The sequence below is a fragment of the Ursus americanus genome, chromosome 10 (assembly GCF_024610735.1).
Source record: "Ursus americanus isolate L20-20 chromosome 10, mUrsAme1.1.p, whole genome shotgun sequence".
Classification (NCBI taxonomy): Eukaryota; Metazoa; Chordata; class Mammalia; order Carnivora; family Ursidae; genus Ursus; species Ursus americanus.
Genome location: NC_142136.1, coordinates 63,668,716 through 64,103,648, shown reverse-complemented (window position 1 = coordinate 64,103,648; position 434,933 = coordinate 63,668,716). Strand labels below are relative to the sequence as shown.

At 40.6% G+C, this 434,933-nt stretch overlaps 2 protein-coding genes across 4 annotated transcripts; both read right to left on the bottom strand.

Moving 5' to 3' along the window:
* Positions 1 to 457: 457 nt before the first annotated feature.
* DCLK1 (doublecortin like kinase 1) lies at positions 458 to 334,608 on the bottom strand. Of its 3 annotated transcripts, none has more exons than XM_045796961.2 (17): positions 334,347 to 334,608; positions 329,296 to 329,690; positions 313,583 to 313,929; positions 160,756 to 160,855; positions 95,381 to 95,497; positions 80,225 to 80,319; positions 65,360 to 65,447; positions 62,351 to 62,459; positions 55,788 to 55,845; positions 55,185 to 55,304; positions 51,048 to 51,194; positions 39,809 to 39,942; positions 37,999 to 38,076; positions 37,529 to 37,625; positions 35,641 to 35,721; positions 24,784 to 24,897; positions 458 to 6,163 (listed from the first exon to the last, which is right to left on the bottom strand). In XM_045796961.2, exons 2-17 carry the CDS (start codon positions 329,669 to 329,671, stop codon positions 5,999 to 6,001), a joined length of 2,226 nt encoding a protein of 741 aa, XP_045652917.1. In that variant the 5' UTR covers positions 329,672 to 329,690; positions 334,347 to 334,608; the 3' UTR covers positions 458 to 5,998. The 3 variants fall into 3 exon arrangements, with proteins under 3 accessions (XP_045652917.1, XP_045652919.1, XP_045652922.1); XM_045796963.2 differs by having other exon boundaries at positions 65,363 to 65,447; XM_045796966.2 differs by lacking the exons at positions 458 to 6,163; positions 24,784 to 24,897; positions 35,641 to 35,721; ... (6 more) ...; positions 62,351 to 62,459; positions 65,360 to 65,447 and adding an exon at positions 71,609 to 76,541 and having other exon boundaries at positions 334,347 to 334,602.
* A 47,532-nt stretch (positions 334,609 to 382,140) lies between these two features.
* SOHLH2 (spermatogenesis and oogenesis specific basic helix-loop-helix 2) lies at positions 382,141 to 429,615 on the bottom strand. Its single transcript, XM_087864915.1, has 11 exons — positions 429,244 to 429,615; positions 420,413 to 420,627; positions 412,119 to 412,180; positions 411,934 to 412,038; positions 410,308 to 410,407; positions 408,531 to 408,641; positions 390,460 to 390,607; positions 390,227 to 390,318; positions 389,206 to 389,327; positions 384,304 to 384,560; positions 382,141 to 382,881 (listed from the first exon to the last, which is right to left on the bottom strand). Exons 1-11 carry the CDS (start codon positions 429,613 to 429,615, stop codon positions 382,861 to 382,863), a joined length of 1,605 nt encoding a protein of 534 aa, XP_087721041.1. The 3' UTR covers positions 382,141 to 382,860.
* Positions 429,616 to 434,933: the final 5,318 nt, after the last annotated feature.

Genomic DNA, 434,933 nt, shown 5'->3' with positions numbered 1-434,933 from the left:
TCAATATTGCACATGGAATGCCTAATGGGGAGTTGCTATCAAAATGGCAGCTAATTACAGGTTAGTGGATAAAACAACACTCTTCTCTGGAGAGCTCGTGCACATAGGTTGAAGGATAAAAGAGGGCTGACTGGTATTTGATTTCTTTGTGTTTATCCAAGTCACTGGCCCAGGCAGGAAGGTAATATATGAAAAGGGACATTTTTGAAATAGTTGTTTTTGAATTATGCCCATGAAATATACACTCTGCTGTGGGGGACATGTGGGAAAGCTACACTCTGACCGCATGACTAATTTTTAAAGCCTTGCATAGAGAGAATTCCCCCCAAGAACACAGCTGGGTTATTCCTTCGTGGACTGAATGTGTCAATTATGAATTGAACTAAAATGAAATTTTATTCCGTTGCGGCAAAGGGAACCGAGAAGTGGACGCTGCAGCTAGGGTATTACATAGTAGTTCATACACCAAGTACTATTATTTTATTAACTTTAAGAACATGTTTTACATAAAAACAGGCAACATGAAAAAAGCTCAGTTGATAAATAAACATAATATATCACAGATGATTCATTCCACATTAACCTACATTTATTAGCTTAAACTGAGAGATTAGGGGAAGAATTGGATCTCATTCCAGCTTTAATCGTGGATACAAATCATTTGAAAGTTATTTCATTAAGATTCTGAAAATCAAAGATTAACCTATGCCATCTGATCCATGCAGCCATTGACAAATTCAGTATTTTCAAAGGAAACATTGAATTTTTTTTTCTTGCACCAAATTGAAACCTTTCAGAAACTTGTTTAAACACATCAAGTACCTAGCCCACCTTTTTAGTATGCATGAGCAAAATACTATTTAATTTCACACTCAACTAATCCTTCAATAATTTTCTTTCAGCCAGAATGAAAAAGGCTATTATTAATTTCCTAATAAAATTAAAAAAAAATAGTTATCGAGGATATGACTCTAACCTTGGACCAGTTTCAATTTCTTTTTATTTTTTCTGAGCATACATTGAAGATTAATGTCAATGGCAAGTGAGAAATTGTCCCTAGAGAACTATTCAAGGTCTTTTTCTTACCACATTCGATTGGACTGGAATGAATTGACATTATAGCATCTTTATCATCACTTTTAAAATCCTACTTTCTCTTAATACCGACAGTGAAGGCTTTTAGAACTATTATTTACTTTAAATTAATAAAGTATATCACAGACAAAAATATACAATTTTACATTAAAGCAACATTAAGGGTCTCATTTCAGTTGACCAAAAAAGAGTGTTGAGGAAATTTACAAGTATGGTTTAATTATAGAGATCGCTCTTCCTTTAGGGAAAAAGAATCAAACTAGGTTTCTCACTTGTCTCCAAGGGCAAGATACTGCAAACCTCATCATCAAAACACCTGCCAGTTAGAAGCTCGATCACTGAAAAATGATCACGGCAGCTTGGGTGTTGAAACCCATCAGCAACAACAAAACCCAAGGGGGAAAAACCCCACCCTAACCAGAAGCATTCTAAGCCTCCACATTGAACTTCCTGTTTCCCACCAGTTTACGACCCTTAATGTTACTGGATGGATGGTTGCATATTCGAGATGATTAAAAAATAAAAGACTGGCTTAAAAGCACCCCCTCCTCAAGTATGTAATTACATACAAATTAAAGATTCCTTCTGACAGTCCTAGGAACCCCATTTGTTACTGTTTTATGAATAAGCACCATTGAGCCAATTTTAAAGCACATTTGCAGCAATCAAATGTTTAGCGTCTTCAAGTTTTGTTGATTTATTTGCCTTTAAACATAAAAAAAGTGTAAAGTGTGTTAATTTATGCTCTTATCACATCTGAATCGACAAAATGTTAGTTTTGGAAGTGCTTTTAATCACTATTTTTCCCAACAGACAAGAATGGCTTCCTGAAATCTGATGATTAAATAAAGAAATCCGCATCTCCGAAAGAAACGTTTATCTGACCCTCTATCACTACATGCAAAGTAAGGGTCGGTCTGAGAGGATTTTTCCCCAACTCCTAGTGGAAATGGCAGACAACACGCAGGAAAGGCTAACCTTTGAACTGACCAACTTCAAGTTTCTTAAAGATCTTTGGACAAAAATAAAATAAAATAAAAATCATGTAGCAGTTTTAAAAATTAACGATTTACACATTATAGAAAAGATACGTTATCTACAGTATATGCCAGGTGACTCAGTCATGTTTTTTCAAACCCACATCTGAACGGATCATTACACTGTAACTACCACCTTGGGTCTTGGTGCTTTCCACAGTTGCGCAATTACAGTGAAGAAGGGGACATACCAAACTTGTTGTGGCTGCCGCCCTTTTCTTGGGAGAATTGGGCAGAAAAGGAAGTGAACCTTCACCCTCTTTGGTACAGGCCCTATATAGCGAACTTCAGCCCGGGGCACCTTTTTATGGTCAAATTAAAAACCTTTGAAAACAGAAGTTTATCATAGAAATGCTGACAGGTCCTAACCCTGAGAAGGGCTAGCAGGCAACGCAATAACATCAGGGAAGCTGTCCCTCAAGCACGATCACGCTTCAGAGCGAGGTACAGGGTTGTCTAATGGGCGCCGTCGGCCAGCAAACAACTGTGATTTAATGTGCGCGAGCCTTGGTCATACGGTAGCTCGTGACCCTCTAAGCTAAACCAATTTTTCTTTTCTTTTCTTTCCTTTTTTTTTTCCAACTGAAATATGCCTCAAAGGGTAAAGGATTGCAATTTTAGCCTTCATTCATGGATATATTGCTTTCTTTCAACAATATCTGACGGGCCTGTTAACCGCCACCCATGGGGGTGCTGAGCATTGCAGGAAGGGCTCACTGAATACAAAACACCAAGTGTTTTCAGCAGTTTATTTGTATTTTGTTTTCTCTGCTTATTTTAGTGTGCACCACGTGTAAGTTAGATGAGGGCTACGGTAAAAACATTTTCAATGACTGAAATCTTACTCTTCCTTCTAATGATGTGGAGCAAATCACATATTCGTTGATTATGACGAAGAAAATGATTTCTGCTACAATGTCGAGAAAAAAATGTGTTCATCAATAGGAACAGTTCTCATCCACAGAGATGATTTCCACGATGCAAGTCATGAAGGAGTTCTCCTTTAGTCTACTACCCAGCTGAAAGGATGAATCTAAAAATTCCCTTGAAAATACCATCTGGTTGGTCATGTATCGACAAAGGAAAGACGGTCCCCATCACCAGGCCACCACCGTAAGAGCTATATTAAATACTTAGAAAAAAAAAATATGGAAACACTGTGGCAATGATGAAAGCGATAATTACAGAGGTACACTGCCATCATGGTACATATTTATTCTATGATAAAGTGAAATAAAAAATAAGATCAATTTGGTTATAGAAATTCCTTAAAGAACACCACCACTTAATAATTTCAAACTTGAACTATCCCAAGAATGCTGTGAAAAAAATTAGAAAGCACTGGCTAAAAGCAAAGCCGTCTGGATACACCAATGTAATCAGCATGCCTTGTGCTTGTCTGTTAACCCTCGGAGTACATCTCTGACATTCAGAATCTCGATAGCTTAATGCTGAAGATTGCATTCCATCTGATTACTCAATATTTCTACTTGACAGGTCACATTCCATTGTTTATTCGGCATAGATCACTCAAATTCTACAGCGATGTGCTGGGATCCCGATGCTAAATGGGCCCTGCATTCCTCCAAGCTGCTGGGAAACACTCCCCAGCTTTACGGGTCCACGGCCCCCCTAGACTAGGATGGAAAAAGGCCTGAGCCATGCACTGGAAGTTCTGTACATAGATGCTGTGGCAATGTATGTAATGCCCACAGGAAAGACAGTAATTCGGAGAAAGAAACGAAAGTGACAGTCTACTGCAGGTAGGTCTCTGCCCATAGGATTCTTCCTATTCACCCACTGAAAGTTGAGGCCAAGCTATAAAGCTACTCCTTAGTCGTAGAACAGTGCTTTGCTTTATTGTTCTAGAGAAAGCAGTAATTTCTGACCGGTTCAAGGTATTTTACTAATATGGAATCTACCTACACACCAACACCCTTCCTGGTGTTCCGCCCTCCCCCTCCCCCCAAAAAACCCAACTGATTTGTGCTACTTTGTGATGTGTGCTATCATTTCAGAACTCTCTAAAAGCGGGGGAAACTCTCAATAAATGATGTACTGCGTACACGTCAGGACAACGCAGACCAAAGAGAGAAACCAAAAGGCAGAAGAGCAAAAAAACTAGGGAAACTATTGCAAAAGCCACGAGATGTTGGGATTTTTAAAATGTGTATTAATATAGACCATAGTTTATGAGTTGAAGAGTGAGAAGCAGAGACTGAAGACCAACATGTTTTCGAAAATAAAGAACTGACTATACAAATTTCAAGACTTTCAGGTACTGAAGTATATTCAAAACAGAGACAGTAAGTGCTGTTCAGCCATCCTGTTGCAAATTTCACAAGACATCACTCACTGGTTGTCTCCTGGGTCAGAGAGCTGAGCAAACCTTAGCAGGACATTTGAGTGGGACCCCTGCCTCCAAGATGCCATGGCCAGCCTCTTCTCTAAGCACTGCAGTGACACACTGGAGGCCACAGACCCCCGTTCTGAAATGGGACACATTCCATAAGAAATCCACTGGGGATACAGGGCAAGGCAGAAAGGTTTGGAAACAGGAATGGAAACACAGGTCTCAGACAGGACTTGGCCCAAAGGGAGAAAAACAACATGTTTCTCTGGACAGCTAAAGACAGTGGGAATGGATGTTTTATTCTCAGGGGTATCTTCTAGGTCTTCCATCCTGTTCCTCCTGGGAGACTGTACATAGGTAACCTAAAGGTGCACATGGAATTCTCTTACCAATCGTTTATTTTCTTAAAACCCATTTTTAGAACATTCTGGAGTGTGCCTTCCCTTGTGCTTTCTCCTCGGCCACCTTGCAAAGCACTTGCCTCTAGTCCCCTGTGCCCCAGCACTCCTCTGTATGGATTGCATACTCTATGTGGATTTCACGCTGAAGCCTGCAGTGCTCGAAAAGCAGGTGAGAAAAAGAACAGGATCTTGTTTCCTCTTTCTGTTGGAAATCCCAGCCCTAGAGAGCACCTGGCAATTTATTGCTCTTTTCTACCAGTTGTTTTGTTTTGTTTCCTATAGATGACTCATACTGAGCAGGCAGGCCCTCACTCACCACGCCCACGGCAAGGGATGGTGACTTCTGAGGGTCTGCGCTGGCACAAGCAGCAGCTGACGTAGAAGCAGCATTTCTGGGGCGTCGTCAGCCCATCTTCTCGTGGAGGCGATGTGGGGGAGGGGGCGCGCCAGCTCTGTCCTGGGTCAGGCTGTTTGCCACAGACCCAATCGCCTCCACTCGGGATGCAGGACTCATGGCAGCTGACAGTCACACCTCTAGTGAAAAAAGTCCCTTTCAAAATGGGATTGTGAAGAAGAAAGAGAGGTCTTATGTCTACGTTATAAGCCTGCTATTTTCTAAACCCACCAAAAAATGACAAACAAGATAGCGTTCTAGATGTCCTTCTTGTCTGGACATCGCAGCATCTAATAACATCCCTTGGTCTGCAGCAAAATCAAGAAACATGTGTGTATACATCCAAAGGCCTGAGAAATTCCCCAGGGGTTCTCCATAAACTCCCATGCACTCAGAGGGTTAACGCGCTATATTACAATACTGCAGATCCTAGTTTGACTGATGAACACATTCATTGCTTCTATGTTTAAAAAAGTTGCAAATTAGCCTTAACCCTTTGAGGACCCTATTAGCAGCAAGTTGCCATCTTCGCAAACAACATGTGGTCATCGCATTCGGCAAAGAGAAATCGCTACAAGGATACCAGAAAACACACTTTCTGTTCTGCCATTCAAGCATTGAGTGCTAGATAGATCAGATGAAACTGTTTTACAGAAATTTGGAAAAAAATCTCAGAGTCTCAAAGGGTTAAGCTAGGACTTCGAGTAAAAGGGTCTTATTAAAAGGGCGAGTTTGGGGAGCGAACAGTCTCGGATGAGCTTGGGGAGTAGTCTTCCGATTCCGAGTTGAGTTCAGGTGGAGCTGGCTGGGCCTTGTACCGGCTCCTCACATCCTGGTTGCGTCTTCGTCGGAAAACCTGCCTCTCCTTATCAAGAGCGGTGGTCTAGCAGGGGCATAAAATGAGAAAGAGGACAATTAGGCTGAAGGAAATGGCGAAAGAAACACTTTCGGGAACTTTCTGAGGTCCGAAAAATATGCTGGCCAACTTAACTGTCCATAATGGCTCGCTCGTGTGGACAACAGTCACCACCGTCGGGGAGTTCCCTGCTCCCTCCCAACGCGGCTCTTAAGAGCACCTGGTCGGGACATCAGGAGGCACAGGCAGGATGGATGATGTGGTGGGTGCGACCTCTCCCCAGCCCTCCCCAGCCTTCCCCAAGCTCCACATCTATTCCCCTTGCTTGCTCCCGGGCGAGCTAGAGAGCCCCTGGTAAATGGGAGCCCCAGGCCCGTGTGTCTGACACGTGAGGACGCCAGGCGTGCCTCATTCATCAACATTCAGCTCCAGGCGGCTGTATATTAAAGATGAAAGGCGATGACGTTGTCAGACATGGAAACAGAGCCGCAAGCTCCTCCCGTTATTTTAGCACCTCCTCATTCGAAATTATCTTATTATCTGTTGATGAGGGAGTGTGGCTGAATCTCTGGGAAGGACTGGTTTAACTTGAATGAAACCAGTGCCCTGAAACTGAAAACTGCTTTGACTGCAATTAAACCAAATGGAAACCCTCCCCTGGATTTCACTTTACAAAGTTCATTTGCATGGTAGTATGTGGTAATTTATGAAACAGAGATTCCATTTTGTAGGTATTCCAACTCCGGGTCTCTCTGCCTCATTCTCCTGATGAAACCTCAGATGATCTCCAGGGTGTGCTACCCAGCCGAGGTTCTGGAAGCTATTATGACATCAGAATTGGGAACGGCATGACTTCATTACAGATTTAATGGGTGTGGGGAGGAACGGGGTCATTACAGAGAAACCTTACACAGAGAGAAGAGTAGGTACAAAGCCTGAAGAAAAATATAGAACACATATAAAAGTTGAAGGCGTCCTTGTTTGAAAGTCTCTCTTTAAAAGGATGTAGCCTGGAGGTTATTCTGCTTTTAAGAGATTACTTTTCCTCTGTAGGGATATATACCGCCATTTTTCCTCTTGAAAATTTACTGTTAGCTTCTTCAAAGAACAGAGATAAATTTATAGCCAGCCTGGTACCGAGAACAAAGTGAAAACTAAGCCCCTCATACAATTGCCAGCAGCAATTGTATTGAGTGCCAGCATTAGAGCAATCTCAGATCTAAAAGAGGGCAATCAAAGTTCCAAAATGAAGTAATAAAGAGAAAGAGAGTGCCAGTGTGTAGGACCAGTACGGTAAATGGCTTTGTTAGGCTGAACTGCTCTGCTTTAAAAACCATCCACAGACTGGGGAACTGTGTTACAAATCAATGAGGAAGATAAACTTTAATAATTCGCTTCTCGTTTCACTAGATTGTTAATACAATGATTCAATAACTGGTTCGTTGAAATGTCTACCTTCGATGATTCTACTCGCAGAATTTTTTAAGGACGCACACACACATACATATATAGTTCTTGGTCGTCTACCCTCTGATTTTATGATATTTTCAGCATCATAAACCCAAATTCCTAACTTTATTTAAAACATTGTAAAGTTACGATACATGGTATTTTGCTTTCAAAGCAAACTGAAAATGTTCTGTTTGTATAGAGTTGAATGTTTGTAAAAAAACAGACGTCTATTTAGTCTGACTTACATAAAAACCATTCTGTAGTTAATCCGAGAGTAATATAAACTCTCCTCTTGGTCATAAAAAATATTTCTATTTCTACCTTCTTGAGAAAGAAAATGTCATTGGCATCGGACTAAATACTGAGTGGTGGACCGAGGCTTTCTGGTGGGGGGAAGAAAAGCACACCCAGAGTGTAGTCAGGAATTGTGACTCTGCTCTGTCCAAAGCTGGCTGTGGGAACTATTTACTCAGTTCTCAGTTAAATAAGGAACAGGAATCATCCCCTTCTGCTGTCCTAGAGTTGCTGCAGGTAAAAATGGATGTGCAAATGCTTTTTAAATGGCTGAGAGGCTCAGAAATGGAAGGTGTTTGTGGTTGGTTGGTTGGTTGTTTTTCCTTCCCAACTGGATGTAAGAGCCGGTTTTAAAGTTAAGTAACTGCAGGTCAGAGGAAAACATGCAAAACAAAGCTCACATCAGAACTTAGAGCACCCTCCCTCCCTCCTTCCTCTCGTTGGCACCTTTCCCTATTTACTGTGTCTCCCCATCATCTACTCAATTACTGCAAGTCATGCTCTTGGCTGCAGCCACTGAAATGGGCCACTTCTCCCTAAATGCTGCAAACACTTTGTGCAGGGGCTGGTGGCACTCAATGCTGAGCCCACGCTTGGATGGTTCCAGTCCCCTGAGTTTCACTTTCATTTCTCCAGGTCCTTGTAAGGGCGGCCACATTCTCTCCCTTACTCGTCCTTCTGCCCGGACAACACTTGCCCCGACCCCTATGACCGGTCAGTTCTCACCACTCCTGCCACGTTCTCTAGTTAGCAGCTTTCTAAATGTTCGCCGCCTCAGTGGGTGAACCCTGGTGCTCCAGGGCTCCGTTGCTCTCAGTCGTGCCACTAACCAGTAACTTCAGAGCACTTGGTTTGGGAAATGGATCATGTCATGATCACATGTCATGGAATAAGGGTGTGAAGGTTGTTTCTGTTGGATTTAGAGACTCTTAGAATTGTAAGAGAATTTATAAAGCATTCTTTGTCCAATGCTCTGCCTTTACAAGCAGGGAAACTAAGGCCCAGGCACGTGGAGAGCCTTGCCTGAATCGCATTGCTAACCAGGAAGAGAACTCAGTTCTCCACCTGCAGAAGGCCTGAGAAATTTTTTTTCCCATTTACTCTGAAGTCTACTGAAACAGAATAAAATGGAGCCAGCCTATGCCAATAGCTCTCCCCTTTGCTGCAGTCCAGAGCGAGCTGGGGAGAAGACACTGACCACGGGCAGCGTCAAATGCCCAAAGAGCAGGGCTTTCTCGTGCCGATGGCCTGAGAACCCCTCTCTTTCAGGGACAGCAAGCCAGGGTCCACTGCATGTACAACCCATTCTGGGTCTGTTAACTCCAAGGGAGGCCTAAGTCTGATGACAGGCAGTTTCCTAACCACCTATGTCCCCCTAATATTCGCAAAAGCTACACAACTAATGATTGGGGCTCCCAACCAACTTTCTCTCAAAGACACTCCAGAGGGGGTCCCTGTCTATAGGACTCTCTTCCCTGGGTTCCTGCTCACTCTGCTTCAGCTCCATGACTGTGGCTCATTTTAAGAATGTCCTCCTTCTCTGTGTTCCATGAAACCGAGTATTGCTATCCCTGTGCACCCTGCCTATACCACAATGGCCCCTAATTCACTGTCTTCTCTGCCACATGGTAGACTCTTGGGAGGGCAAGATCAAGTCTTGGGCATCCCCTCTGTGTTCTCCATAGTTCACAGCACACAATGGATACTCTGCAAACACTGCAGCTTTTGAAATATGGGCAAGTACCGCAGAGGTCACATTACTTCCCTCCTGAGCACCCGCCCCCCCAGTCCATCCTGCACACAGCTGACAGGTCAATTATCCCCAGGTCCAATTTATTTACAATTCCTCATAAAGCCCAACTCCTTGTCCTAACATTCACAACGTGCCTACAGGAAAAACTTCCAGTGTCTCGTTCCTGTAATTATTCAACATGACCTGCAGACTTATTCTCCATTGGCAGACACTTGATTTTCTCAGACAGCATCCATTTACCCTGCTTACAGTTCACCACACCTCAGTTTCCCTTTGGACATGCCCCGTTCCTGTATTGTGTGGTTCCAGTGAAGTTGACCGTATGCTCATCTTTGAGAGAGGGGCAAGGATGGGATGGGCTTGTGACCCAGGAGCAGCGTGAGTGTACTGCGTTCCCCAATACCCGCGACTGGTTCGGGATGGGCATCCAACCCAGTTAATAGGACACAAGGAGATTTTCACTGGGCCTTCGCTTTTATAATGAATCCCCATTTTGGAAGGATGGCAGGCTTGGAGTTGCTTCCCACGTCCTGATACCATGGAAAGCTCCAGACTAAAGCCAACATAGGGAGGCAGAGTGGAGAGATGGAAAGAAACCAGGCCCTGACTGAGTGCTGAATCCATCCATCCATGAAGCCAGACTCAACCTTGGAACCTTCCAGATAACATGAAATAATAAATTTCCTTTTTGCCTTAGCCAGTGTGGTTTGTGTGTCTGTCGCCTACAATCAAAAAAGTCCTAACTGATGTGTCTCTGAGTACACTTCAATCCCTCTCACCCTACATCTTGGTTCAAGGTGCTCACCTATCTGAAATTACTTCTCCTCCTTCCCGTCCACTCAAATTTATCCATGTTCCAAGATTTGATCAAATTCAATTCCTGCATCACACTTTCTCTTTCTAAATTCCTTAGGCAAGTATTGTCTTGACCAAACTTTTGGCACTTTTTGCACATTTGCCTCCTATTTAACTTTCTGTGCATATGTCCTGAATACCATGCAAGCTCCTTGATGGTAGAATCTGAAACTTCTTTGCATTTTCCAGAATGCCTAGCAGACTGTGGCACACATATTAGAGACATATTAAATATTTCTTAATTAATACAGGATCAAACTATTTCAGATGTACTTTCTCAATAACAACAACAAAAAAACCCCAGAAACCAAAGCAACTGTATAATACAAAAAAAAGTAAGAACTTAAAGGTATCACAAGTCAATATTTAAGGATATGAAGTATGTGACCAAATGGTTACATCACATAAAGTTAATATTCTCTTATACTCATCTATTTATCTATTCAACAACCATTTATTGTGAAATTCTCAGCACACTAAGCACTGTCATATGCATTATTTTTAGAACTTTAACTGTGGTTATAAAATGAACTTGCCTCTAAAGTGTATGTACAGTTCCAATTTTACACTTGAATTCTGTAGTCCCCATTTGTCGTTCAGGACAGATGAATTCAGCAAGGAAATAGAACAATGCGCTAGTCCATAATTTTAAAAAGGTATTGCTATAAAAAATACATATAATCCAACTGAAAATTCATCCCCCCTCTCAAAAAAAGCATTCCAGCATCATTTTTCCTCTGAAGTGCTGTATTACAAATGTAAATTCGGGGCCCTTTCAACCATTTCTGAAAGTCTGCTTTCCTCTTTATCAATTACCAAAATTCCCAGTATCGAGAAAATAGGGTCTTTTCTTCCTACTGCCTATCTCTTAAGGGAAGGTTGTCCTCAGGTAGGGCCGCCATGTTCCATGAAAACTGAAGACTTCCTAACAGATTAATTATTCTATTAGTTATTTTGCTCACGGTCTGTAGGTTTGTTAGAACCAACATGAATGGACTTGCAATCGAATTCCCAAGTGTTTCCTCAGTAAGTTATCACTTCGTTAAGAACTCGCAAGAGAATCTGGAGTCTGCATTAGCACATTTTGGTGCTAATGACCACAGGTTAGCGGTGAGCGAGCAATCTCTTGAGATTCTGGAGTTGACCAGTAGTAACCAAATATGAAGCTCTAATCTAGTTACTTAAAATAAGTACCCAACAATGACGGTTATCCTCTGTACTGAGTTACAGCTAAATAATATGGGGGATCCTGGTAAACGGGACCAATAGTTGACCAAATGAAATGATAAGGAGAAACTGATATAAACCTGTCCTACGCAGAAGAAACTGTATATCCCTACCTCAGACTGTAAGCCCTTGGTTCTCACAGGGTCCTTAGGAGCTGCGAGCTCAAGTGTGAAAACCGAGGAAGGGTAAAATAGCGCCAGTTACTCCGGCAACTCAGGTGGCTGCACGCGCTGCAGCTGGAAATCTTAGAGAAATTAACCTCCGCCAGGTTTTGGTGCCTGCCGTGATTGCAGGCACGCACGAATGGAAGACACCCCCTCGCCCAACACGGAGGAAATACATTCCAACAATACAGACATCTAATGAATTCGGTCAGTGGCCTCTTGTATGACAATGAAACAATACTGTCCTCCACAGAGCACTCAGATATTTTAAATCTTTATCTCTGACTTTACGTTTGGAAATCAGCATAACTATGGAGGACATATCCATCTAGCATATCTATGCAATGTTGAAGGGAAAACAGAGCATGCGGGAGGAAAGTCAGGAAGGAATCAAGAGTATGAACTAGAACATTAGCTTTGTTTCTGCCAGTCGGCCTCACCCACATGTCTGCGATGTTTGTCTTGCTCTGGCTTAATCCCCTTGGAAGCAGCAGTAGGGTAAGTCAGGAGAACTAGCTTTTTGTCCTAGCTTGGCTGCTTATGTGTCCTCGGACATGTTTCTTAAGCACATTGAGCCCCAGTTCCCTGGTCCACAGACAGAAGGGGAGGTACAGTGCCTGAGCCCTAGGGAAACCTTCACCCACGAAACACTATGAATATGCTTAATATCACCATCAATCTACACTAATGGGTTATGTTTTTCTCTTAGCAAACAATAGGCCTTGCAGTCTACGGATCAAAAATAATCCTGTTCTGCAATATACGTGCAGGGCTTGCAAGAGATGCTCCTCATTTAAGTTGTGAGGCAACGTTTCCTGTCCTGGCAGTAATTATTGCATTTACGTAACTGCATTTTTCAGAGGCGAACGTTGACTGCTTTTCCGTTTTTGCTTTTCTAAATTTATTGCTAGCCATCACAAGTAGTCTTCATTTCATTAATAAAAGAACATTATTGTGCATTTTGCCTTTTAGCCCATCCATTATTCATACCACCAAGGAGACTGAACCGAGGATGCAGCTGTTGGGGCATTAATCTCGGGAACCCTTTCCCTTGCGCGCCCTCACTCTGTAGGGACTGAGTTACGATTTGCTTGCCACTCTCGAAATGTTTTGCCTGCTAGTAAAATTAAACTGGCAAATTGATTGAGATATCCACCCTCCTCATTTTATTTGGCTTACTGTCATGCCTGCTACGATGCTGTTTTGTTTCGCTTTAATATCCTTTTGGGGTCGTGCCAGGAACTGCGCCGTATCTGGGTGTATGACATGGTATTTCCCTGAAGTGAAGACTGTTAAAATGGCAAAAGGATGTCTTGTGGAATGAAACCTAGTAGACTTCGAAGCTACTTTCTAGGTGTGACTCTCTTAAATGTTATTCCTTACTTCCCAGGGCAGAACTGGCCCCAGGCTTCTCCACCATCTTCTTAAACACAGGCTCCTCTGCTGCTCTGTTCTTAATGGAATCCCAAATTGTCCCTGCTCTCTACAATGGGTTTCTGATGGCCTTCCACCAGAGGGGTAAAATTATAGCCACTTGCTGAGCTCAGGCTTCTAGAGGAAAAAATTCATGTGCTTCCTCTGCCCTACAGACCCTGATTTTCTCATAATAGAAGCTAAACTGAGCCGCCATCTTGGTTTTCCTTCAACATCCTAGTAAACTAAAGGACAAGAACAGCCATAAATAATCTGATGAAAATCTGTGAAAATTCAGAATTTACTAAGCAGGTAAGTTATGGGCAATTCCTTTTTTACAAAAACAACTTTTTAGCTTTACTGAAAGACTTATCTCAGGTTGCTGTAAATTGAATGCTATCCTAGAACACCTTACATGTAATTTGATCGTCCAAACTTTAATTTACTCCAAATCCTTCAAAACCACGTTTATCCTCAAAATTAAGATTCCTCTATATTAATGGTCCTCTGATTACACAGTTCAATCATTTATTCATTAATTTAACAAAATTTATTGAGGGCCTCTTATGTGCCAGGCATTCCAGTAAATGGTAGAGATATAGAGTTTAACAAGCCCACCAGATGGTACCTTTTAATTTAGAAACATTTTCCCCCTAGAATAGGAATCGAAAAACTTCTTCTGGGAAGGTCAAGTAGTTAATATTTTAGCCTTTGCAGACCGTACAATTCTTTGACCCAACTACTCAACTCTGTCACTGTCTGGCAAAAACAGCCATAAGCAATTTATTTTATTTTATTTTTTTTAAAGATTTTATTTATTTATGTGACAGAGAGACAGCCAGCGAGAGAGGGAACACAGCAGGGGAGTGGGAGAGGAAGAAGCAGGCTCCCAGTGGAGGAGCCCGATGTGAGACTCGATCCCGGAACACCGGGATCACGCCCTGAGCCGTAGGCAGACGCTTTAACGACTGCGCTACCCAGGCGCCCCAGCCATAAGCAATTTATAAATGAATGAGTGCAGCTGCGTCCCAATAAAGCTTTCTTCACAAAAATAGGCAGTGGGCTAGACTTGGCCCATTGACTGTAGTTTGCCAATCTCTGCCCTATAGGATAACATTTAAAACTTACACTCCACTAGGATTTTTGGCACTAGACTACCTTAAGTGAAGTTTCTTGCCACAAATACTCATGAATCCTATAAGTTACTTAGCAGTTCCTCCCAATCAGAGCATCAGAAAAGTTCATGTTCAACTTTAATCACAAATGCTTTGACCTGCAGCAAGATCCGCCTTCTCAGGAAAATCTGTCTGCTATGCTATTCCACTGTTTTCTCGTGGAAGTGAGGGAGACCCTGTGAGGGAAGCCATCTTTTCTGAGCTCCTCCTTTGGGCTGGGGCCTGTGAAGGCACTTTGGCACAGGCAGCTCATTTACTCCTCACCACAGATTTGGGAAGTTGGTAATACTCTTCTTATGTGTATAGATGGGGAAATGGAGAATCAGAGAGAAGCAGCATGTAACTTGCCTAAGGTCACACGGCGGGAAGTACCACCGGCTGGATCCCCAACCTGGGCTTTCCGACAGCAAAGTTACCAACTCTCCACACGCTTGCTGCCAATCCTGAGCCAAAGTCATTTCATCTCACTTTTCAAGACTTTTTGGTTTCTAAAAGAGTCATGTGGCTGACATGGATTCGAGAATCGTCTGACTTCAGCAGATTGACATTTGCACTCTTTCTGAATAGAATAAGAGTGTGTCGATACTTAAGTTCTTCATGACTATCCTTTCCTATGTGCTCACACCTAATAAAATCTATGGCATATCAGCGACCATCACTGGGGAACGTTTAGAGTCAAAGTATGGCAGGAATAAATATGTAGACAAGTGTAGATTTTTTTTTTAATTCAAAAAGAGGGAAAGAGATCCCTAAGCAAGGTCGAAAATAAATAGGATACCACCAAATTTTTGATCAATACCGAATCACTGAGGATGTCAGGAGTAGTATAAAATCTCACTTCAGTTTACAGGCAATCAGTAAGTCTCGGAATGCCATGGCCACTTCTCATTTCAATAACAAGAACATTCTATTTCTAAAAGACAGAGAGATACGCTTGGCATCCTCTCTTAAGGGGCCTCTGAAAAGAAAAAGAAAATCTCCAACAGTGAGCAACCTGTTTGACTTGGGGAAATAACACAGACATCTCGCTCTTTCCGTGCTTCTCTCTGTACCATTCGTGGAACTACAGTGCAAGGCATTGCCCATCTTTTGAGCCTCTTGGCTTCTCTTTTTCACCTCAAGGCTGCAAACCCAAACCACCTACTTGCCTGATCCTTTTGTCCGTAATCACAGTTTGGGTGGGTTTTCGAAGTTTAAATCTCTGTCTTCTCTAAGCGTTAAACTGTCTCTTACAGAGGGAGTCTCGGGGCTGGCGTGGATGGAGTGGTTAATCCCTTGCTGGGACAGAGGCATCTGCTCATCCTTCTGGCAGTGCTCTGACACTCATCGGGGAGCGCCTTCTCAACGGCAGAGCAAGGCCAAGGCGACGTGCAGTGAAACAACCCGCCACGCCTGCAACTTGCTATGGGCGCTTGGCTGCCGCCTGAGCCTGGCCTAGGAGCCCTCCTGACACCGCGCTGGGGTTCCTCCCTGGCTTTCGTGGGAACTCTTCTTTCAACCCCGCACCAAGCAAGATGCATTTAACTGACCCCATTCCTTTTAACAGGCGAGCATGACAGCATTTAATAGCCTTGCAAAGACGGCACGCGGCTGCTACCGCTCTGCCTCATTACTCACTGTTTCAGGACGGTGCTTGAATCCAATATGCACATTTTAGTCACGTCATGCCTGGGAACTCAACCACCCTTTTGTCCTAGCTCACCTCTGCCTTTTATCTGATTTAGCATTTGTAGCTTCTGCCTTGTTTTGATATTTGTTTTATTTAGTTGGGTTACCCCGTTCTGGCCGTTGCAGAACACGCAGGATTCTTCTCCGTGTGCTGCTGGCCATAGCACCTGCCGCAGTGACAGCTTCACTTGAGAGAGGCAAAGAATATGTGTGACCACATCCCCTTTGGATCAGGACACATCTTCAGGACGGTGGGGGGCGGGTGCGGGAAATGTAATGAGATGTAAATGTTTTCCAGCGGCTTGCAGTAAGGCCATGGAGGAGCGGAATGGCCTGGGCAGCTCATTCCTGGGGGGGGGGGGTATCCCCTCTGGACTCAAGGTGACAGGAGCAAGATCTCCGGGAAAAATGGGCCAAGCAGGGTGCTGCTCCCTGGACTACAGCTTGGAAGCAGCTCTCTGTGAAAAGGCAAGAGAACGAAGGAGAAAGGAGAAAATGGACCCCCACCATTTCTCCAGCATCACCAAAAAAGCCTATCAAGAGGGACATGACAATTCTGGGCACCCCGAAGAGATGCTTTTTTCCAGCCTATGCCCTGATGCGAGCTGCTTTACAAAAGGCAACCCGACTCCCAAGTGTTCTGCTCAGAGGAGTGAAAACACCCATGAGCACTTGTAAACACAACAATTGGGAGCGGGGATGTTTGCCTGTAATGATTGTTTATGTTGGAAGTTGGCTGCCACCGCAGTTAGACAAATGCTCCCACTTCCGTGGAGATAAAAGGCAAGCATTTGCAATCAGTGAGGAGAGTGTGTTCGTTCTGAGGCTAAATGGCATTATAAAACTTCCTAATTAAGCATATATGCCGATGAGTTTTTAGCATCATTTCTCCAATTTAACTTTACATACTGGGTGTGCTGTTTACTACAGCATTAACTATAAACATTGTTGTTACTGCCCCCAGCTGGAAAACAGAGCAGTTTATGTGTGGAAGAAAAAAGAGATTATCTCCCATCTGCTCCTGCCCATTATTCAGGGATGTGTCATTTTGTCTGCTGATGGGAACCATCACTAGGATTTTAGTCAAATGGCCTTTTTATACTTGGCTACATTTATTAATTATTGTGTTTACTTGGCATTTTGCTCCCACCCTTACTCCCACAAATTTAGCAACATAATTTTCTAGAGTTTTCTTTTTGAAGTCAGATGAATTTGGATGTGCCATTTTTGTTAAACATGCACAACTGTAATTAGACATATTTGATTTCCTATTTTTCATTGTAGATCAGCTTTACTCATATGTATTTGGCTACTCTGCCTGAGGTTAGGAGGCATACAATTTAAAAAAAAAAAGGGTAGAGCATGGTGTGATTCGATTTATATAAAGTACAAAACCAGGCAAAGCTAATTAATGTGGAGAGAGTCCCGGTCAGTGTTTACCCTTGGGGCTATGTGAGCCTCCTGGAAGGCCCCTGAGGTGTGTGTGTGTGTGGGGGGGGATCTCTGGAGGGGCTAGAAATGTTCTCCGCCAGATCTGGGTCCTGCTTACAGGGGCGTGTTCCATTTGTGAGAATTCACTGAGACGTGCATTCGTGATATCTGCACCCTTCTGAATGCAGATTATCTTTCAGTAAAAAGTAAAAGACGGATGGACCATTTTCTACATTAAAACGTCAAAAAGAAGAGTCTGCATAAAGGTAAATCATGATTAACCCCCCAAAAAAGGTTAAAAATAAAACAAAGTTCTTGCTATACCTATCGAGTTATTTTCCTGAAGTAAATAAAAAGGTTGTGTTGCAACTCCTGCATGCCCATCGGTCTGGAAGATACAAACAGGCTTCTGCGTAAAACTGATGGTAAAACATTTCTTTTAAGTTTAGGTGTTTTCTTGCTTTAAACACACTTGGAAATTATCATGATTTTAGTATATTGGATAGTTTGTCAAAGTGTGCCTGTGACTGCTTCCTTACCTCCTTTATTTTGAGTGTAGAAATAAAAATTAGGATTAATTATTTGGGGGTTAAAATTATATATTATATATACATATGTGTGTGTGTATACACACACACACACACACACGTATAAACACACATATACATTTCTCTTTGTGTAAAATGTAGTAGTCTAATCCATGAGAAAACATCAGGTGGCCAGTACATTACTGCAGATAGGTTCCATCATTTGGGGGAAACAAATACAAAACCATTGGAATTTTCCTTAGCAAACACAAAGATGTGGAGCTTTACCAGGAGATCATTTCAGAAACATTAAGATGGAGGAGAGAAGTTCCCTGGGACTCCTCAATGTAAATTTTTCAAATCAGCAAAACCCATCCTGCCTGTGGATAACTTAAAGAGACACAAACAATGCCCCTTGAAGGAAATGCCAGGGCAGTTGACTAGAATAGAAAATGATTGGATGGAATTCTTAACCCAGTTAAAAAAAAAAAAATCGATACCTCCCATACACAGTCCCTTTTGCTTCTGCAGATAAGCCAGCTAAGTAGTCTGACAGTTACCAAATATTGAAAAATAAATTCATGCAATAGCTAGTACATAAAGGGATTTCCAGGGGGAGAGAGGTAACAATAAAACGAAAACAAAACGAAACAAAAAGGTGGAGAGTTCGAAAACACAAGCTTACCAACACACACAATGCATTCTATAGCTCATTGTACTTCGAGGAGCTTCTACTGCTAACGTGTAAATGCATTGTTTCATCCATCTAGTAAGGTCAAGGTTGGGCTTGATGACTTTAAAATGACAGTATATACTTCTATAGAACGTACACTAAGGCACTATTGTTCTTCCATTTGTTACAGGACAGAAGAGCACCAGAAATCATTGTTTTAATTAGCAGCATCAGGAAAAGGCTTTGGCATTAAGGCTAAATATACTGTCCTTTTAACTGTAAGGAAAATTGATACTGAGCATGTGCAATGGAAAGAAAGCTGGCAAATGTCAGTGTGAATAATGGGTGAAAAAAAGGAATGAGGGGGTGTGGCATCTCAATCAAGATTAAAATGAAACTGATAAAGCAGCATATGGACTGGATAACAAATCAAAAGCATGTTTATCCACTGAAGGAACTGGTTAATGGAGACTGCCAGCACGTTGCCATGGAAACACTGACTGTTGAGCTGCACCATCTCATACCTTATCCAATACATTCCTGGTTGTTGGTAGTAGTCCAAAGACCCTGATCTCTTGATGGTAAACCCGTGGTCCAGCTGAGCAGAGAGAAATGGGGGCAACTCAGTGGATCGACATTGTGCTAGAGAGTTACGACTCCAGACCAAGCTGTTCTTCATTGGCTACATACTGAGAGATAGTCACGATGCCTCTTCTGCAGGGTGACTAGCTAAGATCCTAAATCTGCACATTGAAAATAAAAAGGCAAGAAAAGACACTAATCCCTCATGAATATCTCGGAGGCCAATTTGTTAGACTAGATCTAATTTGTCAGACAAGGTTTTGAATGCACATTTAATAACGTCCTCTCAATTTCAAAAGATATAAACACCTCTTCATATGCCATAGAACGGAAAATGCGTTACAATTAAATAAAGCGCTGAAATCCGTTTTAGCCACCTAAGAGAAAGCAGATTGGACTCCCTCCTCCCCATCTTACCCCATCAGGCTTAAATTTGAGGGCTTCATACATATGAAATAAAAGATGAAAAGAGCCCTCACAAGTCACAGCAGTTTGGATTTCTTTCTTTAAGAGTTAATCTTCAAAAGCAGAGCTACTCTTAAAGGTGAATCTTAATTACATTTCTGAACTAAAAAGATATAATATAAAACAGTCAGTAAGTTTTCTCTCTGAAAATATAGAAAAGAAAAGGAAAAAGACTTTTCACTGTATATTAAAAATGCATATGTACAGTTAAGTGCTTACGGTTAACAAAAGGGTATAATAAATAGAAGACAGGGTAAGTCCTCAAAGTTGTTCATCCTGGAATAAGACATCAGCCTTTGGCTACCTCGGAAGGAAAGATTCAGTCCCCAAATTGGAAAACAGTTATCATGCTGTATGCCCACTCCCCCATTCCGCCCATGAGAGGAGGCAACCTGCACGCTTTTCTTTAGAGAGACGCTCATGAGTGCTTTCAAGTGTGGTACCGGTGCCCTGCTGACAGTTTCTACTTCGGAATTCACAAAGGCATTGCAAAAACATGCTGGGGCACCAGGCATTCAAACTAAAAACTGCTTGGAGGGTTTGGGGTTCTGATTATAAACTAGGCTATCCCAGTGTTCACAGAACAGCAATGTGAGATTTTAATCCTAAAAAAAAAAAAATTGCATTTCGTTTTATTTAGAAAAAAAAAGAAATCCAAGTCCCCTTGCGGTTAGGGAGTCATGAAGTCCCACGCTTCTGTTTCAGTTCACGGACTTGGCTACTTAGTAACTAGTCCTCTGTTGCCATCTACAGGCCAAGTGTCCCATAACAGGACACACGGGAATGCGCCAGGGCCACGGGCTCTCCGTGTACAACTCAGCTTCCCAGCATCACAATTATTTGCACACTGATTAGTATGGATTTGTTCAATTAGATGGAAATGCTCCATTTGCATGAGCAAAATGCAAAAGAAGAACTTTAAAGCATTAGGAAAATTATCGGTTAAAATAATAAACAGAATTAAATGAGGAAAAATAAATTGGAACTGACATCTTAGTCATCGGTTCTTCATCAAGCTGAGCAAATCTAATAATGCCTCCTCCCTCCCTCAGCTCCCAAGAAGTCCACCGTTAAAATGTCATCTCTAATTCCATTTCATGTCTATAAATTGCATTTTAATAACCTTTTGTTTCCCTTTCTCCGTTCTGTTTTGTGTTGGGGGGGGGGCGCGCGCGTGTGTGTTTTAATTCCCAACTACTGGGAAAGGTAGTAAAGGGACAAAGGAGTCTTTCTGGGAGGCAGAGTGTTGCAGTTATGAGGACGGCAATGGGTTTCCATAATCACGTTGCCTGACCTCAATGTCAGAACAGCCTTTCTCCTTTTAGAAGGGCCGGAGGATCCCGGCGAGCCTCCAGCTGGTAATTACTCTCCTGGCCAACTTGAGGACCTCTTGCAACCTTACTATAAAGTTATCATTTGTCCTTTCTTTGGTCTTAATGATGGAGGGGGTGGAAAGCAGAGAAGAAAAAAATGACAACAGGAACAAAAAACACTGAGGTTCGGAACCATGAGCGCTTGCTAAACTACGCTCATGTCATAAATTACATCTGTGACTAGATCCTGTTTGGTATGACAGCATGCTCGCTCTTTTCCCTTTGTCACTCTAGGAAAGAAAAAGTGCCCCGATTCCTTTATAAGCATTGCTGACCTCCAGTGAGGAGTTAGATTTCTAACTAAGGAAGGAGAAGTGCCAGTTAAAGACTAATGATTTAATTGTTGATTTCCTGAAAATACAAGCTGATGGACACAACATTCTAAATAGAATTTTTCATTTTAAAGGGTGTATATAATTTCCAAACGATCAGTTCCGTAGAGGCAGGTTAAAGTAAAATACATTATTTTATAGCCTCTGGGGAGAGCATACATGCCCGTGGGGAAAAAATTGTGTCTGAATGAAATTTATGCTGCAATCAGTTTTTTTCCTATATCTATCAATAAGAGCCATTACAAAATTATATTAATTATAGGAATTTTTCATGTAGGTGAATTAATAATTTTATTGCATTATTAAATTGCCAAATGGTGATGACAGAGAGCACCATTTATGAAAGATATTCCTCCTACCTACCGCTTATATTCTGCCTCACAGCAGAATATCATTCTTTTGCAGATAAACCTTAGTTTGAATTGGAATACAGTTGACTCTTGAACAATGAGAGGGTTAGGGATGCCGACCCCCAGCACAGTCGGAAATCCATGTATGAATTTTGGCTCCCCCCAAACTTAACTACTATGCCTACTGCTAACCAGAGGAAGCCTACTGATAACATAAACAGTCGATTAACACATGTTTTGGGTATGTATTACATACTGTATAAATAAAGTAAGCTGGAGAAAAGAACATGTCATTAATAAATCATAAGAGAAAATACACTTACAGTCCTGCATTTATTTATTTTAAAAAATCCATGTCTACGTGGACCTGTGCAGTTCAAACCCGTGTTGTTCAAGGGTCAACTGTATTATTTAATGCCAGGGCTCCTTTCTCTTGTGATGGTCCCCTGAGACTTAGTCTTTGCCCTATAAGAATGGGAAAACTGCTGTGGAGTATAAATTGACTTATCCAATGCTATTCTGAAAGTTAATCACGAAGGCAGCCAAACTGGCCAACTTCTGATCCCCACCCCTCCCTGCCGCTGGTGACCTCTCCCAGGTTCTAATGGAGGGTGTGGACATCTATGAGAGAAAAGCATTCTGGAGAGGGCGCATGGCAGGCCAGATTCTCCCGAAACGACCCCTGAAATGTACAGTTGTGCTCTCTTTCATGCTTGAAATACTAGCGATTCTAATTAACATGTGAATCGGGCTTTAGAGTGGACAAGGCACTTTTCCAGATATTTCTCCAAATAGTTAATTATTTTGAGTCTGAGTTAAGTTGATAATGTTTTTTACATTTGTAGTGAATAAAGAAGCTTCAATAAGCACACAACTAAGGCGTAACTCGGCCCTACACCGTCCATTTTACAATTTAGGAGTATATTGCTAGTTTGTACAGTTTCCATGGAAACATGTTAGTGATGAACCGAGAAACTGATATGGAATGGCGTTCAAAATGGTCCAATCATGATCGTTAAGGGGAACAAAATCCGTAGACCTTGATCTTCAAATACTAGTTGGAGTTTTTTTGACACCTACTTAGATAAAGTTTTAATAAACTCAGATGGATTCGGTTTCAGAACTTATCCCGGTTTGATTCAAGCAGGATTTCTCCTCAAATCTGTGTTGTCTATCCATTGGAAAATTGCCCTGAAGTTCCTGTCCTTAGTCATTATAAGACTTCCAGAATACTGTGAACAAACCATTATTGAGCAACCAAGGCAAACTTAACTGAAGACTAATTAAAATAAAAGACCAAGAAAAACGAAAACAAAAACAAAATGACGAAGGTGGAAAAGCCCCCTTTCTAACAGCTGTGAAGCCCTCAGCGGGAGCAGGAAAGCAGTCCTTTTCATGGACAAGCGTGCTGGCAGTCCATTCCAAAAGAAAACTGTGGAATCGAACGTTTTGGAATAGACTTGTATCTTGAATGAATGATGAAAACAGAGTATAGAAGGTCTGGTTTAGTTGAGAATCGCCATGAGATTGTTACTTCCCCCAATTACTGACTGAACATTAGCTGATAACAAAGAACACTGACATCTAACAGACATGAAGGACGATGTACTTCTACACTGACTTTTCTTAGAACAAACTAGAGAGGGGGCAAGAAGAACCACCTGCAATTGTAAACCCTCGGCAGCACTGAGGAGCATCCAAAAGAGTCTGCGTTCGACTTAACGCCGTGAGTGGGCTCATGAGCCAGTTACTCACTCGGAACTCACTGTGGAAGGGGTTCAATCCAAAAACATGGAATGCAAACAGTACAAGAAAGTGTATGCATACATTTGTGCCACCTGCAAATTCTGGAAGCTCCTATCAAATACTTAGTAACCCAGATCTGGGATGGATCGTATCGAATATGTCACTTATTTATCTTTAGTTTATCGGGAGCTCTAGTACAACGGAAAAAGAAAAAGAGAAAGGGAATACAGCACCCGAAGAAGTGGTAAAACATTCAGCATTGCTCAGGAGCATAAGGTACTGTTTCGTAGCGAATACGCTTTTTAAAAATTCGACACTGCAGTGTCTGAGTTCTTTGTTGAGAAAAGGAAAACAGCTCCAGTGATTTCATATGGAATATGCTGTTAAAATTTACATACTCTGAAAAAAAAGGAAATTATTAAAAACTCAAGTAATCTGGGACTTGAATATGTTTACTCTAGAATATGACACCAGGAAGTATGAGGTTTCGTTATTTCTCTGCCCAATTTAATCTTTGCCTAGAGCTGCTATCAAATTGCATATAGTATATGTCTGCATGTATAGAACAGGAAAAAAAAATTCTTTGTGCAGCCACATCAATAAAATGGTAAATGGTAAAAGACTTTCAACTTTAGAAACAGAAATTTCTAAGGAGCAAGACACCATTATTTCTTCGGGTGTTCAGAGCAGCTCAGTTTTACTGCGCAAGCCTTCTAAGCCTTCTGCTATGTCTTGGCTTTCATTTGGGGCTCGTACAAAGATCTATGGTGTTCCGCTCCCTCTCTGCCGTGTTGTCTCTCTCAGCTTCCCTCTCCCTCCAGGTTCTGGCAAAAGGACACTAGGAACTCTTTTTCTCAGAGCCCCAAAGTTTGCATTGGCACAGAGTCCACTGTGGGGGAGGTTTTCTGCTTTAAAAAAATAAATCATGAAATTAATATACACAGCAAGACACCCTGGAGGTGTTGGATAATGATGTGACTCCTAGGGAAATGTTCAGCAAAAACACATCATATATATAAGCCCCCAACCTCCCCCAGTGCATTAAATGGTCGAGCTGTCTAAAGAAATGACCCATTCTGCTGTCTCTGGGTGGAATCTCCTGAGTAATGCCTGTCTCCTAGGTGGATTGCTTTTAAAAAGTTATAGGTGGATATTTCAGATGCTTACTGCTATGACAGAAACTCCAGCTGCTGTGCTGTTCGGCTTGGGGCCTGTGTTGAAATGCTTCTTTATCTTTCCAGCTACTGACAGCTGATGTTCATTTTCTGGGAGGCCGTCATCCTGGGGAAAAAAAAAAGAAAGAAAGAAAGAAATGAAAAAAGGAGAAAAAGAAAACAAAAATGAGATAAACGGAAAATGTGGCCACGATCTTCCAGTAACAAGCGGGGATCTTAGAATTCCTAAGATTTCGGAAATCAAGTAACCCATGTCTTTTCAGTACACGTCGTTGTTGGAAATAGGGCCCTGAAGTCTCGTTCATTTCTACATCTGCTCCGAAATTAATTTGCTGCGTCATCTGACCCCCAGAGTTCTGTCCCTAAATGAAAAGTTGTTATTTCTGTTTTTGGTTTCTAATAAAATTGATTTCAGCCAGGGCTCTAAGGACATACGCCAAAGGGCAAGCTAAATCTGAAAAACCAAAAAAAAAAAAAAAAAATCAATGTAAACATCTTCTTTTTTCCCCTGAATCAAGAGTTTTATCCTCTTAGCCCATCATTCAGACCTCAACACGAGGAAACTGACAGTCCTGGGCTCGTGCGAGGGCCCGTAAATAAACTCAGGCCGGTTCCACAGCTCCTCAATCGACCATTCTATAAACCCAGACAACCTTCCAAGCAAAAAGTTCTTCCTTAAGTTTTCAATCCTCCTTGCTGCCTTCAAATCATCTGTTATTTTGACGTACTTTGCATTGAGGCTCATTTTAATGAAGGCTTCTGCTCTCCACTGGAGCTGTCTATGATGGAAGCTAGACAGATTGCTCCCCTTTGCTAAATACTGTTAGGATAACAATAACCAGAGCCGCAAGTATGTGCCACCGCTTACTAGCTCATGTCGAAAAGGCTGCCCAATCCTTGAAGACAGAGACTGTGTTCTGCTCATTACAGAGCCCTCGGGTCTCAGCATAGTGCTTTGGCACTATGCTAGATGTTTAAGACATATTTGTGGAATAAATGAATGAAGGGATAATAAAGTGTTTGTTACTATCTGTTAAAACCAAAATTCCTGGCAAGACTTCAATGCCATTCATCATTTTCCTGCTCTCTTTCTTTTCCATCATGTTGCATGTTATTTCTTGGCTCCACCCAGGAAAATAAATGGCTGCTTCCCTAGCATAACATGCTCGCGCTTCCAAGTAACCTAGTCTTCCCTTCTCTCAGGATTTGGCTATTCATGCATTCAGCCACTATGAAGGGCGTGTCTACAGGGGACCAGGCACTGCAGTTAGTTGTGGGGAAAGATGGTGAGCAAAAAGAGGCGTGGGCTTTGCTCTAATGGACCCTGTGGCCTCTCTTTTCCTTCAAAACATGGGCCCAAATCACCTGTTCCAAAACATTTTTCTACGAAGCATAATTCATTAAAATGATTCTTCTGTAAACTTCTAATGTTTTTTCATTATGTATATTTGTACTCTTTACACTCTTTTTGGTGTTTGGTGATTTCATATATATATATAACTTATATATGCAAAAGTATATAGAGAGTTCAGGGTTTTATATATATATATATATAATATATATATATATATATACACACATATATATATGATATATCATCAATTCTGAACTCTTGCCTTTTTGTATCACATCTCCCACATTTTCTGTGATCTTTAATATGAGCCCTTAGTTCACCACCCTGCTTGCAGTGGATACTCAATTTGTGTTACTCTTGGACTGATTTATTAATGGCTAGAAGAAGGAGCCATTATTATGCTTATTAAGTCACATCTGAAATCAAATCTGGAGGAAGGATGCTTTCCAGTGATTGCAGAGTGAATTCAAAAATTTTTAAAAAATCCGTATCATGAAAAGAGTCAGAAATAAAGTGAAGGTCAATGAGGGTAACAGTGGGATAATACTTGGGAGGGAACAGAAACAGGGACATACGAAGTACTTACCCTGTCCCAGGCTATGACAGGGAAGGCAGGGGGTGGGAGAAAAATGGTCTCTGCCCACCAGAACCTTGCGGGCTAATTGAGAGACAAAGTACGCACACATAATGTCAAATAATAAAGCAGATCGACAAGATACGAAAGAGCTGTCATATGGCAAGGAGCCTCATGGCTTAGCAAGAAACACGGAAGGAGTTCAGAGGAGAGAGGACGTATTTTCAGTTGTGAATGGAGAGAACTTCACGAGGAATATGGGATCCAGCCTGGTCCTCAATGAGGAGGAGCAACTGACCCTTAGTGACGAGAGAACCGATGTTTTGGTGTACAGATGGGAGTAGGTGGGAAACCTCAAGGCCTGTTTGCCCAAGAATGAGTTAACCAGTTTATCTCTAGTTAAGAGTATGTGGGAGGATAATGATGGAGAAAGCTGAAAAAAAAAAAAACAAAAAAACGAACAGGAAAAGACTGGCCTCAAAGAACTACCAGAAAGATCCAGAGATAGAAGCCTTAGTCTCCATTATGAATAAAAACAATGCTTTTTATTAAGAGCGGTGTACGGGTCGGGAGTGTGGAGGACTAACTGCTGTTCACTCACAAAGAATTAGAATTATGCAATCTAGAGCTTTAAACACAAGAGTGAAATGCTTTTTTAATGGTGGATGAAACAGCAAGCCTCTGGAATTTGGGGAGTATTTAAACATTTGACAAGGGATGAAATGATGTGCCTTTCCTGACAGTCTTCCAAGTATTAGTGTCATGTATCTGGCATAGTTTGGGGCTCTGCCTGAGGAAAAGGGGGCAGCCTGATACAGGGGTTCCCCGTTGGGCCTCACCCCCAAGATTATACTTGTATGTGGAATCATCTCTTAATAGAGTTCCAGGCTGGCTCAGGCAAAGTGATTTGTATGAGTTTTAGATTATCAACAAATGTGAAGAACATAATTGGAAAGTGAGTTGAAGGAAGGTTTTTCTCTTTAGGACAACACCACTTTGAGCATGTTTGCTGTCTAAGGATCGGAAGCTTCCGGAAAGGAAGAGATGGAAGACACGAGACAGGGTCTAATCAGAGTGAGGGGCAGAGATGCAAGGGAAAGGAAGCTGTTTGCCCTGGGGAGGTGCAGGTTTACCTGAGGCATGATGAAGTAAGGAGAGAAAGGGTGAGGCCCGAGTTTGAAGGTGGAGGGGAGCAAAGATAAAAGAGAAAGGCAGGGAGAGGAAGGTGACACAGATGTAAACTGCTATGTGGCCCTGGGCAAGTGATTTACACAGACCACATACGAGCCCCTTAATCTCAGATTATCCTCTATGATGATATGCATTATTAGGACCATTCCAAAGATAAGCAGACTGAGGCTCAGCAAGGTTAAGTAATTTGCTCAAGGTCACACAGCTAGAAAGCAGTTGAGTCAGGACTGAACCAGGTCTGAAAGTATTCTTTCTTTCCGTAACACCACATTGCATCAATCCAGAGCATTCATTAGCATGGCATTGGTTACAAAGGGGCTCCCTAAAAGTTAAATGGTAGGATTTGAGGAGTCCTCTCTCCCATGATGAAAGTAGCACGATGGTAAGGAGAAAGAAGGATTAAATGAGAGACTGGAAAAAACAGAGACAATCCGGACAGGCCTCAGTGGAGCCTGGGAAGCATTTGCATGGAGGGCAGTAAAAGGGATGCTGAGCACGTCAGGGGGCCCAGTGGAAGGCAGTTGACTTTTACGTCAAGGAGAGACTGGATGGCCACTAATCTGGGATGCGGCAATGGGACCTGCTCCCGCCCGGCTCTCAAATCCTCTGTGGAACCAGCAGCAGCAGAAGGCCTGGCTGACACAGGATGATATGAAGTTGCACTGGGTCACAGCGTGGTCCTGGGATCCACACAGACTGTTTGAACAGGCTCGGTGCAAACAGAGAGAGAACAAATAAGATTCCATAGGAGCAGCCCCTTCCTGACTTACTGAGGGCGATTCATTCCGGGCTGCACCACCATCTCCTCACTTCCCCACCAGGGGCGCCATCTTAGCCAGAACTGTCCTTTACCTGGCTTTTCTTCCCCCTGCCAGTTCCTGAGCTAAGAGTTCGCTTTCTCACCACCCTCAGAATGGACTTTGTTATTATTTCCCAGCTCTGTCCTGGTTCTGATCTCCTGTCAAGACTCTTAGCAACTCTTTTAGATGTTGGGTCCTGAGGGTTCAGACCTCCAGCTTTAAATTCTAGTGAAGGTTTCGGCTTCCCTTGGGTTATTAGTTCATGTTGAAGCACTGAAAGTCCTGCAACAACCCTCACAAGTTGTCAGAGATGCTTCTGACTTCATAAATCTTAAAACGTTTCAGGGTTTTGTTTTGTTTTGTTTTTCCCCCAATGAAATAAGGTATCTCAGAGAAGGTAGACAGGGTGTGCGTGCCCGCACACGCATGCGCACACACAGGCGCACCTCACGGCATCTAGAAGTCTGCGGAGTTTCTGTATCAGTTTGGAAGGCTTTGAGCATAATTGGATTAAAAGACATAAACAACTGGTTTTGCAGGGATCTAATCTGTACCTGAGGCATACAGATTGATGATGGAGATTTAGCTAACTTACTGTCTTGCATCAATAAAATAAATAGGGCCGTTAAAAACATACATTTTTACATATACATCTTTATCACCATTATTCTGAATAGATTGTGTGCCAAAAATGTGCTACGAATTTTCTAAACGTGACAAACCTGGCAGTACGTTACAAATAGTTACAGTATTATTACCATACGCTCTGGTATGTAGTTTCTGGGAGTAGTTTCTGAAGTTTGACACGGGCTGGTTGTGGTTTGAGGTTAGTGGTTTTTGATTTAGAAATTCCCATCCACCACTTGGCAGAGCATTGCAACTGACAAGAACAAAATTAGTTTGCAAAATGGAAAATGAACTCTCACAGCTGTCTGAAGGAGACCTAGCCTCCTGGTCTCCATTTCTCCAGCGGATGTTGGGGAGCAGCTGTGGGGAGGAGGTGTGGGGGCCTGGATGTGAAGTCACTCCATGGAGTGAATTCCCCTCTTTCCTCAGGGAAACCGTTCCGGGGGTCATGCTTGAGAAAACCCTCCTCCCTCATGGATTTTTGTTTTCGAGTCATGGGTCTGATCTGCAGTCAATTCGTTACCAGACTCTATTATTAATAATATCTGTGAATTTATGAGAAGTACAGCAGTCTTGAGAAGTTTACTACCAGAATATCCTGATTTCATTTTACATAATCTCTCAAGGACATTAGAATACTCTTCAATAGCAGCTCCATTTCGCATCGCAGGGTTTGGCCTCTTGACTCTTGCTAACTGTCTCCAGCTGTTTGGCGCCCAGGACCTTTGACTCTGTTCAGCTTGGGCCGCTGAATCCTCCGTGTCTACACCTCACACTGCATCGGGGGAGCAAATGTGAAGTAAATTAAGATCTAGCTCGGAGAAGGGAGAGGGTAAGATGCCCAAATGGAAAGTGGAATTCCATGTCATCGTTTCTAATTTATGAATAGCAATAGGTGGTTTTATTTATTATTACAGTATCAGTGGGGGTTCTCTTAATGTCTAACAAATTCTGCCAGCACAAGATGAATGCATATACATTTTTGTGTGGGGAGAGCTGCTTTTAGTTAGCGCGGGATACCTCGGTAGATTATTCCGGCTCTTATTTTTTTATTTTTTTCTTCTTCCTCTCTTTATTCTTTCCAAATATCTTGGCTTAGTAATATTTTATTTATTTATTTATTTATTTATTTATTTATTTATTTATTTATTTATTTATACTATCTTTTTAAAAAGAGTTGATAGGTGAGATAAATGAAGTAAAATAAAATTTTAAGGCCAGGGAGGTGATAGGAAGTCTTGAATTGGCTAAATACCTACACTTGACTTATTTAAACCCATTCTTTCCACCAGGACAGAGGTTCTCAAACTTGGTTTCACAGTATAATCCCCTGGGAGCTCTTAAAATTCCTGATGCTGGCCCAGATGCCAGCGCAGACCAATTCATTCAGAATCTCTAGAGGCAAAATCCAGGCATCAGACCTGGTGCTAGAAACTCCACTAAGCTTTATGCTAGATACTTCTCTGAGGCTTGGTTTCCTGATCAGTAAAATCAGGAAAATAATTGGAGGTAAAACATAAACTCATAGAACTGTAGCATTGAGATGGACCTTTACCCTAGTATCGGGAGAATAACATGGGATAAAGTAGGTCAACACTTTGAAAATAAAAATGCAATAATAGTAAGACATCTGGAATATTACAATGGTGATAATTTAATCCTATTTACAAATAAGAATTTGGGGGGGGACATGTCAGTTACGTTTATGAACTTATCACTAACCTACCTTTTCTATCAATTAAGTGTCCTTTTGGGGAAAGTGACCCAACCTTCTCCCCAGTCCCTGGAATAATCAAGATGCATTAATGCCTATTTCAGTCTCCTCATGCCTAAATCCTGTAGTTCTCCACCAGATAAGCACTAAGGTAGATAAACTTCAGCCAGGACAATCCCTGTCGGTACTCTGTAGTCACAGTAAAGGGAACAGCTGTGATATTACAGAAGAAAACGGAGCGGATAATGCACACATTATCTATGTGGAGCTGGGGGTACACCAATGGAATTTGGAGGGGGGAGGACGAGAAGGTTCTCCTTAATCAAATTTCTCATACACCAACATCCATCACAATTTACATTCCCCAAATATGTATCAAGTATCTACACAGTACTAGTGTTTAAAGACTGTCCTCTCAGACCCTTCAAATACATATTCCTTTCTCCATCCTCATAACAACTCAAGGGGCTGATTCTATTATCTTCAGCTCACAGACACAAGAAGAGGTTCAAAGAAGTGAAATGACTGTCCCAAGGTTACAACAGGAGGGTGAGCTGGTGCTCCTTCCGGAAGCTCACATTCCTCTCCTAGACACCTGGCTGCACATCGATGTTGCCTTTGCCCATCGGGTTTGCTAGAATAATCCACCAAGAGGCCTCGCTCATGATTCTTTCGATAACAGAGCAGAGGCCCAGAACGCCAAGGAGCACAGTGGGATTCCCACCTGGAGTGAATGAAAAAATAAGCCTAGATTAAGGTTAAAACAAGTGACTTTGGCTGACTAGATTTTCCGATTCTATTGCTCTACGCTCTGTTTCATAAGAGACTGCCTTTTCAATTCCAAGGGCACCAAGTGAAAAGGTCACTGTATAAGCAACAGAGAAAATTAGGACAAATGAGAGTACAGGAAATGCTTTCTGACGACTTCCTCAGGGCTCAGATAATTATTATTACCTCTTTCCCCCTGAGGTAGAGTTTTCTGCCGTGATCAGATATAATTTGATCACCAAATGCAAAATGTCTTGTTAAATGGACTTCCGTTTAAATGTCTAATTTATTTTTTTTTGATTTCTTGGTTGTTCATTTGTTGCACTTGGAGATCTCGACAAACACTAAATGCTGGTTGTGAAAGCTTATATATGGTTTTTCATTTACGTTTTTGGGACAAAAATCCCTTTTCTGATTTAGTTACTACATAAATACAATTTCAAAAGTTAAGCAATCATTTCATACATTTCGGGGTTTTTTAGGTTTTTTTTTTTTTTAAGTTTCTGCTAACATCAATATTTTTTTCCCTCAGAATCTAAGGTCTGTTAGAAGGATAGAAAGGGTACTTTTTAAAATCTCCTAGTTAATTCCTTAGATGTTATCCTTGCTTTTAGGAAATCTCAGAGGGAAAACTAGAATGACAGCAGAAGTCCACGTTTTAGAGGGAGTGGGGGAGCCTAATTATCAGCAAAGTGGGACCATGTGTAAAAATGTGTACAAAGCAGGTTGAGGAAGCAGAAGGTTACCACTGAGACATGTCCATGCTGCTTTAGGAAAAGGAGCAACCTCGTTTTTCAAAGGTAACAGCCAAAAGTCTTCCTAACTTTGTTTCTTTATCCCATGGAGTTGGGATCTATATGGATATAGGGTCATTTGGTTTGGAATCAGGGTAAGGCTGTTTCCAATTGCATTCTAGCCCCCTCGAATACATAGACAAATTTGCTCACATCCACAAAGTTACCTTACAGCAAATATGCGTATCCGGGCGAGCCGCCCCTGCGGGCGTCCCCTTCCCAGCCTCCTCCAGGCTGCAGCTCCGGCTCCTCCTTCTAGGACATCCTTTACAGCACCGCTCTACCCACCCAGAGGCTGCCTGGCGCCGCCGCCCCCCTCCCCGGGTCTATGACTGTCTGGTTGTATCAGAACTTCCAGAGGGCGGGCCTGGCAGGCAGCGGCCCTCAGAGGAAAATGTATTTAAAAACCTAAAATGGCTATTTGCAGCCTATGAAATCTCTTTCCTCTATGGCTCTTTGTGAGCCTTCAAAGGCCACATTTCAAATTCTGATTTTCTGGCTTATTCTACGTGGTCATAGTCCCACTGTTTCTAGTGCTATCATGCAATTTGACAATTTGTTGATCATGGGCTTCTAATTAGCACGTAGATCAATCAGAACCAATGGCTGCCACCAAGAAAGGTTGCAGCTGGCCCGTGCCTCTCCCCCCTGAACAGCTAAGGGAAAGGTGCCATGACCTAGATAAGTTCCTTCGAAGTTGTTGCTAACTTGTATGAACAATCATTATAATGATATGATGTGCACATGCATTCTTTTGCGACAGTCACGGTGCTGTCACGCATAACAAAGGATGGGTAGATAGACTGTGGTGCATAGGACTTTCAAGCAAATGGGCTTGGAGTGAGGAGACCTGGCTGCAAATTCTGGCTCAGTCATAAACTTTGCTACTGCAGGCAAGTCACTTACCATAGCCTGTCTCCTCATCTGTAAAATGGGTACAAGAATACCCACTTTGCCTATCTCACTGGTTTATTATTAGGCTTACCCAAGATGCTTCCTAACTTTTCCCACTTCATAGGAAAGGAGAACTTTTGTTTAGCACCCTGGGGTAAAAGCAAAGGTTTTGAGGCTGGAGGTGATTACGTCTGGACTCTAGCTGCCCTGCCTGACTATGCCAAGGGCTGAGATGATTGATATCTTTATACACTTGTACACCAATTGGGAAGCTCTGCTCTATGAAAATACTTAAAACAAACCTTAGCCGTATATCTATACACACATTCACCATTCATAAATATTCTCCTGTTTTACATCTCTACACATAAAGTGCTAGAATAGAGCTACCCTACGACCCAGCAATCGCACTACTGGGTATTTACCCCATAGATAGAAATGTAGTGATCCGAAGGGGCACCTGCACCCCAATATTTATAACAGCAATGTCCACAATAGCCAAACTATGGAAAGAGCCCAGATGTCCATCGACAGATGAGTGGATAAAGAAGATGTGGTATATATACACAATGGAATATTACTCAGCCAAAAACGAAATCTTGCCATTTGCAACGATGTAGATGAAACTAGAGGGTATTATGCTGAGAGAAATAAGTCAATCAGAGAAAGACAACTATCACAGGATCTCACTGATACGTGGAATTTGAGAAACAAGGCAGAGGATCAAAGCGGAAGAGAGGAAAAAATAAAACAAGATGAAATCAGAGTGGGAGACAATCCATAAGAGACTCTTAATCTCAGGAAACAAAACTGAGGGTTGCGGGAGGGGAGGGGGGTGGAGGGATGGGGTGGCTGGGTGATGGACATCGGGGAGGGTATGTGTTGTGGTGAGCGCTGGGTGTTGTGTAAGACTGATGAATCAAAGACCTGTATCCCTGAAACAAATAATACATGATATGTTAATAATAATTTAAAAAAAAGAAAAAAAACCCAAAAATAAAATAAAGTGGTAGAACTCAGCCTATGGCCATCACGTAGCAGAGCATGAACCAGACCCCAAGCTCTTGTCCCCTCGGATGTAGTCTGTCTCAACACTGTGCTTTCAATCATACCTTACCCTTATAATTAGTGATTTGGGGGGAAAAATACTTGACTCATCGCTATGGTGGTAATTTAGAGAAGTGGGACATTTTGTTGCCTTCAACTCACAGCCAGACCACTCGAAGCAGTAGAAAGGTTGGCAAAACTTCTATCAATGCGCTAACCATGTTATTCTTGTTCTGTTTGTGCTCATGTCCATCTCTACATGCAAATGTCTGTCTTCTACTCTGGAGGGAAGAACATTAAACCAAGGTACAGAGCTTCTATGTGTCCATGAGGGTTATGGTAGTATCTAGATTATACAGTGGTTGGGAAGAACAGGATCGGTTCATGTATATGTGAGGTGCTTAAAAGAGTCCTGGGCGGACTTTGTAAGTGAAGCACTCCATGCATATTTATTACATAAGATTCAAAACAAACCTTGTCAATCCGTTGTAGAGAGATATAGGGACAAACTATAACAACTGTGCTCTGGAGAATTCTTTCATAAAGATGTATCATTAGACTCTAGTACTCAAATAGCAGCAGCAGCATCTGGGAGCTTTTAGAAATTCAGAGCCTCACATCTACGACATTAGAATCTGCATTTTAACAAGATCCCCAGGTGACTTGTGAGCGCATTCAAGATTGAGAAGTGCTGCAACTTCAAGGCTTATGTGGAGACCCTTGGGTCAATTGTATTTTTGGTGGGAATCATGCAAAAGCAGGACTGACTCAGAAAATCGGCTCTTATTGATGTATTCAGAATGTAGGTTGGGGCGGGGGCTGGCGACCACGTGCGTGCACCTCCCCAGTCAGAAGGCAGCCCCATGTGAATCGAATGAAAGGCTCTGTGCAAGGGAGCATGAGAGCACACGTCAGCACGGATGCATCAGAGGAGCAAGTCTGAGATCCCGTCACTGTTCCGGCATGTTTGCGGGGGAGGGACAAATCCGAACACGACACTTTACAAAGGAGGCGATATCATTAGGAAATCTGCAGTTTTAGAAAGAACGTTCGGAGTACGTGTAGGGAAAGGAGAAAGTCACTTACCTTCACCCAGGGGTGCTCCAGGACCTGCACAGCTGAAAATCGCTGATCAACATCGACCAACAGCATCATGGTGATGAGCTCCTGCGGAAGGGAACGTTTGAGTCCATTTGTCTCATTTTTATGGCAAAACTCTGAGCATTTTCATATGCGGAAGTTCTCTTTTAGTTTGGAAAAGCTCTAAATTTTAAATGTATCAACTCAACTTATGCAGAGCCATCTAACACCTTTAGAAGTTAAAGGTGAATACCTAGAATTACAAATATATGGCTTATGGTTGAGAGAAAAAAAATGAAATGAAGATTAGAATACATTTCATTAAAGAGCATTTAGTAGAGAAGAAATAAATTATACAAGTTAAAGAATTAATATTCCTTTGTCTAGAATTTCGCGCTTTAATGGCAGATTTCTAAGTTAGTTTAATATAGAAATCTGTTAACATCGCTTCAAAAATTTCCACATCAATCAATACCAATAAAATGGAACTATTAAGAGGCAAATGATTTAATGGTTCTGAAATTAATGAGTCTTCCTCATGAGTTCAAAATGATCTGGGCCAGGAAAGCACAACTTGGGTTTTAATGATGAGTCTGTCACACATTTTGTCCACTCGGATTAGAAGTTCCCATGTAACAAAATGGTTAGATATGTGTTATCCCATTCCTTACATTCATGGGGTCTGAGGGCCGTTCTGTGATGGGGATGATTTATTTCCACTGATGTAGAGATTCTACCTTAAAGTTCTCATTATGTTCTTTTCCTGCTTCAGGCTCCTTTGTGCAAGAAGGCCTTCATTCACTTTCCAACATGGGCCAGGACTTATTAAAGCAACTATTTGGTGTGACGCCCTTTGCCAGGTGGCATGGGGGTGCGGGAGAAGGTCCTATCTGTCAATGACTTTGAGCTCTCTTGTTATGAGTGACAGCACTGAGAGGTAGATAGGGTCCTGAAGAGAATTGCTCATAGGCAAAAATACCTCTACCCCCACAGAAAAATTCAGGTTTTAAATTGAAATCGTACTCAGGACACAGAAAAAGGAAAGGCATATACACTGAATAATCAAAAGTCAATTATTTCTCAACATCAGTTTTTCACAAATTTAAGTCAATGCTTGGAGACATAAGTTTAAGGAATCAGTTAAAAAGTTTTCTTTTTTATCTCAAGTTCTACCAGTGTCTCCATGTAACATTTTTATAGTTTTCTTGGAGGTTGATCTTATTCATTCATTTTAATACATGTTAAGCTCTAGTTATATACTGGTCACTACATAGGCACTGATGATACAGCAATAAACAAAATACACAAAAATCCTTGTCTTGATGAAATTTGTGTTCTAGTGGGGGAAAATTAGAAAACAAATGACATAAGTAAGATATATCCACCTATCTAGAAAGGTAGACAGACAGAGAAAGGTAGTTAGACGGTATACCAGAAGGACATGTGGGTGTAAGTGCTACAGAGAAAAATAAAGCAGATGAGGAAGATAAGGTGAGCTAGGTAGATTAAAGCTGCAATTGAAAACAGGGTGTCCTGGGAAAGCTTCCCTGAGAGGATGAAAGTGAGTCGAGACCCAAAAGAGGTAAAGTCATAAGCTATGCTGAAATCTAAGGTGGCCTAGTGTGGGTCTGGTGTAGAAGAGGCTATAGCAATGTAACTGGAGTGACAACAGGGAGCGATGAAGCCAGGGAAACAGAGACACTTGATAAGTTGGGATGGCTACAAACAGTTGACTTGACGACCATGAACTCTTGGAAAACCTGTAATTATAACCACAATGGACAGAAATTGTATTTACAACATCATTAGGTCTCTTTGCACAAAATGAGTCAAAATCAATAATTGCATTAAGACACACAGACTCTCAGGAAAAGGAAAGGCACTGGAAACCCACCTTTGCAGAATCAGAAACGTTATCCCAGTATGGAGAGGGGAAGTCCACTTGCCCCATCAAAATCTGATCGAAAAGCACTTCCTGGTCATCACCGCTTCTGTTTAGATGAACCACAACAAGGAAAAAACACAGCACTAAAATGGCAACCTGGGATATGTCTCTTCACTTTTATGCATTTGAGCCCTTCCTTTCCCCATACGTGTTTAAAATGTGGGTTTTTAAGCCATTTAAAATGTCAGTATGGAACTGTTTTGGACAATTAGGAAAGAACGAGTCTTTAAATTATATGAGGAAGATTTATGAAAGGCATGTAAATGAGTATGTACAACACAGGAAAAATAACAGGCACTGAAAGTGAAGTTCTTATGTTCCTTTCCTGCTTCGGGCTCCTTGTGCAAGAAGGCAGAATGGATAACTCGGAGAACACAGAAATGCTTTGTCGGAGCTGAATAAAAGATGGCCGCCCTTACCCGCGGAAGGGAGGGAAGCCGCACAGCAGGATGTACGTGATTACACCAGCCGCCCAGATGTCCACCTTGAGGCCATATCTGCAAAAGTAAGCGACATTAGAGTTAGCAAAAGTCAGGCCAGGACAAATGACGGGCCATTGGCAAAATAGAGGACTCTACTATTCTAAACCAAAAACCAAACTAAACAAAATTAAAAAACCCAACAACAAACACTAAACTAAAACCCCCCAGCCAAACGGAATTCAAGGAAAAGATAATAAAAGAGAGAGAGAGAGAAAGACATATGAATAAAAATCGAAGTAAAACATGCCTAGGATCATATCCAAGTATCAGTAAGTGAGAGGTTTCATCAAAAAGGTTTATTGTAGTCATATCAATTTTAAGATAGGGATGGACCCTTGAAACTATCTAAGTCCCCCATATTAGAAAAAATAATTACATATAGGACATTTTCCAATTTGTAAAGCGCTGACCTACGTTATCTTATGCTGTTTTTCCAAACACTCTACATTACACAGGATATTATTGCCTGTTTTATAGAGGAGAAAACCGAGGATCAGAGGGGTAAATAGTTTTGCTCAAGATCACACAGTCAGTGGCAGCACAGCTGGGTTCCAACCAGGGTCTCCAGGAGCCCAACTCAATCCTCTTTCTCCTCCCCGGGCCCCTCCCTCCTGGCAGGCTGTCAGAGTACTCACGGTAGAAAACTAGAAACCGTAGCTATACCTGAGGCAGCATGCTCTGAGGGAAGTCAGGCAAGGTCACAGATGTGGGCTCCCAGCTCACTCAAATTTGGTGAATAAAAAAGGCTTCATTACCCCACATCCCACCTTAGGGATTTCCCGATTGGCATTCCCTTCTCATCTATTCTGTTCCTCTGCCTTTTTGGTCAATGGTCAAGCAGTAAAACTATCTCTGACGGCTCACAGGGGAGGATACAACTTAGACCCTTAGGTGTGGGTGGGTACCCCTCATTGAGGGGGAAAAGTAGGGCCGTCTCCCCTTGCTGCACCACCCTTCCCCAATCCTTTTGTATGAGGCTAGTGCTTCAGAACTTCGCCTATGATCCCGGTAAGATTCACACAGCCCTGAGTTCAAATGCTGACTCAACCACCATCTAGTCATGAGCTTCCATGATACCCAACCATCGCAGTGAGATCATTCATGTGCAAAATGGGATTCACACCATCTACTGGAGGAGTTAAGAACAAAATAAAGGAGCTTAAGGCCTGGCAGAGAGTAGGTCCTTAGTAAATGTTAGGCCACCCACCTTCTCCCCCCATTCTAGAGATTTTCGTTCATCTGATACTGCTGCACACAGAAACCAGAAAATTCCCAGTGGCTCTCTGATGCCTAAGGGTGTTTGTGCTGCACAGATAATCAATGGACCGCCAAGAGAGCCCAAATGAGACTGGGACGGGAGAATAAGGACAGCTGAGAGAAATAACCACAGGAGACTGTAATCATGGCACACAGCAGCGTCTGTTTCTTTTATCCAAAAGCGAGTTAATTACCATCGCTATATGTTTCTCTGTTAGTCCGAACATTTTTTACTCTGGGGTTAATAGCTGCTGTTCTACCTTTAACAAAGGCCACATGGAAGCCTTGAACAAGATTGCCGTAATTGGCAACTTGATTGGGGAAACAGAGAAAATGGCTCTCACTTTAAAGTTAAAAAAAAAAAAAAAGAGTTGAAAGAAATCTGATCGCTAAATCTGTCTGGATGGGACAGAGCTGTTTTCTCCTTTTCTTGAAGCAGACTAGCTCTTTGGCAATCACAACACTCCAATAAACCACGGGAAGCATTTACCCGGTTTCCGCGATGATTTCCGGAGCCACGTATGTTGGGGTGCCACAGACTGTGTACAGGGGGCCGTCTACAATGGTGGCCAGCCCAAAGTCACCCAGCTTCAGCGATTTGCTGCCATCTTGGTGTTCGTACACCTAAAGTAAAAGAAAAGAGTGAAATCACCTTACAACCAAAAGCTCGAAAGCTCTTTCTTGAAGGAACGAGGGGCACTGCCGTTTAAATTTAAGGCATTTATCATAAAGGGAAAAAACAGGCAATTATGCGACGATATACACACAAGAATATCTTTTTTTAAATTACTGCAGAATTGGAAACAGGGTGAACAGCCAGCATACGGAAATTCAATAATGAATGACAGAATGTTGATACAGTGGGATGCTACATGACCATTAACGTGGTGATGTGGGTTTCTGGCTATTGAAATAAATTATTTGGGAGAAGTAAGGACAGATTTCAGACTGGTTTGCATAAACTGAAAAAAATACGTGCAAAGAACAATGTCTGAAAGAACACAGTGTTAGTATGTCTGTCTCCGGGTGGTAGGATTATGGGAGATTTTCTTTTTCTTTGCTTATCTGTATTTAATGTTTTCTACAATTAAAACTGATTTGTGTAATATAATGAAATAGAGAAAGTCTCTAGTGCAGTACCTCCAATTTATGAAAATAATTACCTCTCTGTGAATATGTAAGAAGCTTTAAAAATACAGTTCTTTAGTAATTGAAAAAAAAATCTACACATATATTACAATAGTTTATTTTCAGTGGCCCACATTTCCAACAAAATCTATTTACATTTTTTTTATTAATAATTGAAAGGGATATTAACATTTCATTTCACCTGTGGCAATTTGGAAAGATTTATCAGGTGCAGAGTCAGCATTCCGTCCAGGTTTCCTTATTAAGGCAGTAAAAGTCTCTAGTCTTTCACCCAACAAATCAAGAAAAGGATGCATGTGACCATAGGCAAGTATTTATACCGCTTTAATTCCAGCCCATGATCAAACCGAACGGGTCTGCTCTTAGGAGTATCCCGAACAACTTCTACTGTTTCAAAGGAAAGATCAAAGGGCATTCAGCATTCTAATTCAGGGCCCTCCGTTGGAATCAATAAGATAAAGAAAACCACAGTAAAAAGCTAGTATTCCCAGCAAAGGCGGGAGATGCCTTGAGGAAATGGTGAAGTTTTCCATGCACATCAGAATAATGCCCCCAGCACGTTGAAGCCCGCGTGGTCTGTTGCGGCCCTGTGATCGTCTGTAGTTGAGACAGCAGTCTGAACCTCTTGCCCAGCAAGACACATCTCCACACATCAGGAGCGCCACTACCGCCCACACACCACGTCTCCCTTTCTTTGGAGAAGGCAGATTAACTTCTCATTTCCCCGTAGCCTAAAGTGCAGATGTTGGACCAGCTAAGCGGCAGCACCAGCATCGGTCGTTGGGACCTGTTTTGGCAGAGCCGGGGAGTCCGATCTCCCCTTCTGGAGAGACTGTGTCTTTTCTGGGCAGAAAATATTCGTTTACATTTTCTCCACACTCAGAACATGGAGTCTTCCCCTTAAGGGCTTGACCACCATCTAGTTTGGGTCCTTGGGCAGGTGCCCAGAGGCTTGCGGGGTCACCTGGACGTAGGCTGTCAGGGCAAAGACCGCGGTGTGTCCCTCGTAGATGTGGCTTTGCCCGGTTGTCATCGAGGATGGACACTGACCTCCCTCCTTTAACAAAGCAGCTCTCCAGCCCATCAGCAGGAGCAAGTTTGAGTTGGGGACTCTGAGGCATTAGAGCTGCGAAACACAGTGTCATCCCAGCCTACACGTTCTCGGGCAAAAGAAATCCATACTCTTAGCACCTCAGCCATTCCGGTCATTCAAGTGACAAGCAAATGTTTTTCATGAACAGAAAGCTGAGATGGAAACATCTAGAAGGTCATCTAGTTTACTACCCAGAGCAGAATTGTTTACTTCCTTAATTCCATTTTGTTAGCAAGAACCTTCCTAAAATGCAAAATAATCTCTGGCTTCGATGTTCTGTTAGGTCCATACATCCAGCGAGCGTGTTTTGGGAGGCTGCGCACATGTCAAATTACACAACTCCATTTACGCAGGAATTTTACGATTCTCCTCTAAACATACTGTCTGTAATCACCTAACTTGATTCAAAAGTTGGGCGAAAGGAGATGTTGGCAGATCCAGTCCTAGGTCACATTTTGGTTCTGAATATGACCACGTACTTCTCCTTCATGTAGCAAAGGTTTTCTTTTTGAGCGTCTAGATTTAAATAGGAATCCCACCTCACATACAGCCATATGCCAGTTATATTTAATATACTGAACCATAAAGTTCAAAGTTTCAACTCCGAAGAGGAAAAAACACCAAAAAAAATCTTACCTAAAACAAAGAAAATTAAGATTCCATAAAAGTAATCGTTCTTTTAAATAAACCAACAGCATTTAAATAAAACACACAGAATCCATCATTTTCATGTTCTTTTTATCTCTGTCACTTCCACAATGTCCCCTTCCTCTGCTTTGAAAAAGCCTATAGAATTTTCATGAACATAAAGACGTTAACGTGACGCTTATGACAGACAATAAGAACGAGAGACAAAGGCCTAATCCATGTAATTGAAAACATTTCTAGACACAACTACATTAGCAATGCTTCGGCAAAATGTTTTTGCAGGTGAATAAATGTCCAGGCCTCTCGTTTGGAATTCTGTTTAACTTACTTACTGTCAGGCAGGGCAGGAAACAAGGTTGCTTTGGGTTTTTCTCTGTCAACACTTTGGGAGAAGAATACAGAAGAATATATTCCAGCGTTTCCTCTCCTCCAATGGGAGAGCACCTTTCCTAGGCTGTATAATGAGCCCACCTCACAACTGGGGTTCCCCATTAGCACTTGCTGCAACCCGAGCTGGGCTCACCCTTATCTCTTACCAAGCCACTTACAGAGGGGCCCGAGTGAGGCCATTTAAAAATGTAATGAAAACTCTGTTAAAATCACAGATTGCTAAATACATCTGTTTCAGACACACACGCGTGCGTGCGCGCATACACACACACACTCACACACTCACAAAACCAACTCCCCAAAGTATATTCCCAAATGGCAGCTATAAATGTACTTTGAACTAAGTTTTTAATTAAAAGTTAGGAGTTGGAAAAGCCTCTAACAAATTCACATTTCCAATGTGGAGTCCTTGGCTTATACCGCTCCCTGAATCGATTCTGACTTTGTTGCTCTGCATGTCTCCTGGTCCTGACCATCTTCCAGGAGGGACGTTAACAGGCTGCAAGCACAGGCCTGGGCAGCCCGATCCAGCAAGTGGGGTTCTGGTGTAAAAAAAAAAGAACTTTTTGCTGTAACTGTATTTTAAAGCCTCCATAAAACATGACCCACAAGTGAGGCGGGAGTACATTGACTGTCAATCAATGAGTATTCACAACATGAGATATGATTTAATGTTCATCCCAAGCCCTTTAAATACTATAGATGTTCCCCCACATTTTAAACACTGAGGGGCTATTAAAGAGACGGGGATTAGTGCAAATTACCAGTATGTAGTGCTTTCACTGTTTTAACTAAGCAATAAAACGGTGTAATTGTACAACACTAATTGAATGCAGCTACACATAATTGTGGGCTGCCATATGTATCCTATTATCATAAAGACTGTCAGTATTTTGTAAGCTACTCTTGTGCTCATTGCAGATGGCTACAGTCAGAGAAGTTGTTCTCTAGGGTTTATTATATGGCTATAAAGACATCCCATGATTTGACAGACTAAATGTGTTAAATGGCAACAATTATGAAAAAGGTTCCAATTAAAAGCTGAAGGCATGTCCCACCAAGAATAGATACAGGGAAAGGTCAGGTATTAGGTTTTTGGCACACTGGCATTTTACACAGGGTTGTTCCTTTTTTGAAGGAGAGTTTTCTTTTTGTTTCTTTTTCATTTATTTGGGGTTTGCAGTAGCTGGGACTTGCTGAACAGTAGATGTTTGGGCATAGGCCTGATTTCCTTTGGATTAGAAACTGAGACCATTTGGAAAAGTTATTTGAAAAAATAAAAGATTTAATATATAGTCATAAAATGCAGCTGGCGACCATAAAATAATATGAAAATTCACAGATAACCTGAGCCCAGGCAAGTGGTTTCTGAGATTCCCATAATAGAGAACTAAAAGCTGACTAACATAGCAGATGTGTTGGAACAAACATAATTCTCAATGTTGCTGTGAATTCAAGGATAACCCTGTTGAAATGCTGGCTAATGAATCATTAATAGCCACGGAAATATTTTCCACAGAGGAGCTCAATAGGTACTAAAAAATAATTTCACCAAATAGAACTGAACAAAAGTGGCATGAAATTGACAAAGCCATGAAAAAAAGTCGATTTACTTTTTCACAACTACGGTATCCCTTAAAAAAAGACACTGGTTTTCCTCTGGCCAGGGAATATGGCCTTTACAGTCCCTTCTAAGGAAAATGAATTAAATCTAAATCTTTAATCTTGAAGAAGTGAAGTAAAACAACATTAATGCAGGAAATTATTTCACAAAATGTACTTTAGGGTCCACAGGCTTTAAAATTAAACCTCCCAGGAAAAAAAAAATTCTTAAAAAAACCAAACCCACTTTATACCTATGTGTAAAATCTTTGTGAAATCAAACATTAAATGAAATAAGAAGAGTCAACATTGTGTAGAAGTCAGAAGAGAGGTAACAATATCAGAAGCAGAAATAAAATAGCTTTCAGAGTATTACTCTAAAGATATCTGGGAAGATGGAGGATGAGTGGGGACGCCAGGAAACCCAATTCTCATCCTCACTTTAAAATAGTCATGAAACTATCTGAAAGTTCGCGCAGCTGCCGTGAGACCCAGGCAACAGGCACATTCTGGATTCTGGGAGCCATTGCACATACTAGCCATTTGCGAAGACTGTGGGAACTCAGTGTCATTGCCATTTTTAAAACTCGTGTTACATTTTTGTCACACAAGTAATACCCAACATGTCATTGTAGGAAAATTAGAAAAGACAGATAATTATGGAGGGAAAGGAATTAAGCTCACCCGTGATCTTGACACCTAGAAATAACCATCGTTAACATTTTGGGTTATGAACTTCCAGCCCTTTCTTTACCTCTCTCTCCTGCTTTTCTTTTTCCACTGGACAATATACCCTGAGTGAATAAGCTTGTATCTCCATCACGATTTTCAGTGGCTACTGGATTTTCCATTGTATGGATGCACCATAATAATAACCCCAACAACAACTACCGCTATTTACCGAGCTATTTACCTGACGGGATACGTCAGGCATCGTGTTGAGGAGTTCACACTCGTAATCCTATTGGATCTTCACAACAACATAGTAAGTCACCTTACTGTATTGTGCAGATGAGAAAATCGAGTCTCAGAGATGTTGCCCTGTTGTCCAACATTGCACAGCTAGTAAGTGGTAGAGACAGAACTTAACGCTTAAGTACGTCCAAGTCCAAGATTTTAACCACGATGTCCTCCTCCCCGCTCATCATGCCATTATTTAACTAATTAGTGCCCTGGCATAAGTAGTTTTATATTTTTTCATACTAAAAAACACTGAGATGAACATCCTTCTATATGTATACAGCTCTGATTTTTTTCTCTTTAGGTTACATTTCCAGAAGTAGAATTATTTGGTCATAGGATACTCCTACTATTGAAGGTTTCAGTTCTTTATTACCAAAGTACCTCTCAGAAACCTTCTATGAACTCACTCTTACACCAAGACATAGGAGATGACTGGTAGTCTAATAACTTTTCCAAGACTATATGCTATTATTTATCAATCTTTGTTAGTCCAATAAGACCATGTGGACCATGTCATTTTAAATGAGATGAGTGATATTATTTCAGTCCTTAATGACAGAAGGGATGAGTAGCCCAGCAGACAGAGCCAGGCCAACCGAGGTAACACACTACACTTTCCTGTCTTCTCCCATGTGCAATCACAGGTCCTCGGAAGAGGGCCCTCGGCAAAGGTGCTGGTAAAGTAACTGGTATATTATTGTACTAAATAATGTTTTGGGAAAATGTTGTTTTTCTTCTATTTTTCCCTTAACTTTTATCCAAATTTGGAAAGCAGAGGTTTTTTTCCCTAAACACCTATAGAAAATGATCATTCAGTTTCTGCTTGGACATTTTCAATAACCATAAGCTATGTGTAATAAAGGCCATTTAACTTGCAAACAGGTGCAACTGTTAAAAAGTTTTTTCTTATATCACTTCGAATCTCGCACCTGGGAATGTCTGCTCTTTAGTTTGAGTTCAATACAGCACAGAAAAGGCTTCCCATCTTCCATCTGGCAGTGTTTCATATATTTGACCAGGGCCACCATGCTCCACTTTCTCCTTCTGCAGGCTAAACTCCAGGCCCCTGACGTGACGTGCTCACATTCCTCACCATAGGGGTAACTGGCATGAGCAAGGCAGGGAACCCTCTTGATGGCAGCACTCTTTCAGTGAAAGGAATCGAGGGGCACTTTTTAGTAGCTATATCCCACCGAGGCTCACACTGAACTTATGGCCAACTAATACCCTTTGACACGGTCTGGCCAACTTTCCCATTACTGCTTTTTTGCAAAGATCATTAAAACGACGACACCAAAACCACTTAGTCCGTTCGGATTTATGTTTCTCTCTTGTCAAATTTCCTCTTACTGATGTTGGACCGTCACAGAGCCAAAGGCACTTTTGGATCTCAGTCTGTCACTTGCTATAATACATCTTCATTTCACATCACTAATAAGGCTGATTAGGGCAGGGCTAGGGACAGAGTCCTGAGAGGCCCCTGGCTCCCCTCTTCGGGGATCAACACTCGGCTGGCTCAAGATCCTACGACAGTGGACTGACCACAGATCTACTCAACTGTGCTTTTGCTATGGCTTCTAGATGCAGTCTCTCTGTGGCACTTGCTTGTGTACCACTGCAGTTAGCTATCTTCCCACAAAATGGGCTTATTTGGAGATTAAGGGTCATGGGATTAAGGCCGGAGGAAATCTGCCATCTCGTGGGCTTGGGGCTGGCTTGAACTGGAAACCAAGAGGAGCTGGAGCACATCATCACTAGGTCACACATGGTCATCACGTGGAGAGAACACGATGCCTTACTGCTATGTATAACCCGTTTAGTGACAATGACAGTCACGTCCTAGGCGTGCCACTTTGATGGGCAGCCAGGAGCAGGAACAAACACCTGAAAGAAAGTTTAGAAAGTTTCTAAAAGAAAATTTCTGACTAAGACAGGCAGATTCTCTGAGAAACTGCTTTCTTCCAGAGAGTATCGGGGAGTTTAGAAGGAAAAAGTTTTTTGAGCATAAACTTTTATATTTCAAGAAAATCACTGTTTATTTCTGGGATCTAATAAAAACTAGTGATGCAAGTTATAGCTTTGCCAGTAAATAATTTTCCTAAGGAGGTGGCATCTGCATATACATTTTAAAAGACCCTTCCCGTTCCTTAGAAAAGAAACTCGGGCTGCTACAGAGAGGTTTTCCTGCCAAGGGTGCAAGCTTGCCATCTAGTGGTGACTCCTGCAAACTGAAGGCGGTTGATCCCAGTAGGACGGTTTTCGTGGTTTTGTTCTTTAAAAAGCAAAAAGTCTGTTTTAGCTATACACTATCATCACACACACACACACACACACACACACACACACACACACACACACTGGTCCTGTGCATAACGTACAGCTGGGGAAACACTGCACTTCCCCCACTCAGTGGCATTTAGACTGAGGCCCATGTGAGCCCACAGTGTAATGAATGAGCTGAAGGATGGCTTGGACCTGTCATGCTGGGTCTGTCCTCTAGTCTGTGAAGAAGTGTCACTCATTCACTCACTCTTTCATCTCATCCACCCTCTCATCCCACTGGTCACTCATCCTTATTATCATTAAGCTCCAGGCCTGACGGAGCAAAAAGAACCATGTAAAGATCATTGGCCTGATTAACTTGTGACAACAAAAACAAAAGAAAACAAACAAGACAAAAACTTAGAAATGATACAATAATAAAATTATAGGGGGAATTTGTATTGGGTCAATTCCCAGTTTTCACCCCAAATGTGGCTGGAAACATCACTGTAAATCAAATCATGTTTTCTCATTAAGAGACCTTGACCTGACAAATACCTAGACTTAAATAGATCAATATAGATCCTTGAGGCCAAGCTACAACATTTTTGTATAGTTCTATAAGAATAAAAAATAAACAATAAAAAATTCTGGAAGTTCTATATATGATCCCATATAAAATGAAATCTATAGCTGAATTAGACACTTAAAAATTATACTTTGCTAGTTATAACATTCAACATTTAACTGACAAAAATCTTGTTAGCAACCCAACAATTTAGGCTTTTTCATGGTCCCTTAATAAAACAGTAATGCAAAGTGTGTAGTGAGGCCTTTTTACTTATTTGGTAAGTTTATTTATTTGGTAGTAAGAAAATGGACTGGAAATCTTTACATGAAATTTATCATAGCATTTTTCAAAAACAGTCTCCAGCTCTACATTTTGTGAGGAGATGGCAAATCCATGCACGGCTCAATGGTAAAAATTTAAAAGCAATGTCAAAAAAGATGCAAGATGATTTTTACAATATATAATTTGTTGTGAAACAGTTTTATTTTTAGGAATAATTTAATTTTTATTACAAATAAAAGGGGAATAAAAAGGAAGGAAGCTAGTAGTTCCATGTTATCTCTTTATCTTCATAAAATCCCCATAAAGGAGGCTCAAAGGAGTTAAGAAACTTGTTCAAGGTCGTAAGAGCAGCCACTGGAAGAGTGAAGCACTTGGTATTGAACTTTGGTCCATCTGACTATAAATCCTTGGGATGTGAATGTGCTTCCCATGACGATTCTCTCTTATTTCCACATAAAGGTCAATAGAATGTGAAATTAACAGAAGTCTCAAGTTCAATTAGTGATGTGGTCCTAATTCTAGTCTACTTCTATTCTTCTACCTATTTTATACTATAATAGATTTATCCCTGTAAAGTTCACCAACCCTTATTACTTCCCAAGAGTAAGAAATTACTATACTGGAGAAGCAGAATTACTTCAGTTCATATATATATTTTAAACCTATTACAAATGACTTCAATAGTGTATGTGTATTTCAGATTCTCACATTAGAAGAGAAAGGAAAAAAAGAGTGAACCTTTTTCTTCTTGGGTAATTTGAAAAGTAAAATATGGTAGAACGAGCACAGTATTTTCAAAGTGTCCCACAATTTGTAATTTTAGAAAAAGTACCCTGCTAAGTAATCACGTATGGCATTTACAGAAATAGATAACGCTCTGGTGAGAAGCCAGTGGACGATGTCACGCAAAACCAAACTGCCAAGGTTGCGGGGGAGGGGGGGACGAAACTTTAATTTTCAATCACTGAATTTCGGGGTTTAGGGAAGTTTTGAAACAAAGGCCAATTGTGAGTCTGCTCCCACGAGACGCTCCTACATAATTCAGGACACAGGAATAATGAATGCAGACAAGAGAAAATTGCTTCAGGTTACGGCGGCAACTATGCAGAAGAGAATGTTCGGGCTACTGCGGAGATGTGGAATTTGAGGGGCAATTAAGTCAGAGCTCCATCGCTTGACCTCAGCTGCCTCCATTAGCCAGTAGCTGCAAGTTTACGAACATAATTACAGTGAACTAACAGCTTGCGTATTTATTTCTTGAATGCTGCCTATTTTTCCTACTTGAATGTCAACTCCATGAAGGCATCTGTCTCTCTCTGTTCCCTGGCACAACCTGGCACAGAGCCAGCACATAATAAATCCCCCTGATGCACAGCTTCGTGTTGTCTAGTGCTTAAAATCTTGGGCTCCGGAGGACAGAGCGAGGTTGAGATCTTAGCTCTTCCACATGTGGGTTATAATGGCTTTGCGCAGGTCTTTGAACTTCGAGGCGCTCAGTTTCCTTACCTGTGAAATGGGACAGTCATAGATCCTACCCCCCATGGCGGCTGTGAGGATCACATGAGATCAGGAGCGTAAAGCGCAGGGCAAGCGCGTGGGTGGGTCGCCATCTTAGACCTCATCAGCCCTTACTGTGCCCTAGGAGTTGGGCTGCTCAGCAGCTTCTAGACTTGGATGTTCAAATGGGTCATGTGGGGGAGCTTGTTTCAAGGAAGATCTGTACCCTGTCACCCGTCACCAGATTCTAATTTGCTAGGACTGCAGGGAGGCTCAGAAATTTGCATTTTTAACAGGCATCTGGGAGTAGTTCAGATGTAGGGAGTCTGTGGACCACCCTTGGAGAAACACTGCTTTTGAAAGAAAATCCTCAATTCCCGGATTTCTGAAGAGATGGACAAACTAACAGTAATATATAATGCATGACTCTCGGGCCTGGGTAATGAAAGTAAAAGAAGAACTAGTGTCTTGGGGGGGGGGGTGTGTGGAGAAAATGAATAGATTTCATTAAAATGCCAGCCTGGATAGCCAGCAAAATTTATGTTACTCCCATATTCACCAGTGACAGCTCCTCATGCCCAGTCTCTGTCTCCTCAGTTCTTTCCAATACTGCCCCCTTCACAACTGGACTAAGAAAGGAGCCTCGTTTGTTTGCGTAAAGAACCCTCAGTGTTTCCCCCAGAGACACGGAGTTCATGAAAAGCAAAACAAATAGTCATAAAGGGGGACAGGGATGTCTCTGATTTTTAAAATCAGTCTTTATTATAATTATTTTTATGCTGAAGGGCTGGTGTCTTTAAAACTCATGCCTTATTGTCTTAGCTTTTAGATCATATTACTGAAAAGTAAATTTGGGAGACTAAGGGCTTCCTTTTACTCCCCCCCCCCACCGAAGTAAAAACTTTTAACATCTAAGTGCTGTAGATAAATAAACATACATGTAAATACTCCTCATGACTATTTTGGTCTAGCCCAAGGTGTTAACCGCAGCCCTAGATTTCCCAAGCTCTAGTCCCCCAACCCTGTCTCAGGTTTTTCTTTGCTAATAATTAGTCAAGTACTCCTAATGGCACATTAACCCTTATCCATACGCTTCAAAGGTTCGTTTCCAGCTAGTTACTCAAGTCCAGCTGGAAACTAGCCTTTAAAGCATATTTCTTATCAAAAAAAAGAAAGAAAAGATAATAGGAAGGAAAAAAAAGAAAAGAAACATCGATAATTCACTCATGAGGGCTCGGAACTCAAGACGCCTGCAGTTCGCGCTGCTCTTACCAGGAGGTTCTCCGGCTTGATGTCCCGGTGGACGATGTTCAGGCTGTGCAGGTATTTGATGGCGCTGGCCAGGTTGTACAACATCCCACTGGCGTCTCGCTCCGTGTATTTGTTGGTTGAAGTAATGGCATCGAAGAGGTCTCCTCCCTGAGAAGACAACGGCAGGTGGAGCAGCAATTAGCGCATGGTCCAATGCGGCTGCCTGGAGAGGCGACTGACACACGCTCAAGGGGACGCAGAAGCACGCAGGATCTCCGGGCTCTTAGGGCTTCCCTGCCATTTCCCTCCTCCCAAAGGCCCAGAGACTTCATCTGGTGACTTGGCTCCCCTCTGTGAAAGCCAGGGGCATTTCCTCCATGGCTCCAAGGAGTGGGGTGGGGATTCCCTGCCACCGGACAGGCAGTCATCTGCACCGCCCCAGCCAGGGAGCAGAGGCAGAGCCAGGTCTCCAGGGCAGAGGTCTGGTGACCTCCGGGTGCCCTGGTGGCATGTGTGACATGCCTCATACCAACGGCCAGCAGAAGTTCAAAGTCATAACCCCAAACCTCCCAAAAGGAGGAACAGGTAATCCTGCAGACCACACCCTTAACAAAATTTGCGGCTGCCTTATGAAGTGTCCCCCCCTCCCCCCGCAACACACACACACTCAGTTCCCTTCATTCTCTAGATTGCGCTCTCTCGGAGTGGGTGTAGCGTTTTCTTTTTCAATAATGTGCTTCTTTGTAAGGAGCAGAGAAAAGGACCAGAAACTGTCATTCCAAAGATGAGAGAGAAAAGAGAGGAGGAGGGAGGAGGGTGGAGAAATTTCAAAGAAAGTTTTCTAGGACCATTATTCATCTGAACTTTTGTTTCCCTTGTTCCTTGCTAACTTATTGTTATTTGGAGAAACAGAACGATTTTAGGCTCCAATTTTAGTTCTCTTTGTTGGAAGCCCTTTCAGAAACTTGGGTCTGATTTACTCACAACGTTTGCATCATTCTTGCACACAAAGCACCAAATAGCTGAGCATGGGAGCCAACTGTGTTCGTCTGTTGCCTAACGTGGTGAGGGATTTCATTTTTGTTTCTTAAATAGCAGAAGCAAAATATAGGCCTCGGGGGCTGACGGTTTTCGAATCTCACTAGCTGGCCTGTCCTCCGTTGCCCTGCACCACCTCCGCTCGGGAGGCTCCTCCCGCGGCCCGTTCAGCCTCGGCAGTTCCCAGCCTAAACCCCTACGTGAGCGTCAAAACGAACACTCTCGCAGCGTTCCGTGTCTCTCCGAGGCAGGGCTGCCGGAGGCGGGTTTACAGGTGGTTTTCGAGCCTCTCCAGGAGGCAGCATTTGCACTGTGGTCCACAAGAACTGCACGCCGCTGCAGTGGGACGGGGGTGCGGCTGTGGATGGTGACCCCGCGATGACGTCACAGTTGTCCTAGCTGTCTCGGTAGGCTCCAGACACCCCGTGACCTCGCGCCTTCTGCAGCCCCAACACGCAGTGAGCCAGTCCTACCCGGGAGGCGTGCCCCCCGCACAGCCCGTGGGCTCCCTCTGCTGGGTAGAAGGTTCTGTGGCGCTCTCCGCGGGCGCTTCTCACGGGGCCGCACAGCCTACACTGCTTCCCGCCTCTCGACTCACAGCATCCAGCGAACGGACCCTTACCTTTCCGTGTGGGATGGTGGCCTTTTCCTTCTCCCTCAAGAAGTGGGCGTTCCTTTCCCATGGCTCCTCACGTCCGGTGCCCCCCTTCATTCCAACCTGTCTCACTGCACCCCTGCCACTAGCTAGACCCGTGAGTCACCTTTATGCTCCAGGAAGGAGATTCTTCCCCCACCACGAAAACACGCCCAAATCACCCTGCGTTCCAAACCTGTCCTCCTGAGGGCCCCTTCCTGGAAGGTCCCTTCGAGTGCCTTTGTCTTTCTAGCTCCTGCTATCAGTCAGGGTCTGGTCACAGGGCCGCCTCCTCCACGAGGCCTGCGTTCCTCTGAACACATATGCAGAGTGTATGTGCACACATCTGCAGGCAGAAGTCTACAGGCCTGTTCCTACTAATGATGGCATTTCACTCATGATTACTGTTACTTCACTGCTTTCCAGAATACAGGCCTTGTTTATCCCACAGCTGCAGGCGCTCACTGGCACACCGTCGGACTCCTGAGAAGCGTGGCCCTCGCTACATTTCTCAGGGGGAAATGTTATGGGAGCCTTTCAAGTCAAGCCTGGGGTTGGCCTTCACTTCTTGGGATGCCTCCAGACCTGGCCTCACAGCAGCTCTGGGGCAGCCTAAATTGAAGGGTATGATCTGGTAGTACAATGAAGGAGTCCCGGTGCTGGACCTGCACACGCTTTCTGGTCTTGTTAGGCTCTCTTGGTCACCCAGAGGGAATTTGCAAAAGGCTGCTGAGTGAAGCGAGGACCTCCCAGTGGTAACTTAGCTATTGTCACCTAAGCACATGAGTGACAGACTAGGCTTTCCCACCACAATGTGTTCCGAATTCTAAGCCTTTGCCTCTTTCATTTCCCAGCTTTAAATTTAAGTTAGTCTTAACTCTTCAAAAATCAGCCAATAAAAGGGGGCTAATCAATTTTTAACAGCACACAGAAGGGCAACAGGAATGGTTTGAATTTGTTGCTCTCAAAATTAAAGTCATTGTAAAAATATTATCGTGGGTGCTAGAGAAAGTATATTTTACAATATTGGTAATTACCAAACTTTATTTGGCCACAGAGCACCCATATGAAAATCTTCCGAATAACTGAAATCAACCTTTCTTTGTCGAAATAACAGTTTTCTATTTTTATTGCCCTCGGCCTCAAACGTGACAATACCCTTGTGTCCTACACACAAACAAGTCCCACCCCTCCGAAAGAAAAAAATCCTAACACGAACTAGGACAAAGTAGGCTTCATCTGTAAATATAAATAACCACTACAAAAAAAAAAAAGCCCACAGATCTACAGTCAAGCAACTCTGAATAATAAAAGCTTAAAGGACCTTCGAATGAACATTTTTCTATATAGTAACAGATTAGTTTATTACATGCTGTCTTTGTCTTAAATCTTTACAGAAGGAAATGCCACATTCCACAGTGCTGATTCCTGCCACCAGCTGGGGCGTGTGATTCCAAACATGGTTCCCGGAGCCCCAGGCTCTCACTGCCGGGCGCACACAGTTGATGCCGAGGGTGGTGTGACTAATTTACGACACTTTACAACTAAAGTAGAAATTAGTTACACCTTCAGTTAGACTAACATAATGGAAAAAAGGCTTAAGAGAAAATAGCACTGCATGAATCCTAAGGATTAAATTTGTAAAAACTTTTAGTTCCTGAAAATTTTAAATATGGCAGTAGAGGGAACAGGCAAGTCACCCTTCCCTTAGATTCAACCATTTATCAGCATATGGCCGTGTCTATATTCTATGCTCTAATAAAATACAGATGTAATTTTATGTGACAGGATGAGGTTGTGACGTCTACTGAAAGGCAGCAGAATATTTTCTAGTGCTATTTTCCTATTACATCTGTGACTAAAAGTTTAAAGCTTTTTTTTTTTTTTGATAAGAGTGGTTGATACCTTTGGATGTAGTTCACGAAAAAGTGCACAGTTTCTATAGCAATGATAACAACGATGATCGTATTGGTACCTAATACTTCTGTGTATTAGAAAGAAAGCACCTTAGTGGGGGCCCCTGGGTGGCTCAGTCAGTTAAGCGTCTGACTCTTGATTTTGGCTCGGATCATGATCTCGGGGCCATGAGATCGAGCCCCACATTGGGCACCGTGCTCAGCAGGGAATCTGCTTCTCTTCCTCTCCCTTTCTCTCTGCCCCTCCCCTCTCCTTAAAAAAAAAAAGTACACAGTGGGAGTCATCCCTCTTATCTTCACAGTAACCCTCCTGGTAGGTACTATTATTCTTCTCATTTTACATTTGAGGAAACCGAGGTACAGAGAGGTACACCCAGGATCAGAAAGCTACATAGATCAAGGCTGGGACTTGATTTACTGCAGTATAATTCTAGTGTTAATACTCTTAACCGTTACGCGACTACACAGAAATGACAGACTAAAATTGTGGAAGGAAATGAAGGAGGCAGCTCTATCAGATAGGAACGTGTGATGCCTTATGTGGGTTTATTCTTTTTCCAAGATACACACCTTCACTAATTCCATGACAAGATACAGTTCCGTTGGCACATCCATCTCTTCGATCAGAAGAACAATATTGGGATGCTTCACTCTTCTTAAAATAGACACCTCGTTCTGGATCATATGCTCCTGTTCAAGGGAAAAGTCGCCTTTGTTAATATGCACATCAAAACATACGAGATGCTAACGCCAATGAGTGAAAGGATACTGAGGATCAAAGGAGAGACTGTTTTGGTAAAATATAATGAGTATATCTTAGATTCTGATACTCAGATAGCCTAGAACTGCCAAAAGATGTTGAAGGTCCTCAGCTGATGCTTGCAACCTATCAGGATAACTATAGTCGCAGATAGAAGGATGGAATGAGAATTAGATCACAAAAGTAAATGAAAGTAAACAGCAAACAATGATAAGGAACAGAAATAACACACAATCATTCCAATTAACTTTTCTTCCAAGAACATTTATGAAGTTATATTCCAATAAATATATAACATTCTATTCCACCAAAATGCAACTCCGGGGGTGAACTTATGTTTATTTGGGAACTGACCTATGTGTTTCCCCACCCCCACAACACTGTATTTTCATAACAATAAGCCTTATACATACTTTGCCTCGACATTTGCTTTTCTTGATAATTTTCAGAGCGTACTCCCTAGCGGTTGACCTGCAAAGAGAAAGTTATTTGTAAAAAATAAACTTAATTTCAAATCTGTTGAGTCATTTTGTTAAGGATTAATTTCTTACCCCCTAGACCTTGTATCAAACTGGTGTAAATATTTTGTAAAAGACTTTTTCCTTTCTTCAAAGAAATATGTAGACTTTAAGGGGCTGACCAAGTGTAAAGACAATAACTATGCTAGCATAGAAACCTCTTGAGCTGTTTTTTTTTTAAAGATTTTCTTTATTTATTTGTGAAAGAGAGAGGGTGCACAAGCAGGGGGAGCGGCAGAGAGAGAAGCAGACTCCCCGCTGAGCAAGGAGCCTGATAGGGACTCAATCCCAGGACCCTGGGATCATGACCTGAGCCAAAGGCAGACGCGGAACCGCCTGAGCCACCCAGGTGTCCCATCCTGAGCTGTTTAATGTTACCATACTTGTAATAAAGCCACCACTACTGGGGCGCCTCGGTGGCTCAGCCCATTAAGCGTTCTAACTCTAAAAAAAAAAAAGAAATAAAGAAATAAAGAAAAGCATTCTGATTCTTGATTTTGGCTCAGGTCATGATCTCAGGGTCCTGGGATGGAACCTCATGTCAGGCTCCGCTCAGTGGGGAGTCTGCTTCGGGATTCTCTCTCTCCTTCTCCCTCTGCCCCTCCCCACCGCACGCTCTCTCTCTCTCAAATAAATCAATCTTTAAAAAAAACTCCAAAAAACAGGACTCTTGAGTTCTTGAGCACTGCTTCATACATGGCCCAGCCAACATTGCCCTTCCTCTGTGACGGGTGTGGGAGGGAGGATTTAGTCATACAGCTACCTTTAAATAGCTTCCTAACTTGTGTTAACATTTCTAAGATACTGTAGTGCCAAAAAGGACAGCTCGATTGTGGAAGGATGAATACTTAATAATCATAAGAAACCCGCTATTTTACAAGCATCTCCATTTCATTTCCAGTAGGAAACCAAAACAGCTTAGCTTTTTAGCCATCGATAAAAATCAACTTTAGGGATATGAATGAATACAGTGGGAGTGGGGTTAAGAACAAAAGTTTAAAACAGTGTTTTAAAATCTTCAGTATGGAGAATCAAAGGGGGGATTTCCTAGCTATGTGTTTAGAGCAAGAGTGATTTGCCCATAAATTAAGAGGCCAGATATTAGCAGTGTGTCTCAAAGGCATTTTAAACACCCTTCACGTCATTTGCTAAAACTGCTTCTCCCGCTAGACTTCCAGGCCCCTGCGTGGCTAAATGGGAGAGTGAAGTTAGGCACATGCAAGGGGATTCCTCCCAACATAGAAGGACCACAGGGTCCCTTTAAGTAGTGTCTTCTTAAGAGGCTTCTAAAGAGTTTGTTTGAAAATTTGAAAACCCTTAATCGAGAGGAAAACTAAACACTGAAGAATTTCTGGATTCTGCTTTTCACGAATCACTAAAAAACTAAAATAAAACAAATTTGAGATTCCAATCTGTAACCCCTTTCCTATCTGGTTTAAAACGTTTCATGTGATGACAGAGAAAACTTGGCTATTGGACTGAGTGCTGTGACAAAAGTTAGTGATCCCAGGAGGGCCCAAGGAGCTGGCATAGAGGTGACACTCCAATCTGTGTCTCCACAAAGGGGACGGATGATGGGACAGTGTTGGTGAGAAGAGAGGAGATTTCTTCGTTTTGTCATTCTCCATGTTGCCATTTGATCCTCTTGTTTCCCTGGAATAAGTAACATTGTGGGGCTCAAAGCAAAGGGCTGGTGTGGGATCGTGAAGACGGAGTCCCCCCGAGACCCAGAGGGGCAAGGAGCAGACTCCAAGGAGCAAGTGGGTGTGTTGGCTGCCAGGACCCCAGGCAAACTAGGTTGTGTCCTGAGCCTCTGGCTGAAGGGAAAATTCGAGCAAGCCTGGCTGCAGTGGCCTCAGGGCTTACTAGGAAAAGGGACTTTATGGGTTCTATACCCAGAACCTTACATAATAGGACTCAACACTCAGATTGACCCGTGTTTTATCTCAGACAGTGAGCCTTGTAGAGGACCACCAAAATTAATGCTGCAAGTTTTCTTTCTTGATTCCTTGAGGGCAGAACTATAAAGGCATAATATAATCCTTAATTACTGGAAGTATATGTTTATAGGAACGCGGCTGAGTCTGGAAAATAAGCCTGAGAACAGGTGTTAGTACTACATGTACACCATAAGAGTAAGAATTGAACTTCTTGCTTTAAGTTGGTAAGTGGAAACACTTGGCAAGAAATAAAACCTTAAGCAAAACATTTGCCTTCCTGCATACCTTAATTCCGAGGATCGCTGTGCCCATGTAATTATTCAGCGAGAGGTTACGAGCTTGGCTCTTTGGTGGCTACAGAGGTGAGTAAAAGCCGGGCATTTTAGACACAGGTAAGCAAAACCTGGTCCTTGTCCCCATGGAGTCTACTGCTTGTTGTGGTGAGAACACTTAATACAGGGATTGATGGTGAAACTATAGGCCATTTGCTTGTTTGTTCCTGAAATGACATTCTTGACCTTGCACAGAATCTCGGAGCCTTGAATGCCTGGCAAAGGCAGCAGCAGCAGGACAAATTTTGTTTGCTTTTTTCCCTCCTATATGGGAATTCAATTTGTAAGGTCCCCTTCCTATTAAGGTTGACCCAAGGTTAGAGGCTGAACTATTAAGAAAGAAATTCCCAAATCTTACAAATTTGAACTAAATCCAATTTATAATGTTTGTGCTAAAAAAAAAAAAAAAAAGCAATGGTTTGGAGAAAGCTGTCTTGTTTAAACTTAGGGATTCTCAGCCCAGGGCCAACCTGCTCCCCACTCTCCTTCCTCTCCCTGGGATGGGGGCAGCAGAACACATCCATTGGGACGCTCTGGACTAACGTGCTTTTTGTTGATGCTGTTATGGGGGGTTTGCTAGGTTTTCAAGGTACTAAAAAAATCTATGTGGAAAAGGAAAAACAGCTTCCCAGGCATTGCCATTGGAGCATTTGATGAATTTCACGGCAATCCTTCCACACTGGGTTAGGTTCTCACGCAGAGGGACTCGTCCCTCTCTGTAGCCCGGGATGAGTCCAGGGTAGGCCTGAACTCGCAGGGGCTCCAAGCACTTGGCTGAGCTGTGGAGGTGCCGGAGGACCCCCTGGGCCCCAACAAAGGAGGGTTAGTAAACACCACCCTTTGTTTGCTACGTAATAATAATACAGCCCATTCCAGCCTCCTCCTAAGCGGGTAATTGTGCAGAGCAGAGAACTGAGGCATCCCAGACTGTCTCCTCAGACATCTCTGGAATAGAGTTTGATTTTGAATTTGAGCACAAGCCGGGTGCCAGGGCATCCTCAGGAAGACAAGGAGGACGAGCCCTGCCAGCCAGTGGAGAAACAGCTCAGCTTTACCCTGACTCATCCTCCAAACAGCACATCGGAAGGAAATGCCTTCAAACTACAGGTACAAGGTTCTGGAGGTTCTTGAAAACTCTGAAGGCTTTCTAGGTAGATGCAACCCGGGTTTGTGGCCCTGAAGTCTCAGCCCGTTCGGATGTTCGGATGGGTTTGAGCCCATCTACACTCACTGCTCAAGCCAGCGGTTTCCTTGAGCAGTTCCTCGGGTTTATAGGGGAGGGAGGGAGAGAGGGAATCAGGAGCAGCTAGAATTTTAATACAGTTCTGCTGCATGCATTGCTAAAAAATGCAGTGCTGAAAAACTGTGCAGGTGGAGAGGAGGGCCAAGAGCCAGAGGAGACACTGTCACTGCTCCCGAGGGCGCCGCTGGTACCCTTGGCTTGTATGCTAATTAGTCCCTAAAAGCCAGGAAAGCAAAGAAGAAAGGCGCCTCACTGCGAACCCTCTACTCATGCTCTGACCCTTCGCTAGTGCTCTTCAGCCCTCTGAGTTTTCTTTGGGGCTCCAAGTAGTCTATAGAACAGCTTCGGAATAGAACAAGTCTCAGTTCACCCTCTTCCTTTACATGTCCAAGGGGCTCCTGAGGCCGCCGGAGAAATTGCTACTGGGGAACAGGCAGAAATCGAAATGGGCCCAGCGGCCATTACCAAAGAATATGCTAGGACGGGACCATGGAAGGAAAGGCCTACACAACCCTATTATTGCGTCCATTGTAGTAGGAAGACCTTCCCTGGGACGGCATCTTCTTAAGAGAGGAGGGACAGTCTTGCTCTTGTTAAGACATATGCATCCTTCGAAATATGGCACAATGTACCCGCAAGCAGTGTGTGCCATTCACGGCATGCTTAGCTCGCTTTTATTTTCTTGGACCTCTGGAAAATATTAAAAGAATGTTTCGTGATGCCTCCAGGGAGCGAGGACACATGCCATATGTCCTCATTCAGCAGGAGCGGAATACTAAAACTTTGTGGAGCGATCTGGTGTGTAGACTCGCAAAGTTCACACTGATGAAACCCAACATGGGAACTCATGCAAAATGAACACAGTCCAAACTGGAAAGAAAGACATGAATTCTGGATGGAGACATGAGACATTTTCATTGTGGGAAGAAGACCAGTGACTGTTGGACCTACGCCGCCCTCGTGATCCCTGTGCTAGCGAGGAGAAACAGCACGTGGCGGCCACGCCAGACTCCACAGTGACGCACACTGCAGATCGCCAGATACCCCACGTAGGAAGGGCATGGTGATCTGCTAAAAATGGGATTTTCTGCTACCGCGGAAAAAAAACTTAAGAAGAGTTGAATTTACTATCAGTAAAAGTCTAAATGAAATATAAAATTATATAAACACATACACACACATTTCCATCCATTGCCTTAAGAGTGGCTTTCCTGATTTAATTTCTGTCTTTTTTTTTTTTGTACAGGGACAGATGCGGTGTATGTGTGTGTGTGTGTGTGTGTGTGTGTGTGTGTGTGACTTTAGATCAACTAAGTTACATTCTCCTGAGAGGCTCTTTGTTGGAGGCAACAGAATGGTCAGAAGTGTGAGTTTCGGACCCAGGCCTTCCTAAGTACCAGCTGGGTCACCCTGGGCATCTAACTTCTTAAGGTGATCTTTGTCTGCTATAAATGGAGATGATATTGATATTATGGGCTCATTATGACAATTACGTGAACTATCCTAAGGGCCTCGTATATAGTTGATGCTCAATAAACAGCGGCTATTCCTGTTTGGGGAGGTGTGAGGCCTAGGAAAGCAAAGGAGAACTTTCTGCATTTGGCAATGAGGCCACAAATGGTCAAACTCTGGTGGCAGTGGGGTGACTGAGGGACAGAGAGGAGAAAGGGTGGCCTCACGGTAACTCCTAAGGGGTTTTTCACACTACTGTTGCCATGCCCGTCGCTCACAAAGACTGGCTGTTGTGGTGGCTTGCTGGCACTGGTGGGACTATCCTGGCCCAGCTACAATGCTGCAGGGAGCAGAGTTTGAGATTTACCGCCCGAGGGTATCTTCACGAAGGCTCTGAGACCTCAGTCAAGGAGGCATCTTCCTAAGAGTGGCAAAGGGGGCAGGGGAGCAAATCAGTGGACACCGGCCAAACTCAGGACCCTGGTGATGCCCGAGGCCCTGTCGGCTTCCAGCTCTAACGTGGCATAAATCTGTGCTTCCAAATCAAAGCTCTTGGAGAAGAACAAGTTCTGGATCTTGTGAGGCTAAAGCTTCTAGTCTGAGGCGTCCTCTCTGAGTGGTAGAGCAGAGCAAAGGAACATGATTCCCACACAGTGCCGACTGGGAGGCGCCCAGCCTCCCCGGGGGGCAGAGAAAAGTGGCAGGGGAGCCAGCAGTGAAATCTTCCTCGAGGAACGAAGTGGGTTCCCCCTGACTTTTCAACGCTCTGCTCACCAGCTCTGAGCAGGAGCTGCTGGCCGACCAGGTCCCTGTCGAGCAAGAAGCTGCTCCAGAGAGCACTGGGCTGAGGGTTTGAGGCCACCTTAATCTGGGCTGTGACTTTATTAGTTGTCACTTCATCTAGTAGCCACCGGCCACTGTCCTTGATTAGGTATCAAGATCCCAGGGATAAACCTTTTGCTCCAAGCCTCTTGGCTTGGGCCCCCAAGAGTACCAAGCTCATTCATTTTAAAACATTTTAATGTATTAAACACCATTTTTGTTGGAATCAGTACCTACTCATTTTAAACTTTTCAAGGTTATTATATTTAATTTGAGGATAGTTGGTACGTTAGAATACACTGCATACAAGAATGTTCTGACCTCTACAAAATGTCTCAGAAGAGCGTCGAAAAAAAACCGTTCAATATGGTTTTTTTTAACACAATAAAAGGGCTCACCTGAAAGATCTGGCAAAGTTTTGCTGAGTACATTAAAAAGGAAAAATCAAAGTCCCTAATTTATAGATTGTCTCAGGAATCACTACATTTTTCAAATCTGTTGTTAGACGGGCTTTTCCTTCTTTAAAAAATTTTTTTTTTCTTTTTACATCTGGAGTGGAGACATTAACCTATTCCATATGTGCCACAGACGGCAAATAAAGACACGATCTTGGAAAACATAATGCCAAATGTTTCCTTTAAAGTGCGATGCAAATGATATCCTTCTCACCTTTCTACACATTCCTTGACAACAGCAAAATTTCCATCCCCTATTGTCCTTCCGACTTTATATCGTTCTGTTATTGTGGCTGGGATCTGGAAGCCTTCCTCCGACACTTCTGAAAGAATCATTAGTACATTTTTATTGGTAGACAAGGGAACGCAGATGTGGCACCAGAGAGACATTTAGGAGGATCATCTAATAGAAGGGAACTGATTCAGAATCGATATGGCACTTTCCGTACAGTGAGGCAAGCCCTCCCCTCCCCCCGCTGACACTGTATACACTCAACAGTTTTTACCAAGACGAATGATAAACTGAAAGGAAACGTAAGACGTATGGGGTCCACTTCCACCGATGGGAGGGCCACCGACACTTTCTGTGGCCGTGGGGACTCCAGGGAGGAAGTTTCACTCTTCGTGTTTCATGCCAATTTGATCCATAGTGTTTACGGAATACCCACTGTCTATAGACAAATGACATTCCTACGTATGGCTCAGGAGCAACAATGGAGCTTATAGGGGACTCTGGGCTGCTTGACATTGTACAAGCATGAAGCATGCCTGCTGTTTGGACATTTAGCTTTACTGCATCCTGAAATGGAGATCTCCGTAAAATTCCCTACGAACTAAGCCCTGATGCCCCCCCCCCCCCCCGTATCAATGAGCAGATTTTAGACAAATGTTCTCACCAGCAACCTGCATAACAGATGTCGAGTTAAAATTGCAATATTTATTATGTCTGTGAACAGAACAGTTTTGTAGTTTCAATTATGTTAGTGCCACTAACACAACACATTTTCCCCCTTAAAATGCATTTTGAAATATTTTACAAATGCCTAATAATGCTTTAAATATCTAAGGCCATAAAACTAAATAAGCCACACTTAGGTCACATAAATATACTGGATAACCTTTAACATCTTTGGGGTGTAAAAAGCCTTTTATAGCTGGGCTCTAAAATTTACATGCTTTAAAGTTATAAATCCTCACTCTGCCTCAGGCAACCTGAATACAAAATGTGATGGAAACCTAGTGTGCTTTCTAAATGTGCTCCCATTCTGACCTTTAATCATAAACTGAGACTAAACATTTCTTCTCAAAATAAAATTAAAACCTTAGGTGGTGCCTAGGCTTTCTTGGTGATTTCTGTGTTCTCCATTAGCCTGCAACGCTGGGGAACGACAAATGGAAATTCACAATTATCACACATCTGCTTTAGGACCCTTATGCTGTGATCATGCTTAAGCCGCACCACTCTGGAGTCTAGGGTGGACGGAATTTCTGGAAAGGGTTGTACAAGCGCAGGACATTTGCTGCTGCTACTTTTACCCTTGGCATCTGTGTGGCCTCTTTACCTCCTTATAGGTGACATTTTAGTCTTAACCCACTAGAAGCTATCACAGTGGTCTCCAGAATAAAGGGAGAGCTTCAGCCAATTAACACGCCCTCCCTAATCCCCACCATCTCACACCCGAAGAAGCCAATAATTTCGCCTCCGTTTGAAAGTCTTAGCTGGGGGATTTTTGTCTACTCCATGGGAATTAGAGGAGATCGTTGGAGAAGTTTCAAATCTACTGCAAAGCACCCGAATTTATAAAACATCTCTCAGATGACACAGTCTTAAGGCTCTTTACTACACGGATAATAAAAATAACCACGCTTGGCTGTCAGAAGCAAGGCTGACTCCAGAAGGGAAATGGAAGGAGGCACTTCATCCTTCCTTCCGCTGGGAGCATCACTGAGGCACTCATCTGGAGCACACGCTTGGGATTTTTTTGTTTTGTATTTTTTCCTATTGATAAAATGTATCCTTTAGGCTTTTGGCTAAGAAGGCTGTGCCGAAGTCTTAGCCAAGGACCATTTCGTTTCATTACGTAAATACAACACAGCAGAACAAAAGAGACTTCTAGATGGCTGAATTTCATACTTCTGGAAATACAAAAAAAAAAAAAAATCTGATACTGCACGGTAGTCAGGAAATAATTCATGTGCAAATCACTTATGTCACTTGACATAATAAAAGGTACTTTTTTGGAAAATTAAATCCTATCACTTCAAACAAATAAAGGATGCTGATTCTGTAACAGTGGCTTGACCATATCAGTCTTATACTTTTCTAAATACTTTCTCATAATTGATTTGAGCCTGAAAATGACCCCCAGGGAGGAAACAGGCAAATATTACAATCTTATACAATTTTATAGAAGAGGAACTAAGAATTAGAGAGCTGAAGAGGCTTATCCAAAACAGACCAGTGAGGGGTGCCTGGTGGCTCAGTCGGTTAAGTATCCAACTCTTGATTTCAGCTCAGGTCATGATCTCAGGGTCCCGAGGTCGAACCCTGTGTCAGGCTCCATACTGGGGGTAGAACCTGCTTAAGATTCCCTCCCCCTTCTCCCCCTCAACACCACCCTCCCCCTCAAAAAAAATTTTGAAAAAAAAAAAACCAATATAAAACCAAAAACAAAACAATCCAGTGAGTAAGTGAAAAAGTCAATTCCAGAATCCAGGTCGTTTGACCACCTCACAGAGAAATTCTAAAATGAACTAGTTTAAGATACAAAGAATATTTTTGCAATTGCCATCAAGCAATTCTTTTCGTAAAGCTGTATTTTCATATAGTGAGTTCACTTTCGTGAACGTACCTCTGTAGGGCTGTTAACAGTCAGTCAAGAGAGTAAGTTATCTTTAATGTACTGAAAATGAACAGAATTTGGAAAAAACAAAGGCAGCGATTACTTCCTTTTGTTTTCAAAGTAGGCAATAGCTGGCCTTCTTAGCCTCCTGATGCCCTCCAAGGATGTGACATATCTCCACATGAGGCTAATTCCCTCTTCCTGTTCCTGTAGAGTAGATATGATCCCCGGGGGAAACCATATGCAATCTTATTCCTACGAGCTGCTTTAGGTTTCTATGTCATAATGCTTGAGAAGTTACAGTTTCCTGAAGTAAATTTAGCCAAACCATCCCCTGTCCCCTGGAAGCCTTCTCCTCAGACACCACGTCCCAAGCTCACCACCTTCTCCAGGTCCATCGTTCTCATCCATTGAGCTGCAGACTTTGGTGGATGCGAGGGAAGTAGAGGAGCCTCCGTGCTGGGAGCTCTGGAAGGGAACAGAAACAGGGAATAAAGCCCTCGGTGAGAGCGCCCGTCTGCAGGGGCTATGCCCAGCCCAGAATCTTGGGGGGTAACTGCACCCATCACCAGGGAGGGTTTGGTCTTAACCCTCCAAAGAGGAGGTTCTTAGTCTATTCAATTAGATTCCCTCTCTTTCCCGCCCTATTAACCAATACTAGATGGTTTAGCTGTCAGGGTAGTCATTCTAAATTTGGATGTTCCACGACTGTTTAGTCCTTCTTCTCAAAATCAGCATCCCTTAGCTCACTGTTTAGGTTTGTCAGATGTTAAGCACCTCACCTCACTTTTCCACAGTCTATCTGCAAACAGGCCTCAAATATGGTGCCACTCTGATCTCATCCCAAATTTTTTCTATTCTTACCACGGGAAAAAAAAAATTCTGTTCAGTTTGTTTTATGGACTATCCTAAAAGAAAAACATTAAGGCTTACCACATTCTTGGAGAAGGGTTAAAGAGTGGGTTAATTCCACTTGAGCTCAAGACATAAGCACTAAGCAGGTTACCAATATGTTAAATATTACAAAATAAGTCTGAGGCAAGGACAGGAATTAAAGCCTAAGCCCTTGTATTTTTGGTGTGTTTTGACCCAAGACCAATGAGAGCAGACAGGATAAGGACTAGATGACAAAGTCCAGAGGATGAAACAATACCAAATATTTAGTACTGTGATTAGCTATGGGGCAGTACTTTAACAATGAACCTTTCCATCTCTGCTTCTATTCCTTGAGAACACAATTTGCATATTTCAATGCTATTTCTAAACAGTGAACACAGCTTGTCCTAAAAGATCTTCCTTCTGTTTCCCTGGGTTTATCCACTTGGTTGGCCTGATGGGAGCAGGAGGCGGTGAGGGGGCAGCATTGGCTCATGGTGCTGGCTGTCTGTGGAGCAGAGAGAAGGGAAAGAGCATCTGTAGTTGAATTAATAATGAAGAGGTGGCGAGAAGCAAAGTTGACCTAGTTTTCCTCTGCTTACCTGTTTCCCTTCAACCTCCTCCCCATTCCATCCAGCCTTAACTGTACACAACGTAGGAAGAGAAAGTTTTGTATAATTTCTTTACTCCCAACAGTCTCTTGCACAGAAAAAAGCAAATATTTTTAGTTTTCACCAAAAAGATGAATATCATTCGGAAAATGTTACTTAAATCATTGCAGGGCCATTTGAATCCACTGCCTGTCTTCCTGGGTGTGGCTAAGATACGCATGTTGGATGAGTTCATCTAAGCTGACTGTGACATTGGGGTGAAAGTTAAATTCACAGCAGGGACGCATCTGCTTCCTTACAGGACATCCTACGAGTTTTGTGGTTACTCTAGTCTACCCCTGAATGCCACCCAGTTTGTGTGCTGTGTCCTTTATTTTCCCATATCGTAAGAATCCGCCACCAATCAGTCTGGTGACTTGAGTGGTTTTTTTTCATCCTTTCTCACCCTGCCTCCCTTTGTGATGAGCACCATGCATTTACCCTCTCTCAGGCTAGAAAGAGGGATTCTGATTGTGACCTTGAGACAGTTTCTCTTGGAGTGACACTGACTATGTGGTCATAACCAACTCTGTCGAAGGTACTGTAAATGTAGGAGCTTCTAAGTCATGCTCTGCTGACTTTTATGAATGTCTGTTTGTGAAAACCTTGTGTTTGTAATATTGGAACACAAGGCTTAGACAAGGCAGATTGATGATGTCGATGTCTGGAGAAAATAAACATTAACATTACCACATTTGAGGGAAAGGTGTGTGTTTTCCAGAAAGTGAGATCTTTCATCCCCTGTGTGATTGCTTTTGCTGTAGACATAATATTGTTCCAAGCAGAAAAGCAGTAAGTAAATGTCTAAAATGTAGACCTTCTCTTCTTCTGGGCTTTCTGATCCTTGAATTTCTTCCAGCAGCATCACAAGTGGTGTTTAATAATGTAGACACATTGTGGTTTGGGGTGGCAGGTGCTGTCTTGTCATATGGTGTTTTAAATTTTAGAATACAGAGACACCCTCTTTCATCAAGCACTTGAATTGATAGACTAGTCGCGTGTTTCCTAGCAAAGATGTCCACAGTAATGTACTCAATTCCAAAAGCTTGTTCTTTTAGTAAGAACATCAGATACTCAGACTAGAACTCTGACCCAAAGTATATGAAAACATCTTTTAAATTCTAATATTCAATCAACTTACTGGATATTATTCACTAAAGTGCCTTATCAACTAACAAATTGCATTTTCAACAATTTCAACAATTGCCGCCAAGCGTCTGGTGCCCTGAATGCTTGCCACAATACCAGCTGTGTTTTGTCTGCCTTATGGACAAAAACCCCTCAAGGTTTTTAGACTCTGGTTTAAAAAAAAAAAAAAGTAGAATTAACACAAGTTTGCTCATGGTTAGAATTGCTTATTTTCAACTTTAGGTTTGAAAATGTACCCCCAACTAATTTCAAATATCATGCGGACAGTTACAGACCATTTTAAGAGAAACAATTATTTCCTTACAAATAGAGAACACAGAGTGGGAAGTTGTCATTTTGTTTATTATGCTCAGATAGAGTAAAACAAATGTATTAGATTCCTAATGGTGTTATCTCTTCTTTTTCCCAAAGAGGTAAGAGAGTTTACATTATACACTTTCCCAAGACAATGATTATTCATGGATTCAAAGATTTCAGGGATTAGAGTAGACTTTAAATATTACCTTTCCACCTTACTTCCATCCGGAGGCCAAATTCCCACTACAGAAATCTCAGCCATTTAGTCAAATGGCCTCTGTCCGACCACCTCCACTACTGGACACATCATTTCCTGAGGCGGCCCCTTAATTGTTCATATGAGATAAAGAAAGTTTTTCCTTATGTTGAAATGATGTCCTACATTCTCCACGTATTGGTCTTAGTCTCACCTCTGGAGCTACCCAGTTCTCGTCTAATCCATTTTTCGTATGACAGTGCTGCAGGAATTTGAAATAGCTACTGGACTGCTTCAGTATCTTCTCTTTTTCAATTTGGACATTCCCAGTTGTTTTTTTTTTTTTATTGTTCATCATATAATAGGGCTCCATGACCCTTTCACCATCCCGTGGATACACTTCAGTTCTCAATATCTCTTGTAATGCTAGGGCTCAAAAGAAATGTAATATCGTAGGTGTACCCTGACCGGCATGGAGCAGAGCTTCTCCTTTGTGAATGTAATACTAATGCACTTTAAGATCACATGGGCCTAGTGACAGACAGTACCGTAACTTTGGAGCCTAACACTGAGCTCATTGTTATGTCAGGTCTCCCTAGTTTGTATTTGGGAGTTTGGTGTTTTGGATCAAGTCTAAGACTTCCTATTTATTCATGTTAAATGTCATATTTATTACATTGATATCCTTGCAGACTGTTATTTTTTTCAATTCTGATTTTGTCATCTAACATTTTGTCCTCTCTCCCCGTTGAGGTGATCCAGTAATCAACATGGCTCTTTGTGTATGCTAGTTACTAATCCTAACTATACTCATTTAGATAGTGCTGGAACACTCTGATTACTGTCCATAAGTCTGATTGAAGTACTTGGAAAACAGTAAAGGGAAAATGTGTAAATTCTTGCTCTTTAAAAATTAACCCAAAGAAATTAATCAGCCTTTATTTATGACCAACAGAAGCTGCACAGCCCGCTTGTATTTTTTGCATGCTTACAAGTGAAATCGGTTTGCTTATTTGGTTTTTCTGAACAGATAAACCATTTTATAATATACACAATGATAAGATTTTGTGTTTGCTTCAGTTTGCTAATTCTAAGGCATCTGGGTGTGTATAGTACAGAACATATAGTTATTTTAGAATTTAATGCAACTAGTTGCTCTAAGAGACATTGTGACATTTGAAATGTTATCACCTCTAAGCAGATTTAATGGGAACCAGGTGGGCAGGTTGCTGGCACCTGGATGCTTTTATGACACACCTTCATAAAAGTACTGCCCTAAGTAAGAACACATCCTAAGTGTAGCTATTTAGCTTGGGATCATATAACAGATGGAGAACGTACCACACTTTTTGAAGTAAGTGAGAAAGCTGACATAACAGCTCTAACCACATTTTACCAAGATGTATCTGGTGACTATGTAGTTAAAAACAGTTCATTTTAAATATAATGGTACTAGTTACCCCTGCCATTTGTATTAACGGTGTCACTCAACTGAGGACTACACTGACCCAAGTTTTCAAAAACATCCAATTAACCCAACTGATATACTCGAGGTAGACAAATCTCACCAGATAACTTCAGCTGTGACTAGGTAATCATATCGCTCCCACTTCACATTCTGCCCTGGCACACAATTATCACTTTGCTAATAGAGATTTGAAAAATTGTAAAAAAAAAAAAAAAGAACTTAAAAATCAAGTGGATCAACTGCAGAAAGGAAACACAACCAGTAAATATTTAACAGACTCAAACTACTGTCTCGGTGATCTTGACTTGAGGTCTACAGAATCTCTAAAGATGACCTCCTTAAATAAAAAAAATTAAATCATACTCTTGGTGCTGAAAGCTTGAAACCTGAGGATTCTGTGTGTGTAAAAAAACCCCAAAACCACACATTCATTTGCTTTCCAAGTGTGTATAGAACAATCATAAGCTGGTGACATCAATCTGTAAGAACTAATAAGGTTCTATTATGTGAAATCAAGCGAAGGGAATTCCTTTTTCCAAATTCTTCTGTCTGCATTCTTCATAGCACGTTCAGCCCAAATAGACTTTATGGTACAGGTAGTCATGTGCATAACAAGAATCAATATCGAAAAATGAACATTTGTCATAAAGATTTGGTCAAAGTTTTTAAAGGATCGGAGAACAGTTATTCATGAAATTGGTTTACTCAGAGGAGGGAAAAATGACAATGGGAATACTGGCATTAAATCGATGTTAGTGAAGCCACCCACTGGAGCCAAGATTTCAAAAATTAATGTATTTAGTTACAACTTTGTTTTGTCAGGCAGCCCTCTTGCGTCTTGAATCCAGTCTCTATACTCACTTAGGCCAAGATCTATAAATTCAAAATCTGAACCATTTGTCCTGAAAAGACTGTTGTGTCGGGCGGAGAGGGGGGCGGATAGGGACACAATGTCTCCTCTTAGGAGTTACTCTTTATGAAATCATAGTTTGGAAGGGGACCAGAAAGTCATCTAGTTTATCACCTCTTGACAAAATAATTTCCTCTATGATTTACTCCTCCAATGAGACTCCTAGTTTGTGATGAAGGGAACTCACGACTCTTCCAGGCACCTGCTATACTTTATTTTTAAACTCTATTAAGAAAGCATAAACACAATTTGGAATTTTAAAAATTTGTTAACATTCCTTCCGATTATACCATTATTGCTTTGGGCACTGGTTACATTTAGGCTATCATGGAAATAATAAAGAGAACCAACTAAAGTAAACTGTAATTTTAAGGTTAAAATGAACCTACCAAAAATGTTAGGTTTGAAACTAGAATTTTGGACTTCTATAATAATTTTAATATGAACCATTTTTCTAACAAAGCCAGGAGAATTTTCTATATTCCCTTAAGCCACATTATGAATGAAATAAAGTATGGAGTTTTGTTCTAGATTGAAGTTGGGTAATTAAATATTTTATTATCATCACTATTTATTTTATTATATATTTATTTTATATATTTATTTAGTGGTTTTAAAATAACTTGTATACACACCCATGTATATGTATCTACATGATCATTCCCTCTACCTTACAATTAGATGACCTTAAGAAACATACCTTCAACCCCAGGAGACAGTTAGTATGTCTAAAAAATGCATGTCGATTTTTTTTTTCAATCAGTTGACCATTTGTCTGACAAATTCACCCTTAAGACAACCCTGAGAGGAAAAGCGTATTAATGATTTTAATATAAGCAGCTGAAACAGAATTCTTCATCAGATAGTCTTATTTTGTTGTATTGCCAGTATTTTATACTTTAGATGGCATGGGATGGCATTCGGCAGTATCTCAAGCATCAATTCGCTGACGCGGATTACATCACAAGCAGGTCATAACCCTCGTTACAAAAGCAACCGGAAGTAACCGTTAGCCCTCACAGTCATTTCAGTGTCCATGTCTACTTAGAAGTTTTCTGAAAGAAACTCACTGAACAACATAGGTGGTTTTTCCTGTTTATTACATAGTTATTCTAAGGTGGTAAGTGTCACAAAGTTAACTTTGAGGGAAATAACATGGTCCAGTGGGAAATACAAGCTATAACATTTTACAATGAAACCACAACACAAAGTGATGGAACTTTCAAAACTGGGTAGTTCACTGAAACATCTCATCATTTAGCTCTATAAAACTCTGCGGATGGCCTCAGTCGATGGATTTTTAAAATATAGTGTTGTTTAAAACATTTTAACACCAAACGCTCTTTTTAAGGGAATACATCCAAGCAACTCAAACTGTATGCAGAAAGCATGTCGACCTCTTTGTAAAAATTTCATCCAAATTTACAACATCCATAGTGTATTTGGAAGGAAAAAGTCCTTAAAACAAATAACTCAATTCCTTGCTTGTTGATGAATAGAAACGAAAAAATACACATCGCAAGAAAATTAACTTTCATAGGTCTTTGCCTGTGACCTTTCAGATGCCTACTCTCCTGGCTTCAAAACTTTTTTGTGGCCATATATAATACAAACAGCCATGTATTACATGCACCATGTATACTATCTTGGAATTTACCCATCATCCTTACTAAAATGAACCACATTTTAAAGACACTATATATCATGCACTCTTGAAAATTACAGCTAGGGCCTCAGATTTCCTATCTTTTCCACATGCGTTACAGGCACAAAATTACAAATATTTTTCAGCTGACAGTATAACAAACTGCATCAGGTGATTGGTATATTGAATTCAATATATCTCTAATTTTTACACTACACTCTTGTGGGGATATCGCAAACAAATACAGTTCTCACTCACATGCACAATTAAAGATGCTAGCAAGGCTAATGCAAATATGTATAAATGGGCAAATGTATGCATATAAATTCATTCAACTAACATTTTCAAGTGTGTATATATTTATGTAGATATATACACACATATAGCAAGTATAGGAAGGTTACTACTGAAAATATGTCAACAGTTAGAATAGTGTTTTGAAAGAACATACACAATTGCCTTACAGGTTATCTGGCCTTGTGACCAACTTACTTCAAATCAAACACAGTTTAGATTCTTTTATATTTATGTTTCAGTACAACACTCAACTACTCACAACCCTATAAATCGATATTTCATTTTTTAGTGAATATTGATTGACAATCGATATATGTCACCAATACATACATGTGAGAGAAAACATCAGTGATAGGATTCACCCATTTTGATACCTGAAGGTCAAGACATAATCATATAAACATCAATGTGTGCTTATATTTAATAATTAACACAATATTGGATTTGTTTGAATTTCACATTTTTTGTGTATCTGGATTCCAATTTTTTTGTTTGTTAAATCAGTACGTCTGTTTGGAGCCATTTTGCCTTTACTAGTTTAGCATACTGCTTTTGAACTTAAAAACACCCCAACTAATACATCACATTTAACAATTTATGACGTGAAGGTTTTACATACAATTCCACAAGAGCCAGTAACTCATAAGGCTGTGTCACAAACACCATATTTTACTGTTTACGGTCTATGAACATACACAAATACTTAACGTAAGCACACCCATATACACACTGAGCCCTGAAAATTTACATAGACATCCACACGCCTGTATAGATATATGGCCACATATGAAAAATTGAGCAGTCCAATAGCTCAAATATATGGGATTATTTTTCAAGAATATCTTTCTCTATTTTCATTAAGTAATAAGCTTCCAGGCTTCATTGTTTTTAAATGGGGAACGATAAAACAAAAACAAAAAGCGAGCCCAATCATGTATAGATTTGCAGTGGGTACAACGAAATAGCCCTGTTGGATAACATAGGGAACACGTATCATACATAAATGTTTTTAGAAAGTAATACTTGATTTTTTAATATTTAGATGAGCCAATATAAGAACACAGGGATGTGTACAGATGGGTGGACCTGAAATGTCTTAAAAGCTTCTGATGGTGTAGAACCATTGTGGATTTCCCCCCCGACTTGACTGATCAAGCAAGACAAAGAAGAATAAAGCACGAGGCTTTCGGAACCAGTCCTCTGAGTGCACACCGAGCTTCACACTTGATACGTCATTGGTTTGCATTTCTAAAATGCTGAAAGCAGGGAAATACTTATCCTATCTTTGTCTATGATGTCTAAGAAAAAAAAAAGTGAGTGCAAATGAAGAAGTATCAAACTTTTAACTAGAGCACAATGTCTTCATAGCACATTTAAGGTTTACTGTAAGGACAAAAATGCATGGTTTTTGCTGGACCTCTCTCCTGCTCTGTAGAACAATTTTAAAGTTTAGGGCCCAATTTTTTAAAAAGAATTCTGTACGTAACTAAATCTTAAGTGCCTATAAATCATCAATTTGATTCCACCAATGAACTGAAAACGTCTGGTTTGTTGCTAAGAGGTTTTTTTCTTTTCTTTTTTAATTTCTGTTTTAGTATAATGGAATTACACTCTGTATAGAAAGAGATCTCAAAGTCTATAAATGGTGTGTTGTTTCAATCTCCGAGGGACTTCAGTTTCAAAAAGTAAATGATATATATTGCCTCTGAACAGTCCTTTAATAAAAGTCATATGTTCAAAAGATTAAATGCTGTGCAACAGCATTTCCTTTGGAACTGCCTGAATGGAAAGCTGGCCATGATACCTATCGGCAATTAGTACAAGCACAGTTTCTTGTCGCTTGTACTAGCCATGGGCTTCGTATCAAAGCCATGGGCTTCGTATCAGTTGGCAGTACCTGCCACTTCTCTAGAACAAATAGCATTTATTGGACCTTTCTAAGCGGTACTTGTCCCTAAGATTGACAGTGCAGGGAAGTGAACATTTTTGGAATTTATTTTTGTTCTGAACCATCTGACCCCACCAGATTTCAGTTCACTGTTCCACTGCTTTCTTTGCATTTTTGACAGTTCAGTCAAATACATACTAATCTTTTATGGACTCAACTGTATTAAGTAATGCATTTTACGAAGACATAACTAGAACAGACACCAGCATAGGCAACTGCACAGATGTTTACTGTTTCGGCTAAAACAAAGCAGTCTTTTGATCTCAGCAGGAGTCTCTGTTCGTGTCTATTGGAAACAGTTTTTAAACCTGAAGTCTGGAACAGGTATTATTATGAACTGTTCTTTCAAGATGGAATGATTCAGTTTGCGGTTCGAATAACCTGCCAGAGAAATGTCTTTTTCTCCAACAGACAGGATAATGAGGCACTAATTATTATAAGGCTAAGTTTTCAGATGCTGTTAGATTGCCTGGACTCTTTTCTTTCTTTCTTTCTTTCTTTTTTTTTTTTTTTTCTTCTTTTGGTTGAAATGTTTTATTCACTTGGAAAGTGAGATGGTAACATATGTAACAATAAACCAGATGGTAAAATTTGATAGTTGAGCAATTTATCAAGGAGATAAATTGATACCATTTAAAACAGTATATGACAACTGAATTTCTCTCCATCTTGAATCAAACATTTTGTTTTTAAATTGTTTTCAAGTAAAATTTGAAAAAAAAAAACTCAAGGAAAGGCCTCCAAATGGCATCATACATTTTTAATTTATCACCTACTGAGATATGTCAAGCCTGTGGAATATCAAAACCATGCTTCACAAGTCTTAAATTGTTAGTGTTTGAACTAGTAAAACTAAATGACCACTAGGGTATGGCTTACATACAATAGACCATACACATTAAATTAATTTTTAACATTCAGATTTTAAAATAATTATTTTATGTTTAAGCAAAGCTGACTATGATTTTTAAAACAGAGGACGAGAAGAGCAGAATTAGTAGGTTAATGTTAAACAGTGGATTATAATCATAGACTTACTTGGTTTAACACAAAAGGAGTTTTGCATACGAAAATTTCTAAAACATCAGGACTTCTCTGAATGGAGATTTGGATATTGAGGGCCTGATTTACATAGCACCATTTAAGAGACTTTTGCTTTTAAATGGATTCTTCTTAGAAGAAATCCAGACACAATTTTTTTAGGTCTGTGTGTTTAAAAAAAAAAAAGTTTTCTAGTTTCAGCCTTTTCACATTTGAAAAATCACATATATGGTTGTAGGGAGGAGTTATGTAATTTATAGCAATACCACTGAACAAGTTCTTCATGTTGGTATGTCGTTTAAGCTATATTTATGCTGCTTCCAATGAAAAGGTAAGTTTAAGAAAATTTACTTGATGAAAAAAACAAGTTTCTAACGCCTAATGTTAGAGTCTTCATGAGATGTGTCCTTGACATGAGTGTTTTCCCTCAGATATATTAACCCACGAAATGGTAAGTAGCTTTGTCTACTATCCAGGAAGAAAAAAAAAATCGACTTGAGTATTTTTATTATTTTGCAATAGAAGTATCTTTAAAAAAATCAACAATCCAAATTTTCAAAAGAATATAACTTTAAGAAAAAAAAATGTCTGCTGGTGCCATTATAATTCACTTGACCAAAAGTATAGGAAAATTGTATCTATATGTCTACTTATGATTGAATGGAAACCCCATCTGCAGAAATTATGACCCTATATTGCTATATCATTAGGTTGTTCTTATACTCAAGGAAATTCATTTAAAGCCAGGCCTTGCAAAAAAAAAGACAAAAAAACAAAACAAAAAAACCAAAACCCAGAAATCGAGTTCCCCCAATCAAATCAATGTAGGAAATATACATATAAAAAAAAAACCTTCAAGGATTAACATCATGAATATAAAATGCCTGTATATTTACTTTTACATGGTCTGAGTTCATAATTTCAAGGTATGCAAAACTCTTTTGTGTATTTTGCTGTTAGACTTTTCTTAGGAAATGCGAAACACCTTCACCCAATCACAAACCATATACATTGCTCCATTGTCTGTTTTACACTGAGTCTCCTACTGAATCCAAATCATCCGAAGAGAGGGGGCGATACAGGTCCTGTAAGATGAAGGGCGGTATAGATTTGTTTACTTGGCTTTCTTGGGTGCCCTGTGGCTCTCTCAGGAGTGGAGCAAAAATGCATAAGCATCCCCGGTTTCAAAGGTCATCAGACCTTTTAGAGTCTCCAAATTTGGAGGAAAGGTAATAACTGAGAAACCATTTAAGCCGACATAAATGGTGCTTATTTTGCCTTATTGGCTTGAATTGCCTCGGAGCTATTGCCTTCTGTGTCCTGTGGGTCTTATAACCCCTGAGGGCTGTCCATGCCAACTCCACTACTAGGTGTCAAGGCAATTCTTCCTTGAACATCTCCTTCCCATTGTGGGGGGAAGAGGAATGTGCTTACCTCACAAAATAATTTGTCAGGAACCCCAGAGGGCATTCAGCAAATTCTGGTCACAGAGCAGTAACCCAAGCATTGCGTTTGCATATCGCATTCACCCGATAAAAACTGTCTTTTTAAAATTTTATATTTGGAAGACAGAAAAAATGCAAGCTTCACCTCCCCTTCCCTTCCCAATGTTCTTCCGGTTCTCCAAGCCCTCACCAATCACCTCCCTTTTCCCTCCCTCCACCCCCCTTCTGCTAGGAGATCTCTCAGTTGGTAGCCAGGCAACCAGCTCAGATCTGCAGACGGTCTAGGATCCTGGCTTCTTTTCTATTTTGTACCACCCACTCCTCACATCATCTGACTGATCAGATAATCTACACAAGTCAGCCATGTGGGAGTATAATGGGGAGCTTCATTCAACCTACACACCACAACACGTTTCCTCCTGATGGACTAAGAAATAAGACCCAAAAAAGTTCATGGATGGAAAAGATCCTCTAAGATCTGCTTCTGTGACCAGTTAAATGCTTCTAGACAGCAATTTAAATAATAGTGTTTTGGAAAAATAGGGAGGTTGTTTGGTACATTGCCACCAATGCTTTTATGAAGAAAAATATCTGGTCTGCAGACTCTTATTGTATATGACTATTCTAAAATACCAAAAGCTGTAACATAAAAATATGATTTTAAAGGAAGGAAAAAAGCTGATTAAATCATCATAATTAACATAAATAAAAATATAGATTTTTCTTAATTGTGAAGAAAGTGGTGAAATGTCTTGCTATTCCTTTACAAATTAAAAAAAATATGTTCTCATTTTAAAAAAAAGAGGTAGGCAGTGTAAATGTGTGTGTGTGTGTGTGTGTGTGTGTGTTGGGGGGCACAGCCAACTCATTTTCCTGGCTATGTTGCTAGGCAACACAGAAGGAAAAATAGAACTAGCTACTGTTTTCCAATTTGCAATAAAAAGAGTTAATTTATTCTTTGAAGTCTCTTCTTTTAGCACTTGCCATCTTTCACTTATTTCAGTATTTCCTGCATAGGAGTATAGCCAACCATTTGAGAAGAACATTAACCAAATTTGAAACAGGATCAGTTTTTAGGGATATTCTAGGCCCATCTTAACCGGGAGGGGCTATTTGATGCAGTTGCCTCCACACCAAGATGAAAGCTTCTCTCGCTAAAGCAGCTGGGACTGTCTCTGCGCACTGACATGGTACATGGACAGAGGATGTTCATTTACGGGCTAAATTTAAAAGCCTGGAAACTGAACCATCTCTGAATTATCCAGGGCTCTGCTCACAACATGTGCTTAATAAATGTTTTCAGATGACGATAAACCCTTTGTCTCCCTGAAACAAATGCGATTATTTTCCCCTCTCAAGTAGATGCTTGCATTGGTAGTTTAAATGACACGGTGAAGAATCTACAAGAGAACCACCCCTGATAATCATTCCCCAAGTGCTGGCAATGGTAACTATAGAAGCCATTGGCCACACAGCTGCTAGTCACTGGATAGACACTTTCTGCCTCATTTGGACAAAATCATAGTGACGCCAAGAGTACAGAGGGCAGAAGAAGCAAACTCGAGCCTCCTTCTGCCAACCCAGGGACAGTTGGGCCAAGCACTTTATATCCCCACAACAGAGGTCTCGCCAATAAGCAAGCAGGGAGGGAAGCTCAGACCTATGGCAAGGACTCTCAGTCACCATGATTTAGTCTCAGCAACCGAGCATGAGCTTAATCCTGATTCTGAGTTTAATTTGCGCAAAGGATGGAGAGGGATTACTACGCCAGGTATACTAAAGCATATACTTCAAAAGAGAGAATATTCTCAGGAAGAGCACTATCTGTGCTACATATGGCTGACCCTATAGAAGGGGGCCTTGCTGGGTAACGTTTCCTAGAAAAGAATCACCCCCCTCCCCCTTCCTCTGCTCAAGGATAGACACTTAGGGGACTCCATGAATTCGGCAATTCTTTTAGTAGTTCACTAAGGATTCTTGTACTTCAAAACGCCAAATTAGACTGTGGCCAACAAGAAACCCACACTGAAAACACTCAGATGGAATGGAATTATTGGGTTTTCTATCTGGAAAGAGCCTCTTTCCCGCTTTGTTTTTCCAACTGAGACGCAGAGAGGAAAACAGACTTATCGAAGATAACACAGCCATTTAGTGGAGGAGCCGGTGCCCAGGCTCAGGCCTCACCAAATTGTCTGAACACTCTACACCCGATGCCAGGAGGCTCCGTGGAGAAAGACCACACACCCCGACACTTGGGGGGCCAGGCGCCGAAGGGACCCGGGCCCCCGCTTTTAGATGGCAGCATGTGGATACAACCTCGCAGGGGGTTCGAAGAGAAGAGCTTTCAACTTGGATGCAGTTTAAAGTTCGGGCACTTAGAAGTTTCATTTTAAAGCACATAATAAAAGAAACCAAACAAAGAATCCAGTCTCTGAGTTCAGAAGCCTCCAAGGAGCCCTTTCTTATTAAAATGTTCGGTGAGCACCATCATAAAACCTCCCAAGAGCACATATTCCTCTCCACCTCGCTTGTGAAATCAGGACAGTAAAAGGCCCTCCCTTCCCTCCTCTGCGCCTTTCTCTCCTCCCCTTCCCGTCCCTTTTATTCCTGCTGTGGTGTTACTGGAAAAGACAGACGGTACAGGTTGCGAGGGGATAAGAACAGTAGTTCTTCCCCACCCCTGAGCAAGGAGAAACTAACACTCTTTCCAGTAACTTTTTGACTTGGGTCTCCAAGCTCAGTCAACTTCTCTAGTATTACACAAAAAGCTAAAAAAAAAAAAAAAAAAGTGCAAGTAATGATGAAAGAGAAGGCATTCAATGTAGGTTTCATTCACAAAAACACATGTCATCTGTACCCATTCTCTGTGCCAAGGACACTAAGCCGCTCCAGACCACCATTCTGTGCCAGAAAGCAATTCCCCACCATAGCCTCTGAAATGGCACTGTGTGTACCTTTCCTTCCTAAGGAAGGCTGATGGGCAGTGATGAGGTCTAATGAAACTCCTCACAACTAGGGAAGCTTACAAACCAGTGTCAATAAAGTCTTTTTGCCCCTTCAGGACAAAAAGAGGTGGGGTATTTAAAAGTCAGGCTGCAACTTTGATTCTTCTCAGAGTTAAGCTTCAGACGCATTGAGAGAAAACAAAAGCCCTGACTTCTAGCTAAGGGAAGCCACAGTCACAGTAAGTGGCCTGCCATGTCGCTGCCTGCCCTCACCTGGTTGTTACTTAGAGACAGGCAGTGCTCCTGGGAGCTGCACCTGTGTCATTCTGCACGGAAGCTCAGGCAGGTCTGAAACAAGGAGATCACTTAGTGCCTTACCCTCTGCTTCCGCAGGCTTCCCGGGCTGGTGGGTGATGGGCTTGGCGACTTGCCCGAGCGTGGAGTAGACAGCTGACTACCAGGGGTTCCATTAACTAGAAGCAACGAATCACAGAGAGAAAAAAACGGCTTGTTAAAAATTTTTCATGACAAATTGTCTTTTCCAAGAAACAAGCAATTATAGAGGGACATTTGCTAAAATTCCAGACACCTTTCTCTCTGTCGTCCTGAAAAACAGCTTCCGGGAATAATCTTCAGAAATTCACGGTTTTGCTAGTCTTATGCTAAATATGGCATCAGGCTACATTAAAATGCTTAAAAATGTACTTTGGACAACTTTCCTGATGAATTTATTAACAGTGCCTTGAACTGTGCCAATAGATTTTAGCCATGTGGTTAAGGTCCTGAGACATTTTCAATGGGATTCGTCCTTAATTCTGGAGTTTAGCTTCCCAGCACCACCCAGTAAGAGTAAATATTAGCACAGCTCACAAGTGATATTCCCAGTGCCTTGTTAGAAAAGACCCCTATCTTTTTACAGTTAAGAACTCACTTCTAGAAGCTCCTGTATCCACTTGTGCCCTAATATCCCTCCGGTCTAACTCTGAAGGACCTGCTTGCAACAGGACAAACTCATTGGCACAGACACCCAGAAACTCCTTACGGTCTGTCTTCCTTGCTACTGAAAATAAAAGCTGCTTTCTGATAGGTTTAAATCACTAGAATTCTCCCGGACTCTCAAGAGTTTTATACAACATTATCACTAAATGCAATCAACTCCACGGAACTCAAGTAAGCAATTTTTTTCTCTGAGTCGCATCACCTCTAGGAACTGATAACACACTCTGGAGACATGACTTTATAAAGATATAGAAAGGCTGCCACTCTATCACCCATAAACAGGACAACGTTTTCACATGTTTTATATCCACAGTCAGAGAAGGAGAATTAGCCACGAGATACACACACATTCTTGAGGGCGCACGAGAAACATTTTCCATGAAGGAGAGAGCAATAATGCATTGAACTTACCTTCTATGAGTTCTAACATGGACACAGTCTTAGTGTTTAACCTGGCAAGAGCAAGAGGCGGTATCCCTTCTCAGCACTGAGCCGAGCCCGGTGGAACTGGGAAACAGTTGGATTAGTTAGGGATGGCTAAGGCTGCTCCCAGAGCAGGCGGAATGAGATGCAGGATTCATCAGCAGATGCTTTCTCTGCGTAAGGCTGACGTCTTCCAAGCAGCAGTGGGAGGTGCGGGTTCTGTCTTAGGCTACATCAAAGGTGTCAATTAAGCCTCATGCCAAAGCAGAACCACGGCAGCCCCCACCCCCGACACCTCTAACTCCCGGAAGCCGAGTCCTCTCGTACTTTGCTCTGAATCATAATGAAGTGCCTGGGGGGCAAGAGGCCCAATGACTCATCCAAAAATCAAAATGACAATAACTTCTAAAACCTGGTGACTACCTGGGTAATAAGTACACCCTCACAAAATTCAGTGCCTTGGTACAATGTTTATTGGGTTTTCACAAACACGGTTGGCACAAAAACTTAGTGCCCAAGGGAGTGGGAAGCTCCTTGTTTTGTCATCTTCTTTAAAGACCTTGCAAAAATGTCACATAACCCATGCTGCTCTAATGGGTCGTTTTGCCTTTGAAATGTATTTAGCGGCGCCTTTGAAACAACAACAAACTACAATGGGGGCAGCAGGTTAAAGTAGGAAGCACCGAGAGGGCTTTAATTTGCTTGCATTCTGCAGTCCTTTCTTTGTGGAAAGAAAACGCTGCTCAGGCCTCTTCATACTGGACTTCCAGCCTTTGGCCTCTGTGGGGGCCGGGCTTGGACACAGGCAAGAACTGAGAACTGGGGGCAGAGGCAGAAGCTAGAACTAACCAGACGAGATCCCTCCGAGTTGACAAAGACAGGTTTTATGAAAGTCACATTTTCTTTGTCCACTTCCCCACTTTACATCTCTACATCACACCTAGGGGTTCCCAGACCGGGGGGGGGGGCGGGGGAAGAGCAAATAGGGAAGCAGGCAGAGTATTAACATTTTTTACTTTTGATTCACTAATTTTATAAAGCTTATGGAAAAGGAAGAAAAAGAGAGAGTGGACTCCAGGATGACAGCCTTAGCCTTTTTCAAAAGCAAAACAAAAGTGCAATATGTTTGCATTTGGTAAGTACCCATTCTGTGTGCATCTCAGTTTATCAAAGACTTCTTTTCTATGCATCAGTTAATGCACTTAATTTAGCCTTTTACACGTGTACTTATAAGCATATATGTATACAGTAGCTCATTTAACACAATAACTATGAGGCGGGCAGTGTTCTTTTACAGAAGAGGAAACTGAGGCATAAAATGATAAGCAAGGTGACCAGCAAACACGGGGACAGAGCCCCAAACCTAACCAAGCAACCCAGAATCTGCACTCTTCACCACTACATCCCCAAGGCGCCAGCCTGCTAGTCTGCAGGAAATCAAATAACTAAGCTAGTAATCACAATGAAGTATTTTGAGGAGGGAGGTTTCAAGTGTTGCCTCTGAAATCCTAACAGACTATGGGGTCAAAGTCACCCTACACCATACAGAGAGGGTAAGGAAACCCCACGGAAGTATTAGTAGGATTTTGCAGGTGAAAGAGGGCAAGGCACAACGAAGGAAAAGTGTTCCAAGGCCAGGGGACCACCTGTTTTGTGGCTGGGCCTGGGGTTGGGAGAAGTGTGGTGCATTGAAAAGACCTGAAGAAGCTGGCCTAGCAGGTAAATGGAGCTGGAGGGAAAGAACCTAAAACTGAAGGTGGAGGAGTTGGTAGGGGTCCCATAATGCAGGGCTTTAAAATTCCTATTAAAGTGTTTGATTTTTATCCAAAGGGCAATGACACGCTCTTGAATGATTTTAAGCAAGAGCTAGGCGATCAGGCTTGTATTTTTAAAAGCTCTCAAGAGCTCTTGCTTGTCAAGAATGGATTAGGGGAGAATGATAATGGGCTCGGGGATAGCCCAAGGAGAATGTCTAGGCAGGAGGGAGTATGGCACATTTAAGTGTCCTGTGGTCAGAGGGATGGTGTGGCTGGGTAGAGGGTGGTGCCGTTGGGGTAGACGTAAATGGAAACATTCAGGAGAGATTTTAGGGTTTAAAACTATAGGACGTAGTACCCGGCTGGTTGAAGAGGATTGAGGCAAGGAGGGAGGGAGTAAGTTTGGAAGGACACAGAGAATTTGGACATGTCAGACTAAAACAACTTAGGGATGCCTGGGTGGCTCAGTTGGTTTAGTGTCTGCCTTCAGCTCAAGTCATGATGCCAGGGTCCTGGGATCGAGTCCCGCATGGGTCTCCCTGCTCTGCAGGGAGCCTGCTTCTCCCTCTGCCTGCTGCTCCCCCTGCTTGTGCTCTTTCTCTCTCTCTCTCTCTCTCTCTCTGACAAATAAATAAATAAAATCTTAAAAAAAAAAAAAAAGAGTGAAGCAACGTATGTGACACCAATTGTGCAGTGTAGGTTGGTATAACCTTTCCTGCTTTCGATGAAGTCATTTGCCCAAAGATGAACAGCTGGAAAGATCTCATGTATGTCTTCTCAAAAAACTGCACACTTTCCCCATGAGTGGACTGTCCTGACACGTCAGGACATGTCTAGAACTTTTGTCCCCCCATCTTCAGGGCTAAGGACCTCTGGGCTTCCCTCTCTATCACTGGGGCGCCTCTTTCATGTAAAACCCCTGGACTCAGGGCTTCTCTTCTGTTGCCGTCTCTCCAGAGAGACGGAGCTCAAGTGCCAAACAAGCCATTTACCATCAAACAGTTTTGGAACACAACGTGCTTCAAAGTTGGGAACGGCTTGTATTCTTAGGGTCAGAGTTTCTATTCAGACTCTTGCTCTTGGCCACCTAAAAAAGCATTAGCAACTCTTAAAACATTGACATCCAGACAATACCGCACACCTTATTGTTGACTCACTGCTGGAATACATAATTTTCTTTCATAAGGCTGACACATGTATTGAGTGCAGTTGTTTTTTATCCTGTACAACCCGAAGTCTCTGAATGCCAGTAGAGACGGCTTTGTCACCTATTTAGTAGAACTTGTTAAAATACAAGTAACAAATGGCATTACTTTGCAGAATAAAGTATTCCTCTACTAAAGCATTCTGTATTTCTGGGGAGGGGGGATGTTCAACTCAGTATGGTTGTTTTTAAGTGGACAAGCAGGTCTAACAATTCCTTATTTCCATCTGGACGTCACTACATCTGCCTGACTGAAGTACTCATCAGATCCACTGCCTTGTAACGTTAGGGTTCCCTTTATTCAGATCTATCTGGGTTCGTTTTCCTTCATTCCTGCATCCCTTGCTCTTCTTGTTACCTCTGAATGAGAAGTGCTACTCTAGAGGCTGGATTATTCAGAGACCCCATGATTATCAGTCACGTCACTGGCCACCAAAGAGCTGTGCGCGAAGTCCGTGGAGCTGACTTTCCCCAAGCCCATCAGGGACACAACAGCATGAACTGGTCACGGGATGTTCCTCCTCAGGATCCAGCCTCACCTTTCCCTTTATCATTTCAGAGAGATGACCCCCCTCTATTTTACTCACTGAAGCCGTAATCCAGGGCTCTGGAATCAATCAGTCAGCACACAGTGCACACACCACACTTACTACGTGTCTGTCTCTGTTTATTGGCCCCTTTCTATTGGCCCCAAAACTTATAATTGAATATGAAAGTTACTAAAAAAACCCTCTAGAATTCGGAATATTTTACTAATTCATTGCTCCTTTTAAATGACTAGACACACGTGTGTATTAATTTAGTGAACTTAAAGGGTTTCTTCTCTTTACAGTTTCGTTCCTAAAAGTCTCAGACCACATGTGGAAGCTAAATGTTTAAATGTCTCAAACTGGTCCTGAAATCAGACCCATCTCCAAGCAAGATTATCTAACCACAAGGTAACTTTTTAGACATGAACATCCACCTTGTCCTTTCCCTAGCTCCCTTCTGCACACAGGTGGCTGGTGTATTTATGCTGCTGCATTGCAGCCTACGCGGTCCGGCTGTGGATTTAGGGGGCAGTGATTCAGGCGTGTTGTTGAGGAGATCTGACTGCTCGCCTTAGACATTCACTCATTCCCTGATCATGGAGGAGGCCATAGATACTCTAAACTTTCTTTTCCTAGCCTTGGTCCATTGTGGGCCACATTATTGCGAAGAAGAAGGAGAAAAAGAAACAAAAAGCAGATGGAGTCAAAGGAGGCCAAGAGAAAACAGAAAACTATCTAATGGGCTGGGGGGTCAGGGGACTTGAGGAAAGATGCTTTTTCCTAATTCTATCTTCATAGATGCTCAACTCATAGTGAGGTGGATCTCTGAATTTCTCTGTTTATCTATATTTCCTTTTTTTTTTTTTAGATTTATTTATTTTTTTGTGGGAGAAGGGCAGAGGGAGAGGGAGAGGGAGAGAGAGTCTCTTTTTATTTTTTTAAAAGATTTTATTTATTTTTTTTGATAGAGGGAGGCAGCGAGAGAGGGAACACAAGCAAGGGGAGTGTGAGAGGGAGAAGCAGGCTTCCCACCGAGCAGGGAGCCCGATGAAGGGCTCGATCCCAGAACGCTGGGATCATGACAAGAGCCAAAGGTAGACACTTAATGGCTGAGCCACCCAGGCGTCCCAGGGAGAGAGAGTCTTAGCAGAACTCGATCTCAGGACTCAAGATCACAACCTGAGCTGAAACCAAGAGTCCCTCACTTAACTGACTGCACCACCCAAGTGCCCCTACATTTCCTTCTTAAACTGACACAATGGGTCCAATTCAAATGGACGGTCTACTGAGAATAATGGGAACTGGGGAGTCCACAGAAACTGTGGGGATACAAGAAGTGACTTGGCTCCATGAATTAATTCTTTAAATAAATATTAACAAAAAGACCCTTGAATACCAGGAAACCTAGGCAACCTGAACAGATCCTAGTATTTCTCAATTCACTCATCTAGTCAATTTACCTAGTGCTTACTTTAAACTTGGAAACACTAAAGAGTATAGAATGTGTAAAGAACTCCTGTTCTCAGAAACCTTACAACCTAGGAAGGTGATATGATATGTCACCTAGAGACCAGGAGCCAAATCAATTGTCATAGGATTGTAGGGGAGAGAAGACACTAAACAGTGAGGTGATCAGGGGACGTTTCACAGAGGTCATCTGGGCCAACTGGGTATGTGCGTTTTTGACAGCTGAAGGGGCAGAAGAAGGCTCCTTGGACTCCGAAAGGTGCCAAGTGGACAAGCCCAAGGGGTATCTGGAAGCAATTTAAATTAGTTCACAGGATAAAGCGTAAGTCCAGAGGGAAAGTGGGAGATGCAGCTGGAAAGGAAGACTGTGGCCAAATCAAGATAGTTCTTCCTATGAGAATAAGGAGTTTGGACTTTTTTGGACAGACAAGAAGTCATGGCCACAAGTCTGACATCAGTATGCAGAGCAGATGTAAGGGGTAGAGGACAAAAGCAGGGATGAGGCCACCTAGCAAGCAGTTTCTGTAGCCTGTGAGAAATTGGAGCCCTAGAACAGCACTGCAAAGGGGGAGCCAGGAAGACTAGTGACAAGTGAATATAGAAGAGGAGGGGGGAAAAGGAGTCAAAGATGATTTCAGGGGAAAAGGGGGAACAATTTAATTCAACAATAAAATAGGGTCACCGGGAGACCTTTGATTTAAAATTATGAAAATGTGGGGCATCTGGATGGCTCAGTAGGTTGAGCATCTGGGTTGTGATTTTGGCTCAGGTCATGATCTCAGGGTCATGGAACGGAGCCCTGTGGCGGGCTTTGCGCTCAGTGGGGAGTCTGCTTCTGTCTCTCTTTCTCTCTCTCTCTGCCCCTCTCCCCGCTCACGTGCTCTCTCTCTAAAATAAATAAATGAATCTTTTAAAATTATGAAAATTATGTGTCAGCTGGGATCCCAGAACAGGCTGTGGTTATTTTGATGGAACTGGGTGTGTAAGGGCACCTTAGATCAGGGTGGGTGAGTGTCCCGGGACCAAAGAGCTCTCAGCTCCTCTGGTCCCCATGCAGATGCCTTGCCCCGCACCCTACTGGGTATTGCAGGACGGCCAGCCCTTACAGCTGAGCCCGGGAGTCAGCCTCGGTGCAGTTCTACCAGTGGTGTCCTCGCTGCCAAGTCCTATGACCTCCTCACTGTTCTCATGCTACTAGACTTCACATCAGACATTTCTGGCCTCTCCCTTCATCTCGAAACTTTCTGCCCTGTGACTTCTTCACTGCTCTGTCAAGCTTCTCCTGCCTCTTCTGATGTGCTCTTCTAACCACAGTCACCATGCTTCCGTGCCCACCCTTACTCTACACACCTTTCATTGGGGCGGAGGGAGAGGCATCCTGCATTTCTAGTATTTAAATCACTGCTATATGCCAGGATCTCCCCAATACCTATCATTGGTTCAAATCTGACTTAAACACAGTTCCTTATTCCTAACTGCCTACTGATGTTCCCAAAGCAACTCACACTCCACACGTCTGAAATGTACTCACCTACCACTCCTCCTCCATGCTCAAAGCTGCTCCTCATCTCTGATTCCTCTCTCCTTTTCTGGCCTCATATCCTTTAAATTCCCGGTTCATTTCCTTTTCAAAGTCTACCCCATCCCCAACATTGCTGTTTAAATTCTACCCTGACAATTTCTTTCCAGGATGACTGCAGGGGCCTCATGGAGCCTTCCATGGCCCTTGGCCCCCTGTGTAGCCACCCTCTCTACCACTGCACTATTGTTTCTAAAATTCAAATAAAAATCAAATCATGGTCTTACCTTAAATTCTCATTCATCCCCTAATACCTACAACAAAAACACGCCTTCATGAGCCCGTGCAATGACCACAACCAGCGTGGATACCACCATCTTCTCCAACCTCTTCCTCCAACCTATCATGTGTTTTTATTGGACAAACAACAGTTCCTTAAATATGCCCATGTACTTTCATGCTTTTGCGCCTTACCTCACATTGCTTCTTCAAGTGCCGATACCATGCTGGCAGGATCCTTCAACTTGTTAAGTCCTTGTCTCTTGGAAGTTTTTCCTGACCCCATGAATGAGATCTAACCCTTTCCTCCTCTGGGCTGTCATGGCACTTTCTACACTATTACAGTATGTGATATATATATATATATATATATATATATATATATATATATATATATATATATGCTTATCTCCCAACTTGAAGACAAGAACTGTGGTTTAATCATCTTTGTGTCCTTGGGACCTAATACATGCCTGGAACACAGTGGATGTTCAGGAAATATGCATTTAATTAATACGGGGGCATTTCCAGTGAGGAGTTCATAAAGGCAGCTGATGTAGGGTGCTGCCTGCCCCCTACAGAGAGTGGGTCAAGATAATGGTTCAAAGCTTTGAAAAGTATCTTTGGAGACACTCGCCTACTGAGGGTGAGCGCTAACAGGAATTGATAAGTGCAGGGAAAGAGAAATGGGAGGAGGACTGAGTGTTATATGCAGGAGAAAATTCTAAAAACACAAGAGATGAAGCATGAACCCCCTTGATCTCCTTGGTGCATTTTGTTTTCAAGATTTCCCTCGGAACCCAAAAGCAGCAAAGATCCTCCATAGAATATATAAGGCTGAAATCTACATTATAGGAAAAGACTGAGCTAAAAAAAATAATAGCTAGCAATCTGCCTTTGAAGGTGTTTGATATAAATCAAAAAAAGTTGACATATTGGACTAAAAAGCTGATTAAAATTCTCTTTGCTTCCCCAACTTTGATTCCTGTCTTATCTGCATATGTTGCATAAAATATTTTTATATAACTGTAAAAAAGGAAAATTTGAATAGCATAAATAAGAAAACTGCAGGATTTCCAGAGTCACATACAAATGTGAAGTCTGGGGAAGACAGAATGGTGCTTCAGTCATGGTAGAAGGTCATTAACTAAGTCACCCAGCTTTTCCCTACGTCAAATGCTTACCCTTGCATCTCCAGCACCCAGCAATGCTGGTCAATGGTGCAATCTCAATGCATATTGGATGAATGAATGGCTGTTGCCAGGAGGGTTCCTACCTTAGACTATAAACTTGTAAAGGGCAAGAAAGTCCATCAGCTCGTGCTTGAGTTGATGGCACCCACTGGGGCTCCATTATGTTTGCCATTGGCTGCTACAGAGAGAGTTTAATTAGGTGCTATTTTACGATAAAAAGTTGACCATCTGTTTAAATGGGAATAAAAACTCTAAAGCAAACAAAAAACGCCAAAGTTCTTCTAAGTGTTCCATGAAGAGGTCAAAATTTTGAAATATGTAAGTTCTAAGGAGGACTGCAGTCATGAAAATTTAAGGTAGGTAAATGTGGTTTTCTTACACTTTGAATATTAAGAAAACAATATAAAGCAAAACTAAACATTATCCATTTTTACTGAAATTAAATTAGAACATAGTATACTTTTATTTTGGAGATATTTTGTTATAACTTCCTTGTGCAGATAAAGGAATTTGTTTAAAAGAATTTCACTTTCAAATTACACATTTTATGGGACGTCTGTGTTCCAAAGATAAACACACATGAATAAAGATTCAACCCATATTAAACACTCTTTATGATACTCTTATATATTCTTGTTTCTTTAAGAAGCAACTAAAACCCACTTTTCCCATTTTTAGTGATAACCACATTCAAAGTCTCGGCGCGCAATTGTCTGGTGGCTCATTATTCTTCGTGTGTGTTATTAAGACTCCTGGTTTCTCTATTTTTTCTAGTTCCAGTTACCTTTTCGGATTCACTCTGCTAAGGAGATTAACAATAATTCAACAGATATGTGAATTATGTTATCTACCAATTATTTACGGGGCTTGACCTGTGTGCTTCTTGAGAATAGAGTCTGTTTCTTTCATCTCCGCATTATTAGTGCCTAGCAAATGCCTGCCACCTAGCAGACCTGCACTTGGTATTTCTGAATGTGCAAATGAACACCTTACATTAATAAATCACCGCTAGCTTCTTTCAGTTCCAAGAAGAAGAATGAGTAAGGGACAAAGAGAAGATTTATAGAGGATTCTCATTTCTGTTCTACCACTGACTTACAAAGGAAAGTTTCTACCACTGACTATACATCATGAAGTGGGAGTGAATCATTTCACTTCCTGGAATGCTGGTCCTGGGACGAATACTTAGGCTTCTATTGCAAAGTGTTATGTTGTTGTAAATTGCAATGTTAAACTAGGTACTGCATTAGTGATTTCCTGGAGATGAAATCTCTCATAAACAGAGGTGAAGAAACAGATATCGAGGATGGGCCAGCCTGCCTTGTCTAGAGCACTGGCAGCCCCAAGTGCCAGCCCTGAGCTGCCACGATTAACTCTGTCACTCTGGGCCAAGCAGTTCCCCCAGCCCTCACTGCTTCCTCATGTCTAAAAACAAGCTATATTACTATATAACGAATAATACTATCATGTCTTGATTGTAGTTGGAAGATGGTTAGGAGATAAAAAAGATCAGAGACAGAAAAATCCTATGTAAACTCTGACGTCATTTAAATATAAGTTAACAGTATTATCATGAACAGCAGCATGGCATGAAAACTGAGCAAATCTTAACTTTATACTGTGCTCTAATCTCTGTATAACATAAGAAGATGAATACTGGAAGTGGAAATCATTTCAAACTTTGAGTTGATACTTTAGGGGGAGAAACAAAGATTCTTTAAGGTTAGAAAGTCAGGCTCATGATGGTAATTGGGGTTGGGGCAACGTCAGTGCTTAAGAGTTTTGAAAGTAAAATTATTCGCATTCTATCTAGTCTTTATGATTTCTGAAAAACAGTGAACAGGCCATTTTAAGAAAATGGTGATGCAATTAACGTAGAGATAATTCAGTGCTCTTTTCCACTGGGTTTAAGAACCATACTTGAGTGGAGCCGGCAGTCTTAAGCTAGCACAGTGGAGAGGACTGAGGCAGGCACTTCCCTGACACCTAGCAGCTGTGTTTGCCCCAGAAAAGAAATGGAAATACCACTGGACTTCCTAAACTCTAGGCCCAGGGAAAGAGAGTGGTCTTGGGAACATTGACATAATCCACAAATTTGTGACTGGGTACTGCTGCTCTGTAAACCCTCTCTAAATTAGAATCATCCAGAGGAAGGTGATAAGATGTGGTAGCAAGTCGGAATCAAGGGACGGTCATTGCATATAACACTATAAGCTGTTATACAACCAAGAAATGGTTGCATGGCGTACTTTCTTGATCAAAATGCAAAATGTTATATGCATAAAGGTCTCATGTTAAACAAAATGCGATCTGTGCCACTTAATTAATTTTGACCTAGAAGTTAAAAATACCTTGAGTGAAGTTTAATTTTAGAATGGATTCGGATTCCACTCTCTTAATGGAAACAATACTACCCGGCATGGCACACGTATCATGAATTCCAAGTTGGTGCTGGTCAGATCAATCAGATTTTAACTAGAGTTGAAAGGGCTCAGGGAAACAAAAGAGAAATGCTTGTTCGAAAAAATCTATTGATTTCGACGTTAATGCATTCTACCCACTTTAAACTTCTAAAAAGAATAGTTAAAATGTTGGCAGTGATGACTATAAATACATTCATTACATTTGCCTGTCTGCTTTTTAGAGTTTCTGAAACTACTTTTGGTAAATGATACATTCATCTATATTTATAAGATTATAATTAGATATATTAGATATATTGTATTTATAAGGTTTATATAATCTTCGAGATGCTGAGTAGTGATTATGCTGCCAGTTAATTCTAAAGTGAAATAATTTCCTGTATTCATAATTATCTTTTTAAAATTAGATTCATGATTCTTTTTTGTAAACTCAAATTTTAGATTCGTTTTTGGAGTAAAACAGGTTTCTCACTATTTGCAAGGTTATTTCTGAGTAGCAAAAATTCTCTCTCCATGTTTTTCTCTTGTATTCCCTCATTCCACTTCAGCTGCTACAATCAGACAGAGAGCGTGAGGACGCTTATTTCGCATCTGTAGTAGAAAACGTAGCATCAGACTGTAACCACTCCAGATCTCATGATTCCGTTCTGCGACACGTGCACAATAATCTGACTTACCCCCCTTCCTTGACTTATGAGGACAAAAGAAAAAAAGAAAAAAATATTTCTGCCCAAACCTAGGAGCACTTCACTGTCTGCCTACAGGTCTTAAAAATAAAACCTGTTAAATGAATACACAAACAAAGAAAAAGCAGAGCTAGGCCCATAAATACAGAGAACAGACTGATGGTTGTTAGAGGGAGGGAGTTGGGGGATGGGTAATATGGGTGAAGGGGAGTGGGAGATACGGGCTTCCGGTTATGGAAGGAATAAGTCACGGGGATAAAAGGCACAGCATAGGGAATCTAGTCAATGGCATTATACCAGCTTGTCTGGTGACAGATGGGAGCTACACTTGTGGTGAGCACAGCAGAATGCACAGACTTGTCAAATCACTACGCCTTACACCTGAGACGGATGCAACACTGTGTGTCGACTCGACTTCGATTAAAAAAATAAAACTAAATCAACATTTTAAAAACTGTTAAAAACAATAACAACAAAAAGTCAACAGCTATAGCGCTTAAATAACGCATATTGACTCTGTTGAAATAGCTATACTGAAAAAGACATAAGACTTCGGCTAATCACCCATTATTAGATGTTTCCCCCACTACACCAGGTATATGCTAAGAAAGAAGAGACAAAAGATTAAAAATTTGTCAGGTCAGACTCATTTTGGATTGTGGACTAATTTTGCTTTTTAACATTGTTGTTTTTAATAGTATTGCTAATGTTTCAGGTAATGTGGGGCTTCTTTCTCTTTTATAACTTTCCATGATTATACTAAATAGCCACGATTTTACAGGGAACAGGCAGGGTAGGCCCATGACCTCTTTCTTCCTTACTGCTCCATGGGAGTTCATTCGATAGCCCAGGTTTGCTCGGAGAAAATGAGCAATGTTCTTTGATCCAGACTGAACATGCTCCAAAAAGCTCAGTTTTAAGCTGTTAGCTGGTTAATGAACAAGCTTCATCAACAAGGTTCATTTGGGGACCTCTACCAATGCGGTCTATGTGTGGGTGGTATCTCTCTTGAAGGGACTTCCCTCATATCTGTATCCAGGGAAGGGATAGTCTTCAGACAGAAATTCTCCCTGAAGGTTAGTCATTATAACCTGGGTGTACACGTCATGGTGTCTAGAGCTTAGGTTGCAAGGGTTAAGGATGGACATTGACACTCGGAAGCAAGCAGAGGCGTAAAAGGAAGTCATCTGTCATGCCATGTATTCCACCGGATTATGCGGTCAAATGACTCCCTGTGTTTATTTCCCTTTTGTTATCTGTAATTCATTAGTTCTCAAACTTGGGTGAGCGTCGGAATCACCTGGAGGGCTTGTGGAAACCCAGACTGCCGGGACCTCGTTCCAGGGTTTCTGATTCAGTGGGTCTGCAGAGGGGCTTGTCGAGACTGCATTTCTAACACGTGCTCAGGTGATGGTGATACTGCGGGTCCAGGGAACCCCATTTGGGGAACCACTTCCTTAACTCACTGCTTCTCATCATATGGTGCAAAGACCATCTGATTAAAATCACCTAGAATACTTGGTAAAACATAGGTTTATGGCCTTAGTCAGAATCTGAGGGGTGGGGGTGGCAGTCAGAATGACAAACTTTATCGAATTCCCAAGTGACATTCATGCACTCTAAACTTTGAGTCTCAATACCTTACCCGTTAGCAAAGTCTCATTTCAGGGTTCCATCCAATCTGGGGGCGTTGTGTCATTAAGGAAGGAGTTCTCAGCCCACCCTTAAATTAGGAGGAGCAAGCAAGCTGCATCTCAAGTGCCAACCATGATCTGAGACTCATTTCCTGACTGGTTATGATGTAGGGCGTGCTGTGAGAAGAGGGTAGGGGCCGCCCATGATGGCCACCCTTAGGGGGAGTGTCAAAGGAGCAGATCTTTGGAGACCTGTCTAGGGAACAGCTACAATCAGTAAAAGCCCAGGGAGAAGGTAACTCAGAGAACCGAGCAGAGCTGGGCACTCCAGCTATCCAGCTTCCTGAGAGCTCCTTTTTCCAAGACTCACTTAGAGGTTATGGCTTTATTTTTTATTAGGAAAAACAGATCATAGCACCTCTATTTTTAAGAATGGAGGTTATAACTTACACTGTAGTTTAACACCTGGTGAGGGATGCCAGAAGCAGGCCTTGGAGCCCCAGCTTAGAGATCTTTGCACGTGCCTCTGGGCCCACACTGGAGAAAACAGGAAGGCCTCCGTGTAGGCCTCAAAGGTCTTTGTCTCTATTTGTAAGAGCTTCTCTGTCTTCATGAAATTAGGGACGATCACCTTGATGTATATATCATTTAATAATTCCCATTTAATAGGGAATGTTGTTATATATATCATTTAATAATTCCCATTTAAATATTTATAATATTTAATTTAATAAACAATTCCATTCAATAGTGAAATAGATCTTACTCCTGAAATCAAAAAGAAAAAACCAAACCAAACCAAACACACACCTTCTAACTGACGCATGTCATTTTTAAGACCAAAGAAGGAAGACGCAGGGCTGAGATGGTCATCTTGTGAGTACACGTCCTGTTCTAGCACCAGCACTAGAGCCCCTGAGAGGCAGGACACAGACCCAGAGTCACTGCAGCTTTCCCTGCCCCGGGCTCTCACTCCCACTGCTTTTAGCTCCAGAGCCACGCTGGGGTCCAAAGAAAAACGGGTGTTATGCGGGGAAGTTCAGCAAAGACAAATTGGAAACTCCTCGTAAGCCGGTCCCAAGCAGAATAAACGCTTCAAGAGAGACCTCTGGAGTTAGGGACTCTTAGTCTGAAAAATGGATTTTTGTAGTAGAAATGAAGCAAGTCGGTGGTGTACTTCTATTTGCGGGCAAGTCTGGGTGTCCTGAGTCTTTGCTAAGTAAGTTTTCCCAAGCTCGGTGCTTTTTCTTAAAGCTAACATGCTAGACTCTGGCAAATCTGTTCCACCACTCCAACTTGTTCTAAAATTGCAAACCGGAATCTACTCTATCTTAAAAACCTCACGCTCTGGGCTTCACACACCCTCGGCTCATCACGCGTCAGAAACAAGACAGTTCCTTCATCTCCGTTGATGCTTTACCTGAGCTGGTCGAGGCAGGGGATTTGCTGCGCCTGGAAGGTCCTGGGCTCTTGGTGGTGCTCCTGCGGGATGAGGAAGCTATTTTGGTGTAAGAAGTGGACTTCACCACTCGACATTCTGGGGGAAAGAACAACAACAACACGTCATTGTAGGACCGCGGCACAAACCATTCAAAATGCACAGTAGAACTGGAGACAGTCATGTATGGCCCCCCTCAGTCATATCTACTTCCCGCCAGCCCAGTGTTTATCTAGAACAAAAGAACCAAGAGAACAATGAGAAAAGGGCACAGTGGGCGTCTTAGACGTCGAGGTAAATAATACTCTAAGCCTCCTAGTTTACCTTGTTTACAATAATATTTTGGAGATATTGGGGGTAATAGCTTGGTAAAAGGGTGCTTTTGTTGGTTTCTCTCTACCCACCTCTTGTGTTATTTGTGTATATGTGTTTCTTTCAGGATAGATTTATTTTCCTGAAGAAAATGTTAGACAGAAGGTCAATCTCATAAACCAAGATATGTAGAGATGGAGGATTCCACCCAGCATTCCACCCAATTTACTGCTCTTGGGAATCCTTGAAGTGGTAGCAATGGTTTTTTACCATATGGGAGAAATGACAGTATTCACTCAAAAGAGGCAAACTCGGCGAAGAGATGACCTCACCCTGCTACAAGGACATTGTGTGAGTGTGCGCCATCACACAACCATGTTTATAGGATGGTTCTTGGCCTGAGAATGTAAAACAACTTCACTTTTATTAGATTTAAATCCTTGGTGTTCGTGTTCATGAAATTTAACACTAAACATCTTAAATTGCAAAGAGTTTTGTATTTCCTTCTAAGTGAGCTGCATTGACCAATTATGATGTTGTATAAATCTATCCATCATGTTCTGAAGAAACCACTTTTAATAATTAAAAAAAATATTTGTATGCTTGTAATGATAACCAATGTTAACCATGGGTAGAAAAGTATAGAGAATATTAAAAAAAAAAACCACCTATCAAGTGATACTTTTTTTGGGGAGGGTGGTACACAAACTAGAATTTTCTAGAACTTTTTTCTTCTCATTTCCTATTTAAACAACTTTGGGACTATTCTGTATAGGTCGATCTGCTACCAGCTCTTTTCACACCCTGATATATTGGGAGCATTTTCACCCTATCTTTAATGGAACATTTTACTACATGGATGTACCATAATTCGCTTAACCAAATTCCTACTGTTGGATATTTAACTTGTGTTCAACATTTCACTATCATAAATAATTACACAAAAAACACCCTTTTAAATGACTGTGATTATTTCTTTAGGTTAGAGTTAGCCCCTGGCACTTGAAATTTAGTTTCTAGTTACTGGAAACCAGGGGGCACATTTTGGATGCTTAAAAAATTCTGCTGAGGGAAGTGGGATGGTGAGTCTAAAGAGAAGCACTTTTGAAAAGCTTTTGACCAACTGCCCTCCAGACAAGCCGACTCAAACTGTACTCTTGTCAGAGTATGAGAGTAGTCATTAGCCTAACCCCTCACCGAGGTTAAGTTCTATCTTCTCAAAAATCTTTAATCTTGGACTTCGTTGCCTTAATTCTGAATTGGTTTGATTACCAATGAAGTTGTATATTTTCCCCATATACTTGTTAGCCATTTGTATTCTTTTGCTATTATTTGCTCATGTCTTTTGGCCATTTGCAATTGGGATGTTCTTTTTTCTTATTGGTTTGTAAGAATGCACTCTGTATTAATGTTCTTTCACTTTGTCTATCACGTTATAAATATTTATCTGTGTAAGTAGTTGTTGAAGTATGTTAGCTTTAAATGTGGTATTCTTTTTGAGTATAGTAGTTTAAAATTGAAGTCTAATTGATCAGCTTTCCCCTTATGCATTTTTAATCATTTTATATGTCAATAACAAAGAAATCATAATTCCAGATCTAATGTTGATGCTTGACTTTGAAATTTTCTTCCCTACTCATGCAATTTCTAATTTTCTAAGCTCAAAACGTTTTTTTTCCTTTATATATTCTGAATGGCTTTATGCAAACATCTTTTTCTCTTTTTCCCAATCCAACAAAGTAGTTCATATTGTTTAGCAAGGAAGGAATGTAAGTATATAAAATATAAATTCTGCAAGCCTACAAATAAGAGATAATGGAAAGCCTCTCCTGGAGAGCCTTATGCATTGAACTGTGGGGGGGGGGCAAAAAGAAGGATTTCAGTTAGAAAAAGAAGAGGAAAGAAATTCTACCTTGAGGTATTAGTAGTTGTGGTCTCATAGTCAAAAGCAGAGAGAAAATGATTCAGGGCATTACTGAGCGTGCTCAGGCTTCCCTGATAGTTACTTGGGCCACTGTTGGCTGCTCTAGCCTGGCCAGATGGTCCTGAAATATTCTATTTCTTAAAAAAAAAGGAGAGAAAAAGAGAGAGAGGGAGAGAGAGAAATCTATCCATATGGATATATCAACAAAAATTAAAAGACAGAAGTAAGCAAGACATATAACAGAATAACATCGAAGATATGACCAGAGCCGCAAAAACTGTTCTCATAGGGTGACAATGTTCACAGGTGTGTCTACAGAGGTTCTAATTCACAAAACAGATCTTTGTAACATGTCAAGAGGACATCCAATTAGCTCAAGGCTCCGTCCACACAACTGACACTGAACGCTGGAGCTTGTCCTAGCCTTGGATACCAGCCTGGCCTTTTGGAAATCTATTAGCAACCAAATGGGGTGGCTGCGATGTCGCTGGTCTGTGGGCGTGCTTCAGGTGTCCACCGTGTGCCAAGTGCTGGGCACAGCAGGCATGATAAAGAACACCCAAAGTATGGGACTCGAAACACTTGCCACCTGGTAGTGCAGTACGGAGTCTTTCAGCCAGCAGTCATTTTGAACAAAATCATCTTTGAAACTGAGGGTTCTCTTTTGCTAATTTTTATTTCATGGAACTGGTGCTTGAAAAACATTGGTTTGGGAAACCAACTGTTTCAAGTAATAATACATTGCTCATTTGAACTCAAAATCAGGACCACAATGAGGGCAGGGTGACCAGGACTTTCTGTCCCAGGTCATGAATGTTTAGAGGTCACTACATTTAAAATAATAATTCAAAGAGCACTGTATCTAGTGAGCAACAATGAAAAGTTAAAATAGAAAGCTACCAGATGGTGCACATTGGTAATAACACCCATCTGTGAGCCGCAACATGAATTAAAAAGTTGATTTCAGGGTTTGTCGCACGCTGTTTGCTCCAGGTGCCAGAATTGCTAGTTATGGCTCCAACTACCAACCAGGCTCGGGATCGGCATAATGGAACCAATCTTACCACACTCCGTTGACATTTTCCAGCTACCACAAAGAAACTAGGCATTTTAGTTAGGCAGCTCAGCCTTCACAGAGCCAACGTAGGCGTTTTGTTTGATTTTCGAAGCATTGAAAAGAGCTCGTGGGCTCATGCCATGCTTCAGAGCTTAACTAAGTTCAAGAGAAGCAAGAGCTCACCATATTATTAATCTATCAAAAGAAGTCATTTATTAGTCTGCCCCCCCCCCCCCACCTCCTACTCCATTTGGTACTAACTAGTCCTGGCTTTGGAAAAAGCATGTAAAGTTCCTCCGTAAATATTGGACCAAATTGCTACTGATCCTGTTACCACTTGTTTGAACTCTTAACTATTCACTGACCTCATCCAACTTCTCATTTTACAGAGGAGGGAACTGGGTCTCAGGGAGGCTAAACGGCTTGTATCCGAACCCTAGTCTCAGACTGGGAGCGTCCTCACGACCCCAGGATCTGACGTTGCCTCTTCTGCAAGCTCTTTCACTGTGAATAAAGGCTGACAAATTTCTATCAGTGCCCATGGTTGGGGCAGACAGCCGAGTGATGGTGGATAGCGGGAAGCTTGGCAAACAACCAGTTCCCATTTCAATTAAAAATTGAAGATATTGAAGCTACAACTCTATCAAGATGCCCATTGCATCAGAAAACAAAACAAAACAGGGAACTCTCTTTCGGAAGTGGAGTTATAGTGAAGTAGTAGGTTGGGGGGGGGTCGTGGAGTCTGAAAGATAATTACAGATATTACAAATCTCGTACCTCTTGCCTTCAGAATAAGAGTGAAGCTTCATGAGTCATATAAGGAATTAGAATAATTCTGGAAGGCTAGGGTGGAATGTAACAGAAAACAGAAACAAAACAATGACAGCAACTGCTTTTTTTCCTAGGGTCAAAATAAAACCAATTGAAGAAAATTGCAGCTCCAAGCCATAAATTAGAAAAAAAAAAAATACAAAAGACTCCAACCATCTTTCCCATTAAAGTTTAGATTTTAAGTATTTTAATTAGTTTAAATGGAAATGGTGTTTTGTAATGGAGAAAAATGCAGTGAAGAAGGACAAAGGCTTCATTACTTTAGAAAGAATGCCAAAATCTTTGTCAGCTTAAAACCACAACTTAGAAACATCATGAATAACATGATCTAAATGGCCAGTAAAACAGAAACCCTTATTTGTTCTCACAAAAGACATTTTCATAGCCTCTGGCAAGGAAGAAAACAGCACCCTCCATTTTCCCTCTCTTGTGGGGTCATTTGTTTTGGGGAGTAATCACTTCATTCTGATATTTTTGGCACCCTTGTATTATGAGGGATGCATTTCCTTTGGCAGTGGAGATAATGGGCAGCACAGATACTCCTTAAGAAAGACCATATTGGGGACGCCTGGGTGGCACAGTTGGTTAAGCGTCAGACTCTTGGTTTTAGCTCAGGTCGTGATCTCAGGGTCATGAGGTCCAGCCCTGCGTCGGGCTCCGTGCTCAGCAAGGAGTCTGCTTGAGATTCTCTCTCCCTCTCCCTCTGCCCCTCATGCTTGCTCGGGCTCTTTCTCTAAAATAAATAAATAAATCCTAAAAAAAAAAAAACAAAGAAAAGACGATATTGAAGGACTGTAGGTAAGCCACTTGAAGGAAACTTCGGGATAGGAATTTCTCTTGCTATTAAAGGTTGAAGCCTAGAAAATCAGATCAAACATATTAAATAGGTCTCTGGTGGCTGAACTTGTCACAGCAAGCCAGCCAGATTGAGTTAAATGCCTGCTTTGGAAAGTCCCTATAGTCACAGTTCTGTGAGAGGGAAAAGTATCATGCTCCATATGGTCTATACTAGTGTTTGCCTTACAGATGTCCTCAAGATTCAGTAAGATAGAAGTTAAAACATTTCCCACCTTCACCCTGGACCCCAATTTAAGAAACGAGCCTCCTGGAAGGGACAGATTTAGAAAGACAAGCCAGATGCAGATGTATAGGGAAGAGACCAGAAAAGGAATAAATCTTTGGCCATATTCCCAGTGGCATGAGAACCACCACTTATGCAGATTCTCCCCCCACTCGGAAACAGTTGGTAGGTAGGCTGTAGTGTTGTGGAAAGTGCTAAAGAAGAGAAATGGTGACAGAATGCCACCACAGGCACCAACACCTCACCTGAGCTCGCATAGCAAGGACATTTGTGCGTTCAAAGGGGCTCACTTGTGCCTTCTGGAGAATCTTGAAGAGCAGAGGGGAAGCTCCCATGTGTCTAGACAGCCTTAGTGACATGCTGCATGCCGGCTAGGGAATATTCTTTAAACAAGGTGTGTTTTTACTCTTCTACTCTCTTGTCAAAACCAGCCAGAATAAAAGCCTTGTCAGGCAGAGGCCTCTCAACTGATATGTGCTCTAAATTCAGCTGTTCAGAACTGTTAAGGAGTTGGGCAAGTTCATCTGGAAGAATCCATCATGAGCAGTAGACACTTTGTGCTCTCCTCCCCATCCTGATTACAAAGACAAGCTTCCTCTCAACTTGGCAAAGGCACAAAGCCTCCAAATGGAATAACATCCCTCTCTTTGGTTATATGCAAAAGACAGTCAGGAAGCACATTCAGTTCTAGAGACTTTTTATAAAAATGGCACAAGCTCAATGACCGAGAGAGAACTTGGGATTCTGTCTCTAACTCTCCAACAAGTTGCTCTTACATGTTCACAGGCTTGGAGATGGAAGGAGCCCTCTGAGAATCCCAAGGTTATCAGTGGTTACCAAATCAACTCTCTCCTCAACTCATGAATATCCTCTCCTAGCTCTCGAAGTGGTTGTCCAGCTCTCTCTGGAGCACCTCTGGTGCCTGGGGGATTCACCATGTCTGTCTCATGGTTTTGAAGCCTTCATCATCCTGCTCGTCAGCACAGGTGAACTGAACAGCGCATTCCTGGTTATCTCCAACAACGAAGGTTTACTTCTGTAGAAACAGGATTTTTGCACTTCACGGCAGCTTTATGGGACATCCAGATGCAGGCTCCTTGCAGGAAGGGTCAGTCTGCCTCTCCCCAGCAAGGACAGGAGCCCATTCTCTCATTTCTGTGCCACCTGGATTCTGAGTCAATCCTGACACTACAGTGAAATTCCCATCCCTACTGGCTGTGGGGTTTGGAACCAGTGTTACTTCCCTCAGCTCCATATGCAGCATGTCTGGAATAAAAGCAGTCAAGATTGAAACACTCTAAAACATAGTTTTTAAAAAACAAAGTATGTAGCAGACTGAGCTGAAAGCGAAGGCATTGGTTGGAGTCGCTTAGCTGGAGAGTAAAGTCCCAGAAATTGAGATTTTTAAAGTACCTTCTAAAAATACTGCGACGCGTGTCTAAACCCAGCACCTAGACGAGCCCAGCACAACTTTTCAGAACACCCAACTAAGCTCTCCAGATGGCGCACACGTGTTCCCACAGCCGGGACGCTTGCTGTGAGACTGACACAAACCAGCCCTGGAAGCACTTGCTGGCTGAGGCTCCTTTACGTAACCCCTGCAGAAGGCTTGATGGTGCTGGGATCTTCTGCACGAACAACCCAAGGGCCAGCACTCAGAATGACTCTCTCCTCCAAATACTTTCCTTCTTCCTAATAGTCAAATAAGAGTGAACTCTCCCTACATAACAACCAAGAGTTATATGGGGGCCCTGGATGGGGGGGCAGTTCTAGGAGATTCGTCTGGTTACCCAGGTTCCTGCTATCTCATTTCTGTCACCCATGAGTGTTCTCATCCACATGGTCCCATCCAGCTTGTCGTGCAGTCTCTGAGGTTTGGCCCTGGGAAAAAGGAGAAAAAGAGGGAGACCCCCAGACGCTAGGCAAGAAAAGCTGCTCTGCGTCTTGTTCCACCAAGTCTTCATTTCCAGAAAGTGATTTTGTTCTTTCCTTTGTCTCTCATGCCAACTGTACTGCTTAGTGCTCCGTGTCTCTACATACTAGATGCCCCTAGCACCTCTTTATAGTTGTGATGACTGAAGATGTCTCCACGCATTGCCAAATGTCCCCTGGGGTCATCCTGTGCCTGGTTGAGAACCATTCCTGGGTCTCTTCATTAGACCATGTTTCCCATAGTCTTCCATCAATTCTTAAATTCTTCCTTGAGGGTGTTAATGAAGCCATCTCTAACCACTGGCCTGGGTCCCTGAAACAATGCATACTGCACGTTCTTTCTATAGCTCTGGCCAACACAAATGGATAGTTTCAGGCTTCTACGCATCCACTATGGTGTAGCTGATACAACTGAAGGTCTTCCAACTGTCCGCTAAATTTGGATCGGCATCCATTGCTTTACCCATTTCTGAGAACATGGAGACATGGGGCTTTGAAACCTGGGGGTTTCTTATGTGACAGTTTGGCTAACGGAGGAGGTCACAGGGGCACGGGGTTGAGAAAAAAGCCCCCAGTCTGTGTTGTACAAATCCCAGTGTTGGAGAAGGGCCAGGAACATTGCCAATAATCAGCTGCTCTCCAAGTCATCATTTCCCTTCCAGGGACCACTTACACTTGCAATGAGACTTTTAGAACCCATCCCCAAGGAATGCTACCCGAGCCATTTTAGTTGAGTGCAACAGATATCTATTGTTACCGACTGAGACTGGGAAGGTGCAGCCCTATTCATTAAGCCAGGCAGAAATACCTCAAAACGACACAATCACATACCCTTTTGCTGATATGACGTCAGGATCTTGTCTTTCTGGAAGTCTAAAATATAAGTGTAGTTGGTAAGCTTCCTTTCCCCGTAAAAGCCCGACCTCATTGGCATGAAAACTTGTCCCTGAGGGCAGCCTTTTTTTTTTTTTCTGTGACAGTCCTCAGCTGTTTGCCCAAGATCTGCTGCCTCTTCATTAGCCCATGCACCCTGACCGACAATCTTCACCTTTTTAAAAGTAGAGCAGTTACCAAAATTGAGACATGCCCCTTGGCTGGCTTACAGCGTCTCATCAGAAACCCATGGGCCTTTGGTGGGAGGTTTGAACAAATCACAGATGCGGAGGGCCTTTCTCCCAATGTATTCCTGTTGATAGGTGCATCCACGTCGTCCCGCTCAAGAGGGAGGCCTTCTCAGTCTTCGCTGATGTCTGACAGCACTGAGTGACCGAGTATACAAGTGGACAGTGGCTGGACTACAGTACAACAGCACTCTGACCCACTACTGGCAGCACGCTGCCCAGGAAGACAAAGCCTTCTCAATGCTAACCAGCCAGGAAGCCAGCCTGCTGTAAGTCAGACCAGCCACAAGCCGGGTTGCGTTACCTCATAACGACCCAGGAAGCTAACCAGTAACTCCTACAACAGTCGGCCCCAAATGGCCAAGACTTGATTAATACCTGACAGCTTCCCCTAATTTTTGTCCCTGTTTCCAACTTAGAACCGAGAAAGCTAATATGCACCGTAGCCAATCACATAGCGAGCCCACCCACAGCTTCCCCACACCAACAGGCAGCCCACACCTGAAGCCTTCCCTCTTCGCCATTTATAAAGCTCTCCCACTCCTCTGCCTGCTTTCTGTCCCTACCAAAATGCAAGTGATGGCAGCTGACTCCTTTGCTCTAGCAAACTCGCAATAAATAGCCCTGGCAGGATTTTGTTTGGTTGGTCTTTGTTTCTACAACACGCACGGTGTTCCCTCCTAGCATAAGATGAAGGAGCTGGCTTGAGTCAAGCAGCACGTTGTATGAAACGGGCTTACCTTCATCCATTAGAGTCATGAGAACCTCCACAAGGGAAAAAGGCTGACTGAAGAAACAGCAGATGAACGAGCAGCACAGTCTCACACTCCGGGCCTACACTGATGGGGTGGGTTCCCATGCGTGACAGTGCACATCATCTGAATTTCTATTTCTATTTCTCTTTTTTGCGAAGTGCGTGTGTTAATTTCCGAGGGCGGCTGTAACAAATTACCGCAAACGTGGTGCCTTCAAGTGACTGAAATTTATTCACCCGTGGTGTTAGAGACCAGAAGACCAAAATCAAGGTGTTGCAGGGCCGCCGTCCCTCCGAAGGCTCCAGGTAAGAATTCATTTCTTGCCTCGTTCAGTTTCTGGTGGCTCCAAGCATTCCTTGACTCATGGCCTATCGCTGACATCTCGGCTTCCAACTTCACACGAGCATCTGCTCTGCGTGCCTGTTTTACCCCCTTTTGCCTGGCTCATGTGAGGACATTCGTGTTAGGGCCCACCTGAATAATCCAAAGTAATCTCCTCATCTCCAGATCCTTAACCTAATTATATCGGCAGAGACACTTTTTCCAAATAAGGTAACATTTCCGAGCTGAAATCTTTGGGTGGCCATTATTCAATCTGCTATATCACATGTGACACAACTTTAGGACAAGCCTTTCTTGAGAAGTTTTGTCAGGAAATCTGTTGTTATTCCCCTGCCAAAAACCTTTCCATGACTCCTTGTTGCTTTTTGAGAACATCCTTACATATTCTGTAAGACTCCTGTCTACCTCAGCCTGTCTCTTCTTTCCTTTGGACACATTATTTCAGTTTCTTACATGCCCTAAATATCCTCCTCCCTCTGGGCATTAAAACCTTAATTTCCCTGCACAAGAATCAAGTTGCCCCTCCTACCACCTCACCTGGCTAACCTCTGCTCATACTTCCTGCTCAGTTTAAATTCATTCATTTTGAAAATATTCACCAAGTCTCTGCTGTTTAGGTGCCAGGATACAGTAGTCAGCCGGGAGGCAGAGCACCCACCCTCAAAATTTATCCTCTAGTAGAGGAAATGGACCTTAAAAAACAAAAACAAGAAGTGCTTGTTTTATAAACACTTTGCCAAGAATTGAAAGGATGATGTGATAGTGAATGACTGAGTGAGTGCTTTCTCTCTATTGGAGGTCAGAGAAGGTGTCTGGGAATAGAGGACATTGAAGGTGAGTTCTGAACACAAGACAGAGACAGCCACATGTAGATTAGAGGAAAGAAAGGGAGGCAGGGGACAGATCGAGTCAGGATTGGGAAGACCAAGGGAAAGGTTTGGATTGTACATTATGCAAGATGGGGAGCTATAGAAGGGTTTTAGGCTAAGGCACTAATCTATGAGTCTGACAGGTCACCCTGGCTGCTGTGTGGAGGAAGGGTTTCAGAGGGGCTAATCTAGGTGAGAAAGGATGGTGGCCCAGGAACCATGGTGGAGGTAATGGAAATGGGCAGAAGAGAAGAACTTGGGGTATGATGTGAAGATCGAGTCCACAAAACTCAAGGATGGACCAGATGGCGTGTGGGTGGACAAGATAAACTCAGCCTACACCATCTTTGGCGGGTGTACTGCTGAGTCCTACTGGGGGGTCTGCACGTGCAGTGGCATCGTGTGTCAAAGGGCAGCAGTGAGTGAGAGCTTACCAAGGCCTATGGTCTTCAGCAGGATAAAGGACAGATTTTCCAGCTCTTTACAAATCCTTGTCCTTCCCTTGACCTACTCAATTGGAATCACTGGAAGCAAGACCCGGGGCATTAAAAAAATCCCCTGAGATCCCCATGGTGTGGGTCCATAGACCAGAAAGCTTTTGCTATTCTCTGGTATACAGATAAGAAAATTACCGAAGGAAATCCAGAGGCTCAGAGTTTGAAGTAATTGTGCAATGTGGCATTTGGAAAGAAGGATTAAACTAACAGAATGAGATGAATTAGCAAGACAAATCAGTCTTGAAAAAGCAACAAATATCTGTCTCACTTTAGATTTGGTCCCAACTCAAATGTTCAAAAACAATAAACTATCATCCTGAGACCTAGCTGAAAGCAGACTTTGGAAGGAGAATAAGAGTTCATATTTATTAGCAACCCATGACCAGCTGTTTTTCATTAGTTACAAAACAGAAAGGATCTGAAAGATAGATAAGAAATAAGAAACAGATAAATTACTCAAGAACTGAATACTAGAAAATGGGTATGAACTCCTCCTAGAGAAAAGGAAATAAAAGAAGCAAAAAAAAAAAAAAAGAGCATAGAAGTATCAACTGAAATTACATTTGATAGCTCTCTCCTTGGGTAAGGCTCTTTCATGCCAGACTTTATCTCAGCCATGCAAAAACAAGGATAAATGTACATCTTTGGTCCAGTGGTCTAGCACACATCCGAGTGGTTCAAGGTCAGGAGGTCTGGAAGGGGGCTCACTGGAAAAGGTGAAGGTGTGGAGCTGGTGGGCAACACAAAGTAATGACAGTTGAGAAAGACAGGTGCGTCATTCACAAAGGATAAGGTGTTATTCTGAACTGTCCTGTGCCCCCTTAATGAGATTAGGACTAGTACAGTTTGGATGACAATGGGGTCTACTCTTCTCTCATTAAAACAAAGTCACTGGCTCTTTGCTGTCCAATAGTGTGGGCCATTTTGTTTAGGAAAGTTCTCTTGTACTGTGTGCTGATGTGGTCCATGTACCAGCGGCCTCAGCATCACCTGCGAGCTTGCAGAAGCTTAAGCTCTACCCCAGACCTACTGAATCAGAATATGCATTTTACTAATGTTCCCGGTGATTCGTATTCCCGTTAAAGCTAAAACTGTGGCGGAGCCCCCTTGAATCGGTGACTCTGATCTGAGGGAGCACGTGAAAAATGATGGGTTCCTGGGCCCAGGTCCCCAGAGATTCCAATCCCATAGGCCAGGCCTCTGGATCTTGAGCAAGCACCTTAGCTGATTGTGATTCTAACACGCAAGGCATAATTTAAGAAACAGGATCATAGATGGTAATACATGGGAGTTAGTAGCTCTAAAAATGATGAAATAAGAGACATACCCCGACACCTTACTGAGAGAGCAATATTGAATGGTAGTGTTTCTTGACTTCCCTAATGATAACAATCACTTGAGGGTTATTGGTAAACATTCAACTTCCCAAATCCCTTCCCCAGATGTTTTGAAGCAATGGCTCTGGAAAGTTGTATTTTTAATAGGTATCCTGGATGGTTTTTTATAACTAGAGAGGCTTAGAATTGCTTTACTAGAAGGCACACAGCTCAAGAAAAATATGTATGGTACAGATAAGAAGGGCACTGTGCAAGGTGGGCCTGTGCTATCCAGCTTATTACCTGGTCATTTAAAGCAGAAGGACCAAGTTCTTGGTGGGGGGAGGGGCTTACATACAAAGGAAGTTTCCAGAAAGTCACCTCCCTTCATCTAGATGTTCTGTGAAGTGGACATCCAGCCTGATTGGGAACAGAGATTGTCCACCAGAAGGGGGTACCTGCATTTGAAGAGAAATCATCGGAGCCTCATCCTGAGAAAGGACATCCAAACCTGGTTTCACATGGAGTGAATGAGATTTGGGAGTCATTGTTTTTGTGTCTGGTGATAAAGACAAGACTCGAGAAGGTAATTCTCCAATCAAAATCATCTTTGAGCCTGCACTGTCATCTCAAGGAGGAAAAAATAAAAATTCAATAGGGAAGCCAAGGGGAAGAAAAACCCCTGACTGTAGGACTAGGGATAAATATTCCAACCCTGGTGTAGAAGAAAATAATCAGACTGTCACGACAAATGACAAGCTGAACTTACACGGTTATAAAGGGACCGAAAGAGCTATTCTGGTACTCAGGATGAGTGATGCAAATCTACTTCTGAGCAAAGTCTCACCGGGATAGAATTTAATTTAGAGGTTTTGCCTTCAAGGAATAGGGACAATCACAGGGGTTGATAAAGCTCAGCTACTTCAGGGAAGAAACAGGTAACACAAATGTGTACATTGGTCAGAGCACAAAAAATCAGGAATTGAATTAGGCATACCCTACCTAAACCCTTCAAATTCATTTTTTCATATGTAATTCTGCTACTGGTTTGTGACTCCATAATCAAAATTAAAATAATCAGAGCCTTAGAATGCAAAAGTAATCATAAAGTAATGATTGTGTAGTCTGAAGAAATACAACTTTGCAAACATTTTGTGATAGTTTTTCCATCATAAACAATTATTACGGAGATAGCATAAAGGTGTTCTGTACCTAAAATAATACACCACCTAAAGAAGGGAATTAAAATGGTAGCAGAAGTTCCCTAGACAGGGACACCTGGGTGGTTCAGTCAGTTAAGCGTCTGCCTTTGGCTCAGGTCATGATCTCAGGGTTCTGGGGTGGAGCCTGCTGCCGGCCTCCCCCTGACTGCCTGCTTGTGTTCTCTCTCCCGTCTGAAATAAATAAAAAATATAAAAAAAAATAAATAAAAGAAGTTCCCTAGACATATTATCTAAAGGCTGAATAGGTTCTTAGGAAAGCTTTCATTTCCTTCCAAGGAAATACATAAAAGTATGGCAGCCAATTATGTTTTTCTGCAACGGTTTAACTATTGTTCTAACTATGAGAAGGTTCTAGAATCAGTGACTCTTTGGCGTATTACGGAAGTGCCTATCCTGAAGAAAAAAAGATCTTAGTAAGAGTCCCACATTGGTACCACACAAGCGGTACTTCTTTTCTAAAAGTCTCTGAGGAGTGCCACCAGGGAGAGCCACTGGAAAAATTAAATTAAGTGCTGCATATAAATTAGTTTTCTGTGAATCAGTTACGCCTATGGGTTTCTAGGATACTCTTTGAAGATAGCGGCATGAAGAACCCAGGGAACAGGGATGAAATAAATTCTTTCCTTTTTAAAATAACTCAGTACATGAACCAGACAACACCCACGTTAGGAGCACTTTTCTAGTCTTAGTTTTCCTATTTCTCTGCTCCAGGGAAAACAGCAAGTCAGTTTATTTCTTTTAAAGATTACATAGGATAAAAAAAATCTTGAAAACCCAAAGACAAAGTTTCACAGGTTTAATATAAGTCAGAGATAAATTTCCAGGTACTGTGCTTCCTAGGATCAATAATAAATTCTAAACTTCTCCCCCACCCCCACCCTTCAGCCCTACTACCATCTATGCTGAGAAAGCAACTGTGTTTTCAGCTGGGGGGCGACTCCCTGAACATTACCTTGCAATACAATTGAAAGAAGAAATGTTTCTGAATTGCTTCTACCTTTGACAGAGTGAGAGTTCGCTTCGGTAGATAAATCCTGCTATTCTACAGTAGGCAATCTCTTCGGTGACACACTTGTCACACACAACTAATGATGTGACACGTTAAAGTCTTGGGGGAAAATCACAGATTGTCCAAGGGCTGTTCGAATGGACAAGGCAGGGAAGTGAACCCCTGAAAATGGCTGAACCAATGTGAAATGGGCATTCCTGGTGAATTCCCAAGCTATTGCCAGACCTGCACTTCTAGCAGCTCGAACGGGTCTTTGAATGTTGGATGTAACAGTTAAAGGAGTGTGCAAGCAGACAAGATATTTGCCATCATTGTTGTGACTGTTATGCTGATCGCTGGCATTTTGGCTGCATGATATGGGCTGCTCACAGATCACAAAGGATGCTATGTGTAGGGAAGAATAAGAAAATGGGAATTTGGGGAGAGTGGCCATTAATATCATCTTTAAAACAAAATTCCCGGTTTTTTATTCTGTGAAAACCTGAGGAAGACCATTATCTAGGAACTGACCTCACGAGCATAATTTAATCACTTACGTCTTACAGCTAGGTTTTTGGTTAAAGACAGGGTTATATCAGATACAAACAGAAACCTCTGCGGGGAAGCATGCCCGTGCATATCTAGGGCATGTAAAGTTATGAATGACAAAGGTTTCCTGGACCAGACAAACTTCTAACCAATGTCTTCTTTCCAGATTCTTCCACAGTCATGCAACGTGAGAGGGACATTTTAAGGGTGAGTTAATTCTTACGGCTAATTCTCCATCTCCTACTCTGAAAACTTAAAATTTCCTTTCCTCACTTTTGCCAAAAAGTGTAATATTTATTATCTTGTTTCTCGTGTTTCCTTGTTACTTGACTTTCTTTTTAATAAGAAGTATCCTCCCCATCAGCGGCCTAATAAAATCCTTGGTTGTATAGTTTATTTTTAAATACTCTGTTCATGAGCCATTTATCTATTTTCCCTTCTATTCCAAATGACAGACATTAAATTACATCTCTGGGTAGATGTGATTAATCTTCTGTTTCAAAGTGAAGAAAAGAAGAAAAAGGTTAGGAACATTTAAAGCCTCTTTTCTTTTTTTATTAGGAGAAAGCAGACTATGGGTTGAAAATTTGATTTATTTCCCTTAAACCTATTTGAAGATCACCTTTAAAACAAAGGGTCAAATGTGGCTTGAAATGAATTCCCTGTGCAGTACTTATGTAAGTCCCTGGGTTATAGTATTTCAAGGCTAATAAATATTGTACTCATAGGAAGACAGCCATCTGATAGGACGGTATGTAGGATTTTGTAGGGATTGTGGTCTTTCAGTGGAAAGGGTCTGGTTGGAAGGGAGATAATACTGTTGACTTGCAGAGAAGCTGTCTGAAATCAGATGATAGTCTATTTGCTCTTGGCCCTCAGCCATCAAACAAATGAGTCATTACTGCAATGTTATCTCTGGTAGAGTAATTCACTGAATGACTTCAGTAGATAACTTCTTTTTGTGGCTAGACTTATCATCTTTAAATATTTACCCAATAAATGGAAATGTTGAGCTAAGGTAAACTTGTATTTTTATGGTAAATTTGGCCCTTTATTTCCAAAACAAAGAAAATGTGTCAAGCCATATTTAAAGACAATCAATTTCACGTAGAGAGGATTTTTTTTTTCCCTTCTGAAAATACTAGCTGAAATGTATTTCAATAATTGCTAAAAACCTGTTCTCTTTAGAAAACAGAAAAGTCATCTCGTTCTCCTCAGTCTTCCTGGCACATCACATACCCGATAAAAATTAAAGAGACCTAAACATCATTTAGGCTAACAGCGACGATACCAAACATGATGGTCTCTTAGCAACCACACGATTCTACGTGAGGTCTACTGGGCCCTACTCAGGGAGGAAAGCATGTTCATACATGCCAAATATAAACAGTTAATGTGTAATTTTCCTCTTGTTCTTAGAAAATAATCTATCAAAATGTTTTAAATGGATTTATTGTTTTTAGAGAGATGATATATACCCATTATAAAAATCCAAACCACAAAAAAGTTAAAAGAAAGCAATAAATCTTCTCAAATTAGGAGTTAGGAGCTAAGGCATGCTGGGCCACACTAGAATTTTCCATGTCCTTCCTTGGCAACCACTTTTTAAAGTAGACTTGTTCTTCTTTCTTTGTTTGGATACGGCTGAAGATTTATTGATCTTTTTCATTTTTCTTTTAATTATTTAAATTACTTTTTGTTAATTTTGTTAGGAATATAGTAAGACATCTTGTGATTCTGGTTCATTTCGTCATCTTCTCCCCACTTCCCCAAAGATTTGGTGATACATGTTACTTTTTTAAGAAGGAATTTGGCTTTTGATTCTCAGAGTCATTGTTCAATCCTCATCTGTAACATTTTTATTTTTACAAACCTCTTCCCACCTTGATTACTGTTTTCTCCCAAATCTTTTTCTTTCTACTTATGAAGGGAAATTAAGAGAAAATGCACAAACAGGCTATCACAGCCATACAATTAATAAGGACACATTTATTTAAAATGTACTATAAAATAGTATTTCATGACATAGAATGTTTATAAGTGAAAAACGTGGATTATAAAACAAGAGTATAGTGTGCATGTGTATGCAAATAAATGTTTCAAAAGGATATTTCTGAACAGGTTTTAACAGTGTTTTTCCCCCCTAGGTCAAAGGATTACACTTTTTAAAAAAATATTTTTCTGATTTTCAATTTTCTGTAATATATGAGCATTGATTTTTAAATGTAAAAATGCTCTTAAATCTTACAAAAGTTAGATTTCTTAGAATGAATCCAAATGGTAAAAAGGCATAAAGTAAAAATGTCTCTCCCCCACTTCCCCTCTTAGTTCATTACCCAGAAGGTAATCACTGATAATTTCTTGGGAGTCTGTCATAAAATGTCAGTGCATATAAAAGCATGCACAAAGATCCATATGTGAACATATAAATTTATATGTGTTCTTTGTATTCAAATGGAATAGAATATATAATATTGGTATTTTGATTTTTTCCCCCACCTAACAATACATATTGAGCAACTTTACATATTGGCCCATTTAGGGTGACTTAATTTTTATTAGTGACAATGTAGTATTACATTAAATGGATGTATCTTCATTTATTTAGCCAGACCTCTGTTAATAGCTCTTGCTTTTTTCTCTAGATTTTTGTGGTTATAGACAAACTACAATAACTTTATACATAAACTTCTGTACGCAAAATTTCTAGAGACATAGTTGCTGGATCAATGATCAAAGACAGATGTGCCTTTAAAATTTTTTATAAATTTGGGGCGCCTGGGTTGTTCAGTTATTAAGTGTCTGCCCTCGGCTCAGGTCATGATTCCAGGGTCCGGGGATAGAGCCCCACATGGGGAATCCCTGCTCAGCGGGGAGCCTGCTTCTCCTTCTCCAACTCCCCTCGGCTTGTGTTCCCTCTCTCGCTGTCTCTTTCTCTCTCAGATAAATAAATAAAATCTTTAAAAAAAAATTAGTGCTTGGCACTATCCACATTCTCATCAACTTTGTATGAGAATGTATTTCTTCTTGCTTTCACAACACATTTTGCTACTACTTCTTGAATTGAAATTTTTTTCCCGTATATTTAGTCACTTGGACTTTCTCTTGTATGAACTGACTGTTCATATCCATCCATTTTTCTTTTTTTCTTTTTTTTTTTAAGATTTTATTTATCCATTTGAGAGAGAGAGACAGTGCAAGCAAGCAGGCAGAGGGGCAGAAGGAAGAGAAGGAGGAGAAGAAGTCTCCCCGCTGAGCAGGGAGCCTGCCGTGGGGCTTGACCCCAGGACCCTGAGATCATGACCTGAGCCGAAGGCAGACGCTTAACCAACTGAGCCATCCAGGCGCCCCTCCATCCATTTTTTTTTTTTTTTAAAGATTTTATTTATTTATTTGACAGAGAGACAGCCAGCGAGAGAGGGAACACGGCAGGGGAGTGGGAGAGGAAGAAGCAGACTTCCAGCGGAGGAGCCTGATGTGGGGCTCGATCCCGGAATGCCGGGATCACGCCCTGAGCCGAAGGCAGATGCTTAACGACTGCGCTACCCAGGCGCCCCATCCCTCCATCCATTTTTCTATTTGTCCTTTTCTTTAGTGATTGGCACATACTCTTTGTGTTACAAAATGTAGTCCCTTCTGAGACACATGTTTTACACACAGTATTTTTTGTCTCCTAACTTAAAATTTGTATAATGTTTTGCAATACAGAATTTTTTTAAAGATTTTATTTATTTGAGAGAGAGAGAGAAAACACACGAGATGGGGGAGGGCCAGGGGAAGGGCAGGGGAAGCGATAGCAGGGATTGGAGAGGGAGAGGGAAGGAGTCTCAAGCAGACTCCACACTGAGCGTGGAGCCGACACAGGGTTCGAACCCACAACCCTGAGATCATGACCTGAGCTGAAACCAAGAGTCAGACGCTCAACTGACTAAGCCATCCAGGTGCCCCTGCCATAGAGAATTAATTGTTTTGCATTCTGATTGGCCAAACGGGTATTCTACAGGTTTTGGGAATTAATTATTATAAGAAACGTATTCAATATGATATTTAAACAAAAGTTCACAAAGTGTTTCCAAAGAATATTCTCATTAGATGGGTGATACAATAGGTTCTGCAAATGACCAATAGTGACCCAGGTAGATTACACAGTTCTGTCTCAAGGAAACAGTATAAAATGTTGACTTTTACAAAAAATTTTAAAAAATCATAAAAATCTTTACAAAAAAACTCAACTGGATTATCTACATAATTTTCAAGTTACCATTTCTTGCTTTATCCCCAATTATAACAGTATTTTGTAAGACAAAATGACTATGTTATAAACCCAGGTTTATAAATATAGGCTTTTTCTCCTTCCATTTGAATAAAAATGAACTGAGGGACTGCTAATGGGTATGGGGTTTATTTCTGGGGTGATGAAAATCTTCTAAACTTGATCATGGTGATGGTTGCACAATGCTATGAATATACTAAAAACCAGTGAATTGAACACTTTAAGTAGGTGAGTTGTACGGTGTGTGAATTGTATCTCAATAAAGCTGCTCTAAAGAAATAAATTGTGGTGCGTTTTGAGTACAGCTGTGTGCCTAATAAATCACTGTCGTTTGTCACCACACTGCCCATAGCACCTTCTGGACCCACTAGGAAACAGCCTCGTTAGAAAGCAGCCTTTCAGGGGGCTCGGCTTTGGAGACTCCCGTCTCTCTTCGTCTATCTTCATCTACCCTGTTTCCCTTTTCAGTTTCTCTTGATTGCGGTAAGGGGCAAGGCAGATGGAGGGGACTTTCTAACCTTCTCTTCCATGTTTTTGTTATTCTTCTGATTCCTGGGATTTTACCATTTTACCTCAATGTAGACGCTCTATGACCCTACAGTGTCGGTTTTAACAGAAGGTGAACAGCCTTGGAGGATTCAAGGACTCTTATCTTGGTTAGTACCAGCTGGGACACATCAGAAGGGACTTTTATGTTCTAATGTGCCCTCATCTTACTGAAGGGAGTGTGACATAACACGTTACACAATCACTATTTCGTGGGGAATCTCACCTCTCATTTTAAATACCTGCACTGATTATTCAGTGGTAGACTTTTTTGCTTTTTATATATTTTTCATTAGGATCTTTCATTAAAATGCAATACAAAGAATAAAACTATAGGCATTATTACATTATTTCCAACAGCTTTCGATGACTCTTACCCTAATCATTATATTCTTAACCCCCAGAGTATGAGTCAAAATCAAGGTAAATTGCCTCTCTTTCTTTGCACAAATCTGAAGTGAGTCAGCGATGAGCAAAAATTTCTAAAACTAATTTAATTCAGTGGACTCATCCTTAATATACATAATTGGGCAACACTGTCAAGTTTTTGGGTCCCATTTACTAATATATTTGTGAGGCCTTATACTTAGGAAAATGTTAGCCAGATGTCTGTTAGTATCCAATGGAAAGTGATCCAACAATACTATTTTTATCAAGTATTCTGGAAGATCCCACAGAGTCCAGGATACAGTTTGTGGCCTCAAGGGACTCATTGTCCATGGAGAGCTTCAGTCTACCCTTACCACGTAAAGGTGCTTTCCTATGAGAAAGGGACAGTCAACTATCTCACTAACATGGGCAGCTTCCGCCTTGACCACCTCTCATTTCCCTGTTCCACACATGTGACACTGTCCAGTAGCCCTTCCTGCTAAACATTTCAGGATCTTTATCTGTTTGTTTGGAGATTTAGGCATAAGGTGAGTAGCCATGAAGGATTCAAGGACATTTTTCTTGGCTGGAAAGGTAAATGGGAAGCCCCTGATACCTCAGAGGGAGACAGGCATAATTGAAACATGCTAAAACATGGTGGTGCCTGGACTCGGCTATGTGTATAACAACACACAAGCCCACATGGATTCCTTTTCAGCAGTATAAACGTGAAACTTTGCTTTCGGATGTAAAGTTGTGCCTGAACACAAAGGAGAAGGTCAACGGTATTTGTTTAATAGACACTCAATGAATAAATGAGACTCAAAGCAAGGACATCTTCCTAGTTCCTCTCAAGGGGTCCAAACTACCAGGGGGCCACAGAAACTCCAGCAGATGAAGGGATGAGAGGTGAGGGGGGAAGGCAGCTCTTCCAGAAAGATATGAAATCGTCTCGCTGTTCATTCACAACCACCAATCCAAACTTATTAATTCATCCACTTGGTAAACATTTCTCAAGTGACAGACATGGTAGATATTTAAAAAAGAATAAAATTCTGTTTCTATCCTTAAAGAAGGGTGTATCCATTATAAACTTTGACAATGTCATTAATAGTTTCCATTCACTGAGCGCTTCCTATGTGCCAGGCACGACGCTAGTTCCTTTACATACGTGATTTCATTCGACACTATGATGTAGTGTTGAATTAAGTATGACTTGGTTATATAGAGATGGAATTAAGGCTTTGCCTGGCAAAGGACCTGGGGCCTCACGGCCACACACATCTGAGCCAGCACTTGAACTTGGTGCACTCTGATGGGAGAGCCCCAGAGTGTCCTGCACTGGAAAGGGCTCTCCTACCAGAGAGGGGAGGGGCTCCTCCAGCCTGGGAGCAAGGAGAGAAGAGAGCTAGTGTGCACAGAGCACTGCCTCTGCCGGGCATTCTGATCTCTGAGCTGGGCCTAGAAGTAGAAGGAAGCTCTTCCTCAAGATAAAGAGGAAGCAGCACAAGGAAAGGGACAGAGGCACCAAAATGCACAGGAAAGTGGTGGAAAGTTCAAAGTGGCTGCACTGGAGAGTGCTCAGGGGTCCTGCTGCTGCATTCTAACTTTGTGATTCTTCCTGGACCCTAAGCTTGCCACTGACAACGGGCACTCAAGAGGAACACAGAGGACAAGGGAGACAAGATGGCCAAGAGCTCAGATTTCAGCAATGCTTCATCTCCAAACTCTATTAAACAAATGACCTTCATTTTCAAATATTTAGATGCTGCAAGGATGATTAACAGGAAGAGAAGCTCCAAACTGGAGCATGACTAAAAAGGCAGTCATGCGCAGGTATTCCTGAATGCGTATTTTTCTTACGGGAAAGAAAATGACTTCAGATGAAAATTCTTTGGGAGGAATTTTGAATATGTTTTTGATCATTCAGAATTAGCTTTCATATACGTTTATAAATATAACAATAGAAGAAATTATGGCTAGATGTTTCATGGTTTGTGGAGACAGATTTAGTTTTAGATCGGCCCCCCCCTTAAGTTATCACATGGACGTATTTTTCTAAGCTGTATCTATTTTAAAGTACAGCAGGTCCTCTATATAATCAAGGTACACACTACTCTTATTCCCATTTCCTTTGGGTAGGCTTTCCTCTTTAAGTGATATCAGAGATGGTTAGTCACGTCTTCACATTTATAGCATGTGGTTTGCTATTTCTATGAATTATTTTATGTCAAGATTTTAGAGAGAAACATAAGAAATCATCTGTTTTATGAGAAAAGTAACTATTTTACAGTGGTCTTTATCACTTGATATCCATATAATACACCAAAAAAATCAGGGATTGCCGACATTGCATACACTTGAAAATAAACCCACTTTTAGCATAATATATATATACTTTTAGTGGAAGTAAAAGAGATCAATCTTACTGAAAAAAAAATGGACTATTATATCTGTTACTACCAACACACATTTTAAAAAAATTCTAGGGGCATCTGGGTGGCTCAGTCAGTTAAGCATCTGCCTGTGGCTCAGGTCATGACTCCGGGGTCCTGGGAAGGAACCCCATGTTGGGCTTCCTGTTCAGCGGGGGAGTCTACTTCTCCCTCTTCCTCTGCCCCTCCCCCCCCCGCTTGTGCTCTCTCTCTCACTCTCAAATGAATAAATAAAAACTCTTTTAAAAAAATTCTACAAATACCACGAAAACACTTAATTCCAAAGCACTACCAAGATTATAGATTACTGTCAGTGGCTGCTTGACCTTCTCATGAATTTTTTTTCCTAGTTCACAAAAACCTAAAGCTCTCTTAACAAAAGTGCTCTTTTTCTCCTCCATAACTTAATTAACCACACACATTCCATTACTTCCAAACATTCTTAGAAGAATACAGCTACAGTATACTACTCTGACATCATCATTCAGAAACACTTCAGAGATGAGATGTTAAACATATATATTCCCCCGAGGGAAAGAAATACTTTAAATATCTGCTTTGAAACAGGGTAGAAAATTGATGAAATCTTCTTCTAGAATACACGGGTCTCTGAGAGACTTTGGTTAAACTGTATGTGGCAATAATAAAGAAAAGTAAAAGTAAGTGAAATTTTAATATGCTATTAGAACTTAAAAAAACAAATGAAGATGATCTATTTTCTTTGAAAGCATATAGAAAACAGGGGCACCTGGATGGCTCAGTCGGTTAAGTGTCCAACTCTTGATTTTGGCTGAGGTCATGATCTGAGAGTCATGAGGTGGAGACCCGCATCTGGCTCTGAGCTCAGTGGGGACTCTGTTTGAATTACTCTTCCTCTCCCTCTCCCCACCCCCACAACTCACATGCTCTCTCAATAAATAAATCTTAAAAAAGAAAAGAAAAGTATACAGAAAACAGCAAAATTCTTCTTATCAAGGAATGTAGTCAAACTCCACAGAGAAATTTTCTTCTATCTCTTATGAGTTTGACACCAGCATGCCGAGATAAAAAGGGTATGGTACTTAACTTAGGTGAACTTTTCAACTAGAAGGAAAGACAAATGCACACACAGATCATTTCCACATGAGGAGGTAAGAGTCAAGGACAAAAGACAGAGGTGTGTCTAGGAGCTCAGATGCTCGGAAGAGGGGCACAGTCCCTCTGGGTGTGGGTTGAAGGCTCAGAGAAGAAGTCCAGCTTGAGGTCAAATGTGAAGAATCTGTAGAGATAAACTAGGTGAAGCGAGGATAATGTATTCCTGGCTGTAGAACACAAAGTCAAGGGCAGGGAGGTTTAAGGCCGCACAGAGTGAAGAACTAAAGCCATTCGTTACTGAGCCTTTCAGTAGAACAGTGGAATGAAGGAAGAGGGATGTGGAGAGGCAGGTAGAGGCCAGATGATGTAGGTTTCTGGGACCACTTACGGGAACACAGACTTTATCCTTAGAGGATGGGAAAAGAGTAGTAAGGAGGGTCCCTGATCTATTAAAGTACTGCCTTTTGAAGAATGAGAGTGACTTGATCAGGTTTGCAGTTTAGAGAGAACATCAGAGGCAATGTGAAGGAAAGTTGTGAAAAGTGCAAGGCTGGAAAGCAAGGAAACCAGCCAAGGTTCTGGCCCCAATGCCATGAGAAATGAGGACTGCCTTGACTCAGCCTTTGTAGAGGAATGGAGGGAGGGACCAAGTGTGAGTAAAACTAGCTGGACTGGATAGTAGGCGAGAAAAAGTCCATATGACTTTTCAGGAGCTCAGTGAATCCCAAAGGGATGAATGAACTGGTGTGTACGATGAATACTTTGACAATACTGCTGGGACTATGGCACGCAGAGTCACAAGAATGCACATTCTAGGAGAACTTTTTTTTTTTCTATCAAAAGCTATTAAACCATAGGGGGAAAATGAGAAATAAACACATTTTAAAGTACTTTTATAATTAGTCAGTCGGGGATTTAATTGGTGGAGGACTAAGTCTTCCCCTCCCATGTAAGTGAAACAAAACTGAGAACAACAATGAACTTGATTCAGAAAACACTACAAAAAACATACACATCTGATAAAGGAGCATATAATTGATAAAACTGTATTTGACATGTAAGTACTTAGACGACTGGGTTAGTATATCTTAAACATTTTAATTTTTCTTAATTTTTGTTTATAATAATTACATTTCATTCAGAATTAAGAGACCATCTCCATGAGCAACAGGTGAGATAATTTTTTTAAAGATTATTTATTTATTTATTTGGGGGGGGGAGGGAGCTGAGGGAGGGGCACAGGAAGAGGGAGAGAGAATGCAAAAGCAGACTTCCCACTGAGTGTGGATGGAGCCCAACAGGGACACAGGGCTGATCCCAGGACTCTGAGATCATGACCTGAGGTGAAACCAAAGGTCGGCTACTCAACCGACTGAGCTGCCCCAAGATTATTAATATTGTAGAGGTCTTCAAATATATATGAAAACATTAAATGTCCTGGATCTAACATATATGATCCAAATAGCACAAGGCACCAAAGTGAGGCAGATATGCCTGGTTAGGTTAACCCTGTTTATTTAATTTGGTTTTCTTTGATTCCCTTCCATTATTGCTTCCAAAGATTACCTTTGAACTCACACTTAAAGTCTGGGGAAGCCTAAATAAGTTACAATTATAGGTACAAGATTATTTCCTGGAACTGCAAAATGCTTATAAATGTCTTATCCTAGGAAACTAGGCCACAATGGACAGTCTCTTCAATTGTCAGCTAAATCGTGGTCCCTGCCTAGTTTTCCAGGAAAAGCTTTGCAAAAGAAATGAAACATATTTCTCATTACCCCAAGTCCTTGAGAAGATATTTAATTAAGTCTTGCACGTGTAAATAGAAAGGTCTGAAAAACTTGTTCTTACGAATGAGTGAGAGGACACAGTAGCAGTAAATATTTCCTATACTACCAAAATTTTGTTTGTGAATAATGAGAATCAAAATTGGCTGTAGTTTCACCATTTTAGCGTATTTGCAACAGCAGTGAAGAAAATAATTTAACATAGTCTGGTTGGTTTAAAAGGAATTGTGAAGTACAATTTTAAAACTTCCTGTCCAGGTGAGAGAGGAAGACTGAAGGGATCCTACGAGGGACTGTTCTTCCTGCTGCCTCTATTCTTGCTAGGACCTGCACCTCCGCCTTCCCCATGTCTTATGGTACAGACAATGAATGTCCTCCTTGGAAAAGGCAAGGAGTTAATGATTCTTGGGAGTCTTCCAGCACAAAGATAACATATAAGAGTAACTGGGTGGGGTCGTCATATATATTTTCCAGACCAATGACTCACCAAGACCCCCGGATCCAGGGCATAAGTGACTTAGGGAGGACACCAGGGCATTCATCTTTGTTCTAACCAGTTCCCGGATGCCTGAGAGGACACATACACCAGAACACCATTCTCAGTAAAAACCCTAGACCCCAAGCAAAAACAAGACTGCATCTCCTTTCCTTTTCTGAGTCTTCCAGACACCCTGTACCTGCACCTCTCTCTCTCTATTCAATAAACTCTGCTCTCACTTCCTCTCAGCTCACATTTGATTTCCATCCTGTGCAAAGCCAAGAACCCTCCTGGCTGGTCCTGTGGGACTCCCTCTGGATCCCTGGACCCAGCCTACATTACAAACATGAATAGATAAAATAAGCACAAGACAGTTCTTGGTTGGCACGTATGACCAATGCTGCTATTTTGTTTGTGTGCCACAGTCTGGTTACAGCTTTGAGTTTTTGTGCTTTTACAACATGATGTTTTACTTCCTTAAGTTATAGGCAGAAAATGATGCCCTGCTTCTGGGGAGACACACGTAAGCAATCACTGGCCCCGAGGTCTACCTCAGGTTCTAGTTCATGCCCTTTTTCCTCTCTCTTTTATGCCTTCTTTTTTCTTAAACAAAAATGATGAATTCATCCATATTATCAGAAATTATGATTAACAGAGAAGTGATTAGTGTTATCTCCCAAACATTTCCTTATTCCTAACATTCCCAAGCCCCAGGATAATAATACAAGAGAGGAGCAGCTTGAACATGCTAGTCTTCCATGTAAGTATGTCTGAGTGAGAAAAAGAAGTGTGTGTGTGTGTGTGTGTGTGTGTGTGTGTAAGTGAAAGGAGACAATTAAAGTGCACAGAAAGTATACACAGTTCCACAGTTTCATATGAGGGAGAATGTCAACACTGACATTGATTACAGACACTGGAGACATAACTAAGCAAGCGGGGGGGGGGGAACTTACAAAAATGTAGTTTGGCCATGTGGAAGGAATACTAATTACAGTAATTTCTCTGAACTGCTTACCACATGCCTAATTGCCAGGCAACACTGTGATGAATATGTAAATCATTAACTATATGTCGGCTTAACTTGTGCACATTTTAACTACAACACTGAACTCTGCTAATGTATAGTCAGTCTTCATAATTTAGCACCCCTCTAGTATGCTCATTGGCCCATAACTTAAAATCTTGGAAGCTTATAAGAAATGACAAGGTGAGGAAGGAATCAAATGAATATTTTAAGTAATAATTTTAGAAAAATGGCATCTATAAATAAGGACAAGAAGGAGGTTATTGGTAAAAGATATGCTGGCTGTTTTATATCACAGGTTGTTTATATATGAAATAAACCTTACATGTATTGAGAGGGGAAAAATGGACACACTGGAGTACATATCTAGTAAGTTTTGTAATCCAATTCCTAAAGAACATTTAAGAGTTTTTTTAAAAATATAAATGAAGAAACCATCAAAAATACCCTCACCTCTCTCTAAAACCATACCTATTCTATAATAAATAGTACTAAATAAATTGACTAAATATCTTTTTTCTTCATGAATTAGAATACGACATTGTGGAAAAACATATCACAAAGATTGGAAGAAGAAATCACCAAATACCAGCAATGGAAAAATCTAGGTAACTTGAGTAATACAATATATGGCTAAAGAAATGTGGATGCAGGGAAAGTAAAAGTTGATTCCTTTAGCTTTAAGAAATTTTAGATTCAACTAAATAAACATTTTATAGAAATTATTCACCAAGTTTTCAGTATGAGCACCACATAGGCTGACCCTAATTTATAATACAGTTTGTCAATCTTGACACAGTGGGTAGTTTGGGCCAAATAATTCTTTATTGTGGGGGCTGCCCTGCGTATTGTAGGACGGTTAGCGGCATCCCTACCCTCTACCAGCAAATGCCAGGAGCATTCCCTCCCACCTCTAGTAATGACAAGCAAAAATGTCTCCATATATTGCCCAATGTCCCCTAGGAGACAAAACTGTTCCTTGTTGAAAGCTACTGCTTTACAGAATGTGGGAAGATGTACACAAATAAAAAATTCTGTTAATGTAGTCATAATTTAAATACACTAGTTGAATTCACTATTTTAGACAAGAATAGGGAACTTTTTCTTTGATGAAAATTATCAAGCCACAGGAAAAAATTAAACTCAGCAAAAGGAAAAACTCAACAAAGTGTGTTTTTTTGTGTTTTTTTGTGTGTGTTTTTTTTTTAGGGTAGGTGTTGAGAGAGTGAGAAAGAAACCAGAAGTTAGGAAATGTTCTCTCTTGCTTGTAAAATTAAGAACAGAGGACATAAAATTAATTCAGTAAACATAGCAGATTATAAAAATACACTCGAGTTCCATATTATACTTTAAATAGGCAGATGAAAACTGAAAGATAAAACAGAGAAGACATAAGTAGGAGAAGACAGAATAGATAAGATGGCGGAGGTGGGGTGGCGGTGGAGGTGGAAATGGGGCAGAACTTTAGAAGAGAGACCGGTGGATTGGTAGTTAAAAGTGGAGCTTCTCTTGGCCCCCCACGCTACTTTCTCTCAGCCTTCTCCTTTTAGACCCTGAGCCCAGCCCCTCAACCCAGGCTGCCAACATCCTTCTCCTCAGACTCCACCAGCTGCTCACTGTGTCCATGAAGGAGGATGTGTGGATAAGAGACGAGAAAACAAGGGAGAATCACTGCCAGGAAAGAAACAATGACTGTTACAGAAGGCTTGGGAATTGGGGGGTGGCATGATCAATGCCTCGCTTTATCATACAGAACACTTTTTTTTTTTTTTTTTGAGGAAGTATTTGTGTGGAGAGTAGTGAGGAAGCTAACTGTTCAATAGAAAGGTAATGAGAGCCTAAGTTAGGGCGCTGGCAGAAGACATTGAACACAACAGAACCATTGACATTTCGTATAATACTCTGGAGGGTAATAGCTGTTATTTGTTCCTTATAACAATCAACAACAAATTTAGATTTTCTTTATGCACAGGAAATGTTTAATAAATCTAGTTCAGATGAATTCAATTCATTTGAAGTTAATCTATGATCTCTATTTAACATAAGGAAACTAAATGACTTGTCCATGATCACATGGTTGGTAAGTGTTGCCGCCCAGGTCTCCTTAATTCCAAAATCCAGGGCTTTATTCGCTACATTAGTTGCAACAAACTTGTGGTGTATCTGCTGATCTATTTCTTTACCACCGCAAACAAACTGATTTTCTACCAAAAGCTTGGATATGGCCTCTGAATCCTTTTGAACAATATGGCTCCAGAGAGCTTCCCTGAACCAACTTCTCTATATCCTGCAGTTCACCAGGCTACCTGTCCAACAGGAAGGAGAGACGATACAGTAGAGAAGCTTTGTTGGCAAGACCATTATCACCTGATAGCTATGGGGATCGACTCAAAAGCCAAAAAAGGATGCACCTCAGGAATGACTAAAGTGTTAAACCTGGTGACAAAGGGGACCATGGCACTATTACGAGAAGTAATGGAGCGGGTGTCTGTAATATCACATGTGATTTTGATGTATCCAATCCATAATAAGGGAAAAACTGTCAATCACACCAAAGGAGTCTGTGGGGAAGGAGAAAAAGGCAGGACCTCTGAGTGATCTCAGCTCCACGAACAATGGAAATTGTGGATCCCAAAGGGATATGTCCAAAAGATACTGGCCGAACAATTTTTAGGAGAGACGAAATAAGGACTATCCAAAGTCTTGATTTTTTTAAAAAGATCTATTTATTTATTTGAGAGAGAGAGAGGGAGGGTGCACATGAGGGGGGTGGGAGGGAGAGGGGGAAGGGGCAGTGGGAGAAGCAGAGAAAACCTCCAGCAGACTCCCCACTGAGCACAGAGCTGGAGACAGGGTGATCCCACAACCCTGAGATCATGACCTGAATCAAAATCAAGAGCTGGTCGCCCAACCAAATGAGCCACCCAGGCACCCCTCTGAAGTCTTGATTTTGAAAACACTGCTGTGAATCATTTTGTAAGGTGAGAAAATTCTCTTACATTTTAAATAATCATGAAATAATAAAAATTTGAATCCCTCTGTACCACATTCCATTTAAATGGGAGGAGGGGGGCAGTGAAAAGAAAATTTCTCTTTGGCACCTTATAATTCTCAATGAGAATTATAAACAATTCCTGTAAGACTCTGCAAACTAAATTAAGTATTAAACCTTAAATGCTTAATCACAAGATGTTTTTATGTGAAGTAAGTTTTGATGAGTTGCTTCTATCAGTCGTCCTTCAGCATAAGATTAAAAATGCAAGGCCTTCTACCAGCCCCATGATGTTACTTAACTTCATTATGTCACACACACTTGGCAAATTAAAGAGAATGCCATGGAAAATGTCTGGTTATAACTCAGAGGCAGGAATACTGCTTATGGAAACCTCAATACAACTTGTTGAAAAATTTTCTAACTTTAAAACAAATGTGTTTTCTATTATTTAGCATTTAATATGTTTCATCTTGGTCTTTTTTTTTTTTTCTTTATCTTTAGCTTGTTTATTCCCATTTCATTGCCATCCACTTTATGAATGCTTTGGTCAAGTTACAAAATCAAGTTATAATGATCCTATGTGGCACCATATGGCTAATGCCAGACAAAGAGCTTTTAATATTTTCTAAGAAACAAGATATTGTAGTTAGTGCCATCAGAGCTACTTTCAATCTAAAAAATGTTGAAGGCTATACTCACACACAAATGTTTTAGAATGGAGACTGTCTACCCCCTCCAAAACCCAAGATTTGATACAAGACCTAAGAAAATACCAACGATTCAAATATGGTCTTGGAACCAACTACTAAACCACAGACAATATAATTTCCATACAAAAGCATAAAATCACTAGTGATCCATTTGCCAAAAATAAAAACAACAAAACTCTCCTCCAGTTTATTGTTGAGCCTACCAATATCAATTCTTCTCTGTACTTTCATGAATTATACATATATAAAGAATATTTTGATCTGAAGAATTTTGCATATGGTTCGTTTCATTTCCAGTGAAGCAAAGATCAAACAGGGTCTTATATATTTACTGTTAGATATAAATCCAAGAAAGACTTCTCTTTTACATATATTTTTGAAAAGCTTAAAGCTGTGTGTCTACGTGCTGAGGGTACAAATAACATCACAGAGCTACGGATATTCTAAAACAAATACTATGGAAATAGCATTTCAAGCAGCTCAAAGCATCATGTGACATTTCCAGGAGTGAGGAAATGTCAGTAAGTAGGATTTCTAGTAGGGAACTCTTCTAAAGGGCCTGTTCAACAGGCGTCTCTATTGAACATTGCACTTGGGGGCTGCTCTAATAGGAGGGGGATGGGGAAGTGGCGGGATACTGGCTGGTGCGGGCTATGGTTTCAGCCTCTCTTCCACATTTACCTCCTTCCCTTCTGCATTTCAGAAAGAAAGGCTGGACCAAGAAGGACAGACACTTGGAGAGCCAGGAAGGCTGATCTGGGTTAGCAGGAACTGTGAAGACCCAGCTGACTTGGGGGATGCTGCATTTGTGACTTTCCAGATTGATCTGGACACCTCTGCTCAGGCGCTGACAGCCTCCACAGGACAGCAAGCCAGCCAATGCCCTCAGCAAAACTGCAAGCAGGCAAAGTTTGGTTTTTTGCCCTCTTCTTCTTTCTGAAATCTAATCATCTTTCCTAAAGTCCCTCACTCCCATCTCTGTAAGGCATTCTGTCATTTCCCTCACAGCACGAGTTACAATCTGAAATTCTCTTGTTCACTTAATTTGTTTCCTTTTCCAACAGATTGTAAATTCTGTGAGAGGCAGGAACCTCGTATGCGTTGTTCACCTCACACCTCTGGCACCTAGACGAATGCCTGGCACAGAGCAGCGTAGAGGTTGCTAAAAGATAAATGAGCCCCTTGCTTACTCCCCGCCTCGTCCTGGTCTGGTTGGGGAACTCACAGGTACAATGACTTCATGCTGCCCTTAGGCTAGTCAAAGTCTCCCCATCAGTCCTGGCCTCCAAGCCAGCCTCGGGTGGACAGACACTGCGCTTGCCGCATCAGTATCTGTGTTGTTTGGGCAGGATCAAGCTCCAGAGGCGGGCTTGATTAGCCAAAGCCAATCGCTGTTTTCTCCCTGCACGCTGTGGAGGTAGACATGTAAGATAATTTAGTGCGATCAGAGCGAAGCTCAGGGATTATGTTCAATAGCTGGGGAAAGAAGCTTCCCTCCTTCCCCTTCCTCCACAGGAGCTGGGAACATACAAGAGCCCTGGAAGCTCTTGGTGGCCATCTTACTCCCATGAGGTCAAAGATGGCACACACAGGACAACAAAGTCAAGAGCTCTTCAAAGAAATGAAGCCACAATGCTGAGACTTCATTAACCTCTGGCTCAAATCCACCCTGAGGGCCACTTCTGGATTTTCCATTTTGGTGAGCTCATTCATTCTCTTGCTTCTACACCTGTCAATGGTGAGATTACCTAGCTGATTCCTATATCCCAGTCAGAAGTCCCATTTCCCATTACAAATTCCAGCAAGGTATCATTCGACTAACTGAATAAAGCACAATGTAAATGAGGTTTAACTCTCCCAGGGACTACTTTTACCTAAAAATCGAAACAAATATACACAAATGTGTTTCACTGTTCTTCTCTTCTTTAACCACCATCATTGCTAGTTTCCAGGACCACTCCACTCACCCCAATGAGCTAATGGTCCAGAGAGGAGAACAGAATCAGCATTGCAACCACACAGCATGAATTCCTGTCTTCACCTTTGTAAGTGGATTCATGAAAGACAAAGTCCCTGGAGTAAAATTAGGAAGTAGATGTTTTCTAATTTTCACTTTATTAGTGGGTCAAATAACCCACTTTTAAAAAATCAAGGAATAACACAATTACAGCAAAGTCTTGCTCCATTTGTTGAATAAATATAAAAAATTGAATGCAAGTGATACATAAGAAATATATTTAAAGTGTTAAGAGATTTCTGAGGACAGAATGATTACTTCTGACCTGAAGGTTTGGAAAGACTTCACAGATGCTGCATTTGTGCTAAATTTTGAAGGACAGAAAAGAGCCACAGGCAGAATTGAAGGAAAATAATGAAACCCTGAATTATACCTGGCAAACTGAGGTGGCCCTGTTGGAGACAAACACAGAACATGCGCTAGTTGGGTAGAGGAAACTATTGAGAAAGTCTAGAAATGTGGGTTGAGAGCAGAATGTGCAGGACTCCGAAGTCCTGTCTCAATTCAGTCATCCCTGGGAACTCATTGGAGGTTTTTTTTAGCAAGACGGTGACATAACCCGGTCTGGGTTGTAGGATAAGTTGATTGGGCAGTGGCCTGAAGAATGATCAAAGGGAGAAGTCACAGAAGCCTCAACTAGGGTGCACGGGGTGTTTTTGTGGACACCAAAGACTTCTGCCCCACACCCTGCCCCCTGCCCCTAGCAGGCTACAGCTCGGAGGAAACCAAGACCCAGGCTCAGGGTAGGTCAAACAGCCTTTTGTGAACTAGCACGAAACCTTTATCATCACCTTTGATGTTGTTTCTACAGAAAAACAAATTTTTAAAAATTTTTAAAAGAATAGCCAAAAACAAAATTTTAGAGATTACCTGTTTACAGGTAGGAGTTACTGGATTTAATGATTAATATTATTATTTAAGTTATCTTTTGTTTAAAAATAACATTTCTGGGGCACCTGGGTGGCACAGTGGTTAAGCATCTGCCTTCGGCTCAGGGCGTGATCCCGGCGTTGTGGGATCGAGCCCCACATCAGGCTCTTCCGCTATGAGCCTGCTTCCTCCTCTTCCACTCCCCCTGCTTGTGTTCCCTCTCTCGCTGGCTGTCTCTATCTCTGTCAAATAAATAAATAAAATCTTAAAAAAAAAAAAAAAAAGAATGTTGCCTTCTTTTAAAAAAAAATAAATAAAAATAACATTTCTAAGAAATGTTAAACATTAGATTTTTTCCTCTACATTCTAGGGCTGCTTTGAGATTGTAGTCTAGACATATTCACACCCTTAAAAATGAGCTTTTGAGCTTAGAATCTTAAAATAGAACTGTGCTGACATTCTAATACAACTCAAGAAGGAATAATGGTTAGCATAAGCTTTGTTTCTCTTTTCCTGATGAGGTTTGAGTTAGTAGGAGATGGATAATACAGAACAGATAAATTATGGAAGGAAATAAAATGTGTTATAGGTATTAGTATAAAAGATCTAAGACACTTTGAATAAGGCATAGAAATTAGGAAATCTCAGCCAATACTATCTATCATTTCTCAGAAGAAGATAAGAAATTTCTTATCCAAACAGGACAGGCCATTTTATTATTCAAATCAGGCAGGAGAAAATGTTGGGTGAAGGACAAAGAAAATGAACATGGATTATGCTAATTCTAAACTAGGTTAGACAATAGGCTTCTCAATTTGCCTATTGCCACAATTTCTTGTGGTCCTATAATTTGTGGGGGCATGATGTAAGTAATCAACTCCTATTGTTGAGTTAGCAAAGAAAGGGCCTTTTTTTCCTTACAATTGTGTGCTGAGAGATACTTAGACGCACAGAACAAGGAACCCTAAAGCTTCTGCAGTAAAAAATACATGATCTCTTCAAAGTACTAGGAAAAAAAAACCTGTTTACAGAAGTTTGCATATATAACTCAGCAAGCAGAGACCGGGGCTCCTGAGTTGTCATGAGCACTCTTAATACAAATGTTCTATTGTGTCAGGACTAGACAGCACATTTTCAATATCATACAGTAGCGTCTATTTTATGCTGCAGGAAAGGAAAAGAGGTCAAGGGATGGACAACATGGCTGCCGGCGTCTCCTGGGTCTGACCGTGTGTAACTAGCTGTCTTGCCAAGACTGGCCCCGTGGAGGGGGGCTGGATCATTTACTCATGAATGTCAGTGCTCCTAGTTGAACACCTACAACTTCTTGTTAAAAAGAAAACCATAGGCTCAAAATGGTGTCAATTAGCCCAAGTCACCAAACCGGGGCTTCATACCTAACCTAATAGCACTTCCAACCTCCCCCCCAGAAATGTTGTCTTAACTGTCAGTCAGGAATTTTCTGATTAGCTTTAGTGTGGTAATCCGACAGACAGACCCTCACCGGGCCCCAAAAGAAGGGGAGGTAATCTGCAGGATAAGACCCTCTGCTCTTCCTCCTGAGGAAAAGTGACCTGGCCTGAAACAATCCTTTCTTTTCTTTTACTAATAACTCCTTGCCCACTCTCGTTCCCATAAAAACTTTCCATTTTGTATAATGCCTCAGAGCTCCCCTCTCCTTGCTAGATGGGATGATGCCCGATTTGTGAACTGATTAATAATCAGAACTTCAAGTTTACTCCGTTGCATTTTTTTTAATACTCTATACTTCATCTCTCTCCAAAGAGGGGTTCGAAATGAATATTTGCACATGTAACTGAAGACGCAGTATCTGTGGAAGCCACACCCCTCCCCCACCCTCCCCGCAGGTTAAAAGCATGAGCCCTGGAGCCAGGCAGGCCTGCTGGGAATCCTGGCTCTCCGCTGTGTGACCTCAAGCAACTTACCAGGCCTCTCTAAGATTTCCTCATCTGCAACGCCGGAAAATACCAACATGTAGCATTTGGGGTGGGTTTTATGAGCTCATGTGTATAATGAAATGCCTGGCACACTATAAACCTTCAATTAACTCCAGCTATTAATTGTTATTTTTATTTTTTTTCCCTACAAAGGGAAAGGATGCCAAAGGCTTTATAGAAAGGCATCTGGCAGGGATTTTAAAATCCAGGGTGAGGAAGGAGCAGAGTAGTGACAGATTCAGAGGGCAAGGCGGCATTTTGGGTGAAGCCAGTCTGCTCCCTAACTTCAAGGAAGGGTGAAATGACATTCATAAACCACCCCAGACTTCATTACTCCTTAAAAGAAAACAAAATCTCCTCCGGGAATGAGGCTTAGCCACTCCCTCCAGAAACAAGCTTGCACCTACAGCTCCACAAGGAGAAGATTCCAGCCACCAGCGCCTTCCTCCCTGGGCTCCCACTGCTGCCCTGTCCCACCTGTCATTTTGCTTCCTCTACCTCGGTAAAAACACCCTCACCCATAGGCTTCTCCATTGTCTTCTCTGGATGCTGTTTTCAGAGTTCACAGCAGAGCTACTGACCCCAGTGCATGGTCCCAGCTCCTCTCACAGAGTTTGGTTTACTATGATGACAAAACTGGACAGGTGGTCTGCAACTTCCTTACCTGTGTGTAACCTACAAATGACATTCTATAGAAACCAGCAGTAATAAACTGAAAGGCACTAATAGCACAAGAGTGATAAAATCACTCTGCAGAGGTTGAGACATTGTTACATCTCTGAAAATCAATCTGCGATCTGCTCTTTACAGATGAATAAAAGAGCACAGAAGACAAAAGAATTTGGTAAAAACAAAGGTATCACTCAGTCTGAGTATACACAATGTTTTTACCCAGTCAGTAGTCAGATGAAAAGGAACTACTGATTTTGTGTCTAATAGAAATGGCAGAGTAGCCTCAAACCAATCTGAATATTTCTTTCCTTTTTTCCCTTCCATACTGGAAATAGGAAAGGTTGATAACCCTTTCCTTAAAACAGACCATTTCTTGAAGGACCTAATCCAGTTCCAATCCCTGAGATCGCTCTTGGACAGATCTGCAGAGAAAACTAGCACGGTGGGGGCCTTCTGGGGGGGCCACTGTGGCAGTATCCTCCTGGCACAGAAGGTGCAGTGAAGGCCCTAATGTGGCAATAAGCTGACCTCTGACCTCTAGGGAATAGGCCACAGATTGCTGATGGGGGCCCGGTGGGGGTAGGGGAGGTGGTGAAAAGAAGTGTATAGGTCACACAAAAACGCTATCTCTGTCCTTTGTGCTATTAATCCCTTTTTTTTTTTAGAAATTAACAAAAGACACTGATTCATAATCTGCCAATAGGATGGAAGCACTGATGAAATTTTTCACATTTAACTTTTTGAAAAACCACCAGTGCTTTCAAATTTTAGAACACAGATCTACGGAGACTGCTAGGTTTTGTCGGCAGTGGCTCCCTTTCCTGAGATAAACTCCTGTATGGAAGAGAAAGGAAAGAGGCTCCACGCAATGGTCCCACCTCTCCAGGCCCTCAGGAGACCCCCACGGCAGATCTGCTCTTTGAGAGAAGACGGTGGGTATCTATGAGGTTCCCCGAGGGCCCAAGCATCAGACACGGGAGTATCAGACACGTGGGGTCACATCCTGCTCGTAGACTCTAGAATGGCCCTGCTGTTGCGGTATTTGTGCCGGAAGGAGGGGGCTGCGGGGTGGTCTCTGGGACTGGTTCCTCTGCCACACAGAAAATTAATTTCTCCATTTCAGCTGCCCTGTGTGTTCTGAAGTAGAGCTGCTACCGGGATACAGATCGGATCTGAGCGGTTTCTTGCATCGACGTTAGCCAGACAGGAAACGTCTTAGGGCCACACAGATCAACCATCTCAGAGTTCAGACCACCTTCACTAACGAGGGGGTCCAGTGACCTGACAGGGTAAACCAGTGTCTAGGCCCTGGAGAGGGCTGACAGTTTTATTGTCAGGAGAGCAGGATGGTATGACAGTCCCCTCACAGCCATGGCATCTTCGGACAGACCCCTCGCCTTGCCAACCACGCTCCCACGTGAGCAAAGGAGGATCGTGGTTCCTGCCTCCAGGTGGCTGTGGGAATGCAATGAAATACATTTCTCTCGGTGTCTGTCCCACAGTGAAACCTACTCCGTATGGACCCTTATTTCCTGAAGCCTCCTGGGTGTCTTGGCATCCTCGTCACAGTCCTCAGCGTGGATAGAGCTGGGCAGCAGGGGTTTCTCAGGAAATGCTGGGCTGACTGTGCTGAGCTGGGAAGGTGTGTGACTTATACCAGGAAGTGCTCGGGACCGCGCAGGGAGATGTCAAAATGTCCTGACCACGGCCTTTACTAACGTCTGCCTAAAAGGCCTGGTGTTACGTCAGACTCAGCTGAAAAATATAACCCAAGTGGATCCCTAAAACATCCTCAAAGCAAGGTCTCCAGATATTTTCCCAGATACTTAGAGGGAAAAAAAAGAGAAGACTTTATATTCTTTCACCAAGGCCCTTGTAAAAAGTATTGTCCTTATACAGTATTCATATGTTAAATTATTTCCCCTTGGGGCACCTGGGTGGCTCAGTCAGTGAAGCATCTGCCTTAGGCTCAGGTCCTGATTTCAGGGTCCTGGGATTGAGCCCCCCACCCCCAGCTCAGCAGGGAGTCTGCTTCTCTCCCCACCCCCATGCTCTTTCTCTCTCTCTCTCAAACAAATAAATTCTTTAAAAAAATTATTTCCCCTTCACATCACATCTGAATAAATACTCTTCGGATATCATGTCCAACCATGAATGCTCTAACACCTTATCACCTGGCGCTGCCATTAACACCTTCGTTTCATAAGAATTTTAAAATATTTTTTCATTTTTTTTCTTTTTCTTCCTAACCATCTTCTCAAAAAATTATTTTTAAGGGAGATACAGAGAAAAAGTTTATATGCATATCCCCTTGGCTATCATAGTTCTAATTTGCCCACTCAATCACTTTTTTTTTTCTTATCTTAAAACTCTGGCAGCCCAGACTCTTCTCACAATGTGAAGCAAAAACAAGATAAATATAATTCTTGTTATAAATTGTTGCTAAGTGGTTTTACCCAGCAAAAACTGATACTGGGTGTGTGAGAATTTCAGAAACGTTGAAAAGTTAAATCTCATGTTTCTAGGAAAAAAAGGTTCCAGAAATATGGCACGATAGAAGAATCTGTTGGGTAGAAATCTGTAGCTTAGAACAACACTTGTGATTGGCAGGTGACCAGTGCATTCAGCGGATCATGGCACTGACCAGAGAAAGGAATTGATTTTCCTTTGATTCTAGCCTGGATTATTTTTATTCCAAGTTATGGTAATGTCAATTTAGAAAAGAGGAAGGGATTTTTACGGAAGAAAAAGATACAGTAGCAAAATGATTGTTAATGAAAATATTAACCTACTATTTTCTGAGGATGCCAAATTCAGAGTTGATTATGAATTATCTCATAAACAAACAACAAAAAAGACCACAGGAATTCTTTGAGGGCAAGGACCATATTTTTTTGTTGTTGCTGTTTTTTTTTGTTGTTGTTGTTTTTTTTAGAGAGAGAGAGAGAGAGAGAGCCAGCAGAGGGGTGGGGAGGGGCAGAGGGAGAGGGATAGAGAATCCTTAAGCAGGCTCCAGGCTCAGTGCAGAGCCCAAAGCAGAACTTGGATCTCAGGATGACTTGAGCCAAAATCAAGAGTCAGACGCTTAGCCGACTGAGCCACCTAGGCACCCCTAATAGCTTATTCATTATTATATCCCCAGCATCCAGGTTAGTCCCTGGAAAATAGCAACATCTCATAATTTAATCAAATATAAATAGGAAAGCGATTCCTTGAAAGGCGAAGATAATTGGAGAGAGCCAGTGATTTTAGGAATTGTGTTATAAGGCACTAAGTAGCAAATAAATACTGAAAAGAAACATTTATGGTTGCATTATGCTCTGCAATCTCTACTAATTGCACCCAAAATTTCCCATAATGAATCTAAATGTTCTATTCACCGAATGAGAAAACATAATAATAAGTTAAGCCTAAGTATAATAGTATCATATTAAGAATTTAAAGCAATTAATTCTTTAATCCCTAGAACATATCACAACTTTGCAGACTGAAGAAAAGGAAAGATCTTTTTCTTTTTTCTTTTTTTAAAGTCACAGAAATGCAATATTTCTAGGTCAACAATAAAAACTACGCTGAAGGAAATAAGAAGTGTTTTAAACAAAAAAGCAAGCAGATTGAGGGAATTTGATTTTAAGGATGAGAGTCAGGGGGTTATGGGTCAGTGCACTCCTTACTCAAATCTAAATTTCCAGCTCTGGGGGATGAGGTGCCTATAGGGGCTTTGGGTCCCAGTTGGTAAGTCAACTGACCACCTCAGGGAAGGCTACATCAAGCTTCCAGAACACCAAGAAGCAAAACCCTGAGAATCCCAAAGGCAAAAGGAAAAACAAAACATAAAGAACACACACCATAAATAACTTTTGCATTTGAAATCCAGCATCACTAAATCCAGGTACTCAGCTACCCAGAGCGGGACACGCAGTAGATATGAAGAGTGGATTATACCACTTGGAACTTCCAGAAACTACTGGTTCCTCCAGGCAGCTTCTTCCCTGCTCAAGCTCTTCCCTGCCTCCCACTGGCTAAGCTCATCTCCCCATCCCTGAGTCTTGGGAGTCCTTCCCTCTCTAAGGTGCCCAGCTTGCCTAAATTTAGCAAGGGGCATAGAGTAGATGCTCAATAAATTTTAGCTTCGTCATCAATCCCACCCTTCTCCTTTTTCCTTTTATCTCTTTCACCTCTTCTTCAGTTATGCTTTCCTCCTTCTCTCCCTCGACAACTCTCTAGTTGTCTTTCCTTAATAGGCCAAAGTCTAAAACTAAAACCAAATTTTGTGTGTGTATGAATGATGGTGCCTATCCATTCATCCCTACTTTTAGAAAAGTGATCATTGGATTGCCTATAACTAAAACAGCTACTCTGCATATTGAGGCAGGGTTTTTGTTTGGTTTTCTTTGTTGTGGTTGTGGCCCTCAGATCACCTGCTCACGTTTCCTGTGGTCAGTGGTGCTTCACAGGGGTCACACCCAGTGGCCCTCATGCGAAAGCTTCCCAACAATCCTCACCTGCCTTTAAAACAGAACACCAGTGGGAATTCAAGAGGTAGAGGGCAAACCTGCCAGGAGGAGGAAAGGCAAAAGAGCAAGGAAGCCAAGCCTGGTGTGATGGTTTTCTCATTGTGTTTCAAATTAAGCACACACTGAAAACAACAAGAAAATGAAAGCTTATAACCTGGAGACTTAATTTGAATCCCAACTGCATGACCCTCCACCCATATGTTTCGAGTACCATGGCAACGTGGCATTTTTAAAGTAATTAGTTATCCTGAGAATATTTTCAGCAGAGATTAGCATAGCATTTCCTAGGGGGAGTCGCCAGTTGAGAGGTGTTCTCTGGATGGCTGGAGACTGCCCAACTGGCCTGACATACATTTCAGAATTTGAGGAGATTTCCAGAGGGTGAGGTAGTGTAGCCAGCTCATGGCCTGCCAGCTCACGCTCCTTAAAGCCAGACAGCCGAGAAAACAAACAGAGACCATGTCCAAATCCTGCCATGGATCTTTATTCTCTTCTCCAAACATTCTTACAGTCGAATGCTATGCTTATTCTTAACAGGCATACTAAAATGCAATAATTTCAAGTGACTAGCAAAAAGAACGAATCCATTCTACATCCTCATAGAACTCATATATGACATTTTAATTTTTCCTTCTAAAAATGCATTGAATAGATTTGTAATAAGTAGACTCTTTCCTCCAAATCAAGAAAATTTGCTCTATAAATTGCATCAAGGTTTATAATTAAAGGAGCATTTCATTGTTCTAGGTGGCGGCTGTAAGAGTTAATCCCTGGCAGACACATGGTCTATGAGATTCTACAGATTTCCACCTGAAATGCAGAAGAGTGAGGAAGTATATGGGGCAGATTCATCAAGCTCATGTGACAGAAGAGAGCATTCTTGTTGTTGTTTTTTGTTTAAATTTTATTTATTTATTTGAGAGAGAGAGAAAGAGGAAGAGGAGAAGGAGGAGGAGGAGGAGGAGCAGAGGGAGAGGGAGAAGCAGACTCCATGCTGAGCACAGAGCCCAACATGGGGCTCAATCCCATGACCTGAGAACACGACCTGAACCAAAATCAAGAGTTGAACAGTTAAGCGACTGAGCCACCCAGACGCCCTCAGAAGAGGGCATCCTAACATTAAATTGACAGATGAAACATGAAAAGTTAATTGACTTCCACTGTTGTATTTATACTCACTTGCAGTGGTGACTTCCCATAGACTGGACTCTTGCCGTACTTCAGGCAGAGTGGGATCATAAGACTAGCCTCAAATTTTATTTCTTTTGTTTTTGTTTTTTAGAGAGACAGATAGAGAGAGAGAGAGTGGGAGGGAGCAGTGGGGATGGGCAAAGGGAGGAGAGAGAGAATCTTAAGCAGGCTCCAAGCCCAGCACGGAGCCTGACATGGGGCTGGATCCCATGACCCTGAAATCATGACCTGAGCTGAAATCAAGAGCTGGACGCTTAACAGGTGCCCCAAGCCTCAATTTTAAAGGGCTTGGATTCCAACTCTATCACTTACTATCTGTGTTCCATCATTCGATTGGTTCAACAAACACTTGTTGGGCAACGACTGTGTGCGAGGCACGGGAAATTAGAGGAGTGAATGAAATAGGTAGCAACTTTGAGCAAATTGCCTCGCCTTTCTGTGTCTATTATTGGCTGGGCAAAACGGGTTGACTAATGGCTGACCTTACCTACTTCGCAGGTAGTTGTAAGACTCAAATACATAAATTCATGAAAGCATTCTGAAAATGGTAAAGGTTGATGCCATGCAAGTTCTCCTCTTTAATTAGTTACCTTATAATTTGTCAAAAGAGCCAAAAAGAAAATTTTTCTCCCAAGAGTTTCAAAAACAAGTAAATAACTTCTGTTGCTGATTTAAGTTTTAAAAAAATGCCTTATTTTCACATTTAGAGCTAGTGGATTCACATTTAGAGCTTTGGGAATAATAAATATCCCTTCCTTCCATTCAGGAAGGCTTCTCTAGGCTTGTAGCATCTTAGACAGTGCCTGGGACCAGTTCTCTAGCTCCCTCAACAAGCCAAACAACTGAAATTCTAATTTCAAACTTTTTTTTTTTAAGCAAGGGAGCCTTTCTTCAAATCCTGCTTTGATCCCCAATGTTAAGACAGATGCTGGGGGGGGGGGGCTGCTGTAGCTGCAGGGGAGGGCTCCTCTTCACTGCAGGCTCTGGGCTCTTCCTGGAACCCTAGGGATCGATCCCAGAATCAGTTTCAAAATCACTCTCCAACCCTAGCACGCACCCAGACTCCTCTCTTTTTCCTCTTCTTCCAGAAGACACTATAGTGTAGTAGTTAAGAGAGGTGGCTCTTGAGTTAGGCAGCCTAGTTTTGCATCTTGGTCCCACCAATGAATAGTTTACCTTCTCTAACCTTGCACTCCTCCTCTGTAAAATGGGGGTGATGATAGTACCACTCTCATAGGGTGGCTCATCCATGTGCAATGCTCAGCACAGAGCCTGGCAGATAAAATGAACTCATTAATCACTAGCAATTGTTTTCCCCTTCAAACCTACCCATATGGCAGAGCCAGATTAATTTTTATAAATTACTGCATTCCATGTGTCATCTCCGTTTCAAACTTCGTAATGTTTTCTCTGCTATTATACACGGAATAAATGATTAACCCCTTATCCTTGTATGTCTGTGTCCATGTGTATAGCTATATATCAGTCTGTATCTATAACTATGTCCACATCTATATGTCTATCGACGCTCTCTTCCCTCATCTTTCACTCTGCAGACCTGCCTTCATATGTCCATGCCCTTTCTTATTTGGAGCATAACTATGCATAGAGCACTGTGAAAGGAGCTGGGCATGAGGTATATTACAACATCTGATTTGGATTTCCTAAGTAAATAACAAAGACAGAATACATAAAAGGAGAAAAATCGCAGGAATGTTGGGTAGAGTGTTCCAAAATGAAAGGAAGAACTAAAGCTTAAAGTAAATAGGCTGGGAGAGCTGGAAGGAGTATTCCTGAGGAGACTGAATTAGGAATTGGAAGGAATATGAGCAACGTCCAGGATACTGCATGGGATACACCACAGCCTGGCCCCAAACTCATTTCCTGCCACTTTTTCTCTTCCTCCCTCCATTCCAGCCATTCTGGATTTCTTTCCATTCCTCAATTCTGGTATTGAAACATGCTTTCTCTCCTGCTGAAAGCATTCAGTGTTACTCCCCACCCCCAGCCCCCCAGCACCATACCACACCCACACACTCACTGACTCATCCCCCTTGGTGGCCCGGCTGACACCTACTTCAGGTTTCAGCTTACCTTCCACATCCTCAGAGAAGCCTTTCCTAAACCCAGACCTTAGCTCCACACTGCATGGTCTCACAGCCCTTGTATTTCCTTTCTCAGAGTACACACTGTTTCTACAGTTATTTATTTAAGGTCTGTCCCTCACACTAGACTTGAAGTTCCCTCAGGCAAAGACCAGGTCTGTTTTATGTAATATGGTAGCAGCACCTAGAACAGTGCCTGGCTCAAATGAGTGCTCAACGGATACTTGGTGAATGACTGAAGAGAGGAATAAAGATCACTTAAGTGGCTCCTGCAGTGACTCAGAGAATGAAAGAAGAATTTAAAGACATTTGAGAAGATACAGGGCAGGGGCTGGTGACTGTGGGAAGGAGCTGATGAAGCAGAGGGAAGGCCACATGACAGGGCAGGGATAAAGTTGCCACTTCTAGAACTGGGAGAAAATGGTATTCATGACAGCACCAGATTTCTGGACTAGAAGCTGATTTTTGGAATTGAATATGTTGGGTCGGAGGTAGAAATGAATAGAGGAATATTGCGTCCAACACCCTGACTGTTTCATATGACCTCATTAATGAAGATGAATCCACCCACCAACAAAATTTATCAAGGCTAGAAACCCTGCTCTGCCCTGAAACACACAGCTGGAGGTTTTGTTTGTTTGTTTCTTCCAGTCATGAGCTGAGCTGAATCAAGCCTCACGTTCCAACTCTGTTTCTCTTAAGATCCGTATGAAAAAAGTGTCTGAAGAAAGGAGTCATATTTTCAAAAGTAAGTACTATGTACTGTAATTTCACAGCCTTGCACACATAAACGTTTCTTGGGGTGATGGCAGCGTGTTTTCGTATCTTCTGCCTGTCATCTTCCCCGCCCGTATCACACACAATCTCCTGGGGGAGAGGGACCATGTCCTCCAGCCCCTCTGCACAGCACCACACTCAGAGTTGAACATATAGCAGATTATCAATAAATACTCATCAGTTGGCTGTTAGACACAGAACAGAGCACTGACCCGAAGTCAGAACTGGGTTCCGAATCTATTTCTTCAGCTCTCCAATGTAACTAAAACCCTCCGTCTCTACTCGAGGAAATGTGAGGACCGTGGGAAATAACACACATAAAAGCACTTCCCCAGTTCTAAAGAACATAAAACTGCATGCCTTCCATTGTTACTAATACAGAATGGAACTTAAACACTGGAAGAGAATGGAAGGAGATGGAAGGAAATTGACACTCGTGAGGCATTGATCCAGGTCAAGGACTATGCCAAATGCCTGGTGTGTGTTACCTTTTTTAATCCTCATAAAAATCCTATGAAGAAACGGGGTCTGAGCTGTTAGATACCTTCCCCATGTCACACAGCCTCAAGAGGCCCGCCCAAGTGACCTCAAAGCCCATGGTCATCCTTGGGCACCTCATGGCTTGTCTCAGCGCACCAGCTGCTTCAGACCTGACGAAGCGGCTGCCTCGTGGACCGACACACAGGAGTGGAGCTCCAACACCAGTTTTCAGAAATGGAAAGCCCGGTCATCTCCCCTTTGTTCCTGAAAATGACGGGGGCTTCTACAAGGGCTCCTCAAAGGAGTGGAGTAATTGCTATGAATCGGGGACTTAAGAGAAGTGAATAGGCTGATGGGCTGGTAAATTAACCCGTGAAAGTCTGGAAAAGACTGCAGGAAGGGAAGGCAGCTTAGAAGATCTCCCGAAGCTCTGCACTAAGATCAAAAAGAAATGTGAACAGGTGAGGACAGCCAGGAAGGACCTTAGACAACGGGTCAAGGGAAGTCACTGCGTGAAGTCACACTCTATTCTGGTTCAGAAAAGAAGCCAGACTCCTAACCCAGCTCCAGAGCCGAGTCCAAGACGCCCCCAGCCTGACTACTTCATGACCTTTCCCCTGAGCTGTTTAAAGGGCATGTGAGTCACCAGGAAGACAGCCAGGACCTGGTGGGCTGTCCTGGGCCTGAGAAACATTATGGAGGAGGAGACAATCGATTCTGTGGGTGTCGGGACGCTTACGAGAGAGCAGTGGGGGGCAGAGAGGCTAGAAGACAAATGATAAAGCTGGTGGCACTACACATAAAGGACAAGGGCTGGCTCAGCCCCTGATTCACCGGTGAGTCATCGTCTGCGAGCAGGAAGCACAGCCTTGGATTGTGTTCTGGAAAAGGACAGTGAGGTATATTTCAGGTCTCTGTGTTCTCTTCGATCATCAGAAGCAAAAAGAACAATAATTTAACAGAAGCTACACTTTTATATTAATTAAAAGGCACACAATCAATGTCTTGGCCAATTTTTAAATCCCTGAGAGCTAGAAGTGATCCCAGTAAGAGATGGTGTCAAGGCAAAGACAATGTGTTATGGGGTGGGGGCAGGCAGATCTGGGTTCATATTCCAGTCCTGCCATGTACTAACTGTGTTCTTGGGGAGGTTTTGTTTCTCCGACCCTCAAATTCCTCATTGCTATTCTTCTTGAGAAAACCAGAGATACCATAGATAGATGACCACATACTGCCTAGCCCAAACTCAGTCAGTAAAGGGCAACAGCTACGTCATTACTAGCAATGGGGGTAAGAACGGTGTTCCAATGCTACATATTTCTATATGTGGCAATTGCTGAATTACAAGGGCATCGATGTGGTAGACAGAAGTCTCCTATACCTATCCCAGAAGGGTGCCAGTTCTGTGAAGAACGCCCTCGAAAGGCAGAAGAGACCCCCAGGGGTCTACCAATCCTTCATGTTCCTAAAGGTTTGTTTGTCTAGGGTTCAACTCCTTGTAGATTAAGTAGCCAAGTGGTTACAGCTGGAGTGTTCTATCAGCCTACGCTCTGTCTACTGTGTTTGCTATTATAGTGGTCTGCTAAGAAGCAGAACTCTAGAGGCACCAAATGCAAGTTTACATAGCATTAATACTAATAAACATGTATTGAGTGCTCCTTTGACTTGGCACTCTTCTTTATATGGTCTATTTATTTAAGTCTCACAAAAAGCCTATTAGGTACAGACTACTGTTGGCCGTAACTTACAGAGGGGGAAACCAATGCACAGAGCTGTTGAGCTAGTACTGGTTGGAGCTGGGATTGAAACCAGTTAATCCAGAGCCCATGCACTTACCACTGTGCTTATCTACCACTAGCCTCTGACCTGGGGGGAAGCTTGTAGTATGAAGATACACACTCAAGTTTTTCTGTTTGTAAACTGACACTAGGGTTTTGCATCCATCCAATCCTAGTGGTAGTCAGGTAATGCTGATGTTAGAACATCACTTGAGCTGGTCCTGGGTTCAGTCCCTTTGAAGTCAAGTAGATTCAAGTAGGGAGACCTCCCCCACAGCCAACCCTGGTAGTCATCCTAGCAGTCATGCCAGTGCGTGGGCCACCTGCCACAGATAGTGAACAGATCACCACCCCATGGCCATCACTTCCGGAAAATTGATTCCCAAATCTCACCTCCTGGCTCCTTCAAGAAGCTGTATCACTTTAGTTTACAGAGGCATCACCAGGTGGCCAGGACACGGGAGCCCTTGTGTGGGGAGTGTCCACAGAGAAAAGGGCAGATACTGCCCCAGGGATGCTTATTCATCAGGATAGCACAGCCTCACTTGCATGTTACTTGGTCCAACACATTTCTCTTTATAATTACCACTAAGTCAAAAAAAGAGAAATGTTGATGGGATGGTCTTAGAAAATACTTAAAAATTAATATACTTGAAACATCAATTTCCTTCTCTTTTAAAGTAATTTCCTATTTCCCTTCGTCCTATCTTGTAGTTACCCTCAACCAGTAAGTACCCGCTTACTGAGCACCCATTTGTCTGTCCAGCAATTTACTCTTAGGACAGTGGGTGCCTGGGCTGTGTTACTGTTCGTGGGCTTGTAAGTAGACCAACAAGGGTGCAAACAATTACAATCCACTTTGAAGCATCAAGTGCCATAGTAACACAAGAGACAGCCATGAGTGCCATGTTGAGGTTGGGAAGGTTCCAGGAGATTCTTCAGAGGTGGTCACACTGCCCTGGCTCTTAAAGGATGACCAAGAATTCACCAGGTAGTGTGGGAGGGGGGAGCCAAGTGAACAGCAGGAACAAGCATACAGCGGCCACATGCAGAACAAGTGTCTGGTATGTCTGAGAAGTTGGGTGTAGAGGGGAGACTGGGGAAAGGGAGGTGAGGCACAAAGATAATAGTGTTGGGAACTGGGGAGCTAAAAGAGAGTATCAAATACTAGCCCCCTGGGGTACCTGATTGGCTCAGAAGAGCATGCGACTCTTAATCTCGGGGTTGTGAGTTCGAGTCCCACGTTGGGGAACTAAAAACAAACAAACAAATAAACAAACACAAAAACCAAAAAAACTTAAAAAAAATACTAGCCCCTCGCCTTCAAGTATATCACAATAAATTCAGGGCATCTTGACACGAGCACTCGTAAGACAATAAGAGAAAAAGAAAAAGCAGAACAAATGTAGATGTTAGACCAGCCCCTGTTCTAACAAAAGGAGAGAACAACGTGGGCCAGGACGGTGCAAGAGGGGTCATAAGGAGGTGGGTATTGCAGCCGTGTCGGGAATTACAGGCCCACACCCAGGCCCTGCACTCCACTTCAGCGTCACGAGTTGGCTGCCTCTGACTCCCGTCCCTTCCCAAGTATACCTCCCTATCCTTCCAACGTGTCCGGGGCTTTTCCCTTCAAAGCCCTTGGAGTCTGCCACTGCTCCTTCTAGTGCAGCGCTTCTGTGTTTATATGGACAAGCTGTAGAGTCTGATTAAAGTCTAGAGTTTCTGATGTGATGTAGAAGCAAAACCAGTTTTCTTTTTGTTTAAGGAGTGGCTGTCCCAGAGTAGCCAGCAGGTCACTACAAAAACTTTCCATCAGGAAAACACCACCTAGGTCAAGAGTTCTTGACCTGGATCCACAGATAAGTTTGGGGGATACATAACTTCTTGAAATGGAAGGTTTACAGGTGTGAATTGTGCGTGCGTGTGTGTATACCCGACATGAGATGTTTATTTTTCTAGGTTCGGGTCCATACCCCTCATTAAGTTCTCATGAAGGAGCATATTCCCCAGAAGACTAAACATCAACGATTTTATTGATCATGGGTTCAGCGAACTACAGCCTGCAAGCCCAATCCAGCCCACAGTCTATTCTTCTAAAATTTTCTTAGAATACAGCCACACTCACGTGTTTACGTGGCTGTTTTCAAACCACAACAGTAGAGCCTAATAGCTGCAACAAAAAACATATGGTTTGTTAAGCCTCAAATATTTATGGTATGGCTTTTTACAGACAAAGATGCCGCCCCCCAATTTAGACAATATTTTTTAGAACCATCCACTACAATCGAGTGGTTGCTTGCTAATAATCCACCATCAAAAACTAAAAATGAGCAAAGAATTTTAGAATCAAAGTTTCCCTTGCCCTAATTGGCAACCTTATAGATTCGTTAATGTGCTAGAGGCTGGCCCTCCTTCCGTCCTTCTTGGAAGTCTGCTAGACAGAGGAGGGGCTAGGATTCTTTCAAAGTGTCCCTGCCACAGGCACCGTGGGCCCAGGTTCCTTTGCAAACTGCTAGAGAAGAGACAGTAAAGCAAGAGAATTCACATCACTCTAAATAATTCAAACAGAGTCCTGCTGCTGGCTTTCAAACCAAAGATGAGAAATTATATAATTAGCTGCAGCAGATTTAAAAGACTATATAAAATATGCTAATGCTCTCACCATGTTAAGGCAGAGCTGCAGAAATGATGCCATCTATTAACTAGGCTATAGGATCCGTCCAAAGAAACAGAAACATCCTAAGGGTATTGTAGAAATCATGATATCTCTCGGTTTGATAGAATACTTTTCCTGGGCTGCAAAATAGCCTAAGAAAAAGTTTAACTCCATTTTAAAATGTATTTTAAGTTGCACGTAGCCACGTTCAATGCATTTTTTGATTAAAATTATGTTAATTTTTTATCATTAAGTCAAAAATAATGTTTTGTGTGTTTTTGGCTGTTGATGTTGTTTGGATAGCTGTCATCACTCTGTTATAGTTGCTGGCAGATCAGTTTACGTGCATGGGCTTTAACTGTGTGTGGAGAACAAAGCAAGCAGATACCACAGCCAATGTGACTATACGTGACCCTCAAGCTACGCAGCCCTATTCTGTGCTAGTGTCTTCCACGCCGGAAACCTAAAGAATGGTATGCTTGACCTAAACTTGCAGGTTCTTTATGTAGCTCGGTATCGGGAGCTAGGAGAGAGAGCTGTACAATGTAACAGTCTCTTAGCCAGAAGGGAAGGACTGTTTGCAAATCTAATCTTGATGTCAGGGAACCTCAAGAGTCCTATTCTATTCAAAAGTGCATCACCGCATGCTTAAAGTCTGAGCCTTCCTCTTTGGGTTGCTACACAGACCTCATACATTTTCTAATCCGATTTTATTAAGTGCTGCTGCCACCTGTGGAGGGCCTCTGTCCGTGAGTTAGTTGCTGGGGGGGAAATTTTTTATCGTAAATCGGCATCTCCCATATTCACTAACATAGTGTTCAGATAAATATTTTTAAATAGTTCAAATAAAGATCTAAAATCTGTTTCACTTTAACCAAGAGAAGAGGGTTTCTAAGCACCCAAATAATAATGATAATGCCACATCGTAATATTTGCCCATTACGTTACAGCTCTGCAATGAGATTTTCACCCACATCATCTCATTAAATCCTCGTGGCAACTCGTTCTGACTGTACTACTTTTGTCTCCATGTTTCCAGTGGAGGCTGACTCCGAGAGGGAGGTACTCTGTTCAGGATCACCCAGGTGATAAGGGCAGGACCCTCCTTCTCCAAGACTGGTGCTCTTTTGAAGATGTATTTTAGGTCGAGGTCGATGCACTGACGGACTAACTGAAGCAAGCCCACAAACGGAACAAACCCGAGACTGGACTTCAGCAACCTGGCTCCGAGCCTCGCTGAGCTCGAACACTGGCAAGCTGGTGGACTCAGGCCAGTCAACTTAATTCCCCTCCACTTCCTTACATAGGAAATGGAAGAACTGAACAACTCCCCCCCCCCCCCGCCCCGAAGGTTCCTTCAACTCTAACCATGAGGAATTTTACTGAGCAAAAGTGACCCAGTTTCCAAATGATCTGTCTGAAGGGAATGTACAGAGCGTGAAATACAAAGCACACTCAACAAGAAGATGGAAAGGATTTTTGCATTATGCACATCTTTAGATGATTCATGGCACAGGTCCCTCTCAATTAGCACGTTTCACCAAGAGCAGACTGTCCACACAGTTATTAAAACATTTCTACGACTCTTATACAGAAATCAACCTTGGAGATGGAAGTGTCCCAGGAGAGGAGTCAGTCTGCCCTTCTGGGCTGAGAGCTAGTCATTTTGCCTGTCTCTGTTTGCAAAGATCCAAAGTCTTTGATAAGTTCATTGTTTTTGTTACTCTCTGCTTGTTTTCTCCTCATTATAAGTGGTTGGTATGGTTATCATTACATAATTAGCATGGATGTTTTCTGAGATCTTGACTCCGTGTTGTATAAGGAAATGTGTCTGGGATTGAGTCCTGAGTCAGGATCCCTGCTCAGTGGGGAATCTGCTTCTCCCTCTCCCTCTGCCCCTCCTACCGTGTATGCACTCTCAAATAAATAAATAAAATCTTTAAAAAAAAAATTTAAAAAAACGTGTCTGGTTTTTCCTGGGTTCCTGGGTTCCTGGGAGGGAGCTTCTAAACCCTTGGAATTTCCCAAGTGATAGGAATGTCCATATCATTCATGGCAGGTCCCTCAAAGCACATCTAAGTTTAAGCTAATGAAGATGACCCAAGATGGGGGTCATACCAAATGGTCATACCAAACTAACCATGTGATGGGGGGTGGGGTGCGCTTTGAGCCATGGCATAGCCACATGACCTCCTCCCAGTGGGAGAGCTGCAGACTGAGTTCAGTCATGTGGCCAGTGAGTCAATCAACCAGGCTTATGGTAATGAATCCCCCGTAAAGCCTGTACAAACTCAGTGGAGCTTCCTGGTTGGTGAACACATCAGTGTGCCAGGGGGGTGACGCGTCCTGATTCCTCAGGGAGAGAGCATGGAAGCTCTCCCTCTGGGACCCTTCCAGATCTCGCCCTGTGTGTCTCTTCATTTGGCTGGTCCTTGTTACATCCTTCATAATGAAGCTATAATCACAACTACAGCATAGCGCTTTCCTGAGATCTGTGAGTTGCTCTACCACACTAATAAACCTGAGCGGACTGCGGGGGCCGCTGAATTTCTAGCCAGTTGGTCAGAAGTGTGGGTGGCCTGGGGAGCCCCGAACTGGCAGGTAGCATCTGAAATTAGGATGGTCTTGCTGGGGACCATGCCCTTCACCTGTGAAGTCTGTGCTAACTCTGGCTCGTAAGTGTCAGAATCCCAGTGCAGTCCTACAGACCGCCTGCAACCATAGAGCTCTAGCCAGCTGTACATCGGGCACATGCCCATTCAGGCTCCTTGCACTGTTAACCTTAGCCTGCAACACTCTTCCTCTGGGATCTTCATGGATGCTTCCATCACCTCCTCCAAGCCTTTGCTCAAATGCCGCCTTCTAACTGAAGTCTTCTCCAACTACGTTACTTACAAGTCCACCCCACCCCCACCCTCCCACATCCCACCCCCCTACTCCCCTTCTTCCCTACTTCATTCTCCTTCCTCCCACTTAGCTTCTGACACACTATGTAATTTGCTTATGATTTTGCTTATTAAATATCTTCCCCTCCTAATAAGCTCCACGTGGGCAAGAATTTTCGTCTCTTTAGTTCACTGTTAAATGCCTCATGCTCAGAACAGTGCCTGGCACATGGTAGGTATTCACCAAATATTAGCCAAATTGGGTGGAATCTATACCTATATGCACACGTGTGTGCACACACACACACACACACACACACCTACTATAAGTGATACGGTAAATTGAATTCATGTTAATTTTCGATTAACTCTGCTACTTAGTATATGAAGCTACCCTGATTTTCATATTTAGAAAACCCACTGCAATTGGGAAGATTTTTTATCTCACTTAAGGAAGAAGAAGGTATTCAATTTTCCATAGGTTTTAACAACTAATCATAGTGCAAACTCATCTTCTGACTTCTAATGGTATTCTTAGAGTAATTCTGTTGAAAGGCTATCAAGTATGAAATGAACACAGAAAAAGGGCTTAAGATACAAGTTACCTAAACCGACACAAAGGTTGAGAGGCAAGCCTGTAAAAGAAGAAATTTTGTGTTCTCCAGAGCTAATCGACTCAAAGGCTTTATAACCTCAGTTCTCAACAGTTGGGCAAGGAGCTCTGTGGTCATATCAGTGAGATGTCCCAGCTGCCATATCGGTGGGACGCCCCACAAGTGAGCAAAACGCACTCACGGAATCCGTTGGCCCTCGTGTATCTTAAGAGCCAAACTAAACGGCGAGCTTGAATTTGTCTTTGATTAGAGCGATGCCAGTTTTCACCCTGACCTCCTGACAATGGTTCGCCTTTACTTGCCCCTCTCCCCTGAGCTTACAGGTGTGGTATCTTTCAATTCCACGGCTGGCACTTCTGGACAAGGCTGCTGCTTTTCTTTGGCTTTGTTCTGATTATTTGATTAAGATTCATATGAATTTAGACAAATCCTTACTCAGATCGGTTTTAGGTCTCCAAGAAAAGTTGGACTCCTGAGTTCACAGTGATCTGCCTATGGAAACATGAAGATAAGTCACACTCGCGATCATTATTTTTACTAAAAGCTTTATCCATTTGTTTGTTTTCCAGAGCTGTCGTGAAAGAAAATCTAGCTTTAGGCAGCAGAGGGTCATACAACATCAGTATCTTATTATAGTCCAGCTACTCAGAACAGTTACAATAATGAAAATCTAGAGGGACAACCTGTATCTACACTCATATCGGTTATTACTCAGGTTACTAGATTTTAGAATTACCTTCACATCAAGTCCTTTTCCATAATAATGTTCACTTCATCTGCTTTCCCTAAGTAGATATTTAACTTTCCAGAACTTCTTTGTTTAAAGCCCAAGAATGCCTGACACACAGTGGGCGCTTCACATATGCTTGGTATGGGGAATTGAATTGGCAGATTTCAAACAGGCACAAAAACCTCGGTGCATAGGGCCCATGGACACACGTTAGGAGGAAAGTCCTATCTGTACCCTCCTGCGCTCGGAGGGCATGGGCAGGTCAGTGCAGGGGACAAAAGAACCTGTTGTCCTTTACGGGACTGCTACCTGCTGCAGGAAGAGAATGGCCCAGCCAAAGGAGGCCATTGGGCCTGAGGCTGCCTGCACTGCCGTCCCTGGGGACACATAGAAAGGTTATTATAGCTTTTCATTTCTCTTCTTGCCTGAGAGCTTTCAGGCAGCTGTGCTACTGGTCCTTAGCTAGAGAGGTCCCTAGCAGCATAACTTCGTTGGGAAGAGCAAGGGCCTGGCAATCAGAGAGACCTTATTTCAACACTGTCCTCTGCTGTTATTTGTCTTCAGGCAGAATTTGGATGCTTAAGGCTTTTAAATGGCCAGAATTAATGACTAAAATTAATAAGGTGCTCTCTGGCATGAATACAATTAAAGTACCGGATGGAGGTGCAGCTGTGCATTTAAACAAGTAGAACCTGGCTTGACATGGCATCAGAAAGCCCCAGAGAGTTCAGCTGACCTCAAGCTAACCATGAGCCCACACTGCTTGGCTGGCGCTAACAGAAAGCATAATCACATTTCGGCTGCATTTGAACAAGTTTGATGCCTCTATTAAATAAGTTTGTATTCTCTACGCTATTGGAAGCCTTCAAGGAGTACTGCATTCAGTTCTGGGTTTATTTTGCGAAGGATATTGCTGACGGAAAAGCATCCAGAGAAAAGTAATCAGGAGAGTAGGGTGGTCTTAAGAGCAACAGTTGAAGGAACTTTCCTAAGAAATCTGGAAAAACCGGCTCTGGGGAAGTGTCGAGCCTCAGTCCTCTAGTGTCTGCAAGGTTGACAGGTGGAGTCAATCCCTTTGGCATCCACTGACTCAGCTAACATTTCTTGGGCTTTTACTAGATTCAAAGCGCTGTGATAGGTGCTGTGGGATACAGAGATCAGTGATACAGAGGACCAGCCCCAAGGCACTAACAATTAAGTAAGATGAAAGCAAAGAGTCTGGGATCTCCAGTTTTCATCCAAACCCTGTGACCCACTGGATGTGCGACTTTAAGCAGTTTCTTAACTCATCGTAACTAGGCCTTCTTTATTTGTAAAGCAACACCACAGAGTTTTTCTGAGGATTAAATGGGATAAATATCTGTAAAAAGAATGAGAAATCAGTAATTGACAGAAACCAACAAGATGGGGGAAGGCAACATCCCTGAACTGAATTTCAAAAGGCAAAAGGGAGTTTGCTGGGTGGTGATGGGGAAAAGGAAGAAGAGCATTCCAGGTGGGTGGGGCAGGATGAGCAGAGACGGAGATACTGAAAATAAATGGCTTTTGGGAGACCAGCAAATAATACTGCGGCTGGAGTGCAGAAGAGGAATAAAGCAATGAGAAGGCTGGAAAGATACAACAACGCTGAATTACTACTGTCCTAGAATGACATGCCAAAGAGTGTCTGGGCAGGGGATGGTTATTGAAGTGAATATAGGAGAATCAACCTGTGTACAAACGTGTGGGACAATTAAAGACTGAAGCCAGGAAAGCAAGTTAAAGCATCATTGTAAGAGTCTAAGCAAGAGATATGAGGAACTGACCTAAAATAATGGTGGTGGCATTGAAAGCAGGCGACAAAATATGGTATATGAGGAGTAAAGGTGAGGGGAAGTAAAAGACACCTCCATGTGTTTTAACGTTGGTGTTAAAGAGAACGCTGATGCCACGAACAGGAAACACAGGGGGAGGGATAAAATTGACTCAGAAGATGATGAGTTCGGTTGTGGGATATGCTGAATCCCAAGTGGCTGTGGAATAAACCATAAGGAAATTCACACTAGCAAGTTGGAAAGATGGTTCTGGAACCCATGAGAGAAGGCAGAGTTAGAGATGGAGATTTGAGAGGAGGTGTACTTAGAGAGTAAGAGTGTATTGTCAAACATAAACTTGGGTTTGAACTCTGCCTTCAACACTAACTAGCTGTGTGGCCTTGGACAAATTATTTATCATCAAAGCTTTAATTTCCTTAATTGTAAAATTGGGAAATTATACATACTTCAAAGACTTTGCTTATTGCATACCATCTGGTTGCCATTTGTCACCGTCACTGTCTACCATAACCATCATTGCTGAAACCATTAAGGTAGATGAACTTGGCTAGGAATTGAAAGTAATTAAGTAGAAAAAAGGGTTGAGGAATGAATCTTCAGGAACAATTATTAAGGGATACATGGCAAAACAAATCTGAAAGGAGCTCAGGAGCAGTCAAGAAGAGAGGCAGAAGACCAGAACAGCAAAACCCCATGAAGGACAAGAGAGGATAATTTCAAGGAGGGAATCCTCAAAAGTGTCAAATGCCACAAAGAAGTTGGGGAGGACAAAGGAAAAAAGGGCATCGGATATAGCGATTTGAAGGTTATCCTTGTTTATGGAACTATTACCTATGTGGTAGGACTGGAAGGCAGTCACAAATGTCACAGGATTCAAAATGGAACTTTCGCCTAGACTGCAAGGAGATGTGTATCAGACATCAAAGTAAATTGCGAGGTAGATCACCTTCTAGAAATTTCAAAGTAGATATGAACAAATTACATGCCTAATTTTTCTTACCCATTTCAAAGGTATAAAAGGCATAACATTATCAAGGAAAGGGGATTTGTGAGAAGGACTTCTTCAAAGAGAGCTGTGCTATGAATTCCCTCATTCCAAAAGAGGGAGACACTTCTCTTCATCTCAGTTAGGGCTTCACTGGGAGATCTGAAGAGACTGGTCAGTGTCATCTGCAGATGGAGGGAAGTAACATACTGGTGGTTGAGTGTTTGGCTTTCACTGGAGAACCATTGGCAGCAGAGTAAAGGAGGCTTGGTTGCATCGGGTGGCCTGTTGTCAGGGGGAAAGAACAAGTGAATGTGTTGATGGATCTGAGGCTGTGAGTTGGCATGGAGCTAACTTAAATTCTTCCCAAGAGGATCATCTGAGGCCAACAGGGAGAGCTTTGGAAAACAAGGGCTAAGGCAGAAACACCCAAAACTGGAAGAATCTGAACTGACCACATCAAAGAAGAGTGGAATGTTCCCAGTGAGAGTCCCTGAAGAACCCATAAAAAAACCCATAAGAGAAGTTGGCTTAATATAACATCTGTGGGCCCAGACAGCCTGAAGCCATCTAACAACTGTGCTGTCATGTAAGAACTCCCCACCTCCCCTTTCTCATCACCCTGCTCTTCTCCACCCTTCTCTAGTCCGACCCTGAAAGGATCAAAAACAACAGGGAGGAGGTACGTGAAAAAGGGAACCCTACCTTTTTCCTTCAGAGAAGGGACTCACTACATTGGGCCCTGGGTGCGTATGGAAAAAGAATTCCAATCTTGAATGACTATTGCATGGGACTAGATATTTTCATTTCTGTATTGAGATGGTGATTTGTAGCTTGAAGAGTCCATAATACTTTTTACTATCTTAGGAGGGAAGAGAAAAGTCTTGAGATTTGTGCCTAAGCGTCATACAGTGGGAAAAGAAGAACTTCTACCACTGCATAACTTTAAAAACCTAGTGGAAAACAATTTTTTAAGGACAAAAGACTCCCCATAATTCTCATGTTTTCAACATACTATTTACTCAAAGGTATACAAAGTAAGTCAGGATGAGGACATGGGGACCTCAAGGAGAGTAATTTTGCTGCTCTTTCTTTTTCTTTCTTTTTTTAAATTTTTTTAAATTTTTTATTTTTTAAATATTTTATTTATCTATTTGACAGAGAGAGACAGCCAGCGAGAGAGGGAACACAGGCAGGGGGAGTGGGAGAGGACGAAGCAGGCTCCCAGTGGAGGAGCCCGATGTGGGGCTCGATCCCAGAACACCGGGATCACACCCTGAGCCGAAGGCAGACGCTTAATGACTGAGCCACCCAGGTGCCTCTTCTTTTTTTTTTTTTTAAGCAATTTTGCCGTTTAAAGCTGTTTGGCAGAGAAAGGGCACTATGGTTTGGTAAGATGATAGAGATGACTGAAGGTCCTTTGAGAAAAGGAGAAATTTAGTCGTGGCTGCAGGCTGAGGAGAAAGAGACAGTGAAGATGGGGTAAAAGAACAAATTTCCAAGAAGAATAGGAAAGGAACACTGACAAGGCAAGGTCATAAAGAAGAGAGAAAACAAAATCAAGAACACTGCATTTGCCTTTAGAAAGAACGAGAGGTTCTTCTTCCTTTGAAACATGAGAGAAGGAGGGGGAAAGATACAGAGACATTTTGGTTTAGGAGGAAAGGCAAATAAAATAGTTTTATTTTATTGATCATCCCGGTGGTCTATGACTCCAGCTCATCTTCTGCGAGTGAAGGCAGTGGGTGGTATTTATTCCCCCAAAGGGCAGAATCAGAACCTCTGTGTACAAGCTAGAGAGAGAGTCATTGGGGCCCCAAATAAGAAAGAACTTATAAAAAAAAAAAATCAGCAGTGTTGGACAATGGGATTGGCCTTCTTACATAGTTGTAGGCTGCAAGACAGAGGGTTCTAGCTGGGGAAGAACGAGCAGCTGTCGCAATGCCATGTGGGGGATTTCTGCCCTGGGCAAGGCGGTGGGCTGATGGTCTCCAAGACTCCTACCGTGCGGCAGTCGTTGCCAGCGTTATATGTGTAGGGTATTTCCGCGTCAACAGTTCAGGTGTCACTGTGACTGAGTACAATGAAAAGAAGCCTGTGCAGACCAGAAGAGAAAGTGTAAAGGAAAGACTGCGTGTGTTATACAACGTCTTGATTTCCTAAGTAGAAAATCATCTATTCGTAGCAAAGGAACTAGCTTGTGCTGGAGTTAGAGCTTGTCTCCGAAGTATAATACTCTATATGTCTCCGTAGCTTGGCAGCTATGAAATTTGGAAATATCACTATGTTCTGGGGAACTTTATATTTATGCATGAGCTGAAGTATAGCTATGGTGGAGAAAGTCTCAGAACCGCTCTAGGTTTACCATTGCTAAGAGGTGAATGGGAACTTGATGACAAGAGCAAAGCACATTACCAATGTGCTCTCTGGAACTCAAAACAAACAAACAAAAACCTTAAAACCCTCTACTTCAAGCATCAGGCTGCATTCTATAAATCAACGAAGTCAAGATTATACCAGATTTTCTGCATGACTATGAAATGTCACAGAAACTTGGCAATTATTCAACAAGACAGCTATTGGGGTTTTTTTTTTAAATAAGAACTATACATTCCTAGAATTAACATTTATGGAAACAATAAAATATTCCAGCATGAAGTACTACGCATCTCAAAGAAATGTGCCCACAAATTCAATTTAAACTGGTCATATAATCTAATTAAAATTTAAATCTATAAAGAGAAGTCAGTCTGTTGTGACCCCATTAGTCATTTCCCACAATATTTCTCCAAAGGAATAAAATACAATACAGCAATGAGCACCAAGTAATATTTTGAGTGAAAGTTCAGTACCAGAGATCCTCTGACATCTTTAGACATAAGCGATATTAAAAGTCGCACGATGGGTCCTATTTCATGTAAGTGTCAAGGGTGATAGTTATTTGTGCTTACCGTATTCCCTGGCACCTGCTAAGTTAGGTAAGCCTATTGAACAAATGAATCGATGCGTGCAAGAACGAATGAATTTTGTTAGCAGTAGCTCAAAACCCACTGTGTGAGGAGGCCTGGTCTCTATCCAGACTCTGAGCATTTTCCTGCTGTTCACAATGACCTTGTGGTTTCCCCAGCATCACCAGCCCTGGGGCAGGGTGGTGGGCCATCAAAAATTCCTTTGACCCAAATCCATGTGGACATACAGGCTGGGACCCCTGAACGTTGTCCATTTGAAAAGTCTGACTGGTTCTAAATGTGGTTTGGTTTAATCTTCCAGAGATTCCCTCCAGAGAAGAGTGGATATTTTCAAAGGTCCCTCAATTCCCTCTTACCTCCACCACAGGACTAAAAGTTGAGAGTGGGAAGAAAGCAATAGATAATTGCTTTTTGGTTCTAAAGAGCACTCAAACCAACTCTTGGTGACATCTGCCTCCAATTAAGGCCTGCAAATGAACCTACGTGGCTGAGTCCAGCTGCAGTCCACTAGGAGGGATATTTCAGCTGAGGTGTCACTCACTAACATCATTCACTAAGTAATAAGGAACACAGTTTCGAACGTGCTTTGACATTTATTATCTCATTTGAGGTCCATTACGACCCAGAAAAAAAGGTGTTTCACAGAATAGGAAGCAGGCTCGGAGATACAAAGACCACACAACAAGTAGGACATGGAGCTTAACTCCACCTGCCTTCTAACGCTACTCCATACTGTTCCTACTCTTCTTGGTTCTAACCCCATTTTCTTACTACCCAGAGTTGGGAAAACCACTCAGGGGTCATTGCTTGGTGAATGGTACCTAAAGCAACTCCTGTCTCATCTCATTCAGGATATGGGTCCTGGAATGTAGTCATGATAGAGCATTTCTAGAAATGTTTACCAAGTGGATTCTGGGCACCCAACACCAGGGGGTCCATAAGAGAAGCCCAGGAAATGTTCCTACTAGAATCCCATACCCAGGAAGAACACTGCACTCCAGACAGGTGTGTCTGGTGCAGGGAGAAGCTGGACTGGCATTCCCCAGAAATAGGACGTTATGCACACACGTGCATGCACACACATGGACACACACTCACGGTATCCCACAAGTCTTCGTGCACTTTTAAACTCTCATAACTTCGAAAGTATGAATGCTACCAACTTACAAAAATCATGTGAAAGCCCAATTATTTAATTTTGTCTATTCTTCTGCACTATACTTACTAGACTTCTACAGTAGTTTTGTGAATTTTGAAGAACATTTTTCATTTTAACTTTTTTCTTCAGTCAACATTTGCCATGTTCAATCAGAGGGTCTGAAAGGTTTTATCACATATGACATGCCTACAGTCCAGACAGCAAATGAGCCGCATCTCACAAGAAGCCTGCAGTCAACTAAAATGTTCACATGTTCTATCGTTAAAACGACATTACTCCTGACTAAGCTGGTAAAACTGGCTTTCTTTTTAATATAAAAATACCTAAAGCACAACTTTTTGTTAATACCAATTCAATTTTATCTTCTTGGATACAATCCATTCTGCTAAAAATCCTTGTGGATCCTTGTTTTCCTACCGGATAATTTCAGCCACACACCATCCGCATTCTCAAATGGGCATTTTTAGTCACACTCAACTCTACAGAATCCAAGGAAGAACCTTATTGGCATGACTCAGCGCAGAAACCGTCCCTCCCTTCAGGGACCTCACGGGCCAAGTCTAATAGCAATCTCCTCCAACACGATCTATACCTCAGTACCTCTTGGTTCTATCAATTAAAAACACAGTTCTATCAATTAAAAACACAACCATCTATGTCCTTCAGACCATATATTTTATCTTATTCAAAGGATTTCAAGACAGGTTCTGTCAAATGCACTGCTCACCAATGCATTGCTCAAATTATCTCAGGGCATTGTTCTGACCCACCAGGTGAATGACCCTACCTATGAAAGGCCAGAAGAGGGGCAGTCTTGTCACAGCTCTCTTGTCTATGGATTCTACTAATTAATCTATAGCTATAGCTGCACAAACTGAAAGACAGGTCAAAACAAACCAATAAAAATGAGTTTACTTGTAACTCAAGTTCGAATAAAATCCAGACAACCTCAAACATCTTTTTATGGGTTGAGTTGTGTCCCACAAAAGATATACCAAACTCCTAACCCTGGTACCTGTGAATGTGACCTTATTTGGAAATCGGGTCTTTGCAGATGTAACCACATTAAAATAAAGTCATACTGGGTTAGGATGGACCTTAATCCAATAGCTGGTGTCCTTACAAGAAGAGGGAAATTTGGACACACAGAGAACAAGGCCTCATGAGGTTGGACACAGAGACTAGAGTAATAGGACAGTACTAGCCAAGGGATTGCCAACAACTACCAGGAACTAGGATTATAGCTTAGAAGGATTCTAAGAGCCTTAGAAGGATTCCCCAGAGCCTTTGGAGGAGCACAGATTTTCCTATACCTTCAGTTTGGACTTTTGGCCTCCAGAACTGTTGGAGAATCGATTTCTGTTGTTGGAAGTCACCCAATTCCTGATGTTTAGTAATAGCAGCCTTTGGAAACTCATACAACATCTATGCAGAAATTTATAAGTTTGAAGTAATGCCTATTAACATCAGAATCAAGAGCACTCAGGAACTGGTAGAGAGAGAGAGAGAGAGAGAGAGATACTTAGATTACTGAGCAGGTGGCAAGCCCGGCAGGGGTGAGGTAAACGGGTGAATAAACTGGCCAAGCAAGTTCGGGGGTGTTGGTTTGAGGCTGGGGGCAGACAGAAGGTGATATCCTGTGACAGGCTCATCACCAAGAAGTTAACTGTCCCCCCTGGGTGTGAGGTGGGCATTTCTCAACAAAATCCTTTCACTTTTTAATGGCAACAAAAATCACAAATTCGCCAGTTTATCATCAATATATAAGCAAAACTATGTTAAGCTTCCTGTCTCCAATTTGGCATTTTCCTTGTCTATGCTTCATCGTTCTAAATGAGACAGCAGCCCATGCAGGGGAAGGAGCTGTTGGCCTGTCTGTCTCTATATATAGTGCTGTAGCCACCATTTTTCGAAGGTGCTAAGACTCCACTGATTGATGACGATATTGCTAAAATGAGTTACATTTTAAGATGGAAAAAGGAAGGCTTTTTTTTTTTTTTTGGTTTTTCTTCCCATGTGAAAATTTAGAGGAGGAAGGATGCTCCCTCACAGTTTCTAATATTGATCTGGCTCCAGTGGAGCCCATGAAATATAAGTCTATAATGGCAGAACTCCTCACTGGAGAGACCTTATGAGCGTCTCCTGGAGCTTTCCCAGCAGTCATTAAGGGGATGGATTATTGCTAATCCTGGGCACTTTGGGAGCTGGGCTAATTTTGAAAGATAAAATCAAAGTGCTGCGTTGTGGCAGAAGGGTCACCTCTTGATGCCATTAGATCAAGCACAGCCCTGCCTGAGTATTAATTCTGAAGATGTCTGTACCCCCCGCTGACACTCCTTTTAGGACGCTACTATGGAACAGGCCAAATGAAGCCTCAATGTGCAAATACCATTTAGCAAGTACAGATAAGCTGGGATAAATCATCTCAGAGCACTTAAAAAAAGATTCAAATTTTAATACATTAGCACTAGAACACGCCGTGCAGGCAACAGGGAAATTGCAGTTGTCAATGTGTGAATTTAGTCTCAGAGTAAGTTCATCCAAGGAAGTAAAATCTCAATTTAGATTCTTTTTCTACCCCTTCCCCCAATCCACGTGTTTCTCTCAGGATGGGGGAGGACACTGTTACTCAGCAAATGGATTTCACACCAAGAAACAGTTAGGGTATATTCGTCAGGGGTAAGAACGTGAAATTCTCACTTTCCCACTGAAATAGTTTGAAGTGGACTTTCCAAGTGCCAAACCATTCATGTGGGCAAGGTGTTCTGATGCATGTGTACGCACGTGCTCCGTGGTGCACGCATGTAGACATCAATCTGTCTGTCTATCTGCCTGCATTCTTTTTAATGAGAAAGGATTCTCACGGGAAATCACAATGGATTTTTTGGTATATTTTTCTGTTGTACTTTCCAGAAAGTCTGTCTGCCTGCTGTCGCCAGGGAATAGGACAGGCTGCCGTGTCTGGTGCGAGAGCACAGTGTAGGGAAGGGAAAGCCCAGCCCAGAGGCCTCACGTGGGGGCAGGGAGCGCTAGGTTGAGGAGAGGCCCCAAGTCTACCTGGAGGCTGGATCAGAGGCCTTGGCAGCCCCAGGTCAACAGTGCTGATTTGAAACTGCACTGTATTCCAGCTGGAATCTGACAGGTTGTTTTCCATCAAAGCCACAAATGAAACTTCCATTTCAGAACGCATCTGTTCTTTCAGACTATTCTATCAGAAGTAGCTATTTTCTTTAAATTGAAAGTCAAGGTGGTATATTTTTCTCAAAACCATGCTGTGGGTTCCCGCCTGACTCCTAACATTCTCTTGTTTGACACAACGGCAAGGCTGTTTCATCCTGTAGAAGGAAGGGGTGGGGTGGGGAGAGCCCTCACTGAGGGTTCCCTGTGCCTGGTGTATTTACATAAATCTTTGCCCCCAAAGGGTACATCAACCAGAGATAAAGGTGGAATGTACTTAGAGAAAACTTATTTAGAGAGAAAGAGATATCTTCCAGTTAGGTTCTGTGAACCAAAATAACTTAAATCTCTTCAAATGACACCTCCATCATATTATCTATCTATCTATCTATCTATCTATCTATCTATCTATCTATCTAACATATTATATCATATACGTACTTTCATCTGGCATTTGAAGTTTTCACAACACAGGGGCAATAGCTCTTATTCCTATCCTTCCCCCCCACACTAAGTCATTTTTAAACGATGAAATAATTGTTTAAATGTATATAGATGATATGCATATATATGTATTAATACAGACACTCTATGTAAACGTGCATCAGCAGTGGGAGAGTGGGACCCCTACATCACATCACTTATCCTATCCTGTCAGTGCTCAAGTATTTCCCATCCCCTTCGTCAAAAGCTCACTAATTTGTTTCTGCATGCATTTAAGCAGGAAATTCATTACCACTTCAAAAAGCATTTCCAACTATCTAGTGTCTGAATTGTCCATAAATATGTGACATTCCCCTAATTAAATCAGAAGTAATATGATTAAGGAGAGGTCTCTTCTGTCAGTGCAATAATCTTTCCTGTGAGGCTGGTAAGATTCTAAAATGACTAATAGCATCAGAAAAAAATCTTTAAGTCACAACCTTTCATAATCATTTCCTGAGACATGTCTTTCCCTCTTAATCAACTGTCTCTTCTTCATCTGCTACAAACAATCACATTCAATTTGAATCGAAGCACGCTACCCTTCTCCTTTTTGGTCCCTCACAGACGCTAATGACATACAAATTCTGTAGTAGTTAAAGGAAAGGAGCCGCCAGGCCAGTCTCCCTCCCAGTTAGGAACCAGGGGAGGCTAGTGAAAGCTCCACCTAGAAACACACTCAATAATTTTATGATTACAAATCTCTCGACTACACATGTTGGCAAAAATAGAGAATTAAAAATGTAGAAACCTGCATCATGGTTTTCTATAAAACATCAATTTAGTTATTAAGTGGTTATAAATTAGCCATTGGTAATTTACTCTTCTGAATGATTTAACCTTTCCAATTATCATTTCATCTGTTTTCTATATAAAAAAAATCAAAGAAATTCGAGATATGGAAAAGACATGCTGGGTGAGGATCTGAAACTGATTTGGTAGCTTTGGGGTTGACATAATCTTGGCCTGGTGCGGCTCATTTTGGAAAGCTGCCTCAAATTTCCCCTGGTTTTGAACTTTTTTTTTCCTTACCACTTTCATCTAGCAAGAAATCATCCTGGTAACGGAACTTCTCCGGTCCACATGCAATAAAAATGTCATCGTCACCAAAAAAGTCCTGAAGGCACATCACCTACAAGAGAAAAGCATGGCACTCAGCAAGGGGTCAGCAGAACAGCGATTACAACATTGCATCCCTGCAAGTAGACATCTGCATAAAGCCACTTCCCACGTCTAATGGAATCAACAGGACAGCTTCTCCAGAGGAATTTCAAAAGAAGGTTTCCAGCATCTGTTACTAGTAAGAAACATGTTACATTTCAGTTATGCAGGAAGACGGGATAAGGAAAATAGAACCAGTAACTGTCACGTTTATTACTTGACATATCAATAGGCTATGAGGTAAGAGCCCTCTACTTTCATAATAGAGTGGATGCAGGGACATGTGGGGAAAGAACACCCCTTTAATCATTTGAACGTAATATTCCTCGATAGCAATAAAAGCCAGCGTATGATTTTAGCAACAAACATAATATACACACAGTGATCACTGTTTGGGGTAACTCCTGGAGGAAATGATCTGTATCGTAATACAAATATAATGATCTCCTTTAGACCCATTCTACCTCTAGTTGAAACAGAAGTAGAAGGCCTCGTAAAAGGAGTAATAGAATAGGTATTTCTGAGATTCAGATACAGAGACCGGGTATGCCCACCACTCAAGTTATGGTAACCTTGAAAACTCCTGTGCTGCCTGGCTTCTTGAAGCTATGCAAAGGAAAGTTTTAAAACCACCTTTTGGTATTTATTCAACTTATTCTCCAATAAGAACTTTAAGAGAGCTAAATGTTGTTTTTCAAGTACATGTGTTCAAAAGGAATCATTCCCAGCACACTGCTCCCTGTCACTGGATATGTGCTGTAATATTTTGTTCACAATATGCATGACGCCAACAGAAGGCCCTGGGAACACTGCTGATTTCTATCTATTTTCAGTCTCCTTTGCTTGGAGCACATCATGAAGCAGCCAATTGAAGGCACCCACTCAGAGCTGTATGAAATAGACTTTTTAGCAGCATTTCCCCTTGGATATCTGAGGCCCACAGACAACCTCCCTCCCCTGAAGGGTTAGATCCTTCTGGCCTGGGTTTACTATCAGATCCTCCCTCATTTGTTTGCAGTCATCTGCAGGGCATCTCTGGGGTTCTGCTCTATCTCAATGCTTGGTGGCACTGTCCTGACACATCCAAGGTACTGTAAGACTTACAGTAGTAAGTTGGGAGAGCACAGCATTACTCAGAGGCCCCAGATACAATGATGTGTAGCCTTCAGATAGTTTTTCCAAATAAGCTCTCATTTCCAAATAATTGCTTGGCTGAAATTTTAAGAATGACATTTCTAGAACAGTTTGATAATGAACATTAAGTATAAGTGAGGTACATCTATGACACGTTTCTGAAAAGCTTGAAAATATAGGTGATTTAAGAGAGACATCCCAATGATCAAGGAAAATGGACTAAGGATCTTCAAGAGTGGTGTCAGAAGCTCCAGTCTTCTACTTGGGGTAAAAACAGGATCTTTGTGGGCTCCTGCGTGGCTTAGTCGGTTAAGTGTCAGCCTTTGGCTTAGGTCATGATCCCACGGTCCTGGGACCGAGCCCCACATCAGGCTCCCTGCTCGGTGGGGACCCTGCTTCTCTCTCCCTTGCTCCCCCTGCTTATGCTCTCTCTCTCTAATAAATAAATAAAATCTTTAAAACAAAACAAAACAACAGAATTTGAACTCAGAACCCACTCCAATTCACTGCTCCCTTTCTGTCTGATTGCAACTGTGACCCTGTTCATCTTTATCTTCTCGACAAGCACCCCACCCCAGCCTTTGTGATCAGCGGTTGGTGTCATCCCAACCAACCCCGTACAGGCCATTTTCATCTTACTATATGCCAGTTAACATAGAGCATATGCACACAAAATGAATAAAACATGGTCTCTCCCTTAGGCAAAAATGTGAACAATTAACCTTAAAAGGCAGTATTTCTTAGAGTGTGAATGTTTAATATGTTTTGTGCAAAATAAATAAATAAATAAATAAATAAATAAATAAAATAAAGGGGGTGTTCTATGGTCAAGTAGATTTGGTAAATACTGAGTTCATCCAATATAAACAGGTGTCCTTATTTTGGTCCTTGCAAAATCCTTCATGGGCTCATGTACAACACAGCTCCAAAGAGGAGAGAGAAAATACAGTATTTCCCAACCTTATTTGATTCTGGAACGCTCTTCTTCATACAGCATCATATGAACTAATGCGTGACGGGGTTCTGCACTGATGGCCAGAGGTGAAAAGAACTCAGGAAACACACAATGGAAAGTAACGTTGCACGCTCTCCTGGGCAGCCATATTTCTCTAGCTGATAAACATTTATGGTGGGCCCGCTCTGGGGTACGCTGTGTGCCAAACATTATGATGACAAATCTCTAATAGATGAAAAATACTGTTTTCCAAAGGAAATTGTCCTTTCATTCCACATATTCCCATCACTCGTATTCTGGAATCAGATTGCCAAACACATCACATCCATCCATGTGTGCATGTTCTATGCCAGTGCTAAGCAGGCAGATAACTCGCATTAAAACTACAGCACACGATAAGCAGGTTGCCAGCTAACTCCCTTCCATCATATACCCATGACCGTTCTCTAAGGCCGACGCTCAAAGAACAGAACAGCCAATGATCCAGCTTGGACAGTTTAGGTTTAATTCTGTTGGCAAGTGGGAAATGAAACATGATGAACTTTTGATGTTGTTTCCAACTCCAGGATTCCAAGAACATAAAAGGAATGCAGCGATTGTTAAAGAAAAGTAACTGTCATCGCCCAGCACAAAAAGACAGGGAAGAGTCATTTCAGTGCCAAGCAACATGTATTCATTTACCTCTCCATCTTCAGTGACTAAAATCAAAGAATTTGTTGAACTATTAGAAAGTGTAATGTCTTCTGTGCTCTCTGCTCTGGCATCATTTAGCCATTTCCCTGCTCACAACCTCCCACCACAGAAGGTACGTACGGTCAGTGGATCAAATTCAAAGTCATAAAACTGCTCCTTGTTAGAAGCCTTGATAAAAGGTTTGATAGAAAAGGAGGCTTAAACACAAGGTTATGATAAAGATGGATTTAGGATAATCTACGCATTTCAATTACCCATGCTTTCACTCTCTATCATTGATCTAGAGGTGGCTGTAATGTATTCCATCTAACAAAAAAAGAGTAACAGAAAAAGACGAATAACCCTCTTCTGTAGGCCAATATACTGTGAGGATTTTCCATTGGCATTACTGGACACTCTAATATCAAAGGATTATTAATGTTTTGCATAAATATCTAATTTTATATATCTATACAGTGTTATTCCTTTTTAAATTTGAGGCTTTCAAAATTCAGTGTGATCACCAGCTGAAAAAAACAAATTCCATTTATGGATTAACATCTCTCAGACCCAGGCCTTTTCCTGTCCTCCTTCTCTTTACTCCCATTACCACGTCAGGCCAGAGCTTATCCACCTACCTGTAGACCCTGGCATTTCCCTCTGGTGGATTTTCTCACTCTTACCTCCTTTCTCTCCCATCTATCCTGTTTAATTCTGCTAATCTATTGTTTCTTTGAAACTTCCAAATCTCTCTTCATGACTCAGAAAAACGTCAGTGGCTTACCATCATCAAGTTAAAGTGCATCTTCTGAGTCTGGCATTCCATCTGGTTCCAATCTACTTTTCAAGTCTACGATATCATGCCATGTACCTGATACTTAATAAGCATTTACCGGATGGATGGATGGATGGATGGATGGATGGATGGATGGATGGAGGGATGGATGCATGGATGGAGGGATGGATGCATGGATGGATGGATGGATGCATGGATGGTTGGCTGGATGGTTGATGTATGGATGGATGGATGGATGCATGGATGCATGGATGCATGGATGGATGGAGGGATGCATGGATGGATGGATGCATGGATGGTTGGCTGGATGGTTGATGTATGGATGGATGATTGGATGTTTGGATGCACGCATGGATGGATGGATATAAGAACAAATGCAAGGATGACGGTCTAACCCAAAATTTATCTGCTTTACATATTCTTCTCAGAAAAGAGCTTCTTCTTTCCTATTTGCATGAGTTTTGGTATGACATTTTTTTCCTATTTGGTACCCCCTCCTACCTAACTCTTTGCCTATTCAAATCTCTCTCATGACTCAAGGCTCAATTGAAGATTCAAGCCTTACCTTCTCTATCCACTTCAATCCAAAGTGATCGATACCTTCCCTGAGTCCCTAGTCATCATTCAATAACTGTTTATTACACACGTATTATTTACTAGCCACTGTGCTAGGACTTGAGAATACAACTGCCCTCGTTCTTCATCTCTTCTTTTCCCATACATATGTGTATGGACTTACACTCCAAGGAATTCCCAACACACCGTTGTGAATTAGTAATTCAGAAGACAGTAAACTGCATTATCTACCAGTGGGCTATGTCATGGGCCTGGAGTCAGGTGGCTGAGTTGCAGTCTTTGCACCGTGACCACCTCTGACGTGGGCAAGTCGGGAAATCCCAGTCAGCTATCCTGAAACACATCCTATTTCTAACGATCCTACATTTAGTCAGAGCAGAGGTAGTGCCTCCTGTCGGGTGGGATTCTTCAGCCCCACACAGACATCTCTGCTCTGGCACAATTTCCCAAGAGCGTACCCTGTTATCAAAGCCCAGGTTCCGAATTAACCCAACTCTGCCACTTTGATGTTCATCTCTTTGCGCCTCATATCAAATATGTCCATCATCCTGGTTGCTTTAAAGATTAGATGAGTTAAAACTGTGAATCAAAAGAGAATAAGTCCTCAATATATTCTAGTTATTTTTATTAGTCAAATGCATTTTACTTCCACATAAGTATAAGCCAAAAGTATACCTATTATTATAAACAGATAAAAAATAAAACATAGACTGTAGCTCCTGGGCAATATACCAACAGGCTTCTTTCCTAAGTGAATTTGGATAAAATACAGCATATAGGTGCCCCTTCTCATTTAGGAAATAGGAATTGTACTAGTATAATTATTTTGGTGAAAAGCATGCTTTGAACTAGCAGAGAAATGGTGCAAGGCTGGAAGAAGTTGCTAACAGGAAGCACGGATACAGTCCACGCTTTCCATCAGGCTTTCACTGAAACGATGCTGTGCGTGTCAGTAACGAGTATGGTCACATGCTACCACAGGTCTGCTTCTATAAACCATGTCTGAATTCAGGACCCCTTGGGATCTGTCACAACTTTTAGTTTTGTGGCCTCCAGAAATTTGTATTCCTCTGAGAAAACCATCCCTGTCAAAATGTCCCTACACTAGAAAAGAAACTTTTTGTGTATTATATGTAGTTCATACAGGAGGTAATCAGTTTATGGCATATAATGCTTAATATTCTATCAATTAATTTGCAGTTCTTACCCAGTGCTTTGGTATGAAACTCTTTGGTTATTATATGAAAACCCCAAATAAAGACATCCCATTTATTGTATCAGAGTTTATCTCCGATGGTGCTTAGCCTAATGCCACACCCACTGTGCCTCAAAAAACATGGGTAGTTATAATTGCCAGATGTGCTGGGAAAAGCCCTTTAAGGATCAGGATACCTGAGTTCTGAGCCTAGATTTGACATAAACATTGTATAAACATGAAACAGGGGCGCCTGGGTGGCACAGCGGTTAAGCATCTGCCTTCGGCTCAGGGCGTAATCCCGGCGTTATGGGATCGAGCCCCACATCAGGCTCCTCCGCTATGAGCCTGCTTCTTCCTCTCCCACTCCCCCTGCTTGTGTTCCCTCTCTCGCTGGCTGTCTCTATCTCTGTCGGATAAATAAATAAAATCTTTAAAAAAAAAAAAAAACATGAAACGGTTCCTTAAATTCTCTTGGGTTATCAGTTTCTATGTGGGTTCTAATATGTTTTATCACAGTAATTTATATGATGAAGATGTAAAGAAAAGATGAAAATTCTTCTTGGTGTGATAAGATCAACAAGAAGAGCTCTATAGGGGCGCCTGGGTGGCTCAGTCGGTTAAGCGGCTGACTTTGGCTCAGGTCATGACCTCAGAGTCCTGGGATAGAGCCCCAACTTGGGCTCTGTGCTTAGTGGGGAGTCCGCTTCTCTTTCTCCCTCTCTCGCTGACCCTCCCCCTGCTCCTGCTTTCTCTCTCTCTTGCTCTCAAAAAAATAAAATATTTTTAAAAAAGAATAGTTCTATACATTATTGCATGTAATCCTCAATATACATTTTTGCATTGAACCCTCTCCGCTGTAAAGGAGACAGACTCTATTGACAATAGTTAGATGTTATTTGTATCCCAATTGTACAGATTTAAAAAACAACTTGGCCAGATTCAACTAAAGATGTGTAGAAATTTGAAACAATTCAAAAGCAGGCTCTTAACTACCAAGCTACAGGAAAACAAATCTATTCCAAGCATAGAAATATGTACCCTTACATTTGTGTATTATAAATTTCAGTTAATAAAAGCATTTTAATAATAGTTATCACATATTGTACATTAATCATGTCTAACAAAATTTTTAAGAAGGACGTTTGAATTATTTCTTTGATCCTAGGAAAACATATTCGGCTTTCTAACTCTTTTTATGTGAAAGCTGAATTTATATCTTTTCCATTAACTTGTCATTACGCACACTTGTCCCAGGAGACTGAGCTGCTTCCAGGGAATAAAAAGCCACTACAGACAAATATGGACTTCCCCTCCTCGGAGCTTCCGGCTTGAGGTGCTGCGCAAGGACAGAGATTCAAACAAAGGCAATAAAGGCATCTGCTATTTACACATTTCCAAAGCAGGACTGTGGAATCCAGTCCCCCTCACAGGAATGAGGTCTCCATGGTGACGCTGACATCACGGAGCTGGGCGAGATTGTCAGCAGTCGCTGTATTTTCTTTACAAGAGCGCCCTCTACCAACAAAATGGAATATCTCTGCAGCCACGGCCTCATTTTTTTGATGCCACACAAGTCATTGTGTCCCTATCAGGTGCCTCTCCTTGCTTGAAACACTAAAATATTTTACCATCACCTACCTAATGTATTTTAAGTGAAATCAGGATCACAGAAGTAAAGGCCAAGAAATTCAGTCCATTTATTGGTCACTGAGTACAGCATACCCTTTCTGTTTTAATTTTCTTTCATTTTTAAATACTTATTTGTAATTTCTCCTTCTTCTTGATACCCGTTAAAGGGGACAGACTGAAAGGTTCAGGTTTAAGGAGATGCTCTTTACCAAAAAGAAATGCTTATACCTGTGTTTAAAAAAATCCAGTCACCTGTGCCTCTAAAGCACCAGAATCAATAACCTCCTTCTTTCTGCACAATTCATAATGTGACCATTATAATTAGCTTTCAGTTAAAACCTGGCACATGTGGGCCTCTCATCCTGCCAAAACCTAATTTTGATGAGGTTTGTCTTCCAATTTCATTCCATACTTGGCTTCTTTTCTCCATTCTTAGCACTGAGCTTTGCTATGCACATGATATTATAAATCAACCACTGTGAATTTTTCTGTTCTATTCTATAAACTTCTGATTTTAAAATATGTCTATAATTTGTTTTATTGCCAAATATCAGGAATGTGTTGTCATGTTATTGTCATTAAAAATACATTCTCCACCGTTCCTTTACTTTATAACCTTTTCATTTCCTTGATGATAAGCTTATGCACATGATTATTTATTCTACAACTGCTCCTCTAACAAGAAATTTCTGAGGAAGAAAAATCTCTTAAAGAAACTCTGGTTCTCGCCCAGAGAAAGATAAAGCCATTAAGGAACGAAATAAATTACTCAAATAATAATAAGAGAGAGAGGAAAATAAAGATCCTCAAGCTATTTTTCACAAGTTTGAAGCTCTAAGACTTTTTTTTTTTTTTTTTGCAAAAGCAAATAATACTGTTGAAATTCAGAAATGGCTAGTAGTTAACACTAAAATAATATGCTGATGCTTAAAAGGAAAAGGAAAATGTCCTCTTTTGAAATGAAAGTAATTTAATTTGCTGTGTTAATTTAAACACAACAACAACGATTATGAAATGGAAAGTCCATTCACTCCTTGCTCGTGTTCTCAGAGGCTGGTCTCCGTGAACATGCAGCTAGGTAGGGCAGCACGTTGGGGGACATACTCTGACAGAACAGGCTTTCCTTAGAGAAAAGGAGGCACTAAAACACTAGCTCATGGAAGGCATGTGTGGGGTTCTTGGCGTGCAAGTAAAGTCAGGACACGTGCATTACAAAGGTTGGGCTTCAAACCCAGAAAAATAAACCCAACCCACCAAACCTGTGTCAGGCCAACACGCTCAGATATAGTTTCTCTGGATCAGGAGTTGAAAACATCGTTAAAGCAACCAGTTGCTATCTTGCAATTTTGTTAACCCTTACTCAACTTGCACGTGACCAGTGAATCACAGTGCTGTGAATGTCCCCTCTGATATTTTCCAAGGAGTCTGAGGCCAGTGCCAAGATCTACAACGTGCCAAGCCCTGAAGCCACTGGACTCACATCATTATGTCGATTCCTCACCAGGACCCTGTGGTGAAACCCGGTTTTTAAAAAGTTTTGCAAGAAAATTCACAATCCAAAGAATGGCTATCAGTTTGAGAGCTAAACACATAAAGATAACCGTTCTGTCTTTTCTGTTCTTCCACACTGGCTTGTCGCTTATGGTTGCAGGCAAAAAATGATATTCCCGAAGCTATGGAAGTATGTGTCTGCCAGGAACATTTGTAAATGTTGCTTGACACTGAAGTACGGAATCCGTTGCTTTAAATATTTCTATTTCTATTTCCAATCTACTTGCCTGGATATATGGTTTGACTTTAAAAGGGATTTTTTAAAATATGAGTCAAACTAGTCTTCTCAAGTAAATGATGTTTTCTAATGACCCTCCTGCAAAGCGAAAATCTCCGAAATGGCTGTTACTACCATCACCGTCACCTCCCCGAGTATCAGCACTGCCCCCTGACCAGCAACCCCATGGCCACCGTCACCATCACCACCTCCACGCTGGGAGCCCTCACAAAACTTCGCTAGTTTTGTTTTTTTTCTTTCCTTAAATAAGCTGAGGACAAAGCCTTTTGCCTCCTGGGTTTTCGGTATTGGTCAGGGTTCTATTCAGCAGACGTTTAACCACTTCTAATTGAGAATAACAATCCCAGGAGTATTTAGTACAAATGCAGCCTAAAATTACATTCTAAAGCTATTAAATGAAAAAAATTACTTTTTTTTTCTTTACTCAAACTCAAATGTAAGCTAATAAAAACATTTACATAGCATCAAAAATATTACTGGAGAAAAGTACGTCTTCCAAAAATATGCTTTAGAGTAAGTCGGCTTTTAAAATTGCCAATAAAAACATTCCCTGGAATTGTCTGAATAATAATACCATTTTTGTATAATTGTATTAAGATCCAGGCACAGCTAATAAAAGGCTGAGAGAGAGAGATGGCAATGGTAAGATAAAAAGTTTACGATCCAAACTGAAGGCTTGGTTTAAAATACTGTTTTTATAAATATATGCTGATAGGGGTTATACAACTGTGAATATATACTTAGAGATATTCCTTACTCGGTGGTCTTTTAGAAAATTACAGATGGTGACCAAAACACCGTAGGCCAATATTTCTCCTCTGTCTTCATCTTATACCATGTATATTAGAGTTTCCATAATTCTTTTTTTATCTAAACTTAGAGTTGAGTGAATAATACAGGGCTGGTTGCCATTTCCCCACAGTGCATGAGCTATAAGTGCAAAGCATAAAGACTTCAAATGCCTACAGAGGCCTGGAAGGTAACATAAACAGTGAAGTGGGCCAGGCATAATAAAACCCAGTGCAAATGGGGCGATAAATGGTAATTAACATAGGCAGACAATAGGAAATTGGTGGGGAATGTAATAAACTGGAAGCCTCCCTTCACCTAAATGGGGCAGCAACAGTTACTTGACACTTGTCATGCAGCAAAGCAAGCCCAGGGCTGCTAGACTGATTGAGTTTTTAAGAAAAAGTGAAATTGGATTTTTAATTGAAAGTCCCTGATTTTTAAAAGTTAGCAATAAATTCATTTTTTTTTTATTAAAAAACGTGTGCACTCCAAATAAAACACACCTGTGTCCTTGATTCAACCCGTGGACAGGCAGTTTGCAATCTCTGGGGGAGAATTCCACACTAAGTGGCCATTAGCCATGGTTAATGTGCTCAAGGCTGGTCTCCATGGCTGTCCCAAGTAAGGCAACCAGGCTTCCCAATAGACTTTAACTCTTATAATTCCCAAAGGCAGGGTAGAACATAGTTAAGACCCAACATGTCTTGAAAATTAGAGCCTGTGAAAGACACAATACAACTTGTCTTGTATGTGTGTGCGTGCGAGCACACTGTGGGCATGTCCACATGCGCTTATGCGGATGTCCTGGGCAAAGGGTGGATTTGTCAGCTGAACTTGCTTTTTGTGTCCTTCCTCTCTCTTCAACCGTCTCCCTTCCCCCTTTCTGGGAGAGAAGAGGAGTGAAGTAGACAGGATGGCGAATCAGTAACATGAAATTTCAGACCACATGTTACCAGCTCAGTCAAGATGGAACCAAATTAACTCCCCGTAATAAAGAGCAGAAGCACATTTCACTCCTCTCTCCCACCCCTTGGGTCATCTCCCGGCTACAAGGTCTAATCGTGGTTTCAATAGCCACCAGCTTCATCTTAAAAATGAAAGAACTCTTGAAAGAAAGAAAGAAGAAAGAAAGAAAGAAAGAAAGAAAGAAAGAAAGAAAGAAAGAAAAGAAAAGAAAAGAAAAGAAAAGAAAAGAAAAGAAAATCAATCAATCATAAGCAGTAGTTTTCTTTTTGATCACACCTGCTCTGCCCAATTGCGAAAAACAACATGGCTACTAAAAACTATTAGAAATGTTAGCTCTAGTTGGAAAAGGGGCAGAGTAAATAAAACTCAGCTGTCCAGCGAAACAGATTTGGGGCCTACGACATCAAAGTGAGAGGAAAAACTCAAGGCTTTTCACATATATTTCTAATGGTTAGTTTTTATCAGGTTTCTTTTTTTTTTTTTTTAAAGATTTTATTTATTTATTTGACAGAGATAGAGACAGCCAGCGAGAGAGGGAACACACGCAGGGGGTGCGGGAGAGGAAGAAGCAGGCTCCCAGCAAAGGAGCCTGATGTGGGGCTTGATCCCAGATCGCTGGGATCACGCCCTGAGCCAAAGGCAGACGCTTACCGACTGTGCCACCCAAGTGCCCCTATTTATTAGGTTTCTCACAAGTCAAGAGTAAGTTGACATGATTCTTCCTTCCTTTCACAAGCTTGTCTAATATTGCTGGCCTTCTCTCCAAGTGTGATGATTAGCTCTGAAGATCCTTAACGGCATATGAAGGGTTAGGCCCATTTATACTAGCACAGGGAGATACTCTCAATGTTTGGATGAGAACATACTCATGTTTACACTTTCTAATGCTCTAATTCTCATTTAACAATGCCCCAATACAGAAGAGCATACAATAGTGGCTTTCATCGACTACAGTGGCCTTGAATAGCTTTGCATAGTAGCTTTGGAATCAGAGAACGTCAGGTTTAATTCTCAATTCCATTAATTACTAGCTGGGTGACTAGGGTCAATTACTCAACATTTGGAAGCCTCCTTTTCTTCACAGGGAGAATGAGGGTAATGTAGCCATCTCCCAGGAGGGCAGAAAGAATTCGCTGAGATAATGTATGGTCATGTGTCAGGCAGAGGAAGTGTTTAGTAAAAAGGCAAAAAACAGTACATAGGCCTTAAGTTAATGTCGCTGAAGCATAAACTTGCAAGATTCTACTCAGAAAAGTCAACGATCATGGAATAGAGGGCAGAATAAATCAGCACTTTCTCATTTGTCCTTCCTTGTACTGTGTTTCTGCTGAAAATTATTCCATCTAATGGCTGTCAGACTTTAGACAACCGTAAGACATTAGAATCGCAATCAACACTAACTAAAATATGTGAAAAGAACATTTTCTTTCCCTCTGTGTATTATCCATTTTTCTTTCATATGTGAAGAATACAATGCAATAGCTCTATTAATATAAGCTATCTCCTTACATCCTCTGAAAATCATATTCTTTTCAGGTGCCTGACAAGTAGATGACTGAACATTCCCTCCATGCTGAAACATTTGTCCATGCCAATCATAACTTCCTTGATGTTAAGGGAAATGAAATCTAAGCATGAACTGCCATGAAGAGCAGCCATTTACAGCTTTAAAACCATAAAAGAGGCATAACCGTTCAAGAGGAATCTCAACATTGAGGTCCTCTCCTTGTGTGTCATTTAGACAACTTCAAGGTTGAAATCTGCCCCTATTATGAGGTCTGGTCAGATATAAATAGGTTAAAATCACCATACACAATAGTTACTCTCATTAAATGTATTTAAACAAAACCATCATAATTTAATTTCTAAAGTAACTGAGCTGGAAACTTCTTTCTTCATTATTTGTAGTGTTATACTGCCCTGCAGTGTCCAAACATATGAACTGTTAACAATATGTTTTGAGCTTAAGAAATGTCTTTGTATGAACCTTTACAGGGAACGAAGTAGTTATTTTCTACAATATTTCAGTGAGGGGTGTTGCTATGGTTTAAACTGTGCCTCCCTCCTAAACTCATATGTTGAAATCCTAATTCCCAGTACCTCAAAATGTGACCTTATTTGGAAATTACGGTCATTGCAGATGTAATTAGTTAAGATGAGGTCATGCTGGAATGGGGTGGGCCTCTAATCTAATATGACTGTTGGCGTTATAAGAAGGGGACATTTGGAGACAGACATGCACGTAGGAAGAACACCATGTGATGATGAAGGCAGAGATCGGGGTGATGTTTCTAGAGGCCAAAGAATGCCAAAGATTGCTAGCAAACCACCAGAAACCAGGAGCGAGGCATGGAACACATTCTCCCTCACAGCCCTCAGAAAGAATCAATCCTGCTCGAACCTTGATTTCAGACTTCTAGCCTCCAGAACTGTGAGACAATAAATTTTGGTTGTTTAAGCCCCCCACTTCATGGTACTTTGTTACCATAGCCCTAGCAAAGCAATACAGGTGTATATCCTTCATGCACACAAAAATATAGAAAACGTCAACATTTCCCACAAAACACACTTGTCTCATTTTGACTAAAAGGATAAGAAGGAGGGTTCAAAACATAACATTATTGTTAAACTTTAACCTGAAGGTTTTTTTTAAGTAACATCAACTGTTAATGGCTCCATTTTTCTATTATTAAGTTCCAGAGAGTTTTAGAGACAAACTCTAGAGCCTAGAACACTTTATTAAACTATTATAAATGTTGTACTAACCTGAAAGGCAAACACATGGTTCTTACTCCTTTTGCATTTGTGCCAGTTAGCTCTTAGGCCTCAAAGACCAATTCTTCATTGTATGAGAATTGTGCAGACCCTGGGTTATCTAGACTCTTCTGCTTTGTTCATTGTTAGCCAGTTGTTTTACATTATGTATGCAGGATAGAGTATTAAGGACAGGAAAGTCTTTATGGGACACCTCCTTGACTTCTAAGACAGAAGCAGGGAGAGAACAAGTCATGACAATTCCCCAAGAACAAGTGGGTAATGGACAAGACCCTGGACCGAGGTGAATCAGAACTGTATTGTCTTAATCCTGACTCTGAATCACTCTTGTGGGACCCTGATGTCTCTTGACTGCCGTTTTGTCTTCTCCAAAGAGGGATTATACTAAATGAGTGGCACCTATGCCTCTTTCAGCTCTTCCGATTCATATTTAGAAAGGACCACATGCAATAGGCAAACTGGGAAGGCAAATGTTTACTGCAGGCCTACTATGCCCAAGGTCCTAAAGATAAAATGCATGTTTATCACCAGGTTGAAGGGCCTCTATAGTTAGAATAGTGGGGAACAACGAAAATATCATTAATTTTACAATTTATTTGATGCTCTTACTGAATGTTTTGGTTGGGTAGGATACCAACAAGAAGCTTCGTTTTAGGCATGTTTTATGAACAGGAAGATTGTCATTGTAAGGAATTGATTTTATGCTGAGAAGTGGAAGGTTACTAAATTTTTGGCATATTCTAGTCAATGATAACCTTAAAACTTTGATGTTCCAAGTGTTTCTAGAACCATGAAACAGTTAAATTATCACTGCAGCATTATAACAACTTGGAAAAAACCTTTTTCTTTTTAAGATACGAAAATACTTCTAGAACTAGAAAATAGTTAAATTATGGCTACTGTTGTACAAAGTTAAACTTGGGGAAAACAGTCTTTTTTAAATTAAGAAATACTTTTTAGAATGCAGTAAAATCCTCTTGTATTAAATTATGAGGAGATAATTGGGAATTATTTCTGTAAAGAACTTCTGAAAACGAATTAAATTTAGAATATAAGGGGGTGTGTAAAATTACAGAACTAAAGACATTCAAAGGAATAATGCTGTGAAGTGCCAGGTTTTGAGAATTTAAAATATAGGGTTGTGAGGAAAAAAAAAAAAAAGAAACCACTTTCACTAACAATGAAACTATAAGAATTCCAGGAGCAAACATTTTGTAAAAGAGGAAATGAACATGCAAATTGTATGAGTGCATAATTTAAGAATTCATAGACAGTGCCAGGGTTTTAAAACTCTTCACATTCCTCTTCTATTTGGCTGGTTCACTTTGCTACCTAAATCTTTGCCTCCTTGAAGCCATTAAACTCAGCTAACCAAATTACACTGAGGCATGCGGCTGGAAATATTTATCTTCATATCATAAATTTAAATCTTCATTAATGACGTGCCAGAACGTACTTTTTAATGTTTTTGCATCCAAGTTTTTCTACACATACAAAAATGTGAGCATCAAAAATAAACATTTTTATGACTTCCAAGGGGTTTGTAAACTGAAACTTGTGGGCCAAATCTGTCCCTGCTGCCTGTTTTTATAGAGTCCATGAGCTAAGAACGGTTTTTACATTTTAAAGTAATTGAAAAAAAATCAAAAGAAGAATAATGTTTGGGGGCGCCTGGGTAGCGCAGTGGTTAAGCATCTGCCTTCGGCTCAGGGCATGATCCCAGCGTTCTGGGTTCGAGCCCCACATCAGGCTCCTCCACTATGAGCCTGCTTCTTCCTCTCCCACTCCCCCTGCTTGTGTTCCCTCTCTCACTGGCTGTCTATCTCTGTCAAATAAATAAATAAAATCTTTAAAAAAAAAAAAAAAAAGAAGAAGAATGTTTGTGCCAGGTGAAATTCAGATTTTGGTGTTCACGAATAAAGTTTTATTGAAACACAGCCATGCTCATTTGTTTCCCTACAGTCTATGTCTGCTTTTGCGCTACAATGGCCACGTCGAGTAGCTACCTCAGAGACCATGTTGCTCAGAAAGCCTAAGATACCTTCTGTCTGACTCTTTCCAGAAAGAGTTTGCTGACCGCTAATGGAAGTCACATCTTAGGTTGCTTTGACATGAAACCAGCAGGTTCCCTTTATATCACATCACCAGGTCTTAAGTCACCAGTGCAGTTTGTTAATCATTCTAAACCTAGCAGTGTCCTCAACACACGGTAGGTATTTCATGAATGTGTCATTCATAATGCTAATAATTTATTTTAAGATTTTATTTATTTATTTGACATGGGGGGAGGGGAGAGAGCAAGCAGAAGCAGGGGGAGTGTCAGGCAGAAGGAGAAGCAGGCTCCCCACTGAGCAAGGAGCCCAACATGGGGCTCAATCCCAGGACCCTGGGATCATGATCCGAGCCAACGGCAGCCACTTAACCGACTGAGCCACCCAGATGACCACTAATATTTTTTAAGAACAAACGCACAGAACTGTCTTTCAGCGAGCATTATAGGAATATTCCTGTAGATGCCAATTCCTTGCTACTCTGCTCAGGCCAATGATCCAGGCTAGAAGAGCGCTGGCCATTCATATCCATACGACCAGTAGATCCAGCGCTGCCACTAATTCTTTGCTCTGACTCAAAGTTAATTGAATTAACACCAGCATCTGGAGCTTCTTTGTTGGGTACACACAGCCCTAATCCCATCGGATACCTGCTCATTTTTAGACAAATTTTAGTCATTTGGTTGTAAGTGATGTTTCCATGTTAATGTAGATAGATAGATATACATAGACAGATCTATAAGATAGATCTATCTATGTATAATCTTATGTAAGAAGATAGATCTGTATATATAATCTTATATTCATATATATCTATATACCTATCTCTCTACATATATCTATTTCTCTCTATATATCTATCTCTCTATATATATCATAGTTTACCAGTTGCTGTGCAAAGCACAGAAAAAGAAAAAACTCCTATTTTTCTGGAACCTTAAAATTTCCTCCCATGAAGGAAAGTTCATTTGAGAGCAGCTCAGGACTAGTTCAAAAAACCATACTGTTCTCTTTTTCTGTAAGGACCCACCGGAAGCTACTGAGAATCAACCCACACTTAATTCCTGCTTCCAAGGCCCAGTCCACATGCAGGGGGTGCATTACTTGTGGGAATGTAGAATGGTGCAGCCATGGTGGGAAACAGTATGGAGGTTCCCCCACATTTAAACATAGAATTACCGTATGATCAGCAATCCCACTTCTGGGTATCTACTCAAAAGAGGTGAAAGCGGAGAGTTGAAAAGATATTTGTACACTCATGGACACAGCCACTATTCACAATAGCCGAAAGGCAGAAGTAACCCAGGCATTCGTCAACAGAAGAACGAATGAACAAATGTGGTCTATCCATACAATGGAGTATAATCAGTCTTAAAAAGGAAAGACTGCTACAACATGGATGAGCTTGAAGACATTATGCTAGTGAAATATGCCAGTTACAAAATCATAAAGATTGTATGAGTCCACTTGTAAGAATAATTAGAACAGTCAAATTCCTAGAGCCAGAAAGTAGTATGGCAGGGGTTCCAGGGGGTGCTGGGCGGGGGGGAGTACACAGCTACTGTTTAATGGGTAGAGAATTTCAGTTGGAGAAGATGAAAAAGTTCTCGAGATGGGTGGTGGTGCTGATTACATAATTATGTGAAGAAGGTATTTAATGTCACTGAATTATACACTTAAAAATGGCTAAAATTATAAATTTTATGTTACATATATTTTACCAAAATAAGAAAAAAATTGGCCACCAAGAAAACATTAGTACACCCCCCTCCCCCCACGCTGGACAAAACAGTGGTTAGGCCCAGCAAGCAATATATACATAAGGAAAAGTTTCGCTGACTTATTTGTGATTGAGAAAGGAAGAAGAGGAAGAGGAAGAAGAAGAAGAAGAAGAAGAAGAAGAAGAAGAAGAAGAAGAAGAAGAAGGAGAAAGGGAAAGAAAGAAAGAAAGAAAGAAAGAAAGAAAGAAAGAAAGAAAGAAAGAAAGAAAGAAAGAAAGAAAGAAAGAAGGAAGGAAAGAAAGAAAGAGATTGTGTTTGTTAAGATGGTATATGTAAAAAAGTGACTGACTTGTCCTGGTTTCCCAGGAGAGAAGACTGCTACTAGGTTTGGGAATTGAAAGTTCCATATCCCAAGAAACCCTCAAGTCCCGGGCTAACCAAAGTGGTTAGCCACCAGTGAGTGAATTTTAAAATAAACAGAATTAATAAGATGCTTTTAAGAACTGTTGGGCTTTCCTCCCCTGAAGGTGTGAAAGGAAGGAAAGGACGGAGCAGTGACTGAGTATCTGGTGTGATCAAGGGCACTGTGTGGTTTTACCTAATTCTACAGTTTTCCAACCCTGGTGTCAGCATCTCCGTCATTCAGAATGTGACCACCAAGGCTCAGAGGTGCTGAATCACAGGGGCGATCTGTAGCAGAGCTGGAACCCAGGAGTGGAGGTGGGCGGGAGGAGAATGAGCAAAGTGTGGGAAGAGGGAAAGAAGGGAGGGGGAGGGGGGGCAATGTGGAGAGGGACAAAGTGTATGCAGGGGAGCGGGGAGGAAGAGGGGGGCAGAGAGAAAACACGGAGTGTGATTCTTGTGACTAGTTCTCAGTGCCAGACCCCCTGATGCCAGCCCCTAACCCCACAGTTGTGTTCTGAGTGATTTCTCTGTGTCTTAATAAGCTCCAAGTTGCACGAGCTAACATGTGAGGGATCCTCTCCTGGCGCCTTATGATACTGGACAGTTAAGGGAACACAAGGCATGTGCTGATGGCCTTGAGCAGAGCTGCGGCCCTGCTGAACAACGGATCACACTTTCACGGGGGCATCAGGGTCACCCCAAAGCTCCTTAGAATCCAGGTCTGTGAATATACTATAAGAACTGATCCATGCTCTGGGGACAGGAAAGTAGTTCTCTAAGACAGAAGGACAGAGGCCCACAGAACCCTCCACATTTCCTGGACTGAGGGCTTGCAAAGCTTTGACACGTGATCCGAAAGCATATTCTGTATAGGCTCTGCCAGCCCCTAGACACCCCTACCTCACCTCCAGTGCTGGCACCCCTCCCGTTGCCCTGCCCAGCCCATGTGATATTCTCGGGGCTTCCCTTAGGCCCCTCTCAGTCAGGAAGGGAGGGAGGAAAACTGACTGGGAGCATCTATCCTAAATGTGAATGTCCCTGTTCCCCTGTCCCTCCATCCCCTCCACTATCAGCACTTTTAGAAAAGGAAGCTTATTAAAGCTAAGCACAGATTGCACTGTGAAAGCTTCCCAGGCAACAAGGTGAAGTGAGGACAATTTGGAAGGAGGTGAGAAGACACTTCATGGCCCGGCGCTAATTCTGGCCGCCCTTGAGTCAACTCCAGATCGGCTCCCCAAGGCCATGAAACTGTACAGCTTCTTCCTGTCACAGATTCTCTAAAAATGTGTATCAGAGTTTTCTGTGGACTCCTGGATAATGTCAGTTTCCCGTGCACTGGGCTGCCAAGTCACCGTGTTGGGTGGGGCCCGGGAATCGGCTCATGGACCTGCTGGCTAAAGGACCCCCAGGCACAGGGCAGCACAATCACTGCCCCAGGTTTGAGCCTTGTTTTGTTTTGTTTCATTTCGTTTTGTTTTGTTTTGTTGCGTTTTGAACAAGGGCTCCAGAATGGAATGCCACTGGCCCTGGAGTAGGCTTGGGGACTTCTCCTCAGGGTTATGTATGAAGGGGGTCACTGAAGGCCAGCCAGGAGCTGTAGAAAGTTGGACATAAGCTTTGAACCTACTTTGAGACAGGTTCTTTCTGTTCTCACCCCTTCACCGCACTCACCATTCTCTCTCTTTCTCTCATAGACAATTTTTGTGCTACATTGTTTTGTTTCATGTTTCGTCACACTGTATGTCAGTTCTGCCATCAGGGGCCCATAAGAGGTAAGATTTAGAGTGCACAACCTAGAATCTGTAATCGACACTTTCATTTCAAAATCATGAAGACGTGTGCGTAACAGTCTGAGCTGTCTTTTCAAGTGTGGTCGCTAAGAAACAGAACCAGAAGGCTGTGTCCCCACATGCTGCTTTGGAAGTTTGCTAAACCACACAACCTCTGGTCTTGGCCGGGGTGGGGGGAGCAGCTAAGTGGTAACTTGATCTACACCTCCCTACAGTTCTCTGAGAGATAACAGTCTTCTTACATTAAAATATGAGTCTGCAAAAGAAGGAAAACAGATGCTTACAGCTTCCACAGGTCTAAACGATATAACTAGACAGATCGAGCAAGTACCTAACCATATAAATATTGGATGATAATACAACATTGCTATAAGATATGGGCAAGAAAACTTCAAAGAGTGTAAAACCTTGACCTCAAAAGCAATTCCAGAACTGTAGTCAAAGCTGCATAGTATGTCCTAATAAGAAAATCATAAGACTTAGTTAAGATTTTGTGAACTTTAAAATAAATAAATAAATATATATATATATTGGAGAGAATGAAACATTTCTGTTGAAATCTCAAAAGCGAAAGCACGCTTCCCCTTTTAAAGCACCAGGCAATAAATTTGATGAACATCTCCCACAGTTCCCGCCGAAGCGCCCCCACCACTGGGCTGGAAGGGATCATCCTGAAAGGAAAGAAGTGGGGATACAGTTTGTCCTGTGGGGGGCTTGGGGCCCTGAGCCGTCTGCGAAAAGCGCCTTTGTTCACAGCTTCCCCTGGCAGATTTTCCCTTTGCTTGCCTTTCCTAGACACCAGATGAGGCTGTTCCTATTTGCAATGACCATTGTCTACCGTATTTGGTAGAAAGTCAAATTCACAGTAGCAGTTTGCCATACTGAACATAAAGTGAGGGCATTCTATGATGGCCCACATGGCCGTCGACCTATTGGAATTTCTCTGAAACTCCATTATAATAGGGGACAGCTAAAATGCTTCTCTCACGCAGGTGGGCTGCAAGTGGGGGCAGTGCCACACCAAGTTTCCGATCCATAAATTAGTTTTCAGTAGAGAGTCGCAGTCTTCCGTACTAAGAGAAAACAAGAGCGAAATAAGAAAGGGGAAAAACACCACCTTACCCACATCAAGCACAGAGGACATCTCCACAAATAATGGCCGTTTCATGTACACTGCAGAAAAAGTTTTTCCAAACCCCCAACTTTCTCCCACCTACAGTCTTAATCAACCAGTCAGCCAACAAGAAACAAAACAGTCCTCACCAGTTCAAAACAAAGCAAACCCTCTAGTTTAAACTTCTGAGTCTAGAGTAAAATTCTGCAAGTTAACAGAAAGTAAGAGTGGGAATATCATCACACCAGGTAACAGGTGAGCAGTGCCTCAAGGAATTTTCACCTCTCCTACACCCATAAGGAGCATAGTGTTGGAACCAACATTCAGGACATATAATCTGAGTGTCCAAAGTCATGACTGTGTTGGCGGGGCCTGTGTAGTGGGTCGAATGGTGGCCCCCAAAAAGATACGTCCAAGTCCTAACCCTTAGTACTGTGCATGTGACACTTTTGAGACCCATTATGGATCTTGAGATGAGATCACTTCGAATTAACCGGGATTATCCACCCTAAGTCCAGGGACAGATGTTCTTACAAGAGACACAAGGGAAGACAGAGAGGAGAGGCCACAGGAAGACAGAGGCAGAGAGGGGCACGATGTGGCCACAAGCCAAGGAATGCCTGGAGTCAGCAGAAGCTGGAAGAGGCAAGAAGAATTCTCTTCTAGAGCCTTTGGAGAAAGTGTGGCCCTACTGACATCTTGATTTCAGACGTCTGGCCTCCAGATTTGTGAGAGAATGAATTTCCCTTGTTTGAAGCCAAGTCTGTGGTAATTGATGGCAGCAGCCCTGGATAATGAACACAGTCTGGGCACCAGAGCCCCCACATCTCCTCGTGGGGGTCCCTCTCAGCTGCAGAAGTGTCTGCCTCCACCCAACACACACTCACTTGGTTGTGATAGGAGGAAAATCTGTTGTGACACAGCTGTTTGACACCTGTCTCACCACCTACAGACCCCCTTTTCCTTTCCTTCAGGGGACCAAACCCCTCACTTTTGTCTTCTTTAAAACTGCTTAGCTTTCCTAGGTTTTGCTAGTCTTTCTGGCGAGTAAAAAAAAAAAAATTTTACCCATGGTCCCCGCCAAAAATTAGTTGAGAGCAATATCAGATTAACATGACCCACATTCCCACATTTGAGACCATTTACTTTTCTTTAATGTGCGAACAAGCCTCTAATGGTATTTGCATTTTTTGGAAAGGTAGGAATTTCCTAAACAATCCTGCTTCTAATATTTTGCCAAAGGATACAAACAGTTAATTTCGCGGGTATTTTGGCGAGGCGAGAACTGGCAGAGTAGGGAAGCAGGAGGGGTAGCCCCATTTTAGCGCCCCAAATGTCACTGACGGGCCTCAGGCTAAGTACAGGGCAGTGACAGAGCAGAGACGAGACTGGGCAGTATGGGAACCTTCTAGGCCACAGAAATGGAACTACGAGGAAACGGCCTCCAAGTCATGGAGAAACAATTCATATTCTCACTAAGGTAACATACCTGATCAAGAAAAGCAAATGCACCAGGAATACACTCAGTTCAGTGAAAAAAAAAGGGGGGGTTCAATCCAGCTGTTCAGCATCATGTAGCTCAGATGGCCGACGGAAGTGATGGGATTTCCACTCTTTCCACAGGTTGTTGCACTACGTCTGCAATGAGGCGGGCAGAGAATAATCAGCCGACTGCAGCGTAGCTGGAGAACTGACAGGGAGGAAAAGAAGCCAAAGGGGGTTCCCTGAACCCCAGATGGGAGCTCTCCCATTAGGAACAAAACACACACACACACACACACACACACACACACACACACACACATACACACACTCGCTGAATGACACGGCAGCGAAGCAGAGGCTCAGAGCTTGATGACAGTCCCATGAGAGGTGAGGAGACAGGAGGAGACGTGTGCTTTGATCAAGGGTTCATAATGAAGGCGCTCTCCCGGGGCCCAGTGCTGGCTTCGGCAGCTGCTGACACGACGCAGGGATGAAACCGCATCCTTGCACCTTGTTTCCATCTGGCACCAGGACAGCGATCAAGGTACAAACTACTCCTATCTTCTAATAATAGTCTTACCTTTGACTTCCTTTCCATGTCTAGACTAAATCCTTCGAGTTCTTCATCACTGCACTCCCGGGAGCTTCTCCTTTTTCATCCACATCATTAAAATTCCCATCCACAGACTGCTGGCCACAGACTTGGACGCCGATCTCTTTCCCACTGCTCAAGCATTTCTACAGCCTTTGCCCTCCACGTGGCTCGGCACCAGCACACCTCTAGCCTGGTCCTGCCCACACCCTGGGCCACGTTCCTCTCCCCTTTCTTTCCCTTAGAACCTTTATGTGCTTCCCAAACATCTTTCAGCAAATTCTTCTCCCATGTAGATTCTCGATCATACAAATCCATCGACCCTTAGACATGTGGTACTGACTGCCTACTAAGTGCTCCGCTTGTATCTTGGGTGAGCATGCGCACATGCTTGTGCATGCGTGCATGTGTCGACAGGGAGGGAATGAGGCAGGGAAGGCAGGAGAGAGAGACAGAAAGGCCTTAGGCTCAGGGCTACACACATAGTGCTCAATAAATATTTCCTAATGAATTTACAAGCAAATTATTAGGATGGGGCCAGGTTATGTAGGTTCATGAAAGCCTGGGAGAGGCATCCTGCCTCTCTTAATATGGTGTGGGTTGCAGAGTCACTGTTGCCAAACACAAAGTGACCAGCAGCCTGTGGCATTCAGGGAGACGGCAGTGCGGGGGATGGGTAGGCGCCACTGAAACAGATTTGGGAAGGAAGCAATGATGAATACTGATGTGAAGATGGAAATGAGAAGAAAGCTTCAAAAGATGGCCAGAGTGCAAAAACAAAAGAACTTTGTGGTTAATTAGGCATAAGGGACCACGTAAAGGGAGGCTGAGTGGTGGCTCAAGCACATGCTGTAAACTGATAACCTCCCACCTTCTGCTGTAGGTCTGACCCCTTCCCTTCTCTCCTCTGTCCAGCAAACATCACTAGTCATGGGACTCACAGTCCCCAAACTGAACAAATGCATGATTTTTCCCAGCACCCAGTGCCTGCTCTTCCCCATCTTTTGGTAATATCATTACTAACCCACTTGCCCGCCTTGGTTCCCAAAATATCCATGAAGAACACAGAAAAAGAAAGATGTGAAAGGGTTGAGGACAACCAAATGGGTGTGGGGCCAAGGGAGAAGAGATGCTAGGAGGAGAGATGGTCAAGCAAGATAAAAACACGACAGATCCTCTGGACTATGCAGTTGGGTCCAATGGGACCCCATGAATATCCCTTCAGTGGAGTGACACGTGCACAGACCAGTGAGTTGAGGAGTAAATGGGAGAGGAAACTCTACTCACCCAGAGGAACCCAAGTTCACTTGCTTGCAGGGAAGACATCCACTCATTCTCATGACTCACCTAATCCCTCCAGACTCAAGGCTTTCTTCTTCTGGAAAGCTCTCCCCAACACCTCTGCCACTCCCCGAATGGACTGGATGTGCCCGGGCCTCCTACAGGGCTCATTGGGCTCTTCTCTACCAGGGCACAAACCTCACGATATTGTGATGATCTGTTTCCCTCTCTGTCTTGGGACTGCGAATAGGCGTCTTTGTGTCCCCACCACCTCGCCCAGTGCATGGCAAAAAGAAAGGGGTTCACAAATGAATAAATAAATGAGGAACAGAAGAAAATAAATGTAGAAACTTTCTTCAAAGACTTGGATAAGAAAAGGAAGAGAAAGCTCAGCAGATAGAAGGAGGCGGTGCCAAGGAAGCATGTTTGTGAAAGGAGGAAACGTTCAAAGGCTAGAATGAAGGAGAAGCTGTCAAGAGGTTGAAGATACAAGGAAGAGGGAGGAATTGCTGGCCCAGGACCCAGAGGAGAGGGACCAAGGGTATTCGGGGGAGGAGCAAGCCTGGGGCAGGATGAGCCAAACCTCACTTTCTGAGACTATAAGGAAAGGAGGAAATGTATGTAAAGTTTTTGGGGGAGGGAGAATGAGGAACAGTCTGGAAGTTGAATGAGTTTTTTTCGTTGTTTTTTTTTTTTTTAAGATTTTATTTTTTTATTTGGCAGAGAGAGAGAGAGAGAGGCAGGCAGAAGGAGAAGCAGGCTCCCTGCTGAGCAGAGAGCCTGACGTGGGGCTTGATCCCAGACCTTGGGATCATGACCTGACCCGAAGGCAGACGCTTAACCATCTGAGCCACCTAGGAACCCTGGAAGTTGAATGAGTTTATGTTCTGGCACCTCTGAATAAAATAAAACAAAAGGTCATATATCAAATAGCAAATTGAAACAGGAATAAATATTTTAAAATAATAAGTAGAAAGAGAGATGAAAGTTTAGAACAATTATCCAGGAGAAAATATTTATTGAGCACATGGTATATACTAGGTATTATGGGCCAAGCTGTGTCTCCTGCCCCCACTTTGTATGTTGAAGTTCTAACTTCTTAGCACCTCAGAATGTCACTACACTTGGAGACAGGGACTTATAGAGCCAGTTAAATTAAAATGAGGTCTTTAGGGTGGACCCTAATCCAATCTGACTTGTGTTCTTATAAGAAGAGTAAATCAGGACAGACATACAGAGGGAAGACCATGTGAAGACAGAGAGAGACGACAGCCATCTCCTAGCCAAGAAGAGGGGTCTCAGAAGAAACCAACCCTGCCAACACCTTGATCTGGGACTTCCAGCCTCCAGAACCATGAGAATATAAATTCTCAGTCTCTGGTACTTTGTTCCAGCTGTGCAAGCTCACGATACACCAGGCATGGAGGTAAGGACTTTAGCGCAATTATCTAATTTAAATCAACAGCCCTATGAGGCAGGTGTCATCCTCAGTCTGCAGTGAGGAAGTGAGGGAGAGGCTATGTAATGTCCCCAAGGACACAGAACCTGTGTATGATCCCATCAGACTGACTCCAGGGGTCTCAATCCTTACTAAGTGCTCCATGCCCAAAGGCTGGTTCAGGGCATGTCTTGAGTCACCTTTGGTTGAAAACCACAGCTTTGAAAGGCCATCAGTCTCCACCATTAACTATTTCTCCAGCCAGAAACAGGAGCAGAGAAGCCAGATGAGGCTTATGGTGTGAACCGAGCAGGGGGCAAAGGTGTCAGGGATCAGGGTGAGTGGGGCAGGTACAGGAAAGAACACATACAACCATGGCGGAGAGCCAGAGATGACTGAGGAGACAAGGGCTCTGACCTACACGGGGCTGGAGACCCCACTGACTACGCCATCTAACTCCTTCAGTGCTCCTTCCTACAATGTGGGGGGGAGGGGCACATAACTCCAGCCTGAGTTTCCCCAGTAGATTAACCGGGACACTGTCTTGTCAGTGACACAGACAGGAGACAGCCTTCCAGGAAGTCCCTGCGGCACCCTATAGCATGAATTGTTTATCCAATTAAGCTAGTCATTTCCCTAGGCCCCAAAAGGAGGAGACACAGAAAAGGTTCTTTTTGAAGCAGGGTAGGGGGTGGGTTTGGAGGCTGGAGTAGGAGACAGAGGAGCTGTCCTGACCAGCTCTGGTCAGTCCCAGGATGACAGGAGGGGCCCAGTGGGTAAGGAAGGACTGCACAGATATGTCAGGCAGGTGGGTGGTGGCAGTCGACAGAGCCCAAAGGAAGTTCTGGGATGTCTCTCCTACGTCAGCATCTTGCCAAGGCTGGCAGAGTGCTTACTTCCTCTCCCTCACAACCTCACAACACTTCTGTGCACTGTTATACATGAACCTTTAGCCACGAGCTTGAGGCAAAATTCTGTGAGTGGTAATAAGAAAGGCTGTCCCAGTACTTCAGCTTTTCTTAGGTTCTGAATGAGGCTTTGTTGGAAACTGCACTAAATGACTCTTTCAGTCAGTTGCAAAGAGCAGACCAATCATCAGTGCAATGCCCTAAAACAATGAACAAAGCTGGAGAAGGGTCCTCAGTAGAATCTGGATATTACTATTTAAAGAGTTGTGTCGGTAATATTCAAAAAAGTTCACTTGTGAAATTCACACTTTCTCCAGATATTTACAAAATGACAAATACAAGATGCTGTATTTCATAAATACGTACGAATTCAGATTATATTACTGTTCCAAATATAGAAACTACTTCATGCATGCCAAGAAACGGATGCAAAACCATGTTCTTTGTAACTTCCAGTTGATTCTGGTCCCCCTCAAAGTGTCCGAGGATATTGGACAAGTTTTCCCTCTGTACAACTTCTGTACGCCTTCACTAGGGGTTGGCAGGAGGGAAAGGTGTGTCAGCCACTCATAGCCCACCCCAAATAAGTTACCGGAGAGCAAGCAAAGGATTCGTGTGTATGAGGACCTCTTCCTGATAAACCATGGACACTTCGATGGAGGGGCACTGCAAAACACTGGTGACCTGAGCATACTGCTCGGGTGACCCCAATATTAAAATTGCTGATTAAAGTTTAGAAATGCATGCATTTAATACGGATCGCCACGTGTGTTCTGATGACCTACGTCTCTTTTATTCTCCAGGGCACCTTGAGTAACGAGAGAGAGGAAACCCCCATAAGGTTGGAACACAGTCGGAGACAGGTATGGGCAGAGACGAGGTAAAAGAGGTTGAGAGGAACAAATGAGTGTGTTTAGAAGAGTCCGGTTCACCCAAACTGGTCCGTTCTTCAGTAACGGAAGCGATACTAAGCCCATGAGTACGGTTCCATGCTCAGCGACTAACTCCACGCCCAGATGTCATCCTAGGCACGTAGAAAAGATGGAGAGGTGTTCAACTCTCTTCCCCACAAGGAAGGTCAAGGAGGGAAGAAGGAATTTAGAAACAACCCTAGGAATAGGGCTAACCTACCCTACACCACAGGCCAACTGCACTGCCAACAATTCTGTGAGAGCTCAAGTGCCAGACCGTGTGCAGACTGGGGTAGATAATATGAAGCAGATAATACGAGATCTTAATGACTTGTTACTAATGATTCGTAATAAATTGGTGTCCATTTCAGACGTGTCACTGTATTGACATGATATAAATAATACAAGAAGAAAAACACCCACTTAAGAATGGATTTTCTGCTTCCTACGACTCAGCTTTCCCTTTCTCTTTAGTTAAGTCTGCATACACGACTTTCGTAATCAGTTTTCCATTTTTTAACCTTACTCCTTAAAACAGGATTATAATTAAGAAGGAAAAAATCAAAACGATACATAGCAAAATAATTTGCCATTTCACAATGCAATGTGATTTGAAAACTGTCAAAAGAACGATCGACAATGTATAACATATTTGTCCACATGGTGTCACTAGAACCCCAGGAAAGTCAAACATTCTCAGCCTGAGCGATTACATCAGACATCTATGCTGGGGGATTTTTTTTTTTCCTTTAAATGCCCCCATTCCATGCAAAATGATTACAAAGTGAGAATGACATGAATTAGAAGAATAACAAATTGTCTTCTAAAAGAGTTCGAAAGTCAGATTAACTCCCAACACTATGACCTATAATACCAGTAAGCGTAATAACCATCATTTATTGATCACAGGGCACGATACTAAAAGCTTAAAGTGTATTGTCTTATCTAAGCCTTATAAGACTGTCTTCTTTGCATGGTAGTTAGACCTGTTTTTATTTATTATTATTATTATTTTTTTTTTAAAGATTTTATTTATTTATTCGACAGAGATAGAGACAGCCAGCGAGAGAGGGAACACAAGCAGGGGGAGTGGGAGAGGAAGAAGCAGGCTCATAGCAGAGGAGCCCGATGTGGGGCTCGATCCCATAACGCCAGGATCACGCCCTGAGCCAAAGGCAGACGCTTAACCGCTGTGCCACCCAGGCGCCCCGTAGACCTGTTTTTAAAATGAGGAATCCGAGCCCTCCAGAGTTTGGTAATGAACCAAACTGTCCCCAAAGCCCAATCTTTGCTAAGCAATGAGGCCACAAAGAGGGGAAAGCCGTGTCTCGGGACTGGAGGACTGGAGTCCAGCTGAGAGACAGGCTCACCCATGAAAAGGCAGCAGTCCAAGGGCTATAAACTAAGTGCCAAGAGGCTGTCCAATGACTATTAAAACCCAGATAATTCTTCTCATGATCTGGGAGACCTGAGGCTAATCAGTGAGGCTTCCTGGAAGTCCATGGATGCCAGGTGATCGTCGCAGGGAGTTCAGCACTAAGACACCCAAACAGAGAATATGCCAGTGGGTGAGGGGCAGAGAGCTGGTGAACAGCCAGCCAGCCCCTGCCCTTGCTTGACAGACGCATAACAGCCCATGCATAAGTGATATTGTTCCCAGAGTTATCCTGTCCTGGTAGATCCCTAAAGGCCCACCCATTTCTTGCTGCTTTCCACTCCCAGTGCCAAAGTACTGACTCAGAGCATTTGGGGCTGAAAGAGAATGGACTGAATTCCCGCCCCCCCCCCCCAAAGCTGCTGAGTTGGCTCCTCGGTCAAATGACGATGACTCACTGGGAACAAATGCTGGCGGTGAAAGGCCAATCATGGTCATTTACCTCATTCAAATCTTAACAGCTGGAGAGGCGCAAGTTTCTGCAACGTGTTACCCGGCAGTAGGGCTGAAAATGACCTTTGTCTCCACAGATGCAACCACATGTGGGCAGTGGGTTGCTCTTATGAGACGTGGAGGATTCTATGAGCAACTCTGGCAGCAAATCAGCTGGCTCCCAGCACACTGATTCTTTTGTCATGCTGGGTAAACCCTATCACAATCGAAAGTTCGCTGTTGGGAATATAATGAAATCTCATCTGCTTAGGACTAGAAGCAAAAACCTCTTCATGTATTTTTTTTTTTAACTCTTGCCAAAGACACGTAACATAAAATTTACCATCTTAACCTTTTGCAAGTGTACCGTTGGTCATGTTAAGTACTTTCACCCTGTTGTGCAACCATCATCACGATCCATCTCCAGAACTCTTCATCTTGCAAAACTGAAACCCTATACCCATTAAACAAGAACTCCCCATTCTCCTCTGCCCTTGGTGACCTCCATTCTACTTTCTGTCTCCCAGAATTGGAATATACTAGATACTTCATGTAAGTGTGAAAAAAAGTATTTGTCTCTTCATGACTGGCTTATTTCACTTAACATAATGTTTACAAGGTTCATCCATATTGTATCTATTAAAAAGAAACAAAAAACTCAAAATGGAGTCACTTGTGCTACAGGACATGTCACAAAACTAAGGCTTAATCCCTAACCTAATTGCAGTTTCAACCTTCCCCAGGAATGTAGTCTTAACTGGTCAGTCTGGAATTTTCCAGCAGGACCAAGGAGGTAATCTGGCACATAGACCCTCCCCATTCCCCAAAGGAAGATGATGTAATCCACTCTTTCCTTATTCCTTCTCTCTTCTGCCTGTAAAAGTCTTCTATTCTGTACAGCTCCCTGGAACTCTTTTCTACTTGCTGGATGGAATGCTGCCTGATTCATGAATCACTGAATAAAGCTAATTAAATCCTCAAATTTATTCAGGTAAATTTTTGTTATTTCACAGATTCGGTGGCCGTGGTGGGATTTGAATCAAACTTGGGATGGCCTTTGAGGGCAACAAGAAACACAGGCATAGCATAGTACCTGCAAATGCCTTTTTGAGTTCTGTCTCTCTTGCTGTTTCTGAGGGCCATATGTAAGTTCCTCTTTGTTCTAAACTCTCTTTGTGTCAAGCTCCCAACCTGATTGACTTTCCAGTCAGCCCCCATTTGTCTAGAATCACTCGTTCCACATTGGGAGCTGCTAGTAGTTTGGGCAACAGTTCTTCATTTGATTGGGAACTCCAGCCTTTGGATTCCATATTAGGAACTGCTGGCTGCGGTTCCTCATTTGTTTGAATCCTTCCCCAGATTCCACACTGGGGACTGGTGGCAGCTGATTCCATTTGTTTGGAATCAGTCTGCAGTCCCCATTGGTTGAGGTCTGCTGGTTCAACCCACTCTGCCGTCCCAGGTTCCATGTTGGGAATTTCTGGAAGCGAGCCCAGGGCCTTTCCTTGGCCGGGCCACTGTAACTGGTTACTGCTGGCGTGTTAAGGTGCATGTGTGTGTCTTGTTTTAAAGAGATACAGGTTAACTGCTAATGGGAATCCCAAAAGTAAAAAATTGGTGGGCACAGATTGAGCATTTAAAAGCTGTTGGGGGGAGCACCGAGGTGGTTCAGTCCGTTAAGTGTCTAACTCTTGATTTCGGCTCAGATCATGATCTCAGGGATGTGAGATCAAGCCTAGCATAGCAGTCCACGCTCAGCGGGGAGTCTGCTTGAGATTCTCCCCTTCTCCTTCTACCCCTCCCCCCACTAGCACACTCGTGCTCTCTCTCTCTCAATCAAATAAATAAATAAATCTTAAAGAAAAAAATAAAAGCTGTTGGAACATTCACTACCTCACCCAAAGACTCCTATTAGTGTAAGTTGGTCACAGAATGGGTTAGATTGACACTAGGTCAACAGTCAACCTCATGAAAATTTCTGTGCGAGAAGGTACACTGTAAAACACTGTATACTCTCCAGCCCAGAAGCACGTCCCTCTTAGGTATTAGCTTGATTCCAAGAGAACCGAAAGCTTAGCTAAAAGAAATGGGATCCTTAAAATCTAGAGAGTTAATTGTACCACTTTCTGGTACACATGCTTATTTTATATCTAAGAAATATTGTCCTAGAAGCTATAAATATTTACAAATATGTAGATTGGGCTCCATTTGTGGCTAGGCATGGCTGGACAGAAATGTGAGTTGAGCTCTATTTGCTGCTAGGGTGTCACCCTGCTGCTAGTCGTTAGTAGAATGACAATGGCCATTAGCAGGAAGGTTCCAATTAGATAAGATCATTTAAGAAGTAAGCATTCCCAAATTAAACAAACAGAATGGGATACCTATTTTAATCCGTATGCAGAAGCTTCCAAAAGGCTTCAGAATTCCAAAAGAGCTTCATGACGTTGCAAAAAGCTAATGATAAATTAAAGACATAACCTAAAACAAGAGACTGTAAGAGGGACACGACTCCTACTGCTCCCCTCTATCCCCCTTTATTCAAGAACTCATCCTACTAATCCTCTCTCTGAACTGCCATCACACGACCATAAATGAAAATTCACCAAGTTAAGGCCTCACAGACACCCATGCATCTACCTTCAAAGGAGGGCCCTCATATGGGCGCCTCCCAGAGTTGACGAAATTCCGAGGGATTTTCTGGTAAACTGCTATGCTATTCCCTTAAGCAGTTAAGGGAAGCTGAAATTAAAATTAGGGTCTGAAGAGGGGATCCTGGGAAGACTAACAGAGGCCAGTAATGGTTGAGAATTCTTACCAGGATCAGCTCTCCCAAACCTCTGTTCATAGTGCCCAGTTATGAGAGAAAAATAAAATTTCATGTTGTCCCTTCCTTTCCAAATCTAAAGCCACTGGTTACTGATCCTTTCTTTCCCAGGGACAGTTACTGCCTTCTTGCTTGTCCTGTTTCATGTTCTAAGAGCTTGGCTTGGCTTTCTGCTCGCCTGGAACATACAGTCAGTTCTTTCCCTTGGCTATCTTTGGGAGTGACTCTGGATTTTGGGGAGGTAATAACCTTTACACCCTCTTTGAGGATGCCTCTTGGGTCCATGGCGTTTTTTTAAGACTGCCAGAAATATTTACTGTGAGTTCTGGCTGAAACCTGACAAGATATCTGAAAGGATTTAATAATTCTATGATCAGAAATTTGGCCCAATTGGAAACTGATATTCAAAGCCTGATGGGAATGTTTTTTAGGCCGTCTAAGCCAAATATACCCAGAGGGAAAGAACAACCTTCTAAATAAAAGGGTTTATGGGTGGATCAACTTATGATGTCATTTACGTTGTAAACCAATTCTTTGAGGAATTAACTGTCCTCATCTTACAAATCTTTTTTTTTTTTTAAAGATTTTATTTATTTATTCGACAGAGATAGAGACAGCCAGCGAGAGAGGGAACACAAGCAGGGGGAGTGGGAGAGGAAGAAGCAGGCTCATAGCGGAGGAGCCTGATGTGGGGCTCGATCCCATAACGCCGGGATCACGCCCTGAGCCGAAGGCAGTCGCTTAACGACTGAGCCACCCAGGCGCCCCTCATCTTACAAATCTTTGCAAAACTATAAATGCAGCTCTAGAGACAGTTCAAAGTTCACCTATTCCTTTCCACCAATCCCCAAAAGTCCCCTATTTATCTTAAAAAGGCTTTTAACTTGCATTCTCCCCTGTGCCTTTGAGATTGTAAGTGTTTAAGTATAAACTTCAGAGAGGCAATTCTTATTAGAAGAAAAACAAGAGGGAAAAGGTCATTTGGAATCTGGACTAATGGGAAATCTTAAGTGTAGGGAAGCTATAAGGTCTTTCTTTTACATCTGTGTGTGTGTGTGTGTGTGTGTGTGTGTATGTGTGTGGGTGGGTGTGTGGGGGGTGTGTGTGGGTGTGTGTGTGTGTGGGTGGGTGTGTGTGGGTGTGGGGGGTGTGTGTGTGGGGGGGGTGTGTGTGTGTGGGTGTGGGTGTGTGTGGGTGTGTGTGTGTTATAAGCATGTGGTATTTTCTACCTCTGGATGGTACTGTCAAAATTAATTTGTAAAAGAGCCCTTTTTAACTGGCTTAAAGAAAATCAAGCACTTATATAAATTAAGTATTCATAAAAATTCTCAAAAATAGGGGCGCCTGGGAGGCTCAGTCTGTTAAGTGTCTGCCTTTGCCTCAGGTCATGATCCTGGGGTCCTGGGATGGAGCCCTGCATCCGACTCCCTGCTCAGCCTGTTTCTCCCTCTCCTCCCCACTCGTGTTCTCTCTGGCTCTCTCTGGCTCTCTCTGACATAAACAAATAAATAAAATCTTCCCCAAAAAATGCTCAAAAATATCATAGAAACTAACCCAACCACTTTTCTGGTTCACAGGATCTGGGATAGTCTTTGGCAAATATAAGTTAGTTTAAGTTTGGGTTCATTAAAGCAGGCCATGTCTTCAGAGTGACCAGCATTAAATATAATGCAGACATACAACTTGTCTTCTGCCGGGGTTTATCACTCAAATAAGCTCATGTTATCTCTGTTACAAAATTTGTCAGAAAAATAACTTAGGGTGCGCCTGGGTGGCTCAGTTGTTAAGCGGCTGCCTTCCGCTCAGGTCATGACCCCAGGGTCCTGGGATGGAGCCGAGCCCCCACATCTGCGGGGACCTCCCTGCTCAGCGGGAAGCCTGCTTCTCCCTCTCCCACTCCCCCTGCTTGTGTTCCCTCTCTCTGTCAAATACATAAATAAAATCTTTAAAAAAAAAAGAAAGAAAGAAAAATAGAATAATGGCTGATGTCTGATGTCTCATGAAGGTTTTGTGGGTCATCTAAACATAATTATTAAGAACAAGTAAATTAAATAGATGTAATAGAAGACATTTAGGTGAGCTTTTTAAAAAGTTTCCCCAAATATTTCTGGTAAACTGAACCCTTAAGGTTTTGATAAGTTAAATTAAATGATGGACAGTCATTACATATCTAGATCATTTCCAAAAAAGACAGAATACTAAAACATTAATTACTGAACATGGGTTTCCTTTTACAAGGAACTAAAGATATTTGTATCCATTAGTAAACATGTCCTGTGCCATACTGAAAAATTTACTATGAGAAAATCTACTCCTAAAAATTATAAAAAGTATTTTTACATCTGCCAAGCTACAGAACACTAATACAAAAGAGAGTTCATAATTCTTTATTTTCACTAAATATTAAGGGTTAAAATTCTAATACATACTTAAAGCTACTAGAAATAAAAAGGGGAACATGTCTGTATGCAAGGAATGAAGGATGTGTGTTTTTGGTTAAAGAAAGCATGAGGAATGGAGACGCATCTTGTTGAGAAAAAAGAAAGTTATAGATGATTTGTAGAAAATGAATCTTTGAAAAGGGATTTTCTCTCTGGTTAGGGCTGGCTAAGACTGGACTAAATTTAAATAAGTGAATGAGTTTTAGTATCAAAACAATTTTTAATTTTTTAAGTAACTGTCATACTGTTTTCCATAACAGCCGCACCATATTATAACCCCCCTAACAGTGCACAAGGGCTCCACTTTCTCCACGTTCTCACCAATGCTCGTTATTTTCTATTGTTTCCTTTGATAGTAGCCATCCTAGTGGATGTGAGGTGGACCTTTTAAACCTCTTTTCAAGGTTGGGGCACCTGGGTGGCTTAGTCGATTAAACGGCCAACTCTTAATTTCAGCTCAGGCATGATCTCAGGGTTCTGGGATCGAGTCCTGCATCAGGCTCTACACTCAGCGAGGAGTCTCCTTGAGGAGTCTCTCTCCCCCTCTGCCCCTTCCCCCTGCTCTTCTCTCTCTCTCTCTAAAATAAATAAATAAATCTTAAAAAAAAAATAAAATAAAACAAAAACCTCTTTCTAAGGTTGAAATTCTAGGCAAAAGCCCTGATTATAAAACATTGCAGCAGTACTTAATGGTTACAGAAATGTATCACACATTTAAGATTTAAATCACTGCCTCTGGATTCTATACACCACCTGAAAGGATGCTGGGTCCGAATGGAGGAGTGTTAGGGTGGGTCCCAGCCCCCTATGAGCAGCTACCACGAGGGAAAGAAGGAACCAGGAATCTGACCGCCTACATGAGGACAACCAATTTAAGTGAATTCCTGACTAATGAAGTCAGAATTCATAAAGTTCCACTAATTTCTAAGCCTAGAATGGGCCCACAATGAAAGCACAATGTGGATATGAACAAGACTGAACAAAAATCACTATAAATGATTCAACACAAGTGAATGCTTTTTCATCAGTCTTCAAATTTGGAATACAATTTTTCAAAAATCTAAAACTGGAATGCTAAATCTGTACTTAGAGGGGGAGATACAACTGATTCAGGAGTGTTTGGTTTCCAAAGTCCATTTTTTAGGGTGTCTGGTTTCTTCATCTGTTTTCTCTCTCCAGCCTCCTGTAGGGTCCAGAAGTCTTTTAAAAAGTCGAGGGATACAGAGGACGACCCCCCCCCTCCCCACCAAGAGCTTCTTTTCTAAGGTTGGTTGAGAGTTCATCTCCAGAAAGTACTTCTGCCAAGGAGCCAAGCCAAAGCCATGCTGGGCCTGGCTCCCACCTCTCAGTCCTTCCATTACCAAGCCCATAAGTGGAACCAAGTCCTGTCAGTGGAGATTCCTCAGCCTGAATCCTTCCATCAGGAAGTCAAGGATTTGTAAAGGAGAACTAGCAAATGCAGGAAACAGCAATGAACTGCAATCTGGAAACCGGGGTTTGACTTGACCTCCTTGACTGTGGGCAGAAACCTCAACCTCTTTGAGCCTCGTATTCTCAACTGTAAAATGGGGGGGGGGGTCCACATACCCCCAGTGGTGCAGATCTCAGCATTATGTGAAAACTTCTGGCACACAGCTAACTGCTTGTCAACAGATGCTCAAAAGTCAACCAGAGACTAGCTGAATAATCCCAGGAAGTTTCCTTTTGGCTGCTGACCCCTAGGCGGATGTCTGTCTTTTAGCTGAAGTCAAGGTTCACAAAACAAATGCTAATATAATGTAATTCTCTCTGGACATCCTTTCAAGTTCTGCGATTAACAGTCATACCCCATGTGAGATCTAGACGAAGCCATGACGTCATTCACTCAGACCAGGGTGAGACCGTTCTGGATGCTCTCCATCTTGGGGGCTGTTTTTTCCACAGTGTTGGGGTGGCGAAGTAATGGCTTCACATGTCCCCCCAATCCTGCAGTGGGTGAAAGAGCAGCTTTCCTCCTCTCCCTGTTGCGTAGTTGGGCTGGCAACAGCAAACCACCGACTCTGGAGTTCCAGAAACACAGACCCTCAAACCACCTGCACTGTCTGCCTCTGCTTGCTGAATTCGATTTTTCTCTTTTCCATCTTTATGTGGGATAATTCTGTCACTGTAACCCTTTCAAAGGAAGGGGAAAATGCTCTGCCCAAGAGAGAGATTCTCCATTTGCTTTCCCTTTTTTCATCTGTATTCACTTTCTTCTTTGATTTTCTAGAATTCCCCTGATCCAGGTATCACCTTTCTTCGCCTCCCCCCGGGGATGCTCGGTGAACAACTCCCCCACCTATCCCACTTTCCCAGCCCCTTCCTCCTTTGGCTCTCACACTTGACAGCACCCAAGCCTCCCCAACACACACACACACACACACACACACACACACACACACACACACAAGAAACCTCCCTGTGTATCAGCACCCTGGTCCCAGCAGCGCCATCATAGAGCCTCTGCAGTGCCATCCATCACCATGGAAACGAGCACTTGCAGGCACTACAGACAGACACAGCCATTACTAGGCTAGTGCTTGTCAATCCACATGTGAGTGTGTGTGCTTAAAATAGAAGTTCTGCAAATAAAAACAGCAATTAGGGAAATCTGGAAATCTTTTCTGAATACAGATTCATTTAGCCCTGCTGCCAGCTGACTTCCCTTTCACATCGTCTTTCTCTACCGTTGTTCCTTAGCAGAGGTGTGGAAAGCCAATAAGCCAGTTCTCCCTGGAAACAATGCCCCTGCAAGGGGGATTGGCCATCCTTAGGGATTTTGAGGTTATGAGGATCAACAATAGCAGGTGTGGCACCCGCCGTCCCTTTAGAAAATCTGACACCGATCCCTGTTCTCTGCTTCAAAAAAAAATTAGGACACTTAAAATACAAAATGGGGAGAAGAGACAGTATTTAGGAAATGATAAGGGAAATGCAATCTGAAAGAAGCTAAAACATAAATACCAGGGAAGTAGAGGAGGCTGGGAAAGAAAGCTGACTGCAGGGTTTGTTTATTCTGCAATTAGCAAAGTGGTAAGTGACTAAAAGGTAATTGACAGCTCTCTAGGCACCAGTGAAGTGGTTACTGCAAGGAGAGGGCACAGCAGTCTTGGCCCCCCGGGGTCAGGGACTTGGTGGCCTGCAGGCCCAAGGTCAAGCTTCCTGTGATGGGCCACCCCAAGGCCACACTGCCTAGTCAGGCTGTCCACTCTTCCCTTTCCAGAATCTTCCTCCCATCTGGCTATGGGGCAATGCCAACTATCAGAACATTAAGAGTTCATTCTAAAATGCATAGATGACCCCAAAATAATCTACTGCAATGGAAAAAAAATAGATATTTTATCAGAAATTCACATTCTCATCACAGAAGCATTAGTATTCATATTTATGCCTAGGTTTAAAGAGAAGTAAAAAAAAATCTGAAGAATCATAATCAGAGAGCTGGAGAAGATATCAAGAGTTCATAAGGTCTAGCTGTAGTCAGAAGATGGATAAAGTACATTATTCCCTCCTTACAAGAGGAGGCAAGCGAGGGCTAGGAAGTTGAGGATTTATTCCTGAACTCCGCTTAGCAAGTGACCCCTTCCCTTCTATAATTTATTCCCATTACACCTTTTCACAGGAATGCATTTGGCTTTTATTGCTATATCTCAGCCTGTATATAGACTTTTTTTAAAAAAATTTATTTATTTGAGAGAGAGTGAGAGGGAGAGGGAGAAGCAGACTCCACCCTGAACAGGCAGCCTGACACAAGGCTCAATCCCAGGACCCTGAGATCATGGCCCAAGCTGAAGGCAGACACTTAACCAACTGACATACCGAGGCATAATTAATCACTTCTTTCACAAAAATGGTGATTTTTTTTTTTTAATAATTTGGCTGAGATTGGCTTCTTGGGATGGTTTCTTGTGTGGATCACTACTATCCTTCTCTAAGTAAATGACCAGGGGTGGGGGGCTGGAGAAATACAGACACCATTGGGACCCTTATGATCTTAATAGCAGACCAAGACCAAGATCCCTCCCTAAGCAACAGGTTGCATTTGTAAGTAGACCTACCTCTTGGTTTTTCAGAACACAAACTAGCCAGTAATGACATGTTCAATGTGTGCTGAGCACAAGACACGAGGTCAGAGAGGGGAGACCTACAGAATAAAGGGAAACACGGTAGGAAGGCAAGTTCTGCTATCTCATGGAAGTCTGGGTAACCATTTTTAAAAAGTCATTTATGTTTGCACTAAGAATGTTTCATGTTTTTATGAAAGTTCCATTTGCCTGTGGTATTTTGTGTAGAAAAACCTTAAAATTATTTGCCTTCCCTGTGCCCGCATTAATTGAGCAGAGAAAGATGGGGGGACTGGGCCAGGTTAGAGCCGGAGCCTGGCTCAGAACAAAATACTGATGGTGACTTCTCCACGGAGGCGGTGGCATGCATGCAGATGGCCAGCCAACAGCCTCTCCCACGGGCACGAAGACACAGATCTCCAGGTGCCTGGACCCCTGGGAAGCTGGTCCACGCCCCACAGAAGGACGTGGACGGGTCACTGAGAGCCTGGGGTCAAAGCATCACCATTCCTTCCTCCACAAAGTGAGTTCCTGCAGAATCTGTCTAGTTCAACTGCTTCCTGCACCAAACTGAGGTTCTTCCCCTGCCCCCTTTTCCAGGAAGGGGGGAGACCTATGCAGATTTTTTTTTTTTTTTTAACTCCTAGCAGTCTGGTGCTAGACTCGGGCTAAACCCTTTCGCACACATTGTCTCATTTCCTCCTTCAGGGAACTTGAGGTGGATCACTGCCCCGTTTTTTCACACGCCAAATGGAAAAAACCGAGAGAAGACACATCATGAGTGATGAGGCCAAAAGTGGGGGGACTGAGACAGAATCTAAGTCTGTAAAACTTGGCTCTTTTCCCTCAGATTCTAGGTAACCCGATGCTATGGGCTCCAGAGGCCAAAAGTTCAGCATGCAGTGTCACTGTTCTAAGATATTACTCATGTCTGAACACTTCCAGATTTCTTAGCGCACAGTCTCCTCATTGTTTCCCACTTCTTTTCTCCTAGGGCCAACGAGCACCCCCACCCCGTGGGGTCCCTGGTCTCGGCCCGGCCCACTGCATGCAGTGCTAGTGATGGTAGGTTCACCTCCCACTGGATCGACTTCTGGGCCTTCCCTGCCTCTTCTTGTCACTTCTCTTTCTCCTGGCACTTCCGGGCTCAGCCAACCTCTGCCCTCCCTCCCTCCATCTCTCAGGGACCAGGGCATCGCTGTCCTCAGGGCTCTGCTCCCACAGCCTGCTCCACAGGCCGGCTGAGCCTCGGCATCGGACCAGCCCCCAGCGTGAGAGCAGCAGGCTGACATCGCGCCTGCAGCGGGGACAACGCAGCCAGGCCGCAGGCAATGCATGTCCTCTATGCATGAGGCCGGGGCCGGTTCTGTACCGGCGCTGTGCAGCCAGCTGCTCTCAGCATTCCTGCCACCCGTGCCAATCCTCCCCCCTGCATCCCAGGAGAGCCACCTGGAGGATGTCTGACACTCAGTCGCTCTGCCGCCCACCCAGATGCCAAGTCAAAGTGCTTGGGGAAAAAAATGTATTAACTCATTTTTTGATTCACATCTTACAGCTTACTATTTCTTTTACCATTTATGAAAATCCAAAAGAACGGCCTGCCAATGGCTTTTTCTTTACGCATTCTGGTCTCAATCTGTGGTTTGTTAAGTCTGTTTTTCCACAGCTGACCCTGAGTTGCAGAAACTGGTTCCTCCTCGCTGTCTTCTGAAATACTAGCGTGTCTTGATAAATAGCAGTTTCCATGGAGATGACAAAGGAACATTACCCATTTTGCAGTGAGCTTCTGATTTTATCTTGAACCATTAGCTTTCACCACCGCTCATTCATTATGCATTTGCAGTAAGGAAATGGCTGCGGCCCAAAACATTTCAGGAGACCTGCATCAGCGTGGCCGCCCAGAACGACATGCACGCAGGTCATCGGCAGCCCGTGGTCAGGAGGGAAGCCAAGTCCAGGATTTAAAAAGCCATCGGAAATGACACACCAGCCCTCCATTGCCTGTGGTCACACCCTCCACAATGCAAATCGAAACTTTCAACAAATGACAAATTAGGAACTTTACGCATGACCCCATCATTTACAGGATAATGGGGTAAGGTGCCCAACTCCATATTCGCAGTCTCCAATGCTGCTTGCATGTTCTTTTTCCCTGAGTCAACTCTCCACCCCCACTGACTCCCTTACAATTTATGTTTACTGGAAAAGTCTGTGAACTTAATTTTTGTGAAAGATACACATTTTGGAATTTCAAAACATGACCCTTACATTTTTCACCTTTGAAGAAAGTCTTCAATCTTGAAAAAATAACTGATATGGGGGGCGCCTGGGTGGCACAGAGGTTAAGCGTCTGCCTTCGGCTCAGGGGGTGATCCTAGCGCTATGGGATCAAGCCCCACATCAGGCTCTTCCACTATGAGCCTGCTTCTTCCTCTCCCACTCCCCCTGCTTGTGTTCCCTCTCTCGCTGGCTGTCTCTATCTCTGTCGAATGAATAAATAAATAAAATCTTAAAAAAAAAAAAAAGAAAAAGAAAAAATAACTGATATGTGATAAACTAAGAGTGGATAGGTACCAGATATAATCATTGTACTTGAGAAGGGGAATGATGACATCATAAAATACCTTTTTTTTTTAAAAGGAAGTAGACCTCTGGGGCAGCCAGTCTTAATTATGTGCTTTTATATATGTCTAATAAATATATGAAAATCGTATCTGAAGGCAGCACACTTGCGAAGACACCGTAATAAGCGCAGGAAATACATTCATGGTCTGAGGTCCAAGTTCCCAACAATGTCTCCCTTTTACAACCATGTTTTAATTGCCCCCAAAGATATAAAAATATGTTTAATATCAGAGTACAATCTGTATTAATACTAAATACCAAAATACACAATTTTAAAGACCTAACATTTGTGTGTAAGTAACATTTTCTAACACGAAACTAAAAAATAATAGCATCTACTCATCACCTGTATTTTAAAACATTAAGCCCCACAAGCCACCACTCTTTCTATTTTGGACTAATCCTTTCCCATCCTGCCCTGGAGAGTACTAAAGTCTGCACGGCTTTTAAAGGCAGCCTAAGATTTTCCAGAGCTCAGCAGGCTTGTCAATAAATCAAAGCCAGGGACCATTTCTGAGTAATAAAGGGGTTTACACTTCAGCAACATATGTTAAAGTTCTGGAAGACAACAGAAAGAATTTGGCAACAGGTAGGTAAGGAAACGGGCCCCTTTTCCTTAGGAGAAAGAAGGCACCGTTGGCACCTGGCTAAGGTGGGAAAGTTGCCAGCATCCTGCAAAAAGCCCCCATATTTCCCAGGACTTGGGCATACGTCGAGTCCCACAGAGGGACGCTCTTCCATGCCCCCTTGAACATCAACTGCATTGGGCTCCCTCACCCCTGCTCTCCGCCCTGCCTGAAGGGCCTCTGGTAGTTCCTCTCTTTATTTTCTCCTGCAGGGCCCCCAGGTTCTGTCTCCAGCCCGGGCCCTTCCTGGCTATTCCGACCACATGTTTTTATCCTTCTCTGAGCTTATCATATATTCAGAGACAATGGCTCTCAGTGTAATAGACACCTCTGCTCCCCCTGGTTCCTTGACACAGGTTCTGTAATGTCAAGCAAGCGTGAATTACTTAAGGCCGAGCTGGGACCCCTCTGGATTCCTCACAGCACCTGGGCAGAGCTGTCCGTGCTCACTGACCACTCCCGATTAAATCATGCATTTCGTTCCTAAGCTCATTTTGAACTCCAAGCGAGCCTTCGTATATTGTAGCTGCTGTTATTCTCATTTGCTGGTTTTTAAACTGATAACCAATGCTGGAAATTTTTTTTTAGGGACATACTTCTGAATATTCCAACCAAGTTATTTCGAATTTGAAGGATTGTCTCATACAGAACATCTACAAAGTAGGCCTGGAGGAAAAAAAAAAAAAAACACTGACTGTGGAGAATGACATTTTTAAATTCCTGCAATGCGTCGTGACTGCTTCTGTTTTCCTCATGAGCTAGGCTCCTGAAGATGGGGAGGACATACCCTCTCCCTGGCAAATCTAGGTCTAGATTCGAGAACTTTTTGTGAGTTTGAAACTGCCTTCCCTGCGCTATAGCCTCATGTAACAAGCTACTCATCTATTTGGAAAGAACACTAAGATCTTAAACATGGCGTTGATAAAGCTTTTTAAATGCCTGGAAAGTGCCATATAAATCACCTAAAATGTCATACACACACACACACACACACACACACACACACACACAGACCTATGACAAACTAAATGATATTTATAATCACGGAAATTATGTTTTGGAAGTTCACTGGCCTGAATATATGTTGGTCTAATTGTCACTCTGAGAAGTCCCAAGGCATCTGATAACAAATGGCCAAGTCCTTTCTGATCTGCAAGGAAATCACAGACAATAACTTGGTTCCCACACTCTACCTTTCTAGTTCACACTTGTTCCTCCTAAGAACCTCAACTGTTAACAGGTAGACAGTCAACATTCAATCCTGCTGCTGAGAAACTCAGAGCTGTCTGAATCCACTCTGGAGACAAATCAGTCCCTTTGATGTGGGAAAATGTGCGTGGCCCTGCTTTAGCAATCCAAAGCCTCACACAGCTGATGAGTTCCTGACAGTACATCCAGGCTCAAGGTTCTTAAATGAATTGCGGTGCAACGTGTTGGCAGCACCAGGAAAAAGCCACCATTTCTGACTTCTCTTGCTTTAAGAGAAAATGCTCTTTTAGTCTAGATCAAAGAGGAATGAAAAGTGAGACCAGAAGGATATACAGACAGTGTTTGTATATTTCTTCTAACTTTCTACTGGAAACCTACAACAGACATCCCACTGTCATCCCAAAGCTTAAACTCCAAGACCGTTGGCCTTTCCGCCAACTTAAGTCTCCTTGCTGACTTTCCTTCCCTCCAGCACAATTGTTCCTGTCTCAAAACCTTAGCATCTTTCTTGCCCAGTATGAGCATAAGTCCAGTTTACCTGGGATGGTTCCGGTTTATGCCTGTCTCCTCAGCATCCTGACCAGTGTCCTGGAAAAAGTTCCAGGTTGGACAACAAACTATATGATCACTGTATGTTTTCTCTTTCCGCCACAAATCTTATTGATTTTTCCTTTGCAACACTTGGTCATCCACTCTTTCATTTCCAATCCCCATCCTTCCGAACTGCACTAATACGCCCTTGCATACGGTCTCCAACTTCTCATCAATTATATCCATTAATCTGCTGCTCTAAGCCCTCAACGTCTTCATATTATTTAATGGATGAAGTGCACACCCGGGCATTCCAGATCTTTCCCATTCTGGCCCTTAGGCTGTTTCTAATCACTTCCTTACGTAACGTGTGAGTCCAACAAAAGGGCCTGCTCAGCGTTCACCCGTCATGTGGATCGGCTGCCGTGATCCCACCGCCCAAGCTGCTCCTGCTCCACCTTATCTGAGACGGGTTCTCCTTTCAAGACCCAACTCGGATCTCAGTGCTCCTTTAGCTGCCTCTCTTGTCCCCCACCTTCGGTCCCCTCTCCTATATGACATTGCTGCAGCAAAGAATAACTCGGTTAGCGCTTAGCATAGCCCACCTTACACCCTTCTTGGTCTCCTCCGTGTCTCTATTCTGCCTCTCCAAGTAGACCTTAAGCTCAGCAAGCACGGGGACCTTATCATCTTCTCAACAGGCACCGAAGTCTGTTCGGCAGACAGGAGGCGACAGGAAAACCGGGAAAAGCCCAGGATCTAGCATGGTTGGTCTTAGATTTGTCACTTACCAACCGCGACACCTCAGGAAAAGGGCATAAGCTCTCGTCCCCAGAGTCCACATCTATCCAATGGGGATGGTGACGATGACCACAATACCCACTTTGCCTTCATTACCAGGTTGTGTGAGGAAGCAGGTAAAGTGACCCTGTTGTAAATTACAAAGTTCTCTACACGCGTGGAATGAATCCAGCATTTTTTTTTTAAGATTTTATTTATTTATTCGACAGAGATAGAGACAGCCAGCGAGAGAGGGAACACAAGCAGGGGGAGTGGGAGAGGAAGAAGCAGGCTCATAGCGGAGGAGCCTGATGTGGGGCTCGATCCCATAACGCCGGGATCACGCCCTGAGCCGAAGGCAGACGCCCAACCGCTGTGCCACCCAGGCGCCCCTGAATCCAGCGTTTTTTGATAATGGTAATAATAATGATACCTAGCCAGAACCTCATCAGAAGTCCTATCACATGATGCTTCAGAGCGCTACCATTCGGGCTTGAGCTGACTGCCTCCCGGGCAAGTATCACAACACTTGAGTTCAATTGCTTTCTCTGAACACTCCCGAGAAAGGCGCTAGGAAATGTGTCAGTCTTAAGGTTACCATATCTCATTTCCCCTTTTCAATGCTGAAGTCTTTTAAGAGCTGACTGTGGGATATGAAAGGCAGGAAGAATGGGGGAAAGGGGCCAGCTCACTTGTCAGTTCTTCTAGCATTTCAGACTACTTTCAAGTTTTTTTCCCTCTCATCTGCTAAACATCCTTTTGAGATGTTGGAACCAGTACTATGAGCCCTTTGAAAAGAAGAAAGCGGGGTAAAAGTAGCATGCAGCTTCCAAAAAAAAAAAAAAAAAAAAAACCCCACAAAAACCCCTAAGCCATTTGGTGGGGATAGATTGAGGGCATGGTAATTTTGAAAGGAACCACACTTTACAATTTCAGCACCATGCTTGATTGAGGTATTCCATCTACATAGCTCTTCTGGAACATTCCATGTCACAGAAACCTGTGCATTGATATATGTTTGTGGCACAAGTCAAGCAAATTAATCAGATAAAATGCAAGCATGAAAGCAGGGAAGTGGTTCTTCTGAAGCTGCTCTTCTTTCTGTAAGCTTCCCACACCACAGAATCCTCAATCACATTATGGCCCACAAGAAAAATCTTGAAAGAATAGTGCTCAGCTGACCTCAAGCCACATACTCTTAACTAATAAAACAACCTTGCATCAGCTTGCAGGGAAAAAAAAAAAAACACGAAAACATTAGATACAGACTCTAAACTAATATAAGGTACCAATTTTGCAAGATAGTTTGCCCCTGGTAATTATACTAAAAATAAAAGAAGGCAGCCAACTGGTGAGTTGTCTGTTCCTTTAGAAAAGATATTTCATGTTCCTTCAAGCTTCATTATCAACGACTGGCTCAGATGAATGAGAGGCTTCCAGCAGCTTTTGCCCAAGACCAGGCTTGACAAATGTGGCATTATTTTGGCAGAGTTCAGGATCTGCTTCAGTCTTCAAATGTCTGGCACTGTCCATGAACTTCTGAACCTGACCTGCAGCTATTATGGGCTTTAAAATTTTCAAGCAATTGCATCATTAAGCAACCCGCATGTGATGGCATTACTATCTTATGCACTGCCCAAATACCACAACGCATTTAAAGCCAGTGACATAAATCAGCAAAGAAAAGCACAGAGGACGGCAGAAAGAAATGGCCCATCATTAAGATCCGTTCAAAAGCACACAGGTTGTAACTGTAGCACAATTTGAAAACGCAGATATGCTACAAGTTCAGAAAGGTTATAAAGAGCAATTTGTGGATTTCCATCAAATAACATATGCTCTGAGCAATTTTTTTTCCAAGTATTTTTCAAACATAGCTTGGTAGTCAAAGGGTTTGTTCCTTAGCTTTTTAAGCCTCTGCTCCAATAGAATAAGATCAAGAAAATGGACAGAATCTCGGTGTTCAGTTAAAAGGGTTTTCTTTTTTTTTTTTTAAGATTTTATTTATTTATTTGACAGAGATAGAGACAGCCAGCTAGAGAGTGAACACAAGCAGGGGGAGTGGGAGAGGAAGAAGCAGGCTCATAGCGGAGGAGCCTGATGTGGGGCTCGATCCCCTAACGCCGGGATCACGCCCTGAGCCGAAGGCAGACGCTTAACGACTGCGCCACCCAGGCGCCCCAAGGGTTTTCTTTTTTACATCAAATCATTGATATTTCCTGTTTTCCCAATATCACCTTGGGAAGATAAAAAAAAAAAAAAAGTGCCTTCATCTAAAAGGATGAAATGAGGGAAATTACTTAATGTTTGAATGAACTAAGTTCATTTTATTAGTAAATCTAATGCTATACATTTTCTTTTTCTTTTAAGGAATCTCCTTTCATTTATTTTTTAAAGTCAACTATTTTATTTTTTATTAAGTTTTTAATTTTAAATCCAGTATAGTTAACACAGAGTGTTCTATTAGTTTCAGGTGTACAATACAGTGATTCAACAATTCTATCCATCACTCAGTGCTCATCACAAGTGTACTAACGTTATACATTTTTAACAGCCTAGTTAATTCGGGACAATCTTTTTAATGAGACAAACACATCAAAATACACTGAAAGGAGTGAAAAGAATTCAGGGAATGAAGAGGAGGAAACTAATCTGGTGACTTTATTAACAAAATCAGAATGAGTAAGAACATTTTTGCTTTTATATAAATGTTCCTTTGTCTTCCTTTCTTTTTACTGAGACCAAGTCAAACACTGAGGAACAATCTGAAGGGCTCTTCCAGTTCATCAATGATTAACAGGAAATTATCATTTGTAATAAAAATATCCCTTTTTCCTAAATCAGACAGAACAGACTGGCTTTTCTGACGAAATCCCAGGTGGGCAAATAACAGAAGAAGATGGCTTATTTTTAGTGGCAGGCTGTGACAGACAACCTGAAAGAACATAAATTACCCCAGGTATGAGATCATACATATTTTCCATAAATCTTTGTTTCCTCACTGGTATTATAAATGCAAACCTAGCAGAAATGTTTCAAACATTAGCAACCAGACTAAGACAGTTTGCCTAAAATATCTTCTAAATTAGACTTTTTCTTAAGGCCAACAGTGTTTTTGATCAACTTGAAATTTAAATGAAGTCATCCGTGCTTGAAGTAGGAGAAATAGAGGAAGACTTCTCTTCCTTGAAATTCAGTTGCGCCACTACTGCAAAGGCACCATGCGCAATGCCATCCATTCCCACTTGTAATGGTTAATTTCACGTGTCCACTTGGCTGGGTGGTCACACACCACACAAATATGTGGTCACAACTCTTCTGGATGTTTCTGATGTTTCTGTGATGGAGGTTTTGGATAAGCTTAGCGTTTACATTGGCAACTCTGAGTAAAACAGATGGCCCTCTCTAGTGCAGGTGGGCCTTATCTAACCAGCTGAAGGCTTGAAGAGTAAGACTGACCTCCCCAAGCAGGAGAGAATTCTGCCCGCCTCAGCCTTGGACTTGAACGGCAGCAATGGCTCTGAGTCCCAAACCTGTTGGCCTATCCTGAAGATTCTGAACTTACCAGCCTCCATTAGCACGAGGGCCAATTCCTTAGAGTAAACCTCTTTCCCTCTCTATATACGTATCTTATTGGTTCTGTTTCTCCCTAATACACCACTTATCTGAAGGGTTATTATCCACTCTGTATCTCCTCTATACACATCTTGCTTTCTTCTATTTGAACAACGTAACTTTATTTTTGCACATTTAATCCTGAGAGGGAGCATTTAATCTCTGGGCCACAAAGTTATCTAGTTATCCTTAGAGCTTTTTTTCTTTTTTTTCTTTTCTTTTCTTTTCTCTTTTCTTTCCATTCTCTTTCTTTCTTCCTTCCTTTCTTCCTTTCTTCCTTTCTTCCTTCCTTCCTTCCTTCCTTCCTTCCTTCCTTCCTTCCTTCCTTCCTTCCTTTCTTTCTTTCCTTCTTTCTTTCTTTTTCTTTCTTTCTTTCTTTCTTTCTTTCTTTCTTTCTTTCTTTCTTTCTTTCTTTCTTTCTTTCTTTCTTTCTTTCTTTCTCTTTCTTTCTTTTCACTGTGATTCCTGTGCTATGTATCCTGCATGTAGTTAAATTCTTTAAAACCCCTTAACCACTTCCCTGCATTTACACGAGAGAGAATAGTTTCCTTTCAGCTAGAAAAGGAGTTTAATGAAGCTGTGAATGAATAAAAGGTAGGATGGAAAAAGCCAATCAGTTTCCATAGTGACTTCTCTCTCCTGGGGTTACATCTCTGATCTGAAATTAATTCTAAGATCAGACTCATCCACATACAAACGCAAAGCCAATGATAACTGATCTCAGGATCCTCTCCGCGAAGTATGAACACATGTTGTCTCGATCAGCCTCCTCTTAAAGATGAGGGATATGAGATCTGTTATTGATGAAGACAGGCCTTAATCCAGCCAAAACCTAGACAGATATGATTATTTATAATCTCGTCTCTTCTTTTCCATTTTAAGGGGTAAAAAAAAAAATCATGGTAGAGCAGAAGGTTGAAAACTTGATTTGGTTGCAAAGGACATTTTCACTTTCCTGACTTTTTCCAGTGTGAATGGAACAAACATGGCTCAAATTCAAGGGTTGATTTCACTCTGACAAAGCAAAACAGTTCAACAGCTAATCGCATGTTTATATCAATCAATAGTTTTTAATACCACTGGTCATGAGGTAGTGTTGGCCTGATTAGGTTTTCTGACTAGATTGAAAATGACTGGTGTGTGGTAAAAACATTCTTTCTAATACAAAAAGTTTCAAATAAGATTATTAGTCATGATGCTTGTAATGAAATAGTCCTTAAATCAGATGTTTTTTTAAAAAGCAAACAAACAAAAAGTAGGCTTCTCATAGATCAATTACTGTCAACTGCTCCATTATAAAGAAATACCTCAAGTAATCAAATGCATAGGTCTGAGCTGTTCTGGTTAGCTTGGTGCAACAGTCTGAAGTCCAGCATTGTTGCTCCAAGCTTTATTACTGAAAACTTATCTAAAATACAATCAGTCTAGGGGTACCTGGGTGGCTCAATCAGTTAAGTGTTTGCCTTCGGCTCAGGTCATGAACCCAGGGTCCTGGGATTGAGCCCCACGTTGGGTTCCCTGCTCAGCGGGGAGTCTGCTTCTCCCTCTCCCTCTGTCTCTTTCCCCTACCTCATGCTTGCTCACTCTGTCTTTCTCAAATAAGTAAAATATTAAAAAGAAAGAAACAAAGGAAAGAAGGAAGGAACGGGAAAGGAAGGGAGAGAGAGAGAGGAAGGAGGGAAGGAAGGAAGGAAGGAAGGAAGGAAGGAAGGAAGGAAGGAAGGAAGGAAGGGAAACAGATTGATTTGGGTGCCTGGGTGGCTCAGTCAGTTAATCATCCAACTCTTGATTTCGGCTCAGGTCATGATCTCAGGGTCTTGAGATCAACCCTGAGGTCAGATCTACACTCAGCAAGTCTGCTTCAGATTCTCTCTTTCCCTCCTTCTCTGCCCCTCCCACCTGTTCTCTCCCTCTCCCTGAAACAAATAAATATATTAAAAAAAAAAAAAAAAAAAAAAAAAAAAACAAACTCTGAGTTCCTCTCTAACCATAGGCTTCCATATTTCTACCCACTCTCCTTCAGTCCTGCCCCCTGGTCCTTCATCCTTATCATGGTTTCATCATGGCTTCTGTCTGGACCCATGATTGGCCATTTTAATCATATTTTCCACAGCAACCAGAAAATCCCTCATCTACCTAATCTTTTTTCACAACCTCTGGCTCTAGGTAAATGCCATCACCTTGAATTTCTGGCTGGAAAAATTTACTGAAAGAAATCAAAATTGGATCTGGTCTCTTTCCTACCACTCTGTGAACCAAATCGCATCTCAGCTGGGCCCCCCATGGTCTTCATTTCTGAATGACAACAAATTATTTTTCAGTAGCTGTATTAGAGTTCTCCAGAAGAGCAAAAGCAGTGCGTATAGGTATATGTGTATGTGTAGATATATCAGAGGAGATTTACTGTAGGAGTTGCCTCATGCGGTTACAGAGGCCGAGAAGTTCCACGATCTGCCACGTGCAAGCTGGAGAATTAGGAAAGCTGGTGGTATGATTCAGTCTGAGTCCAAAGGCCTAAGAGTCAGGGGGCCACAGGTGTTAAGTCCTAATTCAGAATGCCCAAGAGCCAGGAGCTCCAATGTCTGAAGGCAGGGGAAGATGGACTCCCAGCTCAAGAAGAGAGAGAGAATTCACTCTTCCTTCACCTTTTTGTTCCATTCAGGGCCTTCGCGGATTGGATGATGCCTGCCCTCATGGATGAAGGCAGATCTCTTCTAAGTCTACCAAATCAAATGCTAATCTCTTCCAGAAAGCAGCTGTTTGGGCATCTCTCAGGCCAGTCAAGTTGACCCATAAAAATAACTATGACAGCAGCTGTTACCTACCCACAAGAGGTAAGTCTGATGATTCCTCTTAATCTTCATAAATTTGCCTTCTCTCCTCCTGGAATTTCCTGGGGTTGTAACTTATCCTCTTCTCTCTTCTTCCTCCTTCTGATTTTGGAAAATGACATGTCCCTCACCTTCCTAAAGGGAAATCCTTAGTCCGTGCCTTAGATGTCCCTTTTTCTATTCACCAGAAGTCCTCTTTCTCTTTTCTCTCTCTTCTTCAGACGGTGAACTTGCCTACATCTCCTTTACCCTAAAGAAGAGCTCTACCCTCAACCTGTCCTATGCCTAAAGCTTCCCTCCATTGACCACCAAACCCTCAGGGCACACTGTCCATTCCTCTCATCTACCTTCCATCTCTCAACCTCTAAAATGCGGGCTTCCTTCTGCACTACTTTTCCTGCACCCTCATCAGCTAGAAGCCTTCCATCCAAGCAGCTAGTTGAATTGGGACTGAACCCAGTGTCCTAACACATGACAATTTAAAGTTTTCCCTGCTCCATTTGTCCCCAGCCATCCCTCTCCCAGGCTCCTGCTCCACATTCTTGGTTCCTTCAAGAGGCTGTCTGCTTTCTCCTGAAGCATTTTGTGACAAAGATTTTACTGAATATCTAGGGGTCAAGAAAAGGTCTTCCTCGGTCTTTTCTGAGCAACCAAAAAAATTCTTCCCTCTCTCTTTATCCTTTGGATTACAATTTCCCTTCTTCCTATAGAAACTAGATTAGTACCATGCACATTATAGACATTAAATAAATAGCTACTAAAGTTAAGTGAACATAGGTAAGTGTATTTTTAGTATGTTGATTAAGTATCTTGTGGGGCTTATATCAAATTATGAACATTAAAAATAATGACGGAATAGTATCACCAAGGGTATAAAAAATCCAGTGGGCTCCATCATGATGAAGTAATTATATAGGGACGGGCTTCACTCCTGTAACTGCGCATACAGAATAGGGCTTGAGAGAGCATGTACTTAATGATTGTTGAATGAATGATATCTTATCAAGTTCACCTTATAAGAAAATCTCTCATAGGTTTTTTTTAAAAATCACTAATATTTTAATTAAATGTTCAGTGCACAAATTGAGAGATTATTCAGTTTTTATAGTTTTGCTTTAAAAGAAAAGCTGTCTATGACTTTTAGAATACACTGTGAAATATTTCCCAGATGAAATGAAAATTGCAGAAAGAGTTGCATTAAACAAAGTTGCAATTAGTAAAGATTTTGCTACTAAAGTGTCCTGAACAGTTACTACTTTCTGGGCAGTAAATCCAAAATATACGGGAACAAGGTAAGTACAAACTTTAATGGTGATAAAGGATTTTGATTTTCTGGTATGATTTTTAAATTCCCCCAAATAAACCTCTGCTACCAAGATTAGACTTGTTTGTGAACACTGCATTCACTCAGCATAACATAGAGCCTGGTCATGACGCTCCTGGGGTCAAGTCAGTGGTGGTATTGGTAGCCTCAACCTGTTTTCCTTCTCTTCTCTGTCTTTCTCCCCTCAAGAACATTTTGAAATAGAAATACACTGCCCTTTAATCTCAGGCTCTACACGAAAATGCCTTCCTTGCACCTGACTGAGCAAGGCCTTCCTCTCTGTCAGGGAGATGGAACATTTATCCTGCGGCCTTTGACTTTCATTCTTTCTGGCTTTGTTTTTCTTGTCATAAACAGAGAACCATTCTGAGGCTGGAATTTAAAAACAGTAGTATTAAAATAAACTAAATTCCTTTCTCCCTGTGAATGATACCTCATGTCCCAGTACCAAACTCTTCCTAAAGAAATTAGTAAAAGAAGGCCTCTTCGAAGGTCCTCTGGAATGATAATGATTCTTGGGGGTCCGGGCCTACAGTCACAGCTATTCCCAGACTGTTCCTTACAAAAGTGCTGACTTGTTTACAAAAGTAACAGCAATAATTGCTGAAATCTCCCAATCTACCCCCCAAATGTCTTAAGCTCCAGGGAGCAAAGCTTGTACACCTGGGACAGTGATGCTGGGAAGGGCAGCCAATTACTTGACGTGGCTGACAAAGGAAGGACACCAGGACATTGTTAGCCTCAAGTCAAGCAAGGTCTTTCCTCACTTCACTCCTAAGCTTGACTACACCCCCTCCATTCCAGGAGCCTAGCCTGTCCTGTTCCCTCAGTTCTTCCATTTAATCCTCAAGGCAAATCTCAAAGCCCACATAACCCCCTGCCCCAGTGCTGACTTCTTCCTCCTAAAGCCCTCACTGGACACTTGTGCTCTACCAGCATCTTCCTTTTTGCCTGGGATTCCCAGAGTTTCATGACTTGCGGGCAGACAAAAGTCAGTGTCTTTGGTCCCAGCACAGACTCTGGAATGTCCCGTTGATGGCTGTCCCAGGGTGAGGATGAAGGAAGCCAGGCCTCTGGTCTGGCTTCATCTGACTGAGCCGTACGTTGGCGGCTACCAGACACTGCGGGGGCCAAGCTCGGGAACTGAAGGCTGTTGGATTCGTAAGAACTCTCATGTACAAAGCTGCACTAAGAGAAGGGTGCCATATGCTGATATCTGAAAAGAGCTCATTTTTAAATATCACTATTTAAATTAGCATTATATTCCATTTATATACCATTCTATACCATTACTGGAACTACTGGAAGTAACCTAACTTCAAAGTCTTTACAAGGTCACTTGAGGGGCACTGAGTGGCTCAGTGGCTTAAACGTCCGACTCTTGATTTCAGTTCAGGTCATAACCTCAGGGTCATGAGATCCGTGCTGAGCGTGGAGCCTGCTTAAGATTCTCTTTCTCCTTCTCCCCCTGCCCCTTCCCCTCTAAAATAAGTAAATAAAAATAAGAGGTGATTTGAAACACATTGAGAAATTTATAAATAAACTGACATTTATAAATAAAATAAAGCCATCTAAAAAAAATCACCTCATATTAACCATATTGTGTTTTTTATAGAAAAAGGTGCTTTTTTCCCTATAAAATATCTTTTTCCTCTCTATAAGTACAGAGATCATCCGTTATTTGATTTGATATTGCCAGCACTTAGCACACAGATGACACTCAGTACATGTTAGTTGTCTGAATGAGCAAATGTGAAGTTTATTCACATAACCCATACTTTCAAACAGTATGCTATACCTCCACACTGCTATACAAGTAAAGGTACATCAGTGATGCTTTAGTAGCAGGACAAAGCACAGCGCTGAAAGAAACACGGACAGCAGAAAATAGCGCTACCGTTTGAATGGACAAAGATTCTTATCAAAGCAAGACTTTAGTGGGAAGAACTGGGTGTAATAGGAACCAGGAGACTGAGTTTCAGTGCCTTCTTGGTTTAATGTGATCTTGTGCTGGTCATGTCACTTCCCTGGGCCTCAGTCTTCCCATCTGGTCCTCTCTGCCTCTGAGAGGACTGTAAGACTGTCTCACTCCTTCAGCATGGATCACTAATGCATTACTCGTTTGCAAAGAGACATCTCATTGACTTTGGGCTTTAAACGGAAAAGATGCGTGACACGGAGTATGCTGTGTTCTCTACAAATGCCAAAGTTACAAGAGACAGAAGAACTGTTTTGAGAAAACAGGATAAAAAAATGTAAGACTCATCACCCTGGAGAATCTCTCAACAAAGCCTTCCTTTTAGTTTGTTTTGATTTGCTGGGGTAAATTTTTTTTTTTTCTTCGAAGATGAAAGGTCAGAACCCATGGTCTGGACCTTATCGAATCCCTCTTAATTAACTGGGAAAGAAAGCACGTCATTGTACAGATCAAGCTAACTGGAAGCTTTGCTTGGTTTCTTTTCAGTATTAGCTAGATGAAGCTTGGATGCACTCTTGCCCTTTTTTTGTGGTACAAAGAACTAGTTTAGCTTTGATTATCTACCTTATCCTTTTTTAGAAGTATGATGAGTTTGGAGAAAAAAAATCTCTTTAATGACAAAAGCTATACTCACAAGGCCAGATACAATGTGTGAAAAGAAATATCCAACTTTTATTCTTGGCAATGGACAACACAAGGCTTAGTATAGGCAAGAACCAAAATACATAAGCGCAGGCTTTTTGGTCTTTTCAAAATTCATCTTTTTTTTAGCAAGTGAGATAACAAATATTTTCTCCCAACCACGTACAATATAGTTGATTAAATATGCTGACAACTTTTAAACTTTTAAAATAGTTTTGAATTTCAATTTGGTATCATCCAACTTAAGTCACAGGATTTCTTTAGTAAAACCCAGCAACAAATATTTCCTGGGGGGCGCCTGGGTGGCACAGTCGTTAAGCGTCTGCCTTCGGCTCAGGGCGTGATCCCAGTGTTATGGGATCGAGCCCCACATCAGGCTCTTCCGCTATGAGCCTGCTTCTTCCTCTCCCACTCCCCCTGCGTGTGTTCCCTCTCTCTCTGGCTGTCTCTATCTCTGTCAAATAAATAAAAATAAAATCTTTAAAAAAAATATTTGCTGGAATAATATGTTCTAGAGAATAAAATGAGTTTGAAACACATTCCAAAATAATCCGTATAGCTAAGCTTATTTTTTTTAAGATTTTATTTATTTATTTGAGAGAGACAGAGAGCACACGAGCAGGGAGAGGGACAGAGTGCCGAGCAAGAAGCCCACCTGTGCGGCTCAATTCCAGAACCCTGGGATCATGACCTGAGCTGAAAACAGATGCTTAACGGACTGAGTCACCCAGATGTCCTGAAGCTTATTCTTCAGTGAAGAAGCAACATATTCCTTTGAAGAGATGGAAAACTAATTTTTTTTAAGATTTGAAAAGTTATTGAAATGCTGATGCCACATTAAAATTTTTTTCCAATGAAGCATTTTCAGCAATAAACAAATAGGGAAAATTCAAGCATAGTTTTATGTTGGGGTGTACAGGAAAAATGGTACTGGCTGGAGGATTAGGAACGGCAAAATAAATATTGAGGCCAGTAGAAAAATGCCATATTTTGCCAAATACGCAAAAGTGCAAATGCGTGTGGTGCATGCATGCGTATGTTTGTGCGCATGTGTGTCTGTGCACACGAGTGTATGTGCATGCATGTGTTCCTCCAGGATTGTTGCTCTTTTCAACAACCCACCATCCTTGTGGCAACTAACTTCGTGATTTCATTGTCTATTGTTTTAAATCCTGTGGGAAATTAACTGAATGAATTCTAAATTCTCAAAGATCCACAGTACTTAAGACATCAGAAAAGGAACAATTCCAATTCTAAGAAAAGCTTTAGCTGTACCCTCAGAGGATGCAGACCCCTGCTTGACAGACGCCTGCTGTGGTCTCTGCCCCTTCATACCCTTTCCTGGTCACCTTGTGACCAAAGCTGGTAGGTGTGGGGCAGGGAGGCCAGGCTGGACAGCACTGGGTCCTCTTCTCAATTACCTGTCCATGTTTCTAATCAATCTAAACTCATCTGATATTGGAGAAGCAGTTGCATAAACTATTGAATGAATATTCTGATGCCAAACTGATTCCAATAAATCTCATGTGACTTTGGGGACCATGAGCTCAATTTTCCAGGCTCTGAATGTTCCCAGAGTTAAACCTCAGAGACCAGAGAGCAGAAAATAACCTTGAAGACTTTGATTCTGCCACGGACAGCCATGAAGAAAAAACGTAGGATGAGGAAAAGCATAATGATAACTGCATTTCCCATTCTGTGTGTGTGTGTGTGTGTGTATTATACATACACATAAATATATGTAAATGTGCGTGTGTATGTTTGTACATATATATATATACACACACACACACACACACACATATATATACACACACACACACATATATATATATATACACACACACATATATATATACACACACACACACACACACATATATATATATACACACACACATATATATATATACACACACACACACACATATATATACACACACACACACACACACATATATATATATACACACACACACATATATATATATATACACACACACACACACACATATATATATACACACACACACACACATATATACACACACACACACACACACACATATATATATACACACACACACACACACACATATATATATATATACACACACACACACACATATATATATATACACACACACACACACACACATATATATATACACACACACACACACACACACATATATATATATATACACACACACACACACACACACATATATATATATATATATATACACTTGCCATTCCCCAAATTATTAAGGGTTAGGGAAACATATTTTCCCACATTGCTGGAAAAATGTAAAGGTTAAAAATCTCTGTGAAAAGCGATTTTGTGGGGGTGCCTGGGTGGCACAGCGGTTGGGCGTCTGCCTTTGGCTCAGGGCGTGATCCCGGCGTTATGGGATCGAGCCCCACATCAGGCTCCTCTGCTATGAGCCTGCTTCTTCCTCTCCCACTCCCCCTGCTTGTGTTCCCTCTCTCGCTGGCTGTCTCTATCTCTGTCAAATAAATAAATAAAATCTTAAAAAAAAAAAAAGAAAAGCGATTTTGTGATACATGAGAACCATAAACACCTGTCCAATATAACTTCTAATAATTTATCGGAAAGAACTATTTGAACATATACAAAATATTTACTATGAGTCTAGAATTCATGGCAAGATTGCTTGGAAGAATGGAAAGGCCTGGAAATAAATTCAATAGGAAACAAATATGATATTGACAAACTAAGTTAAGTTAGATCCATATAAAAATCTAAAGCCTATACAAGTTATGTTAAACGATATTGGCTGTTGGCATGAAAAACTGCACAATACATCAATATGTGAAAAAATTACAAACGACATGCATGCTATGATTCCATTTTTAAAAAAGAGATGTGGATACACTGAAAATTATGAAAGGATAAAATAGAGATTTTTGTGTAAGTAGTTATGATCTTAAAAATGTAATTATCTGAGGGTGCTTGGGTGTCACAGTTGGTTGAGCATCTAACTGTTGACTTCCACTCAGGTCATGACCTCAGGGTCCTGAGATCGAGCCCAGCTCCGTGTTCAGAGAGGAGTCTGCTTCTCTGCCCCTCTCTCCCTCTCCCTCTGCCCCTCCCTACTCAAGTGTGAGCGCTCCTTATAAATAAATAAATAAATAAATAAATAAATAAATAAATAAATAAATAGGGGCGCCTGGGTGGCTCAGTCGTTAAGCGTCTGCCTTCAGCTCAGGTCATGATCCCAGGGTCCTGGGATCGAGCCCTGCATGGGGCTCCCTGCTCAGCGGGAAGCCTGCTTCTCCCTCTCCCACTCCCCCTGCTTGTGTTCCCTCTCTTGCTGTGTGTCTCTGTGTCAAATGAATAAAATCTTTAAATAAATAAATAAATAAAATCTTTTAAAAATGTAGTCATCTGCATTTTCTAATATTTCTAATTTTTTCTAATAATGAGCACATATTGCTTTGTAATTAAAAATTAAAGTCTGTAAGTGAAATAAGTTAGGGAAAGACAACTACCCTATGATTTCACTCATATGTGGAATTTAAGAAACAAAACACAGGAAAAAAGAGACAGAAAAACCAGTCCATTCTTAAAAAGAACACAGAATACGGTCAGAAATGAACACAACTGCTCATAAGTTTTAAACAGTAATAATAGCTATATTGATTGATTGACTGATTTTTAAGTAGGGTCCTTGCCCAGCGTGGAACCCAACACAGAGCTTGAACTCACGACACTGAGATCAAGACTGAGCTGAGGCCAAGAGTCTGACACTCAACCAACTGAGCCACCCAGGTGCCCCAACAGCTACCATTTATTGTCTACTGTACACCAAGTGCTACATTTACTCCATCTAATTTAATGGTCACAACAACAACAACTCTGTTAAGTATTAATACCTTTACAGAGGAAGAAAACCGTGGAACTGAAATATTGAAAACTAGCATAAAACAAATACAAAGAGACTGTTAAACCCAATGGAACTTAAGTGAAATACCACCATGTATGATTCTTCCTATAGAAAAACAGAATATAAATTTCAAAAGCTACTTTGATTTAGAGACTCTAAATTAGAGAACTATCATATGTGTCATAAAACCTAAACAAGAAGTTTGAATGGTAGCTGATTTTAATAAATTATAATTTAGAAGTGCTGGCGAAGAGTTAAGTATGTGGAAGGGTAACAAATATTGTGACAAAGGAGATCTATCTTTTTTTTAATGATTTTTTTAAAGATTTTTTATTTATTTGAGAGAGAGAGAGAGAGCACAAGCACAAGCAGGGGTGGCTGCGGCACAGAGGGAGAAGCAGGCTCCCCCCGAGCAGGGAGCCCGATGCGGGGGTAGATCCCAGGACGCTGAGATCATGACCTGAGCTGAAGGCAGACACTTAATGACTGAGCCACCCCGGCGCCCAAAGGACGTCTCTCTCGAGCGCCACACCTTACATCGCTTTGCCATCCTGACTTACAAGCACAGTTATCCTGAATGTAAAGAATAACAAATACAAATGTACTTGCCAAAAGAACTCACAAAAAGCCGTTATCGCATATTAACCTTCCTATTGCAGAGACCAGGGCACGGTAACATAACGATGATCACACACATTAAAAATTCAGTGCTTAACCTTGCATCACAAGAAGCACATGTCAAACTATTAGCAACTTCTTTTTAAAGGTCAAAGCAGAAGCAATAGGAAAACACTAAAAAGACGGCAAGGTGCTTTTATAAGGATATCTGCTAACGTTTTGTTAAGTACCTTTTGAAAATGTTATAAAAGGACGCAAGAAAATATGCTATTAGTGGCAAAAGCCATAACTGGTAAAGCTAAGTTGCAGCAGAGAGTAGAAATGAATGACCCACAGCACTGCAGCGCACCTGTGAGGCTGGAGGAGAGAAAGAAGTTTGACGCAGAACCTTCTAGAGAAACCATGGGTAAAGAACAAGAAAGCTCAGCACCTGGATGGCTCAGTTGGTTAAGCAATTGCCTTCAACTCAGGTCATGATCCTGGAGTGCCAGGATGGAGTCCTGCATCGGCTCCCTGCTCAGCGGGGAGTCTGCTTCTCCTTCGGACCCTCCCCTGTCTCATGCTCCCTCTCTCTCTCTCTCTCAAATAAATAAACAGAATCTTAAAAAAAAAAAAAAAAGCAAACCAGCAAGCAAGCAAGCCAAAGGCAAGCGCATCTTCCAGGGAGTGGTACCAAGGAGCAAGGAGTCCAGGAAAGGTGGGGAGTGGAGTGTGGAGGGTGGAGGGTGGAAGGTGGGGGGTAGGGGGTAGGGGGGTTGTAGACAGACACTCAATTTAGAGAAATTCTATGGAAACCTCTGGTTTAAACTGGCAAACAGAACAAGGAAGGGCCACAAAAACCATATCTACATGTGAAACTTGATCAAATCAAGCAAGAAACATGATACACTATACCATGACATTACCAAATTTGTATATACGTTTACATTTATGTTTTAACAATTCATGGTTCCATAGTGAAAACGTGTTTGCCTGCTGTGCAAGAACTGCTTTGTAGCTTCTTAGGTTTTAGGACACTGGAGGGCAGGGCTCCCCAGGAGATGGCAAAGGAAAGGTCAGAACCCCCAAAGCAGTTGCTTCAGAGAAGAAATAGATTACTTGACTTTGTTTTCTGAGAAACTGACTTGCAACCTCTTCAGCAAAAAACCTTGTATCTGAAGTGACCGGGATCCAGGAGCAATTATGGAAGATGAAAGAGTAGAAATTTTGGAACCAGGGGACCCAGGTCTGGTGCATAAAGCTAGCTGACCCCAGTCAAGTAATTTAGAGTCTCTTAACTTAAGTTTCTCCATCTGTAAAGTGGAATAACAATAATAGGATGAGAATCAGATAAGATCGCATATATTCGAAAGAGTATGTCTCAGTACCCTTTACATTGAAATATTTGTAAATATGGAAATATCTGATTTGCTGCTTCCTCTGCTTATATTCATAACGTTATTCTTTTCAACCTCCACGGCGATTTTTAGTTCACTTGATGAGAAGTTAACACAAAGAAATCAGGTTTCTACCACTCAGGGAGAGTAAACTTACCTAAGAGGAGAACGATGCCTGGCATCCAGTGAGGCTCATTTGTCAACTGGGTGGCATGTGTCAGCCTAGCAAAATCGTGGGCTGACTGCTCACCATTCCAGGTGCACCTCTAAGAAATTTCGAATTCCTGTATATCAAGGACCTTTGTGAACAGACTCAAACACCTGAGATCATAAATATCAAATCCATGAATGCCAGGAGTGCTTCCTTGTTAATGAAGCTTGATGGAAATTGTTTTTTTTATTAATTCACAGGCAGAAGCTTCAGCCAGCAAATGCAATTTGAGTGTTTTAGAGTATTATGAGAGAGCTACACAGCTGTATTAACACACTTGAAGGTAGAATCATACGGCCTTGAATTTGCAAAATCTTTATCCAAGCACTGCATGTTCCCAGCAAAATCCCAGCCATATTCCTTTGGTGAATCCTTATAATGTCATGGGGTTGTGAGTAGAGATGGACATTGCATAATGAAAGGATCTAAATAGTCTTAAAGAAGCGTGGCAGGGGCGCCTGGGTGGCTCAGTTGGTTGAGCGTCTGACCCTTGATTTCAGCTCAGGTCATGATCTCAGGGTCATGAGATCAAGCCCCATGTTGGGCTCTGCTCTGGGCATGGAGCCTTCTTGGGATTCTCTCTCTCCCTCTCCTCCTGCCTTCCCCCTTCACTTTCTCTCTCTCTAAGATAAATAAATCCTAAAAAAAAAGAAAAAAAGGAAGAGTGGCAAACAAAGGCAGATGTCCTTCACAAAAGGAACTGGAATATATTCTGTATTGGAAGGGTATCGAATATATTCTACTCTCTAAAGCCAGGCTTCCTTTAAAATACTTTCCAAATCCATTCTATTCATGGGTAAAGAAACTCTTGAAGAAAGAAAGAGCAAAAGAAAAAAAAAAAAAACCACTGAAACATAACTATAAGCAATTACTACCTTCAAATAACTAATGAAACAGATTTGTTCTAAATAGCACGCACATCCAATCACTTCGGCATATGATAAAATACAATAAAATACTGAACTGTGTCATATTCATTGTATTTTTGTTTGTCTTTGACTTGCAAGAAGTTGGGAATAATTGTTTCGGTTGTCATTTGAAAACCCCGAATATCTATACTATGCAGGCAATCCTTCACAAGTAATTAGTAAAATCATTATTTTATGAAAATCCATGTATGTAGTTAGGATTCTTCTTATAAGCTAATATATTTCCAATTATACTTATTTGCAATTCTAATCATTTCCAATCACCTAACCACTAACAGGATACTATTTTTAACAGCAACTATCTCCCCAATATTTTATAGAGAGTTCAAGGTCAGAATGTTGGAAAGAATGAACAGCTTTGATTTTTGCCATATAAAAGACTTCTCATTTCCAATAGAGCTTGTTTTGCATTCTTCTTTAGAGCTGTATTTCAGAGAGCAACCATTTTGCTGCATTTATAATTGTAAATTTAGCTGATAAGCTGTTTACCTTATTTTGTCACACCTGAAATGCTTGTAACCTAGGACTGTAAGCTAATAACCTGTGAATGACTAACGAATCTAACAGAGATAAAAGACCAATCCTGATTAACTGTTTTTACAAAAATTGATCTTGCAGGAGAAATGTTATCAAAGCATTCGCAATCTCTTGGAGTTGTTAGGGGTGGGGGAGGAAAGCAGCCGGTAAGTCAGGTATAAAATGACCATAATTCTCAATCTTTTACTATCCTGCAAAAAAAAAAAAAAAAATAGTCTTCTAGTAAGAATACGTATTACTGAGAAAAAAATCAAATTATTCAGTATAACAGCATTTTCATTTGTATTTTAAAAAGAAAACGGATGCTGAAATTTAAACCACAGACTCATCAGAATGATTCTTTCAAATAAAACTCAAAGGTTTTCAACCTTGCCCCATTTCAGTAACCACAGAACAATGTCCCACACACAGATCTGCGGGCAGCTTCTTGTTATCCCTCATATCTTAGCTCAAAAATCACTTCTCTCTACCAAGTTCTAATGTTCAATTAGTCTCTCTCCCATTCCCCTTCCACACACACACACACACACACACACACACACACACAATTTCTTTACTTGCTTGTGTCCGATCCATGGGCCAGTGATTGTTTCATCCACCAATATATTCTCAGCCCTTAGCATATAACAGATACTCAATATAGAGATTAATTATGCCAACATCCTCCAAATCTCTTTAGCAATATGAAATGCCACCTCTCATCTGCAGAGTGTTTGAAGCCTGTGTTTTCTAACGATTTCCTGTTTAGCTGGAGAGCTAATGACTCCCAATGTATGATTCCTTCTTTCCTGACAAGTCTCGGGGCTGTAGGAAGGAAGGAGGGATCATCCAAAATTATTTTACAATAAAATCCCAGTTAACTAGCACTTTACTAAATGAAACCCTCAAATCACCCAGCTCCCCCCTCTCCAAAGTGGATTCCAGTGCCTGACACAGAGCTTTGGAAACAGGGCATTTAATATTTATTATATTAAGCTACCAATATGAACATAAGCTACTGGACTAGATAAACTTTAAGTATTTTCCAACCCAGAGCTTCTGTGATTTTATAATCTCAACATGCCTAACACCAAGACTGTCACAAATCTCTCTAATCCTGCTCCCCTTAAAGTTGCCCTTACTCTGTAAAAGACTCAGCATTCACCCTTGAGCCAATGCTACCAATCTGGGGCTTACCTGGGATTTAGTCTTTACTCAGCCTCTCACAACTAATTGGTCCCAAAGTAGCTGACTTTGGGATTACCCTTTCCATCTTTCTCATGGTCTAGTTTAGGACTTCGTTGTATTTACTCAGATCAGAAATGAAAAATATCAGTTGGTTAGAAGACTGTCCCTCATTACCATATAAATTCAAGCACACTTGTGAAAATCTAAGTATAAATGGGTTTAGAAATCAGAATGTTTAGTTAATACGTTGACTACTTTTCATATATTTATCTGGGTAATATCTACATAGCAACCAGTATACTAGAGCATGGACAGTTTATTTCTTTCAGATGCCTTCCCAACAGATAGTAATAGAAACAACCAGATCAGTCATGAGAAAAATCCATATTTCATGTTAAATGGCTAAAACTACTGATCTGGTCAAACTACTGTTTCCTACATTTAATATAATTCAGCCTCATAGATACCATCATGCAAACTGCTACATGCTTTTTTTTTAAAGATTTTATTTATTTATTTGACAGAGAGAGAGAGAGAGAGACAGCCAGTGAGAGAGGGAACACAAGCAGGGGGAGTGGGAGAGGAAGAAGCAGGCTCCCAGCAGAGCAGGGAGCCTGATGCGGGGCTTGATCCCAGGACCCTGGGATCACGCCCTGAGCCGAAGGCAGACGCTTAATGACTGAGCTACCCAGGTGCCCCGCTACATGCTTTTTCTGTAAAGCAGGTTGACAGGGGCACCTGGGGGCCTCAGCCAGTTAAGCATCTGCCCTTGGCTCAGGTCATGATCTCAGGGTCCTGGGATTGAACCCCACATCGGGCTCCCTGCCCAGTGGGGAGCCTGCTTCTCCCTCTCCCTCTGCCCCTTCCTCCACTCATTCTCCTCTCTCTCTCAAATAAATAAAATCTGTAACACACACCAAAAAAGTTGACAAGTTGAACTTCTATATAATACACCAAAGTGTAGTATATTTTACATTTGATTCAGCCATATTTTAATGTTAACCTGTATTCCTCTTCTGCTATCATGCTTCCCAGAGTCACATGAGTCAACCAGTCATGATCAAAAAATCAAAGGGTTATTATTAAAAGTAGCCCTCCAGGGCCCAGTGATTCCACTCCCTCCCCTATAGAGCAGCCTTCCCAAGCCACTAATGAAACAAAGCAGATGCTGGCCAAATATAAGTCTAACCGTAGAAAAGAAAGGAATGGCCAATAACCACCTTCCTTTATCAGGACTCCCTCCTCCCTAGCATCTGTCTCACTGAAGGAGCCTGCCAGTGGAAGTGTGGAAGTGCGTGCACTGAAGAGGTGAATCCATGAGTTTTGTCGTGCTTTCCCTTAATAACCTGAATACATTTTTACTACTCCCTAAACCTGAGCTATTCAATAGAAACATAACGTAAGCTACACAGGTGATTGAAAATTTTCTAGTAGCCTCATTAAAAAAGTAAAAATAAGCTGATGAAATCAATTTTGATCATATATTTCTATGCAACCAAATGAATCTTAAATTTATCATTATAACATGCAATCAACAGAAAAATTATTGAAATGTTTTATGTTCTTTTCTTATACTATTATATTGAAATCTTCTCTATCACATTCGTGTATGAAGCCTTTGACGTCTGGTCTACATATTGCTCTTACAGTGCATTTTGATTCAGACTAGGCACAGTTTAAGTGTTCAATAGCCACACATGACTAGTGGCTACACATCAGAGAAGGCGATTCTGAACAAAAACATCTGGCAAAGTGAGAAAGGTTGTTCTTTTGACCTTACAGAAAAAATACCAGCCACTGCATAGTCCATTAAGAAGGTTACTATTAAGAAGCTGGATAAAATAACACGTACCTGTGAAAGAAAGATAAATTCTTTTGGAAAGGTAATAAAAATTTCAGAATTAATTTAAAAAAAAAAAGGAAGAAGACAATTACCAGTTACAATTTTTTAATTGTAATTTCAGTCTTTCCCAGCGGTCATAGTAATCTTTAATACAAAATTGGAGCTCTTGATATAAGAACTTAGCTCCAAACTGCAGGCTCTACAGGTGGAGTCATGGTTTCCACAACCTTTCAGAAGGAAGTTAGCATACCCTCAGGTAACTGAGACGAAACTCCAAGGCTAGACATCGGAGAAGGAATGTCATGAACAAAATGTCATTTCAGACAAATGAAGATTGAATGTAACACAATCAGGAAAGTCCACAACCTTCGAAATTAAATAAAACCCAAGGCAGTAGATAGTTTGATATCCATTTTTCTGGAAAACCAGAATTCTCTTCTAACCAACACATCTACAAAAATGTGCCACTCAACAACTAATATTATAGTGATTATTCTGAGGTGTTAAATGGGCCAAATGTGATTTTAGAATCATTTAATTTAATTTAACTTAATTTAATTTAAGAATGTAATGATGTTCACTGTCATTTTATGGTAGGTATTTAATTGTATTCTTAACCTCTGAAACTGGTCGTTGGTATTTATGGTAATGTTTCACTAACCACAGCAATGGATTACTAGAACTCCCTATTTCCTACCCCGCCAGGCACCACAATTGACTATTTACTCAGTTTTTTGTTTTCTATACAGATAGCGGCTGTATTTTATTTCTTATGCTTCACCACCTGAACATCCCCATCACACACTTACACATACACACACACACACGTAAAAAATCTTTGTCATAAGAAAAGACTTTAAACACTGACCCTTCACTGACATCATCTCCCTGACTTATGAGAGACATTAATAGCTAGGAGATTCAGTTCCCAGGTATGCTCAGTCAATGCTAGGATATTGACGACTTTTATTCTATTTGCCACTATAATGGAAGGGGATGGTTTATTTTTGGTCATTACTTTTGCCATTGCCAGGAAAACTTAATAATGTCTTCTGCCACTTGAAAGTTTTTAAATTCCATTTTTCAACGGAAGAATCTCGTGTATTTGACCAAGTACTCTAATACTTGGGGTGGTTCTTCCTTTCCAGTGATTTCTCTACACTACACAATTATGATTTTAAAATCACACCTAATTGTCTTGTGTGCCCTATAGATTCAGTTCGCACATATCCCTACATAGAAATCACACTTTGTAGATAACCTTTCTACTGATCCTGTATTTTTTTTTCATTTAAATATAAATAAAAACTTCTCTTTTAAGGGAACAAATTTGATTTATGGCTAAAATGTATAATTCATTTTCTTGTGGAGTCTGTAACTTTAAGTTAATTAATAATTATTTTAAGCTTTCCTAAGAAATCAGTTTAAAATATTTTTCTATGGGGGCATCTAGATGGTTCAGTCAGTTGAGTGCCCAACTCTTGATTTGGGTCCAGGTCATGATCTCAGGGTGCTCGGATCAAGATCCATGACAGGGTCCACACTCAGAAGGGAGTCTGCTTCTCTCTCTCTATTTCTCTGTCCCTCTCCATTTGCCCCTCCCACTGCTCACACTGTCTCTCTCTCTCCCTCTAAAATAAATAAATAAATTTAAAAAAAATTTCTATGATTATTGATAAATTAATCATATTTTAATAATCTCAAATTGAATCTGTTAAAGGTTTGTTTATTTTTTACATGGTTGCTCAATCGAATAAATTTCACAAATCAAAATTTACACCTTCCTTTTACATACAACCAGATCTTTTCAATTTTTATTTCAAATATGCTAATTTACTACAGACATTTTTAAAGGCTGTATGTAAAAGTTTTCTCATGTGGAATTACTTATGGAAGAATATGATTTTTTAAAGGAAAAAAATTAGCTATCAGTATTGAACAATTTTTTCAAGTTTTATCCCTTTCCCACCCAAATGTTTCTTTCTTATTCATATTTAATTTACTCTCATATAAATTATAAGTGAACTTGTACAATCCTTTCCAAGTTCAGTTTAGTTCTTAGAATATTATTGATAGCATTTTCCATATGCCCTTGATTGAATGCATTTCCTTTCACTAAAAATGCAGATAGCACATATTCAAATGGGTATGTTCTAGAACATTATAATACCAATCGCTTGTTTCTGGATTTTAAATTTATCTTGAGGTATATGTAGTATCTTCTTATCTAATTGGCATGTAAATTTATTCTCACTTTACTTTTTCCTACGTGCTCCATGAAAAATGAGTTGCATGTTTCCATGATTAATGTCAAAGATACCTTCTGAATTAATTTCTTTCTGTCATTTTCTCCAAAATTTTAATTAAGCTGCTTCTTCACCTTCTCAGATCCTGCTCTTTTTGCTATCACAAGAACTGATGAGATGATTTCCATGATTAAAAACAAACCAGACCCATGCAGTAAACAGAACACAATTTTCAAATATCTTGCCCACTGTCATCTTAAGCTTTGAAGCTTTCTATTGAAATATATCTTTTTCTAGTCTCAAATGCTAGGCCTGAATAAGTGAAACTGATAGATTAACAGATAATTATCCTGGGTCTTATCAAAAGTATTAAGCCAACCTATTTCTTTGTTTCACTACACAGTATATATCCATCACTAAAGTATGCATTTATGCATTTAACAAAAACACGTCTTTGTTCACATTGCATCTCTTTTTCATAGCTCTAAAGCACTCAGGCACCTGATAGCAGTTCTCAAAATTCCAAACATGGTTAATGAAATTTCATGTAGAAATTGTGTCTATAGTACTCCAGAAATTTTCTTTTTCTACCTGTTTCTTCACATTCCTCTTATTCAGTGCCTCCTCTTTCTTAATAATATACAAGGGCAACTATGAAAAGAATTAATGTAAGAAGTACCTAGTTTGAAAAACCAGTGAAAGGCACATTGTAATCCTCAGCACCCAATATATGGCTTGTGGTATTATGCAATAAATGATTACTGAATAACTTACATAAAAGATGGCCACAAACTTTAGGTTGAGAGAATTGTGAGAAGAGGCATTGAGTAAAGTAAGTATACGGTGGGGAAGCACTTCTGGAATGACCCCTCCATAACAAAGAAAAACAATAACAAAAATGATCAAAATCAACTTTTCCCCAGAAGCCTGGAAATGAACCAAAGGCTTTGCAGGATTAAGGACCATTTGTTAGAGAAAATGGCTGACTCCCAGTAAGAACTGAGAGCTTTTATGGCATTTTCCTTGCCCTATTTCCATCCAATTTTCCCCAGGTCAACTGAGAAGGTCCAGTCTGAAGAACAGAAAGGAAAAAGGAATGAAACAAAATGAACAGAGTCTCAGCGACCTGTGGGATATAGCAAGCATACCAATATACATAGCAGGAGCCTGAGAAAAAGAGGGAGATAGAAGCAGAAAGAATATTTGAAAAAATAATGGCTAAAAATTCCCAAAATTGATGAAAAGCTTTGATTTGCATACCTAAGAAGGTCAATGAACCCCAACTAGAATAAAATCAGGAAGGTCAACATCCAGACAGATCATAGTCAAATTGTCAGAACCCACACAAAGAGAGAATTGAAAGCAGCAAGAAAAAAGTGACTCATCATGTAACAGGGATCCTAAATAAGATTAACATCTCATCAGACAATGGAGACCAGAAGGCAGTGGGATGACATATTCAGAGTGTTGAAAAAAACTGTCAGCTAAGAATTCTATATCCGGCAAACAATCCTCCAAAAACAAAAAGAGATAAACAAAAACTGAGAGAATCTATCACTGGTAGCCACGCTTAAAAGGAATACTAAGGTTGTCCTTCAGGATGAAATGAAAGGACATAAGACATTAACTCATCCACCTGAAGAAATAAGGGGCACCAGCAAAGGTAAGTAAGTACATAGTTAGATATCAAAGGAGATAAATATAAAAGAGAGTTATAAATGTATTTTTGTTGTAACACTTTTCCTCTACCTGATTCAAAATATAACTGCATAAGCAATAATTTAAAAATGTTTTGATGAGGCTAATACGTATAAAGGTGTAATTTGTATGACAATAATAGCACAAAGGCAGCAAAAGGGAAAAGAGATATATCGAAGCAAAATTTCTGTATAGAATTCAAATTAAGCTGGCATTATACCAAACAAGATTATTTTAAGTTAAAATATGTGTATTTTGGGGGGTACCTGCTATAAAAATGACTAAAAATATAGTAAAGAAAACAATGAGGAAATCAAAATGATTTACTAGAAATTATGTATTTCACACAAAAGAAGGCAGTAATGGATTAATAGAACCAAAAAAAAAGACAATATACATATTTAAAATGTATACTACTTTATCAGTAATTATATTTAATGGAAATGTACAAAACACTCCAATCAAAAAGCAGAGATTGGAAGAATGATTAATAATAAAAAATGATCCAACTATATACTGTCTACAAGAAATACATTTTAAGGTCAAAAATATGAAAATGTTTGAATGTAGAAGAATAAGAAAAGATATAATATGCCAACAGTAACCAAAAGAGAGCTGGGGTGGCTATGCAAATATCAGAAAAAACAAACTTTACGAGAAAAGTTGTTCCTGGAGCCAAAGAAGGACATTTTATAATGATAAAAGAGTCAATCTACCAAGAAGATATACCAGTTATAAATATACATGCATCTACTCCCAGAGCCCCAAACTACATGAAGCAAACATGAACAGAATTGAAGGGAGAAATGGACAATTCAACAATAATCTTGGAGATTTCAATATTTCACATTCAATAATGGCTAGAACTAGGCAGAAAATAAAAAAGGAAATGGAAAAATTCGACACTATAAAAGTTAGACCTAATAGACATGTACCTAACAGTGCATTCCATCCAAGAAAAGCAGAATAAACATATATGGACATGGACTATTCCCTAGGATAGACCATATCTAGGCCATAAAACAAGCCTCAACAATTTTAAAAGGATTGAAATCATACAAAGTAGTTTCTCTGATCACATCAGAATTATATTTTAAAACTGATAAAGAAGGAAAATTACACATACGTGGAAATTAAATAATTCATTCCTAAATAACCAAAGAGTCAAAGATGAAATCACAAAGGAAATTAGAAAATAGTTCAAGATGAATGAAAATGATAACACAACACAAACCTATGGGATGGAGCTAAATTACCTAGGGAAAAATCATAGCCATAAAAGCCTATATTTAAAAAGAAGAAAGATCTCAAATCAATGACCTAACCATCCACTTCAAGAAAATGGAAAAAAGAACAAAATAAACTCAAAGCAAAAAGGAAGCAATAATAAAAATCAGAGTGGATATAAATGAAATAGAGAATTTTCCAAAATGTAGAAAATCAATGAAACCAAGTTGACTCTTTGAAAAGATCAATATAATTGACAAACCTCTAGTTAGAGTTATCAAGAAAATAAGAAGCCTCAAATTTCTAAGTCATTACTTCCAGCCTCATAGAAATAAAAAGATTATAAGGGAATACTAAAAACAGATATATGCCAATAAACTTGATGACATTACACAAATTCCTAGAAAACCAAACTACCAAATAATCAAAAATTCTGATTAGACCTATAATAAGAGAATTAACTAGTAATAAAAAAAAACTTCTCCGAAGGAAATCTCAGGACCACATGGATTCATTAGTGAATTGTACCAAACATTTAGAGAGTTAACATCAATCCTTCGCAAACTCTTTAAAAAAATAAAAGAGGAGGGAACACTTCCCAACTCATTCTATGAGGCCAGCATTACCTTGATCACAAAGCAAGATATAGATATAGATAGATATAGATATAGATATCTCACAAGAAAACTACAAACTATAATCTCTTATGAATATAAATACAATAATGCCAACAAAATACTAGCAAACTGAATCCAGCAACATATATAAAGGACTGTATATCATGACCTGCAATTATGCTCAGGAATGCAAGATTGGTTTAACATCTTAGAATAAGGGAAAAACCACACCTGATCATTTCAATACATGTAGAAAAAAGCATTTGGCAGAATCTAACACCATTTCATAAAAATATGTTAAAGAGAAAAAGAAGACTAGAAGGGACTTTTAACAACCTAACAAAGGAGCATCCTGCAAAAAACCCCACTAAGAACATCAGGAAGGAAAGACTAAATAGCCTTCCCACTAAGATCAGAAGCACAACAAAGATGTCTGCTCTTGCCATTTCTATCTAGTTGTTTGACTGGAGGTTCCAGCTAGGCCAATTAGAACACAAAGAGATATGAAGGGCATCCAGAATGGAAAGGAAGAAATGAAACTATATTTGTAGATGACATGATTTTGTACATAGACAATCCTAAGTCAAAAATCAACTGTATTTCTTTAAACTAGCAATAAACAATCCAAAAATTAATTTAGGGAGACAATCCCATTCACAGTGACACCAAAAATAATTAATTAATTAATTAATTAATTAATTAAAAACCCAGAAAACAAAGAAGTGCAAAATGTATACAATGAAAATTATACAACATAATTGAAAGAAATTAAGGAAGACCTAGATAAGTGGAAAGACATACTATGTTCATGGATTTGAAGACTTACTATTGCTAAGATGGTAAGACTCCCTCAAACTGATTTACAGATGCAACACAATCCCCATAAACCTGCCTCTCTCTCTCTCTCTCTTTTTTTTTTTTTTTGCAGAAATTTCAAACAGATTCTAAAATTCTGTGGAAACACAAGGAACCTAGAATAGCCAAAACGATGTTGAAAAATGAGAATAAAATTTGAGACTCGGACTTCTAAATTTCAAAACTTACTATGAAGCTACAGCAATCAAGACGTAAGGAGAGACATACAGATCTATGGAATAGAATTGTGAGTCTGGAAATAAACCCATACATTAGTGGTCAATTGATTCTTTATAAGGGTCCCGAGACAATTCACTGGGGGAAAAGAATAATGTTCTCAACAAATGGTTCTGGGACAATTGGATATCCACATGCAAAAGAATTAAGGTACATTCCCAAGAGAATTTAAAATCCATGGCCATACAGAAACATGTACATGGACGGTCATGATAGCATAATTCCTAACAGACAAAAGGTAGAATCAATCTAAATGTCCAACAACTGATTAAGGGATAAACAAAATGAGGTGAATTTACTCAATAGAATACTATTTGGCCATAAAAAAATGAAGTACAGATATAGACTATAACATGAACGAACTGTGAAAATATTATGCTAAGTAAAAGAACCCAAAGATCACATACTACCTAGCTCCATTTATATGAAATGCCCAGAAGAGGCAAAAGTGGAAGGCATATTTGGGCAAACTATAGCATAGCTCATGCTAAAGATGATAAAGGGAGGGGTAGGGAAAGATAGGTGGGGATAAGCTTTAAACACCATGATTAAAACTTTTGATACTGTTCTAAAGAAAAATTGAATTGTCTTTAAAAATCAAAAGTGACATGATTTAATCCATATTTTCAAAACAATCACTCTGGGAGTAACATGAAGGAGAATGAAGATAATTCTTACCATTTGAAAACCTAAATCAGAGATGATTAGGGCCTAAGCAGGGTGTTAGCAGTGCAGAGAGGGAAAGGAATGAATTTGGAAATGTAGGTTTCCTTTTGTAGATTCCCACCAATTCTGTTTGATTGGTAAATTTGTCTCAATTTAAGCACATTTAAATGAAACTATCATGTTACCTACACATCTGTTCATATTACATACATGATTACAAATAAAATATTAGATTGTGCTTGTGAACGAGGTATTTTGAGAATTCTCTGATGCTTTTGCCACTGGGCAGGAAATAACGTGCTGGTTCAGCATTATCCAAGTTAGAAATAACCTGACATTTGTCAGCTCTCTCTCTCTTTTTAAATATGCCTAGAGCCATAACTACTAGCCATGCAAAAAAATATATATATATATATATCTTCAAATATGTCAAGAACTTTACATTAACAAAGACTTTCTATAACATAATGCAAAACAAATTATAACTCAGCCCACATCCAATTCCACAAATCTGAGACAAATGAGATTTCACTATATACAATGACATAACATATTTATTGGTTAAGAAAGCAAAAGTCTATGATCAATTCTTCATTAGCAGATCAATACTATACCTAAGATGTTAACTTTCAAAACTATGGATACATCTTAAAGGTGAATCATTGTACTTTGTACTACATAAAGGTTTGTTTGAAATACATTTTATGATGAGTTTAAATGGAGTCAATTCTGCAAGAAATTTAAACCTTTTTTAATTGCTGCTTTAGGACTGTGGGGGACATCTGAATTCACATTTTATAATAGATTTGATTACTTTTGGCAAATATTTTTGCATTGCTTTGGGTGCATCTTTTCCTGACAACGAACTAGTTTCCTTGGAAACAAAACTACTCAAAATTCAATATGAGCCGGAAAATCCTTAGTCGACAGCTTCTTGGGCATTGTAACAAACTAGGATAATTCACTTGACTGTCAGATATAATACATTATCTTATAATGTATTAATATGATGTTAGAGAAAATATATAAGCTTGCTTCATTAAACCAAAATAAGCTATATTTATATGAAAATTGAATCTACTTATTAATAAACTTTAAAAGGTATTAAAATTCTTTTACTTGTTTTCTAATTTTATACTTTCAAATACCAGCAAAAATAATAGGGTTACTATCAAAGTCTTCAACCTATTTTCCAACAGTGAGATTTTTCACTGCACCATCATTCTCTGTGATAACATTAAATGTAATGAGATTGGACATGTATTGCTAAAGCATGACCTCAGAAATATTACAGAGCCTTGGATGAGTGCATAAATTTGACAGCTTCAACATGTGCCCGTTGGGATGAATGTGTCAACTGCTGAGCCTCCAGAATAATTACTGCAGTTCTGGGGTCCATGTAGAGCAGGTGAGTTAAATATTTAAAGTCCCACAAATTTCTTTTCTTTTTAAAGATTTTATTTATTTATTTATTTGAGAGAGAGAGCATGTGTGTGCGCCTGAGCAGGGGGAGGAGCAGAAGGGGAGGGAGGGGGAAAGCACCTCAAGCCGACTCTGTGCTGAGTGCAAAGCCCCATGGGGCTCAATCTCCAAACCCTGAGATCATCACCTGAGCTGAAACCAAGAGTCCATGGTTAACCGACTGAGCCACCCAGGTGCCCTTAAAGTCCCACAAATTTCTATATGTGAAGAAAAATATTTCTTTACTTAATACATTGGCTGGGACAATCTGAGCCTCCCCTCCCCCCCCCCCATTCTGCTGCACTTCCCTATTCCCTCCGTGTGCCTTGCTTCCTCCTGCCTTCACACATGCTGTTCCCTTGGCTTGGGAAATGCTTGCCTTCTGTTCACCCAGTTGATGCCTACTCTTTCTTCAGTCCTCAGCTCAAGAATCCCCTCCCTGACCTCCCTGCACAGGTCACAACTCTCTACTGCACACAGACAGCACCAGGTTCGTAGCTTTCACAACATCACTAAGGGTGAGTTACGCATTTATTTGTGTGGCTATTTAATGCATGTTGGTGCCAGGGGCAGCAGAGTCTGGAGTGAAACTAAAGGAAGACCAATCAAATGAGAAAAGCAAAGACCATTTATCCTGGGCTTGCTATAGAAAAAATGTCAGCCATTGTCATTTGTGTTTTGGGAGAAACTCCAGCGCAGGCTGAAGAATGGGAAAGCTTCAGAGGGAAGCTTTTCTCTGATGAAAAGGTAGCTTTGGAATTTAACATTTCCTTTCAGAGAGGTACTTTCCCCTAAGTGTAAACAAGCTAAGATACTATTCCCCTAATGCGTAAGCACTATCCGGATTCCCTTTGTTTGAAAGAAACGGGAAACAGAAACAAAGTAAAAGACTTTGGGTCACTTAATAACTCTTAAATGTTTGAATAGGAACTCTTGAGAGTTTGAAAGAATGGTTCAGACAAGTACATTCTTTTGATCTGAATGAGATGCTAAACTTTTTTTTAAATCTAGTGATTGTTTAACTCTCTACTTCAGTCAATATTTGCAAGCTTTTGAATGGGCGACCCCTCCTTTGAATGCATCCCACTTTCAACCACCTATTACTCATTAAAGAGTTCCTGGGTCAAGGCCTTACTTCAGTGTAGTGCTAGCTGTGTCATCTTGAGCAAGTTACTTCACCTCTCTGAACCACATCTTTAGAACTGGGTTAATCATTTTGGGTCCCAGGTTATTGTAGAGATTACATAAAACTTAACAATTTGTGTAAGCACATGACAATGCCTGGCATGGAGGAGGCATTCAGACAATATTTCCCCAACATGAAAACAGAATGTCGCCATCACTAAACACATGAATGTCTAAAAATGTTATTTGAAATGCAAATTCTATTTAGCAATTCTTATTTTTCTGTTGTTTCCAATACACAATGTACATAAACTTAGAACTAAAATGTAGTGGCCCCAAATAGAGCTGGGGGTCTCCTAATAGCTCTCTCTCAAACCTACTCTTTTATGCTTTTCTTTTTGTTATGGTTGTGTCTCAAAATTAAGTTCTTTGAAATAGCTGGAATTCTGCCTATATCTCAAATAAAAGTAATATGCAGTTACTTGTTTAGTAGAGTCTAATGTTTAATATTAAAAGAACATTGAATTTACCTTGGCATAATGCTGAGAAAAAATTGAAGGTAGTAAACCAGTATTAGATATACATATTCATTCAACAAGTATTGCCTGGTTCAGGGCCAGACACCAGGGAATGCAATGGAAGGAGACAGAGAGACCCAGTGGGAAACGGAATATTTGAACAGACGTTGGCCAGAGCAAATATAAAAACAGAACTCTGACCCTGAGCCTACAGCAGCCTGCCCCGGAGACCAACCCCTTATCTACAATAACCAGGCCAGGCAGCCGGCCTGCTATATACATCAGACTTAAAGGAAGTCAGACTGCTAGCCTTAGTAATAATTCTTTACGCTTCTTTTCTCAGATTTTCTGCTTGCAGTAGAGTGCAGGTCCCTGGAAACTTCACCACCGAATCAGCTCACCCTATTCATTCATTCATGAGATCTCACCACCCCAATCTTATAATACCCTGATAGGACCTTATTATTTCAGACCTCTGTGTCTTTAGAGGTACTGTTCCCTTAGCACCTTGAAGAAAGAATATTACTCTGTGTTCTGCAAGTATAATTCAAAAGCCACAGGACTTATTTCTGAACAACTTACGAAGACAAACATGCTGTGATCTATACAAACAGTCCCCCCACACACTTGCCCCAACACCACCACAATTGCTCAAACCTCATCTCTGGAGTTTTAGGCCTTCCTAGGCTGGGCTTATTTCCTCAAAACCCTAAAGAGTGGTAAGTCATCAGCCTTTAAATCTGGATTTGACTTTGGAAAATAGCCAAAATCAAATTAGCAAATAATATGTGTGATTAATCTGGATAATTCCATTTAGGCTAAAGGAATAAAAATACAGAAGAGTAATTGTCTTGGGAGGCTCAAGGATGGACTCCAATGTTGGCCACAAAAAAAGGAGGACCTTCAAAATTATTTTTGCTTTTCTATAACATGGTGGCAAGAAGCTTGAATTTTGCAGTGGTGATGGTTTCGAAAGAATCGGGGCTCACTTAGATAGATGTGTATATGTGTACGTTTATTATATATACGAATCACATGTATATAGAATATGTATTATATGTGTGGGTATACATACACATTCACACAAACACCATCATCATCATCAAACTTGTTTGGTTTTTTTTTTTAAGATTTATTTCTTTATTAGAGAGAGAGACAGACAGAGTACAAACAGGGGGAGAGGCAGAGGGAGAGGGAGAAGCAGACTCCCTACTGAGCTGGGAGCCCTGGACTTCGGAGACTATGACCTGAGCTGAAGGCCGACACTTAAGCACCTGAGCCATGCAGGCACCCCTCAAATTTGTTTTTAAAAAATCAGACCCATGATTTTACTGCCACTAGACCCTAAATTATTTCCCAATAATAAATTTAATAATATAAGGAGGCTCCTTATTCTTACTAGGCACTTAAGAGCATCATTTGTTACTTTGCAAAAATGAATTTTGTCCCATGGTGTTATTTGTAGTGACATAAACAGATGATCATTTAATGGTAGGGGGCTGTTAACTGGGCAGCAGGAAGCTGCAACGCATGATCTTCTGGTTTCCCCCGCAATCTTTTGTTGTTGTTGAAATCTGTGGCTGTTCGTCTCGCCCAGGGTAATGAACAGCTTTGGGTGTGGCTTCTGCACAGCCTGGCTGCTCTTCCTTTCCGAAAGAACCCTCCTGTCGGCTCCCTGCCGGGCCCACCTGTTAGACAGGTGGGGTTAGAGGCTGAGGATGAGGCTCAAGGGCAGCCCAGCAAGATAGGCAGAAGTAGAGGAGAACAAAAGGCAGGGGACAGTCTGTGGGGGCAGGCCCCTTCTAAACCACCAGTTCATCTTTCTTCCACTGCTCTGGGCGGCTCAGAACCCTACGGTGGGTTGTCAACTAGAAATTAGGCACCATGTTTCTAAATATCAGTTTTTAAGCCCAAGTATCTACTACCATTTTTTGTAGTTTAAAAAAAAAAGCAAATCTGAAAATTCCTACCATGACATTGAGTTGTGGCTCTTGTAACTGCTTTTGCAAGAAACCACCCTCCCCCCCATCAGTTGGGCAGTTCTGAGGGATGTAGGCCAAGCGGATTCCAACTTGGCCTCATCACGCTCCCTGGGAGAAACAGTCCCCTTTCCCAGTGTCCAGTGATCCCTTGATCCCTGCCAGGAAAGGAAAGCAGAAAAGGGGCTCCTCTCAATTCAGCCTCACTGAGGGACACCCTCTCAGCCAACACTCTCGATGTCTTATGCATTTTTGTCTCTACTTTCTACTTCCTTTTGTCACAAATGCAAGGTGTGAATTGGGGTGACTAAAAGTTCTTGGGAACAGAGAATTCTTTTCAACTCCTTAAGAATAATCCCTTGTAATAAAAACAAAAATGAAATGTCTCATTTTCCTAAGGCAGGAGCAGGGGCCCAGTAACAGGGGAGTGTGGATGGCTGAGAACTGAGTATTTCCCAGAAGCAACAGGACTGATGAACACAATACACTGTGTGCCAAACATACTCTGACTGAAGCAGGCAAACAGCAACTAAAGACTTTTTTCTTGGCCTGCACACTTGCTTTTGAAATATGAACCACTTAAAGACATTTATACAGGGTTTGTATTCAATCCAGAAGAAGCTTTTATGAGTCTGAAATAATGTCCTACTAAAGTTTCACATTAAGTTAGATATGATGACCTCATTTTAATTTTGTTATTGCTCTTGTAATTTTGGCCATGTGGGGAGGAGCACTGGAAGAGAGTCAGAAGACCTTTCTAGCTTTCTGATTTTAAGTCACTTGTTGCCTCTCAGCCTTTCTAAAAACTTAATCTATAAAACAGTGATAATACCTGCTCTGTATTCTTCACAAGGAATTAGGAAGATTAAGATCACATAATACATGGGAGGCAGCCTGGTATGGTGCAAAGAATTTAAGCTTTAGAATTTAAACTGCTTAAACTTACTGTGGGTGTGACCCTAACTAAGCAAGTAACTTAACTTTCTGGGGGTGGAAAAGCGGGTAATAATACCTACCATATGGGATTGTTGTGAAGTTTTGTAAAGACAAAATAGATAAAGTGCCAGCTAGAGCCTGTTAGAGTTAGCAGTCAATAACTATTAGCTCTATTTTAAAATATAAAACTTCATCAAATATAAAGTATTTTGAACATTTCCTGAAAATAATATAAGTGTAATAAGTAAATGAGCAAGCCAGTCATCCTTTAAATCTATGTGACACATCATGGAAAAAAGCAGAGAGCCGGAAGGTGAAGGTACTGATCCAGGCATGTCCACTAGTGAACAAGATATTTTATGTTATTTTTTATATAACTTTTAAAAAAAAAGATTTATTTATTTATTTGACAGAGAGAGACAGCACAAGCAGGAGAAGCAGAGGGAGAGGGGAAATCAGGCTCCCTGCCTAGCAGGGAGCCCGATGCGGGGCTCAATCCCAGGACCCTGGGATCATGTGCTGAGCCAAAGGCAGACGCTTAACCGACTGAGCCACCCAGGCACCCCTGAACAAGATATTTTACAGCCAACTCAAAATGTTATCATTGAAGTCATGAGTATAAAAAATGTGAAACAAACTCCAGTCTAGAAAGAAGTATCACGTGTATTAATGCAACTATAAGAATGAACAAACAAATGGAAGACTTCTTGGGGGTATACCCTGAAAATGGAATTAACAATAATTAAATCAGAATTTTAAAGTTATTGCCTATCAACATTAGCATTTCGAGTTTGATTTAAAAATGAATAAGTCTTCTTTAGCTTTACTGAGGTACAACTGATATACAAAACATTACATACATTTAATGTACATGTCTTGATGAATTTGGACGTATGCATTCACCCATGATACCGTCACCACAACCAAGGTTCTAAACATATCCTCACAACAAAATAAACATGAATAACTCCTGTACAATATACTTTTCTTGTACTTTTGTTTTTATGTCTGAAATAACAAAAGTCATTTCTCCTAAATTTATCCAGTTTTCCTTGAGATGCTCTCCTGGAAGTGATGGTAAGTACAACTCTAATGTTAATACTAACTGCACATGTTCGAGCCTCGGTTTTGCATACTGTTTTAAATTGTAAAATTGGCCCAATGATCAATTCTAACCCTTAAATTTTGAAGGAGATAAATCCTGACATCAAGCATGCATACAAATGAGCAGGAAAATAAAATGAGTTTCAGGCAAATTTTATCTAGCCAAGTCCTCATCTCATTGGTATGCTGATACACTGGCCCTCTAGGGGGAAAAAACAAAAAAAGCTTTCTTTGCCAATTTCCAAGGTGTAAATTCTCCCACCTTGGCTGATTCCAAACTACTAAAAATTTAATGACCGGCTCACAGAATGTCTGTATATATATAACGTGGGCCAGGGACAAGCATACCACTACCACTTGCCATTTAAAATAAAAGGTGTTGTTTAGGTGCAAGTGTAGGAAAATATGAAAATATCAGCCAGATGTCAAGGGGCACCACAAAACTCTGCCATTTCAAGCACTTCTGCCCACCAAGGTCAGCTGCTCTCCCTCTCTGCCTCTCTGCCTCTTTCCCCACCACGGTGTGACTCTAGCTCATTGTTTCCCCATCCACCAGCTCACCTTCACTTGATTCTCTCGGTGTCCATCTTTGGCTTTGTTTCCTCTCCCTGTCTACCTCTGTCTCTCTCTGGGTTTCTGTCCTTTTCTTCCTTTCCCAGTCTCTACTCACACTGCTCCCTTCACTTCTTTTCCATAACATCTATTACACAGTGTTTACAGAGTCACACTCTTGAGTATCTTTTCAGGTCTCTCCTGGCCTCCCAAGATTGAAATTTTAACTTAGAACAGAAACCTAAGTCTTATTACTTACATAACATATCTGGTGACTAGTTTCTTCTTAATTATCCTGTTCTGTCTCTCCCAGCATTTTTCATTAATAGGGCTACTAAGTCGTGTTGGGGGCTCCAGATAATTTAGAGCTTGAATCTGTTTATTTAAGATTCAGTCTGTGCTTTTATCATTTTGTTGCAAAAGGAAATCAGGTTGCTACTTACGCCACTGACTTTTTTTTTTTTTTTTTTGCCACTGACTATTTTTATGTATCCTTTTAATTCCTAGAAAAGCAGTAGTTAGCTATGGTCAGCATGGATTTTAGGGCAATTTGAGTTACGTACTACATAAAAGTGATAAAGCAAGAATATGGATCACTTCTCTCTTTGGCTATATGCTGACACTTGTAAAGATAATAATATCCTCCAAATAGATAATGTTTCTATGAGTATAATGTGTTGTTTCTTGGAATTCTTGAATGGCAAACCTAATAATATCTTGATTTTCTACAAATTACTATAACCCCATCTGCTACAGATTTTAATAACAACGACTCCTTATATTTTTATGTTTTTGAGCCAAAAAGTGTGTGTGTGTGTGTGTGTGTGTGTGTGTGTGTGTGTGTGTAGAATTATAGTTCATTTACATGTTAAGCTATCGGATTTCATATATGTTAAACATTACATACTATATATACATAATTATAATTTTAATGAATAAGTTCATTTTGAATGTCATTTTGGTAAGGCTCCTTAGGGAGATAAAAAGGGAAAAAAAAAAAGTGTTATCCCTTCCCTTAAAGAACTTCCAGTGTTGGTGAGGAAATATAGCTTATATGCACAAACAACTCGAGAAATGAAATATACACTGAAAGTACAAAATTGTGTATCACAGATTAAGAATTTTAAGAGAGAGTGACCTATAGCCTGGGATGGCAGAGAAAGGAAGGTTTCATGGAGACGGAAAGCCTCTTGAAGGTAGTTGACCGGGCCATTAGTTTTTACTTAATGTAAGTCCAATAATTTACTGAATCTGAGAGAACGACAGAAAGGCCAGAGGCCATCAACTTTATGGAGCTTTCTCATCTTACGAAGGAGGAAGCCAAGTCCCAGAAAAGCTCAGTGCCTTGCCTAAGGTTATCTTGCTAAGCTGGGCCCTTAGGGACAGCGGTGACTCAGAGAGGTAGAGGTGGGCTCTGTGCACAGAGGAGCAAGAGCCAAGGTGGTGGACGATGTGCATGGGTCCACTCCTGTCCCCCTGAGGCTTGTGCCAGAGCCATGGGATGGTTGAGAGCCTGTTTGCTCAGTGGTTAAAGGAATAAGGGCTTCCTGGCACGAGGCAGAGAATCCCAAGATCTGAACATAGTGGCAAGAGCTCCAGAGTCTGGTTCTGATTGGGGTAGAGAAGTGAAAATACTGAGGGCCTCTGGGACAGAGCTTTCTTGTAAGTCAAGAACCAAAGGAGCACTGGCATTTCTTGGCACATTCCTTCTTTTAATCGAGCACATAATCTCGGAGGCTTTTGTGGTATGTGTTCTTCAGCAATGTATCCACAACTGATCTTTTAGAAGCCATGTACTTGGTGGCACTATTCAGGTAGGTCCTGGTGTGTTTTCCATAAATGCCAGCATATTGATGAAAATAGCCAACATTTACTGAATTTTTACTGGGTATCACGAGTAGCACAGGAGAAAGCTACCTCATTTAATACTAAAAACAACCCAGTGCGTTAGACACTATTTTTTCTCTCCACCCTGCAGATGAAGAAACTGAAGTATAGAGGAGTTAAGGAGATGGTGCCCAAGTCCACGTAGCTAGGAAGTGGCAGGTTTGAAACTTGAATGAAGTCTCTCTAACACCAGAGCCAACGATCTCTGTCATCCATTTTAGAAAGTAAACCTCTGTGGGCAGAATTCAAGTCTAAAATTTTACACCTCACATCCCACACTCTATGAAGAAAGAACATACTTACGTGACTTAGCAGTCATCATGAGTCAAGGTGCCTACGAAAGGAGAACCCTTTCAGATGGTAGGCTGGCTTTTTGGTCTTTGGTTCTAGCAAATGCAGTTTTTGACTTTAAAAGTGACTTTAAAAAAAGATACAAATATCTCACTTCAGGTAAGGAGTGACTAGGGAATGGATTTAGGAACACAGAGAATCTCAAAAACATTAAGGCTTTAAAAGAAAATTCCAGAAATAACTCTTGGCCAACCATGTATTTCTGAAGTGTGGAACTGCAATCCATTGCCAGATCTTCTGAATAAAATCTGTGAAAATCAAAGGACATAATCTGGTAGGATTTCTTCTGCCATTAGAACTATACTAAGATGCAGACAATTCTGGTTGAAATGTTTCACTCTTCCAAAAAGCAGCAGCTGGCCTCTGGTATAAAAAGCAAATTGGTGAATAAAATTCACACTCTTCAAAATGTGCGAACACTGGTGATTTTTTTTCGGCACTGCTTTCTTCTAAAGCTAAACTAGGGAGGCAAACACGGTCTTTTAAAAATTCCTTTTAAATTTAAATTTCTGTCATTTTTCTTGGTAAAATGTTGTATTTACAGTGCGACACAGTCAAGGTTGGTATGCATGTGTGTACACACATGTGCATACACAGATACACTGCCCTTCTAGCTTCAAAACAAGCTACAAGCCCAAAAAATGATCTTTGACTCAGTTATATAAAGACCTAATTTTATCACAAAATTCTGAAGGTATGCCTGAGAGCCATTTATATATTGCTGCATAAAGTAAGTCTTTACTGGCAAAATGCTTCTGAACTCGGTGTCTAATAATGCATATATTATTGCCCTAAATTTAAAATTGAGGTGGCTCTACGAAGTAACATTTATATAACACAAATAACTTTCCTTTTCTTTAAATTTATCAGATTATCAGTTAGATTCAGGCACCAAAGTTAATTTTATAAAACTCAATACTCTTCCACCCCTTGGCTCCGCAAAATGACAATACTTAAATTACTACATCTATCGTACTGAAAATATCTTCAGAAAAGTGAGTGTCTAGAAGGGATTTCCATCTATTGAAATCTATAGGATTTTTTTGGATGAGATTTCCCCCAATATTTTTTAACAGCTTTTTCTAGGTTTTTTTTTTAAGTTTTTTTTTTTTTTTAATTCATTTGATTGGGAGGGGGCGCAGCATAGGGAGAGGGAGAGAGAGAATCCTAGGCAGACTCCTCACTGAGTGTAGAGCCTGACTCAGGGCTCGATCCCACAACCCTGAGATCATGACCTGAGCTGAAATCAAGAGTCGGCCCCTCAACCAACCGAGCCACCCAGGTGCCCTAACTTTTTCTAGTTTTAAATGAGAGAGAGTCTCGAATGTAAACTAAGCATGTATACTATTGTTTATTAGTTTGACTTTTGCTATGAACACCCAAACATCTACTTTTTCAAAAAATAAACTGGAGGGGTGCCTGGGTGGTTCAGTCGGTTGAGCATCTGCCTTGGGCTCAAGTCATGATCTCAAGGTCCTGGGATCATGCCCCACGTTGGGCTCCCTGCTCAGTGGGGAGTCTGCTTTTCCCTCTCCCTCTGCTGCTCTCCCCACTCAAGCTCTCTCTCTCTCTAAAATTGCATTAGTACTGGTATCATGTCTTGCATTAGTATTACAATGAATGCACCAAACTTCTTTAAAGTGCAGAGTTTATTCAAATTCCCTTAGTTTTTACCTTTTCCACTTTTTCTTTTCTAAGCTCTCCATCACGATACCACATTATATTTAGTCATTATGTCTCTTTCAGGCTTCTCTTGGACAGGGCAGTTAATTAGACTTTCCTGCTTGCGATGACCTTGACAGTAGTGAGGAATACTAGCCAGATATTTGTGGACTATCCCTCGTTTGGGATTTGCCTGATGTTTTTCTTGTGTTTAGATTGGGGAATGGGTTTTGGGAGGAGGAAGACCACAACAGTTGAGTTCTTATCACATTATATTTAGAGTACATACTATCGACATGAAGTACCACTATTGTTGTTGACCTTGAGCACCTGGAGGAGGGAGTGTTTGTCAGGTTTCCCAACCATAACGTTACTCTTTTATTCTTCTTTCCATCCTGTCCTCTTTGAAAGGAAGTTACTACTTGCAGCCCACACTGAAGGACTGGGGAGTTATGCTCCATCTTCTTGAGGGCAGAATATCCACAGAAGTTTTCTAGAATCCTTTTGCACGGAAGATTTGTCTCTGCTCTGCCATTCATTTATTTATTCCTTCAGTCAATTACTTATATCAGTATGGATGCCTGGGTATTTACTTTATACATTTGGTTAAAATCCAATACTACTCTATTTAATTGGACAGCTACATGCAAAAGAATGAAACTTGACCACTATCTCACACCATACACAAAAATAAACTCCAAATGGATGAAAGACCTCGATGTGAGACAGGAATCCATCAAAATTCTAGAGGAGAACATAGGCAGCAACCTCTACGACATCGGCCAAAGCAACCTTTTTCATGACACATCCCCAAAGGCAAGAGAAACAAAAGATAAAATGAATTTATGGGACGTCATTAAGATTAAAAGTTTCTGCACATCCAAGGAAACAGTCAGAAAAACTAAGAGGCAGCCCACGGAATGGGAGAATATATTTGCAAATGACACTACAGATAAAGGACTGGTATCCAAGATCTACAAAGAACTTCTCAAACTCAATACACAAGAAACAAATAAACAAATCAAAAAATGGGCAGAAGATATGAACAGACACTTTTCCAATGAAGACATACAAATGGCTAACAGACACATGAAAAAATGTTCAAAATCATTAGCCATCAAGGAAATTCAAATCAAAACCACACTGAGATACCACCTTACGCCAGTTAGAATGGCAAAAATAGACAAGGCAAGAAACAACAATTGTTGGAGAGGATGTGGAGAAAGGGGATCCCTCCTACATTGTTGGTGGGAATGCAAGTTGGTACAGCCACTCTGGAAAACAGTGTGGAGGTCCCTTAAAAAGTTAAAAATTGAGCTACCCTATGATCCAGCCATTGCACTACTGGGTGTTTACCCCAAAGATACAGACGTAGTGAAGAGAAGGGCCATATGCACCCCAATGTTCATAGCAGCAATGTCCACAATAGCTAAATCGTGGAAGGAGCCGAGATGCCCTGCAACAGATGACTGGATTAAGAAGTTGTGGTCCATATATACAATGGAATATTACTCAGCAATCAGAAAGAATGAGTTCTCAACATTTGCTACAACATGGACGGCACTGGAGGAGATAATGCTTAGTGAAATAAGTCAAGCAGAGAAAGACAACTATCATATGATTTCTCTCATCTATGGAACATAAGAACTAGAATGATCAGTAGGGGAAGAAAGGGATAAAGAAAGGGGGGGTAATCAGAAGGGGGAATGAAACATGAGAGACTATGGACTATGAGAAACAAACTGAGGGCTACAGAGGGGAGGGGGGTGGGGGAATGGGATAGACCGGTGATGGGTAGTAAGGAGGGCACATATTGCATGGTGCACTGGGTGTTATACACAACTAATGAATCATCGAGCCTTACATCGAAAACCGGGGATGTACTGTATGGTGACTAACATAATATAATAAAAAATCATTATTAATAAAAAAAAAAAATCCAATACTACTCTATTTAATGTATTGCTCAAATTGTTCCAATTTGGCCACTGGGAGCTCTTTCAGTTGGCTCCTGTGTTCCTCTGACATTGTGGATTTGTTTTTTTTTTAAAGCACTTCCTCACTTTCTGGCACTACAAGATGCTCCAAATTCATCTTGTGAATATTCTGTTCCAGTCCTAAAATCAGCCATTTCTCCAAGGAGCCCTGGTTCCTTTTATTGGACAATGGTATTAAAACCCAAGACTGGGTAGTAGATGTACTCATGGTTACTGGGATGTTGTTGCTTCTAAACCTCCTTAACTGATAGATCAAGGAAATATATGTGTGTATACTCTCCCATGTAAATACACATATCTGTAAATATTTGCATATGTAATATCTGTATCTATATTAAGCTCAACGTGAGTCATACTGATGTCTCCAACTCTAATCCATAAGTCCCTGGGTCACTGTAGCCTTCTCCCCTTGCTTATCTGTAAAATTCCACTCCAGTAGGGAGAAACCAGGCTCTCACCACCTGCCATCCCTTTACTTAATTGTTTGATTCCACCATATATGTAAGGTCGTATCAAAATTCTTAACATGTACTGCGATAGGAAATAATTTTATCAACTACAGCACAGTGTTTATGCACTATTTCTTTTGCCTTCAGTCTTACAGACTCCACTCATTCCTAAAGTCACTTGGGTCAGGACCTTTCCCCCACTTCCGGCAGAGAGGTTACTCCACGCATTTGTAATACACTTAGATTGTTTTGTCATATCCATTGTATTTTAAAAAGAAAAGGAAGGTAATTATATTAAGCTGTTTTATTTTATTCTAGATGCCAGAATATTTAAAATAGAATTATATTTTATTCTAGGTTCCCAGGTATTTTGAACACTATGTTTAATCTCTCCAGCCATTAAGTTCACACACACACACACGCACACCTATAACTAAACCCATTTTCTATAATAAATTTTATATAAATCTACATGTTGGAACATTTCACATTTTAGCTTCTAGTGAGATAAACTGTATCTTTAAGAAAAGAATTCCGCGTTAGAAAGAACATAAGATTATAAACACATTCTCTCAGAGATGACTCCATCTATAAAAATTTTCATTATTTTCCTTCCTCTTCTTTTCTTACTTTTAAAAATAAGAGCAAGGGAAATGTTGCCTTGGCTACTCTGTTCCTTTCGTTGCTGGAACAAATTGAACTGAAGACCGGACAGCTAGGGGCTGTGAGCAAAGTGCAGAGCCAGAGCTTTGCTTCAGTGAGTGGCTCAGGTCTGCATCCCCAGAAGGGACGGTGACATACAAAATAAGCATGGGCCACACAGCCAGGACATCTGGCACTTTGTCCAGTTTTATATACGTACTGACGATAGTTATTTGTGTGACTGTGTCACAGGCTATTTCCAAACATATTCAAGTTTTCCAAGCACAAATGTTAAATTATGTCTGCCTACATATGTCTCACATAATAAAGTATGCCTAAAATTACTTTCATGTTTCCTTTTTTAAAAATTGTAACCTGATTTAAAGAAAGGATATTTACTTATTCATTTGGTTGAGAAACCAGTGGCCAGATTTGTAACCACCACCACCTAGACTTAGAAAGTCACAATTACCCATCCTCAGGGAACAGTCTCTATCTCCCACTGAAGGTACTATCCATTGTTCTGTACACACACTTAGCATTATCAAGAACTGATAAAGGTAGGGTGGTTCCCAATGTCTCTCTAAAACACTGAAGAGAGAGCATGTTCAAATAACAATACTGTGATCCGGGCTTACTAACCCACATAAATGGCCACAAGTCCATAAAACAACCAATGTTAAGGACAACACCACTAAGCCAGCCCCTTTCCAGTGAATTCCCTCATTAAAGAGGTCTCCAAGAGACATCTAATGGGACCACTAAATAAAAGTTGTGCCTCATGCATTCTGCATCTTGAAGAAGCAAAGGGGATCATAAGGAAACTCAAAGTCATTCATTTTAAATGAAGTCAAAGAAACTTTCTGTTTATTCTATTCTATCTTCATTAACTTTTTCTCCCAATGAGTTCTGGTGAGAAAACATCCAAATGCATTTAATGTGTTTAATATTCAATTATTGAGATTAGTTATGTACTTTCTTCCATAAAAACATATATTTGTTAACTCATATTAAATTTGTGGTCAATTTAAAATTCAGATGAAGAGGGGCACCTGGGCGGCTCAGTCAATTGAGCATCTAACCCTTGGTTTCATAACCCTCAGGTCATGATCTCCAGCGCTGCATCAGGCCCTGTGCTCAGCACAGAGTCTACTTGGGATTCTGTCTCTCCTCCTGCTCCTCCTTCCCCCCTTCTCAAATAGATAAACAAAATCTTTTTTAAAAATTCAAATGGAGGAACATAGCCATGCTTAATATTTAGGGTAGTTAAGTTTGTTTTACAACTCCTTTCACTATGGAGCAGTTGAAAGGTCAAAAGGAGAGTCCCAGGAAAATGGTAAAGGGAAAGATGGTTGTGCAGAAGGTCAAAGTTCAATGCAATAATGAATAGGAGAATGGAGGCCTCCTAGAAATGTTTCCAAAGAAATGTGGTTAGTGGAAACTCTGATGCATGTTAAGCATATGCAAATCATTTTATTAGTGTTTGACATATCTCAGAAGCGTGTGGATAGGTACACAGAAAACTAGGCAAATTTTTAAAAAATGAAGGATTAATAACTCCAAACAAGAAAAGGAAATTGTGTAAGAAATGAAACAGTGATAGTATACTACTTGACTCAGGAATAAAATGTAAAATCTGACCACTGACTTAATAAACATTTGTGAGGTGGATGCCTTGGCGGGAGGGAGGGAAATTAAGGAAAATATGATGAAAATAAATCCTCATTTATCAAAAAAGTAAAAAACAATGTCAAAATTTGCTAAATGAAGAAATAGCAGAATAAACACATTTTTAAAAGAATATGGAGGTAAATACCCAAAATAACTTAAAAAAAAAAGTCTATGGCACCAAATTTGTACAGATAAGTGAGATGAGCAAACCTTTGCTTTGCAATAAATCTTTTAGCACCATTTGATTTCTAAGTACATGTAACTATTACTTTGTTACACAAATAAAAATAAATATATCCCTTAATATAAAATGAAACTGGCTTCAGAGGCAGGAATAATATTCTCCTTCTTAAGTTGAATAGAAGTAGAGATCATCTTTTTTCAAAATCGTATTTTGGAAATTTTCAAACATACAGTAAAGTTGAAAAATTTTTACAGTGAACAACTATACACCCAACACCCAGATTCTGCCATTGGCATTTGGTCCTGCTTGTCTCATGAATACCTATCCATCTATTTATTGCTCTCTCTGTCCAAAATCCATCTTCTTTTTTGATGCATTTTAAAGTCAGTTGCAGACATCAGCCCACTTCCTCTAAGCACATCAGCATACATATATATATTTTAGAAAAAAAATTTTTAAAAATTTAAAAATTAAGCAAATTAATGAACAAAATAGAGATACAAGAATACAATAAAGTACCAATATCCTCAGTCAAAATCTGACTTTGTATATTTCAGCTTTAAACTTTTTCCCATCTAATAAGTGTTTCTCGGAGTCAAATGCAGTGCTTAATAAAGGAGCCCAGTAAATGTATATTGAAGTAAACTGAAATTTCAACTCTCTGAGCACAGTTTAGTTAATTCATGGCCCAATTCTAGGCGAGATGACGAGCTTCCATTTTGCAGTGTGGCGTTTTTAAACAAAACTTAAGTTTATCATTAAATAATAAGATTCCTCAAGTGTTATCACAAAAACCTAAGTGTCGGTTCAGTGAAAGAACTTACCAGAACTGGCAGGAATGAATATTTACTTACTTTTCTAATATTTCCCTCCTTGCCTAGTAGCTTGCCATAGCAAACACACAATTTTTTGTGGCCTAACATTTAGTTAGAAACATGTGACTAATTTGAATGTCACAATGCAAACTGCTGAAGTAATTTTAATGGTACTTTATGGTTCTCTAATCATTCAATAGTGTCTAAATTAATGCAAACTATAACATACACAGCCAAAGAGTGCCTGAACAGTGATAATTTTATGACTATGGCTTAAAAGACAATGCTAAATCTAGCACATCTCTTAAAATACTTCCATGACTTTGTGGCATTGCCCAGATCCATAAATCACATCCTCTAAGAAGCCAAAGAATAAATCAGTAGTTTGAAATTTCATTAACCCTTTGCTCTGAAATGGCTTTGCCAGCATAGAGCACATGAGGGACAAGTGATGGCAAAGAAAATTAAGTGGGACATCCTACAAAGTGTCTGTATCAAATCTTTTAACAGAAATCCAAGACTCGCAGCTCTCAGGGGAGTGTGTGATGACCCCATTCCTTTCACGTTAATGATTTTTCATTTTCTATTCATAGTAATGCTTGACTTAAAATATAAAATAACTAACTTCAGGGAGAAGGACTGGGACTAATGAAATCAGACCAACAGAATGAAATTGAAACTTGAAACTCCAAACTCATAAACATGTCGTAAAAAGGCCAGCAGTGGTGATATAGCGAGAATCAAGTTTACATGCAGAAAAATCAGCTCTCAGAATGAGAAGGCAAATGCACCTGCCTAGGGAGGGGGCTGCCAGACCCACAGGCATTTTGCATGGGCAGCTGCACTCCATGCCTCTCTGCACTCCATGCCTCTCTCACGCTTTTCCCTGGCTAAATATTCCATGGTAGCTGAGCTAGAGCCAAGTGTTATATTCAGCACTGGATAGGGGCTAAAACTGGAAACCATGAACCAGGGAAGAAGCATTTATTGACAAAGTTCTTGAGAATATTTTACATTTTAATCTAAGAAACAAACAACTAAAAAAAATTAAAACATACTTTTTATATTGCTTAGGGAATCAACAACTATTATATATCTTAATATATACTTGAAGACAATATTATTTTACTTTATGTGGGCTAATTAGATTTCCCTGTGCATGGTTATGGCATGTAGATTACATTTCGACTTCCGGACTCTGAATATTCCCCTGTGGATAAAGACTGTATATTCTCAGTCTTGTATTTCCCTCACAGTCATGAACTTCTGAGCCTATAAGAGCCATTGGGCAGAGTGTTCCACTCAACTCAAAAATAAATTCCAGGGTACGTGTAGACTCTGTGCGTACAGCTGTGTGTTCTTGGGAAAGTCAATTTATCTCTGTCTTTGTCTGTGATGGCCAAGAGCCCTCACAGTGGTCAAGTTACAGCTTTTATTATTCTTGAGCATTTATAAGCCAGGGGTCACAGTACCTGTGAGCAATCACTTCAAAGTTCTCAGAACTCCATTCTCTGTCTCCTTCTGCTGTGGAAATAGCCCTGGCTTTGTAAGTCTATTCAGCAGGGACATCGGGCTGGAAGTGGAGGGGGCTGGGAGCGGATTCACATATTACTTCCTACCCATAATTATTTACTCTCTCTTCTCCTCTTACCCCATTCTGTTTCTCCCCTCTCCCTTCAAACTCTATCTCATAGCTTCCATGCACTTTGCATCTTATCCTCCTCCACACCACTTTCCAAAGACAATAGTGAGCCCAAGAAAATGTAACAAAGCACATGCAGAAAAAGGAAGCCATTATGTCTGGACTGGCTGATGATAAGATGCTGGGCTGAAGAGACTGAATTATTTTAGACTGGTTTGTACTATACCTGACCACTTGGGGCAAGTGTGGCCTGCTTAAGAAACATGAGCATATTCTGATTATTTTCTAAGATTTCGCCGATCTGTGCCCAAACCCTAATGACCTGAAAGAGTAGATGCATATCTGAAAGCATCTAGGAAACTTTCAGGAGACATTTAATGCACTGTGAGAATCTGATAATTGCTAGATCCCTTCCATTAAAGTATTATTTTCTAAAATAAACTTTCCAATTCTTTGTCCATCCTACTTTCCAGGGCTCCACTCCCCTAACGCAGCTCCCTGGCTGTCCCATGTGGTCTAACAGAACTCTTGGCCAATTGCTATCTAAAAAATTAAATCAAAATTCACATTTTTCTACCTTCATCATCTACTGCCTTTGTATATTATTTTTCGTGTACCAAATTTCATCTCTTGAAAATTTTATCTTAGGTAAAGATGCTTTGAAAGATCTGCTAAATTATTCAGTTTTATAATTGAATTTTCTTTAGGATCATATTTGTGTTTTTTAAAAGTATTGTTCAAAAAAATGTGTAAGCTATTACCTTAAATAAATTGGTTATGGAAAGATAGCAAACGTGGCAATAATTGTAGAGTTGTCATGATGAAAATAAAGAACAAGCACTCTAACATACTATGCCTCATTTAAAAATCATTTAATAAAAATGGGAGTTAACTACCAGTGGAGGGCTGGCAAATGTTTAACAACTGGCTTTCCTGGTGGGGGTGGGTGGGTGGAGGGTCTTGATTTGTGGTCACTGCTGATCTCCGTGATGTAAATACTCCCACCATGAAATCTATGGCCAATTTCAAGCTACCAAATGTTTAACAACTAGTTCAGAAAATCCTTGAAATTTTAACAATCAGCTCTAGCAAGCCGGTACAAGCCACCTCTACTACATAATTGGTGTTTATTGTGTTTAAAGTATCGATCAACTTTCACTGTATCACGGAATAAAAATTTACCACATGTCTGGTGTCATCATTAGACTCTTTTAGCCCATTAGTAGTTGATTCTTTAATGGTAACTTTTAAATAATTAAATCTGTGGAGTGAAGTAGGATTTCTTGGTCAACCTATATCTTCCTATACTAAAAAGCTACTTGAAAGCACACAAGTTAAATAAGCACATCATCGAATAGAAGTCGTCAACACAGGCATAGCATATGAATCTGATGTTCGCGTTGGGAAGTTAAATTCTTGGTGGACTTGAACAGCAACAATGATGGAGCAGAAATCAAATTTAACAGTGAGAATCAGGGAGAGTTTATTTTAATTTTAATACTCTTTCTAAAGCATTGAGTAATGACCAACCAATCTCAGAAAATCAAAATCATAATTTCGTTCTCAACATTTAAGAATCCCAATGCCAATTCCTTTATCTGCCATAAAATCTACACATTCAGACAGTCTTGACATCTGAGGATTAGACCCCTTTATTTCATTTGTCTTTTAAATGTGCTTTCCCTTTATATCCAAGGATTAAGTTAATCCCTTCCTCCATTATGCATGAGGTTTGAGTTTTCCTTCAAATTATGGGATTTGCACTGGTGCACACCATCTTGACCAGTGTCCCTTGTGATTAAACTCAGTTCATTTCTACATTTACTGAGTGTCTTCTGCCTGTTAAAAACTGTATCAGGTTCAAGGATGATGGAGGACATAATCTGCTGTCTGGCGGTCTGGTGAACCAGGTAAATGCCAATGGTATCATATAAAAAACACAAAACCTTTAAGCTCCAGATTTTGCCTGTGAGCACTGTGACATTTCATGAGTCATCCACAGCAATGATACCTCAGTTAACTCGGGATGACGCTACAGAGGCAGAGACACATTTTACTCCGCCCCAAACACTACCTGTGTTTAATGAGAAAGCACCAGTTATTTCCTTTCATTTCATTTACTATAAAATAAATAAATAGATACTTCAGACATTTAGAAAATGGGGGGAAAGAATATCCTCTCCTTACACACTAATCCTTCTAGCTCATGTTTGCATAATCTTCAAGGATTCATTTTTTGCCTATTCGGTTATCAGGTCTCCAGAGAATCCTCGTCCTTCAACACATCAGAATGAAAAACACCAATGATTCCTCAATTGCCAATCCTCACCAATCACCCCACTTGAATAACTAACCTCAGATCACCTCACTGCTCAACCATACTCACCGCTTCAGGTAACAAAAGATTACTTCCATTTATGGACAAGTAAATGTCTTTTTCTTTAACAACACATATGTACATTTGTCTCACTTGACTTTTGCCAGTTTAGGTCATAAAAACCTCTGTTTAGTCTATTAATCTCCATCTCTAATCTCAAGTGCAGTCTTATTTGTTAATAATTATGACAACTTTTTGAAATTCACTGTTCTTTTCATTCTGCTCATTCATTCACCAAATCTCATCCAGCACATGTTTTTTTCCTCTGAAATTACTCTGATGTGAGCAGAAGAAACAGAGTTTGCTTTATAGAAGTGAAAAATCAAAGTAACGTTGAGAATGAATACTAAGGTACTGTTCACCTTCATCTTCCTTTAGACTAAAAGTACAATGACCCCTTTTTCTCAATAGCAGCTTTCTGAATTTCAATACTTTCCTTATTATAGTGATAGCCATCTAGAGAGCTATGTTTACAGATTAATTTTTTTAAAAGAACCTTAGAAGGGAATTAATCTGTTCAAAAAAAGACCCTATCTTACATAAGAGGAAAAGAACTTTAATGAAAGTTCCATTACCTCCACAGAATTAAAGGTTGTTGTTCTCAGGGAGCTTGAGTCTCCTAGGTGATTTAGAATACAATTCCACCTGCTATTCCATTCCTATCACCCTAAAGGTAACCAGTGCAATTGCTATTAATTTTGTAAATATCCTCCCACCACTTATAGCCTTTTAAGATGCTTCCTTTTATTGAATGTCTTTGTTTGATCTGACAACAGAACTATCCTCTTTGAAAGTCATTACTACTAGCAGAAAAAAAAAATCATCATCATCCTACAGAGAGTCAAGGACGAATTCATTTTAGAAGAGCAAAGTAGTGGGGACAACATTTGGCAAAGAAAGACAATATTTCTGGGTCACTCAACAAGTCCAGATAGCAAAAATAGAGCTTAAAAACTTGAGTTATCAATGATAGAGAAAGTGCCAACCTCAAAATGATTATTCATTCCTTCTATAAAAATCCAATGGACCCCAATTAAGACTCTAGGTCAGATACGAGGAATAAGAATTTAAATAGGACATGGTTTTCACTCTTAAGGGGCACATAGTTTCCTAGAAAGACAGACATGTAAACAAATACTGAAATAAAAGTAGATAAGTTTAAGAGATAGATTCAAAGCATTGTGGGATTTAAAAGACAAAAGAAATGAAGCCCCACCTGAAGGTTAGAAAGGCAGCTGTCCTCCTGGCTCACAATATGCTGCTCCAGATCCTTACGTGATGGATGGGTAAGTTATATGCACATACAAGTTACAGAATCTGAATATTGGAAGCGACTTCCTCGAAAGCCCCAGTCAAACCATACCCCACTCTCCAGACCCCATTCTGTACTTGAATCTGCTGTCAGCCTTCCTCTAAGTAGTCACCTAGCCTGAGTTCTGTGACCGAGCATATTCAGGGACATTCAGGTGGCTTTGAGGCAGTCACTACCTTTGGAAAATTCCATTTGTTTTATATTCAGCTAAAACCTCTTTTCCCTTAGTTTCTACCAATTGACATCAATTATTTCCTCTAACTTCTGTTGAAGAGTGCATTCCAATTACCCAAGACACATGATTAGCTCAAAAAGAGTGTTATATTTTGGGCTACTTGGTCTCCTCACTTGCAGTGAAATACCATACACGTTTTTTGAGGGTCTACTATATTAAAAGGACTGTGTGAGGTACTAAGAAGTTACTCAAATAAGAGAAAGGCTTAGTCTTCAACAAATTCACAGTCTGATGGAGAATAAATATCTATAATGAGAGGCAGAAAAGAATCATCATCACAGAGAAGAATGAGTGAGACAGAATTAAGGTTCAGCAGACAGAGAGATCACATTCCACTTAGCAAACCTGGAAAAAGCCATGGAGAAAATGAAATACAAAATGAACTCAAAGAATCAACCAATAGTTATTTACCACCGACTATGTTTGGCAGGAGGGGGCGGCGGGGGGGCTGAGGTTGTAGCAGAATATCAAACATTCAAAATCTTTATTTTCAAGGAGCTTAGATTCTTGTTGGGAAAGACAGATCACAAACAAGGAAATGTATTTCACAGAACGATAACGGTAAAGAGGATCGTGTTGCTGGGCAGGGATCGGCTTCTATTTTAAGTAAGAGAAGGGCCTCTCTGTTAAGGGGGACTTCAAGCACAGACCTTCAGGAAGCAAACAGACCTATGCAGATATTAGGGGAATAGATGGATCTTAAAGAGGAGACTAGGTTTCACCTGGAAGAACTTAGAAGGTTAAAGTATATACAGAGGCATAAAGCAAGGAGACCACATATAACAAAAAAAAAAAGCAAAAAAGCATGTGCTGTGGTTTGGTGTAATACAGGAGAAATGTGAGAATCACGGAAGATAAGTATAGAAAGGGAGAAATGGGGAGCAATTCTCCTTGACATTTCTACCCATCTGTTTAGTCCTAAACTATCTTTCCAAAAATATGTATATAACGAAACAGTCTTGGAAGATATAGGTGATGTCTTATGGGGTAGAGGGCAGATTTGTTTCCCAATCAGCATATTAAATGTGTTTCTCTCTCTCTCTCTATCTCTCTCTCTCTCTCTCTGGGGCAAGGGTTTGGTGGCATCCTTATTATAAGATTGGGGGTTTTTTTAATCTTGGGATTTCTCAGCAGTGACACAACGCCACTGCACACACAGCATTCATCTGGGCCACTCCACATCACCTCCATGGAACTGGTGGGGAAACTAATGAGAACATGAAGCTTATGTTGCCTGCCGTGATGGGAATAACAGAGTCCTTTGCCTCTGACTAAAGGAAGCTCATGTCTTCAGCCAGCCTCTGAGAAACTGCTGCAGGCTAACTTGTTAGCTTGTAAGTACGGTAAAATCTCAGAACCTCACAGCATAGCTGAGTCCTTATTATAGTGAAAGCTGAACACTGAGCTGAGGAACATTCATCCAACCTGGGAGAGGGCAAGGGGAGGTCAGTGATGGACTTTGAGCAGAACAATGTTTGGTAAGATTAAATTATCTGGGTGCATTGGGATCACCTAGAGGAGAAAATGATATGAGGACTGTGAAAGCTCATACCTTTTGGGTAATGCACTTTGATACATGATCTCAATTAATCCTTACAATAGACTGTATATTTATTCATTCATTCATTCCACATGTAATTACTGAGTATCTACTATATCCCAAGAATTCTTTAGGCATTGAGTTATAACCATGAACAAAATCATAGGCAAGATTCCTATGTCCGCAGAACTCACATATAGGGGTGAATATAGACAGACAACCAACCAACCAAAGAGTTAATAGAATGTCCAGTGGTCAAAAATGTTATAAAGCAAAATAAAGTAAGGCAAAGGGACAGATGATGGGGATGCTATTTTAGATAGGAGAGTCAGAGAAAACCTCTCAGAGGAGGTGAGCATGAGAAGAGATCTGAGAAAAAATGAGATAACTACTATTACTATGTCTATTTGAAAGCTGCAAACACTGAAGCTAGGGAAGGCTCTATCAAATACTTACTAATGAATAATGGGGTGGGGATATGAAACTAGGAAGCTAGATTCAGCCCCAGCATTTCTACTGCCACACTATTCTCCCTGGTTTGGGGACCAGGTGAGAGGCTACTCATCCCTGTAAGACTAATAGGGGCCAGAGCCATGGGAAATGCAGTAGGAATTATCAGAAGGGGCAGATATGAGAGAGATTTCACAATACTGGCCACTAGGGCTACTTGAAAGGCAAACACAGAGAAGAGGTTTGAAAGGAATGGAAGCCTTTGAGATTGAATGGCCAGGAGAACAACCATTACCAGATATAGGGGCTCAAGGAGGAGGTGCCGGGCTGAAGATGGGAAAATGGAGAAATAATGACTCAGTTTCTGACATAACAAGCTTGCTGCACTAGCAGAACAGGCTTTGAAATGTCACCTCAGATTTGAGGTATCACAGACTTTGTTTGTCTGCCCTCTACTGCTACTTTTATCATGTTCAAACTCTAGCTGTATCCCAGCCATGGGACCCTGTTAGAAAACCAGCAGGAGCAAATTAGCTGCCCCATGCCGGTTGTTCCTAACCAGCCTCCTCCCTTTCTTTCAACAAACTGAAGTATAAACTCAGTGTCTATTTTTAACTAGCATTTACATTTTTCTTTCCCTTTGGAACTGAATCATTATAAGGGGGAAAAACATAATTCTCAGCACTTCACAGGTTCCTAAAAACACCAACGTCCTAGTGTTTGATTTATCTCCTCTGCTTCTATTAGGTCTATAAATTCAGACACCACATGGTCACAAATCCATGTCACATGTTATCCCTTCATGACAGCTGTAGGACCATCTCACTTCATTCTAACTTCTGTAGAGTTTGCCAGATCACACTGGGGTTAAAGTTGGGTAAGAGTTATTTCATTTCTATTTTAAAACAGTTCTAGTTTATCACAGAATTTTAAAAACAGGGAATATCATAAATATAAGAAGGTATAAGCTTTATTAAATTAACTGTTGAATAGGTAATAAAATTATATCATTCAAACATCAAAGTGCCCTCAAAAATATATAATACAAGTATGTATATATATATACTTACATACGTGTATGTATGTATGTTTATGTGTGTATATATTCTCCCTTTTTATATAAATGGCAGCATATTATTCAAACCTTGAGGATCAAAAGATACTACTTTAGAACCACTTCCAAGGATCACCCCTAAGTAGGTGTGTACATGTGAAATATGGTCAGTGTTTACAATTTTAATGTTGTTTTAAAATAGTTCTCTCTTATTATCTTTTATCACCATCACCACCATTATTATTACTCTGTAAACTACTATCAGTGGTGTGTTTGACAAATGAATATATCTTCGCTTGCAACATGAATCAGAACCATGGACAGCAACATAACTCTTCCCACCCTTTTTCCTTCACTTCAGAAAGATTTATTCTTTCACAGGAGTGACTTCACTCAATCTCCACTTCCCTTTAAAAACAAAACAAAACAAAAAGACCTGCATATATAGGTAAGGTTAAAGAAGTCCCAGAGGGCTGAAACCTAAATATTAGCAATTGCTTACTTAAATGTATGAATGCCATATACATTTATTTATGTATGTAAACCATGCACATTGGAAATGAACATGATTTAAGGCAGGCCTCAATTATTCAATGAGGTTGGTAAGTAAGGTGTAAAAATCCACTGTAAAGCCCCTGGTAAAGGGAAAACGAGCCACAACACTTTCTGCTTTAAAGAGATCTAAATCTTTGCTTAAGCCTTGCTTTATGCGAGGCACCCATGAAAAGTTATTTGTACTTTTAGCCCATGCAGAGTTCAGATGAGGACTAGACTGAAATTATTCAATATTACTATATGGAACTATAATGAACTAAAGCCATGCTCTTTAGCCAGCATGGGTTTTCATTTGCAGAATAAAGCATGAGGGGAAAAAGGGATTTCAAAGCTCTGTATTCAGGCTGAGCTTATCTTTCTTCCTATAACCACTTGGCTTTGAGAAGCGTTTAGAGAGTCAGCCAGTCATGAATACCTGTCTGTTAAAAGTATAGCCTGTGATAAAGGTTATATAGAATGTGAAGATGCACAGCATGCCTCCTGCCCTCCAGATGTTTACAGATTGGGGGTGGGGGTAAAACAAGCTGCATATAAATAGTCACTTCATTTTGTCCTTGTACCTAGACCTATCCTAAGCAGTAGCAGTAAACACCAATAGAATAGGACAGTTCATAAGTGTTCTAGAAAGCCTTTGGAGGAGAGAGGAAACCTGTGGGCTGGCTGATGGTACTGAGAAACTTAGTGGCACAGACTGGATTTGAACTAGGTTTTTAAAGAAGAATAGAATTTATACAAGCACACATGGGGTAGGGACATCTTTGTGGAGGGCAATAAAGTCCAGGTCCCATTCAGTGGACAGAGCCAAACTCCTTGTAATACTGGCCACAAATGTCTGAGCTGGGACAGGGTTCTAGGAGCCCGAGTGACTGAGAAAGTAAACTTCTTGCAGAGTAACCAAGGGCAGGGCTGTGCGAGAAGCAAGAATGAGTTTTAGTAGGAGATAAAAGCTAGAGATCAGTGCCAAAGGCAGTGCCAGGACTTAGGGCTGAGAGAAGGATAAAATCAGAAGGCAAATTAAGAAATGTGAAGCTAGTATCTGAAATTAGTCTGGAGTGAGGCATGAATCGAGAAAGGGTGAAGCAATTGTAGACATAGGCTGAGAACAAGGTGAGGATGTTAGAAGTCCACGGGTATAAGAAACGACTAAAATGGGGTGACGGCAGTCAGGAGAAACTTAAGGAATATATAAAATTGGACCCATAGTTTGGTACGTGAATGGTTATTTGGAGAAAAAGAAGAAGCAAGAATCATATCAAGGACTTGAGGCTTAGAAGAATGAAGGTCCCATTGATAGGGAAGGCCACTGAAAGAACTTGATTGAGCATTTGATTTTGCTTATGTTGAATCTGACCTCCAGGCCAACATTTAATTCATTCAATCATTGATACAGGGTTGGAACTCCCTAAATAGATCCAGTCTCCTTTATTTTTCTCCAGAACAGGTTATTAATGATTAGAAAATCTAATAGATTTCTCAATTAGCACCCAGGTAATAATGGTAATATCCGATTGATTCCATGATTTTTCTAAAAAATCTTCCATTCCCAAAACTCTGCCTACATAGGAAGACCACCCTGTAGGTTTAGAATTGTTGGAATGACCTCTTCAAATCCAATGGCAAATTATGTTTTGCAAAACCCATCATTAAAATCCATCAGTCATGGTGGTATGGCCATATAGTTCCATTTGCTGATAAGAAACCAAATAAAATTAGGGGTACTATGCCCCAGAATGATGCTATTGTATGCTTGGGGTCATTTGTACAGAAATATTCTTTAATTCAGATGAAGATGAAAACTGGGAACACTCTCTCCCTCTAATTCCCAATGGCACTGCTCCACTTTCTCATCCATTCTCCCTTCACACAGTAATACAAATACACACTTTATTGCTGCACAGAGAAATCTTAATGTTAGAAACTTGACATTTAAATAATACCTTTCTCTCAAAAAGCCAAAAGCAGTTTATCACAGTGGGCCTGGAAATAAAATCAAGGTCTTCATCCCTCCAGGAAACTGTTTTCTCCAGTAGACCCCAGTGGCCAGCTGCCAGCTTCAGGGGAAAAAAAAATATAAACACAAAAGATAACCCTTCATCTTCATTTGTGGGATTTAACTCTAGAATATAAAGAACTTGAACAGAAGCAGGGAGGAAGAACTGAAGGTGAGTTCTGACAGGTTTACCAGCGTAATCCTTAACTCCACTCACCATAGGTGGTGGTTATATAGATGGACTGCAAGTAGTTGGAATAAGGGGGAAACTCTTGCTTCTGTTGTGCTAATCCAGGTATTCCCTGACTTTCAGAATACCTCAAAGCCTGAAAGAACTCCATATTAGTACATAAGGTTTTCTGTAATGAATAGGACTTAATTTTAAAATTGTATCTAAAGGTAGGATAGCAATATCCAATTCAAGTGAGGTATCTAATGTGTTTCTGGTAAATTCCAGTATTTTAAGAATAAAATGCCTATTAATCAATTTATTCAACCATTGATTAATTACTCTGTATCAGGTTACTCTGACATAGCCCCACGATTGCTTTTTAAAAACAAACTTCCCACTTTCAGTGGTACAGTGACCAGAAAGCATATTTTTTTCTGTTTTATCAGCCTTATATATCAGAGCAGTTAATCACTGAGCTCTCCTTGAGTATGCAAATATAGACTTCTAGATGTTCATCAAACACAGACACTCCATATTTTACTTGATAGAATGCCAATCAAAGAAATATGCAGCTGTGGCCATAGCTCAGACCACCAAGAATGCAGGCAGGAAAACATACAGAGTATTTACTTTGAGTCCAGCAAATACCAGGATACAATTACTGCAAGGACAGGCAGAAATGGTCCACAGGCTAGATGAGGAAGTAATCATTACATCAGTTGTAATGAATGCAACACCTGCTTAGAAATCAGGTGTAAAACCGTACAAAACCAAGAAAAAGCACGTGAGGATGGTCATGGTGGTGGCGTTGAGGGAGGGCATGTAAGGCAAGGAGGCTGGATAGAAGTCTTAAAACTGAGGTCAGCAGCATACAGAACGGCAAACTAGTTCCACCCTGACTTTCTTGAACTGAGAACTGAAATTTCTTCTCATCTATGGCCAGCTGCAAGATCCAATCTTAAATAAGTCCTAGCACATTAAAAAAAGAAGTACCCTGTTACACATGTCTTTTTGTTATAATAAGTAAAGAGGCATCTAAAGACAAATGCTTAGTCTCTTTTCTGAAATTAGATTAAATAGCTAGTTGTTCATACCACACACTCTGATGACTGAGAAAGCACTTGAACTATAATAAAAATATTTTAAAGTCCCACTTTCCACAAATTTCCAGTTGGATTCTTTTGTTTGTTCATTTGTGGTTTGTTGTTGTTGTTGTTGTTAGCTACTGTCTCTCCATCTCTCCTTCCACCTAAAATGTGACTGACAAATAATCCTAGGAGGTATACCAGTCCACAGGACTCTTGATAAGAATAATATTATATCTGGAAGAACTGGCAGGGACAATTTCTAGTTTCAATGCCATAACACAGATAGAAGTGAAGGGACGATGTGTCAATGTTTGGGTCAATTTAGTGCTTGACAGGAAGCCCAAAACATCAATATTCCAAACAAACAAACATTTAATACAGTAACCTAGCATCTACTCAAAACTAAGTGGCAGCCAGAGATTTTTTTGGCACTAAATCATACCATAGTAAATTTCAAAGTCCCCCATCAATGTGTCATCTTTCATAAAATACCATTCAAATCACCACAATGCCTTGGAAACCCAAAAGTCCTATTTTTCAGACTTTTCATTTATTAAGCAGCCCTCTGAGAACTCTGTCTGAATTTGGAATGCTTCTGTCAGGTACAATTCTGTTCGAGTCCTGGTTGTGATTCGCACTTCAGTTGAGCTCCCTGTCATCTTAAAATGTCATTCTTGTCTGGAAACACCCCAGTTCTTTCAACCACATTTATTTATATGGTGGCTCTGATGTTTAAGAAACACTGTACTTAATTCTAAGAAGCCCAGGGGTTACAGAATTGTTTTTAAACTTCACTCATCAATGATCTATGTAGAAAGATTCAGACAACCCTAAATCATGCCCCTTGCCCAAGCTTTCCTATGGCTACCTGGGTGTTGCCTGGCGTCCACTGGAATGTGAATACCCATACTGGGGTCAGGGACTTGCTGTCTTGTTTATTGCTCTACTGTCAATGTTGAGAAGAGTACCCAATAAATCACTGCTAAATGACTCAATAAGTGGATCATCTCTGAACTCACAGAGGAAGAGACAGGGTTCACAGGCAAACACAAAGCCAGGAGGGAACAATACAGGGAAGCATGAGGAAGCGCCATCTGTGCTGGAATGAGAGGGGCATGGGCACTGGGTCCTGACAGTTGGGAGTCTCAACTATTACTTAATATGTCCCTTTGAAAGTTAAACCTATTGGTTGATTGTTAAAATGGAAATAATAACACCTTGCAGCTGAGCTTCTGTGAGAATTAGACATAATTACATTAAGTGCCTGCCTGAAGCACAAAGACGCCCAAATAATAGCTGTGAGGATGATGCTGTTGACAGTGATTAATGGCAAATGCACATTCTGGTGGCTCAGATTAAAAAGCAACAGAGAAGAGAACTGGCCACAGAAAGGAGTCCATGTGGAAACTTTTTTGAGACAAGCCTTGGTCTATCTTAAATAGAAGTTGAAGATACAAACCATCATTCAAATTTGACATTCCAATTTCATAATATGTTCACTCTGACATCTCCTAACATTAAAAACCAATAACCTTGACCCAATTGTTACCTACACACTTAATGAGTACATTTCCTCAGATGGCCACAAACAATGCAAGGTCTTCATTCATGCGTTTGTTTGCTGATGTCTGCATCTGATGTCCTTTGGTTGCCTGTCTGTAACAATGCTGCCAATAGCGCTGTAAGAACAGGGCCCATGTCTGTTTAATTTGACTTGCCTGGAGCCAATACAGCACTGTGTACATGTGGAAACAAAATGATTTTGATACTGATCGTGATTTCCATCATCTAAGCTAAGCTAAAAATTATTAACTTTTAACGGAAAGGTCCTCCAATGTCACCAGGATACTGCAAAGTACATTTAGATTGGACTCTTAGGTACCTTGGAAGGCTCTAGATGACACCTTCTCAAGCTGGAGGTTCAGTGCCCTCGGATGTCCCAGGGACATTACAAAGGGTAGGGGAAAAAAGGAAAAACCAAAGGGGATTCAGAATCGTCTTCCTTTCAAACGACTTCCCTGCCTCATGAGGGAGTTAGATCAGTTAGATTATGGCTTCAGTTAGGCTCTGGCCATTTTTGAAACATATGAAAGAAAAATTATGCATAGTTACTCTGCTTCCCAGAAATTTCAATGCCCTCAGACTCTTGTTTTTGGAGAAGGTGTGGCATAGGTCGCTTGGGAAAGGGGCAAGGAGGTCTAAGAAGAGTACAGGTGTGTCTGATATTTCAGAAGTTACTGTATTTGCCGAAGTGCCCACCTTGCCAGATGGGAGTTAGGGAAATGGTCAGTATAAGGGGATTCACTGATTTTCACCAGAAGAGGAAGGGCTGTCGGTACGCTTCTGAAAAAAATGTGGAAAGAGCTGAAGAGAACTGTTCTCTTACTGGACAATAATATCTGGTGTATTTTCAGAGTATCAGGTTAGGAATTCCACCTTTTTAACAGGCTTATGCATTAACATAGACCCAGTTCCTAGCACTCACCTTGGCACGTAAAATACAAGCAGTAAATCTTTATTGCATGAATAAGTGAAATGATTAGTGGATGTTGTTGCAAGAAATCCCCAGAAAAGGTTTCATAAATCCATTAAACAGATGATTACATTTTTAAAACATGACTTACAGGGTAGGTTTTGGCGCTTTGACAGCTATAATTAATCTGTAATAATCAAGTAAAATGAAAAGTAATAAAGGTATGCCAAACAGTTCTCACAAGGAAAGGAAAGGAACAGTTCTCACAAGGGAAGAGCCCTGCGTTATTTGATGAATACTGTTCATATATCACATTCCTGCTGTACCCAGACTGACTAAAGGCATTCATGGATTTAGCAAATAAGGTAAAATAATGCAGCTGCTCATCTGAAAACCTACAAAGCTTTAAGCATCATTGAGTATATTGCAGTCAAGCAAGTGGCCAGAGGCAAACACGTATAGCGAACTGTTTGTTCATCATAAATTTGCTCTTGCTCAATACTAATGCCGCTGAGCTGCAGAAAAGACAAAGGTCCACTGAACTTTAGTTTATAAGAAGGCAGAAAACAGCGAAGGAAAGAGGTAACGTCATCCTTACTCTGGACAAGAATAACAGGGTCTATTATAAAGAAAGAAAGAAAGAAAGAAAGAAAGAAAGAAAGAAAGAAAGAAAGAAAGAAAGAAAGAAAGAAAGAAAGAAAGAAAAAGAAACATGAAAATTCTGTGTAAAATCTTCATATTTATTGCATAATAACAGTACCTAACTCCAATCATGAGGATTTTATTTTCAAGTAAAACCAGGATTGCAACACCATTAATTTGAGTTCATTACCTTCCTTCAAAGATGATTAAATCAGGAAAGGCAATGGTCCTAATGATTCATCCACTTTCCTAAATAATGCTGGAAATGTTCACCAAACACTCTCCCATAAAAAATGTTGTCTGTGGAATTTCTGACCTTAGACAGATTATAAATATGTATTAGTTGAACAAAATATATAGGTCATGTTTCTCAGCTACCTGTGTCACGTAATGCCTAGGACTTCCCAGAGAAGATACCTAAGTTTAAACCCTAGCTCCAAAACTCACTCACTATGTGATCTTTGCTAAGTCACTTAACCGCTGTGTGCCTCAGTTTACTCATCCATACAATGGGGATAATAATAGCACCTATCTTAGGGTTCTTGTGATGATTAAAACAGCTATACAGCTATACAGAATAAGCATGCAATAAATGCTAGCTAGTTTTCATTCCTACAACTTGGAATTTGGATTGTCTTCCTATATAAGAGTGAAAAGAAAATACGAAAGGAAGAATGGTTTGGGAAGACAACCTTCCATGACTGATGTAGAGACTCAACCCCCCCACCTCCACCTCCGCCCAGCCTCTAAGAACCTATAGGATAAGACTTAAGATAATTAGGTAAAGACTCATCTAGATAGTATGACACTCTTAAAATTTTGCAAACTCTAAACTGCCAACAGTCAAATAACCATGGAAATTACATTGTAACACAGAAAAATACATACCGTTATATTATGGAAAAGGAATAGAGGATATACCAGATTGAATATATGGAAGGATATCTATGTACATTCTTAATAATTTATATATGACTATACCAAAATGCTAATAGCAATAGTAAAGGTCTGAGGTGTACAATTATGGCTGTTTTAAAATTTTTCCTCTTTTAGCAAATACTGTATTTGCACAGGAAAAAAAAAAAGACACTAAAGAAGTAAGTTCCAGATATTAGAATAACAACAACATCATCACTTCTAGTGTGAGTAGCAATTTGCAATTTTCCAAGGGTTACAATATACACGGGGTCATCTGCACCTCAAATAACCTCATGGTGTGTGTTGAACGCATAGCATTTCCATCAGACCAGGCATCCGAAGGTTAGAAAGGTCACGTCCTTTTCCACAATAATGCAGTGAGTAAGTAGGGGGGCCTGAGGTCAACCCAGGGCTTTCCCACCCAAGTTACAGGTCTTCCCATGAGGGCATTTTGGACCAGACTGGACCCAGAATACTAGAATCCACAGCTGTAGCTGCCTTGTCAATCATTGGGAACAACATTACTTCCCTGGACTGTAAAACGAGAGTAAATGGCACCACTTTCCCAAACACATCTTGTCACTTAAGAAACAAGATACTGTACTAGCCTTTGAACTAACCACTAGTACATTCCTTTCTGAATGAGCTCAGCATGGCTCAAATAAATCAGGCACCTACACTTTCTTCCATCATAAATTGGGAGGTCTGGAAAGAATCTGTGCTAATAACAGGTTTCTTTTTTTTTTTTTTCTTTCCTTTCCTTTTCTCTTCTTTCTCTTTCCTTCCTTCTTTCCTTCCTTCCATCCTTCTTTCCCTTCGTCCTTCTTCTTTCTTTTTCTTTCTTTCTTTCCTTCCTTCTTTCTTTCTTTCTCTCCCTCTCTCTCTTTCTCTCTTCTTCCTTCATATCCTTTTTCTTTCATCCCTTCTTTCCCTTTCTCTTCCCTTCTTTCTTCCCCCCTTCCTTCCACTCTTCCTTTCTTTTTGGCATAATTCAGCAAGTAAGGCTAATACCTTTGAAGAATGTGGGTCCTGGTACCATACAGCTCTACCTCCTACAGGGCAGCCAAAATGCCAGGGCTGTCTTTCCATTACATTTCCAATCTGCTTCTCTTAGGCTATCCCTTCTGCCCTAGGAGATGACAACATGAAACATTCCCTGCTACCTCATCCAAAACCACTCTACTAAATGAGAAGAGCTCCCCCCCCCCCAGCTCGCTCCCCAAAACCAGTTTTGTTCTTCAGTTGGAGGGGGGTGCTAGGCATACGCTTTAGTGAAAAACAAAAAGTTACTAGTCTGAACATTAGAGAGCACAGAAGAACTACGTGCATAAAAAGTGTTCATATTTTTAAAGTGTAGAAAGAAAAAGATAAGTATTCAGAAGAACATAATTAGAAAATATGACCAAACTGATGAACATTTAAAAAAATCCACAATACCAAATTTGGATTTCAGCATTTTATATTGTGATTTTTGAAAATTCATGGTATAAAAAAGCACAGCCAAATGTGCTAAGCCTATAAAAGCATACCGTTCCTATTATTTTGGCAACAGATGACCTGGTTAGTTTCATGCTGGGCAATAAAGAGGAATCTCTCTGTGTCTAGTTAAAATGCTTTTGACACTGTACATCAGTTTGGCTGCCTACACTGTCTTGGTCTCAGGTTATAAATAAGAGGCCATGTAAATCAATCTTAAATTCTTTAAACGAAGCCACAATAAAAAGAACTATTTGGTATTCAGTGAATATAAGCCTCTCTAAATAAATCTTCAACTCAGCTTTGAATGACTCCTATGTAAAACTCATATAATACAGTTTTTACAGGCCAAAAATCAAATCCTTAGATTTTTTTAAATTCTACTCTTAAGCTTTTTCTTTGAATCTTGGCAGAGCAGTCCTTTATACAAACTTTCATAATTCTTGTACAAAGAAATCTTCAATATTTAATAAATAGTTAACTCGATCAACAAAGAAAGCTTTAAAAAAAACTCCTCATGACAGGGCCTGAGACACAATAATTCAAATTAAATGTGTTCACTACAATAACCTTCTGGAGTGCTTCTTTAAAAGATGCAGGGAAAAAAATCCATTATTCATTTCACTAGTTTCAAAACAGGTTATTTCATATCCCCTTTCTAAGAGCATGAGCAATGGAGGCTATGAGGTACACGGTCTTTCAAAACACACTAACCTAGTTTGGGTGAACTAAAAACATCAGGATTATGTGAAGATAAGCTAAGACAAAGGGAAAAAATAATAATAAAATGCATGTGACTAATTCCAAAGATAGCAATCAAATAAAAGTATAGCTTTCATCTGACTTACATCTAAAAATATATATCATTTTAGGGTAGTATAGTCAAATACAGCAGTCCGGTAAAATTTATAGATATAGTATCAATTTAGGGTAGTCTAAAGCACTTTCCAGTGTACATGATTTGCACATAACATCATAATAATTTCATCCTCTTACTCACATGAGATACTTAGCATTAATTTCCATTTGTTGGAAGAAACTGAGGTACTAGAAGAATTGAGCAATGATGGAGACGGAAACCAGGCACAAAGTTTTGTTGTAAAAGTAGGGTCCAGAAAACCATTCTTGGAAAATGTTATTTTGAACCATAATTAAAATGGAGGTAAAAGCTTCCAGGGATTTTGATTCTTTTAAATACAATCCTCTTCCTGAACCCAAATGATATTAGATTGACTTCAAATTAAGCAAACTAACTCAGCCAACATGCAAGAGAAATAAAAACAAGAAATGAAGAAACCAAGAATGCTGTTCAAGACTCTTTCTTCCATGAGAACATGACTTTATTTGTTAAAATGTATTTTGGTTATCACCAAGTTATTAAGCCACGTGAAAGCCACAGAGCTTGCTCCTGAGGTGACACTGAGTCACTGAGAAAGTAACAGGAAATGACTCTTGCATGACCTCCACCAAGATGGCCTTACCTCCCCTTCCCACTTTCACTGGCACCACTGCTTTCTCTGCTCCCTTCCCCCGAAACACCCTTTCCCTTCCTCTCCACTCATCAACTTTGACCCCCCCTTCCAAGAAATAGGTCCAGCCTCTTGTCCCTCCACCATCCACCTGTTCCCACCATGATCTTGCATACACTCAGGCTGTGTCACAACTTCAATGCCTATGTTGATGTTGCTTGCGAATTATCTAGCTGTCTTCTTGTTTGATAGTCCCTCTCACTCTCAGAGTAGTGATCGTATTTAACTTGTTGTGTATGTTCTATAGTGACCTGCAAGATATACGATCGCAAAGGATTTAAACGCTAGAATCCGGTGTTATTCCTTTAAAACAAGTGCTGAGCAGCAGCAGCAACAATGAACTAGAAAGATCACCTGCGCTCCAACAGAACACTGCACTCAGCTAGTCAGCAAAGAGTTCTTGAGGACCAACTGTGTGCCTGGTGAAAAGAGAGTGAGTTTAGATGTAATTTCGACCCAACTGACTTGTGTTATTAAGAAAAAATTAAATCCTCGGGTCTCTAAGGAAGTCAGAACTTTACAATTTCCATTTGCTGCACGGCACCTGAAAAGGTGAAACACGAGTCTTTAGGTCACCAACTTCCCCAAGTGGCTTCAGTCCCAGCTCTGACCCAAAGACAATAATGTCATCCATCTCCCATTGAAACCAGTTTGCTTCTTCTTAAAATGGATGTAATGCTAACTCCAAAACTGATCTCATGAGGTGGTTCTGAGAATTACAGGCAACAAAGCCCAGAGAAGTGTTTTTGAAAAGATCTGAGTGCTACATAAACATGAACTTGTGGTAACAGCCCTACTATTAGCTGTTTCTACATTCCTGAAAGATGACCAAGAGGGGTCAAAAGTGATTTGAGTCACTTCAGTTTTCAATCAGAGAATTTGTATGAAATTGGGACAGATTTTTACCAAACAAGGCCACACAAACCTCTCTTTTTCTCATTAGGTTATTCTTAACTTGGAAGGTTTCTTAGATGATTGGCTGACCTCACTTCCCGTATCTTTGTTTTTTTACCAGCTGTTATGTATCATTTTTCTCCATCTTTCTAAAGAGACCTAAGGGACGTAGTGTTCTGGTAGAAACATAAAAGACAACCTCCTTGGCCCCAGGTAGGTTAGTCCACTTGAGCCAGTCCATATGGAAAATAAATTTTATATAATTGCATATATATGTAATAGGGTGCACATTTCTATTCTTCTCTTTTGTAGCATCTTTAACATTTCAGGATTTTTTACCAAAAATAATGTTAACATATTTTCTTACATTGTCATTGGATATCTTCATTCTCTTTGCAACCCAAACCTCCCCTGAAATTAAACACCTAAAACTGCGTGTGTTAAGATTCATTCTCTCTTAATATATAAATCTAATGTAAGAGGTCTAATACATTGAAAAGACAATCTCATTTTAAATAAGTGAAATTAATATTTGTTTGCACTTTATAACATACCACGTGCTTATAAACATAGCCTTTAATCCCCTAAGTATCATCATCATCATCATCATCAGACATAAGGAAACAAATTCAACAATGTGGAGTAACATGCACAGATGTGGGTGACGAAATGGGGTAGAAACCCAAGGATGATCAATTCCAAATCCTGTGTTCTTTCTACTTCCTTACGTTACTTCATGTCAAAATATAAATTAATAGTTATAGTAACAGCTAACTTTTCCTGGGAAGTTTATGCAGGTGTTACTGTGGGCCTAAGCCCTGTAATTGCATTATTTCATGTAAGTTCACAAAACTCTACAAGGTAAGAATTTCTGCCACCCCAATTTTACAGATGAGGAGGCTGAGGCTTAGAACAACTGAACAACTTTCCTGGCTCACGTGGCCAAGAGGGAGCAGAACAGAGACTCAAATCCCAGGCTGAATGACACAGGTGAATGGACTCAACCACTAGATTATACTGCTTTTTGGTTGTGGAGAATATTTACATTAATTAATCCACATACAACGTGGTAACTTGAATTTTATTGTAGAAACTGACAACTTGCAAATTGATACTCAAAAAATACTAGTAATTATGTATAATCGAGATAGGCATAACAAAGACATTATTATCTAAATTAGTTTATGTAGACCAAATACTCAACCTTTACAGACTCAAATATCTGATTAAAGCCATCCATATTACCTAACTTCCTTCAATAGCTTCCCCCCGCCCCCATTCCTTCCAGAAAGAGTTGTCTCGGTTTGTTCCAATTTCTCCCCTCTCACTTCTTCCTAGACTCCCAACCTACATCGGGCTTTGGCCCCACCTTTCCACCCACACTGGTCTTATCAAGATTGTCAATGACCCCTCGGTTATCATATTCCATCATCAGTTCTCAGGGCTTATCTTCCCTTAGCCATTGGTAGCACATGTCCAGGTGTCACAGGCCCTCTGGGTACTGCCTTCACTCAGCTTCTAGAATCTGCTGATTCCCTCTTCTAACTGGTCACCCCTCCTCAGTCCCGTATGTGGTGTCTTGTCTTTTCCTTGATCTGTTGTCTCTGAATCACTGAGAAGTTAAGGTTGTTCCTTGGAACTCTTCTCTCATGACTCTCATTTCCTTGGTGAGCTCTTCATGACTTTAAACATTATCTGCTAACTCTTCCTAATTTATATCTTCAGCCCACGTCTCTTTCCTGAATTCCAGAACTTGAATCAACTGCCCTTTCACCATCTCTCCTTATAGGACTAGCAGAGGTCTTAAACTTAGCACATCTAGAGCTGAGTTTCTATCTTCTTCACAGCTCTACCCACAACATCTAGAAAATCACTCACATGTATTAGGCATGCAATAAAATGGTGGCACGGAATAAATAATACAGCCCAGTCAAATGAACACAAGTCTCAAAAGCAGAATAACAGTGAGATACTCTACAACTAGCAGCTCTACTGCTTTAAGAAGATTTGATCTGAGTCAGTTATAAAAACACAGTAATTATTTTGCTACCCTCACACATTCATGAAAAGTCAAGTTTTCTAGATAACTAGAAATTCTGTAAGACAATCACAAAAGTAATTATGTTCTGTTGTGGCATAATATGTACACGTACGATAGAATTTCTTTATTATCCATGCTCATCATTACATGAATTCTGGAATCTCCTGGCTTAAATAACATCCTCTAAAATGTTACTAGTACATCAAAGACAGCCTATGAGAAACAACTTATGGCACAGCGAAGATCTCCCACTGTGTGAGGGTGTCATTCTCAGACACACCTACTTACCCCTTCACACCACGAAGTAACTTGCCTTATCGAGGTGATTTATTTTCAAAGTTAGTAAGAATGTGATCAACTTAAAATGCTTTAATTGTTTCTCGCCTTGGGATTAGCATAGTTGGAGAAATACAGACGTACTCAAATTCATTCTTACATACACACCCATTAAAATTTATCCAAAAATCATGGTACATACCATCTCCATTTAAATTACATTTCAATAATTTCAAGTTAAGCAACAAATAATTTGATGAGAAAAGGAAGGGGAAAACAGATTTGCTATTACTTATGGCTACTACTTTTTTAAACAGCCTTATTAAGGTATAATTTACACTTGATAAAATTCACCCATTTGAAGTGTAAAGCTCAATAATTTTTAGTCATAAAATTCACCCCTTATAAGTGTACCATGATATTTAGTCTATATATATATATATATATACACAGTGTGCAACCATTACCACAATCCAGTTTGAGAACACTTTTATCAGTCCAGAAAGATTCCTCATGTCAGTGAGCAGTCATCCTCTGCTCCCAACTCCAGCCCCAGGCAACAATTTATCTACTGTCTATCTGTATAGATTTGCCTCTTCTGGGAAACAGATACTATTTTTAAGGGCCTTGTATGGCCTAGATACCTAACATATATTTCACATATATTATCTCACTTAGTCCTACGGTAACCTACAATAAATATGAGATATTATTATTTGTCCAACACTACAGATGATGAACTTGAGGTTGAGAGGGTAACTAATGTGTCTAATGAGGAACAAAGGTCTCAATTATTTGGGGCTACAACATAGTCTGCTTATATTTGAGGATCTCCAATACATAATTAATATAATATGAGGAATTTACAGAATGCTATCAACCAAAACCAAGCAAGGAGGGTGAATGGTGCTCAGTCAGGGTTTAATTGCATCACCACCTGCCGTAAGCCAAATCAGCCCTCCAGCCTGACAGCTGAGGACAATGGCTCTGGCTGACTCACACCTGAGATATGGAAATGGAGCTTGCACTTGTCCTTGCCATCTATTTTAAAAATAAGGACCTTTCTACTTCTGACCTCAAACACTCACACATCACTGACGTCCTAATGCAACATGCACCCATGAAATAGACAAGGACGTGGACCGTGACGGACAGATCTGCACTTGAATTACTATGCCTAAAATAGCTTATAAAATCATTGTCAAAAATCTGTATGATCCAAGTTAAGACATGTTTTCTATAAGAACTACAATATCTGTTGTACACCAATGCAGAAAAAGGTCAGTTACAGTTTCTAGGTTATTTTTTTAATTGGGAAAGGGGTACATGCACTATAATTTATACCACTTCCAACTGGAATATTAGAAAATGTAGATTATACACAACCCAATATCAGTATCATACTCCCTCATTGATTTACAAAGATGACCGCTTGGCTTCCTTTCATGCGGGCCCAATGCTCAATTTAAGAAAAGACTGTACAACTTCTTTGATGTCTTATAACTGCAGCAATAGGTTTTCTTTTGTTGAATAAGTCATTGACATCAAGTGACTGATGAAACAGAGATGAGAGCTTAGATGCTCTGGAATACCACACAATTGTCAGTTCCCATAAGCACCTATACCTAAGGAAAACTGTCAGGCTAAGAAAGGTAAGGGAAATCCATCAGAATCCTTCAGGCTGAAAATCAAGATGGAGGTCCACTTGAAAAAGTACTAAGATTCCCACTGCCTGTCACTGCCAAGAATGAAGTCACTCGGTAGCAGACTCACAGCTCCTTATGCTTTGTGCAGCAAACGCTGCTCCTTAGCAACCCATGTCGACAATTGGGTTTCCACGGAAACCAGAAAGCTCAATTTATAAAACTAGGAAACAAAGCAACTATAAAGGCAATATTAGACACAGAAGGTAACTCTATTCTTATTATTGCTGCTGAATTCCTACCAGTGGAATGGCACAAATATTTTATTTTTAAATGTTTAGGGGGGGAAAATGAATTTTTCAAGTATATCACATTACCCCCATCCACTGCATCTTTCTGAAAAAGGGTGGCAAATACATTTTTAGAATTCAGATGAGGAATAGCATTAAAAAAAAACTGTCTTAAAAAAACAGATGGTTTTTGAAGGTAAAGAATATTTTTAGAATCATCTGTGAAATATAAATTCCAGGTCATGAAGGGAATTCTACAGACTTCATTCCTGTATAAAACAAGGAGATAGATATTGTCAGGTTTGTTTCCATTACTCTTTGTACACTATTACTAGGCTTTCTGAAAAACACATTTTCCTCACGTAGGGAGTAGTGTATGGGATCACAGAATGAGGGGAAATATGAGTGAGGATGAAACCAGTAAACTTCGGCATTATTTATAAGCTACATCTGACTATTCTGGGAAATCAAACATATGTCACATGCCACCAACTGCCTTATAACTTAGAGCTCCCAAACAATTTTATGAAGGCAAAGGAATGAACCATTTCTATGAAAAATTTCTCTCTATTGTCTGCCTCTTAAGACAGATCAGCACTTCTTTATTGCAAAGCCTTGAGTTATTTAACCTGTGAGCCTCAAATCCTCAGACATAAAATGTAGATGGAATTAAATGAGATTGTACGAATAATAGCTGAAGCACAGCGTAGGCATTTAATAAATGCTAGAGCTGTCTTACTGACCTCCTTTCAGTATATTTTGTATTTCTTACCCCTATCACACATTTTTTAATCCAAAAGACTACTTTCTTTTTCTTAAGGAAATAGAATGAATAGAAATTGTTGCGTGGAAAAACAGTGTTTCACAAAGATAAAATTATGTTTTGAAATTTATGCAAAGAAATGCTGACTGACAGGGTGCCTGAGCGGATCAGTTGGTTAAGTATCTGCCTTGGGCTCAGGTCATGATCCCAGGGTCCTGGGATCGAGCCCCATGGCGGGCTCCCTGCTCAGTGGGGAGTTTGCTTCTCCCTTTCCCTCTGCCCCATTCTTGTCGCTCGTGCTCTCTCTCTCTCTCTCTCTCTCTCAAATAAATAAAGTCTTTAAAAAAAAATGCTGATTGACGTAGGGTTGCCAATTCAGTATGTTAGTAACGTAAAACATATCAGCTTTCTGTTGTCTCTTTGGAACAGGTAGAACTTACACTAGTATTTATGGACACATTCACAACTGTCACATACCTTATTTTCAAATATCATCTTCACTTCCCTAGTCTTCCTTATTGAATGGAACCAGTGCCTAAAAACTGCAGAAGGCTCAATTCTCAAAAACAATCTGAGAATTAATGCAAGTAGTCATTTGCTGGATTCCTGAAAAGCTCTGATTGCACTTGAGCTCTCCTTCCATCTCTGCTATTGTGTGCCAGATCTCATCATATAGTCCTGAGAATTCTTCCTCCACATGTCTTAACAGAACAATTCTTCAAACCTGGTTCTCCCTGGCAGAATATAAAAGACCCCAGTTCTTGTATCGTTACTGAAATTACATTAATTCAATGATTTGCTGATCCCTTGTCATCTGCACAGCGCCATTGCAGATGTGAGGGAAACAGAAAGATGAAAGAAGAGTATAGGTTTAAATTCAGAAGGGACTTAGAGGCATCTAGTATGGTGCCTGCCCCAATCGGTAAACTACCTCGTTCCACCCCTGTGGATTATTAGTCTGCTTCCCCAGCTACTGCACGTACACTTTCCTAATGATAGGAAATTCCTGATTCCAACAGCAGCTCCAATGGTTAGAAATTCACATTGCACTTGCCGCCCTATACTTCACCTGGGTAACACCTACTCATTAGTCCTCGCTCTGCCCTTTCAAGCAACATGCTCTAACTTGTCTCTATCTTCTACAAGATGCTGTCTCAGATGTCTGAAGGTGGCCATCCTGTCCAAGAAATAATAGACGGGGGCGCCTGGGTGGCTCAGTCAGTGAAGCGTCGACTCTTCGTTTCGGCCCAGGTCACGATCCTCAGGGTCGTGAGATTGAGCCCTGCATGGGGCTCCACACTGGGTATGGAGCCTGCTTAAGATTCTCTCTCTCCCTCTTTCTGCTCCTCTCCCCTCCCTGTCTAGAAAAAAAAGTTTTTTTAAGAAAGAATGGACCAACACCTAGACTATAGTTCCTTTTCTCACATCTTCTGAAGAAATCTCAAACAAATCATTTAACTCTCCTAACCTTTATTTTTCTTGCCTATAAAACAGATAAAATAATCCTCCTGCTGAGGGCTATAGAGAAGGGGGAAAGAGAAAGAGGGGAAAGAGGAAAAGTAGAGAGAGGAGTAGAGAAAGTGGCACCATTTACTGAGCACTTGGTACCAGGACTTTTCCAAGTGCTAAGTACTTCTCAACTAGCCAGTGAGGTGCTCACTGTGTTCTGTACCATTTTACAAATGGATATACCTAGACGTGCCTAGAGTCACACTGCTATTAACTCTTAACCACTATGCTTTATGTCCTTTCTGTATCTCATGTTCTTTGCTCCCCAAATTGTAACATATTGAGTGCACATAATTATTTTCCAGACCAAACAATCCCAGTTCACCAACTACTTCCTATGTAATTTGGATTCAAGAATTTTCAGCAGTCTACTTCCTCCCCCCCCTCCCGATGCACACTGGCTTGCCAACATCCCCCTGGAAATGGGTCACTGAGACATTTCCATAACTGTGTACTAAGAGGGTATTAAATATCAACCACTCTGCTAGTGCTGAGAAAGCAGAGGCAAATAGTTCTTGTCCTCAGGCAGCTGAAAGTCTATTAGAGTAAAAAAGACATGTAAAAAGGAAGAAATAATATTTTTTAAAATGCTGTATTAAAACCACAAAGAAGGTGTAATGGAAGAAAGTGGAAGGAGAACCAGATGTAGTCAGCATTGTGAACACAGACTCATCACTTGGAAGAATGCAGTGAGACAGTCAACGCCCTAGGGCCACACACTCTGCTGCATATGTCCCCTCTGGGTTTGCCTTAGCAAGTCATAATACATGGTTGGCCCATTCTGGTTAACAAAATCCATGTCATTTCCCCATAAATTAATGTCAAGCCATTGCCCTGACCAATACTTACATAACCGATATTGGGGACATAAATGGAGAGCTTGCAATGTCACAAACATTAATACGATTTTGTGTGACCCGTCATTTTCATGTGTCATAATCATCTAATTCTCTCACTAATCTACATCTTAGTAATATAAGTACTAGGGACTGAATGTCTGTGCTTCCCCAAAATTCATATGTTGAAGCCCTAATTCCCACAGTGGTGGTATCTGGAGGTGGAGTCTTTGGGAGATCATTAGGTTTTGAGGAAACCATGAGGGTAAAGCTCCATGGTGGGATTAATACATTATAGGAAGAGAAAGAGACCCTGGAGCAACCCTCTCTGCCATACAGCGAGAAGGTGGGCATTCACAGGACAACAAGAGGTCCTTCGCCAGACACCAAATCCGCCGGCTCCTTGATCTGGGATTTTCCAGCCTCTAGAACCGGGAGAAATAAATGTTTGTTGCTCCAGCCACCTAGTCGATGGTATTTTGGGACAGCAGTCCTAACTGACTAAGACAATAAGCCTACCAGTTACGTCTTCTTGAGCACACAGACCGAAGTGTGTTAAAAGCGTCGAAACAATGCTCACAGGGCCGAGGCTTGGTGTGCAGCTGAAGCCCCTCCACGTCGGCAATGATCTGCTCTGTGCTGTAGCCGGTTAGAGCCCTTAGAGGGTAGAAATCCTCCCACTAGCCTTTCATCTCAGTCACGAGAAAACCATGATATGTTATCAAACCATTATTAAAAGTGATCTACAAGTTTATACTGAAAAATTTTCAGGGTGTTTGGAGACACGAGCTTGTGTAAATGCAGTATCTGAGTACTAGAGTAAGGGGGCTGGTAAACCACCACGAACCGCGAGCAAAGGGCTGATGGAAGTACAATTCAGGTGAGTTTGGTAGAGTTCCCAAATGGCCTTATTTTTATTTTAAGATTAATTGATTGATTGATTTGAGGAGAGAGCCTACGCGAGCATGAGCAGGGGGAGGGGCAGAAAGAGAGGAAGAAGGAGAGAAGCAGACTCCCCACTGAGCACAGAGCTCAACATGGGGCTTGATCTCAAGACCCTGCGATCATGACCTGAGCCCAAATCAAGCGCAGGACGCTTAACCGATGGAGCCGCCAAGGCGCCCCCAAATGTCCTTACTTTATATAGACTTCAAATTCTCATATAAAACATTAATAAGGCTGTCCATTTATGCATACAAGAAAATCAGGCTTGAATTTGATGACCCTGCCATTTTCCTAGGTCCTCAGGAACCATCCCTCAATACATCGTGACTCATCACACTGCGGGAGGGCTGTTGGGAGATGAAACTGCAGGGCATGATGGACACTGATTCTGAGGAAAAAGGCACTCCTCTCAGGGAGAGAAAGTAAACAAAAAACAGGATACAGCATCCAAATACAGGACATTAAAGGGTGTGTGTGTCTTGCTGGAGCAGAGGAGCCCAGGTGCCCCATGGCTGGAGCTAAGGCCGCGTGTGGGTGGTCATGGAGATGCCGCCACCATTGCTCTGCGGGCTCACAACACGTCCCTGAAGGAGAAAAGGACCACGTGCAAAATGGAGGCTTCTGTGGCAGCTCAAGACTAAAATCACGGACCACAATAATGGAAATGCAAAGAAACATGTGCGTGAGGACTTAGAAAGGCTCAGGAGGTGAACAGGCAGGGTAAGTAGAGAAAAGGAGACAATTAAGACAATCCCAAGTTTTGAGGACAGGAGTACTCAGTAGCAACAAGACCAATAGGAATATTGTTTCCAAAAGCAAGGAAAATGAATCGCCATAATTTTAAATACCTTATTTCAAGCATGAAAAAAGGCTCCATCGAGAGCTGGACTTACACAAAAGGCAAGCAAGGACCATTAATGAGGGATGGGGGTGGGTGAAATGGGCCAAGGAGGTTGAAAGGTACAAACATCTAGTTATAAAAAAGAAGTCCCGGGAATGTAAAGTACAGCATGGTGACTACTGTCAACAATACTCTATTATATATTTGAAAGATGCTAATGGAGTAAATATTAAAAGTTCTCATCACAAGAACAAAAATTGTAACAATGTGTGGCGATGGACGTTAACAAGACTTATTATGTGATCATTTCACAATATATACATTTATCAACTTATTATGCTGTACACCTAAAACTAATACAACGTTCTATCAATTACATCTCAATTTAAAAACACACTACAGAAGCTTACTATTTAAAGGGAGATTAGTACGAATGCTCTTGTAAAATAAATAATCACTGATTTTCCTTATGACCACATCCTGGATTTCCAGATACTCAATCTATATAAAATAGGGCACAAGTTTAAGTAGCTTTGAAGAAAGGAGTCAGTTAAAACAGCACTTCTTCTTGGGTTCTGGAACTAAAAATAAGCCTACACTTAGCAGTGGGATGGATGACTGTCTTAGCTTTTTCAGGTGTAAGATGCCCCTGGCAAGCTTTGACTTGCAATCCTATTCCTTGGTGAATAAAATATCTTTCTTCATTTTGTGACTATCAATTCTTAATCATTTAAATGAATCATACAACTCTAGTAAGTTGCTTATCTGGTACTATTCCATGTCATCTGGTGCACATTTGTTAATGGACCTATCAACCAAAATTTCCATTCTACTCATTCAAAGGATATGGTCCAAAATTAGTTTAGTGAGATCTGGTATGAATAAAAAAGAGAAAGAGTGCATTAAAAGCTACTGATTTGCGATATTCCACATGAACATAATACAGTCACACCTTATCCAATGCTTGGGGAACTGGTAGCATTTGAGAATTCTGGATTTTTCAGATTTTAGAAAAAATAGAAGAGTACACCTATCCCCTCCCGGGGGTATCTCGGGCGGTTTCCCATGATCAGCATATTAATAAGTCTGCAGCGACATGTACATACGTTTATATTGGATGCAAGAAACTAGACTATGAAATAGCCTCACATCTACTGGGGTCAAGTTTGCCAACAAACGAGTAATGACAACATTCCCCTTTCCACAGCTTTTGCGGATTGGGAACAGCAGAAAAGGGACCACGGCCCTGTATTTAAGGTGACTGACAGTTTATGAAGAAGGAAGAAAGAAAAGGGAGACCAGGACTAACTAGCCTGTGGGGGATAATCCGTAGTAGGGTTGAGAGGCAGAAAAGAAAGCAAAAGATCAAAGGACAAGCATAAAAACCAAGAGAAGATGGCATAAACGAACATCAAAGCAGGAAGATCGAGAACAGAAACATCAATGTTAAAAATCAAAACATGGAAATTAGGAATGAAACAAGAAGCTTCTAGTCCATCTTGGATTCTCCTACTTAGGTCTAGGATATTATAAGGAAATCGTCATCGAGGTCAATAGCATTTTGAATCTGATGTGTCAGTTTCCTTTAGTAGTCTAAAGTTCAATTATAGTTGACCCTTGAACAATGTGGGGGTTAGAGGCAATGACCCCACACACAGCTAAAAAAACCTCCAAATAACTTTTGACTCCCCAAAAACTTAACTACAAATAGCCCATAGTCGACCAAAAGCCTTACTAATAACATAAACTGTCAATTAGCACACATTTCCTATGCTATATGTATTGTACTTTTCTTACAATAAAGTAAACTAGAGAAAAGAATATGTTACTAAGAAAAATCATAAGGAAGAGAAAACACACAGTGCTGTACTATATTTATCAATACTTTATGTTGCCTGTTTACAAGATGAATCATGTCAGTACCTACATCAATTGTCTTATATGATACAAAATGCTGTAGATGTTATACATATTACTAACATTAATCATCGAAAATGAAATGATAATATGAAAAAGAAATTCATATTTATTTACAGGTATAACAATTTGTGCACTGATAACAAAGAAGCAGGAATATGTTTGCTTTATGATAGCCTAGAGTAATCAATACGATTGTCTCACGGTAGCCTAGCCTATACACTAATGAATTGATTGTTATGAAATTTTTATGGCTTACAGTATTACAGTCAAATTCATAATACAGTTTTGGAAACATTGTTACATTTTTTTTTCAAAAACCACTTACCTGGGAAGATAGGCTGATACCCAGCCTCTCCAATTAGGAGAGAGGCGTACTGTAAGGTAAGGTAGCAAAATTTTGAAACAGTATGAACGCTAACACATTATTAGCTTTATATTAAATATCACTAACCTTATACCTATGTAATGATGGGCTGTCCACTTCCCTACAAGTCTTGCACACAATGTTCTACATGATGAATAACTTAGGCGATGGTGATGATGACGATGGTGACGATGGTGACGATGATACGAAAATGTCTCATACAGGTTTTTGTCGTACAGTTACTAGATGTTCACACAAACACACTCACACACATCCACAACAGGTAAGTTTATTCACTGTACAGCATGATGACTATTATTCATTAAGGGGAAGTGGATCATCATAAAGGTCTTCATCCTTGTCATCCTCACGTTGAGTAGGCTGCGGAGAAGGAGGAAGAGGGGGAGCTAGTCTTGCTGTCTTGGGAGCAAGTGGAGGTAGAAGGGGAAGCAGGGGAGGCAGGCACACTCAATGTAACTTTATGGAAATACGCCGTAATTTCTGTCTGACTTACTTGCTTTTTCATCTCTCTGAGAATGTTTGTACATGGCACCAATCCTTCTTCCGCTGTTTGCTTTAGTTTCAGTGCCCATATCATAGAAGGATCCATGTCACAAAAGAAGTCGAAAGCGGTCTTGACTAATCGGAGCCCTTCTGCCAGATTGCTCTAATGTCAATTTGTTTTCTGGCTCTGCTTCTTCTGTGTCTTCTTCCTCATCGTCTGGCACAGGTTCTGAAGCACTCATCTCCATCAAGTGGCCTTCTGTTCATTCCCTCTGGTGTGATGTCTATTAGCATCTGAATTGCTACACGATCCATATCTTGAAACCCTTCAGCCCCCCAATCTTTTCTGCTATATCCACAATCTCTTCCATGACTTCCTTGATTGGCTCTGTCATAAACCCTGTGAAGGCATGCACAACATCTGGACATGGTTTTCTCCAGCGGGAATTAATATTGCTTCAGGCTCGATAGCACTCACAGCTTTTTCTGTAACAATGATGACATCTTCCATGGTGTAATCCTGGTAGACTTCCACAGTGTTCTCTCTGTTGGGGTTCTGTTTCACAATGTTGACAATCCTCTCCATAGAGCACAGTGTGTAATGAGCCTTAAAGGTCCTTATGACCCCCTGAGCTACAGGCTGAATTAGAGACACTGTGTTTGGAGGCAAGAAGACCACTTTGATGACACCTGCAGTGTTGAACTCATGGAGTTCTGTGTGGCCAAGGGGCATTGCCCAATATCAAAAGAACTACAAAAGGCAGTTCCTTATTGGCACGGTGCTTCCTGACTTCAGGGACAAAGCATCAATGGAACCAATCCAGAAGAAGAGTTCCTGTTGTCCAGGCCCTCTTGCTGTACAACCGAAAGACTGGCAGCTGGTGTTTATCTTTTCCCTTCAAGGCTCAGGCGTTAGCCAGCTTTATAAATAAGGGCAGTGCTGATCATAAACCTGACTGCATTGGCACAAAACACTGGAGCTAGCCTATCCTTTCCTGCCTCAAATCCTGGTGCTCGCTTCTCTTCCTTTAATAACTATCATTTGTGGTAATATTTTCCAGAATAGGGCACTTTCATTTACATTAAAAACTGTTCAGGCAGACATCCTTTCTCCTCAGTGACTTCCTTAATGATATCTGGGAACTCTTCTGCTGCCTCGTGGTCTGCAGAGGCCTCTTCTCCTGTCATCTTGACATTTTTTAAGCCAAACTTCTGTCTAAATTACCAAACTGTCCTTTGGTAGCATTAGAGTCTTCAGCTTTAGATCTTTCACCTTCCTTCTGCTTTAAGTTCTCATATAATGAATTTACTTTGTCTCTAATCATATTAGAGTTTATTGATATGCCTTTCTTATACTAATCCTGCACCCACATAAAAGCTGCATTTTCAATACAAGATAAAAAGGCATTTCACGAAAAGTGCAAGGTTTTACAGCCAGCTGGCATCGCTGCAGTGAGGACTCCACGAATTTCCTTTTCTTTTCTGACTACACTGGGTAGAGATTGTGAATACTGGCAAACATCCTACAAAGCATAGGGCAGCCCCCTACAACAAAGACTTAAACCTGGTCCAAAATGTCAGTAGTGCAGGGTTGAGAAACTCTGCTTTAAATTTAGAGACTTTTGATAGAAGCTTTGTATCACTCATACCACCAAATAAGTATTTCAGTGCATATAAAAATTTAGTGTAACATTAATTAAATGGTTAAAATGAAAGCAACTTTTAAGAGAAAAAAACAGAATTAAATAATTTTTAACATAATGAAAACAACACTCAATTTGACTCAATTATATTTTCCTTCAAATTAGTCCTTTTTTCCTAACACCTCATTAGTATCATAAAGCCTTATGGAAATAATGTGAATTTTTAAGACACCATCATTACTTAGTGCTTTATTAAATAACTTTTTGGCCAGATTATAAAAAGATCAAATGAAGCAGAAAAAAATTCAAAGTCACATATTTTTAAAAAATTAAGTATGCTGAAATCTACTTAAGAAGACCACCAACAGTTCAAAAGTATACAAGGCTAATGGGCAGCTTTGAAATGCAAATTTTCCTAGTTCTAATTTAAAAGTCATATACAGAAAATGTGGCCTTAAAAAGTAGGTCCTCACTTCACAGAAATGGCCTTCTTGGCCAGTTTCATTGTTCTAGACTTCTAATGTATGTCTGGGTAGAAAGTACTGGGAACCACTGTCTCTAGTTCCTGTTCCCACCCCCACCACACAAGCACACAAAGGTCTTACAGTGAACAAAGGAGAGCATCAAGCCATCATTTGACTATGTTCTCACCTCTTCTAGGAAAAATAACACTCATTCAACATAAGCAGAAAGATTGTAGAAATTAAGCAGAGACTGACTTAGACAGGCATCCCTTAGAGAAAACTTGGTTTTCCTTTAACATTCCATTTGCTCCAGTCATCTGGGGTAAGGAACAACAATGCTATCAGATCAAAATGATTGGAAGAGAACTGGTGGCATCCTACCAGCCGCAGACACTGGATAAGTATTAACTAATGTGGTTGGAGAGGTCTGCAATCTGCCCTCTCTAGATAATCTTATCTCCAGCGTTGCTATTTTAGCAATTACTTAGACTTGTCATTTGTCACTTAAATTCTCTATAAAGTGCCTACAGACAAGCCGTTTTCCCCAGACTCCCTGCATCAAGAAGGCCTGACAGTGTCATCAAATGCCTCCTCTCCGAGAACATCAGCCAAACAGTTACAGTTCTTGGTTAGACTACCCTAAGAGAGCACAGTTTTCACACCTCACTGCAATGGAAACTGGCAGAAGCACCAAAGTTACTAAAATATTTTCCTATGAAAAAGAGTCAAATCCATGCACGACTAGATGAAAACCTGAGCCAGATAAACTCCGGCTACCCATCGAGCATTTTCTCTTCTGCACCCCTCACTTTGCTTCCTTGCTTCCATGTGGACAGAAGGGAATACAAGTAGATGGCCAGTTAGAAAAAGACAACAGTTGCCTCAGAAACCCAACTCTTAATGAGTCAGAGTTATAGGGAATGAGTTCTGACCACAAAAGCTATTCCTTTAAAAATCTTTTGAGCATAAGAATCTGAAATCTCGGTTGAATTCCCCAACCACCTGCCCAATGTTCAACAATGTACCCACACATTCCAAACTGATATTTAAAAGTCTTTATGGAAGGATAGTTTAAAGAGTGAACAATCCATTCTTCATTAGGCCATAAGGAAGCATCTTATTTAAGGAGGAAAAGGGTAGGTTATTGTAACAGACCAAGATGGTGGCCTCTAAATGGTTTCTGTCAGAGACTTTAAGTCCTAGGTCAGTGACCTCAAAGGGTGAGAGAATTGTCTAAAATATACTGAAAAATTCTAGTGTCTTTTCAACTGTCCCATGTGTTCAAGTCTCTGCAACTTTTCTGCAATCTTATGATTAAATACTCTGTTGGGCCTCTTGTCAGTTCAACTCCAATCCCCTAGTCTGACAGACCAGCCTACGGAACAAACAGAGAGGGATTCACTGTCCGTGATGATAAAGAAAATTTAGATGGCTGTAATAAAATGCCAATTAATGACCATGCGATAATCAAAACATAGGTGCTGTAAACTTTACAAATGCAACTCAACAGGATTGAACATGGAATAGAGTCTAAGAGTAGATTCTAAGAAACATAAAATCGTGTTATTCACATTCTAGCCGATCTGCAATATCACTACGTAACAAGTAGATGCTCCATGAAACTCCCCTAGGAACGGTATTTTCCCTTGCATTTCCTCATTCCTTTCTCTTCTAATTCAACAGATACTTATGTGCCATTCACTATGGTATTTAGTATCTGGGCTTCTTATCCCCGCTGTTGGTCTTCTAAAGTGGGGATGGGAAACTTGTTTCTTTAAGACACTCTGTATTCTATTAAGCCCAGGATTAAGGAGATATATTTGCTGTCTCCAAGTCAACAGGTTCTTTTCCTCCTGGATTTCTCTAAATTTCTTTGTTGGTATTTTTGTACCTAATTAAAATGTGCTAGAAAAGCACAGAGATAGGTCAAATTGAGACTCCCCTTTCTCAAACAACTGTTTTTATCAAAAGGAAAACTAAATTTATTTGTCTCTTGACATTAAAAATAGATTAAGGCAAACAGACACTTGGGATTAGACTATCACAAAGGAAAAGTCAAATGATGCCTGAGGCTTTCAAAAACTTATGCAGAAATGGTGGTAAACATTTATGAATGATTTTTCCCTGGCAGAATGAAAAGCGTGAGGAAAAAGGCTACATGCAAGAATCACCAGATAGTAGCTGGGAACATCTCCTTCCACCTCCTTTATTCCCTGACAGTTCATGATTCTTGGATTTAGAAATTGGACTCCAAAAGACAACAGCTGGATGTTTGATTTTTCAAGCGATTGATATACGTCACTGGGCTCACAGGAATCAGACAGATCTTGCAGAAATCTTTAAAAAAATTCTTATGTATAGTCTGCTGAAAGAAGTGGTTAAAGAGAAGAGGCAAGAAGCCACCTGAGGTTCTGGAAGTCTTCTTAGAAGAATCGCTAAGCTGACAGCATAGAGGTGGGAGGAACTTACAAAGGCTGGGGATAAAAGCCCAGATCTGGAAATAGTTATTCTATTTCAAGATTTGTCCTGCAGAACTGTACTTTACAAGAAGTTAATTACACTTGAGAAAGCTACAATCATTCTGCCATTATCTATGTTCCCACTAAATCCCTATTAGAACAAGGGATCGGTGTGTCACATGAAGAAAAATGTAAAACAAGCAAGGTATAAAAACTGATGGGAAAGCAACAAGCCAATGCAAAACAGTCTTCACTACTATTGATTATACGGCATCTGGCTTAATTTTTTTTAAACTACTCCTAGGATAGATTTACATACACCACTTTCCCATCAAAAATTAAATCAAATTGCCATTCCAATCTTAAAAAAAGTTATGTGATTCTATAAGTCAAAATAAGCCTTTGAAGCCAAAACTACCCTACAAATATATACCACCTGTCAGGGAAAACAAATGTCTTATTATCACTTTATTGCCAAAGATAAATTATTAATAACTGATGTTTTCTTTAAGTATCCACTTTTAGGCAAACTTAGATACTATAAATATGACTCCCAAAACACTTTTGCTATCAATATTTTAAAATAATGATTTTTACCTCAAAATTATGTAAATGAAATGTACTGATTTTTGCCCCTCGGGAAAGTCTGAAGCAAGAGCCTATGTGCTCTAAAAGTTGGTTTTGGAGATTTTGCCTTTTATCTTTATACTTAAAACACATGTATATTGTGAATAAATCAAATGATGCAAAACAAATGAACCCTTTATAGACTTCAGTCCCTCTGTCTTTCTCAGAGGGAACATCTCATTCACTTCTTGTGTTTTCTAAACCTTATTTCACATGAATATACTTCCTAGGGTTTTTTTTTTTTTTTACTATTTTTATTATGAAGGAAACCATACTGAACATATTCTGCAAATTGCTTTAGCAAAGGTAAAAATTACGAATGGTAAACAAAGGTTAGACACCAGCTCTGTAGCACCATCTCCAAAGAGGTAAAAGTCCATCTACGACGATCTGTCAAGCTTCCACCGTAAAATTCCCATGACTGCTCCTGTCTGCTACCACTTACCCTCACACTGGCCATCAGAAATCAAGCCCCGAAATGCCTGCACACTGTTCTTTGTAACTGAGGGGACAACTACCAATATCCTTAATGTTATCAAGTGAAATGACAGTTGGGATACCCCAAGAAAGCTACCGTCTGCCATTAAGCACAGCAAGCTTGCTCGTTGCTAGCGAAGCCTTGGAAAGGGCAAACCGAGAGTGGGACAGGCCCAATGGGCATCTCACGGGCGCCTGGCACTAACTCCAGAAGCTGCCCCCTCATTCTTCCTTTGGATTCCTATTTTCTCCGTGTTCTAGCAATGCTGGAAAGACAGGAACCCAAAAGAGAGTATTTCACTTGCACATTGTTTCTTTTCAGTTAGTTAACCCAGCAATAAAACACTTTTGTGAAGAAATACTCAAAGAAAAATCTCTACCCAAACAAATCTGTGGCACTCACTACAAGGCAGCCACCTTTAATAAAAAATTCCTATTATCACTCTACGTAGGGAGAAAACGCGCCTCCTTCACCAGCTACAACTAGATCCTCTTCCTGTGTGTTTCATTCCCCATTCAACTCAACAGCCAGGGTCACTGTTTAGCCATCCGACCTCACTGTTTGCCAGTAACGAGCATTATTTAATTAGTTCCTTCAACAAACCAAGTCAGTGTTGGGAGCTGTTTCTGTGACTTAAAACACTACCTGCGCTGGCCCTCTAGGGTTCACCTCTGGGGGCGCCTGGGTGGCTCAGTCGTTAAGCCTCTGCCTTCGGCTCAGGTCATGATCCCAGGGTCCTGGCATCGAGGCCCGCATTGGGCTTGTTGCTCAGTGGGAAGCTTGCTTCTCCCTCTTCCACTCCCCCTGCTTGTGTTCCCTCTCTCGCTGTGTCTCTCCCTGTCAAATAAATAAAATCTTAAAAAAAAAAAAAAACACTAGAGTTCCCCTCTGTACAACCCGGGATCCTCTGGGTTCCAGAACACCTGAGGCGTTGGGACAAAGCACAGGGGAGAGAGAATCAGTCCCCAGACAAGTCTGCATAAGAAGATTTCAATGCTTCACACTTCAGCTGGAAATAAACTGTTTTCTGGACAGCTTTTAAAACACTCTAAGTGATAGAGACTGCTCGCATATCTACCCAAATGGGATGCAAAGTGTGCAACAAAATAGGGCATTGATCTTCCAGCAAAGGTGTTGCCACAAAGAAAATAAGCTCTTGTGAAGGCACCTGTGATTTCTTCACCTACGTTGCAATTAAGTGTTAGGTAATGGTGTGAGGTAGTAATTGGGTAATCGATTTCTGAGCATCTCCTACAGGAAAACATTGGTGGGCACTGAAACATGAAAAGACCCATCCGATGACTGTAAGAAATTTGCAGCCTAATGACAGATACAGATGTGTAAAGCTGTGACTGGAAGACAAGGCCATGGGACTTGCTGGCGCCCAGGAGGAGCTCCGTGGATAGTGACACCTTAGTCCCACTGAGAAGCCTCCTGAAGTCTGACATTTGCTCCTCTCTTGTCCTGACTCTCTTCCAACAAGAGAAGGGCTTGGCTAGGGATAGGCAGGGTGAAGCGGATACTTAATATTAGCGCACCCATGTCCGGCTGTGGACACACCCTACTCCCAGGACTCCAACAGGGCCGATGACAAAGCTCCCCTGGGAAAATAAGGAGAAGGCAATGAAGGTGGTTAGAGACCAGAGAGCAAGAGACACAACCTGTGGGTTTTTGCTTTTAGCAAAAATGGTAGGGTAGCCCTTGGGTAGGACCAGGATTCCCGTGCATCTAGGATGCTTTGGCTGGGTCTGAATGACAATTTTTCTTTTAAGATTTTATTCATTTATTTGAGAGAGAAAGAATGGGGGCAAGAGAGAGCCAGAGAGAGAGAGAGTACAAAAAGGGGGAAGGGGTAGAGGAAGAGGGAGAAGCAGACTCCCCACTGAGCAGGGAGCCCAACGTGGGACTCGATCCCAGGACCCTGGGATCATGACCTGAGCTGAAGGCAGATCCTTAACCGACTGAGCCACGCAGGGGCCTGATAATGTTTTTTTTTTTTTAATGTGATGCAGTAAAATGATAAAGTTAGGTGTTTCTTCAGAATTAAAGATTCAAATTCACCTTTGGAGACTGATTACTGACATGATAGAAAACACTTTAAGGGCCTGTGGCTCTGCAAAAGTAAAGCCAGTGTTCCATCCTAGAAGAGCGTTCAAGACTGGAAGGAGTGAGCAGCCCCACACGGTAACTAAAGGGTGTCGGGTGAGGCGCAGCTCTGCACACAGCATTTGTTTTCAGCGAAATTTCCTTCTTATTTGCAGGGGAGGGTCTGCAGGCAGGGGCCCGCATCCCGGGAGGAATGGGCAGACAGACGGACGGCATTCCTGCTTTCCTCTCCACGCCAGAGAGGAACTTGGCCCTGGACTTAGGGGCAGTCCCATGGAGGGTCCAGTTTGAAGGCTTTTCCCACACCTTTCATGTAGAAGCCTCTCCGAAAGCTTTGTTAAATACCATCATTTGGCTTTCGCTCTGCTGTGGGGAATGAAAGGGTGGGCTCTTTTCCACGCTGGGGAGGAAGTGGTGCGGGGCAGAGAACCACAATCTGGGGAAGCAGGTGGTAAGATGGTGAGCCGTGCCCTGCAGGAGAGCAGAGCAGCAGGGCGCACAGACGGCGGCTGAGGCGGGGAGAGAAGGCCAGGGGGCCTGCGCGAAGTGGGAGGGCTCCCAGGGGTACCTGGATATACTGAGGGAGTGGAATCTTAACACCAGCACTAGGAAAATATCTGTATCTCTCGACAAACCCAAATACTTCATTCTGTTGCTAATGAGCCCCATGACAACCACATTTCCATTTATGTCTTAGCTCATAAGAACTGGAGAACACGAACTATTCTTAGCCCAGCTTTCCAGTGCAACCATTTCCTCAGCACATCATACGCCTTCTCACCTCTAATCTCTCTTCCCATGTTCGTATGGATTTTACATTTTTCTGAACACTTTTTCAAAAACATGAAAAACCAATAACCAATAAAAGAAATAAAATTTTAGTCTATATTTTTGAAAAACATTTCCAATTTACTTACCCTCATTGGTGCTATTTATATATGCAAATTTGAAAGGGAAAAGTCTAAAATCAGTTTAAATGACTTTGACCAGCATCATTAATATGAATTAGAGTAGATTTCATATATTCTTTTCTAATACTATCTTCAATAGGCCTGCTTTCTGGCCCACTTCAAATCACTCCTCCTCTCTGTAATCTCCTATTATTTATGAATAAATAGGGAAGCTCCTCCCTGCTTGACTGGAAAAGCCCACATTATAAATAGTTGGGTGACCCAGGAGAAACAGGCCCAATGGCCTGGGACCCATTGCTCTGGTGGCCCCGGATAGAAACACAGGCCTTTCCCCAGCATACGTGCTACAGTTGATACAACTTGAACTACTACTGGAAACAGAATCTGTGCATGTTTCTTCCCTGTGCAACACTCTCCAATTATTCCACTCCCTCACGACCTTCTCCACAGGACAGTCTTCCAACGGGAGCGCCAAGCTGTCCGTTTGTGAAATGTTCCTTTTTGTTTCAAGTTTCCCATCACCCGCCTCTTTCCGCTGCAATTCTCTCTGGCAAAGGCACCTTCTTTTTCCTTTTCTTTTTTTTTTTTCTTTTTTTTTTTTTTTCCTCTCTGTACAAAGAAACCTACAACTGGCAGGGCTGGTCACTTACTTCTCTAAATTCCTCTTTGTTTCTGAGACACCGGCTCTTGCTTCACACCAATAACACCTATCAACCAATTTGATTTTTCTTCTCTCCAACAGTTAAGCTATGAAACAAGACAAAATCTTGTTTCGTCTGGTACCAGAGTGGCTCCCACAATAGCTAGTGGGAAAGGCTGAGGCCACTTTGATCTCCACTTACCAGCATGAAAGAACCAGAGCTTTCGGCTCTGCTGGCGACTAATCACGACTGCGGTCAGACTGGAGAATTTGTTAATTCTAGTAATTCAGAGTGTGCTTTTTCAATTACCATAGTCCCCAAATGGGCCGCATGCTCTGTGGGAATGAACATCATATTGACAAGTTATTGCTATAAAAAAAAAATGGAACGCACTTTATCTTGATAAACTGTCAGATGCCCTACAGCTGACATAACAGTTGTGGGTTTACTGATGTGGGAAGGAAAAGCATTCGGGCTTTATTGGTCTGGTGAAGGATAGAGACAAAAAGGAAAATACTTTATCTTTGGGTCTGGACATTCAGGGCTTTCTGGATGAAAATTCTCACAGCTGGAGAGGTTGGGCCTACCGTCTGACAGGGCGGCTCACTGTCTATGTGCAGAGATGTCTAAATGCACGAGAGGAGCTCGTCTTACGAGAGGAGTCCCCAGGAAAACCAGGGGCGGGGCATTTCAGGAAGAGGGACTGGGGCTGCACAGACCACTGGGGTTAGAAACGGTGAGCTTTTAGAGAGCTGGGATTTAGGGTATGCACGGAGAAATGGCAAGAAATGGGAGAAGGCGGCCCCCACCTTGAAGGAGGAGTCCTGTCTTACTCATCTTTGCACCCTCGATGCCTGGCGCATGATATCTTCTGATGTGACAGCTGCCTCATCGTCAACTTTGAATCCACGTTTGGCCATAAACATGGAAAATGCCAACCCAAACTTCAGAGAAACATCTTCTGTTTGCTTCTGTGTGTGTGTGTAAAGTTAATCTAGAAAAGTTCTCTCAGTCGCAACACGCCCCAGGTGCGCATATGTATAATATATGAAACGAGGTACATAAAGAAAACAGTCACCTCTCCTAGCGTGAAATGTCCCGTATGATGAAGCACTCTACATAGACACTAAGAAAGCTGTCGTGTCTTATTAACCGGACCCCCTTCCCATTCTCACCACTAGCTACCTATTCCCCTCCCCCCCCCCCCCCCCCGCACAGCTCTCACTTTTCACCTATTCCTCTATCTTCCTCTTTCCTGTACTTGCTACCAGCCCTCCCTAAACCCAATAGATCCATCATCATTCCAGGCCAATTCCCTTGCTTCCCCACCCCAGGCCTTTACCATATGCTGTTCCTTTTGCCTAGAATGTCCGCTATCTGTGCTTCCTGCCAATGTTCTGCAGATTTTATTTTGTTTAATTGCTTGGCAGCATGTGATACTGTTGACTATACACAACTCCAAACCTGCTTCATTTTTCCCGCTGGAAGGCAAGAGTACGTAAGGGTTCTGGCTTTCAAATTCTTTCCTAGCTGTGTTACACTGAATGCATTACAAACCCATCTAAAGCTCAGTTTCCTCAGCTGTAAAAGAGAAAAAATAGAACTTGCCTCACAAGATTAGTGTGAGATTTAATTTACTGATGGGTATGAAGCATGTAACACAGTCCCTAGCACGCAGCAAATTGCTGACCCCCCGTCAGCAGTTCTCAGGCATATTCTATTATTTAACTTTCAATACCACCTGTCTCCGCCCTGCTGCCTAAGCAGAGCCTTCTTCATTTACCTGAGATGACTTTTCTTTCCTTTACCTTTTCTTCGCTTCTCCCTCTCCTTGCCCACATCTAATCAGACCCGAAATTCTATAAATTCTACCTTCCAAACCTTCCATGAATACTGGTCAGGAGTCCAGGCCACACAAAATGGGCATGAACTGAGTAAAAGAGACCTTGAAAATAAGACAAGTCAAGGGAAAAAGTGACTGTAGATAGGAAAGTACTGTTAACAGCCTTGATAATTAGGCCGTATTGACTAAGGGACAGTAACAGTGCTTCAGAACTATTCACACAATGGGTCATGAAGGGTTCTAGAAATTCTTTCTTCTATACCAAACCTTAAATATGTAATTGGTTCACGTTACTATTACTTGAAAACAGTGGACGTGGGAATGCCCACATAGCTGACTTTTAAAAAGTTGGCAAGGTACCTTATTTGGAAGAGATTGGCAAATTATTTAAGAAGTCTTCTGGAATAATAAAGTAGGCATATTTTTCCCTTAGGTTGACAGAAGTCACCATGTGTGTAAAACCAACACCTCATTTAGCAATACTAGGTCTTGGAATCCGTGAAAGGATATCTTGCTATCGCGAATCTTATAGTTGAGGTTCCCACGTTGGCTCCAAGCCACCGAGTTAACTTCCCATATATTGTAGTGTGCCTCCATGTTTTAAGTGAAAACGCTACTATAGGATTAGAGTACCACATGTTAAATGTAAATTCCTTTCATTTACCAAACTCTGATAAAATCAAAGTGACATCAAGGTTCAAGATATTCACCTGGCACATTAGCTTCCTGACATTCAGTCACCCTTCTATAATGTACCCATCCTTTATTTCCCAAGAATACCTTTCTAGAACTATTCGACTGCTTGAACACCCTAAAAAACTGTTAAATAATTTTGACATTTTTGAATGATGGTTATTTTAAACAAAATGTTTTAATGTAAATTAGAAATAACAAAGAATTTGGATAATGTTTATGAAATTTGAAGACAAAGTTTGTTCTTCCCAATCAACATTTGTTACATGTTTCCGAGTAGTTTTAATTTATAAGGCAAATACATAATTGATCACGAAAAAATGACTATTTATCTTATTTGGTATTAGAGTCAACTCTTTATTAAAATGTAGACCAATTAATATATCTGTTATAAAAAAAACCCAAAAACAAAAACCTGCCTTTGCGACCTGATTTACATTTTGCACCAAAAAATATCACCCTGTTTAGTAATAGTCAAAGTCAATAGTTTTAACCTCAGTAAGTAAACACTAAATTGGATAAAATTATCATTACATTTTCTCAAGTAGTAGAAATACCTTAACTTTACTATATAAAAAGTGGTATTATCATCGCTTTATATTCTACTCCTTATTAACTTCCTATACCTAACCAATGGTTCATTATGAATATAAATTTCACAATATATGGTTTAGAATAAAGCCAGTTTAAAGTTACATAATGGTCAAAACCATGCTATTCACTCATAGAGTCTCACTGAATCAGAGGCCAACTCAGAAACAGGTCCTCGGGGCTCTCACCTGATCTCCACTCACTGCTCTGCAAGGCTACTTGACACACCCTCAGCGGCTCTAAAATTTATTCCTTTTTAAGGATAAAGTTTTTAAGGGGCGCCTGGGTGGCTCAGTGGGTCAAGGGTCTGCCTTTGGTTCAGGTCATGATCTCAGGGTCCTGGGATGGAGCCCCGCATCAGGCTCCCTACTCAGTGGGGAGTCTGCTTCTCCCACTCCCTCTGCCGCTTCCCCTGTTTGTGCGCTCTCTCTCTCTATGTCAAATAAATAAAATCTTTTTTTTTTAAAAAGTGTAAAGTTTCTAAGCAGCAAATATGCAGTTTTTTTAAGATACTAAAACAAACGCCATTACTGACACATTCATGGGCCCCCTAAGGACTTCCAGAACCATCAGCTGGGAAGCACTTAACCATTTTGAAAATCTGTTGTCCAGAACAAAATGATGAAGAGCCCTGGTGAGCATCTGTTGTAAAAGAAAGTTCAATTTAAAGCCAGAAATGTGATTTCCTAGAAGTGCAAGAACTAGATGAGAACAAAAATGAGATGATCTCACACAAACTAAAGGCTGGAAGGAAAGAAAAAATTAAGGTGTGAAGGAAAATGAAGAAGAAAAAACAAACTGGAAGGGCGTCTGTGTGGCTCAGTGGGTTAAGTGTTTGCCTTGGGCTCAGGTCATTATCCCGGGGTCCTGGGATCGAGTCCCGCATCGGGCTCCACGCTTAGCCAGGAGTCTGCTTTTCCCTCTGCTTCTGCCTCTCCCCCCAACTTGTGTGCTCTCTCTCTCTTGCTCTCTCTCAAATAAATAAATAAATAAAATATTTAAAAAAGAGAAAACAAAGTGGAGATGTGTCTTCCTTTCTACAGAAGCATGAGACTTTCTGTTTTAAATAAGAGGCAAGTGAAAGGAAACAATCCCTTGACCAACTGAATTCAATAATCCCTCCATGAATAGGAAATGTTTTGTCAAGAACCAGAAATTTCTCTGGGTAATCAAAGGCATGAAAGAATACAGATGGCACAATTTACCCTCTCATCTCTCTTTCTGGGCTCAATCTTCTAGTTGTATCAGAAAATCACTACTAAATGCAAGGAAATTAAAAGTGATCTAAAATAAGATTTGATTTATATCACTGGATCAGTAAATAACAAAGACATATAAACTCCCCCCAAAAGGATACAAGAATAAAAGACTGAACACTAATAAGCACATGATAGAAAAACTAACCGCTACCTCAACTGGGAAGTGCAACTCTCTTGGGGCTAGTATTCCCAGGTCATGGCATTCATGAGACTCTCAAAGGGGAATGTGACCCCCAAATTTAAGAGCCATTGTTGTAGATGAAACAAGAGAACCTCAGTTAAAGATAAAGGGTTTTATTTTGCTTTAAATCATTGGAATTAGTCCATTTTTTTCCATTTCTTATTGGTATTCTTTGTTGTCACCTTTAGCTAAAGGGAATTATAATAAAGACCATTCATCTCGGCAAGAGAGCTAGCCAAAAAATGGGGACCTTAAAAACTGTAAACGAGTTATAAAGAGTTTCTATACATGATTCCTTCCAATGTAGCTACCCAGCACAGTAAATCCTTTGGTTCTGTGGATGGGCAGATCACCAAGAAGGTAAGAAAGTGAAAAAACTCTGGATAGCAATCTGAACATCTCGAGCCCAGGGCCTTTGGATCTTGGCCAGGGACCAGCTTCTCTTCCCCACCCTGTGAGAAGCCTCACAGGGGAGACTAAGTCTTGTTTTGGGTTTAGAGATGGCCTTGAAAAGCAAGAAAAAGCATATAGGATATAAATACATGTATATAAATATTAAATATTATAATGAATATAACAGCCTCTCTGGACTCCAAAAGCCAGTGGCACCTGAACCCTGAATTACAAAGACTTTCAATGACGGTGCAAGGAACAGAATCCCACCCCCTCCCCCTCCCCCCAGGTGCAGCTTTACTGTATGGCTGCATATTGGAATTCACAATGAAGTCTCTCTCCTTGAGAAGAGAGAACTAGGTCATCAAAAAGCCCTCAAAGATCTTGAATAGTAAAGCCATGAAAGGATAAGTGGGAAAACCGCCATGAAGAGGGGAAGGCAGAGATTTACAAAATAATTGGATCTCACCCAGGAAACAGACAAAGCACATGGAAAGCATATTTTAACTATGAAAAGCAAAAAGATATACAGCTTAAAATATGTTAATATAATTTGAAATCTAATCAGCCTGTAAATGGTATTTTGGACTGTAGCGAAGTATCGCCAGACGGAGCGTGCAGAACGCGGGAGTGCAGAGCAGCCCTCGCCGGAGGACCCGTGGGGCATGAGCGGACAGCAAGTATTACTCCATCCTGCCATGAACGGTCAGAGTTTTTCCTCTTAGCCGCCTAAGTTTGGAATTAATTCAGAAATGCCATATGTGCAAAGAGTGCAAAGATAATAAGTGGTTCACTGTGCTAAAACCGGCTGCATCATCTTCTCTGCTCTAAGTTACTTCTAAAACCTCGGTGAAACCCAGGCCTCTCCATACGGAGCTGCAGATGATGGAGATCACAGTAGAAGGTGAAAGCATCATGCACTTAGTAAATCCATATTGATACACAGGACTTCAAAGGTAAAAGAAAGAGTCTTTTCTATAAACGCATATTGAAAGGTGAGGTCAATACTTAAAAGCTGAGGCAATTTAAAAGCAGCTCCGTGGTTGCTGGGCTGGGGGTGGGAGTGAGGAATGGCTGCCAGTGGGCCCATGAGGAACCTTTGTGGTGAAAGCATCCTAACACTGGGTTGTGGTGATGGCTTGCACTACTCTTGAAATTTCTTAAAAGCACTGAAAAGTGCGCTTACAACGGATAAATGCTATGGTATATAAGTTATACTCTAATAAAGCTATAAATATTTTTTAAAGTTGACATGTTTGGGGTGCCTGGGTGGCTCAGTTGGTTAGGCATCTGCCTTCAGCTCAGGTCATGATCTCAGGGTCCTGGGATCAAGCCCCATGTCAGGCTCCCTGCTCAGCAGGGAGTCTGCTTCTCCCTCTTCCTATGCCCCTCCCCCTGTTTCTCTCTTTCTGTGTCAAACAAATGAAATCCTTAAAGTTGACATGTTCAAAAATGCAACAATATTCCCGTTCTATAAAATAGTTATATTTCTTGGTGGTGAGTTACATTAAGAACATTCTTTTTCCATTGTTGGGAATAGAAATCTTTATGACAACTTAAAAAAAAAAAGATTCTTAGATGTTTTTAAAAATTACTGGAAATGGGTTAATTTTGTAACCAACAATCAAAATAGGAAGAAAAACTGAGAAGAAATTGAAGCAAGACATTTAAGACATTTCTCAACATTTACTACTCTTTTGGCAACCCACTCAAGCTTTCATATTGACAGATCACTAGAATTTGATAATTTCAGAAGGGAAGTATTTTTAAACTCCAATGGTAAAGTAGATAAAACAGCAATGAATCATGAGCACTCTTACCAAAAAAATATGGATGCATGTGAATTTTATATACTGAAAACATTTTCAAAACACCATATAAAGCCAGGTAGGGCACTGGGGTTATGAGTGTACGTTGGCCTCAATCACGTACTAACCACATGGGTAGGCTTGTTACTTTACCCTCCCTGGTTCCTGCGCCTGTAAAATGGAGATAACAGTGGTGTCCATCACACAATTTTGTCGAAATGGAAAAAGGGAAATCTTTAGTGAGGGCCTGGCATAAAGGAAGCATTCAAGAAATGCTAGCTGCTGTCCTGTTCTTGTTGATGCTATTATCCCTGGGTTGGGTTCGATGTACAGATGAATTTATTCTCTTTCCTACAAAGCCTCACACCCAGGGATGTCTCCGGTCCTGTACCTTACTGGAGGGCCAATTACTCAGCAATGCTCACGCCAACTATTTCCAACTGTTTTCAAAGAAAATATCTTCCAACTTTGGATTCATTACCCAATATGACAGTGCTCATCTGCTGGCACAGAGCCAGTGCTCCACCCCAGAACGGGTCTGACACACTTTCTTCAGCTGCTGTTAAACCAAATGATAAGGCAGACAGGACAAAAGAAAGGTCAGATGAACAGAATCCATTTACAGTGGGGTCATTTATAGAAAGGTCCTTCTAGATGAGAGGAGCACCAGAAAATTTCTATCTATATTATATTTCTATATTATATTTCTAATTAAATAATTTAAATACACAGGGTATGGCCTCATTTTTCTTTTTTAAAAAAAGTTATTTTAAAACTTACTGTTATTTTAAAGTTATTTTAAAACTTACTACTGTTGCTGATTCTCAAAACATATTACCATTTCCCCTAGTTCTTCCCCTTCTCCTCTGGTGTCCCAAAATGTATGTATGTCCAGGTAAAAACTCCCAAGTCAAGTTCCCATACATTTTGACAATCTTGTAAAGTCTTGACAATAACTTCCATCTCATTTGACTGATAGAGGAGATAAACAGTGATTTTACAGATCTGACTGCCAGTCACACCTCTAGGAAAGTACAGGCTGGTAAAACTGAGGGCTAACACATTATTATTTATTTTCAAGGCTTCTAAAAATATGCCACAATCTCTGAGCACAGGAACTGATTTAAATGTAAAGTCATTTACTAGCATGCTGGCTCACAAAAGAAAGCTTGTAATATTATTTATAATCTGAATGTACTGGAAGTGTTATTAATTATAGTCTAAAATAGAATATATCCTTTAGTTATTTAAAATGCAAAGGTAACATTGCTTAAGAGTGGTTTTTGATGATCACATTTCCAAATAATACAAGGATATCCTCAAATAAAATTAACTATACCAATCATCTCCTGCCTACATGCACATACAAATATGAAAATGCAAGTTTCTCAAGCAGCGAATCCAGAGAGTCCTAAAAGGTCTCTGTCTCTTATGACCCCATCATGAGAAATTCTTCCAAGTGTTCACACTACCCAGTGAAAGAAAACTGTGATATTCCCAACACCTGGCACAGCGTCCCTGCTCAACAGATGTCTACTGATCTCACCAATCTACAAGAATATGTGCATTCTTACTACTAGAAGGCACTTAAAACATCAAAGCACGACCATCTCAACAGAACCCACATGAAACTCTTGATCCAATTTTGCAAAATCAAAGATTGTCAATAATCTGTTCACCTAACACACTCTGCCACAGGTCTTCACTTCTTTGACCACTATTAACAATGGGCACCACGCATAAAACAATGTATGAGATTAGATTTCCTCCACCTGAGAGCATCACAGAGGCATCGGTACATGCCATAAGATCTTCTCTTTTCCTATAAGGTTAATAACTGTAGCCAACTGCAACAAGAATTTAATAAACAGTTGTGTTGTTTATTTTAAGATTTTATTGAGAGAGAGAGAGAGAGTACGCACGTGCATACATGAAGCAGAAGGAGGGGCAGGAGAGCGGGAAAGAGAGAATCTCAAGCAGACTTCATGCTGAGCACGGGCCCAACACGAGGCTCGATCTCACAACCCTGAGACCATGACCTGTGCCAAAATCAAGAGTCGGATGCTCAACTGACCGAGTCCCCCAGACACCCCTAAACAGATGTATTTTTCAAATACACGGTGGCCTAACCTACCAATTGGTCATGAAAGGTAGATAAAGGAGAAAAGGAATTTTTGCTACAGAAGAAAATAATGATGTTACCAAAAGATGAAATGGCTAACATGCCCATGCTATCCCTTTCACAGCACACCAATTCCAGAAGAGTCTTGAGAAATATGTAATTTTACTTTTCCCAGAGCCACTGCATTAGCCAATGGCAAAAATCAACCTTCTATTGGTTCTGTATAGAGACTCCATTTATTTCTAGAGCTTATTTTTTTCCCCCAATTTGGACCCATAACCCCAGAGATAGAGTTGACCTTCCGATTCAAAGACGTTCCTACTCACGCGGTCACCAGGCATTGTGTGGCTATTTGCAAAGCCATATCTGCCTAAGTGGCTTGCGGTCATCGCCGGCCGGACTGGATTAAGTAGGGTACATCTCCTCATCTCCTCAGTCCCTTAACCACCCGGGCTGCATTATAAGAAAACCACTACAATTTTCATTGCTAGGTCATTACGTCACACCAGTTTACCCCAACCATTGTTGTTCTCAGCAGCGGAGTCTGTGATACATAAGACTCTTGGCCATTAAATCCCTAGGCATGCTAGAAAGAAATTATTTTTTCAAAATAATTTTTTCATTCCCTGTGCATATTAAAAATGTCCCCCATGCTCTTCGGGACATTGTCCATGTTGAGAATTTTCCCATGCATAGAAATTCTGCCTGACAACAGTTGGGAGATCTAAAATCAACTCTCAGGAAGAGTTTTAATGACTTCCAATCATCCCCATGGAAGAGATTCAGAAAAACCATGAGGAAAATATTAAATCTGTGCAGCCTATTGAGAAGAGCATACAGATAACTTCTAACAGCATGCATATGGACTCTGTGGCCACCATGTGCATTAATCTCTCATCAGGATCAGCATTTCCACAGTAATTGCTCAGCCTTCCCTGAATCTCTTAACTTTCATTTATTCTCCATAGAGGAAGTTATCCATCCCCCACACACCGGCAGCCCATTGAGGCTAGATTGCAGTGGGCACACATTTCATACTAATGGACTGGCAGCCTTCCAAAACATTGTGGATGGCCATCATATCTTGCTAGTTGGTGTTAACATTCATGTTCAGAGTATGCAAATAAAACTGCTAAATCAGCTAAAATTAATGTCTTTCCATCTACCAAGTAGCAGCCTGGATTTACTATCTTTAGGTCTTTGGATTAATGTTCCATTCGTACTGCTTAGTTGCCTAAGCACTGCTTCCTCATCTTTAATGTGAACATGGATCACATAACGATCTTGTTAAAATGCACATTTTGATTCAGTAGGTCTAAGGTGGGGCCTGAGAGTCTGCATTTCTACAGACTGGTGGCATTATTGCCGCTGTCCTCAGACCACTCTTGGTAGCAAGGCTTTTAAGAACATGGTCGAAGGGTTTACCCGAGTGTACAGCAAGACTTTTTACAACTTGTTTCTGTTGTATAACTAGTTACCAGTTCCCATACTATTACTTTGAAAGCAGACACCAGTTCCTATGCTATTATACTGAAAATACATTAAATGTCTACTTTTTTTTAAGATAAGGTTTACCTTGAGTTATTTTCTTCCTAAGAGATTTTCTAAAAATAAAATATTGATTTTATCTTACTACCTGCCAAGGTAAGTTTAGTTTATGGTCTTCCAAGTAGAGAAAAAGAAAGAGAAGAACAATCTCTTGTAGAGGCCGTCCTGGCCCTAACGTTCCGTAATTCTACATACATAACAGACTCTGAGCCACAAGTTAAAATCAAGAATCATGTGCGGAATTTAGGAAACAAAACAAATGAACCAAGGGAGAGAAAGAAAAAAAGGAAGGAAGGAAGGAAGGAAGGAAGGAAGGAAGGAAGGAAGGGAGGGAGGGAGGGAGGGAGGGAGGGAGGGAGGGAGGGAGGGAGGGAGGAAGAAAGAAAGAAAGAAAGAAAGAAAGAAAGAAAGAAAGAAAGAAAGAAAGGAAGGAAGAAAGGAAGAAAGAAAGAAGAGAGAGAAAGGGAGAGAGGGAGGGAGGGAGGCAAACCAAGAAACAAATTCTTAACTATAGAGAGCAAACATGGCTACCAGAAGGTTATGGGTGGGGGCATGGGTGAAACAGGTGAGGGGGATTAAGGAGTGCACTTGCTGTGATGAGCACCAAGTGTCGTAAAGAAGTGTTGAATCACTATACTGTACACCTGACACTAATATTACACTGTGTGTTCACTAACTGGAATTTAAATAAAAACAAAAAAAAAATGTCATCTAGTAAATATTAAGCATCTCACAAGGATAGTCAAGAATACGGAAGTCAATAAAGCATTGTCTTCTTTCCCTAGGATGTTTCTGTCTTACACAACTGCACAAATGGTTATAACACAAAACAGAAATGATTTGGCATAGAAAGAAAATTACTTTGTGTTTTTTTCCTCCGGGAAAGACTCATAAAGGATCGTGGTTATTATGCTCCCGTTGCCCAATAAGCCTAAGTTATTTAGTATTTATGGAAAACTACTAGGCTTATTTGGAAAATGTCTATAGTTTTTTTCCAAGAGATTTCTAGTCAGTGTGGATGAATTCTGAGATACTTTTAACCTCAATTAACTTATTATATTGAACAACATCTCAAGAGTCACTACTCCGTGTTTGCTTTTCAATCTGATTTTAGAACACTATTATTCTCAGCCATAAGTCAGCACACAGATAGAAGTTCTGCAGTTTCCCCTAGAGGGGAAAGCATATTAGACAACTTGCCTTCCAAGGATCTTACACTGGGCAATAACAAAATTAGAGAGGAAATGGCTTAATAATTTCAAGACATTTCCTTACATGACTGTGCATAATATCACATGAAATTATAAACAAGAGATCAACTTACATAGAGTAGGATCAGAATTTTTTTTTAAAGCAAAGGAAATAAAGTCAATATATTAATGAGTGCCACCTCATCAATGAGACTGTGGGTCATTTTCTCTTAATATTTTCTCACTTACTTCAAAATTCTTTACAATGATCTACATTAATCCTATAATAGAAAAAGCCAATTAAAACATAAATCTCCCATCTGTCCCTTTGTTTCTATGGCATGTTGTTTACAACACAGTTCAGATTTAAAATTGGATATTTTAAGTTCCATTTAATTTCTGAAACTGCCTTCTTTCATATAATTTGGTTTCAAGGATTTAAACTAATCAGAAAAATCTGCTGTAACATATTGTCCTCGACCACCACAAATACCCTTGAACACTGTAGGTTTGCATCTCTGCAATAATTGGGCCAGATGCTATTCATGCAAATCTCTTCCTGGCCCGTCACCAATTTTTGAACCCATAGGACATATTGATTAGCTCTTCTCTGTATTCACTGGATGGCTGAGGCAATGTCAGGAAGATTTAGAGCAATTCTTCTGGCTCAGCCGGTGAAAATTTTCTAACAGAATATTGTTTTCCCACAGGATAAAAGTTTTTCCAATAGAGGAAATGCTCTAAAATTGGCAGATGAAATTTTTTTTTAATTATCCTGGCGTCTTTAATGAAGCAGGAGCCTGAGCTAGAAAACAAGCACCATGATGACGAGTGCCTTACAAGCCGTGGTTTCATGGCAGAAAGCACCACCGGGGCTGACAGCTACACACGACCGCCGCCTGCGGTGACCACGGAGTTCCTAAGTGGCCATGACCTGTACTTGACAGAACACAGGAAGCAATGCCCTGTGCCAAGTGCGTAGCGCATGGCCAACCACTCAATCATCCTTTCAGTCATTTACTGAACAAGCATTTACCAGGTTAGGCCTTCGAGATTCAGAGGCCAAGAAGACACCTTCCCTAGCCTCATCCTCTAAATTCTAAGGGGGAAGACGTGGCATGACGACAGTCAACAGGCCAGCATAATCAAGAATTGCAGGGGTATCTACAATGGACAGGAACAGAGCCCTCTCCCAAGGAGAGAGAGCTGTCAGTCAGTTCTACATGGGCAAGTCAGGAAATGTTTCGTAGACGAGGCCACCTTTGAACTGAATCTTGACAAATAAGAAGGTTCTTGCTTTCTGCAGAGCTATGGTGATGATTCAGTGAGATAAATATACATATAGCAACTAGCCCAGAGCCCCAGGCACACAGGTGTTCAACCAGTGATAGTAACATTCCTGTTACTATCACAATATTGGTATAACGGGTCACCGATAAGATAGCCTTAAGGAATAACAACTGAAGAAGCAAGTAAAGAAAATAATATCTAGGTTACATTCACAACTGACTGACAATAAATGGAACGATAAAAATAGAGTCATGAGTAGTTTTAGTTACAGTACAGGCAATGGAAACCATACAAGATGACCAAATCTACACCGAGAAAATTAAGCAACTATAAATGTCCTATACTTTTAAGAAAGCCTGGACTAGGAAAGCAGAAGGGAGGACTAATATTTATGGAGGACTTAGCATAGGTCAAGCCAGGGCCTTAATATACATATTGTCTTTTTAATATATTGTCTATTTATTTGGGAGGGGGGAGGAAGGGGCAGAGGGAGAGGAAAAGAATCTCCAGCAGACTCCCTGCTGGTTACAGAGCCCAACACGGGGCTCGATCACAGGACGCTGAGGTCATGACCTGAGCTGAAATCAAGAGACGGCTGCTTAACTAACTGAGCCACCCAGGCGCCTCTATGTATTTTCTTAATTAATTATCCCACCAATATTATGAGGTATTTATCATCATTGCCATTTTAAAGAGGAAACTGAAATTCAGAGAATGTTACTGACTTGCAAAAGGCCACAGAGCTAATGAGTAAAAAAAATCAGAATTTGATCTTATAAGCATGTTATCTCAAATTCCATGCTGTTCTCATTACACTATGAAGTATTTTCACATGAAAAGCCACATTTACAAAGGTAGATATGATTAGTCATTATTAAAAGATAATTTTATCTTTTTTTTTTTTAAGTAGACTCCATGCCCAGCGTAGAGCCCAACATGGGCCTGAACTCACAACTCCGAGATCAAGGCCTGAGCTGAGATCAAGAGCCTGATGTTTAACTGACTGAGTCACCCAGGTGCCCCAAAAGATCATTTTAAATAGTTCGCTCCCTCAACACATTTAAAATATGATTTATTTTTCAAAAACCATTTACCCTGAGCTTTTCAGGTATAATAAATACTGATTATTCAGTACCTACCACAGTGCTGAGTTTTGTCATGTGGATTGTTTCATTTAATCCTCATGACAATTAATAAAGCAGTATTGGTATTATTCCCATTGTACAGATGAGAAAACTGAGTATCAGAGACTTAACTCTTTCCAATGGAAGAATAGATTCCACTGCGTCTAGGGGTAAAGGACAGACCACTAGGAGTCTGAAACTTGTCTATAAAAACTAGTGAACTCCCTCTACATTATGTTACTTCACATACCCATGCTTAAATTTTCAGCATACCTAAGCAAATTTCCTCATTACAAGTAGATTCGATATAAAGAATTTTTGAACTTAAACCATCAGTTAAGTGGGGAACTGAGTTAATTTTTCAGGTCAGAACAAGAAACTAGATCAAGGGAGATTTCTCCCACAGAAATCTGAGCGGAGGCCCAGCAGACTCTAAAGTCCAAGTTCTTTACATCATTCCAGCATGCTCCCTCAGGGCATGGGAGACTCACGGGCCAGATCAGGGCTCTTGGCCTTTGCAAAGCAGAAATCACCGTTAGGAGATGATCCCAAACCCAGAGTCCTGTGAAAGTGCTCAAAGCACCCTCAGCATACTAGAAAGAGGACTCGGAACACACCTTCAGTTCTAGAGTGGGACACAGGGGAACTCAGAGTTCATTTTATAGCAAATCGGTATTCAATTTCCAGAAAACTGACTTGTGCTGAGACTAAGCCTTAAAATATACATCACCGCAGAAGCACATAATTAATTACATTATCAGAGTTGCTCAGACTGGAACAAAAGGACTTAACTCTTCTCTTTTTGGGGGAATTAATATCTATGAAAGGACAGGTGTAGCTTATAAATCCTGAATATCAACATAAAGTATGTAACCTAAAATAGCCCATTCTATACCAGACACTTTAATTCTCTAAGTGAAGTATCATAATTACTCTTAAGCCCCCTTTTCTTTGAAAACAGCTAAGACTTCCCATCAATTCAGAGCTCTCACAAATCATGAGGACGGTTTAACATGTGCTCTGAGCTTTGCAGGAAATTTTAATGTGACATTTTAAAATGTAAGCTAAATTATTTGTATCAACTGTGTTTTTATATCAATTGCAAACAAAACTAAAAGGTGTTACATTCACTTTCACAACATAGATAATATACCAAATCATATAGTTAAAAAAAAAAAATCTGTCGACCAAGAACGAAGGCTTTAAATATGCTTGAAGAAGTTAATTAGAGCTGTCACAGAAGTTTTATGTAAAAAAAAAAAAAAAAAAAGGAAAAAAGCCACTATTACCAACAGCTACAGAAAATCTCATTTTCTAGTCCAACCAAATCCTGACACATTCTAAATTCCTTCCTTTCCACTTGAAAACGTCTGGCTTCCACATTTTCTATGGTCATTAATTGCTACAGCCAAGGTAGATACAGTAGCAACACGTACCACTTTCTTTTAACGTGTGGGGGAAGAAACTTTCTGAGGTCTCTAAACTCAAGATTGAACCAAATCATTCTTACTTCAGATTAAAAATAGGTATTAAAAACCAAAACAGAAAGGGTCCCTGGGTGGCTCAGTTGGTTAAGTGGCTTCTCTTGGTTTGGGATCAGGTCATGATCTCAGGGTCCTGGGATCAAGCCCCACATTGGGCTCAGCAGGGAGTCTGCTTGAGCTTCTCTCCCTCTCCCTCTGTCCCTTCCCCAACTCCCGCACATGAGCGCAAGCTCTCTTGCTCTCTCTCAAATCAATACATCCTAAAAAAAAAAAAAAAAAAAAAGCCAAAAGGAAAAAATCAAAGACCATCTTGTGATATCTGATTGATAGATTCCTATTGATCAGATTACCATTTCCTGAATTCCAATAAGCTCATCTACCACAATTGGTATACGGCTGCAATTATTATCACACATTTACAAGCATCTTTCGAGCTTTGTATTTATAATAAACAAGGGGATTCAATCATCAAAAGATACAGAGAAGACAATGTAGTGACTGATTAGCCCACTGACAGCTACTGGGATTTCCTTTACACAGCAATATAGGCTGAATACTTGTGTCCCCCAAATCCATATAATGAGATCTAACCCCCAAGGGGATGGTGTTAAGAGGTGGGGCCTTTGGAAGGTGATTAGGACACGTGGGCAAAGCTCTCAAGTATGGGATTAGTACCCTTATAAAAGAGGCCCAAGAGCTCCTTAGCCCCTTCTGCCCTGTGAAGACACTGTAAAAGGCACTTCTTATGAACCAGGAAGTGGGTTCTCACCAGACCAAGTCTGCGGGTACCTTGATATTGGACTCCAGCCTCCAGAACTGTGAGGAATAAATTTTTGTTGTATTTAAGCCCCCCAGTCTGTGGTATTGTTACAGCCCCCAGAGTACGGCAGCAGTGATGATGTCTGTTTTCACAGGTTAGCCCTCTAAATCAGTTTATGAGCACCTTTACCTCCGCTCAGTGATTCCTAGTGTGTTCTGTATTAGGAAGACAATAAGCTGTTTGCTCACTCTAGCACGCTGGCGGTGGCGGATTTTGCAAAGTGCATGACCTACGTGACATGTCTGTAAGATAAAAATATAACATCTTTGAGTGAGTTTCTCCTCTGCTACTATGTACGCTGCTATCTTGTACGGATCTACAATATCGAGGAGAAGATACCATGGGGATGTGCATACCTTTCCTACTTAAAGAGCAACTAAGTATATCGCTGCTATGTTTCAGTGGGGAAAGGGAGGTCACTGGGAAGTGCCTTATCTGTGATTTTTACAGTATAAATTGCCTGCTTAAGCTCTAGCTATTCTAAGATTTGCTGTTGTTTTTATTTCTAAGCAAGGATTCAGTAATCACAGACTTAGAAGATTTAACAGCTCAAGACAGCCAGATTAGATGTTCCAAAACAGGAGTCAGGAGATATACGAGTGTATCTTTTGGAGCAAATCTTGTACCTTTTTTTTTTTTTTTTAAGATTTTATTTATTTATTTGACAGAGAGAGAAAGAGCCAGCGAGAGAGGGAACACAGGTAGGTGGAGTGGGAGAGGAAGAAGCAGGCTCCCAGAGGAGGAGCCCGATGTGGGGCTCGATCCCAGGACCCCGGGATCACGCCGTGAGCCGAAGGCAGACGCTTAACAACTGAGCCACCCAGGTGCCCCCAAATCTCATACCTTTTGAGTTTATTTCAATCACTTAAAAAATAGTCATACCCTAAACGACCTCTGGGAGTAGCTGCTTGGCAGGGTGAGTGAATAACTCACCCAGTGCCTACACTGGGGCAAGAGGAAAAGATCCCCACACCTGGCAAAAGTTCCCTTTGGATATGGAGAAAAGGAACGTGATTATAACCTTCAGCTAGAAAATGCCCTTTCCTTCTTCGCGGGCCCTTAATCGAGGCCCAGATAAGTAATGCTCACTGAAATGAAGACAAAGCAAGCATTTCCTTGACTTCCCAGCCTTGCTGGCAAAAGTGCCTGATCACAGTGAGCAGAGGCCCCCTGAAAGGTGTGAGGAGGAGAAGGAGGAGGCGGCAGAGTTGCAGCAACCTTTGACTGAAGCTTCAACGGCCCTGAATAAAGAATGGAGTTGAAATGATTAGAAAAGGTCTGCTCCCCAGGAAGGTGCTTATGAGCCTCAACAGTCATCTGGGGAAATGCAGCTTCCTGCAAAGCGTTTTCTCCTCGGTGCCATGTTTCCAATATGTCGATTTCCTCATGTGGGCCTAAAAACCTCAACAACAACAATAGCACCGTATATTGAACTCCTGGTTGGGGCTTCAAGCACACCCCAAGGCAACTGAGCAAGGGGGCCGAGTGGTAGGAGGAACAAGGGAGAATAGCAAGTGGCCTCCACCCTCCGTGCCCCTGTCTGGGTGGCTGATGTAACAGCAGGCACGTGCTCTCACTGTTCGCGGGTCACTGTTGCGTTATCCAAGCCCGGAGTCACGAGCTACACCCCACAATACATCCGCAAGCTGCGTGAAGGCAATCTGAAAAGTCACCCCTGCCTTACGCGTCGCTGGCTCTCTATTCGTTTACTCAACGCACTCAGCCTATTAATTTTTTAAGCAATTCTATTTCCTCAATACAAAAAAAAAAATAAAAATTAAAAATACCATTAAAAGCTTTACTGGCCATTGGATTTCCAATAGCATTTCTGGAGTTGACATGAGAATTGTTACACGATTAAAACAAACAAAAAAGAGGTGAGACGAGTGATCTTAAGGGTACTGTCCTGTGACAGCACGTGGAGCCCGAGGCCATAGTGGGCAGGGTAGAATGGTGGCGGCATGGGGTGCCAGTGCCCCGTGGCAGAGCATCATGCCGCAGGAAGGGTTGGAGGAAAGCGGTTCACTCTCAGAGCTTACCAAGCTTGGTCTCTGCCAGGGCTGTCACAGCACTCTACTCTAACAACCCTCTCATGGGGGCATTTTCTCCTATGAGCAGAAATGCTTCTAAAGACTCCTGGGGTCCACGAGGAAGCATCTTTGTTCCTACTGGGAACGCAAGCAAAAAGTCTTTATGTTCTTTCCACTCTGTCTTCCAGTTCCTCTGCAGCTTTTCACCACTCCTGCTCTGAAGAGAACATGCCACAACAGAGGAAATGCCACAGCAGCAAATCAAATGCCACACACACACATACACACACACACACACACACACACACACACACAGATGAATAAAACCATCAGAAGAATGACTGCTGGGAAATAATACATAGCAGAAAACTTTCAGATGATATTCCTTGGGCAAATTACTCACTGGAAAATTCTTTCTCAGTACATGTCCATCCCTTTAGTGTTTTAATATAATCTTCTGTGGTACAGTGGTAAAGAGCATAAGCTCTGGAGAGAGACAGGTTCAAATCCCAACTCTGCCATTTACACCTGTGTGGTCTTGGACATTTTTTTTTTTAACAAGTCCTGTGCCTTAGCATCCTGCTCTGTTAAATGGGGATAGCAATTGAGCTCTTATGAGGATTAAACATGTTAATACATGCAAAACATTTAGAATAATACAAATAAAGCTATGATCGTTGTTATTATAGTTCAAAATTGCTTTCACATGTATTATTATAATTGTCCCCACAAGCACTCTATGAAACAGAGGTGACCATCTTTTTTTTTTTTTTAAAGATTTTATTTATTTATTTGACAGAGAGAGAGGCAGCCAGTGAGAGAAGGGACACAAGCAGGGGGAGTGGGAGAGGAAGAGGCAGGCTCCCAGCGGAGGAGCCCGACGTGGGACTCGATCCCAGGACTCCGGGACCACGCCCTGGGCCGAAGGCAGATGCCCAATGCCTAAGCCACCCAGGCGCCCCCAGAGGTGACCATCTTATCTATGTTTTACTGATGAGAATGAGGTTCAGTGAAGTGATTTGCTAAACACATAAACAATCTGGCCAACCCAAGGTTTGAACTGTGGTCTTTTGACATTAAACCTTGGATTCTTTTCCATTACATTGTATTATTTACATGTATTATTACATGTAAACAACAGCAAAAACAGCTATTATAAAATACAGACGCTAGATTAAATTCCTGAAAAGAAGAAAACTCTTGAGAACGTCAGAGTACCTAATCTAGGAACTCATTCTTGGAATAAACAAATGATGAGCTGATGGCAGAATTGAGCGAACGAAGCTAAAGCTCATTTTTAGATTCAGTGTGTAGCAGTTTGGAACCCCCAGAATTCTGAAGTGAGGGGGGAGGAGGAAGATACATCAATTCGTATTCGTTGTTGTCAATTTTACTTTTTGTGAAAATAGGTAAGCTGTCATCTTGAGAAATTCCAATATACAAAAAGGAAGAACTACAAGATGGTTCAGTGACTCCTTACAAAAGGAGCCACCGAAGGGCTCAAATGTTTAAATGTGAGCCCTGCCGTCTTATGTTGCGAATTCACAAGGTAGCAATGGGCGTTTTGATCAATGACATTCAGGCTACACCCTCGCAGATCTAGAAGACTGAGAATTTCATCCCTCAGAATTCTTCCCCACACGACACTTAGAAGAGACAAGTTTTATGAGACAAGCAGAAGATTGGCGAATATAAATGAACAACTGGCAGATATTCCTTCTTTCCTAATGAATTTTGTAATTTAGAGCATTTGAATGGATCCCTAGGGGAGGAATTCTTTCATGACTAACACTCTTTCTAGTAATTGCATCTATTTCTAATTCATAAAATTTGAATGTGTGTTAGCCTTCAAGAACTTGTCTTCTATTTAATAAAGATTAACCTTTTATTTTTTTAAAGATTAACTTTTTAATTTATGAATCTAGTTTTGATTTTTAATATGTACTCTACATACAAATTATCCCTCAAAATAATTTTTAAAAACCATGTGGACAGATGCAGATTAAAAACTACATTTCAAGCAAAGATAGTACACTAAAAATTATCATCTAAAGCAAAAAGACGCATAAACTCTGAATGACCAGCAAATCACACTGTACACATACCAGTATATATCAGTGAGATATAGATATATATATATATAGATATATATATATATATATATCTATACTCAGCTCATTATCAGGATTCTGTCAAACCTTTACAAAAGTCCACACAAGATTTCCCTTTAAGTTCACCTGAGCAACTCACATTTAATGTCCTCTCATCCAAGTCAACCAATGTCCATTCCGTAGCTAAAGAAACACCCCCCTTCAATGTTAATTCTGAAATTATGTTTTCAATACAAAATGCGTAATATTCTAGAAATATGCCTCTTAAAGCCGTTCAGACGGAAATATTTCATCCCTTCGATATGTACTTAAAAATCTATAAAATTTAAATAAATCTCACTAATGAACATTACTGAGACATAAAGTATTATTTAGGCCAAAGAGAGGAAATTAGATTTTTCTCTATTGGTCAGAGTTTACATCTCAGTCATGCTTAAGGCAACAAGACATGATTACATGAAAAAATTGAAAACAGATGGCAAAAAAGGACCTTTATGTTAAGCAATTAATAACTGAAAAAATAGAAATCTGTGAGTAATCATTTAAGCCTCAGAGATAGGTATTTTACTTTACTCCTACTTTAATCCTGTCTCCCTCTATCCTGGGTCTGGTTTGAGGCCAACGGCTGTGTGTTCGTTGACCAAATGACCCACTCCCTCAACTTCAGCAACATGGATGTTTCGGATTCCCTCCCCCAACCCACCCCCATGCCACATAGATCCCCCCACTCCCTGGTTCTCTCCTGTAAAGTCAAGGTCATAGCACGACCCCTGCCTTACCTGTTTCCCATCCAGGGTGTACAGGCGTTTCACCACGCCCGAGTCCAGCTTGATGGCGTCAGTGATGTCAGTGAGGACCTGCTCAAAGGAGTGGGCGGTCTTCTTGTTCAGCAGGATCCTGACAGCTTTCCGTGGCTTCACCCCACTTCGGATGATGGTGACCAGCTTAGGCCGAATGAAATCCTTATTCTCCCGCACCTCCGAAGGGCTCCCTTTGGCAGTGGCCAGCGAGGACACCGCCCGGGAAGCCGAGGTGGTCTTGACGTTCACAGACCAGTTGGGGTTCACGTTCTTGGTGTACTCCAGCTTCTTAAAGGGCTCTATTGAGCCGCACACATAGCTCTCCCCTAAGGAAGACAGAAATATCCTTAAATTCACACGAAGGTAAATTCATTTCGTTTTTCCTAGTCTTTGATGTTTCCTTTGCTACTAGAAGTGAGAGTGAGTTGTGACTTTTTAAACATTGGAAGCATGATTAACATTTAATGAAAAGAAAGGGTTCTTTTTACTTCTAATCTGGCTCTGTCAACAGTAGATTGATATCCTAGAGGAGGGAAATCATCATTCCTCCCTTTCTTCATTTTCCGACTGCTTTTTCTGACAGAAATACTGATATTGAATAGACCTCAGGAATAAAATTGAATTAAAAAAATAATGTGTGCTTTGGGATTTGGGGGTATTTGTATTTGCAGAAAACTTCAAAATCAGAGGTACCTACATTTAGTAATAATGTAAGTAACATAATTTGAAAACTTACAGTGGATCGGGAAACAGCTTCTTAAAATAGCTAGGTAATTCATTGAGGGTGGCTGGATGGTAGCCATAGTTGTGCTGAGCACAGCACGAGATACAGAGAAGTTGAATCACTATGTTGTACTCCTGAAAGCAATGTAACAGTGTGTGTCAACTATACTCAAATTTAAAAATCTAACAACAACAACAACAAAAAGCTATGCAATTTATAACTCTGATGGGAGTGCGTGTTGAACATTTTGTAAAGTCAAGTAAAATTCCCAAAGCAAGCAAAGTTATTGTCACCAGCTAGACCCCAAGACCTGACCTTTGCTGCTCACCTGCTTGGACCCACCAACCCCTGTCCCACATTTTTCCTTGAGCTCTTCTTTCCAGCTTATCTCTTAATCAGGCAAAAGCCCCGAGGGGCATAGCATCCTCTGAAGGAAACCCAAACTACCCCTCGAGCAATAGTGAGGAACTGGGGCCACCCAAACCACCCAGACCATTGGAGTTTTAATCACTAAATCAGGGCCCTGCAGATGGGGGTGTGTAACTGGTGTGACCAACCTTTACCTCACTGCAATGCTAAAAATCGCAGCCGAGGTGGAGACTTAACATGCAAACGAAACAATGATGTCTGAGGCAGCATGGTCTGTCAACTGCGCCTGCGCGCCCAATTCCCCGCATTTCTTGCCCTTAGACGCTTAAACTGGGCTCCCTTCCTGACTGGGCTCCTTTGAAACTCTCCCTGGCTGTTGTTCGGGGAGTCAGTCTGACACCTTCAGCTGCAGCTGTTGCCCCAATAAAGCCGTGAATGTGCTTTTAGACACTGGGTCCATCCTCGTTGCTGGGTCCAAGGACTCCACGTTGCCTTTCCTCCCATCTCCACGGGCCAAGCACAGTGATCCACATACTAGGAAGCCAACTCATATTTGTTTACAGATAAAAGGTTTTGAGAATGGTTAACGTATAAACTGTAGCTTCAGAAACTGACTCTAAAATAAATGTGATGAATAAGGATCTAACGAATAACATGGTGACTATGGTTATAACACTGTGGTATAACTGAAATTTGCTGAGAGAGTAGAACTTAAATGTCCTCACAAAAAAAAAGAAAAAAAGATAAATATATGAGGTAATGAATGTGTTAATTAACTTGATGGGGGGATCTTTCACAATGTATACATATATCAAATCGTCATGAGGTACGCTTTAAATATCTTACAATTTTGTCAATTACACCCCAATAAAGCTGGGGTAAAAAAAGAAAAGAAATTAATTAATTAATTAAATTAGATTTTATTAAAAATGACTCCTTAACAGAGAACCGTTTAATGAAAATACTCTATTAAGTAAATGTGGCTCACACAAAAAAGAAGTTAACACATGAACCAAGTGATGATAAATCATAAGATGAATGATCCCATATATATATTTCATAAAGTTAGGTCAACGCATTTTGAAGTTAAAGATTTTATAATGGCTTTTTTGTGTGTTAGTCTTTGTAACAGGGAATAGTTAAAATGCTAAAAAGCTTTCATAATTGCAGGTAAAGTGACCTAGGACTAATCCTACACAGCCCATTTACTTTTATCTAAATCCTTGTCCTATTTTTAAATTAATTGTGCAAGCATCCAAGGCCACAGTATCCACATAAAAATAATTGAACCGGGGTTTCAAAAATAGAAAAGTGCAGTTATACATGTTATCAAACATTTACTCTTTAAGTGCTTTTAGAATACACTCTACTGTGTGTTTATACATCATGTCCCACTAGAAGTTGTACAAATACTAAATGTAGCAAACCCCCTTTCCATTCCCCTAGTGGATTATTACTGGTCCTAACTGTGCTTTTCTTAAGATATATATAGATATCAGAAACATATGCATGGAGGGGTCACAAGGACAGTGGTGCTTCTGAAGGCTTTGCGGAGAGACTGTGTGAATGTTCTGGTGAGAAATGGAAGTCTGAGCTCTGGCCTCTCCAAGCATGCGACCTCGGGCAAGTCCCTTAGCCTTCTCAGTGGCTACTCATCTCACCTGGTTTTTGTGAAGATCAAATTATATAACAGAGGTCAGAGTGATCTCAAATACAAAACTGCTACACAAGTAAAAAAAACCCCTCTAAGGCTGCATTACCCAGATTGGGCAGTAAGCCTGAAAGGAAAACTAAAAAACAAAATTACTAGAAATCAGTGAGCGGGTCGTCCATTTTAAGGTGTTAACTGTTTCTAACTAGTTACCAGTAGGCATCACTTTGGGTCCATCTCAATATGAGGGTGCCCCAAATGGTCCTCGGCAAGGCACACACAGCCCAAAACAGTGCAGGCAAACCCGTCTGTCAGAATTCTGTGCTAATTGGAGATAGGCAATTGTCTGATTATTTGTAAGTTTATATCCTAAGCTAATAATTAAAATCAAAACAAAGTGAATGGTTTACACTCCAACAACAACAAAAAAGCTTTTTAACTTTAAAAAATACATAATTAGAAAAGCGATAAATTTTAAAGTACTCACATTAACAATGTGGAGTCGGTTTGTTAAAAAAGAAAATAAATACCTTTTTTTATATCTTCTTAAAGAATACTGACAAAATTTTAAGGCATGACAACTTTGAGAAGCTAATGCTGATTTGGTTCAAGCAACAACAATGGGAAGAAACTCTTGTTAAATCTGTTCTATCACTTTGTGACCCCTCTGCCTGGTTTACCAGATTCAAAGATTGCAAAGGAATCTTGGGGACAGGTGTGAGACTCCAATATAGAATGATGTTGGGCTACAAGGAAAGTGACAGCACTTTCGGGAGAGGACAGAGCTGGCCACCAAAGCCAAGAACACACACCACTCAGTGCTGCCGCTTAGAATCCACTACACTCTTCAGGAATTCAGTAAGACCAGATGGTTTCCTTATGCTAAAAAGCTTCCATTAAATTGTGCAAATATACTTACATTAAAGACTTATTTGACCCCACATTTTGACAACTTTTAATCATGATTCTGAACTTCTTCCCACCACTAAGGATACTGTCTTGTCTTAATTCAATTTAAAGTTGATTTATTTTCTGACTTTGTTAGAAAATAACTTTTCAATTAATGTGCTAATACCATCGACAACTGTAAATTAGCAAACGTAATTGTTCTCAATGGAAAGAATACATAGTCTTAATTTGGTCAAATAGCTCTGGTTATCCAGTGTTTAATCTCTCCCTAAATGGGGCCAAGACTTACGAGGTATGTTATATTCTTGATTAGAGAATCATCTAATCTTGATTAGAGGTTGCATTCAAGTCCTGACAGAGGTATGGATATTAAAGTCCATTGAAAAATAAAAAAATAAAGTAATTCTTATAATTACTGTAATAAACTTCTTATACACACTAAACCATCCCAAAGTTTTATGGTGTAATTTATATTACAACAATAAAATAAAAGTTAATTTAGCAAAACCAAAGTATATTTGAGCAAAACGGTCTGATGTTCTGATTTATAATAAAAAATATATACTTGGTTTTTCAAACTATTTCTGGCACCGAGCTGCTTAAACCCTTGGAATTTCCTAAGCGATTAGAGCAATGAAGACATCCTGATATGCATAACACCTCCCTTTCAACCACAGCTTAGTTTACTAAATGAGGAGGCTGGGAAAGCACCTAAGAATGAGGGCTGGATGCCAGGGGAACCATCCGTGTGATGAGCGGGTAGAAGCTTTCATTTCAGTCCACCTCCCTGACTTTGGAGAGGGAAGAGGCACTAGTGGTTAAATCAGTGATTTAGTCAATCATGCCTGTGTAATGAAGCACCCATAAAAAAACCAAAAGGACAGTGTTCAGAGAGCTTCCGCTTGGTAAACATACGAAGATTCAATGAGAGTGGTGAGCTCAGAGAACATGGAAGCTCCAAGCCCTTTCCCCAGTCCTTGCCCAATGCATCTCTTCCATCTGGCTGTTCTCAAATTATATACTTTTATAATAAACTGCTAATCCAGTAAGTAAAATGTTCCCCCGAGTTCTGTGAGCCACTCTAGCAAATTAATTGAACCAAAGGAGGGGGTCATGAGAACCTCTTATCTATTGGCCAATCCATCAGAAGCACGGTGACAACCTGGATTTGATTGGTGGATGTATGGGGACAACCCACACACGGGTTAGAACAGGTGACCAGCATTTTAGGACCCCAAATTTGCTTTGAAAGTTTGGGATCACTTACTATAGGTGAAGCTTAACAAGGATGGCAAGATGGAAAGATCATAGACGGTTTAAAGGAAATGGTGTAACAGTCTATTTAGACGTAGAGCTGGAAATTACCAAACATAATGACTTGCTGGTTGGTTATCATGCTGATGGTTTTGTTCCAGTTTATTCAAGCCAAAAATCTTTGTGTTAAGACTGATCCTCAAGTTGAAATTTAATATTCTGGGTGTCCAAGACACCCCCAACAAATAGCAAGAGCTGCCGAAGCAGCATCTGTCCGAATTGCCGTGGCATTTACAAATGCCAAAAAACTAATATTTGCTTTTAAGCAAAGATAAAGATAAAGAAAATGACAGAAGAAAAAAAAGTAAGGAAATAAAGCATGATATTATGTTTGGATCTGACCAATGCCTACAAAAATAACAGAATATGGTAATTTCTTCCCTGAAAGATCTAAGTATTTTGGGGATTTTGGAGAAATGGATGATTTCTGTGGAAGCATATTAGATTATTTTTGAGATACTGAAGGCTCCATGTATTATTTCGTTTTCAAAAAAATCATACAAGCATTTGTAAATTTATTATATTGCTGTTATTCAAAGTATGGAAATAAACGTTCTCTAACAAAGCTTATTACTTAAAAATCTGCAAAGTTAATTCTACTTGGCCATCAACTCCATTATGAAATTAAAGGATTTCCACTTAAAAGAAATTATCTAAGTCACTACTGAAAACTTCCAGAAATGGGTTATCAGCTTCCTCATTGACCAGGCCTATGATGAATGAGCTAGGAAGGTATCCCTCCACAAGATCCCATATGTGGAGATTCTAGAAGTTTGCTGTATTTCCCCTTACTGCTGGAGATTTTTCATTGGCTCAGGGTAGGACTTGTAAATGTCATATGTAACGTCACTTGACCTCAGTCTGAAAATGACGTAATCTCTGGTTGTTACCTCCTCTAGGACTTCTTTAAGTTTCAAATGTGGCATATTCAAAAGTATCTTAGGTGAGAGATACCTATAAAAATTTCATTTTTCCAGAGAAAAAAGTTTCTCATTAAAAACTCTAGCAATTAAAATTTACTAGTGTGAATTATAGTAAAAACTGGGAAAGACTCAAATATATATTGAGACCTCTGAAAATAAACTGAGTAAAACTACATAAAGATATAATTTACAGAACAAAATATAAAGTTGCCTTCTGGATATTATATTTTATGAGCTTACCTCAAGTACACACAGCGACATTTCATAATCTATCTAAAAGGCACTGCTTTAAGAAGAGGATTTTGATAGTGCTATTAAAGGCAAGAGAAAAGATTCCCCAAAGGTACTTTGGGTCATTCTTCCATACAAGTCTTTCATAATATAATAGTACATAAAAAGAAGCTTCCAGAAAATAAAATTTGAATGTGTACGTCAGGCCTGTGGAAAATGTCAAGTTCTCAAAATCAAAGCAACAGAAAAATAACATAAAGAAAAAAACTGAGAGATCCAAAATTTTAAATTTAAAAGTGACATAACTGAAAAGTAGAGAAACTAAAACGAAAAGGGGAAAACAGACTGAGGGTCTACACAGAACAATGGGTTACTACAATGGGCAAATATATTATAATTTACAAAAACACAGAGTACCAAAATATATGACAAAGGATAAAGACAAAATACATAGAAAATAGAAAACACTACTAGGGCCATTATAAATTGATAAGAATCTTTTTTGAAAGCAACAGGGCCAACTGTATTTGGAACCATGAAAATGTATATTTTCATTGCTAAAAATTTCTCTTAAGGACATAACAGAATAACAAAACTGCAAAAAAATTTAAAAAAATTTTTAAATTAAAAAAATAAAATAAAATAAAATAAACAACAAAACTGCAACAAGCAGATACAGCATTAGCCATGAAAACTAAAAATTAACTACAAACTCCTAAATCTTCAATAAGAAGTACAAAATCTGAATTTGCCACTCTGGGAAGTAAAAAGACTCCTAAGTGAAGAGCTTGTCTTCAAAAGAGCTTAGAAACCAAGATGTGTACATGAAAAGATTTCACCACAAGGCAGTAAACGATAATTGCTAAATAAGCAGTCCAGGCAACCCTAACTCAGGAGAGAGGGAAATCACTTCCCACTTCCCACGGAGCAATCAATAAAGAAGAAATGGAATTCATGCTGGCCTTGGAAGTGAGGGTAAGATTTTCCACTAACAGAAAAGAAAGAGGACAGCATTTCAGATAAAAATAAAACAGCAATATTCCCTACTACACAGTACAGTAAAGGGATAGTCTGTGAGATATTAGTAAGTCTTTCTCAAAAAATAAAATAAAAAATGGTTCCATTGACAAACAAGTTAGAATAAGACAGTGGTAGGGCCCAAGGTCAAAGTTTTTGTGCATGATCAGACCCAGGTTTCAGAAGGCTCGCACCGGCTTCAGTGTAAAGGGAGGGCTGAAGGCGAAACATGCGAAGAGAGAAGGTGAGAAAGCTACTGTAACAGACCAGGAGAGGAGACGGAGAATTGAACTCTACACATCTGCACGGAGGGCAGAGAGGAGTGGGTGCAATGAGGAGAACTTAGCAGATAGAATCAGTTGACTAGATGGTAGAATTGGCAACTGTCTGGACGTGGAAACGAAGGGAATCTGAGTCAAAATGACGAAAATGAAATGATGACATCAGAACTTCCATTTTGCTTGACTTCCTATATACCACCATAGGTCGGATATGAAGGGAACCAGGTTTGGATTTGACAGTAAGGAAAGATACTAATTCAGTTGTGCACATAATAAATTTGAAGTTCCTAGGAGGCAGCTAGTTGGAGATTTCCAGCAAGCAGCTAGAAACATAAACCTGGAGTTTGGAGGGCGATGCACATGGCAGCTGCAGAGATGGAACTGTAGAAAACAGTCCGGGAGGCCACGCCCAGCTGGACAAGAAGTCCAGGGCAACACCAGTCTCTGAGGAGTGCCCAGAGATGGAGGAGCCACTGAAGGCAATGAAGAGAAATCAGGTGCCTGGAGCCATGGAAACCAAAAGGTGGTGAGTGTGTGACTGGAAGAGACGCAGACATGAGTATCCAATGCTCCAAGGACAGCATCGAGAAGGATTCCTAAGAGATCACTGGCCTGGCCACTAAAAGGTCACGTGTGGCCCTATAATGGCCACTTCCATTGGGTAGTGATGCTGGCTTGCTTTCATTTATTTATCCATTCTTCCATCCATTCATTCTCTTTCCTTTTTCTTCCCATAATATTTATTGAGTACTTACAACTACCATGCTAGGCGGAAAGGACTCCAATGGTTCCCTGCCTTTGGTATAAAATAAATAAGTATATTACAGTGTCATGATGCTAGTCGTGATGAAGGAGTTGAAGTATGCTTGGAAGCTGAGCCGACTATAGATAGCATATACAGATATTTCTTATCACAGAAGACCTCTGGGTTTGAGAAGTCGGAAAGACCAAGGCAAGAATTTTTTAGATTGTGGGAGATTTGTGTATCTGTAGGCTGAGGGATGAGGACAGGGACGCCATTGGCAGAAGAGGTTATGTGAGTGTCTGCCATGAGGCAGATCCTGTTCTAACCCATGCTGTTTAACCTGTAATCCTCAACACAACCCTATGAGCTAAGTATTAAGACACCACTTATCTTAGGGCACAATGAGGCACAGAGAGATAGGCAGCTGGCTCCAGGTCACATGGCTAGCAAAGGTGGAGCCAGGATTCAAATGCAGGTAGTCTGACTCCAGAGCCATAACTTAACCATGGTATTACGCACCCTCAGGAGAGCATCCTTGCAGGAGAGAAGGGAAGCCTGGAGATGGGAGAGTACAAGCAAAGAGCGTAGCCAAGCTCACTGCTAAGTGTATCAATGGGTAATAGGAGACATGAACAGAATGGGAGGGGCAGGAGCAGGGTCACAGAGAGAAATCCATTAAAGACCGTGGACTGTATTCTACATCTAAGTGGAAAGCCATTATGAGGCAACAGGATGGCACAAAGTGGTTTGTCTCTGGCCAGGTTTATAGGCAGGAAAACTCGTTTAAAGACTTCTGTCTGGGACACATGTGTGTCCTAAAGGATCTGACCTAAGAGAGGTTCTGGAATGGAAAAGCAGGGACAAATACAGATCCCATAAAGAAGAGAAAAACGAATTCCAAGAGAGAGACTAAGAAACTAAGATACGTATTTTCAGCTTACGAACATTTTGCAATAGTGCAGGGAAGAGATGACAATACTTAAGTGGTAGGAATATGAGGAGTTATTATATAATTTTTTAAAATGTTTTTGTATCTTTCAAATTTTCAACAATGCTCACTGTTTAAGAATGTAACTCCCCTGCAGTAAAAAATAGTAATGTTGCTAAAACACTGATGAGAACTTGAAAACTATAATACCGATGGTGGAGAGAACAAGTTGAAGAAATGTCTTAAGCAGGACCAGCAGAATTTGACAGCTTGGATTTGACAGGTGAAGAGAAAGAGAAGTCAAGGGGAATGTTAGGTTAGATGGTGACACCATTTAACCAGATCCGGAATATGAGAAGAGGAATGAATTCTGGGTGGTGGAAAAGAATGAGGTCACATTTACGCAGGTTGAGTTTGAAAGGACTGAGGAGTAGAGTATCAGTTAAGTATATCCAGGTGGTAGGAGTCAAGAACAAAGGTTTTATTATTATTTGGAAGAAATGGACCTTAAAAGAGTGGTTAAGGTAATAAGAGTTGATGACCTCACAGTAGATCCAAAGACAGGAAAGGTAGAGGATATCTATGTTTAAGGGTGAGACAAGTAAAGAGGGAGATCAAAATTCACCATTCAAACACCACCGCAACAATTGCTGTAGGCAAACCCCCCAGTAAATGCCAAAATTCATGGGCAAAATTTGAGGAGAAACAAGATATTCACATAGCCTCAAAGTTTCTCCCCCAAATATATATTCTTTGTAAAGGGGGAAAATAGTAACTTTAGAGTGAAGGTAACTGGTAGACAACACCTTCACCAGCTGATCGTGGCTAATCTCACCAGTAATAAGACACACAGCAACATCCTGAACCCCGAAATGATGCACCAAAAGGAACACAGCATCATTTCTGTGGAATTCTTGCCACAAATACCTAACTTCCATCTCATCAGCAGCTACGCCCAAATTGAAGGACATTCTATGACTGATCAGCACCTTTCAAAATGGTCAAGTCATTAGAGACAAGGAAAGACTGAAGAACTGTCCCAGCTTGGCAGAGATGAAGAAGACATAACAACTGAATACAACAGGTGATTCTGGAACCCAAAATAAAAGGCCAGTAGGGGAAAAATTGGTGAATGCTGAAAAAAGCCTATAGTTTACTAGCATTGTTCCAAAGGTAACTTTTATTTTTGATCATTGTGTCATGGTTGTGTATGAGGTCCCACTGTGGGAAGGGCATATGAGACTCCTTATCTTTACGACACTTCTAATAAGCCCACATTCGTTTCAAAATACAAACTTTTAAAAATGAGGATGTAGCCTAGAAAAAGGTTAAATTGAACCCCTAGCTCACACACTGTACTAATATGACATCCATTAGAATACTTTCTTAAATGAAAACATAAAAATACTAGAAGAAATTGAGGGAAACAGCTTTTTAATCTCAGAGTAAAATCCAAGAAGCATGAAAACCATGCCATAAATTAAAAGGCTGACACATTTAATTTTTTCAATTTTTTTTCAATCTGTGTGGCAAAAAACATAACAAACAACATCGCTAGATAAAGGACAATCCAGGAAAAAAAACTTTGAATTAATATCCCAAAGGGCTAATATCTCTAAAAGAAAAAATCCTACAAGTCAGTAAAAAAAAAAAAGACCCCAACCTGGTAGAAAAATGGTCAAAAGCTATGAAGAAACAACACATAGAAAAAGAAACACAACTGCATTTTTAATCATTATGAAAATTAAAACTATAAGTGGATACATGCTTTGCTTTTCATAATAGGTTGGCAAGTAGGAAAACATCAGATAAGACATTGTCTTGGTGAGGGTATAGGAAAACAGCCCGTCTCATATGTTACCGATGTGAGCATAAACCACTACCACGTCTATGAAGATCTGCAACAGCTCTTAAGAGTCTAATGCTTGTACCTCTCTATCCAGCAATATGACTTCTAGGAATTTGTCCTACAAAGATTCTCCTACATGGGTGGAAAACTTAAATCCAAGGATATTCACCGCAAGATTGTGTCTGATAACAAAGGATTGGTCACAACCTACCAATAAAAGCCCATCAGTAAAAGACTGATTAAATAAAGCAGGGTACATTGATATAAAGAAATACTATGAAGTCAGTAAAAAGGACACAGTAGTTCCAGCTGTATGATACGGTGTATTGTTAGGCGCACAAAGCAAGGTGCAGAACTGTAAGCACACTGAGTCACCTTCTGGGCTAATGATATGTATACCCTTAACACGCGCAGGTGTCTCTGAGATGATACTCAAAACACAAACAAAACAACAACACAAGAAAACTAGTAAACTATTTGCTGGAGGGGAATTTTAGAGAGAGCACACTTTAGAGCCATTCCCGAATTCATTTAAAACTTTTACTACAGCAGGGAGAGGCACAGAAGAAGCCAGTGAATTACAGAAAGAAATCGATGACACCACATCAAGGGGAAGAAAGATGGCCAGGAGAACTGGGTGACCGGAAGGAGTGGTTAGAGATCCCCTAACTGTGCGGTGAAATGTGGGCTTGTTCCTGAGAGGTTAGCTCCGATGGGGACTTGGGAACAGCCCCAACACTCCAGCTCCGGAGTCAGTGTCCATGGTGAAGTGGGGCGTCAAGGCGCGTGAGAGCTAAGAAAGAAGGGGACTCCTTTCTAATACATACAGAACTGATGTACAAATTAACTTATTTATATCCAGGAGAAAACACACCTGAGTAGCATTTATATTCATGCTTACAGGAAATGCCCTGGCCCTCTTATACCTACAGTCACACAAGATGTTAAAAGAATGCCTATTTAAGACAGCAAATAGAGTAATGGTTGCCAGGGGCTGGGGGTGGGGACGAAAAGGTGGAGCACAGAGGATTTTTAGGGCAGTAAAACTATTCTGGATGATACTACAATGATGCACGCATGTCATCACACTGTTGTCAAAACCCACAGAACACACAACACCAAGAGTGAGCCCTAACGTAAACTCTGGACTTCCGGTGCTAATGATGTGTCAGTGTCGATGCGTCAGTTATAAGAAATGCACCGCTCTGATGACAATGGGAGAGGCTGGTCGTGTGTTGAGGGAAGGGGTAGATGGGAAATCTCTGTACCTTCTGCTCAATTTTGCTGTGAACCTAAAACTACACTTAAAATTTTAAGCCTATGTAAACGTGGGGGGGATGGATGGTTCACCCCCAACACATACGTCACCGATGCTTGAGCGTCTGGTAAAGACAAAAATCAATCTTTCTCCTAAGAGTTTAAAGGTTTTAAATGTTATTTCTTTATTTACCTTCACATTTACACACCTACGGTGGAACATAAATAGTGCAAAATTGGGGAAAAAGAGGCAATATTGGGAAAATGAGGCCAAGTCTCAAGGTGAACCACTTGCAGAAACAGGACTGCAATTCCACTTTCCTTATTAATTATCTTGACTTTTTTAATGTATTAAGGCCATTTTGAAAGCAAACAATTAAAACTGCTATCCGTTGTCTGCTCTTACATATGCGTGTGCATGTGTGTGTGGGTATACATACATGCATAAAGAGACACACCTTATTCATACACACACACACACACACACACACACACTCACTCATACATTTATGCTTGAGGCAAAGAGCCAGCTCTGTCAATGCGCTTAAACCAAATTTAGGCATAATAATCTGTGGATAATAATAATAAAACGGTGCAAGTGACCATGAGACTGTTATAAATAAAGAAACTCACATATGTCATTGCAATTCAGAATTTTGAGTCTGAGGTAAGTGAGAAAGAACAAACTTAAAAAAAAAAAGACAATTACAAGTCGAATACACTTGTCACTGCATCCACTAAAAGGATTTAATTTAAAACTCAAACATCAGCATATTGGAAGGGGAAATGAGAAGCTAATAACATGCATTGACGTTTACATAAAATTAGTATGTAAAGTGAGAGATATGAACCTAATGATGGATATGAAGCAACCGTTTGCATTTTAACAGACTAAGCAAAAATGTAATTGACAAAGAGGCCAATCTAAATGGATTTCCAGCTACTTCAACACTAAGTGCAGCTGCATGCTGTCAGAATTATAGACGAGAAAAAAATCAGTCTAAACTGGATTTCTTTAAAAAAACACAGCCAATATGAGAACTTACACACTGTACTGAAGTTATCATTCAATCAGAAAAAAGTATTTTTTTTCCAAAAAAGTCATTTTTTTAACATCAGAATAGTCAATATGCAGTTGCTTCATATTGTTTGGAGAGAAAAGTATTTGGAGGTAAACGGAGCCGTAGCTGTCACTCCTGGAATTAAGTCAAGGTTAAAAACATTTATTTTCAAGAATAATTAATACACTAAAATTTCCTTTAAAGCCACTAAGAATACCCCCACTTGGTATCTTACGAGTGGCAGTTATGAGCTCAAGCTCTGGCACCAGCCTTCCTGGGTTCAAATCCTAACTCTACCATTTCTTGCTGTGTGACTTTGAGCAGGTCATTTAACCACACTGTGCCTCGTTTTTCTCGTCGTAGTATAAGGATGGTCACAGTAGGGAGCTCCTAGGATCGCTGTGTGAATGAAATGTATTCATATATGCAAGACACATGCTCATGACTGTGAGCTGTCCTTACAATCCTCAGGACAGCAGTCTCTTAGAGCCGGCATTATTTGGTGTTAAAAAACCGATAAAGAAGACGGTGACAAGCATGCCATGGTGTTGCTGATCCTTGTATGTAAAGAACCGTTGTTTCCCACCGCTCACACCCTCTCCTGGGTGGACAGGAACGGTGGGAATATCTCTGGCCACTTCTCAGGGAAGGTACGTTCTGGGTGGGCAACTGATTGAAGTACACTGCCCGCCCCATAGATGCTGCGTGAGTGACTCTAGAAAGAGCGAGAAGCCAAGCCCGGCCGGCTCACAATGTGCTCGGGGATCTTGGCATATTTTGTCTCTACCACCATCAGTCCTCAAAGGGATGGTCTGGTGACCGATTATGCACCTGACTTTGCATTTCATCTTTATCCAGGTCCCTTAGAATAGCCCACCAAATGTTTTATTTATCCCTGTATTTTCCAAGGTCAGGAAAAGGGCAGAGCACAAAAATCAAAGCCGATGCAGAGAGATTTCATATTCATTCTTCCCCTTTAATTTACTGAAAGTGCCAACATCTGAATAGAAGGAAAAAGGCCAAGTCTACAGGCATCTTGGCAGGGTGACGAGTCATTGAAAAGAGATGTGAATTCCCACATAATAAATACACCAGAGCCAGGCTCTCCACACCCTCTCAAGTCCCGTCATACTGCGACCGGACTGGCATCCCCGCCAAGGGATAAAGAGAAGGAAAATGGGAGAAAGACACAAGACTCCCTCAGCCTTGAATCACGTACAAACTCCGGTTCCACAGGAGGACAAGAGGGCTGGCTTGTGTGTGGTCAGGGCCGAGGAACCCCAAACTCCATGGGACCCTGAAAGGGATGCTTCCTGCTACCTGCACGCGAGAGAAAGGACATGACGCGCATGGCCTTCCCCCAGGATCCAGGAAGACAACCGGCCCGGGCAAATATATCCAGAGTAAATAGGAACTCAGGGTGAAGTCAAGCACTTCCCAAACTTGAAACTTCCTTTCCCATGCTCCTCTGTGCTGAGTGCTATTTCATCGTGACCCGAACACCTCAGACGTAGGAACTCCCGCTCTCCAAAGATGACCGGCCAACCTCATTTGCACCTTGGCATGAATTTAACCCATTATCTCTCTCCATGTCATTTTACTTTGCTTATGATTTCTAAGGTGATTAGCGGCTTTCTGTGCTGCTCAAACGGGGTTGGTACTGAAGCGAGTCTACCTACTCTCCTGGCCCAAGACTCCGGGTCTCACCCGAGGACTCACACAGGCCTCCTTCCACATGAAATGTCTAAAACATAATGACCGTGAACGTAAATTCGACTCTGAAAAACAACGCACTGAACTGAATAGATTAATGCCTTTTTATCTTCGAATACCACAGAAAGACAATAATCCTTTAAACTTAAAAGGAAGCACCATATTGGAAAGAAATGCCAGAAAACCTAATTTCTAGTCCAGTATCAACATGACCTCACCGTGTAACCACAAACATGTCACTCGAAGTTTCTGGGCCTCAGTCTCTGGTGATAGAATTAATGGGTTTGATACCTATATAAGGTTCCTTTCCACTCAAAAATTTCACAATCCATTAGTTATTTTCAGTTCAAGTAATTTCAGACGTCATGACAGCAAAAGTTCATTTGCATCTAGAAATGAATATGAACACCGTGATTAAAGATATGAAAAGGGACTTTAAAAATGTAACAAGAGAATCACAAAAGGAACAGAGAATGCTGGAGAATTAAGACACTTTTTCCTTCAGTCCATTATTACAAAATGCCTGACCTAATACCATTAGTGGTTTTTTTTTTCTTTTTACACTGCAGTACAGCAGAGTGCACTCTTAAATGTGTAAACAACAGGGATCACAGCCTTGGGTTGGCTGCTACCTCTTACTAGAGCAATCAAGTGCAGGTGCCTAGAACAATGTGGACACATGAGAACACATCCTCTAGGGTCACTTGGGAGTGAGCTCACCTTCCACCAGTTGGTCCAGGCTGGAAATCTTCTTGAGCCCATCAATGGTGTAGATTGTTCTCACTCCCTGGGGCAAATTCACGTTATCCGACAGAGTTCGGGTCAAATCAGCCAGCAGGGCCTCAAAAGATCGGAAGCGGTCTGGGGAGATGGCATACACAATCCCTTTGAAGTATCTATCTCCATTTCGATAGAAACGAACTTTCTTGGCCTTCTTCTCAGAGCTGAGGGTCTGCAGCGTGCGGGTTCGGTAGAAGCTGCAGTGGGCGCTGTGCGTGGGGCTGGGCAGCCCGTTCACCCGCGACCCTCTGCTGTACCTCTGGGCCTTATCCCGCTCGTCGAAGTGTTCCAGCTCCATGTCTCTGCCGAAGGACATGATGGGGTTAAAGTGGAACCTAGGAGGCACAGAAGAAGAAGAAGAAAAAAAACAGAGACACATACTGATGTTATTTTAAGATCATGGTTTGAAAGGCTTAGCTCAAGAGCAGCTGGTGGAAATAGTGCTGTAATTGATGATATATTTAATATGAGTTATCAAGTTGGAAGAGAAGGAAGACCAGGAAGAAGTAGAAGAGGCAGCCCCTGTGGAAAGAGCTTATCAATCAACTCCAGTTTAGTGAGAATCAGCTCCTAGGTAGTGACCACCTACCCCTTTCAGGCTTTGGACAGCTCTTATTGCCAAGTCACAACAAACCTTTCAAAGTAGTGTTATCCCTATTTACAGATGAAGAAAACGAGGCACGGAAAAATGTCTCCTAAATTTCTCCAAGTCATACAATTGAGAAATGCTCGAACCAAGACCTCCCACCAAGGTTTGCTTGACTCCAAAGCCCAGACCTCCCTACAGCGAGCTCACTCTGGGGGCAGACAGAAGGTAAGCCATCTTATTACCATCAGGCTGATGAGACCAAGAGGTGGTGGGCCAGGAAACAAAAGGAGGGGGTCAGCATTTAACAGATTATAAACAGTTCACGAAGCTTTGTGCTCCCCCGGCCAGATGGAGAGCAAACTGAATCAATCCCCAGGTTCTACCAACTTAAGATTTTTCCAACATATTCACATATTCGATAGCAGCTTTTTTTAAAGTGATTTCACCATAACTCATTTGCTTACACTTCGTGCTTCGGATAAGTTGGGTTAAAAAAAGCAGAAAAAGGTTGCGGAGGAAGAGGAAAAAGAACAGAAGGGATGAAAGTTACTTTGGGGAGGGCTCTGCCTTTCCTTCCACTCTATTTTCGTGGTTGAGGGAATTGAGGCTAAGAGATGTTGATCAAGTACATTTCCCAAGGTTGATACAGGATCACGTTGGGATCAACGTCTTTAAAGCCTTGCTTCCTCAACTACACATAGGAATGCTAATCATACCTACCTCATAACTAATATTAAGTACGAATACATGAAGCACTTGGGAGAGTGTCTAGCATGTGATAAGTATTAATGTTTTTTATTAATGAAATCTGCTTTTCTGTGCTTAACTCAGTCACAGAAAGAACTAGTAGGAATAGAATCTCCCCCTTCTGGTGAGGAAAGCTCCTTGGGAGTCTGCCTGATTTTCATCTCATGACCTTCTGAAAGATATGCTTGCACTCCCATGGTCCCCATTTTTCTTTCTATGGAGCTCTGTCATCAGCAAGCTGCCTGTGGGATCAATTCATCCTTGCTAAGGGGTTAGGTGATTAAGGCTTGTGATGTTGACCCTTGCAGGGGATCTGGATTTTAACAGGTCAATCTAGAAAGCATTCAAAGGAAAGAAGTTTTGATGACAAACTTCCAGGCATGCTGGAATACAATATAAGGGAAATGGAAAATCTGGGGCAAGAATCTTGTAAGTGCTCTCCAAATCCCACCATAGATAATGCTGCCTAACCAGAAGTACTGCCAAGCCTCCCTTTCCTTGACCCTCGGTAGACTAACCTCTGATCCCTTCAGAGTGGCTCAAAATTCATGTTTAAAAACACTGCTAGAGACTGTGTAGTCCTGAAATGAAGTGGAAAAAGCTAGTGTTTAGTGTGTTTATTGAATGTCTATGATGTGCTTGACACTATTATTCAGCAATCAATTGTATAAAATGCTAAAACTTCCCTTCTAAACCTTACAACAATCCAAAGACATTGGTAATATTATTAGGACGGAAGGCGAGTACGAGATAGAGCCAGGGTCCCAGAGTCATAATTGAGGGAGGTGGGATTTGAACCTAGCTTTACTCTGATGGACTCTGAAGCTGGCGCTCCCTCCTTTCTGCCCCATGCACTGTCTTAGAGGCCAGACCCCCTGAGACCCTCTCTAGACCCCTTCACCCATAAAAATAGGGGTTTTTAAAGCCCTCATTCTTACCGAGGCCTGTGAGGTTGGGGAGGCCACGTAACTGAGGAAGGCTTCCTCCACAGACAGAGGGGGCGGTGGCCACCAGGCTGCTAAAGTCTTCACCATTCAATTGCTGGGGGGGGGGGGGGGGGTAGAGTGTGACTCAAACCTGGACTATTAGTTCAGTGTATTTTTTTCCTCCAAACATGAAAACTACCTCATGTCTCTTAATAACTCATAATAGCCTAAATTTGTATTTTCCAGAAAAAGCGATACCATACATAGATAGATATGAACCAGTTTCATTGTGAAGTTGGATAACTTCAAAACAGTGATCCAGTTCTTCAGGCAGCTATTAACTGAGTAACAGAACCAATATTTTCCCCATGGTATCATTGCTTCCACTTCTTTTTATCTCCTCTTAAAATGAGCTCTTTTGTCTTTCAAAAGGGGTGTTTGGTCCTTCGGGGGAGGAGTAGTCATACCACCTCACTAAGCTCTTCAAACCTCGCTATTATAAAGGCGAGGGTGGCTTTTGAAGCTTCTGTTTTATTTTTAAAGGCAGTAATCAATCTTCCAACCCTAGGGGTTTCCTCCCAAATCTGTATGAACCAAGAGACAACAAGCAGGACCATAGCAAAGGACGGCACAACTGTGTCACCAGAGAGTGCCGATGTGGTCTGAAGGGGCTTATATGGATTCACAATTTGCAAAAGCCAAACAATTTAGCAACTGTTGGAATTCCCTAGAGGAATCAGGCTTTTGAACCAAGAGTTCTACACCACATGAAAAAAAAAAAGTCAATTTTAAAATAGACAAAAGTTGATTTTGTTTTATTTGTGTATGTCCTCACACTTGATCATATGTTCAACCAGGACAAGCACATCTCTGCCCTCCCTTCACTGAGCCTGCCCAAAAGTAAGAAATGATGTTGGTGACCAAGAAAAAACACACTCAAAGTGGAATCATTTTCAAGACTACAGCTACCACTAAATGAATGTCAAAAACCACACTACACACCCTAATGTTCCCATAATCATGTGCGACGTCAAACTAGGTGTTCCTTCTCTTGCCTTGGTTGGCTCAGCTCTTCAGTTGGCTTTGTCATATATTTGAACCATAAGCTCCTGGAGAAGATTCACTGGGCTTCCACAGGTTCTTGCTTTTCTGCACAAGAAACCGCTAAAGCACAGAGACACACGTTCATGGACCATCAGTGGCTAGGGGCCTGGGTACACACATGTGATGGTACCAAGAAGGTAACCACACGGCCGGAGCCACAGAGATCACAGACACTTGGGAGGGGAAGAAGGAGGCCTGGCTCTTATCAGAGATTTTCCTATAAACACTGCCATGCCAAGAAATCAGCATCCTCAATTGTCTTCTGTGGGATTTCTCACCATTTTGAGGAACCTCTGTGTTCATCCTTCTCTAGATAAGGATATGAGTTCCTGTTTCAGACATTTCTACACACACACACACACACACACACACACACACACACACCAAGAAATAATTTGGCATAAAGATTACCACATTGAAACAGATGCTGGACTTGGAAGTCCCAAGGGATAATTTGCCAGTGGGATTAGGTTGCAGGTGGATGGGCAGGCGTGGAATAAGAGGTGCGCGCGCGCGCACACACACACACATACACACACCTTCCAAGGGCATGTACCACCTTGGACACGGATATCACAGGATGTGTGCCAATCTTTTATAATGTGCCTACACATAACCCCTCTTAAAATCCCTTCTGACCGCCTTCATGTGACATTTTATACTTAAAAGACTGTCCTACTTTCCTTTCCAGTGGAAAGGCGATATATTTAGGAACATTCATAAAGCGTATTCACGGAACACCCTGCAGTGTGGCCGCTAAACGCATGTGCACCATAATCTGGACACACACTCACAGGTGCGGAGAGAGGGAGCCGGTTTGAATGAAACCTTTCATTTGCTCCATCTCTTACAAGCATTGCCTTTCCAAATCCAGCAGCGATTCCGCGCAAACCTGGGTTTCAAAAGCAGTCTCTTTTGTGGGGCAATGCAGGGCTGTGCATGCGCTCCCACTAGGAGTAAAATGCCATTTCCTCTCCGCATGCTTTTAGCACTGCAGGTACTAATTTGTACATGAGGCAGCCTCGCTGTCCCTGAAGGAACTTGAGACCCTGCAAATGTACTTGCAACACCCACACCGCAGCCACCCACCACGCACAGATCGCCCCATCTTCAAGCACACCACCCTCCCGGGCACACGGGAAAGCACACACACAATAAGAGGCCTGGCCCGGCCACTCCTTGTAGGCGCAGACTTGGTCCTCGCTCCGCGGCCAGTTCTGACAATGACAAACACCTCAACCAGCTCCTCCGCCCTGGCTCTCCATCTCCACTAACAACGTGGCGAAAAGCCTGGCGGGGAGGGTGGGGGGCGCGCGCCCTACTCCCCGTTTTAAGCCCGGTGGCACCAGACAAAAGAGGCAGGTGCCAGCAGCCCCGGAGCCTCCCGTACACACCGCCCCCGGCCGAGGCCAGTCTGGCCGCGGCAGGGCAGCGCCTTTCGAGGAACGGCGGGCGGGGTGGCGGCGGCGGCGGCGGGCCGAGGGGGGCGCCCGCCCGGCCCTCCACGCCCCGGGCTTCTTCGGCGCCCGGCGGCTGCAGGAGGAGCGGGCTCTACAAGCCCCCGGCGGGGGCCCCCGGCCGGCCCTGCCCGCAGCTCCCTTCCCCAGCCAAGGCAAACCACGCACCGGTCCGCGGAGAGACGCCGCCGGGGGTCTTTGTGGCCGCGCTCGGGGCCGCCTCCTGGTGCTGTCCTCACCGGGCTGGGCGCGGCCGGGGCTGCGGGGCTGCGGGGCGGCGGCGGGGCTGGGGCTGGGCGGCAGCAGCTGCGGGAGCGCGGGCGTCTCGGCTGCGGCCGCTAGTGCAGGGTAGTGCCTCTGCCGGCTCTCATTGAAATGCTGCGCTTCGCACAGCCTCACTCCAGCCTCTCTCCAGAGGAGGGCGGCGGCGGCGGGCGCGCTCCCTTTTCTTGTGGCTCACTCTCTCACACGCCCTCCCCGCTCCCTCCTTCTCCGCCTCCGCGTGCGCGCTCCGGCGCCCCCGCCCTTCTTGGCAGGGCGCACCCACCACGGCTGCGCCCGGGGTCCTCCTCCTCCCTGCGCCCTCTCCGACCGCGGCGACCTCCATGCAGCTGGCCTGCACAAACCCCCAAGCCTCCCCATTCCTCAGGACTGGATGTCCGGAGATAGGGCAAGATCGGGTGGGGGCCTGGGGACAGGGGAAGAGAACGCGGACTGGGCCAGGTCTGAGCCAGGAAAAGTGCGAGATGGGGGAGGGGGGTGAGAGGTGGCGCAAGGGCGAGTCCTCCTCCTTCAGGGGAGACGAGGGAAACAGTTACTTCCTCCTCCCCTTGCACAACCCCCCCACCCCACACCCACCCACCCACCCACCCACACACACTTTATGTGACTTCATGATTTAACACTTTTGCCAGGATTATGGAAGTCAGCGTAACGCACTCTCATCACTCTTGTCCAAGACGCATCCAGGTAGTTCCTCCAGGGAGGACCAACCCCGGACCCTCCCAATCTACACACTCCAGTGTCACCCTCAGTCCCCTTATTGGGAAGGACCAGCTCTTTTCATAGACCCCACCAGTCATCTCCATTTGACCCCAGGACTTGAGTCACCCTTAAAATAGTGACCTCTGCTTAAAGCCGAATATGTTACAATAGGCGCTTGATAATTTAAAGGCCAGGTTTCACTACTGGAGATCTTATGGTTGCCAAGGCTGGCGGTCAGCGCTGGAAAGCCCCGTGAGCTCATCACAAGCCTTCCCTCCTGGGGCAGGAATGTTCTCAGAACCCAGGCTGTTACCACCAGTCTTTGCACAAAAGCCCAGGGACTGAGAGCAGGTCACTGACTTCCATTAAAACTTAGCCTGGTTCACTGGGCAGCCTAAATTTTGGTCCAGTTAATCTCCTTCAGTCACGTGGCTTGGGACATGTATTTGTCCCCATATGCATACTAATACAAAGACACATACGTATTTTTCCTCTCTTCCTGACCTCGAACCTTTTAGTGGAAAATCAAAATTTTATTTTTCTCTTGCCCACTGAACCCAGTTACATATTTTACTACTCATTATTAATAAGAGCTAATCTGAAATACTTTTGAAGATTATGTAAATACTATATAATCACCATTTGTTATAAAATGCCACTCAAATGGGATGCATGTTGCATATTCAACAAGTTGCTGCAATATTTATTTTTGAACTATTTAATAACCCAGGGATGAGAGTACGTGTACTCATCAAATTGACTAAATGCAAAGTACTGAGCCCACTCCTTCAAATTCTAATAGAAATGGTGGCCAAGGGGTAAGCCCAGAGAAAAGTAAGGAGCCAAGTGTATTTTCTTGAGAACAGAAATCAGAACTTCTATCTTTCAAGTGATAAATGCCAAGTAATTTCTGCCAGATGCTAAACCAAGAAATAAATTCCATCTCCTGACCCCTATGGATATTCTATCAGGGTCATTTCTTAGGCACTTTAAGTAATTCAACCATATCTTACCTCCTTCCTAGCTGACATACGTAGGACATGGTATGGTATGGTATGGTATGGTATGGTATGGTATGGTATGGTATGGTATGATTTGGTAAACACATAATGTGTTTAAAAAAACAAAAAACAAACAAAAAAACCACCTTTGAGTTTGACTCTCTCAGATTGCTCTCACTAGATGTAGTGGGACATCATTAACTCTTTCAGGGAACCAGGGGCACTGAGAATAGATGGGCACACTAAGTAGTCCCCACTGGCTCCGCACTGTGGTCACATCACTTCGTCAGATCAGCAGGCTGGTGCTAAGTGGCACCCAGTGACCGGGTGGAAGTAGTTATGAAAGTCCATAAGCTAATGCTGTTTAAGCCCTGTGCCCCATTGCTGCTCCAGGTTGCCACAGCTCTGCACCCCGTAAGACTGATAGCGGTGTGGCCCCAGCTCTGTCAGTGACTCCTGTTAGCTGAGTACTTGCTTTTTGCTGTGCTGGGCCATCTATATATTTTCTTTATTTCACACTCATAACAACCATTCAAGGTAGGCATCATTATCCTTACCTTTACAGATGAAGGAATTTAGGCATGGGCAAGTTAACGTCATTTGCAAATAGTCAGGCAGCTAATAATAAATGTCAAGCCCAACTCCATTTTTAAAATCCCTATGTTTTAAAATTCAAGTCAGTTTTCCAATTGCTGTGGCCATATGCTTGGAAAGCAATACCAAATTCTAGCCTGAAGTGTACTCTCTTTTGGAAAATGCAGTCTTTTAATCAATGAATTTAATATTTCATAACAGAGAGAACAACTCTTTGCTGTTGTGAATACTGTTTCCTTTAGTGATAGGTATCATCAAATATATCTTTTCTGAGCTAAACTTTTCATGAGAATATCTGCAGGTCACCCTCTGACACAGGTTGGTGGACAATCTTAGTTACCCGTGTTTGCTTCCCTCCCCCCCCCAAAAGTAAGTTTTCAGGTACAAACCAAGGAAGAGAAAGAGAACTAAAGAAAAATAATTTTTAGTTGACCATGTAGCTCTTTTCAGGTACCTTTTACTGGCTTCTTCATAGAAAATAACCTCCATCACGTAGATTCAAAGAGAATAATAGAAAATGGAATATAAGCAGGAAGAGATGGACTTTCTGTTTTTCTCTATAGAAGGGGAATTTACTCTGTCTCATTCATAATCTCTCTGCAGTCCTCCTCTGGGGCCAAGGGCTTGAAGTGCTCTTGGGTTGGGGTACCCAAGCATATTTATCAACCACCACAATTGTGAGAAACAGCTTTATAGAATAGGGTCATCATATACTTTTCCTTGTATTTCGTCCTGTGTATGATAAAGGCACTTTATGGCATTTCCCACATCTTTTCTTAATTCCCCCTAATTACAGAACACTTACTTCTTCTGCCTTCTACTGGAAAGCACTTACTCCTACTGATGAGGGACCGTGACAGCAACCTGTCCAATTTTTACCCCATGCATGAATTCCCTCTATAACAGGTGGTCTTTCAGCCTCCTCTCTGTTGCTTCTAATGGTGGCCCATGTGACAAAAATAAGGACAAATAAGATTATCCTCTAAGAACTATGGACTCTGAGAAACAAACTGAGGGCTTCAGAGGGGAGGGGGGTGGGGGAATGGGATAGGCTGGTGATGGGTAGTAAGGAGGGCACGTATTGCATGGTGCACTGGGTGTTATACGCAACTAATGAATCATCGAACTTTACATCAAAAACCAGGGATGTACTGTATGGTGAATAACATAATATAATAAAAATATTATTATAAAAAAAAAGATTATCCTCTAAGAGTTAGGCTAGATCAGGGAATTCTAGACACAATGGACAAGATCTCTATAAATAATTATTTAACTGGCCATGTATCTCTAGGTTGGCACTCCAAATATGCCGAGGGGCCAAACTACACCAGGTTCTGGACAAGCACGAAGGAGGAAAGGACTCTCCCCCCTAGAGATGCCCTCCCTAAGCCAACAGAGAGCTTCCCAAAGCTCAGTTTGCACTTTCCTGTGTAATTCCTAAAGTGTCATTTCCTTTAGCAGAGGGGAGCTCGCTGCCCACTTCCCTGCTGGGCAGCTCCTCACATTAAAATGAGAGACACTTCCCTGGAATTTCCCTGGTGGCCCCAGGTCTTCTCTTTCCATCTATAAGAGAAAAAATCCAGTGGTCCTGCCTTTTACTTGACAGCCCTATTATATTCTACCAAATTCTATTCTCCCTCAAGGTCTGCTTCTCAGAACTGGACATGGCCCCGCAAGGGTGGTCCAGCTGGGGAAGTTCCATGACTTCCATCCTTCTCCACACGCTGCTTCTATTAAAGGAGCCTAACATCAAGTCAGCATCTCAGACAGGCCACACTACTGACTCATGCAGTCCGTTAAAATCTCCATGCAGTTCACATATTTTGCTCTTAAGGTCTCTTATCCTGTATTTGTTTAATCAGATGTGGGGCACCTAAGTCCAATGTTCTGTATTTTTCCTTATTAAATTGTCTGTTGTTATTTGATCTACCTTTCTAACCTGTTGAGTGAGATCCTTTGGACACATTATGTCACTTACTCCAGCTTTTTTTGTCAGTCTCATTAATGCTACACCAACATCCTCATCTCAGTTGTTGATAAAATCTTTCAACAGGAACACGGGCACAGCAGGCTCTGTCAGCTCAAGATGCCCAAGATCTCCCTCCAGGTTCACCACTGATGGCAAATGACTCTCTCAATGTACTTGGTAGTTACAGAGGTTAAATATGTTCTCTACAGCAAATAAATGTCTAGGGATCCAGTGATAGCTACAATTTGTGTTCTTAAATCTAGGGTTATGTGCTTGACTTCCATACCATTTTTCATTCATCCATTCATCCAATAAATAATTTTCCAGGGTCTCCAATGTGCCAGGCACTGTGCTAGGTGGCAGGAATGCAGTCATGAGGCAGAATTACAAGTATTTGCTGCCCATGACACTGACAGCCTGTAGGGAGACAGATGTGAAACACATACTTACACAAATAATTATTTAATTTCAAAATGGCTGAGTGCTGGGAAAGAAAAGAACAAAGAGCTTCAGTGGAAGTTTCCCCGAGGAAGTAACATTTAAGCAGAGACCTGAAGCTAACCAGGCAACAGAGTGGAAGAGTATGATTCCAAGCAGAAAAAAATAGCCCTGTGAAGACTAAGTGGGAAGTAGCTTGCTCTAGGAGCAAGAGGTGGGCGGAGTGGCTGCAGAAGGCTGGAGGGGGGTGGGCTGCGAAGGTGGGCAGGTGCCACCACTTCAAGGTCCAAGGTCCGTGAGCCATATTAAGGAATGTGGACCCTGTTCTAAGAGAAAAGGGAAACCACTGAAGGGCTGGAAGCAGAAAATGGGCCAGATCAGAGTTGCATGTTTAAAAGCTTCTCTTGCTTTCCTGGCTGCTATAGAGCATATTGGAGAAGCACAGGGGAATAAGAACAATTTCACTTTCAAGGTCTCACTTGGAGAGGGTGGCAGGGAAGAACAGTGGGTGGGAGTGAAACTTCCGGCTATGTATTTACTATGTTTCTCTTGTGATGTGAATCTGAGTTTATTAAGGTGTCTAAATACATGGAGTTTTTTAAGTCCATGGATTAACTACAGCACCTCCAAGTGAAAAACGTTTAAAAGGTATAGGTTGTTTTTGATACAGTCATGTCAGAAAAAAAATTTTTAAGTGTATATTTGTACATCCTATCACTGCTCCAATGCATGGAGGAGTCCTCCCAACAAAAGGAAAATTTTACTTAACGATCCTAAAATTAACCTCTAAATAGTCACCTTTGTTAAAATATATTTGGATAGAATTTTATTATGCCACATTCTTCCAGAAGTTTCTTAAGTAGATGATACACTTTTTATATGCATTAATGCACACTTATATTAAAATATACCACTTTGCTGATTCTCATTCACTGAGATCTCTTACTGATTCTGTGGGACACACATACTTAAGAAATAATGCTAGTTATGTAAGTACTCTGGAAATGTAGCAGAACTACAGAACCAGAAACACCTAGGACTTTTTAGACCTGGGCTCAGACAACAGTGATTGTCCTTATAGCAAATATGCATCTGGACTGAGTAACTTCATCCATAAAGTCAAAGAATCTTGGGCAACTTTTGAATGTATCTCAAGTTGTATTTTATTTTGTTTGGTTTTGTTTTATATTTGTGGAAATGGATTCTGAAAGATATCTTCCAAAGAGAAACTTATTAAATTTCTGCTGTTGATAATCTTCTAGGTGAAAAAACCCTAAGTTGTGTGTGTGTGTGTGTGTTTGTATTCCTCTTTTTCATGCATATGTACACATGCAAAAATATAGTCTTAAATAGGAAAAAAAAAGTGGTATGTTAGCATATATAACATATGTGACACTAAACACCACCCTACCCTTCTTGGTTCTAATAAAACCTGAGGTCAAATGATTGAATACATTGTCGTTGTTGTTGTTGTTAATCAGTAAGCATGATTCAAGTAACAAATACACAAAAGGGAAAGGAAGCAGAATTGGCTTTATCCTGAGCGCCCTGAGTTTCAGCATTCACAGTCTCTCAGGCAGGAGGACTGGAAGCAAAGCCTAGAACACAATAGGAAACATTGAAAAGGAAACCCTATTCATAAAGCTGTGACCTAAAAGGGCTGCACTCTCAGCAAAAGAGTCCCTGTCTTAAAATTTGGTGTTAGGTAGAAAAGAAAAATACTCCCTAAGAATTTAGATACACAAGCTGGGACTCATGGAGGTTGGCTGCCTAAATTTCTACGGCCCTGGTCGCTTGAAATACCTTTAAGTACTCAACTCTGTTTAAATGGTCTCCAAGCACTTAGGAGAAGAAAACTAAATCCTCATTGAAGAAACCCATCTATAGTCTAGGCCTCAAAAAATTACTAATAAACTTCCAAAATAGGTAGGCTTATGGTTTTAAAAAAAATCATAAAATATATCAGTAAAGAAGGCATTGTAGGTGCTATGAGTTAGGAAAAAAAATAGCAGAAAATAGAATCAAAATTATTTCAGTTAGTGGTATTATCAAACATGGGATATAAAAATATAAATACTACATAATATGCTTAAAGAAATAAAAGGGAAGATACAAAGTGTAAACCAAGAGCAAGGGATGATGAAAAAGACTAAGTATCTTTGAAAAAATGTATCAAAAATAATTTGTAAAAATTAAAAATAAAATAACTGAAATTAAAATCTGAACAATGGCTTTATCAGCTGATTTGTGCAGCTGAGAAAAGATTTAGCAAACTAGAAATTCGATCCAAAGAATTAATCCATAATGTAACACAGAGAAATGAAGATATAGAAGATAGTAAATAATAATTAAGAGTCATAAATACTAATTTAGTAAAAATTTTAAAAATATACATCTAGGTAGAGTTCCTGAAAGAGAGAGAGAGAGAGGGACTGGGACACGGAATATTTGAAGAAGCTTCTTTCTTCACTGTAACAGTTTACGTTTATAGTTTATAACTAGAGTCTATAGTGAAACTGTAGAGCACAAAAACAGAGAAAACAGGACCAATTACATTGACCCTCCTTCTTCATGGATTCCCTATTTCCAAATTTATCTATGTACTAAAATTTATTTGTAACCTCAAAATCAATACTTGCAGCCCTTGCATGGTTATTCACAGACATGCTCAGAGTGGCAAAGTACTAGAGTTTCCCACCACATGTTCCCCACTGAGGTGCAGCTGGGAGGCCTCATCTCGTCTCAGCTCCGCAGCGCAAACTTTTGTCTTTCTCACAGTCTATTGAGTGTCTCATCTTCCCCATTTTTGTACTCTTTCTTTCTTTCTTTCTTTCTGGTGATTTTGCTGTTGAAAATGCCTCCCAAGCTTGGTGCTGAAGTACTATCTTACTGTTCCTAAGTGCGAGAAGGTTGTGATGGGCTTGACAAATAGATGTTAGATAAGCTTCCTTCAGTCATGGGTTATCACGCTGTTGGCTGTGAGTTCAATATTAATGAATCAACGATATGTATGAAATGCATATAAAACACGCTTATATCGTTGATGAAAATGTTGTGACCGGAAGCTCACAGGAACCTAACACTATATTCCCTCTAGGAACAGTAGTTCAGTATTTGCTAATTCAGTGTTTACAGCAACTTCATAGAACAAAACTATGGCAAATAATGATGGCCAACTTTGTCCAGAAGGGAATGAAATGGAAGCCAGAGAACAGAGGAATGACAACTGCAAGGCGCCAAGACAAGATAATTATCAACTATAATTGCAAACCAAAGAAAATCATTCTCAAGAATAAGAGTGGTATAGGGATGCCTGGGTGGCTCAGTCAGTTAAGTGTCTGTCTTATGCTCAACTCATGATCTTGGGGTCCTGGGATAGAGTCCTATGTCGGGCTCCCTGCTCAGTTGGGTGCCTGCTTCTCTCTCTCCCTCTGCCCCTCCCTGTCCCTACTCCTGCTCTCTCTCTCAAATAAATAAACAAAACATATTTTTTAAAAAAAGAAATAAGAATGGTATAAAAATATTCTTCAGAGAAACTAAAACTGAAAATGTCTACCACCTATGAATCTCAGTTAAATTCTAAAAAAAATGCATTTCTAGAATAAAAGAATTCATTCACGTGGTAAAAGAAGTGAACAGCAAAGAAAATGATAATACTAAGTGTGTAAAAATAATAATGTGGAGTTGCAAAAGAATGGACCTAGAATTCGATGTTTGGGACAGGTGGTTAAAATTTTAAATGTTTCGAAGGAGAACTAAAATGCTGATTAAATTTATGTATTAACAGGTTAAACTTCAATGCTTACATATCTAAAAGAATCACAAAAAAAATAGATTAGGATGTGTAATTTCCAAAATAATAATTATGTTATTAATTACTAACAGTCTTACTCTAAAATAATTCTATTTTTTTTCTAATTAATGTAAAATAAGATATGGAAGGAGAATTTTTTAAAAAGGCATAGAACAGTAGGAAAGTATAAAATAATATGCTGGAATTAACCAGAATATGCCTGTAATGACAAAAATATAACTGCGCTGAAAACTCTGATTAGTAGGCCAAGTTGCTAGACTTGATTATTAAATCCAGGTACATATGTTGATAAGCGACACATCTAAACTATAATGACACAATAAAATTTTAAATATAAGGATAGAAAAATTATACCACACAAATACTAACAAAGTTGAGACAAGTATATTAAGGTAAAAGTTTCTGGTGATAAGGAGGTCTTACATAGTGATAAAAGATTTAATTGGCCAAGAACATACAACGGTCATGAGTAGGTATGCACAAAATAACATAACCTCAGTAATATAAGGAAAACATCGACAGCATTATAATAAGAAAATGGAAAAAATTTCAACAAGTTTTAAAGTATTGATATCAGTCAATATATTCTCTGCTACAATGCAATTAAGAAGGAAATTAATTATTAAAGCGAAATAAATTTAAAAATCCATACATTTAAAAATTTTCAAACATACTTTTAATAATGCATTGCTTAAGGAAGAAATTATAATGGATTTTGAAAAATTCTTTAGAAAACCAATGAACTAAGCATCTAATTTCAGAAGTTATAAAGAAAACAACAGAATAAAACCAACGTAAGTGTTTCTTTAAAAAATCAATACAAGAACTTCTGGTAGGAAAGTTCTAAGATGACTCTCAAGATTTCTGTCCTTGTACACATACCCAATCCAGTCCCGTTGGTGGGCATTACTTAATTGGGAGAAGCCTTTTAAAAGAGGATCTAGAGATCAGAGACAGAAGTCAAAGAGATTCAGAACTTCAGCAGGGATTCTCCTGCTGGTTTGGAACAGAGCACATAGCCATTCTGCGAACAGCCCATGGGAGCCACATGGCAAAGAACTGTGGTTGCTAGAAGCTGAGAATGGTCTCAGTCACCAGCTAGCAAGAAAATGGGGGACCACAGTCATGTAACCACAAATTCTGCTAAAACCAGTGAGCTTGGAAGAGAATCCCAGGCCTCAGATGAGAATCATAGCTCTAGCCAACACCTTGATTTCAGCCTGGGGGGCCCCTGAGCAGAGCATCCAGCTAACCCATGTCCAGACTTAGGATAATAAACGGGTATTGCTCAAGTTGCTAAGCTTGTGGTCATTTATCACAGAGCCACAGACAACTAATACAGAGCTGACTTAATGTTACAGAAAACAAAGATACAATACAGAGAATCACCAAAGACAAAAGTTGGTTCCTTAAAAATACTAATAAAATAGATCAACCTTTGGTAATATCAAGTAACAATAAAATAAAGAAGGTGAAAATTCATAGTAATAGGAATAAAAAATGGACATAACTTCAGATTTTGTAGGTATTTAAAAGATAATGAGAGGATATTAATACAACTTTATAACAATACACTTTAAAGCTTAGATGAGATCAATTCTTAGAAAATATAATTTGCCAAATCTACAAAAAATAGAAAATTAGTGTTTTCATTTTTTGGGATAAATACCCAGTATAGTAGAATTACTGGATCATACGGTATTTCTATTTTTTTGAGAAACCTCTGTACTATTATCCACAGTGGTTGCACCAATTTACATTACCACCCACAGTGCGCAAGGGTTCTTTTTTTCTCCACATCCTTGTCTACACTTGTTATGTCTTATCCTTTTGATTCTAGACATTCTGACAGGTGTTAGGTGATATCTCACAGTGGTTTTGGTTTCCATTTCCCTGACGATGAGTGATGTTGAGCATCTCTTCATGCATCTGTTGGCCATCTATATGTCTTCTTTGGAAAAATTCAGGTCTTCCGCCTATTTTCTTAATTGTAGTTTGTTTTTTGGGTGTTGAGTTGTGTAACTTCTTTATGTATTTTGGATATTAACCCCTTATCGGATATATGATTTGCAATGTCTTTGTGACAACATAGATGGACCTAGATGGTATTATGCTAAGTGAAATAAATCAGACTGAGAAAGACAAATACCATATAATTTCACTCATATGTGGAATCTAAAATACAAATGAATAAACAAACAAACAAAAACCAAAATCAGATCTATAAATACAGAGAACAAACTGATGGTTGCCAGAGGGAAGGGTGGTAGGGAAATGAGCAAAAATGGGTGAAGGGGAGTAGGAGATACAGGCTTACAGTTATGGAAGGAATAAGTCACGGGAATAAAAGACACAGCATAGGGAATCTAGTCAATGATACTGTAATAGTGCTGTGTAGTGACAGATGGGAGTTAGACTTGTGGTGAGCATAGCATAATGTATAGAGATGTTGAGTCACTATGTTGTACACCTGAAACTAATGTACTATCATGTGTTAACTATATTCAAATAAATTAAAAAAAAAAAAAAGAATATCTTCTGGGGTGCCTGGGTGGCTCAGTTGATTAAGCAGCTGCCTTTGGCTTAGGTGATGATCCCAGGGTCCTGGGATCGAGCCCCACTTCGGGCTCCCTTCTCAGCAGAGAGCCTGCTTCTCCCTCTCCCTCTGCCTGACACTCTGCCTACTTGTGCTCTCTCTCTCTCTCTGTCAAATAAATAAATAAAATCTTTAAAAAAAAGAGAGAGAGAGAGAGAGAGAATATCTTCTATTTCCACTTCATCTCCCAATTATGGAACATATCATATAAAAGTAAATGCCATGTTTCCCCTGCTTTTTTTCATACCAATACAATTGTGCACGTATTATCAGGAAGGCATAATTCACTAGAAGAGTGAACTATATTGGCTCCAAATCTATCTACTTATATGTTAAATTCTATATTTACAACAAGTACCAGGACATATCTTAGGAGTTCACCTTTTGAGTGTGAATTGTTGGTTTAAAAGAGTTTGAAATTAACAAAAACACTGAAATTTAGTGATAGAAGCAAGAGTTACTAAAAAAAAATAGATCTAACCTTCTAAATGTATGGTATCATAACTTCAGATCAACATATTATATTACTATATTATATTACTGCATAACGAAGAAAAAGAAAATGGACATTTGCTGAGGGCGTACAGTACGGCTGCCACTTTGTATGTATTCCCTTGTTTAATCCTCACATCAACTGTCTGACATCGGCTCTCAGCTCCATTTTTACGTAGGAAAATTATGTTCACTGACAGGTAAAGTAACTTTCCAAAAGTTCTCATAATTATAAGGTGGGAGAATAAAGATTTGTGGGCAAATTTGTCTCTAAAATTCAGAGCTCCTTCTACATACCATTAAGCCTGGAAAGTGCCTAGAGGGCAAATGCATTTCAGGGAAGACGAATAAAAAGCAAGGAGGTGGGGAAAATAAAAAAGAAATGTACTGAAGGGTAGAGTAACATAACGTAACTCACAGTTGGAATGGAACTAATACAAGTAAACACATCAAGAGAATTTGTCCTACAATGATTATTATATTTGCAAAAAAAAATACCAAAGTCCAGAAATCGGGTTCTTTTTTATTTTCTTTTTTCCTAATGTTTGCTATTATTCAAATTACATGATTTATCACACTGGTCAAAAGTGGATCTAAGAATTCCAAATGCTAAAGTTGGAACTTATGCACAGGCTTTATACCATTCTACAATAAGCTACATAAACTGCAATACTCTGTCTGATTCTGGTGATAGCAAAGTGGAGGTAGGCTGGGAGACAATAGATAAAGAGGATTAAGAATACACTTACTGGGATGAGCACTGAGTAATAATGTATAGAACTGTTGAATCATTATATTGTACATCTTAAACTAATATAACACTATATGTTAATTATACTTAAATAAAAATCAAAAAAATAAGCCATTGAAAAACTGTGAAACCTAAAAATATAATACCTCTAGAAGAAAACATAGGAGAAATTTCTGTGACATTGGGACAGGCAAATCTTAGCTACGATGCCAAAAGCACAATCCATAAAAAAAGAAAAAGATAAAATATATTTTAACAAAATTAAAGATACTAAGAGAAATAGAACAAATTATTAAGATATTAAAATTAAAAGAATGAAAATATGATGTCATTGATTTGAGAAAATATTTGCATATCATATCTCTTGAAGTCCTTCAAGATGAAGGACGTGAATGCAGAATATGTTAACAACCCTAAAAATTCAATAAGAGGATAAACAACCTAATTAAAAAGTGGGGAAAATATTTGAATGGACCAAAGGAGATATACTGATGGCAAATAAGGTCAACATCATTAGTTGTGAAGTAAATGTAAACCAAGCCAACAAGGTATCACTAAACATCCGTTAGAATGGCTAAAAGACGGGACTTAATAGCTGTTGACAAGAATGTAGAGAGATTTGGACTCATTTACTTCTGGGAGAAGGTAAAATGGCACAACCACCTCAGAAAACACTTGGGCCATTTCCTTAAAATGTGAACAAATACCCTATCATATGATCCAGCCATTCTGTTCCTAATTATTCAGGAGAAATAAAGGTACATTTCCATAATAATAGTTGGTCAGGAATGTTTGTAGCAGCTTTATTTGTAATAGTGCCAAACTGGAAACAAGCCAAAAGTCCACCAGATAGTGAATGATCAATAATTGTAGTACATACGTACGGTAGAATAGTACTTAGCAAAAAAAATAAAGGAATGGAGGGGCACCCGGGTGGCTCAATCGTTAAGTGTCTGCCTTCGGCTCAGGTCATGATCCCAGGGTCCTGGGATGGAGTCAAGTCAGGCTCCCTGCTCAGCGAGAAGTCTACTTCTCCCTCTGCCTGCTGCTCCCCTACTTGTGCTCTCTCTCTCTGTCAAATAATAAATAAAATCTTTTTTAAAAAGGGGGAATGGAATACTGAAACATAATATACAGGTAAATCTCAAAATAATTATGCTGTGTAAAAAAAAAGCCAGATTTAAAAAAAAGAGAAGAATTTCATACAAACTCTAACAAATACAACTATTCCTTAGTCATATTAAGCAGATCGATGGTTGCGTTGAGATGGGGTGAGGGGCAGGAAGGAGGAATCATCAAGGGGCAGGAGAAAACGTGTGGGCCGTGGATATGTTTATTATTCTGATTGTGGTGATGGTTACACAGGTATAGACATTTGTCAAAGTTTATCAGATTGTGCACTTTAAATATGTACAATTATACTTCAATAAATAAATATGTGTTTATACTTATACAAAAGTTCAGCTAGACAATTTCTCCTCCTCCATGATCTATTGCTTCTCTTCCTATCACTCCACTGGGGATGAAAGCATCATGAGTCTCTACTTCTGGGAAGGGCCCATCAATTTTTGGAAATAGTTCATTGAGGTTTCTTTGTACCTTCAATTCTCTGATTCTCCCTCCCCTCCCCTCCCTTCCCTTCCCTTTTTCCTTTCCTTTTTCCTTCCCTTCCCTTCCCTTTTTCCTTTCCTTTTTCCTTCCCTTCCCTTCCCTTTTTCCTTTCCCTTCCTTTTTTCCTTCCTTCCTTCCTTCCTTCCTTCCTTCCTTCCTTCCTTCCTTCCTTCCTTCTTTTTTGATAGCATATCCTCTGTTTCTTATTGTTAGGGTAGCATTGATGCTCTCTTGCAATTTTGTACATCCTATCCAAAAGCAATCTCCTATGTGGTAATTTTACTTTATCTGGGCTTTAACAATATCTAAGAAAAGCGTCTGCTTTCTCAGCTTGAGTCTAAATGGTATTTAATCCCTCTTGAAGATTTTCTGTTGAAAATTTATAATTCCAGATGGTAGAAATCCGTATAACTACTGCTACTGAATAAAGTGTTTCAGGAATTTCTGCATATTTCCATATCCTAGCCCTGAATAAAGAACAGAGTCCTAAGACCACTGTAACTGGGAGATCAGAAAAGCCTTAGGAACTCATATTTGACACAGAAGTCTTACTAGAGACACAAGCCCCTGAGCCTCACCAGGCCCCAAACCAACTCTGGAAGCTCTAGAGTCAAGTGAAAATGCTAGGGATTATCAAAGGACCCAACCCCAGACTTGGGAGCTGCGTATATGGAACTGATTTCTGATGATCCAGAGGAGGTCCAGACAATGCTAATCCCTTCACGAACGGTTTGGGAAGGGTGACTTATAGGAAAGAATATCTAAGGCAGATAAACGTGATTAAAAGGGGGAAGACACTTAAAGGGAAAACCAGACATTTGCACATTGCAGTCAAGTATCCCTCCCTAGACTAACGTTCCCTGGTTCCACACTACTCTCAGGATGGGGATGTAAATAACGACACACAACAGTCCTCTTCAAGTGTGGCCCTGGGCTATTGGCTAGCTGTTACTGGTCCCCAACAGGACAGGACAGAGTAAGCAGTTAGGAACCTTTATCGTCATTTGCTGTTGCCACAACATGCAAACATGCCATCAGTCATTCCTTTACCCAGTAATTTACTAAAGTATAGGTTGGCAACAGATTGGGAAATTTTTAAAAACTGGTTTTCACAACAAATAGCTTGAGAAGCACTGAGAGCTTTATGGTCTCTCTCCTACACTATCCTCAAACTTGAACTCTGTACTATAGCCATAATAATGCATATTCAGTTCCCCAACATGCCAAGCTTTTTCTTCTCTTCTCTTCTCTTCTCTTCTCTTCTCTTCTCTTCTCTTCTCTTCTCTTCTTCTCCTCTCCTCTTCCTTCCTTTCTTTCTTCCCTTCCCTTTCTTTTTCTTTCTTTCTTTCTTTCTTTCTTTCTTTCCTTCCTTCCTTCCTTCCTTCCTTCCTTCCTTCCTTCCTTCCTTCCTTCCTTCCTTCCTTCCTATCTTTTTCAGAGAGAGAGAGCACGCACACGCGGTGTTGGGGGGGGGCAGAGGGAGAGGGTGAGAGAGAGAATCTTTAGCAGGCTCCACTCTCAGCACAGAGCCCCACATGGGTCTCAATCTCACGACCCTGAGATCATGACCTGAGCTGAAATCAAGAATCGGAGGCATAACAGACTGAGCCACCCAGGTGCCCCATGCCAAGGTTTCTCTTAACAGTAATTTGTTTTCTATGCTTAAAACTTTCTCATTCTCTTCACTTCCCTTTTATCTATTTTTCTTTTTTCCTTCCTTCCTTCTTCCCTTCCTTCTTCTCCTCTTTTTATTTTCTTTCTCTCTCCTGCCCGCCCTTCCTTCCTTCCTTCCTTCCTTTTTCCTCCCTTCCTTCCTTTCCTCCCTCCCTCCCTCCCTCCCTTACTTCCTTCTTTCCTTTTCTTTCTTCTGCCTACTCATTCTCAGGTTCTCATCCTGGACATTACTTCCACCAGGAACACTTTCTGACCCAAGTCGAGGCTGGGTACCCTCTGCTGTGCGCTCTACCCCATCACAATACCTACTAAATTATTTACTTGCCCTCTTGCAAACCTGCTTGCTGTCTTCCCTGCCAATATTTGTGAAGTCAAAAACGATGTTGCTGTGTTTTCTCAGCACTTCGTCCCCAGAGGGGTTAGTGACTATAACACAGTATGTGGTCAATAAATGTCTCTTGAATAGTGAACGAATATATTTTCTCTTGCTATGTGTTAGTCCTCGTATCCTTGAAGTTTTACAGTATGTCCTGTTACTATTTTTTTTTCCAATCAGTTATGCATTTTCTCACTAAGAATCAATGCTACAGCAACTTGACTTGGCCACTGGTGTAGAGGGGGATTGGAGAACGAGCGGAAAAGGCCAGTTTCATCTTTCAGGAGGATGCAAGTACAGAAAAAGTAGTCAAAAATATAAAAAACCAAAATTCATATCTATAAATACTTAGGTACAGTGTATTTTAAATATAAACACTATTTGGCACTGGACTCTCTCTTTATAAAACTGAGAGAGGAAAAAGCACAAGAAGAAAACACAGTGGAGGCTAAAAATGTAATTTTTTTTCAAGTTTATTGAAGAGAAGCCCTTTGAGAAAAAGTTATAAAACTAAGGATCTTAAAATATTCTCCCCAAGCAAGAAACAAACTAACAAGAACATAGAAAAACTTGTCTCACTGTGTGTAAGCCTTCCAGCCTTAAAAATCGACAGGGAGGGCCACCTGGGTGTCTCAGTTGGTTAAGCGTCTGCCTTCGGCTCGGTCATGCTCCCAGGGTCCTGGTATCAAGTCCCCAAATAGGGCTCCCTGCTCAACGGGGAGCCTGCTTCTCTGCCTGCCTCTGCCTGCTTGTCCCCCCACCTCTGCCTGTTGGCCCCCTGCTTTCGTGCATTCTCTCTCCGCCAAACAAATAAATAAAATCTTAAAAAAAAAATGTCGATGGGGAAGATAAAACAAATGTTTACAAAGCAAAAAGTACTGATGAAAGTAGTTCTGGAAGCAACGAGGAACCTCTCAGAGCCTCCCAGGGACCTCGGAAGCCCTCCCACCCCCCACTGCCTGGATGAGGGCATGGAGATACCACTGCTCTCTTTTAAGGCAGAAAATTTTCATTTCCTTCCCAAGCAATTTAATCTTTTCGATATTTGTAATAGCAAGTAACATTTGAAATATTTCCCTGATTTATTCTTTTATGCTGTTTCCTTTCCATAAAGTATTTAAGGCAGCTTAAAAAGATAAATAAAATATAATAAGATTACAAAAGGTGGAGCTGGAAATTATACAAGAAAAATAAAGGTGAGCATATAAAATAAGAGTAGAATGAGGCTGAAACAACAAAACTCATGACATATGCACTTGTTTCCAATTAAGATATAACGTATTGCCAAGCATTCCAAGTGTCACGCTTTTAAAATTAAAAACTAACACATTACTCAAAAGACACAAAATTTTTCTTAAAATAAAAGCTGGGCAGGAATTTACCCCACACGGCTCTATAATAAAGACCCTGGGGGCTAAAACATTCTAAATATCCCCAATAGATACAGCAATAAATCGCACAAGATATTTTTTTCCGGCATCTTTCGATACATTTGTGGTCCACGCAGCAAGGACACTTGTCTGAGCAGTTGTGCAGGGGACCAGCATAATGAGCGAGGTCTGCGCAGCCCAGGGGCCTTTCTGGCTTAAAGCAGAGGTGCTTTAGCTATGTTCCTTGTAAACAGCATAGAGTTGGGTTTTGCTTAGGAGCCTACTTGACATCTTTTAATGGATGAGTTAAAACCCACTCACGTTTATTGATATGAGTGATTTGTGTAGTCTTAATTCTGTCAAATCATTTTATGTGTATTATGTTACATTTACTTTGCTTTTATCTTTATTTGGTGTGTCTTCCTTGTTTCATTCATTTTAGTGTTTAGGAAGATTTGCATTTTTGTTCTAGTGAGCGTTTTGTATTTTTATCATTTACAGTGCCATTAATCTTTTTGTTTTATTTAACCTCTTACAAGTTTGTCTGTCAGTTTAAAATGGTACCCTTCCAGGGCGCCTGGGTGGCACAGCGGTTAAGCGTCTGCCTTCGGCTCAGGGCGTGATCCCGGCGTTATGGGATCGAGCCCCACATCAGGCTCCTCCGCTATGAGCCTGCTTCCCCCTCTCCCACTCCCCCTGTGTTCCCTCTCTCGCTGGCTGTCTCTATCTCTGTCGAATAAATAAATAAAATTCTTTAAAAATAATAAAATAAAATAAAATAAAATAAAATAAAATAAAATAAAATGGTACCCTTCCATACTCACCCATTACCGATGAGAGTCAGTCAACGATCTTATTTTTTCTTTTTTCTCTCATTTTTCAGTTATATTCACTCTACTTCGTCAAAACATATTGCCTTTACATATTATTCCTCCACTAATGTCCCCATCTTTGCTTTAATATTAGCTTTACACTTAAATATCTTCAATTATTACCATCTTTTGCCAAGTCCCCCCAGTTCTCTGTTGGTTGGATGCGTTCATCCTTAGTAGATTGCCCAGAAAGTGCTTGTGTGCACAGTATGCTTTGAGTTGTTGCATGTGCAAAACTGTTTTTGTTTTGATTTTTTAAATAGTCTTGGTACTTGGCAGGATAAAAAAAAAAGTCCTTGGCTCACATTTTATTTCCTTGAGTTTCTTGAACATGTTGCTTCACTATTTCTTTCCCTTGTGTATGGCTCTCAATAAATCTGATGCTAGCCTAATTTTCTTACTTTTATAGGTAATGTGGTCTTTTTGCCTGGAGGCCCTGAGGATTTTTCTTTATTTTACTAGGATTATGTATCATAGTTAATCTTTCCAGGTGCCTGCTCAGCCTTTGCACTAAGTTGACTTCATTAAGATTTCTATATTATATTTTTAAATATTAGTTCTGTTCCATTATTTTGTTAGGGACTCCATTATATATGTATCAGACCTTCTTTGTCTGTTGTTCACTTCTACCACTTTAACATTTTTTTACTTTTTTTTTTAAAAGATTTATTTATTTTAGAGAGAGCGAGCATGCACACGAGTGGGGGGAGGGTCAGAGAGAGTGAATCTCAAGCAGACTCCCTGCTGAGTGTGGAGCTCAACACAAGGTTTCATCCCACCCCATGAGATCATGACCTGACCCAAAACCAAGAGTTGGATGCTCAACTGACTGAGCAACTCAGGCACTCCTTTTTTACTTCTATTTATCTCATTTTCATTTTCTTTGTTGTTTTCTTGCCTAAATGTCTTCATTAGACTTCCATTCAACTCTACTCTCTTTTGGTCCCGAATGCTTTATTGGATTTCTTTCAGAACTTGACCATCTTTTATTGCATTTCTTTGCACTATTTGTTTTGTCCATTTTTGGTTTTAGTTTTGTAAGTTTTAATTGGGATTATTTTTAATATCTCAAAATGCTTATTAGAGACTATTTAGTTCAGTTTGGAATGTAGTGTTACAGTGTTCTACTGCTTCATTGTTAGTTTTTGGAGGAGAATTCTTACTAGCTGAAATGTTTAATTTTATTTTCTTTTTATAGTAGCTTCATGTTGATTTGATATTTTTCTAACTTTGAGCAATTTTTGGACAGAGTTACTAGTCCTCTGTCTGTAAAGTGAACTTTCTTTAATATTGATAGGAAGCGAGGTGTTGGTATGTCTTGTTTCTCTTATATTCATTATCTCATCCTTAGCCTAGCCAGGTACCTGACACTCACTCCCAATCTTCTACATGTGCCTGCTTGGACATGTTTTCTCTCTGGCAGGCTAATGGAAGTGTTGATCATGGCTAGTCCTCCAGAGGAGGTTTTAACATAATATGGCCTGATTTTGTTCCTAAGGTCCTAATCAATAAGCTGAGATCAGCAATATCATCAAGCTACCAGGTTATGCCTCAATTTCCAATGAGAGTCCAACAGCAGACTGGAGTTCATCGTGAAGCTGACTTTATAAAACAGGACTTTGGCTTTGTTGAATGATACTCAAACTGAGAAGGGAACTGAAGTCCAAAGATTAAGTAAGTATGTAGAGATCATACTTGAATGCAACAGCATTCAAATCTCAGATAATAAATTCTGATCCTGAATGAAGATTAAACTTGTCTAATATCAATTACATATAGGACCTATTTAAAAGTCAATTTTACTTATTGTGAAATTTTTAAAAACTTAAGCAATTTCCCTTTGGTTTTTCCCTTTTGTAAAATTAAAGTGATGATACTTTTCATATAGTTGTTGTAAGCATTACAGGAGATAATGCATAGAGAGTACTTAACAGAATGCCTGGCACATGGGGGTTCGCTATTACTTATTATATTATTAACTATGTTTCCGGAGACTGTAGTTGAAAACAGGTTCTCTGATTTTCTTAGTTATAAAAGTAGCTTTTAGTTAGTGAGCCCACTGATGTACCAGACACTTGTGCTTTACATATACTATCCTATTCTTTATCTGTAATAACCTGTGAGGTAGATAGTAGCCCGGTTTTGCAAATGAGTAAAATGAGGTTTATAGGTTATGTCACTTGCCCTAGGTTACATGTCTACTTAGTGATAGCAGAACCAGGATTCATAACAAGATTTATTTGACTCCAAAGCCCATGAATCTGTCCTACCTCCTCTCAAGATCCTTTCACTCACTGCTTCCTCCTCTGATCCCTCTAGCACTTATATTCTGAACTACGCGGTGCCTTATGTTTTTATTTTGTCTTATTTGCAGCTTTCTGAGCTTTGTCTTGATTCCCCAACAGAACTATAGTGTGCCCTTTGAAGGGTATAAGTATACTTTTAAAATTTTTAACCTCAATATATGTCTTCTCTTCCTTAGAATGGCACTTGACTCATGGCAAAGGCTTAGTAAATGCTTATCAAGTTGACAAAATCAAATTCCGTTTTGCTCAGGGAAGATATAGTTAATGACTTTCCAAAAACAGAAGAAAATCTAAATATAGGAAGCACCAGACTTATTTGGTTTTCTTAGACTTTTTTTTCAAACAAGTTTGAGTTATTTGAGCTTGAAGTTTATAGAACAAGGTAAATACATGGATTTGGGAAGAAAATGTCCAATTACTAAGAAAATATCTTTCCTATAAATCTCAACAATGCCTAGACTAGTTTGAGACATGTGGCTCAATGACCATTCTCTCTGCACTGTTGGCCAAATCTACTCTCTAGAGTTTTCTTTTCAGAATTGCATCACACACTGCATCAACACCCACAAAATCACAAGATTCTGTGACCAAAGGGTCACATAAGTGCTACAGATTACTACCTCATAAATCATTAAATATGCAGAAATAGGGATATGTAGAAAACAGGGATTAACTGGTGAGTTGGTCAACAAGAGTTCATTCGACTAATAGGCATTGCGCTACTTGCTAAGGACACAAAGCCCAAAAGACGTAGTCCCTATTCTCAGGGAGATAGACACATCGACACGTGTGCTGCCAATTACAGATGTTGTGATTTAAAAAATGCACAGAGTACAGCGGGCATAAATGGAAGAATGGTTAAATCTAGGTGAATTATAAAAGGTTTTGAAGAGGAGATTACACTGGAGTTACTTCTTGGAAAGAATTAGCATTGTAATGAGAAAGCATTGAGAGCCAGCACATGATTTTAATTCATGTCAGGTCTCCTAATCCACTGACTTCTACTAGCCTGGAGGTACAAGAGAACTGACTCATTCCACCTCTATACGTTCCAAATACTAGCTGTGCTCCAACCAGCATAACATCCTCTTCTCCCCCTATCTGTGCAATAGGTATTTTTCCCAAGGCTCTTTTGCTCCAATATCTCCTCTGGCCCTCAATATGTCTCACATGATAATCTCCTTAGGAATCAGACAATGATACTCCCTTTCTTCAAAAGACAATTCAGAGTCTACCTGCTTGAGAAAGTAATCAAAATCTGCCCAGAAAGGAGGCAAGTGGTCTTCTGTGGATTCAACTGTAATGTCTACATGTAGACTGTAATGTGTCATAGTGGATGAGACCAGCCTTGAAGGGAAGACCTTTCTTCTTCATCTTCTCCACTCCCATCCCTGAGAACCTAACACATTACCTTAAAGTCTGATATGGAACTTTTGTCAGCACTCCACAAATGCAACTTGTATTGAATCAAATTAGTTGAACAGATTTTCTTGTGTGTGCTTTAGTTTCTTCACACATAAAATTAAAATAATCTTGTCTCTTCTTTATCAGAGAACTATGGAGTAAGCTATTCTATCCCTTGACCCTAAAACAGTAACAGCCATGTACTAGGGCCTAAGTAAATATTTGCTGAATGACTGAGTGAAGAGGCTAAAATCTGAGACATCTGAGATGAGGAATTATATACGAACTCAAAAAAGTACTAGAGCTCTAATTAGAAATAGGATTTATAGTAATTATTTACTTTTAAAGAAACATTCCTACTGTTTTTAAGATTCTACATTAGTAACATTACTCAACAAGTAGGAACATTGAGACATAGAGCAATGGCTCCACCAGGATGAGAGGTGGTCCAGCAGAATATAGTTCTAGTCCTTGTCCACTGGGCACACGTCCCCCTTGACAAGAAAGGGCCAGGAATTTGGGAGGAGTAAGCTCTATCAGACCAGTGAAAACAGCCATTTGCTGGATGTGTGCCCACTGCACTTCAGAACAGAAAAGTCAAGTAGATTTTTTAAAATGCTGGTATACATAGAATTCATTTAGAAAAGTATAGATATACAAATAGCTGAACAATCTTGAAAAATAATAGGAAGTATTCTTATTCATTAGAAACTATTTCATAGTCAAATTATCATAAATAAAATAGCACATTTTTTTGTGTCACAGGAGCCTTGATATGTGACAGGGATGGCACCAAAAACCAATGGGAGAAAGATGCACCCTTTAAAAAGTGGATTGAGGATATTGGTAAAGTGAAAGTCAAATTAGATCCTTGCCTTCATATGATATACAGAAATAAATCCCAGATATACACGGGAATTGAATATAAAAATGCACATTTTAAAACTATGTTTAGAAAGAAATGGGGTAATATATTAAAGGTCTTGAAATTGAGAGTGACTTAAGTCACAAAAAGCACAACTCATAAAAGAAAAGACTGGCATATTTTACTACATAAAAATACAACATTTTTGCCTACGGCAGATGACACGAGAGGCAAAGTTAAAAGGACAAATGAATGAACAGGAGGAAGTTTGCAGTGATATAGCATTTAAAGAATTAGAATATGAAAGGAATTATAAAAATAAGGCAAAACGAGTCAAACAAATATAAAAATTAGCAGGATATAATTCGGTAATTCTCAGAAAAAATCCAAATGGCTAATTAACATATAAAGATACGCTCGGCCTCACTAGCAATAAGGACATTAACCTCAAAATAACAATGTGATACCAGTTAGCTTTTATTATCAGACTGATTAAAAAAAAATTGACTGTATTCTAGCTAGTGTTGCCAAGAATGTATGGGAACAGAAACTCTCACATACAAGCAAGAGGGAAGAAAAATCACTACAGCTTATTTAGAGAACAACGTAGCAGTTATACCATATGTGGGGGATTGCAAAAATGGCTATGATCCATTGTTTCTCCCTTCGCAATGTGATTTTGCAGTTCCTCTCATCAAAAGGGAGTCTCTTTGCTCTCTTCTATCTAGGCTGGCTTTCCGTTCTGTTGCGTTTGCCGACAGAACGCAGCGAAAGAGACTTTGTAACCTGGGCCTCAAACAGAAGCACACCTTTCACTTTTTCTCTTGCTTCCTGTAACTGCCCTGAAAACAAGGCTGCTGAAGAAGTTAGATGCACCAGAGACTAGCTGCCCCAGTTGAGATGATGCTAGAGCAGCCAGCCCCCAGCAACCTTTCAGCTAACCCCAGATGCGTGAGCACAAGTAGCTATAGTTTTCTATTCCAGAAGCAAATATTTCACGGTCAGAAATCTCATTTTCCTCAGAAGGGCCACTTGTGGACACAAAAGACATGCCCCATGACAGCACCTCCTAGAGGTCCCACCCTAATGCAGGACTGCATTTCCCCAAGAAGGCCCCTGAGCAACCTTGACACACATACCAAATTATGAAGCCTCTGGTTTATTGGCAAAAGGGTTTAGGCAAAAGCTCTTGTTAGTTTCATTTACTCAACTGTTTTCTCAAAAGACTTACTTCAGGTCTGTTATTCCCATAAGAAAGGCCTTCCCTCAGAATGCCGGTTCTGAGGATTGATTCTTTCATGAGTTTCCTGGTAAATTTTTTATTGAATTTAAGAATCAATAGTCACCTTAAATAATCTCAGCTGCTAAGAAGCTAGTGCACTATATTTTTATGTATTTTCAAACGACTGAAAAAATATTTTCTAAACACTGAAATTAAGTGAGACAAATTTATATGCATTTATTTCCAAAAATAAACATTCTGAGGTGGATAACAAAAGGGGGTATATTAAAAGCCTAAAGGACCCACTTCTGAGGCCAAAAACATCCTCAGAGTCAATAATATTCTTATAATGAAGACAAAATCACCATCATAATGAAAAAAAGCAACCAGTATTTATGATATGTTAAAAACTATAATTAAGTCCTAAGCATATATGATCTCACTTAATATTTCAATAATTCTAAAATACAGATATTGTTATCTACTCTATCTCATTTATTTTATAGATGTTAAAGCTGGGGTAAAAAGAGTTTAAAGTCACTTATCCATGGTTACAAAATCAGTAAACAGTAAAGCCTGGCTTCAAACAGAAGTCTAACTCCAAAAAGTTATGCTCCTAATTACCACACTCTACTACATTAAAACAAAAAATAAATAAGCACAAACAAAAACCATTGTATAATGCTTTAAAGTCCAGGGGCACCTGGGCGGCTCAGTCAGTTAAGCATCTGCCTTCAGCTCAGGTCATGATTCCAGGGCCCTGAGACTGAGCCCCGCATCAGGCTCCTTGTTCAGCAGGGAGCCTGCTTCTCCCTCTCCCTCTCCTCTCTCTCAAATGAATAAAATATCTTTAAAAATAAAATAAAATAAATAAAGCCCACAGACTCCTTTGTCACACATTCTTTTATTTGATTCCTATAAAACTCTTATACTCCCATTATACAGATGAGCAGACTAAGATTCAGACCAGCAAGTTGTCCCAGTCACAAAGTTTGTATGTAGAAGAGCTGGAATGGAAAGTCAAGTCTATGGGTCCCAAATTCCATGTCTCTTCTAGTAGGCCAAGTTGCCAGATGCTTGAGGGAACTTAAAACAGATGTTGTGGAATATGGTAAACTATGAGATGGATTATTCTCAGGGGTTGGAGTAACTGATGATGGAATCAGGGATCTTCCCTGAGGCTTGACTTAAATAAGCAGTTGTGTGAGCCACTCTGCAAGAAACACTTTGGAGGAGGCTTGAACTTCCTCCAATCTGATGGAGGAGGACAAGATCAAATTCTGGGGTTTCTGAAATTAATAAAATGAACAAATGCATAAAGAAGATGGAGACCATCCTAAGAGCAAATGGGGAAGGCAAAATATACTGAGACCCTAAGCACTCTTGCCCTGGGGCCTGGTATGAGTAAATACCAAGGAGCAGGGGATGGAGGCAGAGTAGCAGTAGGAACAAAGTACACGAGCCCTGAGAGCCCACTTGGGAAATGTTCAAGGTAACTAAATAGGACCAAGCCCCACAGTGACTATTAACTCTCCCCTTCTGTCCCAAGACCAAGTGACCTGGGAAACTCTAATGCAATATGAAAAACCAAGATAGTAAATGCCAAAGTACTCAATAAAATATTAGCAAACCAAATTCAATAGTAGATTAAAAGGATCATACACTGTGATCAAGTGGGATTTATTCCTGGGATGCAAGGATAGCTCAACATTCATAAATCAATCAAGGTGATACAACACATTAATAAAAGGAAAGATAAAAATCAGATAATTATCTCAACAAATGCAGAAAAAGCATTTGATAAAATTCAATATGAAAAAATGCATGATAAAAACTCTCAACAAGTTAAATATAGGTGGAAAATACCTTAACAAAATAAAGGCCATATATGACAAGCCCACAGCTAACATCACACTCAATGATGAAAAGTTGAAAGCTTTTCCTCTAAGATCAGGAAAAAGACAAGAATATTCACTCTTGCTACTTTTATTCAACATAGTACTGGAAGTCCTACCCAGAGCAATTGGGAAAAGGAAAAAAAAAAAAAAAGAATAAACATCATCCAAATTGGAAAGGAAGAGGTAAAATTGTCTTTACTTGCAGATGACATGATACTATATATAGAAAACCTGAGGACTCTACCAAAAAACTGTTAGAACTAATAAAAAAATTCAGTGAAGTTGCAGGATACAAAACCAATATCAAACATCAGTTGCATTTCCATACACTGATAATAAACTATTAGAGAAATTAAGAAAACAGTACCATTTACAATCTCATAAAAAAAAGAATAAAATACTTAGAAATAAGGAAGTGAAAGATTCATCTACTGAAAACTGTAGAACACTGATGAAAGAAATTGAAGAAAATAAATAAATGGTTATTCTGTGCTCATGGATTGAAAGAAATAATATCATTAAAGTGTCCATACTACTCAAAGTGATCTACAGATTCAATTCAGTCCCTAACAAAATTTCAATGACATTTTTCACAGAGATAAGACAAGCAATCCTGAAATCTGTATGGAACCAGAAAAGACCCTGAACAGCCAAAACAATCTTGAAAAAGAACAAAGCTCGAGGCATCATACTTCCTGATCTCAAACTATATTACAAAGCTACAGTAATCGAAACAAGATGGTGCTCACGTAAAATAAACCCATGCATATAAGATTAATTAATTTTTTGGCAAAAGTGCCAAGAATATAAAATGAGGAAGGAATAGTCTTTTCAAATGATTTTGGGAAAACTGGGTATCTAGATGCAAACAAATGAAACTGGATGCCTATCTTACCCAATAACAAAGTCAACTCAAAATGCATTAAAAACATGAACGTAAGACCTGAAATTGTAAAACTTCTAGAAGAAGTAGTGGTAACACAGGTAGTAAGCTCCTTGACATTGGTCTTGGTGATGACTTCTTGGATTTGACACCTACAGCAAAGGCAACAAAAGCAAAAATCAACAAGTGGGACTACATCAAACTAAAAAGCTTCTGCATAGCAAAGGAAACCATCAACAAAATGAAAAGGCAACCTATGGAATATGAGAAAATATTTGGAAACTACATAACCAATAAGGGTTAATATCCAAAATACACAAACTCATATAATTCAATAGAAAAAAAGTAAGTAACCCAGTTTAAAATGGGCAAAGAACCTGAATAGACATTTTTCCAAAGAAGTCAGACAAATGGCCAACAGTACGTGAAAAGATGTTCAACATTGCTAATCATCAGGGAAATGCACAGCAAAACCACAGTGAACTATCACCTCACACCTGTTAGGATATTTGTTATCAAAAAGACAGAAGAGATAAATGTTGGCAGGAATGTGGAGAAAAGGGAACTCTTTTTTTTTTAAGATTTTATTTATTTATTTGACAGAGAGAGAGACAGCCAGAGAGAGGGAACATAAGCAGGGGGAGTGGGAGAGGAAGAAGCAGGCTCCCAGTGGAGCAGGGAGCCCGATGTGGGGCTTGATCCCAGGACCCCAGGATCACGCCCTGAGCCGTAGGCAGATGCTTAAGGACTGAGCCACCCAGGCGCCCCAGAAAAGGGAACTCTTGTACACTGTTGGTGGGAATGTAAACTGGCATAGCCACTGTGGGAAAAAATGGAGGTTTCTCAAAAAATTAAAAATAGATCTCCTATATAATTCATCCCATCTCTGGATATGTATTGATACAAAGGAAAAAAAACCATTATCTCAAAGAGATATCTATACTCCCATGTTCGTCGTAGCGTTATTCATGATAGCCAAGGTATGAAAACAAGTGTCTGTTGACAGATGAAGGGATGAAGAAAATGCGTGTATACACACACACAAACACACACACACACACACACACACACACTGGAATATTATTCAATCTCAAAAATGAAGGAAATCCTGTCAGTTGCAACAACATAAATGAAACTGGAGGGCATTATTCTAAGTGAAATAAGCCAGAAAAAGACAAATACTTCATAGTATCACTTATATGTGAAATCATAAAAAAAGTCAAGCTCATAGAAATAGAGAGTAGAATGGTGATTGCCAGGGGCTAGGGGGTGAGGGAAATGGAGGAAAGGCTGGTAAAAGGGCACAACTTTCAGCTGTGGGATTAATAAAGTTTGAGGATCTAGTAGTGGCTATAGTTGATTGCACTGTATTATATACCTGAAATTTGCTAAGAGAGTAGAAAAGTGTTCTCACGCACACACAAAAAGGTAAATATGTGAGGTGATAGATGTGTTAATTGGATTGTAGGAATCATTTCACACATTTATATCATTGTACACTTTAAATACATCACAATTTTACTTGTCAATTGTACCTCAAGGAAGCTAAGAAAAAAAAAATAAGAGAAAGAGAGAAAGAAAAAAAGAATGTAAAAATTTTTACCAAAATTGATACCTGGCAAATTGGTCAATTGTCCCTTATACTGACAAAAATATTGCCATATGGAAATAGCAGATGGAATTGCCACTGACCTCAGTGTGAGAAACTGCCTCCATTTTTGGAGTCTGATGAATGCTCAGGAAGCAACTGAAATGTAAACAACTTATTTAAATGCTTTATTTCACAATAGAGGAAGCTGAGGATTACTGGCCCTGGGGTGTTCAGGGTGTTAGTGGTAACCAGTATGGCTGCCTCCCCAAGCTGGCTATCATCAGCCACTACAGCCGTATTTCCTCATTATCTTCCTGGTGAGGGAAACAGAAAGAACTGAGAGAATGTCACTACAACTAGGGTGGCAGAGAAAGAAAGAACTCTTCCCTGAAAGGAGTGGTTTACTGAGCGATAACGATTTCCCCAGCCCCAGGGGTAGGAGTTGAACATATTACTTTAATAACCTTGGGTTTCTAGATGCAAAAGCCAACCACGAAGGAAATTTCCAGGCATTGGCTCACAGGCTGCATTATCAAGCTGGGTCATGCGCCTCCCACATGGACGATGGAGCTGATTACTAATCACTGGCCACCTAAGAGTGACAGCAGGCATGGGGGGCACTGGCCCCCAGCTGTCAGGCCCTAGGGCAGAGGTCACCATGGGGTCTCCCCAGAGCAGGAGGATGCTGCCAGGGGCAGCGGTACACCCTGGCCATCCTCCCCCAGCCCTGAGCATGGAGCATTGCCAGGAGGCTGGTGCGGGATCAACAACCTGGCCGGTGGGAAGGTCCCCTAATGAGGGCATGCTGTGCTCTCCCCACCGGGCTCCCCAAATGGAAATCGCGCTGTGCCCTCCCTCCAACACCACCAGGGTCTCTTCAGGGCTCTTTCTCACTCAGAACTGGGTTCATCAGAGCCCACAACAGCTGCTCATCCCCCTTGAGATGCAAAAGGTCTGTGTGAACACAATAAGAGGAGGGCTATTTCCATGCAGGAATCCACACCCAAGCATAATTGTCACCACGTGCTTGAATTAGGTGAATACAAAATACCCAAAGCCTCATAAATAAATAGCTTTGGGAGTTTAAATTGTCAAAATGAGTTATGATTTTCCTGACTCCACATAACATTATAATACCCACCTATGTTTGGAAGAAGTGGGGAGAAAAAAGCCCTTCATAAATATCTTAGATTCCAAGTCATTAGGTCAATTAATTTGCTATTTTCCTTCTCAACAATACAATTTGCTTCATCTTGTGCTTCCCTCTGCTTTCCATAATTAAGGGTCTCTGGAACTAAGGGTGGATAAAGTACAATCAGTGCCAATGTGCAAAACAACAGTTACAAAAATACATACCTGTGTTTAAAAATGGATTTAAATTCCTAAAGTCCCCAAATTACCATTCTTTAAAGAAGGAGTTTGTGATGGAAATGCAACAGTGTGTTGAGGATAATAAACAAAAAAATTGACCTTCACTAATCTCTGATACAGAAGCTTTCCATTTGAGGTCCTTAAAACACAACAGAACAAACAAAAAAAGGTCTAGAAATTTTACACAGTTCAACATTGCTAGTTTGCTCACAAGTATTGCCTGCCGAAGCAGGTGCCTAAGATCAAGGTGCCTGTAAAGGAGGGCAAGGCTGCTTTGGTAACGAAGGCTTTGAGCAATGACTTGAATGAAATGTTAGCCCAGCAAATTTCTGGAAGAAAATAATTTGTAGAAAGAACTGCAAGTGCAAAGTGCCTGAAGTAGGCTTACTCAAGGCACAATGGTGTGGCCACTGGGATTGGAGCAGAGTGAGTTGTCTGAGGGAACGATTGTATGAAATGATGTGAAAAAGGTTGCAAGGGTCAAGGTCACCCAGTGTCTCTCAGACCCAAGGCAAAGCCTTTGGCTTTCAGTGAATGAAGTGAGAGGCCACTGGAGGTTTGCAAAGGCATGACATCTGATTTAAATATTAAAAAGATCACTCTGGTTACTGTATGGGGGGGAAAAAAACCACAAAAAAACAGATTGTAAGTGGAAAGGGGGGAAGCCAAAAAACTGGTTAGGAGGCTGTGGCAATAGCCCAGGTGAGAGATACTAGTGGATTGGACGAGAACAGTTACAGAGGAAATGGTGTGAAGTGGTCAGGTTCTAGTGAGAGTTTAAAACTTGAGCAGACAGCATTTGCTCATCAATCAGTTGGAGGGTCTGAGGGAAAGAGAGGAGTCAAGGATGACTCAAAGTTTTCTGGCTCATATACAAAGAGGGAGGAAGAGGGCTGGTTGGGGTAAAATAATCAGGAGTTCAGCTTCTGCTTTTCTTTAACCCACAGCCCTCTCTATGACTCGGTGTCTTTTCACACAGTATCTTAATTGGGCCCCAATCCTCTGGCCATCCTCTTTGATCTGATACAGCTCACTCTTCCAGGTCTCCCCCTTTTGTAATTATTCTGTGCCTTTCTCATATTCCCATTATGCAAGAAAGTTGGCCAAACATTATTTTCAAAAGTTGGTATCATACAAACATTGGGATTCTTCTTTTTTTATCTTGAACACCAGTCATTGAAATCACTGCTCCCATCTGAGCAACTAAGTCCTGTTTTCTATGCAGGTTGTGATCGGCTAAAGAGAAAGGAAGAGTCCTTTAAGCCCCTTTTGGCAAGAAAATTTCTGTTCCTGCAGGAGGGTCAAGTTGAAAAGAAAAGCCACATAACACTTGCAGGGAAACCCTGATAAACACCCCCAGACTCTTCTCATCCTATCTCCTCATAGCTAGCTCCCTGCCGGTTTAAGCACACTGCATCCGGAAAGCACCGATCAGTGTGAGGTGTCAAAAGTAACTTATTACTAACAGTAAAGATAGACATGAAAATTGTTTTTTGAAAAGTGCCTTGGAGCTAGCTAAGGTGTGTTCCTGTATCTGTCACTCTCCCTTGCATTCTGGACAGGGAATAAGGTGGAATGACCACCTGCTGGTGTGCTGGGAATGTCATGGAATCTTGAGCGTCCCTGTGCACCGGAGCAGTCCTGTGAATGGCATCCCCTGTGTGAATCAGCAGAAAAAAGACTGAGGGCTGCTGACTTAGCTACCTAACATCAGCCATGTGGAGGGACTCGAGAAGGAGACGACACGCTGTCTTTACAAAGCTTAAAAGTTGATTGGAGACTCCAGATGTAAAGAGAAAGACCAATTTACTGCTAGCGTTTCCTGTGTCCATGGTGCTGGGTTTATAGACCTGCCGTGACTTTCTCAGTGATCGCCGCCCTCTCTCACAAGCCCCCTCCCCCGCCTCATCTCACACGCGGGCTCCAACCGTGTCATTGATTGGTGCCTCCAGCAGGCCGAAGTCCCACCAAGCAGCCTGAGAAAGAAGCAGAGGCAGCTGCTTACCCAGTAGGATTTGGGGGGGGGGGGAGTATCTATGGACACAAAACTCATTTGCCCCCACCAGCCTCAGATGGGAACGAGAACATCGTCAACAACAACAATCATAGCAGCTAACACAGAATGAATGGTGACTGTGTGCCAGGCCCAATCTCCCACTGAATTTTCCCACGACCTGGAGAGTCAGGCTCTATTAAACGTTTCCTTTTCACAAATAAGGAGACTGGAGTGTGGAAGGGTAAGGCAACCTGTTGGGAGCCACCCACTCATAAATGATGGAGGTTGGTCCGACTCCAAAGCTCTTGCACTATTGGCTTCATGTCTAACCTGGCTTCAGAGTGTCATTTGATTTACCTTTTTTGGTCAGAAGATACAAAGGCATTGTCTTCAACTGCTTGGTAGATAAAATAAAGATTCTGAGCAGTTGATGTAGGGACAGCAATATTCAGGTTTTGAGTTACCCGAAGAAAACCATGGGGTGGGTGCCTGGGTGGCTTAGTCGGCTGAGTGTCCTGCTCATGGTGTTGGCTCAGGTCATGATCTCAGGTCGTGAGACTGAGCCCCGAGTCTGGCTCTGTGTTCAGTGGGGAGTCTGCTTGAGATTCTCTCCCTTTGCCCCTCCCTCGCTCTCCTCCCTATCTCTCTCACCATTTCCTCTATATCCTAGCCCCTAGCAACCACTTTTTTACTATTTCTGTGAGTTTTCTTCTTTTTTTTAGATTTCACAGATAAGTAGTATCATGCAGTATTTGTCTTTTTTTGTCTGGCATATTTCACTTAGCATAATGCCCTCTAGGTGCATCCATATGGTTGCAAATAACAGGATTTCTTTCTTTTTTAAGACTAAATAATATTTTGGGCTGCCTGGGTGGCTCAGTCAGTTAAGTATCCAACTCTTGATTTCAGCTCAGGTCATGATCTCAGGGTTGTGGGATCGAGCCCTGTGTTGGGCTCCATGCTCAGCATGGAGTCGGCTTGTTTCTCTCCTCTGCTCCTCCCCTGTATTCTTGTTCTCTCTCTCTCTCTCAAATAAATAAATACAAACTTTAAAAAAAAGACTAAATATTTTATATGTGTAAATATATTAAGACGTATATAAATATATATTTATATACAAATATATAAAATAAATTTATCATATACATATCACATTTTCTTTATCCCTTCATCTGTCCATCAACACAGGCTGTTCCCATACCTTGGCTGTCATGAATGGCCACGATGAACATGGGAATACACATATCTCTTCAAGATAATGGTTTTGGACACATACCCAGCAACGGGATTGCTGAATTATATAGTTCTATTTTCAATTTTTTGAGGAACCGCCATACTGTTTCCCACAGAGGCTATGCCAGTTTACATTCCCACCAACACTGCATGAGGGTTCAGTTTTCTCCACATTCTTGCCAGCATTTGCTATCTTTTGTCCTTTGATAACAGGCATCCAAGCAGGTGTGAGGTGATAGCTCATTGTGGTTTTGATGTGCATTTCCTCTGTGATGAGCAATGTTGAGCATCTTTTCAGGTACCTGTTGACCATTTGTATGACTTCTTTGGAAAAATTCAGATTCTTTGCACGTTTTTAAATTGGGTTGTTTTTGGTTTCATTTTTTGCTATTGAGTTACATGAGCTCTTTGTGTTTTTTGGATATTAACCCCCTACTGGATTTGTGGCTTGCAAATATTTTCTCCCATTCCATAGGCTACCTTTTCATTTTGTTGGTTTCCTTTGCAGAAGCTTTTTAGTTTGATGTAGTCCCGCTTGTTGATTTTTGCTTTTTTGCCTTTGCTTTAGGTGTCAAATCCAAAACAGCACCTCCAACACCAACGTCAAGGAGTTTACCACCTATGTTTTCTTCTAGGAGTTTTATGGTTCCAGTCTTTAATCCATTTTAGTTGATTTTTCTGTATGGTTTAAATTGGGGTCTGTCATGTTCCCAGATATAAAATCCATCAAGTCCCAGCCCTATTCCCTGTCCAGAGTGCTATGAAAACCAACACAAAACCAAATATTTGAATCTGAATAAAAATGTTAAAATTTCCATTTCAAAAGCTGGGAACTCTCAGGACCTAGACAAAATGTGCAGTCATAGATGAAAACCCAACCACATGTAATCCTTGGTTTCAACCAAGTCATTTAAAAACACTTGTTACCAGGGCACCTGGGTGGTTCAGATGGTTAAGCAACTGCCTTCAGCTCAGGTCATGATCTCCAGGTCCTGGGATCAAGCCCCACATCAAACCCCACGTTGGCCTCCCAACTCAGAGTGGAGCCTGCTTCTCCCTCTCCTTCTGCCCCATCTCCTGGTTGTGTTCTCTCTTTCTCTCTCTCTCTCAAATGAATAAATAAAAATCTTCGAAAAATAAAAAATAAAAATAAAACACTTTTTACCAAGAAAACAAATCTTTGGTTTTTTTCTTTGCCACAAGTGCTAAGAATAACAAGAATAAATGCAAACAGTGATGCAAAATGCTGGATAGCGTGCTACTGTATCTCCAATATGTATGTCCAGGCAATCTATAGATTTAATAGTGTTTATCAATCAGTTTTTGATGAACATTACCATCCTGTCCTTTCCCCTTGGAGCTCAAATCAGTTTGATTTTCTGGCCTTGAGTATGTTTTTTTTTTGTGTTTGATGTAGTATTAATTACTTTTAAGACACAAATTTTCAAAATACTGAAGCTTCTATTTATTCTCAGCCATAAATGATCCTATTTTAATTTTTAAAATTACAGTTGTTTCCAAAGGCTATTTTTGTTGTGAAGGTGTTAATTATTTTCTGGGCCTAAACTGTGATAGCTGGCCTAATTATTGCAGTCCAACACTGAGCTTGGTTTATTATTGCTTTGTTTAGCTCCACTGAGGGACTGACCTAAAATGCCTCTTCTTTTTAAAGCTGGAGAATAATGTGATCGGATTGTTGCAACAGTTTCCTAAGCAATCTCTCTGCTTTCATTTTCGTCCTCACTCTCCAGCTCAATCTATTCTCAAGGTAGCAGCTGAATGAGATTTTTAGTGCAAAAATCATATCTTGTTGCTCCTCTGTTAAAACCTTCCAAGGGCTTCATTTCACTCAGAAAAGAAATCCTCAGGCCCTACTAGGCCCTATGTGATCTAGCCCCTGATACACACCACAGCTTGAATAAATCTCACAAATATAATAATGGGCAAACAAAAATACACACAAAGAAATACATATTACTTCAAATAAATACGTATTATTCCAAAGCAATTTTTCAGAACAAGCAAAATGATGTGTTAAAAGTAATGATAGTTATTTGGGCGGGAGGAGGGAGTGTATAGTAAGTAGAAGAAGGAATAAGTTTTCTGGGGTGTAGAACCAAACCTGGGTTTGTTTGGTTCACTGTATATTCACTTTGTGATAATTCATTGAGTTGTATACCCACTATTTGTGCACCTTCCAGAAGCTTAATTAAACTTCAGTAAAAATGCTTACAGAAAGAGAATGAGGTGATGAAGAAGGTAAGCATAAAACAATTGTCTCAAGGAGTTTTACTCCTAAGGAGACTAGAGAAATGGAGTGGTAACTGGAAGGCAGTGAGTATGGGTGGAGAGTGGAGTGTGGAGAAGGAAGAAGAGTCAGAAGATTTCTATTTGTTTGTTTGCTTTTTAAGTAGGATCCCTGACCTATGTGGGGCTTGAACTCATGTCCCTAAGATCAAGAGTTGCATGTTCTACCAACTAAGACAGCCAGGTGCCCTTTGGGTTTTTTTTAATAGGAGATATTAAAGCATGTTTATTGTGCTATGCGATCTACTCTGTAGAAAGGGACTATCCAGTGTTCAAGAGGTGCAGGGGACAATTGCTAGAGGAATGTCCTTGAGTAGTCAAGAGGGGCTGAGACCCAGGATGGGGATACAAGGGGAGGCCTAGAAAGGAGTGTGGTACAAAGGATTTTGCTGATGACTGGATTCCGGAAGTGTTTGGGTTCAAGGTGGTGTGAGAGATTGGGTCCAAATAAGAAATGTCAAGAGCTATAATGGTGGGAGAGTAACATGAGAACCTTAGGACTTTTGATGGAGACTAAATTCAACAGGCATGGGATGACTTAGTACCCGTGGCCTGTTAGGGGCAATTGTTTCTAATTATTGGCTCTTTGGGGATTGGTTTCACTTGTAGTGCTAGGGCAGATTGTGTTGTGATTGGAGGGAAAAAGGCAAGCTGTCTTTATGGCCCTTATGTCACCTTTGAAGAAGAAGGTCTTGAACTTATAATGAATTCCTAGGAATGGGATTGTGGAATTTAAAGTATGTACCTTTAAAATCTTGACCAACACTGCTAAAAAGGTGATGAAAATTTAAACTCCTGTCTACATGATAGTTTTTCCCCACTCCCTTGTCAATACTGAGTTAAAGTTTATAACTTTTCCAAATATAGTAGTGGGAAAACAGCTCATTTTTATTTATCAATGATTATCATAAACATCTATTCATACATTTGTTTTTCTTATGCTTCTTTATGAAAATGTTATTAACTTTGCCCATTTTTCTTTCTGGTTGCTTGTCTTTTCCTTATTGATTTAAAGAGCTCTTTACATACTAGAGAAACAAGCCATTTGCCAGTTACATTAATTGAAAATATGGTGCGTGTGTATGTGTTTAATCACATGGGTCTGGGTTTCATTACCATTCTTTAAAAGAAGTCATCACTTCAAGTTTATAAAAACATACATCTGTTTTCTTTAATAACTGTTTTGGTTTTGATTTTTAATTCCTAACTCTTTAATATATCAGGAATTAATTATGTTGAATGAGGTAGGAGTGCAGGTTTACTGCTTCTATCTTTTCTCCCAAATAGCTAGCAGAGATCCCATCACTGTTTCTGAAATAATCTACTTTCCCTTAACATACTTGAAATGCTAACTTTATCCTCCCGTTTAAAACTACTGACCATTCAACTCAAGAGGAGGGCTCATCTGGATCCAGTCACACTCTATCAACCTAAGGACTTATCCTTCTTTCTCAGCACATTGAGTACTTGGCACTTATTTCATATTCCTGAACTCTGTATCTGGGGTTACATTAATCTGGGTCTCTTACTGTGTTTCTGTGTCTTTAGTTTCCTACTAATTGGTATTGACTGGAAATAAACAATTGATCAGCAAATAGAATCCCCTTCCTACATCTGCTATAAAATAGAAACTTATTACCTTATAAAGTCTAACTCCCTGGAAATGGTTGCTCTCTGAAAATACTGGCACTTCCTTAAAGTACTCACACAATCTCTCTCACTTTCTTGTGCTCTTTCTCTCTCTGTGCACATATTCTGTTCGAGTACAATCTCTCCTAGTGATAAGATCGAAGCTACTCAGTTAAATGGCCATTAGAAAGAATTCTATCAAAATTATTAAAATAAAACATATGCTTTAAGTATTTGTTTTCTGGAATGTTCATATTCCAGAATATGATTCTCAACTGCCAACAGTATTGGATAAATGAGGCTTTGCTGTAGTTACTGGTGTATATGTTCTCTCAATAACCTTGTATGATCACTTTCTCACAAATGAGAAAGAACACTCCCAAGGTTATACCAATAAGATCACCCACTCCATACCCACAATGCTGAGTAGCCCATTCTCTAACCACTATGTCTGATCTTACCCCCCACCTTATCCTTACATCTCAGTGCTCTATCTAGTGCTGTGATGCCAATGATTTTTTTTATCCATACAGGACAAAGACCTCAATCCACTCATCCTCTTTACAGTGCCCTCCCACCCTCCTTACCTAGGCAACATTCCCTGGTTCTTTTTTTTCCCCCTAAATACTTAAAACAAAAATTCAGGGGGCATCTGTATGGGTCAGTAGGTTGGGCATGCAACTCTTGATTTTGGCTCAGGTCATGATCTCAAGGTCGTGAGATCGAGCCACATGTGGGGCTCCACGCTGGACATGGAGCCTAATTAGGATTCTCTCTCTCTCCCTCTGCCCCCACAACCCCCACCCTCTCACAAACATGCATGTGCACGCTCTCTCTCTCTCTCTATATATATATATATACACATATATATGTGTATATATATATATTTTTTTTTTTTGAGTACAGTTGACATACAATGTTAAGTTAGTTTCAGGTGTACAACAGATTTTTTTGATAGGTTTATACATTATGTCGTGCTTCCCAGTTCTTCATTATCGTGCCTCTCTTGTATACTCCATTGACTCTCTAGACCCTATCTTCTCTGTTGAAAGTGCTTAGTGAGACCCCAATTAAATCTCTGCCTATTGAACACCATCCTCCAGACAGCTGAATCTGCCTGGAGAAAAAACACACAAACACGTGCCAACCGGTCTCACTTTAATTCATGACCACATGCTTCAAATGAGGGCTCGTGCTGCACAGCAACCGTATGTTGCCATAGTTTATTCACGCTCCCATTCTCCTAGAAAGCTATGTCAAACATCCTCCTCTCTTCTTCAGCCTTTCAAAACTCCCACCATCGCATCCATCCTCTCTCCTGCACCTAGGCCCATGTATGCTGCCTTCCCTCCTACCACCACCTGCTCGTCTCCACAATCCTCTGGCTTACTCAAAGAAGTTGCACCAGCATTACCTTACCTCTCTGCATTATAAATATGTCCCTCTTCACAGGCTAATTTCTATCAGCATACAGACATGCAGAAATTTCTCCTCTTCTAACCACACATACCTCCTAGCAACTGTCCCATTTCCCAATCCTCCTTCATGGCAAAACTCCATGTAGAGCTGTCTATTCTTGATGCCTCTACATCTTCTCCCATTCTCTCAAGAATCCCTCCCATCAGACTTGTATCTTCACTAGGCCATCCAAACCATTATTCTTAGTAACTACGTTTCAGTGCTCACAGTCAAAGCACCATCATCAGTTGCCTGGATTACTGAGTGTTCTAACTACAGCCCTCCACTTCGGCTCTGGGTCCCCAGTCTATGCTCTGCCCAGCCATCACACTGCCCATTTCAAAATGTACCTCAGATCACGTGCCTCCCTGCTCTTAGACTGGCTTCCATCTGTTAAGAAACCATAGGCCTTTAAGGATCTACATCATATTGGTCCCCATTCTCTCCTCAACTCCACTCGACCCTCACTGTCCTCAGTGCTCCTCCTCAAATACACCCACCCTAGAGCCTTTGTAGTCCTTGTGCCGCTTACTTGGAATGCTCTCTTCCCAGATCACTAAAACAGCTTGCTATCTGACTTTACTCAAGTTTCTTCCAAATGCCAACTTTTCAACCTCCCTCCCCCGACCTGCTTATCTAAAATAGCATCCCAACTGTCCCTGTCCCCACTTTCACTCTTCCTTAATGTATTTATCACAGCTCATGACTAGCTGACATGGCATTTTATATTTATTTATTTCAGGTATTCTCCCTTAGAAATTAAGCTCCTTGAAGTTAAGGAGTTTGCTAAAACAGTGCCTGTTATGTGGAGGGTTCTCAATAAGTATTTCTTGGCTGAATATATCACACAGATATATTTTCATAACCATGTAAAGATATAATTATGTTGTTTACTGTAATAGTTTATAAAAAATTTAAAAATGAAGAAAAAATAGATCTCTGTCATTGGGAAACTAACTAAATATATTTTGAGATATTCTTAAAATAGAACACGAAGTCAGCTATTTAAAAGAATGAAGTCTTGACATACCGGTATGGAAAATGTCCATAAACAGTTTAAATAGGGAAAAACATGAATGCAGAACAATATATGATTCTAATTTTGTAAGAAATCTAAATGTCTCTCCACATGCTAATTCATATGTTTTTGTGTGTATAAAAGAAAATCTAGAAGGAAACATACCAATCTGTTAAGAGTGGTTACCTCCAGAGAGAGCAAGATTTCAGGGGAAGAAAGAGATTTTTACTCTATGTTATACAGTTTTATTTCAAGTTTATAAACCCATGTTACTTTTAGAAAACAAATGAAAATCTTCGAAAAGATCAAAAAGGTACCAATGATAAGTGTTGGTTGATGGTGCCTGTGAGTATAAATAAGAAAGGCAAGAAAGCAGAAATTATGCAGGGAAACGACCAGTGGGGTGCTGCATGCTTTCAGCAAAGAAGGGACAGAGAGCAAAGACTGTGCAAAAAGCAGTAAGAAAGTATAATGAGCAGTTTATTTATTGACCCCCTACTCTGGGAAAGGCGCTATCCTCAACGGCATGTTGTGTGCATTTTCTCTAACCCTCAGAACAAACTTGCAAGTTCGGTATTAGCTCTACAGATGAGAAAAAGGAGGCTCAGAGAAACTGAGTACTCATGAGCCCTGAATAAAGACCAGAAGCAATGGAGTTGGGGTTCAAATGTGCCGTGCTGCCTCTCACATGAGCCCCTAAAGCTGGCATATGAGGGTGGAAGAGAATCCCTGGACCTGGAGATTAATAAACCAGGAGTAGGCTCCTTAGCAACCCTAGCATCATGTGGAGAATTCAAACTGCTTATCCCTCCCTGCTACAAAAAGGCTTCGGCCTGACTCTGGTGGGAGGTGTGGGGTGGAGTGGCGGGCGATGGGGAAGAGGGTCTCAAGTATAAGTGTTCTGCTCTTCTGGCTAGTCACAGAGGAAGGAAGGAAACTTCTGAGAGAGACCCTCACTGTTTAGGGTCCTACAAAACTGGAAGAGTCACATGAAATGCTACTGAGAACTGTGATTCTTCTTCCTCCTGTGTAGACGGTGTCCTGGTGAGCAGAGAGGCTTCAGGAAGGGAAGCAAAAATTCTCTTGCACCAAAATAACAGCAACTACTACGTAGGGAAGGTCTACTGCATACCAGGAACTTTATAACCATTATCTTCAGTCCTCAGAACCTGATCAACTAAGTGAATACTGTCACTTCCATTTTTAAATAAGTACAAAATTAGCTCAAATTTACGCCGCTAAAAAGTGGTGGACCTAGGCTTCGATCAAGCTGCTCTGACCTCTAACCTCATGCTTTCTCCAAGACACTCAGCCACTCTAGGAAGCTTAGGGGCCCCTGGGTAAGGCAGTCACCCAGAGCTGCACAGAGCAAGAGCATCAGGCATTGACGATGAAGAGGTGAGGGCCGGGAAATGTAACAGAGCAAGTCACATTAAGGACACACTGTGGGAAGCCTGGACTGGCCAAAGAAGGAGCACAGTCACCCATGGCTTTGCCCTGCCTTTAAGGGGTAGCAGAATATCCATGTGTAGACAGTGAAAAATAATTTTCAGCTGGAAGCCTGCTGTGACTCACTTGGCTTTGCCAATGGGACCTGATTAGTATTCTTGAGCTTCCATTAGCATTTGAAGGAAATACCCAAATGACACAAAGCCAATTCTAGTGGCTGAGATTTAACATTTTAACTCAATTTCTCTAATACAGTTAACCTGGTTAGGTACCCTCTTTTTGCGAACTATTTTGAGCCTCAACGAGCAAACCATTCATACACGCACCTTCAAGTTCATCTCCCCAAACAAGGCCAGAGGACGAGCCTCCTTGTAGAGTGAATTTACAACATTTGCTGCAGAGCGGGGAACTGGGAGTATTTTTCCCAGCCTTAGCTGGACCAGAGCCAAGGTTGTAAGTACAAATCCTTCAACATGATCTCCCTGTATCTGCCCCTTGGGCTGACACAATCCCACCCCAAGAGCAGCATTTTATTGCATCCATTGTTGTAAGTTTTTCATTTCAGGGAGAATTGATAGTGATACTAAGTACAAACACATTCTCTGCCAGTCAGGTTCTGTGGCGAGGTTTTTAAAAAGGAGCTGAAAGTCTTGTGGCCAGAAATAATATTTACATTGAAACTCAGCTCTTGCTGCAGAGGGTGAGGGCAATGATGGTCAGGAAAAGAATTCCCTTACCCATATACAATTCTTCTCACATGACTCAAGAAAGCAAAGGAGTATTTTGAGCCCAGAGCAAATCCTGCAATCATTTCTCAGTTACTTAAGATTAATTTTTTAAAAAGGCTTTTTTAGGGGCACCTTAGTGGCTCAGTCGTTAACTGCCTGCCTTAGGCTCAGGGCGTGATCCCAGGGTCCTGAGATTGAGCCCCGCATCGAGCCCTGCATCGGGCTCCCTGCTCTGCTGGGAGCCTGCTTATTCCTCTCCCACTCCCCCTGCTTGTCAGACTGGCTGTCTCTCTCTGTCAAATAAATAAATAAAATCTCTTTTTTAAAAAAAAGGCTTTTTAAATGCCAAGATAATATGTTCATATTCAAATTTTCCAAACACCATTTTTTTAAACCATGATTTTTTAAAAAAAATTTTATTTATCTATTTGACAGAGAGATAGAGAGACAGCCAGCGAGAGAGGGAACACAAGCAGGGGGAGTGGGAGAGGAAGAAGCAGGCTCCCAGCCGAGGGGCCTGATGCGGGGCTCAATCCCAGAACGCTGGGATCACGCCCTGAGCCGAAGGCAGACGCTTAAGGACTAAGCCACCCAGGCGCCCCACCATTGTTTACTTCTAAAGAAAAATAACTTAATTGATATCTCCCCTCTTACCCCTTCCTTTGTCTCTATGGAAAGCTTAGAGGCATTTTTGTCCAGGTCTGGACTCACTACCCCTATAAAAGAATTGAGCTTTCTTTTACACTGGAAAAAAGTCTGGAGTGTCTTTTCAGCAAGATACTTAAAACCATTATTTTACCCATTAGATGTCATAAAAGGGTAGGTCTACAGCGTTCCATGAGGAGATAAAACCAATACTTCAATCACATTGGCTTTCTTTTTTGATTCCACTAAATAAAATCAAAAAGCATTTTTACAAACCTAATTACTAATAGGGAAGTGAATCCCATGGGATTTTCACCCCTTAATGCTTTATAAACAACAGGTTTAAGAGTATTCGAATACTGCAATATGAGAAAAGCAGTATGAGACCAAAGCAGTAGGGGGTGGGGGGAAATCAATGTTTATTCTCGTTTCTGGGCACCTATCCTGACATACGCAAGGCTATAGGAAAGATTTTCTCCTTTCCAGTAGTTTCTAGTTCAAAACTGAGATCAGCTTCAGGTCTATGGGGGAAAAGAACAAGCAAGGACTTTTCAGAGTGCTTGCGGTACTGAGATCTGTTGTTGGGGTTTAAAAGTGGCATGGGGTCTCCTAGGGCCTAAGCCCTAGAATTTTTAAAGATATTGGCTATTATTTTGAGAGACACAAGAAAACAGCCTGAGTGAGACAGGATGAAAGGAGAAAGAATTCAGTGTTTGAGAAAACACACTCCTCCCAACACAGTCACATTAGCCTTAAGACTACTTGGGGAAGAAGTGGAAAGGAATATCTGTTTGCAGGGACTTCTTAGGATATACAGTGTAGCAGACTTTTCAGAACAAGTTTATCGTGCATTTTTGAAGTCCGTTTCCCTGAAGTTTCTCCCAGCAGGGCTCAAACCCACCTAGCTTATAATCTGACTTCTAGAAATCTTTGCTTCCAGCAAAATACGAAAAATCTTTTTTCTGGAGTTTGCTGAATAAAATTCCACAGCATACACGATACTAAGTAATGTGATCATGTGTGTGTCTTCCTGTTCTTTTGTTTTCAGAAAGGACATTATTCTGGGATGTAAAAAGAGCCTTGAAAAATACAGAGATAAGAGGTTTTGCTGTCTTCCGTGGGATTGTCATATTTCCATGGTGATGAAAGAAGCTCTTGATACCGGATTAACCAAGGTGATCCGTGGGCTTCCTGCTTCCTTATTCCACGTAACAGGCAGACTGGCAGAAGGGAAAGGGGAAAACCAACAGTGTGCTCAGGAATTGCACAGAAACTTGACAGATTCTGGCCTCAAGATTTTGTTATATGTCAATGCCGAGTATTCAAAAATGTTTTCCTTTGTTCATTATTTTGCAAAAGTGGCGTTCTGCTTTTAACAATGCCTTTAGAGTAATTTCATAAAACGTGAAAGATTTAATAAAAATGAGAAAGAACCTGCCTTCATGCAGGCAATTTCTATCAATATGAACCAAAGGGAGCAAAACCCTACCTTACTTATTTTTTGGTTTTCACTCTTCTTAGTTATACTTACTCAAAACTCTCTGGGTCTGCTCTCGAACCTTTGAGTTTTCCCACAACTATACTCTGGGCATGAAATGTTCTTACCTAATTATCTTTCTGACTCACCAAAGCAGTTTCTGAAACTCACCTCCTCAGCAAAACCTTTCTCAATCAACTAGTGTGGAAGTAATTATTCTCAGTGCTGACCTGTCTAGTTTAGGAGAGCCACGCTCCTTGTGCTTCACCTCTTGACATCAGCCCTTAACATGCACGTGATTAGCAGGTTATAAATCTAGCAGTGGCTCCCACACCTGGCTGCCTATCACGATCATTCTATGCAGGGTACTAGGCCCCATTCTAGAAATATGGAATCAGCAGTCCCAATATATATAGTTTTCACAAATCTACAAGTGCTTATGATGCACTGCCAGGTCTGGAAGTCAGTGATGTATGGTTTTACTGTCTATTCTGTTTATGTGTTCTCTATGAGGATCTGCATCCATTTATGTGCATTGGGGTTTTGTTTTTGTTTTTTGGTTTTGTTTTCTTTTTCTTTTTTTTTTAGATCGAGACAGAGAGAAAGAGAGGATGTGCATGAGTAGGGGCAGGGGGAGTAGAGGGAGAGACAGAGAGATTCCCAGCAGGCTCCACATCCAGCACAGGGCCCAACACAGGGCTCGATCTCATCACCCTGAGATCATGACCTGAGCTGAAATCAAAAGTTGGACACTTAACCAACTGAGCCACCCGGGCACCCCATGTGCATTGGGTTTTTAAGTAGGATAATCAGATACCCACAACACATCTGGCCATGTTAAAATGAGGATTCCTGAGTATTAGCCCAGCCAAGTCTGCCAATGTGACCCTGTGGGGTATGGCCTGGGGATCCGCATTTTAACATGCTGTGCTCCTTCCCCAAAGTGATTTCGCTATATGGGAGTCACACCAGAATACCTACACAGACCAGGCAAGTCACTTCAACGAATGAGGCAAGCTAGGTGGGAAATGACTAGAGTAAAACTGATGCCCCCAAAAGAGGGGGTAGGCACTACCTACCTGAGCGGTTTGTTGCTATTTTGTCACACTCGAAATAGATCCAGTATTGCCCAAGTTTTGAGTTTTTCAGAACTTACAGATTCAGAGAAACTTCCCACAATTCAGAAAACAACCAGCAAATAAACATAGCTGCCACTGGCAAGTTGTGCCCTCTGCCTTTGAGGGTTTTGCCAGAGCATCCTGAATCTCTGGTAACTTACGATATCATGAAACACTGTGGGCCTGCCCAACGATGAATTATAATAGAATTGCAGGGTTAGAAGGCCCTTATGAGTCATCCAGGCCAATCCCTCCATTTAATGTTTGAATCCCCAACTTTAACATTCTCCCTACCCCAGATTGATGACTCCCCAGACCATGTCATCTCTCATCTAGATCTCCCACCTGTGCCACACAAATCTGAACACCTCCTGGCTACCTCATTAGGATATCCTACACACAGCATGTCCGCACTTAAAACTGTCATCCTCCAGCACCAGACCTCCAAATGCTCTTTTCCTGTGTTCCCTCAGTGGCCATCAGTACTACCTGTCCAGCTACCAAAGCCAGAAACCTAGGTGTTAGCCTTACTTCTTCACAACCCCCACACTGGATCATCTATCAAGTCTTGCTAAGTCTGCCCCCTTAACATTAACCAGATTTGTCTACTTCTCTTCATCCCCACTGCCAATGACTTATTTCTGGCCATCTCTTGCCTGAATTACTAAACAGCCAATTGGTTTTAGACCCCTTCAATTCATTCTGCCTTCTATTCGCTGAAGCCAGAGCAGTGATTCTAAAATAAAAAACTGCTTATGTCAATATCATGACAGCAGTGAGCACCATGATAAGTCCCAGCAAGGCAGTATCGCATGGCCCTTGGCTATCTCTTTGTTTCATTCTTTCTCCACCCCACACTTGAACTCCATGAACAGCCCTGTGGAATTTCCTTTACTCCTCCATTTGTGCTATGCAATCCTTTCCTTGGTACTTTTGCAAATGCAGTTCTCACTGCCTGAAAACTCATCTCCCTCACTGGTCCCCACATCTCTGCCATCTGGCTTAGCTATGCCTCCTGGTTCTTAAAATCTCAGCTTAATCATTATCACCACAATTATCACAACCAGGTATTGAATGTTTTGTATGTGCCAGGGCACTGTTTTAGGGGCTTTTATACATATCTCATTTAACCTTCTCAACAACATTAGGAGGCAAGTACTTATGAGACGAGGATATCTTAGATGTTAACTATCTTCAAAAGCCTCCCATGAGTCCCCTAACTGGATGTGTGATGCTTATAGGTACCTAGTAGTACCTTATATTTTCCCCTGTCACAACACTCACCAAACTCCACCATAATTCTGTTTTACCTGTCTCTCCCAGTAGACTCCAAGCTTCTGGATATAGAAGGTGAAAAAGACTATGCCTCATGTATAGTTGTGTTCCCAGCATTTAAGACAATGCCTCCCAAATAAATAGTCGCTGAACAAATTAATAAATGACTGAATAATTCTTGAGTTATTCAACATTTGAGAGTTCTCCTTTAAACATACAACAGTTCTGTTTATAAACATTACCAATTACTGTCATTTCTGCAATGCTGGGAGACCATCTAACTCTTATATTAGAAAAGAGGGGTAAGGAAATAGGTGTAAACAGACTGCTAAACTATTAATGAACACTATAGTGATGGCTAAACATCAACTTTCATTCTCCCATCTGTCTTTACTTCAAATGCCTTCCTAAGGGCTTGACTATGTCTCTTCCTTTCGTTTCTCGTAGTCATCACTCAAGTTCAGACCCTTCTACCTTTTGGCTCCACATCCAAGCCCCTGTGCACCCTTCCATCCATCCAGCAAGATGGCTGACACTAAGGATATAGAAGTGAGTAAGACTAAGTCCTTCTCCTTGAGAAAAAGTCTAATAACTTCTCTGGGCCACAGAAAGGGCTCAATAAATGTTCGTTTCTGCCCTTCCTCCTTGTTTAAACAGGGACAGTGTCTGCTATATCACCAGTGTGAAATCTGCAAGCTGTCACTTTTTCTAGGCAACTCCTTGCACCTTTTTCATTATAAAAGTAACACTGCAACTGTCTCATGACCAGCCAAGTTGATTCTACAAAGGAAAATCCTGCTCAACTAACTCTTCCTCCTTGGCTGAGAGTTGAACTTACTTGGAAGAGCATAATTTAGAAACAAATTTAGACACCTGCATGAAGCTCAGGATCATGGGAAGCAGCAATGGAAAAAACAGAGCTTTAACAATGGATCTAGTAGCCTTGCTCTTCATGCTGAAAGGAAAGGGGGTCTGAGAGCAGCAAGGAGCCAGGATGTATGGCTTGAACTCTTCAGGTCTCCTGTTGAGTTCCCAGCCACAGACTGTCTCTCATGATCCACACGTGTACCTAGGGAAATCCCAATGCAAAGTAAAAGTCCCAGTAACAATGAGACCAGTCGTGAACACAGGAAGTAGTCTCGAGTGCCCAAAATACCTCAACAGGTTCTCATACAATGTCAAAGCAATCACTCCTAAAACCAAGTGAGTCGAGCACACATTCATAATAATAAGCATAGAATCTTAGTTGGAAACTTTTAGTTCCTTTATAAAGTGTGTCAAACATCTACAGGTTCCATCATCATGGCATCCTCAAAGAAAAGTTATACAATCTAACATAAAAATTAGGCTATGCCTAAAGTAATTTTTAAACTTTTCAAAAATCGCACTTACTTTTCAAACTAAAATTAAATTCTCTACATTGTACTACTAAAAGAGGGAACACATATTTATTAAACGAAACAAAAACAGATCTTTGGATCAAAACTGAATATTTTCTTTAACAATAAAACTTATAGTATGCATAAGAACATTTCAGTGAAATATAAAACAAATATTTTTCTCCCCTTATATTCAGCAGTCTTTTCTAATATCAGTAGGGAGGAGGAGATGAAAAACAGAGAAAGATCTGTTAGGCTGTAACTGACGATCCGGAAAGGAGAATCGACCTATTCGCTCTCACTTCACTCATGGAATTACGAGATACAAAAACCAACACATCAATTTATTCATTAGGAGTCAAGTGAGGAGGTAAACACCTCTCTCAAACTAAGATATCTTAGTTTGGATGGTGAATAACGAAGGAAGCTCTCTGAAATGTCAAATCTAGACAGGTACCACCTAGAAATGAGTGACAGTAATTCACAGGGATACTAAAAAAAAGAATCAGGTTGCAACATCTATACTCAGTGATGCCGGAGTATCAAAGTACTCCCTAATCTTATCATTTTATCAAGTGGATCATAAATTGTGGAATCTTTTTTGAGGGGAAAAAAAAAAGTCTAGATCACCAGGCCATTTGTTCTTGTAGTGCTCTGGCTGGGGAGATCCAAGCATATGTGAAGATCAGTGAAAGTGGGTGGCTAGCACTTTTGCTATCTGTCTGCAGAAGCTTTTAGCACATTTATCAGAAGCCTTACAGTGCAAACTCTTTTGATATTAGGTCTCTGGGTGTAGCTTTCAAGATCATTCTTTGTTCCATTCTTCCTGGATTGTCAAACTGTACCCAACAGGTGGTCTAGAGTGTGAATTTCAAACATGTGCTATTAATATGCCCAAAACTGTTGCTGCAAAGGGGAAAGAAAGCCACATTAATTGATTCTTGGCCTGTTCTTACTCATAATGTCACAAATATAGTTTCTATGTCTTAAAGCAATATGAAATGATTTATAAAACCATGTGGAATCTTCAGGTGAATAAACCCATTAAAATATGTATTATTTATTGTTATTAAAAGTAATTATTCTCTTACAACAATTCTCCAACAAAAACTACACACAGAAGTATAGGTCAACAATAAAAAAAAATGTTACAATCTCTTTTTCATTTACCCTGGTTTTCCTATTTGTACAATGATGATCGTTAGCAACAGTATTATATCTGTAGATAATTCATATTTCAAAATTTCTTTGTAATTATTTTTAAAGTATTTTTCTGATAAACATTTTTTGGGAAGGTCACTATTATTCCTATTTTATAGATGTTATATGGGAAATAATAATAGCACCTACCTCAAAGAATTATTTCAGGGATTCATTAGTTCATACACATTAAGTACACAGAGTATTTGGCACATTACTTATTGAGTGCTCAAAACGTGTTAGCTATTATTAATACACAAAAGTATTAGCAACTATATTAAGGTTATCAGAAGTCCATCTAAAACAAGCCAGGCTGGTTTGGGTCTTTTTCTAGAACGGGACAGTTCTTCCAAAAAATAAAGATACCACCATTTATAACTAACTAGAATGTAAATAAAAACTTGAAACATTAAAAAAAAAAAGATACCACTGTTTATATATACTGATCCATCTGCCTAGAATGCTATTGCCCTCCTCACTCCCAACTCCCGACCACTCTACTGGGCTAATTCTTATTCTTCAGATCTCAGCTTTGATAGTATTTCTTCCAGTATTTCTTCGAGATTATACTGTATATACTAGGGTGTGCCTCCTACGTGCCCCAGCACGGATCACAATTACTAGCTTCGATGTCTCTTTCCCTCTGACACTCAGGCAGGGATCACATCTATTTATACACTTCATTCTTGGTGCTTAGCACAATGCTAGAACAGAGGGGATGTTCCAAAAATATCCGTGATACGAGGACATCTGGGATCTGAAATCAGCCCAGTGCTGCCAGCCGAAGAGATAGATAAAGCAGCAGGCAGTTAGAGCACAGGTGTGGGTGAGGCTGGTGAAATGGGATGTGGCATCCTAGAAGCAGAGGGGCGAAAGGGAGGGACTCTAGAGGAAATCAGGTCCCATCTGGACACTTCAGGTCATACCAGCAGGGCCCCATCCAGATTCACTGATCCTGGATATCTAGATACCAGTCCTGCAGCATGGGGAATGAGAGCCTGGGTTAAGTGCACCTGGTCCCAGCCTAAGAGACTTCTGACCAGAGTATGAACGACACAGTGCAAGCCAGGGGCCCCTGACGGCTGGAACAAAAGAATCCAATCTGAGCTAAGACCCCAGCAGACTTACCAGACAGTTGGGATGCGTTGTGCACGTCTGGCCCAGCACAGAATTGCAGTGCTGAGGAAGAAACTTTGAGACTTTGGGCACAGCTGCTGGAAAATGAACTGAAATGTTCTGATTTGTTATGGCAGCTGCATCATAGGAAGGGATGACTTTAGAATAGTATCTGACAGCATGGAAGGAATTAAGGGAGAGAGCTTTGCTGGGAATTCGAGTTTTATACATCTCACCAACTGCATTCTCTGAAGTGGAGCTGGACTGACCTTTAATAAAAAAGAAAACAAATACCCATCAGTATTCACAACTCTGTAACTTGGAATTACTGTATTTGAAATAAATTGTCTTCTATTTCATTTCCTCATGTTACAAACTTATACTATTCTTACACGCCAATGCTGATGGAAAAACACAGTTAACTTTTTAGTTGTGGCAGTTAGCGCGATACACATACCATAAATCAGTAACAGTGTGTCATCGGAAGACAGATTTTACAGGAACACCAAATCTCTGTGCCTGTGTGTGTGTGCGGCTTTCATCATAATCAAGATAGTGACCGTCCCTATGATCCCTACGAAGCAAGGAAGAACGTCCAAAAGTAGAACTCTATTCACTCACAAGTAAAGTTTGGTCGATTTTCTACCAATGAAGTGGGTTGTATAATATATATCTATATTCTGCACAGTAACTAGAAGGCAGAAAAAATTTTTAATATATTATGAATGTTACCAATGTAATCTGAAGTAACACTGTGAATACCTCTTTATTTTCTATTGGACATTAGTAATAATGAAAGTAAAGAAATTTTATGTCCATTTTACATACAAATGTACCCAGAATATTTGTGAAGAATCATTTCAGCAAATATGTACAGAGATTTATGGAAAGGTCAGGTAAAGGTGACCTAATAAAATCTAAACACTGAGCTGGCTCAGCGCTTCTGTGTTACCAGTCAGACGTGAAGAGACACCTGGTGACCTCAGGTAGTCATTTCATTTATCCAGCCTTCCAATTTACTGACCTAGGAAGTGACGTTGGAAGACTTTAGTGATTTCAACGGTTCCAGTGCTCTTTCAAAAACAATTTGGCAACCTGCATTATGCGCTATATAGGTGCTCACATTCCCAAACTCATTCACCACACACTTCCAGGTATGTAGCCCAAGGAAAAGTCCAAAATAAAGAAAAATCTATTTATGGGGAAATACTTCCTTTCATCATATATATATAGAATCACTCTCCCCACCAAACTACAAACACTAAATGTAGCAATTGGAGGATGGCTAAGAAGATTCTTCTAGAAATTATTTGATAAACCACTAAAACCATTAAAATGGTGGTAAGGGCTGAACAAGAAAAAATTAAAGTATATACGACACAATGTTAAGTAAAAGAAGAAGGCAACAAACTTGGGTGCCCAATATAAGTACTACTGTAGAAAAATATACATAGAAAAAGCCTTGAAGGAATACATTAAAAATGAACAGTGATTATCTTAGCTGGACTACTGAAGGACTAATATTGCTTTCCAAATGGAAAACTGTATATAAATAAAATTAAAATGGGGGGTCAGACTCAGTGACCTTCAAGGTCTTCCCCAGGCTAAACATGGCATAAAGTCTAGGATCCTAGCATCTGTGTCTTCCCAGGAGCAGCTGCTTTATGTGATGAAAACCAAGAGACGCTGGGGCACAGAGAGGCCAGAACTTACCACCAGGAAAACAGTGTTTCAGAGTTTCTGCAGAATATGAACAGTGAGAGTGCAGAAGTAAGCACTGTATGTTCCCGAAGTAACTTTGACAGGCATATGGCCCGATCTCTTTCTGATTTAATCTGAGCTGCTTTAGTCACTCTGGGTGATACTCAGCCACAACTACTTGAAGTAGATTAACCATGGCTCATGGCTACCCTTTTTTCGCTTCTCCTCCCTTCTGCCCCAAGTCAGGAGAAAAGACTAAATTGACTAATAAAGCACCCTGAAGCTTATTTGACTTTAGAACAAGGAGAGCTGTGTTCTATCTTTGGCCTCTTTCTCTTTTGACTTTGCTCACTGTCCCTAGTAACATCATTTGTTCCTGCGGCGTTTACTACGTCCGCATATTATGCACAGTGTCTCTACTACAGCATTTAAAGTACTGTAGGAATCATATTTTGTTTTGTGACCCTCTCTGCTACTAATTTGCGAGCCCCGTAAGAACAAGAATGCGTCTTGTTTGTCTTTGTGCCCCCATCTTTCAAGCAGGGACGTTAAAGCTGAGAACTAAGGGATGAACGGGCAGTTCCCCAGGTAGAGTACGGAAAGGACATTCCCGGCACAGCGAAGGTGCTGACGTAAGCGAGTGGAGTCCCTTCAAGTAAGTCAGCACAAGAGTGACCTCAGACTCAGGGCACTGAAGAGACAGGTCAGCATCCAACATGATGATTAGGAGCTCCGTGCCTTACTGGTTTCTCAGTGAAGAGGAACCTTCAGGAACAGAAAAGTCACAAACCGGTAACTGTGCTCTTTTACTCTGGCTCTGCTTTTTTCCATCTTCAGATTTGTACCAGTACATGGGCACGCCTAGACTTTATAACACAAACAACAAAAATGCCTCACAGTGGGTATGTTTTTTCACAAGGAATAGTCACATAGTGAAGGTTTCTCGAGTACCAACTACATGATGGTGAGTGCTCCAGGTACTAGAAATACAACAATGAACAAAAGAGGGGAAAAAAATTCCCTATCTTCATGGAGTTGATATTTTAGTGGGAGAAGACAGGCCATAAGAACATATACAAATAAAGAATATTAGAAGGAAATAAGTCTATGAAAAAATACAGTAGAGAAAGTGGATAAGAAGTCCCATGTATTATGTGATGCTGGAAAGGAGCATGCAGTTTTAATTGAGTGGTTGAGACTCACTGAGAAGGTGACATTTAAGCAAGTTAAGCAAAGATGTGAAGGAGGTAAAAGGTTAATATGTTATATTATTAAATGCTATTTTATTTTATATATATTATATATTAATATATAATATGTATCAATTATATAGTTATATATAATATAATTATCTACAATTAATATATTAATATATACTACATATAATATGTTAATATATATTAATGTTGAATTATTAAATATTAAATGCTCAGTACATAATTAGTACTCAATTAATTTGAGTACTTCCTTTCCTTTAGATTCTATTCATGTAATAAAGTCACCAATGTGCTTATCATTTATAAGATGAGCTTTCTACTGGACATCACATGCAAGAGAATGAAACTGGACATCACATGCAAGAGAATGAAACTGGACATCACATGCAAGAGAATGAAACTATCTTACACCATACACAAAAATTAACTCACAATACATTAAAGACTTTAACATAAAACCTGAAACCATAAAACTCCTAGAAGAAAACAGGGGGTAAGCTCCTTGACATTGTTTTTGGAGATGATTTTTGGATTTGATACCAAAAGCAGAGGCAACAAAAGCAAAAATAAACAAGTGGGGATATAATATCAAAGCAAAAAGCTTCTGCACAGCAAACGAAACTATCAACCAAATGAAAAGGAAACCTATGGAATGGGAGAAAATATTTGCAAATCATATAACAGATAAGGCGTTAATATCCAAAATATATAAAGAACTCCTATATAAACTCCTATATAAACTCCTTTGCTATAAGCCAATAGCAAAGAAACAAACTAATTTAAACATGGACAGAGGATCTAAATAGGCATTTTTCCAAAGAAGACATACAAATGGCCAATGGGCACATGAAAAGATGTTGAACATCATTAATCAGCAGGGAAATGTAAATCAAAACCACAAGATATTACCTCATATCCATTAGAATGGCTATTATCAAAAAAACAAGAAATGGTAAGTGTTGGCAAGGATATGTACTTGTGTCCTGTTGGTGGGAATGTAAACTGATCCAGCCACTATTGGAAACAGAATGGAGGTTCCTCAAAAAAATTAAAATAATGCTACTATATGATCCAACAATCCTATCTCTGAGTATTTATGCAAAGAAAATGAAAATATTAACTCAAAAAGATATAGGCACCTCTATGTTCATTGCAGCATTAATGACAAGAGCCAAGAACTGCCTAAGTCTCCACTGACAGATAAATGGATAAAGAAAATGTGATATAGATATATAAATACACACACACTGAAATATCATCCAGCCATAAAAAAGAATGAAATCTTGCCATTTATAACAATATAGATGGACCCTGAGGCCATCATGCTTTGTGAAGTAAGAAAAAGAAAGACAAATACTGTATGATCTCATTTATATACAGAATCTCAAAAAGCAAACAAACATATAAAAATGGAGCTCATAGATATAGAGAACAGACCAGTGGTTTCCAGAGGTGGGAGTTGGGGCAGGTGGATGAAATGGGTATAAAAGGTATAAACCTTCCAGTTACAAAATAGAAAAGTCATGGGTATATAGTGTCCAGCATGGTGATTATAATTGATAATACTATACTGCATATTTAAAAGTTTCTAAGAGACTAGATCTTTAAACTTCTCATCACAAGAAAAAATACTGTAATCGCGTTGACACATGCTAAGCGGACGTATTGTGGTGATCATTTCACAATGTGTACACGTAAATCATGTTGTACACCTGAAGCTGATATAATGTATGTCAGTTATTCCTCACTAAAAAGAAGATAAGCTTTCTGGGAACGACGGCCAATTTTAAACCCAATTTCTGAGATAACACCATTTAAATGCCTGTGGCCATCTTGTGTACTTCAAGCAGGTAATACCAAAAGGGCTCAAGGTGTAATCTTCTAGCTACACTCCTTTCCCTGGCAATGGCAGTAAATGCACAGAAGTGCGAGGGTGCCCAGGACGCCACGTAAGCCAAGCATACTACGACCACACAGGCTGTCAGGTGGAGCTCACCTCTCACAGCTTCATCCAAGGAGCCCCCCGAGGCAGGAACAGAGTACACATTCAAGCACTTATTAGCCAGGAATCGGATCCCTCTCACAGGCGAATAAGTGCTTGTCAACACACCATTTTCCCTTAAAAGGACAGAAAAAAAAAAACACCTTACACAATTCTCAAGGAAGAGTGCATGCACACTGCTGAGTTCAATTGTTCTTCTATCATTCAAGTTCTAAATAACACAGACAGAGCCTAAACTATGGATAATTTAGGCATAAGAACAAATGGCTGAACAGGATTCGTGATGATTGTTTAGGATGTGGAGGAATGATTTGTTTTATAGGTTTTCTTTGTTTATATATTCTAATACATTTAAATAAGAAAGCGTTCATTTGGCATGCCACATTTTGTACTAGCAAATTCTTTAAAATCTCCCAACTGAAATAGGGCTGGACTACTCCAGGGCCCATGACCTCCTGGGACAGAGGAATGCTAGAATGCATCCTGCCTCTGTCGGTCTGCCAGTCACGACCATCACTACTGATAAAGCCGTATTTTAAGATCTTCAGAATTAACAAGAGAAGAAATAAGAGTGACTCAAATGATGAAAGGATCATGGGTCTGAGAATATTACATATTTTATCACTGTGACTAAATGACACACATTGGCAATGGGAAAAGTTCAAATTTTTTGTTTTTGTTTTTGTTTTTTGAGAGACAGTGTGTAGGCACCATAGGGGGCGGGGTGGGGGAGGAAGGGCGGAGGGAGAGGGAGAGAATCTTAAGCAGGCTCCATGCCCAGCATGGAGCCCCACACAGGGCTTGATCTCACAACCCTGATATCATGACCTGAGCTGAAATCAAGAGTTGGATGCTTAACTGACTGTGCGACCCAGGCACCCCAAGTTCATCGATTCTTAAAAATACTTGAGTTTTCATTATGGGTGGGTTCGGTGCTGTTTATACAATACTTCTAGCATTAGCATCAGAGGAAACTAACAAGCCAACTTCCAATTCACAAGAGCCCTCATCGTACCTTTGTGCCATGATCGTGCCTGGGAGGGATAGCTGGATGGACATCTGCTGTTTCTTACAAAACCTCCTATTGCTCTGAAGTACTTCTGTAATCTGAGAGAGAGAATGGTTTATTTAGATACAGATATTTTTTCTTTTACACAAACACACATGCATTTCCAATGAAAAAGAATAAAACTGTGGCTTTAAAGCACTGTGCATGAGGATAAAATTCAAGGGCATGGAGTCAAATACCTGGCCCATAATGGCTGGAGGGATTTTCTCCCGAATGTACTTCACATAATCAACTGTTGCCTCAAGAATCGAAGCCGAGTCATTCTTTCTTCCCTTTATATATGGTAACAGAATACGCAGCTGCTCACAGCAATACTTGATTCGTTCTCTGAGCAGAGAATTGTGAATAAGGAATAATTAGTCTTTCTTCCTTGTACACAAGGACAAACACTCCTTCCTCCTGGGTTTGCTTACAGAGGAGCTGCCTCCCTCCCCATTGAGTTTGTTTCCCAGAAAGGCCGTGTCCCCATAAGCCAGCAGTCTCCTTAGCCCCTGGAACCACAGCTTCCTGGGGCATCTGCTCACACTGCTGCCGAGTACAATGTCTGTATGATGGTAGCCGCAGTTCACTTGCCCCAGGCCTGCTGCAGTGTGCAGAATGACCCTGCCTATGGAAACTGTCCTCAGAGGGGGGAGTGGCATGCTCTGCATAAGTGCTTTGCCATTCACACTAGAAGCCTAGCAGACAAAGAATCATCAGGAGATACTCAAGTCACTGTAACCTGGACCACATTTCCAACAACAGATCAATTAGCATCTTGTAATTACATGTGCTTTACATGTAATTCCGTGTTCTGAGCCAAAGAAAAATCAGAAAGCTGCTTTCGTCACATGAGGTAGGTATGAATGGAACAAATAAACCAATACACAAGTGAGAATGTCATTCAGGCTCGTGTCAGCCTGATAACCTAAGTCTTTCCTAGTTCTGAAGGGAAATGCATTGGAAATGTAAATCTAAGCCTTTGATGTAAGCCTTTGGTACCTTCATTTATGCATGTGTTCATTTAACCAACATTATTGAACACCTGATTTGTGTTCCTGGACATATGCAGGGTCAAATGGTGGCTCTATCAATTACCAGCAGGAATCTTTGCAAGTCACTAAGCCTTTCTGAACCTCAAAACAGAAAAAAAAAAAAAAAAAAAATCCAATTTGGAGCACATGGGTAGCTCAGTCAGTTAAGCATCCAGCTCTTGATTTCATCTGGGGTCATGGTCTCAGAATTGTGGGACCAGTTCTGCATTGGGCTCCATGCTCTGTGGGGAGTCTGCTAGGGGTTCTCTCTCTCCCTGTACCTCTTCCATTTGCATGTGCATGTGCACACACACACTCTCTCTCTCTCTCTAAAAAAAATAAATCTTAAAGAAAATTCAATTTGATAGATAGCCTGTGAATAACTCAAATATTCTAGGTCAGTGGTGTTTTAACTGGACTTTGAGCAGCTCTGAGGGTTCTATAGAGGTGTCTCAGGGACTACTCTAGAAAAAATGTCAACAATTTGACAATGTGTATGAAGAGCTTCAAAACTTTTCATACCCTTTGACATGGTACTTGCACTTACAAGGACCTAAAACACAGAACAAACTTTTTGGAAAATGATATCCATTATAGCAGTATATCAGTAAGATAAAAACACAACCTACACACACAAAATAGTTTACTTAAGTAAGCTCTAGTATACTAACTCAGTAGAATACTATCTGGCAGTGGAAATGAAAAGCTATACATCTTATTAGGGAAAAACAGAATATTTTATAGGATAGAAGTATAAAATATAAGGCAGTATATAAAATATGATCATAGACATTAAATAAAGTAAAAATAAAGCATAGAAAAAGACTTGAAAGTGAAACCATCAAGTAATAGTTATTTCTGGATGGTTGGGTTATGGAAACTATTATTTCTTCCTTTTATTTTTTATATTTCCTAAATATTTTGCTAGGTACAAGTCACTTTTATACTAAAAAAATCATATTAGAAATTTTTCCCAACATTCATTAGGAAAATGTTCAAACACACAGAAAGACTGAAGAATCTTAATTCTTAAAAGTTGGAAGAAAGAATTTGTGCAGAGAACATGTGTATACTGCACCTACCTAGAATCTACAATGAACATTCATGGTCTTTGCTCTGTCATTTATAAATCATCCCACTGGCCATACATCAATCCATTGTATTATACTGAAGCATTTCAAAGTAAGGTGTAAATTTAAGGTACTAAACTCTTAAACAGATCATTAGCTAGAATTATTTTATTTTCAAATAAAAGTTACATAAAATACACAAATCTTAAGGGTACCATTCTATGAGTTTTGACAAATGCACAAAACTATGTAACAAAAACCCTAATTAACATTGTTACAACTCCAGAAAGTTCCTTATGTTCCTTCCCAATCTTATCTTTCAAAAGGGGCAACAACATTTCTGATATTTTTCCATCCCACATTAGTCTCACTTCTCTTTGAACTTCATATAAATCAAAACTTACAGCACGTGCCATTTTATGTAAGATTTCTTTCACGAAGCACAATATTTTTGAGATTTGTCCATGTGGCTGTTTAGTGTCAGGGGTTTGTTTCTTTTTACTGAGTAACAGTATTCCATAGTATAAATATGCCACAGCTTATCTATACATTCTCTTACTGATAAACACTTCAGCTGTTTCCAGTTGTGGGTCATTATGGATAAAAGTGCTAGATCATTCTGTACGTCTTTTTGTGAATGCATGTTTTTTTATTTCTCTGGGAACATATTTAGGAATAGAATTAATGGGTTAATTTTATAAATTTATAAGAAACTGGCAGAACTTTTCCCAAAATAGTACCATTGCACACTCCTACCATCAGTGTATGAGGGTTCCTGTTGTTTCAAAACCTTGACAACATTTAATATTGTCAGTAGTTTTAATTTTAGCATTTTGGCTTTTCTGAAGGATACACAGTAGTACCTCGTGCTTTAATTTGCATTTCCATGACAAAAAATTATGTTGAGCACTTTTTTTGGTGCTTATTGTGCACTTGCAGATCTTCCTTTGTGAAGTGTCTGTTCAAGTATTTTATTTCCATTTTAACTGGATTGCAGGGCTTTTTGGTATTGAGCGTTAGGAGTTCTGTACTATGTGTAATACCAGAATTTTGTCAGCATACTTGTTTTGCAAATATTTTCTCCCAGTCTATGGTTTGCCTATTTATTTTCTTTAGCGGTGTATTTTGATAGCAAAAGTTTTAAGTTTTGATAAGTCTAATTCGTCTACTCTTTCTTTTATGGTTATTGCTTTCTGTGTCTAAGGAACAGCTGCCCATCCTCAGCTTGTGAAGACATTTCCTATGCTTTTTTCTAGAACTGTTCTGTCCAATACAGTCCAACAGACTGGTCTACACAGACATCTATAGCCATTAGTCTATATAAACTAGTTAAAAATTAAATTTAAAATTAACTTCCTGTTACAATAGACACATTTCCAATGTGTACAAATGACTAGCAGCTACTTTATTGTACAATGACTTAGATATAGGAAATTCTTAACATTGCAGAAAGTTCTATTAAACAGTGCTATTTTAGAAGTGTTATAGTTTTAGCTTTATGGTATAGATCAGTCTATGCTCCATCTTGAATTAATTTTTATATGGTATGAATAAGGGGTGAAGGTTCATTGTTTCTCCATTTGGATATCCAGATGTTCCAACCATTTATAGAAAAGACTTTTATTTCCCAATAAGTTTGCTCTGGTGATTTACTGAAAATCAAATTACACAAATGTGTGGATCCAGTATTGGGGTATTATGTTCTACTGATCTATTTGTTATTATGATAGTAACATACTGATTACTGTAGCTGTATATTAAGTTTTGAAGTCAGCTAGTTTCTTCCAATTTTGTTGTACTTTTTCAAGACTGCTTTATTCTAAGTCCTTTTATATTCTAGGTCTTTTTTATTTTTTAATCAGATTATCAATTTTTACCAAAGAAATCCCTACTGGAATTACCATTTATATGCAAATAAAGTTATATTTCAATTTGGTGAGAACTAACATTTTTAACAATAATGATTCTTTCAATTTGTAGTTATGGTATAATGCATGATTTAGATTTTCCTTAGTTTCTCACGGCAATATTTTGAGTGATCAATGTATAAATCCTACGTGTCTTTTGCATGTTTTTCCATAAGTATTATAAGGCTTTTTTACTCTGTTGCAAATGTAATTATTTTTAATTTTAATTTTCTTTTTAAAAAAGATTTTATTTATTTGAGAGAGAGAGAAAGAATGCAAGCAGGGGGAGGAGTGGTGGGGGGGGGAGAAGCTTAGCAGACTTCCTGCTGAGCAGGGAGCCCAAGGCATGGCTCAGTCTCATGACCCTGAGATCACAACTTGAGTCAAAATTAAGAGTCAGACATTTAACCAGCTGAGCCATTCAGGCACCCCTAATTTTCATTTCCTTATTGTTGGTTGGTTATATATAAAATACAATTAATTTTTGTACATTGATCTTACATCCAGCAACCTTGCTATATTAATTTTTTGGTTCTAGAGGTTGTTTTGTAGGTGTCTTAGGACTTTATAAACATGCCATCTATAAATAAGAAAGTTTTGCTTCTTCCTTTCTAATCAGTATATTTCTTTTTCTTACCTAATTGCAATGGCTAGGACAGTTTAGTCAATAATGAATAGAAGCGGTAGGATGGACACTCTTTTCCCAGATCTTTCTAAAGAACATGGTCAGATTTTCATCATTAAGTACAATACTAGCTATAGGTTTTCCTTTAACAGATTGAGGAAGTTCTCTTCCATGTCTGATTTGCTGAAAGGTTTTTTTGTTTGTTTGTTTTAATCTTGAAAGCGTATTGAATGTAGTCAAATAATTTTTCAGAATCTGTTAATCATATGGTTTTTCTCCTTTATTCTGTTTAATGCGAATTACATTGATTGATGTTTTAAATGTTGCACCAGCTTTGCTTTTCTAAGATATACCTTGTATGGTCATGATGTATTACATCTTCATACATGTATATTACTTGATTTGATTTGCTAAAATTATGTTAAGTATTTTTATGTCCCCATTCATGAGGGATATATTGGTCTGTAATTTTGTATTTTTTAATAATGTCTTAAGTTTAGGGTTTGCTGGCTTCATGAAATGGGTTAGGAAATATTCCCTCCTCTTCCACTTCCTATAAGAATTTAAAGTTGGTATTCTTTAAATGTTTGACAGAATTCATCAGTAAAACCATCTAAGATTAATGTTTTCTCTTTGGTAAGGTTTTTAATAACAAGTTCAATTTATTTTTTATATAGAACTATTCAGATTTTCTGCTTCATCTGATCTCAGTGTTGGTAAATTGTGTTTTTCAAAAATGTGCCCGTTTTGTTTAAGTTGCTGAGCTTACTGGCATAAAATTCTTCAAAATATATCCTTTTTATATTTAAATATTAATAGGATATATAGTGATAATTCCTCTTTCATTCAAGATATTGGTAAAATGCTTTCAGTCTCTTTGCTCACCTGCCTGTTTTCCCCATTTTTCTATTTACTTTGGCTTTAAATGTACTTTTTCTAGCTCCTTAAAATAGACTCTTAGGTCATTGATTTTTAGACCTTTTGCCTTTCCCAATATAAGCATTTAAAGCTATAGTGTTTTCCATAAGCTTTCCTTTAGCTGCATCTCGCACATTTTGAAATATTCTTTTCTCACCATCATTCAGTTTGCAATATTTTCTAATTTTTCTTGTGATATTTTTCTTTTACCCATGGACTATGTAGAAGTATGTTTTTAGACTTTCAAATATTTGAGGTTTTCCTTTACATCTAATTCTTACTGATTTTTAATTTAACTTCATTGTGGTGAGGGAACATATTCCTGAATTCAACTTTTTTAAATGTATCAAAACATATTATAACCTCCAGCATACAATTTATCTAAGTGAATGTACCATGTGCCTTTGAAAAGAATGTGTATCCTGTTGCAGTTGCTGTACACAATGTTCTATAAATACCTACTAGATCAAGGTGGTTAACAGTTCGCATCTTCTGTATCTTACTGATTTTTGGTGTCTAGTTTGGTATCGGTTGCTGAGAGAGGGATGTAAAATCTCCAACAATGTTTACTGATATTTGTATCTTTAATTCTGTGAACTATTGTTTCAATTACATAATCACATACTATTTGTGACTGCTATATCATTCTGATAAGTTGATTCTTTCATCATTATGAAAAGTTTTCCTTTACTTCAAGTGATACTGGTTGTCTTGAAGTCTACTTTATTTGGTATTAACGTAACAAGTCTGGTCTTCTTATACATATGTTTCACAGTATATATTTTTCTATTTATTTACCCTACTGTGTCTATGTTTATAGTGGACAACAGATAGATGGATCTTGTTTTTTGTTTGTTTTTATCCATCCTGACAATCTGTGCTATAAGTTGGATATAGGTGGATAATGGTCTACTGTTTTATGATTTTTTCCCCTGTGTTTCTTTGGCTTTTTGTTCTTCTATTCTTCCTTTCTTGTCTTCTTTTTGAATAATTTTTAAAATTCAATTTTAATTTGCTTATTGGCTTCAAAGCTATACCTTCTGCATATCTCTTTGTTGGTCTAGGGATGTTCTAGGGATTACAATGTATAACTTTTCATAGTCTATTTAGAGTTAAAATTTTATGACATCACATAAAATACATAAATGCTACAATCACGTAAGTACCTTTGCCCCACTCATCCTTCATGCTATAGTTGTCATATGTACTACATCTATGTATATAGTTGATCCCTGAACAACATGGGTTTGAACTGCATAGGTCCATTTATACACAGATTTTTTTCAGTAAATACGGTATAGTAAACCTTAAATGTATTTTATCTTCCTTATGATTTTATTAATAATATTTTCTTTTATTTAGCTTACTTTATTGTGAGAATACAGTGTATAATGTACATATATATATATATAATACAAACTATGTGTTAATCAACTTTCTGTTATTGGTAAGGCTTCTGGTCATCAGTAGGCTATTAGTAGCTAAGTTTTGGGGGGAGTCAAAAGTTATACACAAATTTTTGACTGCATGGGTATTGGTGCCCCTAACTCATGTGCTGTTTAAGAGTCAACTTTATTACCAGCCCCACAATATAATGCCATAATTTTGACTTGTAACAGTCTGAAGCATTTTATAGAAGTATAGAGGGAAAATATCTGTTTTCTAATATTTATCCACGTGTTTGTCATTTCTGATTCTATTCAGCCCTTCCTAAAGATCCAAGTTTCCATTTGTTATCATTTCCATTTAGCCTAAAGAATATCCTTTAGCTCTCTTACCCTGCAGGTCTGCTGATGTCAAAATCTCCTAGTTATCTTTTATGTGAAAGTAACTTATTTCATTATTTACTGTTAGGAAATAATACCCGATGGAAATATGATTTACACAAAGAAGCGGTGGGTATCAGAAGTATGGTAGCATACATAAAAAGCTAATTTATTTCCAATTTATTAATATGTTAAAAGCCAAAAGTAGTCCTCTGACAGATCTGGAGCAGTTATGTTTGCTGCTGAGGTTTCTACTACAGATGAAAGAACAAAGTGTTCTCATACTTTCTACCTGTCTGACTGTGGCAGCCAAGATTGAATGGGAGAACACAGAGGGAAAAAAACATGGAAATACAGAAAAAAACACAAAGAGAATTTTTGCAACTCAGAAAAAACCTTGTAAACAGTGAAGATATTGTTTTACTAAAAACAAAAACAAAAAAAACCCTAAAATTTGAGCTGAAAGAAAAAACAATAGTTATAGGTTAAAATGACTGAAAATTATTTACCACTTCTTCAATAAATGTGTAGGGTCTATTTCCCCTCTCCTTGAATCTCTGCTGGCCTGTGCCTGCTTTAACCAAAAGACATCCAGAGAAGTAACTACAACAGTTCTAGGACTAGCATTTAAGAAGGCATAGCTTCAACACTGGTCTCATTAAACCCTGAGCCATCAGGGAAGACGTCTGTCTAGCTTGCTGGAGAGACCATGTGGAGAGGTGTTGGGACTACAGGGAAAGAGAGCAACCCATCTGAGCACAATGTCTCAACCATCCCCCACCAAGAGACTATCTGTGTGGATGAAGCTGGCTAGGCCTCTAGACAGGCCATTTGTCAGCTGAACACCATGGGGGTAATCACAGTAAACACCATGTGGAGAAGAATCACAGAATCAAGTTCTACTCAAATTGATAATCCATAAAATTGTAAGATATGATGAATAGGCTATTGTTTTTAGCTACCAAGTTTTAGGGTAATTTGTTACATAGTAAAAGATAAATGGAAGATTAGCTTACAATTTAAAACAAAAATAATAAAAATGTGGGATTGATAACATATGTAAAAGTAAAATATGTGACAACAATAACAAAAATAGAGGTACGTGGAAATATACTATTGTATATTAAGTGTCATAATGTCAAATCAAGGTAGACTATGGTAAGTTAAGGATGCATACTATAACCCTAGAGCAACAACTAAAAATAATAATTTTAGCTCAAAAGCCAACAGAGGAGATAAAAAGGAAGGCAAAACACACTTGATTAATTCAAAAGAAGGCAAGCAATGAGGGGGAAAAAGGAAAAGAAAACAGAACTAGTGAAAACAAATAGAAAAATCATGGACCTAAGGTCAAACTTAACAGTAATTATATGTAAATCAAATAAACATTCCAATTGAACAGCAGAGTTTGTCCGAATGGGCAAATTAAAAAGAAAAATAAGATTCAACTACATGCTCTTTACAAGAGATACTCTAAATATAAAGACATATTAAGGTTATAAAAAACCTTGCTTTCATAAGAAAGCTTTAGGAATATCAAAGTGGATTTTAAGATGAAGTATTAACATAGATAATTAGAGCTTTTCACCTCCTAAGGATAAATGGTCAATTCACTAAGAAGACAGGCAACTGGGGGACCTGGGTGGCTCAGGATTAAGCTTCTGGACTTCAGCTTAGGTCATGATCTCAGGGTCTTGGGATTGAGTCCCCCATCTGGCTCCCTGCTCAGTGGGGAGTCTGCTTCTCCTTCTCCCTCCTGCACATCCCCCAACTTATGCTCCTTCTCTCTCTCTCTCTTTCAAATAAATAAATAAAATCTCAAAAAAAAAAGAAGACAGGCAACTAACAATTTCAAAACACATGAAGGAAAAACTGACAGGAATGAAGTAAAAAATAGAGCAATCTACAGTCATCACCGAAGATTTTAACTCTCAGAAAAATCAATAAGGATACAGAATATATATGAAAAACACTACTAACCAATTCTACCTTATTAATATTTAGAACACTATACCCCCAAACAGCAAAATACACATTCTGTTCAAGTACACATGGAATACTCATCAAGGGTGACCATACTTTGGGCCATAAAACAAAGCTCAGAAAATATCAAAGGATAGAAACCTGACAGAATATTCTCAGATGATAATGTAATTAAATTATAAATCAATTACCTAGAAAATCTCCAAACATTTGGAAATTAAGTTACACACTTCTGAATAACCAGCGGTCAAAGGAAAAATTACAAGGGCTACGAGAAAAATATTGTGGACTAAAGGATAGTGAAAATCTAATATGTCAAAATTTATGAGATGCAGCTAAAGCACTGATAAGAAAAAAACTTTTATAAATGGAAATTTATAGTTTTAAACACTTTTATTAGAAAAGAAAAAAAGATGGGCACCCAGGTGATTCAGTTGGTTAAATAAATTTAATTCTAAACGCTAGTTATGAAAATTTTGGATATATGAATTAAAAAATTGCTTACAACAGTATTTATCATACATATTCTTTTATATGTATGTTTTATGAAATTTTTTTTCAGTTGGTTAAGCGACTGACTCTTGATTTTGGCTCAGATCATGATCTCAGGGTTTTCAGCTCTGTGCTCAGCAGGGTGTCTGCCTAAGGATTCTCTCTTTCCCTCTCCCTCTGCCTCTCCCCCCTCCCCCCCTTTCTCTAAAATAAATAAATCTTTAAAAAGAAAGAAGAAAAGTTTAAAATCAATTATTTAAGTTTATACCTAAGAAAATAGAAAAAAGAGCAAAGTATAGGGAAAGAAAGGAAATGACAGTGGAATCAAATATAAAATGGGCAAATAATATAGAAAATCAATGAATAAAAATTTGGTTCACTGAAAAAAATCAATAAAACTGGTAAACCCCTTGTCAGATTGATCAAGAAAAAAAAAGAATGAAAACATAAAGTATCAATGTCAGAAATGAAAGAAGGAATATCATCAGAGACCTGCAGACACTAAAAAGACTATAAGAGTGTATTATGAACAAAGAGTCATTCAAGAAATTTAACACCTTAGGTTAAATGGACAAATTTCTTGAAAGACATAAATTAAACCAACTGAGAGGAAAAACAGAAAATCTAGTCCTGTAATCATTAAAGAAATTGAATTTTTAATTAAAACTTCCCACAGAGAAAATTCCAAGCCTAGATAACTTTACATTTGAATTCTACAAAACATATCAATCTTACACAACTCTTTCAGAAAACAGAAGAGGAAAGAAAGAAGACTTTCTATTTCATTTATGAGGTCAGCATTTCCCTGATACCAAAATCCAATAAAGGCCTAAGAAAAATTAGAGACCAATAACCTTCATGAACACAGATACAAAAATTGTTAATGAAATATCAGCAAACCAAGTCTAGCAATATGTAAGAGAATACTTCAAGACAGAGTATAAGCATTTTAAAATAATCAATGTCACCAGTACATTAACAGAAAAGAACATCTGTATTCAAGATAATAAATACCAAAAACACACTGACAAAATTTTACATCCATTCATGATGAAAACTTGAAATAGGAATAGAACACTTTTTTAAGCTGATAAAAGGCGTGTATAAAAACAGAGCCTACATCATAAGTAATGATAAAAGACTTAACACTTCCCCTGTAAGATTGTAAACAAGGCAAGGATGCTACTTTTATCACTTCTAATTTAAAAAAACAAACAAACTGGTGAATCTAACCAGGGTACTAAGGCAGGAAACAGAAATAAAAGCCACAAAGATTGGGGGAAAAAGATGTCTTTAGTCACAGATGACATAATTGTGTATGTGAGAAATCCACAAAAAAATAACTAGAAGCGATGAATAGGTAAAGCTAGGTCAGGGGATGGTAGGTCAACATACAAAGTAAATTTAATTCTAGATGCTAGTTATGAAAATTTTGGATATGTGAATAAAAATTTGCTCACAAAATTTTTTTTAAACCTGACAAAACATTCAGAAATAAATTTAATAAACTACAAAATACTGTTGAAATAAAGGCCTTTAAAAAATGGAGAGATGGACTGCCAGAATCAATACTGTTCAACATCAATTATCCCCTAAACTGATCTACTGATTCAACACAATCCTAATCAATATCTTAGCAGGATTTTTTAAAGGAAGAAATTGACAAGCTTATTTCAAAATTCGAAGGACCTTTAATACCCAAAGCAACTTGAAAATGAAGAACAAAGTTGGAGGACTTTATCTGATTTTGAGAATAGTAAAGCTACATTATTCACTACATGTAATACTGGCGGAGAAGATAGATAAGTAGATCAGTGGAACAGGGAATCTAGAAATACACTGATAATTATATGGTAATTGAATTTTATGAAAGTACCAAAGCAATTCTCTAAAGAATGGAAAGGTTTTTCAATAAAAATTTGAAAATCTCCATCTGAAAAAAAAAACAAACCCAATCTCAACACTTCATCCCATGCATAAAAATGAATTTAAGATAATCATAAAAGCTAAAACTATAAAACATCTTGTAGACAACATAGGGACATGTAATTGCGACTTGTAGCTGCAACATTAGCAATGATTGCTAATACAGGACAGAGGAAGTATGATACATATTTTTAAATACCGATAAATTGGACTTCATCAAAGATTTTTAAAAGCTTCTGTTCATCAAAAGATGTAAGAGTTCACAAAAATGAACAGTTATCCGCAGGCTAGAAGAAAATATTTCAAGACATTTGACAAAGGATTTGAATCCAGAATATTAAAGAGCTCCTCCAACTCAATAATAAAAACACAAGTAAACAAAAGGTTTTTTCCAAGGGACAAAAGATTTGAACAGACTTCACAAAAAAAGATACACAAATGGCCAAAAGCACACGAAAAGCTGCTCGACCTCATTAATCATCAGGAAAACACAAATTTTGAATCACAGATCACACTGCACAACCACAAGAATGACTAAAACGGAAAAGACTAACAATACCAAATGTTGATGAGGATATGGAGCAATGAGCCCCCTCATCTATTGCTGGTGGGAGTGCAAAATGGTGCTACTATTTTAGATTTCTGCTTGGAAGTCTCCTAAAAAAGAGAAACTTACGCTAATCCTGTGGTACACCACTCTGTTTCTGAGGGAAATGGAAATCTAAGTTCACGAAACATATATAAAATAATTTTTATTCTTTTATATCCTTTTTTTAATATATTTATATATTATATTATATATTAAAGAATATATTATATTCTTTTATATCTTTTATATAAAGATATAATTAAAATAAATTATATAAAGATATAATTAAAATTAAAAAAATATATTCTTTTATATCTTTTATATAAAGAATATATTATATTCTTTTATATCCACAGTAGCTTTCTTCTTTTTCTTTTTCTTTTTTTTTTTTAAGTAAGCTCAGGACCCTGAGATCAAGAGTCGCATGCTCTACGACTAAGCCAGCCAGGCTCCCCCATGGTAGCTTTATTCTTAATAGATAAAACCCGAAGAATGAATAACCAAAGTGTGGTATATTTACACAATGGAATGTTCCTCAACCGTAAAAAAGAAAGAACCGCTAAAACACACAACAACGTTAATGAATCTTAAAACATTTGCTGGGTGAAAAGAAGCCAGACCTAACTGCACATGTTGATGGTTCCATTTATATAAAGTTCTAGAACAAGGAAAACAAATCTATACTGATAGAAGTCAGAATAGTAGCTGCCTCTAGGGGATGGGAGAGGATAGACCAGGAAAGAGCATGAGGTAACTTAAAATGCAGGTTTTATTATTATTCAGGTATGGGGAGGCCAACAGATCAGGAGATGGTTGCCATTAAAACGACAGTTTGTTACTCACAGTTCCCAAGAGGAGGGAGCCGCTTCACACCACACAGGACCACATGGGAAAGCACCAGGGGCAGTTAGGAGGCAGAAGGGAGTCAGATGAAAACAAGGGCAGGAGCCTTTATTGCAGTTTCTGAGAGAAGGAACAGGCAAGGTAGATAAGCGGGCTTAGGATAGGCTACTTTGAATAATTTCAGCAGGCTCTGGGACGGAGGGGCTGTCCCAAGTTGTGTGGTAGCACTTCACCCTGAGGTGATAAGGGCAGGGGAATATTGGCTGGAGCATAAGAGCCAGATAGAGGGGGTGGGCATGGGGTGGTCTCTGGATGGGTCAGTTTGCACATACGCAAGTCATGCTCACTGGCAAGTCATTTACGATCTCCAGAATCTGGCTACCCATGGGATGGGCAGTCTCCCCATGGTCAGTAAGTTCCCCGATGTGGAAACATCAGAATAAAAAGCCATGCTTAATACACAAGGGAACATTTAATATAATGGAAATGTTGTGGTTTAGATGGGTGTATCCATTTGTCTGCCTCGTGACCAACCCTGGTGCTTCCCTATGTAGCCCTAAATGGCGTGATAATACCTCCTCTTGGGAACAGCGGGTAACAAACCACCTTTTTAAATTCATCAAACCATACACCGAAACACATGCAACTTACCTCTCACAGACACTAATTTAATCTGCTATCAATTAAGTGTAACTCTTTATCCTAAATTCTCGAATATTCCTGAGACTATAGAGTGTATTAGCAAACATTATGGATCTAGCCTTGTTCATTGCTTCTCAAATCTTTCTGGCTCTCACATCAAGATTAGGAACTTGAGGTTAGGACAGGGCAGGAAAATATAATACCTGTATCCTTAAGTGATAGTGGAGCAAATAGATTAAGTAAAGTTTCATCCTTTGAGTGGGACTCAACTCAAAGTGATCTCCTGTGAGCAGAATTTCTTTCAAGTCTTATGTATTAACTTAAAATATGTATATATCAACACATGGTCTGAGAGAAGATATTTGCAATATGGATTTTGGCAAAAGGCTAGTATATCCAGAATATATAATGAATTTCCAAAAATCAACAAGAAAAAAAACCCCAGAAAAACCCAGGAGAAAGATAGACAAAAAAAATGAACACTTCACCAAAGAGATTTAAAAAACATACACTGAAGATTTCATTGTAGGTTAACTTCATTACATCTCCTTGTATGTTAATTATACCATGATTTTTTTTTTTTAACTAAGAGAAAACAGAAGAAAAGAATGAGGGAGGACATGTTTAGTGAAACTTTGAAGGATATTATTGTTGGCTCAAAGATGTAGGATAACAGGCTCCAGAGACTCCATACATTCTTGTCTTTTTCTTTTTCCTTTGTATATGGAACAGCAATAGACAACAACAGGTCAAAGGGCATGTTTTGTCTTATCACAGTAGCCAGTAGCCAGCTTGGTTATGATCCAATCCAAGTGAGTCGGGAAAAGAACCAATCTGGTTTCATTCTCCCCCATTTAAGAGTGATTCTGAGCGGCCATAAGGGATCTGAGGACAAAGATCTCATCCAAACTAAGTCCTTGGGTCTCGCCTCTGCACAAATGTGTCTCAAGCAAACAAGAACTCACAAAGGGAAGCCTTTTGGCCAGACAGGATTTGGGACCTCTGAGAACTCCCTGTTCTACTCTCCTTGAATTTCTAAGACTTGCTCTGTCCTGGAAAAGCCTTCGTTTGTGAGATACTATCACTTTCACATCTCTCCAAGGGAGTAGACATCCCCAAAATTATTAAACCGCTATCATTTCAGATTCACAGAGACACAAACAAAATGGTGTACTCTGAAAAGTACACCTTAACAAGATAAAAACATTTTTAATGTATTTAAAACACGTATGACAAAAGGGATTTCACCAAGAATATTAGAATGAGGTAGCCAATTTTTATTAATCTGTTTTGATAAAGAAAACAGACTTGTTTTAAAAAGAACTTTCCAAATGTGAATATTCAAAACCATCAGCCGGGACCATTATCTCAACATTAGTCAACATTGTGTTACAAAAGGATCAAGACAAGACAAAAGCATGTATAAAGCAGCTGACTGGGAGGAGAAGAAGGAAGGGAAACAGACTAGAAGCATCCATTTTATGATTCACAGGCATCATCATAAGGGTTAAGAGGAGAAAAGGCAAAAAAATAATTAGGGATGGGTTCTGTTATCTCTCAAGCAAATCTCTAAAGGGGAAGATGGGGCACCCTGGTTATAGCTTTTCTTTTTGGGAAACAAAGATTTATAGTTCTTTAAATAATGCCACAGGGGTACACACCCTCCAAAGCATCTTTTTAGTTGGTACACGAGTGGTCCTCAGATTTTAGTTTTCATCAACCATTAAAATGTAAAAAAATACAAACAACACAGAAGTTTGGAGGACCAATAAAAGATTTCCAACATTAGATCTCAACATGAAAAATAAGAGAGGTAGCATCTCCCAATGTCCTTTCATTGCAACCAATTAGAAATATTATAATTTTAACACCAAATAAAATATGGAAAATAAAATCTTAGATTATAAATTGCATTTTATATATATATATATATATATATATATATATGCAATTTATATGTATATAAATTGCAAAATATAAACACACTCGTTGCACTGTATTTTTCTCGGTAAGTGCCAATCAGTGAAATCTATGGGCTAGCACTAGCCAGCAGACACAACCTAAGTCTTCATTCGGCCAAAGCAGCAAACATGTGAGTGAAGGTCTTTCGGACAAAACTAGCCCATCCAACAGCCCATCTCACCAAGCCCAAAACCCATCTATCTATCAACTGATCTTCAGCAGATAATGGAGGCCATCTTGCAGAAATTACTCAACTTCCTCCTCCTTTCTGACCCCCATGAAAAGATTCATCTTTATCCACATTTAGCTTTAGCTTCTCTCCATTTTAGTAGAAGAGGTGTTCTCCCACCTGGTTCTAGATTCCATAAGCTTCTATCTACTTAGGGATACCAAGTCCATCACCAACCCCCTCTCCAGCTGTAGGGGATTAATATTATTTGACATTCCTCCCACTGAGAGGTTGGGGTTCTATGTATCCTTCCTTTAGATCAGGAAAGTTCTGTGACTGCTGTGACCAACAGCATATGGGAGAAATAGCACTGAGCCAGTTTCTGGTCCCAGGCCTTAAGACAATGGCAGCTTCTTCTCCCTGTCTCTTGGAACAGTGAAGCCCTGAGCTGCCATGTAAGACGACTGACAACCCTGAGACTACCATGCTGAAGAAGCTTCAATTGATAGCCCCAGCTGAGCTTAGCCTTCCAGCCATCCCTGCAAAGGCTCCAGACATAATGTCTTGGACTGTCCTGACTAGATCATCCACTAGCTGCATACTACCAAGTGACACCAGTTGATATCATGTAGGCAAAATAAATGCCCACTGAGCCCTGCTCAAATTGTTAATCCATAAAACCATGTATCAAGCCAACAAATTCTGGCTTCATTTTTTATACCACGGATATGCCATTTTTTACAACATAGGTAATCAGAACATGAGTTTCTTTAAGACCTCTATCTCTCTTCCAGCTATTTTCTTTTGGAATTTAAATATAAACATATTCAAGTCTGGCCCAATCTTATCAAAATTTCTCATTTTACTCTAGCTCTCCTTTTACATATCACACACCCCTCATTTTCTCTTTCCTTTCATTTATGCTCCCACCTTTCGTGTTCCATCTTTCCACAATGGTGCTTCTTCCCTAACCATGCCAATGAAATTATTTTTGCCAAGACCAATGATGTTTAGGTTTTGCCAAACACAAATAGTTAATTATTAGTTCTCCCCTTACATGTTCTCTGTGTCATGTGATACTCTTCAACACTTACTCCTTTAGGAAACTCTTCTTCCTGGTCCCCTCAATTCCAATCCCTCTTGGTTTTCTGATCTTTCTTTTCCCCAATTTCTTCTCTGCTTCCCATACTTTGCATAGATTTTCCCCAAGGTTCTCTTTTTTCCACTTTTCTCTTCTCTACATGCTTTGCAAAGTCATCATATCCACCAAGTAGACACTGTATCCTGAGAGTTCTAAGTCCATATTTCTAGCCTAGATCTTTCTCTAGAACCTAAGGGCCAACTCCTGAATGGACACGTGTAAACCTGGAGGTGTTCACACCCAACAGGAGCAAAAACCATCTCCCACTGCCAGCCTGCCATTCTACTGGACTTCCCAGTTGGTGGACGCAACATCTACTTGCAAGTTACACTTGACTCCTCCTGCATCCATGCTTACATTGAATCTACCCACTTAGTGTATCTGGAACTGGTTTATTCTTCCTTATCCCATTTCTAAAACCATAGTTAGGATTCATTACTTCTTTTGACAGATTCCACAGGCTTCCATATTCAACTCACTTTCTAACATCCTGCTGGAGTGTTCGCTCTAGGTATAAATCTTATCACATCACTCCTTTGCAAAAATCCTTCAGTGCCTCCCCACCAGTTTCAGATTCAAATTCCTTAACATGATGTGCACAAACCGTACCTACTACTTCTCATCTCTTGCCTCTTCCCACTTGTGCCATTATAGCCAAGTACATGGACACACTTGCAGGTTCATAAATTCACAGAACTTTCTTATACTGCCAGCGTCTGTACCTCTATTCCTGCCACATGAAAGATCCTCCCCTGACTTTTAAACCAAATTAAGAGTCACTTTGCATTTGAAGCTCAATTTAGCTATCATTTCCTCAAGACAGCCTTCCTGCTCCCTCGTTCTGTCTTAGGTAACTTTCCCAGTGTGCTTACTATGTGCTGTTCTCTATCACGACATTTATGAAAACATAATTTTCTATGTAATAGCCTATTTGGAAGTCTGTTTGAGCACTAGACTAAGATCTTGAAGGCAAGGATTAATTTTGTTTTATCTGGTGCTCTAGTCATATTTTGGCACATATCAGCTACTCACAGATATTTGCTGAATGAATAAAGGAATGAATGAGCAAGTGGCATGTATTTAGTTGCCAGATTTACTAGTTTCACAGAGACTTTTAACAGTACTACCAAAAATTATGAAATTCATGAAAGTAATTTCTTCCTTGAAAGGAATAATACTAAAAACAGACTGTACCATAATTCACCTTCTCAGCTTTTCCTTGCTTGAATGAAGAAGAGAAATCTTTTTGCTCTTCTCAAAATCTGGCAATGGAGACTTTAATTCAAGCCCAATGTCATTTCTTAGAGCTTCAGAGCTAGAAACAAGAGAAAATCATGTCACAGATTTAAGAGGAAAATTGTCAGGCAATATTAAACAATAAGTACCAATACGCTAATCAAAGGTGCTTCTCTAAGTCCCTTGCTTTATGCAAAGGCGCAGAAAATACCACAGCACTTTACCTTACATATTTGGTGCAGAATATTTTATTTCAGAGACTCTAAAGAATTTATGATCAAGATCATCATAAATCCAATGACTAATCAAAATTCTAAAATATAGAGGTAAAGAGTAACAAAGACAAACAGGATTAAAATATTCTAACCTCATTGATTATGACTACCCCAAATTATACGACTGTCTTGAAAGGTATATTACAGGAAAACAACACAAAGGGTTAAAGGGCCACAGTACACTACTCCAACTTGATCCGCAGAGGTCAGATTCCTTCCATTTAGATATCTTCTGGTTCTACCATTTTTCTAAAACTTCTCCAAGCATTTTGATTAATGTTTTAAAAAAATATTTCCCTAAGAAACTTATAAACTAATACTATCTCCTTTATCCCAAGGGACATAACCTGATTTGAAAATTTACTTTTATCTGTAGTGGTAGAATTCTGAGGAAAAATAAAGATTCAAGACCAGGAGGGTTCAAAAAGCAGTTACAAGTAATACAAGAAAATCACAAAGCCTTCCAAAACGCTTTCCAACCTCATATCCCAGATAAGGTATAATACAATAAATGTCTTTCAGGTTAAAATGTTAAATAAGATCAAGAAACCTGTTGATATCTCTGCATTATTTAAGTGAGCACATCTTTGGTTTATCCACACTTATTGGTTGCCAAGTCTTTTCCTTATTCAAAATAGTAGCTGGTCACATTTCTACAAATAGTTGATGGTCACATTCTACAAATTCCGGAAGTGACTGACTCAAAATTCTCACCATCATCACCATGTCCTCAGCAGCTATGTTCATTCCTTGTAGCCCTATGCGCTATTTAAAACCTCCTTGGAAATCAGCGTAAAGCGAATGAAAGAAATTCACAAAAATTGAATTTTTATAAGCAGATAATGCTAGCACTAGAAAGGTCTGACCCCAGTTCAACCACCTATCCGACACAGATTTGAGTCCCAGTTCTAATATCTCAGGCTGGGAGAGGTGGGGACAGAGACGGAGAGACATTTTTAAGTGTTGTTTTCAATAATCGGGGGGATAGATTCATGAGTTCAAAAAAGATATCAGAGAGAAGCTTAGTGGTAGGTGGGTAACATCTGAGGCTGCTCTTGTCTGTTTAAATACTGGGGTTGGACGTAAAAGTTTTGTTTGAAGAAGATTCCACTGTTTCTAAAAAGTTTGAATACCACTGCTATTATTCAACTTTGATTAATGATAACCCAGACTTCTAACACTTCCAGTGCTGAGGAACTTAGGACCTTGCAATTCACCCTGGTCCCCTGTGGTCAACTCTGATTGTTAGGAAGTATTTCCTTGTATTGAAGTGAATACCTCTGCAGTATGTACCCACAGTCCCAACTCAGGACTCTGAAATACAGAAAAAGTCCCATCCCTCTTCTATAACATAACCTTTTCCTTTTGCATCACCCCTAGCACTTGAACTAGTGTTCCACAATCAATAAGTTCTCTAGAAGTTATACCGTAAAAATTGTTATTATGAAAAAGTGAAAAAAAAAAACTAACCAAGCAAATAGATCAGCAGAAAAATATCCCAATTGTTCACTGAAGGACTTCTGCAAGGGCAATCCTGGTTCTTCAGGCTTCACAGAATATTCATTCTTAACTGAAAGTTTTAAAGGGGGGACTATTTTAATTCTAAAATCACTGGTAGGGATGCTGTTGATTGTACATACAAGCCCTCATCAAAAAGCACTTGCCACTTTTTATTCAACAGATTTTACAAAGCAGTATTTTTTAAATTGAAAGCAATTTATAGATTTTAGTCTGTAAAGCACAAAACCACCCAGGTTAGAACACAAAATGAAAATATACATTCTGTTCACTCCAGGACATCCTCTTCCAACCAGATTCTAGTAACTTAGAGATAGGTGTGCTTAAAACACATTCGGCTGAGTTTATGTATTAAGTTTTTATTTATGGGTAAATGTCAGAGAAAGAAAATATGTATGAGTCTACAGTAAACAGCTGTATTGTCAAAATACGACATCTGATGTTTTTTCTTTTTCTTTTCTTTTCTGCAGCTGCTCATCCTCAGAGCAAAGATGAGATGACCAGAAGCAGACGTGGTTATGACCAGTAGGGAGGGTGCTGGACAGGTGGTGATGAGCAGCTGCTCTATTTCCACTGAGAGCCAAATAAGAGGTTGCAGAGAGGATCTGGGTCACCAGCTAGCCATTTCCAGGAAGAACTCTGAGGCTGCAGTGGCTGGCAGCCATTGGAATGTTACAGAACAGACTCACTAATCTTCCCTGAATGTTAAAAAAAAAAAAACACAAAGAACACCCAAAACCATGAAAAGGAACGGTGTACTGAGTCCTACATCATCTGGAATAAGAGTTTATACAGGATAATCCTGAAAGTGTTTTTTCAGGCCCATTTTAAGAAGAACATCATCTTAATTTTAAAAAATTCCTAGCTAGTATCCCAGGCCTAGGAAAACCATATATAGTCATTGATCAACAATGATTCCAGGAGAATTTAATTTCAGAAATTGGAGTCTGTCCTTTTATAAGCCAAATTAAAGTGAATTTAATTAGCTTAAGTGCTTAGATGCTGGTGATACACATAATACAATGTAGGTGAAGAGTTTAGAAATGGGAGGTCTAATTGAAGCATTGACACTAATTATCTGTATCTAAAAATCTAAAACAGAAAGGATAACCACCCTATTAACTTAAAGAAGTAAACTAACTTATGAGCAAGTGTTTTGCAAAGCAGACAGTGTGATACACTCCAAGGTCAGTGGCCCTGGCCTTTAGACACTCATACAATGACGTGATTAACTCTATTTTAAAGAATAAGAAATGATGGTAGCAACTAGGGCACTAAAAAGAAAAACCTCGTGCCTGCCAGAGCACTGTGTTTGTCCTTGGGCAACACATTTTCAACTTTGGAAGATGTAAATGTATTCTTCACAGGTAGGGAACGTATATTTTCTTTTATTTTAGTTACACGTCTTCCCTTTAGACTACGATTAATAGGGATTACATGTGCTTTACAGTACACAACATAGTAATCCTTAGCAAATAAAAGGCGGAAGTGGAAAACCAACTTAAAAATGTATAAGTATAGTTTTTGTAGAATTTAATTAGAACTTTTAAAACCTTTGGATATTTGGTTTTCACTCACCAGTATTTGAGAAATAGGTTTTCCAGTATTTTACGACAATACTCATTTTCTCGATGGTCAGGGGTTCACTTAAAGTAATGTCAGCTCCATACCCTGAAACACAACCTAAGAGTTTTTGTTTTAAATAATGGCCTTATGATTTCTATTTGGAGAAAAAACAAATAACAGGTCCAACAGGCACGTACCTTTCAACTTTTCAGGGGTGATAAAAACAAGCAGCAACTGTGTATGTTTCTTCTTGCCGAATCTGAGAGAAAGAAAGGGTTACAATGAAGCACAATCATCATTTAAAAAATTGGGATTCAATATTTTGCCTTATTAGATTGCCTTAGAGTGATTTTCTTTATTCCTGAGAACTTAAAATGGAGGCATTAATACGGAAATTTAGTAAAAGTAGTATCTCAGATTAGCGATATTTAAAAAGCTGGACCGTTTTTATTAGTGCTTAAAAAAAAAAAAAGAGCCTAAATCACATCCAGATTCTTGACCTAACCACCAGTTTACAAGAAATTTAAGGAAAAGAGAAATATTTTAAAGAATGCTGTGGGGGTGAAATCAGCAAAATCCAGAATGTGAAAAATTCTGTAAGACAAATGACCCTTTTTAGAAATAGATAAAAATAAAGAGTAAAACACAAAGAAATTAAAACAGAGGAAAGGGAAAATTGAATCTTGATTTGTATAAACTAACAGTTTAAAAAAATCATAAGATGGGATGCCTGGCTGGCTGGCTGAGAAGAGTATGCGACTCTTGATCTGGGGGTCGCGAGTTCAAATCCCACATTGGGTGTAGAGATTACTTAAATAAATAAAAGTTTTAAAAAATGAAAAAATAAAAAATAAAAATTAAAAAATCATAAGATAAGCAGAAAAATTTGAACACTGGATATTTGATAATTTAAAGAACTGTAATTAATTTTCAGGTGTAATATTGTTATTGTAGTTATTTTTTTAGAATATCTTCTAGAGGTATTATTAAAGTACTTATGGATGAAAGAAGACGATATCTTAGATTTGCATTAAAATAATTCACCACTGAGCAGGGGTGGGAAGTTAGGAGCAGGCAGAGATGAAACCACATTAGTCATGTTTTTAGAACTGTTAAAGCTGCATTATGGGTAAAGGCAAGTTCATTATACTATTTTCTCTACTTTTATATGCTTGAAGTCGAAAAAAAATAAAGAAATGTGGCATTACAATAAACTACACTGAGAAGTTTAGTAAGTTGGAATTTCTGATAATTTAAAGGGTACTGAGGATTGGCATTAGCTAGAAAGAAATTCTTTTCCAAGGAGACTATTACTGTGAACCAGACTTTAAAGAGAACAGCTCAGCTCTTAAGAAAAATATAACTATTCTCTCATACTCAAAGCATCATTTATTATACTAGTATGTGGTTATGCATGGTTATTATTTATTCCTTAAGACAGGACCTGGAAGGACCCTCACTAAATAACACTGTTAGGTTATCTTACATATGCATTGAAAGTGAAGACACTACTCTATGCTCCAAATTACATTACAGTTGCTCCTTGAACAGGGGTTTGAATTATGTGGGTCCACCTACATGTGGATTTTTTTTGATAAATATAATATAGTACAGTAGTAAGTGTATTTTCTTTTCCTTATGATTTTAATAACATTTTCTTTTCTCTAGCTTACTTTATTCTAAGAATACAGTATATAATACATGTAACATCCAAAATATGTGTTCAACAATTGTTCCAAATTATCAGTAAGTCTTCAGGTCAACAGCAAGCTATTAGTAGTTCAGTTTTTGGAGACAGTCAAAAGTTATATGTGGATGAGAACCACATTTGAATTGAGATAGACTGAATAAAGCAGACTGGCATTCCTAAAGTGGGTGGGTTTCGTCTAATTAATTGAAGGCCTAAATAGAACAGAAAGTCTGAGTAAGAAGGAACTCTTCCAGCCTGACTCCTGAGCTGAGACATTGGCCTTTTCCAGCCATCAGACTCAGACTGAAATATCGGCTCTTCTTGGATCTTGAGCCTACCAGCTTTACAAATGAAATTTATACCATCAGCTTTCCTGGTTCTCAGACCTTTGCATTCAGCCTGACTACACATTGGCTCTTCTGGGTCTCTGGCTTGCCAACTACAGATCTTGGCTTCCATAATGGCATGAGCCACTTCCTTAAAATAAACCAACTTCTCTCCTTCTCTATCTCTAGGTAGATGGATAGATGATAGTTGGATAGATAGATCGCCATCCTATTGGTTCTGCTTCTCGAGAATCCTGATTAACATAGCCACACTGTGTTTATCCATTCATCTGTCAAGGGACATTTGGGTTGCTTCTACCTCTTGGCTATTGTGAAGAGTGCTGCTGTGAACATGATGTGAAAATATTTCAGAAACATCCTTACAGATACACCCAGAGGAATGTTTGGCCAAATGTCTGAGTACCCATGGCCCAATTAAGTTGACACATAAAAACTAACCATCACAGTGTTATATGCATACAGTGGAATATATTATTCAGTCTTTAAAAAGAAGGAAAAGATATTAAATGCTACAATATGGATGAACCTTTAAGACATTATGTTAAGTGAAATAAGCCAGGCACAAAAAAATAAATACTATATGATTCCACTTATATGAGGTATCTAAAGTAGTCAAATTCATAGAAACAGAAAGTAAAATGTTGGTTATCAGGAGATGCGGAGAGGGGTAAAGGGAAAGTTGTTCAACAGGAATAGAATTTCTGATTTGCAAGATGAAAAAGTTCTGGAGATATACTTCACAACAATGTGAATACATTTAACACTACTGAACTGAACACTAAAAAATGGACAAGATGGTAACATTTGTGCTATGTGATTTTATCATGCACAAAAAAATACCCTCTGCAAAAAAGTTATACATGGATTTTCCACTGTGCAGGGGATTGGTACCCCTATCCCTCATGTTGTTTAAAGGTCAACTGTATACATAATTTATATATCTGAGTCATATATAGTGAGAACCCACCATGTGCCAAACTCTGTGCTAGGCTCTAGGGGAAACCATGAACAGACAGGGAAACAAGGTCTCTGCTCTCATGGAGTTAACAGTTTCTTGAGGGGGTCAGACGTTGAACAAATCACTGTAGATAATTAAGTAGCCAAATATGTACCTGGTGTTGTGAAGGAAAGTCGTAGGGGCCAGCAGAAGTACATACCTGGGAACAACCCTATTCTGCGGCCTCAGGCTTCCAGGCAGAAATGCCTCTGGGGCTGACTAGGAGTTAGCCTAGCCAAACTTTTGGAATAAAAAAATATTTTGCTGATTCACAGAGTAAATTATAAGCTAAAATACTCTAGAATTAGAGAATTTTAAATAAAACAGATTCTTCGCTTTTAGAAATATTCTGTGTCTACTTCTTTATTTTACAAATTGATGTTACTGGCACAAAAGTAGGTTAGATTTGGATAGTGAATTTATATGCCCTCCTGATGACTTTCAAATGTCAAGCTTTACATCAGACAGAGCTGGAATTCCAGGATTTTTGTCATTAGCACAGAATCAATTACCAACCCAAACACTTCCCCTGCCAGTGAAACCCTAATTGTGATGCTGTACAGGAGCTCCACTAATCAATAGAATTCCCAGAATCCAACACACTGGTCTGGAGCTCAGCTGCTCATTCACATTCTCTACAGATCGATAAGCTAAGAGTTTCCAGGATCACCAAAAAAATGTCCTCTTCCTAATGAATGAATGTTCCTTAAAACTAAGCAACACAAAAATAAAGCCAAAATCTCTTTCATCCACCCCAATTAATAGCACTTCTTCCATATACCAAAATCAAATCGCAGGTTCTGAGACCTTATGAGTACCTTCTCAGTTGAAATCTCTTGGGTTTTAAAAATTTGCAGTTCATTGGGGGACAGCTCATTTCTCCTCATGTTTCACACAATACACCATTTAAATGTCGAGATGTTCTTGAGACCATACTCTACATACAAGATTAGATGTTGATATTCTAGTGTCCCTTCTTATGCCTGTCTCTGGTATTCTCTGGAACTAGAGTAATAAGCTCAAAGGGCAGCAGTACAGATCCCCCATCGTGCCCCTATCCCCAGGTCTGGTTCCTGGTAGCTGAAAAAAAAAAAAAAAAAAGATCATATAAAGTGTCTTGAGCTGAGTTGTACACTCAGCTGACTAAAGAACCTCATGAAAGCTCTGGCCTCTGAAATCTATCATCTAATAAGAGGACCAGTGGGGTCTTATAAGTCCCTGTGAAGCCAGGAGAAATTTCTTAACTCATTTCCTTTAGACTCACAAGGACTTCAAGGGACAAAAGCCAGTGTCACTTTTGGGTGGTAGCCTTCTTGAGTACAGTTATCCCTTATGCCATCTGCGGGCCACATGCAGCCAAACTAACCTGGCTGGCCAATTTGGGACTTGTAACAAATAATGTTCTTTGCTAATGACTTAATTAAAACGACCATTTTTAATGAGAAAATTGAGAGCTTTACTTAGTGAAAACACTAAGTTCACTTGCTCCTAATAGGGCACCTGTGATAAAATACACTTGAGTTCTGAGAGTTTATTCTTCTGGTCAATAGTGACCATTATGCTATTCTTCAGAAGAGCTCCTGCTGTGAACCTCCTAAGTCAGGGTCACCACATTTACACTCAACCAACAATTTATAGAACAATGATTTTAGTAAAACTATTTCGACATCTTGTTGTTCTTCTGTTTATCATCAAGCATTCAGGGGGCTAGGTCACGCCAACTGGCTAATAAGATTTACCGAGTTGCACCGTCAAGTCAAAGATGTTTTGGAATTGGGGACACAAAAGGACAGCTTGTTAGGTAGATCCCTGTGGCTCACGGGATTAGGTTTTCTTAGTGAATTAATAAGTTAACTGACCAGACAATTGAAACTACATGGGAACAATAAAATCAGATCCAAACTCGATTTGTAGCCAGAGCAGATGGAGGCACATTCTGCGTTCCTTTGCTACCGCTGAACTACTTGGAGCTCACAAGGATCACAGAATTCTAAGAACTGCAGAGACATTTCACGTAATGGAAGATCCCAATTTCAGACAGGAGCCATACATCGTTGATGAGTTTAAAACACATTTTAATTTTCCATACCTGGCTTTGGAAGATAAAGTATCAGGATATGTCTGAATTATCACGTATCTGCTCTTTGAGTGTGGTTCAATTTTGGAAGTCTGAAGCCAAGCATATGAACCCTAAGACTTTCTTAAAATATTTTATCAATGGGTAGTATTTGAGTTCATCCTGCTCAATAAAAATGTATTCATAAAATGAAAACAAATTGGGGAATACTATGAAGAACATAATTCTGTATTGAGATGTGCCATAATTCTTTTTTTTAAGATTTTATTTACTTATTTGAGAGAGAGAGAGCACAAGAGAGAGCACAAGTAGGGGGAGGGGCAGAGAGCGAGAGAGAAGCAGGCTCCCTGCCAAGCAAGGACCCAACACAGGACTCCATCCCAGGATGATGGGATCATGACCTGAGCTGAAGGCAGATGCTTAACCAACTGAGTCACCCAGGCACGCCTAAGATGTGCCATTCTTGAGAATGTCAGTCTGTAAAGTGCCAATGTTTTTATGAATGATTAAAATTGATCACTGATTAGCTCCAAGCTAAAAACGTAGTTCTTATATAAGCATAAATTTAAAAATATTTTTAAATAGTCTGCTTATATTTTGTTCTAAAATAGACCTAACATTATAACTAACAGGCTATATACTTCATTCTTACCTTCAATAGAAATCCATATGTATTATAGATACATAGATTTGTGATTATGGGCTCTAAAACTGCAAATAAATGGGGACATTTCTACTCTGTATTAGGCTCTTCATTAACTGGTAAAACGTATAAAGTACCCAGAGAGAGAAAAGTAAGATAAATAGTCTTATACTTTGCAGAACTCATCCAGATTTTGAGATATTACAAAGCAACAAGGATATTAGAGGGAAAAGTCTAAAATACAGCAAAAGAAAAGCTAAACAAGACATTTCATTTTGGTTTAGACATTAAATGTCAGCTCAAACTCAAAAGATACAGTGCTTTAGGAACGATGAAGTTTTAAATGCCTCACAAATGGGGCAGTAAGTTTATAGGACTCATTACTCTAAGAAAAACCATAGGTTCAAAAATATAAAAAAAAAAATAAACATATATAAACCCACAAGTGTTTAAATAATTCATAAGTCAAAAACTCGTAACAGTTCTGAGGGCAAGAAAGGGAATTCCAGAGACCTCTTACGTCTCTGAGGCCAGCGCCACAAAAGGCACAGATTCTGCAAAGAAAACTATCCCTTTTTTAGGGAGGAAGACAAAAGCTAGAACACGCTGCCCTGAATGGCGTTTCTCCCACACGTCCTCACAGTCGCTCGCTCACACCCACAGCCAGGTACTGAATACTTGCTAGTCGTTGAGTCCTCTACTGGGTATTGGGAACAAAAGAACAAGAGAGGAGATAAGCACATCCAGATGTTTTCAAATGATCCTCTTTTTCTTTTCAAACAAATGTGGTTTTTTTTTTTAGCAAAAGAGAACTACCACATGCATTTCTGTATAACTAGTACCTTCATCTACCTTCTGTTGCCTGAGAAGTCTTCAGCTGTGTTATTCAGAGCAAAGAAAGCACCAGTGGGGAGAACCCACACAGGGGTATCAGACAGGGCGTTCTCTCCTCTAACCTCCGAGCTTTGAATAATTGCAACTAGACGTAAAACTGGTTCTTAAGTAGAACTTTAATCTTATCCTGTTCAAAATGTAGCTTCAATGCTGAGCAAATACAAAGCCTTGACTACATTCAGAGGGACCTGGCGAGGCTCCTACTCTTGGAATGAAGAAAGAGATCAGCCACCCTCATCTGCCCAGTGTTCTTCCAAAATGATACGTATGTTTAGCTTATACGAAGTGTGGCATACGTTGAATCCGAGGTGTTAAAGAAGGGGCTTCAACGCAGGAGCCAAGGAATTACAGAGTTTTACAAAGAACATGAAGAGAAAAGAGTTTTTTAGTCTGAGTATTGTAAAAATAAGTCATGTGGCCTTAGGCAAATCACTTCACCCTTCGTTGTTTGTCATGGAGGGATGACAAAACCCTGCTCCACCTCCCTCAGAACACTGCTGTAAACATGCTGAAATACTATAATAATTGCGTTATTATGATGAGGTCCCAGCCAGGGGAACTCTATTTATAGGAGTTGATTTTTAAAGGTATGTAATAAAATAGGCATATCTTCAAAAGCAAGACAGTTCACCTCATATCTTGGAATGAAATCCACTTTGAGGAGTTTACCTGGTTTGTCTAGAGTTCATATTCCCAGCAGGAAGCCAAAAGAGGGGCAGAAGATCACCAGTTCTAAGAAACCGCAGCAGCTGCATCTGTCTCTCTTTTTAACAAGGAACTCATCAGTTTGGCTTCTTCCCATTTCAACTTTTCTTGTCCCTAACATAATACGCTTGCTCCTTTCTATTCAGGGATAACACTATTGTCTCTGAACATTCTCCTTTAGACATGAAAGGCCCGTCCTGTCATTATTACACGTACTTATATATTCCAATATTATCTGCAATCATACTTTCGCTATCAAATCTGCTCGTAGAAAGGGAACAAATTTGTTTTGCCCTAACCTTGCTTAAAAAGTCGCCTGGGTGGCTCGGTTGGTTGAGCATCCGACTCTTGATTTCGGCTCAGGTCATGATCTCAGGGTTGTGGGATCAGCCCCCACGTCGGGCTCCAGGCTGAGTGTGGAGCCTGCTTAAGATTCCTTTCCCTCCGCCCCTCCCCACCTCTTTCAATCTCTCTCTCTCTCTCTCATAAATCAATCAATCAATCAATCAATCCCAGATGGCTCAAAATCCTATGTAGTCAGGCAAAAAAGCACCTAACTCTCCCACCACCAGACTCCAGGTCTCTAGAGTGGAATGAGTCATACAGAAGCAGAATGTCTATGGAGCTACAAGATGAAACAAAAATATTGGAGTTGATATCGATCTGGACTTGGCGGATCCAGAGAGTCTCAGGGCTCGTCCACATTAGGACATCTTTGAAAAAGGTAATTTTAGTCCATTGCTAACATGACATGGAGCTAAGAGTGCTCACCTGCTTCAGTATCTGCCATCACAATTAATGAACTCTGAAAAGATGTGCCATTTTAAATGACATAGTTATTAAAAAGGAGTACCTATGGGATTAAAGTACTGTACACCAAATAAACTTCTATGACCAATTAATTCTCACATTCTCACCCACATCAATTACTTTTTAAATGAAAATGATAATTCTTATAATAGCACGTCAAACTGGCAATAAAAACAACAATATGTATACCTCTTCTGCCCACGAAAATATCTCTCATTTTAAAAATTAAAGCATAAATAGTACCATCTTTTAAGGTTTTTTTTTTTATAGAAATGGGTTTCAATAAAAACTATTATAAAGGTACAAAGTCAAGGTATTTGAACTTCACCTAATTAATTTCATAGCTCCCAGCTCCTCGGCTGTTGGTAAAGAAGTCATCTTCAGGAAAACCATATCAAATGGGAGGTCCTTGAGAAGCGCGGCTGCCTGCCCCACATCCCTGATGGTTACGGTGACTTCTGCAATACTTGAAAAGCATTTCTTTGCAATATCTGCCAGGTACTGAACAGTGATATCTCCAACTAACAACAGGTCTATTTTTGCCTGAAAGAGAAGGAAAAAAGCAGAAGCACCACACAATTAATATCTGAGCACAGAGAAGATGTCATGTACCATAGGAACAATTAATAAAGGTGACAAATAACACAATGACTGATCTACAAGTAGACTGAAGAGTCAACTAGAAGCACTTCAGGGACGGGAACTAATAATTTCTTGTCTTCAGTACCTAGGGTGGTGAATGGATCTGAAGGTCATGCTATTTTTAAAAGTTTTGCCTACAAATGCTTTTCTACTGTGGTTTTCCCCCCGTTTCTTTCTCGTTCTAGGAACAACAGGTAGGATTCTCAAGGCCCAGTTTCCCAATCACTCATCCTGCTGAAAAATCTGTTTACTAGTGAGAAGAACAAACTGGTGGCTCTCCCAAACCATTTATTTTGATGAAACACACATTCCAGAGAACAGAGTAAGATCCAAATTCCTAAATTCCAAGAGACATTCATAGTCTTTTCTTTAAATGGAATATACATGCTATTCAAAACCCAAAATTTTGGAGCCAAAAAAGCAACTTTCTTTCCTTTTGGGTTATTTTCAAGTGCATTCAGTTAGGAAAAATGTAATTTCCCTCTTCACCTTTTATTTTCCTATGTTTTATTCTTTATAGCTATTGAACACAATCCACTAAAACTGTCAAAGAATAGGGATGCTCGAATTAATGCGAACAGTCAGCAGACAGTTGGAAATGGCAGGCCGCAGACAGGTCCACGTGAGAAAACAGATTTGGAAGCTGAGCAGAGTTGAAGCCTAAAGAAGTGGGTGAAAGAGTTGGAAATACCTATGAAGAGAAAGGCAGCTTGCAAAGACACAAACCCTGCGGGGCAGGATGCTAATGAGGCTGTCCGGATATGGGGCTTCCTCTCCCCTTCAGCCTGGTTTCTCAGGGGTTGCTGGAAGGAACATATGAGATGCAGGAAACTAGTCAAGTTCAAAGTAAGCAAAACTTCGGCACTCCTCCTTTCTATCTGCCTTCTAATTTTCTTCTTTTGTTAAAAAAAAAGAAAAAGAGGTGAGTCTTCATTTATCCATTTAATCCCCCCTCAGAAGCAATCACTGTCAACAGTTTGGTCTATATCCTTCCAGATGATTTCTACATCATCACACACACACACACACACACACACACACACACACACACACACAACTTTCATAAAGGGGGTATTATACCCTTAAAAGTGAGTTGCTTTTCTCGCTATAGTTCAAGATTTCCTCAGGTCTTTTTAAATGTTACCTTCATATGGATTCTGCACATGTCCTCATGCTTATTCCTAGATATTTCAAAGTTCTAGAGTCATTGTAAAGGGGATAGCTTTTCTCACTATATTTTCTAATTGATACAACTAATACAGAGAGTGCTACTCATTTCTGCATGAAGAATTTGCTTCAAGAATTTTATGGTACTCTCTCCTTAGTTTCAATATGTTTTAATTGATTCTCCTGAATTTTCTAGATATATAATCATATTGTCTTCAAAAGTGACATTTTGGGGGGGGGAACACCTGGGTGGCTCAGGTGGTGAAGCATCAGATGCTTGATTTTGGCTCAGGTCATGACCTCAGGGTCATGAGATCAAGCCCCATGACAGGCTCCAAGATGGGCAAGGAGCCTGCTTGAGATTCCCTCTCTCCCTCTCTCTCTGCTCCTCCCTGACTCTCCACTTGTGAGTAGGAATGCATGCACTCTTTCTCTAAAAAAAAAAAAGAGAGAGAGAGAGAGAGATACTTCTGTCCCTATATTCAGAATTTATGCTTTTTATTCATTGATCTTAAAGCACTGGCTAGAACATCCAAAACAATGTTGAATAGCAGGAGTGACACTGGGCATTCTTGTCTTGTTCCTGAGTTTAGTGGGAATGATTCACATGTTTTTGCCACTAAATATGATACAGAAAGTTTCTGGTCCATACCCTCTACCAAGAAGTTTCTTTCTATTTGGAAGCTAAGAATTTTAAATCAGAAATAGATGCTAAAATTTACCAAATGCTTTTTTAGTATCATACTTTAGGATCATACTTCTTTCTCCTTTATTCTATACTCTATTAGGTAGTGAATTACTTTAATAGATTTCCTAACGTCAAGCCATAATTGCCTTGCTGGGATAAATCTATAATGTGTAGACTAAATTCATTCATATTATTTTAGATTTCTCCATCTATGTTCATAAGTAAAACTGGATACAATTTTGTTTTATTGTATTGTCTTATCTGGTTTGGGTATCTCAGGATTATGCCAGCTTTGAAGAATGAAACAGAAAGTTTCAATATTGTTCTGTGGTCTTGAATATTTTATAAAACAGAATTATCTGCTTCTTGAAATTTAGATAAACATGTCTGCAGAATCTGGGCCTGAAGCCATTTACAGAGATGGATTTTAGAGTACCTTTTACAGTTCCTTAATGATTACCAGTAAATTTAGATTTTCTACCTTAAGTGAATTTTGTTCATATATATATATATTTTTAATCCATTTTACCTCTTTTTAAATGTATATAATGTTTACTACGTGCATTGTTATTCTTGCTTTCCAACTGGAGATTAATATATAATTAAATTTTATCTTTTTTTTTTTTGGTGATGCTTTATCAGAGACTATAGACCGTGTGGCCCAACATAATAGCCACACGTGGCTATTTAAATTTATGTTAACTAAAGCTTGAAATTCCCTTCAGCTGCACTAGCCTCATTTCAAGCGCTCAATATCCACATATGGCAAGTGGCGCCGTATCAGACAACATAATTACAGAACATCATCATCACTGCAGAAAGTGCGTTTGGGCGGCACAGCCCCCAAGGGGCACTCTGCTGTACCCACAGCTTTTGATATGTATTGTGTCTATGTTCATTCATTGCTAGTTCGTGATTTCACTTTATACTTCCATTTTAACCTCAGAGTTACATTCAACGCCTATATGAAATGTTTTTATTTTTCAACAGTATGGTGTTTTTGGTTTTGAATTTTTTTTAGCTATTAACTGGTTGGTCATTTATTTCAGTGCATTGTCAACAGTGAATGTATCCTACATGACTTCTTCTTAGAATGTGTTGGTGTTTTCTTTGTGGTGTTAATACATAGTCAGTTTTTGTTAATGTTCCACGGATACTTGAAAATAATGCGTATTTTCTGCTGGGCATATATTCTCTATTTTTTAGACAGAACTTACTGTTTTCTTTCTTACTTTAGGTCTACTTGATCTTTCAGTCTAGGAGATGTGGTAAAATCTTTCCTAATCATAGTTTGTGAATTTATCAATTTCTCCAACTACAGACGCTGTATCTAATTTTGGGTTAGGTATATAGAGGTTCATGATAATTATACATATTCACATAAAAACATAATTATAATATTTCATATATATTATATAATAACCTACAATGCTTATATAGCATATTTTAAATATATAGATCATACATTGATAGTTTTATGGACAGAAAACTATATATTTGAAATCTACTTCTTTGTCCTTTTTAACGCTTTTCACTTGAAAATTTTTTTCTGGTATACGGTAATTCTTCATATCTCTTTATTTTGAGCCTTTTTATATCATTTTGATTTGGTGTGAATTTGGTAAATAGCATATATCTGAATTTTTAGATTTCTTTTCACAACCTGTGATTTTAGCTTTTAACATAGGAATTTAATTAATTACATTAATGGCATTAAGTAATGTGCATTAATGTCATGTAATAATATTAATTGTGAAACATTTATAACTTAATGTGAAATGGTCTTATTCCCTTCATTGGTTATTTCACGTTTCCCATCAACAGTAATTTTGTTTCTTTTTTCCCATGCCTTCTGTTAGGCCAATTGGATTTTCCTTTTTCCCTCCTGCTGCTCCTATAAGACTTCGGGAGTTAAGCCCCTTACTTCTATTACTTAATAGTGGCATTCGGGGCCCACAATTCAGTACTAGTTTTACCTGGTACTTCCAAGGTCAAAAATCCCTTGCCTCTGAACCTTGAAACTGTTGGTCTATTTTCTCCTAGCATCCAGTTGTGGATAAAAAGAATAAGCTGCTTTGTTTTCCTTCCTGTGCTTTTCTGTTTGTGCTGTGGGTGCTGATATTTCTCTAGGATGTGTCTGCGTACGGATCTTGTTCATCCTACTCGGCACTCAGTGGATCTTCGGCTCTGTACGTTTCCTTCTATTCCCAATCCCCTCTGTCTTCACCCCTCCTTGGCAATCTTCCACTAGATGTGGGACACCCACAATTGATCCTACATGTCTCTCCTTTTCTCAAAGAAAGTCCCTTAACTTTATTTTTCATATCACCAGCTCAGTCTTTAGTCCTCCCAAAGATTTTTATAATTTCAGTTCATTTAACGTGAATTGATCACTTCTAAGATTTTTCTTTTTTGGTATTTCCTCATAACCTGCTATTTTTAGGATGTGACACCCTGAGAATACAAATTAGAATTTTAGAAGTTTTTTCTATCCCCTTAATGACCTGTCTCTGGAATAGTTGTGTCTAGTGTCTGCATTTGTGTCTAGTTCTGTTAATGTCTGGTGATCCTTGGTTATCCAAACATAAATACGAATCAAGGACGAAGTCGACATGTACAAGTAGTCTCCCCAGTAGCTGCTTCTTTGAAGGAACGACTGTGGGTTTGGTGTGAGTGGGTAACACAGTGGAAACAAGGCTGAAGACCAGAGAGGCTGGGGCCAGCTCAATGTCAAAATAATAATAATGGAAAGCATTACTCTGAAAGCCAAGTACTTTAGTTTATTTCCCTCCTGGGCAGAGCTGCTGTTCCTTTTTTCCTCCTAGTCAATTATAAAGGTCAGGAAATTACCAACACCAGGAACCCTGGTCCCACATACTGTTCATTCTCTTCAGGATGAAGTAGGGGTTAGCTGGGAGAATCCAGGGGCCCACCTGGGCCAGGTGCTCTGCATACAGCTAATTCATCACCAGGTGAGCACGCTCTGGTCAACTTTCATTGGTTTCTTCTAACATTCAGCCTGGGCTACCCCTACAATTGTTTTCCCTTTGCCTTTCTTCTTTAGACCTTTTAAGCTGTGGTTTTTGTACTTTTCTTTTAGTGGCAATTTAATCATATCTGCTTTCTAAATTTCAAGTTTTCCTGTGGATTTTTTTTTTTTTTAATGTTCAGAAAGAAGCTGCTTTGTTCAAACCAAGATTCCATGAAGGACTATATATTGCATTTGGTTAGGTCACACTTGGACTTCTAATTTGGAATACTTGCTGCCTGCGCCCCCAACACACACACTTTTTTTTCCCCCCATGATCTCTCCTTGTTGAACGTATCAGCACATGTTTAAGTATGTCCTACTCTGGGGTCTGGGTTGGACCAGGAGGTGACTTGCGTGCTCCATTCACCATCAGCGGCCAATCTCATTCACCTGCCCCACCCGGTTTTAAACAGGTAAGAATTCAAACTCCGTAGCGTAGCCTTTTAATGGCTTAATCATGTCACCAGCCTTATTTCCTTCCATCTCCCTCAAATGCCCTATGTTCTAAGAAGGCAGCATAACACTTTGGAATCTCTGCAGTACAGAGTATCAGGACCCTTCTAGAGTGTTTCCTTTTCATTTTATAAACATCCCTTATCTCCAATAGCACTTTAGGAGCAATGTGAGACTCAAAGTTACTGTGATGCTTTTGAGTCCAGAGTGTTTATCTCCACTGCAGCACAGGACCACTTCTATACCAATATATTCCTTTGTGAACCAAATGCCAAGAATTGTAATGGTCATTAACAAGTGGTCTTAAAAGAAGTGGTTATAGTTTTGCTTTTTAATTAACATGGTTAACTGAAGCAACCTATGAATGTCCAAAACTAACCTATCTACTACAGACAAGGCGACTATTTACCTTCCGAACTGAGATACTTTTGAGAATGAAATTGGGTGCTATTAATGATTGCACTAAAATAATACATATAAACCAAGGTGTCCTGGGCTATGAATAACTTGTAAAACTTTCTACTACCGAGATTTATTTTCTCTTTCCTTTAAAACATCCTGCCACTTTGCATCTGCTTAAATATGATTGCTATCTATTTATTCTCTCCACAGATGTGTATTGAGCCCCTACTGCGTGGCAGATGCTTTGTTGGGAATACAAAGTGAAAAACAGACAAGGTCCCTGCCTTCATAGGGCTGACCTTCTAGTAATCCTTTTTTCTGCTGCTAAGTATAGCTTTCAGTCTTTGGAACACAGGAAGACTCATGTATAAGCCTTGGTTCTACCAAAGCTACTATGGATTCTTTCTTAACAGCTGGATGCAGTGGGAAGATGGCAAAGGCCTTCGAGGCACACAGACCAGGTGCTGTTGTCCAGTCCAGCCACTTACTATTGGCTCTGAGTAAGACCCTTGTGATCCTCGTCTGGAAGGTGATAATACTTAAATCCCAAGACTGTTACCATGTTAGTACAATGCCCTGTACTTGGTAGTTATTGCCATGTATTCTCAATACCAAGCCTGCGCACAGAAAACATTTAGTCAATTTCATGGGGAAGGGAGAAAGTGGATTAGAGGGGGAATATGGGTCTCCATCAAGCGATGAAAACAGCCCAAATCAAACGGCTCTTTGCATTACATTGAGCCATAGAGAAGGGGAAACAGAGGAGGAAAGCCTTAAATAACAGAAAGCAGCTGCTAACTTGAACCCTTTCCTACTAGGGTTGATGCTTCTGACTGCAGTATTCCCATCAGAGGCTCAGTGCTTAACTTCCCCAGAATCTCTCAGCTACTGCGGCGAGAAGTCAAGAGCAAGCTCTGAAGAGCAGAACATGGGTACTGGGGGGAAATTTGAGAGGAAAGATCTAGAAAGGGATAAGGTCGTGCAGCACCACTAACAGGCCGTTTTGCATAGGAGTCTACAGTTCTTGCAATGATGCAAGGCACTTGCCAGGGGAGCATGAAATAAAGCAGCCCTGGAAAGAACTGCCTTGCTCTCCTGCCAAAGGCTTCCTTCCCTGCCCTACAAAATCGGTGCCATAGCACACGTGGAATGTTAACAATCAGACAAATTAGAACACTGCCCTAGTCCACTATCCCAAGGTAACTTGAATTAACTGAATAGCTTCTAATCAACTTAAATCTGAATATTCATTCAGTTAAAAATATCTTGTTGGCAGTGTAATATGAACACAGGTGATGAGAAGAATCCGCGGATAGGAATTATAAAAGGAAAACGAACAAAACTTTCTAGTATATTGTTTCTGCTTTTAGTACATCCAAGATTTTCTTCACCTGTGAGCATCACAACTTGAACTGATGGTGAGACCTCATTAGGTGGGAAATGTTTTTCTATTTGAATTGCTTACTGTACCTTTTATGGCTTTTTTTTTTCTTAAACAAAAGCAATACATATTCATTGGGAAAGACTGGACTTTTTTTTTAAAAAAAGCCTAAAGAGGAAATAAAAAGCATTTGTAATTCCACCACTCGGGGATAAACACTACTAACACCTTGGTGTAGATCTTTGAGGTGTGGGCAGTTTTTATATTTCGACATCATCATCACCACTGATGTTTATCCACTCAGTTTGATTTCTAAATCACAGCACCACGCAGGGCACGCCAGTCTCTACAATGCTTAAAACACTGGATTTCCATTTGCAATCTGCAGCAGGCTAAACCCTTAATTAGTAACAGCAGGTGCTGAAGTGCTTAAAGCAAATCACTCCTACATTTTAGTGAGTTGTTATTTATGTCACTCTTATCACCAGGAGCAGTGCTGACAATCAGCAGCAGCTGCATGGGCTGATGCTCTCACAGGGCAATTGTTGGCCTCTGGTTTCCCCAGGAGTCAAGGGATTTAAACAGCTCTATCTGGAGAAACTGAGCAAGCTGCTCTTCAAATGCAAACAAAAGGTTCAGTGGGGGCTTCAGACTTTCCTAAGGATAGGAAGCCTTGATTATTTAAGTACTACTAGATAATCAGAAATTTTATTGACTTCCATCTTGTGCAGCTTTGCCTAATCCTGCACCACCAAATACTATTTTCACTTTGAGTTTAAATAGGAGCATCCATTTTGAAATAACTAAGAAAACCTATTAAACTGGTCCACTTCAAAGTGGTAATTTCAGAAAGCTTGTGCTTAAGGAGTGAGGACATTGAAGTACGCGGAACATTCTAAGGGCTCGCAAAACTTCAGGCAGCCCAAAGGTTTGCCTCTCCTACTTCTCTATCAAGATCCATGAAATAAGAAAGCCAAGCTTGCCTCGCTGTCTGGGGTGGGCGAGGCTTTATGCTCTCTTTCTAGAGGGCTAATCTTTTTTTTTTTTTTTTAATCTAAAACAGTCGTGGAAGTGATTTTATGCTTCTGCTAAGGGGAAGATAAATCAGGTGCTTTCAAAAGAGGCCAGTGGGCTTTCTGAGTTCCCCGGAGGGTGGGAGGACGTGTGAACAGCGCAGATGCCTTTTCCCGCCAACGGCTTTGGTTTCCAGGCACAACTGCCGGTTTGGGTATAAGCCTGAGGAAGGACATGCAAGGACTTTTTGGACCCCATGCCCGTAAGCAAACTGAAAAAAGCATGCCAAGCTGTGCAGAGACAAGCATGCTGAAAATAAACTTTCCTGTATTCGAAGTAAAACCAGTGTTGTCGTCACGCACATTCTGTCTGGATACCTACTAAACTCTGCTCCCGGGTAAACCTCGGAGGGGTTGGCTTGAAAACTCGAGTTTGGCAAGCGTCAAGAGCCAGAGAAGCACGTCTGTGTGATAAAACGGCGCAGTCCGCCCTCCGGCTCTGGCCTCCCGCCCGGGGTGACTCCGCCTGGTCCCCCGCCTCGGGCACCGCCTCGTGCCCCTGGAAGTGGCCCTCCTCGAAGCCGTGCTCCTCCGCGTCCCCGAAATGAGAGATGCCTGTGCGGGCCAAGGGGGGCCACCGGGCCCAGCGCCTGCCACGGTTATAAACGCAGCTGCCTCCCCTTCCTCCTCCTCCTCCGCCTCTTACCTGGCCAGAGATTTGACCGCGCTCTGGGCGGGTAATTGAGGCCGCCATGGCCCGTTGCCCACGTGCCGGGTCCTGGGGCAGCCTCACTGCAGGAGGAGCTCGGCGGAGCCGCCGCGTCCGGCAGCCCGCTCGGCCTCACTGATGGCTCGTGGTCCGCAGCTGTGGGCGCGCACGGCCGCCCCCACCCCCCACCCCCGCCCGGCTTAAAGTGGCCCTGCTGCCCCGGCACCTGGGGGAGCTACAGGCTGCTGGGAGGGGCCCTGTGGGACCTGGGCCGGGGGAGGGGCTGCGGGAGACTCCGGGGTGTGGGGGGGCTGCCCAGGGTGTCCTTGGTAGACCCTGTCACTGACACGCTGCCCACCCACAGTTCCAGTCCCCGTACGCGGGGAGGTCACAGCGCCAGGCTTTAGTAGAACTGCAACTCTCGCCTGGAGAAAGCGGAAGCACCGCCTCGCCTCAGGCTGGAGTATCTCATGGGAAATTTCAAGTTTGAATATCAGGGATTAGCCAATGTGTTTTGTTTTGTTTTGTTTTTTCTTTTTTTCTTTTTCCTAGACAAATATATGTAGAGGCTAGAGAAGGCGAGTGCTGTTAGGACGCTTTCTTTCCAAATCACTAAGAAATTAAATTTTTTAGAAGTATTTCATTTTGTCTGGCGACCCAACATGGTCCCCATATTCTCAACTGAGAAAGACAATCCAAAAAGTCTTCTGGTAGCTGCTGCTATGTAACTCACTTTGTTCAGCCTTGGCTAGAGGTTTGATTGGGTGCCAGGACCTGTACGGGAATGCTTTCTCTTGCAGGTCCTTACCACTGCCCACGAGGGGGGGGGGGGGCGTGAGAATGAGGCAGAGGATGGATGGTATCTGATGGTTTGTCACTACGCATTTCCCTAGACTTTTTTTTTTTAAAAGATTTTATTTATTTATTTGACAGAGGTAGAGACAGCCAGTGAGAGAGAGAACACAAGCAGGAGGAGTGGGACCAGTGAGAGAGAGAACACAAGCAGGGGGAGTGGGACAGGAAGAAGCAGGCTCCCAGCAGAGGAGCCTGATGTGGGGCTCGATCCCAGAACCCAGGATCACGCCCTGAGCGGAAGGCAGACGCTTAACGACTGAGCCACCCAGGCGCCCCTTCCCTAGACTCTTGATCTCACCTGGACATGTAATACAAAAGTGCTCTCCTTGAATCACCAGTGCCTGCTGTCTCTGGGCAAGGCTTTGGCTTTCTGAGCAGGTGGTGTTGTGTTCTGAAGCCTGATTTTTGACCATGAGAACACGCAAAAATATTATTGTGGTTCTCTGATTTTGTTGGGCAGAAGAAGTGCAGATGTTTCTGATGGAATCATTCTGCAATATTTTTGTACACATTTTAATAGTTATGAATTCTGGCTCTTTATTGCTTTTCCAGTTAATCAGGAAACTGAGTATGTAGATAAATATCTCTGAGGCAGCTTGTTTGCTCACCAATACTGGACAAAAGTGAAGTCCTGCCCAAGCACGGGGTGGGGTATGAACTGAGGCAGCTTTGAGCATTTCCCCCTTGTATGGTAAGCAGGGCATTGCTCCAGGGCTCTAGATGAGCAAATCTGATTCGAATGTTGACAAAGACATTGCTGGAATTGACACAGATCCATTGTTTTTAAATTTGAGGGGACAATGCCCCCAAGCCTATGTGAGAGGAAGTAATCATTTCTGTGTTGGAAGAAGCAAGAAAAAAGAAATCTCTCCAGTATCCAAAATATAAGATTACAAGCTTCATAAGAATCAACTAAGATATTTTAATAGTTTACAATCTCCTAAAAGGACAAAGCAAGCTTACTTTATAAATAAGCAGGCATCTACTATAAAACAACTGGGGGTGATTTTGCCCCCCAAGGAACATTTGCCAATGTCTGGAGACATTTTTTGGTTGTCACAACTGGCATTTAGTGGGTGGAGGTCAGGGATGCTACTAAACATGCCACAATACATAGGACAGCCTCCTATACCAGAGAACTTTCTGGCCCCAGATGCCCTGAGTGCTGAGATTGAGAAACTCTACTATAAACCTTCTAAGTTATAGAATGCAAATCATTTAATTTTTTGTCACCTTTAACATTCATGAATCATACATATATTACTGGGCAGAAAAATGGGCAGATGGATGCTCTCTGTGGTTCCCCAAAATAAAAATATGCTATTTGTACTCTTGATGGAAAACTGAATATGATGAATTATAAAATTGGACAAGAATAATTCAACACAGAGAAATATATTTTAAAACTTGCACTCAAAGGGCACCTGGGTGCCTCAGTCAGTTGAGTGTCCAACTCTTGGTTTCAGCTCAGGTCATGATCTCAGAGTCGTGGATTCAAGCCTGTGTGGGCTCTGGCCTCAATGTGGAGTCTCCTTGAGATTCTCTTCCTCTCCCTCTGCCCCTCCCCACTGCTTGCACTCTCTCTCTCTCTCTCTCTCTCTCTCTCAGATAAATAAAAATAAAACTTGCACTCAAAATTAAATTGCTTCTTAAAATATAATTTTCTGGTCATTTAAGATTATTAGCATTCATAGTATATGCTTGACATTATTTTCCCTTCCAGTTGTGTATTTTTCACAATATGCTTACAACCCTGCATAGGTTTTTAAGTACTACAGTATAATGGTCTGTTCAAATGAGCTCTTGTAAAGAACCTATGCTTAAAATGTTTGGAATTTTTCCATCCAGCTATTTTACAGGAACTAATATATGTAAAGCTATGTCCAGTATTATTGCTTACCTGGCTTGTTCTCAGAAACACAGAAATTTAGAACTGCATGACACCCTAGGGATTACCTAATTGCCCTTCCCTTTCAAAGATGCTGAGGCCCAAACAATGTTCTCGTAAGTAGGACTATAACCACAGAAGTGGTTATAAGCCAGAGAAGTAACTAACTGCAATCATTTTACTAATAATTTTTTACATTTAATAATGTACTGAACTCATTTTTCTTTCTTTCTTTCTTTCTTTCTTTCTTTCTTTCTTTCTTTCTTTCTTTCTTTCTTTTTTTTTTTTTTTTTGGTGTCGAAACCTGGGGGAGAATAAATACTTACACTTTTAAACACCATGCTTACACTATCTTTGGAATATTAAATCCAGGAGTCTACCCTAACTTTACTAACCATTAAGTTCTATTGCAGAATTATAAACAAGGATATTTTCATAATGTTAACTGAGGAAGGTGATTTTTGCTTCCACTTATGCCAACTTCCCCCTCTCCTTTCAGACAATCCATTATAGAATAGCCAGAATAATCTTTTAAAATATAAATTGAAACATTAGCTCCCTTCCTCAAAATCATCCCCTCAGAGAAAAATCCCAATTCTTTTCCATGTCCAACAAGACTTTATATCATCTGACTCTAACCTCTCCAATCTTATCTCTTGCCATTCTTACGACCTTTCAAGACCTCTAGTCACACTGCCTTCTGAGAATATCAGGTAAGTGCAAAGCACTTTGTCTTTGTTCTTCCTTCTGCTTAGAATGTTCTTACCGTTTCCCCCCCCAGATTGCTCCATTTCATTTAAATTGTTATGAAGTCACCTCCTCAAGCACTCCCTATCAGAATCTAACCCTTTACTTTTCTTTATATCACTTTTCTATGTTATACAGCATAGGAATTTGTTCTTATCTTTCTCCCTGCTGCCATCACCTTAGCCTGGCTCATAGCCAGCACTTATTTGAATAGATGACTTAAAATTCCTTCAGTAGCTGACTGGTATATGTGGACTTGGGTTTGGGTCTTTCTGGCTATCTGTGATCTGTCTTCTATTTCATAATGCCACTCATTTTGTAGTGGAAAGAAAAAGACAAGGTTTGGAGGAAAGGAAAAAATATTGTTTGCACCAAAACGACAAGCTTGGTATGTCAAAGTTGGAACTAGTATAAACTGTGTTGGTTGTGGCACAGGAAAGGTGAAAGATCAGTTTTAATCCCGTCCCTTCCATATTTAAAAGTGTGCAAGGACTCCTATGTTTATCAAATTAAATTCTCATTCCTCACTGTGGCATTAGGGCCTCTCCTGCTTGCCTGCCTCCTTCCTGCTCTGGCTCAGGTCTCCTAACCTGTAGGTCCGGTTCTGACATCCGCCTGCCCTGAGCATTCTCCTTTGCCCTGGCTCGGGGTCTCTCCCACAGTACCCTCTCTCTTTCTCCTTCTCTGAGTAACCTAGGAAGACAACAGGAAAATTCTCACAGAATTCCTAATTCCATCTTATACCTCCGCTCAACCATTAGAATCGTGTTTCAGTAGAGTGTCAAGGCAGAGGCTGATTCACTAGACTTCATATCCTCGTATCTAGCATATAGAGGGCGATCAATACATACATGTTTTCCCTGATGAGTTAGAAACCATCGCCAGCAGGCAGTGATAAAGGTCAGAAAATGGCAACTTCCAGTGATGTCCTGCAATCAACTGCAATAAGAGTGACAGTTTTCTCGTCATCCAATACACCAATTTGTCTTCAAAAACAGGAGTCCGTTTTTCCGAATTAAAATGAGGCAAAAGCCTCATTTTAACCACAAGTCTTTGCTAGGAAATGTGGAGCTATCCCAAAGTGACACTGGAGCTCTGGGGGAGGCGGCTCTGTCACACAAGGTTCAGAGAGAGGCTGGCCACATCGATGAACTGGGAGGGCATCCTCCCAGGGCAACACCACTCACAGCCATTAGAAGCAGCCCCCCCTGGGATGACGGATTAGGGCTCCCCTACCTGAGCAGATCACATAGTTCAAAAATAACTGGTTTTTCTTTGGTCACAATGACCACCAACTTGAAGTCATGAGGAATTTCTATAACACAAGTCAGACCGTCTTACAGGAGAGAAGTTTCTTGTATGTGAAGGTGGGGGAGAAAGTGAAGGAGAAAAAAACGTAGTTCGCACTTTCCTTGTGAATACTTTGATGTATACTAAGGATTTAAAATTCAGGAGTAATTTTTATTTTTTATTATGGAAAATTTCGTGCATATCCAAGAGTACATAGATTACAGATGTAGGATATAAAGTACCTAAATGTGTATATACCTATGACCCCACCTAAAAGATACTACCAACAATTTTGAAATCTTTTATGTACTTCTCCCGTTCCCCTTCTCTTTTCTCTTTCCCAAGGTATAAAGATTACTTACTTACTGATTGATTTTTTTTAGCTACTAAAACCTAAATGGATTATGCTCTGAGAGAGAAATAAACCTTTGTGTGAAGGCTCTGAAGTCTGGAATTGTTTCTTATAGTCATAATACAGAATAACTTGGGTTTAGGTGCTGCATTAACAAAATACTAAAATAAAGCAAGTGGTGCGGCATTAACTTAGCAGATCTGTAGTGGGAGGCCGGGCCGTGTGTTTTCC

Coding starts and splice junctions, on each gene's coding strand:
- SOHLH2 (XM_087864915.1), bottom strand. CDS start 429,615: ATGGCGGCCTCAATTACCCGCCCAGAGCGCGGTCAAATCTCTGGCCAG. Junction 420,628..429,243: donor TTACCCGGGAGCAGAGTTTA/GTAGGTATCCAG, acceptor CTTCTCTTTCAG/GCAAAAATAGACCTGTTGTT. Junction 389,328..390,226: donor GGCACGATCATGGCACAAAG/GTACGATGAGGG, acceptor TGTCCTTTTAAG/GGAAAATGGTGTGTTGACAA.
- DCLK1 (XM_045796961.2), bottom strand. CDS start 329,671: ATGTCCTTCGGCAGAGACATGGAGCTGGAACACTTCGACGAGCGGGAT. Junction 95,498..160,755: donor TTTCTTGCTAGATGAAAGTG/GTAAGGAAAAAA, acceptor TCTTTCCCCCAG/AATGTCGAGTGGTGAAGTCC. Junction 80,320..95,380: donor CCCTGCCTCGACCAGCTCAG/GTAAAGCATCAA, acceptor CGTTGCTTCTAG/TTAATGGAACCCCTGGTAGT.